Raw genomic sequence first — 526111 nt, 5'->3', positions numbered from 1 at the left:
CTGTGGGCTATCAGAACACAGAGATATTGGAGAAATTCGGAAAAAAACCAATTTTACTCAAAAATTTCGAACTTTGACTGATATTACTCTTTCGTCTTGCACTTTAGCGATTCGATCTATTATGATAAAAGTTAGAACTCTTCTGGGGGCTATAAAAACACAGAGATATTTGAGAAATTCGCAAAAAAGTTTTACACAAAAATTTCGTACTTTGATTGATATAACTCTTTCGTTTTTCACTTTAACGATTTGATCCATAATGTTAAAAGTTAGAACTCTTCTCGGGGGTATCAGAACACAGAGATATTAAAGAAATTCACAAAAAAAGTTTTACTCAAAAATATTGAAATTTGACTGCTATAAGTCTTACTTTTTTCACTTCAAAAATTCGATACATCGTGATAAAAGTTACAACTCTTCTGTGGGCTATCAGAACACAGAGATATTGGAGAATTTCGGAATAAAACCAATTTTACTCAAAAATTTCGAACTTTGACTCATATTACTCTTTCGTCTTGCACTTTAGCGATTCGATCTATTATGATAAAAGTTAGAACTCTTCTGGGGGCTATAAAAACACAGAGATATTTGAGAAATTCGCAAAAAAGTTTTACTCAAAAATTTCGTACTTTGATTGATATAACTCTTTCGTTTTTCACTTTAACGATTTGATCCATAATGATAAAAGTTAGAACTCTTCTCGGGGCTATCAGAACACAGAGATATTAAAGAAATTCACAAAAAAAATTTTACTCAAAAATTTTGAAATTTGACTGATATAAGTCTTCCTTTTTTCACTTCAAAAATTCGATACATCGTGATCAAAGTTACAACTCTTCTGTGGGCTATCAGAACACTGAGATATTGGAGAAATTCGGAAAAAAACAATTTTACTCAAAAATTTCGAACTTTGACTCATATTACTCTTTCGTCTTGCACTTTAGCGATTCGATCTATTTCGATAAAAGTTAGAACTCTTCTGAGGGCTATAAAAACACAGAGATATTTGAGAAATTCGCAAAAAAGTTTTACTCAAGAATTTCGTACTTTGATTGATATAACTCTTTCGTTTTTCACTTTAACGATTTGATCCATCATGATAAAAGTTAGATCTCTTCTCGGGGCTATCAGAACACAGAGATATTAAAGAAATTCACAAAAAAAATTTTACTCAAAAATTTTGAAATTTGATTGATATAAGTCTTCCTTTTTTCACTTCAAAAATTCGATACATCGTGATAAAAGTTACAACTCTTCTGTGGGCTATCAGAACACAGAGATATTGGAGAAATTCGGAAAAAAACCAATTTTACTCAAAAATTTCGAACTTTGACTGATATTACTCTTTCGTCTTGCACTTTAGCGATTCGATCTATTATGATAAAAGTTAGAACTCTTCTAGGGGCTATAAAAACACAGAGATATTTGAGAAATTCGCAAAAAAGTTTTACTCAAAAATTTCGTACTTTGATTGATATAACTCTTTCGTTTTTCACTTTAACGATTTGATCCATAATGATAAAAGTTAGAACTCTTCTCGGGGCTATCAGAACACACAGATATTAAAGAAATTCACAAAAAAAATTTTACTCAAAAATTTTGAAATTTGACTGCTATAAGTCTTACTTTTTTCACTTCAAAAATTCGATACATCGTGATAGAAGTTACAACTCTTCTGTGGGCTATCAGAACACAGAGATATTGGAGAAATTCGGAAAAAAACCAATTTTACTCAAAAATTTCGAACTTTGACTGATATAACTCTTTCGTCTTGCACTTTAGCGATTCGATCTATTATGATAAAAGTTAGAACTCTTCTGGGGGCTATAAAAACACAGAGATATTTGAGAAATTCGCAAAAAAGTTTTACTCAAAAATTTCGTACTTTGATTGATATAACTCTTTCGTTTTTCACTTTAACGATTTGATCCATAATGATAAAAGTTAGAACTCTTCTCGGGGCTATCAGAACACAGAGATATTAAAGAAATTAACAAAAAAAATTTTACTCAAAAATTTTGAAATTTGACTGATATAAGTCTTCCTTTTTTCACTTCAAAAATTCGATACATCGTGATAAAAGTTACAACTCTTCTGTGGGCTATCAGAACACAGAGATATTGGAGAATTTCGGAAAAAAACCAATTTTACTCAAAAATTTCGAACTTTGACTCATATTACTCTTTCGTCTTGCACTTTAGCGATTCGATCTATTATGATAAAAGTTAGAACTCTTCTGGGGGCTATAAAAACACAGAGATATTTGAGAAATTCGCAAAAAAGTTTTACTCAAAAATTTCGTACTTTGATTGATATAACTCTTTCGTTTTTCACTTTAACGATTTGATCCATAATGTTAAAAGTTAGAACTCTTCTCGGGGGTATCAGAACACAGAGATATTAAAGAAATTCACAAAAAAAGTTTTACTCAAAAATATTGAAATTTGACTGCTATAAGTCTTACTTTTTTCACTTCAAAAATTCGATACATCGTGATAAAAGTTACAACTCTTCTGTGGACTATCACAACACAGAGATATTGGAGAATTTCGGAATAAAACCAATTTTACTCAAAAATTTCGAACTTTGACTCATATTACTCTTTCGTCTTGCACTTTAGCGATTCGATCTATTATGATAAAAGTTAGAACTCTTCTGGGGGCTATAAAAACACAGAGATATTTGAGAAATTCGCAAAAAAGTTTTACTCAAAAATTTCGTACTTTGATTGATATAACTCTTTCGTTTTTCACTTTAACGATTTGATCCATAATGATAAAAGTTAGAACTCTTCTCGGGGCTATCAGAACACACAGATATTAAAGAAATTCACAAAAAAAATTTTACTCAAAAATTTTGAAATTTGACTGATATAAGTCTTCCTTTTTTCACTTCAAAAATTCGATACATCGTGATAAAAGTTACAACTCTTCTGTGGGCTATCAGAACACAGAGATATTGGAGAAATTCGGAAAAAAACCAATTTTACTCAAAAATTTCGAACTTTGACTGATATAACTCTTTCGTCTTGCACTTTAGCGATTCGATCTATTATGATAAAAGTTAGAACTCTTCTGGGGGCTATAAAAACACAGAGATATTTGAGAAATTCGCAAAAAAGTTTTACTCAAAAATTTCGTACTTTGATTGATATAACTCTTTCGTTTTTCACTTTAACGATTTGATCCATAATGATAAAAGTTAGAACTCTTCTCGGGGCTATCAGAACACAGAGATATTAAAGAAATTCACAAAAAAAATTTTACTCAAAAATTTTGAAATTTGACTGATATAAGTCTTCCTTTTTTCACTTCAAAAATTCGATACATCGTGATAAAAGTTACAACTCTTCTGTGGGCTATCAGAACACAGAGATATTGGAGAAATTCGGAAAAAAACCAATTTTACTCAAAAATTTCGAACTTTGACTGATATAACTCTTTCGTCTTGCACTTTAGCGATTCGATCTATTATGATAAAAGTTAGAACTCTTCTGGGGGCTATAAAAACACAGAGATATTTGAGAAATTCGCAAAAAAGTTTTACTCAAAAATTTCGTACTTTGATTGATATAACTCTTTCGTTTTTCACTTTAACGATTTGATCCATAATGATAAAAGTTAGAACTCTTCTCGGGGCTATCAGAACACAGAGATATTAAAGAAATTCACAAAAAAAATTTTACTCAAAAATTTTGAAATTTGACTGATATAAGTCTTCCTTTTTTCACTTCAAAAATTCGATACATCGTGATAAAAGTTACAACTCTTCTGTGGGCTATCAGAACACAGAGATATTGGAGAAATTCGGAAAAAAACCAATTTTACTCAAAAATTTCGAACTTTGACTGATATTACTCTTTCGTCTTGCACTTTAGCGATTCGATCTATTATGATAAAAGTTAGAACTCTTCTGGGGGCTATAAAAACACAGAGATATTTGAGAAATTCGCAAAAAAGTTTTACTCAAAACTTTCGTACTTTGATTGATATAACTCTTTCGTTTTTCACTTTAACGATTTGATCCATAATGATAAAAGTTAGAACTCTTCTCGGGGCTATCAGAACACAGAGATATTAAAGAAATTCCCAAAAAAAATTTTACTCAAAAATTTTGAAATTTGACTGATATAAGTCTTACTTTTTTCACTTCAAAAATTCGATACATCGTGATAAAAGTTACAACTCTTCTGTGGGCTATCAGAACACAGAGATATTGGAGAAATTCGGAAAAAAACCAATTTTACTCAAAAATTTCGAACTTTGACTGATATAACTCTTTCGTCTTGCACTTTAGCGATTCGATCTATTATGATAAAAGTTAGAACTCTTCTGGGGGCTATAAAAACACAGAGATATTTGAGAAATTCGCAAAAAAGTTTTACTCAAAAATTTCGTACTTTGATTGATATAACTCTTTCGTTTTTCACTTTAACGATTTGATCCATAATGATAAAAGTTAGAACTCTTCTCGGGGCTATCAGAACACAGAGATATTAAAGAAATTCACAAAAAAAATTTTACTCAAAAATTTTGAAATTTGACTGATATAAGTCTTCCTTTTTTCACTTCAAAAATTCGATACATCGTGATAAAAGTTACAACTCTTCTGTGGGCTATCAGAACACAGAGATATTGGAGAAATTCGGAAAAAAACCAATTTTACTCAAAAATTTCGAACTTTGACTGATATTACTCTTTCGTCTTGCACTTTAGCGATTCGATCTATTATGATAAAAGTTAGAACTCTTCTGGGGGCTATAAAAACACAGAGATATTTGAGAAATTCGCAAAAAAGTTTTACTCAAAAATTTCGTACTTTGATTGATATAACTCTTTCGTTTTTCACTTTAACGATTTGATCCATAATGATAAAAGTTAGAACTCTTCTCGGGGCTATCAGAACACAGAGATATTAAAGAAATTCACAAAAAAAATTTTACTCAAAAATTTTGAAATTTGACTGATATAAGTCTTCCTTTTTTCACTTCAAAAATTCGATACATCGTGATAAAAGTTACAACTCTTCTGTGGGCTATCAGAACACAGAGATATTGGAGAAATTCGGAAAAAACCAATTTTACTCAAAAATTTCGAACTTTGACTGATATAAACTCTTTCGTGTTGCACTTTAGAGATTCGATCTATTATGATAAAAGTTAGAACTCTTCTGGGGGCTATAAAAAAACAGAGATATTTGAGAAATTCGCAAAAGTTTTACTGAAAAATTTCGTACTTTGATTGATATAACTCTTTCGTTTTTCACTTTAACGATTTGATCCATAATGATAAAAGTTAGAACTCTTCTCGGGGCTATCAGAACACAGAGATATTAAAGAAATTCGCAAAAAAAATTTTACTCAAAAATTTTGAAATTTGACTGATATATGTCTTCCTTTTTTCACTTCAAAAATTCGATACATCGTGATAAAAGTTACAACTCTTCTGTGGGCTATCAGAACACAGAGATATTGGAGAAATTCGGAAAAAAACCAATTTTACTCAAAAATTTCGAACTTTGACTGATATTACTCTTTCGTCTTGCACTTTAGCGATTCGATCTATTATGATAAAAGTTAGAACTCTTCTGGGGGCTATAAAAACACAGAGATATTTGAGAAATTCGCAAAAAAGTTTTACTCAAAAATTTCGTACTTTGATTGATATAACTCTTTCGTTTTTCACTTTAACGATTTGATCCATAATGATAAAAGTTAGAACTCTTCTCGGGGCTATCAGAACACAGAGATATTAAAGAAATTCACAAAAAAAATTTTACTCAAATATTTTGAAATTTGACTGATATAAGTCTTACTTTTTTCACTTCAAAAATTCGATACATCGTGATAAAAGTTACAACTCTTCTGTGGGCTATCAGAACACAGAGATATTGGAGAAATTCGGAAAAAAACCAATTTTACTCAAAAATTTCGAACTTTGACTGATATAACTCTTTCGTCTTGCACTTTAGCGATTCGATCTATTATGATAAAAGTTAGAACTCTTCTGGGGGCTATAAAAACACAGAGATATTTGAGAAATTCGCAAAAAAGTTTTACTCAAAAATTTCGTACTTTGATTGATATAACTCTTTCGTTTTTCACTTTAACGATTTGATCCATAATGATAAAAGTTAGAACTCTTCTCGGGGCTATCAGAACACACAGATATTAAAGAAATTCACAAAAAAAATTTTACTCAAAAATTTTGAAATTTGACTGATATAAGTCTTACTTTTTTCACTTCAAAAATTCGATACATCGTGATAGAAGTTACAACTCTTCTGTGGGCTATCAGAACACAGAGATATTGGAGAAATTCGGAAAAAAACCAATTTTACTCAAAAATTTCGAACTTTGACTGATATAACTCTTTCGTCTTGCACTTTAGCGATTCGATCTATTATGATAAAAGTTAGAACTCTTCTGGGGGCTATAAAAACACAGAGATATTTGAGAAATTCGCAAAAAAGTTTTACTCAAAAATTTCGTACTTTGATTGATATAACTCTTTCGTTTTTCACTTTAACGATTTGATCCATAATGATAAAAGTTAGAACTCTTCTCGGGGCTATCAGAACACAGAGATATTAAAGAAATTCACAAAAAAAATTTTACTCAAAAATTTTGAAATTTGACTGATATAAGTCTTCCTTTTTTCACTTCAAAAATTCGATACCTCGTGATCAAAGTTACAACTCTTCTGTGGGCTATCAGAACACAGAGATATTGGAGAAATTCGGAAAAAAACCAATTTTACTCAAAAATTTCGAACTTTGACTGATATTACTCTTTCGTCTTGCACTTTAGCGATTCGATCTATTATGATAAAAGTTAGAACTCTTCTGGGGGCTATAAAAACACAGAGATATTTGAGAAATTCGCAAAAAAGTTTTACTCAAAAATTTCGTACTTTGATTGATATAACTCTTTCGTTTTTCACTTTAACGATTTGATCCATAATGATAAAAGTTAGAACTCTTCTCGGGGCTATCAGAACACAGAGATATTAAAGAAATTCACAAAAAAAATTTTACTCAAAAATTTTGAAATTTGACTGCTATAAGTCTTACTTTATTCCCTTCAAAAATTCGATATATCGTGATAAAAGTTACAACTCTTCTGTGGGCTATCAGAACACAGAGATATTGGAGAATTTCGGAAAAAAACCAATTTTACTCAAAAATTTCGAACTTTGACTGATATTACTCTTTCGTCTTGCACTTTAGCGATTCGATCTATTACGATAAAAGTTAGAACTCTTCTGGGGGCTATAAAACCACAGAGATATTTGAGAAATTCGCAAAAAAGTTTTACTCAAAAATTTCGTACTTTGATTGATATAACTCTTTCGTTTTTCACTTTAACGATTTGATCCATAATGATAAAAGTTAGAACTCTTCTCGGGGCTATCAGAACACAGAGATATTAAAGAAATTCACAAAAAAAATTTTACTCAAATATTTTGAAATTTGACTGATATAAGTCTTACTTTTTTCACTTCAAAAATTCGATACATCGTGATAAAAGTTACAACTCTTCTGTGGGCTATCAGAACACAGAGATATGGGAGAAATTCGGAAAAAAACCAATTTTACTCAAAAATTTCGAACTTTGACTGATATAACTCTTTCGTCTTGCACTTTAGCGATTCGATCTATTATGATAAAAGTTAGAACTCTTCTGGGGGCTATAAAAACACAGAGATATTTGAGAAATTCGCAAGAAAGTTTTACTCAAAAATTTCGTACTTTGATTGATATAACTCTTTCGTTTTTCACTTTAACGATTTGATCCATAATGATAAAAGTTAGAACTCTTCTCGGGGCTATCAGAACACACAGATATTAAAGAAATTCACAAAAAAAATTTTACTCAAAAATTTTGAAATTTGACTGATATAAGTCTTACTTTTTTCACTTCAAAAATTCGATACATCGTGATAAAAGTTACAACTCTTCTGTGGGCTATCAGAACACAGAGATATTGGAGAAATTCGGAAAAAAACCAATTTTACTCAAAAATTTCGAACTTTGACTGATATAACTCTTTCGTCTTGCACTTTAGCGATTCGATCTATTATGATAAAAGTTAGAACTCTTCTGGGGGCTATAAAAACACAGAGATATTTGAGAAATTCGCAAAAAAGTTTTACTCAAAAATTTCGTACTTTGATTGATATAACTCTTTCGTTTTTCACTTTAACGATTTGATCCATAATGATAAAAGTTAGAACTCTTCTCGGGGCTATCAGAACACAGAGATATATAAGAAATTCACAAAAAAAATTTTACTCAAAAATTTTGAAATTTGACTGATATAAGTCTTACTTTTTTCACTTCAAAAATTCGATACATCGTGATAAAAGTTACAACTCTTCTGTGGGCTATCAGAACACAGAGATATTGGAGAAATTCGGAAAAAAACCAATTTTACTCAAAAATTTCGAACTTTGACTGATATAACTCTTTCGTCTTGCACTTTAGCGATTCGATCTATTATGATAAAAGTTAGAACTCTTCTGGGGGCTATAAAAACACAGAGATATTTGAGAAATTCGCAAAAAAGTTTTACTCAAAAATTTCGTACTTTGATTGATATAACTCTTTCGTTTTTCACTTTAACGATTTGATCCATAATGATAAAAGTTAGAACTCTTCTCGGGGCTATCAGAACACAGAGATATTAAAGAAATTCACAAAAAAAATTTTACTCAAAAATTTTGAAATTTGACTGATATAAGTCTTCCTTTTTTCACTTCAAAAATTCGATACATCGTGATAAAAGTTACAACTCTTCTGTGGGCTATCAGAACACAGAGATATTGGAGAAATTCGGAAAAAAACCAATTTTACTCAAAAATTTCGAACTTTGACTGATATTACTCTTTCGTCTTGCACTTTAGCGATTCGATCTATTATGATAAAAGTTAGAACTCTTCTGGGGGCTATAAAAACACAGAGATATTTGAGAAATTCGCAAAAAAGTTTTACTCAAAAATTTCGTACTTTGATTGATATAACTCTTTCGTTTTTCACTTTAACGATTTGATCCATAATGATAAAAGTTAGAACTCTTCTCGGGGCTATCAGAACACAGAGATATTAAAGAAATTCACAAAAAAAATTTTACTCAAAAATTTTGAAATTTGACTGATATAAGTCTTCCTTTTTTCACTTCAAAAATTCGATACATCGTGATAAAAGTTACAACTCTTCTGTGGGCTATCAGAACACAGAGATATTGGAGAAATTCGGAAAAAAACCAATTTTACTCAAAAATTTCGAACTTTGACTGATATAACTCTTTCGTCTTGCACTTTAGCGATTCGATCTATTATGATAAAAGTTAGAACTCTTCTGGGGGCTATAAAAACACAGAGATATTTGAGAAATTCGCAAAAAAGTTTTACTCAAAAATTTCGTACTTTGATTGATATAACTCTTTCGTTTTTCACTTTAACGATTTGATCCATAATGATAAAAGTTAGAACTCTTCTCGGGGCTATCAGAACACAGAGATATTAAAGAAATTCACAAAAAAAATTTTACTCAAAAATTTTGAAATTTGACTGATATAAGTCTTCCTTTTTTCACTTCAAAAATTCGATACATCGTGATAAAAGTTACAACTCTTCTGTGGGCTATCAGAACACAGAGATATTGGAGAAATTCGGAAAAAAACCAATTTTACTCAAAAATTTCGAACTTTGACTGATATTACTCTTTCGTCTTGCACTTTAGCGATTCGATCTATTATGATAAAAGTTAGAACTCTTCTGGGGGCTATAAAAACACAGAGATATTTGAGAAATTCGCAAAAAAGTTTTACTCAAAAATTTCGTACTTTGATTGATATAACTCTTTCGTTTTTCACTTTAACGATTTGATCCATAATGATAAAAGTTAGAACTCTTCTCGGGGCTATCAGAACACAGAGATATTAAAGAAATTCACAAAAAAAATTTTACTCAAAAATTTTGAAATTTGACTGATATAAGTCTTACTTTTTTCACTTCAAAAATTCGATACATCGTGATAAAAGTTACAACTCTTCTGTGGGCTATCAGAACACAGAGATATTGGAGAAATTCGGAAAAAAACCAATTTTACTCAAAAATTTCGAACTTTGACTGATATAACTCTTTCGTCTTGCACTTTAGCGATTCGATCTATTATGATAAAAGTTAGAACTCTTCTGGGGGCTATAAAAACACAGAGATATTTGAGAAATTCGCAAAAAAGTTTTACTCAAAAATTTCGTACTTTGATTGATATAACTCTTTCGTTTTTCACTTTAACGATTTGATCCATAATGATAAAAGTTAGAACTCTTCTCGGGGCTATCAGAACACACAGATATTAAAGAAATTCACAAAAAAAATTTTACTCAAAAATTTTGAAATTTGATTGATATAAGTATTACTTTTTTCACTTCAAAAATTCGATACATCGTGATAAAAGTTACAACTCTTCTGTGGGCTACCAGAACACAGAGATATTGGAGAAATTCGGAAAAAAACAATTTTACTCAAAAATTTCGAACTTTGACTGATATAACGCTTTCGTCTTGCACTTTAGCGATTCGATCTATTATGATAAAAGTTAGAACTCTTCTGGGGGCTATAAAAACACAGAGATATTTGAGAAATTCGCAAAAAAGTTTTACTCAAAAATTTCGTACTTTGATTGATATAACTCTTTCGTTTTTCACTTTAACGATTTGATCCATAATGATAAAAGTTAGAACTCTTCTCGGGGCTATCAGAACACAGAGATATTAAAGAAATTCACAAAAAAAATTTTACTCAAAAATTTTGAAATTTGACTGATATAAGTCTTCCTTTTTTCACTTCAAAAATTCGATACATCGTGATAAAAGTTACAACTCTTCTGTGGGCTATCAGAACACAGAGATATTGGAGAAATTCGGAAAAAAACCAATTTTACTCAAAAATTTCGAACTTTGACTGATATTACTCTTTCGTCTTGCACTTTAGCGATTCGATCTATTATGATAAAAGTTAGAACTCTTCTGGGGGCTATAAAAACACAGAGATATTTGAGAAATTCGCAAAAAAGTTTTACTCAAAAATTTCGTACTTTGATTGATATAACTCTTTCGTTTTTCACTTTAACGATTTGATCCATAATGATAAAAGTTAGAACTCTTCTCGGGGCTATCAGAACACAGAGATATTAAAGAAATTCACAAAAAAAATTTTACTCAAAAATTTTGAAATTTGACTGCTATAAGTCTTACTTCTTTCACTTCAAAAATTCGATACATCGTGATAAAAGTTACAACTCTTCTGTGGGCTATCAGAACACAGAGATATTGGAGAATTTCGGAAAAAAACCAATTTTACTCAAAAATTTCGAACTTTGACTCATATTACTCTTTCGTCTTGCACTTTAGCGATTCGATCTATTATGATAAAAGTTAGATCTCTTCTGGGGGCTATAAAAACACAGAGATATTTGAGAAATTCGCAAAAAAGTTTTACTCAAAAATTTCGTACTTTGATTGATATAACTCTTTCGTTTTTCACTTTAACGATTTGATCCATAATGATAAAAGTTAGAACTCTTCTCGGGGCTATCAGAACACAGAGATATTAAAGAAATTCACAAAAAAAATTTTACTCAAAAATTTTGAAATTTGACTGATATAAGTCTTACTTTTTTCACTTCAAAAATTCGATACATCGTGATAAAAGTTACAACTCTTCTGTGGGCTATCAGAACACAGAGATATTGGAGAAATTCGGAAAAAAACCAATTTTACTCAAAAATTTCGAACTTTGACTGATATAACACTTTCGTCTTGCACTTTAGCGATTCGATCTATTATGATAAAAGTTAGAACTCTTCTGGGGGCTATAAAAACACAGAGATATTTGAGAAATTCGCAAAAAAGTTTTACTCAAAAATTTCGTACTTTGATTGATATAACTCTTTCGTTTTTCACTTTAACGATTTGATCCATAATGATAAAAGTTAGAACTCTTCTCGGGGCTATCAGAACACACAGATATTAAAGAAATTCACAAAAAAAATTTTACTCAAAAATTTTGAAATTTGACTGCTATAAGTCTTACTTTTTTCACTTCAAAAATTCGATACATCGTGATAAAAGTTACAACTCTTCTGTGGGCTATCAGAACACAGAGATATTGGAGAAATTCGGAAAAAAACCAATTTTACTCAAAAATTTCGAACTTTGACTGATATAACTCTTTCGTCTTGCACTTTAGCGATTCGATCTATTATGATAAAAGTTAGAACTCTTCTGGGGGCTATAAAAACACAGAGATATTTGAGAAATTCGCAAAAAAGTTTTACTCAAAAATTTCGTACTTTGATTGATATAACTCTTTCGTTTTTCACTTTAACGATTTGATCCATAATGATAAAAGTTAGAACTCTTCTCGGGGCTATCAGAACACAGAGATATTAAAGAAATTCACAAAAAAAATTTTACTCAAAAATTTTGAAATTTGACTGATATAAGTCTTCCTTTTTTCACTTCAAAAATTCGATACATCGTGATAAAAGTTACAACTCTTCTGTGGGCTATCAGAACACAGAGATATTGGAGAAATTCGGAAAAAAACCAATTTTACTCAAAAATTTCGAACTTTGACTCATATTACTCTTTCGTCTTGCACTTTAGCGATTCGATCTATTATGATAAAAGTTAGAACTCTTCTGGGGGCTATAAAAACACAGAGATATTTGAGAAATTCGCAAAAAAGTTTTACTCAAAAATTTCGTACTTTGATTGATATAACTCTTTCGTTTTTCACTTTAACGATTTGATCCATAATGTTAAAAGTTAGAACTCTTCTCGGGGGTATCAGAACACAGAGATATTAAAGAAATTCACAAAAAAAATTTTACTCCAAAATATTGAAATTTGACTGCTATAAGTCTTACTTCTTTCACTTCAAAAATTCGATACATCGTGATAAAAGTTACAACTCTTCTGTGGACTATCAGAACACAGAGATATTGGAGAATTTCGGAATAAAACCAATTTTACTCAAAAATTTCGAACTTTGACTCATATTACTCTTTCGTCTTGCACTTTAGCGATTCGATCTATTATGATAAAAGTTAGAACTCTTCTGGGGGCTATAAAAACACAGAGATATTTGAGAAATTCGCAAAAAAGTTTTACTCAAAAATTTCGTACTTTGATTGATATAACTCTTTCGTTTTTCACTTTAACGATTTGATCCATAATGATAAAAGTTAGAACTCTTCTCGGGGCTATCAGAACACACAGATATTAAAGAAATTCACAAAAAAAATTTTACTCAAAAATTTTGAAATTTGACTGCTATAAGTCTTACTTTTTTCACTTCAAAAATTCGATACATCGTGATAAAAGTTACAACTCTTCTGTGGGCTATCAGAACACAGAGATATTGGAGAAATTCGGAAAAAAACCAATTTTACTCAAAAATTTCGAACTTTGACTGATATAACTCTTTCGTCTTGCACTTTAGCGATTCGATCTATTATGATAAAAGTTAGAACTCTTCTGGGGGCTATAAAAACACAGAGATATTTGAGAAATTCGCAAAAAAGTTTTACTCAAAAATTTCGTACTTTGATTGATATAACTCTTTCGTTTTTCACTTTAACGATTTGATCCATAATGATAAAAGTTAGAACTCTTCTCGGGGCTATCAGAACACAGAGATATTAAAGAAATTCACAAAAAAAATTATACTTAAATATTTTGAAATTTGACTGATATAAGTCTTCCTTTTTTCACTTCAAAAATTCGATACATCGTGATAAATGTTACAACTCTTCTGTGGGCTAACAGAACACAGAGATATTGGAGAAATTCGGAAAAAAACCAATTTTACTCAAAAATTTCGAACTTTGACTGATATAACTCTTTCGTCTTGCACTTTAGCGATTCGATCTATTATGATAAAAGTTAGAACTCTTCTGGGGGCTATAAAAACACAGAGATATTTGAGAAATTCGCAAAAAAGTTTTACTCAAAAATTTCGTACTTTGATTGATATAACTCTTACGTTTTTCACTTTAACGATTTGATCCATACCGATAAAAGTTAGAACTCTTCTAGGGGCTATCAGAACACAGAGATATTAAAGAAATTCACAAAAAAAATTTTGCTAAAAAATTTTGAAATTTGACTGATATAAGTCTTCCTTTTTTCACTTCAAAAATTCGATACATCGTGATAAAAGTTACAACTCTTCTGTGGGCTATCAGAACACAGAGATATTGGAGAAATTCGGAAAAAAACCAATTTTACTCAAAAATTTCGAACTTTGACTGATATTACTCTTTCGTCCTGCACTTTAGCGATTCGATCTATTATGATAAAAGTTAGAACTCTTCTGGGGGCTATAAAAACACAGATATATTTGAGAAATTCGCAAAAAAGTTTTACTCAAAACTCTAGTACTTTGATTGATATAACTCTTTCGTTTTTCACTTTAACGATTTGATCCATAATGATAAAAGTTAGAACTCTTCTCGGGGCTATCAGAACACAGAGATATTAAAGAAATTCACAAAAAAAATTTTACTCAAAAATTTTGAAATTTGACTGATATAAGTCTTACTTTTTTCACTTCAAAAATTCGATACATCGTGATAAAAGTTACAACTCTTCTGTGGACTATCACAACACAGAGATATTGGAGAATTTCGGAATAAAACCAATTTTACTCAAAAATTTCGAACTTTGACTCATATTACTCTTTCGTCTTGCACTTTAGCGATTCGATCTATTATGATAAAAGTTAGAACTCTTCTGGGGGCTATAAAAACACAGAGATATTTGAGAAATTCGCAAAAAAGTTTTACTCAAAAATTTCGTACTTTGATTGATATAACTCTTTCGTTTTTCACTTTAACGATTTGATCCATAATGATAAAAGTTAGAACTCTTCTCGGGGCTATCGGAACACACAGATATTAAAGAAATTCACAAAAAAAATTTTACTGAAAATTTTGAAATTTGACTGCTATAAGTCTTACTTTTTTCACTTCAAAAATTCGATACATCGTGATAAAAGTTACAACTCTTCTGTGGGCTATCAGAACACAGAGATATTGGAGAAATTCGGAAAAAAACCAATTTTACTCAAAAATTTCGAACTTTGACTGATATAACTCTTTCGTCTTGCACTTTAGCGATTCGATCTATTATGATAAAAGTTAGAACTCTTCTGGGGCTATAAAAACACAGAGATATTTGAGAAATTCGCAAAAAGTTTTACTCAAAAATTTCGTACTTTGATTGATATAACTCTTTCGTTTTTCACTTTAACGATTTGATCCATCATGATAAAAGTTAGAACTCTTCTCGGGGCTATCAGAACACAGAGATATTAAAGAAATTCACAAAAAAAATTATACTTAAATATTTTGAAATTTGACTGATATAAGTCTTCCTTTTTTCACTTCAAAAATTCGATACATCGTGATAAATGTTACAACTCTTCTGTGGGCTAACAGAACACAGAGATATTGGAGAAATTCGGAAAAAAACCAATTTTACTCAAAAATTTCGAACTTTGACTGATATAACTCTTTCGTCTTGCACTTTAGCGATTCGATCTATTATGATAAAAGTTAGAACTCTTCTGGGGGCTATAAAAACACAGAGATATTTGAGAAATTCGCAAAAAAGTTTTACTCAAAAATTTCGTACTTTGATTGATATAACTCTTACGTTTTTCACTTTAACGATTTGATCCATACCGATAAAAGTTAGAACTCTTCTAGGGGCTATCAGAACACAGAGATATTAAAGAAATTCACAAAAAAAATTTTGCTAAAAAATTTTGAAATTTGACTGATATAAGTCTTCCTTTTTTCACTTCAAAAATTCGATACATCGTGTTAAAAGTTACAACTCTTCTGTGGGCTATCAGAACACAGAGATATTGGAGAAATTCGGAAAAAAACCAATTTTACTCAAAAATTTCGAACTTTGACTGATATTACTCTTTCGTCCTGCACTTTAGCGATTCGATCTATTATGATAAAAGTTAGAACTCTTCTGGGGGCTATAAAAACACAGATATATTTGAGAAATTCGCAAAAAAGTTTTACTCAAAACTCTAGTACTTTGATTGATATAACTCTTTCGTTTTTCACTTTAACGATTTGATCTATAATGATAAAAGTTAGAACTCTTCTCGGGGCTATCAGAACACAGAGATATTAAAGAAATTCCCAAAAAAAATTTTACTAAAAAATTTTGAAATTTGACTGATATAAGTCTTACTTTTTTCACTTCAAAAATTCGATACATCGTGATAAAAGTTACAACTCTTCTGTGGGCTATCAGAACACAGAGATATTAGAGAAATTCGGAAAAAAACCAATTTTACTCAAAAATTTCGAAATTTGACTGATATAACTCTTTCGTCTTGCACTTTAGCGATTCGATCTATTATGATAAAAGTTAGAACTCTTCTGGGGGCTATAAAAACACAGAGATATTTGAGAAATTCGCAAAAAAGTTTTACTCAAAAATTTCGTACTTTGATTGATATAACTCTTTCGTTTTTCACTTTAACGATTTGATCCATAATTATAAAAGTTAGAACTCTTCTCGGGGCTATCAGAACACAGAGATATTAAAGAAATTCACATAAAAAATTTTACTCAAAAATTTTGAAATTTGACTGATATAAGTCTTCCTTTTTTCACTTCAAAAATTCGATACATCGTGTTAAAAGTTAAAACTCTTCTGTGGGCTATCAGAACACAGAGATATTGGAGAAATTCGGAAAAAAACCAATTTTACTCAAAAATTTAGAACTTTGACTGATATTACTCTTTCGTCCTGCACTTTAGCGATTCGATCTATTATGATAAAAGTTAGAACTCTTCTGGGGGCTATAAAAACACAGATATATTTGAGAAATTCGCAAAAAAGTTTTACTCAAAACTTTCGTACTTTGATTGATATAACTCTTTCGTTTTTCACTTTAACGATTTGATCCATAATGATAAAAGTTAGAACTCTTCTCGGGGCTATCAGAACACAGAGATATTAAAGAAATTCACAAAAAAAATTTTACTCAAAAATTTTGAAATTTGACTGATATAAGTCTTCCTTTTTTCACTTCAAAAATTCGATACATCGTGATAAAAGTTACAACTCTTCTGTGGGCTATCAGAACACAGAGATATTGGAGAAATTCGGTAAAAAACCAATTTTACTCAAAAATTTCGAACTTTGACTGATATAACTCTTTCGTCTTGCACTTTAGCGATTCGATCTATTATGACAAAAAGTTAGAACTCTTCTGGGGGCTATAAAAACACAGAGATATTTGAGAAATTCGCAAAAAAGTTTTACTCAAAAATTTCGTACTTTGATTGATATAACTCTTACGTTTTTCACTTTAACGATTTGATCCATAACGATAAAAGTTAGAACTCTTCTAGGGTCTATAGAACACAGAGATATTAAAGAAATTCACAAAAAAAATTTTACTAAAAAATTTTGAAATTTGACTGATATAAGTCTTCCTTTTTTCACTTCAAAAATTCGATACATCGTGTTAAAAGTTACAACTCGTCTGTGGGCTATCAGAACACAGAGATATTGGAGAAATTCGGAAAAAAACCAATTTTACTCAAGAATTTCGAACTTTGACTGATATTACTCTTTCGTCCTGCACTTTAGCGATTCGATCTATTATGATAAAAGTTAGAACTCTTCTGGGGGCTATAAAAACACAGATATATTTGAGAAATTCGCAAAAAAGTTTTATTCAAAACTTTCGTACTTTGATTGATATAACTCTTTCGTTTTTCACTTTAACGATTTGATCCATAATGATAAAAGTTAGAACTCTTCTCGGGGCTATCAGAACACAGAGATATTAAAGAAATTCCCAAAAAAAAATTTACTAAAAAATTTTGAAATTTGACTGATATAAGTCTTACTTTTTTCACTTCAAAAATTCGATACATCGTGATAAAAGTTACAACTCTTCTGTGGGCTATCAGAACACAGAGATACTAGAGAAATTCGGAAAAAAACCAATTTTACTCAAAAATTTCGAAATTTGACTGATATAACTCTTTCGTCTTGCACTTTAGCGATTCGATCTATTATGATAAAAGTTAGAACTCTTCTGGGGGCTATAAAAACACAGAGATATTTGAGAAATTCGCAAAAAAGTTTTACTCAAAAATTTCGTACTTTGATTGATATAACTCTTTCGTTTTTCACTTTAACGATTTGATCCATAATGATAAAAGTTAGAACTCTTCTCGGGGCTATCAGAACACACAGATATTAAAGAAATTCACAAAAAAAATTTTACTCAAAAATTTTGAAATTTGACTGCTATAAGTCTTACTTTTTTCACTTCAAAAATTCGATACATCGTGATAGAAGTTACAACTCTTCTGTGGGCTATCAGAACACAGAGATATTGGAGAAATTCGGAAAAAAACAATTTTACTCAAAAATTTCGAACTTTGACTGATATAACTCTTTCGTCTTGCACTTTAGCGATTCGATCTATTATGATAAAAGTTAGAACTCTTCTGGGGGCTATAAAAACACAGAGATATTTGAGAAATTCGCAAAAAAGTTTTACTCAAAAATTTCGTACTTTGATTGATATAACTCTTACGTTTTTCACTTTAACGATTTGATCCATAATGATAAAAGTTAGAACTCTTCTCGGGGCTATCAGAACACAGAGATATTAAAGAAATTCACAAAAAAAGTTTTACTCAAAAATTTTGAAATTTGACTGATATAAGTCTTCCTTTTTTCACTTCAAAAATTCGATACATCGTGATAAAAGTTACAACTCTTCTGTGGGCTATCAGAACACAGAGATATTGGAGAAATTCGGAAAAAAACCAATTTTACTCAAAAATTTCGAACTTTGACTCATATTACTCTTTCGTCTTGCACTTTAGCGATTCGATCTATTATGATAAAAGTTAGAACTCTTCTGGGGGCTATAAAAACACAGAGATATTTGAGAAATTCGCAAAAAAGTTTTACTCACAAATTTCGTACTTTGATTGATATAACTCTTTCGTTTTTCACTTAAACGATTTGATCCATAATGTTAAAAGTTAGAACTCTTCTCGGGGGTATCAGAACACAGAGATATTAAAGAAATTCACAAAAAAAATTTTACTCAAAAATATTGAAATTTGACTGCTATAAGTCTTACTTCTTTCACTTCAAAAATTCGATACATCGTGATAAAAGTTACAACTCTTCTGTGGACTATCAGAACACAGAGATATTGGAGAATTTCGGAATAAAACCAATTTTACTCAAAAATTTCGAACTTTGACTCATATTACTCTTTCGTCTTGCACTTTAGCGATTCGATCTATTATGATAAAAGTTAGAACTCTTCTGGGGGCTATAAAAACACAGAGATATTTGAGAAATTCGCAAAAAAGTTTTACTCAAAAATTTCGTACTTTGATTGATATAACTCTTTCGTTTTTCACTTTAACGATTTGATCCATAATGATAAAAGTTAGAACTCTTCTCGGGGCTATCAGAACACAGAGATATTAAAGAAATTCCCAAAAAAAATTTTACTAAAAAATTTTGAAATTTGACTGATATAAGTCTTACTTTTTTCACTTCAAAAATTCGATACATCGTGATAAAAGTTACAACTCTTCTGTGGGCTATCAGAACACAGAGATACTAGAGAAATTCGGAAAAAAACCAATTTTACTCAAAAATTTCGAAATTTGACTGATATAACTCTTTCGTCTTGCACTTTAGCGATTCGATCTATTATGATAAAAGTTAGAACTCTTCTGGGGGCTATAAAAACACAGAGATATTTGAGAAATTCGCAAAAAAGTTTTACTCAAAAATTTCGTACTTTGATTGATATAACTCTTTCGTTTTTCACTTTAACGATTTGATCCATAATGATAAAAGTTAGAACTCTTCTCGGGGCTATCAGAACACACAGATATTAAAGAAATTCACAAAAAAAATTTTACTCAAAAATTTTGAAATTTGACTGCTATAAGTCTTACTTTTTTCACTTCAAAAATTCGATACATCGTGATAAAAGTTACAACTCTTCTGTGGGCCATCAGAACACAGAGATATTGGAGAAATTCGGAAAAAAACCAATTTTACTCAAAAATTTCGAACTTTGACTGATATAACACTTTCGTCTTGCACTTTAGCGATTCGATCTATTATGATAAAAGTTAGAACTCTTCTGGGGGCTATAAAAACACAGAGATATTTGAGAAATTCGCAAAAAAGTTTTACTCAAAAATTTCGTACTTTGATTGATATAACTCTTTCGTTTTTCACTTTAACGATTTGATCCATAATGATAAAAGTTAGAACTCTTCTCGGGGCTATCAGAACACAGAGATATTAAAGAAATTCACAAAAAAAGTTTTACTCAAAAATTTTGAAATTTGACTGATATAAGTCTTCCTTTTTTCACTTCAAAAATTCGATACATCGTGATAAAAGTTACAACTCTTCTGTGGGCTATCAGAACACAGAGATATTGGAGAATTTCGGAAAAAAACCAATTTTACTCAAAAATTTCGAACTTTGACTCATATTACTCTTTCGTCTTGCACTTTAGCGATTCGATCTATTATGATAAAAGTTAGAACTCTTCTGGGGGCTATAAAAACACAGAGATATTTGAGAAATTCGCAAAAAAGTTTTACTCAAAAATTTCGTACTTTGATTGATATAACTCTTTCGTTTTTCACTTAAACGATTTGATCCATAATGTTAAAAGTTAGAACTCTTCTCGGGGGTATCAGAACACAGAGATATTAAAGAAATTCACAAAAAAAATTTTACTCAAAAATATTGAAATTTGACTGCTATAAGTCTTACTTCTTTCACTTCAAAAATTCGATACATCGTGATAAAAGTTACAACTCTTCTGTGGACTATCACAACACAGAGATATTGGAGAATTTCGGAATAAAACCAATTTTACTCAAAAATTTCGAACTTTGACTCATATTACTCTTTCGTCTTGCACTTTAGCGATTCGATCTATTATGATAAAAGTTAGAACTCTTCTGGGGGCTATAAAAACACAGAGATATTTGAGAAATTCGCAAAAAAGTTTTACTCAAAAATTTCGTACTTTGATTGATATAACTCTTTCGTTTTTCACTTTAACGATTTGATCCATAATGATAAAAGTTAGAACTCTTCTCGGGGCTATCAGAACACAGAGATATTAAAGAAATTCACAAAAAAAATTTTACTTAAATATTTTGAAATTTGACTGATATATGTCTTCCTTTTTTCACATCAAAAATTCGATACATCGTGATAAATGTTACAACTCTTCTGTGGGCTATCAGAACACAGAGATATTGGAGAAATTCGGAAAAAAACCAATTTTACTCAAAAATTTCGAACTTTGACTGATATAACTCTTTCGTCTTGCACTTTAGCGATTCGATCTATTATGATAAAAGTTAGAACTCTTCTGGGGGCTATAAAAACACAGAGATATTTGAGAAATTCGCAAAAAAGTTTTACTCAAAAATTTCGTACTTTGATTGATATAACTCTTACGTTTTTCACTTTAACGATTTGATCCATACCGATAAAAGTTAGAACTCTTCTAGGGGCTATCAGAACACAGAGATATTAAAGAAATTCACAAAAAAAATTTTGCTCAAAAATTTTGAAATTTGACTGATATAAGTCTTCCTTTTTTCACTTCAAAAATTCGATACATCGTGTTAAAAGTTACAACTCTTCTGTGGGCTATCAGAACACAGAGATATTGGAGAAATTCGGAAAAAAACCAATTTTACTCAAAAATTTCGAACTTTGACTGATATTACTCTTTCGTCCTGCACTTTAGCGATTCGATCTATTATGATAAAAGTTAGAACTCTTCTGGGGGCTATAAAAACACAGATATATTTGAGAAATTCGCAAAAAAGTTTTACTCAAAACTCTAGTACTTTGATTGATATAACTCTTTCGTTTTTCACTTTAACGATTTGATCTATAATGATAAAAGTTAGAACTCTTCTCGGGGCTATCAGAACACAGAGATATTAAAGAAATTCCCAAAAAAAATTTTACTAAAAAATTTTGAAATTTGACTGATATAAGTCTTACTTTTTTCACTTCAAAAATTCGATACATCGTGATAAAAGTTACAACTCTTCTGTGGGCTATCAGAACACAGAGATATTAGAGAAATTCGGAAAAAAACCAATTTTACTCAAAAATTTCGAAATTTGACTGATATAACTCTTTCGTCTTGCACTTTAGCGATTCGATCTATTATGATAAAAGTTAGAACTCTTCTGGGGGCTATAAAAACACAGAGATATTTGAGAAATTCGCAAAAAGTTTTACTCAAAAATTTCGTACTTTGATTGATATAACTCTTTCGTTTTTCACTTTAACGATTTGATCCATAATTATAAAAGTTAGAACTCTTCTCGGGGCTATCAGAACACAGAGATATTAAAGAAATTCACATAAAAAATTTTACTCAAAAATTTTGAAATTTGACTGATATAAGTCTTCCTTTTTTCACTTCAAAAATTCGATACATCGTGTTAAAAGTTACAACTCTTCTGTGGGCTATCAGAACACAGAGATATTGGAGAAATTCGGAAAAAAACCAATTTTACTCAAAAATTTCGAACTTTGACTGATATTACTCTTTCGTCCTGCACTTTAGCGATTCGATCTATTATGATAAAAGTTAGAACTCTTCTGGGGGCTATAAAAACACAGATATATTTGAGAAATTCGCAAAAAAGTTTTACTCAAAACTCTAGTACTTTGATTGATATAACTCTTTCGTTTTTCACTTTAACGATTTGATCTATAATGATAAAAGTTAGAACTCTTCTCGGGGCTATCAGAACACAGAGATATTAAAGAAATTCCCAAAAAAAATTTTACTCAAAAATTTTGAAATTTGACTGATATAAGTCTTACTTTTTTCACTTCAAAAATTCGATACATCGTGATAAAAGTTACAACTCTTCTGTGGGCTATCAGAACACAGAGATATTAGAGAAATTCGGAAAAAAACCAATTTTACTCAAAAATTTCGAAATTTGACTGATATAACTCTTTCGTCTTGCACTTTAGCGATTCGATCTATTATGATAAAAGTTAGAACTCTTCTGGGGGCTATAAAAACACAGAGATATTTGAGAAATTCGCAAAAAAGTTTTACTCAAAAATTTCGTACTTTGATTGATATAACTCTTTCGTTTTTCACTTTAACGATTTGATCCATAATTATAAAAGTTAGAACTCTTCTCGGGGCTATCAGAACACAGAGATATTAAAGAAATTCACATAAAAAATTTTACTCAAAAATTTTGAAATTTGACTGATATAAGTCTTCCTTTTTTCACTTCAAAAATTCGATACATCGTGTTAAAAGTTACAACTCTTCTGTGGGCTATCAGAACACAGAGATATTGGAGAAATTCGGAAAAAAACCAATTTTACTCAAAAATTTCGAACTTTGACTGATATTACTCTTTCGTCCTGCACTTTAGCGATTCGATCTATTATGATAAAAGTTAGAACTCTTCTGGGGGCTATAAAAACACAGAGATATTTGAGAAATTCGCAAAAAAGTTTTACTCAAAAATTTCGTACTTTGATTGATATAACTCTTTCGTTTTTCACTTTAACGATTTGATCCATAATGATAAAAGTTAGAACTCTTCTCGGGGCTATCAGAACACAGAGATATTAAAGAAATTCACAAAAAAAATTTTACTCAAAAATTTTGAAATTTGACTGATATAAGTCTTCCTTTTTTCACTTCAAAAATTCGATACATCGTGATAAAAGTTACAACTCTTCTGTGGGCTATCAGAACACAGAGATATTGGAGAAATTCGGAAAAAAACCAATTTTACTCAAAAATTTCGAACTTTGACTGATATAACGCTTTCGTCTTGCACTTTAGCGATTCGATCTATTATGATAAAAGTTAGAACTCTTCTGGGGGCTGTAAAAACACAGAGATATTTGAGAAATTCGCAAAAAAGTTTTACTCAAAAATTTCGTACTTTGATTGATATAACTCTTACGTTTTTCACTTTAACGATTTGATCCATAACGATAAAAGTTAGAACTCTTCTAGGGTCTATAGAACACAGAGATATTAAAGAAATTAACAAAAAAAATTTTACTAAAAAATTTTGATATTTGACTGATATAAGTCTTCCTTTTTTCACTTCAAAAATTCGATACATCGTGTTAAAAGTTACAACTCGTCTGTGGGCTATCAGAACACAGAGATATTGGAGAAATTCGGAAAAAAACCAATTTTACTCAAAAATTTCGAACTTTGACTGATATTACTCTTTCGTCTTGCACTTTAGCGATTCGATCTATTATGATAAAAGTTAGAACTCTTCTGGGGGCTATAAAACCACAGATATATTTGAGAAATTCGCAAAAAAGTTTTACTCAAAACTTTCGTACTTTGATTGATATAACTCTTTCGTTTTTCACTTTAACGATTTGATCCATAATTATAAAAGTTAGAACTCTTCTCGGGGCTATCAGAACACAGAGATATTAAAGAAATTCACAAAAAAAATTTTACTCAAAAATTTTGAAATTTGACTGATATAAGTCTTACTTTTTTCACTTCAAAAATTCGATACATCGTGATAAAAGTTACAACTCTTCTGTGGGCTATCAGAACACAGAGATACTAGAGAAATTCGGAAAAAAACCAATTTTACTAAAAAATTTCGAACTTTGACTGATATAACTCTTTCGTCTTGCACTTTAGCGATTCGATCTATTATGATAAAAGTTAGAACTCTTCTGGGGGCTATAAAAACACAGAGATATTTGAGAAATTCGCAAAAAAGTTTTACTCAAAAATTTCGTACTTTGATTGATATAACTCTTTCGTTTTTCACTTTAACGATTTGATCCATAATGATAAAAGTTAGAACTCTTCTCGGGGCTATCAGAACACAGAGATATTAAAGAAATTCACAAAAAAAATTTTACTCAAAAATATTGAAATTTGACTGCTATAAGTCTTACTTCTTTCACTTCAAAAATTCGATACATCGTGATAAAAGTTACAACTCTTCTGTGGACTATCAGAACACAGAGATATTGGAGAATTTCGGAATAAAACCAATTTTACTCAAAAATTTCGAACTTTGACTCATATTACTCTTTCGTCTTGCACTTTAGCGATTCGATCTATTATGATAAAAGTTAGAACTCTTCTGGGGGCTATAAAAACACAGAGATATTTGAGAAATTCGCAAAAAGTTTTACTCAAAAATTTCGTACTTTGATTGATATAACTCTTTCGTTTTTCACTTTAACGATTTGATCCATAATGATAAAAGTTAGAACTCTTCTCGGGGCTATCAGAACACAGAGATATTAAAGAAATTCACAAAAAAAATTTTACTCAAAAATTTTGAAATTTGACTGATATAAGTCTTACTTTTTTCACTTCAAAAATTCGATACATCGTGATAAAAGTTACAACTCTTCTGTGGGCTATCAGAACACAGAGATATTGGAGAAATTCGGAAAAAAACCAATTTTACTCAAAAATTTCGAACTTTGACTGATATAACTCTTTCGTCTTGCACTTTAGCGATTCGATCTATTATGATAAAAGTTAGAACTCTTCTGGGGGCTATAAAAACACAGAGATATTTGAGAAATTCGCAAAAAAGTTTTACTCAAAAATTTCGTACTTTGATTGATATAACTCTTTCGTTTTTCACTTTAACGATTTGATCCATAATGATAAAAGTTAGAACTCTTCTCGGGGCTATCAGAACACAGAGATATTAAAGAAATTCACAAATAAAATTATACTTAAATATTTTGAAATTTGACTGATATAAGTCTTCCTTTTTTCACTTCAAAAATTCGATACATCGTGATAAATGTTACAACTCTTCTGTGGGCTAACAGAACACAGAGATATTGGAGAAATTCGGAAAAAAACCAATTTTACTCAAAAATTTCGAACTTTGACTGATATAACTCTTTCGTCTTGCACTTTAGCGATTCGATCTATTATGATAAAAGTTAGAACTCTTCTGGGGGCTATAAAAACACAGAGATATTTGAGAAATTCGCAAAAAAGTTTTACTCAAAAATTTCGTACTTTGATTGATATAACTCTTACGTTTTTCACTTTAACGATTTGATCCATACCGATAAAAGTTAGAACTCTTCTAGGGGCTATCAGAACACAGAGATATTAAAGAAATTCACAAAAAAAATTTTGCTCAAAAATTTTGAAATTTGACTGATATAAGTCTTCCTTTTTTCACTTCAAAAATTCGATACATCGTGTTAAAAGTTACAACTCTTCTGTGGGCTATCAGAACACAGAGATATTGGAGAAATTCGGAAAAAAACCAATTTTACTCAAAAATTTCGAACTTTGACTGATATTACTCTTTCGTCCTGCACTTTAGCGATTCGATCTATTATGATAAAAGTTAGAACTCTTCTGGGGGCTATAAAAACACAGATATATTTGAGAAATTCGCAAAAAAGTTTTACTCAAAACTTTCGTACTTTGATTGATATAACTCTTTCGTTTTTCACTTTAACGATTTGATCTATAATGATAAAAGTTAGAACTCTTCTCGGGGCTATCAGAACACAGAGATATTAAAGAAATTCACAAAAAAAATTTTACTCAAAAATTTTGAAATTTGACTGATATAAGTCTTACTTTTTTCACTTCAAAAATTCGATACATCGTGATAAAAGTTACAACTCTTCTGTGGGCTATCAGAACACAGAGATATTAGAGAAATTCGGAAAAAAACAATTTTACTCAAAAATTTCGAACTTTGACTGATATAACTCTTTCGTCTTGCACTTTAGCGATTCGATCTATTATGATAAAAGTTAGAACTCTTCTGGGGGCTATAAAAACACAGAGATATTTGAGAAATTCGCAAAAAAGTTTTACTCAAAAATTTCGTACTTTGATTGATATAACTCTTTCGTTTTTCACTTTAACGATTTGATCCATAATTATAAAAGTTAGAACTCTTCTCGGGGCTATCAGAACACAGAGATATTAAAGAAATTCACAAAAAAATTTTACTCAAAAATTTTGAAATTTGACTGATATAAGTCTTCCTTTTTTCACTTCAAAAATTCGATACATCGTGTTAAAAGTTACAACTCTTCTGTGGGCTATCAGAACACAGAGATATTGGAGAAATTCGGAAAAAAACCAATTTTACTCAAAAATTTCGAACTTTGACTGATATTACTCTTTCGTCCTGCACTTTAGCGATTCGATCTATTATGATAAAAGTTAGAACTCTTCTGGGGGCTATAAAAACACAGAGATATTTGAGAAATTCGCAAAAAAGTTTTACTCAAAAATTTCGTACTTTGATTGATATAACTCTTTCGTTTTTCACTTTAACGATTTGATCCATAATGATAAAAGTTAGAACTCTTCTCGGGGCTATCAGAACACAGAGATATTAAAGAAATTCACAAAAAAAATTTTACTCAAAAATTTTGAAATTTGACTGATATAAGTCTTCCTTTTTTCACATCAAAAATTCGATACATCGTGATAAAAGTTACAACTCTTCTGTGGGCTATCAGAACACAGAGATATTGGAGTAATTCGATAAAAAACCAATTTTACTCAAAAATATCGAACTTTGACTGATATTACTCTTTCGTCTTGCACTTTAGCGATTCGATCTATTATGACAAAAAGTTAGAACTCTTCTGGGGGCTATAAAAACACAGAGATATTTGAGAAATTCGCAAAAAAGTTTTACTCAAAAATTTCCTACTTTGATTGATATAACTCTTACGTTTTTCACTTTAACGATTTGATCCATAATGATAAAAGTTAGAACTCTTCTAGGGTCTATAGAACACAGAGATATTAAAGAAATTCACAAAAAAAATTTTACTAAAAAATTTTGAAATTTGACTGATATAAGTCTTCTTTTTTTCACTTCAAAAATTCGATACATCGTGTTAAAAGTTACAACTCGTCTGTGGGCTATCAGAACACAGAGATATTGGAGAAATTCGGAAAAAAACCAATTTTACTCAAAAATTTCGAACTTTGACTGATATTACTCTTTCGTCTTGCACTTTAGCGATTCGATCTATTATGATAAAAGTTAGAACTCTTCTGGGGGCTATAAAACCACAGAGGTATTTGAGAAATTCGCAAAAAAGTTTTACTCAAAAATTTCGTACTTTGATTGATATAACTCTTTCGTTTTTCACTTTAACGATTTGATCCATAATGATAAAAGTTAGAACTCTTCTCGGGGCTATCAGAACACAGAGATATTAAAGAAATTCGCAAAAAAAATTTTACTCAAAAATTTTGAAATTTGACTGATATAAGTCTTACTTTTTTCACTTCAAAAATTCGATACATCGTGATAAAAGTTACAACTCTTCTGTGGGCTATCAGAACACAGAGATATTGGAGAAATTCGGAAAAAAACCAATTTTACTCAAAAATTTCGAACTTTGACTGATATAACGCTTTCGTCTTGCACTTTAGCGATTCGATCTATTATGATAAAAGTTAGAACTCTTCTGGGGGCTATAAAAACACAGAGATATTTGAGAAATTCGCAAAAAAGTTTTACTCAAAAATTTCGTACTTTGATTGATATAACTCTTTCGTTTTTCACTTTAACGATTTGATCCATAATGATAAAAGTTAGAACTCTTCTCGGGGCTATCAGAACACAGAGATATTAAAGAAATTCACAAAAAAAATTTTACTCAAAAATTTTGAAATTTGACTGCTATAAGTCTTACTTTTTTCACTTCAAAAATTCGATACATCGTGATAAAAGTTACAACTCTTCTGTGGGCTATCACAACACAGAGATATTGGAGAATTTCGGAATAAAACCAATTTTACTCAAAAATTTCGAACTTTGACTGATATTACTCTTTCGTCTTGCACTTTAGCGATTCGATCTATTATGATAAAAGTTAGAACTCTTCTGGGGGCTATAAAACCACAGAGGTATTTGAGAAATTCGCAAAAAGTTTTACTCAAAAATTTCGTACTTTGATTGATATAACTCTTTCGTTTTTCACTTTAACGATTTGATCCATAATGATAAAAGTTAGAACTCTTCTCGGGGCTATCAGAACACACAGATATTAAAGAAATTCACAAAAAAAATTTTACTCAAAAATTTTGAAATTTGACTGATATAAGTCTTACTTTTTTCACTTCAAAAATTCGATACATCGTGATAAAAGTTACAACTCTTCTGTGGGCTATCAGAACACAGAGATATTGGAGAAATTCGGAAAAAAACCAATTTTACTCAAAAATTTCGAACTTTGACTGATATAACTCTTTCGTCTTGCACTTTAGCGATTCGATCTATTATGATAAAAGTTAGAACTCTTCTGGGGGCTATAAAAACACAGAGATATTTGAGAAATTCGCAAAAAAGTTTTACTCAAAAATTTCGTACTTTGATTGATATAACTCTTTCGTTTTTCACTTTAACGATTTGATCCATAATGATAAAAGTTAGAACTCTTCTCGGGGCTATCAGAACACAGAGATATTAAAGAAATTCACAAATAAAATTTTACTTAAATATTTTGAAATTTGACTGATATAAGTCTTCCTTTTTTCACTTCAAAAATTCGATACATCGTGATAAATGTTACAACTCTTCTGTGGGCTAACAGAACACAGAGATATTGGAGAAATTCGGAAAAAAACCAATTTTACTCAAAAATTTCGAACTTTGACTGATATAACTCTTTCGTCTTGCACTTTAGCGATTCGATCTATTATGATAAAAGTTAGAACTCTTCTGGGGGCTATAAAAACACAGAGATATTTGAGAAATTCGCAAAAAAGTTTTACTCAAAAATTTCGTACTTTGATTGATATAACTCTTACGTTTTTCACTTTAACGATTTGATCCATACCGATAAAAGTTAGAACTCTTCTAGGGGCTATCAGAACACAGAGATATTAAAGAAATTCACAAAAAAAATTTTACTCAAAAATTTTGAAATTTGACTGATATAAGTCTTCCTTTTTTCACTTCAAAAATTCGATACATCGTGTTAAAAGTTACAACTCTTCTGTGGGCTATCAGAACACAGAGATATTGGAGAAATTCGGAAAAAAACCAATTTTACTCAAAAATTTCGAACTTTGACTGATATTACTCTTTCGTCCTGCACTTTAGCGATTCGATCTATTATGATAAAAGTTAGAACTCTTCTGGGGGCTATAAAAACACAGATATAATTGAGAAATTCGCAAAAAAGTTTTACTCAAAACTTTAGTACTTTGATTGATATAACTCTTTCGTTTTTCACTTTAACGATTTGATCTATAATGATAAAAGTTAGAACTCTTCTCGGGGCTATCAGAACACAGAGATATTAAAGAAATTCCCAAAAAAAATTTTACTCAAAAATTTTGAAATTTGACTGATATAAGTCTTACTTTTTTCACTTCAAAAATTCGATACATCGTGATAAAAGTTACAACTCTTCTGTGGGCTATCAGAACACAGAGATATTAGAGAAATTCGGAAAAAAACCAATTTTACTCAAAAATTTCGAACTTTGACTGATATAACTCTTTCGTCTTGCACTTTAGCGATTCGATCTATTATGATAAAAGTTAGAACTCTTCTGGGGGCTATAAAAACACAGAGATATTTGAGAAATTCGCAAAAAAGTTTTACTCAAAAATTTCGTACTTTGATTGATATAACTCTTTCGTTTTTCACTTTAACGATTTGATCCATAATTATAAAAGTTAGAACTCTTCTCGGGGCTATCAGAACACAGAGATATTAAAGAAATTCACATAAAAAATTTTACTCAAAAATTTTGAAATTTGACTGATATAAGTCTTCCTTTTTTCACTTCAAAAATTCGATACATCGTGTTAAAAGTTACAACTCTTCTGTGGGCTATCAGAACACAGAGATATTGGAGAAATTCGGAAAAAAACCAATTTTACTCAAAAATTTCGAACTTTGACTGATATTACTCTTTCGTCCTGCACTTTAGCGATTCGATCTATTATGATAAAAGTTAGAACTCTTCTGGGGGCTATAAAAACACAGATATATTTGAGAAATTCGCAAAAAAGTTTTACTCAAAACTTTCGTACTTTGATTGATATAACTCTTTCGTTTTTCACTTTAACGATTTGATCCATAATGATAAAAGTTAGAACTCTTCTCGGGGCTATCAGAACACAGAGATATTAAAGAAATTAACAAAAAAAATTTTACTCAAAAATTTTGAAATTTGACTGATATAAGTCTTCCTTTTTTCACTTCAAAAATTCGATACATCGTGATAAAAGTTACAACTCTTCTGTGAGCTATCAGAACACAGAGATATTGGAGAAATTCGGAAAAAAACAATTTTACTCAAAAATTTCGAACTTTGACTCATATTACTCTTTCGTCTTGCACTTTAGCGATTCGATCTATTATGATAAAAGTTAGAACTCTTCTGGGGGCTATAAAAACACAGAGATATTTGAGAAATTCGCAAAAAAGTTTTACTCACAAATTTCGTACTTTGATTGATATAACTCTTTCGTTTTTCACTTAAACGATTTGATCCATAATGATAAAAGTTAGAACTCTTCTCGGGGCTATCAGAACACACAGATATTAAAGAAATTCACAAAAAAAATTTTACTCAAAAATTTTGAAATTTGACTGCTATAAGTCTTACTTTTTTCACTTGAAAAATTCGATACATCGTGATAAAAGTTACAACTCTTCTGTGGGCTATCAGAACACAGAGATATTGGAGAAATTCGGAAAAAAACCAATTTTACTAAAAAATTTCGAAATTTGACTGATATAACGCTTTCGTCTTGCACTTTAGCGATTCGATCTATTATGATAAAAGTTAGAACTCTTCTGGGGGCTATAAAAACACAGAGATATTTGAGAAATTCGCAAAAAAGTTTTACTCACAAATTTCGTACTTTGATTGATATAACTCTTTCGTTTTTCACTTAAACGATTTGATCCATAATGATAAAAGTTAGAACTCTTCTCGGGGCTATCAGAACACACAGATATTAAAGAAATTCACAAAAAAAATTTTACTCAAAAATTTTGAAATTTGACTGCTATAAGTCTTACTTTTTTCACTTCAAAAATTCGATACATCGTGATAAAAGTTACAACTCTTCTGTGGGCTATCAGAACACAGAGATATTGGAGAAATTCGGAAAAAAACCAATTTTACTCAAAAATTTCGAACTTTGACTGATATTACTCTTTCGTCCTGCACTTTAGCGATTCGATCTATTATGATAAAAGTTAGAACTCTTCTGGGGGCTATAAAAACACAGATATATTTGAGAAATTCGCAAAAAAGTTTTACTCAAAACTTTCGTACTTTGATTGATATAACTCTTTCGTTTTTCACTTTAACGATTTGATCTATAATGATAAAAGTTAGAACTCTTCTCGGGGCTATCAGAACACAGAGATATTAAAGAAATTCCCAAAAAAAATTTTACTAAAAAATTTTGAAATTTGACTGATATAAGTCTTACTTTTTTCACTTCAAAAATTCGATACATCGTGATAAAAGTTACAACTCTTCTGTGGGCTATCAGAACACAGAGATATTAGAGAAATTCGGAAAAAAACCAATTTTACTCAAAAATTTCGAACTTTGACTGATATAACTCTTTCGTCTTGCACTTTAGCGATTCGATCTATTATGATAAAAGTTAGAACTCTTCTGGGGGCTATAAAAACACAGAGATATTTGAGAAATTCGCAAAAAAGTTTTACTCAAAACTTTCGTACTTTGATTGATATAACTCTTTCGTTTTTCACTTTAACGATTTGATCCATAATGATAAAAGTTAGAACTCTTCTCGGGGCTATCAGAACACAGAGATATTAAAGAAATTCACAAAAAAAATTTTACTCAAAAATTTTGAAATTTGACTGATATAAGTCTTCCTTTTTTCACTTCAAAAATTCGATACATCGTGATAAAAGTTACAACTCTTCTGTGGGCTATCAGAACACAGAGATATTGGAGAAATTCGGTAAAAAACCAATTTTACTCAAAAATTTCGAACTTTGACTGATATAACTCTTTCGTCTTGCACTTTAGCGATTCGATCTATTATGATAAAAGTTAGAACTCTTCTGGGGGCTATAAAAACACAGAGATATTTGAGAAATTCGCAAAAAAGTTTTACTCAAAAATTTCGTACTTTGATTGATATAACTCTTACGTTTTTCACTTTAACGATTTGATCCATAACGATAAAAGTTAGAACTCTTCTAGGGGCTATAGAACACAGAGATATTAAAGAAATTCACAAAAAAAATTTTACTAAAAAATTTTGAAATTTGACTGATATAAGTCTTCCTTTTTTCACTTCAAAAATTCGATACATCGTGTTAAAAGTTACAACTCTTCTGTGGGCTATCAGAACACAGAGATATTGGAGAAATTCGGAAAAAAACCAATTTTACTCAAAAATTTCGAACTTTGACTGATATTACTCTTTCGTCCTGCACTTTAGCGATTCGATCTATTATGATAAAAGTTAGAACTCTTCTGGGGGCTATAAAAACACAGATATATTTGAGAAATTCGCAAAAAAGTTTTACTCAAAACTTTCGTACTTTGATTGATATAACTCTTTCGTTTCTCACTTTAACGATTTGATCCATAATGATAAAAGTTAGAACTCTTCTCGGGGCTATCAGAACACAGAGATATTAAAGAAATTCCCAAAAAAAAATTTACTAAAAAATTTTGAAATTTGACTGATATAAGTCTTACTTTTTTCACTTCAAAAATTCGATACATCGTGATAAAAGTTACAACTCTTCTGTGGGCTATCAGAACACAGAGATACTAGAGAAATTCGGAAAAAAACCAATTTTACTCAAAAATTTCGAACTTTGACTGATATAACTCTTTCGTCTTGCACTTTAGCGATTCGATCTATTATGATAAAAGTTAGAACTCTTCTGGGGGCTATAAAAACACAGAGATATTTGAGAAATTCGCAAAAAAGTTTTACTCAAAAATTTCGTACTTTGATTGATATAACTCTTTCGTTTTTCACTTTAACGATTTGATCCATAATGATAAAAGTTAGAACTCTTCTCGGGGCTATCAGAACACAGATATATTAAAGAAATTCACATAAAAAATTTTACTCAAAAATTTTGAAATTTGACTGATATAAGTCTTCCTTTTTTCACTTCAAAAATTCGATACATCGTGATCAAAGTTACAACTCTTCTGTGGGCTATCAGAACACTGAGATATTGGAGAAATTCGGAAAAAAACAATTTTACTCAAAAATTTCGAACTTTGACTCATATTACTCTTTCGTCTTGCACTTTAGCGATTCGATCTATTTCGATAAAAGTTAGAACTCTTCTGGGGGCTATAAAAACACAGAGATATTTGAGAAATTCGCAAAAAAGTTTTACTCAAAAATTTCGTACTTTGATTGATATAACCCTTTCGTTTTTCACTTTAACGATTTGATCCATCATGATAAAAGTTAGAACTCTTCTCGGGGCTATCAGAACACAGAGATATTAAAGAAATTCACAAAAAAAATTTTACTCAAAAATTTTGAAATTTGATTGATATAAGTCTTCCTTTTTTCACTTCAAAAATTCGATACATCGTGATAAAAGTTACAACTCTTCTGTGGGCTATCAGAACACAGAGATATTGGAGAAAATTGGAAAAAAACCAATTTTACTCAAAAATTTCGAACTTTGACTGATATTACTCTTTCGTCTTGCACTTTAGCGATTCGATCTATTATGATAAAAGTTAGAACTCTTCTAGGGGCTATAAAAACACAGAGATATTTGAGAAATTCGCAAAAAAGTTTTACTCAAAAATTTCGTACTTTGATTGATATAACTCTTTCGTTTTTCACTTTAACGATTTGATCCATAATGATAAAAGTTAGAACTCTTCTCGGGGCTATCAGAACACAGAGATATTAAAGAAATTCACAAAAAAAATTTTACTCAAAAATTTTGAAATTTGACTGATATAAGTCTTCCTTTTTTCACTTCAAAAATTCGATACATCGTGATAAAAGTTACAACTCTTCTGTGGGCTATCAGAACTCAGAGATATTGGAGAAAATCGCAAAAAAAATTTTACTCAAAAATTTCGAACTTTGACGGATGTAAGTTTTTTGTTTTTCACTTTAGCGACTCGTTCAGTCATGATAAGAGTTAGAACTCTTCTGAGGGCTATCAGAACACAGAGATATTGGAGAAAATAGCAAAAAAAATTTTACTCAACAATTCCGAACTTTGATATAAGTCTTTTGTTTTTCACTTTAGCGCTTCGATCAGTCATGATAAGAGTTAGAACTCTTCTGGGGGCTATCAGAACACAGTGATATTGGAGAAAATCGCATAAAAAATTTTACTCAAATATTTCAAATTTTGACGGATATAACTCATTCGTTTTTTACTTTAGCGATTCGATCCTTCATGATAAGAGTTAGAAATCTTCTGGGGGCTATCAGAACACAGAAATATTGGAGAAACTGGCAAAAAAAATTTTACTCAAAAATTTCGAACTTTGACTGATATACGTCTTTCGATTTTCGAAAAGAGAAATTCACAAAAAAAATTTTACTCAAAATTTCGAACTTTGACTGATATAAGTCTTTCGATTTTCACTTTAGCGATTCGATCCTTTATGTTAAAAGTTAGAACTCTTCTGGGGGCAATCAGAACACAGAAATATTGGAGAAATTGGCAAAAAAAGTTTTACTCAAAAATTTGAGCTTTGACTGATATAAGTCTTTTGTTTTTCACTTTAGCGATTCGATCAGTCATGATAAGAGTTAGAACTCTTCTGGAGGCTGTCAGAACACAGAGATATTGGAGAAATTCGCCAAAAAATTTTACTCAATAATTATGAACTTTGATATAAGTCTTTCGTTTTTCACTTTAGCGATTCGATCCATCATGATAAAAGTTAGAATTCTTCTGGGGCTATCAGAACACAGAGATATTGGAGAAATTCGCCAAAAAATTTTACTCAAAAATTATGAACTTTGACTGATATTAGTCTTTCGTTTTTCACTTTAGCGATTCAATTCATCATGATAAAAGTTAGAATTCTTCTGGGGCTATCAGAACACAGATAATGGAGAAATTCGCAAAAAAATTTTACTCAAAATTTATGAACTTTGGCTGATATAAGTCTTTCGTTTTTCACTTTAGCGATTCGATCCATCATGATAAAAGTTAGAACTCTTCTGTGGCTATCAGAACACAGAGATATTGGAGAAATTCGCAAAAAAATTTTACTCAAAAGTTTCGAATTTTGACTGATATAAGTTGTGGGTTAGATTATGGTATCAGAAGGTTCCACAAATAATTGCACGTTATACGTTCACGTGTTCTTTATTAGAATAACTCTTTGTTACAAACGTATATTGTGCTAGTGTGATCTTTCTCTTTGGTAGTGGCTTAGGTGGCGCCCGGAGGCGCCTAAAAAAGTCGGTCAGTTGCCGAATAAATTTCGTATCAGTTTATCCTTCTTCCGTTTTCTTTTCTCCCGCTTTTCTGCGGGGAGAGATCGCCCTGGCGTGCGAGGACGCGGAGAACGCGGCGATGGAGCGACCGGGACGACGACGACGCTTCTGGGCCTCGGCGGAGTGCTCGTTGCAGGCGTAGGGGACGTCTGGGTACCGCTGGACGTGGTCGAAGCGGGTGGCGACGTTTGGTTCCCCTAACTCCTCGTTACGATGCACCGGCGGCGAGGGTCGTCGTGACGTGGTAACTCTATACCCCTTAGCTTCCAGGGAAGGAACGCTACGCCTGGGTCGAGTATGGGAGCACCCTGGCATTTGTCAGGACAGATGCACCACGGACAGACCGGGTGCGGGTAAGGACCGGGACGGTCCCGTCGAAGACGTCGACGAGGCAGTTTGGCGTGCCACAAAGCTCTTCGACCAAAATATTGAGGGCCCTGGAGGGAGCGCACCTCGTGTTACACCGAGAGAGAAGGCCCGTGCAGGAGCGCACCTCGGGTGATACCAAGGGAGGGGGCCCGGAAAGGAGCGCACCTCTGGGTACACCAAGAGAGAGGGCCCGTAAAGGAGCGCACCTCAGGTGACAATTCTCGAGATCGAAGGGTCCGAAAGGAGCTCAGCCTCGATCGGAGGATGCGTGCTTGACGGGTTGCGGTCGCGTATTATATGCGCTCGGTGGATGCATTTGAATCCCGAGAAAGCGGCCGCCTAGCGGCGGCGCCTGAACTAGCGCCGGCGCTCACGCCCACGCTGGCGCCCGCGGCTTGCCTGCGCGCTCGCGCGCGCGCGTATATTGGAGGCGGATTTTGGTTCGCCACATAAGTCTTTCGTTTTTCACTTTAGCGATTCGATCCATCATGATAAAAGTTAGAACTCTTCTGTGGGCTATCAGAACACAGAAATATTGCAGAAATTGGCAAAAAAAATTTTACTCAAAAATTTCGAACTTTGACTGATATAAGTCTTTCGATTTTCGAAAAGAGAAATTCACAAAAAAAATTTTAATCAAAATTTCGAACTTTGACTGATATAAGTCTTTCGATTTTCACTTTAGCGATTCGATCCATCATGATAAAAGTTAGAATTCTTCTGGAGGCTATCAGAACACAGAGATATTGGAGAAATTCGCAAAAAAATTTTACTCAAAAATTATGAACTTTGACTGATATAAGTCTTTCGTTTTTCACTTTATCGATACTTAAATACTTGTTAAATTATATGTGTTTGCGAATTGATAGACCACGAAGCGCCATCTCGTAGAGACTCGAGGATCCTATATTAAATTGCTTTATTAAAGACTGCTGATAAAGTCCTGTAGTTAGCATTTCATTACGGACTGTTGGTGAGTCTAGAGATAATTTAGAAAAGGTGAGTTTTATTTCATTTAAAAGCAAACTTTTATTTTATTTTATTTAAATTTGCATGTTTTTAGTCAAACGATTTGTGGCATATTTGTATATAATTAATATTCTGAGTGCCCTTTTAATAAATTTTCTCAACAAATACATTAAGTTATATAAATGTTAGTTATAATTTCTCATTCAACAATGTAACTTACAACGAACATTTGTATTACATATAACTTGGTGTTTGTTGGGTTATTATATAAAGATTTAGAATCAAAGTTTTAAAATTCAATGATAACGCATTAACTTTCTGAAACAAGTTTCTTTTTCTACTTTCTCAAAAATTCATTACAAGTATATTTATCTCCTTTTATACCACACAAATTTTATCTGAAATATTTTTCCAAAAAATGCTTTTTTCAAAATAATTGACTGTCTCACTTAAAATGAAACACCCTATATATTAATTTTTTTTTCTTTGTATAGATTATTTTGTAACATGATTCTGCATATTTCATAAATATAATAAAACATTTCTAGACTTTGGACCTTTCAAAGCTCAATGCTGAAATCAACTTGGCAGTCATCATGTACATATTTTGCTATATATTACACTGATTGGGAAATACGCTTTATAAATTTATATGTGTACATATATGTATAAAAAAATATATATCTTTTTAATATTAACCTTTTGAATCAAGATTTTATGATTTCTTTCTTTTGGGTATATGAAATACCTACAATTAAAATATTTATATGTATATATAATATATTGAAAAGTAAACAGTAATAAATATTTATAAATATTATAGTGCTGTCTGGACAATTCCAATAAAAAAATCAGCCGATTTTAAGTTAATTCGGAAGTTGTGAAATTAGTTCTTACAATATTATAGCAATAAGCTCTAAAAAAAAATTAGGTAAAAAATTTGTATGTATGAAAATTTTCACTCCAAACAGTAATTTTAGTATATGTTCCAAAATTCGTGATTCAAAAGCAAAAAAGTTCACAAAAAATGAAGTAAAATAATTATATTATTTTTAATAATATAATAAATTATATTATTTTTAGATTCAAATTTTCGAGAGAAAAATCTGAAGCGCAATTAATTCGAAAATGTCGACATGAATTCATTTCTATCCATTTCAATTCGTTTTTGTTTGCTCGAGTTAACCGGAGGGTTGTAAAACTAGCTCTGTTAAGTCTCAACTTTCAGGACATCCTGCATGTATAAGGCAAGTGTATGATATGCTATTAATAGAAAACAAACTTATTTAAATATTACAAGAAAAAGATAATTCTTGTTGTGATATACTTCTCGTTGTGACGTCAAGAATTCTGTGTCACGATGAGAAGACAAAAAATTTGGAAAAAAAGTCAATTTAATCACAAGTCTTCTCATAAGTGCAGAAAGTGTAGAGAGCAATCTCGCAGCGCAGCTCGTACCAATAGAGATAATAAACGCGTGATAAACGAATAGTTCCACGAACGTGTGGAACCAAATTCCAAAGTGCGCCTGCTCTTATTACTTGTTCTGACGAACGTTCTGCAAGTGAACGAGCCAAAGTGAAGAAATTATGACGTCCTTAACGAATCTGCCGCCGATAGTAAGGCTGTCCAGCAAGGTGATCCGAATCTTAGGCTGTAATCCAGGCCCGATGACGTTGCAGGGCACCAACACATACCTCGTGGGCACTGGACGCAGGTGATAAATCATTCATGCCCGGCGAATAAAACGCGTTTCTATGAAATGTTTGACAGACACTGAAAGTAATTTATTTTGACAACAAAGAGAGGGATATGTTAAATTAAACTCTCATTTATTTTACCGATGACAAAATTGCAATAGTTGTTTTACGCAACATCGAAATTGCGAAATATTTTAGGTTAAGATACATACATTGTACTAATCGAACAAACTAATTTGAAATTTATTTAAAGCTTCGCATAAAAGTAATGTTGATATATGAAAATATTGCCATTGTCATGTTCGAGCTAAAAGGGACAAAAATTACACAGGATATATTATATATAACTCTTTTTAGGTTAGATTTTATGCTCCGAAATTGTAATACGAGCGTGTATCAATAAGTAGTGTATTATTTACAAAATCTTAAATGTAAAATAACGATATTTTTGTTTAAGAACGTATCACCTATTTTTACAAATGTGTTAATATACTTTAAATAAACTATTTACTCAGAAAATGTTAGCAGTATGCCACCACATTCGATCATGACATAGAGCAGATTCTTATCCACAGTGTCACATTAAGCTTAGTTTACCATTTTTATTTGCCAACTATAATATAACAACAAAAATAGAGCAAAAATAAGAGCACATCTTGTCATAATCCATACAATAGTGTATTATATGGATTATGGATTTCAAAACCCATCCAATTGTTTCAAAATAGTTTTCAGAAAGATTTTAAAATGTCATAAACTGTTGCAACAGAAACGTTTTTAAAATCTTGTAATATAAACTGTTGCTAAAGAAAGATTTTAAAAATCTATGTTGAGATGTAAAATTATTTTCAGATTCAATATGACAATTAGTTAGGGTAAAATTATATAGTAAGATGTTAATTTATTGGTCATTTTGATAAAATTTATTGTGTCGGATAGTTTTTTGCCCAAATAGGCAAACATTTTCCACACTAAAATAAAAAATTTTTTTTATATTTTTATCAAGTCTATTCTCTAATTTATGTAATTAATTTCTTATAAACTCTGTCTTTAATGATAAGAATGCGCAACCATCACTTATGAATGACACTTTGTCTCTAATAATGAGTTACATAGAACAAGAATTAAAGAGCAATGTGAAAATTTTTTACATAATTATTAATTTTATTAACATTTAAAATTTAGCTTTTTGTTTTATTACTTAAAATTATACTATATTTTTGTTAAATATTCCTGCAGTACAATGCAATTACAGAAAGTTTATGTTCTATATACAACTGTAAATTTATATTTTTGTTTTTATTTTCATATTCAAACTTTTCAATTTTATACCATAGTTATCGCTAAAATATTAAGATACCTAAAACATTATGGCAAGAATTTTTTCGATAAGCAGTTTTGATTGTTGCAGACGTGTGTTGATTGATTCGGGAGAACCAAAAACAGCCGAGGCCTATGTAAAACTTCTAGGCAGTGTATTAAACGAGGAAAACGCGACTATCGAGCACTTGGTCGTTACTCATTGGCATCATGATCATATCGGTGGTGCGAACGCCGTACGAAATTTGGTGAAGAAATTGTTTCCCACAGACAAACAACTGACTGTATGGAAATTGCCACGATCGCCGACCGATAATGTTAGATCAGATGACGAAAAATCCGTTCAGTGGGAACCTTTGAAGAACGATCAAGTGGTAGAGGTCGAAGGAGCGAAGCTACAAATAAAGTATACGCCAGGACACACCAGCGATCATGCTTGCCTGCTGCTGCAGGACGAGAACATCTTATTCAGCGGTGACTGCATTCTCGGAGAAGGCACGTCGTACTTCGAGGATCTCCACGACTACATGCTGTCGCTGAATAAAATCCTGGAGATGCAGCCCAAGATGATTTATCCAGGTCACGGGCCGGTTATTAATGATCCTCAGCCACGAATACAGTATTACATCAAGCACAGGCAACAGAGAGAAAACGAAATTCTATGGATGCTGCAAGAACAGGGAAGCGATAAGTCGATGACGGAAATGGATATCGTCAAGCTGATGTACAAAGTAAATATTAATTAAGATTTGTTAAAGAACATACACTGTTGCTATTTTAAGGTTTTCACTTTATCGCACTAATTTGTTAGTTTTTAGAAATTTTGAGAGAAAATGGAAACATTTTTCAAAATAATGCTTCATCCTTTATTTATATCTTTATTGTTTAAAGATTGATTTTTTATTTTTAATAAAAAATTTATTAATATTAGATCCATTTAAGTTCTACATAGTTCATCGATATGATTCTGGATCTCCCAATAGATTAAAATTAAAAACTCAAAACGTCATTTTAATTAGAATACTTCTGGGTACCATCGGAACTAAAATTGTCTTGATAACTTTATAACTTAATTTATTATATTTTTTAGAGCTCGAAAGCACTAAAACTGTCTCAAATAAAAGTCGAACTTTTTTTAAACAAATAAATGCTATTTATTGAGCGAAATAAATTCTAGCTCCAATGATAGCCGTAAATGCTGATTAAAATAATATTTTTAATTTCAATCTACTGGGAGTCATGAATTACGGTCACTGGTGAATCACATAGAAGTCAATTGGATGTATTGTTACTAAACTATTATTCATTTTTATTTAAAAAAAATAGGAAAATGGGATTTAAATCTTTAAACAATAATAAAGGATAAAAAGTAACTTTGAAAAATATTTATTCACTTTCCTGAAAAAATTCCTGAAAATCTAAAAAAAAACGTGATAAAGTAAGATATCTTCTTAATCTGTAAGGATACAAGATACAATAAGTTAATTATTTATATAAATTATTTTACTTTTGAAAGGAATTAATTGAAATTAAAATTTATATTTACACAGGATTCACCTGAGAAACTATGGCTCGTTGCAGCATATACTGTAGGGCAGCATCTTCGGAAGTTACAGAAAGAAGGGAAAGTGTTGCAAGAAGAAAATGGTGGCTGGTGGAGAATTAAAGGCAAAATATGAATAGATGTACCATAAAAAAGTATTAAACAAAATTATAGAAAATTGAATATTTGAAGAGAGAGCTGAAATAATTTTGATCGAAAATTTATAAATCTCCTAAACAAAAATCTTAAATATATTTTATATGGGATATGGGAATAAATTTCCGCCTATTATAGTAACACTGCTTGTGTGATAAAATGGCAATACATGTATTTGAAAGGTGTGTGTTCAAACTTTAGAATCCAGTAGTTGGCATTTGTTTGAAGCGTAAAGAAGAGTACTTTTTTGTATTGAAAATGTCGGAATTTATTCCAAAAAAGCAACATTTGCAGGAAGTTTTACTCTATTATTTCATTTTAAAGAAAAATGCTGCGGAAACGCATTGTTTGCTCGTAGATATTTATGGTGAGCATGCTCCATCGAATACTACTTGTAAAGAAGTTGGTTTCGGCGATTCAACAACAGTGATTTCGACGTACGTGACAAAGAACGCGAAAGTGCACCGGAGAAATTTGAAGATGCAGAATTGCAACCATTACTCGAAGAAAATCCATGTCGATCGCTTGACGAGTTGTCAAAAGAATTAAATGTTGATAAATCCACTGTTGAAAAACGTCTACACGCAATAGAAATAGTGCAAAAAGAAGGAAATTGGGTGCCATACAAATTGAAAGAGAGAAAGACGTTTGGTCACGTGCAAGATGTTGCTTCAACAACAAAAGAAGGATTTTCTGCACCGTATCATGACTGGCGATGAAAAATGGATCTACTACGATAATCTTAAACGCCTGAAAACATGGGTGATGCCAGGTGAATCAGGTCCATCAACACCAAAACGGAATATCCATACTTCGAAAATTATGTTGTACATCTGATGGGATCAAAGGGGTGTTGTATATTATGAGCTGCTGAAACCGTCCGAAACCATCACTAGCGATCGTTATCGACTACGACTGATAGGTTTGAACCAAACTTTGAAAGAAAAACGACCGGAATGGAACAATAGACACTACAAGCTGATTCTACTACATGACAACGCTAGGCCACACGTTGCTAAACCAGTCAAAAAATACTTGAAGAAGTGAAGTGGAATTACGGGGAGTGGGGTAGAATTCTCTCCCACCACCCGTAGTCACCTGACATTGCTCAGATTTCCATTTGTTTCGGTCCATACAGTCAGCCCTTTCTGGAGAGCGATTCAATTCTTATGAAGGTATCAAAAAATGGCTTTATGAATAGATTACTTCAAAAGAACCAGATTTCTTTCGAGGAATATGTTTATTACCTGAAAGGTGGGAGAAAGTTGTTGCTTTCGATGGAGCATACTTTGAATGAACTCACTTTGTTTTGTTTAAATAAATACCTCTTTTTCACTAAGGAAAAGCGGGAACTTATTCCCATATAAGTTAAATATATTATAAATTATTATAATTTAAATTATTATAAATAAATAAAGAAGCGTCAACTAACGGTTGACAAATTAATTTAATAATACCAGTATCTTAAAAAAACTGTAAATAAAATAAATTTATTGCAAAAAGTATTATCCAATCAGGGTTCGAACGTGGAATTTTTATTCCGTGATGCGTGTTATACTAAACTTAAAGCGATCGACGACGATCAATTTAATTTGTGATATTATTTCTAGCTGCAATTTATGATTACGTTTCAAGCCCGATGATAGCACATAGTTTATAAAAACTGAAAATAATCTAAGATTTATATATAAAATAATGTTAGACACAAAAATTTAGCATCGACCGTTAGTTGACGCTTTTCTACTTATTTAAATTATATTACTATTACAAATTTAATTACTATTACATATACATATTTATAAAATATAATATATATTATAAATATATATTGTATATATACATTATACATGTATAAATTTGAATTAAATTTGTATTATAAGTATGTATATAAAAATCTAAATTAAGTTTTTATTGAAATTAGGAATCTCAAAGCGAGACGTAGAAATTTTATGCGTGAGAATATATATCATAGTGAAACATTTATTCAACTTACAGGAGTAAATAATGATACATTGTTACGAATTTCTGTCGAAGTTAGGCTGGTAGCTGTTATCAGACGTGCGTACAACGAGAAGAGCACACGTTTACGACAATTTCACGAGGTACATATCGCAAGGTGGTACACAAGTTATCTTCCCTGTTTAGGCGAACCATTAGTCATCGCGTGCGACTACGGACACATTACAACGGTCAATATAAAATATATATATATATGTATGTATATATATATATGTGTGTGTGTGTGTGTGTGTATATATATACTTGGCTACAAAGAACATGTTGCTGTCGCGACAATAAATGTTTCGTTATATTTTTCGATATAAAATCTCTTTTTTTTTTCTCTGTCTCTTCTATTAGCTACATAATCTTGGCGAATATTAGCACCGCTCGTCTTGAACATATGGGGAACTACCCCGAAAAATTCGATGTCGCGATATACGTACATGAGATATCGCTAAAGTGCGAAACATTAAAATAATATTAAAGTTCAGGATATCGATGATTCAATAATTTTTTTTACATTTAGAAATACAGGAGATCAGCAATACATTATCAAGAATTTAGTAATACGTAAAATTCAAGAATAATAGAAAGTAATTTTTACCTGCACGGTAAAAATTAAAAAGTTAAAAACAAAAAGAGACAGTCTCACATTATTCAAATTTGAGAACTTTGGGGATCTAAATATATTCTAGATATATCTAATAATCTTCGTGATATTCATTAAGCTGAAGAATCGTGATTATGATTTTCAAAATTTTAAAAGTTTTACATGAACTCGACGTTTCGTACGATTATGCCCAATTGTTTGGTAATTCGTGAAAAAGTTCATGTAGAATTGGAATGAACAAAGAGTTACATGATCATTTGAGATTACATGGTCAATGCCCCGAAGATTTTTTATAAAAATACATAGAAAAGAAAATATATTCGGTGAAGAACTTTACGCAACGCACTTTAGTTACATCCAATATATATATATATGTATATATAATAATTATATGGACATATATCCTTAATAAGCTCACTTGTTACTTAGCCTGCTCTCTACTCTCTCTTTGGATAAACGTAATATATATATATATATATATATATATATATATATATATATATATATATATATGTATGTATATATGTATATATGTATATATATGTATATATGTGTATATATGTATATGTATGTGTATATACATACATATATACACACACACCACTTCAACGTACAACATAATCTCTCACTCTCTCTTTCATTCCCTTTCTATTCCTCTATGAAGTAACATTAATGCATTCACATAATTCTATTATCATTATCAATGTACTAAATAACAAAAAAGAGAAAAAAAACAAAATAACTTGAATTATCGAACAATATACATATTCTAATATACGAATATACGAAATATATTCTTGAGACATGTGGAGACCACAGCGACGAGATGATCCATTCTTTCGCAATGAAATCAAGTCAATAATAATCACAACAGCGCAATCGATAATATAGTTCATATAATTACGCATATGTGTTTCCACTTATTTTCTTTTTTAAACTTTGAAAAGCAAGAAAATTAAAGCTTCCAAGATTCAAGGATAAAACTAGAAACTTGGCTCTTCTTCACTATCTTTCAATTAACTTCTTAATTTCTTTCGTCAATATTAAACTATTAATTAATGAGCTCTAAAATCCCTCTGTTAAATCCCAATATTTAGGATTCAGTTTTGAAACGTAACATTTGAATATTAATTCATTATCTCAACATTTACGATATATCTTTTTCTATGTAACGCGCGCGCATGCGTCACATAGATAATATTATTCTGTCAATCCTGCAAATAAAAAATTCAAGATACACATTAAAATAGAGCACGAGATAATATGCGACGCACCTAGTTGTAATATACATCGTTGAAGATAAATAACGAATTGTCAAGGAAGATTTGACAATTCATAGAAAAGATAAAACATACAAAGAAAGAAAAGATGTGTGAAAGAGAAGAACATCTGACATTGTCGCGCTTTCTCGTGCGCCCGTCTTATACTTAAATGTTAATAGTTCTCGATCCTTGAAGATCTGCTGCTGTAGACTTACGGCATTCCTCTACCGTGAATCACAGGATGATCAGGAAGTATCTCTGAAAACTTCGGGCCATTAAGAGAAATTTTTCATCGTGCTTTAAATAAATCAAAGTCTGATAATATCTCATAAATATTTCTCTTATAAACATCTTATTAACGGATTAGATGAAATCAATTGTTAACCTTTTCGGCACAAAATATGACGAAAAGTATATGAAAATATATCCTTTAATCTCCAAAAATATGTGCGAAATCTGGCGCGCATATTGTAGTTGCTGCTTAGACGATCATTCTACATTCGTTTAGCAGGAACGTTTTTCAGTTGGACTCTGCTCTATCAAAAGAATTAAGATTAGAAGGTCCAATAATCGGAGATCAAAACTTTTAAAATCTCAAAATCCGTAATTACGAGAATTCCAAAAAGAAATCTCGGGAAGATGTGCTGAGACCCAAAGTTTACACAGTGCACTTCTACTTTCCCTTCTATAAAAGTAACTTTGCATCACACTAAAAATGTGGCACAGAATTGTCAGTGTCGGCACAAGCTAATGCAATCTTGCAACCTGGTCGAGATTAATCCTGCACAGTAACAAATTCAGACAATGCAAAGGTCCAAAAACATCGTATATCTATCAAGACGTTTCAAACGTTCAAACGTTCTTGAACTCTTGTATCCCACATTTAACTAGTTACGGCCATATAATGGTTTAAGCTCCATATAATGGTTTAAGCACTCTTCAATACGAGGCAAGTAAAATTTAAAACCAGCCGCTATATTTAGCACCAAATGCAGGACACAGAAGGCAGATTCTGGTTATAAACTTTCATGCGGAAATAAGATTCGTTGAAAGATCCCCTCCGCCTCGGTTGAGAAACACGATGATACTACAATAGAAATCCGCTTTGCGGAAGCTGCTCAAAACAATTGGGATTAATATAGCTCAGAAGATCATGTTCCGACATGGAGGTGAGTTCTTGAGGCAGCATTCCATCTTCCGTCTTTCTGTTGGATGCGGTGCTTGCAGCAGAATTGGAAATCGGATTGTTCACAGGTTGACGGTTTGGAGTAACCGGAAGTGCGACTGGTGGCGACTTGCTTGCGACTTGTTCGATGATATTGTTCTGTGCCGAAGGAGATTTCGGCAGGATTACTTCCATCGCGTTGTTCATCAATTGCGCACTCTGAGTTGCCACGCTATTCAGAATTTTCTTCGTGGCGATGATCGCATGAGCAGTAGTCGCTGTGATTGGCCGATTGTTGATGATATCCTTTGTGGCATTGGTGATTACATTATTGATGGCTTGTTCCGCTGCATTAGTCAAGCGTTGTTGAGAGGGCTCTTGAGCAGCCCCGCTAGCCAAAGCAGAACTAGCTTCAGCCACAAATCCTGCAGGCTGATTCAGCATGGAACCGATGTCTTGCTGAACAGCCTGCTGCATGGCTTGGGCTGCTTGGGCCTGTTGGACAGCTTGCTGTACTGCTTGAACCTGAAATATTTTTTATTTGACATCAATTACTGTATCTAATTTGGGTACAATTTTTAATAACTAATAAATAATAATATAAGGAAGGGCAACAACTCTTTTAGAGATCTAGAATTATTAAGTAAGTTCTAAACTGACACAATTACCAACGTTACAAAATTCTTTGAATTTACATTAAATCGTTTTACATGTTTAAAATACATACAAAAATAAATGATGAGATGCTCAACTGAAGTTAAAAAACAAAAAAAATTGAAAAATTATATATAATATGTACATATATACATGTTGGTAATTCTTAATTTTTTTTTCGGTTTTAAATTTAATTATATTATCATTTATTCTTGTGTGTATTTTATATATAAAAAAATTTTCAATTCTGTAAAGCTAATTTGGAAAATTTTATACTCTATAATGTCATTAATTCCGTCAGTTTAGAATTTCCAATTTTGTTTATGATTAGATTTTTAAAGAAAAAAAAATATATTTAAAAGTTAACACACACATTTATTTCAGTATTTGTAATATAAAATTACCACTAACCTGCTGTACCACTTCCTGAGTCGCTTGCTGTACTGCTTGTTGCACCACTTCTTCAGTCGCCTGCTGCACCGCTTGCTGCACTACCGGAGCCGCTTGAACTTGCTGCACAGCTTGAACTTGCTGTACCGCTTGCTGCACCACTTGAGCATGCTGCACTACTTGCTGAACTACCTGTTGCTGGGCCTGGTGCACCACTTGGACCGCCTGTTGCTGCGCTTGCGCGACGACCTGCTCGACTTGCTGCTGCGCTTGCGCTACTACTTGTTCCACCTGTTGTACCTGTTGCTGCATCACGGCTACCTCTTGTTGTGTGAGCGCTTGAATCTGTTGCTGCATATGCTGCTCTGCCGTCACCGCTGGCATCGCATTGCCAGCAACCTAAAAAATAAAAAATACAAATGTATTATATTTATGCTTATTTAAAAAATTTTATTCTAAATTGGAAAAATTCTGTTCTAAACATTAAACTTCGTTTTAGAATTCACAATTTTGTTCTAAGATTCGAAGCTTTTTTTCTGAAATTTTAAACTTCATTATTCGTAGATTTCAAATTTTGTCTTTGTTACTAACTTTTTCGTTCAACTGCTTATATCTTTTTTGTTTTCGGTTAAGAAATACCGTAGAGTTCGACGTGGTAGTTGCTGCGTTGACTTGTGGTTCTGGCAATGGCGGTAACAATGCTGCATTGATACTATTTAGTAGACTGTCTCCCGTTTGTTCTACTGTCGTCGATAGCGTCGTCGTAGGCGTTACCGAAGCTGTACACGCAATATCTGCCATTGGTTGCACCGTCTGCGACGGGATTAGCGCTTCTAACAACATTGTCTTCACTGGAATCGATGGACTAGTTCTAGTCTGCGGGCCACTAACTAATGGCTCGTGTTCTGCTGTCACACGGCTCAACATTGTGGTAGGATTCGAATTCACCGAGTGCATTGGGGAGACCATCTGTTCAGCTGCAGAGTTTACTAAGGCATCTAATTTTACCGAACTTGGTCCTGAAAAAAATAACATCATCGCGATGTTCTATTCTCTTCTATATTATACAAAATGAGCTTCCTAATATTCTCTAAATAATTGTTTTTCAAAATTTTGCTGAATACCAACCACATGTTGAGAAATGAGTCTGAAATATATAAAATAAATGTGATAACTACTAATTAGTTACTAGTTATTTTTAAAAAAGTAACTGTAACTTTGTTATAAATAACGAATTATTTCCCAACGCTGGATATTACTATATAAAGTAATATCATTTTTTGTGCAATATTATACCTGTATTGGCTAGAATTCCTGGAGGAGCCGACTGTTGACCGTTTCCTGAAATGATGGAAGCTCGCTGCTGAATAGCGAACTCATTTTCTGGATTATCAGATTCCTCAGCGGTGCCAACTGAGGACTCTATATGATTCAGGTACTTTTCCACCACATGACTGCTCGACGCCGACAACGACTGAGTCCCGGAAGCACCGGGGAAACTCGATAGCGTGCCAATGTCGGAGTGATTGTGGTGTTTCATGCGAAGATCCACTACGCCGGCACCTTGAAGAGCAGCTCCATTGGAGCTATTGTCCGTTGACAAGACACCATTTGTGTCCTTAAGGCGATGAGGGCTAAGAACTTGAACCTGAGTTGACTCATGCATGCCTATAATTAAGAAATGTCTATTTAAAAAACTAAAATTAAAAATATTAAATATTAAATATATATATATATATAATAAAAATAGAAAATTTAAATAAAAAAATAAAAATTTAAAGTTTCTATTCAAAATAATTCAAAATTTCAGAATAAAAGTAATCGAGATTTTATTGACTGAGTTTATAGAGTATCATCTAATTTTACTCACTCAGCTAGACAAATCAAACATTTGTTATACTCACCTCCATATGAAGTCGGATGATGTGCATTCATCATTGACAGAGGATGCTGAGTGCGTATCAGATCCACAACTCCGAGAAGACCACTAACAGTCTCTTGCACGGGACTGTTATTAGTTGTCGCAGCAGCAACGGTCCTGATAATATCAGCTTGTGTGGTCGCAGCTTCTCTGGAGTTTTCATTGACCAACTGTTGAAGTGGAGAGGCGCCCGATGTCGGTCCGTTTGTGGCCGTCGTCGGCGTCGGAATGCTTTGCATGCTATTTTCGCTCAGCATACTGTTCTGACTGTTTTCATCTAGTACTTCCGTTTTTAAATTATCCGGCAGAATCAGCTGAAGATTTGACGACGATCGTCGGTTCATTAAAGGATTCGTTACAAGAACTGGAGGTGGCATCATGACATCAGAAGGAGAGTTTGAGGACTGTGAAGCCCACAGCATCACAGGAGTCACCTGGGACGTTCCTGTCGGTGGTGAACTGGGATCACTTTTCAAAGTCTCCGAAGAGGTGCTCTGTTGCGACTGAGCCGGTGCATTCGACAAGTAGCTCGAAGCTCCTGCAGCTGTTTGCGTTAATAAACCTGAAGAATATTAAACATATTACGTTCAGTTGTTTCTCAAAACGTCAATCTTTCTGGGAATTTGAAAAAGTTTTTCGAATAGAAAACAAAACTTTTAGAAAATAAAAGATGCAAAATGAAGAAATTCAAGATGTAGTTTTAGCAGTTAAACATAGCCAGGTCCAAAATTATTAGGCACTCTAATATATTTTTTTAACATCTATATAGTAGCAAATAAAATCAAAATTGTAAATAGAAATCTTATTTGCAATTTACCAATATTTTATATTTTGTTACCATCCATTTCATAATTTCTAAAATATTGTTGCGTCCGAGGCGACAAACGGAACGATATATTTCGGTAAATTTTCTACAGTAATACATAAATATGCAATTACATTGTTTGTTTTTGTTCGTAATTCTTATTTTGAATTATATTCTCGATTTCGGACCTTGTTTTTCAAAGATCCGCATAAGACCTACACATGTTCAATAAGATTGAAATCAGGACTCTGAATTTAAGAGTTCATCTTGCTCAAACCACAACCACTTGCTTCCTTGGCCGTGTGACACGAAACATTATCCTATAAAGAAAAATGTATTTTAACATTGATTTTCAAAAATGTTCTTTACGAAAGAAAGCAAAGTTTCTTTCACTGTGTGCGTAACGCAGAATTTATTTATTATACCGAGGATGCCTAATAATTTTGGACATGGCTGTATATATAGATTGAATCCAAGATTTAAAGCACATAATCATAATCATAAGGTCCTTTACCAGGATATTTACTCAAGTTTTGCAAAAAAATCCCCGAGAATTCAAAAGTTTTCAAGTTTTGCAAAAGAAATTCCCTGAGATTTTCCAGGAATTTTATTCAAAACTAAAGGTAAGATTAGTAAACATTTAAAATATTTAATCACACAATCACAAAAAAGCTTAAATTTTGAATATTAAATTTGAGAAAGTACCAAAACAAAAATATAAACTAAATATGACATATAACGATCTATCCACACTAAACGGATCTAACTCACCACAAAATTCAAAAAATGACTAAACGCACAACGCCAATTAAGAACAACATATTGTCTTCATTATCATTAATTTCGTTATAAAAACGCAAGTCAGACAAAAATGTACATAGATGTGTATGCCATATTTATTGCTAATTGATTATCAACATTTACGTATTATAAAAAAAAACATAAGAAAATAATTTTGTTAAAAAATAGAATTTAAAGTAACATTCCAAAAATGTTCACAAATATCAATAAAATTCCATAAAAATCTATGATTCTGATAGATAAAAGATAAATCCCTTGAAAATTTCAAGTTTTTATAATTTTTCCCGGTAGTAAACCACTGCCTTACGCAGATTTAAGAAATCTAAATTTATAAATATAAAAATCTGGAATCTAGCAATCGAACTTACTACCGGATGCGACACCCGTGGCCAAAGTTACCGCGGCAGAGGACGTAGCCAGGCTAGTGTCGCCGTTTGCTAATGGGGGTGAGATAGACTCCACTTTGCCTATGGACGGCTGTGGAGGAGTGGAGGCAGCCGTGTAAAGAAAGGTATGTGGTTCGCTGGTCTTGCCGGACGACACCGCGAACAGTCTGATGCTGACCGTTTCTGTAGGTGCAAGATCCTGTCTGCGATAAGGCGGTATTACACATACCAGGTGCACTGGGTGCAGATGCTCCTTGTCTGGCAGCACGGTGCATTCCCAATGCGGCTCCAGGCTACTCGTTAGATCGTCACTATCCAGCTGAAAGACTACTCGGGTGTCCTTCAAAAAGTTTTTACCAAGTATGATAAGTTCTAACCCGCCTGTACATGGACAGGACGTCAGAGACTTTTTGCAGATCTCTGGAATTCCAGGTGGTTGAGCTGCAAACATATAAGAATGAGGACTTCATAAAAAAGCTGAACAAGTCATAAATGCTTTTCGTTTGAGTTCGAACAGAATGTTTATTCAATTTTATGAAAGAATTCTGAGAATTCTTAAATTAAAAAAAAAATTATTCAAAACTCTGGTAAGATTAGAAAACTTTTTAATGCAATTTTGAAATAAATTCATTTCATACTTTTTAATGTTCCTTAATCATAAAGAAAAATCACTTAAGTTTTGGACATTAAATATAAAGGTACTAAAAAGAAATAATGCAAACTAAATATGGCATATAACAATCTGTCCAATAATGATTGAATATACCATTTAGAACAATGATAGTCACTAATTTTTATAAAAGCTTACATAAATATACGTGGGTGTATATATTTATTGCAAATCGACATTTTGCATTATCAAAGAAAAAAATTAGTCAAAGAAACATTTTTGTTAAAAGAAAAGATTAAATTTAAAAGTAATATTTTAAACATTTTTCTGAGTATTAATAAAATTCTATAAAAATTCATGATTCATTTTTAAGGATAAAACATAAATCCTCTGAAAATTCCAAGTTTTTCTGACTTTTCTTTTAGTAGCACCCTGTCGCAGCTCATCATTTTATAACTTCTTTATTTCATAATTTATTATTTTCTTTTTCTGTCTTCTCCGTCTAATCAATCTCTTTATGTTTTTCCTAAGGTTCTACATAAAATATCCACTAAATCAGTCAACTCACTGCAGACTATTGGCTGAGAGCAGACTTGCAGCGTCTCTGTGGTCCCGTCGGCATGCGTGACAATCGTGCGGAAAACCATACGGCATCGCGTGGATTTCTTCTTGCTTCTCCCCTGTAACAACCCGGCCTCTTGAGGAAACCTATGCTCGACGTCGACATTACGCTCTTTAAGAATGCCAACGCAGTCACAAGTAACATCCTTGGCCGGATCCATATCGATCTCTATCACGATCGTGCCATCGATCTTTCGCTCGATACATGGTGTGGAGTTCTTGCCGCTTACTCGGCAGGCCTGGTAGAACATATGGGGTGCAACTCGGCCAAAATCAGTGCCGATAAACACCTGTAGAGTCGTTGGCTTGTCATAGCCGATCAGTCGAACGATGGGAAAGCCGTTCCCACTACGGTCCTTCACTGCGCCTCGCGAACCTTCCGTCTGATAGCGAGCTCGGTGCTGCTGCTCGGGTTGACAGACGATCTGCAGTTGAGATTTGCCATCGGCAGAAACATTGGCTGGTGATCAGAAAAAATATCGTAAACAACGTTGGATCGAGATAATGCGTGGTTTATCTGGAGAGTGGGGCAAATCAGAGAGTAAATTACGGAACACGCAGGTGTGAGCAAATAGAGATGGTTAGATTGCCGAGATCTTTGGATATCGGAGTGTTTACCATTGAGCCTGTTGAAAGAACGCCAAAGGAAAGTAGATATATTGTATATTGGAAATGGTCCAAGTAAAGAGTAAACTAGACGCATGATAAATTAATAGAGAGTCTTGGCTATTTGGGGATCGAGAAGATAGATAGAGATTCTCGAATCGCGTCTGTGAAGTAAAAATATTAAATATCTAAAATTTAAAATATTTAAACTTCAAAAATTTAGCATAAACTTAAAAAAAACCTTTTATAGGAACTTTGAAATTTAAAATATTTAATCCACAAGTGGACTAAAATTTTAGTCCACTTCCACAAATTTAGATTGACTTGGTTTTTTTTCTTTTTGTAGTTCTAAGAATTAGATAAAGATAAAATTAGGTGAAATTAAAGCTAATCATTAGTGGAAATAAATATTTTTCTTTATAATTCCAATCTCTCAATTTTCAACACAAAAATTGAAAACATTTAAAGTTTCAAAGATATTACTTTAAAAATTTAACTTCAAACTTTCAAGATTCACTTGTTTTTACTTGTTTATATCATCAATAAAACCGTCGTTAATTAAATAGATATTTTTAATCAAGAAATGACGCATAATGAGCCATTTCTAGCATCATTTTTACGCAATTGTCTATGATGAAATACATTGTTACAATATCCGCGAATTATAAATACTTGTCTGACCTATATTTGGTATCAAAAAATAAGGTATCGAATTTCACACTTGCATTAATGTTATCTTTTTTTTTTATCGTTGAGAAGAAAAAGAGAAAAGAGAGAGACGGTTCACCGAAGGAGATAGGCTTATCGGCGGTAAAAGTGATAAAATAAGCAATTTTGCCAGAAATAAATCCACCAATGAGTTTACTTTTTGTTGCAAAATATTGAAGACAACAACACTCCGAAATAATGAATTGTTTGGCCCCTTCCCTCCGGCAAGACAAACTCTTTAGAAGCGAGTTTATGAGATGCAATAAAGCGCGCGAGATTTTTGTTGATATTATTTCAGCTGATACTGAACATACTGCTGATACTCAATATTGATAAACAAGTTGCAGAAGAAGATGCGATATTTTTATACGATTGCGTCAACTGGTGAAATTTATTTCTCATTTCTATGTAACAATCGTGGATATATTGTTAAAAAAGAAATAAAGATTTGGATAATATTATTCTTGATAAACACTCACAAAATTCTTAATGTTTAAGTATCCATATAGTTTTTAAAGTTCAAGAAAAACCAAGATAAAACAGTCGCTAGATATGACTCAGTATTTCTAATTTATCTTAGAAACTTGAAATCGAACTTGTTTCTATTACAACATATATACATTAAAATACATTAAAAGATTTATTCTATACTCTATTTAAAAACGTACATAGTTGCGAAATAAGAGTGACAGGTCCCTGATGCGTGATCGGTGTTCTTTTGTTCAACACACCCATAGCAGGTCGAGGTCTGGTTACTCCTACAACTCTGCCTATGGAATTAGTGTTTCCGGATCTATTGCCGGATATTCCTCCCAAACCGATCCCATTGACGGTGGTTCTGACCGTCGGTGATTTATTGTCAGGGCTGGTACCAGGAGCTACTTCCGGAAACGCGAAATTTGCGTCCTCGGACTCTAACTTGATATCCATTTTCCTCCTCTTCGAATCCTCTTCGCCGACGTTGTTCCAAAGCTGATAAAACAAACGCGGAATTAATCAATCTATGTATATACAGGGTGTCTCATATTAAATGTTCAGTAAGACAATTATTCTCAAATTGAGTATAATTAAACAATCAGCAGATGAAAAATAGTGCTAGAACCTGAAATATCACGTACACAAAATTTAGCAATAGTCAACAACAAATAATAACTCCATTACTTTATTTCATTAAATTTTCATTTGATAAAAATATCAATACACTGAATATTGAATACTGAATTAAAATCAAAGTAATGCTATTTATAATTTAAATTAGTTTTCTTAAAATATTTTACGTTAAATTGAATTACTAAAGAGTTCTCAATTTAAATATTGTAATATAATGCAGCATCAGACTTTTCGCTCGATATTATGGGAAAGAGTTGAACGATCAGTATAACGGGAACACCCCGTATGTGCGTGAGCGTCTGTGTGCTTAATTTAACGAATCAGAACTCGACTGGGTTCAACTACCGTTCGAGCGGTCGGCGATCTCCGATGACGATATTGATGACGATCACGCGTACCCTCGTGAACACATTAAATAACTTCATCTGGCTTCTAACGACAGGGTGACTCAGTATCGTAGCAAGAGTGAGGAAAGCGCACGGACCACAAGAGGGGCCCGTCAACTCTTCCTCTTCTTCTTCTTCACTTTCCCATCTTTCAGCAAAGAGAAAAAGAAAACAAAACAAGAGATATATCGGAAGCGAAAGTCATTAGATTCGATTAGTAATTTGTTGATTTTTATCAATCTTTTTTTTTAATTGAGAACTTGATTCAACAATCTCTCATAGCTTCAGATTTCCATTAGTCATAAGTTTTCTTTGCTTTTCTCTCCCCATAAATAGGAAATTCGAAAATCAGTTTACGGGCCCCTGAAATCTTCTAAGCATTTCTGCTAAAATGTGCTAGAATTTTTTAATACAGAGAACTTTAGAATAGACAGACTTTTGTAATAGATATTTAGATAAATATTCTACAATACAATGTCTAAACAAAAGTAAGATTAAAGACTTTATCTACTTTGTTGGATTCAAAAAAAAAACTTATTTGCAAAATTTTTTTTAGAGAAAAATATTGAAGCAATTAAGATGCAACTCTTTTGTAGAAATATTTATTAATTTTTGCAAATTATAATATTTCTTATTATCGCAGATTATCCAGTGAATGATGTATAAAAAATATTGAATTGTAAAGTATAGATTTACCCTGTAAAAATGATTAATCTGAAAAAAATACAATTATTTAAACTTATATGAGTTTATACATCGACTAAATTACAATCAATATTAAAAACCAAGAATGTTGATAAAATGGCAATTTTTCAAAGTTTAAAACAAAGTAAAAATAATCTTAGCAAGGTTGCTATTTTGTCAATTTTCAGTTTTTAATATTTATTATAGTTCAGTTGGTGCAATATAAATAAATATAAATTTAAAAAAAAACTTTGCTTTTATGTTTTAAGTTAATCAGTGACTCAAACACTTCCCCAAAAGAAAACCTATTCTCTACATTTCGTAGAGTGAAATATCATTCGAAACGATCGAAGTACAAGTGTAACGAAGGGTGAGAATTGAGCACGCTTTGCTCGTACAATAAATCAATATCCACAGGAATGAATTATATCTCTACACTTTTGAGTGGAAAATTTCACTTTGTTAATGTCATTTATCAGACGATATGAAGCGATTTATTCGGTAAAATAAAATCGTACTCTGCTAGACTAGATTGCTTTTATTATAGAATCTCTAATTTCAACGTTTCTACTATATAGTGGATTTTTCTCTCGTTTTGCTCTAACCAGAGTGAAAAAACTTGTAAGTATTACACGAAACCGCCTCTTTAGAGGCCTCTAAGAATTTGAGTGAAAGTTCACTTTTAATTTATAAATGTCCGCATTCACTCAGAGTGACAATCCTTTCTTTTGGAGTGACTTTCGCAATCACTCTAATTAGTGGTAAAACTAATCTAGAAGATTAGAGAGTACAATTCCTAATTTAAAGCCATCTATACATCATTCGCTAAACAATAGTTTGCAATAATAAAATACCAGTATAATTTGCAAACTCAATAAATATTTCTACAAAAGTCGCAGCTCAATTGCTTCAATATCCTTCTCTAAAAAAATTTTTTAAACAAGCCTGTTTATGGGCTCAACAAAGTGGAATATCTCCTTAATTAAATCTTATTTAAATTTGCAGGATCTCATTTATCATTATCAGGTACTAACATTGTTGTTGAAATGCTGTTGACGTTCCTCTGAACCAAGGCCGGAGTCGTTTGAGTTGTCGTCTGGCGTACCGGTTCTGGGTCCGTGCTCATCAGAACTCCTCGCGGTTACCCCACCGATGGACGACAATGGGAATCTGGGTTGTTTTGGCTGTTGTTGCTGCTGTTGCTGTGAGATTTGTTGCTGCTGATTAGTAACCGTCCTTCTAGTTGCGGATTGAGTGCGATTTCCTGTGGTGTTTCTCGAGATAGACGATGCTGTCACCGTTGATGGTGCACCGCCTGGGTTGCTACCTACAAATCAAATCTCGTTATTTCACTGTTGTCTTTCACTAGTTTTGAAGTAAAACGAAAATGAATATAATATTTTAAATATAAAAAGTATAAATAAATACATAAAATAGATAGAAAAAAATCGATAAAAAATAGAATTATAAAATCCTGATAAATTTCTTGTTACATCAAGCTGTCATAAATCTTCAGAGGAAATCGTCAAAACTATAAATCCTTAAATTATTACACAAAGTAAAAAAAAAGTTGTGAACTCAAATTTTTCAACTTAATTAAATTTGTTTTCAAGTATTTTATTTATTTAAAATTTTATATATTTAAATAATTAAACTGAAGAAATTTAATCATTAAAAAAATTTGATCAAGTTAACAACTCTTTTCCTGAGTATGAAACCATCAAAGCTATTAAAACCATAAATTTTCGAATTCTCAAAACTGTTAAAATCAGAACTCTTCAAATCCTCAAAGCTCAAAACCACAAGCCCTCAAAACTTTAAATCCTTAAAGCCATCAAAGCTATAAATTCTCAAATTCTCCATTGAAACCTCAACAAATTCTCTCAAAGATCCCTCAAACCTCATAAATTATATAATCTTTATAGGTAAAAATGCATTAATTCTATAAATGCCACAATATCCCTACAATGTTATACGACTATTATTAAAAATTAAAATAATATTAAAACAATATTTTTAACATTATGGGAATATTGTATTAATGTTATATGTTCGTTTTCATATAACACTTGTTTATATATTATTTCAATATCCATGGAATATTATGAAAATGTACGAATATTACTGTGGTAAAAAATAAATGTGAATTATTATGCATAAAATCTTTATAAACTTTATAATTATTACATTAAAAAATTATAATAATTCCGATAATTTAAAATATTGAATATTTCAGGGATATTTTTTAAATATGTAGCGCTTATAGGGAATATCTAAACCTTTTAAAATATCTGCTTAAATTCCAACATTCCAGCGAATTCCCTTCTACTTCCTGAGATTCAAAACACTAAAATTGTAAAGAATTATACTACCGATCCGTGAGTTCATTGCGGTCCTCGAACCATCGGTTCGCTACCGCGCCGACGAGGTCCGAATCACCCTTGCCAAATTTACGAGGAGCACCGCTTGACGCGGTATGGACAGAGTCTCGATTTACATGTCGGGCGCGAAAAGCTGGCGTCGTGTGCATCGTCAAGGAACGAGAGAGAGATAAACCCGGGAGGGAGAGAGAGAAAAAAAGGATATAAAACAGCGAGAACCGGGACGAGAAAGAGGGACAAAAAGACAGTGCAGGCGACGAGAGCGGAGGAAGGGGTAAGTGGGAACAGGGAGGTAGAGCAATGTCGGACGGTCTATCTATAGACCACCTCGACTACTGGAACGGGATAATTGCGTGGGGGTGAAGTTGCAATCGCGGACGCAACTGGTGGCGACGGGGTTCGACTCTTCCCCCCTCTCGCCCTCCCGCCCCATCCCTTGCCACCTCCACCGGCTTGCAGGGGGTGGGCACGTAATCGGCGCGTGCACACACGTGCATAAGGCGATGCATCTGTGTGAACGTCGAGGAAAATCACAGAACGATGTCAACGACCTGGCTGTCGGTTTCCAATCCCGTTTCTCTCGCTTTCTCCCTTTCCCCTCATTCCTTTTCTGATGCCGCTCGCTGCCCGTTATTGCCGATCATTATGTCACGTCAAGTTTTGCAACAATTACTCCTTTTTCTCCACACCGATCGCTCTCAAACGGATTGTTAAGAGCATTCTTGCGATTTTTTTTTATCTCACCGAGTATCACTCGTTGTTTTTATTTGCGTTACCGCATCACTGTCAAAATTTACGATCCACGTAACAAGTGGATCTTCCGCTTTTCATTCATCGCTCGAACAATTCGCAGCATAACAAGTTTATTGGTTGCCTTCAGCTGAAAAAAAGTAACTTTAAAACTGTTTTAAGATTCTTTAATGCGACTGGTTTTTTCCCCTCGGTTCCTCCAGTCGAATCTAAATGTATAAACCGAGAATATTAAAGAATCTTACAAGAATCTTACAGAGTTGCAAAGTTGCTTTTTCTGCTAAACGCAGCCATTGTCTATAAATGTTCTCGTGCACATTTAAAAAGTTCTGTCTCGGCTCAGTTCGCTTCTCTGGACATCCTTAATTTATTTACATTGTCAGAAAATCGATGTTAGGCGCCTAACGAACATTTATTCGTTATAATCAGTTCCGTAATTTCTAACATCCATTTCAAGCTAATTGGATACAAATCCAATTTCATTCGAAAGCAATTTTAGTGTTCATTTCACGTGAATCTATCGATTTTACCGAGACTGTAAACGTGTAAGAAATAACGTAGAAAAAAGACGTTTCCAATTTCTACTGATGTAGACTAACTTTCTCGGTTTAATTTGTATTTTATCTTTTTCTAATTCTGAATCTTAGAATTATAGAAAAAGATGAAAAGTAAACAAGACCAACATCTCATCTCACACAGCATCGATTATTGCGGAAAGTTTTCAAAAAGGTTTCGAAACTATTTCAACCTTTCGTCGCACTTTACAAGCAACAATTCTGAATATGTAATACGAAATGTTGCAATGGAAATGTTCCTAACGTCTATCAGACACAGTATATAATATTGAAAACATAATGAATATTGCGAAAGTTTTCGTCTGAAATGATTTGGGAAACTAGTAGTATGCGCCATCAGACGTGTCGGACTTGCATTTCCCGCAAATATAGAATCTAAAGTAAAAGACCCAGCATTTAGGGAATTCTTTGCCCATATTTTAACAAAAGGATTTCTCAAAGGTGAACTCCGAAAATTGGATTCCAGCGTGAAAATAAATTGAAATGTGTTTTGATAGTACAATTTCGTCTAATTCTGTTGAAAAATTAATTCAGGAACTTGGTATTTCTGGGAGAATTGCAATTTTTTGGAATAATTTACTTTCTAAATCTTTTAAAGTGCAAAATCACTCCAAAATTGTACAAACTCATTGTTTACACTGGAGAAGTGCATTTTCATGATGACTTTTTACTTTTATTAAAATGATAAATTACGCAAGATCAATTTTCATTCTTTTAGAGTGACGTTTCAATCTGTGAGATTTAGAAAGTTTGCCATTTTTTTATCTTTTGGCAATATTTCAAGAAAGTTGCGGTTTTTTTTTTCAGTAACCTTTCAACTGCTTTTTATAAAGCTTCAATGCAAGAATTGTGGACTCTTTACTATTCCAGAGCTGTCTTACAAGAAAAGGACGTCCTTCTCAAACGTTCTGGTCTCATTTTAATGAAACTTGATGGGTTTGTACAGAGGGTAAAAATATTCGCTACGTTTTCTTTTTTATTAGCAACCAAATTTGTTTAAGGGATAAAATCGAAAATAGTCAAATTTTTTGCTACAACTTCCGAATGAAGCATAATAACTTCGTAAATGTATAAGATACATAGAATTTGAAAAATTGTCCATTGGTATTTCACAATTTTTACAGCCAAATTTTTCAAATATTTCTAAAATATTTCAGAAGAGTGAAACAACTTCAGAATTATCTGTGAAAAACTTCGGTGCCGTAAGGGACTCAAAAATCAAACCTACACTTTGTAGGAACGGAAATGAGAAACACACGTAATTTTATATCATGCGCCAGTTTTATTTCGCAAGCAGACGTTACACATGCCGAGCACAGGCCGTATTCCTCGCTCGGCTGCATTTTTCTGCATCTGTTTCGAGAGTCGCGCAGTCACCCTCTCCCCTGCCATCGGTTGTCACGCAAATAACCGATAGCGAGGCTCGCCACGATAGCTACATAATCAAGCGGCAATGCCATAAAGATAATAATCGCGAAGGTCTCGTGGGTGGCGACGCTCCGGTGGTTTTTAATTACCCCGACAATCTCGCCATCCGATAAATAAACGCGGCGGAGAGCGCGCGCTTCTGTACACCTGCGGGCAGAGGTGAATGTATCTCTTTATCGCGCCGCCTCTGCCGCCGCCGCCGCGCCACCGAGTGTGCGAGCGCATGGAAGGGTACCCGCCAAGACGAATTAGGGCTCACACCGGGTATTTGCGTCTCTCTAGTCGCGTCCTCGAACCCAGACAGAGGCGGAAAGGAATAGAGAAAGAGAGAAAGAGAGTGTACCCTCGATAACAGGATCGATAAACATCGTTACTATTACACGGCAAACAGAGCGCGAGCGCGCTAACTACGGCGCCTCTCCTCTCGAGTCTCAAGGATATATCGTTACCAGGACGAACGGACGGAAGGACAAGTGGAACGAACGGATGGCCGGATCGATGCCCGATCGATCCTCTCGCGGCGGCCGGACGGACGGCCGGCCACTGTCCTGACCGACCGACCGACCGACCGCTTCGATTGCTTCGATTTCAACATTCATTTTGCATGAATCTTCGATCGGGAAAACTCACGAAGAAACGTAAACACGTAAAGAGATTGGAAAAATAAAACAAACAATAGTCTTGTATCCCATAGATAGTAGATAATGGAGTTTTATAAATAATATAGGTGACTAACACACCTCTATAATAGCACTCTCCAACTCTATGATAAGTAATGGATGTTCGATATCACATTTCTAAAATTAGATGTCGTATAGATATCTAAAAATTGTATCGAGCCACAAACACAGACAATCGAATTTTATAAAGCTAACTAGACGGACGGGTTGATTTTTAATAGTAAATCGTATCAAGTGCTTAATTTATAAATTAGAAACGTTCGAAAAGATGCTTAATCTTTGAGATTCATATAGATTCGAACTCGATGGAAAATATCGCTTAAGCCCAGTTAAAATCTTCAGTACTCCTAACTCAAATATTACATCCATCTTGTGTAGCTTCTCTTGCTGAAGGTTACTCCAGCGAGGTATTTATCCCTTTTTTTTCTCTGTTCCTTTCTAGCGCGCGCAAATACTTTGGGACCTCTTTGGATTCCGACGAACGAGTCGTTCGCGACAATGCAAGCTCGCGTAGCGGTCTGTGTACACTTAATGGCATCTCACTGATAGCCTACTTAAGTAGTCGAGATAAGGAGCTGAAGAGTCTCCAGGAGCTCGGCACCGCTTGGTACCAGTACTAAAAGAAATGGTACAAACATTAATAACGGCGTGATATACTTATTAATGCCTTACAATTTCAGCAAATTTTCGAAAGCGACACATCCGCTTAAGAAATGTAGAAGCACATCCAATGTCTTGCGACATTAACGGCGCTTTTTCTAGATCGGAATAAGAGAAATGATAAAATATTGAATACATTAGAATTAAATTGGATTAATGTCCATTTTCATCAATACGGATTAGTTCCAAGTGAAAACTAGATAAAGATGAAAAGTAAATTAAAGAAAAGTAAATTAAAGAAAAGTAAATTACCGAGACCAAAGTTGATTTACATTGATAGAAGTGGACACAAGAAATCCCAAAATCCTCAAATAGGTATAAAACAGAGGGAAAGAGAGTTTCATAAAATTCAGAATATCAAGATTGTGCGTTAGTAAAAAGTGTCTATATGATATCTATACAGTAAAAAAGAAAATAAAAAAGTAAAATATCAATTTTATTGATTACTGATAGCTGATTAGAGGCGCGACAGTGGCTTATCGATAAGAACATCGTGTATCTATGAACGAGTTTCGATAAGGGAATAATAATTTCAATGATTGGCGCACACACTGTGATGAAAAAGAGGCTAGACTCTCTAATGATAACGACACAGGTTATTTATAAATTTAGATTTACGAACCTCAGTGTTTCTATTGATTACTATTCATGATACCACAAAAATTTTCGTAATTTCGATAGTGACGATGTTGTCGATTTTATCGTGAAGTCAGTGACTTCGTATATATAAACCGTTATACTACGTCCTTGAGGTTTAGAAATCTAAAATCAACAAGAAAGCATGTATATACGTGCTTAAACATGCATCTTCGTTCTTTCTTTCTCTTTAAAAATGAAGATTTTACAAACAATAATAATTATATAACAGCAATATAAAAGTAACGTAATTTAAATAAAAAAGTCAGTTATTAGTCTCCATGCAGTTACTGATTTCTATTAAATCACTACTTATCCTTCATTTTCATATTAATTTAAATTGATATAAAAGTAACAATAAACTTTACACAAGAATTTATTCAAATAATCTTTAACAAAAACTATTAAAATGCTTAAATTTGTTTAAATTTAGCGACAAAATGCCGAATGTAGATATCGAATTGTATCTTTTTCTTGAAATTATAGATAAAAATATCTTCGTTCTAATCGTCTACAAAAATGTTTAGCTTACATTAACTAATTGTATCAATGTAATGCTAATTTATTGCGTTTTATATCGGCTCGTGAAAAGGCGTTAGAAAAAGGCGACTCCAGCAAAATAATATTATTAATATGAATATATGTAAAATACTTCAAGTTGTACACCATTCTACTCAATTATTTTAAAAAATAGCAACATGAATAACTTCTTAAATAAAATCTGTAATTAAAATCTCATTTCATCAAAATATTTTTTTTCCAAAAAGTATCTAAATTTTAGTATTTAGAAGTATTTTACATTCACATTGATGATATTATTTTGCTGGAATTGCTTTTTTTTATCCAAGCCGATACGAAACGCAATAAATTAGAATTACATTGATACAGTTAGTTTATGTAAAGTAAACATTTTTGTGGACGATTAGGACGAAGATATTTTAGTACATATATATACTAAATATCGTTATAATAACATAATAGTAATATTTAATATTTTATGCTTTTATATATATATATATATATATATATATATATATATATATATATACTCATTGACAATATACATATATCTGAAACTAAGAGTACTGTAATTATAATATTTGTACAATTTTTTAAAAATATACCATACAAATATTTTCTGGAAATACATTAAAATATATGTAAAAGTCTTGGGTTTTTTTTTATACTTCTAAAAGTAACGAAAATGAATTCAAAAGTGTTGTGACTCAATGTATGCAGAAGAGGTGCCAAAAAATAACGTGTGTACCTAGTTTTACTATCCAAATACTCGAATCCCTCTTAAATTCTCCCGTTACGTTGAGAAAAGAAATGGTTGAGCAATCGATTTTTCGATAAACAAATCTAATTTAAGAAATCTAGAAGTGTCACGTTATTCAACGTATACGTAAGCATTTTCTGTTCTTAATACATCGGTTTACAAATCTTCTCAGCTAATTAAAGCTCATAGAGGCTAATAGAATGTATAAATAATGTATCGATTTTTCTTATTTCTTCTCTTGTTTTTTCATTCAAAGTACGATCGATTCGATTCCGGTCGAGTGCAATCGTTGAATCAATGATTTAAAAACATTATCTCTCTGTCATGTTCGAAGTTTGTTTTATACGCATATATACATATACATACAACGTCAATATGAACAAACTTCGAACACGACAGAGAGATAATATTTTGAAAAATCATTGATTTCAACGATTGCACTCGGTTGGAATCAATAGGTGTGTGTGTGTGTGTGTGTGTGTGTGTGTGTGTGTAAATTTTTATACATACATAATACACCCAGTAAGCATAAAATCATTATTACTATGTTATTACAATAATATTCAACTTTTAAATAAGTATGCGGTCAAAATTTAAATAAGTAGATACGTGGAGTGCTGACAAAAAAATGTTAATTATTGACAAAAAAATGTTATTATAATATTTTCCATTATGTCATATTTGAAGTTACATTAGTTAAACCCTATAGATAGTTAAACCTTAAAAAATAAAGAAACATAAAAAAAAATAAACTTCAAGACTCGTAGACAATACTATTTTTTTCTTTTCAGTAGAGGAGAAGAGGGTAATATGGCACCCATTTTCATTTTATTGAATCATTTTGTTTATAATTAATATTTTCTATTGAAACTTGAACGATTACATTCGTCAAAATGTTGTTTGACAGATTCTAGGCTCAAAATAAAGAGATATTTATTATTTAGGACGTGATTTATAAAAATCTAATGCTCTGCATAATCGGTGGCAGAAAAAAGTGGTTGTAATATGGCTATCTATAAGAATAATTTAAAAAAGTTAGTTTAGTTTAGAAGAAACACAGTATCTTGTTACAAAATTATGTATTTTTAATTTTCCATTGTTTAGAATTTTTCTAATATAGAATTTTCTTGCGTTCAGTAACTTTAAAAATACCATTAGAAATTTAGTTAGAAATGTCATTTTATCCCTGTTTAACATTAAACAACAAGCATAAAATAATGTTTTTAATGTTTCTAAACACCGCTCTCTAGAATGACGATCGATTTATTGAAGAAATATTTCAATATAAAAATTTTGCTTAAAAAGCCATATTAATAAAATTCCATGTTATTGTTTTAACTTTGTATAACTCAAAATGTGTATAGCTGAATAAAAAGGTAAATAATAAAAAAAACACTCAAGTGTATGTATATTCGTGTGATAATACACTCAAGTTTAAGAATAATGAGAAAGTATGAGTAATTAAAAGTTAAAGGTGAACCATGAAAAAGTTTAGAAGTGCTCAAAAGTAAAAATGCCTTATAACAATTGTCACTAATTATGTATTGTCATATTAATATCACTTAAAAAACGGCGGGCTACTAAATGAATAACTCCATAAGCAATTGTTAGAATACGTCATCTAATAACGGAGATAATAGGGGTAACCATATTGTCGACAGTAGCCATAATACCCTCTTCTCCTCTACTACAGATACCCTACCTATTTAAAGATTAATAATACATAACGTTTTCAGATATCGTATTTAACGTTACATACGTCAATATAAGCAAAAACATTGAACTTTGACTTAGAGATAATGTTTTTAAAGCATTTCAACAATGTTTCGAAAAAGTCATATATCAAATAACCTTTTTAAAATGTTTACACAATATTATTTTAAAATAATTGAAAGCACACATAAAATCATCAACTTTTCTAAATATTGCTTTAATGTTTCTTGTTTCATTGGTGTATATACAGGGTGATTCTTAATGGTTGTACCCACTTTTTACCATAGGAGCATGATTTATCGACGGATATGTATTTCTAACATTATATTAGAAATTACGAATGCGTGCTCCTATGATAAAAAGTGGGTACAACCATTAAGAATCACCCTGTATATATAAAATCTAATTGGAAATATATTTCCAATTACATTTCAACGTAACAGATTTCGCTTTAGTAGCAAAAACTCAAGGAAAATGTCTAAGAGAAGCTGCATGTTGACAATTAACATAGTCTCGTAAACACTTGGTTTACAAAATAAGCATCTCAAAGCGTTGTTGTCAAGCGCGCGCTAACTGCGATCGTCTCGAAAAACCAGTTTCGTGTGGTTCGGCCTAATCAAATTTATCAATCTGCTGCCAATTGAGTCAACTGTGGTTTGTGCATGTATTCAGCTTCGTTATTCAACTATGCATACGGCGCGCCGTTAATGAACCGCGTATACGCATATTCGTGTTTACACGCGATTTTAGCAATCATTGAGTACAAACCGAAGACTCCATTCTGCGTGACAATTTGATGTGACGATCGCATGTGGATCATCAATGAGTGTTTGGTAATACACATATATGTTTATGATAACGCAATTAAAGTTAACGAACTTTTCAGTCTGAGCTAATATTCCTGAGTCATTTCAGACATTTACATAATAACATCGTCGATTACTCGAACTTGGAAACCTTGAAACTTCAGAGTTTCGAAATCGTAGAGAGTTTTAGACTCTGCTCTCCTCATTCTCTCTCTTTCTCTCTTTTCCTCTCCCCTCTCTTTCTCTCATGGATTGATCAAGTTATAAGCTCTTTAAATTCTTCTTTCCTTCTTCTTTTATCTTTTATAGACCTTTGTCCCTGTTGGGATGAAAAAAAAAGAATGCCACGATATTAGGAACATTTTGTACACTGCAACAATTTTATCCTATGAATTTCTTTGGAAAACTGAGGCACTGTAATTAATTATGTTCATATATAATTGTTTAACAATAAATAACCATATAAATATTTTCTAAAGGTACATTACACTATTACAGTACATATAAGAGTCACTCAAGAATTTTTTCATACTTATAAAAGTAATGAGAAACTCAAAAGTTTTGTGACTCAATGTGTACAAAAAAGTGTTAAAAAACATGTGTACATAGCGTTAATATCCAAATACTTGAATCTTAAATTCTCACGTTGCCTTGAGAAAAGAAATCGTTGAACGATCGATTTTTCGATAAAGAATTCTATTTTAAGAAATCTAGAAATACGTACGACGTTACTCAACGTTTGCATAAGCCTTTTCTGTTTTTAATACCTCAGCTTACAATTTCAGCTAATTAAAGCTCATAGAGATCTTAATAAAGTGTATAAATAATGTATCGATTTTTTTTTTACTTAATTTTCTTGTTTTTTCATTCAATGTATGATCGATTCGATTTCAGCCGAGTGCAATCGCTAAAATCAATGACGTCATTCACGAGCAGATTCGTAAACAATGACAGAAATACGACCGCATTAATATTCGCCGTGTAAAGACATGTTTCGCTGTCTGGGAGTTAAACTTTTCACTTCTCAATAAACAACTCGCTAATTGCGATTTTTTCAGCCATTGATTCTTAATTTGCAAGTTGTTTTCAGCACATCTTCCAAGTTTGAAAATGTAAATTCTTGAAGAACGTAATTTTCTCAGGTTATTATCAAATTCAATCAATTTTTAAAGTGATCCTTTTTGAAACTTAAACCTTTTGTCGCATAGCATTCTCTGCACAGGACACTACGCTTTCTCGCCACAGTTTTTGTACGTTTTTACATATTCGATAATTGATTTATGTTATGTTTCTAAGACTTGTGTATGTACATACATGAATAATAAAAATATGTGATTATTTTGCATTAACTCAAAGAAACACAATATCAGTCAAAATTAACTTTTTACAAAAAATTTATACTGGGATAAAAATGATAATAAACATATTTTCAAGATGTTCCAATTCATAATTAGCAAATTTTAAATAGCAAATCCAGAACAGCGACCAAAATGGCTATCAAAACATGTTAAATTAAATAATAAATGACAAAACACGTTGAGATAATTAATTTTGACTTCAGAATTGTAATCAGCGATTCCAAAACCCTCAAAAAAATACTAAAATTTTGTCAAAGATGTTTAATAGAAAAATTTGTGCAAGAAATTGTTAAATAATTGACAATTAAAAACAATGTATGAGCAAGTTTATTAATTTTAATAATTGATAACGAAAACAACGTATAAGCAAGTTTATTTATTTTCTCTATTTTCTCCCTCTCTATCTTTGCTTTTATTAGTCATCGATCCAGCGACATTTTTTGTCCGTCGTCGACCAATTTGCTTTTAACTTCCACATTAACTGCAGTTTGCCGCAGATCAACCTCCTCCCGCGCTTATTCCTTGTTCCTTGTATATCTCGTTCTCATATTTCATCGTGTCTCGACTCTTAGACGCGTATCGAGAACCGCGAAGGTTATCTGGTACCGCACGCACATATACGGCCATTTTCCTCGCCGGCCACGATACTAGAGCTAAGTCTTTTCAACAATAATAATGCCGGCGGGAGATAGTGCAGAAAAACATTCGTCATAAGTCCATTAACCCCGTAAAAGAGAGAACGCGCGCGCGCGAACAAGCTTTATTGTTTTATGTCCATTTTAAACTTCCAATTCACATCAGACTTCGTACAGAATAGAATCCTATTTATATGTACAGTACATAATTTATATGTACAGCACAAAATAAAACACTCTTTTACATATTTAACGTACATACAAAATTAAACTCCAAGAGACTCAAGTTAAAAATAAGAAAAAATTATATATGTGTCAGTAAAATTGTTTTCGTTCTAAGCGTTTTAAGTTGAGTCTCAGACTTTATTTTTATATACAATACTTTAAACATGTAAAAAGGTTTCTATTTCTGTAAAGCCAATTCGAAGAATGTTCTAAACCTGTAATGTCAATAATATCGACTTGAAAATTTAATTAATACCTTTGTGCACTGATATTTTGTTGGTGTAAAGAAAACAGTTGTTAAAAAAAAAAATACATAATTGCAAATTACATAATTTTTTTTTTAAAGCAACAATGTGTTTTCTTTACACTAATAGACAAAAGGTTACTTAAAAAATCAGTCAAGTATCCATCATTGAAATCAATTTAAAATCAGAAAAATCAATTGAAATCATTTCAACATCAAATCATTAAGAAATCAAATCACGTAGTTAAACGTGAATCACGAAATTGAAAACACGTAGTTAAACGTGAAATCACTTGAAATCATACAAAATTGTTTCATGTTTATAAATAATTGAAATTACTTTAAAATCGTATGAAACCGCAAGAAATTGGAAATCAGTCAAGCACTCTATACGTGAGTGAGTAATCGTTTGCTAATAGATTTAATTAATTCCGCATTAAAGTATTAAGATACAATTGCCAAAAATTAAACACTTTATGATATTTTATATCATCTGTCGAAATATTTCAGAATAAAGTATATATTTGCATGTGTATGTATGTATACACAATTAACACACTTATAGGTTCGAGAGTAACGAGATAAAGTATAAAAGTGCGTGCTCATATCTCGTTACTCTTGTATATGTTAAAAACTAATGTATATATTTATATTTATATTAGTCATAAACTGTTAATTTTGTGATAATTGCTTTGATATTTTTATGCACAAATAAGTAGAATTAGAAAAATCATATGTAAAAAAAATCACAAAAAAACTCTAACAATGATCATTACATAATTTTAAAAAATTTAAAGCCAATAAACTTTTGTTTGAAATATTCTGTCATTAATCCATCGGGAGTATTTCAAAATTAGTTAACTAAGACCATCCTGTATACATATTTTAGAGTATATAATTTTAATAGTAGAATTTTACTTTATATATTGCGTAAAGTAAACTTTATATTAAGGCGCAAGAGAGATACAATCGGCAGATTTTATACTTTTCTGTGCCATAAATAAAAAGCTAAAAATAGAGGTATTTCCCCATTCCTTTTCTGCCTTTTATAATAGATAGTTGCGCATCCGATCCTATCGCAGGAAAGAAAATATCTGTATTTAATGCTTACTTCAAGTCAGTGGCCGCGATATTATATTATGAAGTCAGAAATCCGTACTTCGTTTCCGTACTACGTTTTTACGCATGACGGCATATACTCATGAGATGAACAGTAATAAGAAAGCAAACAAGTGAATAGATATGAATAAGAGAGAGGAAGAAAAAATAGAAGATGAATAAAAAGAATCAAAGTAAATTACAGTGCAAAAACCCTGAGATGGTAGAAGATAAAGTATAGTAAGAAAACAACTAGAAACGCACACGAAGAAATATAAGCGAATCGGCAATCACAAATTAATGATTTCTAGCCAGCAAATGATGGCAATTTGATAATGCTTTTGAAATTTCCAAATGGTGGAAATCATAAAGAACTTCCGGATAACCAAATTTTATGCAATCTGACATATGCAAATTCTTTCTCTTTTATTTTACTGTAAAATAAATTGCACAAGTTATAAATATATACATACAATAATTTTTTTTTAACTCACCAAACATTGAAACGTAATAAATACGTTTCATTTTTCCGCCACCAATTAGACCTGTTTATTGATATATATTTGCTGGGCACATAAATATCATCAGATTGCCTATGTCACCAATTGATCAATTTAATATAAAATTTTCTTGATTGATTGACCCAGTGAAAAAACTTCAAATATCGTCGCTGTGAATCATTATTCGCAACATAGCCCAATCAGGTATTTCCGTCGGAGGTAGTTCTATGACACAGCGTTTTTCTTTCAGTTATCCATCGTCAGCCTAGTTTAAACGAGTTAAGCAAACGCTTATAATTTTTATTCTTTTATTTTTATGTATATTTTATATATTATAAATATATTACATATATATATTATTACTTTGTTTTCTTATGTATTTACTTATTTGATCATTATGCTAATTGTTTTATCTTTTTTTTTTTTAAAACTCTTTAAATTGAAACAATCCTAAAACATTTTTATTGTGATTACAATTCGAAATAAAGGTTATCTTTTACTTACATCTTCTTTGCTCGTCTTGCCACTTATAACTTTGTATTACTTTGCTTCGTAAAAAGCTTCTCATGTCGAAAGAATGAAGTAAACGAAGTTAAAACAATTATAAAATATAAATAAATAGTCAAACTTGTTAATTTTTCAAGTTTAATAGCACATGTATTGCTTAGTTTACACCACGCGACCTCACCTCCATTTCGATGATCTCGATTCATAACCTTGACCTAAAATGAATCATCAACGAAATGTTCATGTTTAGATCTATGGCTACCTCTAGCCCCAATGAGGCCTTAGGACCACTTTCACCAATCTTCGGTAATCAACCAGTTCGTTCATTGGAATTAATCAATCGCATTGCTTGTTATGTGAATTGATAAATGCGATTGGTTAATTCCAATGAACCAACCGATTGATCAGCTAACTAAAAATTTGTGAGTCCCGGTCTACAATTAATAGGTGTGTTCTTGCTTGAAATCTCCAAAAATTTTTGCACTCGAGATGAGATAAATATATATTCGATCGTAAGAAAGAGAGAGACGACAAAGAAATTAATTCAAAAAGGGCAGCAACACGAACAGGCCTAATGTTGTAAGCTTTAAGTTGATAGAAATTGACCAACGATGATCGATTATTCTCCTCATATTCAACTATGATTGGTCAATTTCTTACGGCTTAAGGCTTACTATATCTATCGTAGACTGAGAGATCCTTAATTAAAGCACTATAGATGTAAGTACTCTCATCTACAGTTTTAGGTTTATTTGGCTGGCAACTTCTAGTAGCCCCCTAGAAATACACAAAAATTAAGAGAAGTTCAAAATGACTTTATTTTGATCATTAACATCAAATTTTGTAACCAAAAATTATTTTAACTTTTATAATATCAAAATAAAATCATTTTTATGCTTTCTTTTGACCTGATGTGTTCCTTACGACGTGATGACAAAGTGGCAACTTTCGAATAGTCTACATGCATTTCATAATTGCATAAATTCGAAGACAAAAATCAATAATTTCTAACTTTACTGTAGAGCAAACTCAGAATTTACATTCGTGTCGTTATGTTACATCGTATAACGATTTTTGCACAATGCAAGGAAATAGCAATAAAAATAGCGATAGAAATGTTCAACCAATCAGAAGCTGTGAAATCAATAATCTGTGTTTATTTTCTATCGTTATCGCTTTTTCCCGTATTGTGTAAGGACCTTTATCTGTACATCTAGCTGGAACCAAAATGGCGAATGAGAGTAACTACATCTATAGTACTTTACCTTAATCCTCATAATGCCATCTATCAAGAGCTATATTCTGAAAAACATGCAAACAACTTTTGCATATGAAATTGGCAAAATAGCCAATGGAAGAATAATTCCATTAGCTATTCTGCATTTTCGTATACTAAAAATATTTACATGTTTTCAAAAATAGAATTTACTAGTATACTTCACATCACTTTCCATAAATCATAATCAGACTGGAGATTGCGATTACGATTTGATTGGAATTTGACCAATTAAAACGAATTTAATTAAACTTGAGGTCAATTATGTTTCTTTGGATTCGTCAAGTTCCAATCTAATCTCAATCTTTAATGCGATTACGACTTTAGTATAGTTCTGTTTACACGCGTTATATCATATATGACCTAAGAGCACCTAAGATAGGTCAGGGATCACAAAAAAATTATCTGACCCAAACAAGTTCATAAATGTTTACATTGTTATGACCTATCGTGTTTGGATCAGTGTATAGGTGGCGGACCAAACGCACAATGTAAACAATGTCACATTAAAAATTGTCAAAAACGTTAAAAGTCGACAAAGACCTTATAATCAGAGTGACCAAATATTCCACAATAAATTTTGTAAAAAGTGAACAGATTTGGAACACAGAATAAGTTGAAAGATTTCCTCCACATTTTAGTTTTCTTATTACCACGAGGATTTTTTTTTAGAAGTTTAGAAGAATGTTTAGAAGAAAAAAATATAAAAATTTAATAATTTATCTTAAAAAAACTCCCATACGATAATAATATAGATACCAGAGCACAGACTCTTGCATAACTGTATAACCATATGCATAAGGGAACTGATTGGTCATTTCCTTATGCATATGCTAATGCAGGTACGCAAGAATCTGTGCTCCGGTCTTAAAACGTAAATTTAAAAAAAAATTCCTCAACACTGCTTACAAGCAGTGTGCTCAACGCCAATCAGCTTCGCGCTGAATGTATATACAATGAGGTGCATTAATAAGGTCCTTTTTCGGTGTAGAAACTCCAGCAATTTAACCAATCGTGTGTTGCCATTGATTTAGTGAGTTCATTTGATTGGCTAAGATTGCTGTAACTTCTGCACTAGCTACTCTGAAAAAAGAGCTCATTTATACACGTTATTGTACAAACATGCTGCTCTACGTATAATGGAGAAGTCTCAGGTCCTACGATCTAATAACACTGCCTACAAGTTGCCGTTTGAGAACCTCTTTGCAGCAGACTGGTAGTATATATGTGGAGGGGATGGCTCTACTCTAATTGGAAGAACAGTGTCCAATCAGTAATACTAGATCAGCCTGACTATAAAGGAGCGTCTACAATACAGTCGTTATGATATTACGACGCTGCGATGAGCCAATTAAAAAAGAAAAAAAACTATATATTCTCATCTTTAATTGGTCCGTCGCAGTGTCGCAACATCGTAATAACTGCATTGTAGACACTGCTTAAAGCAATTTATCAATATCCTGCAAGAAAGTATATATTCATGTTAGTGAGAACAAGAAAGAGCTATGTATCATATACATTCTCTCTCTTTCTCTTGTATCTTTTATCTCTTTTTCTCTTGGGAGTTGGCAAAACTTGGCAACTGATCAAAATTAAATGTCTCATGGTCGAACTCTGATTGTAGGGTGTTTAGATAGGACAGATTATGGAGATCTTTATCACAGATTTCGAAATCTGTTCTTTTTAATTAAACCAGTAGTACTAGTTTAGAGTTTATCTTTTTTCTTCCAACGTCAAGGGAAAAAGATAAATTGTGGACTAGTACAGTCAGTTCAGCTAAAAAGAACAGAATTTCTGTTCAAGCAAATTACGGCACAAGGGTTTTAAAGTATTGAAAGAATCGAATTGTAATTATAATATTCATAATCAGAAGAACCAACTGCAGCAATTCACTAGAAAGTAACTTTTTGAAAAATAAGGGCAAAATAAAAACTTATTCTGATCTCGGATAAAAAGAATTAACTAAATTGCATTTGTACAATTTCGCTAACTGTCTAATGCAATTAATTCATTATCCCTCCATTCTCGGACCGATTTCTAACATTATGGACACGTTTAAGAAATATTTCATATAACATTTTTTATTTTGAATAATAGCCAATGTTTTGAATAAGAGTCCAGATACATTGAACGGAATAAGAAACAGAGAATAAGAAAACAATTTAATATAAGGAAAACATCAAATATTTTTCATTCAACGTATTGAACTATTCCTTGAAAACATGCGAATTTCTACGTATACGAAAGTGACAAAATAGCCAATGGAAAAATACCGTTGAATAATTCCATTGGTTATTCTGCTATTTTCGTATACGAAAGTTATTCGCATGTTTTCAAGAATAGGGCCCCAGGGCTCTTATTCAAAATATTAGCTGCGTTCAGCAGAAAAAGTGGTTTTGCAATTGTTATAAAATTCTTTAATATGATTGGTTTATTCATTCAGATCCAGCAAGAATTCAGAGTAAGAACAAATTACATCAAAGAATCTTACAACAGTTACAAAGTATACTTTTTTTGCTGAATGCAGCCATTGAACTGTTTTATTTGAACTGTTTTTAATTTTATTTTCTATATTCTATTCCTTATTCCGTTCATTGTGTCTATGGTTTTAAAGTGCCATTTTTAAATTCTCTGATTGGTTCACCCACTATTTATGTTTTTCTGCATGCTAGTCCTTAAAGCCTTGTGTTTATGATGTGTTATTATGAAAATCAGTCCAAAATTTCTGACAGAGAATTGATCAATTCAACCGAATAATTCGATTATGTGATTGGTTTTCTCACTGTCTGAAATCACAAACTGATTTTTAGCATCATGGACACAAGGTTTTATAAATGTATGACATAAAGAAAATAGAGGAAGATTGTGACCTTCATAAGGGCTTGAGGTAAGAAACATTTGCATATAGATGAGTTGAGAAGAAAAGGAAAAATATTTATCGCTGCCTAATCGTTATTAATAGCATATTAATACTATAATATGAATCTCGGACAAATATATGTATTCCGCAAATATAAATATATAGATGCAAATATACAATTGTTGCAATGTGATTGTATTAATTTCTGGTCCGTATCTAATAATTTAAATTACGCTTTTATGATTCAAAATAATAAAGTTATAAGATCTTTTGTAAAATTATGTTAGAATAAAAATAAAATTTAAATAAATCATCAAATTTGTTAATAAATTTTAACCGTTTCACGTCTAATAGAACACAAATGTTAAAAAAAAATAATTAAAAACTAATATTTCTGATATATTAAATCATATATTAAGTCATTATTGCAAACAAAACACGTTTTAAAGAAAATTGCTGAAACTTTAATAAAAGAATATTGTGATAAATATAAAAATGTAAAAGTTATTTGCATATATAAAAATTCAAAAGTTCTAGGATTAATCATTGTTAAATCAATTAAACCGTAGAAAATTTTGATATAGTACCCAGTTGCTTTCGCAAAGTGATTATTTAAATATAACTATGATAATATATGAATTTCTAGTATTTATATCATGTTTAAAGTACACTTGGCGCGAGACACTTCTGGGTATTTTACATTTAATGACACAAGTTGATGTAAACATCGTTCTATCTTTCTTATTATTCAATGAGTAACAAAGACAGAACAACATTTGTGCCACTAAACAGAAAACACCTGCTGTGTCTCTTGATATGAAACCTTCGAATCTCTTGTATCTCAACGATAAAGGAATGTAACGGTATTGATTACTATGTGAATATATAATACAGATTATGTAAAAAAATATTGAACTTTGTTAGTTTTAAGTCTCGATTTTGTTTCATAAATTGAATTTATACTTTGTAATCCTGAATGTAACATTAATACAAATACAATTTTCATTACAGTTTAAAGAAAAAAAATCTTTGTTTTTTATTGGATCAACTTTTGTGTATTTATGTACACTTTTAATATTATTTTAGCTATTTAATACAAAATTTTATTACAATCTAATAATTTTTTTTATTCTATGTATTCACCGTTGAATTTATTCTGAATTATATTTTAATTCCATTTTCGTATTTAAAGATTTCAAAAACCTTTAAAAATACGTTATGTTAGATATGTCTTAAAGAAGTCATATTGAAAAATCATCAAATTATAAAGCTCGTATCAAACACATTAAAGTTCAAAGATTGCAAATTGGTGATTAGAATTCTATCAAATAGATTAATAAGTTATTTAATTAATTGGAGTCTAATGAATTCGCAATTTTTAATTTCCAATTTCCCCATTTTGACATATTAGATGGATATTAGATCAAAAATTCTTAAATATTATTCTTAAACAAATTGAATAATTTTAAGATAAAAAACTTTCCAGTTCCTGATGAATCAAATCTATACTTATTTGCAATAATTGTAAAATCTACGAAAGTACATTAATTTGTTTTTTTATAAATAAAATTAAGTGACTTTCATGACATTAGCATTTCACAATCCCCCTGCTTTCCACAAACGTATCAATTTTTCTTTCTTCAGTAAATTACGTTCGTTTTACATACTCGATGAACTTCTATCTATAGGATAATTGGTAGAACTCTAACTAGCGTTTATTAGAATTGTGTCACGTTAATATTTACCGAGATATTTTTAAAAAACGAAATGGTATTTCACAACTCTCTTTTTTCCTCTAATTATAATTGAGTTACTATTTTTTGTAAACTAATAGTGCACAAATATTGTTATGAAGGATTCACACTGTGTCCGATTATATCCAATAGAAGAATACGTTTTCTAGAGACAAAAATGTTGCTCTATAAAAATTTTATCTACTATTGGATATCGGATCGTCGTACATCGCATGTTGGATGCAGTTAGTTCTTATTGGCATAAAAAGTTCTGTACAAAGCTCCAAACTGTGAGATCCAAGTACGCCAGACGCAGTGTAAATCCTTCATTACCGTAGTGATACAAACTGAGTAACACCTGATTGCTCACATCGCAAATTAGTTAATTTAATATAAAATTTTCTGATTGGTAGTGTAGCAGAAAATATGTAGGCACCGGCCGATGTAAGTGGATATGTGCGAATTACATGGTGCGTGATATCAAACCCTCCCATACAAATTATAATATAGTTATTACAATTAAAACTTTAGCAACAACTGTAAAATAATTTATTAAACTAGATATATTAATCGTGCATATAAGACTTGTATAATTGTCATCACTATGTTTCTCTGACCAGGGGAAAACCACACGTGCAAATAATCGATTTCAATGAAACTCGTTGTAACGATAGGTCTACATGTCAAGAAATACTAGGTAAAGGGATATGATGCAATATTCAAGCGTTTGCAAGAAAATCAATATTAAAAAAATTTTCTCTAACATGCTACTAAAGGTGTGTTTTAAAAAAATCGATCGCCTAAAGCGTATGTGTATCTGCTTTCTCTTGAACCGTACCGTCTTCGAAGATATAAAATTTATGTGAATTAAGGTAATTAAAAATATAAAAAATTACCGATTAATATTTTTTTATTAATTTTTTATCATCGCTTTTCTTACAAACGCTTGAGTAGTGCGTTATATCCTTTTAACCAGTATTACTTAGCATGCAGACCTACCGCTAAGAGTTTCGTTGAAATCGATTATTTATACGTCTGGTCCTCCCCTTGTGAGTGTAGTAGATGACAATTCTACGAATGTTCGACAGAGAGCGAACGAAGGGGAGATGAGAAACAACGATCGACAAACGGAAACTTAACATTTCCATTGGAACGACAGAGGCGATTATAAAATCCGGAGTTTCTGGACAAAAACAAGAATAACAGACACGGTAAACATGCGTACGCTCCAAAACATCGCGGCCATAACTTCTCTAATTACCATGATGATGAAGATCCGCCGCGCCGCCTGCACACCTCAACTGTAAGAGCATGCCCATATGATCATTAACATGTTCCAAGGTCCCGCTACTGCCCCTCCTTAATTCCTGGCGCCTTTTCTCGAGATCGGGTGCCATCAGACCCCCAAGAATCTTCTCGCGGCCACGTTGTCCTCTTATCGAAAAAGAGATACGCTCACAAGTTACTGAGTGACCTCAACGAACTATATAGTATTTCTCGAGTTCATTTGCGTTTAAGATTGTTCTAAGGCTCCAAGTGGCTCCAAGTAGCCTCTCTTCGCGGTAAGTCATCAGTTAAATCGTTCAATAGGTTCACGCGTCACTGGACTCTCACAACTCATATCGTTCTTAGAATTGTCCTAAATCCACGCCAGTGTCCCTTTCTCCACATAAATCATCCCATAAGGATATACAGTCACTTAGAACTCTCATGTAACGGGATGTTCGAAATGTTTATATCAATAAATCATCCTCTCAAACCATCAAGCTCCGAGATTGGTAATTACGTGTTCTAATGAAAGATATTAATTTCACATCAATTAACGTGATCCGTATCATCGTTTGAATTTCTACGCCTCGCGATAACATCATCCGCGAACCAGCGACGCGAAAACGGCGAAGCAGGTAAACGAGAAGAAGAAGAAGAAGAAGGAAAAGAAGAAACCAGGCGAGAACGCGGAAGCGAAGATGGATGAATCACGTAAAGCGAAAAAGCGCGGCGCGCATCGTGCGCGGTACTGACGCCACGCTGCTCGCTCGAGATCGACACGACCTGGACGCGCAAGTAAATAAGCCCCCACCCCCACGTCGTGGCGTACGACGGCGTCGTCGGCGCAGCGATGGCGCGCCGACGAAGGTGACCAATCAACAGGCGCTAATTACCCTGGGCTATTGGCGGAGCACTCGCATACGATTGAGTATTGATATACTTTCTGCCTCCGGTTGCCTGCGGGAAGGACGAACGATAAGGTCCAATTTTAATAAGGCGATCGGGCGCCGAAGTGACTCCAGCACGACAATTAACTTTAGAAATTTTTCCATAATTGTTAGTTGCAATGTTTGAAACGTAATAAATAGAGAAGATTATCGCGGGTACGATCACCACGGTATAATTTTAGCGCCGTACAGTTACGTAAAAAAAATTACATAAAACAAACGTAAACTAAATCCCAGGAAGAGACTCGGAGGGGGCAAGACGGTTTCGTTATATAGACACTCTGATCGGAGTCTGAATATTACAAGAGTTCGATATTTTTCATCAAAATTGTGCGAAAGAAAAAAAAAATACGTGAGAGAGAGAGAGAGAGAGAGAGAGAGAGAGAGAGAGAGAGAGAGAGAGTAAAAGATGTTTTATCTTACTTTGTAATGGCGCTTTAGAATGTGTTATAAAATTTGAAAAAATTTGTAACAGTCTACTAACTTTATAGTTTCTGCTAAACATATAAATATGATAAAAAGTAAGTAATGGAATTTTTTCTTTCCTTTCCCATCCATAAATCAACTGGGAATTTAAAAACCCAAGTAAATTTTCAATTTTGAATTATTCTATCTCAAATTTGGACACGTACAAAAAAATGAAAAATGCCTCGGAAGAATTACAAAAATTAATTTCACATAACTGATGTGAATTGATGAAAAATATCAGACCAATCAGTTTTCTATACGCGCTACAATATTATTTAATATTAAATAATATTTCTGAAATATTTTTTAATATTAATAAAAATTAGTTATATGTCCACTCCTAATATCATATGAACATTCTATGATTATAATATGAGAATTAAATATTATTTATTTCAATACTTTAAATTATTAAGAATATTATAACTTTTAAATGTAACAATTATAAAGTTTATGAACGTTTTATGTATAATTTACATTAATTTTTAAACAAAAATATTATTTGTAGAATATTTTCATATTTTCCACAGATGTTGAAATAACATAATATATATACGAATATTATATAAATAAAATGGGCATATAACATCACAATACAATATTCTTATAATATTAAAAAATATTATATTGTCAGAATAATCTTCTCGGAATATTATTTTATTTTTATTTTTATTTTTAATAATATTCATATAATATTCTACGAATATTTTAGCGTTTATAGGGTTATTATCTAATGCCCACACTCTGATTATAAAGTCCTAAAAGGTCCTCCCGTTTTTTTTTAGTTGAACTGGTTGCATTAGCTCACAGTTTATCGCTTTTCCTCCACATTGGAAGAAGAGAGATAAACTCTGAACTAGTGCATCCAGTTTAACTAAAAAAAAAACAGATGTTACGTTTTGCGGAACGCGAGTGCGCCGAAATTCAAATTACGCAACTCCACGGTGGCGTTTTCTTCGAGGTCGATCGTGTGCGCGCGCGCACGCTTTAAAAGGACGATTGGACACGAATGCGGCGTGGCTTTGTCCTTCTCAAAACACGACTTATATATAAATCGCCAATTTTCATCCGAATCTTCGTGGGCCGTGAGAGAATTTCGTTCCGCCAACGGCGCACGACGATTAGATAATCGAAACGAGCGTGATCGATTAACACGCGCGTGCACGCGCGCGCGGGCATGCACGCGCTCGTTTCGAACACGTCACGATCGTGTGGCGTCGATTGCGTGACGTCAAAGGTCGATTATAAGTTTACAATCCGCGGATCATTTCTGACCCGCGTAGCGACTTAATACAAGATGCGTCGCGATAGCGCGGTTATCAATCTGTTAGATAATCTATTGTAATTGCTATTTATACATGAAACTATCATCCCACGAGTTTTTTTATTTTTAGCGATCCTTAGATCTCTTCGCCTAGCCCTCCTTCCGCACCTGCTAGCTGATTGGCACAACACGAATGTACAAGGTACAGGAAAAAGAAGCAACTGCACCTAGAGATAGCATCGGAGACTCGACGAGGAGAAAGGATATTCTCGGTGGAACTTTTCCGTTAAAAAATTTTTTCTCCCCTTGAATAACAAGAGCTCGAAAGTGAACGTACAGGTTTCAAACTTTCGTTCGACGGTGTAAAAAGTAACGCATAACAGCTGCTATCCAACCCAAAGCGATCACTCCGTATGTATAATTTAGCGAGATGGTTACACAATAAAATAATGATTCCGGTAAATCGACAACTCCTAGGTGTTACATAACAATGGAAAAATTTTGTATGGTGTACGGCAGTTTTGATCACCGCGGGATTACCATGCGAGATGCGTCATTGGATACGAAAACCCATAGATCAACGGGAGAAGTGGGAAAGGAAATTCCCTGCACAGTCACAATTTCACATTTGCCGATCCCACTCGGTAGTTAATCCGCGACCGCACTTTTTTTTGCGATCTGAATATACCGGTTTAACAACAACGCCATTTAAATAGCGGTTTTTCTTCCGAGTTTTTTTTTTATTTTTTGATAATAATCGATTTGCGGACTTTCGGAATCGGAATTCGCTCGTCACGAAACACCGTGGCGGCGGCTCGAGCATTCCACGATCTGCGCAGTGCGATGGCTCGCACGGACACTGACGCGCCATGCCAAGCGTGTAGGTATGTTTATTATTATTTATCGTTATTGTTATCTCAGTCGTCACGGAAACCAGAGACACCGATCTGAAAAACGTGGGAATACGGTGACTGAAAATTATTTGTTGGCGTTGCCATTAATTTAGCCGCTTCGTTAGCGTGTCTATGGGATGTTTGAAAAATTGCACCCTCTCACCTTCGAGAAGATTAATTTCGCAACGTGTATCTCAAGATTATCTAGTTAATACTAGTTTCCCCGACTATATCTGTCTCTTTCCAAACAGAGATTGAAATTAAATTATACGAAGTAGTCGACACGTGGCAGAGAGATAATAAGTGTAAAAAAGAAAAAGAATAAAAAAAGCTGTAAATAAAATGTTTTTACGCTTCTATCGGATCTTAGATATTTATATGCTTGCTTGCTGTCCCGTTAACTAAGTATTAATTATATCAGTCGCGTATCATTAATAAATTATTTATTAAATTAGGCTGGCGTAAATTTAAAGTGCTGACGTAATTAAAATACAATGCCTAATATAATATAGAAAAATGCTCAGTTAAGGTTACTCAAACTATTAATACGATATAATTTGATGCAAAAGTTGAGTTAAAGTAAATAAATAGTAGTAAACGGTTTAAAAATAGATCTCATTTATATAAATCTTCACAAAAACATTTAAATTGTGTGTTTATGTATATGAGTGTATAATTACATACAGACCGTAACAACAACAATGAGTAACAACATAATGACACGTATAATCTTTACATCAATATTGAATAATAGAGGCAAAAATCAACTTTCGTCTTCAGTATTGTGCGTATGATATCTGAATATACAAATTTTAAGCTACTTGATTCATTAATTTCAAATATCTCGAAAATCATTACAGTTTCGATATTTTAATATTACAATTTTCGTCTGGAAATAATGTCGGGAATGTGTCCTTAACTCTTTGCAACATAGTGATATACTCGTATGTCACATTTCTCTATTCAATTTCTTACAACTTACAATTTTTTATATATTTTTTACATCTTTTTATATCTTCAATTTTTTAATTTTCAAATTCAGATTTCGAATTCGACGACCCAAAAAAACTTCCGAGTATCAAGTTTCGTTAAAATTGGGCTGATAGACAAGTGCATGTTGCAAAGGGGTAAGCATTGTCTTTACAGAACATCCTGTATATATTGTAATATAATTTACACACATACACACGCACATATATATACATACATACATACAGAAGAATAGATGATTCATAAATTGTGACACTTCCTCATTTTTTCTCGTAAAGTAGTGTAAAAAAATAGTTTTAACAAAAAAATTGTATTTATTTTTAAAAAACTTACCCAAGACAATATCCCACTTGACTCTTATATATATATTCCTATTTAAAATTTTATATAGCTCTGGTTTATACTACTTCCGGTAGTTCCCAGAAAACCCAGAATACCATTGTTACATAGTTTAGATAAGCTTTGATAATGAAAAAATTTTTCCTCACATTTTTCAACCACTATTTGTTTCTGAGAAAAAGAGGGTGGACTAAAAACATCCTGCATATAATTACATACATAGATTTATGTTACACATAGGCACACATCACAACCAAAGTCCCTCACATCTGAACCATCGCGAGTATCAAACCATATTTGAATGCACTACGTTATGCAAATATACTAGTCAGATTTACTAAGATGAACTTTACAGATATAAACGTTTCATTCAACTGCCTTATAATCTTGCCTAAATATGAATAATTCGAGTTTATCCTTTCCCCGTCACCCTGCGATCATTCCATCGTTCTCACGCGGCAAGGCAAAACGAATGCAATAAAGTCCAATGTGCGCAAGACAATCGCGCTCAACGACATGTTTGTTGCTCGTTCTTCTCCTCCTCCTCCACCGTTTCTCTCTTCTTGCCCCTCCCGCTCTTTACACGCGCCTACCGTTCAATTATTCGCTACACATATACGTACGCACGTGTACGAGCACCCACCACGGAGGAACTAGACACTCGCTGATAGCGCGGTAAACGTCTGTAAGCTTGCTAGCCCCATTAGTCACGCTAGACGATTACCGGTCGCTTCGACGATGGGTCACATGGAAAACCTGTGACGAGTTTTTGCGAAAAATCGATCACGGACGAGCGTGTTTCCCCAGATGTTTCACGTCATACTGGACAACTTATATAAATTTATTATTCTTAATCCAGAGAGAGAGAGAGAGAGAGAGAGAGAAAGATGCGATGATACTATATCATAATATTAGGTAACGATACTTTTGTCTACGATAACTATCTCGAGTATATCATAAAACAAACAAAAGATTAACGTTCTGCTCACATTGTTGTTTTTAGACACCTTCTCTGCGCACTAGGCTGTTAAATTTTCTCATCAGGGCGTTTGAGTTAATTTGCATTACTTAAAATTCTTTAGTGACTCTTATGCATATTTTAGCATCTCCAGAAAGTATTTATACGATTGTTAATTTGAAAAAAGAAATTTAAATTTTGTATAAGTAATTATAGCTGAAATCAGAGAAATGAAATTTCTTCCTAAAAATAAAGAAAAGATAAGACTGTCCAGGTATAATCATTCTATACACGACAGAGTGTATCACGTGTGCTCCAAAGCAGTTTTCCGAAACGCCCTGGATAACAAAGGAAAAACACTGGAAAAAAAAAGATTAGTTGCAGCAGCAGAAATCTATATGTGGTAGTTAAATTTCAATTGTATATAGCTAAAATTTAACTACTACATAGAGGTTTTTGCTGCTGCAACTAACTGTAACTGCTGTTACGGTCTTTTTTTTCCGTGAAATGACATGCACAAACTAAAGCACCAAACCTAATCCCCACTCAGATGACCCAAGCTGACGTTACTCGTCGTCACTTTAACGTGAAAATAACGTCTTTGACCACATTTTTAGATACCAAACTTTTTTTAGAAGAGAATATAGACCATTATCTAGTTAAGAAAAGAAAAGAAATGCGCTGGACATTTTTGTCCAATCATGTGTAGGAAGTATTATATTTTTAGTTATTTTGAATCATCGGAACGGTAATAACAATATGACGATATTTGAAATACTCATTCTTTGAGATTAGAACTAACAAATATCAAAGCTCGATAACATTGATATTTTTATGCTATTGGAATAACGTCGGCGTCATGGTGTCCGCGTGTGCACGTATGTTGGCGATTCTAGCACGGCTCGTTGAACGTGAATCTCGTCTACCGCTGGACGATGACCCGTCTTGCTTATTTATCGTCGCGCTTTTACGGCTTAATTGTTATTCGGTGCTTGCACTACGAGACGTTCGTCATGCACGCATACACACACATGCACGCGCACACACATGCACGCATGCATGAATATAGATGCAAATACAATACGCGCTGCTGGCTTCGTTACATCGATCGATCGATACGATCTGAGTGATGAGCATTTATACCAGGCAAATTATTTTCATTATGACTTTATTTATTCAAATATTTTTTTATTTATGCACATTTGCTACACGTGTAGAAAAGACCTGAACTCAATCTGTTTTTATTCGTATAAAATCTTGCATGATCATCAAGAATATCTACAATCTAATGTTGTCGACAATAAAATTATTTCAGACTAAGTTATCAAATAGTAAACTCGAAAAAAACAACTATATATTTATATTATCGATTAATTAATTACATTCAATTCACTGAATGTAATTCTTAATAGAATTACATTCAAATTAAATTAAATTCTTCGAAATGTCAAAAATCCTATAGGCACTTCTAAATTTTGCCACAATTTGATGCATCAGACTATCAATATAAAAACGACTTAATTTGAAGAAAATCATGATTTTACCTGCTTCATATAATTGTAACGACAACATAGCCACTGCATAAGGCTTGCAAAACTGTATCGAAACTACGCATCTGCGTGCGATTTGATTATGCGAAGAAAACACATTCGAAAGAGGGAGGAAAAGGGAGAGGGAGGTTTTATTCCGCGACGACCATGAGAGCGAGATGAATACTAAATAGACGCATTTTTGTGGACTCCGGGGCCTTATCTCTAGGTGGACGGCCTGCTATCATTGGTGGTTCTCATAGAACGGCTGATAACACGCGACACAAATGTGTACAGAGCTTCAGAGCCTTTTCCGATTCTCCGTATATTCTCAGAATATGTACAAATTATTGAGAATTAAGTTACTAAGGTTTCTTCCAGTATCACAAGAATTCTCCAGAAACAATTAAGAAAGCTATTAAAAAGTAATGACATCTCTAAATCTTGCATAGATTTTTAAAAATTCTTTACTCTTTAAATAGGAAAAAAAAATTCTTTCTCAAAATATCTGACATTTCAAAATTATTGAAAGATTTAAAAGAGATTTTTGAAGATTTTTACAAGTTTACAAGTAAAGATTTCTAAGAAAAGCGTTAAGAAACTAAAATTGTCTAAAAACCTGAAGAATACTGAAAAATTTCAAAAACTGTGAACAATGTTTGTGTGAAAATCTGAAAATACCTGAGGAACTTTAAGAATGCATATTATTTTATAATTTTGAGTCTTCTGAGAATGAAAACATTTATTTGAACATCACTACCGCGTTCAAAGCTATCACGTTTCGCGAACAAGTGTATCAACGTGCATACCTCAAATCATTCACCAATTAGCTCAGCTGCTCGATCAACTGAGCACCGCTGATTTGTAAAGCAAGTGTGTTTGCTGACCTCAAAAATGGCTACTTCGAATTTCAAATATTGGTCAGCCTTGATCTCAGCTAATTAGCATTAACAGTTGACTTTTGAATAAAAAAATATCATTATGTAAATCCTTTGTAAATCGATAAAGTTCGACTCGCGCATACATAAGGATGTCTAAGGAATTGTAATGATTGTTGATTGTTCTTTTAAGTACATATATTGATACATGAATTTAGCATAATATAAATCCAAAAATAAAATACTAAAATAGTAATGTTTCAAAACAAAATGACTCGCAAAAATCTACTTGCTTCTAAATCTTTTTAAATATTCTCTAAAAATAACTCTGTCGTGTATATATGCCATATTTACCTAAAATTTAATTTAACAAATATTATTAACTGTGTTTAAAGAATATGAACTATACTACCCAGACGGCACAGAGAATTCAAAAAGAATTCAGATTTATGTCATCATTCAAAATTCATTTTCAAATGCAAAAAGAACTCTTTTCGAAAAAAGAATTCTTCCTGCATTTCAAAATGAACACTAAATTGATGACATAAGTCTGAATTCTTTTTTAATTTTTTTTTTAATCTGTGTGCCGACTGGGTAATTAAAACCTCATACTATATGACTACTACTATTAAAAAATTAGAATGTTAGACGAAATATTTATTTTCTTATATTTGAAAAACTTTAAAACTTTTGTATTTTTATCATGTATCTTATAAAGATGGGATAACGGCTACTTATGTGTGGGATATACAGCGCGTAGATAATTTATAAGTAATACTTATAAATAAAACGTAAAATGTCAAAATAACTTGTGAAATATGTTTACAAAGCTTAAAGAATGACAAATATATAATATGTACAAATAATAATTCAATTTCGGAAAGGTTATAATACGCACAGATATCAGTAGTGCAAATATGTGCACTTTGTGTGCTCTGCACAGGCACAAGTGCTGTCTCTCACAGTCACAGAGCATCTATATGTGACTGCAGCATTAATTCATGCGCTAAAAGAATTCCCAAACACGAGATGTACAAGACATCAAAGAATACAAAAGCTAAACACTTCTACTTTGCTCCATCCTTTACTATCTCTTTACTCGTATGAAATAACTGCTAAACCTTTTACACTTCCACAATAATCATTTTACATAGATGTGATACGAAAGCCAATTGTCCAACATTGTTCAAAATATTTTATAGAAGAAAGAAATATTAACTTTTCTAAAAAATAAAAAAAATTTTAACTTATTAATAAAAAGTTAATAAATTAAAAAGTTAATATGTTTAAAATAATTATCTGCGTTCACGGAAAAAATTACCACGGAATAAACACGTTTACGTCCGGTTCAGTCAGATGTCACGCCTACTTTACCCTCTCCACACCGCTAAACCCCACAGCCCGGGACCTCAGGTCGACTGTAGCCGGCAAAGATCCCGCGCGTATAAATTCTAACGTGTTATATTCGACAATTAATCGAATCATGAACAGCGATACTGCGTTTCCCAACAGTTTTTATGAAAATAATTTATGCAATAAAAAAAATTTAGGCATGAAAATAGGAAATTTCACTTATTCGATTCACAGAGATTGTGCGTCGAGGTCCGTCGAGTGTATGACAATAATGCATACGGCACTGAGTAACGCGCTCGAATCCCCCCCACCTAATCAAAAGATGCGTAGAGCGTCGCCATGAACGCGGTATAATTGAAGTTAAAAATTAACTCATTTGATATAAATAAGTTAAATTACAAGTTATTAACTTTTTAACTCTATCACTCAACTTCTATATTTTTAACTGTATTTACTGCCCAATTCTAATATAAATAACATATGTAATTTACTTAAATAATTTTACGTAAATTAGATGTTTTATTAATATAAAAAGTATTTCAATACTTCGCTTTTAATGTTTTAACCATTATACTTTAAAATGCTGCGTTATATTTAAATTGCGACACTATTTCCATCGAATATATATCCTTATATTGGTTGGATCTAAAGGTAAGAACCAATCACATTCAACTATTACTTTGACGCTCAGTGAGCGATTGCAGTACTGAATACACCCATTGCACATTGTAACACTGAAAGCATCCAATAAATTTGTAGATGTCCGGTGCAATTTCCGATTGGCTATCCCGAAGAAAGCAATAAGCAAAGGCGGCCTATCAACGCCATCAATGCTCGCGTTGAAGTTATTAAATGTTTAAAAATATCGACACTCGCATGCTTATTCGCTCGACGGCGATATCGAATATCGATACTTCTAGATGGCGTGGCAGCGCTTGATTTCACTCGTTGCTACGTTCATGTTATTTCTCCAGAAGAAAAACAGAAGATAGGTTAAGCACAGTGTATCGTATTCTGAAGGAATAGAAAAATCTTAGAAAGGAAAAAACAATATATTGGTCGCAACTGTTTGTTCATATCGATTACTTTAAAAATGCATCGTAATAGTAATAAGATGTGGCTTCATTTCAAGAAAATAAATGTGAACACAGCGCAATGTAATTTATGCGCATACTACATCAAGCACTGGGGCAATACAAGCAGTATGATAACGCACTTGAAATTACACAAAATAAAAAACACCGCGGACAGAAAGGACACGCCCAAGGAAACGAAATTGCCCATGAGGAAGATAAGGTCCATTGATCACACATAAATAATAATAATAATAATGCATTTCCTCTTATGCTATACATATTTAAGAATGAATTTTATAAAGTCTCCTTTCACTTGTAGTCACCGGCTGAACAGTGCTGACAACACTTCACACGCTGGAGCTGGAACAAGTTTAGAAACTGCAGTTGAGACACATGTACTTTAATCAATTTTATACTTTTGTGAATATATTTGAATTCTATTTTATTACTTTTTGTTTGTTGTGATAGGAAGGATCACTTGTCAAGCAAATGAGTGGATCACTTATAGCTTCAACATTTGGGAAGGCATCTTGTTCTGGTAAGATTGTTTTTTACATTGACAATTAAACAATTATAAAAAGGAAAATCGAAAAAAATGATAATACATATGTATTGATAAATAGTAATTATAAGTGCTTAAACTTCTTATAAATTTGATATAAGGTATCTTATGTAGATGATGATGATCATGAAGCTGAGATATTGGATGCCTTCCTCTACTACATCTGTACTGATTACCAACCATTTAGTACTATGCAATGTAAAGGATTTAAATATTTGCTGAAGAAATTGGCACCTCTTTACAAAATTCCTACCAAAAATGCGATCAAAAGAAGATTTGATGAAAAATATGACGCAATGGCCCAAATTTTTAAGCAAAAGCTGAATAAAGTTTTACATATGACCATTACTATAGATACCTGGTCTGAAGCAGGGTCATCCAAAAGGTTCTTAGGACTCACCGTACATTTCGTAACAAGTGGAACGAAGAAGATAGAATCAGGAAACATTGAAGTTATTGAATTGCTTGAACATACTGTAGATTGGACTGTACTTGCGATTATGAACATTATGCTAAAATGGTGCATTCCTGCTGATAAAGTCACAGCAGTTGTAACTAATAATGAATCTAATATAGTTAAAGCTGCCATAGAAATATTTGGTCAGGACAAGCATATGAATTGTTTTGCTCATATTATCAATTTGTTGGCAGAGAATGCTCTAAAAAACTGCGAAGACCTTAATAATTTCATTAACAAAGTTAGGTCGGTCGTAATGTTTTTGAAAAACAATACCGATTTAACTAATGAGCTCTATCGGTGTCAAATTGATTCGGGTACATCTGAAAACGAGGTAAAGAAACTCATTCTGGATGCCAAAATGAAATGGATCGACATATTCTACATGATAAAACGATTCGTTGAGTTATGGAACATGATTAATAAAGTTTTACATAAGACGCCCGATCTATTGACTGCCGACGAGATCGTCACGTTGAAAGAAATATTAGATCTTTTGAAACCATTGGAATTCATAGCGAAAGAATGTTTAACCGATAACTATATTGCGATATCAAAGATAATGCCGGTTATCAAGTGCGCTATAGCTGAATATTCGAAGACTAGACAGACGATGACATTGTCGATGAGATTGAAAGAAATTATCGTAGCAGAATTTGAGAGGTGGTTCGGCTTAATAGAGTTCAGTGAACCGATTTCTATCGCCACTATATTAGATCCCCGCTTCAAAACTGTACATTTTGTACATGCAACGGCTCTGGACAATGCCAAAAAGCAGTTACAAAACATGATAAATGAATCCTACTCTGATGAATTTGGATCCAATGGTCATCAAAAAGAAACTGAGTGCGATATTTGGAACAATCACAAAATTTTGGCCTATGAACCGAAAGAGAAAGACGCGTTTACTCTAAAGAACCAACTGTCCTTGTACCTGGCCAATCCATTAGCTTCCTTGGAAGACAATCCTTTAGAGAAATGGGAGAGCATGAGACTGACGTATCCCTCATTATACACAATAGCGCGAAAATACTTGTCAATTGTGGGCACATCGGTTCCAGCGGAAAGATTATTCTCAAAAATGGGAACCGCAACGATCCAGTCAAGAAATCAACTGAGCAAGAAACGATTGAGCAAACTATTATTTTTGAATTCGGTAATTTAAGAATTTAGAAATCGACGTGATTGATTTCGTTACCGATAATGATAATAATTTTGAAAACAACCACAAGTTATTGATTCCAATTATATCAATGGTTGTATATTTTTGACAGTAACAGTTTTGTATTTTTGAAATATATCATTTTTTTTCTAATGACAATTATTGCTTTAATAGCGTTGCCTTTATTTTTTGATCATTATTTCAATTGCTCTCAAGAAAAAATTCACATCAATTCTGATATTCGTTAAGCATCTGCTTGTATTGCATATTTTCAAAATATTGATGTTATAAGTAAAAAGCTCCAAACAAATAAAATTGTCCACGTGAGTATTATCAATTTGATCAAACTTGATAATAAATTCGTGCGAATATACATATATCTATGCGCTGATATTTTTGGTAAAGATATTCGTCATTGAGATTCCCTCAAGTATCAGTGATGTAAGCGAGTGCTCGCGACTGAATCAGGCATTTTTATTCGGTTTCTGCGATACTTTGCGAATCACAGATGCCGCTCGAGATCATTCGAAGAAGCAAATTGCTAAGACCCTACAGATTGGCGGTGATTGAGCCTACATTGCAAAGGCCTTGGAGACATTTAACACGCCGGCATCGTCGTTTATGTGATCTGCAAAAAGTTTCTCTCGCCAATCGATTAGCGAGACACTCCTTGCCGGCGTCAAAATTAACGACTCTCTTAAAATTTTTATCCTCACATACTTGATTCTTACATATATCTTTATATATTAAAAAATATTTTTATACAATTCAATTTTGTAAAAAAAGTCGGTATTTAAAAAATTCTTATTATTCATTATTTAATACTTTTACAACTGAATTATTTTAATATTCAATGTTTAACTACTTTTTATCTTTGCTTATTAGCTTGATGAATTTATAAGCATTGCTTATGAAGTTTTAATTGTTTAAACGAACGTAAAATATGTAACTACGTAATAACTACTGTAGAATGAAAAGATCTAGGTTTAGTACACAATAAAAGTGACAGGTTAGTTACGCTCTGCAAGCAACAGTCAAAAGAATTTTTCGAGAAAGTGAGGGAGTTAAAGGCGTTTCTAAAATCGGTGACTTCGCTCGGTCTTAATTCCGAGTTTAAGCAGACGACCGCGCGATGATTTACGATCGCTCGTTAAGTAGTACTCCTTTGCATTTACGGCGATATTAACGACGTCGGGACGCATCACTTCAAGATAACGCGAAGTGCTTAATTCGGGCACTTAAAATCATCGCCCGACATGCGAGTATCCGCCGCCGATAGTAAACGCGCAAATTTATTTAGTGCATCGCGCCGCACATCCCGAGCGCGGTCACGTGGTCACCGAGGGAACCACGTGGTCACTGCTGGCGCCAAAAGTGGGCTAACTTCTCGCGTGTCGTAAATGTCAGCATAAAGATATGTCAGGGTTGGGAAGTTACTTGTGTAACGCCGTTACCGATACAGTTACTTTTTTTTAGTAATAGACGTTAGTTACGGACTGGTAACATCGTTAGTTTTCTTTTTTACTACTGTAACGGTGACGTAATTATATTTTTTCAGTAACGGTAACGAATTCAACAGTTACTTTCTACATTTTGAATCCATTTGACATTTTCCGTATATGTGTATTGAATCTTCAGTCTTCAGCTGATATTCGTAATCTGTTATGTTTAAAATCAACTTAAATATTGTTTTAAGATGTCATACATCAATCATATAGCATGCACTTTAAGAAAAATTTCTAGTGTATTGTAAATTATATGTTAAACATTTTAAATACAAAATTCAAAATTAAAAAATATATTAATTTTGCTGTATTTATAAAAATTTAATAAAAAAATGAAAATTTGTTAATTTATATTTTGCATTTTTTAACTCTTTCCTCTTTATATTTCTTGTGATCTTACGAATTTAAGATACAAAATAATGTTGTTTTTATTAATATTTTAATAAAAAAACAGAAAAATAAGTTTCATGTTTAATTTGATCTAGTTTAAAAAGAATAATTCTAAACGATTCGCTGGTTTTTCTTCCGTTATTCTAAACGGAAAAAAACCGAGAATCGTTACTTTTCAAGTAATAATAGTGGTAACGAGAAACTTTTTAGAATTATTAGGTCCGAACAAAAGTTCGTTACGTTTTTCATTAAATCTGGAATCGTTAATGATAACCAAATCGTAACACTAATTGAAAATAATTCGTGCCACATGATACAGGACATCACAACGATATTTTACGCGTCTCTATGCAAATTTGTATGTACATAGGATATATATGTATGTGCAAGTATCTAATCATCTAATTTAATCACGTATCTGTGTACAAATATCTAAACATTGTTTTTCAATTTTATTTTTTTATTTTATTAAAATTTTTTATTTTATTAAAAAAAACGCTACGAATTTTTTTGTTTCGACTCAATAGTAACTAGTAATCGTAAGTTACTTCCGTGAGTTACTTCCCAATCCAGAGATATTTTATATTAAATTATTGTACATATAGACAATTCCGGACTTTTGCCTATATGGAATTTTGCCTATATGTAATAATTTTATGTGCCTATGTAATTAAATACGGGAAACGCTTGAAAAATCAGGAAAACATCGCAACACATATATAAGATACATAACGTTAAAATACACAAATATGTACATACGGTAAATAAAATTATAAATAACATCCTTGAAAAAGTAAAGATCTTAAAAGATCCAAGGCGAATTATAGATTGTCTAAAATGAGCTTCCCATCAATCACGGATTCATAAAAGTGTTACGATCGAATTTAATCAAATCTGCCGCTGTGCACGCACAAAGTTCTATTTTCAAATGTTCAAATAATCGAATTTCTAGAGATATAATAATTTCTCGGAGCGTAATATTTTTAGATCATCAGAATCATCGTGAATCCTTGGCTCTTCGAATCCCTGAGAGTCTGTACATCTCATTTTAAGAGCAGAAAGTGTAACATAATGCAGCTGCAGACAACAGACCTAACATGTTAGCGTATATGCATCTGTTTCTGATAATGACACCAGCTCGTGAACTATACACCAACATGATACATTATTGCTATTCATTTTATAAATAGATCAAAAATACTCATTCAATGTTCTCCGTCTATCATTTTTGTACATACTTTAAATATTATTTTACATCTCTATTATACACGTCACGTTGAAAATAGAACAAAGTGTGAAATAGTCAAGAATATCGTGTATCGAAGAGCCCCGATCTATACAGTAAGTGCAGTAAGCTTTTTACTCTAAGCTCTAAACTTTACACTTGATATTTAGCCGCTGACAGGGGGATTATAGCTTAAGTAGCGCCGGGAAAACGACTTGCTAGAAAAAAAGTTTAGAGCTTAAAGTAAGAGCCTGAAAATTTACTACAATAGCAATAAGCGCTACAATATTGTTTAATATAAAATAATATTCCTGAAATATTAAAAAAATAAAGAGTAGTTATATGGTCACTCCTAATAATATTATATGAATATTATAGAATATTATAAGAATAACGTTATTTACTTTAATATTTTAAATTATTGGGAACATTATAACTTTTAAATGTAATAATTATAAAGTTTATGAATATTTTATGCATAATAATTTACATCAATTTTTGACTGCCAATAATATTCATAAAACATTTTTATAATATTCTACAGATATTGAAATAATATACCACGAATATTATATACAACGTACATATAACATTAAGACAATATTCCTATAATAATAAAATATTGGAAATATTGAATAATATTCTCCAAACATTCTTTTAATATTATTTTAATTTTTAATAATATATGTATAATATTCTAGGAATATTGTAGCGCTTATAGGGCATCTATTGTAGATTTAAAACCCGTATCAGACTACGCATTGAAGATTGAGAATTGAAGCTTAAAATTCTACTAAAATTCTAACTTTAATTTTAATCGATTTCGCTCTGAATGATTCCATAAATTTTAATCTCCAATTTTTAATTTTCAATGCACAGTCTAATATGAGCGTTTCTATTCTAATGCTCTAATTCTTTTCGTATCAACCGTTGGTCGTTCTGAAACTATCTTGATAAATAACTGACTAATGAAATGTAATAGAAAAAGTGTGAGATGATGTAACTGAACTATCTGTTATGACGATCCGCAACGCGCGATTCAATTACACTCACGTGATTCTCTGTGTATTCTCCCTCGTTCGTTATCACATTACGAATCGTCCTTACTTTCTCCCCTCGCCGCCCCCTCGTCGCTCTATTCTTATCGCGGCGCGCCAGGAATGCATTTTCGCGGCGACGCATCTTCGGAGCTTCGGATGACGCTCGCAGACGCTCGTGAGCTCCGCCGAAATGTCTCCGGAGATATTTTTAACAGACTCTTATTAACGAATTGCACCGACGCCACCGCGTTGCAACGGCTAGCTGTAACCGTTGCTACCGAAGACGAGAAAAATTCGCGCGACACGTCTCGTTCTTTATATCTTACCTTTTTATTTGCTTTTCTAATTAAATTATCGAATATGTACACATAAAGCCTATATATCAGATTACGTATCAAAGATTGAAGAGTACGAATCAATGTGATATCAAATTATAAATATTTATGATAAATGTAATAAAATAAATAATAAATGTAATATTTTATATATAAATCAGTACAATTCCTACAAAATATTCAATGGATCTTCATATTTTCCTCCTTTAAAAATTATTCTTTTAACTTTCTATTTTTCTAAAAATTTACCCGTAATAATAAAATCCAAATTTAGGGAAAATCTCCCAAACTGGCAATTGTATTGAATTAGAGAATTCATCTGATTTGAGCAAAATGAATTAAAATAATCTAATTGATCAAATTTTAGTCTTTGCAATTCTCAATCTCTAATGGTCTGAGACAAACCTATTAATAAAAGTTTTCACAGAATACCGGTTCGCAGTAATTTGCGGGGGTAAAATTTCTATCAGCGCCGATAACGCGTACTTGAGTCACTTTGCTTTCTCTTAAAAATGCATGTGTCACAGAATATTGCCAAAAATTTCAATATTTCATAATTACTCTATTATTACGTTTAAATACTTGTATAAAATTTGAACATCCTCTTGGTTCAAAAATTTTTACTTTCGTTAGCTTCTAATGCAATTCTTGTGCAAAATTGTGTTTTGTAATTTTGATAAAAAAATATTACAAATTCAAGCAAATTTTTTATGCACATACTAATAAAACTAATAAATATTCATGTAAAAATTTATTTGAATCTATTTACTTATTTAAAGTTATTTAATTAAAACTGTAGCAAAATAAGAGTGTCATTTTCGTTGCATAAGCCAAAGTTTTCATCGTTTTCTATCTTAAGACGGTTTCAGAACCAAAATTCACGACCAAATTTTTTGTCGTTAAATAGGAAAAAATAATATAAATCTGCAGTTTTTTAATTTCGATAATTTGTAGCTAGAATCAAAACATCCTGTAGCTAGAATCCAAGGATGTTTTGATTCTAGCTACAAATTATCGAAATTAAAAAACTGCAGATTATGTGTCACATTTCAAAGTATTATCAAAAATTTTTAAATTTTATTAATTGTTCTGTTATTACGTTTGAGTATTTGTATAAAATTGAACATAATTCTCTTTTTAGTTTACAAATTATTTTTAATTTTTTTTTTGTTTTTGATTCTTATGTAAGAATCGCGTTTTGTTGTATTTATTTATAAATTTGATAAAAAAAATAAAATTTTAACCTAAATCAAATTTTTTACATATATTAATAAAATTAATAAATTACAACAATAAAATAATTTATATAATGGTCCATTTGGATTCATTTGAAACCTGTTTAAAAGTTATTTACTTAAAACTGCAGCAAAATAGAGTCATGTTCCTTACTCAGACAACACACAATATTTATGATAAATATTTATAAACTATACTTATTACTGTTAATTTTTTTTAAAATTATGTAAATATTTTATACATATTTTATACATATTTTGTATACGTAAAGAAGGAAAATTATTAACTTTTTATTCAATATGTTATCAAACATAAATTAAATATATTGTACAATATTCTATACAATATAGTAAGTAAAAGAAATATTTATGATATTTTATCATATTTTATTAAAATATTTGTGATAAATCTTTACGATCTGTTTAATTTAAGATATGTATGAAATATTATGATAAATATTTATGAAATATTCAAATAATATGAATATTTTATAAAATCTTTTATAAATATTGTATGCCTTATAAATCTAAATCAAAATTTCATTGTTTTTTACTTCGCAGCTTTTTCAGGGCTAAAATTCACGTCAAATTGCTTGTCGTAGAAAAAAAACAGTTAAACCTAAAATCTGGGCATGTATTATGAAACTGTTCAAAGTGAATTCCGATCGGAATTATTCAATTACTTATTCTCTAAATTTCTATTATATTTTCTAGAGAAAACGGAATAATTCCTATCGAAATCCATTCTGAACAGTTCCATAATGCGTACCCTGTACTTTTTAAAAATCTTAAATTTTAAAAAAAATTGTTTAAACATAAAACATAACGTTTAGCTAGTATTGTAGAATCAAAACGTCACGCTCCATATAAACAAACATGGGACATTTCGACATCGCGTGCACGAGGCTCACCGATCAGCGAAGAGAACACGAATCCAAGAAGTGCGATCAGGATCGCTCTCTCGCCGCCATGTCGCGCGTATGTAAGTACATACGCGCGCATGTGTGTGTGCATGTACCGTGCGCGTAAGAATGATGACCGATCTTACGGTATCCCGTAAGGATTCCAATCTCGCTACGCTGCAACGTCCATCCCGCACGCTAAAACGCAATATGACGCAAACGTATCGTCTCGACACTCGTGTTCTCCCCTGTCTTAACGCGATATAAAAATGTAATTAAAATCGACAGACGGCTGGACGGCTTCGGAAAATACGATTTCTATCTACGACGCTCGCGAGAGAGAGTCGTGAGCTGCCATTATGCTCCTCGTGAGTTTGAATCTTGCGCTTGCGTCCAAGATAGATCCCCGATTTATCACGCGGTCGCTGTTGTGCACCGCTCCAGCTGGTGTGTTTATATACGTGGTCGATATCGCGGAGCAGAGGCCTGCGAGAGATGGACGAGGGGGGAGCGAGCACGCGGGGGGCAACGATGCACGGCGGGGTGTGAGGGGGCCCGAAAGGGAAAGAGTGAGAGAGACGGAGACTGGTGGAGCAACTGTGGAGAACACGATCGCGCAGCGATCTCGCGGGTTTTGTGCGTAGCGATCGCGTAGATTGTACTTACCGGCCGCGGATTTGGCACCGCTTTTCCCATGATGCCTGCGGTACTTCTTCGCCGTCGCAGTCCGGCCCTTTAGCAACATCGTACACGCACTTGTACACGATCGTTCGCGACGGCGGCGCGTCCGCTACGCATTATTATGTGGCCGCGCGGCAGCCATATTTGCTCGCTCTCCGCTGCTCGACTGCGGACGGAGCCCCGCGCTTCGATCACGCCGCCTGCGGTCGCTCGACTCGGCTCGGCTCGGCCTTTGGCTCGCGGCCATGCCCGCGTGTACTGCCAGACCGAAGACGCGACCCGCGCCGAGGCTTGAGTGAAGGGGATACGCACACCGAAGCGGAGCCACTCAGCGCGACGCTGACAGCACACGGACGTATCCTACCATATCCCATCCCCGTACGTACGTCCCCTCCATTTAACCCTCGCGCGAGCCGCGTCTTGAATTTGAGAACGCTGAGCGTACTGACGTCACGTGGTCAATTGTGTGCGCGCGCGCGCACCTGCCGCCACGTGCCAGGGCCGTCGCGCATCGCGCGCGCGCCCGTCACGTGACATGCGCTGCGTATCAGGGCTGAGCGCTTTACACGGAAAAGATAAATAATCTCCATTACGCGTGTACAATGTAAACTACATGTCATCTGTGTAAACAATAATCAATGGATCACAGAAGATTTAGATTTCACGTTAGAAGTAGTAAAAATTACATTCTATTTTTTTTATTTCAAATTTTATATATTTTTATCTTATCAATATTATTAAAGTCAGATATTTTAATCTTCAGAGAGCCGCAGCGGCCATTAGCAAACTAGGAAACTTTGCGCAAAAAACATGTGGGTTCTCTATCAATTTTACGTTAAAAACATTTCAAAATTTCAAAGGAAAAATGCCGGCCCTCTTAAGGTAAACGATTTTATACCTTAATTACTTGTTCTGTACTGTTATACAATTTGTAAAAATTTACATTGCTTGAATTGTCTACGTGAAAAAGATTTGTATAACCATAAAGTAAATAATAGAGATAGATGTAACCTTGAAATTTACGGCACCCTCTGCTGCGTATAGAGATGTCCAATTTATAAAATTATATATGGCGATTGCGATTTTCCTTAAAAATTCATGAGTATGATATATCGCAATTTTTATCGTGGATATGATTTTTAATTAAGCATGATTTTGTATCGTAAATGCAATTTTAAATCGCGCTGTTTCATATCGCAATTATTTTGAATTGCACACAACTTTAAATTTTATGCGAAATTTATAGTGAAATTTTCAAGTCACGCTTAAAAGAACAAATGGCATTTATAGTATAAAATAATTAGTAATTGGAAATTAGACTAATATTTATAATATAGCCATATAAAAATACTACCCGTAAATTTGTTTTGCAACTATTTAATTAATATCACAAGTGCAATTTTAAATCGCATGTGATTTTGCGTGATGAAAAATTCAGTTACTATAATTTTGCGCGCGATTTAAGGAAAAATATTTCAGAAAAGATCGCAATTCTAACGACATATCTCTTATCTGTTTCGATGTTCCTGATACATGAATAGTTCTTCACTAGTATTTCGTAATTTTTGTTATCTCTTGTATTGCAGATCCCATAAGAAACTTAATTTTATGTTTCCGGTTAGTTAAAAAGAATGAATCTTCAAATAGATTACGATGTTGTAATTTTAAATATTTTTATCTCCTTTTTGACATTAAATGTGGAAACTTATTGGAAAATATTAATAAGAATCATTGATAATCAAATATTCTCATCGAATATTGTTAAATCGTTAATTAAATAGTGCTAACGCGTTTTATTATAGTACGAAATCTATTCCGTTTGGGAAAAACTGATATGTCAATTGGTAAATTTTCTGAAATTAGCAAGGGAGAAGAGTGAGTTCAGAGAAAAAGACGTTCCTGATGCGTGTAGATATGGCCTTTTACTTCACACAATCTGGTTCTCGTTTGACACACATACACACACACACCCACACCATCTTGAACAGAACCCGAAAGGATTATATATCGAAGGCAGCCAATGCAAAACGCGATTAATATATCGCGGCGCGATAATCTTATACCCGCGCGCTGCATTTATATATATAATTATATATAAATATATATATTTATATATATAATTAAATATGTTCATTTATATATTTATATATCTGGATTTTTGTCTCATCACGAGACATATCAAAGCGAAACACACGCGATATATCAAATGTGTGGTCCAAAAGTCATTAAAAAAAAGAGAGAAAGAATAATTTGCGATATACAGAAAAATACACTTTTATTGTAACTTATATAGCGTAAGTATAATCGCTAGTAAAATAAGACGATGGCGCAACTAAAATTTATTTGTACGTGTAATAAACTCGCACTGATAACTGGTATTAAGAGAAGGTTCACAACTCAGATAATTTTCGTAATTTATATTTACTTTTTCTATAACAAAAAAAGCTTGAAGCTTTAATCCATTTTTGATGGATGACGACTGTTGGCCCACACTGTACGCGTCATCGCGCGATTTGCACATGTTTATATAGGGTGTCCTTAAGAAAGATACAAAGTTTTCCCAAAGCGGCCCTCAGGCGTTCAATATTGTTGCACAATATTGGAATATTGCACAATATTATTGATTATTTGGGGGCTATATTGAGCTTGTTGTGAACTGTTTAGAAGAATATTGTACAATATTGTAAAATATTATTGATCGTCTAAGGACCGCTTAACACAGGAAATTCAATCGGGAATAAATTCCTGACACACAATTACTCGCTTTCCGCGGGCTATCCGGTATATAACGTAACGCAAGTCGAGAGGGGAAATATACGTCGCGCAGCGGCTATAATCATTACATGAGGATACAATTTCCAAAGGATTACAACAAGATGCAAAAATAGACGTTACCCACCATTCGTCGCGACACGGCAAGATAAATTTCTCTTCGATTCTCCTGAAAGTACGCCGGAAATTTCTCGTCGCTCACCCTTTCACCGTCTTCTCTCTTTCTCTCTCTATCTTTCTCTCCCTCCCTTCCACTCGTCACTTCCACGCTTAATTAGTATTTGTGCAATTAGGCGATCGGTGAGGCTTCCTTACGTCTTGGAAAAAAACGCGCGTTTAGCCCACTTACTCGAGTCGTTAACTAAATCAATTATTTTTAAGCGTAACCGTAATTGTGCAGTCGATAAATATCTTCGAATATCGGAGTCGATTAATTTCAGTTCAGTTGTGAAGTAAAGTGCAAAATATTTAGGCGAAGACTACAGGCAGTGCTTTAAACTATATATTATATGTATAATATGTCGAATTTACTGAAAAGAAAAGGGGGAGTAGTGTAAATCGATTCATCGAATTAGCAAGAAGGTTATATTAAAATTTAAGAAATACATTTATATAGGAATTATTTCAAAAAGTGCTGTTCCTCAAGTTTTCATTTTAATTGTTGAAACATCTGGGAATTCGTGCAGACTTCAGGGCTAAAGCATAAGGCCAGATGTTCCCAAGAATATAATAAGAAATCGGAATAAAAGATACGATCTACTATTCATACGTGAATTATTACAAAGACTAAATAAAGTGACAACATACGTAATGTAATAAGCGTAATAAAAAAAATGGTAAGTCAATTTAATTATCTGTCACGATGATGCGGTAATCGATTATTCCTCGTAGAATCTTGGACCCAAGAATCTTCGACTTTTGAAGATTCTGAAGATAGATAACTTGAGGACCTTTACGAGATCTTAGAAAATAAGCTGCCTAAACTTGGGAACCGCTGATTTGGATTATGAGATGCAAGCTGATGTGAATATCATGATTATAGTTGCGAATTGTCATGTTCCAGCCCTTGGAGCTGCAGCGGCACTGTGACCAAGGCTCAAGTTCTCCAAGCTCCTCATTTTTATCTTTATTTTTAATGTTTTTATATTCAAAGAGTACTTTAGATATTTAGAAGGTCTCCGCGTTCTCAGTCTCGCGTCGACTTCTAGGCTTCTAAAGCTTGCGTTTTTATTTTTTTTTTTCTCAATGCTTCCATTAAACCCTAGTTTCTTGTACAAGCAGAGTTATTTATACGTCAAATATTTAATTACACTCTATTTCTATTTATCTTAAAACGTTCCGAAGATTACTTAAATCTCAAAACAGTCTGGAATTATTTGAGCTTCAAAGCTCGCTTCAGAAAATCATGTCATCGCATCAGAAAATATCGCAACGTTTCTCTTCTTTACCTTTTTTCATTTAGTTTTATTTTTCTTCTCTGCAAGCATATAAACCAGCGATTGTAACAGACGCTATACTTCGTGGGTCAGGATTAAGGTCCTAACAAGACATTTCATTATACGCCGTATGTTTCAAATTCTCAATGCAAACGAACTTCCCCTGGTCACGACAACCGTGCTAACTTGAAAAAACAAAATGTCTTTCATTCTTTTTTCTCTTTCTCTTATATTTTTTCGCACACTCTTTCTCTCTCTCTCATTCACCCTTTCTCTGTCGTTCTCTCTCGCCCGCACTTAAATGTTACACATTTTGACAAATAATTAAAGTCATCACAGAAGCGTCACATTATCATATTTCGTTAGACTACATTTCTCAGTGTGTTATTCTCATTTTGGTTAGCGCATAATATTACAATGAGTACAAAACGTTTTTCTCAAATATTTCAAGCCTAGTATAAAGCACTATTATCATTATTGTTATTATTATAATTAATATATCAATTATATGTATATAATATTTATATAATCATGAGTGTGCTTAACATGTCAGCACATCGCGCGCGCACACACATATTCTCTTTTGTGTGTGCACACGCACACAAAGCTGCAGTCGCATCACTTAGTACCTAAGTTGTAGCGATAGTGATTTATGTAATAATCTCTATCAAATCAAATATTCTTCCTTCCCTTGGGAAACGATGTATTGTATTGCGATTCAGAACGACCAGCGGGTAATCACGATTATCGATCGTTAGACATCGTAGAAATTTTCCCATACTTCATATTTTTTCCATTGAGAACAAGAATGGAGACACCAATACACACATAATTAAAAAAAAATTTTTTTTTAAATTTGATTGTTCAATACATAAAAAACGAGATTGAAAAAAGCGTCTTTTTGAATGCTTTTTTGTTCCTTTTTCTTCCAGATTTTCATGGACTAATCAAAATGGAAAATAAAGAATTTTTAGCACATTGTACTTTGTAATATTAATAAACATTATCCAAATTAAATCCCTTCAAATGTGCTTTAAAAATCTATTAATTAATTTTAATTATCTTTTATATAAAAAAATGCATTTCTTTGGAATATTTCTTCAGGTTGCTGCGAAAGTTCTTTGGATCTTGTGTACACTCTTATAATATTCTTGTAAAAAAAGTTTTCTAATTTCTAAGGATTCTCGATATTTTAGTCTTGGAATATATCGATATCGCAGTAGATTCTAATTTACTACGTTTTTTTGATGAATAAAAAAATAGAAGAAAGTTCTAGGATTTTGAAAATGTCGAACTCTTCTAAATCTTTAAATATCTCAATCTTGTAATATTTCTGTTAATTCTTAAGCTTTTTCGGATTATAGAACTTTATCGTTAGGTCCTTGTGCCCCTTACCTTAGCGTCTAATACTCTTTGCAAAGCTCTGTCGAAGTCAAACTTTCGCAGCAACCTCCTTAGAATCGTTAACTTGTTCTTTCTTTCCGAAATTTAGGAGACCGTGCGTCCTTTCATTGCGGAACGTTGCCGAAGTGGAAACATGATAAAGGCAGTATTGTCCATACGACAAGAACCGCAAGTAGAAACGATTCGGCTCCCCCTACCTCTCTCGCTCGAAATGCAGACATGTCTGATGCGTGGTGATCAACCTTCTGTTTTACTTCGAGTCAGAAAATAATGGCACAAAGCGAAACGGAGCTTTGCGGGGCGTTCGAGCGGCCTTGAAAAGAACCGGGCACTTAGCCGGAACTGGCAGTCTCGTTCTCCACCGGCAGGATCGAATGTGGCGCTTCCGGCTGAAGGTAGCGTTCCTTCTTATTCTGTCTCACGATCTCGGCGCGCCTCTCCTACAAAAACAAAAAAGAAAAGGATTTATAAAATTAGAATGTTCTCTGAAACAATATATCCTATTAAAGATAAAAATCAAAAAGTATGCCATGCTCTCTAACAAGCTGAGCAGCTTAGACAGGATGCGTTGAAGAAGTATGTAAATCTCGAATTTTATTGTAATATAACGGCATCTTTAAATCTTTATTTTAAAATGATGATTGACACAGACTTTATTGCAGGAAACAAAGTCTAATTGTTAGGAAACCTCCATATAAATTACGCGACGGATTAAATTTTGGCATCAGTATACGAGTCTTCTCCGGCACATCCCGCAAAACGATCACGTACAAGTTATAAATGAGCACGGCTACATGTGCTGGAAGAAAGATAACTATGAAGGCTGCAACATAATCCAGCAAAAGCATGACAACAACATTCCTTTTATAAACGCTACTATTGACGTCTTCGTGATCCTATAATCGTATAAAATATTGTATAACAAGCTATTTGTCGCGACAGTGGAAAGGGAGAAGGCGTACGAGCCGGAGAAAATAATTAATGCATAATTTAATATGACCCACGAGCATTACAATTTGTCATACTAATTTTACTTTGTTGTATTAATTTTAATTAGTCACGATTCTCAAATCTCGCTCTATATATATAATTTATACACTATAAGTGTATATAATTTAAACATTATAAATAAAATATAACAATATGTGATAAATATATATGAAGTCAAATATACAAATAAAATACATGAAATCAAAAATACAAAACAAATTACTTTTCTTATTCTTGTTCGTTAATTTTTTGTTAAATTTTGTTAAAAAATATCACGGTAAAAATAAACATGCAATAAAAAAATAATTTGTGATAAAAAATAATCTCTAAGATTAATAACAATCAATCAATCAAAACAAAATTTAATTAATTTATCAATTAATAATAATGACTATAAACTTGGTTCTTGATTACAATAAGCCATAACCAATTAAAATTTTTTAATTATCTTAAAATAAATCTTTAGGCATTAATTATATTTTCAATCAATAAAATGAATCGAGTAAAATAATAATTTATTGTAATTGTAATTAATTGATTAAAAATAATTGACTATTGCTAATTACAAAATTAATTATTATTTATTAATCGTTAGTTTTAGTCATTAATTTGTAGTACTGATTGGTAGCTGAATGGGACTGATTAATATAACAAATAATATAATTTATCAATTAACATTGATTTGAATTCCTTCTTGGTATGACGACCACAATCTTCATTTTATAATTGCTCATAAAAAATTATAAAAACAATTTTTGAAATACAATAAAAAAATTAATAATTAACGATTTTTTAAATCACGTGTTTAATTTCAATAATCGATTTAATTAATTGTGATTACCCCTAGTAAAAATTTCATGCATTTTTTAAATAGTTACTAGACAATTTTATTATTTCCATCTAGTAGCTAAGAAGTAAAATACTAAAGAACCTGATCAAGATATAAACATTTTGCTTGCAGTTATTGTACACAAAAAAATGCACAAAACTTGAATATCCATTCAATGAACAAAACAAGATAATAATAGACAATTCAACTGATTAATGTGAGCAAGCCTGAAACCCTGTCTATTAATACTAGACTAAACAATACTTAGACAGGTGTCTACACATATTTTTATCATGAGAACTGTTCCAGTCACTGAATGAAACTCTAAAGTTCTTGTCCACTTCCTACGCAGTGTTATAACAACCAATGAGAATACAATAATACTAGACGGTAATTGGATTGGTGTCTAGGAAATCTGCATGCATTTCTACTAGGGATACTTATATTATTAATTTTTAATCAATTACTTTAATTAAGCAAAAACTTAATCTATTAATTATAAAAAAATCATTTGATTATTCATATTAATCATGATTTATACATTTTAAACTTTTATGCCTAATTTTTTCATTTCTAGATAATTTTATTTATGAGATATCTTCCAGAGAATATAATTTCTAATAAAATTCTATATAGTATTTTGTGTCAAAAATTAATAGTATGAAGAATAACTATTCATTAGATATGTAACCAGAAGTTTCAGTGAACAAAATGAATTTTTAGAATATCATCTGATAGATAGCTGTCGGGAGGTGTAAAGAAATCGAACAGTCGATTATTTTAGTTAACAAATAAATTAAATCTATTAACGTCTAATACTGATATCAATAAGCTTTAAATATACATCCGTCCAATGATTATAATTTAATCAAAACCAAATATATTGGTATACCATTGATAACTGATAAAAGTTTTTTAATTTCTAACGCTTCTATGCCGTACAATAACATGAAATTTTTAATTTTATATGTCAAATATTTTTTATGCTTTTACTGTGAACTGTATTATTTTATATTACAAAATAATAAATAAAAACAATATTACTAAATAATAATATTATTGAATATTATTAAGAAACAAAAATGATTAGAAAATAATCGTCTTTTTTTATCGCGAGCATCGATTTGCTAGATTTATTGTACGACAAATTGTCTGCGGGGGTTCGACTGCGGTTTAGAGTGCGTGTGGGGACGGAATTACATGGTGGCGGCGGATCGCCTGCACGCGACGCTGGATCTCTCGCTGCCGATTCATCTCCGCGGTCGACACCTTCTTGTCGAACTCGCACTTTTTCATCAGGAGCTCTCGCGCCGCCATCTGACGCATTTTCGCTATCTTCACCGTGTTCTAAACCACCATCGCACAAACGCCTACGTTCGATCAGTGCTTTCTTACAGATAAACCTCGGAGCAAACCCGAGGCCATCCGGTTCGCTTTTCTTACTATTTTTTCTTTTTCTCAAAAGCACGCAAATACAATGCTTTGATTACAAATTTTAGATTGTTACGTAACTCTTCATCGCTTTTTGCAATAATTTTGTCATTTGTTGGAAGATTTTTTGTTAAATTAGACATTTGTATAATTAAAAAATTATTCGGTTATTTAAGTTCTAGAACTATTTCAATTTAATTCTGATTTTATATTTCTTTAATTTCTTGTTCTTTAAATAAATTTTGTTAATTTCTTGTAGCTTCGATTATTTAAACCTCAAACTATTTTTTAATCTTTTCGAAGATTATAAATCTCGAAAACATCAACTAAATAAAAAAAAGTAAAAACACGCAGTTTTGTACAACTTTGTAATGTAATACGAATTAATTTTCATTTTTCTACCAATCCAAAAACCGATGTTTGTCTTGTAACAACCTGTTAGAGACCGATATACTGTCAAACGCTACCAAAGTCAACTCCAAGAGCTACATTCGATCGGAAACTTACATGATTGCGCAGCTTCTCCTTCTGCTCGCGCTCGATGGTCTCACGACGTTCACGTGCTTGCTCCAACTTGCCCTGGATTTGGGATTCCAACTGCTGCACGCGCTCCGACATACCTTGACGTACGCGAGCGACTTGTTCTTCCTGCAAACAGGCCACGAATCAATAACTTATGTCTATTCTTGCCGGCTCTATTATCTGCCTATATAGTTTGCCTGTTAAAATATGCAAAACAAAAAGTAGAAGCCTTGCAGAAAAGAAAAAAACAGTTGCAAATGCGACTTTAACCTTTTGAAGCATATGTTTTTCTTTAAGAATTTCTTAAAACTTCGTATACAGAAGTATTTGGTATCGCTGATTACAAATATAAAGAAATTATTATAATTTACTAATGCGCAATATTAATTATAGTGCTATTGGAAGAATATAAAAAAAATACAAAGTCAATAATTATATCACTTTTTACGATTTTAATCTGCTATCTTGTATTTTGAAAATTTGTAAATTTTGACTTCAAATTCAAAATCAGCGCCCAAAATGCCCAAATACAAAGTTTTATATTAAGTCAACCATTATAAATTTTGAAATTTTTATTTCAAATTTAAAATTAGCGATTCAAAATTCTATTCAGGCATAAAGTTGCAAAAAAATCTTTTTTTTTCGGAATAAAAGCAATAATTTTTTTTAATTTTTAAAAGATGTTACATACATAACACCATGTTTCAAAGTATTGAAAGTAGTTCATTACTGTCTCGCGTTTTTAATCTCTAATGAATTTTATATAAATAGAGATAGTGTAATATATAATCATAAATAAAAAGATTACAATAAATATAAATACTAAGTTCTGCTCTACATCTTTATCTATTTGATTTATCTATTTAATCATCATTCATCATGTTTATAACATTGTTCATGTTTTATTTTTTATTATACTAACATGCTCCTTGAGACGATCCAGCATCCTCTTGATGTTCTCGTCACGCTGAGCCGCAGCAGTCTTTAATTTCTCCTCGACGGCACATCGAACTTCTTCGGTTTGTTGCTCGAGACTCAGGCGAGTTTTCTCAACACTTTCCAACTATAACAAAAAAGTGAAATTAAATATCACAACAGTCATCTAGACCAGCATTTTTCAATCTGCAACGCTACAGCAATGTTACTACAAGCTTCTGTGATAGGGCGTTTTTATAGTACACTGATTAAAAAACATTGACAAATTACTCGTTGAATAACTGCTTAATCATCATCACCGTTTAATTATCTACACAACAACGCAACTAAATAAAATATAATAAATGGCGATTAATCAAAAACTAAAATTAAAAAGGCAAATATCGATCAGAACTAATCCTCTGATCTCCACTCACATGTTCCTTCAGCTTATTCTTCAGCTCAGCGATATGGGCCTCTCGCTTCTCCTCCGTGTTGTTCATTTTCGCATCCAAGGACTCGCGGGTAGCGGTGATGAAGGCCGCGCTGAGTTCGTCCTTCTTGCGGGACGCCTCCTCGATCTTGCTGAGCTTAGCTGTGAGGGCGGCGAGCTTGTTTGCCTCGATGGACAGTCTTCGCTCCTCAGCGGCCTTGAGCTTGTCCTCAATCGCGGTCTGCTGCGTCGGACTCTGCTGCGGCGGCGAAGGCGCTCTCTTAGGCACCGTTGGCTCCGCTAGGATCACCTCGTAGCACAACCCACCCTTGGACTTCTCCTGGCATCGAATCTCGGTCGCTGTAAAGTTTCCATTGGTGCGATGTAACGAATGCTCGGTGCAACATAACGAATTTATGCATAAAAAAAAAAAATGGTGGTATATTTTCAGTATAGTGTAATAATTATAAAATAAATAATAGTAATAAAATGCTGTACCAAAAATATATTTTACCATTAGCTTTTCATTATATGTATATTAATGTTATATTACATAATAATTATATAATATATAATTGTCAAGGTTGAGTCATAACTAGTTCAAAAGTTAATTTTTACTAACTTCTCTACTAATTACTTTTAAAGCACAAAAATTTTAATTTATTAATTTGTTTCCAAGTAAAGTGTATGTAAAAAAAAACATTAAAAAATACATTCCCACATATTTAAAAAAAAATATTTCTTTGTGCTATTAAATATATTTCATCCATATTAAAATTGTTTCAAGAACTCTAACTTTAAAAAGTTACAATATTCTAATTTAATATAAATAATCCTGTAATAATTGTATTAATTTAATCTTAAAGTAAAATTTAACTTGTGAATTAGTATTTTATTTTTGTGAAACTTTAAACGAAATTAATTTTATAAGTCATTAACTTTAACTTAATTTAATTGAAAAGATATATAACTCATTCACCTCTGATAATTATAGAATAATTATTATATAATATAATTATACATATAAATATAATTAAAACGATAATTTTTATCTCGTGAAAAAAATAGTTTCTCTACTGTGTGGTGAAAATATTATCAAGTTATTAACAACAATATAAAGAGACCAAAGCATCTCGGAATACTGAGATGCCCTTAGCTCAATATTGTCCAATTTGATTGTTAGAAGATACTTCGCAGATATCGTGTACTCCATCTGCGATTGATTGGCATTGACACTTCTATCTATTGAACATCGACGTCACATCTCGGCGCCACATCTCGACGCAACAGTTCTAGGTGTGATTCGCGATTTCCACGATTTCCGGCGCCGGCTGGTTGCGGAAGAATGACTCAGAGGCATGAGAGTGGCGCGGCAAGGAGGGATCGATCAGAGGGAACGATCGGCCGTAGGCGCCGCGACGTCTAGCGTCGTCGCACGCACCGCCGTCGTCTCCTCCACCACTTGCACCACCTTCTCCTCTCTCTCTCTCTCTCTCTTTCTCATCTCGCGTGTACACCCCCCACCATTACTAGTCATATTATAATTATTGTATATCATACCGTGTCGTATAATTTTTCTGCCATAGCAATTTTTGGGAATTGTAGTAATTATTTGATTGCGAAAAGTGAATCTCCATAATCTGTTATATTGCTTTCCGCTCCGTCTTTCACCATGTATCTCGAGTACAATTAAAGTATAAATTATTGGTGCTTTAAATGGCAAGAACGTTTAATCGAATTCATAATTAAGATTATATTACTTCATCATTTTATACACTGCAAAAAAAAAGTTATTAACTTGAAACAAAATTTTTCAACTCGATTAAATTTTTTCAGTTCAAGAATTTATATATTTAATTTAATTGCATAAAATATTTAAACTTAAATTTAGTTCAAGCATATACATGTTTAACTTAAATACATAAATTAAATAACTCAAATTGAAGAAATTTAATCAAGTTAATAACTTCCTTTTCTCAGTGTAATTGAATGACAATTTGAGGTTTCGCGTTTCTAATATCTATACCTTTGTCAGTCTCTTCTACATAACGGAATGAGAAAGCAGTATCAGAACAGCTATGTCACAACTGTGAAAAGTTGTCGATATCGCCGTATATCTCCGCGTAGAACGGTACAATGCAAGTTTGCAAATGCTCCCCGCTTTCAATTTATAATTCAGCGGCGACACATTGGCGCGACTATTCTCGGGGGCATTGCACCGATCTTTAACGCAGCGAAGGTGCTCCCTCATAACTCTCAGATGCAGAAATTCTCAGAATTCTCGAATAAAATTACGTGGCGCAGGTGCATGACGCAGCAATTACTCAGATAAAATCGTTCGCAAGAAACAGAACTCGGCAAAAAGGAAGAAGACAAAATGTTTTCCGACATTACATTCAAATTTTTTGTACCATCAGCCAAGTAAAATCACCATCTAACGCAATTACGTGACAAGGAACGAAAATTTTACAAAATTTCTCGTGCAGACAAAAGTTCATAAAACGTTCCAGAGAAACCATTTCTTAGCAGCAAATTTTTCCATAAATTTAACACTTTTTATGATAAAAATGTATGATAGATTTATATATATCTACATATCTATCTGCATATATTTATACATTATTAATAACAAAAATAAGTATATTCTTGTCAAGTATCTCTCTTGGAATTACTATTGATATTTCTTTGTCAATCTATTTTGAAATTGCTATTAAAATTTTTGTCAAGTGTTTATTTTAGAATTGCTAATCAATTCTTGTCAAGTATCTATTTTGAAGTTGTTATCGATATTTCTTTGTCTCTTATCTCTCTTGGAATTACAGTCCAAATTTTTGTCAAGCATCTATCTTGCAGTTCGGATTTTCTCCAAGTGACTATTTTGGAATTACTGTCCACATTTCATGATAAAGTATCTATTTTAGAATTGCTCTTAAATTTTTATAAAGCATCTGTTTCGGAATTACCGGTCAATTCTGATCGGGAGTCTATTTTGGAATTCTTGTCGCTATTTCTTTATTGCGTATATATCTTGAAAGTGTAGTTAAAATATTTATCTGGCATCTATCTTGGAATTGCTATCAACATTTATTCGCCTGGTATCTATTTTTTGGGAAATGCAATTTCAAATTTTTTTTTCCTCTCAACTATTTTGAAATTATTGTTCCCATTTTTCTGTCAAACATGACAAATATCTATCTTGAAATTGCTGTTCACGATTCTCTAGAACGTTTCTTTCGCAAAGGAAAGTCCTTTAAAGACCGAATACGATTCGATCGAACGATTCTAGGTACGTCTTAAACGCTTTTTGACGTCCAAAGCTCGCTTAATTAACCAGATACTCACTGATAAACTTCACCTTTTTCGGCTGCTTGGTTCGCGGCTTGCCCTTGCCGCTCGGCTTCTTAAACGGCGCATTATTTCTCCTCTGTCCCGCTTCGGAAATTCAGATACGGTCAAAGCACTCGAAGCGTTTTCGAGAGAGATTAATGAAGGGGAAAGGAGGACTAGCCGCGATTGCGCTTTGACCCATTGAGACACCATTTCACATGTTTATCATTATGCATTCATTATAATGCATTATCTGAATAAAACATTGCAATTATAAATACTGTCAAGTCGTAAGTAACAGATTTGTAGTAATTGAAAAACCACAAATATGACAGTAATAAGCATCAACTTTTGTTTTCGTGCTTCCTTATCTCTTGTTTTCCTCGTAAATATTAATCACGTGAAACATTTATGGAGATTTTATTACGTAATAATCATAAAAACGAAAGAAGAGGAAATGAGTACGGATCGTATTTCGCGAGGCATAAAAACTACACTCGAGTTTCAATCAATGCGTAAGTATCACAGAAACAAAGAAGCTGTAAAGGGCACGAAATAAGCCTCGTGCCCATCATTGTCTGGCTCGGGAATCGATTGCTGTCCCAATGGGTTAATTATCGGGAAATCGATGCGACCGTTTCGCGTAGCCATGTTGGACCGCACCCTGACCGTTTCGGTGAACACGTGCGTACCGGCATGGTAAAACCCATGATATTAAACATTATTAGAGCGATTAAAAAACCGATTGGCGATCAGTTGCCATATTAGTAATTCCCACATTGAAGTCGGTTCATAATTATCCTTTAAAAATGAAAAAATTACGAAAAAGGATATATAATATTACTATATTTCTTAATATTAGCATTTATATTCTCAATAAAATAACCTGAACGAAAAGTATTATCTTAAATATAAATTATCCTAGCAAATACCAACTAACTGTTACATAACTGTTATAATTTCTCACTCGACAACTGTTATATAACTGTTAATAACAAGGCTGTAATATAGTAGTTACAATTAACAGTTATGTAACTATTAATTGGTGTTTGCTGGATATTAAAAATATTGTAAAAAAAAAATGCAATATTAATTCATGTATAAAATATAAATATCTGATTTTCTTTTGACGTTTGTAAGACAAGAAATGTCTTATACCTCAATTTGATGAATCAAACGAATGTAATTTTAAGTTTGACAAAATTGCAATTTTTAATTTGGCAAAATTGCAAGCCAAAATATTTAAAAAATTATCTTTTGTCAAATATTTTGTATCACTGCAACGAGTTTACTAGGTAATTTATTTCAAGAAGTATGTAACGTATTCAAGTCTCAAGTTTCTTTTCTTCGGGTTGTGGAGCCGGCATTTTTTCAGAGAAGAAATTTTATTCGCAAGTTTTAAAAGTTGAACGTATCGACAGAGAACGATCTTCACGAACTGGCAAAGTTTTGAGACACCCTGTAGAGAAAAATGGTGGACCGTGAGTATCGATTCGCGGACGGTCTGAGAAATTGATCGAACTGCAGGTGCCCCAGGATAATGTCACGATACCACCCGGTGATACCGGTCGTCGTATACTGCGGTAAGGACAGTGTGCTCTTTGCGTGCGGAGAACACGAAAAAAACCCAAAATTTCCTCGCCGAAAAAATTAACAAAATTCTTAAACTCCTCTATGCGAATTATTATATATATATCGATCAAGAATAATTATAAACGTAGTCGAAAATTGAATAGTAAAATAAACTACGTGGAATAACTAACTTCATCAGAATGATTAGCAAGAATGTTAAATAAATGAGGGAATCTCGAATAAATAATAGAAAAATTAATAATACGTATATAAAACATTGAAAGATGACGTATACAAAATGTAGAATTAAAAGTAAACGAATACAACATACAATTAATTATATTATTGAAACAAAGTATTTGTAAAATATATAATAAAAATTGTACCACTTTAGATCCGTGTACGATTTTTTTGGATATTTTCTGTCGATAGAAAACGGTCGCATTTATTTCCAAACGCTTGACATTCCTATTCTGTGAGTTTCTTCCTCGAAGGATAAGGTAAGATGAAATAGGACAATTTGTTAGGAAACTTTTCCGAGAATATGTTCAGTAGTAGGCGCTTGAAGACCACATTTACTTTCTTTCGGTTTCCGATTCCCGAATTTTACTTTTTAATGAGAAAAATTTTAAATAAAGAAGATACCTTAAAGTTTCTATCCTAACGAATATAAAAGACAATGTCTAAAGAGAGTCCATATAAAAATCAAAGTCATGTCATTTAAATCTAAAAAAAAATTCGAAAACTATAGTACAATGAGAAAAAATTACTAAATTTTATGAAATGTCTGTTTGAATACTTGCAACGTTTACTAAATGTAAATAAATATTTATTTATTACAAAAACCACTAATTTAACTTAACTATTCTTTTTATTGAGAACAAATATTCTCAAAATTTTTTTTATTGAGAGTAAATATTCATGTTCCGCAAGTAAATATTTCATTGCAAGTATTCAAACAAATATTTATTAAAATTTAGTAATTCTTTTTCCCAGTGTAATGATAATAATTTATAATAATCTCTAGCTTCAAACATTATTTATAAAGAATTTTAATAAAGATGCTGTCTCTAAAAAGCAACGAACTGCAGTTCAGCACCTTGTTATTCAGCAAATAACATAAAAGGCACCTGAGCAAGTTTGGCTCGATAAATATTAGATTGCTTCACGATTGCTCGGTAAAGAGTCGTTACCGCACTCCGCCCACCGGATAAGTGGATAATTCCGGTTAAAAACCGACAAATCGCTTTACAAGAATTGGCACTTTTCTACAGGAAAAAATAAATTACCCAATAATTGGCTCCGTCGAGAAGACCGCCGCCAAACTACCTTTCGCAGAACTCTTCAGAAATAGAAAATATATGTTCGCAATATTTTCAAACAATTTAAAAATCTTTTGCAAGTATCGCGGCTTATGTGTGCAAGGGCTGGCCTCTGTAGAGCTCCACCCCTAAACTAAAGCTCTATGACAAACCAGTGACGTAAGTGCCGAAATCTCTGTCGTCAAGTTCTGATATCTCGCTCCTTTAAACAGTTTAAACCCCTAAAGGCTCGATTTTTCATTAACTGGTTAGACTTAATCCGATGTTTTACCCAATGGATTTCACAAATGATACCATAGGTGAAGCTTATTGGCTAAAACTTAAAGTGAAGTTTAACCATAAATTAACTAGACAATGAAAAATCGGGCCTAAAAAAACTTTTTAAGTTTGAAAATATAAAATCTACATTTCTCTCGCTCCTTCGAAGATTGATATCCTTTAAAATCATTGAGAAACGATTACTCAAGATCATGACGAATCAGACGAGAAATGGTCTTCAAACACTCCACTTACTTAGGATTAAAAGCGCTTTCGCAGCCAATCTCTACGAATCTCGGAGAACCGAAAGGAAGGCCTCAGCGATAGATTGGGGATAGATTGGGGATAGGAACAGTGGGCCTCTTGCGACAGGGACTCACTCACCTACGATACCCAGCGGGGCCTTGCAGCTATGACAGAAGCACTGGAGCACCGAGTCGCGCACGAGACCGATCAGCATATTGTCGTTTCGTTTCGTACGTGGGGGGTTGTTTCGCGTGGAGGGTCTCGCGGATCTTGGGGACAGGTGATCTCGACGATGGGATCGGGCGCGCGAGACGCGAGACTGAGACGCGGATGGCTAGAAGGATGAGAAGAAAAGGACGAGAAGGACCAAAAGAATTAGGCACGCCGGAAACGTCGCTCAGGTCGTAACTGGGGCGGTGGCTGGAGGGCGACTGGCCCGCACGCTGCGCCGCGACGCCCGGCGTCGCTCAATATTCGACCACCCTCCTTGCCTCCTCCTCTTCTTCCTCCTCCTCCTCCTCTTCTATTCATCCCTCTTCCCCGCATCACGCAACCAACAGCCTACCCGACGACAAGCCACCCTTCCAGCTAGGAAACTCCAACCTGCGATCGCCACTACGACTAGAGTCGGAGGGGGTGTTATTGGCTATACGGGGTGTCCCGCGAGAAGGCCGCGTTATACATGACAGAGAGGGTAATAGATGCGCAAAAGGATGGAAAAAATGTTAAACAGAGGGGGTGATCAAAGTCATGATATTAAAAAGGGAGCTTTAATTGGGGGTAGTTTGGGGTTAAATACTTTGAGAGCTTTAGACGTTGAGATTTCTCCAATTTTATGGCCGTTTCGTCACGCGGATATTTTTTATGCAATATTTCAAAGAATGCATTTACGCAAGAAACACTACATAAGAAATATTTTATGCAGCATTCCTTTCAATGATTGTATTCCCTTCAAGAGATTCTGAGTCAAACACTTGGAAGCTGATTGTAAGATCTTTCGAAGTTCCATGACTTTTGTAGTTCCCAGACATACCTAGCGTGTTTAGACATTGAGAATTGCAGATTCTTAAGATCTCTTAACTCTCTTAGTCACGCAATTCTGGGAACGGAGAGATCTTCACATCGTGCATGCTATTATGGTTCGTAGGGTCGCCAAAATTAGATTTCTAAAATTCAAAATGGCGGACAAAATACTTGAAAATTTGAAATTGACAACACCAAAACCTTTGTATGCAAATACGCAACGCATGAACCTTTTAAATTATCTCTTACAACTATTCAACACTTTTGTTTTAAACAAATTAATATACTTTTTTCATTAAATTCCTTGTACGTGAACTATTCTAGATAAATACATATTTTTTTAAATTAAGTAGATTAAGGAATAAAATACGTTACATAAGAGCAAAATTCCATTTATTCATCGAAACGTATTCAATTTTGTGTTATAAAGAGTTGAAAATTGAACCTGCAAAAAAATCGTATTTTGTTCCTTAGGTTATCTACTTCAATTTAAAAGAAAGTATGTAAGTATTATCTAGAACAGATTTTCACGTACAAATAAATTTAAAATAAAAAAGTGCATTAATTTGTTTAACAAAAAAGTATTGAACAAATAAGAGAATCAAGATTAAATCCTTAAATATCAAAAACAACTAAAAGTCTAATAGTATTGATAAATAATGATATAATTAAAAAAAAGATAAAAGTGTCTTATATATAATACGATGTGACTAAAAGGGTTAAAGGTAATAAGATTTCTTTGTTCTTCAGAGTTCTGCAGAAATTGAACATTCCTGAAAGCTCTGACTATTTAAAGATTCCTCGGTTTTCTTTTTTCCGGACACGCGGTACAGTTCGGAGCCGGTCGCTAAGCACGTGTACGAAAGCCTATGTGCAGGCGCAAAATACCATCTGTCTATCTCCCGCTCTGCTCTCCTCTCCCCGTCCCATCGGAGAGACGTATCGCTCTCCAGAATCCTCCGATTTGCCGTCGCCGTTCTAACGAAGGACCGGCTTCAATTTCCGAAACGATCGACGAAAACGCGATCCCGCCTGGGAAAGATCTGTGTGATTGGAAACGAAACTTCGCAAAGTACCAAGAAGAATTCTGGATCGAACTGATTTCACTTAGCGCAAAAATAGAAGCTTACTATTTTTACAATTCACAATTAGGACCTTTGGCTTCTTTCATCTGATTGACTAATTAACTCTCGTGCCTGACTTTTCGTCTAGGAATAATTAGTGTCCATTCTGTTCATCTCTTCTGTGATTCACAGAATCTTTGGCTTCTTTCATCTGATCGATCAATTCGAATAGGAGACCAATTTTCACAAATTTTCAATTAATGAAATCGTCTTAAATCGCCGGATATTTCGATACTTCGAGATCTTTAAAATGTAAGGACACATTAATGTATTACGAACGCGAATTACATTCGAATTACGAATTATTAATTGTTAATCTAGTGGCACATATATGTGCTAAATTTTTAAAAATTCATGTTTTCTAAAAAAAAAAAAAGATAGCAACTTCTTCTTGGGCTTATTTTAAAAGTAAACGACAGAACTCTTAAAAAAAATCAACATCTTTGAGAGTTTCTGCCCTTCATCTGCATACATCAAAAATTCGTAAAATGGGGTAAAAGTAAAAAATGCCTGTATCTTCCACAGAAATTAAGATAGCGAGTTCTTTCTGCGTTCATTTTGAAAGTCAATGTAAAGGTTACTTATAAAAAAAATATTGCTTTTTAATTTCAAAATGGCAGATCTAATGTGGCGGACAAAAATATAAAATTTCCTTGAATTTGAATAAAACTCATACTCCAAAGGTTTTTGAAATCACTGATGAATCGTAATCAGTAATCAAATTTTCAAAATACAACATGTCGAATAAAAATACTAATTTTGTTAAATTTGAGTGATATTTTTTTGATCCGCCCTATTGGATCCGTTATTTTGAATTTTGATTGCAGATTCATAAACAACGATCCTAGAAATCTCTAGTAAAATATGAATTGTTGCTAATTATTCCTAGAAGTCAGGCACAAAAAAGGATTAATTAGTCAATCGGATGAAAGAAGTAAAAAATCTTGATTATAAAAATCGCAGAATAGATACTAATTATTTCTAGAAAAAAAGTCAGGCACGAAAAGATTAATTAGTTTATCAGATACAATAAGAAGCTAACGATCCTAATTGAAAATCACAGAATAGTGAGCATCTATTTATGAAATACGCAATTCATATCAATGAATATCGAAATTCGATCGTTCATTGTGACTGTCATTTACAAATCTATAGTCTTCGCTCGGTTGAAGTATGCGTCCACCTAAGTGAAGAATACAGATTTGCAAATGACAGAAAATCAATGAATTCATATTCATTCATAATTAATTAGAAGAAATTATTAGAAGCAAAAGACATATAATTAATTTTCTGAATGCACAAGGCAAACAGAAAGTTCACATTCAATGATTCACACACACAGAAAAATGTCATTCTCCTACTAAGAAAAATCAATTACTCTATTTTTAGTTTTCTTCTTTTAGGTAACGATTATCTTTAAAGAATATTTTCTTAATGATAATCTTAAAATATTTATCATTTACTTGAAACAAGAGAGGTATTCAATTCAAGTCAAACCGGGACTTTTGATGTTACATAATATAATAACAAAATACATTTATGTTCATTGTTATAAATTTGATATAACATCAAAAGTCCCGATTTAACTTGAGCACTCCTCGTATTACTTCTTTTAAGTAAATGATATTTACTTACTTAAAAACACACATGTGTAAACATAGAAAAATATGTATTTGAATTAAGTAAATAATACTTATATCTGTAAGTTCATCAATATCCGAAAATCTATGATAAGTTCATTATAAGAATCAAATTTATTCAGAATGTATTCTGAATCCTAGTAATTTAGTTCAATCAAAAATATTAAATTAACGTAGTATTATTAAAGTAATATTAGTTCAATCAAAAATATTAAATTAAAATTAAAATAACACAAATTCAATTTGATTATTACTCTGACTTTTTTTCGATACAATTTTATAATATTCTTTAAAAGAATATGTATACATTTCTTTAGTACATCATAAAGAAATTTTCTAAAAATTGTGATGAGTATTTTTTAAGACAATTATCAAGAAAATAATCTTTGTTAAAGATAATCATTACTTACAAAAAAAGTAAATTGAGTAAATACTTTTCTTAGCAATAAAATTGATATTTTTCTGTGCGCAATCCGGATCTGATCAGCGTCTGCAATGTATAATGTGTCACAGTCTTCTTGGATCTATCATGTCTGCATTCTAAAAATTTTTTGGAACTCTGGTTCTTAATTGAATAGCAAAGATCTTAAATATATTTTTCTCTCTAAATTTTTTCTTTTTAAAATTGGAACCACCAGTGCGAAAATCGAACCGTTATTCGCACCCCTAAGATATGACAGAGGGAGGACTGGGAAATATGGGGCATGTAATGAACACGCTTTGTGTAAAGTTTTCCATTGGACAAACGATCGAACGGTGTTTTGTTGAAACTCGCGTGCTGCGACGCACACAGATACCGGCGAGTCGGTTACTCGTGGAAATCAATGAGAAATGAAATTTTCATGATGCCTGACGATTGTAGTCGCGGGTGGATTTATTAGAGGGACAAATGAAGGAGAGCGTTCTATACATCGGTTCCTATCCTATTAATTGTCTCGCCCACGAAACGATGATTCAATCCAAACAACACAAAGTCTGAAATCGAGTCATAAAACGTTTTTATTAGCAAACGTAATCTTAAAGAGGTCCCTATTTTAGACTTTAAAGTGTGTTTGGAAAGCGACTTAACGCAATCTTTATTGTCCAATGGCACGAAGTTTAAATCGAGACAAATGGAACTAAAATAACTATCAATTTCTTAATGACCTTAAATTAAAAAGTTCTCTCTTAACACACTTCGTCGATAAAGAAAGAAGTTACGTTGAAAGAATCCTAAATAAAACAAAAGAAATAAAACATTTTAGAAACAGACTAACTAAATTTTAAACTGTAACAGAATTATGACTCATGATACAAGTTTTTATCTTCGATAAAACTGATTATCGTAAAAATGATAATTTCACTAACTTCGATATAAAATAAAATATGCATCGAAAATAATGTGTTTACCAATAAATTCACACTTATTTATATATCAATTAATTATTTTTTCAATACTCTTTTTTTGTAACTTTATAAAAATTTGAAAAATATATTCTAACATTTTTATACGTATAATTAATTTATATTAATTTAATATAATTATCGTTAACATAATAATTGTAATTATTATTGACATAATAATAATTACATTAATCATTTAACAATACTAATCAGTATTGTTTAACTAAATATTTAATCAGTAATTTAATTTTTTTATTATATGCTTTACATTTGGAGGTTCAAGATAAATTTTAGAAGTCAACAAAAAAAATTCTACAAGATCCTAAGATCCTTCCTTTCTTAAAACTTTATCTTATTTAGAATTCTTCCAACATTATTTCTTTCTTCATCTTCAAAGTTGTGTATTATAACAGAGAAAAATAAAGTCGTATCCGCCTTAAAATAAGTTTCGTGACTTATTTTGTTTGACAACAAAAATTGCCACTGAAGTTTTCAGTGCTGCTACAAAAAAGATTTGCTGCAAACGCTCGAGAAATCTCGATGTAATAAACTTCGTGTAATAAGCCAGACTCAATCGTTACGATTTAATTGGGTCCAAACGACAGTGATAAAGCGAGAAAAAGCGAACGAAAAGATTGAAGAAAAAATAAAGTTTATCGTCGCGTCATTTCTCCATTTCTTCCCAATAAAAAGCCAAGAATTCTCACTTCACATAGAAAGTCACGTCACATTCAACAATCTCTTTTCTCTGCGGTTTTCGTTAGAGAAATCGTAAAAAGTACTAATTTAAGAACATTTACAGTCACGAAAATAATTGTCCGGACACAAGATATTAGAAGTTTATTTTATTCTATAAATTTATCAAATATTATAATTTTTTAAGAAAAATTACTAAAAGTAAAAACCCTTACCAGTGATATGTGATTCATAAAGCATTCATCAAAAACATACTTGTGTTCAAACTGAAAAGATTCACTGGCCTCTTATTAAAAAAATCAGATTGAAAAATGTGTATTTAAATAAAATTGCAACAAAGCGCTGATTCTATTCTTAATTTTTGTTTTACCTAAATCTTAAAAAGTGTATAAAAAATAATGAAATTGTGGCGGAATAATGTTAAATGATTTAACAAGATAATATACAGCTAAGAAACGAATTGAACGCAGCATTGTAAATTTTTTAAAAGTCAAAAGAGGACTTGTATAACTGGCAAGTTTTTATTTCAAGTTTTCTGTAAAAAAAAATTATAATATTTGGTTAATTTGTAGCATAAAAGAAAACTTTCGAATTCAATATCCGGACAATATTAGTGATTGTATAGTAATAAAGATTTTCGATACAAATGTATCGAAAATCTTTATTACTATACAATCACTCTCATTTTTCATCTCGTTCCTTACAATTTATACAATTTATTGATTTTGTATATACTAAAAGAATAATTTCAATATACCAGCCAGACAATATGATAGAAAAAATTTTCATGAGAACAAATAGAATTTTTAGTTATTATGATTGAACTCGATATTTTATAGATACAACATTTGACAGATTTTACTCGATTTGATAATTTTAGCATTTTCTGGTTGGATCAATAAGAATTTTAGTTATATTTATATACATATTTTTTCACTAAAAAGTTATATTGACTGAAATAAATTTAATATCATTATCAAGAATTCTAGTATATTTAACAAGTAAAAATTAATCATTAGAAGATCATTATTAAATATCAAGAAAACCTTTGATTCGTTCATTTTCCAACATACTGGTTGAATCTATCAAATTTCCAATGTATACAGATTTCTTTTTCCAGTGTATAATCAAAGCTTATGATTATTCCAAAACATTTTCAAAAACGTAATCACTTTTATATTAATTTCGATTTTGTTCGATTTATGTTCAATATAGAATGAACTCAGCTTGCTCTTTTGTATGAAAGGAACAAATGTGAGAGTCGAAAGATCGAGTGGCCTCAAATTCCTTTTCGGGTCGCGCTATCGCTCGCGGTCGCGATTCGCGATTGGCGATTCCAAGTTGAGAGCCACGGAGGCGACGGGTCGCCGGCGTGCACCACCACAGCCATCGCAGTACAACCGTCTGATGCAGGCAGCAACTTCTTCCTCCGCAGCGCTCATTCTCGCTCGCCAGCCACGAGGACGCGGCCATCGGGGTCCGGGGACTCTGACCTCTTGTTCCTATGCCGCCGCCTGCCGGTCTCCGCAGTGGCGTTTAGGGTGTGCGTCCTCTACGGCGCCGAACTGTCCGGTCCTCCTCTCTAATTGCCGAACCATTGTCTCGATATCGTTCAGGGGACACGCAAGGGACTTGCGCACACGTATCAAACATATCAATTTAATCCACAAAAAACACGGAACGCACCAAACAATTGAGAACAATGTTCCACGTACTAACAAAACACGTAATACTTTTAACTATGTAATTACCATAGTTGGGTGGGTAGTAGTAACTAGTTAAAAAATTAAAAGTTAAATAATAAAGACAAAAAGTTAACATTTTAAATTTAACTTAGTTCATTTGTAACTTTAATTAGTTATTATTGACACACAAATTTTAATTAACTTTTTTCTTAAGTTTTAAAAATTTATTCATGCAAAAGAAAAAATTATAAAAGAAAAAATACATTTCCACATTAAGAAAAACAATATTTCTTTGTTATTTCATATGAACTTAATTCATAAATAAAATATTTGTTTGATGATCCATATTATAAATTCTTTTGAGCAAACTAACTTTAAAAACTTTCAAATTTCTAATTTAATATGAGTAAAAATGCTTTTCACAATCAATTAAATTAATTTAAGTTAGTATAATCTTAACGTAACTTTTAACTAATTAGTCTTATATTCATGTAATTTTTAACGTAACTAAATTAATTTTATAAACTTTTAACTTTTTAACTTGATTCAGTTAAAAAAAATATTAATTTATCCAATCTTGGCAATTACATAATCTTTCTTTGAAAATAACTGTGTATCTTTTTTACATCGATTGATTTATCTTATTATTCTGTGCATAAAAATATACAAAGTATACAAAAAATATACAAAAAAATGAATAGTTTACGAAAGATTTCATATAAAAGTATAGAGTAAAATCTCTCGTAAACTACTAATTTTTCGTTACGAATAACTCTACTTCAATATTTTTATATGCAAAATAATTAAAATTGTATTATATAAAAAAAATCATATTTCATTTTAAAAATAACCTATAGAAAAAATAAAATCTGGAAAAATCAATTTTTGAAAAAAATTAATTTTACCCTTTGTTCCTTTCAAAACCCTACAACTTTTGTTTAAAACTTTTATATTTTCCTTAACTTTTAAAATACTTATGCCATTTAAAATTGGACACTCCGTATATTGACTTAATTAGAATTAGTCGTAATCATAAATCGATTCGAACGAGCAAACTGGTTCTCCGAAAATAGCTTGATTTTCCAACAATCTATAATGAAAGTTCGAGCAATCACTTCGCTAATCAGTGTTACATAGGTAGGACAAAATATGTACTATCGTACTATTAAGCTATCTATAGCTTCATATGGTTTTATCGTATCTTTATACGTATCTATAAATCCGTTACTCACATTCATTGGGAACGGGTGACTCCGCTGCGGTGGCCATGGCGTTATTTCTGCAACAAAAATGTTCTTTTAATATATCTTGAAATGAACACAAGATACATCGGACGTTTGAGAAAAAGTACAATTATAGAAGCAGGAGTTTTGTCACATCTGTTCCTTTTCATTACAAACACGACTTCTGGAATCGCGTAATATCTATTCATTTCAATTATATTACGAAATAAATGTCCACTGAGGATTGGGCAGAGATAAAAGAAAAGAAGAAAATTATAAATGAAACTGCAGAAAGTGTAGCTAAAAAAAGAAATGACCTTTTATTATTAACGTTTTCTTGAATTTCTTCAATACGCGAAGAAAGTTGCAATGTTAATATTATTTATTTATACTTAACTGTTCATATTAAAGTTTCTTTTAGTAATGTAAGTGATATTACAATTTCGTTTTGAATAATATGTGGGAACAATAAGCAGGATTAGATAAGTTAATGTCTTTTTGTAACAAAATTGAAGTTAATGCCTTATCACATATTAAAAGTTACATGAACAAAAAGCTAATTCAGTTGTGTTAAGATTAAGTTAAATTAAAAATTATTTAATTTTGAAAAGCATTATTTAGGTTATATTAAAATTATATTAATTTATGGTTATATTAATTTTGTAAGATGACACAAAATAATAATAAAATAATTATAATATGAATCAAATAAATTTAATATTTTATATGCAAATTATAAGTTTATATTAAATAACAAAAATATATTTTTTATATAAGAATATATATTTTTGTTTCAGTGTCTTTTTCTTTTACATAGGTAATTTTAAACTTAAGGAAAAAATAAAAATAGTTGAAGGCCAAAACAAGCTAAATTGATTTACCAATTTACCGTAATTAGTTAATCAATTTAGATCGTTTTGGCCTTAGTTTTGGATTATTTTTGTTTTGATAACACAAACGAGAAATCTTTATTTTTTAGTTAAAGAAAAAAATTGATAAATTAAAGTTTATGTTTTTAAAAATAACTATTAAAGTTAAAGTACTATTAAAAATTAACATATTTAAAATTAACTAAATTAAATTAAAAGTTATTAATTTGTAAATTTTATTATTTAATTTTTTACTTGTTAAGTGGTCACTGTCCAAACCCTGTAAGTTTTGATATATTTCTTATTTAATTATAAATAAAATTCTAATACAACTTATACGTTATAATAATCTTTATTATGATTATATTATTATTGCAATTATATACTGACAATAAGAGCAGTAAAAAAAATCTAATTATTTTCTTCTTTATCCTGATCAAATATATTTTTACAATGTCTAAACTGTGATTAAACTCTGAAGAGATTTTCCAATTTTATTTCATAAAGTAATGAATTATTTCATAATTGAAGCAAATATTTATTATTTACTATTATTGTACGGTAAACAACGGAGACAAAAAGATATTTACGAATTTTTAAAACTACAAATTACATGAAAATAATGTATAAAAATTTTCTTTCTGGTATTTGTTTAAAATAATTTAAATACATTATTTTTAAGCTTCTTCTTTACACACAATTGGATGATTTGCGTTTAACTCTTGCAATATAAAAAAAACAACACCTTATCTCTACAAACATGGTAATCTCCAACTACTTTTTTTTTCATTTATTTAAAGTGGTTAAAAAAATCTCTAAAAAATTATGTACATACTCTCAAGTTTCTAAAACAAATGTATGTACGTACGTATTTATTCAAAAAAATAAATAAATAAAATGTATAATTTAATTACCAAAGATTAATTACACATAAATTATAAGCAAGAGTTATTTAACTTGCAAAGTTGTAATTTTTTAATAAATACATATAAAAAATGGTGCAGGTTTTTCTAGCTTCAAAAATGTTTTGAATAAAAGAGTATACACGAGCTAAAGCTGGCACCTGGCCTGTTCCCCATAGATGCTAAACTTTTTCTTTTATGGAGAGGACAGAGATCGTTATTTGGCCAGGTGTTCATAATGTATCAAAGAAAGGAAATAAACTGGACAATTTTCCAATCGTGTACAGCCTTAAAATCAAATTTGTAAAATATTTAGGTGTGACAAGAGCTCGTTTTTAACTTACAATAAAATAAATAAATTTTTAATTTAAGATAAAAATAAACAATGAATAAAATAATTAAACAATTAACTAATATCGTCCCATATTTAATTTTTGACTGTTACAAAGATATATTTTATAAATTTTATTTGATAAAAAAATGATTTTTCACAAAGCCTGATGACACAGGCTGCAGCTTTAAAATATAAAACAAAGTATAAAATAGTTATCAGAATACATACATGAGACGGTTAAGATTGGTTATATAGTGACATCTAGTGGCTATCACTGTCTACTTAAATCTGCTTCTTTGTCAAGGAACAACTCTCTAAAAAATCAAATTATGTGTTGATAAAAATTGTTTCCTTAAAAAATCTGCGATTCTCTGCGATTAATCATAATTAATCACAATAGTTAATGTATGAATATTAACTATTTTAATTCAACTATAAGCACCGAATTGTGTTTTACTACTAAAAAATAAATTAATAATGAGCTGGCTAAACGAAAATCAGGCAAATGATATTTAGAGCACTTCACACATGCCTTTGTCCATTGCGAATCTATGTCAAAAATATAACCTCTTATGTAAAACAATGTAAATTTATACATTTTGCTAACTGAAGGCACAATTATAAAACAAATTAACGAATTTATCATTAGCTCAGTATAATCAAATCCTTTCTCACTGAAAACAAAGGCCCAACACTTATATTTACAAAAACGTTCCGCCATAATTTCCTGTAATCACTCAAAAGCTATAACCGCCACTCCGCGTTATTTACATAATTCGAAAAGCAACAACACGCACCACAAACCTCCGCCGTGTCAAATGTAGCACATGTGATCGACAAGAAAACCGATAATCACACATGCTCCTCGAACAAATCTCCAGGAAGACCGGGAGCCGACGCGGTGCGTCGCTACGACGAATCGTGTCGCGAAGGTCAGCGGCGGCGTCTCTTTGTTTGCGTCGGAAAAGGACGAAGGGAGGCTATGTATTTACCTGCTTCTCTTTCTCTTTCGCTCGCGGAGCAAGAAACTCTCTCTGCTCTCGATGACTCGTGCGACAATGGGCCCTTCGTCTCGATTCCACACGAATCCCACAGATGTAAACTCGTTCGTACACACGAAGACGCAAGTACGATACCGACGACGCGACGACGACCGGAGTTGCCGTGTGTGTATACCAAACCGGTCGCTTCGTACGCCGCTTTTATCGCGCGGCGTCTTTGTGCGGCGTTCGAGTCGCCGAGAACGGCCGAGCGCCGGCGAGGTTGGACGAAAGGTCGCTGACGCGATCGCCCGATTGGCTCGTCGACCGCGCTGCCTCGTGCCCATTGGTCCGTTTGAATGGTTAAACGTTGCCTGCATTGTACCGCCGTCTGCGTACTTGCAAGATCGTTCCTGATCGTTCCTGATTAACTTTGAGTCTGTTTACGCGTCACACGCGTCTCGCTCGGTCCATTTGTCTCATTTTTTCATATTTTCCTTATGCTTTGCTTCTATTCATGAAAGAAGCCTTTCTGCTCCGTTATAACTATGAAAATTGCTGCAATGAGAAATAGTTCTAATTTGCATCAATCGATTGTTTTAAAAGCAATGTTACATGTTTAACAGTTTAAACATTATTTAAATAAAATTTAAAAACAAAACAACAAAATTAAAGAAAACATTTCTCAAAAATATTATTATAGCTTATATAATTATTATTCTTTAATTTATAACTCTTTTATATATTTTTTTATTTGCACCGTTATACGAACTCTTGTTAATCTTTTTTACGACGCTGAAAAGAGTTGCCTGATTCTGCGAATATCGATGGGTCGCGAACGACGCATTGTATTCCGATGCTAAACCGTTAGAACTTCGTCGTAAAAAGAAAAAAGAAAAACAGTCATTTCTGATGAATCATATGGCTGCATCCTTCAAGGTGGAGTGTGTGGGTCGTTGCGACCGTTGCTCGATCGCGCCGTGCCAAGCCGCGTAGAAAAATGTGTCCCAAATATGGACGGTACGACCCGCGACTGGTTCCGTCAGGAACTCGACAACACCGTCGTCTTTTCTCTCCGCGTGACATGCGCCTACGTCGAAAGCAGCGCGATTTGCTACGATTTACACCTTCCGTGGTTCTCGATCAATTCTTCAAACGCTTCGTACGATGGATTACGCGCCGCTTCTATTCGCACGTAGTACAACATAGCATTTGTTTTTGCGCATTTAAATAGTTTCCGGATCTGCGCACGTATAAGATAAGATTATCGCATGCTTTTTACGCATCAAGATGAAAGACTCACCTAGCAAACAAAAATATATTCAAATCCAAATGAATTAAAAAACTGCAATTTATTTTAATTTATCCGAGTTTGCGCTTTAAAGTTCCGGAGTATTTTTGGATTCAAATGGACTCAAATGAATTAAAATGAGCTATTCATCATGTCAAATTTGGAAGGATTTATGTTTCAATTTTTTTTTGTTTTTATTCAAATGAATTCGAGAAATTTGTAACGTAAATTCAAAAATATTAAAATAAATTAATTTTAATCTATTTCAATTTATTTTTGTTTGCTAGACAGACATAAGTTTAATGTTAAAACATAGAATACAAATTCCTGAATTAATAGCTTCTAATTTTTAGAACTAGAAAAAAATAGTAAGTTAAATCAAGTTTAAAGTTCTATGCCGGGGAAAACGGGCAAAAAATATTTTGCAAAATATCTGTTACAAATAATAAATTATTGATAGAATGCTAACAAAAATATTATAGAATTTGTTAGAAAATTGACCGCAGAAACAGATAAAAATCTTTAATTACTACTGAAAACAAACGAATTGTTCTAATAAAATTTAAATATTTTTTGTAAATATTAAATTGTATTAAAATACAAAATTCTAGGATTTTTTGATGAGGCAATTAAATCAACTGAAATGTTGATATATTTCTCATTTGTGACTTAATACAAGAGACTTATTCTTTATAGCTTCTCATTACACTACATTTTTTATATTTAAAATAAAGTATAATTAAGCACTTAAGAGAAAAGAAAGAAAGGTTGAAATCTAGCTATAAAGTACAGGCTTAAGATGTAACAAGAAATCTCCTCGTTGTAAAAAATCATTGTATGTATCTGCGGTTGCAAATAAAATTTACATAAATGACAAGTTCAAAATATGAGTGTCTCTACCAATAAAATGCTCAGTTGATTTCTACGAGAGATAATGACGTCTTAAGCTGACTCATTGATCAAGACGGTTGTGCTTTTCATTTATGTGCAAAATTCTTTATGCTCCCAATCGTTTTTTGTTGCGTTACACATAAATTATATTTTAATATACAAACTTAATATATAAAGAAAATTTATTATGCATGAAAGATATTATCTTGCACTTAATTATATTCTAATTCATTATTAATTAGAATTTATATTATACGTATAACATATTAAAGAGAGGCATTCTAATCTAGCTGACGTGAAAGTTTGTCTATTTTTAAAAACTTCTTTTAAAGGAAATTGCTGCATACATTTTTCTACGCTTGTACATGTGAAAACAATAAAAGCGTTTATATCTTTTTTACGTTCCATTGTTTGAATTTTCGCTTTCTAGAAGTTTCGTATACGCTTCTGTCATTATGCCTCACAATGGATTTGCGCTCTGATTTTTCTTTGTTAGAATAAATATTTACAAATTTTAGTATGGCTAAATGTTTATTAGTTTTTATAATTATATAAATTTAAAAACAATCATATTTTTCAAATTGGCTGACACGATTTCTTAGAAACTATCAAAGTTATCGATCTCAACATTTGTGTATGTGAAATTCATATCTGTTTATTAAACTAGAATTATTACAATATCTATGATACATATATAAATAATTATTTTTATGTTGTATTTTTATATGTTAAATTTTATTTTGTATCAACCTAGAAATCGTATCGACCCACTTAAAAAATATATTTATTTTTAAATTTACGTAATATAAAAATTAATAAACAATTAGCGATACAAAATTTATAGAGATTTATTAAATGTGTACAAGTTGATGAATAAAAATGTAGAAGAATGTATACAGAAGTTTTCTTTAAAAAAATTTCAAAAATAGACTATACGCTGCTTTAGAAAAGAATCTTAATTATATTTAATACATTAATTATTTTACACATTAATTATAATTATATAATTACAATTATATAATACGTTATGTAATAATTCAAGTTTGCACGAGTTTTTTAGTGCCTTAACTTGAATTTAAACATTTATTGGAGTGTACATAAGAAATACATATATTCTAATAAGCATGTGATAAGGCATTATCGACCACTTTTGTACATGCTGTACAGGGTGTCCTAGATTTATCGTGGCACCAGCTAATGGTAAATTTCTGACATTTCAAGACAAAAATCCTAATATCAAAATGTCAAGGCTAACAGATTAAACTGTCTGAAATTCACGTGCTCAGATATGACATATAGTGCAATGAAGGTGCAAATCGATAAGAAAACAATAATTATATTTAAAAGTTTCTTCACTACTAAATGTTCTTTTAATATATTACTTTAATATCCATATCAAATATTAAAAATATATTCTTATAGTTTCAAGATTTGAAAAAATAAATATTTCTTGAAATATATTATAAAATTATTAATAATTAATGATTTGCTTAAACTCTATTTTTTGTGTAGTACATTCTATTTTTTAAATAAGCTTTATTTTACTTTAATAAAAAAACATTTATAATATTTTATTAATATTTCAAAAATATTATTTAATATTTATTATCTAGAATATTACATTTAATATTTTAAGAATATACTTAAAATATTACTTTATATTAAATAATATTTTACGTGCTTATAGAGTAAGCGTATGATTTTCAATCAGTTTAATTTGTTAACTTTTAACACTTTTTATTCAAAAAGTATTGTAACCTCTAAATTTTGATATATATTAGGATTTTCGCCTCGAAATAATCCCAAGAAGCTTGTCGACAACGCGTGTTACGATAAGATCGAGCACCCTGTACATATTTTAATTATAACGCAATAAAATGTCACTTCTGACCATATATTTTGATGTCAATGGGTAATTGTTCCATAATTGACACAGCTAATATGATGTTGAATAACGATCGGAAGACATGTGTTCTCAAGAACGATATATCTAATCGTCCTATCAAGATCAAGCGAGTTCTTTCCCGCCGTTTCCCACCCCCACCAAGTTCGCTCCGTCTATATACGCCGCTTCATTCGCGACCAATCGCGCGCGCCAGCACCCGCATGAAGTTGCGCGCGATCACCACGCCGCCGAGCGAGTTGTTGACGCATCGCGCGCACGCACTTCACGCAAGTCTGCCACAAGTGGCGCAATCCAGATATCCAGTGTTGTCAGTGAGGTCGCTTTTTCTTGCACATGCGCGCTGGAACGCATAAGAAAAGTATGAAAATTACCACAAAAGTACTATATAAAAGAGAAAGAGAGAGAGAGAGAGAGAGAGAGAGAGAGAGAGAGAGCGCACCCTGTTTGTTTTAAAAATTTTCTGAAAATTATCAATTGTATAAAATATCTATAGAGAAGTTGTAACATATATAAATATCGGGATTTAGAAGTAGCTGTCTATTATAATCAGCAGATAATGTACAATTAATGTATATTCATTTTTTAAATTTATAAAAACGTTTAAAAAACATTGCTAATTAAGTAGTTAAAAAATTGAATATTAAATATTAAAGTTAATAATTTTTAACTTTAATTATTTTTGAAACAGAAACTTTATTAACAATTATAAACTTTTCTCCTAAATTAAGATGTATCAATGCAAAAAGAAAAAAATTTAAAGAAATAATACGTTCCTACACAAAAAAAGCAATATTTCTTTGTTTCCATATAAATTTAATTTACAAATGAAATATTAACAATTTATTTAATGACCAGTATATTTTAATTTTTTTGAGTTATCTAACTTTAAAAAATTACAAATAATTTAATATAATTCTTTCAAAATTAACTTTTAACTTAATTTAATCTTAATTAAGTATAGTTTTAAAAAATGCTTTTTTCAAGTCACTGAAAAAAACTAGTTTCTTCCAAAAAATTGGTTTGTTTATAAGAATTTGATATTTTTGTTATGTAAATGACATTTTACTTAATTTAATTTTATATCCATCATATTAATATGATTCAGAAAATTATGTAATCTTATTTTTGTTAAAATTTGTATTTTTCCTTTTATTTTAAGTGTGGCAATGACTTAAAAACAAATGTGCTGAGTTAGATTAAAAAATTATATACCATAAAATTATATACCAGGTTGACTTTATTAGTACTGGTGAGGTCACGCACGTGATACAATAACACTTTTCAATTTTTAATTTTATAGCATACTAATATTTACTACTGTCACGAAAAATCGTAATCTAAAGTTAATAATACATCATTCTTCGTGACAGCAGTAAATATTAGACTGATATAAAATTTTATATTAAATTTTGAAAAGTGTTGTATCAAAGTCATCCTTTTAGGGGGTATTTTGATAACATTATATATTAATAATATTATATACTTAACCATAATTAATGTATTCATTGTAATTCTTTGAAGGTATAAATAATTGCACAAATAACATCTATAACAGTACAAACAAGTCCAAAAAGACGTCATCAAGATATTCGATCTATATTCAAATGTTTTGCAATTACATATGTGAATTTTTCCAACAAATTTTTCTATCTTTGAAAAAAGAATCAAAAAATCCGCAGAAAAATGAAAAAAAAAAACTTCCTAACCTCTAAAACTAACCATAATGTGTATCTCTTTAGTTTTTTGTTTATTGTAACTTTCAACGTAATTAAATTAATTTTAACTTAATTTAGTTAAAAACATATTAACTTACTCAACCCTAATAAATATAAACAAATATTATTATAAAAATAACTGATACCAATACGTATCTCTAACCTGGAGCTTGCTAAAACTTCTTGTGTCATGTTATTATAACATATACATCACAGAACAGTATACATCACTGGATTCGCATCACTGGATTCGCTATCGAAACGTCGCGCATGCGCAAGAAAAGCGACTCCTCTAGCAACACTGATCGCAGGCGTGTTCACGCGCGTAGCTCGGAGCTCGGGCACGATACGTACGGCGCGGGAGTACCACGCGTGTTCTGTTCGCTGATGGTGATCGAACGTGGCTGAGTCAGAGAGAATCGCGGACAGGATGTCGACAACATTGCAGGAGGGTGATGCCAAGGCGACCAACCCCGTCACCGCCGCCGCCACCAACACTGTCGTTGAACATGCCGAGGAGCACAGGCTTCGTGCCGGGACCGACAGCTTCCCGATCATCAATGAGAGGCCGGTTGACGACATCTCCCTCGAGTTCTTCTACAAACCGCACACCATCACCTTACTGCTCCTCTCCATAGGCGCCGTCATATACTCGGTGTTCACCAGGTAGCTTGGAGTTCGCTTTGACACTTTCGAACTTGCGTGCGGGTTATATCTTGCAATTTCTGCTCTTTTTGACTCTTTCCTCTAGTTTTCCTTTATGGGATGTAAAGTGTACATTTGGAGTTTAATTGAAAGACCACATGACACAAGATGCTGAAAAAATTTCACATTTTAAAGGATTTGTTGTGAGCTGATTGATATCTAATTTTGATAAGATATACAATTCTCTGAAAACACGGCATGAGATTCCTCGAGGATGATCTAATGTGCCTTGAATGATGCAACTCTTGTATGTTGAGTTGTTCTACAATAGCATAAACGTAGTTGTAAGTAGTTATGAGGTATTGTAAAGCACAGTTGTAGGCCCATTTCTTATCACATAAATTAACTTTAATTTTTCTTATTCTTAGAAACAGAGAAAGATAAAAACAGAGTTGAACCGAGATTAAAGCTATTTACATTGGTAGAAATGGACATATGACTATACTATACCACTTACAACTTTGATTACGCTAATGTAGAACAGCCCTTATTATATATAAAAGAATAATGCACATATTCCTTCTTTGAAAAGGATTCTTTGTTTTCGTCCACCTTTATCTCGTGTACTATGTTTTATCATACATGAGATAAAGATAGACAAAAACAAGGAGTCCTCATTTTTCTCAAGGAAGAATTATGAATATGGGCATAAAAATGTAAATTTTATATATTGTACTTCAAATAATGCAACTGCTGTTGTATGTTAATATATATATAAAAGGATCTTATACAATTTGGCAAGAAATTGCTAGTAAAAAGAAAAAAAATTTATATATTTTCTTCTGAAATATAACTGTATATAATAATATGAATATGAAAATAATTCATTATACAAATATTAAGGAATTATAATCTGCCCTTGGGCTGTCTATTATAAGCCATTCATGATTATGCTTTTGTTTGACTTAACTATATTATGTAACATATTGGGTCATCAATTCTACTTAATATTTTTATATGTTCTTGTTTAAATAGCAGCTCCAATTATTCAGAGGTTTAAATTAAGTGATTAGCTTGCGTTATTGAATTTAATGTTTTATGTTAATATAGAGAAATATGAATTGTTATGTTTTCATTATTTTGCGACTTGAGTTGCTCTAGATTCAGTCGCTATTTGTAATTTAGTTAGGGAAAAAATTTATGTAAATTTAAATAACAGTCCTTAATTATTACCAAAAATTTTAATTGATTAACTTACTTGTACTATTGATTTGAATTTTTTGATTTGAATGTACTGTAAATATATACATAAACGCAGGTTTATAAATTGTTATATTTTTATTATGGTTAATATATAGGGTTGAACTTTGCAACTGGAATTACTCTGGTTTTATTCATTGCTTGTAATTCTGTTAGTAAAAAAAAATTTATGTAAATTTAAATAGCTTTCTTAATTATTACTAAAGATTTAAATTGAATTTAATATACTTGTATATTATTGATTTCAATTTTTTGTGTAATAGGTATAGAAAAATATGTAGGAATTGTTGTGTTTTTATTACAGTTAATAAATACAGGTGAACTTTGTAACTTGCGCTGTTCTGAATTCAATTGCTACTTATAATTCAGTTAGTGACAACATTTATGTAAATGTAATGTATTAAGTCGCATGCAATAGCATACAATAATTATACCATAGTTACATCATTTGAATATGCTGTATGTTACATATTTGTAATTAATCTTCTCAAAAATATTTCTTTCAGAAATACCACCAATGTGGAGGATAACATGTGGGCAGGCATGTTGTGTGTTGTTTTCTTCTTCCTCATCATATCAGTCCTGACATTTCCCAATGGCCCATTCACCAGGCCTCATCCTGTTGTATGGCGAATAGTATTTGGCTGCAGTGTACTTTACCTGATGGGTCTATTATTCCTGTTGTTTCAAAACTATGAGACAGTCAGAAAAATCCTGGTGTGGGTGGATCCAGGTCTAGCTTCCTTCCACATTGACATGGACAAGGAATACGGCGTCAACTGTTCAGACATCACAGTGGAAAAAATCTGGAACCACTTGGACGTGTTCGCGCTGGCCCACTTCCTCGGCTGGACCTTCAAAGCCATTCTAATTCGTCACCTTGGATTCCTCTGGGCTATTAGTATCATGTGGGAGGTGACGGAGATTGCCTTTGCTCATTTGTTGCCAAATTTTATCGAGTGCTGGTGGGATGCGTTGATCCTGGACGTTCTAGTGTGCAATGGATTGGGTATCTGGGTCGGCCTAAAGATATGCTCCATATTGGAGATGAGAGAATATAAGTAAGAACTTAATTTGATTCCAATCTTGATAGCCTTCAAATTTTATCATCCATTAATGATCCAGGCTACACGAAGATTGGAAATTAAGAATTTTTAATTATAGATTAGAATTCAATTAGAACAAAACGGATTAAAATTAAAATTATCTGATTGATCAAATTCTAATCTTTTGTTTAATTCTTAATCCTCAATCTTAAATGTGTAGTTTAACATGGGCTTAATAGAGAATTTATTCTGCTTTACTGAATTTTGCTAATTTTCTTATACAGAAACTTTTATTTCCATTTCATAAAAGAACGAGTTTTTCCTTTTTTCTTGATGAAGAGCATTGAAAAGTACTGAATCTTTGACTTGTTTTCTAAATACAGGTGGGTCGGTATTCGTGACATCGAGAGCACCACTGGGAAGTTAAAAAGAGCAATGTTGCAATTTACTCCTGGCAGTTGGACGTCTGTCAGATGGTTGGATCCAACTTGCACACATATGCGATTAATCGCTTTGTGCCAGCTAGTGATATTTTGGCAAGTCTCCGAGTTGAACACCTTTTTCTTGAAGCACGTTTATGAATTTCCGCCATCACATCCATTTGTTGTGGCAAGATTAGTATTAATCGGCGTCATAGTTGCGCCGTCTGTTAGGTAAGCAAAAAGCGCATGAATTTTGACATTTTATTTAAATAAAATTAGATATCTTATCTTGGTCATTTTAAAATACTTAAAATACAATATGAATATTGCAATTTTGGTATTGGGATTGTTTCAAGTTTTATATTAATAAATATTATGTATAATTTATGTGAATTAAATTAATGTTTTTTGCTATGTTTTGAAAATAGTATAATTAATGCTTTAAAGCTTCTAATCTTTTTGTTATCTTATACAGAATGATTCCTAAGCAAGTACAAAAAATTGAAGATTTCTTGGCTTATTTTAGAAGTAAAGGTTCTATTAATATATGTTCATTTTCTCAATAAAAAACAATATAATATGCGAGTTTTTTTAATTCATCAATTGATTAATTACATTTGGTGCAAATGCAACTTTGCTCTAAAAGTTATATTTGCGCATAATGCGATTAATCAATTGATGAATTAAAACACTCGCCTTATTACTCATGTATGTATATATGTAACAATGTTTCATCAGCAGTAGAAAATGGTTCTTAATATTATATGCACACGTACCACATTTGAGTAAAATGTTTTTAAGCGTTTTTCATATTTTCAAAATTTTCATATTTTTTCTCAAATTTGACATTTTGTATTTTAAAAACAAAATAATTTAGAACATATTTCTAAGATCCTTCTTTTTTCTAAAGTAAGCTAAGGGCTTAACCTCTTCAATCTTTTGTATTTATTTAGGAATTACCTTATAACAATAAATTCAAATAAGTGAAGAATATCATATTTCAGTCAAGGCTAAAAATATTATTAATATCTAATAATATTTTTGTATGAATTTTACAAATTATTGTTTTGTAATTTTTTCTTTGTGTGTAAAATTCACACAGAATACTTTAAAGAAAATGTGCATTTGAACGTGCAATTGAGATAATGTTATCATAAATACGTTATAATTACAGGCAGTATTATATGTATGTAACTGATCCGACGTGTAGTCGAGTGGGAACTCAATGTTGGGTTTACGGGGCAATCATGGTAACAGAAGCTTTGCTGTGTATACGCCATGGTGCAGCCCTGTTTGAGCGCACTCAAGCTCTTAACATTCTTCTCTGGCTGTTTTGCCAGTCTCTAGTCTCCGTTCTCTGCGTGTACGGCTGCGTTTTGTGGCATCAATACTTCGAGGTGAGTGGGAGGATGATTGATATGTAATGTACAGTGTAAACTTGTAGCAGCAAAGAGCGATGTACGCATAACGTGAATTTGTAGTTATTAGTCAATTATAGAACCTTGCAACTTGCAGCCTTCAGTTACAATGGTAGCAAGTTTTATTGCGAGTATTAGATTACATTATGCGTCCACCACTTCTGCTACTACAAGATTTATGCTGCACGCGTGAAAAAAGACGTATTAAAAAACATTTAGGCTTTAATTTCTAGATCATAAATATGATTTTTAAAAAATTACAATATTTTTACTAAAGAAAATGAAAGAGAACGCAAAGAATAATGGTTGCATTTATAATCTGAAATAAAAGGATCACATAAAGTTCTCTTTTTTTTGCGCAAGTGATAATTTTGATGTACCATTTAGAGAAGCATTGTTCTCGTTAATAATTTATTAATTTTTGTAACTAACTTCTTGTTGTTCCTTTCAAATGCATGCTGCTGATCACTACAGATAGGGAAGAAAGCCACTATAAGACGGTCTGTCTCCCATCTAAGCAAGCTTGACACGGATGTAAGCGGTATGTTGATTAATTACGCATACGATGTGTGATCGCTTGATAGTGTGCGACAATTTACTGAGTTTACTTGATTAATTGTTTGTTGTTATTATTATTATTCACCTCCACTATCAATCATCCTGAAATTTGTCCGTGACTTGTTTATATATATCTTAACTCAGTCATTTTGTTTTTATTTATGACTTATAAAGTTATGAAAACTAATGATTAATTATCTAAGTAAACTACAGTATTGTTTTCTATGACGGCTGGATGCTTGTCTCCTCCAATTTTTGAATTTTAGAATTCCACATCTTTAAAAATTAGATTCCCATCTTGGAATGTCGCATTTTTTAAATCTTTTGGGATCTTAAAAATTTTCAATTTCTGAAATCTTTATATTTTTAAATCCTTGAATCTCGTTCTATTAAATTTTAAAATCTTTATAAATCTAATAAATCATTTCTTGTTTTTTTCTGTTAAAAAATAATCAGAATTAATTATATTTTTTTTCAACATTTTGATATTTTAATTCTATTTTTCTTTGTTTCGTATCTATTGTGTTTTTCAAATCGATAGTTGAAAAAATTTTTTCAATCAAATGTTACAATTCATTTAATGTAGGAGCGATAATTTTGATGTGCTATTTACAAATATGTGTATTTCAGGGAATATGGCTCGTCGTACGAAATCCGTGGAAGAATTGGACAAGAAGAAACTGTGAAAAGAAAAGTGAGAAGAATCGCTGGATGGTGAACTGTGAACATTAATTGTACTTTCTAGTCGAATTGGACAATCGCACATAAGAGTATGATGACCGCTGATACGTGAGTGCGATTGTTTTTGACATGTATGAATGGTTTCCAAAGACGTACGATTGTTACTTTTGTTCCTCAGAATAAGTGAATGGCGAATATTATTGCCACTTAAAGTGATCCGCGAACGCTCCAATTTAGCGTTCGGTCAAGTTCGATGTGAACTTTACGTTAAAAAAAACTGTTTACTGATACATATTCATTCGATGCTTATGTTGTTCGCTTATTTTTCTTTGTTTCTTGTAACGTTAGTTACAATGTTTACCTCGTAAACAATGCGTTTGCGACAACGTGTTCATCGAAGCCATTGCTTTTAAACTTAAGATACACGTTATTGTATGTGAACGAGAATCTCTGTAGGGGTACAGAAGCAAAACGCATATTTTTCAATTTCTTTTTTTTAGATTTAGAACTCTAGAGACAGTTTTATGCATCAATCGCGGATGTGGTGAAACTAACGCTCAATATTTTTAATTAAATTTTTAAAGTGCACGTTAAAGATGTTTATGCGCGAATCAGGGTATGGACTTATCTGAATTTTGTTTCTGTGTCCACCGCATCGCTTCGCGAACGACCAACTGGCTCATTTGCTAGATCGCAAAGTCTGCGGGTGCCAGTTCATTCGTATTTTCTGTGAACGATCCTCACTCTGGGAACATTGCGGTTTCCTTGGTCTCTATATACGGGAACACGCTGCAAACGTCGTTGGGCGCAACCTGCGAGCCAAGCGCACACTTCCATGCCTCGCCAAGGAGCTTGTTGTTCGACGCGGAGACGAACACGCGGATCCGGCTCGGCAAGTCCTCGCTCTCGTATAGGGAGACGTACGATGACGTGAGCGGTATCTTCGTGCAATACGACTGCAACCGTAGAGATGTATAATTATCGATCACCTGGAGCAGCTCGAAGACGGTCAAAAGATTCGAGGAAACGACCATGATTCTTACGAATCCTCTGATTTCATTATTAAATTTTGATCTAATGGTTAATTTATATAATATTTTCTTACTAGCAACTAGCGTTCTAGTCCTCTAGCAACTAAAAAATTAGTAAAAAATAATTCTGTAATAGTGAATATAGGATGTTTATTTCCGGAAAAACCTGGGGAAACCTAGAATTTTCAAGGGATTTTATTTTAGATGAATGTTGTTTTATCTTATTAGATTAGCGTAAAAATGATTATCTATTTGTGCAGAAAACTATCAAATACAATGAATTTAATTTTATCAAATTTACCAAAATAAATTATCATCTTGCCGTAATTTTACCATAAGTACTTATCACATTGAATCTCACAGTAATTTTACATTTCTATTCACATCATACTTTGGGAAAGTGTCTTTTTGTGGATTTGGCAAATTTTTAGATATATTATAGTTCTCGTAATTTTGAACAAATATCTGAATGGGCACAATTTAATCCTATAAACCGTTTTTGCGTTACAAGTTGGAAGATCCAGATTTAACAAGTAAAAGTATGTATAGGTTTTTCAATTTGATATATGTGACTTTCGGTTGAATATGTGCGCGCGCGGTAGAAGACTAGCACGTTGGTTGCTAATAAAAGAGTATCGTGTAAATTAATCTTAAGATTCTTCAAGGTCCGAGGACTATAAGATTGTCCACTCCGAAGACCGAGAGAGATCCCACTGATAAAACTGCTGTTAATGTAAAACGAACTGTGAGAACAGTACCTGAGCGTAGGCGAGGTAGAATAATTGGTCGATGCGGAGTTGTATCCACGGTAGTCTCTTCGCATCCGACCTCATAAGAGCCAAAGTATCGTAGGCTAGTCTGAGTCCCATAATTTCAGACAACCGCTCGTTCAAGGTCAATCGCGGTATCTAGAATATTTACACGTGACACTTTGCGTCTGCGAACGATTTAATAAATCAAGCAATACGTAAAAAATATATTATATCTGTTTTGTCAAAGTTTATCATACAGAGTTTAACAATCCCTTTTCCATTTTGTTATTTATTGTATCAACAACAGGGTTCAACTTACCGTAAAGGACACTACTTGATCAGTAAAAGGTATCGTCATATTCATAGGATTTTGGTACATATTTTCCTTTTGACAGTCAACGTAATCGTCAAAATGAGTGTTTGTAAATTCGTTTCCGAACATTAGAGAATCCTGAGTATTCCTGATTTGATCCCAATAGTGTATACCTATTAAAAAGTACAATTCGGATAATTAAAAACTTAAAAAAAGATCGGGAAAAAATTTGGTCTTTGTTACTGATATTAATTTAGTTCTTGAAATCAATATTATAATCTATTTTTTTTTTTTTATATAAATGTATGAATAGTTGCATCAAGTTTAAGAGCAATAAAAAGAGTTTTGAGAAATATTGACAGCTATTAATAATTTATAAGTTTTCTGAATATTTGTTTCATTACCCATTCAGAATTGGGTAAGTTAATATTTTTTTAACTAAAATTTAAGTTAATGACTTATAAAATTAATTTAGTTACATTAAAAGTTACATGAACAGAAACCTAGTTAAATATCATTTTAAGATTAAATTGACTTAAGTTAAAGTTAATTTTGAAAAGCGTTACTTACATTAATTTAGAAATTGATAAATTTTTAAAGTTAGATTATTCAAAATATTTATAATATGGATCATTAAACAACTTAATATTTTATTTGTAAAATAAATTTATATGAAATAACAAAAAAATGTTTTTTTTATGTAGAAATGTATTTTTTTTTTTAATTTTTTCTTTTTACATAGATAAATTTTTAACTTGTAAAAAAAATTAATAAATTAAAGTATATGTGTTTTAAAAATAACTAGTTAAAGTTAAAACTTAATTGTTTAAAGTCAACTAAATTAAATTAAAAATTATTGACATTTTAACTTTATTATTTAACTTTTTAACTAATTATCCAACTCTGACATTGTTGCTGTCATTTACCATTTGTGTCGAAGTGGTGAGCGATTTGATGAGCTATTAAATTCCCAAGCGTTGCTAGCAGAAAATAGTCGAAAGACAATTCATTGTTTATTAAGGCTGAATCAATGGCACCATAAGGAATCACAATAAGATTTAGAGCGTAGATCACTCGGGCCTTCGATTGGAACGGCGTAGCATAATACGTCCAACTGTAACGTAATTTACAGGTAATGAAAATTTAGAGTCTAATAGAGTCTAAATTTGTACAATTAAATGTTTAGGATTTTGTGAATTTATTTAAGTTAAATTTACATATTTAATTAATGAATTAATCGTAAATTAATTGTTTTGTTTACATTTGCTTTGGCTCGCCAACTTGTCTTCTTAGTTCAGTGTACATCAGAGTTCTGTATCTTTTCAGTAGAATCATCGAATTGTTGAAATAATTGTCATTCAAAATTATCTGAAATTGTCATTAGTATTACTGTGTAACTAAAAAACCAAGTATGATACACATAATGATTTTTAATTATATAGGGAATATATAGCATAAATACAGAATTAAAAAAAAAAATAATAATATAAGTTATATAAATATTTAAATTTTATAAAAAACGTTTTATGTTCATATAACATTTCTTGTTTTAAACTCTAAAATATTTTATTAATATTAAGTCTATTAAGAACAATATTTTATTTTAGATACTGAATTTTTATCTATATCATCCCTAATAATATCAATTTATTTTAATAAAAAATAGTGAAAAGTATTTTACCTCTGTCACATTATATTCGCTATAAAGCAAGTCTTTGTTCTTGAAACAGGGAACAACGGGAAATGCGAGTTTCAGACCGTTGATCTTTATTAATAATTCTTTTCGTCCTTCATCTTTCGCCCATTGTGCTTCTTGCATTTTTATCGATAATGTTTGTTTCAAATTGTTGAATGTCTTTTCTATCTATTGAATAATAGAAATTGTCAAAGATGAAAAACAAGTAACTTGTAAATTTAGAAAAATTGAAAACTCATTTACAATTAAATATTTTATTTATACTTGATTGTGAGTTACTTACCATTTGATTCATTTGTTTTATTTCGTGATCAGTAAAGGACGATGTGTATAAATGAGATGCTTCCAGCTGTAGAAGGTAGACAGCCACATGCAGACAATGATCCTTTATATTATCGCGCTTCGGCAAAACCAGCTGCAAAAGTTTCCATTTTATTATTAATAATGATTATTAAATATATTTTTAATATATTTTTAATATTTTAATAATATATTTTTAATACAAGACATAAAATTGTTAAAAAATAATTTCATCAATCGTATTTTTATTTTATTATATTTGAAGGCGAAAGATCTCAAAGATCTAGATTACCTCGTGATAAAGTTTGTGTGCGTACAATCCCATTATCGCGTTGTTGAAATCCATAGGATTTTTTTTGGCATATTCCTCTAATCTGTGTAAACCTTTAGTCAAGGCGGCATGGAAATAAACTTGAATACTCTCGTTAATCATCATGTTCATTCCTGTCAACAAGCGAATTAATTCCGCCCAATTTACCTGCGGGGAAAAATTTAAGTGAAGAATAAGAAGCTACTAACGATGTGAAAATTAGATAGTTAAATATATTTGATTTCACATTTCTTTTCTTTTTTTTGTGTGTGTGAAAAAGTTACTGAAATTCTCTGCGGTTTTGCTTACGAGAGCACTGCTGTTCTGCAGCTCCTCTAAACTGACTTTGCTGTAATTATTCATCAAATACGCTTCTTGCATTTCACTCTTAGACGGAAAGTTCTGCGGAATTAAGAATTTAGCATTTCATTGGCGAATAAAAATAGTTATAAAAACCTTTGTCCTAAGTTATATTACCGAAAAGTACTCTTGCATTATAATAGAATCGATCACATCAATGATTTTATCTATGTGCTCGGATTGTACATTCCATTCTAAGCTATCATTCAAGCTCTTGAAAACATTGAGCTCTGTCAGCGCTTTCCGAATGGATCTCATAAATTCACTCGTATCATTCTGTGAAAAAAAAAATTCTTAATTATTATGAATTATTACACTTTATTCTGTACGCTCTTTCCTATTAATTCACTTTATTTTTTCATCTTTTTAATTCTTTATATTTTATAGATCAGAAACTGTCTATTTCTTACTTGCTTCTACGCAAATCTCAATAAAAACTTGGCAACAAAAGAGCGTTGGTTAAATTAGAAAGATTGAGAAAAGATTTTATAACTGGAGCAAAATTTCATTCTTTCGTATTAATGAAACTAAACTTTTTTAACTTTTTTCGTTTAACAATTCGCGATAATTCTAGCGGTTTGTACCTTGCATCTTTTATAATTATTATACATAATTTCGAGATCCACGTACTGTCCTTTCGTGTCCAACTCGTCCTCGGAGCACGGATCCTCCGTATCCTCCGTTTTAAAAGGACTCTCGTACGTCGTAGGACTTATCTTCAACGTGAAACTGTTTGGACGATATTCGTCCAATTCTGGCACGACGTCAAATAAGATAGCGCTGCGAAACAATAATTCCAATTTATAATAGCTTTACAATAAATCGTTCCGAGAACTTACCTGTGATGTAATATTAATCGGGCGAGTAAATTAGTGAAGAAAAAGCCTTTGATATTATTGGGCCACGTAGTGGGTATATAGAACTCTCCTATTTTTTTTAACGCGTCATTTGCTACAACAAAATTAATAGTCGACAATGGCAGATTTTTATAATTTTACTATTTTTACATTCAAAAATCTTTATTTAAAACTTAACTGTTTATTAAATGCCTGGACAGCTTCAACTTACCCATTTTTATTCTTTCACTGAAGTTCATATTTTTTTCGTATTGTACGCAACTGTCGTAGTACGTCATAAAGTTCGAAGACACGTTCTCTCGTCTTTCTTTTAACATTTGACCTAAAATTTTGAACAATTATAACAGAATGAAAATAAAAATATTCAATAATTAATCTTAGATCTTATCCACACGCTTTCAAAATATCTAAAATTAATATATCCAATATTTGGCATACACCGAAAATCTACAAAAATGTTCGAATCTGTATAACTGATCTATTTTAATCTGAACGTTCAAAAAATGTGAAAACATAGATATCCCGTTAAATCTATATTAAAACATTATCAAAAATATAAAAATTTTATAGAATATTCTAGTATTATGTTTAAGTATCCGTGAAAAATTTGAGCACAGTTATTGGTTTAAAAGTTACTTAATTTTTTGTTTACGTTTCATTTTTATGTAAAATTGCATTTTGTAGTACTTGGCAAATTTGATAAGTAGCATTATTAATTAAATCAAAATTTTTACATATACTAATAAAACTCTAATAAATATTTGTACAAAAATTCATTTAGATCCACTTATTCATTTAAAAGTTATTTATTTAAAATATAATAATTTTTGCTGCAAATACTATCATAAATTAAATTTTTCATTGTTTCCTTTGCAGCTAATTTTAGGTCCAAAATTTAGGCATTTGCCATCAAAATTTTTTGTTATTGATTAGGAAAAAAAAGAATAAACTTAGAGAAACCTTCAGTTTTTAAATTTTGATAATTTTTAGCTCATATTGTATAGTCAAAAAATTCTTTAACAAGCACATTCCTATAGTGTTTTAGTGCGGGAGAAGGTCAACGAAATAAAATCAAAATATTTATCTGTTTCTCTGTAAGACCTCTCCGTCCAATGATCGCGTCTTTCACCAACAGTCTTTTCTCCCGAATTTCTCAATTTCTCCCGTCGAACGATTGCGCTCGGGGTCAATACATCGTCGATACTTCCCGATTCGTACCAAATTCCAAGCGAAATCAACGAGTGAAAATCTTAGAAATTTGTGAGCGCCAAATCAACAATTCACGGAGCATGTAAGCAATTTAGTTGCTGCGCGATAATCAGTAATTAAATGTAAAAGAAACTTAAGCTGAATATTCATTATTGAGACAGTGTTCCGATTAATCAGTGAAATTAAATTGAAGCCATTAATCATTCGACATCTCGATTCGCGAGAAATTCAACGTTCTCGCAAACATTGTGTTTAATTAAATTTTTCAGCAAAAGCGTTCAGCGTGTAATCTTTTTTTCTTTGGAAAAAAATTAATACTTCCAGCTCTGTGATTTGCTGTGATATATTTAATATAATGCAATTACTTAAAATTATTTTTTAAAAATCACCACAGAATGAAAGATGTAAATATATTCAATAATTAATTTCATTAACCAGTAAACTTTTTCTTCTGAAAAAACATTAATATTTTCCGTTGTGATTTGCATATTTAATAACAATAAAGTTGTTTTAAGTAATTAATAATTTAGTAACAATTATACGTTATAAATAATAAAATTTACTGGCGATTCGTTGGTAATTCCTAGATTTCCGAACTAGATCGCCGTCTATCAGTTGTGGATTGACTTCAAAACCACCGCAAGCGTACTCGTAAAAGTCCTCGCAAGGATCGGCCGAGTGATTCATGTAAGACATCATCCTACTGGCAATTTGCTTGCAGTATCCTGTTTTGCAAATGCTCGTGTCCTCGTCAAGAACAGTGGTCCTTGTTGTGGTAAGATTCGTCTCATTGTAATTTACAGGGATGACTGTGCTGGTTGTGTGGTTGTAAAAAACAAAAGCAGTTGCGTTCCTATAATTGGATGTAGAAGATGTGCTGTACTTTTCCATTTTACTTGAAGTCACGTTATATTCTTCGATAATATAATTGTTTGCGCTCATTGCCGTTGTATTCATTATGTCTTCAGTTTCCTATAATAGAATTAAATGTTAATATAAATGTTTAGGAGTTTTGCTTTGAAATAATTTACATAAACTATACTGACAAATTTTCATATCATTTTTCAGAATTTCTATATAATTTTATAACACTTTAGAAAAATTCTCAGATTTTTTGAAACGCTTTTCTTAAGTGTTGAAAAAAATCTACATTTCTTTATACATATAAATTCTGAAAATATTAAAATAATAAAGCTTCAAAATAATAAATTACTAATTAATTGATCTTTTGAAAATGTAATTATATTAAGTTATTTTTATTTGTTCACTGACTGACAATTTCTTATTTTTTTTATTAATTGTGCAGTGATTCTAAATACCGAAAGCAAATCAATTTCAATGTATTAAACTTTTTATTACATTTGTAACTTTTGTAGTTGAAAATTTGTCGTCTATAAATGGAGTATAATTTATCATCACAGGAGATCTCTTTTCCATTACAGTCTCATTAGTTAATATCGCATTGTACTCTGTGACTGTAGAGTCCTCATAATTTAAGTGTTTTATTGTAGAATTTTCAGCACCTACATCTTCTTCAAGACTTGATTGAGTGGAAACAATAGTATCATTCGTTGTTACCTCGGATTGCAAACTCTCAGACTGATTAATCTTTTCAGAAGAATATTTAGTGTTTGTGTTTTCTTCAAGATCAGTTAGATTTGACGTTGTTGAAATTGTGATATTATCATCATCATCATTCATAACTCTGAATCTCTCAAATTTTTTAGTAGAATTCTCAGAATCGATCTCGTTTTCTTCGAGATCGTTTGACAATACTATAACATTATTAGTCACAATGTCATCAACTTCCAATTTATCCGAGCTGTAATATTCTTCGGTAGAATCACTTGTAGATTCCTTAACGGATTTTGAAGTCATAACATCCTTTATAATGTCAACAATTGTAGCGTATTTCGGAGTAGTGCTGCTGATGATTGGTTCATTCAGTGACGTAGGAGTTGCATCATTAACGATATCAGTCACCTCTGTTAAAATTTAAAATAAATTTGAATAAAATTTTGATGAAATTGAACTTGACATTTTATTAAATTTGATGAAATTTTAATTAAAAAATTCAACGAAATTTTAATTACATTTGTTGAGCAGATTATTTTCTTTATTTAATGAGAAAAAAATGACATTTTAATGAGAATTCCAGGTAAATAATGAAATTCCAATGAAAAATTATTAATACTATTTCATGAAAGAGTATATAAATAAATTTTATTAAAATTGCAATGAATTTTTGATGAACTTTTGACAAAATCACCAGTTAAAATGTTCTAAAATAAACATACAATTCAACAAAATATCATTAACATTTCAATAAAATTTTTTTACCAGGGACAATATCATGTGACAATGTAGCTAGGCCAATGTTTTCTTTCATAGTTTCTAGAACTTCCTTCATGGTATAGTCTTCAATATCTTCTTGAGATATAGAGGTAGGCAGTGTTATTTCAGCCACGCTTGTCTTATTTTTGAAATAACGTTCGAAATGACGAAATCCTTTAACATTCTTCTTCAAATAGTCTTCAGTAATGATGTCATTAGTATCTTCAGTTGATTTACCTTCTGTGATTGTAGTAGATGTAGTTACTATTTTCGGAGTTGTCCAAACGCTTGATAGAACTGTCCTTTCTGCTGAAGTTCTTTGAGTTGTTGATAGAACTGTTATGATGGTTGGTTCTTTTATTGGTTTATGGTAACGATCCTATTTAAAATAATAAATAAATTATTTGAAGATAAGTCAATTTATTAGTAATAAATTTTAAATGAGATTTATACTAATATAATATATAAGCACGTTTAATGAAATATCTTATTAAAATAAACAATATACATATATTATATTACTATTAATTATTACACAGTTCAACAGAAAAATAATGCTAGAGTAGTCCTTTTCTGTAGTTTTTTTGTACATACGCTGAATACGATTTTCAAATTGTTCTATCACGTCGATCGTCAGAAAAGCTAAGAAAAAAAGGAAATACGAGAAGAGAGAAAGAAAGAAATAAAAAGGGTAAGGCTGTTAAAACTATTTTACAACCCCAAAATATACTTAAATACATAGTTAATTATACATATGTAACTGGAGAACCATTTATTTATTCGCTCCATCAAGGACATGGGTAGATCACGAGCAGGTCGCCATCGACAACTAAATCGATTAAAGAAGGCCTTTTATACAGGGGAATTCAACTCAGACAATTTTGCTAAGCTTTGTTGTTACTTGAAATCATCCTCCCCGACTCGCTCCAAGTCGACTTCTCCAGAAGTTGCGTTGCATACCACGAAAGAGGAGGCCTTTTATACGGGGGAGTTCAACTTGGACGATTTTGCTAAGCTATGTCGTTACTTGAAGTCATCCTTTCCGACTCGCTCAAGGTCAACCTCTCCAGAAGATTCGTCGCATACCATGAAAGAAGAAGCCTTTTATACGGGAGAGTTCAACTTGGACGATTTTGCTAATCTATGTCGTTACTGGAAATCATCCTTCCCGACTCGCTCAAGATCAACCTCTCCAGGAGATTCGTTGCATACTATGAAAATGGAGGCCTTTTATACGAAGGAATTCAACTCGGACGATTTTGCTAAGCTATGTCGTTACTTGAAATCATTCTCCTTGTCTCGCTCAAGGTCAACCTCTCCAGAAGTTGCATCATCTACCATGAGAGGTGATCAATCACCGATCCCTCTCACGGCTGATTCAGCAGAAATTCCGAAAGATCTCAAAACTGAAATCGGTGGAAGCTTTCAAGTCGACTCAACCGTGTCTGGGCCTGGCGACCCAATCGTGACCGATCACAAACCAAATCCCGGTCATTCAAACAATCCAAAGGCTTATTGGCCTAAAGCTTCGGAATCTTCCACCTCCTCAGCCTCCCACACAATCGTACAAGCACAGAAGGCCGCTGATTACCAATTTGCAACCACGCAATCTCAAAATTATAAATAATCAGAGTTGGGTAAGTTAACGTAAATTTTGAACTATATTAAGTTAATGGGTTAAATTAATTTAATTACGCGAACAAAAAGTTAAAAGTAAATGAACAACAAACTAACTAGTTAAAAGTTATGTTAAGATAAATTTAATTTAAGTAAAATTAATGTTTATTGAATAATAAAATTGCATTTTACACACAAGATCTAATGTTGGCTTTATTGGCATCGCTTTTGTACATTTGATTGAGTTCTTGAGCCAAATATTGTTAAGTTACTTATTATTTATTAAATTAAAAGATAATTTTGAAAAACATTAAATTAGAAAAATATAGATCAAATAAATTTTGTAAGCACAAAGCTTGTAATGGCTTCTGTGAAATTTCCTTAAATTTGTTAGTCATCTCATATTTTTTAATATAAATTAATATAATTTAAATAATATAAATTTTATTAACTTCATTTAATTAATATAAATTAATAAAATTTAAAATCGAGAAAGGGTAGTATATAAGGGTTATTATATTGAATGAATTATCTCGACAAAAGTTTCTGTCGAATAAAAAGTATAAAATTATAATAGTAATATATTTTATGTATTTTTTTTTAATTTAATAAGATATCTAAAAATATTTGTTTAAAATATATTACGTAATAGCATACCTGTGAATCAATATATTGATCTTTATAGTTGCTCTGATTCTGCTTTTTCCAGGGTAAGCAGGCGATGATAAGGATAAGGCACATGAAGAAGAAGATGAGCAGAGCGATAAGGCAGCTTTTATACGACTGATCTCGTTGAGCAGCATTGCCCTGCTCCTGATTATTAATCTGATACGTTTTGTGAAACGGCATGGTCTCTTCGACTCAGTTAATTAGCAACTGCATATGTACATTTGAACTAAGCAGTTATATAAGAAAGTCTCGATTCTATAATGTAAAATATATGCAATTTACATTCGCTTTTAATCTTCCCAAAACTGATTGCGGTTTCGCTGATTGCGGTTCTACTTCCTTTCAAATATCACAAGAATTATCATAAGATAGTAGTTTAATTGCACAGTTACACAAAGAGTACTTGGATTGATTTTGCTAATGATAAATTCAACTTCCTTCGTGCAATCTAGAAAACTATTTAGGTTTTAAATAATAATTTATATTTATAAAATTGATAAATTAATTCGAATTTAATAAGATAACAAAAGTTGTAGAAGTTAAAGAAATGTTGATTAATTAGGATTCATGCCTAAAGGAAAGAATCTTCAGGGATAATTACAATATAATTTTAGCTATTTCGTAAAATTGATATTTTTTCTTAAAAGTAATTTTACATCTTCCGCATTTGACTTTTGGTCTAGATATTATTTTATAACAAATAAATTAAAAAGAGATATCGCGCTGTCAAATGTTTCGTTATACAGCTCTGCGTACGTTTTGTAATTAAAAAAATTCGAACGAACGAAAGTGTTCGAGAGGGTACACGGAGTATCAGTTATAACTACTATTGTGTGCCTATACGACAAGTTTTTTCATAGAAGAATCGAAATCGACGACACCGAACATCCTCGATGTGCGCGCAAATGTATATATAAGTTACTTATATCGATAGAGCATTTATATTACAATTATCACAGATATGTAAACTACAAAATATCGTACGCGAATATAAAATGCAACTTGCGTCTTCGCCGATGATCCCATTGCACGTGCTACGACGATTCGTCTACATCCTAATTGATGTACAATTTAAATATACGAATCAAAAATATATATATATATTATATATAATATATATATACGCGTGTATGTATATACAGGGCGTTTCATTTTAATTGACGAACTAAAATATTTCTTGAATAGTGCATTTTAGGGTAAAATGTTCCAGACAAAAGTTTTATGGTTTGGAAGGGGGGGGGGGGTATAAAGTGATGTCATTAGTTTGAATTTAAGAAATTGAGAGTGACCATGTGATCTTAAAACGATTGGATAACCTTCAATTTCTTAAATTCATATAACTTTCAAACGACTAACGTCAAATCAATGATAGCACTTTATGTCCACCTCTAAACCATACAACTTTTATCTCAAACATTTTATTAAAAAATGCACTGTTCAAGAAATATTTTAGTGCGTCAATTAAAATAAAACACTCTGTATATGTATATATATTGCAAAACTTCTACTCGCTTGTGTGGGGCGAGTAGAATTCCATGTTGCGCTTGAAATCGTTCTCAAGATCCATAACTGGCGAGTCGACTTGCTCATTTAATTCATCGCCGGTTAACTCGACCGCTTTCGAGACGGGAGAAACATTTCCCATTTTCTTGCTGGATTCCTCGTCAAAATCGCCAGGTTTGAATGTTTCGAAGGCGACCTGCAACATTTAAAAATTTGTCCAATTAAAGGATGTAGAAAAAAAGAAAAAAATCATAAAATTTAAAGAAAAAAGTTGTAAGTAAAATTAACAATCTTTAATGGGATTCTATTTTGTCGTTTTAATTTTTTAGGGTTTTTTTTAGGTTTTTAAGAATTTTTTTTAGAAATTGTGTAAATATTTTTCAAAAATTTTTGTCATTTATTTATTATTGAAGAATAAAAATTTCCTACTTTTTAAAATAAAATATAAATAATAATTAATAATAGTCATAATAGATCCATTTGATGTCTACATGATTTATCGATAACTGATTTCAAAACCGTATTATTAAAACTAGAATTTTTCATCTCGCTCAATAACTAAATAAATGGTACTTATTTAAAAAACTTGATTTTTACTCATTTTTTCGAATTCTAAACAATTAACGTATAAAAAATTAAGTTGATCTCATTTTGATAAATCCATTCTAATAAATTTATTAAGATAATTTTTAGTTCTAATGATAACCACACAAATATTCTGATTAAAATGGCGTTCAAACTTTTAATTTCTCTACTAGGAGAGCTAAAATCATGGATTTATTATCAATTGTTTATATTTTTCATAAAACAAAAATAGAAAATTGATTTTCAAATAATAATAAAAGACAAAAAGTAAAATATTTATTGACTTTAAAAAAAAATTAGCGCGACAAAATAGAAAATTCCCTTAATGAGAATATTACAAGCATGGAGGTTTTTCGAAATCCAATAAAAGTAAAAACAGAAAAAGAAAGTTTTATAACATTGAAAAAGATACGTAAAACAATCTCAGATATAAATTACTTTTCTTTCTATTTCATCAGCCTTAAGCTTTTCAAATTTCTCTTTGTCGGCAAGTGGGATTGCAGTCTTTGATAACGTTTGTCTCTTTGGGGTGGGCTTCCTCGGCTTAAATGATCCGGACGCCTTTTTCGGTAGCTGCGAGCTCGAATGCTTCTTGGTCTCATTTGATTGTTCACAGTTATGGGTAACCAGCTGCTCCTTAGTCTTAAAAGCCTGCATAATATTAACAGTTAACTATGAAGAGTTATTCAATGAACGTTTCAAGAATAAGTTTTCAAAAACTTGGACTCACGTGGGAGCAGATGTCGCACTTAAGACTGTGCTTATTCATCTCGTGATGCTTGAGAGCTTGCGCTCGGTGGAAGTTGCGATTGCAGTGACTACAACTGAAACGCTTGACATTACTGTGCGTCAGCAGGTGCCGTTTGAGCTTGTCAGGCCGCGAAAACTCGCTCATGCAGCCTAAGTAGTTGCGAAACGGACACTTGAGTCTCTTCGTTAGATCATGGATCAGCATATGCCGACCCAGTCGATCTTTCCGTTTGAATCTGGCCGGACAATGCTACAATTTTAAATACAAACATCAATAAATCTAAATAAACAATATGTAACAAAATTTTAATCTATTATAATCATTTTTACTGTAAAAACTATTGTAAACCAAATTTTTCATTGTTTTCTTCCATGCAACTAATTCCAGGGTCAAAGTTTGGATATTCGTGAACAAAATATTTTCGTTGATCAGGAAAAAAACCTAAGAAGCCTTCAGTTTTTAAATTTTGATAATTTTTAGCTCGTATTATATAACCAATATATTTTTAATAAAAATTTCTAGTTTTACACTCGTTATTGTAATTATTCATGTTTACCGGACATGTGAAAGGTGTCTCCTCGCTATGTATCAGCTTATGATTAGCCAGGTACTGCTCAGTTTTGAAAGCTTTGCCGCAATCCTCGCAAGCAAATCTCGCTGATGCCGAATGGGTCTTGAGGTGACGGCGTAAAAACCTTTCGATGAGGAAGCTCTTGCCGCAATGCAGGCACGCGTAATTGTGCGTAGTAGTCTCTTTGTGATGCTGCAACGCCTCCAGATTTGAGAACGACGACTTGCAAGTCGTGCAGCAATAATACTTCTCTGTGGTCTTCTGCTTCTGGATAGAGTGGTCGTACTGATGGCGACCAAGATCTGTAAGAGTGCTGAATACCTCGCCACATACATGGCATCGATACTCCGAACACTTGTGGCTGCGTGTGTGCTCCAGGAATTCGTCCAGATCCGAGAACATCATGCTGCAACTACTCTGCACACACTTATATACTTTCAGTGCCAGATGCGAGACAATTAGGTGGCCTTTCAGAGCTTTGTACGAGTCAAACGTCTCTTTGCAGAACTGGCAATGATACGTGCGATCGATACTTCCGTCTGGAGGCGCCTAAAAATCGTTTCAGAAGAAAATTATTGAAATGATACATAGAAAATGATATAAAAAATGAAAAAAAAGAAGGCAGAAAATAATGAGTAAAGAATATAAAATAAAAACTTAATTGTGCTTATAAATAATTTTGAAAATATAAAATTAATATATATTTTTTATTATATTTATTTAAATACCATGAGTTTTCAAAAAATTTAATATAGATTATAGATTATAGATTAAATATAGATTAAAATGCAATGCTATTTCTCTTATTATTAGACAATTCTTATTCTTTTTTACAAAAATGCATTTTTACAGAATATATAAAAAATTTTCTTCTTGTAGAAAAAAAAATAAGTCTTGTTTAGTAATTTAATTAAAAATTCCTTACCTCTGGTGGTAGCGAATGAATAGCGGTACCAGGCCATACTTTGTGCGAGGACATGTGTTTCTTTACATTTGACTTCTGTGCGAATGCACGACCGCATACTACACACTGATAAGGTTTTTCTCCAGTGTGAGAACGTTCATGCTGCTGCCAGTAGAATTTTTTCGCGAACTGTTTGTTGCAATAACCGCATTTATACTGCAATGACATAAATTTTAGTTTAAATGATATATATTAATTTATTTAATAATTCATGAAAATATGAATTATAGAAAATTACTTGAAAACAATTTATATTATATTTGTTACAATTAAAATTTCACAATTAAATTCCCTAATTAGATAATTTAAAAATATTTATTTCAATCTAATGTCATAGAATTGTGTGGATGTTTTTTTGGAAACATAGATTACCAAACTCGATATACCTTCAAGTTCTGCATTCGACTGATGCCATTTTTTGATTCATCGACTGAATTGTCCTGGAGGGATATCTCGTTGTTCTCGAGAGAGGATTCGTTGTCCTCTAGAGGCGGCTCATTGTCCGCCAGGGAAAACTCGTTGTCCGTTAACGAAGCGTTAGGATGTTCAGACTGGCTCGAGGCGTCTTCTTGCGAACTGATGTCGTTTTGTAGGATCGTCGGCACCTCGCTCGAGTCTTCCCTCGTCGCCTCGATGGCAGCGTTACCGAAAGTATCCGAAAGACTCTCTGTACTTAAGATGATCGGCACGCTAAATGTGGAGTCGGTCATGAAATAATTAGCAGCCTCCTGATCCACACTGTAACAATTGAATCAGATTTAAGAAAGACGATACATATTAAAAAACAAGTTTTACAAAAGTAAGGAACGATTTATATATTCAAAACACACAAAAGTATTTAGTTTAAAAATAGATAAAATGGGCCATTTTGACCCCTGAAGTAATAAGTATAAAAAAGATATGATTTTGTGTAATATTTTAGCTGATGAATCTGAATCTGATCTTTCAAAAATTTTAATTTGTCAGAAAAATATTAAAATTATCACATAAAGCTATTAAATATATATTAAATATATACATATGAGAAGTTATTATAAGGATGGTATATTAATAAAAATGTAAAACTCTAGTAAAATAGATAGTAATAAGTGAAGATCAAATAATATGTAAATAACACAAATGAAGAAGACCTTATTCAGTCAAAACAAATTTTGGTTTAAAAATATTTTTTGTATAAATTTTATAATTTCCATTAATAGCAGTAACATGTTATAATAGTAAAATATTTTTAATGAAGAAATCTATATATTATATACATAGAAAAATATGTACATAAAAAAGAAAAAAAACAAAAAAATTAATGGAAAAATTATTCGTACTTAAAATCACTCTCACTATCAGTTGAAAGATTTCTGATTGATATTGAGCATTTAAGTGATTCTTAAAAAGAAATCAGAGATAATCAAAATATCACATTATCAGAACAATACGGGAGCAACAATCGGACCAATCTTGCATCCGCAGAATGCATTACTATAGAGATATCCCTAAGGCTCTTTTATTAAGAAGCACAAAAACGCATGATATATGGTACATAACACGGTTTTCCAAATTTGTGTAGACTCCTACCTATTTTTTAAAATAGCAAACATTTGCGATCTATCTAGCTTTAGTGAAATAAGAAAACAGCACAAGAAGTTTTATATGTATAACAGGTTAATAGTTTCATGTGGATTTTTTAATACTTTTTTTAATGAATTAAAATTTTTTGAAGATAAAAATAAGATTTAGTAGTTTAAAAACTACAAAAAAGCATACCGTTTTTAGTTTTCACTTTGGGAACAAATTAGATCATATTTACCCATCATCCTTTATTATATACTACACAACAAATTAATAATTACAATTATTAATAATAACATACCTAAATAGCATATCTGCTTCTTCGAGAATAATAGGTTCTCCAAGCTGAAAAGTCTCCTGCGAATTGTACTGCGACTCATCTTGAACTGCATCTTCTATGTGCATCACCTGACTCTCGTCATTTGTTAAAAACTGAGTCAAGTCCACCGTTTGTTGCTGCGTCTTTTGATGTGTCCTCTTGTGAAGTACAAACATCTGGAGCGATGTAAACTGGCTTTTGCACTTGCCACATTGAAATATGTCTTCCTCATCCTGATCAATCGCTGATGAAAAAATTTTGGTATTATATTACAAACATATAAATATATAAAATAAAATTAGAAAACAATACAATTATATTATAATACTATATAATTAGATTATGTATATATATATTTTTTTTAATCTGATAACAGATTGCACAGATAAAACAATAATAGCATAATATTTTGTAAAAATTAATCCAAACCTATATAGGCAATTTGAAAACTTTTACAAAGAATTTTATCATAACAATGTGAGTTATATATTTCCTCTATATTTTTCAACTTTTTTATTTGTGTATTGATAAAAAGAATATTTTTTAATCAGATTAAAGTATTTGAATAACTTGTTTTTAAGAAATAAAGATTTATAAAAGACTAAAAATTTTCTTGAATGTTTTGATTTTCAAGAATAAAAAATTCTTTGAAAAGAGAATTTTCCAAGTTTTTCCAGTTTTTCTTTGGTAGTAAACATTCAAGAAGATGACTTCAAAGAGAGTCAAAAAGGTCATTTTTTGGATCAATTACATTTATGTTGAATAAATTCTAAGATCGTTAGTAACTTAATTTTGTGCAGCAATAATAAGTATAACTGTACTCATCAATCTGGATTAGATTTCTTTGTTATTTAAATTTTGAGAGTCCTTCGTATCACTACAATTGTGTTTTAAATACTCTCATATAATCACAATATATACCTGACTGCTCGACCTCAGCTATCAAGGTTTGCGACTCCAACAAGGATTGCACAGAAGAGCCGTCCAGCGAGACATCTATAAAAACAAGAAATCATTAAATAAGACCAAACATTGGCCACCAAATACCTTAAGATCACAAACTGAGTGCTCTGAGAATAAAATGTATAGTGAATTTGGTAGCTTGCACTAGTCCCCACAACTATGTGCCACAACACACTTGCCACAACGCATTTCTATCATAAAATTTTCATTCTTAAATTCTGTTCAATTTCACTTGACAAACAATGTTGTTATAAACCTATAATTAAAACTTATTTCATTTTAGTATTTGTCCCGAGTTAATACTGCACTGCACAAATTGAGTTTATTCAACGAGTTACCATGCTGCACTAGTGCTACAGGGTAACTCCAACGCAGAATCAGTAAAGGTCCACCGAATTCACTAATTGCAATGTATCAACAACGCTAATTGCATCGAGTCAACAACAAGTCAGTGACCCCTATTTTCTACACCCTTCCAGCTCGCGCCTCGAAGGTCCGCACACTCTCGGGCATATCGAAATTGTCGCCGTAGGACGTGTCGCGATGCAGAAGAAAGAACCAAGAGTTCACCCCATGAAATGAGGGCTCGAAAGTGGATTGTTGACGTTTCCGGGATTGGTCAACCCCGCCTATCCAGGGGCTTCTATGTGCGCTCCTACCTGTCAGAGCATCGAGGATAGACTGCGCCATCGTTTCGCGGTCGCGATCAGCACGTTGTCATCGTAGCGGAGGCACTCCGGACTCTTAACTCGCGCGGATCAGCGCGATCCGCCGGGATGGAAACATGACAAGTAACACCGCACTCGCGTCCCCGTCGCTGCCGAGACGGCGCCAGCGCACTGATCGATACCTAACCTCAAAGCGCAACATCGCGCGACGCCGCCGCCGCGACGTCGACCCGCGAGCGCCTCGCAGTCGTCGTCGTCGCTTCCCGTTTGTTGACAACGCGATTCGAACGCCTCATTCCAACCGAAAACCTGTCGAATCTCACATCTAAATGTTCACTCTTTCACTTTATAATAATTTATATATTTTTCGAATGCAATTAGAGAATTCAGAAAATTCATCGACTGTGAAAATGTAAACGTAGAACCTTAATTATAAATAGGGAGCAACAGCCTGTTAAACAAGGTGATTTTTGAATATAAGAAATTTAAGGGAATATTCCTTCATTTTTATTTTGTGAAGAAAAGTTTATTTTTTAAACATATGTTCTAAAATGCTTTGTTTTCAAAATGCAGGATTCTCTGGGTGTTTATCTCTGGTGGGAATAAATTTTATAAAATATATATTTTAAAATTTCAAATGAAAATCGAAAATTACAATTCATTTTAATTTATTCGAGTTCGCTCTTTAGAGTTATTTTTAAATTTAAATGGACTCAAATAAATTAAAACAAAAAATGTTATTAGATATCGTTGCAATAATTAAAACAAAGTAAAATGATTTTATATATGATGAAATGAGGAATATGATCCTCCAATCTTTTTGTAATGTTTGAATGTAATATTTGTTAAAAATATTAATTATGATAATATCGACAAATGTGTAGAAAGTACAAGTAAAATAATATTTTTATTTATATACATATATTAAGCGTATGAGTAATATTATATGTTTCTTTTGTACATAAACATTATTTATAAATAATTTAAACAATTATATTTGTCTTATTATTTTTTCTGCCAAAAAAATCAAGAGACCAAAAAATGAAACTTTGCCAGGGCAACATGAAGAATTAGTTATATTCGAATATCTGGGCTTGCAGAGATTGATCTGGAAATAAAATATAGGTTACATAATTTATATATATATATATATATATATATATATATTTATACATGTAAAATATAATTTATACATATAACAACATATAATCAAAACAGTTTCTATAAATTATTATGAATACGCATTGTGCGCATTGCGCGGCGGCAAACCATAATTGCGACGATATCGATTGTGTCTCGAGCGATTCGAGAGATCGTAGAGTTCGATGTATTGATGCGATCACTGCGGCTTTTAGGTTGGGTAATCCTTTTTCAATTGGATCGCGATGTGTTTTTGATGTTATTTAAAAAGTAATTGTCCTCGTGTGTGAAATGGCGGTGTCCTTTCTCGGAAAAAGAATCGCTCTAACGCAACGGAGTTTCTTGAAAATTCCGAAGCGACACGGATATATAGTCCTGTAAGTTCGTTTTGTCACGTAGAGGTTAAATTCCACTAGAACTCACGTTGTTTCTGTGTTTTTTAACATTTTGTTAAGTGTTTTTTTATTCATAAATTTTATTAATTAATTACAGCTCTACTTTTATCGTTTAGAGATCAAAACTTATTTATACTTTCGTACATGTGTTTTAAAATTGCGTTCTGTTATTTTTTTATTATTTCTTCTATTATTTATTTTATTTATGTATCTATTGTATATTTGTGGACTATTTGTATAATTTCTTTAATATTTTCTATATCATCTATTTATTTATTATTTAATAATATATATTTTTGTATTTAAATATATATAAAAAATTGTTTAAATTTAAATTAATTTCATAATGTACATAATTTACATTGTAATATATTTATGTAACAAACTATAAGTCTAAATATATTAATTTCTAATTAAATTACGTAGAGTATATAATTATTTTATATCTTTTTTACATTTTTGTTTGACTATATTTTTGTTAAGTGCTTACAATAAATTTTTTGTTTATATTTGTGTCTATTTTGTATTTTATATAAGTTTATATTTTTATTCCCTGATGTCAAGACTTCCAGAAATAGGCGAAGAATCGTCAGAGAAAAATCCTTTATTGAAGGATGATAATTTACCAGAATTTAACACACTTACAATTGAAAAATGTATAGCGGCTATTGGAAAGCAAACTGTGGATTTTGAAGAGAAAATGAAAAACTTGGAAAATATTGTAGACTGTAAGTATGAAACATCAAACTAAAGAGGTATCATTTATTAAGTATTAGTATTTTATACTAAAGTTTTTAATTAAATAAATTATAAAAGTATTAATTTATTTTAAGACTGATAATATATTTTAATAATTAATATATATTCAAACATGCAATTTTTAATGTAATATGAATAGAGAGAATGACTAACATTTTGAGATTTTTTCTATCAATAGTAATAATAAAATTAACGTAATATAACTCTTGAGCAAAAGAAATATAATCTAATTATAATTTTTATTCTTTTTACAGCAAAAAATGTAGATGTATTTAATGATTGGTTGCACCCAATCGAAGACGCATATCTTCCTCTAGAGACTACTTGGGGGATAGCAAAAACTTTGTACTTTGGTAATCAGAGTATGATGCCAACAAAATGTTACATGGGTATTCATGAACGTGCCACAAGAGCCATAGCTAGCAAATTTGGCAGTGCACCACTCTTTAAAGCATGCAAGGAAGCACTGGAAAATAAGGATATTAAATTGACACATTCACAGAGGAGAGTGCTTACCAAGTATGTGTTGGAGGGAACTTTGAATGGCCTGCAACTCCAGGGTAAAGAATTTGAAAAATACTCGGATGACTTAAGCTATATCATGACGAAAATTAAGGAATACAAGGCGAAATATGAGGTCTGTTATATAATCAGAAACATTTCTAATAATTATAATACGCGAATCTAGAAAAGACTAATAAATTATATATATAATTTATTTATATTTATATACAGCCTTGGCCAAATGTATTTGGCACCTATATTTTTATTTTATTTTATTTATCTGGAATTTGTCTTATCTTTTATCTGTAATATTTTATATTGATTATTGATGTTATACATAAGTTTAAAGTATTCTTGAAATAAAGACTATGTATAATTTCGTATTTCAATTTCTATTTAAAATCTTTCTAGTAAAAAATTTTTAGTAAAATATTTTTAACAATGTAGGTGCTTAATACTGTTGACCAAGGCTGTAGAGATTATTTTTATTTTACATTGAAGAAAATAACATTGTTATCAGAATTTTATTTTTGCCATTACAGTGCACTCTTTGTCTTTATGAACGTTTGTAATTTACCCTGAGAGAAGCATAGAAACAAATTAAAAATTAAATTAATCTTTTTTTTAGAGTTCTACAGCCGTGTATAATATGGCAATACATAATAAGCACATTATTGAAGATTTTCCAGAAGATTATCTGCAGTCTATTGCGACCGATCCTAGGCAACCTTACATGGGGCCTTGGAAGATCACTTTAAAACCGTACATTCTACAACCGTTTATGGGTATACATTTTTATTATTAAAATTAATGAAATTTTGAAGTTCAAACATTTTAAATGATTTGTATTTCCGTTAGAATATTGTCCTGATCGCGAATTAAGGGCAGCGATTTGGGATGCTGACGTTACTCGGTGCTCTAATTATCAAGAAAGATCCGTTCAAGCCAGTGTGACGTTGGAGGAACTCCGAGGAAGAAGAATTGAGCAGGCGCAACGCTTAGGATTCAAAAATTACGCGGATATGAGCATGCAAACAAAGATGGCCGGCACATTGGAGAATCTGCACGACACGCTAGAAACTCTTCGACAAACTGGTAATACTCATACAATTAATTTTATGTAAATATTTTATCATAAAAATGGGAAATGTAATTCAGAAGTAATTAATTAATACAGCACTGATTTGTTAAAATGATGAACGAACACTTAACATTATTAATTAATCTGTTAGAAGCAATCATATTTTTTATTAATTTTTTACACTGAAATTGTGATAGTAATAATAAATTTCAAATTATTATCAGCTAATATTAATTCATTAATAATTATTTGTTGTTTTTTAAGCCTTTCCGGTTCAGGAACAGGAAATCGCAAGTTTAACTGATTTTGCAAAAGAGAGAGGGTTTAATGATGCTATAAGGGTATGGGATATTGCGTATTGGGGTAGAAAACAACGTCTTAGCATGTATAAGTAAGTAAATTAAAATCCAGATAAAAAATCTTCAAATCCACATAAAAAATATCATATATTTTGTATCAAAAAATTGTATATATGTCGCAGGCAAATAGCAATTTTAGGAAAATGGTATCTGACTAGGCAAATAGCATTTGCCAGGTTAGGTTAGGTTAGAATAAATTACATAATTTTTGTGTTTTTAAAGCAGGCATTTTGTGTTTTTAATTCTCTACTTTAAATACACAACATGCTTGCTTGAAAAACACAAAAATTCTATAATTATTGGGTTTTTAAAGCAGGCATTTTGTGTTTTAATTTTAAGCTATTTGACCAGGCAAATGCTATTTGCCTAATCAGATACTATTTTTCTAAAATTGCTATTTGCCTACGACATATACATATATTAAAATATTATCTTACGATAGATTACATTGTAAAATATAAGTATTTGAAAGAAAAAATATAAAGTATAAATATATCTAGTAGAATTTGTGTATTATTTAAAATATTTGCTGATATTTATTTTTGCTGAAAATCCATGATATCGAATAAAAAATACAAAGTAGTTTTAAATGTTTTACCTAATTTTGCGTTTATTCAGCTGCAACGAGTACAAATGGAGAGAGTACTTTCCGCTACCGACTGTTTTGTCGGGCCTCTTCAATCACATCGAGTCACTTTTCAACGTGAAAATTGTTGAAAGTAAGAAAGCAGATATCTGGCACAAAGATGTTTGGTTTTTTGACATATTCGATTTGAACGGATCCAGTGCAACACCCATCGCAAACTTCTACCTGGATCCTTATGCCAGAGGCAGGGAGAAATTCCGCAAAGAGCAGGACTCGGGATGGGTATCTACGATCAAAAGCAAAAGCAAAATTGGCAATAGCACTCCGTTGATTGCTCTGATCTTTAATTTTCCGCCACCGATAGGCGATAAACCGTCTTTGCTCTCCTTCAGAGACGTACAAGTCCTCTTCCAGAAGGTAATAAGCTATTATACAAGATGTTCGGCAACAAATGAAAGAAAATTTCAGAAGTAGATCATAAATATTTAAATATTCATGTAAAAAGAGTACTTAAAGCGCATATTTATGTTTATAATTAAAAAAACAAAACCTCGCAATTTTGTTATTTTTTATTTTAGTCTTATTTTATCATCTAGTATCACTCCTTAAATTTTATACCACTTTATGCTAAATATTTGGTGTATTATATTGTTTATAAAATTATAATGGTTGTATGCGGCATTATTAATAAAATAATATTTTACAATTGTTTTTACATTACAGTTTGGGCACGCTTTGCAACATTTGCTAACTACGATTGAGTACTCTGACATTGCCGGATTGTCGTTTGTGGAATGGGATGCGGTATTTATTTGCGATTTCTTTATGGAGAACTGGTATAGTTATTTTGTATTTATCTCTTTCACACACATTTAACAGCTTTTTTGTATTTTTACTTTTACGTATCATCGTTAATTTTATAATTAATTAATAAGTGTAAGATCTATTTTAATTTTGTTTTATATAATTTTATTCAATGGTATTAGGTTATACGAACCGTTCATGTTGCAAAAAATCTCTGAACATTATAAAACAAAGGAGCCATTACCTGCAGAAGCTATCGAGGGCATTAAAAAGATAAGATCGCATTTAGCTGGCTACAAACTTTGCAAAGAACTTTACTTGTCACATTTGGATCTGGAGTTGCATTCTAGGTAAGCATCAGTTTATGAAGAATTTTTGTTCAATAAATCTTAAATCCGAATTTCTTTTTAAGTTATTTAAAAGAAACATAATTCATTAATTGAATATTTCTATCCTAACCTATCTTGTTATATCAATGTTTAAAATAAACAAAATATTTGCCATTCTTTCAATATAATAATTCGAACAACTTAGTACTGAAATGATGTCAGTCTTCGCGTTATTTAATTATTAATAAAATTTTATTTTATTATTGAAAAAATTATAGTGAAACATTTTGGGTACCCATGATGAAACGCCTCTGGCCGAAGTATTTCGTGTTACCTCTCGAAAAAAGGGACGTTCACGTTTGCAACTTTGAAGCTATATGGAGCGGCAATTGGGCAGCCGCGTATTTTAGGTATCGTAGAATTTTTTTATATTATATATATTAAAGAACTCTTGCAAATTGATTTAAATATATGTAATTGTTATTTCAAATTATACAAAATTTTTTTATACTATAATGAAGTAACAAAAAGTAAGTTATTTAATAATTGTTATAATATTGGTATGATAAATGTTTATAAATGTTATCGTAGTTCACATTGCGCAAACACTAAATGAATCTGTTAAACCGTTAAATTGCAGCAAAGTTTGGTCCGAGATGATAGCTGCCGATTTATATACAGCTTTCCAAGAAAACAAATCCGACGAATCGCAGAAGGAGTTGGGCGCTAGGTTCCGCAATACATTTTTGTCCTTAGGCGGCAGTTATCCTTCCGCCGAGGTGTTTAGGAAGTTTAGGGGAAGGGATCCAAGTCCACAGGCGTTACTGGACAATCTGGGATTAACGCGAACAGCGAAGGAAACCAAGTGATTTGATTGTATTGAAAGAATTATATGATTAGCTTAGATAGATAGATTAGATAGATAACTGACCACTTCAAGAGTGCGCAAAGATAATGATGAATCCTGTATAGTAACAGCTATTATTATCTGGAGCTATAACGATATAGAGCCAGGAATTAATTGAAACGTAAAGTGGTCAAATTACGCAATAAATTATTACTTGTAAAATATTGTGCTAAAGAACGCGAATTTTTTGTTTAAAGTGATATATGAAAGTTATATAATTTGAATAAAAGAAATATTTAGTGTATTATAAATTTTTTTCTCTGCGTTTTTAATAAAATAATTCTTACATTTACCTTCTCCATTTTTCTCTGCTGTAACATATATATGCCAGTAAAATCATACTTTTTATTTAATTTATTTTTAACGAAACTTTTAATTGAATGAGTTTATTGCTCATGTAACATTTAACGTAAAAAGATTAATTTTAAAAACCTGTAATTTTATTTTAATTTGGTTGAAAAAATATATTAACTTAATATATTAACATATTATTAACTTTTAGGAGAAAGAGGCTCTCATATTTAGATACTTATTAGCATCATTTATTATTAAATTGACATTCAATTTAATAATGTGATATTACTATTTCTTGTTCAACTTTTTTAATTCTCCGTTTTTTTTGTGGTTTCCAGATTTGATTCTATTATTAAAATTATAAAAAATTGTTATTTTGTGAAAATAATTTTTATATGTAAACTAATATTATTATTTCTACATATTTATAATAATTTTTTAACTAATAGATAAAACAATACTATTTTACCGTGTTTCGGTAATTTATCTCTTGATTAGTTCATTCAACTGATCAAAGATGATGGTTGTATCGCAAATCTGTAATTAATATTCACAATATTTTACTTATTTTATCATGATACACATAAATCACCAACGTAAACTGATATGTAATAATGTACAAATTTGTTTGTAAGATAAATAAGTATTAAATGAGAAAAAAAAGCATAAGTAGAGCAGAATTATCATAAGGCAATTAAAGTAACTAAGTAAACACGAGCAAGATATGTGGAACTCGATAAACAAACGACATTTCAGTTTCCTAGAATGCTATCTGTTTCTTTTCGAACAGAAGGTTGTAGCCTTCTTGAATAATGTAGACCGGCTTTACATCAATAATTCCTGGAAAACATGTATAATCTATCTAGTAATATTAGTAATTATCAGTTTGTCGTAATTACTATTTTGCAAACAATTCTCGCAAGAAGATTCAAATTCTGATTAATTGATAATTAGCTCTGAGAATTACTGAGATTTTCTAATCTTTTTTTTTCGTCCGTTGAATAGCAAAAGATTAATACTACATATTAATAAAATATTATTAAGCATTAACACTATAAATCATAATTGCTGAATAAATTAACTCTTTCAGTTACGCAATTTGGAGAACGGGTGGATATTCACATCATGTTTTTATAGATTTTCGATTGTTTAATTCAAATCCACTCAAAATAAGATTTCTAAAATTCAAAATGGCGGATTCAATAGCGTAAATATAATTTCCAAATACTTGGAAATTATAATAAATCTAATCGATCCATCACATTAGATTTGACATTTTGAAAACAAAATTTTAATTGAAAATTTAAAATTACTAAAAATTTCTAGTAATCTTTGTACACAAGTACATAACACATAAATCTTTCAAATTATTGCAAAATTATATTTATTTGTAGAAACTTACACTGTTTTAACTTTGTGTTGTGTGAAGAGTTGAAAATTGAATTTGAAAAAAAATCTGCAAAAAAATTGTTTTTTATTCCTTAAGGTATCTACTTTATTTGAAAAAAAAGTATGCGTTTACCTGGAATAGTTTACGTACAAATAAATTTAAGATAAGAATGTAGCACTTTTTAGATATTAATTTTATAACAAAATGATTCGAAATGGATAGAAATAAGTTTATTTCGACATTTTCGGATTTGCGTTTCAGATTTTTCTAATACATTTAAATTCAAAAATAATATGAATATATCCGAATTTAAAGTATTTAAAAAGTTTATTTCGAATTTCAAATTATTTGAATCCAAAAATAATATAATTGGGATATGAATCTATTTGAAATCAAAATAATGAATAGTGCATTTCCTATTTCAATCCATTTGAGTTTATTTAAATCCATAAATACTTTAGAATTCTAAAGTGCAAACTTGGATAAATTAAAATAAATTGCAATTTTCAATTGATTTAAATTTATTTTTGTTTGCTGAGTTGTTTATAACAACAAAAATGTTAACAATATTGAACAAATGATCATTGGAGAGTCAAAACTGAACAGTTAGTCGAAAACAGCAAAAAGTTTAATAATATTAATAAATCTTACATGACGTAATTAAAAAAAAAATAATAAAAAAAGATATCTTATATAATATGTTGTGACTGAAAAGGTTAATCGGTCGCTAACCAGCCCTAAACATCTCTCACCTCGAGATGCTCGTGGCTGTAACGATACTTGACGGGACGTCAACGATATCAATGATAGCATCTGGTCTTCATTCTCGCTTTCGGTATTGACTACTTAATTAACAGCCGCAAACAAGCCGGGTTTTTCATTGGGCGTGCACGTTTTTATCGCGCTCGGTTGTCGTCGTCGTCGTCGTCGTCATCGTCGTCGATGCCGTTCGACGCGCGACCTTATTCACACCCGTTATATTACGGCACGGTAGGTAGGTAGGATTATGAGTCACCTTCTCCGCATGAATACTAAATGCCTCGCTGCATCATTATCAGGCGTCGCACGTGCAAAATTTATTTATGAGCTCGTTAATCATGCTTATTTATAGCGAGTCCATTTATTTACTATGTCAATTCTTTATGGAACGATCAAATCCGCTCGTCACGATCACTCGCAACTAAAATCTGAATTTGTTATTGCAAAAGAAGTGTACAGATCCGTATTGCATTTATAGCTTGGTAAACTATATTTTAGCGAAATTGTGTAAAAAATGTGATTGCGCGAGAAGTAATAGTACAAAATATATTTGAAGAAAGATATATTTAAAATTAAGACAGAATTAGCAATTGAAGATCAAAGGAAACAAAATAAGAAAATCAGAAGGCTGAATGTAAGCGCTGAAAAAATTGAAATGGAGTTGAAATGAGTAGAAACAATCTTTTAGAGATGAAGAACAAAATTATAAAGTATAGGTAAACTTGAGCCAAATGAGATCAATCATTTATTTAATGATCAATAAAGATCACTTTTGAATTTACCATTTAAAAACGCGTTTTGTATCTAGAGTTGTGCTTAAAAGATGTGTCATGGGAAGTAGATACAGGTGTTAGTGCAACGAAAACTTGTGACAAAGTAGGCATATCTACTGATTTCATAAAAATTTGCTTCAAAGTTTTTAAGTATACGTCATTTTATGGTTTGCTGTAATTTATTGCAATATTATTTAACTTCTTAACCACAGAAAATAACAAACAAACAATCGATACAAATGTATCAATTTTTTGGAATAAATATATATTTCAGAAATAATGTGTGTACTCATACAATAAGTAAGGCCTGCCCAGCAAATAAAAATAAATTCAAATGAATTGTAAATTGCACTGTATTTTAATTTATTCAAGTTTGCCCTTTAGAGTTCCGGAGTATATTTGGATTCAAATGGACTTAAATAGATTGAAATACGAAATGCGCCATTCATCATTTTGAATTTGAATGGATTCGTGTCCCTATTATATTATTTTTAAGTTCAAACAAATTGAAATACAAAATAAGCTATTCATCATGTTGAATTCAGATGTATTTATATTATTTTTAGATTTAAATGGATTTGAAAAATCTAAAGCGCGAATTCGAAAAAGTTGAAATAAATTTATATCTATCCGTTTCAATTAATTTTTGTTTACATGGGTGCTTATATTCATTGTTATTTGTTTATTAACTTTATTATGCGTGAGCTCCATCAGAGGATAATGTTGCTTTTAAAATAATACCAAAATTATATTCATATGACTAGAAATTGCCAGGGTTGGATAAATTAATATATTTTTTAACTAAATGAAGTTAAAGTTAATGGCTTATAAAATTAATTTACTCACATTAAAAGTTATAAAAGAATAAAAATTTAACTAGTTAAAAGTTACGTTAAGAATAAATTAATTTAAATTAAAAGTTAATTTTGCAAAGCATTATTTATGTTACGTTATAAAAATTTGCATGCTTTTAGTGTTAAATTGCTAAAGTAATTATAATATGAATTATCAAATAAATTTAATATTTTATTTGTAAATTAAATTTATATGAAATAAGAAAGAAATTGTTTTTTATATATTTAAATGTATTTTTTTACGTAAATTTTATCTTAAAAAACTTTATCCTGAAAAAAGTTAATAAATTAAATTTTATTTGTTTCAAAAATAACTAATTAAAGTTAAATTTAAATCATTTAAAATTAACTAAGTTAAATTAAAAAATTGTTTATTTTCTTATTTTCTAATTTTCTTCAAAGAATAATTAAAGATAAAATTAAAGACAATTGTGATGTTTAACAGTAGAAAAAACCGTGCAATATTTCTTTTTTTATTAATAATTATTTCAAAATTGATTTAGAAGATAAATTTCTTGATTATTTTTAATTTATTTTTTATTCGGGTCTTTTATTATATTCATGAGCACATTATAAAACTCAAAATTAAAAAAAAAAATTGTGTTTTTGTTTATTCACAAATATTCTCTATGGAAAATATATTTTATCTCTGTGAATTTTTGAAATAAAAATTGTATTTTCAATTTATTTCAATATTTCCATAAATGGAATTTTAATAAATAAAATAAAGTAGGTAGATTTTATTTTTGAAATCTCTATTGACTTTGCTCCAATTTTACATACACAATTACGCCCTTTTATTGTTATCATCTTTTAATTTTGACTTTGCGTTCTCATAATATGCAACTTTAACAGAAGTTTTATTTAAGCCAGCGACTGCGGAAGCTGAAAGGATCCGAGGCTTTATGTGAAGAGATCAAGGAGAAATACGAGCCCCCGTGCTTTTCCATTCGGATTCGTAACTGACGCAATTTCGCGATTCGTGCTGCTGACGCGTCGTCGTCGTCGTTGCAACGACGAGCTTTTCGCTACGCCATGTAACAACGAGAGATGAAGCGAAGTGACCGCGAAGCTTCTCGGAATGCGAGACGCATACACGCGCACGCATGTATAGACGCACGTCGCGGCCTGCAAATGCGCAACGAGTGCACCAGACTGTCTAATCGCGCCGAGAGAGCGCGAAGGAGATTTCGAGGAACAGAGAGGCCAGAATCCGTGTTACTTGGAGCATGATGACGCGTCTCTCTCTCTCTCTCTCTCGTTCTCTCTTTCTCACTGTCCATCTCTCGTTTTCTCACTCATGCGTCATTATATCTCCTTATACCGGGTGTCTCGCCATGTCAACGTTACAAGGCTGGCTCGTGTGCGTATGTATATATGTACGTGAAATGCGTGGGCGCGCATAAAAATAAATACGTGCATTAGACGCCGCAAATGAGACAGGCGTACGAATTTTGGCGTAGCTATTACTCACTCAAACATGCGTGATATTAGTGCGTGATAATTTAGAACTTCGTCTGACAGTTTTAGCTCATCCGCGTTTCGTACGTACGAGAGATCGCCGTTCGAGATTAGATATAAATAACGACTTACGCGTGATATTATTCAATCGAGAAAAATGCAATTTTTTTTTAAATTGTCGCGCACAGGTCATGATCGGAGCTGTCGAGAGCAGTAAAGATTATTTTATATGTGTGGGTGACCAATGAAAAGTTTACGACATATATTTTATTTATTTATGTGCTTTTTGTATAGTTTATTACACTCGCGATTGACCAATATTGATACTTAAAGATAATAAAAAGAAGTAAGATAACAAAAATTGTTTGTAACAATTGTTTAATGCTACAAAGTATAAGTACAGGAAACGATTTTATTTTTAATGCTACAAAGTATAAGTACAGGAAACGATTTTATTTTATCGGCTTTATCTTATCTTTATTCAGATTATTTTAAAATGCACGTATTATCTCCGTCTTTATCGTAGATAGTTATCTTTTAAAATAGTTATCTTTTTCAGATTATTTAAATTAATGCGAACTACGAGTATGAAATAATTGTGTTCTTTTTTTAGTGCTTCAACCTTCAAATTACTATTTATTATAACAAAAGAATTTTTTGAAGTGTAACAACAGACTGCGTAGATCAGAAAATAGTAGCACAAGTTTGCAAAAATTATAAGTCTCAAAAATATAAGTGAATCAAAAATTTTTATAACTTTAATTTTGTTTGCGTTTAATTCAAATCAAACGAGAAACATTTTTTTTCTTGACAAATTAAATCATTTGAAGAATTTTTATTTTTAAAAAATAGAGGTTTCTAATAAGAAATCTAGGTAAAATGAGATATGATTTTATCTAGATAAAATTAAATTTTAATCATTTTTACCTGATTTAAGCAAAGTTAGGTAATAATTAGGTAAAATGTTAAAAGTTAAATTATAAAGTTTCTAACTTTTAACTTAACTGATTTTTAACTTTAATTATTTTTAAAACGTATAACTTTTTTTAAGTTAAAAATTTATCTATCTAAAAGAAAAAATACATTCCAACATAAAAAAATATTTTTTCATTATATTTCATGTAAACTTAATTTACAATTAAAATATTAAATTTATTTGATGATCCATATTATAATTGTTTTGTAATCCAATTTGAAAGAATTGCATATTTCTAATTTAATATAAGTATTTTTTTAAATTAACTTTTAATTTAACTTATTTTAATTTAATTTTGAATTTAATTAATTCTCAATAAAACAACGAAAAATTATGCATTGAACTTTGACATACATACGTGTTTTTATATTGCAAATAATTTTTATATTGTTTTGTAAAACGAAATGTTTCACTTTTAATTAACACAAAATATGTAGATTATTATTTTTTTTATCAGCCTTCCGTTTATTTCGGTTTATCATAAATCATATTAATTCTTTAAAACACAAGCAAAATCATACTTTTTTATTTAACTTACTCTTAACTTTTAATTGAGTTAGTTTTTCTGCTCATGTAATTTTTAACATAATATTATGAGCTTTTAACTTTAACTAACTTTGATTGAAAAAATATATTAACTTATATCAACTATATGAACTAGAGGGAAAGAGTTTTTACATTTATATATTTGTTAGCATCATTTATTATTACATTTACTTTCAATTTAATAACAAGATATCACTAATTCTTATTCAATTTAGAACTGCGTTTAATAACCAAGAAATTTATTCCACACGCAGTTTCGTGCATTTGGAAAGATATCTAAAATCACACAATAAAAATCAGCATTAACAATAAGATCTAGCTATAACCGATAATATTTATATTTTGTTCATAACTTATCCAACCCTCAAAGTTGGTCATACTTGAAATAACATTATTTAAAAACAAGTATCTAAAATAGAATAAAATAATGATTTAGTACTTATTATTTCAAACAACTGTTCATAACCTATTTCTTATTTTATACTTTAAATAAGTTTCCGGAATCTCTTTTATATTTATATTATTTTAAATAAGTCGCATCAGTTATTTCGATCCCTATTCAACTCTGGATCTAGGTACGTACATACAATTTGTATATCTACGTCGAGATAATTTTAAGATATCTAAGCACAACACCGCTTGTGTTTCTTACTTCCACGAAATAAATAAACTTTCGTTCTCGCGGGTTCGCCCGGTCGCCCGCCCGCGCCGCGTGTATATAAACACGCGCCGCCGGCCGGCGCGGCCGGCCGGCGCACCGCGCGCCGAGCGGCCGAGCGGCGCCGAGGTCGCCCGAAGCGGCGTGAGGCAACAGGCGGCTCGTTCCGGCAGGTGGGGAGAGTCAGTCGAATCGCGCGCGTCAGTGAGTCGTCGGAGTTCGCGGTGCGAGCATTGTACCCGGTACGGTCCCGTACACATACCCGCTCTGTCCTCGCAGTGTGTCGTGTGTCGCGCACAGTGTGTTCTCGTGCGTACGAGCGAGCGAGCGAGCGAGCGAGCGAGCGAGCGAGTCGGCCGGGTTTGTCGCTCTCCCGGTCGAGAAACGAACCGAAGGCTAATATCCGCGGCGCTTGGACAAAGCCGTTGCAAGCCGCCGCCGCCGCCGCGTGCAAATATTAGCCGTGTCGACGAGAAGCCGTGCCTCTCGAGACGTGGAGGATCAGTCGGAAGAGGAGGAGGAGGAGGAGGAGGAGGAAGAGGAGAACTCGAAGTTGATGCGCGATCGAACGAGAAAGGAAGGAAGCTCTCTCGCTGACGTTTCGAGTGTTTGACGTTCCCAGGTAAACGCGCCCCGCAAAACGCTCCGTGTTTGACGGCAAACACACAGCGGCGGCGGACATACGCCGCTCCTCCGCGCTGCTCCGAGAAGTTCCGAGAGAGCGACACGCGAGAGATAGAAGAGAGGTATTATATTGTGTTTACCGCCGGCGATACGGCGCATCGCACGGGCTTCCGCGAATTCGGAATCTCGCCGCAGTTGATTTGAGTGTGTCGCGTCGCGACCGTTGCGTACGTGTGCGAGGGAGAGAGGGAGAGAGAAAAAGAGAGAGAGAGAGAACGGATTCGCTGCCAACTTCGCGTGGCGCGCGATCCGAATTCGAAGTTCGCGCGCGCGCAAGTCGCGCGACGGATTTCGGCGCGGTGCGCGGAGGAACTCGCGAAGGGGGAAAGGGAGCAGCAGCAGCAGCAGCAGCAGCTCGCGTGTGCCCTTCGGCGACGAACGTTTCGAGGGGCTCGCATGACGCGGACTTGCGGCTCGCCGACGGTAAACGCATCAGCATCGACGCGAGTTCGATGGCGCGCGCGGTGAACCCAGTGTTGACGCGGTGATCGCGAACTCGTGTGTGTGAATTTCGGATTTCCGTCGTTGTCGTCGTTCCGTCTTGCGATCGCGAGTGTGCCGTTGTGTTGTTGTCGATCGATATATCGAACGTATCGACGTGTGGTGCGACGAATGATGACGATGACGACGACGAGGAGCGCAAAAATGAGGATGTCGACGAGCGAGCTGCACGTCGTCATCGTGCTCGCGATTCTGTCGACGATCAGCCTCGGCAACGAGATTAAGGATTACTGCTCGATACACAAGTACGATAATCTACCGGGCGGCCTGAGCTTCACGAAGGAGGTCGTTACCATGGAGTACGCGAACGTGGGTGCGTTCAAGGCTCTTCACTGCTGCCTCAGGGGATACAGGAGCATCGAATGGTGAGTCCTTGCTTTCAGCCTTTTCCGCGTGCGACAGAATTTTCGGGTATCCCCCCGACGCCCAGAGATTTCATTGTGCGAAGAAAACTCGAGCGCTCCGAAGTAGCAAAGTAGCACTTTGAAGTAGCGAGGTAGCACAGTAATTGAAATAAGATATAATGCATTGGAAAAAAGAGAGTTAAAAACTTGTTCGTGGGATTTATGTCTCTCAGAATCCGCGGATATAAAAAATTTCATCTTCTCTCGATTTTTGAACGGTGAAATGATGAATTGTGTTCCTAATAAATAAATCAATTAATAAGAAAAATGCAAGTATCACAATGGGATTTTTTTTATAATCAATAAATACCGAAGAAAAAATGTCACAGGCTTGCTTGCTGAGATTTTGACTTTTTGCTCAGCGTATGTTTATTTTTATACAATTTCTCGATGTTTTCTTGAATAAATATAAAATATATTACTTTTGGCGAATATTTTTATTCAATTTTGATTAATTTAGCAAGGAATTCTTGCTAGATGTTTTTCGTCAAGTGCATATTAAAATTTTCATTCAGACAATGCACGAAATATTAATAATATTTGTCATATACGTACAATGATATACAAATTGTCGGTAATCATAAGAAATCAATGATTTATTATATTAATAATTTAGAAAAATAAATGTGCTATGATGCAATGTCATGTACTGAATGATTTACTAATAAGAAAAATGTGACACTTAAAAGGCTAATAAAAAAAGAGTCTCATTGCATTAGAAATTTAGTAGATTCAATCAATACGTCTCGGTCAAAAAGACGAATCAGAAATCTTGTAGAAATCATCAGATTAAATCCATCATACGTTCTGATTATAACATCTGGAATTTTTACTTAATAACCAGAAATTCCGCTTGGTTTCACTGAAAAAAAACGCATAAAATAATTTTTTTCAGTGAGTACATTAATTCTTGGATAAGGACTCGAATAGAATAACTGCACATTTGATGTTCTGCAAGTTACTTTTTCTTCCAATTTTTTGAGCGACTTTCTAATCCAACTAAGGTTTTATGTTCTTCAATTATTTTTTAATCGCTTCAAGTTATTTGAATCATATATCGCCTAATAATTTCAAACTTATATTCTTTTGAATAATTTATTAATGAAGGTAGGCAGAGAGTTACTTAAAATAACAATATATTAGTTCTCGGAACTTTAGGAACTCTGATTGAAGAATATGATCGATGCCCTATAAGTTTTTTTGAACACCTCTCCACTATCCATCTCTAGTTTTATTCCTCAATTATTTTTTTAATTTATTTTTGATGAATTTGAAAGTCGCTTAATAATTCAGAAACTGATTCCCTGCTGGATAATTTATTAATGAAAAAAAAAAAAAAACTACTTATAAAATATTACTTTTTAAATAGAAATTTGAGTAGAATAAATACTGTTCAAATTTTTATTATTCCCTCTTCTTTAAGCATTTCTCTAATCCAACTTCAATTTTTTTATATACCTGAATTATTTTTTAATGCTTTCAATTCGTTTGAGAATCATTTCGTTTATTTGCTAACTCGAAGAAAAAAAAATTTTGAATTATTAAAAATGATAAAAATACTTTTAATCCTCTACAATTAAAAGGCCAGATGATTACTCCATATAGCCATATATAATGGAGTAATCGTCTAGTCTTTTAATTGTAGAGGATTAAAAGTATTTTTATTAGCTTTTTAATCAGTATATTATGGTTTCATCAGAATTTTCTTCCTTTTCACAGAAACTCAGAAATTCTTGAATTATGTCATTTTGGTGTAGCAAATGAACGATAAATTACTTAAATTACTTCGAAAACTAATTTTCTACTGAATCCTAAATGAAGAAAGACAAAAGTTATTTAAAATGATGACACGTTAATTTTTAAATAGAAACTCGGATAGAATAATATGTCCTATAAGTTTCTGGTCATTCCTCTTTTTGAGCACACTCGGTTCTCTCGGTCCAACTCCAATTTTATTTTCCTCAATTCTTCTTTAATACCTTAGCTTTATTTGAAAATCGTATACACATGTATCTCGCCTAATACAATTCGGGAAGGCGATGGACAGGATACGCCCAGCCGCGAATTTTCGCGCTGGTTTGAGAATCCCTGCCACACCGCGTAATATCCTTTCCTTTCCTCGCGTTTCTTTCGCGAAGCGAATGCTCTTGCTCGTTCTCCACCTTCCCGAGAGCATTCTGCCTCCCCTTTATTCGCGCACGACCCGATGGGTGATAAATGCGAATGAAAACGAATCGAGGACTGCTTTCGGCACAAAAGCTGCCGGGGCACGCGGAGAGCGTTCGCATTATGCGAATGACATTTTCCTTTTAGCCAAGGTATTCGTCTCGTACCTGAAGCACCTGCTTATCTTCTGTTATCGTCGCGCGCGACACGTATCGATAACCCTTTCACGCTACCGGGACCGTTGTGCAGTTCGCCCGATTCTACAATGAGTCCCCGAGAACCTACGAGTACTCGAGCGGCGAGCATTTTCTCTCTTCTTTTAAGATCTCTTCCCTATGCCCTATCACGTACAGCCTCTCAATTTTGTTCCCGACAGTTGAATCACGAATAAAACAAAAATACGGTTGAAGTAAAATTAAGATGGGAGAGGAATTGGTCAGTTACTTCGGCAAGTTCGATTGGCGATAAATAGTCGAGTTACTTTCGTCGATTAGAAGCTATCGATTTGTTATAAGAGAAGCATTTTAGGAACGAAGTGGCTTTTTCGCAGTAATCTTCATGGTGTACTGTGAAAGGGAGCTCCATTTTTTTCATCTATTTAAAATCGAATCTATTAAAAATTTGTAAACATCAATTTTCAAGTTTCTTTAGTATAAATGTTTGCATTTCTTTTTGGAAAAAAATATAACATGATTAAATATAATTTAATTACTTTTGAAATTTCGAGAAATTTCCATGGATACACGGAGCAAAGTATTAATTCTATTTCTTGATAAGAAAAGCGTTTACTCAATTTACTTTTTTTCTTCTCGTAAATATAGTTATCTTTAACAAAGAATATTTTCCTGATCACAAATTTTAGAAAAGTTCATTATCATACGCCGAAGAAAAGAATTTGTACTCTTTCGAAGAATATTATAAAATTGTATCGAAAGAAAAAGAATAATAAGCAATTAAATTTTTATTTTAACTTAATATTCTTGATTGAAATAATAAATTACTAGGAAGTTCAGAATAATTTTAAATAAATTTGATGCTTATGACGAACTTATGATACATTTGAAGTAAGTAATATTTACTTAATTTATATTTTTTTCTGTGTGTACACAGAAGTTTATTTTAAGTAAGTATTACTTGTTTCAAGTAAATAATAAGTGTATTTATAAGATTATTGTTAAGAGAGAAAATATTCTTTATAAGGATAATTGTTATTTGAAAGCAAGGTTGGGTAAGTTAATGTATATTTTCAACCAGTTAGAGCTAATAGCTTATATAATTAATTAGTTACGTTAAGATTAAATTAACTTAAATTAAAAGTAATTTTAAAAAGCATTATTCATATTAAATTAGAAATTCATAATTTTTTAGTTCGATTATTCGAAACAATTGTAATATGGATTATTAAACAAATTTAATATTTTAGTTGTAAATTAAGTTTACATGAAACAACAAAGAAATATTTTTTTTTTCATCTGGGAATGCACTTTTTTCTTTCACATAGATAAATTTTTAACCTAAAAAGAAGTTAATAAATTAAAGTTTATGTGTTTTAAAAATAATTAGTTAGAGTTACAAATTAACTAAGTTAAATTTAAAATTATTAACTTTTTAACTTTCTAACTAGTTACTACCCAACTTTGCTTAAAAGAAGAAAAATTGAGTAATTGCTTGTCTTAGCAGGAGAATGACATTTTTCTGTGTGTAGAAATCGGTCGGACATCCCGGATTGTGCCTTAAGGGGTTAATATCGAACTCCAATCTTCACATATCTCGATGTTACTGCTAATTACGCGCTTTGCCATGTCGAAACCCGCGAAATCCACTCGAAATTCACTAACTGTCGATCGCTCTATCGAGTCTCTTTTTTTTCCCTTTTGAAAAGTCCTCAATGTCGCCCTTTTCACAGCCCTCGAGACGTTTCCGTTACAATCGGATCTTTGTGCCCGCGACTGCTTATATCTCGAGGATCCTGCCAGCGCCATTCTTCGCGTCTGACCCACATTTTTCTCATCGCTCGCGCAATATTTCCCGGCGGCGCGCGTTGAAAGACGGCGCATTAAAGATTTATAAGCTTACGACGCCCGGTACGTGACTTGTAAATCTCCGCGAGCTCAGACAGAAACGCGGAAACTTCTCTCTCTCTTTCTTCTTCGCGGAAAGTTTCGCGAATCCGCATTCCACCGTTTCGTTCGTTCGTTCGTTCGTTCGTTCGTTCGCTCGCGAGCGCGAAATAAAGATTTCGCGCTCGCGTCGCCGGAATCCCTTTTCGCGGTGTTTTTACATTAAGAGCTCGTCTAACGCGGAAATAAGACGCGTATTCCGTCACGAGATATATATTATGGAATAACGCCGGCGAGGAGAAAAGGGATAGGAAAGCGGAATCAAGTTTTTCTTCGGAAAATTTGTAATTTATCTTGTGGATATTTTTTTTTTGCGAGGGAGGATTATTTGTTCTCGCCATTTTAGAACAGATAGAAGAAGGTAAAGGGCTTTACGGATGAGAAAATGTATAAAACTTTCGGTGCAGCAACATCGGTTAAGAATTCGAAATTTAATCGGTTTTATTCAAATTCGGTAACGTGACGAGGTTTTAAACTTAAAAAAATATACAAATGTAAGTAGAAAGTATATAAATACACAACTCAAAAAACTAGAAGTATTAATTTTAATTTTGCAAAATGTATAATATCAGATATAACTTTATATTAGGTATAAAGTATTTCAGAATACCGTTCAGAATACCAAAATATCGAAATATTTTTAACGATACACTCTGCTATTATGGGTGAATTTTAACCTAAATGCTAATTCAGGTTTAGTCGTTGTGTGTTATTAAAATATTAATAATTAAAATATCACATTAACCTAAATGTCTCAATAACGATATAGAGCCAAAATTATTGAATTTTTGTAAAGAATTATGATCTGAAGTGACTTAATTATATACAATTATTATACAATTAACTGAAATGAAATGTATTACGAAGAATTTTTAAATTATTCTGAAAATAATAAAACTTTGTAAAGCTTCCAAATAAACCTACGTTGGAATAATCTGAAAAGCTTGTTTTTAATGTCTTAAATGCTTGTCTTTGTATTTATAAAATAAACACAAGAAAATATTATCAAAATAAAAAGATTAAGAAGTCTGAGAAACGAGCAATTCAAACAAACACGGTAAACGAAAAATTATATTCTAATATCAAGTCATTAATTAGTACGCGCGTTTCGAACTTCACATAGTTCTCAGCTAAATATTGTTAGAACGTTATATAAATATTGCAATAAAAAAAAAAAAAACGGAAAAACCAGAAAATATCTTCATATGAGTAAACTAGGATAAGCATAATACGTTCTAAGCAAACAAATGTGTGTCTTCCACGAACTAAAAGAAAGATAAGCGGCTATATCAAACTATTACAAAACGCTTAAGAAGAAAGAAATCGTAAAGAAATATTATCTTGATAGATGTATGTTTCTTAAAAGAAAATGTTAAGAACATTATCAAAATATAAACTCTAATTGATAGAAAAAATATCTTAAGATAAAAGATTTCGCTTAACACAAAAAATTTACTTATTCGATGGGTTCTTATTTACTCGCAGTCGAGTTAAAAAATTTTCTTTTTAATTGGAATATTTATGTAACTAAATGAAGAAATAATTTTTAATCAATCTTGCAACTTGCAAATTATAGAAAAGTGTAAAAATATTTTTAATTTTGTGAATGAATTTTCACCCAAAGCGTTAGTGTTAATGTAAAAAAAATCTGTGTAGCATTTTCAGAATAACTGAAAATTTTTACTTTTTTTTTGCTGCTTAAAAATTAAATCTTGTCTCCCACTTTCTTAACTTGACATTGAAAAGCAAGAATTTCTTAACTTGAGATTGAAAAGCAAGACAACTTACAAAAAAACATTGGTCGAGACCGTCGAAGAAGGATACTCCAAAGAATAGCGATTTATCGGATAATCTTGGTGTCCGGGAATATTCGGGGAAAGTCAGGGATTCAATGGTAAAGCTGTGAACGTTGCAACCCTGTCAGCAGGAGTCGTCCTTCCGCGAAGCATTTCTTTTTCTCTACGTCTCTGCGAACGACAAGAACGAAACGTTCAATTTCAAAAATTGTTCGCTTTGGTTCACGCCAACACGCCGATGATCTGGCTTTTCGCCCGGCAGTCATTTGCAATTTTTAAAACGCTTGTAACAAAAATAATAAACTCTTTAATATACACATAATTTTCGCGATTGAAATAAATATCAGCTAGTATAAAATAATTTATCTTTAAACTTGGGAAATATTTTTTAAATGAAGAAAATGGTGTTAAAATAAATGTGCTTGCTCGATCGTTAAAAAAAATTTGTTTTTCAGTGTATAACAAAATTTTTACGTGACATTAATAGCTGGGTAACAATGTAAAATGCGCCGTTCAGCGGCATTCGTGAGGCTACAGTCTTGTTTAATCATATTACGCGATATTTTATTATTATACGCTTACGTAACGAGAATTCTACCGTAGAATGCGATAAGATACATGTAAACAAAACTCGTTGGGCAAACAACGCGTTAATTGCGCTTATCTTCATTCGGAGCATGGGCATCCCAACTCGTGATTTTCGAAATTCAGCGCCATGGACTCCACGTTTTCCCGCAGCTTTTATCCGTTCCTTACATCCGCAAGGCAGATACACACGGGGGGAGGGGAAAGAAATTTTCGGAAAACCGTAAATTCGGGGGTAGATGGGACATCACGCGATTACACCCGTGACCCGGGGTTTAAGGATCCTTCTCGAGCTTTGTCGGCTCCATTTTCCTGCGAATTACAGCGCGCGCTATCTCGTGGGTCGCGACAGTCCCCGGGTTTAAACGCGAATTACAGGGCGTAAATCGCGTTGGGGGTTGGGAACGCTTGTTTATTCCGCGATAAATCGAGGCGCGTTTCGCAAAGCGGAATAACGGGAAGCCGCGGAGGGCGGGAGGGGGTGGAAGGGCCGGGAGCGCCGACGACGGCACACGGGGTGCTCTCGAGGGCGAGATCTCGGGGATTGCAAGGGGAGGGTTAGGGGGGAGGAGGACGAGGACGGTTGACAAGCTTTGGCCGCCTCGCCCGTCGAGAGAACCGCAAAGCACGGAACAAAGGAATATCACCCGAGGACTTTCCTGGAGAATCCTTCGCGTTCGCGCGCGCGCGCACGCCCCGCTCTTCGCGAGGGGACTTTATTATCCCCGGGGACAAAGTGGGACTTTACGAGGCCATTGTGCCAAGCGAGGCACGGTCTTCCAGGTGTCAAACGGTATATTTGTTCTGCGTATTCACGCCATAACAGAGGGAGGGATCGAGAGAGTATTCACGGGATGCCGCCGCCGCGCTGTCGCACCGCTGCTTGGCTTTGAGCACCTACTCGGAATATCAAATCGATACTATTAGATTAAAAAGGAAGCGAAGACGTCCTGTGATGTCAAAATAAGAAGACATTTGTTGGAGCATAAAAGGGCAGCTGGAGACGCGCAACGAATGGGATGCGGACGGAATCGGAGAAGTCTCTATTCTTTGCGATTCGTTTCGCTTATGAAAGTCTTACTAAGGCTTTATTCAGATTATAAATTTTATCTACATTTCTAATTGGAATTTACAACACAATTTTTTTTATTGATAACAACTCCAAAGTGAATCGAAATGTTTTTCAATTTTATTTTTAACCTTCGATGTTCTTATTTACTTTTACAATTGTTTGAAATTTTTACCTTGCATGTAAGGCTTCATTCTCTCGCCATTAGTATATTATCTGAATTTCATATTATTAGATTAATTATAATCACTGAAATAGAAATTTTATTAAAACCATTAGAAATTAATTATTAGATTAGTGGATTAATTAACGTTACTTACAATTGAGGTCCTATCTTATGATTTTATTCAATAGAATGGAAATTAATATAAGTGCATTTAGCTCTGAGAAATTGATTAAAGTTAGAATTATTCGAATTTATTTATGAGGGCTATTAGAATTTATACCACAGATATAATTATTAAATGTTTTTTTATTATTAGCATTATTGTTATAGTTGAATGAATGCAACTATAGAATAATAATAGTAATCACTCTAATTATATATTATAATTATTATAATCAGGGGTCAAATACTTATTTGAAGAAAGTATATTTGGAACTTATTTAAAATAAAAGCTACTTTAAGATGATCTAAAATCCAAATTGACTTACTGAAAAAAAAAAAAAAATGAAATATGTTCCAGAAACATTTTAAATAAGTTTCTTGAATTCTATTTTTCATTTTTTATTCTAAGCAAATTGATTTAGTTTATCTTAAATAAGTTTTATTTAAAATAAGTTATTCTACCGATTTTTAATCATAATAACTTAAGTTTATATGCAGCATCATTATTGCTGTCTTACCTTTTGAAACGCTGCTCTTTTACTACATTTGTTTTCATGTATGATATTTTTATATCTTCTACACTTCTAAAATTATTATTATTAAATTAATTTCTTAAACTTTGAAGCTTCCCAAATTTCCAATTTCTGATTGGGAATTGGAATTTACATAATTTTTCATTAATAACAATTTCAAAATGAATTTGGTCATCAAAATGTTTTTGGTAATATTCTTATTTATTATATTGATTTTTTAAATGGTTACTTGGCATATTTGCAACTGCAGTCAGGCTTTCATCTTCATCATTATTATATTATCTGAATTTTTATATTATTAGCTTATTTAAATTAATATAGAAGCTCTATTAGGACCATTAGAAATTAATTATGGGATTGGTGGATTCGTTAACATTTATAATTGGTGTTTTATCTTAATTTTATTCGATAAAATGGAAACTGTAATATAAATGTGTTCAACTCTGAGAAATAGAATTTCCGAGAAATAGATAAATAGAGAAATTAGAATTTACTTACAAGTATGAGATCATTATTAGAATTTTATATCACAAATAAATTATTATATCATTTATCATATTATTCTAGTATTACATTAACATAATGTAATACAAATAATTTTATTATTATTTTATTGTTATTTTAATTACTATAACAACTTAATAATACTAATAATAAATGATAAATTATTTGATAATTATATCTATGATAAAATATTCTAATAATTTTCTGATACTAATTATTGTCATCATTAGTAGTATAATTATATTGTCACATTAATACAATAATAGAATAATAAAAATAAATCATTTTAATATAACGCAATTATATTAATCTAACAAGTTTGTAAACAACATCATTGTTGCTGCCTCATTTCTTATAGCGCTGCTCGCTACTACATTTATTTTCATATATAACATTTTATATCTTCTACATTCTTAAAATGATTATTATTATTATTACAATTGTTTTTACAACTGTTAATTCTATGGAGCTTCTCAATTCCCAATTTCTCTTCAGCTTGTCGAAGTACATGATCCAAAACTGTTTCGGTCGCGCTAGTGGGTCTTCCTTTTCTTCTCCTCGAGTTTTTCTTTTGTCCTTTTTTCGTTCCACCTGATACGTCTCTATCGGCCGTGTCCATCTGCAGGTCGACGATGAACACGCACGAAATTATGCTTAGGCGCGTTCGGATCGGTTCTATTGCCCCGGACGGATAGCCTTGATTAAATTTCATGGAAAAAAATGCAGCCGCGATTCGCCGAACTCCTTTCGTCGACCGCGGACCTCTTTTTCCCTTTTTGCCTTCTTCGCGATTTTAATGGCGAACGAGGCCTCGTGGACCGACGGTGGACCAAGATGATAGCGCGAAAGTAGATCGGAAGCTGAAATTTCGATTCTAAAAACTGAGGTACAATTAGGTGTGGCGTATAATTTATTATTGTGATTTTCTTTTTGACAATAGAATTGTATCCAATTTAGGAACAGAAATAAAATATTTTGAAGGAAGTCGTGGAACATTCAAACAAAGCATTATCTTCGAACGAACAAAGCATTACCTTCAGAAATTAAATAATAAAAACTTCTAATAATTTTAAGTAAAAAAGGTCATGTATTTTTTGAATTTATTTACTCAATTATCAAATACTAAATTATTTTTAATTTTATTAATACTCAAGGATGTGTGGATCATATCTCAAAACGTTATCAAAAATATAAAAATTTTGTAGTATATTCTAGTGTTACGTTCGAATATCTGTAAAATTTGAGCACAATTTATTTATTTAAAAGTTATTTAATTTTTTTTTGTTTACTCTTGAATCTTGTGTAAAATCGCGTTTTGCAGTATTTATTTGTAAATTTCATGGAAAAACAATATTACTAATTAAATCAAAATTTTTATATATAATAATAAAACCTTAATAAATATTTATGCAAAAATTTATTTAGATTTATTTATTTGTTTAAAAGTTATTTATGTTAAACTGCAGCAAAATATAGTAACTTTCGCTGCAAAAACCATTATAAATCAAAATTTTCATTTACTTCTTAGCAGCTAGTTTCAGGGCTAAAATTCGAGCATTCGCGTTTAAAATCTTTTGTTATTGATTAGGAAGAAAAAAAGAATAAATCTAGAGAAGCCCTTGGTTTTTAAATTTTGATAACTTTTACTTGCATTGTGTAGCCAAAACATTTTTAATAATTTTTTTTTGTATATATAGCACAAATATGTAGCACAGAAGTGTATCGTTCAGAGAAACGTGATCTCCGCCGTCGAAGACGACGAGGCTCCAAATTCTTTTGCTCATGGATCAGAGGTCCATAAATATCTTCTAATTCTAGTATATCCCTTTCCTAGTTTTCACGCGCCACTGGGAGAGGGAGGGTGAGAGAGGGAGAGCAGAAGGAGAAGTGGATTCGAAAGGGCTGAATTATGGTCGCGGAACACGTGAGGCGGCTTTCGCGTAAGCTCGTTAATTGCGCGCAAACGCCCGCGAGGAACAAAAGGGTACAAATAGATGCTTTTATGCGATATGGATTTCGCTCGTTCGCCGAACCGTGCCGGCGAGCCGCGCGCGCATAAAATTCCAGCGGAACAATCGCTCGCTAGAAGTACGGCGAGCGATTCTGTGCTCCTCGTCCCTCGGGCCGCTCCATTTCGTCGATTTTTTTCGCGCTGCGCGCGTTTCCGCGCGCTTTTTATTTCCTATTATTTTATTTTATTTTTTTCGAACAGACATGAGACGCGAAGGAGTTCCGCGATTATACATGATTCATCGTGCTCCAGATATTGGCTTTTAGCTTTTAGGGAACGACCCGTTGGATTTTGAGAATTTTCTATAGAATTGTGGAATAATTTTCTATTCTGTTTGCCGGTCACTGGTATCTACGGATTTTTTGTCGGAAGTCGAATAAAAATCGAGATTTAAGAGTTTAAGGTTTAAGAGTTTGGCTATACAATACGAGCTAAAAGTTATCGAAATTAAAAATTGAAGGCTTCTCTAGATTTATTCCTTTTTTTCCTAATCAACAAAAAATTTTTGTCGCAAATACCAGAATTTTGGCCAGCTGCAAAGAGGAAAACAACAAAATTTTTTATTTATAATAATTTTTGCTGCAAAAATTACTATATTTTTCTGCAGTTTTAAACAAATAATTTTTAAACGACTAAGGCCCGGTTGTTCCACTTTTTGATAAGTATCAAGTAAATTTAACTATTAGGTAAAACCTATGCATCTATATAGGTTTACCTAACAATTAAATTTACTTGATACTTAGCAAAAGGTGGAACAATCGGTTCTAAGTAGATCTAAATGAATTTTTGCACGCATATTTATTAAAATTTTATTAGTATATGTAAAATTTTTGATTTAATTGGTAATGATACTTTTCCATCAAATTTGGTTCAATATATTATAATATTATATTGAACCAAATTTGATGGAAAAGTATAAACATAATGTTATAAGTACCATAAAAAAGCGATTTTATATAAGAATCAAAAGTAAACAAAAAATTAAATAACTTAAATCAAAAAGTGAATTGTGTTCACACAAATTTAGACTTATAGATATTCAAACGTAATACTAAAATATCTTGCCAAATTTTTATATTTTTGGTAATGAGATACGACCTATACTTTTTTAACGCCAAGGTGATTGACGAATTATAGGCGAGAGTTGCCAGATGTGGTCTCTTAAATCATATAGTCTTCGAAGATATCGAAATTATGAATTAAAATAATTAAAAATATAAGAAACCATTAATTAATATTTATTTTATTAATAATTGATCGAAAAAGCGATAAAATAATCAATAATTAATGAATAATGAAAAGGTAAGAATATCGAAATAAAGCTGGCTTGAATTTATTTTTTGTATTGACATATGTTTTATTCATAGCAATTATACTATTGTCACTCATTAATCTTATATTAGTATCATTTTTTTCTAATAAAATTTGTGAATTAGGAAACTTGATAGAGTTTATAAAAATTTCATTTTTATAATAATAATTTAAATACGTACGTACAATGAATGTAAAATATTCGTCACAACAAGCCTTCGTTTATAATACGAAAGCATAACAGTTAAAAATAAAATTGCATAATTACGTTATTATCAGCTATATAAGTTGATGAGAAATTTCTATCAGATGTACCTGATTTTCTAAAATGCTGATAGCGCGAAACAAAATAAAACTTGTTAAATTTTTGTCTATATTATTTATTTTTTACTTACTTTTTATTTTCGTCACAAAACGTTGATCATATGTATATAGGAAAAATGCAAAATATTGAATGGGTACGCTTTGGGTCACTTTGGGAGACCGATATGCATTCAGCAACTTTTTCCTATATGGAATGATCCTTGATCGCGAAGTTTAAAAACTTTTTTTTTATTTCTCTGCGTCTCGAGGTTTAAATCGTGATTTATTAAAATAAATTCTAAATTCTGTTTTAAATGGAAATGTAAATTCAAATGTGTTCTTAATGAAAAATGCATTTGTCGCGCCGGACATCGTCGTCAATAACAGGTCCGACCGGTAAACGAAACGAAACCGTTGTTTCTCTTTCGTTAACTTTTACTCTTCAGCTCTTTCGTCCAATTTATGAAAAACGTGCAACTTCCGAAATATATTTACTTGAAGAATACAAATTGAATCACGCTCGCTCGCTCGCGCTAAACGTGCCGTGTTTCCTCAATTTACAAATTGCGTGACGTGCATATATTCGTTCGTGTCAGATCAAAGTGCAGTGCAATAATCTTTTTAAACAGTCATCGCCAGGCCTGGCGTAATTAAACCGCGCTTAATATTACACAATCGCGATCCAATCGGATTATCAGCGTGTTGATCCGATGTACGTACACGAAACGGTCAATGAGGCGGTGAAATAAATACAGTTAGCCGCAGCGAGAAAAACAAATTTTGCACGTCGGGCGGTACGAAAACAAACCAAGACGGCACCTGCGGATCGACGACGACGACGACGACGACGACGACGACGACGACTCCACGCTTCTTATCTCGAACAATGCAAATCGCAAAGTAAGCACGCCGCAACCCGCGTTTCCATCGCAACGCGAACACCCGCGTGTCGCGCTTTCGATCGCAATTTGCGGCCGACACGTCCATTTGTCAGTCGCGTTGTCAGGGCCGAGAGAGGGTTAAAGTGTCAGTCCTTCCGCGCGCGGTGATCTTGTGCAATCGCGAAACGCGAACGCGTTACTCCCGTTCCTCCCAGCGTACGAATATGACACACGCTCCGCGTTATTATTAGGGATAATGATCCTGGCGTGTTGTCGAGAGGCGAAGGATCAGCCGAGGACGCTGTTTTGAAATAACGGAAGCCGGTAATCGCTTCGCGGAAAGTCGTTTCCCACTTTTCAGAGACGCCTCTTTTTCCGGATGTGTGCGTTGTGTATTCCTGCGGTGTCGTTACGTGCGCCGCACGTTGTATACGTACGTACACGAACCGCCCGCGAACACGCGTGTGCCCCGTGTCTTTTATGAGGCCAGCAGCTCTCTCAAACAGACGTTACGCGAGTTCCGCTTTGCGAGATAAAAGGAGAAACTAGAATTTAATGCGGCGCAGTTATCCCAGTAGGCTCGCATTAACTATGAATTCACATTTTATAGGAGATATCGAGGGGAGTTTAATAATTCTACGTCGTGTACGTCGGCCTCGATTCACATTTTTTCAAGAGCTGGAGAATATCAGTTGCGGAATTAAAACTGAAAATTCAATATATTATGTTATGGTCCGATATAAATATTGGAAAGAGACTTTTTGAAAGAGATTTTTTACTTTTGATTCTGCGTACTAAACTTTTACTATACTATAAAATTCGAGATTTTAATTCCAAGTTGCATTTTCCTGGCTTCTTAAAAAAAAAAGCGGATTAAGTTTGTACGGTATTATATATATTTTTTTAATATTGCAAATATCAGATAATTATTTAGTTCACTTTTGATATTGGGAAAAATTCCATGAGTTTTTATTGTAAACTTTTAGTATAAAATAATTCGAGATTTTAATTTCAAATTACATTTTTCCAATTTTTTTAAAACAAATGCTCGTGATTAGATCATTGTCAATTAATTTGTATTTGCACACGTTGAGTCTTTATTAAAATTTAATTACTTTTAATTTTGTATTTAAAAAATTTTTAATGCAAAGTTCAGTATTTTCTTCCAAATTGCGTTTTCTCAATTTCTTAAAGAAAAGTTAGATTTGTGTCGCGCTAAATTTTTTAATTTAATTATTGGAAAATATTCGTAATAGTTAATTTCGTAATAGTTTTGACATTTTATGTCTGTGAGCTCATACTCGGTGCGTACATATAAAATAGTTTACGAAAAATGTGGTTCGCATTATCTACGAAGAACCCGATCCGAGAAGCTTTCTAGGAAGGCCGTTTTATCTTCGAGCTTGAGAGAGCGTAATCACGATTTCGTTACGGAGAAAAGTGCGTCAAAGTTCTGTTCGCCGAATCGATAGAAAGACGGCAGCGGCGGCTTCACAGTTCTCGATCAATGAATTCGTGTCGCAACTTCGTGCCGATGAGCGATCGGAACTTCCGAGAGGTGTTTGCCAATAGTGCGGAAGAGCTGTACTTTTCGCATTCGCTTACATTTGCTTCACGTTGCCCTCCGCGTTTAACATTAAATCAGCACGTACTTATTCAACGTTTGCGGGCGAGGTGGAAGGGATAATTACAGAAAGCGCGGTTTAGGTAGATAATTTTAGGTTCCTCGAGGTAGGATAATTACAAATTGCTGGATTTCCCTCTGACATCTGTTTGACGGGGCAAACTAATAATTTCCGATCGAATAATCTGATCGAGTAGCAATTTAATTACGATTCTCCGTCTTTAATTCGACGACGAAGTCTAGTTGCCGAGACAAATGGGACACACTGTATGTGACAAGGGGGAGGGAGAGGAGAGGAGCGTCCGTTCAAAATTGGGAAATGCGCGGAACAAGGAGGAAATGAAGGACGGGATGACAGAGAGGGGTTACGGAGGGACGGGGGTGGGTCGGGAGGAGCGACGAAAGCCGCAAGAGAATCTTTTGACATTTCGACGAGAATCCCGACGAGAGATGTGTGCGTTGAGCTTGCGGCCGACGACGTCTGTCAACGCGCTTCCCTCGCTTCTCCCGTCTTCCTGAGAGAGAGAGAGAGAGAGAGAGAGAGAGAGAGAGAGAGAGAGAGATCACGGATGCATTGAATGGGAAAATGAAGTATTTTCTGCAAACTGTGGATTTCTAGTTATTTCGGCACCGAGAGAATGCCGAAAAGCGCGGCTAAAAGCGACACACGCGATCTTCGGTGAAATTAAAATCGACACGAGTGATGAGAATCCTTGGACTTGCAGATTGAATCTTTGGTGGGCTATAGAGTTTTTTTTTTTTCAAATTTTTTAGGATGTTTTAGCTATACAATATGAGCTGAAAATTATCGAAATGTTAAAAAACTTAGGTTTATTTTTTTTTTCCTAATCAGTGACAAATTTTTGCAAAGAGAAAGAATTTGATTTATAATGCTTTTTGCAGCGGAAACAATTTTACCTATTTTGCTGCTGCAGTTTTAGGTAAATAACTTTTAAACTAGTAAGTGGATCCAAATGGATCTTTGCGCGAATTAATTAAAGTTTTATTAATATACTTAATAAGTTTGATTTAAGTCGTAATGCTATTTTCTCATCAAATTTGCAAATAAGTACTCTCGATTTTATATAAAAATTAACAGCAAACAAAAAATTAAAAATATTTTTTGAGCTAAGAAAAGCATGTTTAATTACACAAACTAATAGTCAACCGTAATAATAAAACAATTTATAAAATTAAAAAATTTTTGTGGTATATACATTTTTAAAAATGTCTTTGTTCTACAATATTAGCTAAAAATGATTTAAATTTAAAAACTGCAGGCTTTTTATGTTTATCTTTTTTTTCCCAATTAAAAAATTTTATTTGCGTATGCCCGAATTTTGGCTTTGAAATCAGTCGCAAAGAAAAAAATTTGCTTTATAATAGTTTTTACAGCGAAAATGATTCTATTTTGCTGCAATTTTAGTGAAATAACGAGTAAGTGGATCCAAATAAATCTTTGCACGAATATTTGATAGAATTTTATTGATATACATAAAAATTTCAATTCAAGTTGTCATGTTACTTTCACATCAAATTTGCAAATAAGTATTACGAAACATAACTTTGTATATGAATCAAGAGTAAATAAAAAAATTAAATAACTTTTAAATCAGTAAGAGAATGGTTCTCAAATTTTACACATGTACTCAAACGTAATAGTAAAACAATGTATGGAGTTTTCAAATTGTAGGAAACACTTAAAAATTACACATAATTCATCATCGTTTTGAATTTCTCTTTGTTTTAAAATACAGGCGATAAATCTATCTATAAAAATGAGAATATAAACAAAAGTAGTAAGACTCGTACGCGCGCGAAAAATAATCGTGATCCGATAATTTTTCCTCGTGTTAAAATGACGATTTGGTTGAATTAGCAGGCTGAATCGACATCGAGAATTAATGACCCTCCGCGCTGGAGGATCACGGGACACCGTCGTGATTATCCGCGATCGAGTTTCGGTGGAAAATAACGTCGTACACGCGTGCATACAAATACGAATGTGAAACGGTGTATCGTCCGTTCGTTCTCACCGTGCGTTTGCTAAAACCGGATCCCATCGATCTCGATGTTTCCGGCGGACGGACGTTTCGAATCTCGCGTAAGCGGCCTCGTTATCATATCGCGATATCATCCGCCAATGGAAACCGCGTGCGTATCCTGTTCAATGGGATGGGAAAGAGAAGGAGACACGTTGTGTTTCGGGCGGCTATCGCGTGAAACTTTCACAGGTCAGGGATTTAGAAAAAAAAGGGCCGCGCACGAGTAGCGACACACGTCAAGTATACGCGTCAAGTATACGTACATATATATTTTGCCGCGGGATCGGAAATTGCGTTTCCGAGATACACGTATTGCCTCGCGATCGAGCCGCGCTATTCTCGTATAACTCCCGCCGGCCGCAAGCGAATGTTCCGCCGCGGCAAAGTTACTGCCTTCCGGAAATGCGGGGCAACATCGTTCGCTTGGAAAAAAAAAGCTGATAAGAGCTGGGAAAAAGCGGCCGTGTGATATTCGGCATTTGTTGAATTCGAATAGAGGCGGAAGCGCAACTTGTGTCCATCGACACGGCATAAACTGAGAAAAAAAAGAGAGGTTGTATAACACATTTGAAGGATTTCCAATAAAATTCAAACAAGTTCAAAAAGTTAAATTTTCTTCAATGGGTTATCAAAATGTATTCGTCAAAGACTGTAAAACTTTTATTTTTTTTTTTCTTTTATATATGTCTGAAAAAAATTACCATAATTGTGTAAAGAGAAATATAAAAGAATATTTTTGTCGAGCAATTTGTAAAATTTTTTAAGTAAACAATATGAAAAAAATTGCTTTATACTTTAAACTTACGTTAACATTTTTTTTTATTTTTTTTTGCATCATTATTATTGTTATAAAAAGAAATGAATGTAAGACATAGAATAAATAAATAGTAAATATAAAATTCCCGCAAGAATCAAACAATAGAGAGGTTTTTTTTTTATTTTTTTTTTAAACGAGTTCGTAAAATATTAATGAGGTTGCAAATTGACGCATTTTAACGACCCTTTTTCAAATCAGTGTACGAAATTTTAAAATAAATGAGATCGTTAAAATAAATGAGAAAAAAAATTATTAATGGTGCATCCGAGCCGCGAGAAACTAGGACAGATTAGGTCACAGGTGCGAAATAATCGATGCTGTCATTATTTCCACGTTCACGGTTGACGACGACCGGATTCACCGTTACACGGAGAATCGAAGAACTTGACAGGCTGCGTCACGGCTTACTAATTAGCGAGTAAAAATGTGTAAAGACGCGACGTACGCGTACCACGCCGGAGGCGCGCGTTGATTCGCTCGTTTCTATTTCTGCTGGGGATGACAACGACGGGGCTCATCATCGCGAGTGAAGAACGAGACTCGCGGGGAGACTCGTGAGTGTAGGAGTCGGGGGCGACAAAGGGGGGAAAGGGGGATTTACGAGCTCCATAAATTACGGCCGTCGATCGCCGCCGTCTCGGACATTTCACTCTTACTGATTTTACGATCGTTAAATTCTTATTTTTCACGACGAACGATGCTCCGTCGTTTCTTTCGTCCGGACCTTTTTACTTAATTATATCCGTAATTAAAAGGTGTCTCGCGAAAATAACGCCGGTAGTAACTTTTACGACGCCGAGTCTCGAGATTTTCTTTCTCTCGCAAGTGTATCGCCGATTGCGCAATGAATATAATAATTTCTGCGCGCGGCGCAATTAATTTTCTCCCGCTCGAATTCTTTCGCAATCGGGACGGTGATTTCCTCCCAGTGATCTTTCGCCATCCGTCGACGTTAAAGTAAATCTCTCGCGAGTCGCAGAAACGAAACGCGAGTCGGCATTGCGCGTTGCATAAAACCCTCTCGCGCTCGCTCGCCCTCGTTTATTCCGTTTCGCGGAATCCGGGAGAAACTTTGTTTCCGTCCGTCCGCGCGCGCACGGACACGGCATGGCAGCTTCGGCTCATAATCGCGGGACTTTCGCTTTCGCGCGCTGCTCGACTGATTATTCTTCTTTTAATGCGCGCGATGGAGCGCGTCACGTTGTTGCACTCATTGTGTGCACCGTCGCGAAAGTTGCGCGAGTGCGCAACGCAGATGCGATTCTCGCCGCATTAATCAGCATTGGCGATGGTGCAAAAAAATGTTTTCCGGAAATCGTGTAACTCCGTCGTTGTTCCTCCATGTGTGTGTATGTGTGTGTGTGTGCGTGTGCGTGTGCGTGTGCGTGTGCGTGCCCTTTGTTCTTGTTGCACGTTGCCTGGGTGTGTGTGCCTGCCATTTTCCGAGTATCGTTTATATAGTTGTCTTATAGCTCGCTCGTTATTGTTAATAATTGATGCAGTCGTGGGCAATGACCTACGGTGAGACTGCGTTCTGATTATAGGGTGACTTCCGGGAAACTTGTAGGTACGCGTAATGATAGATCTGGATTCCGAGATGATTTTTCCATCGACGGAACAGAAATTGAATTGCCAGAGTGTTTAATGTTGTTAATTAAAAATTCTTTCCCCCATCAAACCTGTTTAATCCTTTCACGCAATACAGGGAGCAGGTGGATTTTCTCACCACGCACGTTATTATAGATTTTTAGAGTCGTTGAATTCAAAAGCGTTGTTAGATTTTTCAAATTCAAAATAATTGAAAATTATTATAAATTTAATTGATTCGCCATATTAGACTTGCTATTTTAATAGAAAATTTGAAAATTAGCAGCCTCAAAATTCTTTGTAAAATAAATACACAATGCATTATAAACCTTTCAAAGTACCACAAAATTGCATTTATTCGTAGAAACTTACACTTCTTCATCTTTGTTTTGTAAAGTTTTAGAAATTGAACTTGCAAAAAATTTGCCAAAAATTGTAATTTGTACCTTAAAGTATTAATTTAAAAAAGTATATGTTTATCTGAAATAGTTCACATACGAATGAGTTTAATGTAAAAAATTAGCATTTTTTGGATATTAATTTGTTCATAATAACAAGAGCGATAATATTGAACAATTGACAAATGATTCGACCATTGCAGAGATTAATCTTTAGATAGTAAAAAAACAACAAAAGTTTAATAGTAATAAAAAATGCTGCATAAATTAAAAAAGGAGACAGAATATATGTCACATTCGTAACGCTGTGACTGAAAGAATTAATTATATTTAAAATAAATTCCGAGAAACTTGTACATATAATAATGTGGATTCCGAGACGATTTTTCCATCGACGGAACAGAAATTGAATTATTACAGTATTTAATATTGCAAATTAAAAATGGTTTCCTCCTTCAAACCTATTTAACTCTTTCAGTCACGCAAGTCAAGGAGCGAGCGAATCATGCATGCTGTTACAGATTTTTGAGGTCACTGAATTCAAATTCGCTGACAGATTTCTAAAATTCAAAATGACGGATTTAATATAGCCGACAAAATTTATTTGCACGAATACGTTCAAATTTGGGATATAAATTTTACACAAAAAAATAATAAAAAATTCACATTTCAATTATTGGGATTTAAAAATAATTTTACGATGTTCTACCCTGTTGAATTTGTCATATTAAACCCGCCATTTTGAATACAAAGTTTTGAATACAAAGTGATAAAAAATTTGAAATTAGTAGGCTCAAAAATCTTTGTACATAAATACACAATACACAATAAATCTTTCAAGTTATCACAGAATTGCATTTATTCACAGAAACTTACACTTCTTCATTTTGAATCGAAAATTTTAAACTTGGAAAAAAATTGATAAAAAATCGTATTTTGTTCCTTAGAGTATTTATTTTATTTAAAAAAAGTATGTGTTTATCTCGAATAGTTCACGTACAAATGATTTTAAATGATTGTAAAAAAATTGGCATTTTTCTAAGTATTAATTTGTATATAACAACAAAAGCGTTAACAATATTAAGCAAATGATTGTTGGAGAGTCGAGATTGATCTTCAGATTGTAAAAAACAATTACGAAAGTCCAATAGTATTGATAAATGATACATGATACAAAAAGAAGTTAAAAAAAGTGTTACATAAATGTGTAACATAAATGTGTTACGCTGTGACCGGAAGAATGAATTCCAGGAAATTTATAAATGCAATGATAGATGTGAATTCCGAGATGATTCCTTTTCCATCGACGGAACAGAAATTAATTGACGTATTTAATATTGCGAGTGAAAAAATTATTATCTCTCGGAAACCTACTTAATTAAATCGTCCTCTTATCGTATACATGTATAATATTTCTTTCTCTTAAGAAAAGGAAGAAACTTCTCAAGGAATAATAGTTTTTCTACAAGAACTCGGGAGCGGCACAATTATTTTCTAAATCGCGATAAAACAACAGTCGAGATGGACAAGAAAAATTGTAATTGCAAGGAAGTTATTTCTAACTTAATGCCGAGTTAATTTTTACGAGAGAGGATTTTCTTTTAAAGGAGTGAAAGGAGAGAGAAAAGAGGCAGATTTTGCGATATATAAAATCACCCGGAGGATTTTCTTTTATCGGCATTCCACGCGTGTAGCTCTTACGAAAAGAGGGTGCGATATATTCGGGGTGCCTTTCCTCTCTAAATGTGTCTTCAACGTCGAAAAGACGAAGGGAAATTATCCCTTTTCACGTCGCGCGAGTTCCGCTCAACTTTGCGCGGCAACTTTATCGAGTTGCCGCGAAACTTTCAGCCGTCTCGCGGGTGAAATCGCATTCTAGGAATCGCACAATGCAACTGTTTCTTTTCTCGCTGCTGCACCGCATACGCAAATCCCGTCGATTGAAACGCTGTCTGTAAAGATGCGGCTGTGAAAGCGCGTACATACACATACACACATACACACACAATGTGCACGTGCATATGCTTCCGTATTATTGATCGGAAAATTAATGGCGCAACTACAGCTAGTGCGGCGCGCTTTTATCGTTCGAAAGAACGCAATTTAATGTTCGTGTGAAGATTTATGACATTAAGCGAGTTTCTACAGGAGACATCCTCCCGAAGTCGCAGTATTAGAAATCCGAAAGTTCCTCGGATTTAAGGTTTTTAAGATTTAGAGCAACCCCGACTTTTAACTCTGTCTCCATTATCGTAATCTCAAATTGAAGATTTGGCTTCGGAACGACAGTTTTACGTTTGCGGGCACGGAAATTTAAACGCTGAGAGAAGTATTTCGTGAGATCGATCAAACGTTCAGTTAAATAGTGGTAAAATGAATTTTACAGTTATAAATACTAACGCAACTTGTTTCGACCGAACAATCTGCAGCCTTAACCAAGCGATTGTTTTTATACAACTATAATCAAATGGTTCGTTAAATGTAACTAAGTTTCTGGTACCTGCAAAATTCATTTGATCGCTATTTAACTAAATGTTTGCACTGAGAGAAATATCAACCAAACGTTTTAGTTAAATAATGATTAAATGAATTTCGTAATTACTAGCACCGGAAACTTGGTTACATTTAACGAACCGTTTGGTTATAGTTGTGTAAAAATTATTGTTTGGTCATAGCAACACATATTTAGTAATTATAATTATAATATTTATTTTATCGCTATTTCACTAAACGTTTGGTCTATCTCACCAAATATTTCTCTCATTGTCAGTAAAAGCTAATCGGAAAACTTTATTTTTAAGTGAAAGAGAGGAAAGGGAAAAGAATAAAGTTTATTAAATGAGGATTAAACAAGGAAAGTTATTTTGATAAATATAGAGATTAAATATCGAATTATATAATTTTGTTTTGTATAATTAAAATCAAATTAAAAAACTCTTGAATGATTTATTACGCAGAGAAGAATTAATTCTTGCGAAAAATTATTCTCGAGCTAAGAAATGGGATTGTTCAATTTTTATTTTTCTCCTTTTAAGTAACGGTTATCTTTTGCAAAGAACTGCTTGCTAATACTTTCTGCTAAAAACACTGGCAATTGTTAAATAAAGCACGCAAATTTCTATTTAATCGGATTTATTTTGTCCCCTTCGAAATAGTCTCCGGTTCTTTACAAGACGACACATGTGTCAAACCATTCTCTATCCATTCTTCAAAACATTTTTCGGAAGTCGATGAGGATGTGTGACCTTCAGTTCCTTCAGCGAATTTTCTTTTATAGTCTCTGCCAACTCGAAACGTTTTCCACGAAGTGGTAATTCGAGTTTTGAGGACAGGAAAAAGTCACAGGAGGTCAAGTCTGGCAAATATACGGCGCTTGAAGAATGATATATTGTTGAGTTTTTGGCCAAAAAGTTGTCCATCAGCGTCGATATGTGAGACGATGTATTATCGTGATGTAAAATCCATAATTTCCATTGTCTTTCCACAAATTTAGTCTGTTTTTTTTGCAGATCATGAAAACGCTTTATTACGCTTAAATACACTGTTAAAAATGTTATAAAATTTAATGCACTTTTAAATTACACAAGTACATTAAATTTAATATATCTGTGACTGAAGAGTATGTTTAAACATTAAAAAACATTTTAAAAATATGTTTTCATGTTAAATGTTTTTACCTACTTGACATTTGCTTCCTGTTACACGTTAAATTTAATGTATCTTTTTTAAACAGCGTAGTGTTCTTTATTAATTGGGCGAAATTTTAAATGTACAGCACCACGATAATCAAAGAAAACAGTTAGCTCTGCGGGTACTTTTTGAGCAGAAGGTACAAAATGTTAAAAATTTACAGCAGAATTTAATGTAACGGAAACAATTTTCAAGCAGTCGAAACATTTAATGTACATTTAATGTAAATTTAATGTTGCCGAAAGTGCACTAAATTTCATTCATGTGCTTTTCATTTATAAATACATTAAATTTAATGTGTAACTTAAAAATACATTGAATTTCATGACATTTTTATCAGTGTGCTCTCAAAATATTTATTATTTATTTAAACTAAGTAATACTTATAATGAATTTTTCTACCTACAGAAAAGTCTATACTTGAATTAAGCACAAGTACGTTACTCATTTTACAAGTTTACATCTGCAAATCTGTTGTAAGTTTGCATCATGAACAACAAATTTATTCCAAATATATCTTGAATTCTGGTACTTTAATACTTCAATCGAGAATATCAAGTTCGATTTGTTCATCGTTTTCCGCTAAAATTTTTGACAAATATATTTCAAGACAATTATTATTAAGAAAATACTGTTTGTTAAAGATAACCGTTACTAGAAGAAAAAGTGAATTGTGTAATCGCTCTTCTCGGCTGCATTTTTCCATGCGTTCTTCAAAGTTTTCTTGCCATTTTTTTTTTTCATCTGGAAAATTTTTATAATAGGCACTCGTTTTGCGTGTCACGCAAATGTTTTCGTTATTAATGCTTGTTGTAACATGGGACGAGTTCTTTTCCTCCTTTTTCCTCCTCTTTCTCTTCTTTTTCTCGAGCGGTTATTTGTATTCTGGGTTAAAGAACACAATGCCATTCTCCAAGTTAATTTATTTTCAGGACAATTCAACTTTCCGAGAAGTCGCGAGCTACCTAAGCCGCCCGTTTTCTATCTAACCGTATCGACGCCTTGCGTTTTCTTGTCCCAAATGTTTTAACGACGCTCTTTACCCGCCGCGTTCTATTGTGCGAATTCTGGCAACCGTGACCGGCATGTAAGCCGCACGCGAGCGAATGGCGTAACGCTCAGGTAAAACTGCCTTCCGAGAAGCTGATAATGCGTTCCTACTTCCTCCTGCCGCCGCCGCCACCACCTGCGCCTGTCCCTCGGTCTGCGTGCACCGGGTGTCTCGATTGGTGCCGCGGTCGGCGGCATTACTCATTGAAGCCGATATAATCTCGACGAGGTCAATTTGCGACGTCGCAGAGCAACGGTATATGCGGTTAAATAATTAACGTGCACGCCGCTGTCACGCCTGTCGCCGTGCATCCGCGCTGGTGCACCGTGCACCCTCGCGCTCACGTGACTTCGGCGCGGTGCACCCGGTATGGCGCAATGACAAAGTTAACGCATTAGCATAATGCCCGAGTTAAATATTAATGAGTTAAAGTGAATCGCCTCGTTTTATTCAGCGCGAGAAATTTGCAAAAGATCTCGGCGAGTGATTATGATCAGCCGGGTCGGTTAATGGAAAGGGGTACACCGCCGCACGGGGGTGAGAGGGAGGCAGGAGAGGAGGCAAGGAAGATACGATGGGGCGTGTATGTGCGAAATGTCGCTCGTTCCGGGAACGTTACCGTTTACCGGGAAATGCACGTGTATGCAGAAACGCAGGTGCACACGACGAGCTGGATGAGAAGCGGCGACGGCAGCGACGGGGGCGGGACGAAGAGGGGGGGTAAGAGGATGTACGAGAGTCCTCTGGTCGAAGCTGTTCCCTTATGTATATGCGATAAATTTACGTCGCCCCGCGGAGGAGTCGATCGCGTTTATCTCGTCGCGCGAAATTTTATTTCGAAAACATTCGATCCCGATGCTCAAATATTGGTCTAGAAGTCTGAAATCTCCGGAGTTGGAACGTTCCGCTTCGTTTTACTTTCTTTGATGGTGAGTCTCTTCTTTAACGGTGTATGGGTCATGTCTCAACATTACCAAAAATGTAAAAGAATTTCGTAGAATATTTTAGCATTACGTTTGAGGATTTGTGTAAAATTTGAGCACAATTCATTTATTGGTTTAAACATTATTTAATTTTTTATTTATTCTTGGTTTTTGTGTTTTGCAGTACTTACTTGCAAATTCGATGGGGAAGCAGCATTATCAATTAAATCAAAATTTTTATAAACTCTAATAAATATTTGTGCAAAAATTTATTTAGATCCACTTACTCGTTTGAAAATTTTATTTGCTTAAAACTGCAACAAAATATGATAATTTTCGCTGCACAAACCATTGTAAATCATATTTTTCTTTGCAGCTGGCCAAAATACAGACATTCGCGACTAAAATTTTTTGTTGTTGATTAGGAATAGAAAGAATAAACCTAGAGAAGCCCTCAGTTTTTAAATTTTTATAATTTTTATCTCGTATAGCTAAAACATTCTTAATCTCTTCTAGATCACTTCCCCTGAAATTCTTCGAACGTTTTTCCGCGTACTTACACGTGAAAGGCAGCGTGAACATGCGTATGTGCACGCAGAGAGAGAATTAGCCAACAAAGTTAAAATATTGTCAGAAGTAAAGAAACACGCTTTTGCTGGAAAAAAATTAACTAGCTGCTGACCTTAAAATAATAATTTTGTTGGGCCATCAAAGTAATTGTGCAGATGGTGCAGAATAATCAAGTTGGTTGCTAGAACGTCAAAATGTCTTGCAACCTTGTTCATCATGTCTGAATGTGTTACATACTTTTTGATACTTTAGCAAAACCGGTTTTTTTTCAGCTAAAGCATGCCCCTAAAATAAGGATAGCTAATGTCACTGCTCGAGCTCAATTTATTATTATTAAGGTAAATGTTATTAAAGTAAATGTTTCATGTGACTAATTATGCCTCTGTATCCGAATACTTACACTGAAACTTTACTATTATTATTAATCTAAAACTATTATTATCAATGTGTTTCTTCGTAATATTAAAATTTAATTGTAATCTTTAAATACGTGCAGATATTTATAAAGCAAGTTATTTCAAGTCCTGCAAAATTTATACACAAAAATAAATTTGTTAAGATAATATTTTTTGTATTTATTTTATTAACATGTTAACAAGAAGAATTTAGAATATTAAAGGAAAATAATTAGATTGTCCGAATATTGATTTATTCGTATGCTTTACGAGTTTTTATTATTTTCGAAGCAGTTTATAAAAATGGTTTATATTTTTGCACGTTAATAATTACATTTTATATTTCACATTTAATTATATAATTGAATTACTTTGTATCTTAACTTCTTACAAAAATTCTTAGTTCCATGTCCAATCGTTACATGTCCAGAACATTTACCTTAAAATAGTAGCTACAGCAAAAGTATTCATTACTAGAACCAATGTACGTGTCATTGTCCCATAATAATTGCGATTCAAATGCGCGATTTTATGCAAATGAGATTTCGAGGAGTCAGCTGTCTCTTTCTTAATTACTCGTGTCAAAGCACACTTTTAATTTTAGCTATTAGAACCGTATCTCGCAGCAAATGTATTTTATCTTTAACAGCCAACTATTAGCAATGACAGAAAACTCGAAGAACTTGCTACTGACGTGTTCAGCTGATATTTCTAAGTCATTTCTTCCCGTCCGTGTGTTCCGGACAGATCCATTTGTCCACTCGCACTATTAAAAGGTACAAATGACCGGGAATGTTCCCCGGTAGTCAGCCTTCTCTTCCGGAATAACAATATGAGGCAGCAGGGTTACGCGTAAAGAGAGTTAAAACAATTTTATATATCGGGGGGACAGTAGATTCTCCCCCGATAGTCGGCTCTACAAACCCAAAGCGTTGCCGGCGTGCGCGCAGACCATGTATAAATTATTGCCTCCACGTCGCGTGCGCGACAATAGAACAGTGACTGCAGGTAGTTTTCCAAATACTACAGCATGCATCGAATAATATCTGTTTTCTCTCAGTAATCGTTTCATTACACGATCGTTTCTTGCGTGCATTTTGCTTTATTGATAATATAATGGAGAAAGTGGAGCGTGCATAATTCAAGACGACACGATTCGACGAGGGTTTTAACGTGAAAATTAAGCGTGACTGTTAATTGACTTCTAAACGGCCTGCAATTAGTTAATTATGCACGCAGATGTACTCCATATATTTTTTTTTTCATCTGAGTAATTTGGACGCGCGCATCGGAATTAATCGAATTTATGCGAGTACTTCAGCGAGCTGGAATCCGGCGCAATCCGGGGATTTATGGATGTATTCGTGATCGAACTTTCGCCGGACAAAAATCGCTCGGTCCGAATCTCGCGGGCGAACAGCTGACACGAATGACAAATCCGCGAATGATGAACCGGCGAATGAAGATGAAACGAGTATATATATACCGGAGGGGTTTCAATATTCCGCCGTTAAAAGCCGTCGTGGATGCTGTTCGAGCATCAACCCGGGATTATCAAAGATTAATTTTATTCGCTAAGTGCGCGGGATGTATCAGGCACCGAAATCCCATCAAAACCAATCTCGTAAAAATATGTATGCGGCCCGATGATTTGTTGCAGTCGATAAAACCGCAATTTTTCTGGACGATCCGCTTTTTTTTATGCCTTTCGCTAATCCACGCGATCTAAACCGTCGCAGCGTGTGTGAAATACACAAAAAAGAATTTGTGAATAATAATGCTTGTCTACACGCATATTAAATAAATATTTAGAGAGGACAAATGTATGATTTTTACATTGAGAGATATCTAATCTAATTCAAGTATTTTTATTAATTATGAAATAGTGCTCTCATTTTTATTATGTCTTTATTTATTGTTTTTATATTTTGAAGAGAAATGAGTTTTTATATCAAGAAATATTCAATCTGATTTAAGTATTTTTATTAATTATAATGTTCTTTTATATTTTTATTTAAGTGTTTTTATTTATTTTTTTTATATTTTGAAAAAAATAAAATTTTTATATCAAGAAATCTGATTCAATCTAATTCAAGTATTTTTATTAATTATAAAATAATACTCTTATATATTTTTATTATATTCTTTATTTTTTTTTATTTTGAAGAAAAATAAGATTTTTACATCAAGAAATCTAATTCAATCTGATTCAAGTATTTTTAGTAATTATAAAATAATGTTCTATATTTTTATTAAAATGTTTTAATTTATTTTTCTTATATTTAGAAGAAGAATAAGATTTTTACATCGAGAGATATTAAGCGGCTTTTGATTACAAAACAATTTTCTCGTATATTTTTTTCCATACATGTCCATTTTTTTATACTTATCATTATTACCATTGTTGCGCACGATCTGTTTCTATTATACGTGTCTTGATTTATTTCACAGTGTAATAGAGTATGTTTTTCACCACTCTCTTTTTGCCTTTCATTGTTAAAACACTCTCGAACGAGGCGAGAAATCATCCTCTATCACGCTTGATCGAATATTAATTTCCGTCTCTTCGCTTGGTCCGTACTCTCGGTCGAACTACTTCGCGAACATAATCCTCTCAGATCGCTTTATTGTATAACTTGGAGGAGCTCCATAATGAGCTCGGTTATACTCCTTTCTCCTCGATTTCTCAACAAGCGTTGGCACACGTTGCTTTAATATCCGGATCCTCGAGTTTGACTCCGCGAGTCGATTCGCATAATCCGTTACGCGGAAAGACATACTTGTAAGTATGCATGAAAAATACATTTTCTTTCGCGAAATTGTAAACGCTAAGTAGTTTCTGAACTATTCAATTGAAGGATTTTCTATCAAACAAGTTAAATATTTGGAAACAAAAAATGCTTCTCATATTTAAATTACTACATTTGTTCATTGTACATGATGATTTTTTTCCCGGATATAATAGAAATAAAAACGAGACTTTAATTAATATTTTGTGGATCCATATAAAAATAATAAAATAAAAACTCTGGAGTTATATATCTGATGATTTTATTATTTATCTTATAATATTTTGTATTTACTTTTTTTTTATAACATTAATAATGATGAAAGCGACAAGGAAATATTATTTGAAGTACAAAACAATAATTTTCCATTTTTTATTTACAAAATTTTACCAATTGCTCTAAATAAAAACATCATTTTGTATTTCTCTTTGTATAAATATGATATTTATTTTTCAGACATATGTAGTAGCTGTAAGAACAAAGTTTTAAGTTTAAAATATTATGTAGATCCATTAAAAAAATAATAAACCTCTCGGCTTGTTTTGTACTTGCGAAAATTGTTGTGACGCTACTAATAGAGAATGATCTGGCGTCATAACCCAGTTTTGGGGAAAAGAAAAAAAACAAGATTTGTTAGATTTTCGTAGGAAACCATTCAATTGTATCTTCCGTTGATCAAAGAGTGATCTTTAAGGATTAGATGCAGACAGAGAGATGTAGACATGCTGATGATGTTGCGTCGAGTTTCCTCGAAGGCACGGGTAAAAACGGATATTTTCGCATTTGCGTAATATTCCACGAATTCCCATCTATAATTCATGATTTGTTATGATTTGCATTCGTATGTAAAGTATTCAGTCTGCGTATCTCGTATTTCTGGAGCGCGTAAAACCGTATACGCGCGTATTTCTTTCATCCTCACTTCGTCCTTTGTTCCAGCGAACAATAAAGTTCTCTTGACCGTGCCTTTTCGTGCTCCTCTTCCGGAACATACCGGTGCCTTTCTCCCCCTTTTTTTTTTTTTAAACCGAGCAAAGAGAGTGTGTCTTATATTAAACGTTATGCAATCCCCAGGAGTCCATTATCCGGAGCGGATAAAATTCCGAATGGGAGGCATTATTAATCTTCTGGCTTCTCCGCGCTTCTTTTTGGCGCGGTAAAGAATTGAGGAAACGTGCGAGACATTTATTATCTCTTAGGCCGTTAGTTTAATCGGAATAAAAACGATGAGAATCACTTAGCGCGGTTTTTTTTCTCGGAAATAAAACTCCACATTGATCCGAGGTTATGAAGTGAAAATCAAAACAGCGGACCTTCATTAAGTTTATTAATGATCGCGTTAGGTCGGGAAAAAAGATCTTTATAATAGAAGTGGCGCGGAAATGTCGAGTCGATATCTTCGGCGGGTGAAGGGACGGGGGTGGGAGGGTTAATGAGTGACGAGAAAGCTCGCCTTTAGCGCGTAAAGCGCTCTGAAAAATGAGTTGACTTTTACCGTAGGGGAGGAGGGAGGGAAGGCGTAGTCATTACTGGCCCACTGGTAATTACAGGGTGTCGCCTCGTAAAGCTGTCTCCGCGAAACTTTTAATGTAGACGTAAACGTGTAACGGCCCCGTGTCTTGCCCCCTGTATTCCCCAATATGTTCCGCGGAAAATTGGTGTCCCGAGCTGCTGAATAATGCTGAAAACGGTGCGGCTTCGAGCTCGTTATCCGCGCCCCGAAAATCTCCCACGGAAAATAAAGGTTTCGCCGAGAGCGGCACTTTTTGATCGACCAGTCCTTCCCTGGCATAAAATGATCGTGGATGTTATCCCGCTTGTTCTCGGAAGTTCATCTTTTATTAACGAACATACTTGCTTTATTTCTAAATTAATTTATATTTATAATTAAGTATATAAATATAACAAGTATATTTTTAATGTGAATACTCGAATGTAAATGTAAGATTATAACGATAATAATTTATACATATGATAGTGATAATAAATAACGAATGTTAATTTATACAAAAATATCTCAATATTTAATATAACTACAGAAATTTGAGAAACCTTTAAAAAATCATTGTATAAATTTAAAAAATATGGAAAATAAAATCTAATAAAATCTATAGTATAATTTATAATAAGTATAAATATATAAAATTCTACATTTGTTTTTTAAATTCTTTTTTTACCAAAATTTCTCCAAGAGAGATTTCTTTTATATATAATATAATAAATTACACTTTATTATATATTACACATTATATTTGTCATTAGATTTTATTTTACATTTATTTCTTTTTTAATTTATGCGACAATTTCATAAAGATTTTTTTTTAATTTTTTCAGTCATGAGAATTATTGAGATATTTTTCGTGTATTAACACTCGTCATTTATTGTTATTATTATGTGTATAAATTATTATTGTTATAATCTCTTATGTATATTTAAGTGTGAACATTGAAAATTCATGCGTTCGGCGGTTAATCGACTGTCAATATGTCCCGTGAAATTCGTGAAACTTGAATTGAATATATATGGTACGGGAGTATCGAAAGGGTTAATCCAGTCGGAGAATTGCTGTCCTTAACGGCACTGGTGTAACAGCAGTTTCATAAGAACGCGCGCGCACGCTATTGCGGGGGCGTAGTTCGAATTACGTTTGGAAAGTTTGGAAATCGTCGTCGTTCCGAGTTTCGACTACGCTGTTACCGGCCTTAACTTTTCCCATTGTCGGCCAATCGTCAGCGCGAGCAAGAAACTGCGGTGAGTCTACGTAGGGTGGCGAGGGTGCAAGGGGGTTTACTGCAGGCCACTCGTTGTTCTGGACTAGGAAAAAGAAAATTAAACGAGTTCGTTATCGAGTGAAATTTGACCAAAGTACCCATTATCAACTTCGAGTAGAAGAATAAAGGATAGAGTTTATTTAAAACACGAATAAAGATACACTGAAAAAATTTTTTTGTGCTCAGGTATAACTATTTATTTTTAACATTGTTTCCTTGATAAAAAAAAGATTTTCTAAGTTTAAAAATAAATTATGTTATACCTAGTTAGTATTTATTTAAATCAAGGAAACGATGTTAAAATAAATATATTTTCTTAAATATAAGAAAACTTTTTTTTCAGTGTACGAATAAGAGACGTGTCGAATTTAAAACGTGTAAAATAAAAGTATAGGTATATAAGAATAATGATTGTTATTATTTATTAAGTGTTGGCAAAATAACTGTTGTGATTTATTTAAAATTAAAAAAATATAAAGTAGATTTTGAAAACTTATTTAAAATATAACATGTATTTTAGATAAAAATTTTAAATACGAAATAGTTTTTTCACTATTTCATTTATTTGAATGTACGTTAAGTGTTTGCAGTTGAACTGAGAACGTCTAAGCACAAAACAAAACACTTGTGTATTCGAGATAATTCCTCTAATTCCGCTAATTCACGAATCGTCACGGACATAGGTAGGTGACAAATAAAAGCGCCACCCACCGCCATTTCCACTTTAGAACACTGGTATTTGTTTTTTGATTTCAATCGAGAAAATCTAATCAAAATGATCCAGCTTAGCTTGTTTAAAAAGCTTGTTTAAAATACTTATTTAGAATTAAATAATTTTTTTTCTATTTAAAATACAGAATAAAAAATGAATCATAAAAATTATTTAAAATAATAAATAAATAAATGTTTTATTTTAAATACAATACATTTTAAATAAAGCATAAATACGACTAACTCCTATAATTTATTAACTGTTTTATTATTTTTTATTCATTATTCATTTTTCATTTTTTAATCATTATTATTAATATTAATTGTGATCATATTTTACGCACAAATATTTTGTTATTACAAAAAAATAAATAGTAGTATTAGGTTGTTACATAAATTCGTTCGATTTTTTTTACCTTTTTCCAATTAACATGCGTTACAAACGTACGTTTTATTGAAAAAGAAGATAAAAAATTGAACGGACTTATGTAACATCCCAATAATATTTTGTAAAAAGTATGGAAAATGACATTCTTTAAAAAAAAATTACCAATATGATATTACTTTTGCAAAATATTACTATTATTTATTTTTTTATAATAATAATGAAATATTTATGCGTAAAATAATTAAAATATAACAAATATAGTATAAATTTTTAAAACGTATAATGCGACAGAAAAATATAATATAATGCTACAAATACGAAAAAAATTAATAAAATATGGAGGGACTGTGTTTGAAGTTACACATCGATATGCCCGGACATTTCCAATACGCATCGATTGGACGCTCCATCGAAATTCTATGGAAACGCCACTCTGGCGTTTTGCAGTCCGAGTCGGCCGCGTTCATCCCAAATGACGGCCGGTCTAATAATGGCCCTTCAATTGCGCTGGCGAACGCAGATTTTCCCGCGTTATTTGAGTTCGCGGCGCGTAACGGAGAAATTTCGGTGTTCAACTTGCTTGCTTCGCACGCTCCATTGTGTTACGGTTAATAGCTCGCGGCTTTATGAACACCCGCACCACAATCGCGTCGCCCAACACACGAGCCGGTGGACATTAGCGCACTCGCGCGTTTACTTAATACAGGGTGCTCCAAAGCCTGTCGGATCCTTGGGGTTCGATAGTTCCGAAGAGAGGAATCGAGAAGAAACGGACACAATCTAGCGATTACAAAGCTTCACATCGCGAAAATCCGTTCGTCGATTTTTGTCTTTATATCTTGTCTTCAATTAATAGAAAAATTTAATTTTTTGAATTTTTTCTTTTTTTTTTATTTGTTTATATGTGCACAGTTGGACCGGTTTTAACATAAATGCAAAATGTTTTCTACCGTGTGCAATTTGAGTACATTACCTCGCGAATTGATTGCATTCGAAGTTCCTGTATTTCTTTTTCTTTTCGAAGCTTCTCTCATACCCAAACTATAAAATTGTACACTCATTTTCATGTTACAGAAAGTTACAATTTTTTAAGCCACTCGATTCTTTTACAACTTGTCACACGTCGCACTCGCGCACTGTTTGCAGTAGTTTACATCGAGTTGCGGATACGTCGGGCACCGCAATTTTACGCGATTTCACGTAAACGTTTCGAGTGGAAACTCCGCGACTTGCGCGCGTGGTCCAGCGAAAATCTGTATCGCGGTAGCACCCGGTAGGTGCATTTTAGCCTCGCGCATCTCGTCCGCAGATTAGGACGAGAGCCGGCGTTTATGCGGCGCGGAATCCCACGCTTTCTCGAAGTTGTCAAGCGCGGATGCATAATTCCGCAGCTTGGCACGGGAGAGCGGCGGTAAATACACACGAATTCTGTGGAATCCCGGCGCAATTCCTCATTCGCGTCCCGCACCCCCTCGCACCGTCGTCGATGCCGGGGAGATCTCCGGGAGGAGAAAGTCCATCATGCTCGCGCGGACTCGTTATCGGTAATCTGTTATTACATCGCGAGTGGCAGTTTTGCTTGGGCTCCAAGTTGCACGAGATGCACGTTTTCGATCTCTTGCGTGTAATTTAACTTGCTCCTCTGTAGTAACCTTTCATTACGCTAGATACGATGGACCGCGGCAAAATTTGCAGCAAGTACAAATCGTATCAAATCACATGTTTTCTCTCTCTCCCTCTGTATACGCGTAAAAAGGGGAATTTTAACGATTTACATTTTATTTTACATTTTGCATTATTTCTTTATTTATTTATTTATTTAATATTGTTCAATGGTATTGCAATGTTGTTGTAATGGTATGGTCCGTTGTCTGATTATTCGTGCAATTTAATCCTTACAATGTGAGAAAAACTACATTTCATGCATGCGAACTTGGGTGGATTGTGCGTCTCTGCGTGTATTTAAAATTTTAAAAATCTCTAAAAATTCACGAACATATTTTTAAGCATCTAGAACAAATGTCTGTACTTTATTTTGGAAAAAATTTACTTTAATTTAATATAATTACTAAAGATTAATTATGCAGAAATTATTAGTAAAAGAATTATTTGATTTAAAAAGTTGTAACCTTCTATAATAAATACATATTTAAAAAAAGTGAGTGCAGGATTTTCTAGTTTAAAAGTTTTGGAAATAAAATACAGGAACTTCAAATTTCTCAAAAATTATAATTATCCAGACGTGAAACAAATGGGTGATTTTCAATAAGGCGCCAATATAAAAAAAATCAAGTATCTCAAAAAAGATAAGTATTTTTTTATTTAACGTATTTCTCAAAATGCTCGATTCTTTTCTCTAAATTGTTTTTTTTAATAAGTGATTTTCTTTCGAGAAAAAATGATTTTGAAATAAAGACAATCATTCAGACATTAATTTCGAATGAAAATAGAATAGGTTTTTAACGAAGAGTACAGCAGCGAGTGGAGGAGAACTATTTGAGATTTCGAGAAACTTTCGTGAATAGAAATCCGACACGAGTTATCCAGGTTTGTGGGGAAAGAGTTGAGTTCTTAATATGTTCTGCAGTGGCAGATGTAAGCTGCAGGAAAAATCCGTGACGAATACACAAAACAGAATATTACGATCAATTATGATGTATTGGAAGAATCACGTTCATGAAGAGCACAACAGTGCGATACGTACGTGCTTAATTTTCATTGTGCGGCCAAGAGAAGTTATCAAAGCGATGAGCCTTGAAGTTACTCAATGCTCAGGTCGATACAGCGAAGACTGTTCTTACAGTTTAAACACGACGCCGCGACGTTGTTATAGCACCTGACCTCTAAGCTACTAATTTGCCGTAAAAGCGACCGAGTGGAAACTGTGATTAAAAGTGACTAAAATAATCGCGGGAATCGCAGGATTAATTAATAGAGGATAATAACGTGGGCGGGGCGATTCAAAAAGTTTCATTGAAACGAGTAAGCGCAGAAAATATGTATGACCGATCGCAAAAAAATTCGAAGTTATTACTGTTAACTTTTAACTCTTAACAAATGTATTTCGCCATACGTAATTACACTGAAAAAAAAAAAATTTGTTGCAAAACTAAAATATTTAGTCCAACGCATCGTACGATCAACTAAATATTGAGTTGATTTTGTTAATTTTTGAATGAAAAATTTAGAAATGATTGACATGAATGAGCTATATCTTTTTTGCGCAACTAAATAATTGAATCAACCAAATGTCAGTTGATCGCATCGAACTAAATATTTCAGTTTTTCAACAAATTTCTTTTTCAGTGGACGCAAATATTTCTCGCGTGGCACGTTTATTCATTTATTTAGGAAAAAAAAAACATTTTTAACGTCGTCGAAAATTAAAAGACAATTTATATTTTCGATTATATTTGTAACAAATGATTATCTTCCAGCTTCAGGCTATTTAATTATTACACCGCATCAAAGAGAGAAACTCAATTTTTTAAATTTCATTTCAGTTGAAACTCTTGAAAATTTGAGGTACAAAACTATCCCGCAAGTGGCTGTGTAAGCCAGTGTGGTTGAGGGTTAATATTATCCGTAGCGGTTCCGCGACGCGTTCTTTGTACGGGAAGGTACACGTTGCTTGCTCTCGAAGTGTGTGCGAACAGACGAGGCCGGTTCGTAAATTTCCAGCCGCAACTTCAGCCGTTCAGCGGCCGAAGAAGGAACGAAGAGGCCGAACGGACGTCGTGTTTATGCGCCATACTTATTGAAGTTCGCGGTGAAGTTCGGTACGACGAATGGTGCTCAGAAAATAGGAGAGAGAGAGTGAGAGAGAGAGAGAGAGAAGGAGAGAAAGACGGAGAGAGAAAGATGGAGAAAGTCGCCGCGGGACAGCGGGAAAGGTGAAGAAAGGGGGAGGGGGAGAAAAACGCAATAACGACTCTCCGCGAGAGGAGCTCGCTGGGAAATGGTAATATCGAGAGTTGTAAATCGCTAGCGAGCGAGCGAGTTAGTTCGTTACATCGGTCTGTTTGTTGCCGCGCGCTCGATTAATCATCCCGCAGATTCCCAGAAATAAATAACGGAAGTTGGGGTGTACCGCGCCGGTGCGTTGAAATATGGCGGCGCTTTGCGTCCCCCTTCCTCCCCCTTTTCCTCCCCCTGTTGCGCAACGCTTTTCGCTGCTCGCGAGATTTTATCACGACAACAAAACGCGAACGTCGTCGACGTGAATTTATGCGATTTAAGTAATGCGAAGGCAAGGTCCAATTAACATTTGTTCGGAAATCATCATATCACGAAATTGTTCGGAACGGATTCCGCTCGGCATTATTTTATAGAGAACACAATAGAAATGTAGAAAATAATTGAATAATTCCGATTCGGATTCAATTATACCATTCCGAGAAGCTCCATAATACGCGCGTATTCGCCGGTTTTGATCATATCTATTGATTCCTTTTCGGCATTCATTTAAATAATGAAGAATCGAATTTGTAAGATGGGAGGATTTAACATAAAATTGCTGTAAGATTATATGACGGATTATTTTAATGGATTATTTTAGTTTTTTTTTTTTTTAAGACTACTCAAATAAGTATTTTATGAAAATTTATAGCATGCTATTATCTTGTAAAATTACGTTATTAGAATTTATTCACACGGAAAGATTTTTTAAAATAAAAAATATATTTTCTTAAAACAATATATTTTTTTACAAGCATTTGTTCTGTTTAAGTAAAATTATTTACATTTAAGTAAATGGACATACTACCTTAAGTACACAATTTTGTATTTTTACGTCTTTGCGTATAAATAATGATTTTAGAAACAAGCTGATCTTGTTAAACCAAATTAAATTGTTTTTTTAAATAAAAAAGATCCTAATTATCTTAAATATCAAAATAGTCTAACAGTAAATATTTTTTAGAACTGAAGGAAAAATATTTGAGTAAACATTTTTTATATTTTTTATTAAAAAAATTTTTAATTTGACTGCAAATAAATGAGTTATTAGAACCAACTGAGTAAATAATTTTTACTTTGAAACGTCTTTCCTCTCAATGTAACGAGTTATATATTCACAAAATAATCTTTAGATCTAAATATGAAAATTTCAAATAATTACCTTATTATTTAATTATCACTTCTTATCATTTATCATTTAAATCAGGCGCTCCACGAGAGCTTGGAATCACTCGTTTATTAATCGCAGGCATCGCAAACATCCTATTATTAAAACACGCATATCTAAAGGACGTGTCTAAAATATCTTTTGACGTTCTTTAGACATGCGGGCTGGCTGTCTGGGATTTCATTATAATACTATTATACTTTAATACTTCTGAAAATGGCGATCCAATCTTATCGCTCTCTTATCATTTAGCTATCTATCTCTCACGACTTATCGCTCTCTTTATCTCGTCATTCAAGGAATTTAAGTATTACTTAATAATTACACGCACGATACACACCCGATTCTTCTTATAAGCCCACGCTGGTCGCCGCCTTCAAACACTCGGACCGCGCTCGCCATTGTTCGAGCTTGGGCTTGGGCTCGAAAAAAGGGTTGCTGCGGGCCGCGTCCGACATTGTCGGTGGTCGAGATCCTCGAGGAAGCGGCGTTCTTGCAGCGATATAAAAGTGCGAGCGAGCGCAACAATAAAGGCGAAACGATCCTCCCGCGGTTTAAAACGCTGCCCGCGGTTCGCCTCGCCTCGCCTTGCCTCGCCTTCGCCTCGCTTCGACTCGCCTGGGCTGTGGGCACGCCAGGCCAGGCCAAGCCAAGCCAAGCCAAGCCAGGCCAAGCCAAGCCAAGCCGACCCAAGCCAAGCCAAGCCGAGCCGAGTCGCGGTGGTCTCGCTTTAATCTCGCGTGACACGACCGAGGTGAATGGACCCGGACATCCAAGGACTCAAAGATTTCCGAATGCGAGCGGCAGTCAGAGACAGAAAGAGAGAGAGGGAGGGAGGGGGAGACAAAAGGGAGGAAAGGGAAGGTCCTGACGCATGCACATTCGAACGTTTCGTCGCACACCGCAAAATTTGCTTGAACTGTATGTAAAAACGGAAAAATATTCTGTCCGTCCGTGAGTGAATATTTCACGTTTTTCCACTCGGTAAATTATTCGGTTTGAATACACCGACATGAATTTTAAATTTGGAAGGCCTCGCGAAAATAGGGATCGCGGCCTTGTTGATTCTCAAATTCAAACATCCATATAATTTAATTAACGCCGAGTTAGAGATGCGTAAGCTCTGATTGAGCAATTCGTTTTTATTCTCCTTCGGATTAAGTAAATACAAGTTTGTTAATCGTGTGATAACACTGTGTGACAAATTTAAACTTTTTATTTAGACCATTAACTAGATAAGATGACTCTTCTTGATTTTTTTTTGTCACTGAAGACGAATTCGCAAATGAAATTGCTGTGTCACACATTTGAGAAAATTGGAGTTAAAGTTGCTACAAATGGCACTTTTGTGATTCGTTTCCAGCAATCTAACATTTATAAGATTCACGTATTGCATTAACTGCTTTATGCAAATTGAAATTTATAATTACAGTTAAAAGGAAGAAAAAGTCTGCCTACGCAATTTAAATACTCACCTGCACGATGTCTGGGGTCGCCGGTTGTGAACGTATGGTCAAAATTGTCAGATATAATTTGTTTAAACAATATATGAAAAATTTGATTTTAATAGCATCATTGAGTTCTACGAGAAAAATACATATAAACTGCATTATTCTTCCGCCATCCTGTTTGTGAAACAATAATTATTTATATTTGACATATTACGTATTATATTTGATAATTTTGACTGTCAAAAAATTCAACAAAGTCACCACTGTTCTTATCTTTCGAAGTTTAAAAATTAAAGTTTTTAAGGGAAAAAATTTATATTGCTAAAATATAAATATCTTACTTATTTATTTATGACAGAATTTTTATTTCAAAGACAGATTACGAAATTTGTAATATTTCTATTCGCAAAGTATTCCCTTTCCAAGTACGCCTCTCCGTCTATTTACACTCTGAAGAATACACATCTGCATGTTTAGAGATTTTCGTATTAAAGCGAACGTACTTCCCGTTAAGAGGAAAAAGAAGAAAAGAAACGCGCAGTTGCGTTCCGCAGGTACATTGTCGCACCTGAGGAGGAAGTAAACGTTGTAGGGAAGTTACGCATCATTAAGTCGCCCGAGTTTTTTTTCCGCTGCCCGCCGTAAAAGAGATATGACCCATTATTTGAATATCATGACTCACCTCATAATACTACAGTTATGTAGGGAGTATCTTACACGGGCGCGCGCACTCGCGAAGAACAAAGACGAGCTACTTTCCACGATATGAGACGGATAGTACGACTGTGCTTACGAGGGTACAGTGTTATAGCCTAGATGGGATAGTTTATGAAAAAAAGTATATAGCCATCGTCAACCGACGAGATCCTACTCGCGCTACCGCGCCGTGCCGTTCTCAGTCGCGAGAGGGGTCCGGAATTCTCGCGTAATGAAATCACGAAGAAAAATTGCGCGGCGATCGTCACGAAGGTTGCTTACGCAAGCGCATCTATCGGGAATGATTCTTGAAAATCATTATATACATTGAATGCGTGAGTTAACGAAAGGTCGGCGCGGTGCGCGAGACGGAAGTCCATAATCGTCACTCGGTATGCGGGAGTTAGAAGTGAAGGTATTATGGCCATCCATTTGCATTTTGTACAACTTATCACTATTTAAAATTGTAAATTTTACATCTAACGCTTTACATCTAACTATTCCTCGACAGATTCTAGAGCAAAGTTATGACGTACATATTTATGATTATTTATATTATTTATAAAAACGTAGCGACACTGCGTAATGGATCGAAGCGGAAATTGAGGTGGAAATATGATCCATTACAAGAATAAATTAAGAGAGAATCGGTTTTAATCTACTAACCGTGTTCGAGTCGTCTTTTTCGCTTATTAAAAAATTCTCGTGGTATGTATAAGAGTATTGCTAACAAAAGGTTCAAGTTTTGCGATTTTTCTGAATATCTACAATATTTTAATACGTTTTAGTGAATAGAATAATTATTACAATACGCAAGAATGTAACAATATTCTAATACCACGAGAATTTTCCAAAAACGTTTGGATTGAAAAGAACAAGTTTAGAAGATTAATTAAAAAAAAAAAAAACAAATAGTGTTTTGGTATAAAATTATATATTTATTAAAAATAAAAAAAAACAAGTGTTACAGAATATGTGCAAATTTATGTACACATAAGTCTTCTGCGTGCATACTGCAGTACTGAAAATCTATAGTACAACACATGTAATGTAAACTATAGATTAGCAATGAAACTACAATCAACTTCTTGAATAACTACTTCGACGTGAAAACTTGGAAAAAGTGGCCGTATTAGGTCAATTGAAACATTAGTATGTAATATATAACGGCTCACATTAGCAAAATTCCGTATTATTATTTAACTTTGCATAATTCGAAACGTGTATAGCTGAATATACACGTAAATGTAAATGACGCAAAAGCACTCGAGTTTACACGCATTCGTGTATGTATTTCAATAACATGACATGAGTGTTCTATTGAAAATATAACTGATAATGAAATAGTGAAATGAGAAATAATGAAAGAATCTGAATTTTTTAATTTAAATATTTTAAATATTCAAGATGATTTATGTAAAGTTTCATTACGATGGAGACATCAGTTTTAAAAATAAAATTTATTTACAAAGTAACTAAACAGACAATCACAATAAAACTTTGTATAAATCATCTCGAATACTTAAAGTACTTGCACAAAAAATTGAGATTTTTCTTAACGTTGTAAAAAATAATTTAATTTTCTATAAAAAAAATTGAGAGTAAATAAACTATAAAAATATGTTATTAAATAAAATATAATCTATTCTATAAGTATAATATATTCACACAACTTTCATATTTATATAATTTATTTGACGTATTAATATTAATTTCCACATTTCCAAATTTAATTTACTGTGCAGGGATCGTGTATCCGATACATCCATTCCTTTCGCTATCTCGATATTACGTCATGCAAACACACACACACACACACACACACACACACACACACACACACACACACACACACACACACACACACACACACACACACATTTCGAGCGGGATGATCACTTTGTCGCGAATTATCTCGTATTTTATTTTTACCTAATGCTCCTCAAAGTTTGCCTGTCCGGGAAAAGGTAAAACGCGAGTGCATTTTCTCTTCGTCGTCGTTATCTCGGGGAGCGCAAAGGCGTTCGTTCCTTCGGCGCTTCGTACGTCACGCCGCCGTCGTATTATCCGCAACGTCTAAAGTTTGATTACACGACGGCGCCGGGGCCTCCGACTCCGTTCGCTTCGCGCTCGTCCGAGTCGCCGGAACTTTCTCCGGAACGGAAGAGTCGCCCCAGACTCGCCGGTCGGATTGGAGCGCATCGGCACTCTGACAACGACGCGACGTCGCCGTTCGATGATACCGCGTTATCATCGCGCCGTTCGACGCACCACCCGCGCGAGAATCATCCGCGCGATTCGCGCGTTCTTGCGCGTGGCACGTGAGGCGCGGCACGCGCGAACCGCACGTTTCGTGACTGGGTCGCGTGTGCGTTGTGGCCCCGTTAATAAAAGCCTCCTCCACGGTGCGGCGTGCTGTTGGCGTTGCGTAAATATATCGTTAGCCCAGATTGATAGGCCGGTCACGAGCAGCTGAGACGCCGAAATTGGGAAATGTGGGCCTCGCGAAATATAAATTGCAGAAATTCCGCGAACGCCCTTTTGTCAGTGATATTATAGCAATGTAATAATGATAATAATATTGATGATGATATAATAATGATAAATTACGAAGGCAATAACAATAATACTAATAGAAATAAATGGATATTAATAATTAATATGGTAAAATTAAAATGACATCGAGCTTTATATATCATATTAATTTATCCTATTACTATTAACATCAATATTAATATGATTGCGTATAATGTATAGTATTAAAGTGATGAAGTTAAAATTAGACGGGTGCGAGTCAAACATTTGCGAGATCGAATCTTCCATGACGTATTCGAAATCGAATTGAATCGAATTCGATTTAGATTTGCTCCGGATTTACTGTACGTATCAGTTTAAACATAATTATTTTCAATGATGTTGCAAATCTTTTTTTTAAATAAACGAGAAAATTTATCATTGCGAGAACTTTAGAAAATAATCACCAACAAATGATGTGCTAAGTGAAAACTCATAACAGAGACTAGACAATAAGTGAGCAGGTATTATGCTGATAAGTGCAAACAAGCACTTTTTTACAAGTTAACAAGTGCATGCATAATTTGTTTGAAAAATAATAGAATTATTTCTGTTTTATCTATAGTCACCTATTAGTGGCTCTATTTTATTGTTTTCCAGACTATTTCATGTCTATTTCGTGAGCATGAACACGTATAATTGTTACAAATTGTAATGTTAATTACAAGTACTTTAGTGCACTTCATTAAAATGTAATGGATGCATTTTCAAGTTTTGTTCTACATCCCACGAAGTCGCGATATGAACTTTTGTGAAATGTTGAAACTTTATGAAGACGATTATCTATCACGTAAATCTTGCGTTTATCAGATTTCAAAACGGTAGGAAATCGACGAATGATCATGTACGAGAATTGATACACGCTGATACGTAATTGGTATAAATTATTGTTAGTCATTATTGCTGTTGTATTACACATTGTCGGTACAGAGAGGCTAAAAATAAAGATACAATAATCTCAGCGAAGTACAAAGCAAGAGGTGAGATATCAGCAAGATGTTGCTAAAGCCCACTCTTGGGGGAAAAAAAAAAAATCGTATGACAAAAAAGTGACGTAGACAGAATTTTTGGATGTATTTGGATGAATCCGACAAAACGAAGCAATGAAAATAGGCGATCGATTCGAATTTCTCAAACTATTCAAATTCGAAGTTTCCAAGTGACTCGATTCGAATTCGAATTATTCGCCCATAATTCTAGGTAAAATCCCGGTAATTCAATGCTACATTGTCGCAACACGTATATTAATGTAAAAATGACGCGATACACTGATCCCCGGCGTCCCCTCGCGTCCGTTCGCGCGTCGCCCAAGCAGCTCGCGGCGGTGTTTACGAAAGTCTCGCTCGCGAAATACACTTCGCAGCGAGTTTGCCGTCAACATTTCCCATTACGCTTACGAATGCTTCGGCGCGACTCGAAGGTATGCATGTCGGTGTCACGTACCGCGCGTTGTCTCCCCCGGTAATCGAAGACGCTGCGTATCGGGCCGCTTTGACGATTTCGCTGAATGAAGAACGCGTTCCTCGTACGGGAAGACAATGCCTCGCGACGAATTTACGATTCCGCGAGCGGCGTGGGTGAGCGCGTGACAGGTGCATAGCCCTCTCCTACGCATGCCATTCTGCGAGTCATTTCTCTCCTCCTTCTCTCCTTACCGCTATTCTCGCATGAGAATGATCGGGGATCAATGATCGGGGATCTCCATCCGCACGCGCTAAGCCATTTCCAATGATTCCCCACCTACTCTCAAGATAGTACTCAATTTATATGTAAATCTCACTTCGCCAAACTGTCTCTCGAAATGATTCTCCCCTGAGAAAGAGCTTGTCGTTTTTGAGAAACTTTTGAGCGCGAAACGTAAAGATGTCAAGGAAAATGGAGATTATATGAATATAGAGAGAATTGTGTGAAAAATTCCTAGGAAAATAAGGATTGAAAAGACGATTTTTTCAGAATTCGTCTCTTAAGACGCATCTCTTTTTCTAGATCCTTATTATACATCATGGGTCGTCCCTCGTTAATTTTTGTCATTTTCACAAATATAAAAGAATTATTAAGTCACTTTTACATTTTTCTCTAGAAAGTATTTGTGTGGTTGTTCATTGTAATAAAAAATTATAAATGAAAATTAATTAAGGATGTGCAGAACATTTGTCAAAGTATTAAGGAAATTATAAAAAAAATTACACATATGTGTATGAATGTTAATTAAGGATGTGTAGGACATTTTTTTCTCCAAATATTATGAAAAAATGAAAGATCATTTTATGTTGCATTTAGGAGAAAAAATTTGGCGACGATTTTCTATCCGAACAATAAATTATTTTAATAAGAAGTAGACATGTGCTTTAATGAAAACATAATTAATAACGAAATAAGAAATAATGAGAAAAAAAATTCAAACTTGAGGGAGGCGGGGGGATAGAGATCGTTGTTTAGCAAGTGTTATTTCGAATAAAAAAAATGCGCAGGATACCCATGTCAAAAGGTGTGAGTCAAATATTAAGATTCGAGTTTAGGCCAAAAAGGCTATTGTTCTAAGAGTTTAACCGTTTTCAAAAATTCATAATTTTTTTCGAAATTCAAGAATTCCAAAATCCTAAAATCGAAGGATGTTTAGATCCAAATGAAAATATCAGGGTGCGAGAGCGCCAAAATAGCTCGCAAAAGTCAAAAGGACCCAAGGATCTCGGGATTCTGGGAATGGCAAAATTTTGAAGTCCCGCTTTCCGCGAATCCGAGCCTTAAATCCTCGATGTGTAAAAGCGCAGGAGATTAGGATCCCTAAACATATACGTAAGTAATACGAGGAAGAAGCTGGGCAACGGCTCAGCCATTCGGGCGAAGCTTGACTCGATGGCGATTCTCACGATCCTGGGTGCCTCGCAGTCACGGGAGGCCCCTGCAAAAGAAATGGAAGTGAACCGGCGGGCAGACTCTCTTTGGGCCCGTCGAGGCTTGCCTCTCCTCTTTTGCTCCTTTTCTTCTTTTTAATCACCCTCTCTTCTCCCACGAGAGGCTGCGGTTCCACTCACCGGACCGGCTAGGTGCACTGTGCCCGATCTTAGAAATGAGAATTAAAAGTTATGTAACGCTTGATATTGTCACGGACGTAATATTTGATTTAATAGCGATTTAAATGGCGAACGTTTGGCGTATTGTAACAAACTAATCGTGTCACCGCGCTGAAGCAAACATTGCATTAATACAAAATAATGATACAACGGTGTTTATTATAACGTAATAAATATTAATTAAATAACATATTTACCAACAAACGCTACGCTGTAATAAAAATGATGCACTCGCAAAATATATCAAGGATGTATGTATCTATTTTTAAAATAGTAAAATAATTATGAAAAAATTATAGAATGTATTGAAAGTAATACAAAAAATTTTGCAGGTACTTTTCACGCAAAAATTATTTTAACAAGAAGCAAAAATGTATTGTAACGGATGTATTAGGAAATAACGAAATAATAACGAAAAAATTACTAAATTTTAAGTACTTTTACAATATTTCAAGATGATTTATGAACACTTTTGTTGTGATACAGAGTATAATTAAAATTTATTTTTTATTTTTATTTTACTTATTTTTTTATTTAAAATTTATACAATATTTTTATTTATTTTATACAGAAAAATTAAACTTAAAATGAATTTTACATAAATTATCTCGAATATACATTTGAAGTACTTTTACAAAAAAATTGTGATTTTTGCCATTTCTTTAAGATTTTAATATCATAACAATAGTAAATAAATAGAAAAATGTATTGTTTAATAAAAACAGAATATAACAAATACAACTTTCATATATATATAATTTAAGTTTAATTTTAAGTAACTTTAAGTATTAAGGGGTTACATATCTTCTCAATTAAAAAAAAAAATCAATTTTTTTCAATTTTATATTCTTTATAGTGTTTAGCATATGAGGAAAAATGGAAAATTGCCCAAAAACATAGTTAATTATTTACATAAATTTTCTTTGTTAAACTTTAAATTTAGTTTTCTCAAAAATATATTTTTCAAATGTTTTAGCGCTATATCTTTAACAATTTTCAATCTTTTTTAATGAAACAAGTCTTTACTTGTTTAAAATGCAATTTTCTATGACCTATTGAGCATCTTTAAAAAATGTTTTTATTATAGCAATTTGTGTAAACATTTAAATGTCGAAAATTTGTTGACAAAATCAAAATTAAAAAAAAATGCTATAACTTTGATTTAAAAAATTTTAAAATCTGGCCTTAATGACACAATCATTCTAGACGCTCGTAATTATTTTTCTTATTTTCATTTGTTTTATAGAATTCTATAGCGTTAAGACTAGAGATATGGCCCGAGAGCAGCTCCAGTAAAAGTCAATTTAAATAAAAGAAAATAGTTTTAAACAATTACTTTTTTTACACATTAATAATCAATAAAACTTGTCCTTTTTATAGATATTAAATTTATTTATTATTTTTTCCAAAAAAATATTCTCAAAATCAATAATTTTTCAGCATCGAGAAGGCATGCAATTCCTCGACACATTTGCAAAAATAGGTATAATATATCCTTAACACAATTTTCGTCGCACGCACGTAGAGTACTCGAAATTGTTTTTCTCGTTCGGTTCAAATAATTGAAATTAATTTTCGTTAAGAAACGAAAGGGCCTTTGTTCCTTTCCATTCGTTTTCACGAACGCGCGTGAAATTCAGTTGAACGGCGAAGATCGGGCAATCCTTTCTCCGGCGATTCTTATCCGGCGGTGTTAACGCAAGCACGACGTTTCCTTTGTACGGCTCTTTTAACGCAGTCCGGGGCCGCGAAAAAAATGGGATACACTTCGTAGAACAATAAACTAAGCCACGAGAGTGCCGCGTTCATAATTTTTCAATGCATCGCCGGTCCCGCCGCCGCGCCGCCGTGGCTCCGTTCTCACGGGGGAACCGCGAGGCGGTACACACGGGGTGACTCGATAAAACCGGTAGTCCTTCGAAAGGATCTCTTAATTTATTCGCTTTTGGCTTTTAGAGCCCGGTCTTTATCTGGAGAGCACTCCGCCGCGCCGCGCCTCTGCACCACGATCGCACATCTACTTCCTCCAGAAACGTTAAATGGACTCCCACGCATTCTCTCATTCGCGACATCAAATTGCCGTCGTCGTCGTCGTCGTCCGACGTTACGCCGCGGTTATTGTATTGTTGAATTTGAGGCACTCTCGCATGTTTTTAATTTAGGACTCGAGACATAACAATTCCGCAACGCACACTTGGCTCGCGGAATCTCCGGAGCGTTTAAATAGCTTTAGGTTTTAGAAACTTTGAACCTTGGAATACGCTGCGATTCTAGTTCTGTATTGTACCTCAGGCCGAAGTTTTCACCGCACTTCTCTCGCTTCCCGAGATTGCTGTATTTTACGATTATTAAGTTTCTAGGATCCTTGAATTTGTGCACCCTATATATTCCGAAGGTAGATTTACTTGCGGCTAGAAGGAGAGGAAGCGGAGCCGACGTGGGGAAATAAGTACCTTGGCTTCCCGTGTACCAGAATTATCTTTCGGAATTTCTTGGAGATGAAAACTGACAGAACTCGAAATTAAAGTTTCGGCAAATTTGATTCCTGCTGCCAATGAAATAAATTCAGTTCGATTTTCGAAAAAAAAAAAAAAAAAAATTAATAAACAGCGATAAAATTCAACATTGAAATTGGACATTACAATGAAGGTGAAATATTGTAATTAAAATAGCTATTACATTAAATAAAAAAAATATCAGAAATAGAAAGTAACAAAAATATAAAAAAAAATAATAAAATTGCAATAAAATTTCAAATATAGGAAAAAGTCACTGAATACGTGCCGATCCTGAAGCATACCTATTCAATATTTTGCATTTTTCTTACATATAATCAACATTTAGTATAAAAAGTGAAAAGTAAATAAGAATTAAATGACATAGACAAAAATTTAACGGGTTTCATTCTTACTGTCAGCATTGTAGAAAATCAGGTACATCTGATACAAATTTTTCATCAACTTGTATAGCTGCAGATAATAATGTTATTATTCAATTTTTTAAATTTATTATATATACATATTTACAATTATTATAAAAATGAAATTGATATTTTTATATACTTTATCAATTTTCCTAATTCATACCACAAATTTTACTATAGCGAAATGAGTAAGATTGATAATATGATGTGATAATAGTAAATCCAGTATTTCCTATGAATAAGAATATGTCAGTTACAAAAATAAATTCAATCTAGTTTTATTTCAGTGTCCTTAGCTCTTTATTATCGTTATTTATTATAATTGAATATTTGATCGCTTTTTCAATAAATTAATACTACAATAAATATTAATTAATGGTTTCTTATACTTTAATTTAATTCATAAATTCGATATTTTCAAAGATAATATGATTTAAGAAACCTGTGGTTTCTTGAACCATTAATTAATATTTATTGTATTAATAATTTATTGAAAAAGCCCATGCTTTAGGCAATTTTTTCTAAATCACACGTTTTGCAGTATGTTACAGAAAAATTTATAACAAATTAATTTGTTATTACTGAATTTGTAATTTCGAACTTTGATTTGCTTCCGAAATAGCAAGAAATGCGAAATATAATAAAAAAAATTGCTTAAGTGGTACACCTTTAGCAGCTCTCCCCTAAATTTCTCGAAGTTACGTGATAATTGTTAATCTAAAACTTGTTATCTTGAAATTTTATCGCACGGTTGTATTTCAGTCAAGCTAATAGGCATTGTTTTAATGCTTTCTTCGGACTTGGTCCGACTTGGCCGCAGATCTTTTCTCGTTACGGCGCGAAATTACCGCAAGGTAAAACCAGGTCCGTCCAACGGTACCATCACTGTGTTCGCGTACATCCTTTGTTCCGTAAAACCTCGCGGTGCGACGTACGTACGTATGTTCAAGTTCGAGAAGTTGTCGGCACGTATTCCCATCGGTTGGCCCGCTGGTCAAAGGTTAACGTGGCGACGTACAAGGTGGTCCAGCAAACGTCGTATGTTGCGCTCGCGCTCGAGCAGCAACCGTCACGATTTTAACCTCCGTTGCGTTCCCTCAAGGCCGCCTCGAAGAATCCGAAGGCGAAGTCGGGAGAGAGCATTTCGGATCGAGTCACTCGCAAGACCTCAAATGCGCGCGTTGCTTCAACCAGAAAAAGTCAACTGCCAAAAGTAGCGGTTAAATAGTAAAATGTTGGCTCTCAAACTCGAGGATAAATTTGTTCCTCGTTTACGTGACTATTACTAAAGTTTGCATTGAAAGTTTTTTTTACGGGAAGTATTAAGAGAAAAAATATTTGACTATAATTGCATGGTAAAATAATTACGGTTATGATCTTACGTTGTTATTACTGATATAACGTCAGTAATAATAACTTTGTGTTCAGGGGTGGGTAGTATTTGAAATACGTATAATTTAAATACATTGTTTATTTGCTTACGTTTTTAGAGTATTTTCTATTTAAATACATGTTTGAAAATATTTTGTATTTTAAATTTTATTTTGTAAATACATTTAAAAATCTACGAACTGCCAATCAATCTTCCAGCGAGGAGGAAGATAATTTTTTTTTTTTTTTTTATCATGAATAACAGTGCAATTGATCAACGTGAATGCTGCTCCAAATTGCAGCTGATATCATTTTTCAATGACAAAAACAAGAGCGTAGCAAGTTAACTATGATTCTTTACTTGATTAAACACACACATCTTTGTGTTTGTCCAGTTCAGTGGAGAGATTATTTTCGTTTGCCACGTTTATTAGCTCTTCTACGCGCAGTTCTCTCTCAGATATATTTTTTGAGACATTATTTTTTTTAGAAGGCAATGATAAATATATTTAATTAAATAACTTCTAATATACGTACATAGTTTAATTTTGAAATTAAAACGCAATCAAAACCAAAATTCACTCTTTAATATATTTTGTTCATTCCTGCTTGTGTTTATAGGTGTATTAATTATGACAAAAATTGATTATAAATTATTATGGTAATTTCAAATTATAGTAAAATATTAAGATATATAGAAGGTTAAAAATGAAATAAACATTTTTATGTAATAATTGCAATCACAATCATAGTGAATTAAAAAAGATAATAATAAATGAAATTATGATAACTGCAATTATTCTTTTCCCTCGCTATATCTTAATTCGAGAATCTGATGTAGAGATTCGTGTTTCTATTTTTTTCGATAAAAAAAGATCTCTTTAAAAAAATCAGTTTTTTGAAGAATATACAAGTTGCATCTCTTACATAATCTTTATTTTTTAGAGTTTTTATTATCTAAATTGTACACTGAGAGAAGAAAATACTGCAATTAGTGTAATTTAACTATAATTTATAATCATTTTACTGGCCAACTATTTATTTGTAGTTGTTTTAAGCATGCAAATTATAGCTATCAGTTATTAATATTAAATAGTAAGTGAGTTTTAAAAAAATAGTTATATTTAAGTGTAATTGTGATTTATTACATAGAAATGCTCATTTTATTTTTACCATATACCTTGATATTTTACTACATTAATTTTTGAAATCATCTTAATTTATAGTGAAATTTTTCATAGTTATAGGACTATAATAAACGGGCAAGGTTTTTATTATCAATATTACAGCAATAATATTTATAAAAATGGAACTCTTAACTATAATCATTGTATTTTACAATGCAATTATAGTTATATACAAAACACTTTTCTTTCAACGTACATTTGAGAAATGAAAAAAAATATGCGTTAAAAAGCTTTAATGAAATTGAATTTTCTATTTAAATTGGATTATATTAAATGTCATTTCTCTCATATGTTACAATACCGCTACTTGCAATTAAAAAATAAACTTGGAGTTTTTTATCGCTAAAAATATTGTAGTAACAAGTCGTTAATGATAAGTTTCCAATCGGGATTACAATCTAAATTAAATAAATTGAAAAAAGTTCACCCAAGATCCGTGCTTTTTAACCCGTGGTTTCTTATTTCGATAATTGCCTAATCACGAGTATCTCCCGTCCCTCGATTGATCCTTAGATCGATCAAAGAAACGAGGCAAGAGTCAGAACTTTTGTAATATAACGATCACGCTCGATTGCCTCGAAAAGTCAACGAAAATTGGCTAACACGAGGAACAAGGAGCGAAGAGACGGACGAGAGAAAATGCAGAACAGAGGTAGCGGATGAGGATGCAGGGCGATCCTCTCGTCGTAGACTGCCTTCCCTCGGAGCCGCGGACGTCTCATCTTCGAGAAATCCCGAAAGATAATTCGGGCCTGCGGGGCCCGAAGGTGCTTATTTCCTTTCCTTTCCTTCCTTCGTCGTGCCCGTCTTCTCGTATTCTGCTTCTGCGGGCTGCACGCTAACGCTGCTGCTGCTGCTGCTGCTGCTGCTGCTCCAAAAGAAACAGCCACTTCGCCTCTTTCCGGCGCAGGTATTTGCTCGGGAGACGGTATCGATGGTGCAAATGTTGCGGGAATACGAATGGCTATCGGCGCACACACGCGACATTCCGGAACTGCAGCCTTCCATAGATAATCGATATGGAAGGATCCCAAATATGCGCGTGAAATTCCGTAGGACAATTGACGCTGGAACAACCGGGAAATTTGCCAAAAAAAAGGAATTATGCGAAATTTTTGTCTGCTAGCAATTTCAGCAGTGCTGGAATATTAAATTACAGAATTGTTGACATTGCGGAAGAGTGCTACTCGTGCACCCATTAAAACACAATCATTATTTAAAACATAGCGTGCGACGCATCGTGAAATAAGTGTCGCTTTTTTATTAAAATTCTTTACATTCTCGTTACTTCTCTCGTGATGACGGTTGTTCAAACTTTATTAATTTCATTCAATAATTTTAATTAATTTTAATCACTAGAATTATTTAATTTTATTATTCTGTTATTATTTTATTTTATTTCGACAATTTAATTTTATAACGACGATAGGTCCTACAATAAATCTTTCAGAGCTTGGGAAAAAAATCTTTCTGAGAAATCGCATTTCGAATTCTGCCTCTCGCTTGTCCCGGAGCACTTGCACTATTTACCGGGATGATTAAATAGGAAAATATGTCGGCGCTCTTGCAGCGAGCCTGCGAGCGCGAGACACTCGCGTAGTGCACATCGGGCGAACGTTGAACGTCTTATAATCAGGTATTACTGCAAATTCGAGTCGTAGGATGGAGCGTTCGCCCGGGGTTGCCCCGGGGGATGGAGATAATAATTTATTTCTAATTTAAAAGCAACCCGCACACTCGCTCGCTCGCTCGCTCGCTCTCCCGCTCGCCAGATAGATATGAGAAATTCTCATTTCACGGAGGATGCCTTATAAAATGCGATCCTCTGACGTGGCCCCGACGAGGAGCAGCCATTAAGATACGAGGGCGAACTATTATCTAAATTGCTGTTACGGTTTGTTAAAAAGTCCGCCTCGCACGGCGACTCGCTAAAAGTATAATCGCGCAGATGCAGCTGCACGCTTCGTAGATAAGTAAAGGGTGCGCAGAAAAAAAAGAGGGAAACGCGCCGCCCGTTGAAGCAAGATAAAAAGACTTTGGGATTTTAGTGAAAATTTGTGTAAAAGTTGTCCCTTATCCGGTTGATCTGTTGCCCGATCCGCTGAAAGCAAAACCGGGCAATAATGAGGCGTTCACTTGCAGCTGCACGTGTACAAACTGCACGTGGTATTCGGAAGAATCGAAAGAGTTTACCAGTTATCGTATTATTATATTCGATCAATTTGTATTTATGTGTATGCAAGTTTTTGTTATCTTTAAATATTTCGTGTACGCTTTTCGATCGACTCTCTTTTTTTTTGTTTTTTTACTTTTGAGGAAGATTACACTGTGTGAAAAATTTGAACTGTTTTTTAGACCACAGAGACAACATGATTCCTATAGATTTTATGTCATTGAAAACGAATCCGTAAATAAAACTGCTGTATCACGTCACATAAAATTGACAAAATTGGATTTACTGTTGGCAAAAATCGCACCTTTGGGTATTTTTAAAGCTGAAATAGCTCTTTCTGAGTTAAATAGATTCATTTCCAGCAAGCTGAAATCTGTAAAATTTACATGTTGCATTAACTGCTTTATGCAAATTCAAATTTGCAATTATGGTTAAGAGAAAGGAAAAATGGTCTGCTTACGCAATTTAAATTCTCATCTGCACATAACTATTTCTGGGATCGTTTATTACAAATGTATATTTAAAAGTGTATGGTCAAATATAGTATAATTTGTTTGAACAACGATTGTTTCAGCGATATATGAAAAATTGTTTAATTTTGCTCGAAAAATACATATAAATATTTGTGAAACAATGATTGTTTATGTTTGACAATTTTCACCATAGATTCATAATCGACGAACCCCGCAGATGATTGTGGTCATGTAAGCATGAGTGGACCATTGTCATCCTTCTTTCTTTTAATCCACAACTGTAAATTTCGCATAAAGCAATTAACACAATACGCGAGTTTTATAGATTTCAGATCGCTGAAAACGAATCCGTAAATGAAATTAATTGTTTTATCGCGTCACGTTTTTGAGTTATTTTAGTTCAAAAGTAGCAAAACATATCACTTTTGGCACGTTTAAGTCCAATTTTCTCTAAAACGTGACGCGATAGAGCCATTTCATTAGCGGATTCGTTTTCAGCGACAAAAAATCCATAAGAACCATTTTGTCTCGATTATGGTGTAAAGTTCGTGTCGCACAGTGTTATCCGACGTGTCAATTCGAAAAAAAATTCGAGGCTTTTCCCGCCCCTTGAATAAATTGATAATGGGCGAGGTACAAGGACCGAGTGACGCGGCAATTAACCCGAAGGAGTTCAGTCCCTCGCCCTCTCTTTTTTTCGGCTCTCCCGGAACCTTCCCCCTTCTCCGGCGCGTCACCCCGCGCCCTTAATCACCCCGAGCCTTTTAAACTCCTTTCCGCGAAGGAGACGAAATAAAAATAGCAGAGTCGGGTAACGTAAAGCGAGCACTCGAAAGTGGCGACGCTGCAATTTCAGGATCCTATGGCACCGGGGCCGTCCTCCAGGACGAGTGATCTCGTGCTGCCGGAGTCGGTCCTTCACTCTAACCATTTACCTTCTAGCAGTTCTGCCTTTTTTCTCCCCCTTCTCTCTCTCTCTCTTTTTTTTAACTGCTTTCTCTCTCTACACTTGTTTTTATTCGCTCTTTTCTCTATCTCTCGAATGTGCGTTTCTGTTACACTTGAAGCGCGGAATGCCTGAAAAAGCGGACCTAATAAAATATGGAGCTGCAGCAGGGTTTTCAGACATTTTGATTATGTGACGTCACACATGGCGCACCGGGAATAATTCAAACGCTGGGAGAAGAAAGGCAAGGCGGGACAAACGGGAAAATTTTCATTAAAAGTCCCTATTGAAAATATTTTTTATTAAAATCTAAGGCAGTCTTTTTCCAAACCCAAAGAAATTCTTTTCACCGCGATTATTAATAAAAAAATATATATTTAACTTGTGCTTAATTATCATATTTCAAAATTATATTTCATGTGCATTTAATTTATCATTCGCGTTTTGTACGTCATACACTGTACCAGTCAAAAGTTTGGATACGCCACGCCATGTTTCTCTATTCGTTCAATAAAATCGCTTTGTTGAATTGTAAAGGGCTTTTGCGTTTCGACAGGACAATGATCCTAAACATGCGTCAAAATTGTGTCGGGGATACTTCGGAAACTAGAAAAAGCTGAAAACGCCAAAAAAAAAAACATTGTCTGGCCTCCTCAATCGCCTCTTAAACTCAATGAAACTTTTGTGAGATTAGTTAAATAGGCGCATTCGAATAGGCGAATCCAATCAAGGAATGAAACGTCGCTCTTTGAGGCTCTAAAAATTGCCTGGAAGACTGCTTCAGCGGAAACGCTACTTAAATTAATAAAAGGCTGCCGAAAGTTCGTGTCGCTGTGATAAAAGCCCGGGGGGGTATTCTCGATGAAAACAAGCTGTGACTGTGCCAAAACTTAAAAATCAAATTATCACAAAATATTTATAATTTGTGTTACATGTTTTTCTTCGGGAAAAGGTTTATATTCAAACTTTAGGCTTTATGTGTAATACATTTTTTAAACGTCATATATTTTTGTCAGTTTTTTTATGCAGGTGCATCCAAACTTTTGACATGTACCGTTGAACGTATTGTAGTTTGAATGCATCTGTATAAACAGCTGCAATTTTTTGAAAAAGACAAAAATATATGATGTTTGAAAAATTTGTCGCATGTAAAAATCATATTCAAACGTGATTTAAACTTTTCCTTAAGAAAAACATGTAACAAAAATAAATATTTTATAGTAATTTAATTTGCAAGTAATTTGACACAGTTACAGCTTATTTCCATTTCCATAAACTGAGAAAAATGATCTGATTATATTAACAAAACTTGTATGACTGAGTGTTTCTGATGAAACCAAGCAGAATTTCTCTCTTATTATAATAAAACTTTGATTATTGTAAACAGAACGTTTGATGGATTTTACTATAATCTGGCAATTCCTACAAAGTTTCTGATTAGGTTTTGAACAGACGTTTGGATGAATCTACCAGATTTCTAAATGATGCAAGAAGACTCTTTTTTCCAGTGTATCTGTATGTGTGTGAAATTTTATTACATTATTTTATTAAATTATTATTTTATCGCAGCATTTATTGCACAATGCTATTGCATACATGATTCATTATTCAATTTTGTCGTGATATTCCGCGAGATTTACCGTATCATTCGCGCCACACTGTATTTGTTATATTTGCTGTATAGAAACGCGCTTCTCTTCGTCGAGATTAAAGAATGTCTCTCATTATGTTGCAGGTGAGTATTTTGCATGCCGCGCGGCTGTGTGCTGAGCTATCACGGCTTTTTTAAGGGAAGCTCGCGAGCTCCGGATACGGTGAGTTTCTTCATTTCGTCCTGGCGTGGATTATAGTTTTAATTTCTGTCGACGGCGTATCACCGTCTCTTCCGGAGGACAGGTGTGCGCCGCTAATAGGATCCGTGTTCTCTTGCAACGACAACACGACGGAGACGACTTTTCCCCTCCGTTGGAAAAAATTTTACCCGCGTCTTGCGAGTACTACTAATTACCGCGTCATGTTAATTAGGGCGTTACATACCTTCTCGATGCTGAAAAATTACTGATTTTTTTCAGAATTTTTCTTGAAAAGGATAGTAAATAAATTTACAAGATATTTACAAAAAGGACAAGTTTTATTGATTATTAATGCGTAAGAAAAGTAATTTTTTTAAAACTGTTTTGATTTATTTAAATTGAATTTTATTGGGGCTGCTTTCGAATTTAGCACTCTAGAATTCTATAAAACAAACGAAAATAATGATTGTGTTATTAAAGCCTGACAAGCCGGATTTTAAAATTTTATAAAAGTTATAGCATTAAAAAAAAGCCTAATTTTGTCGAAATTTTTGAAATTCTTGAAGTGTTTATAAAAATTGTTACAATAAAAAATTAGACAATTTTATTTTACACAAGTAATCTTGTTTCACAAAAATTTGATGAATGTTAAAATTATCGCGTTGAAACCTTTGAAAAAATATGGATTCGAGAAAAAAACGCGCTTAAAATTTGACAAAGAAAATTCATGTGAACAATTACGTTTTTGGACATTTTTCTATTTTTTCCATATATCTTAAATACTGCGAAGAATAATTTAAGATTTAAACGAAAAATTGACTTTTTTTGAAAGGTGAGAAGGTATGTAACGGATTCACTAATAAAGTAAACGGAAAATGTACGTTATCAAATGATGCACGCTGTAAACATATCAATCATGCACGCGTGATTTTAATGACACTTGGCGATTAAATTTCTAGAGTCACTTTGAAAAATTAATAATTAATAATTACATCAGGACTGATTACTCTACGCGCACACATAAATTCAGCTAAATTGTATAATTATATTAGTAGGGGAAATCTCGGTTGCGCGTAACTCGATCGATGAGACGAATTTAATTATGTCACGAGACATTATTAGTTGTACAAGACAAGAAAATTAACCGACAGGTTAAAACGCGGGCATATTGAACAACAGGCACATAAACGCGGGCGTATGTCCCTGTCGATAAATACACATGTACACGCGTATACAAAATATCGAGCCATTACGTGACTGACACGAAATTCGCCTGCAACTCTTAATAACGTTCCGAGTTTTATAAATTTGAATTCTCGTGTAACCGCGAGGTAATTAATTAGCCGCTTCTGCTCGACATTTTACTTTTGACGTCCCGCGGAATTAAAAAGAGCCGCTGGGGGAAATGTTTGAATTACCGATAAAACGCGGCCGCATAATTAATAACGTGTAACGAAGCATCGCGCGGGGGCAAAAATGAAAATGCGCGGCATAGAGAATTTATAAATATCATCGGCGGAATTTGCGATTTTCCGGAGCGCGTTTTCCATGAAGAGAGGAGAAGCCCCGCCCGGCAAAAACCTGCCCCGTTACTCTTGCTTTCGACCGAAATTTTATTTTGATCTTCATTAACAAGGTATCCACGGTCGAGAGAGCGCACGCTGGCTCTCCAAATGACATCACACATTCAATTTATTCGAGATCCGCAACGCTGGTTGATTTCGAGCACTCGATTAACATCGTGATTTCCCTCCATCTCTCTTTTACCGGGAAAACAGCTATGTAAGTTGCTGTAGAAATTATGGATATCGTAAAAGCGCTTCGAAAGAGGTCACGAGAGACTGAAAAACTGAAATGACAACACAATATGAATACGTAAAGAAGACACGTAATGGAGTGGTTGCGTGTAAATTACTTTCGCTTCTTTTATTTTTACCTTAATTTAGAAAATTTTAAAATTCACGAAGAGATGCGTTTATTTTTAACTGTATTTAATTTTTTAATTAAACAGTTTTTCAAACTTTTAGATATGACAAGTAAGAGATCCGAGATGCTTCAGATTAATATTAAATTATCTTTTAAGTAATTTAATAATTGGATGCAATGCAAATAATAGAAATGTCATTTATAATATATTAAACGAGATTATGAATTTGAAGGAGAGATAAAGCGAAACTTCAAGATGACCCATTACTGACACTGTCTAAAATACTGAAAATACCGAAATACATACTAAAAATTCAATTTTCTAGAGCGCGAAAAAATGTTGCCTGGTTTGGACTTTTTTTTTTTTTAAGAAATCTGCGCTGCACATACATTTAATATTTAATAAATATCTAAATTTTATTAGTTTTTATGTCAATTTTCAAGTCAACAAAAACAAACACGTTTTTCAAATTGGCTGATATTGTGAGCTATTGACTTGAATTTTTGCATACACAGGGAATAGATAAAATAATGTGAACATCTGGGAGAAAACACTTTTATTTTTTAATATAATAAGAGCTTAATTCATTGTTTTGATTTAGATTTCATTCTTGTTTGAAATAAGACATCATACAATGCTTAAATAATCACCGGTGGAATTTATTATAATACTGTTCTTTAAGCAAAACATTTTTTTATTACATAAGTGATACTAGAGGAATTTTGCTCCTTATTTTTCAAACCTCTGGTCTTGGAAATTGCAACAGTTTTTCCAGCCAACACAGCTGCACAGAAAAAAAATTAATATCAAATCAACAATCTTTGTTTCACATTTAAGCAAGAATATAAAATCTTCTTGAAAGAATTTATAATCTTAAACAGACATAATTTGCTTACATGAAGAAAATTTTTCTCTTATAATTCTCCTATAAATTCTTTCAAGAAGATTTTATATTCTTGCTTATATATAAAACAAAGATTGTTGATTTGATACTAAATTTTTTTCTGTGTGCCTGACTTCAATATTATCAAGTCATTATGACTATTACAGGGCAGTGTGAAAACGGATGTTTTCCTTCAATGTCTGTTAAACATTCTCTAATATTTTTTTAAAAAGTATTCTGCTAGAAGAATGATGTAACATTGCACTGGTGACTGTATAAGCATTGCATGGCCTCATCCTAAACGAGAATAAAATTTGTATTAACGATGAAGAATGAGTAAGCTTTTTATTGTCCGTTTCCTGTATATAAAACGTATGCATGTCTGTTATAATCTGATTTAGGACTAATGAAGAATATTGGAAAATTCTTAAAATGACATGATCTTAAAAGAACAAGTATTGATTTTTTAAATAAAATTGATTTAATTTTACGTGCATGAAAAAATAGTTGACTGATATCGACAGACAATAATCCCATTTCCGGCAGTAAACAGATATGTAATTTAAAATTTATAGAGATTTATCGAATGCGCACAAGTAGACGTGTAAAAGCGTAGAAAAATATGTCCAGCAGTTTCCTTTAAAAAATTCCGAAAAATTGATAAACTATTTTCGCGATCTGGACAAGAATATATCTTTAAAAACAAATATTTTCAATGTTTAAAACTCTGTCAGTAATCAGGTCACTTACTCTAGAAAATGAATGTTATTTGTCAAATCACAAGGGTAATCGATTGAATGTCGAGTGCACAGTTGTAAAACACAAGTTTACTGTCTCGCGCGTCTGTATGTCATCGAGTATATAATTTTGCGATATCGATTCGTAGCTATTTTTTATCGGACACGCGCCTCGATTTAATTGGAAACCGAGCAGGAGGAGAGAGAGGAGTCGGGAAACACGGAGGCGCAGACGTGCGTTAACACGTGCAAACGCGTGAACGTATAGGTGTATACAGGCATCGGTGCCCACCACCTACGGTCGCCGCCCACCGGAAACGGTGTATTCCATCATGGACATCCGGCGACTCTTTTTATAGACAGGTGGCTACCCTTTCCCTTTCGATTCCCATGCGTGATTGTGGTACCAGGTGTTCCGAGGCCTCTGTTTAGAAGCGCGTACGATGATTTCATTTTTCAGCCGCGATGAGCAATTTCGCGCGAGCTGAAAGTGCTTGCTCCCTGTCTTTAAACCTTTCTAGAGGCCGTATTTTTTTAATGTTATTTAAAAAAAATTTTTTTGAGGTGATTTTATTCAAAAGAATCTTGTAAATGAAGAATTTATCGATATTGTATTTTTTTTTATTAGTTTTTTAATGGTACATATTGTATTTCATTGATCAATGCTTTCTATATTTTGATTTTTATTTTTTAAGTAAACTGCAGAAATCCTGAATTTATCGACACGTTTTTATATTTTAGAATGCGTGGAAAGTGAATTTGTTGTAGCACTGGCTGTTAAGTGTTCGTTGATATTGTTATTTAACGTGATTAGAGACTAGATGGAGAGATAAAATATTTAATTTTTTGCAGATTACATTGAAAAATTAATTTTGTTGTAATATAAAAATTTGGTAGACCTAACCAAATAATTTGATTGTTATAAAAAATTTGTTTTCATCTATTTAGTTTCTGCTTCAAGAATATTTTTCTTGCTTTAAAGAAAGATTTATTTGTGACAATAATACTTTAGTACACTGAAAAAAGGATTTGAGAGTTATTACTAAAGTTATTCAAGTATAAAAAAACTAAAAAATAATTATTTGAAAAGTATTATTATTAGTGAATTGTAATGTAACAAAATCTATAATATTTACAGATTAAAATACACATCTTCAAACAGGTTATAAGGATATTTAAAAAATGTCTCAAATTTTATAAAATAAAAAACTATTATATCAACACGTATATGTTTTATATGTATTTTTTTTTAAAGCAAGAAAATATTTGTGTAACAAAAACTAAGTAGAAGAAACCAAATTTTTGGAGTAATTGAATATTTGGTTGAGTCTATATTAATCAAATTTATATATACATAATAGTTTTAAATATGTAAATACTTGAACTGAAGAAATTCAATTAAGTTGAAAAATTTAGTCACGTAAACTACTTTTTTTTCTGTGTATAATTGGAACATAAATACAAATTTTTTGCAAAATTTGAAAATTGACGTTAATGAAAATTAAATAATTTGATTGCGAATTTGTGATTTTGCTGTGTCTATAATAAATTTGATTGGCGCAAGTAAACTATTTCGTATTGCCAATCACGATAATGCGTATCAAAATATTTTGATTGCAATTAAAAAAATGATTTTTTAAATGGATCTCAGGCAATTTTTCCAATTTCAACAATTCTATTTCAAATTCGGATATGTACAAAAATAAAAAAACAACAAAAAAAAACGTTTCGGATCTTATATAATTGTTTAACCGTATTTCTGAACGTTAAAAGAGTACACGAGAATTTTTTCAGTTTTTTTACAGCCCAAAATTCCTTTGAAAAACACAATCGTTTATCAGTGACCCAGATAGTTCGACTAACAATAAGCGGTGAACAGTAAACCAGAGTACACTGCGGAGGATTATAAATCTTCCAAAAACTTTCCGATTGCATTCTGTTGCATTCTCGAATGCAATTTCTAAAAAGATCGCTAATTCGAGTCGTTTGTTAAGTTTATCTTGATCGCGGCGCGGAGCACATTACAAAATAACGGCGCTTTATCTCCTCGTTACGGCGCGCTCATTATCGTCTCGCAATTTGCCGGCGTGAATCTCGCTAGCGCGCGGCGCATCGTGTTGCTGCAACCCGTCCGTACAAGCCGCGTCCAAAAACGGCGCGCTGCGCCGCGCCGCGCCGCGCCGCGCGAGCGAGCGAGCGGCCGCGGCCGCTCGCGCTAATTAGATCTCGCGCGCGATGCCCTTTCGGAGTAATCGAATTTCCGAAAGTATTAGTCATGCAGCCGTGACTCGGCGCGGTAATTAGAACGCGCGCGGGCCCCGCAAACCGCGTCCGCGTATAACCCGTTAAACGCGTTACCGCGCGCGCGCGCTTTTCGCGCCCGCTCGGCCGCGGTGTAAGCGTTGCATAATGGCGCACATAATGCGGAAACGAGCGTAAATTTCGGTAGGCGATCGTTACCGCGCGGTGACCCGACGTTAATGCGAAAACGATCCAGGAATCGATCGATGGACTTCGGTTTCGCGGATGTACGCGCGCGGCTGATCGCGAGATCAGTAAAATTGAAGAAATAATAATGCCCATCGTTAGATGAACTTTGATTATCAGTTTAATTTATCTCTTTGTTTTTTTTTTCTTAATTCTTAGAACCGGAGGAAGATAAAAAGTCGATTAAACCGAGATCAAAGTTAATCTGCGCTGGTTGGAAATGGACAGAAAAAAATTAAGAGGTGCTTGCACACAATTGAACGAAATTTTAAGAAGCGAGAATCCAGGAATTATCGAACGTGGAACATAGTAACGTTAAATTTCATCTATCGTTGCATTAAGGCATTAGAATTTTAATTAAGCGACGCGTGACTTACATCGTACGGGAAAGTTGTTGAAATTGCACCGGATCCTAAATCGCCCATCTTCATCTAAAGTTCTTGTACACTGGAAGAATTATTTTGTTATTGTTGGTAGACTTAACCAAATAATATGGTTATTATGAGCTGAACCAAATGTTCATTACTCCAACGAAAGAATTTGGTTCCTTCTATTTAGTTTTCTCCTTCCTACAAAAATATTTTTCTTGCACAATATTGGAAAAAGAATTTTGCAACTGTTAGCAAATCCTTTTTTATTCAGCGTCATCTTCAAATTATCACTTCCATTTAAAAATAAATAGATAAAATTAATAACGAATTTTAAACTGACGTTAATGTGAAACGTTAAGCAAATAATTTTTGGTTGCGCTGATTTAAACGAATTGGTGAATTTTGCTCTGTCTGTAATAAATTTGATAGGCGCAAGTAAAATATTTTGTATACTGCCAATCATAATGTGTGTACCCAATATTTTAATTGCAATTAAAAAAAAATGATTTTTTAAATGTTTATGTATAAAGTTTCGACGGGATTACTTGAGAACTGTACAGTATAATACTGTTAGACATTTTATTAGACTCGAGAATATTTTATTTACATTTATAGAAAAATCGTGACGTTGTGGTTATGATATTTTTCGGTGCATTTTATTGTTGAATGGGGAAAAAAGGGCAAGATAAATGGTCTAGATTTTGGTAATTTGTAATGCTCACAGTATTATTGGAATCAGATTAAGGTCTTTCTTTCACTCTCTTTCTATAGATTAAATAAATAAAGTTTTAAATGCTGCAATCTTCTGAATCACATCGCGACCATTGCCTAGATCACAATTTTTAGCTACCGTGGATATAAATAGGTTTTTCTTTTTACGGCGGACGAGAAATGGCCGAAAGAGAATACGAAAACTGGCGTCCGGAATCTATGACTCGTGCTCTCAAAGAGTATAGAGACTGTAAAATAAGATCGAATGGAGCAGAAAGAAAATGCATTTCTGTAAAAAGAAAAAAAAAGTTTTTACGATATTATGGGAATGAAATTTTACGTGGAACGGAACGAGTTGTGTGGGCGTAGATTCCGCGCACGGTAGAGAGCCACTGAGATTTTTTTGGCAAACCCATGATGCGATTTAGCAGACCCATTTACTAAATCAAAAAAATTCCTCACCTAAAAACATTGCAAGGTAAAAAATATCAAAGTATAAATAATAGTTATTCAAATGCGTTGACGCACTTCCCGATCGTATTATCGTTCATATTGAAAATGTTCTTCATAATTTCTGAGTCCTGGAGTGAAAAATGATGCAACTTCGGCAATCTACCTCCGATGTGCAATACATAGGGATAACGAATTAATAATACGAAATGAAACGAGTTCAAAGGAGCGTAATACGTTCCCGCCGGTCTTTGCTCTATTAAACATCCGGTTGAATTTCTCGGGGCCGTTAGGTCGTGCAAAATCGAATATCGCGTCGGCGAATGATCTCTCCTGGCTGGACCAATCGCCAGGGCGTTCCCCTCTCTCCCCGGCCACGAGATAATCAAGCCACGAGAAAGCAACGGGGCGAGTTATGAGCTTCCTTTGTTCCAACTCGCCGATCCACTCTCTTCCCTCGTTTCCAGACCCCCTCCCCCTCCCTCCACCCCGCGACGATCCCCACCTTCTCCTCTCACGGGCCCCGTGCCCTCTCACGTGGATCCTCTCCTTCTGGCTTTCTCACGGAGAAACTCGGGAGATCTCCGTGTGAAGGATGCTGCGGAGGACGTCGCTGCATGGGTTGACCGCGTAGACTGGCTGTCGATAAGGAACGTCGATAAGGAGCGTCGTTTATAATATGGAGGGATGTAAACGGATCCCTACGGGTAGGTTCTTTCGTATAGGGCGCCGTAAGAACGCCGCGATCGGTCCCGGGATCCTTGGCGTCGTATCTCCCGAAAGAGAGAGAGAGAGAGAGAGAGAGCTCCTCGTCGTGATGCAACGTTAGCCCTAACCCGCCGCTGCAATCTCGATCCATCTTACGGTATCTAAGATATGTACATATTTAGATATATCTGCTCGCGGGTCTCGACAGACAACATTACGTATAGGGCGATCCACCTTGGGACAGGGTTGGCCTCGCGAGCCCGGAGAACCTCGCGGCAATCGCGCGGCATTATCGGTAACGAGCAAAAAATTTCCTGCCCGGAAAGTGTACGGGGGAAATATTTATATTGAAAGATGTTATGTGTATTTCTTGTGATGCACGCGGGTTTTACATGGCATAAAACGAGAGTGAAAGTCGCTAATGCTCTGAGAGATCAAATTACTAGATTTTTATAAATACTCGTTTGAACAATTTCAATGAAATGTTTACGAAATGTAAGTAGATATTTATTTAGCGTAAGAATTAATTTAATTATCACTTTTTTTTATTGAGTAAATATTCATGTAAATAAATATTTCATTGCAATTATTTCAACAGATATTTATTAAAATTTAGTAATTTTTTTCCTTGAATCTATTGATATTTAACGATAAATGAGATTTTAGTTGTATTATTGCATGCATGATATATAAATGAATAATAAATAAATAGTATCTGTTACATATAATTATATCTATAATTATATTGTCCTATTGATTGCTCATTATTCAATAATAATTTTCATGATTGAGATGAAAAAATATTAAACAGAAAATGTCTTCAAACTATGATATGAATTAGAATTTTTTAATACTAATATTATTATCGAAACAATCATTGTGCTTTTTAAATGACTTATAATATTGAAATAAAAATCTATTTTGTTGAAATTCAAGATTAGCACAAATTCTTTATAAAGAAGAATATTCTTTATAAATTATATTTAAGCAAGATTATCATTGTTTTATATACATATAAGCACGAAATTACAATAAAATGATGATCGTTAAATAGAATGTCAATTTTAATTCGATACTAATGTCTAATACTGTTTTTCTTTGTAGAGCAACAATAATTTTATGACGAAATAAACAATTCTATCTCGATTTACTGATAATTCCTGCATTTATGTATCAACGTATTTTTGCATGTAAATAATGGACACAGGATATTATTAATCCCAGAACTATTAAAACAGTCAAAAGAGCTTGTTTGAAATTGTTTGTTAATTATTCAAATTTATAATGTGTTTTTTTAAGATTTTTTGTGACTTTGGTTACAATATGTAAATTAAATCGATTAATATGCACTTGCCTCTTTCAACTCTAAAAATAGTATACTTAAATTCTATAGTATACTAGTAAATTAATAATTAAGTTTACTAGTATACTAGTAAATTTAAATACTGCGATATATTGAAATAATACAAATTACTTAATAGTACATATGGTATACTGAAAGAAAGGGGAAGAACAATTTTGTTGAAAGTACATAAAGAAACAATTATGTTGGACCATTAAAATAATTACCAAATTTGATAAGAAGTTACCAAATCGTTTTTTCAGTAAAATGTAATTATTTTAATGATCCAACATAATTATTTTCATATCTGTATTTTCATCAAATCGTCCTTTCAATGTAGTTTTAGTATCAAGATCTGTTTTTCGGATATTGTTTCTCGTGCACGTCTCCTCAATCCGCTTTCGCTTTAAATCGCTGAAAATGCAGGATGTCGCGATCGTACGTCGCGACGTCGTCGTCGGCCCTGGACGACGACGCCGGTGCTACATGTGTACTCGTGTAACCAGCCGGGAGAGAAGGTGTAATTTAACGGGAACGGGTACGGATCGAACCGTGGGTTACGTCAGTTCCTGTTTGCACTTTCCTGCTAGTGTGTCCCGTCCCGTCTCGTCCCATCTCGCGCTCTCTCATGCACACGTGCGAACGTGTGTGCGCGTCGCGTCGCGTCGCGTCGTCGTCGTCGTAACGGGCGAGAAATTTATGGCGCGCCGTCGTGTGCGCGCCGTTGTTTGCGGGAGGCTATCGATGTAAACGACTCTCCCGAAGAGACGAGACCGATCTCGGCGTGACGCGCCGTTGCCCTCTCGCCTCGCCGCCCAGTTGCCGCGGCATTTTCGGAATTTTGATATAATTTATAGAGTTCTGGCTCACTTCTCTCTCCTCCGGAGCTTTCCCTCTCTCCCTCTCTCTCTCTCTCCGAGCCCTCTTTTCTCCGATCTGCGATAGTATCGTGCAGCTGCCGAGCGCGAGCATCGCCGTAATTCAACGCAGGAAAACAGAGCGTTCTTGTTTTGAGAATATCTTTATTTTTAAAATGTTAAATTTCGAAATCAAATCACAGCATTAAACAGATACGACTTGCTTATATGAGGAAGTTTGTATAGTTTCCTCGAGAAAAATATATTATTATTCAATAATTTTTAGAAGTTGAGAGGGAAAATATCGGATAGAAGATAACAATATCTTCAAGAAATGAAAATTTTTTAATACTATTATTATCGAAAGAATCATATTGTGCTCTTCAAACGACTGTTGCAATATTATACTGAAATAAAAATATATTGTGCTGAAATTCAAAAGAATTTTTCATTCTGTATAGAAAAAATTACAAATATTTTAAAAATGTAGTTTTTTTTTATTCACAGTTTATTAAAAAAAACTTGTTTATTAATAAATAATGCTCATCGAAATAACTATGAAATTAACGACAGAATGTTTCATGAACTTTTTCAGATTTTTTGTATTTTTTAAGATAGAAAAGGAGAAAATAGTTTCAGATCCTTATATTTAGGCCACGTGTACCAAAATAACGTGTTTAGAGAGTGAGAGAGGTGGAGGATTAAGATTGATAAATTCTTTAAAGCTATAAATATGATTACACATTATCTTGCTCATGTATGAAACAATGATCGTTAAAAAAAATAGAATAGTTTTAATTTGATACTGTTTGTTTCTATAAGACATAAATAATAACATTAAAATCTAAATGTACAAAATGTAGCTTATACAGACCCAGAGAAAAGTTATATTTAAGTTGATCAAATCATTTTTTTAACTTATTCTTTTAAATTGGAGTGAAAATGACTGCGGAAAATAAAAATTTATTTGATTTCGAGAAATGACGTTATTAGCTAACAAGTAGGCTACGCGCGGTCGAAAGCAGACTTTTGCGCTCAATAAATTTCTAGGTGAATTTACAAACATTTACACGATTCGTTTGGGGAATCTTGTAAACGTTTGTAAATTCACCTATTTAAACGAATTATTTTAATCGTTCATCCTACATCATTCTTTATCTTTTGTGCTCTGCTGTTAATTGCAACATACATCACGCTGTAAGTGCTCCCTTGAAAAAAAAAAAATTTCACTGATGTCTGGCGAGGGTTAATAACACTTAATCGGCAAACAGCGCGAAATTCGACTTTCGCGATTCACTTTCATAAATGGCATCGTCACGAAACTCGTGCATAATCGGATATTAGCGTGTAACACGGCATTACGCCCGCCACCCGCACGTCCGTCCGGAACGGATTAAACGGCAAATCCTATTACAAGTTTACACCGAAAACGTGCCGCGCGTTACACGGCGGCGCGCGTACCACCGTCTCGCGGCATTGCGCCGCGCTGCGCGCGAGTCGATAGTTCCGTCAAACTTATTCAATTTTTCAGATTTATCTCGGGGCGGATGGAGGAAAAAAAAAAAGAGGGAAGAACGGAGGAAGTAAGAAAGCCATTATCTGGGGTGTTCTATCATTATACCGCATCGAGAGTTTTAATGATAGATCCCCTCGGTAGAAAGCACGAAACCGATGGAACTCGGTAGAACTCGGAAAGTTTGACGCCGCCCAAACATTCGTTCCAATTTTACAATATTCGATGTCAAACGCGCGCTAAATTATTCTCGAAATATATATTTGACATTTATATTAAATAACGTCAAAGTAAGTGAAATATTATAATTGCGTATTTCAAACATTTTCGCGATATCAAAAATTAATTTAATAATAAATTGAAATTATTATATGTAACAAATATATGAAAATTGGAAGGGTGGTCTTCAGTTATGTGGGAATTTTTTTGAAATTCAAATAATAGAACTTTTCGATTCTCTTCCATTACATAAAGACATGATCTATATAAAGTTTTAGATCGATCGGATATTAACTCGAGCCCCGTCAAATTTAAATTTGAAAAAATTGACTTTTTAATTTTTTTTTTGGCTAATAAGTTTCTAAAAATTATGTAACGATTATAAATACCAAAGTTGTACAATATAGAATCTGTTTATTTTATAAGTGCAAAATTCATTTATTAATTTTATAATTACATGTCTAAATCATTCAAGTTATTAACTAAATAATAAAATACAATATAACCAAGTATGATTAAATAATAAAATATAATATTAAACTATAGACTACAAGTACGGTTTATTTAACGCCTCTCGAATATGTTTGGAATATTTTTGAGGATATGAGTTTAATATTTTTAAAAACAAGTTAGGTTATGACGCACAATCATTTTGAATTTTGGGCCTCATGGGACACGGGTTAATATTTACTAATTGGTTTCAAATTTTACAGAAAATAGTTATGTAGATAAAGGAACAAATTGAGGAAATGCTGCATAAAAATGTCAAATTTGAAAATAAGGGCCATCCTAAAATTGCAAATCCAAGTGTGTAAAATGTGTAGTCACTTTTAACACGTTTGCATTTTTCATGCGTTAAATTAATTTTATGCGTGTAATTTTTGTACTTTTCACATGTGTATTAAAATTAAATTAAACGTGGAAAAAGTACAAAAATTACACGCGTATAAATGCGTAAAAAGTGACTACATGATTTTATACAAAAAAATACACACTTTTGGATTCACAGTGAATATCGATATGATATTTTAGACCGGGAACCCAAATTTTTGTAAACCGCGATCCATTTATTAAAACGGCTAACATTTACGTCCCATTTAATTTTTATGGATATGAAAACAGAGAAGGAAGGGGGAGGGAGCTACATTGATTATTTATTTTTTATACCATTTTATTTCTCTCACTTTTCAATTTTTTTATTAACTCTCCTGTCAATGCCCTTAGGTGCCTCTTCTCAACTTTGCTCATAAATATCCCAAAATAAGGAGTGTCGCAACCTTTCTGCTGACGAGTGTATGTGGGCCACATTTAGAAATAGCTAGGAAGAAACATTCAAAGTTCTCAAAGGAAAAAACAGTTACATTTTACTTCGAAAGCGTTACATTTTATTTTAAAACAGCAGCGATTTTGTACATTTGAGTATTCATACATTGACGAAATGATAAATTTTATGCATTTACGCATGGCATAAAAATGAAGTCACTGTGCCAGTCAATGGATAAGTAAAGACAGCAGAATATAATAACATTTTTACAATATTATATTTTCAAATAAAAAAATATTTTAATCAAATTTCTAATAAAATTAAATCTCAAAGATATCAATTAAATTGCAATTTAGTATTTTAAAATTTTTCTTAAATAGTCATTTACTGGCGATTGTTCCGCAACCGATGCAACGACTTTATTTTATTTATCTATATAAATTTCTTTAATACATAATGAAGAATAAAGATGCGAAGAGGTGCGCTTATTTTCTATTTCTGCTGATGACATTTTTGACGACAACATCGATGCGGACCATTTTTATGCGCAGGGAGTTTGAGCCTTTTGAATCGCAGTTTATTTTTTTTTTAAACTTTGGTTTGATTCCTACCATCGCTGAAAAATGTTTCGCGACCCTCATCTTAGAAATTTCCGCCTTGGACTGTGGTCGAGGTAAAGTGGGGAAGCTTCAAACACCGAAATAATGGAAGAGAATTCGTTTTACTATTATCGATCATTGAAGCTAATTCCGCGAAAATTTTCGTTCCGCGAAAGGGTTAACGCGGAAGCGTTAATGCCCTTTGCGCGGCAACGCTTCGCATTAGCTCGCGATAACGCACCCCGTGCCATTAAAATTAATTCGAACGGCGGCGGTCGCCGTTAAAATCGTTCGCGTTCGCGAAATTTCGCGTAAAGCGCCCCCTCTCACCCTCATTCTCCTCCTCTCCCCATCGCGCTCGTTAATTTCGCGTATAATTGAGCGCGGCCGGCCCCGACTACAAACTCGTTAATCCTTAATAATCTCGCAAACTTCTTAATCCCGGCCGGTGCCGCCAACTAATTAAGTGCGTTAAACACCTTTGCTGGACCCCCCTCGTCATCTCTTCTCCCCCTTCGCCCCCCTGTACGCCCGCCGCTACAGGTGCGCTGGTTCGAGACCGCAGCCCGGGTGCTCTCTGTGCAAATTTTCGCGCAACATTAATGGCCGCTCCTCGGAAAGTTTCAGCCAATTTGCGGCTCTTGGGGAATTGGTGTACTCTTCTCCCCGCATTTTTCCTTTCTCTTCTGACTAAAAGTGATTTTACGAGGAATATTTCGGAGCGCAAATTTCTGTTGATTGGGGGGGGAGGGAAAGGTTTATTTAACCGAGGCAAACGAATCTAGAATGAATTTCAGAGTTGACTCGAATTTGATTTGCGCAATACGATTTCGCGTCTCTCGTTAATTACGGCGAAAAGACTTGTGAAATATTTGGAAACTATTGCGCGATTTCATGCTCGTACCAGGAAAAGCCAAAAATAGGTGACCGGATTCGAGCAAGCAGCTTAATAATTAAAATCGTCTCGCGACATTTGAATCTTATATTCTTTACTGTGGGATGATAAATATCATTTCAGTTGTCAAATTATAACAAGTCCAATTGTAAAATATTATTTTACTCAGATTGTAACGAGAGCGAGAATAACCAGAGATGTTAGAAAACAACACTGAAAAAAAAAATTTTTTTTTTAATTGCAACAAACAATATTTGGTGCACACGTCATGATTGGCACTATAAAATATTTTACTTGCGCCAATCAAATTTATTATAGATAAAGCGAAATTCGCAAATTACTTGCTTAATGTTTTTTATTAACCTCAATTAAAAATTCGTTATTAATGAAACAATTTGTGTTATTTTTTTTATTTTTTTTTAAATTTATTTTTCTATTTCCTTAAATTTTTTATTTAGTACTTCTGGAAATAATAATTTGGAGTAAGACTCTGATAAAAGGATTTGGTAATTACTACAAAATTTAGAAGTCTTTTCTTATTAATTAAAAAAACTAAATTTTGCCGCATCAAAGTGGATTAATTCTTTCCATGATTTGAAATACTCGTAAAACGAGATTAAATTATTTCTTTCAAGCTTGATTTCTTCAAGTTAGATTTTTAATTGAATGCTTCGATGCAGTTTCAAGTATTAATTTACAATGAAGCAAAATAGCGAACAACGACTCTCTAGTAAAAGATTATTGTCACAAATATCTTTTTCTTTAAAGCAAAAAAAATATTTTTGTAGCAGGAACAAGATGGAAGGAACCAAATTTGGTTGGAATAATTAAATATTTGGTTGAGACTGTAATAAACAAATTATTTGATCAAGCCTACCAAATTTTGATTACAACAAAATAATTAAAAAATAATAATAATTTTTTACGACGACAAAATAATTTTTAAGACATGATTTTTTCCGTGTAAACTTGATATATTTTCTTGGAAAGGGATAGCAAACGTCGAGAGATTTCCGCGAGGCGGTGGGAGGTGGAAGGGGGATTTGCAAGTGAAGTTTACGAGCTACAAATTTGCGCGAATGCGAGCTTCTTTTGTCGATTCACGCGCGGGAACTCTATATACGTTATCGTTCCACGTCGTGAGCGAAGCTCGCGAGCACACGGCCCGGCCGATCGCAAGTTCGGAAGTTCGGTCGATGGATCGGTGCGGCGCCAAACTTCCGGCGAAGAAAAATCCGCTCGCTAATAAATCGCACTCCGCTCTACTGAGGTAATTGAAATATGTAAATATCCGGCGTGGATACACAGCTGCCCGTATAATAAACATTTGTGAGGATATTGCCGCACGCAATGAATTCGCGAGTAGCGAAATTAACGGGAAATTTATTCACGGTAAAATCGAGTTTATTAGGAATACAAAAACATCTCGGGGAGGAAAATATTGATCAATTTTAATTGGAGTTTAATTAGTTTTTTAGGTACAAGGAGTTTTTCGAGTGTAACGTTTTCGAGGACGTTAGCTTCGTAAATTAAGAGTCGAGTTCAACAAGGAAGTAATAATTCTTAATTTCGAAATAACCATAAAAATTATTTTACTAAGAAAACGCAAAATCGTCCATTTCTATTTATTTATCTTTTTAATTTATTTCTTAATAATTTCATAATATTTCACGCACTCGTACACAAATTTGTTCGTAGATATTACACTTGAGGATTGATTTAAATGCACGCCATACGTTTTTCGGTTAATTTCCTTATCGACTTCTCTTTCGCATTCGAAGCCCCTTTACTTTTCTTTCCTTTAGCGAGAACTTTGCTCGTGACTTTATTTAAATTTTTCAGGTAAAATTTCCGTAATTTAAACGTATTAATTAAATTCTCTGAGATGCGGAATCTGTTGAAGTTATTTATTATCTGTTAAAATCATCCGACAAACATCACGCGAGTCCTCGCGGCCCTTTCAAGAACCCGAGCTCCCTCGTGGGAGTATGAGAATTCAGATGGAATTAAGGGGCGAAGTTTGCGAATTGGAGCTGTCGGGGGCGTCGCGACGCGTGTTAATGAGCAACCCGGGGCGGAGCCGGCGCTATCAAAAGTGGCTTAATTGATAGCGGCGGTGAGACAACTGTCGTGAGAATGAGCGCGTTTTGTTCGCGACTTTCTCGAGCAGCTCCGAATCCGATTGTAGTATCGCTATTTTGCCACACTGTAAATTACTTGAAAACCGCAACGAAGAGCTCAATTGAAAATCTAACTTGAGTTAAACTTGAGAAAAAACGATTTTATCTTGTTTTATTTCAAATCAACGAAAAGAATTAATCTATTTTGATGCGGCGCAATTTTTTTTTTTTTCCAACAAGGAATGATCCCCAATTCGAAAATTCCCCCCCAAAAAAATATGAAACTTTGGCAGTATATTCTGACATGTAGTAAACAATTTTTTTGCTGCCCGAATTCACCCTGAAGGCGTAAAATCAACCTTGTGAATATTAAATTATTTTTCATTTTTATTTTATTATTCACCAACAAAGAGAGATAGAATGAAATTTTAGAAAGAAAATTATTTCTTTTTATAAGGAAACTTATCGGTTGTTTAATTTTAAATTGAATCAATTCGTATAATTTTTGAAACAATTGATTTCCCAATCAATAAAACTTATTAAAAAAATACATTTTTTTTAAATTTTGTTTTATCTCCTTTGATTGATAAATAATAAAATAAAAATAAAAAATGGATTTTAATAGATTGATTTCATCGCTTTCAAGATGAATAAAAAAATTATTTATTGCATCAGGATATTCTCTATATACTGCTAAAGTTTTATAATTTTTTAATTGGGGTTCTTTTTTCTTAAAGCAGAGCGTCTTGATTTTCCAAAGTCGGTTTGCTTTACGCTCCGTCGAAGGAGAGAAATCAATTTTTTTTTCTTCTATTTCGATGTACTTTAGAAGTCATACATTACCGTGCGAAAAGTTCCGGAATAATTTAGCTCACCGTAGATTGTAATTGATCATGGAACACGAGCGTATTGTGTCCATCGCTGTCTACCACAGCTGCAGCTGGTATTCTCTTTTGTAACTCTATCGCGGAATCTAATCCCGAGGGTGAGGCTGGAGAAAGAGGGTGGCCCAGTAGTCGGGACAGAAAAGGTTGTGCCACTCGTATTTCCCGTGAGAGAGACACAGATACGTCGAGAAAAAGGGGACAAACGTTCTAAGTGAACGCGACGCAAGAAGCAGCTTGGCAAAAGGGACTCTCAAGTGAGGGATCGGACGTACGCCGTACAAAGTGCGGCGGATTGGCTGCCGCCATTACGTTAGAACGCGCTTTGCATCATTCAAGCCTTATTTAACATTCGGTGACAAGGATAAAATGATGTGTGACGGCACTCGGTGATGTTTCCGAGCGTAGCCTTGAAGTGTCCAAACCCAATCTTCAATATAAATATTATATTTCAGTATAACGTTTGGAATTTTTTACTAAATCACACAGAAAAAAAATTATTATTAAATCAACAATTCATTGTTTCATATATAAGCAAGAATATAAAATCTTCTTGGAAGAATTTATAATCTTAAACAGACATAATTTTGCTTACATAAAGAAAATTCTTTTCTTCGTGTAAGCAATTTATGTCCGTTTAAGATTATAAATTTTACCAGGAAAATTTTATATTCTTGCTTATATATGAAGCAATGAATTATTAACTTGATACTATTTTTTTTCTGTGCAAGCGCACTGTTAAAAATGTCGCGAAATTCAATGCATTTTAAGTTACATTAAATTTAATGTATCTACAATTGAAAAGCAGGTGCATGAAATTTAGCGCACTTTTGACAGCGTTAAATTTACGTTAAATATTTTTAATGTACCCGTTTGAAATTTTCTCCGTTCACGGAAGAAAAATTAGTATCGAAAGCAACGATTCGTTGTTTCATACATCAGCACAAAAATGTGAAACCTTGGAAAAATTTATAATCTTAAAGCGACAGTAATTTAAAATTTTGTTTCTTCATGTAAGCAAATTGTGTCTATTTAAGATTATCAAATTCTTTTAAAAAGATTTTATATTCTCGCTTATATATGTATGAAACAATGAATTGTTGACTTGATACTAATTTTCTTTCTGTATTTTACGTTACATTAAATTCGATTTTTAACAATGTAGAATAATTATTTTTTGAAAAACACTCATGCGTAGGACAACGATTACTCCAAATGTAGTAAAAATGCATTTAAAGCGCTTTCGGCGTTTCTCCAATGACGATTTGTCCGATTCCTCACTCGAGGGTCCCTAAAGCGGGGGTTGATCGGGAAGGGGAGGAATTGCCGCGCACTTGCGTGGATGCCTGTACGTGATTTTGCTGATGAGTGCAATTGTTTTCGATTTACGTCATGTAGTTGCGTCGCATAAACCCGGGAGAGATGATAGATAATTGGATCAATCCCCTTCCTCCCTCTCCCCCCTCCCTCGCTGGATCGCTTCGTGCTAGCAGGATCGTCTTAGAGGGATGTAACGACTTATGCGACGCACGTATACCTGATGGAAATTGATAACGCCCAGGTCCGAAGATCCCCGAAGCCACGATCGTTCAAATTTCAGGCCTCTCGCGCACCCTGGAAATCCTTCATAGAAATATTCTTCTTCTGGGAGGGATTGAAGATCTTTAGATATCCTTATTAGGGAAGGTGTATCGACAGGTTCCAAGAACCCACGGTTATTACCATTATCCGCGAAATCATTGATAATTATCTGTCTAAAACCATCATCGTGGCACTCTAGCCTGGAATTATCATCGAAGATTATTACTCGAGGATCGCTATCGCGCGGATCATTTCTCGCTGCGTCGTCGAGGAGATTGTCTTTTTAGATAATTACTGCACTGCGGCGATCTATAATTACTGTAATTGATTTACACGATACTCTTTTGAAATCATTATTGACAATGAGAATTATCACATTCTAGAATCTTACACGATGTTTGACAGATTTATGGATTCAACAGAGGTATAGAGGAAGGTCGCCGAAACCGCGCAACCCCACTTAGAAATTCAATTGCTGCATTTGTACGGTTTCAATGTAATTATTTGAGAACTGTAAAGTACTACTATCATGCTTTATTACACTCTAGATATTAAATATAATAGGAATTTGTTATTTATGTTCATAGAAAAATCGTGATATTGTAGTTTTATTTTTTGACACACTTTGTAATTAAATCGCAGAAAAAAAAGGGATAAATGGATCTAGATTTTGACAATTTGTAATGATCGTAATAGTATTAGAATTAGATTAATAGAATTAAAATTTTTTTTTTGCTTTCTTTGTAGATTAGATAAACAAATTTTACGAAATGTCTTAGTCTCGTGTACCCGAAGAAAAGTTTTTTTGAATTAAAAAATATTTGTTTGAATTAAATCTGTGCATTGCTGCACGGTTAAAGAAAAGTTTCTTTGATTTGAAGAAATTTCTATGGTTTTTTCTTTTATTAGAGTTTTAAACAAATAGCTTGATTGTGCAACTCAAACCTTTTTTTAAATTACAGAAATATATTTTTAAAACCAGAGCGACTAAATTATTTCTCACGTTTTTGTCAACGCTTTTTTTGAATTAAAAAATTATTTGTTTAAGTTAAATAAGTAATTTGAACGAATAATTTACTTTAAAAAAAGTCCAATGACGTTATTTTTTAAAATCAAATAAACTTTTGTTTTCCTCAAAAATATTTTCGCTTTAACTTTAAAAAACCAAGTCAAAGAAACAATTTTATCAATTTAAACATAATTGTTGGTGTAGTTCCACCGCATCAAAATGTTGCTTAGATCGCGATTTTCGCGGCTACCATGATGTAAATGGTCGTTTATTTTTATAGCGAACAAGAAATGACTAAAACTAGATGAAGAAGGTATCCAGAATTTATGAATCGTGCTTTCAAAAATTACAGAGATAAAACGAAATTGAATGACGCGTCTAAAAAGGAAATACGGCATTTTTCTGTAAAAGGAATACTTTTATGACATTATCCGAATGAAGTTTTACGTGAAATGAAATGAGCTAGATTCCGGTAGAGAACTACTGCGATTTTGAGACTCGTGGTGCGATTTAGAAGAGCCGCTTTGCAGGCATATTAAATGTTTTTATAAAAAAAGGTGCAAAGAATTGAAAAAAAAAAATTACATAAGAAAGGGAAAATTTGATCTAAATAACTTAAAAATATTCTTCGTAATTTCTGAGTTATAATAAATCTTTGTGTAATTTCAGCAATCACCTTTCCTATATTTCGTTCTTTCCATAATAATTCGTGCGAGCAACATTGTAGAAATATATTATCTAATTTTCGTCTCTCTCTTCTTTTGTTTCGCCAAAATCATATTTAGTAAAGGGTGTATTTTCAAGGGTCGATTACGCAGTCCATCTCTCTAATTGCTTTCCATATAATCGTTCTCTCTCTCTCTCTCTCTCTCTCTGTTTATCTATCTATCTCTGTGAGCCGCTCGCATTCCTCGAAACCCATAAACCGCGTTCTCGGCAATGGCTGATCGAAATGCGCGCCTTACCTCACGGCTTCGATATATTCGCGCCGCGTTTCGAGTTACGTCGGAATTTCATATAGCCTGCGGGAGGGCTTCCGCGTTATAATCGCCCTCTGTCCACGTCAACGCCGCCGGGCCTCGCTACCATAAAAGTTCCGGCATTCCGAATTTCGCGACCGGATATTAATTAACCGAGCGGTGATCAATAGTCCAACAGTCCATCGTCTCTTCGATCAAATCGAGACGACACTGTTAACAATATCGCCATTGCGTGGTGTAATTGTGCGTGTTATTGCGGAATTATAGTTTTATTATGTAACGCCTGAAGATCGAAAGCATTTGAGAATAATGAGAAGCAGTGTTGTCGGATGACAAATCATCTTTTGCAATTGTAATTACGGAAAAGAGATCGCTGGATTGTAATTATGAAAGATATGCTAATTGACTGTATACATTACTTTGTAATGTCGCGGAAATTTTTACGCGCGGTATGGAAAATTTTATCTTCGAGACGATGATTATTAGGTACGTGGGTAATGTCGTAAAGTTTTTTCGACAAAGTATTCAAATAAGAATAAATGGTAAAATAACTTGCGTTGTCAAAGGTGTTTCTTTCTATCAAGCAGATCTTGCAACGAGTCCATCGTCGATTTTCTTGGGACGCCTTCACTTCGCTCGATCATTAAAATCAAAATCGCCTGTGTTATTTTTCAAACATGCTTAAACGGTGTTAAATATTGAAGAAATTAAAATTTTAACCAATTCCTCGAGTTAAATAACATTTTGTTATTTTTCACTTGTACGTGTGTCGAAATTTATTGTTTTAACGAAATGTGTAATTAAAAGTACAACCTCATCTAATTAATCCATTTCTGTGGTTAAATGGCTTAGTTTCAAAATTAGTGTCCATATTAACGTATGTAATAAATAAAATTTGAGTCAACGTTTTAACATTTTACCATTTTTAGAGTTAACTTGTTTAAAAATGTATGTTATGTCTCGAAACATTATCAAAACATAAAAATTTTATAGATTGTTTTATTATTGTTTGCGTATCTGTGTGAAAGATTTTAATACAATTCTCGTGTTGGTTATTCAATTTTTTTATCTATTGTTGATTTTTGTATAAAATCGCGTTTTCTGGTACTTTTTCTTGATTTGCAAATTTAATGAGGAAGTAAGAGGTAGTACCAATTGAATCAAAATTTTTACACATATTAATAAATATTCGTGCAAAAATTTATTTAGGTCTACTAATCTACTTACTAGTTTAACAGCTATTTATTAAAAATTGTAACAAAATGTGGTAATTTTCGCTGCAAAAGTTATTATAAATCAAATCTTTCATTGTTTTCTTTGTTGCTGCTTTCAGGATTAAAATTTGCGACTAAAATTTTTTATTGTTAATTAGGAAAAAAATAGAATAACCTAAAAAGCTTTCAGTATTTAATTTTCCATAATTCTTAGTATTGTATAGCCAAAACATCCTTGACTTGTTTTAATTAAATTAATGACATATTGAATAGAGGAAGCAATAACAATCTATAAGAATGTTTAAAAATAACTCAATTCGATAGAATTCAACATTACAAATTTAACAGAGTATTATCGCAAAAGATAAAATTCTTTTGGCTTTTGCTGCTGCCTTTTTTCGATTAACGAAAAGAGACATACAGTGGCGAGAAAGCGAACTTTGTCGGGCACTCATAAAAAAAAAAAAAAAAAAAAAAAAAAAGAAGGTAAAACGCAACGATTGTGGATGAACGAAACTCACAAAATTTTTCTACGCGCGCTAAGTAGATATTGAATGATGAGTCACACACGTGCATCGCGAAAAAAAAGGATCGCATGAGTAATTCTTCAAGTTATTGGTTTGCAAACTTATACTAATATTTGCAAAATTTCATATTACCTAAGACGATTTCTCGTCACCGAGCGGCTCTCTTGCCCAAAGCATTTTATTCGCTATTAAATTGTAGTATTTGAAACTTCGTGAGTTTCTCTCGCGAAAAGAATGTAACTCCGAAATTCGTTGCGCAGACAAAATTCATAAAATGCACGGTATCGCATTATTTTTATTATTTATTTATTTATTCCCCCCGTGCGTATTTGGAGCGCGTTGCGTTTACGTGCGTTATATAATTATGCATTATACGTTTTCTCTTGCATATTCCGGCCATTTTGCGCGAGGCGAGATATCGAGTAAACGTCGGCTTTGTTTGCAAATTTGGCCGCGGGGCCACGAATAGAGCGGAGTCCTCTCGTGAGGTCGGGCCATCGATAGGAGAGATCGACGGGTGCACAGGAGGTTCATCGGGCTCGACAATGCAGCGGGGCGAACGTATTTTGCATCGATATTCATGACGCGCGGGCCGTAGTTAATACGCGCGACGTACAGAGGGTTTCACGAAACCTTGGCGCCGCGCGTAATTTCAGAGCGAAAGACGCTACAGCGACGCAACGGCGTACGACCGATCGTCAATCAAGTCGTCCCTGACGCGATGAGAGGATTTTCGTGTCCATAGAAGATGTAACGAAAACAGATCGCGCGAGCGTCACGTTATATCTTTTTTTTCCCTCTTCCTTTTTTTCGTATTAGCTTTTTGTTCCACGGTTCCTCGCGGATTTGGTAATTATTATGTCACGGTGTAAATTAACAAGGTAAGCTACTGTGCGTAACGCAAATGAGCTCGCCAATCAGAAATTAAATTCATTCGCGGCATGAACTAAATCTCAAAGTTTTATTAATAAGATCTCTCGCTATCTTCAACTTACTACACTAAAAAAAAAAGAGTTTGGTAATATCTATCAAATGTTGAGTGAAATAATGCTAATTAAATACTTGATCGATATAACAAAAAATAGTTTTACTTTTTTTGAATATTTAGCAAATAATTGTTAAGTCTAGAAATGTATGAAGCCGCGAACTTATGGCATCGCCGTCTATGTATCTGAACGCAGCGAAACGTTCTTTCTCTTAAAAATCACACGAAATAGAATAAAATAGAATAAGGCGCAGTATTATGAAATTCTTCACCCTTGATTGGTCATTTCGTTTCATATGAAAAGATTCCTCGAAGTCGCTCAAATTTTTAAAATTGGACTCCAAGTGAAAATTAATGAGATGCTTTGATAATACAGTTTCATTTATAACGTATATAAATAAGTAATCTTCATTTGACACATGTTGCCGTCATGTTGCTATTAATATGTTAATTGTTAATGGCACATCGATGATAATTTGCCTTCAAGATGCTGTCGATTTGCAGTCAATATGCTGTTAACCGTGGATGGCGAAAGGAATTATTGCAGTCATATGTCAATTTGCCTCTTTGCAAGAAGCAAATTAATGCTGTTATATCGCCAACAACTTCTTATTGTTAGAATTAGAATTCACTTGAGTACGATATCCGATACAATGCTGTCTTACTTTATCCCAGATTTGTCGAAATTAATTGTTGTAACGATTATTGACAGCAAACTCATATCTTCTTATTTGTAGAACACTACAAATATGTAAAATGACCTGTTGTTATAAAAAATATGCTCACTTTTGTTTAGTGATGTAGAACATTTATTTAAAAAAATTATAAAAAAATTAGAGTGCTTTACATTGCATTTGAAAATAGTAGAAAAAATTTGGCGACAATTTGTTATATGAATAAAAAATTATTTTAATAAGAAGTAGACATGTGCTTTAATGAAAATATAATTAATAATGATACAATGAAATAAGAAATATTTTAAAAATTTAAATTTTTTAAATGTAAGTATATTAGATATTCAAGATGATTTATATTTTTATTGCGATGCAGAGATTAATTCTTCATCGCAATAAAATAAACGAAATTTATTTATTTATTTTTTAAATAACAGATAATCACAATAAAACTTTGTATAAGTTAATTATTTTGAATACTTATATAAAAACATATATTTACACAAAAAAATTTAGATTTTTCTTATAAAAAATAATTTAATTTTTACAAACAAATAGAGAGAATAAACTATAAAGATAAGTTATTAAATAAAAATATAATCTTATTCACATAACTTTCATATGTATATAGTTGTTTATTTGAAGTGTTATATTAAACACTTTTCCAAATTTTATTAATTTTGCAAGGATTATATGTCCGATACATTCTTAAATTATGTAATTTAAAAATCTTACAAATTTTTTGTCCCATTTATTGGAAAAAAAAACTTTAAAATATTTTTCCATTTTTGCCATATGTCTCATCCCTGTGAGATATTTTGCAAAAATGCGTGGATTAAAAAAAGTTTTTCAAATATAAGAAATATATCGTGTTTAAATTTTTTTAACACTAGCAAATGGTGTGAAGTTTTTATTGGTACAGTTAATTTTTTTATAAATATATTATACTTGATAAATTAAATTTTAGTTAGGCGACATGTATACCAGAGTTATCTTAAAACTCAATATTATTTGAGAAAGTTCTTTGAAAAGAATTATATACGGTTAAAAAGTTTGAAATTATTCAAGAAACGCCTATTGAAACATTGATCATAAACTTATTCTCAAGATTTTATCGAGAGTTCTCATATTATATGAAAATACTGCAGAACTTGCTACATTCCGCCCAATTTATTTCCGTGCTTAGCACCCTTCTTCGAGCTCCACCCATAGATTGCTTACCTAAAATTACGTCGCGTTCCGCGTGACACGCTTCGTATGACCTACCTGGCGCAGGTATTTTAATCGGAGACGACGAATTCGCGCCCGACCTACCGCAACACAGTTCGTTGCGATCGCGAGTGCCAGGCGTATAAATCGAGAGCCACCGCCATTCGCGTCTCGCGATATTCATAGAATCGCGTAGCTCCTACTGTAACGCTTCTATGTAAGTGGGCCACGAGACTCTATCTTGGCGCGCGACCGAATATATCTATGAATTATAACCGTTATTGAGCAATAACGCGCGGTGAAATACGGCGACGACGACGACGTCATTTGGAAGGAAGTATCGGAAAGTAAAAAAAAAAAAAGTAAGAAGAAACGAAAAATAAGGAACGCGAAACGCTCCAAGTAAAGACACCTGCCACGCCTCCTCTTCCCTTATACGCGCCCTTATAGGAGGATTTTATCTTATCTCTCGGGGGGATATTACGATTTCGCGGCGAGACATCTTGACGAGACCCCGCAGATCTTCTCCGGCGTTACGTACACTACCACGTCTCGGAAAATATTCCCCGCGCGTCGCGCGTTATCTCGTACGTTGAGATGGCACGATCTCCCAGCGGGAGATCCCACAGATTTCCTTCCTCCTAGCACTCGGCCGAGCCGCGCGCGTCGTCGGGAAGAGGCCGAGAAAGAAGCCGTCGTCCTCTCTCTGCCAAAGACACCCGGTGCAGCGAACTTGCTTGACTTGTCATCCGCATAGATCTATGAACCGTATGCCCGATGGTCTCGCGAGGGTCCTCAGGTCCTTCTTTCTTCGCGCTTTTCTCCGTCTCGGCGGGGTGCGCGGGATCGGGAAAAGTCCTGAATCGCGCTCTCATGACGGAGTAAGAGTCCGGTGTCTCTTTCTTCGGGACGATGCCTCCCACGACGACGACGACGACGACGACGACGGGGCGAGAAGTCGAACAAAGGCGGCCGGTGAATGGCGCCCGGGCCCTCCGTCTAACTTTGGGAAACTTCGCTGGCGATAACGCGGACGGATAGAGTGAAAAGTGCTCTTCCGATGCTCCTTTGATGATCAATGAGCGGAGTTGCGCTCCCCGGCAGCATCAACGGCGTTTCACGCAACGGTGGGAGGTCCAGGCTCGCGATCCCCCGAAGTGGGAATACGAAGTTCTGATTGAAAAGTTCGGGCAAAGAGTGTTGCGCTAACGATATTTTCAATATAAGCAAGGGAGAATTTTACCGGCGCGGCGTAAAGCTCGCCCTTTTACACGATGTATGTCAGAGTCCGGGGGATAGCATTCTATTTAGAATTTTGCGTCCTGTCTCTATAAGCGCCACAATATTGTTTAATATTAAATGATATTTCTAAAATATTATTTATTATTGATAAAAAGTGGTTTTATATTATCGCCTCCTGATAATATTATATGAGGAGGTGAGAAATAATATTACTCACTTCAATATTTTAAATTGTCTGAAACGTTATACTTTTTAAATGCTATAATTATAAAGTTTATGAATATTTTATGCGTAATAATTTTTATGCACATTAATTTTTTAACAAAAAGTAATATTCGTAGAACATTTTCATAATATTCTGCGGATGTTACATCATGAATATTGTACAGCGGACATGTATTATAACATTAATGCAATATTTCCCGTAATATTAAATAATATTAAAAATATTGGATATTATTCTCGGAACATTATTTTAATATCACGTTAATTTTTAATAATATTCGTATCACATTCTAGGAACATTGTAGCGCTTACAGAAGTGCGGTGCGAGAGAACATAATCGAAAAATTAGAATATGCGGCGCATACATACAAAATACATGATGAAATGCCGACGTGCATCAGAACGCATAAAATTATGGAATTCTATTCTCCTATGTGAAATCTCGCATGAATTATACAAATTGCCTGTTGGGTGAGCTTAATATTATAATTTTAGTATAATGTTAATATATCCAGCTATGTATTATGATAATAATATTATGACTTTTATCAAAACTCTCTGTCAAAATTATTAATTCGGCTTAGAGTGATTTCATACGAAGTTGAGTGACGCGAATAAATGATACAAATAGGATATACATGAGCACACCGAGTACGTATGAATGGAAGTTAATATTCATAACAACCTGTTAAGAGTTACTCGACATTTATCGATCTGCTTTCTACCTTGTTAGCAAGTTGCGCCCATCGGGTGTTTCTGCAGCACGCGGTTTATCTATATTTTCGAGCAAGCGGCCAGCTTATGCTTCCTCGCGGACCAATTAATAGCGCTTAGGGGAGAGAACGAGCGGCAGCCGCGCGCCAGCGAAAAGTTCTCAGACAGGCGAATATTTCCTCGTGCGAGCACCACCCTTGCTAGAATGCTCGCTCTCTGTCTTTCTCTCTTTCTCTCTTTCTCTCCGAAATTTGGCTTTTTAATGCTTCCGACACGCCAGATTTTCCGACGTTTTTTAACGCCGCGAGAAAACGTCGGGTAATTTAACTTGCGGTTTTTCGGCAAATTTAAAGATTAGTGGGGACGTATAAAGCGGACCTCATCAAGTTTTATTAGACGTGGACACGTTCTATATATATTCTATGTATATTTATACAATTTCAGTGTTACTTAATTCTTTTATAATTTATGTAATATTCAGTGGAAAAAAGCCGAGACTACCGTTGGCACAAGCACTTATTTCATTATCAATTTCGTTTCTGACTTTTTATCTAAAAATAGTTACCATTTAATTCACGTTTTAATAGTAGTTTGTAGGGTCGCTAATTATTAATTTGTAATCAAAATTTCAAAGTTTAATTTGACGGACCATAATAACACTCAGATCCACCAAAATTTAATAGTTTACTTGCCGTATTGAATTTTGAAATTTTGATTGCAGATTCATAATCAGTGACTCAATAATAATTTCTTACGTTATGATTTTATATACGTTTTCTAGTTTTTCCAATAGCGCATCGTTACTTTCGATCTTAAAACGCAGTTCTTTAATTGAACTTGAACAGTGTAACATTCTAAGATTAAATCGATGATCAATTTAATAATACTAATGAGCATTTGTAATTATTTTGCCAAATATCTTAAAATACTGAAAAGCGAAAGAAAATTTTTCTCTCCATGTAAGCAAATGATGTCTGTTTAAGGCTATAAATTCTTCCAAGAAGATTTTACGTTCTTGCTTATATATGAAACAAAGATTGTTGATTTGATACTAAATTTTTTTCTGAGTATGAGTGGATAGTCTTATTTATTTTATTTGAAAATTATATTATTAAATATAAAAATAATATATATATATATATATTTTTATATTTAATTACTTCTTGATTTTAGGCCTTGTAGAGCTCGATACTGAAATCAGTTTGACAACAGGGATGTTAAAATAATATGCGAAAAGTGTATGGCGAATGGAGCATGACGAATGTCTGATGCGCACAAAAAGGGCGATGAGGGCCCATTTTTCTTCTCTTTCCGTTCTCGGCACGCAGTGCATCTCTTCTTTCCTTGACCCTACCTGCCCTGTGCCATCGTCCAGCGTCGTGATTCGATTTGCTCGTTCGCTTTACTTCAACCATGTCCCGCGTCGTATTGACGCCGTCGATCGACCATCGCCTTGTTTTACAATCGTCTCCTCGCGCGTAAAAGAAACGTGCCACGGACGCCGTCGACTATTTGTCGGACAGAGGAAAACGTCCGCGGGGAAAATATTTCCGCGGCGGAGAGGCGCGGTTCGCAAAAGAGGAAAAAGGAGGATCAGAATAGCGAGAAAGAGAGAGAGAGAGAGAGGAGGGAGAGACGGAGCAGACGCGAAATACTAATTACAACGCGCTTCGCACAATGCCTTTAAATCTTCTCGACGCATTGTTTCGATCTCTCAATAGCATAAAGTCGGGAAATGAAGTTTGCCGAAGAGAGTCTCGCCCGTCCCCCTCGCCTACTCTTCGTCTTCGCATAGTTTGCATCTATCATTTCCTCTTCCCGCCTTCTCCTCCACTTCTCCCCCCCCTCCCTCTTTTTCTCTCATCACCGACGACTTCTCTCTCTCTTAACTATTGCACGTACTTGGCGAAATTGCCGAGCGCGTTTCAATTCGCGCTTCGTCCCGGGCATAATTGAATTCTCCGCGCGATTCTTCGCTTTTTGCGCGAGAACGGTGAGGCTGTTCTCGCTGTCAGGAGAGGTAACGTTCCGCGTTTCCGGTCGGGGGACCGGAACGAACCGCGATTCCGAACGCCCCGCGCCGCGCGGAATTCTCGTGGCGGCGAGAATACGAGACCCGCTAGAAAGATTAGTGGTAAAAATCGCCACGCGTTTTCTCTCACTTCCTTTCAGAGTTTCTGGATTAATGAGAAAAACGCCATTGACGATCGATATACCGAATGCAGACGCCAAAAATCTCGAATAAATTTTTATGTACTTGTTTAAGAGAAATGTAGGGGGGCCTTAAAGTTTGTCGATTTTTTTTTAATTTTTATGATAATATAAAAATAATCTATTCTTTTTTTTTTTTTAGATTAAAGCCTTGTTTATTACCAGTAAAAATTAGAAGCTGTTAAATAAATAAGAATTTTTTAAAATTTAGATTTCTTTAGAACATGTCAATTTCTTCATTTCTACCAAAATTAAAAATGTGCTCTTGTGAATAAAAAAATTATTATTTTCCTCTGATGTGACAATGTAATTAAAAAGAAATATAAATAAAAAGTATTTACATGATTTGCAAAGATAAAATTTTATCACATAGAATCGAGTCGTATCACAAAGAAATGTACTCATTATATTTATTTACTTGCTATATTAATTCTACATTATCACTTTTACTTATTACTTCATTAGTAGTCTTACGTATTAAAAATGTTTAAACGATATCACTCAATTTATTTCGCGGCGGTAATAAAATTTGAGCCGAAAGCACTTGAATTTAATTGACTTCACTACTTTGTAAATAGTGATAATATTTTTAATTAAGCTCTTCCTGTATAATGCTCATGAGCTTGATAAATTATTTATCCGGTCGGTTTCGTCCGGTCTCCGTCTAACGATCTTTTGATCTAAAATATATCTCTTCGATACTCGTTATATCAACGAGGTCAACATAAATAAATAGACCCGTCGATATTGGGGAACATCTAGCGAACTTAAATTTTAATGATATTCTTGCAAATACTAAATAATCGCTCGACCGTCCTGGCGAAAATAATGCATAAAGCGTAGATTAGAACATCGAAACACAAGACGCTTCACGTAGATTTCTATTTTTGCCAGGCTTAAATGTTTTATATGATAAACATGCTATCGACGCGCGATACCTTTTCGCTTTTGTCTAATAAAAATTAAGGCCACGTAAAAAATTTTTTGAATTATTAATCTGTGGAAAATAGACGTCGAAAATATTCTGGTTTTATTTTTTATTTAAATCCGCGCATCTCTTTGCTATATGCGCCACCAACAACTGCGGTAATAGACAGATTAATCTTTAAAAGGGGACTTTTTTTCCATCAGAGACAAAAAGTACATGAGAATGTACCTGCAAAATAGGTCAGATAGTGTTTTTTATGTATATCTGGATACAGATAGAGATATTTAAATGTATTTTAGACCCATACAGATTCACAAAATGTATCTCTTTACATATATTTAGATACGTGACCTAGGTATTAGCCAACACTGTGCTTACAGGACCCGGGAACAAAAGCCGTGTTGGGAGGTACTTGGTATCAATCATTATGCAAGAAGCTCCGCGAGGGACCTTGACCGAAAGAAAGGGTCACAAGATCAATGCGCGGAAGCGCCAAATTACGTTAAATGTGGCGCGTCGCTTGTGTGTCTTCCGCGGGATCAACGATCGAAGTTATCTACATTGTTAAAAATCGGCAGCAGAATTTAATGAAAACGTAACGGAAGCAAATTTCAAGCAGGTATATTAAAAAAACATTTAATGCAAATTTGATGTTGTCAAAAGTGCACTAAAGGTGCACTAATTTCATGCACATGATTTTCACTTATTGATACATTAAATTTACTGTACATTAAACTTAATGTGTAACTTAAAAATACATAAAGTCTCATGATATTTTTAACAGCGTAGATAAAGAAATAGTTCCATCTTATCGTTTCATCTAGATTATTATAATACACTTTATTTGAAACAATGATTGTTGGAAAGAGCATTTAATTCGATGCTAATATTTTGACACTGTATTTTCTGTAGCTGAAAAAAGATTCCGGTGCGTCGGAGCTGCGAGCTCTCGCACGACGAAATTGCACCACGCTCGTGAGCGCGGTCGCGGTGCCTATTAAGAAGAAAAAAAAATTTCAAAGCGAGTTTTTCAAATTTTTAATTACTCTGGTTCGCTAGAAATCCACATCCGAGAGCGCAAGAGAAAATATTCTCTCTGCGCCTCGTCTCTTTATCCGCGCCTCCACGACGTCGAAAATAAATAAACAGCGATATTCGAATAAACACCGATTTTGATTCGTTTCTCGGGTATAGCTCTCGGTGAATCTTCTTACGCGAAAAGATCGCCGCGGGGATTTTTCTCTTGCGTCCGCCCTACGATCCCCCTCCCTCCCGGCCAACTTTTAATACGAATTTTACGCCGGAGCTTTTTAGAAGTCATTACGTCCAAGTTCTTGGTAATCAAACCTTGAATGTAACTTCTATATTTAAATACCTCGGTAATCACTTGAACGTAAGTTCTGTTAACATTGAGTAATTGGAGAACACACTTCCGCGCTCGAAGCTTTATCGGAAAATTATTCTTTCTATTTGCTGTGAAAACAAGAAAGAAAAAAAGAGCGGGCTGTTTCGCTCGGAAACGCGCCGATTTAATGAACAGGTCGCACCAAAAATCTCTAATAAATTGTTTTTTTTTTATTTTACGCTCTCATTTAACAGAAATGTATCCCCGATGTATGCACATTTCTATTAAAAAAAAAAAGAAAAAAATAAATTCTAAAGCGAGTTTTCGCAATTTTTAATGACTCTTGTTTGCTAAAAAAATCCAACTGTTTCCGATTTTAATACGCCCGTAATTGAGTCCCCGCTCTTTTCGCTGAAAACAGAGCGAACTTTAAATATATCGAATAAAACATCCGTTTTCGATTAAACGTATCTACAATTAAACATCAATCGTCAATTGAGAAGGCCCATCCTTGGAAAGAAGAAAAAGGGGAAAGCTTCTTAACGCACGGGAGAACCGACGACGGTCGACGGGAATTAATTGCGCACACAGTGCTCGTTGTCAAAGGGTTAAGAAACTACCCGCACGTTCAACGAGCTGCAGATTGAGGGTATGAGAGCGAGAGATAGCGAGCGGAAGGGAAGCGTGGAGAGGAGGGGATTCCCTTATCTTAATTCAAAATATCTCGCAAGCCAAGCTGGAACTTCTCCGTCTGGAAGTCAAAGCGACTTCCGGGATCCACGGGGCGGCCGCGTAGATCGCCGAGTCGTGATCTCGCGAACAAAGGGGAGTGACGTTTCTCATCGCGTCTCTCGGGAGAAAGCCGCGATCCCGCGATTGATCGGGATTACGCCGCGTCTCGTCGATCTTTCCGCGCGCGAATCGAGATCGGCACGTCGGAGAAATCGGAAAGATCGTTCGTCAGCCGTGCGTCTTTGCTGAAAATCGCAAACGGCAATGTGTGTTGTACTCTCCAGCGTTTAAACGCTGGTCAACTACTTATTGATTATAACGACCGGGAGAACGGCGGAAAAACAAAGGTATGCAATTAAAATTAAATAAGTAGAACAGACAAAAAGGGAAGCTATAGAGAGATAACTGCAATAAAAGAGTCTTCAAGTTTTAATAAAAGATAATTTACTACAATCCAGAATTAATCATTTAAATTTTATGAAATTGTTGAGAACGGAGTCAAATAAGTGGAATAGACAGAATTAAGTGGGAAAGATAGAATGTAATAAAGAGAGAGCTCTAATTTTAAGATATAATTTACTATAATAAATTAAATTTTATAATAATTTAATAATTTGAATTTTGTATAATTTATTGAGACAATGAAATCGAATAAGTGAACTAGAGAATTAAATGGAATTAAATGGAAAAGATAGAAGTAATTATAATAAGAGTATTGTCACAATTAAAAAAAAAAAATAATTTACTGTAATTTCTAATTGTGTGAAATTGATAAGAACGAAATAAAATAAGCGGAAAAGATAGAAATAACTATAATGAGAAAATTTTAATTTTAGAAAAAAAAATGATTTATTAATAATTAGAAATAATTTGAATTTTGTGTAACTGTTGAGAAACCGAAATAAAAAAAATAGAATAGATAGATTTAAATGGAAAAGATAGAGATAACTGTAATAAAAGTATCGCCACAATTAAAAAAAATAATAATTTGCTATAATTTCTAATTTTGCGAGATTGTTGGGAACGAAATTTTTCCCAACTATTCCAACTATCCGCGATTCGCGCGAGAGCAAGAATTCTCCGCAAGAAAGTTCCTGAAGCTCAAAGGCTCGCGATTTCCATTGCTGGGACTCGCATCCTTCCGTCGTGGCGCATTTCCGGCAGGCCGAATAAATGCGATCTGGAATTTGCATTTGCGGGTCATGGCTTGCCGGGCGTAGTGGAAAAAAAGAGGCAGAAAGGGGGCATCTTTCTCGCCACCGGATAAGCGCTTGATAAACAGCCGCGGCAGGACTTCCGTAGTATCCTTCTCCTCCTCCTCCTCCTCCTCTTCCTTCCCCTCCCTCTCTTGTCTACCCTCTCGTTTGCCTTCGGAAAGTGGACGAATTCGTTCGCGTCGAGTCAGCGAATGTTTTTCAGCGCGACACCGACTGATTGAAATCTCGAAAGGATTCTTTTCAAGCTCCAACTTGGTTGGGAAAAGATACAATCCCATGCGCATCTCAAACTCATTAATTCTTTCTAAGCGATGAAATAAAGAAGCGAGAGCAAAAACAATTGTTTATAACACAGCTAGTTAGGGACTTTTCTCCAAACATTAAGAAAGTTATGAAAAAATTACAGATTGTTTTATGTTGCATGTGAAAGTAGCGGAAAAAAATTTGGCGACGATTTTCTATCTGGATAAAAAGTTATTTTAATAAGAAGTAGGAAATGAAATAAATCTGAATTTTTTTTTATTCAACTACATAAAATATTCAAGATGATTTGTTTAAAGTTTCATTGCGATGCAGAAATTAATTCTGCAAAGTTAGCAAAACTTATTTATTTATTTACAAAATAACTAAACAGACAATCACAACAAAACTTTATATAAATCATCTTGAATATTTAAAGTACGTGTACAAAAAAATCAAGATTTTTCTTAATGTTGTAAAAAAAAATGATTTAATAACAGATGATTTTCAATAACAGATAGAGTATAAATATGTGTTATTAAATAAAAATAGAATCTTACGCAACTTTATATGCACATAGTTGATTCGAGGTATTAATGTTAAACACATTTCGAAATTTTACTTTGCAGGGATCGTATTTCCGATACATCCTTAAAGGTGAACCATATCGGTTACAGTTGGATTTCAATGCTGATATTTCTCGCGTGATTTTTAACTGTTTATACATTTTTGAAATGATACGATCCTCAGGGAATTTTAATTGTGGTAAATTATAATCAATGGGATCGGGAGACCCCGCGGCGAGACGGCTCGAGTTCGATCGACGGCGGGAAAGTTTCGGCGAAACTTCTCGTAGAGATTAAGCGGGACGAAGTTGGATTCATTATCCTGCGTTAGAGGATTCTGGCGGATGATTGTTTAGCAGACAGAAAAAGAGAAAGAGAGAGAGAGAGAGAGAGAGAGAGAGAGAGAGAGAGAAAGAGAGAGAGAAACGACTCTCAGCGTCGTAAACGATTTACGATTCGCACCTATCCGTATGAGACTGGCTTCGTTACGCGAGCGAGCGCGAACAGGTTTTCGCGAGGGACGACGGACGCACGAGACGTTGTTAAAAAGTTGCACACCCGGTGGTTACTGTTATTTAAAGCCGGCCACCGTGTCGCGCGGCGCGGCGCGGCGCCGTATTTACGGCCGCACTTTTCCGTCGCCTCCGCTGATTTATCGCTCGTCCCCTAATCGTGATTAAGCGGTATTACTTGATTAAGCTCTTGTCGTCCCATTTCATTATATTTATTTATTAATTAATCGTAACTCGAGGGCGCGTTTGCACGATGCGATACGACGGCGCTTTTCTCTCGCTTCGACGGCCGAAACGCGTGAGAATGAAACAACGTCACGCGTGCTAATTTGTAAATTGTAAAAAAAAAAACAGCAGTCGTATTTTAAAGCGGCTCGACGCGGCGCGGCGCGTCGTAACGAACAAACAAAATATATCTTAATAAAATTTAATAATAAAAAATGAAGTGGATTCTGGGTCGTAACGAATAGACGAAATAGATTTTAATAATAAAATTCCGTTTCGCGCGAAACGGAATTTTATTAAAATGGCGTGTTCACTCCTACGCGCTTACGATCATAATAGTACAATCTCAATAATAGTAATAAACGGCGAGTTAAAGAACTGTCTGACTCATTGTCGAGTCATGATTTATTGCGGGAGAAAATTCTTTTCTGACATTTACAAGAATTTTATAACGCACGCTGCGGTTATGTAATATTAAAAAAAAAAATACTTCTAATTAATAGGTAATAAGAGAGAAAGATATACAAGAGTGAAACGGCAGCATTACGATACCATAAAGAAGTTCCCATTGAGATTTCTTCAAAGCGTAAATTCCTCCGGACATTTTTTTCTTTTATTATATCTATCCAATTAATTATTGTCAATCAGAGATAATATTATGTCAATCAGAGATAATATTACAAAGAGAATGAAGAGAGAGGAGAGAGGGGGAGAAGAAAGAGGCAAGAAAATCATTCCAATAAACTTTTTATTACATTCGCCACTTTAATTATCTTCTCATTATCTTCAATTGGCTTTTTCTTTATCGCTCGCGCGCGTCCGAATTATCAGTTTTCCGCGAGCTTTCTCTCTAATTCTCTCGATGATTCGCCGATACGGCGGTGTCACGTTCGAGCTACGATTCGCCATTCAAACACCACGACATTACGTATGTGTGTGTCGGATGTGACGCGACCTGCTCACAAATCGTCGAACGCTCGTCGATTCACCGTCGATTACCTTTCGCTATTTATGGAACGCGATATAAGCGAGGCAGGAGTTCTCCGTGTCGCGTCCTATGAGCGATGAACTTGACCACATTCGTCGAAATGCTTTCGCGGTTTACATCGACGGTACTGCTTTTTGTTCGAACGAATAGCTTGCATGTCGTAAAATACAGCCTTGGTCAAAATTATTGGGTACCTATATATTTTTTTTTTTTTCGTTTATCTGAAATTCTTTTATCTGTACTATTTTATACTAATTACTGGCATTATGTATAAGTGTTAAAGGCCGGTTCTCGAAATAAAGGATAATTCACGTTTTAATTTCTGTTTAAATCCTTCCAGTTGGAAATTTTTAACAAATATAAATTGTCTAATATTTTTAGGCAAAGCTGTACATCCCGAGTTGTCATTTGCAGAATACGATTTGTAATTTATTTTATTTTCTTATATTTAAATTTTCTTACGTTTATATTATAAGAATCTTATTCTTCTTTCTTTTACGCTCATTTTTATTCAAATCATCTTTACGCGCATGAAACTTCCAATACATTTTTACTTCCGCGCATTTCTGTTATATTTTTTTAAATTTTTATTAAATTTTAGTTAAACGGATTTTCAACATTATATTATTTTTAGATTTTGTGTATTTAGATTTGATGTATTTTTTTCTCTTTTAGCAGTTCGCGTATGATTGCTTTAATTTTTGTGATCTAGTGATATTTTTATTTACACAGTACTTAAAAAAATTCTATTTTTAACAAATATTGAGTTATTTAAATGTATTTAGTTCAGTTAGGGCTTGTTTTAAGAGAACTGTTTAAACTTTAACGGAAAAATATTATGATATTAATTTAATTATGAGGTACAACAAATTATTTATGTATTAAAATTGAGGTTCTCGAATTAACCATGAAGAGTTTCGATATGATGCGCATTATTATTTTTGCATGACGATTACTCAAATAACTGTATAAATTTCTGATGATACGTATATTATACATAATGTATATACGCGCGCCATTTTCAAGCTTTTCGTTTCAACGATTGGAAAAGTGACTATTGATGGAGAAATGTTATTGATATTCGTACTTATACATTGAGCAAAAAAATTGTAGTATATTATAGTTATTGCAATTATAAGTCGATGGTTAAGAGAACTAGTAAAAAATAGTTGTAATTACTGTATTATATTACAACTATTTTTTATTAGTTCTCACGACCATTAATTTGGTTGCAATAACTATAATATAGTTTTCTTAATTATATGTTATAATTTTATTAATAAAATTGATACGGTTTTCCCCATATTGCCACCACTATAATTTTCTTTTTCAGTGTAGATGAGAGGAAAAACGCTCATACTAAACTGTTTTTTTTTTCAATTACTAAATATACGACAAACTGCGCCCCGTTATGCCCGTAATAGATAATTCCATTACAATTTGATAATATTTTATTTTATGAATCCGCTATTTTGAATTGGTATGTTTTGTCTCTATTTTTGTACACCCAGAGAAAAGTTTCTTTAAAAGCTATTCAAGATATATTTGTTTGAGTCAAAGAAATGTGCGCATTGCTGTATAGTTAAAGAAAAGTTTCTTTGATTCGAAGAAATTTTTTTGGTTGTTCTTTTTATTAGAATTAAAGAAAAGAGAAGAATTTTAGAATTAAAAATAGTTTGATTTGAACAACGTAAATTTTTTTAAATAAAAGTAACGTACTTTTAAAAGCAGAACAACTAATTTATTTCTTACATTTCTGTCAGTAGTTTCTTCGAATTAAAGCTTATTTAGTTGAATTAAATATTATTTGAGCAAATAATTTATTTATTTAAAAAAAAAAAATTATTTTAGTAACGTCATTTCTTGAAATCAAACAAATTTTTATTTTTCTCAAAGGTATTTCGCTTCAACTTAAGAAACCAAGTTAAAGAAACGATTTCATCAATTTAACTTTTCTCTGGGTGTGCTCTGTCAAGTTTATAAAAATGCTTGGACCAAGTATGACCCATTTCTGAAAAAATTCACACACAAACCCGAAAGGGTTAAATACCGGAATTTATTCGCGAATCAACTTAATTAAGATAACAGTATGTGTGTATGTGTTTGCGCGTGTAATCTCGAAGCTTTTTTTCAGAGAAGTCGCGCGATACCGAAATCCTTCGCTAAGAGGATATCCCGAAACACCGGCGACTCGCCGTTTACTTGGATAGCGACGGTTTTCTCCACGTAGCGACTATGCACGCGCGCACACTTTTTCATCTACCACACGAACATGCTGATACATACGCGGGGCGACGTTTGCTCAACGAATTTGCATAATTGCGCACACATTAGCCGTAACTATCGCGCACAGTCGCGATAACTATATCTGGTACAACCGCCGCCGCGCTCGTTACACAATTTCGGGTTATAGTCGTCGCAATCGCGGCAATATTCCTCTCGCAATATCAGTGGCGGATTTTCAGCAACCGCGAAACCCGCCGTTGTTCGTTGCTCTCAACGTTTTCTTTCCGGTGAACCTTCCATTATTACCCCTTTATCGGTTTAAATCTATTGTGTTTCGCGTCTTTCGCTAGCTGTATACAAATCGCGCGAGAAATGAAGTCGATGAAGTCGATCGATGCAAAGAGCTTGAGTTTTATTTCTATATTCGTAAACTTATTTTAATATACAGTAATGGTCGAATATAAATTTTTCAAAAGATTTTTTTTCAATTTTTTTATTATTTTTTATATTTGTTCAATTATTTAAAATCACATTATAATAATTTTATTTGAATTTATTTAAAATTATAAAATTAATTTAGTTATTTAAAGAAAATTTTATTTTATTAATAAATGGTATGAATATTTCTTTTATTTTTAATTACTTCTTTATAACGTAGAATTTAATTCTTTCTCTCTCTTTTTTTTTACATTTCTCTAATATATCCTATTTATTTTCTATACTTTTAACAAAGCCGTTCTTTTCCTCGCGCATTTCTCTGTATGCCCATTTCGCTTTTTCTTCGTTGTTTGCCACCATTTATTAGAACAAAGCGTCGCTTTGTCGGATTCCCCGGTGAAACGTAGTTTTCTCTCGGTGACAGCGGCGGCCAAATTTTCGCTGTTTCCGCTTACGAGCATCGAGTCTGGCTTAAAAAAAAAAAGAGCTTAAATACAGCCGCTGGCTGGAAAATTGTAGCCATCACGCTCGCGCTTCGTAGAAAATCTCAACCGTTATTGCGAGGCTCGTGCCTCTTTTCTTGCCATTCCGCGGAAAAGCGAGAATGCGGTCAGCAAAATAATAATACGAGAGAGCTCTCCTAACCCATTAATACCTCGCCAGCTCGTGTCGTGACTTTGTCGCACTCGGCAAGTTCTTGCGGAGCGAAAGCACGCGTAAAAATAAGATACTTACAGTAAGTTAACTGTAAAAATAACAAGATAATTAAAAAATTATAATAAGTAAAATAAATGATAAAGGTAATAAGTAAAAATCAAAATAATAAATTGTCATATGCGAAGAACATTTTTTTTGTGAATGTTCTTATTTTCGAAATGTTAAAGTTGAAAAAAGCTTTACATAGCGTTAAACAAATATAATTTATATACATAAAGAAATTTTGTATATTTTCATCAAGAAAAATATATTCTCATTAATTAATAATAATTGTTATGAGTTGAGAGAAAAATGTATTGGATAGAAAATAATATCTTCAAACCAAGAATGAGAATTTTTTAAATATTATTATTATTATTATTAAAAACCGTCGTATTTTGTGACTTTTAGAAGACTATTATAATATTAAAATAAAAATATAATATTTCACTGAAATTTAAGGTTATCGAAGTTCTTAAAAAAGATTGAATTATGCTTAAGCAAGATTATCATTATTTCACGTGGAAGCGCAAACATAATTTTTTGCTTATATGTAAAATAATAGATTATTGGAGATAATATATTAGCTTTAATTTGGTACTAATATTTAATACTGTTTTTCTGCGTGTACATGTACAGAGAGAATTTTCTCTTAGAATTTATCCTCAAAATCATAATATCGCGAGACAACATATGATATTTCCAAGAATCTTATGTAATATTCTTTGATTTATTATTGTGGCAAATTTTAATAAATTAGTGGAAATCATATAAAATTCTTCGAAATATCACGTTGTTCCACGATTACCGTGCTTTCCAGGGTAAATTCCAAGAGAAAATGCTCTCCGCGTATGTAACGAAAATACTAATAAATGGAGATATTAAAAAAAGGGCGCTGCCTTTATGATTTTCTCGTACTTTAATTTAGTTGAGTAATTATTCCAGACCGCACAGTGATCTCCAACCTTCGCTCGCGAAATCCCATGTTGTCCCGAATGATGTACAGAACCGAATGAGATTATCCTTCGCTAGATGCAGTCTGCGTGTGTGTTTTCGTTAATTAATTACAACGGACGTGTTTATTAGCCAGCGCGGCGCATAAATCCGATTGCGTATCTAGGATTTGCAATCTGCGAATTCCTTGATATTCCAAAGCGTCCAGACTTTGAAGGCATTTTAAAGTTATCGATAAATTAATGCATCAAACGTATAACCAACATACTTCGAGTAATAATTGCGGTATCTCGCGAAGCGTGTCGTCCCTCCGAAATTCTAGATTCTCTCTCCCGATCGAGTTTCGTGAGAGCTGAAAAATTCTATACGTTTAGAAATTCTTAAACGTCGGAATTCCTTACAGATCTCACCTTTCTCGTAAATATTTCACACGATCTGACATCTCGGGTTCCGAGTGTTTTAATTTATGATGATAAATTAATGATGAGCGCGATAACGAGTTCAGAGTGACGATGATACGTTGGAAAGTTCGCATTTTTTATGTTTCGCGGTGAGTGTTTTATGTTTCGCGGTGAGTGTGTGTGTGCGTGTGTGTGTGTGTGTGCGGTCTTTACACACATCCGGTTTTCTGTTCCTGCGGTGCACGGGGTCCTGAATTTCTTCTTCCGACGTCTCCTTCACGGAGGGAGCCGCGTCGTGAAATACCATCCGGCGCGGCCGTGGGAGGCGAAAGGGGCACGGGACGTGTTCTAATTTGCGCGGGCGATGTAATGGCTGGTTTCGAGCACCCGGTACATGGTGGAATTTCAACGGCCCGAGACCGGGATCCGCCTACCCGCCGTCCTATCACTTCCTTTTGTTTCTCGTCCCCAGAACTCTTCCAGAGAGAGACCCCGCAGACACCTTCACCTTCTTCTACTTCTTCTGCTTCTTCAGGTAGCCGATGTTCCGGCAGATTCCGTAGATTTGTACAACAGACGTCGCTCGTCCTTTTCCTTTTCTCTCTTTTTTTTTATTTTCGGCCTCGTTCTACTCCTTTTTTTTATATCTCGATGTCGATCGACAGTGAAAGTTGCGAGCCGCCGATCTTTGTCTCGAGAGATGAAGACGTGATACTTGAAGAATTCCCAGACGATTATAGTCTTGTTACCGGGGTCCTACCAGGTTGTCCAGATTAATCAAGTCGTAAAACAAGGACCTTTTGTGAACTGGCTGTAATTTGATTTCCGTAAAATAGATTTACCTTTCTAGTTCAACGGATTCTAATAATGCGGATCGCATTATTAGACTTCCTTATTAAAATCGGTCTATCTAAAATATAATCGAAAAATTCACGAGATGAGAAGTTCAATTTATATCTATGTGATTTTATATCTGAATGTTTTAACACTGGACTTATCAAGGGGTTATCGACAGTTTCTATTTTTTAAATTAATATCCCATTTTATGTGCCAAAGATAGGATTTTAAAAATTTCCCGACTTTTCGTCAATTATTTCCTTCATTTTGATGAAATATTAAATTTAGTTTCTCATCACTCTTTTTATTTTCGTTTAATAATTTGCTTGATCCTCTTTCAAAGAAGAAAAATCTTAATGCTTTTAATGTTAAAATAAATTTATTTTAGTTCAATCTAAAATGCGCAAACAGTATTTTCAAGAGTGTATCGCAAAAACTTTATTTTTGAGAATTAAAAAAAAACTTGCATATATTCTACGCGCTTTACACATCTACTGTCTAATTTTGGTTCGACTAAATGTTTGTTAATTTCTATGTTCAATTTAAAAATAAACACATTTTTCAAATCGGCTTACGCAACTTCTCGGAAACTACTGGTTATCGACTTTAACTTTTGCATAATAAAATACATGTCTGTTTATCGCTGTTCATGAACTGGGATTGTTGCGACAGCTACAAATTATTTTTTTTTTTATACACTTGTGATTAAATTTAATCGATTTTGTTGAAAAATATTTGTTTTTAAAATCGCGTTATTTTTAATAAATTATTTTTTAATATTTCTTATTTATTCTAGATCACACGCGATGAACAGACGTCGATTTTATATACGCAAAAGTTGAGATCGATAGCTCCAGTTACGGAGAGGTTGTTTCAACCGACTTGAAAAATGTGTTCGTTTTAAATTTAGATAACAAAAACTAATATACATTTTCTCTGCATCTACAAAATTTGTAGATATTTATTAAATACAAGTAAATATATAAAACCATATACTTTAAAAAAAAAAAAAATGATTGAAAAGTTAAAATATGTAATGCGATACGTTCAACCAAGTATTGAGTTGATTCAACAATTATTTCGTTGCACAAAGAGAAGATATTATTCATGTCAATCATTAAAATTTTTTAATCAAGAATTAACTAAACAAACTCAATATTTAGTTAAACATATCGGATTAAATATTTATTTTTCCGATTTGTTTTTCAATGTAGAAGAATACGTGCCGTGGTTTTTCTTTAAAAACAGTTTCCAAAAAATGGACCACTCTTTCATGTTCGGTACTAAATGCTCCCTTAATTCCTACGTCGAATTCTCATTTTGTCATCTGTACGTTTCTCTTCAGACATTTACGCGGGAAGAAATGTGAGTCAGATGCAATTATTTACGTTTCCACGAATTGGATAAAAGCGATTCAGTCAGTTTTTCGTTTAACCACATCCGATTATTATCCTCGCTGGAATTACATACTTATGTCGAGCGGAATGCGCCGCGAGCATAACTATTATCTTTCTTATCGAGACTTTAATATCGGTCTTCCTTATAAATAGAAATGATGCTGCAAGATGTGTTAAACGAACACTAAGTCGGAAGTGATAAGAAATTATATTCGCTTATGCGGTTTGCATCACTTATGTAATCTTTATATTTATAGAAATTATTAAATTATCGCTTACAGACGTGACTAAAGGCCCAAGATTTTGTAACATTTTAGAAACGTATTAAAATGATAATAATTGTAAATTTTGGCAATAGGGAATTATGATAATGAAAAATATTAATTTTTATTTGTGATAAACAATTACAATTTGTGATGAATAGAAAATTAATTAAATTATTTGTGATAAATAAAATTTCATTTTTATTTGTAATAAATAAAAAAATTTTATTTGTGATTAATAATCACAATTTCTTAGTCGCTTATCATAAAATTTTTTTTTAACTTTCTATGTACATTTTATTTTTTTCCTCTTTTCTCTTTCTCTCTCATATTTGTTATACTTTTTGTTTTAAATAATTTTCTATATAATTTATACACATTTTACATAATTTTTTCACATTTCGTGTCTTATCCGTACGTTTTGCCCGGGAGTCTCTCGAGTATTCAATAAAAATAATCCTTCCATTGCATAATTATTCCATTATTGCTTAGCCAGCGCATCTTTGATTAAAACAAAAAAAAAAAAACGGACAAATCCGCTCTAGATCCTGTATAAATCCTCTATAAATCCTCCTCACATAAACTCGCTCCAGTTTATTCCGATAAACGGAATTCTACAGCATCCTTGGTCGAGCGAGGGATTCCCTATCGATACATCGCTCGTTCGTCCGTAATAAAATCCGTCGTTTTTATTTCCCATCCGGCCGATGGCGGAGAGATTATGATCGTCCCGATTTTCTTTTTGTCGTTATTCTTTTCCTTCCCCGATACCACCGGAATTATTGCTGTAAATTGTCGTTTCTCTCGTCGCGCGGAAGGATGAACGAGTTCGTCATCACCGTCGTCGTCGTCGTCGTCATCCTCTTCCTCTCATCTCGTCTCCCCATCCTGTCGCTCTCTCGTCCTCGTCCTTTATTTGCCGACTAACTGAATCAGCAACTGGAAGCCTCCTCTAGTCCTCCGTCGCTAGTCGATAGTTTGTTTTCCAGAGGAAGCGATATTTCGTCTCGGCCTCTCTCGCCGACGACGAGACGCCGCGCCGCATCGTTCCGTTCTCCGTTTTCCCTCCTCTTCGCGCGTTTTCCCAAAAAACAGAATTTTCCGTCGACGAAAAATGGTAAAGTTTCTTTCCATCATGATCTATTGATTTAATATTACATATATCATTATTATTTGTCGGGCATTGGAAGAAGCAAGTTAAATAATTCAAAATATAGCTATTAAGGTTTATCCAATTATTATATAATTATGTTGTTACTATTTGTATTTCAAAAAGTCAAAATAATAATCAAATTTTGACAAATTTTATTATTTCTGGGAAATTACAATAATATTGAAGCATACCGAGACTAGAAAATGATTCACAGTGCAGCTGTGTCTTATGAATATACAGGATGATTATTAATTAATGTCCCTATTTTTTACCATAAGTGCATGATTTACCGACGGATACGTATTTCTAACAAATTATTATAATACAAATTACAAATGCGTGCTCCTTAATAATCACCTTGTATGTAATTCCAATTATTACATTTTCTCCATTTATCTTCGTAATTCAACATTACTGAATGGCCCGAGAACCGGAACTCATTATTTTCTTATCCCATTGAAATTTTGTCGCTCGAAGGGATCACAATATTGACTCGTGTAAAGGCTTAGAGAAACCAGCCACGCGAGTCGGTTAAGTCTCATCTACAATGTTTGCCCTGAGTGGATATGATGGGTCGACCTGATCCGTTGAAGCAGGGCGCGACAGACGACTGGGCCCCAACATACAACAGTTTACACGCGCGCTTGGGACCCAAGCTATCTGCGAGGGACCCTCGATCGAACGCCTATACATCACCCATAATTATCAGCAAATATTTCTCGGGGCGGACGTGACTTGATAAGTCAGGGAAGGTGGGAGACGCAGGTTTGGAGAGGATTAGCTCAGACATATGGGCCGAGTGAGTGCAGAGAGCACGAACCGACCGGGCAGGGTGGCAAAAGAGTATGCTGCGGCAGTTTGTTTTCAAAGGACAGGTAATAATGGCCCTTAGGCGAGAGAGACCCCCTTCCTCGTCCCCGTATCCATCGCCCGGGATGAAACGCGATGGTTTTGTATGCAGACAGCGGTGCGCGCGACGGTGTCGTTGCGACAGCCGGCACACGTGATCAAATTTCCTGACGACGACGAGAACGAGGATGAGGATGAGTACGAGGACGAGGAGAGGCGGCCTTTTACGTCAAGCAGAACGGAAAGCTTCAATACGCGCGAAATCATCGCGAGCCGGCCATCCCGACGCGCCCGCGCCCGCGCCCGCGCGAGGAAATAGCATAACTGCTACCATCGCGTGAGAGGAATCGGATCGCTTTCGTCTCCGTGAGAGGGATCGGGGCGCGAGGGAAAAGGATCCGCGGCAGATCGTATCTTCGATCGGTGGGTCGGTCGAGGCGGGCGCGTTCGCGACACCTGGTAGCCGCAGAAGGTGCTCCCGGATGTTTTACAGGCTTGTTTTATTGACGGCGCAACCCGAGTTAATCCAACTCGACTCGGCCTCCGTTTTACGGCACCCATAATCAATCGGGATTGAGGCGGGTTTATTTTTTTCAGCCGGAGGAAATTTATGATCCCCCACCGCTTTTCGCGGTCGTTAGAGACATTCACGACTCTCTCCAGAGCTCCCTGGCTTTTCGCCTTTCTTCCATCTTTTGGTCTCGCTCCAAGTTTACCGCTAAAACTAGGTCACTTTTTTTTTTTCGCTACCTCCCTTTCTTCCGTCCTTTCATGTTACGTGTAACTAGAGCTAAAAAGTCGCGGAGGCAATTTTTGGCTCCCGTGACTTTGAATCCGCGCGTTTTTATTTGTATGCGCTGACGCCACCACTACTCCATGACGTTGCCAATTTTCGAGAAGGCCAATGAGAAATGAGATCTCGACGGGTTCGTCGAGATTTGCTGTCGCCAAGATCATTGGCGACCTCACTGGTGATCGAGTTAGAGAGTTAAAATATCAGTCATTCACTGTTAAATTCGTAGTGGCGAACTGTACCCGATTTGAGTGATTTTTAACCATTTCTCTTGGTTCAATAATTTTTTACTGTTTTACTTAAAATGTAATATAACACGAAATCAATTTATATTTTACACTGTTTGAAGAATGTTTAATAATTGTTTTCACTTGAAACGATCAATAGTTCGGGCGCGACAATCGTTCAAAGTTAGTTGGGGTCATTTCGATCCCACGTGACCGTTACTATACTTCACTGAAGTGACCATTAGGATTAAATGAATCCTAAATTAATTTTATGTAATATAATTTGTCTTTTGTCAATCACGTTTTTCCATCAAAATTATTCGGATTAGATTCGCCTTTATCTTTTATTATTTCGAATCTATTTCAGACGTATACTTAAACACGAAGTTCAAGGTGTGCGTTAAGTGTGCGTTAATTGCGTCATACTGGGTACTCGAGATATTCGAAGAGATTCAAAGAAGGATTGCATCATGATTCGTTTCTCGCCTGCGCCGAAGCCGAAGTTAACCGGGCGCGGAATCGCATGGATTCGTTTCATTCAGGGTTCGCGCTCTCGATTTTATTTTCCCTCTCTTTTCCCTCCGACTTTTTTTTTCCTCTCCTCTCGCCCAGTGTATCGCGCACCTTAGAACTACAACTACCGTATCTACTCGAGTATTATACTCGCTCTTCCAGAAATATCAAGAGCGCCCGTTTCCATTCCGTTTTATCGACAGTCCCAGCATCCAGCGCGCCGCCGATCGGTCACGCAAGGTTGCCTCGGCAGCCAATGAACGCGTCGGGCTTGACAGCTCTCGATACTCACGAATACAGCACAAGAGAATATCGTTTTCGCAATACCCCTGCTCTACCAACCGTGTCTGAAATTCCGTGCCTGAAAGGCGGAAATTACTCGAAAGCTCGAGCACGAGCTCGCGCGAAGAAGCGCTCTCGGCGGATCGCTCTTGGCCGATTATCGATTGTAAAAAGAAGTATCGCGGTTATTTGGGACCTTGGCAAAGTGATCTCGTCGTCGCGACGATAATGAGCTAGGATTGAAAAGCGGGAGACAATGACGACGGCGACGACGAAGACGAAGACGAGATTAAATCTCGCGGCAAAGTCGCGCGAACCTGAGCAATTTCTACACCCGGCGTTCGCGACAAACGATGGAATCAAACGAGAGAAGATATGGATACGGTTTATTAATGCTTCCTCGAAGTTCTTGGATCTTGTGCGTCTCTGATTCCTGGGGATGAATTATACACTAGAAGCGCGAAGATCCTAAGTGAATCTGGAGTCTTTTAAAATTTAATACCTTGAGAATTGAGAATTGTATATTCTTTGAAGGTAGAAGCGTGTTTTATTTTTGGATTAGTGGATATTCGGATATTTTGATTTTAGAAGATCTAAATTTTGGATTTTTTGACTTTAAAAAAATTTTGTATTTTATTTTTACTTAAATTTAATGAACGTTAAATTTATGAACGTTAAACTTTTACCAAAGAATTAGGGATATTTTTAGAATTCTCTAGATCTTTTAGATTATCTAATATAATAAATTAGAATTCTTGGGTTTAAATATTATCTAACAAAAGATGGCAGATATCTTTTCATATTATCGTATATCTTATTATAATTATCTTAGAATATTTAATAAATTCTGTATTTACAATTCCAAATTTCAAGTATCTTTTAATATCAACAGTTTAATGAATAAATATAATTTTCTGCAATTGTCACACTTCATTTCTTTATGTTTTTATTTTCTTACTATTTTGAAGTTTTTGCGATGTAGATTTTTGATTTCTTGATTTGAGATCTTTGATTTTCATCAATGACGTGCCGTTTCATTCCATAGCATTATAATAAGCTGAAATAACATTAATTATTCTTATTTTTTATCTGTTCACGCTCTCCTCTCGTACTTTTTTACTAGAATGTATTTCTCTCTGAAACTAAAAGATTCTTTTCTCATTATGTTGCAGGTGAGTGTTTTGCCTCCTGCGGCTATGCGGTATTACGCTTTTAAGAAAACTCGCATGATTCTTCCGCGTTTATAAGCTTCGTATACACGGTAAGTTATTTTCATCTCGCTCCACGGTGGGGATTTATATTTTTAATTTTTGTTAACGCGTATTTGCCATGTCGTGAAATTTGCACTGCACATCCATTATGTCTATATGTAAAATGTACTTTTAGAAAAGCATTGGAAAACAAAAATCTTTTTTTTAACATATGAGGTATTAAAAAATACGAGATTTGTGGTTAATTAACTAATTAACTAATTCTATTAAAAAAAAATGTTTTTAAGAATCTTAATGTTAAAAACATTATTTTTTTTTATATTACATAAAATATGGAAAGTGAAACAAATATTATATGTATAATATAATGAATGATATGATGAAATGTATATGTATATTATCGCATGACATGCAATATTTTAATAGTGTCTGTGGAGATTATAAGTTTTATATAAAAATATCGAGATTACAATTTTTCAATCACAAAAATCAAAAGCTGGCCAATAACATTGTGTAAAATTTTACGATTTATTATTTGTAATTTATTTTAAAATTTTAAGTGCTGTTTATTTCACTGTGTAGCTTTACTTTTAATTTTTTATAGATATTACGTTTATGAGGAGCAAACACGTTGCCACAATTTTGTAAAGAATGTGCTGCATCACACATATAATAATGCTTTATAAATTGTATATTTCTTTTTTTCAAAAAGTAGTTTAAAAAATAATGGAAGAGAAAAAACTTGTTTTAAAAGTATTTAAACGATTATTTCTAAAATACTGAATTTTTTTTTACAAAAAGTAGATTTTTTCTTTTTTTCATTACTTTTTTTCTATTTTCTATAAACTAAAATAATAGTTTTTTTTATCAAATGACTAACTTTTTTAAAGACTATTACACTTTTTGCACTATTATACTATTTTTCTTGTAAATACTAACCTTGAATTGTTTGAACATAATAGAATTTTTTACATGTACATATAAAAAAGTCAGGAATTTTTTATTGCAACAATTCAAGGTCGAGTTCACTAGATTTGTTTATTCATTACATTTTGTGGTAATTTTTAATTAAAAAAAATATATTTTTTGCGAAATATAATTGTTAAATATCTCTAGAAAGAAACGAAAGAAATATTTTAAGCGAGAAATTATTTTTGCAAGTACTTTCTTTCTTTCTCTTTTTGTTTAATTTTGTATATGCTTATATTATATTCAGTTTAATGCAGTTTGGATTACAACTCTGCTATTGCGCTCATATCGGTGAATGATAGATTAATTTTTAATTGTAGGAGATCTCTGCAAAATCGTGTCAGACTCATATGAAAAATGTATGTGGATTATGCGTATGCATTGGATTAAGAACTTACAATATTTCACAAGTTTAATTTTAAAATAATTGCAATTATTTATTTCAGTTATGCGCAAGTAAGATACAGTTACATACGAATAAAGCTCACAAAATAGAGTTCATTTTACCGGTGCATTAATTATTGGCTTATTTCAATATCGTTTTGTGTGATAGCGTATTAATGACGACATGCATCAGTCGCTTGAAATTTATAGGGCAATCTCGCGGGTATAATAACGAAAGTGATAGAAAATATTTTACATGTAGAGTGCGCTCGGTAAAAAGCGATAAACAACGATAGTGTTTTCGCAGAAAAATTTTCACGGGAGATCTAGTGGAGAAACTATCGTCCTTTATAAATTTTTGCCAAGTATTTTATATACATTCGCTTTTCATGAAACGCATTATAATGTATTAATATTGTTTTAAAATATATTGAGGGATACATAAGTAAATTATCGAGTTGACTGCTCAGATAAATAGCGAAGTATAGGGAAGAAAAAAAGATAAAAGTAAGATACACTGTTAAATATTAAAGAATTTAATTTAAACGAATTCGAGTTAAATAAAATTTTGTTAATTTCAACTTTCGCGGGATATGTCGAAATTTATTCTTTTAGCGTAAAACGTATGGTTGATAAAATAAATAAATCTAATTAACCCCATTTCTGTGATTGAATTACTTTCTTTCAAAGTTCTCAATGTTAACGTATATGCAGTAAATAATAAACTAAATTCGAGTTAATTTAATAAACTTCCTGAATTAAATTGTTTAATTTTATTGTTTAGTTAAATTGACAACATATTGAATAGGAGCAGTGGCAACGTAGGAATAATTAAAAAATAATTCAAATTGAATTTATGACGTAACGAATTTAACAGTGTACATATAAATTTAAAAATTATAATTCACATTATTTAGAATATGAATTTTTAATTTAATCTGATTTTCTCTGCGATGTTCACATATTTCTTAAATAATGTAGATAATTTGGTATTATATTGTTTAAAGTAGTCATTATAAATTTGAATTCTTTGTTGGGCCAACTTTGTTTACAACTTTGAAATGATCGCAATCTCGATATTTTTTTTTGTGTATTCTAGAGTTTTCAGTTTTAAGGTTTCTGTTGGTTTGATTGCCAAGTTGACAGTGGCAACTTAATTTAAAAAAGCAGTGTAAAAAATCACATTTCGTATATCGATTCAAAATATACAAACACACACACATATACATTCAACGGAAGCGTGAAAAATGACACGTCAAAGAGCTAAATTATTCTTGCAACGTACGTTATTTTTCATTTTAATGCAGTATTTTTATATTTAAAATAGATTTTTCGTAGTTACAATATACCGTAGGCTCCCATTTTGTTACAATTTTATATGTAAAAGCAAATATTTATTTCCATTCGACAGCTGTCAAGCTGCCTTGTTTTCGTTCTTGATTAGGCACAATTTAATTCGACATGTATGAGTTATTTATTGATCACCCAAACAGATGGGGAGTTTTCGATATATTTTACAAGTCTGTTCTATCAATTAAAATCGGTATTTTACTGAAAAACATTTTTTTATTTAAATGTACGTTGCAAGAATTTTAATGGTGTGTTCTCTCGCTTTTGATGTTATCAATTCAAAGTGACTGCAGTGAGTGACGAGGTGAGTGAGCAACTTAATTAACAATAATAATTTCAACTAGACCGCTCCAGTGTAATCACTCAAATAAGTCAAAAAGCAATTACTGTCAAGGGATTTTCGTGCCTAATATTATTTTATATGTAAATCTTAATTACATTTTCAGTTTTTATAAAATGCTGAACGCGGTCAATTCTGAAACGCAATCATAAACTGAAGCTAAAAATAATATCATAAATTATAACACACTTAGCAGTTCTTTCTGATCGGATAAGTTAACAACTGACTCTTGAAAGTTCATTATCTCATTTTTTTTCATTAATTTAACCGTTCATTAAATGATTATCAAATTTATATTCATTTTGACATGACATTTTGACATAATCCAACGAATGGATTATGGATTTTTTATACTTTGACTCTGAAACTTTATTGTATTTCTTTTGTCCGTTTTATTAAGGTAATATTTATTTAATTTATTATATTGCTTCTATTTAAAATTATCTAATATTTTCAATTTTGATGATATGGCTTTTTATTGTCTTCTTTGTTTTTAAACTTTTAAAGCGTTTTATTAATTTTTCAACGTCATATTTGCGTTTAATATTTATTATATTATTATTATATTATTATTTAATATTTATTATATTATATTATTATATACTCGCTATTATAATATAGTTAAACTATCATAACACTAATTTTGTTTCTTACATGCAATGTAAATTTTTACAATTATTGGAAGAAAACTTAATGTAGCCAAAACGAATTTAATTTCGATGTTAATCTATACGATAATGAATAAATCAAGTTAATAATTTAAATAACTAATGTCATTATATACTTACATCATTATGTATGTATGCCGTTAATCATCTCTTGATTATGTTTATAATAAAAGCTAGCTCGTGCTCTATTATTATTACATCGTATCTATTATTATTACAAATTCAATTAATCGTCAATTTAATAATTACCTTAAAACGCTAATCTCACAACTCTCGGTGAATTTAATCAGCTGATTTTTCTAATGAAATTGACCAGAAATAACCAATCATGATTTACTCAATTGATCGATTAATTGTAAGTTAATCGGAGGTTGTGAAACTAGCTTTAAAATAATTTATTGTGAGAAAATACCCGGGCATTTTTTTTGCAATAAATTATTTACAGTGTTTTAAGGTGCTTGTAATATCAAATGACGGTTAATTTAATTTGCGATATTATTTACAGCTTCTCTTTATGATTCAAGACCGAGTGTGCTCGTCGCGCAATTTATAAAATCTGAAAATGTGTTTAACCTTTCCAGGACTCTCCTGTTTTTTACAGCTTTTTTTCGGGACACGAGGGATCACTGGCGCCCGATAGTGTTTTTGAACGGGTTTTGGGGTTCTAAAAAATCTGAAAAAAATTCTAGTACACTCTTCCAACAATCTAAAATACGATTTCACAATTGTTCGTCCAGACATTTTCACTTTTTTTTTATGCGTGTTTCGAATTTGAAGTGGAATGATTCAAAATTGAAGATTCGCTGGGCTCGAATCTCCAAATCCTCAAACCCTCTGAGAATTAAGATTTGCATATAAAATAATATTAGACGCCATAATTAGCGCTATTTTATTTAATTAATTTTTAAAATACATCCATTATTTAAATAGCGTTCCGCGATCATGAGACATTTATGTTTGATGATACAGAATATTTAATCGCACTTAATTTCATACTTTCGCAAGACTGGTGTTCATTACATTTCTGTACTTTTGATCGATTGTGACGAATGATCTTCAAACGAGAGAGAGAGAGAGAGAGAGAGAGAGAGAGTCTTTTTGGCTCCTCGAAGTTTTCGACGTTGCACTCTTAATCTAATTTTCCTACGCGCTTGGTAATGCGTTGTATTTCCCTGATAGTTCCGCCGTGCGAGTTACACGCGAGTTACTCGCTTCAGTTTTGCCTCAATTTACGTCGCAGTTTGTGAATGATTACACCCGATAGAAACGCCCCTAATCGGATCTACGGACGCACCACGCCTCCATCTTTTTCGCGTTAAAACTTTTACGTAATTTTTGTTAGGGGAGGCAGCCGGCTCGCTGCTAATTTCTTCGGCGAACTTAATTATCGAGACGCAGGCCACTTTTTCCTTCCTCAATTTAGGAAACCCCTATCGAGCTTACAATGCGACCCGTCATTTCCCGTATCAATTAATCTTGTCGGCCCGAAATCTCTTTTTTGCAACGAATGGATTTTTCGCCGCCTGCGAGAATGATTTAATTATCTTTCCGAGTCTTCTGTTTCATTAAACTTTCATTATCTCCTTTCCTATTGTCGAAGCTTCTACGAATCCATCTTTAGAATTTTATCAGTCTTGAAATCTTTCTACAATAGTTGTTTTTTTTTTGTTGTCTCAAAAGATGGGTGTAACGTATAAACAAGTTTCAGTCGCGCTGAATCGAATATAGATGTAACGCCAGAAAGGCTCCGGCGCGACCGCGACCAGCTCGCGTATTTTAGTCGGTTAAATGCAGGGTTGAAGCGTACGTCACGCGAAAAATACAGTGCATCGATTATATATATTTTGTTTGTGCCATTCGCTCCGATCGGAGCGAACACCCGACAAACAGTTCACGCGGCACAATGTTTGCGGGTGCAGGTGCGTGACGAACTTTATTGTACCTCGCTTCCCGTTCCGTCGCTCTCTATCTCTCTTTCTCTTTCTCTCTCCATTGCATTGTCTCTCTCTTTGCCTCCCATTTTTTTCCTCCGCGAAACGGGAAAAAGTCCGAGAACGCGAGAATGGACACCGCGGGAGAAGTTCGTTTCGCTTTGATGCCGCGCACGCCTTACAACGCGCGAAAGTTCGATCGTAAAGTCCCGTCGCTCTGTAACCAACAACCCAGCCAACCCCTTTGCAACCGGGGGAAGAAGTCTTCACGTGCGGTGATTTTACGACAAGCGGTTCCGCAGCGGACATTACGGGATTCATCCGCGTCGCGGGAGAACTGGCCCGGCCGTAACTCTCCGGCGATCATCGGGACGTCGCCGATCAAACTCCCGGATTCTAAATCGGTCGCGAGGAATCTCGAATTAGAAATCTCACGAGCGTTCCGTTTTATAAATCGAAATGAACGTCGAAATGAAGTATAATTGACCGATATCGGAAATTCATATGGCAAATGGCGATGCCTTCTGATCGCCGGAAATTGATATTTAAAAAATAACAAGATGTTGATATGCGGGAAAGTGGAAATTTGAGTCAGCGCGGAACTTAATGCGCAAGCGATTTATAAACCTGAACGAATTTACTCAGCTATTTCGCACGTGGATACATAATTAAAATCTGATACATAAATTAGAATTCATTTTCCGCCGGATGTGTTTCATAATTTTACAAGCGAACTTATTAATTTCAATGTTATTTTTTTTCCTTGTGAGAATAGAATTTGAATAGAATTTTATTCAAATGGCATATTGTAAATTCAAAATTATAATTTTTATTATAATTTTTATTCTGCAGGAATAAACCATTCGTTCTTGTATTCGGCCAAAAAATTCCCACTGCAGAACTTATTACAGCGAACTTATTAATTCCAATGTTATTTTTTTTCTCGTGGAGAATAAAATTTGAATAGAATTTTATTCAAATGGCATATTGTAATATTTATAATTTTTATTCTGCAACGTTGCGTAATGTAAAAGTGCGAGATTTAACGGAATCTTCCGCCTGACATTGTTTTCGATCTGGTCTACTAACCTGGATGACTAATGAATTACTTATTCAGAGGCTATTACCCTTTCGCACTTTGTCAAACACGAGTTTTAATTTTCGCATTTTAATTGCCGTTGAAAGCGACTACAAACGCGCCCAGAAAATGAATTTTAATTTGTATATCGGGTTTTCAATTATGCATATGTACAAAATTGTTCATTAAATTTGTTCGATTTTTGTAAATCGCTTGCTCTAAATTCCGTGCTGACTCACATTTTCTCTTTTTTTTTAGACTACTTTATTTTTTAGATATTATAACTCTTGTGTTAGTTGTGTTAATTAATTTTTTTTTTTTTTTTAATATTAAAGTTTGGGATGTTGATGTTTGAAATCCGGAAGTCGATATTAAAGTTTCAGATGTTGATATTTAAAGTTACTAAGTTTCAAGTGAAGTCTTAAATTTGATCCTTCAACTTTGTCAAACACGGAAGAGGTCGGTAAATATCGACATAATTGTCGAAAAGGAAAGATTCAAAGTTGGCGGTGCCTCCGGAGCTTTATGCCAATAAATTGCATTGCGATATTCTGGCGATATGTTCCGGATGTTCCGAAGTTGCAAAAAAATATCACGAAGCTTCGAATAAAATCTTAGATTCTCGAGTTCTGTCACATATAAAAGAAATCGTTGAAGATTGAAATAATTATCAAAAATGAAAGATTCGAAGCCGACGGGACACTAAGGGAAAAAATTGTAGTGATGACAACTATAAGGGGACAACCATACAAATTTTGTTCACAGACTTATAATATATAGTTAAGTGAACTGTATATTATAGTTATTGCAACTAATTGTAAATTAATGATTAAGAGAGCTAATAAAAAATAGTTGTAATTACTATATCATACAGTCTATTACAACTATTTTCATTAGTTCTCTTAACCGTTGATTTAATTGCAATAACTATAATATAGTTTATTTAAATATATATTATAATTCTACTAACAAAGCTTGCATGGTTGTCATCGCTAGAATTTTTTTCCTCAGTGCATCTCCGAAACTTCATACCGATAAATTGCATTGTGTGATTCTGGCGATACGTTTCAGGGATACTGAAATTGAAATTCACAATTACGAAACTTCGAGTGAAGTCTTAAATTCTTAAATTCTGTCATGCACAAAGAAATCGGTAAACATCGAAATAATTGTCAAAATGGAAAGATTTGAAGCCGACGATACCACGGAGCTTCATGCCAATAAATCGCATTGTGAGATTCTGGCGATACATTTCGGAGTATTGAAGTTGAAATTTAAAATCACGAAACTTCGAATGAAATCTTAAATCCTTGAACTCTCAGATACCGAAGGAGTCGGTAAATATCGAAATAATTGTACAAAAAAAAAGGCTTCGGAGTCTACGGTATCCCCGGAACTTCATTCTAATAAATTGTAAGCCTCCCGCCAGTCCACCTCTGTAGACTTCGGCGAATAAACGTCGAAAATAAGCAAACAAGAGCGGATTTGCACTTTAATGTTCATCCGCGGACCGGTTCTCCCATCCGAGTCATTTCGGAACGCACGTTGGTCCGGAACGCACGTTGGTCCGCACGTGTTAAATGCGCGCGTGACTCGCTGTAGGCGGGGAGGGGGAGAGATCCGCGCGAACACGGATCGCGTGTTACGGGCGAATAAACGCCGGCCGAGTCGAGTTCTTGTTACGCATTAATTGGTTATCGACTTTAATTAATGTCGACCGGCTGTCGTTTGCATGGCGCGCGGGCCGAGGCAGGGAGCGAGGCATGAAAGAAAGGCGAGCTGGCGTTCGTGTGCGTGCGCGAAAGAGGGGCTCGATAGCTGTCTCTCCCTTCTTCTTCTCTCTCTGTCTCTCTTTCCGTCTCTCTTTCTCTCTCTCTCTCTCCTTGTAAACACTCGTGTAACTTTTAATTACGGTCCCCGCCAATTTGCCGACGTAAGTTTACACGGCGTAAACCCGCCCGTTTCGAGACGTTGGGTTTGAATAAAAGTTTATACCGGGTGAATCGGCGTCAACCCTCTCGAACCCTGAGTCGCAAGCGTAGGTAATTGCGCGCTCGTGTTTTGTGCGCGTTAATTAAGATCATGATGCACCGTTTCCACGCCCCTTTCTCTCGTGCGTTCCGTTTTCCCTGCTCGTTCCTCGGAACTTCTATGGATTCTTCATCCTTTACTTTTCGAAATAATAATTTTACACACACAAGCATATATATATTCTCAATCTGTAAGAGAAGGTTGCCGAAGTCGTATCGCTTTTCCATATAGAGGCTTATAACACGGAAATTACTGAGCATATTTTTAAACGTTTTACATCATACTGAAGTGCAATATTTTCTGTTTCTCATGTACAATAATTTTATTTCATAATTTTTGCATCATGTAATTTTGATGAGCCTGCAAGTAATGCGATTAAGAAACGGGTCTTCTAAATCGTAACTCAGGTTGCCAAAATCACAGTGTTTTTCTATCATTCGCGAAGTCTACTAATTATTCTGTTTTATGTAAAACTTTATTATAATAACGTCGCAAAAATAAAAATAAAAAAATCATCTATATTACGGTAGCCAAAACACGGTAGCCGCGACTTAGCTAATGAACAAATAAAAACAACTTAATTGCCTTTTTAAATGAGAGATGATAATTTAGCCGAAAATCTATGAAAATTAGATAAAAAAAATTAATTTGCAATTTATTCTTTTAATGTCTCATTATTTTCATATTTTTCTTGTGCAGTCATTTATGCTTTTTATATATGATTGTTCAGCAAAAATATTGTATATTTGCTGAATTTTTAATGAATATTTCGGTCATTTTTAAAATGCATTTTCACATGTTGGATATTTTAAGAAATAAATTCAGATTTTTATGGTTTTTTATATAAAATATTACCATATTTTAAAATAGTAAACTGTAAAACTGTAAAACTCTGAATTTGTTTCTTAAAATATGCAATACGTGAAAATGCATCTTAAAAATCGCCGAGATATTCATAAAAAAATCGTACAATTTTACAACCATCTTTTCGCGGCACGTATTTTTACGACTTTTCGCATTGGGAAACTAGAAATTGACGAATTGATTACAGTCCTCGGCCGTAATCGCGAAATACGCCTGCGAACTTTTCCGCGAGCCATTCGGGACCGTTCCGCGCGAGATACGCGAGAAGTTCGGCGGTCCATCTCGGAGAAAGAAGCATCCACCGCATCCTCGTGCGGCGTACGCTACGTGCGGCTGCAGCTGCACGCCGCGTAAACAATGACGGTGGAGGGGGAGGAGGGGGATGGAAATACGTACGTGAGCGTAATTTACGGGAGGAATCGGCGTGGCGAGGGAGTGCGCGAGAGAGCGAGAGGGCCGCATCCCGTATTCCCAACGAATGATAAGGAGAGACGAAAAGAGAGAGAGAGAGAAAAGAAGAATAAGAGATGACGAGTTCCCGCGGGGGAATCGGAAGCGGGTGCACCACCGAACGTACACGCGCCGTGTATGTGCAATAAGTATTACTGCATCCACTTCGCCCGCTCTTCCCTGCGACCGCCGCACAAACCACAATCCGCCGGACGCGCGCGCGGAATGGCAAGGACTACTCTTCGTCTCAACCGCGCGATCGAACGCGTGTCCGTAACGGTTCACCCCTCGGCCCGAAAATATTTTTGTAATGCAGAAGAAGAGCGGGAATCGCATCGCGCTTAATGCTCCTTTGGAGATTACTCGCGCCGTCGTTCGTCCCGCAATATTTCGAATCTTTCGCCTTTGCCCATAAGGAAATCTATGCCACACACTGAGAAAGACAAATTTGGTATAACAATAATTAATAGTAATAATATTAATTAAGTTTGGCGAAATAATTTCAATTAAATGTTTGATTCGTATGACCAAATATTTAGTAATCATATTAACGGTAGTAGTAACCCCAAATATAACAATAGTGATCAGTCAGTTATTAAACGGTTTTGCCAAACAGTTACCAAATATTACTAAATATTGGGTCATATCAATTGAACGTTTAATTGAAACTATCTCACCAAAGCTTAGTGACTATAATTTAGGATTGATTGTTACTACCAAACTGCTTTTGCACCGGGGGATGGATCGAGTTCCTGAGAGATTAGATCAGTTCGGAATAAATGGAAAAAATGTAAAGAGAGAGCTTCGAGGGCATTCTTTCTTCATGAAGATGGGATTAGCGTGAAATAGAATATTGTTTTGAATAACGCTGGAATTGGATAACATTGAAATATAGGATAACTCCGATATATACGCCGCACCTATCTGAAACTTAATTTATCAAGTATTATTTACTATGTTTTAGGAAAACAAACTGTACCAGTAAAAACTTTGTATTGTTTACTGAGAGAAACAATTTTCTTTAATTTAAAAAAAAATACATTTTCTTAAAACTACGTATTTTGCTGCAAGTAAAAATATTTACTTTTAAGTAAATAGATCTATTATCTTGAGAATATAATTTTGTAGTTTTACATTTTTTTACATTTAAACAATGATTTTAAATAAGCTAATAATATTATTAAACTTAAATAGTTTTCTTAGATTAAAAAAAATCTAATTATCTTGAATATGAAAACAATTTAACAGTAAATATTTTCTAGAACTGCAAGAAAAAAAAATACTTAATCAAAAATTATTTCTTCCTTTTATTTGCATAAATATTTCAATTAAGAAATTGTTAACTTGACTGCAAGTAAATAAGCTATTAGGACCCATCGCGTAAATAACTTTTTATGTTAAATATTTTTTTTTATTTAAAATATTTTTCAATGTACTATAAAAAAATAGAAATATGAAAATTTTTATTTCTTTATATTTGAAAAATATAGATATATATTTAAAAAATAACAATAAACTTGCTACGCCTTTTACAGTCTCTACAATGATTAATTTAAACAATACACGATTGCGCTTTTACTACGTTAATGAATTGATTTAACTTATTATTGGTTTCGTTAATATATTAACAATAAAAGACTGGAATCACAGCACAATACTAATATGACACAGAGGCACATAATGAAGTGGTTGCGCGCAAATTACCCTCAATCCTATATTTTCTGACTTCTGCGATATAAATACCGGAGTTACCCATCCGATTCTTGATGAAGCTGAGATAACAATGCAAAGTTAAACTGATTAAGCTCGGTCATTGTTACGCCGACCATTCGTTCCTGTATTCGGCCAAAAAATTCCTACTCGAATTCGCGCGCAGTGTTTGCTAGTTTTCGAAAATCCGCGAAAATCCGATTTTTCGTTCGGTTTGTCCTCCTTTCGCTTGATCGATGCTCTTCGATCACGCGTTTGTGATGTCGAGCGACGAGAACGTTCGGCTTGATCAGTGAAGCGATAGAAGAGAGGGGGAGGGGGAGGGGGGGGAGAGGGAGCGCAAGTGGACGATTGTTATCGCCCTTTTTTTCGCCAAAATGGATTTAGCCCGAACGTGCCGGGCGATAGTCTGAATTAAACAACCCTCGTTGAAAATAAACGGGCAATCGTCACGTATGAGAAGGGGGTGAAGAGGGTGGGGGGAGGGGGGGGGAGGAAAGGCAGGGAGTGACGTACGAGCGTGGGATGGACCTCGGATTTCCCGGGCGAATTTTCCGGGATTTCCGGCCGTTTTGCGGTCCTTTTTTTTCCTCCCTGCGGCGACAATTTAGGGCGTCGATAAAAAGGGCGCGAGCCGGTCGAGCGGAGAGGTCGCGTTTGAATTCCGGGAAATACATTCAGTTTTATTCGGCGGGAAAAATATTTCGCGCGTTTTACCCCCTTCTCTGTTTTCCCTCCTCCCTCCCACCCTCTCGGTCTGTGCGGGAGCACGTGTCGCTAAGTGGTGAGAGGCAGCCGCGCGCCGCGATGGATATTCGCGCAGATTTGCGGAACATAAGGGAGACTCGTCGACGTAATAACTTTCGGGACGGGAAAACTCGCGTGAAATAGGAATAAAAATGAGGCGCGCCCATCATCGCGATAAAGTGAGGAGAGATTATCCTCGGATTTTTCATTCCGCGCGAACGATTCCTTCCACGATTCGTCCCTTAGCGACCACCAACGAACCGACGACTTTTTTTTTATTGGATATATCGCGATTTCATTCATTTCAGAGATTCGACTCAATTTAGTTTCGAATATGTTGCCAAAGATTCGGTCTCGCGAATGCTCGATTCGTGTACCTCTAACGTTTTCTAATATTTGAAAATGCGAGGGATGTGCGGACGAAAGATCCATGGGGATCCGTCGCGATTTCGCGCGTCGCGTCAGATGTACGAGTTCCACGGAGATTGAAATCACAGTCCGCGTGATTTCTGTTCGGTTCGCCCCGTCTCGCGCCCGCGATAAATACGCATCGACGTCCGTTGGTAAAAGCCAACTGATATATATTTGCGCGCCGAAGATCGCGGCGGAAGTTACGATCGGCGCGGATTTCGCGGCCGCCGCGCCGTGCCGCTTCCGCCGCGCCGGGCCGTTTCGGTTTCGATTTATTTCGACGTACGGCGATGTACCGCTTGCCGTTAACCGCCGCTGCCCGATATGTTAACGAGCGATTCGCATTAATCACGGAACCGCCGGAAACGAATGAATCGCCGGAACGCTCATTGGCCGTGCCCAGCGGGTTTTAATCTTCGCGATATTTATTGGCGTTTGCGTATCGAATTGCATATTGATTGCGTGTCTCTGAAAAATGGCGGGACGATCGCGGGAGAAGTGGAAGGATGTCGGCGCACTGTGGAAAAAAAAATCGAAATATTCAGAAGCAAATGTTACTCGGGAGACATTTTCTTCGATATTTTTTAGTTATGTAAAAATTTGTTTCTCGTGATAGAATATATATTTCTATGAAATGTATTTGATTTCTGTAAAATGTAGTTCAAATGACAATTAAGAAGAGCACGTATTTGCTTAAAATAAAAAGATATCTATGTCAAATTATTAAAAAATCATTTTCGATATCACAAAATTACTACAATTTGAAACATGGATTGATATGTTGATTAATAGAGACGTTTGGTCATATTCAATGAGGATCGTAGATAAAAAAAATAGTATCAAATCAATGTACTACAGAATTGATGAGCTTGTAGAATATATTTTTGTTTTATTAAAGTTGCAATGAAATATTTATTAAATATAAATAAATATCTATTTAGTATAAGAACTAATTTAATTTATCTTTTTTTCTTATTAAGTAAATATTTATGTAAATATAAATATTTTATTGTAATTATTTAAACGTTTATTAAAATTAAAAATTTTTTTGTTTGCTTATTATTTTGACTTTTCTTTGATACAATTTTATAATATTCTTCGAAAAAGTATAAATTTTTTTTTCAGTATATGATAATGTATTTTTCTAAAATTTAGAGTGAGTATATTTTTAAGACAATTATTAAAAATATATTCTTTGTTTGAGATAATCATTACTCATGAGAAGAAAAAAATTGAGTGAATGTTTCTTAGCGAAAGAATTAATATTTTTTTGTGTTTACCGTGCGTAAATTTGGAAATGCGATTTTCTCGTTTTCATCTCTCAAGTATCTCGGTGAAAAAAAATGTGGAAAAGTTTTCAAAAATGCATTTTAAAGAGGAAAAATAGAACTTTAAATCTGTCTCTTAGTTTCGTCTCGAACGATATTTCCTCTTAAATCACATAAAATTGAAAATTAATATTGTTTACATATTTTTTTACTTTGAAACGCTGTAGTTTGATAAAAAAAAAAAACATTGGACGAAATAAACAAACAATAATTTGTTGTAACTTTTTCTAACCTTTAAAACGCTTTTAAAAAAAATGTTGGCGCGATAATTTGTTGCAATAATGTCGAATTTTATTCTTTATTAAGTGTCTTTAATCTTCGAAACTATAATGAGTTTACGGAAAAAAGAAAAAGGAGAAAAAGCGTCCCGCTTAATATGCGCAAGTTTTTTTTTTAAATTTTTTAAGACGTTTTTTACACTTAACTTTTCGTGGGACGCGAGAAAATCTTAAGCGTTTTTCAACTAACGAACGATACGATAAAGGCAGAAATGCGAAGACCTGTGAAAGGATAAAGAGTACGTACGACGAGACGGAAATGCGAAAATGTAAAAGCACGATGAAACGGGGACCGAATGTAAAAGAGATTGACCCTCTTAGCGCTTTTCTTCCTTTTTCCGTAATTAAAATAGCAAATGTGTTTTGCAGGTGTATTTTGTTGCTTCCGCGGCAGGGTAAAGAGGGGAAGGGGGAGAAAGAAGGGAGACGGGAAACGCTGCCTGTAACGCGAGCGAAGCAAGGTTGCCGGGCAAAGAGCCCCGTTCCTTATAGCTACTTGGCTTGCCAAATGTAAAAAGGATTGTTTGTTTCAGCGGCGCACTTAACCCCTTGCCCGTCTCCGTCGAAGACCCCAACGGAGACGAAGCGCATTTCTCGCGGCTCCCGGAGGGAAATACGGCGTGGAAAGTGCGCGGCTGTAAAAAAAATTGGATTATATCGCGTGACAAAGAGCCGGCTGTATTTACTTGGAGCGTCAAATGTGGAAAGTTCTGTTTCGTTAGCCGCACTTTTCCGCGCTTAAAGCGAAACAGCATCGCTCGGGAGAGAAAACGCCTTTTCTTCGGTACGGGACGTCGGTCGGGGCGAAAGAACGCGGGGCGCGAAGAGGAGGGGGGGACGAGGGGGGCAGCGTCGAGACAGCCCTTAATTATTAAGGGTTGTTCCTTCGAGGACCGTCTCCCTTTCGCCCCCGTTCTTTTCTTCTCCGAAGAAAAGGCGCTCGCTCTCTCTCTCTCTCTTTTTTCTCGAACGTACGGCAAGTGCTGTTTCGCTTTAAGCGCCAAAAGTGCGGCTAACGAAACGGCACTTTCTACATTTGACGCTCCGAGTAAATACACGGCGTTCCCTCCCCCTTTTCGCGCTTTTGTTCTCTTACCTCCTCGACGTCCCGTGTCGAAGAAAAGACGTTTTCACCGAACGTACGACCGGGGTCGTAGTTCCTTCCTTCTACCCCCCTCTCGTCCGCCGGGCTCGCGTAATTTTCGGGAAACTTCGGGACGTCGACGTTCCCGGATTTAAGGGGATCGTATGTCGCGCCCGATATATATATACACAGGGGGTTATCCAATTAAAATGCAGCCCGGCGCGCGCGCGACATAATTTCGTCGCGCCGGTGCTCCGTTTTTGAGTGCACGAGGAAGTCTATTTTCTTTGATGGCTGTAAAACTTTCGCCGGTTTTTCCCCGCCGGGAGAAAATTCAACACTGGAACTATTGAGTGGTCATTAATGTCCGTTTCTAATTTTTTTGATTGATTTTTTTTAAATTTAGATTACAGGATTCTGAAATTTCTTGACTTTTTACTAATCACGTCCTTCAAACCGATGAAACGTTTGATTTTCAATCGTATGCTTTATTTTCATGGTAATTTATTCGTTCTTGGTTCTTTCAGTGAGCTGAAAGAAACGTTTAATATTTGTGACTATAATTGCATTGTAAAAGATAGTTAAGAACTTTATTTTTACGGTTACTACAATGTAAGTCATAGTAACCTTGAAAAAAATTTACTGCAAATTACAATTTTAGATATTAATATAGCAAAATTTCAAGATATGGATGATAAAAATAAAATTAACATTTTTATGTAATAAATGCAATTACAATTATAATAAATATAACTATTTTTTTTAATATTTACTTATTATTTACGCAGAGAAGAGAAGGGATAGGTGTAATGAAACATCATGAAGATTTGCGATGAATTCTAAGAGTATTAAAATTACTTCGTTACAGTTTATTTCAACATTGTAAGATGATTAATGATTACTAGTCATTAGTATTTGCCACGTTTTATAAAAGTTAAATTTCAGTCTTGCACGTAACAGATTTTTATCGGTTTACTTACGTAATTTTAAGAAGTATGTTAGAAGTAAATATATTAATTTTTTAACTTTATTCTAGCTTGAAGGTCTTGAATGTGGCTTTCAAATAATATTATCAAATAATTAAATTTAATGCGTGACGTAGTGCGTACGTAAATTTGACGTATAAAATTATATTATGTACGGAAGAGGATTACGAGCCATTTGCATTACGAGCGTAAAACCGCTCTTGTAATTTTATAGTGGACGTTGCATAATGCTTTCCAGCAGCAAAGAATTTATTTTAAAGTCATTCTTTAAGCCAAAAAAATTATTAATTTTTTTTTTTTTTTTTTCAAATAAAATATACTTTATAAAATGCTCATAAAACCTTGCTTTGTAGCATTTATTAGTGTGCGACAACTACGAAGGATCATTAATTTGTGATTTTTTTATAATGAAAAGTGCCTTTTGATTGGTTATTAGTATCGATCACCCTCTATCTCGCAAACGTATCGATTCTACCCTCTTCAGTAAATTGTAAATAATTACGTTCGTTCTATATATTCGTTGAACTTTTACCTTTGATAAACTATTACAGAATTCTACACTAAAAAAAATTTTTATGTTTAAATAAATATATGCATTTATTTTAAGTTACTTTTTTAATTAAAAAAAAAATTTCCTAAGTTTAAAAATAAATTATTTTATTCCAGTTAATATTTATTATTAAATCAAGGAAATGATGTCAAAATAAATATATTTACTTAAACATAAAAAATTTTTTCAGTGTACAACTGGCAAACTAGAATTTATAAGAAAAATATTGCGTTAATATTTATATACTGATGAGTTATTTTAAGAAAACAAAATAATAATTTACCAGTTAAAATAACTATAAACATATAGTTTGCACCGAAAATAACTATGATTTATAGTTAAATTACAGTCTTTGTAACCATTTCTTTTTCTCTCAGTGAAGCGTTAATGCTACGGAAAAAGAGTGACGTAATTCATCTTTTGGCTCGAACGATGAAAGGGCGAAAGATGTAAACGATAAATTAACAACACGGAAGGCATTTCTCACGCGAGAATTGTTCGATTATGACGTTTAGGAATTATTTCATTCAGGCGCGGATCGATCGTCGAAACGAAGAGAGAGAGAGAGAGAGAGAGAGAGAGAGAGAGAGAGAGACGAGATTCTAAATCTAAACTGTTCTGTTTGTTCCCTCCGTTGCGATATTATCGTTACCGCTATCGACTGAATCTTCTCGTTTTCCGGGAAAATCGAGGCGCGTTACGTCGAGCATTGCTAATTATTACTTAGAATCCGACTAGTGTCGCGGCACTGAAAATAGACTCGGGCGTGCGCGCGCGCGCGCGCACGAGATTCTTCTAAGGAGCTTTTCCAGGATTTCCCATGCAATTATCGACTAACGAGCGGGCACGCGGAGGTCGGTGATGCAACATAATTGCATTCCGGTGCCCGCGGAACGCGAACGCTTCGAGAACTCGCAATAACTCAAGCGAAGAACTTCCGAAACGAGCGAAACTAGTCGGCGGCCGTCAAAATGGCGGCCACACAGACGGTTACGGGGATTCCTTGTAAGGACAAAACTATCCGTGAAATAGCGCCGCGCGGTGCCCCGAGAAGGACGGCTGTCACCCGGGATGGACATGTAAAGGGAGACGGCCGATGAATTCTTTAAGAGTGTTCAACGAGGAAAGAAGAGAAACAATAATAACAAATAACGAACGCAATGATAATAGCAGCAGTAGCAGCGCGAAGAGTTTTTAAACTTCTTTCCTGGCTTTTCTCGCGTTCTCTCCTCGATATCGATAATCGGCGGTCGACCATGTCGACGAGTGAAGTGCAGTTTTCCCTCGAAGAGACGCGACGCGCCGCGCGCCGGGGCGTCGAAAGAGCGGACCTCACGTTGCGCGCTTCCGGAAACTCGCTTTATCCGGGTCGAAAGTTGGACGTCTCACGGAGCGTCGGGAGACGAGTTATTGGGAGTTCTCGAGGCAAGCTCGAAATTGCGGAATGCGATTATGTCGCGTCACTTCTGTCACCGTCGATGGCCGATAATTGAGTGAGAAATCGGGCCGAAACTTCGCCCACGACCTGGCCGTGCGCGAACGCCTCTCGGCTCACATATACGGCGGGATCAATCCGGTCTACGACGGTTCTCGTCATTGGCCCGCTCGCCCTTTTCATCGTAATTGACCTGGAAACATTTTCAGGACGTAAGGCATCCCCGGATTATGTTTCGCAAAGGCTTTATTGTGTAGAGTGCGGCAGAACCTCATTTTGATGTCACGTGAAGTTTTGAAGTTTAACAGGATAGACAAGATAGTCAAACTTTAGCGCCGTAGTTATTAACGTATAAGGAGAGTGGTGGTGGATGTAGGCAGGAGATAAGTAACAAAAAATAACGCTACGAGTAACAACAACTCGCGATGAGAACAATGTCAAAAAATAATGGATGAATAATGGAGTGAAAGTAGCGGAGCGGCGTTGCGCGCGCGCGCGCGCTCGCGTTTGTTTTAATACTTCTTTGACGCGATAAAAATTTGATATTTAAAAAATGTGTCTCATACCCCAAGAAGAATTTTATATCGGAGGCATCCAGGAAGCATAAAAGATTCTCGATTTTCCGATGTCGTTCTTTTAAAATTCTTTAAATTATCGAAATATGTGAGCGAATTATTTGTCAGTTATTAATACATCTATTGACTGTTGTTGTTCCTTTTTGGGGAAAGAAAAATATAGACGACGTGAATGCGAATTACACGTCATATGACAAATTTAAACTTTTCTTTTTTAGATCACAGACTAGACAAGATGATTCTTATAGACTTTTCGTTGCTGAAAACGAATCCGTAAATAACATTGCTGTGTCACGTCACATATTTGAAAAGATTGAACTTGAAGATGCCAGAAGTGACAGTTTTGGATACTTTCGAGCTAAAATAGCTCAAAAGTGTATTGTGATAGAGCAATTCATTTACGGATTCGTTGCCAGCGCAATCTAAAATCTATTATAAAATTCACGTATTGTATTAACTGGTTTTTGCAAATTAAAATTTGAATATATTGACACTGCGTATGCACTTGTAGAGCTAGAATTGGATTTTTTATTAAAATTTTTCATTGTATAAATAGTTGAAAGAAAAGAGAAATGATTTGCTTGCGCAATTTGAGTACTCATCCGCACGGAATAATTTCTGAGATTGCCATATGGCGATCAAAATTATTAAATATAATTTATTTGAACAATAATTGTTTACTTCTAATTAATTTTATTAGAATTAAAATTATTAGAATTAAAATTAATTTTAATTCTAATAAAACCTAATAGCATCATTGAATTCTACGAGAAAGATACATATAAATACTGGATACTGCATTATTTTTCTGCCATCTCATTTGTGAAACAATGATATATTTGACGTATTACGCATTATATTTGATAATTTTGACCGTAAATTCTTAATCGACGAATCGCGTAGATAATTATAACCATAAGCGAAAATTATCATCCTTTCTTTCAATCCATAACTATAAATTTTACATAAAGCAGTTAATACAATATGTGAGTTTTATAGATTTTTGAAAACGTTGAAAAGAAATCCGTAAATAAAATTGTTTTATCAGGTCACATTTTTTTAATTATTTGACTTGAATGTATTAAAAAAAAATATTATTTTTAGCATCTTTAAGTTCGATTTTCTCTTAAAATGCGTCGCGATACAGCAATTTCATTTGAAAAAAAAATCTATAAGAATTATTCGATTTGAATCGTAGTCCAAAATTTGTATTACACAATATTACATTTGCATGTATAATTTATTGTGTTTCTATTGATGAAGCATTAAATCAAACACTGAAGCTCTCTTTGAAAATCGAGTTCATTGACGTAAAAGCTCCTCTGTTTCGTGCAACGACTTATTACGAGGATCAAGAAGCTCGGTCTACTTGAAACATCGAAATAAGCTCTGTCGCGCGCAAAGTTTCGATCGCTCCTTCGAAAGGTATTGCAAGGAGCAGAAAGCAGCTCGGGAGGATGCGTTATCCTTTTCCTTTCCTTTTAATATCCTCCTAGCCCGTTGAGATCAGAACAGAGGCAAAAGGACGAACAAGGACGACACGACGGAAGGACGTCGGTAAAAAGACGAAACGAACTCGTCGGACTTAGCAAAGAGGAAGGGATTTTGTGCTTCCGGAGCTTTTCTTTTGGACAGAAGCACCCTGATACACGATGATCAATCTTCCCTCTCGTTTTACGTCTCTCCCTTTTTCGCTCCTTTATGCCGTTTAACAATGGGAACATGAATAAATATGATGCTGCGATATTAATTTGATATTGTATCGTCCCCTTTGCTCTTATTATTATTCACCTCGATTAACATTAATTGTTATTTTAATGATTGGCATTAACTGTCACGATAATTGTTATTATTATTTGATCCTTCTCTAGATGTCCAGAAATTTTTGTCTCTATGTATCGAATAAATGTTTAATTGTTTTCAAAGTTACCAAGATTTAGAGTTCCAGAGAGAGAGAGAGAGAGAGAGAGAGCCGGTGTACCTCAAGCCTAAGTTTCGAAGTTACAAACACCTCGATTCTCGAGTCTCAAAGTCTCAGGGAAGTTCAGAGGTTCAGGTTTCCAAGAACAAACGTTGAAAAATTTTAAAAGTTCATTGTATTTCACCGACGGCTTTTAGACCTATTCCACAAACATTTGTCACGAAGTCGTATTATCTCGAAGATCATCATTGTAACGTTGACCCTAGCTAAGCTCAACTCTGAGTTCAACTTTCAAGTTCAATGCTTCAACTTTCGAGCCTCTCAAAGTCCCAGTGAAGTTCAGAGTTTCAAAGTTTCAAGGTTTTGAGATTCCTCCAATTCGAAAGTGGGGAAGTTCCAAGTTTCAACCTCGAATGTTTCGCAGCTTTAATGTTTTCCATCCTAAAATTTCGTATACAATAGGTTGTTAACGCACACCGGCGACTTTTAGACCCGCTCCACAAAACATTTGTCACGAAACAGCATTATCTCGGAGATCATTACATTGTAACGTCGGCAAAAGCCCCGGGAAAAAGCTCGAAAAATATGCAAGAAAAATACCCAGATTCTATTATCTCGCGGATAACAAATTACTGATAAATTATTGATGCAGTAATGTAAACGTGGCGGATCGTTGAGCATAATACGTGATGCAGAATACGTTACAAAGAACGGCGTTGGAGGGGAGGGGATGGGGGTGGAAGGGCGATTCGATATTATAGTATTTCCATATTTATGCAAGCCAATGTTACATTTCGACGGGTCCGCGTCGTTGTTCGCGCGCGTAAACAATGGCAGGCGAATATCATTTTAGCAACATTGCTCGTGATTTATGACGTGAACGATGTGCGTATGTGCACACGCGAAAATAATATGGCGTATTGGTGACAAATGGCGCGTCCATGATTCAATATTTACGCGATTGTTATGATGCGTTCCCGTTTCAGCGATATTAAAACAGAATGGCCATTACTCTTGAGAAACGAATGGCCCGATTAGCGAGACGGGAAATCCCGTGTAACGAGTGTCGCGTGAAAAGCTGCCTATTAATAGCGCGGGATGGCGTAGTCGCTCAAATGAAAGTCAGAGAGCTATTTCAAGTTTAATTTAATTTTGAGAACTATTTTAATTGGACTTTAATCTTGACGGAAGTATCACTTTACGTTACCTGATTTGAAAATATTAGAGGAACCGTGTCGATTTAAATGAGAAATTACTTATGGAAACTTGTGCATTCAGAGAAAAGCAAAAATAGAAATCGAGACTTATTACAATTTAAACATTCGTGTCAATCGAAAATTTAAGAATGTAATTTTTACTTCAAGTAAACATTTAATTTTTTAAAGATTGAGATAATTTCTTTATTTTTTTTATTTTTCATAAATATATTTAATTTAATTCTACAAAGTAATTAAAGAAAAAATGTTTTTTTTATGTTTTTTTATTAATAATATTTCGGACATATGATCCCTGCGAAGTAAATCAAATTTAGAAATGTGTTAATATTAACACTTCAAATAAACTATATTTATTTAAAACTTATGTGAATAAGATTGTATTTTTATAGTTTATTTATTTTATTTGTTATTAAAAGTTAAATTATTTTTTTACATCAATAAGAAAAATCTCAATTTTTTGTCTTAGTATTCAAGATGATTTATATAAAGTTTTATTATAATTATTTGTTTAGTTATTTTATATAAATAAAATTTCATTTACTTTACAGAAGTAATTTTTACATGAATCATCTTAAATATTTAAATTACTTAAATTAAAAAATTCAGATTGTTTTTATTATTTCTTTATTAATTATATTTTCATTAGAGGACACGTCTACTTTTTATATATATTGAAATAATTTTTTATTCAAATAAAAAATCGCGTCACCAAATTTTTTTCTCCTTCCTTCAAATACAACATAAAACAATCTGTAATTTTTTCATAATTTTCTTAATGTTTTGAAAAATATCCTATACATCCTTAACAGGTTTCATTCACTTGTACATATTTGTCTGCTACGAAATATAATTAATCCTTCAAAAAATTGCAAAACATCAGCTATCTCTCTGTAAAAATGGCTCCCATTAAACTTCTTTGCCACGAGATTTAGTAATCGGGCGGCGTTGTATAAAACCAAAAAGCAGCGAAACGTCGTCCGAAACAAGCGAGTCCCGCCTAAGAAACAATTTGCAACAGTAACCGTAACAATTAGGTGGTTTCTTCGAGGAGAACCGGATCTGTTATCGGACAAACGCGATTTGTACACCCTCCCGGCGATTTATCCTTCCACCGCGCCGCATCCTCGGGGCCTCGTGGTCCTTTTGTAATGTCCCGCTGCTTGTATCCCGGCCACGCAATTAGCAAAAGCCGCGCGATAACGTCGGAAGATCCATCCGGATGGATCCCCGGATCATTAGGCACCACTCCGTTTCCCATACACATTCTTCGAGGAATGCGGTCCTTAACGGCGGAAAAAGTGGTCGTTAAAAGTGGCCCACGATACATTGTTGCGCGTTATACAGGGTGTCGCGGTGGAATCGGCACTTATCGCGACTCTGCGAATCGTCGACGCGTCGCATTCATCTTACATCTCGCGAGGTAAATGTTCCAGTGTCCGAACGTCTCCTTATATCTAGACTAACGCGGCAATTATTATTATTTATCTTATAAGTGTGTTTGTAACATTAAATTTTATAACATTAAAATTTAATTGTTATTTTTACGTAGTTAAAAATATTTATCTGGCAGACTGCTTCAAATATTTTAAGAATTTATAAAAACAAAAAGAATTTATCACACAATTAGACTAGATTTTATATTTTGATGACGCTCTTAAAATTTTTTAAGTAATTTGTTAATATAACATTTTTTATATTTATATTTTAAACAGGTATTTAGGACATTAAAAATAGCATTTTATATTGTCCAGATATCGGTTTATTCAAATTACTCTTCAAGTTTTTATTTTTGAAGTATAATAAATAAAACACATTTTCATATTTTTGTTTAATAATAATAATATTTTATACTTCATATTTATTCAAGTGTATAATTAAATCATTTTATGATAACGTGAATCTTCACAAAAATTCAACAATTTATCGATAAAAGTGTACAAGCTCGTCAATATAAAATTAAGTAACAATTCGAAAATGTCGACAATAAGCAATAGAGCGAGGATGGTAGTATTTAATTCTACATTAATTTAAATAATAATTATATTCCGAACCAAAAAAATACATTTAAGTCACGATACATGTTTCAAGTTTACTTGGTTTTCATCAGTTGTAGATATACAGTAAAAATTTAAAGATGTAGAATTTCAATCATAAAAATATGCTTAATTTAATAGAGCAATTATTCATGTCCGTATCGTTGCTCATCTGATTATTGGAACATTTTATCTTGCACGAAGAACTTTTGCTTCGAAAATGTTAAGCATACTGTTCAATTTTTTCATCGCTTGCCATTGATAATTCAGCTTTCTTTCTCCTCCACTCTCTTTATATGTATTTCTCGATGCACTTTGGGAGTGGCGCATCGCACACGACCCTCGTAACGATCACTCGACGTTTAATCAAGTCAGATAACTTCGCTGTGGTGAATAGGAAAAAAAAAGAACCTGAAATTCGCGGCGGAGTTTATCGCGTCGCGACGCGCAAGTGGTAATTCATTTACGTTCGTCGCATGTTCCTTTCAAAAGCAAAAACGGATTATCCTACCCACCTCCCTTCCGCCCTTCGACTCGTCCTATACATCCCCGCATATACATGTGGAATTGGAGAAAAAACTTTTCCACCGGTGTGCGTCCCGCTTCGCGCACACGCACACGCGCGCGCGCGAGCGCGCGCCCCCGGGGGCAGGCAGGTCGGGCGCGCTTAATGCGTTGCGCAACACCACCGCGGTGATTTAATCGGCCTTACTTTGCGGGGGAAATATGGCGGAATCAGGGAAACGCATTTATGCGGGCATACACCCGGTATGGGTTATGAATTCTCCCCTCCGTCCTTGTTTAGCGAGGTGGGCTAAATTCGCGAATTAGAGTTGCACAACGAAGTTCCGTCCGCGCGCGCGATCAACAACTTGCGCGCGCGCGTAACATTGTTCCGTGTTTAGCAACGAGTTTCTGTGGTGTTATGATCCCTTTGTAGATCAGAACATGAAGTTTCGTGGAGCATCTCGAGGCGCTAATATAGCGGATGCTCGGAATATTCAGGGATACTCGGCGTTTTAATCAGGTTTTTCAAGGCCGTTAAAGTTTCGATGCACTGAGAGAAAAAAATTGTTGGCAGCTGTAAGGCGACAAATACAAATTTTGGTAATGGAATTATAATATAGTTGAGTGAACTACATTATAATTATTGCAACTAAATTAATGGTCAAGGGAACTAATAAAAAATAATTGTCATACTATATGCTGTATATTATGTTATCCGTATAGTATTGTATACTGTATTATATTAATATAGTATATAATACTATATAATATAGTATATAGCATATAATATATAATATAATATAGTATTTAGCATATTATATGCTATATACTATATAATATAGCATATAACGTTATATAGTATTATAATAGTTATATAGTTATATAATAGTTATATAATACTATATAATAGTTATATAATAGTTATATAATACTATATAATAGTTATATAGTATTATATACTATATTATATAGTATATAGCATATAGTTATAGTATATAATGTATAACATACTATTTTTTATTAGTTCTCTTAACCATTAATTTAGTTGCAATAATTATGATATCTTAGCTTAATAGGTGGATCTCTAATGCGCTGTGCTCTTTATTCCATCCTGTATGAGTTTTACTATCTTACATTTGCTTTATCGATAAATGTATCAGTTTACGTTGCACTTTAATTTTATGTTTAAAATAACAATGTGAGAAAAATAGAATGGTTTTAAAACGCTACAAACGTGTAAAATAATGTACCTCAGCACTTAAGTAATAAAATATTAATTTTGAAAAATATCAAAATATTTTTTTAGGAAATTATTTCTTATTCGCAATTTTATTGATAATAATAAGAGTGCATTCAACGGTCGCCTCATTGTCATAAAAATACGTTTTGTATAAATTAAACTATTTTGTATTAAAATATTTTATTTCAAGTATTAGTTTTTATTTTAAATATTTTATTTTAAATATTAGTGAAAAATTATGAATCTACTAAAAAACTGAGGTAGCACAAGCTTTAAAACCTGAGGCCATACGAAGCCTGAAAGAAACTGAGGTCTGTGTCAGATCTAGAAGATCTTGACGACAGTCACAGGGGAACTCTTTAAATTTAGGTGACATCTAAGTCCTGATATAGTCCTACCCTCTTCCATTACTACTACCACTACTATTATTATTGCTGCTACACTCGGTGATGATACAGAGCAATAGTAATTCGAGGCAGAAAGCTTTAAATGGTCGTTAATGCAAATTAATGTTAATGCAAGGCGTTAATACAAATTCATAAAGTCAGATCTAGTAATAAGAAAGCTAAACGACAGAAATTTGTATTCCGGCGGAAATATAAGCAGCGAGCGAGAGCTGATGCGGGATTACAAATGTAAATATTATCCAATGATATTTTGACCCAAAGATAATGGTAGCCGAGGGGAGGCTAAAAGGAGGGGCCATACCGCGGCTCGTGTTACTGTTATCGAATTATATTCGGCAACGTCTTGAGTCAACAATAATACCGGTGAGAGATGAACGAAACCAGAATTGCGCTGCTCAAAATGGATATGCAAATTCTATCAGTAAATTCACCGCGAGAGAGAAAGCGACTCCCCCAACTCCGGCAAGAGTGTAGCATTCTAAATGAAACAGGGATACGTTTGATCGCTGGGGGCGACTTGTTGATGTTCGAATCTGCCAATTCTAGTAACGCGATCCCCGCTGTTAAAACAAGATGTGCCTGAAGCTAATCGAAGGATCACACGATCTTATTACGTCTTCTTGCACTTTACGTGTGTGCGCGTGTGTGTGCGTGTGCGTGCGTGCGTGTGCGCGCGTGTGTGAACATTGACGAGAAGTTTCTTTTTGATCGCCCCGATTACTTGAAAAATTTTGCCTCTCCGCGTATTCTCGACGAGAATAAATTGACCGTGCGGAAAAATCTGCCAGCGAGCGTTGACGATGGTAAGGACAGGAAGAACACCCCGTATAATTTTTCAAAGGTATCTTGCGGATGAATAAGTTCGGTCCTCCACCCCCTCTCCCGAAGAGCTTGCGCGGTATCTCGCGCGGTATCTCGCGCGGCCTCACGTGCACCTGGAACTCATAAGCGCGTATGTGTCGGAGTGCCTTAAAAGGATCCGGAAGGATATTCCAAACCTCCTAAACCGTCCCACCCCTCTTCTCCTCTCGCCCACCTACGGCTCCGGTTCTTCCAGATCGTGGCGGCGGCGGCGGCAGAAGCGTCCGGAGGAACGCGGCTTTAAGCTCTAAAGCTCACCGTCATTCTTCACCGCTGGTACACCGAGCTAAAAGAAGGATTTCCGTTTTCCTCCCCCTCCTCTCCCTCCCCCTTCCAACCTCTTCACTCGCTCCTCGCATTCTCCACCTCCTCCTTTGCTCTGTCCCTCGCCATCCCACCGATCCATCTGCTGGAAAAATGGACGCCGCGAGAAAATCAGATGGCGGAGTTCGCGTGACGCGAAAAGGCGGCTTTTGCTTCGCCACGGCTTTCCGCAGGACGCCGATTAATGGCGCTTCTCGGCAAAGTTTGACTTCTTTTTGCCAAAGAAGTAGTTGAAGCGCGAGCGATTTCTATATAAACCCCCGACGGACTCTCCCGACCAAAAAAGTAATAATTAAATGATAATTAAGTGATAACGTTCAGGCATCGGCTCGGTGTCCACTTTTCTTGCTGCGAGCCGTTCTAAATGTAATACAGTACGTCGTACGTATTTAGAAAATATTGTAAATTCAACGAAAATTAAATAGGGCCACTGCACCCTACAAATAAAATATGAACTAGTCAATGAACGTATAAATAAAATTTTAATATAATTACATTTTTAAATAAGGAATGATATTTGAATAAAATCTTTATGAAAATTAGATCATAAAAAATAAAATTAATTCGCAGTTTATTATTTTAAAATGTTATTTTAATGCTTTTCTAAAATAGTCAATTACTCGTGATTGTCTAACGACTGGTGCAGTGATCTTACATGACAAGATAGAAATGTGTTAAGGATGTTTTGGCTATACAAGCTAAGAGTTATCGAAATTTAAAAACTGAAAGCTTCTTTAAATTTATTTTTTTTTAATTATTAATAAAAAATTTTATCCGCAAATGCCCGAATTTTAGTCCCGAAATTAGCTGCTAGAAAGAAAACAATGAAAAATTTAATTTATAATAGTTTTTGTAGCGAAAATTACTATACAATTTTGCCACAGCTTTAAACAAATAACTTTCAAACGAGTAAGTAGATCTAAACGAATTTTTGCATATTTATTAGAGTTTTATGTAAAAAAGTGTATGTAAAAATTTTGATTTAATTAATAATACTATTTTCCGATCAAATTTGCAAATGAATACAGCAGAACGCGATTTTACGTAAAAATCAAGAGTGAATAAAAAATAACTTTTAAACCAATAAGTGAATCGTGCTAAAAATTTCACGCAGATATTCAAAAGTAATACTGGAATATTCTATGAAATTTTTATATTTTTAGTAATGTTTCGAGATATCATTTACACAGCCCTCAATGTTTGAAATGTATTAAACAATAAACAAAGTTTGCAAATAGATTTTCTTTAAATTATCTGAAAAAAAAATTGAAAATAAAGGTGAGATAATTTTTAAGATTATTATTAGAATTTACCTTCGAAAAAACCTAGTAAGGGAAAAGGTGTTATCATTACCTAATAATGGAGAATTACCAATAACCATTTTCTTTTCTATTGGTTTTTTTTCTTTTGAAAATGTATTCTAATAATAATCTTAAGAATGACCTCATTTTCATTTCGTTTTTTTTTTCAAATCAAAATATTGAATCTAGAATAGAACACATTGACAAGTGCAATCGTTAAGTTGTCAAATGAAAATATTGATTATTAATAAAGTTATTGTGCAAAATGTAAACGGAAGGAGAGGTGGAGGTTGGAGAGTAATTATTCAATAAGTTGGTTATAGTTCAATTGCTAATATACCGTTGTATATATATAGTTTATGTTACATATTAGATTTTCAGGACCGCAGTCTATATGCGGAAGGATTGTGTATCCGTACATACATTTGCATATATTCTGCAATATTTTCTTTCATTTCGAATAAATATATAATTTTATAACAAAACACTATGTTTATTTAACAAAACCAATTTTTGAAATCTATTTTTGGTGGAGGAGCCACGTTACCACCTTTCTGTTTCCCTTCGAATATTTCACATTTTCGTGAACAAGATTCTAAGTAATAAATATTTCATAACTTTGAGCCTAGATTCGATTGAACGCCACATTGACGAGGGTAATCGCTAAGTTTTCGAATGAAAATCTTGAGTATTAATAAAGTTATTGTACAAAATGTCAACGGAGAAAGAGAAGATCGCAATGCCTTCTATATCTATTTACGCAATTTCGTATAAAATGCATCTAAAGTTTACGATTTAACGTACATATCTACACAGAGAGAAAACGCTGTTGAATCAACAGCATCAGTCTAATTGGCTATTTTGTTAATTCAATAACAGTATTGATGAAACAAAAATATTAAAAGTAAAGACAATAACAAATACAGTTGGATGAGTAAAATTTTGTTCAATCAACTACATATATTAGTAACAGCCCCTGATACGACGCTTAATTGAATCAAAATACGTTTTAATTCATCTTACAGCATTTTTTTCCCCATTGCGTACGTAAAATCAAAAAAATACATTTCGCTACCGGTGCTCAATCTTTAATTAAAACCTTGGAACTTCAGATAAAAATTACGATATATTAGCTCTCGCCCCAGATGCCTGGAATCGCTATTAAATCCTTGAAATAATAGAAATTTTTTAAGCCTCGAGTCTCTCGGAGCTCGAGCTAGTCAGAACTGAAGCTCAAGATCTCAAAGTTAGTTTCGCATATTCGTAGGTGTCGGTTCGCACATCCTCGATATCTCAAGTATCTTCTTTTTTTTCGATGGAAAGTCGGATTCTTCGACGTTCCAAATTCTCGGTGCCTTAGCTACATGTATTGTACAATCGGAGTTTTCGGTACTTGGCCCTTCGTACCTTCCGGTAATCCTAAGCCCTTCGATCGTGTACGCGCGGATCAGTCGGGTCCATCGTGTGTAGGAGGAGGGGGGAGGGGAATGGGCGTTGCTTTAAGCTCGAAAGCTTCCTTCGCCCAACTACGCCATTCTTCACTTTCACCATAGCCAGCCTGAAAGAAGGATTTCCGCTTTACCCTCCCGCTTCCGTCCGCCCACCCGCCCGATCCCTCCGCATGCCGTCGGAAAAATGGACGGGGGTTGAAAATCAGACGACGAAACCTTCGTAACTCGAGACTCCCTCCCACCATCCCTCCTCTCCTGTCGAAGGATTGTCCGTCGATAGAGGGATATCTCGGGGCGATTTCAATCGAAAGCCGCGGACGCCGCGTTTATTTCTGCGTGTTCAAAGAATCCCCTCGCGGCTCTTTCGTATTCTAGAAACTCGCCGTGGGCTTTGGCAAACCTCAATATTTCTCGGCGCAATGCTAAAATTGCGCCACGCCGTGAGAACGTCTTTTAATATTGAAACTCGTGCTTTTAAATTGTATATCTTTGACTCAACGTTTAATTTAATATTTGCTTTACACGCTATTCAATGTCTGCCAACTTTTATGTAATATTTTATTTAATTTGATTGAAGCGTTGCAAAACATTTTTTGAAAATCTGGTTTATGACGTTAAATCGTTCTCTGTAAATTAGTAGAGTTACATTGTGAACAATTACGTTCCGACAAGTATTAAACGGAAAACTGAAAAATAAATAGATAATAAACATAAAATTTCCGCTAAAACTAAAAAAAATTCAGAAACCTTTTTTAAAAGGTCTTCACAAAATATTAATTAAAATCTAAAACTTGTTTATATATTTATTATTGTAGATAGAGAAGAAAAATTACCATGTTTATAAAAAGAGAAATATAAAAGGATGTCAAGAGCAGTTTTCAAAATTCTGTAAATAAAAAAAATGAAGAAATTTATTGCTTTAAATTAATATATTTAAAGATAATAACTTTTTCTTCTTTTTTATTAAAATTAGTAAATATAAAATTTCTTCAAAACAAGAGATTTTTAGACGTTGCTTATTTTTTTCTTTTATACAAGTCTTCAAAACATTAATTAAAGTTTACAACTTTGTTTTTCTACTTATTATACGTCTGAAGAAAAATTACCATATATATATATATATATAAAGAACGATTGAAGATGAGAAGTTTTTTGTTTCCTGAAAATTTAGTCTTTTGTACTTGTTTGATTTCTGTAAGAGATCCTTCAATTAATTTTACTGTTTTGTCATTTTGTTTACTAAAATCTTTGTCATCGTTGTGGCAAAATAACGTTATTTGTCCTAAAACTTTTATTTTTTATCATCAGAGATCTTAATACCTCGATATGTTACAGCAAATTTCCCACACTATTTCTCATCAGTGAGAAAACGGACAATCGCCAGATTTTCACGAGATTTTCGACGGCGTTTCTCTCTTTCTCTCTCTCTCTCTCTCGAGTTTTCCGGGCGGAGGACTGAAAAGCGATCGTTTATCCTTGCTACGCGGAATTCCTCTCTCCTCGTCAAGGAAGAGCCGTCGCTCTTTTTTCCCCCCTCTCATTCGGAATAATTCGTTTGTCTCTCCGCGGCAAAAATTCTTATTCGTGAAATAAGAGAAAAAAATGAGGTGAGAGTAAACGGGAACAAGCCGACGTCCGCATCGTTCCGAGGCGGGGCACAATGGAGATTTTTCATTAAAACACTCAAGTTGGCCGCTTCCGACAGCTTCCGGATAAACTGGGGTAGGTTTTGTCCGTCTCTTCCGCCGTGCAATCGAGTTAAATGGATAAAGCGCGAAAGGCCTTTGATCTCTGCTTTTTTTACGGGAGGACGTGAAAGATAAAACGCAGAACATCTCGTGAACAAATGACGGGAAGACCTCAAAAAGATGTATAGGACATTTGTCAAAACATTAAGAAAATTACGAAAAAATTACAGACTGTTTTATGTTACATTTGAAAGTGATGGAAAAAAATTGACGGCGATTTTCTATTTGGGGATAAAAAATTATTTCAATAAGACATGTGCTCTAATGAAAATATAATTAATAATGAAATAATAAAGAAAATCAAAATTTTTTTTATTTAAGTACTTTAAATATTCAAGATGATTTATGTAAAGTTTCATTGCGATGCAAAATAAACACAATTTATTAATTAATTAATTTATTTATTTACAAAATAACTAAACAACCGCAATAAAACTTTATATAAATCATATTGAAGGGTTAAAGTATTTACACAAAAAAATTGAGATTTTTTTTTAATATGTAATGTAAAAAAATTTTTATTTCTAATAACAAATAGTGTAAATAAACTATAAAAATGTGTTATTAACTAAAAATATATAATCTTATTCACACAACTTTTATATGTATAAGTTTAACATTAAACAAATTTTTAAATCTTATTTGTTATACTTTGCAAGGACAATATGTCCTATATATCCTTGAAACTACAATTTTTTAATGAAACTACTTACGATGTATTTCAGGGAACAATTATTATATTCAATATAAAATTATTGAGGCAGTATTATATTCTATGAAATATAATTCGTAGCATTGCGAAATTAATGATGCAAATCTTTTGAGAAATAATTTCGTAAAAGGATATTTTAGTTTCTCTCCTGTCTTATTTGATATTTAATTTAATGTCTCATATTGCTTCCCAGCTTTCTACAAAATAAGTTCTTCTTTTTGCCAATTCCGCTTAGTTACTCGTATTTAATGCTCGCTATTTAATCCAATTTAATTTTTGTTTACTCCGTTGTGCCGACATTTCCGTGAGATTTTGCACCGTAATTTTAATCCGTGCAACTCCAATCTCCGAATACGCGAGTGATTTCCAAGCTGATCAACCTCTATCATTGAATATTACCCTTCTCCATTCGACGTGTGTCCCGCTTCCCTCGCAAAGCCCATCAAGATGTCCGTGTTTCTCACGCAAGAACAAAGCGAAGCGCGCACGCAATTACCGGGCCGGCATCGCGCTCCAATTAACGACGTCACTTTTCCGTCCGCGCGCCGCGCAATTTACCCCGTTCCCCTTCGCCCCCCTGTCCCCCTCGTCCTCTCGCCATGTCGTGACCACCGCCGCCGCGTGATCTCTCCCGATCTCGTTTTCCCATCGCGAGAGGATCGCACCTGTTCCTCCTTCTCTCTGTCCCGCGATCTCGCAACCGCGGCCGGTCGAGCGTGCAGATCCGCTTCGCGGTCGAACGACGGCGAGCGAGCGAGCGAGCGGAGCGAGGAGGAGGAGGACAAAGCGCTGCAGCGGACGGGGTTGCGCGCCCGGGGTCGAGTGCATGCAGTCGAGGGGGAGGCCGGAGAGGGAGACCGCGGGTTTTTGCCACGGCGCGAGTTTAATGGCGATGTTTGCGCGCGGCTTCTTGCGCGACCGGAAATTCCGTTCCACCGACGTTTCCGCGACACGGGCGTGAAGCCGGGAAAATTGCGTGTCGCGGTTCGACGATCCAGGGGCGGGGGGACGAGGGCGTAAGGGAGGAAGAAAGAGATAGATAGATAGAGAGAGAGAGAGAGAGGGAGAGGGGAGAGAGAGAGCGGGTCGGAGGAAGATGAGTCGCAACGGGCGGAATTTTATAGAGGAGAAGGCCTCCTATTTACATTTTGTGCGAAATTTTATTAATTATGAAGATTCTTACTTGGGATGTTATTTATAAAAATGTGCACAACGGATCGAGGAGAAACAATGGTAGTTGTGGTTCTCTCACAAAGACAGACTTAAAAAAATTGATTTTGATTAGAAAAAAAAAGTGTTTTGTTATAAAATGATAGTGTCGTTGCACCAGTCGCTGAACAGTCGCCAATAAATGACTGTTTAGAAAAGCTATTAAAATAATAAGACTTTAAAATAATAAACTGCAAAATTAATTAATATTGTTGAAATCTAATTTTCATGTAGATTTTATTAAAATGTAATTTTTTATTTGAAAATGTAATTGTATTAAATTATTTTGTGTTTGTTCATTGACTGGTGCAATGACCCTATATTTATTCACAAAATGAAAAAGAAAATATTGCGGAATATACGCAAATGCACGCACAACCTTTCCACGTTAGACTGCTCTTTTGAAAATTTATAATACGCACAGAATGTTTGTTACCTATGAAATTATCTAGATGATGAAATGGTTTTATCTTGTCCTTATATCTAGATTATTAAAACATATATTATTGCTGTCTTTATTTAGGTCAAAGGAAGCGTTATCTTTTTCTAATTATCTAAAAATAATGAGACTACGAAGTATTGTCCTCAACTCCAAGTTATCATTAACTTAGCAAGAGGATTGTTTCAAAGTGATAACGATAAATTGCACAGATCAGAAAATAGTAGCGCAACGTAAAAATTGCTTTGAAACTATAAATGGTTCAAAACAAGAAACTTTGTCAGTCATTATAATGTCAGTTATATATTCCCTCTGTATTTTTCAACTTTGATTTTCATTTACCCATTGATCCAACTCAAAAGAGGAACATTTACCGTTCAGATTGAATTATTTGCACAACTCTTGTTTTTATGAAATGGATTTATAAAAGAAAATAAAAATATACTGTTTGTCTATCCCATAGAGCATTTTACACAATAGCGATATTATCTGAAAATTATCAAAATAAAATATAACGGTATATATTTTTATCTTTTATGTAAATAAAAATATTAAATCGTTTTTATTTTATCTAAGATACGTTTAGTAGCAATAAAACATCAACTTATCGAAAATTATGTCGATCTGAAAATGTCGAAAAAGAGGTTTTGTTAGGTGTCAACGAAATTCTATGTTATTGTTTAATTTTGCATAAATGTTCACTGAGAAGAAAAGTTTTTAACTTGTCTAAATTTTTCAATTTTATTAAATTTTTTCAGTTCAAGCATTTTATGAATCTAAACCAAACACATAAATACTTGAAATACTGAAAAAATTTAATCGAGTTGAAAAATTTAGTCAAGTTAACAACTTTTCTTTCAGTGTGTCTATACATTGTTAAATAACAAATAAAACACATGTACATATAATCTTGTGTTAGAACACTGAGAGAAAAAGTTCTTGGATTTTAATAATTATTTATTCGAATAGTACTAATGATATATTTACTTCCGGTACATAAATACTTATTCTATAATTCTACTTAAATTAAATTAATAGTTTTTGTATTGAATAAATATATATTTACATTTAGTAAATATTTTATTAATACTATTCGCATAAATATTTATTAAATTTAGTAATGTTTCCTTCAGTGTACGCTTTCTTAAAAAAAAAATTACAAAGTATGTGTAAATTAAATTCTAAAATATGCCTTGAAAAAAATTTTGAGACGTTTAAAAATAAAAATGCCTTATGTGAGACTATCGTGTATCGGAATATTGGCACTATAATGATGGGTTACTAAACAAATCTAATTTCATAAGTAGTCACTGAAAGTCGTTACATAATATCGAAAATATGAGTGGCTATTATACTTACAAGAGTTATAGTATCAACTTCTCCTCTATTATACGCATTTATAGATCGCTTTACGAAACTCATAAAATAGCAAGCGTTTATTGACAGTGTACGTGGCATAATTCGCGACTCCGTTGTCAATTTCATTTATTTTCATGCCAAAGCGTTTCTACGCCAAAGCAAAACCGTTGCAAACGCGTCCATTATTGACAAATCGATTCTGTAAATTCTGGAATATCCGTATTGCTATTCTGATACACTTCCGCTTCAGCGGCGGCCGTGCCAGATTTAGAAAACCGTCGCGCCGTAATCGAATCGGTGACCGACACCCAGCTGTCGGCCGTGTATCCGAAATATCAGAATACGCGGATTCGGACACACGCGATCGACCCTCTTCATCCTTTCGGTTCCGCTAATGAGCGCTCACGCAATTACTAAGTGGACGTCATTAGTCGGTGGCACACTCTTTAACAGCGCTTTCCCTCCCTTCCCTCGCCTCCTGTCTTCCCGGAACTCCGGCTCTTTCCTTTTGCTCTCCCCCCCCCTCTCTCTCTCTCTCTCTCTCTCTTTCTCTCAGCTAATGAATTCAACCGCGGCACGAAACACACGGGTCATCGATGTCGCGCTCCCGCTTTCGCGAATTCTTCCGGGTAAGTCTCTCCATGCCGGGATAATTAATCCTCCCTCGAGCGTCCAAGAATTTAGCGTCTTGATTTTATTTCAGTGACGACGCATAATTTCCCGACCCTCTATTTGTATCTCTCCGTTACGCAGACTCGCGGCGTGAATGTTTTATGACACGGAAAAAATGCTGTTCTTTATAATATTTTATCGTCGGCAAACTGGACGTTCCTGTGCAGCGAGAACTTCACTCATTTATTAATTTTTAATTTAATTTACCCGAAATAAAGATTGATTTCGAGGGAACTTAATTTTTGTAGTTATTGAAATTGAATGAAAATTAGAAGCTTGTCGTTGTATGCTGTAAAACAAGTCAAATAAATGTGTAAAGTTACATAAACAATATGCGTAAAAAATCACACAATTTATATTATATATATAAAATTATGCAATTTTACAAAAATTACTTTTTAATTCTAATTGTGTAAATATAATAAATTATTGGAAAATGCATTTTATAGTCTTTTATTTAACACTGAGAACAAAAGTTGTTTACTTGGTTAAATTTCTTTAATTCAGGTATTTATGTATTAATATTTGAGTTGAAGAAATTTGGAGTCGAAAAATTTACTAACTTTAAAATTAACTACTTTTTTCTCAGTGAATGTATACATTTTTATCATATAATCGAATGGTAATATATATGTTTGCGCTTGTACATATTACGTAAATATTTGTATAAATTTAAGTTTAATTGTAAATTCGCTTTTAATTTACTATAAAGAAAAATAATGTTTAATAATAGGAGAATATAGATATGTGAAAAACATAGATGATTAAAAATGAGACTTGCATGGCTGGATGCTGCGTGCTAATATTTCTCGTCTGATTTTATATACGTTTTCAAATTCATCAAATTGCGCGTCAAATAAATTTTCAGTCTTGAAACATAGTTTCAAATTAATTTATATTATGATATTAAATTAATTATCAATTTAATAATAATGATGCTAACCAGCACCCGTTATCCCCTTCCTCTAAATACTAGAGAATTTATCGTGAAAAGAGGCTAGCTGAAATATTATTTTGCAATAAATTCTTTAAATTATTTAGAGAGAAGGGGGGTAACAGATTCTGCTTAGCATTTGCGAGAAACTTGTTGAGAAAAGTGACACAGCCTCGAGAATAAAAAAAAAAACTGACAATTAAATTAGTACTTCTCATACTAAACAAATATTTATTTATATTTAGCAACTATTTCATTGCGATTTTTTAAACAAATATTTTTTAAAATTTAGTAATTTTTTCTCTCAATGTACGTGTGAAATAAACACCTTTAACAGTGCATTTCAAAATTATCGATAATTTTTTACAGTGTGTTTTTTTTCGCTCTGTCTCTCTGTGTGTCTGTCTTCTCCTCTATTTCTTCCATTATCTTTTTTAATACCATTTTACTTACTCCAATACAGAAAGGACAAAACTATTTGAGAAGGAATTTTCTCCGTTTTCTCGTAACGCTTGCAGCTTATAATATTTCTCATCCCGCTGTCGCGGGCCATTAAGCTAATAGACCGAGGTGGGATACTGCAGTTCGCGGAAGGGTATCGGCGTTTCGCGAATCGACGCAACGCAGCGCGGCGCAAATGAGAAAAATGCCACGCACGATCCGCCTATCCGTCTATCCGTCCGGATGCTATCCGTCCGGATGTTTGCGGACACTCGGACGGTGCGCTGGAGGGCGAAGGGCGAGAGATCGGGCCGGTGTAATTTGGCCCACCGAGTTCTCCAATTTTTGAGACGCGCAGTCACGCCGAATGCTCTCTGTCCCTATATTTATCCGCGACGTTTTCGAACAATGCGACAATCGACGCGGCCAGGTCGCCCGCTCGTCGTTCTCGCGTGTGCCCCCGTCGAGAAATTGAGCGCGCCGAAATTATAACTCTGTCGATTCGCCGCAGACAGAGGTAAGGATCGGAGAAAGACAAAGAGAGAGAGAGAAAGAGAGAGGAACGGGCAATGCACCCTTGCACTCCTAGAGGCAAATAGAGAGAGCCTTGCGGCGTGGGTGGGCGGGACGTGGGGGAGACAGCGGTCTCTAGTTACTTACTGCGGATCGATTTTGAAGCGGCTACCTGCAGTCCAATCTTCCACTTTTCTCTTCGCGGAATCGATTAGGGAGGAAAAAGAAAGAAAAAGAAAAATGCACCACGACAATGGAGAAAAAGTCGCGGGAGACGACGTGTTACCGCTACAACCTTTCCTCTATATGACCGCGGCAGATCGACGGACCGGAGAATCTCTCTCTTTGGAGATCGCTAGAACTTCCTCCGCAACTTTTGTCATAATATTTTTAAGCAATTTCCGCGCACTCTTAAACCGCACCTTTACCGTCCGCGTCTCTATTATTGCTATTAAAATTTCGCGCCGCGTTGTAATCCATTGTGAAAGTAATTAAAATTGTAGCATTCGCGCTTTTATTGGCCCACTCCTCCTCTCTCCTCTCATCCGAGCGGCGCGTATATTTTTTTAACCGGGAAGAAGTAAAAAAAAAGTGCGTCGTACGAAATTTACAAAATATAAAGAGCGAAACGCATGCCGAACGTACACGCGCTAGGGAGAAACATTTAGTGCCTTCAACAAAAACTGTTTAGTCGAGGGCATTTTTTAACAACGACCAAATATTTTGTTTCGCATAACGAGAAATTTAGTCGCTCCCCCGAGGTACATGTAAAGAAGAAAAACATTGTTTGTACTAACTAAATAATTTTATTCGGTTCGTGGTATCCAAACAACTATTTAGTTGGTGTGAACAAATATTTTTTTATTTATATGTATTCCGCAGAGGCAGCTTTAATTTTTTGTTATATGAAACAAAATATTTGGTTGCTATTGAAAGAGTTCTCAAATAACAGCTTTTGGCACTAAATTCTTTCTCCTTGTTTATAATTTTGAGCAAAAAAAAAATGTTTTAGTGACACGTATGAGTTCGAAAAAAGAAGGATAAAGATTATTGAAATGTTACTTGCATTATTTTACTTGAAAAATCAGATATTATACACTGAAAAAATGATTTTGTTATCGTAATTAAAATTTAGTAAGCCTGCAAAATAATTTTTGTTAATGTAGGTTCAACCAAATATTGAATTACTTCAATAAAAAATTTAGTTTTTTCTATTTAGTTCCTGCTCTTGCTTCAAAGAAAAATATATTTGTAATAATAATATTTTCCCAAATTTGGTAATAGTTACCAAATCCTTTTTTCAATTCAACGTCAGATCTTGCTTCAAATTATTATTTTCGGTAGCATGAAATTATCAGTAGCATAAAATTAAATGAAAAATAAACGATTTTATTTTTTTATCACAAAATAATCTACATCAGTCGATGTTTTACTAAAGAAGCAACGTTATGATATTTATTAATTATTGATTTATTGCATTTTACAATTTTGCATTTATTCGAAAATGAAATGCGATGAGCATAATAAATACTTTGAAAAACTAAGTGTTATTAACATCAGTAAAACAACAAATGACTCTTTTGCTTCATTTAAGCAAATAAAATGGATAATCAAAAACAGATAACATGTTGATTACATTTATGTTTAATAGTTAAATAAAATGTTTTTGGTTGCAATCCATGCATAAAATGCAATCGTTGTATAATTTTCTGATAAATATTCTTTAAAATATTAATTGGAACAAGAATGAAAATTTGAAAATTTTTCTGAAATACTATGGCCTTAATTATAACAATTATTTTATTAATAACGAATTTTTAAAATAAATTTTTAAAAAATTTAAAATTGATGCTAATGAAAAACATTAAGCAAATAATTTTGCTCCGTTTATAATAAATTTGGTTGGCGCGAGTAAAATATAATATTCTATACTGTGTTCTAAATATTTTGATCGCAATTACAAAAATTATTCTTTCAGTGATAATACGATTAAATCCAGAAAGATTTTCCTAATCGCTTAATCACAATTAATCATTTTCCTTTATGTCGTCGTTTACGAGATACATTACAAAGTGTTTATCGAAGTGAATACGAAGCTCTTGCAATGTCCACAGAGGGGAAGGATCGGGGGGAGAGGGGGATAGTCCAAGTTCAATTTGGTACCGAATGCAGTTTGGCAGCGTCGTCGCCAACTGCAGCGGCTGCGGCACGACCGATTTCCGGGAAGTCCGTCGACAATGCCGAACGCGATCGATCGAAGCTGCGCTTTGCTGAAATGTCGTCCGCAAATAGAGCTGTCGGGCGGTATGCTTGTTATTTATTGCCGGGTCGAACCGCGAGACGTCGATCGCGACCTTAACCCTTTCGGCGAGCAGAAACAATGCGGGATAAATCAGCTTAGATCGGAGCAGATCAAAGAGAACGGGCGAGCAAGTGATATTAGAGAGAGAAAGAGAGAGAGAGAGAGCTGCATTAGCTTGCGATTGCATTTCGTATCAAACGCGAGCTTCCGCGAAACGATTAACTTAATCTGAGATCGTCAGATATTACATTAGCATTTTTATCGGTGCGTTTTATCGGCGGCTTATTTATTCTCTCTCATATTAGAATGGTTGTACTTTATCCCAGTGGTTTACGGTCTTACGTGTTTCGGATTTTCAAGTACTAGGTTCTCCTTTGGCTTTCAAATTTCTTAAATCTCTCGAATCACGTTAAATTCAACATTGTGAGTGAGAACGCAAATGTGCGAAGCAATTGAGGGGTTTCAATTACGGTAACCTAACAACTTTGAAAAGTTGAAACTTTTCAGGAAACAAAAAACTTTCTACCTGCAAATCGTTCATCGTGTAAACGTGGTAATTTTTCTTCGAACGTACGTACAATAGGTGTAAGTTGTGAGGTATGATTATCTTCAGGACACTTAAAAGAAAGAAAAATAAGAAACTTCTTGTGACTCTTACGGGAATATTATATTATTATTGTAATTATAATTTTAATATTATTATAATAATTATAATATTATAATTATTATATTATTATATTATTATATTTACTATTTATCCTTTTATTTTTTGTATAATTCTGCTAATGATATAAATGAAGAAGGAAATATTGTTTAAAGTGATAAAGCAATAATTTTTTCACTTTTTACTTACAAAATATTCTTTTATACTTCTCTTTGTAATAAATGATAAGTTTTCTCCTATGTAATAAGTGTAATAACAACGTTTAATTAATACTTTGAACATTCACTAAAAAAATAAACAAATAAACCTTGAAATTTTTTTTTTCCGTGAAAATTTTATATTTTCTACTAACTCGCTATATTTCCCATGTTCCGTTTGATTTTTACAAAATTGTTCACGATGTTGCCAAAATAAACCAAATATAAACCAAATTTCTTTAAAAATGGACTTATTTGGTTTTTAGCGGGAGATTCTTCGATTGAACTCTGAATCCCCGCATCTTTAACAAACGAAGCTACAGATCGATCGAAATGAATTGAAACATTGGCAATTTTCCTTTGCGATCGACGAGCAATTATCCCGGCGTGCGATTCGCAATAATAAAGGCGCTTTCTGTGACAATAAAAGGAAAGTCTTATCAAACGCGGCGGCGGACCGCGATGGACCCCTCGATGGCAGCGGGTTCAATCGATCCTTTCTCTCGCCGCAAAAAGGAAATATTATTTTAATCTTCCTCTCTAACCGGCTCTGATGTCTCAATAAATAGCGATCGGAAAGCGACGGCGATTGGTCTATGTCCTTTAGAGAGCTCGCGATGGAACTGTCCAGGTTGATCTTTTAATCCGCGGGTCCTCCACCCTCGAAAATCCTTGGAAGGGAATCGCATTTCTATGAAATTTTTAATGCATCTTATTAAAAAAAAAAAAAAAAGAAAAACTACCGCGAGTGTGCGTGCGCGTTCACATAAACATTTTTCTGTTTTTTTTTAATTTTTTTTAAATTAAGTTCAAAGCTCACGCAGAAAAACATTGTCACAGTTATCAGAACAATATTCTCTATATTTGGAAAAGAAATGTACGCGAATTCAAGTTATACCCGCGTTATGTTGAGCGCAGCTGTTAGGATAATACGTCCGGGAAGCATAAAATTATTGCTACCATTACTTCGATATTGCAACGATATTGAATAACATGTAACATTTAACGTTGTTTGCAACATTTGCAGCATACTTTGATCATCACCCGGAGTCTGTTTTTCAAACGCATCTCGACAATGTTTCTGAAAAATCATGTACCAAATAATCTTTTTGTAATGCTTACACAATATTATTTGAAAGGATATACACACGTATTGAAAAAATACGCGCGAGGTCGACATTTGTAAATGTTTAAATACCTTAATGTTTCTCGCTCGACGTACGGTTTTCACAACCGTAATTGTTACGATAAGTAACATTCGGTTGGAATGACCTCGTGTACGGTTGCTTCAACCGAAGGATTATTGCTGTCTCTCTAATGTAGTCTGCAGAACAAATAGTACGATTGAGAGATCTATAGGTTATATACACGGTTGCACGGTGCATAGCACAGAGAGTACAGTTCCATTGCAGCGATAGACAGCAGCGGTATTACCATAAACTCGCGAAGAATTTTCGCATATAAAATATACAGCGTGCGTTACGCTGTGCGAACCTTCTTGTCCATATTATTTATATCCCAGTCAGCGAGATGTCTGCGCGTTCCAGGAAAAAAAAATTTTAGTGCCCTCAGCGCAAAAATATTTATATACTAGCTAAACAATTTGTTTGTTTACGTAGGAGCTACTGAATTTTTTGTTAGTTTATAAAATAAAATATTTAGTTGCTTTTAAAAATATTCCGAACTGAAACCGCTCTTGCTGAAGGCTCTAAATTTTTTCCTCGAGTGGGCCAACAAAGAGAGAGAGAGAGAGAGAGAGAGAGATTAGCGGTATTTGTGTTTTTCCGGCGGAGTCTGCCAATATAATCTAAGCTAGTCTAACGGCTGGTCTTCGGCGACAGATTCCGATCGATTTTTGCCGTAAGTCCGAATCAAATTGCTAAACTGCTTGTAGTGCTGCGCTGTTTCTGCCACCAATTTGCTAAGTGCTGCATGTGAACAGATTCTATTACATACATCTCTGATAGCGTTCTCGTCGTCATCTGATAATACGGTTAAATTACGGTTGTAACATCCATATAGCGGCTACACTAGTGTTTTGCCACGGCAACAAATAATTTATTTAAAACGTACCGAGCAAAAACTATTCAGTTAATGTAAACACATATATTTTTATTTACACGTATTTCGCAGAGGCAAATTTCTTTGTTATATGAAACAAAATATTTTGTTGCTGTTAAAAAAAATATCACGGGTAAACAGCTTTCGCTAATGGCATTAAACTTTTTGTATTTTTGTTTCATACAAAATAGAAAAAAAACTTTAGATTCCTTCCGTGAAATACGTGTAAATAAAAAAAAAATATATACTCAATATTTGTTTACTTAATATTAGCTAAATAGATTTGCTTGTGCATCTTACTCAAATTATTTGTCGTTGCAACGAAACATTTTTTTTTCTCCTAGTGTGCATTTGCAATGATACGAATCCTTTCCAGAGTATTATGATTCCCATAACTTTTGTACGGACAGGCGAAAAGTAGCATTATTATTCTGCCGCGGCAAAACCTCTTGGTCCCTTCCTCCGCGCGCTTCCGCAAAATTTTCATTAACGCTTCCCAGACCGCTGCGAATATTTTTTTTTTCAATTTTATTTTTCTTACCGCCATTTCATTAATCGTGAGCTCGAATTCGCGGGGTTAACCGAGAGAGGCGGAACGGTAAGAATTTGTATCGGCTTCCAAAGGGCGAAACGTTCGGAAATTTGAGAGCCGCTGCTTTAACCCGGTGTCGCGACGAGTGCACTTCGTTCCTTGTTACCCGCTGCAGCGGGCGATAAAAAGCGCGCTCGCCTCTCTTATTGTAATTGCACTACTTCCATTTCTCTTGCGGCGAGCATCCTCGCGTTTCTCCGCCGGGCGGAAGAGTCGTCGTCGCAAACATTGACCGAACTTCCGGCTCTTAGCATCATTAATATTAATCATAGCAAAAATAATACCGGGATTGATTTACCGCTGCGTCTGCCGCAGCGAGTGGAAAAGGGCGGTTTTTATTTTCGATAACGGGAACGACGTATAACGATTATTTCGAAAATAAAACACCTCACCGGCTGGCTTTCCATCATTATGCAACAAACACGAGGTTTTAACGTTATTAATATTAATTCTTCATTACGTATTGAACATCGGGATGAACGCGACAGCGATAAACGTTAACGTGATATTCAATAACCGTTGACTGATTGTGAGTGTGTGCTAAGCGTTATAATATAATATTGTTGCGATACTGAAATGACGACGATACGAATAACGACGATAATTAAATATATTTCATAAATATTAAAGTAATACCCGTATTATGTTCTATCATTTATTATTATTATTTGTGCGTCGAATTATTTAACGCGCGTACCAATGCGTAGAGCCTCGAAACAATCAAGTTAACAGCGAGTAATGAAATACGAAATACCGAAAATATATTTACATTTACAACGCGTTATTATTCTACTCGAAACAATTGGTATTCTAGACGCAACAGTATCCTCGCGACGATAATCTTGCAGGATTCACGGGCCTCGGACAAATAGACGGCAACGATAACGGGAAGGACGGGGGGAGGGGAGAGAAGGTGGGAATAAATCTCCAGGAGAATCGAGATAATGACGCGATGAGAATCCTTTTTCTCACCCCCTTTAATCTTCCCCAAATTTAAAGGGCACTCTCGGACGAGGGTAATCGCGTGGAAGGCCGAACGAAGGGTCGAATTAGTATATCGTGGCATGGGAAAGGTTGCGAGGGGGGCAGGGTGGTGTTGAGATAGTCAATTTCGTCGGATGTAAGGGGACGGACGGGTGGTTAAACAAATTGGCCTCGTGTCGTGAAGATTGAATTCGCGTCCAACTTCCGAGCAACGTTGAATTTTTATCGGCCCGTGAAACGTCATGCCGCCACCGCGCCGCAGAACGGAGCAAGTTCAAGGGCAGAGGAGATTTACCCAGTGTGTACCACTTGGTTAGTTTTTTATATTCATATTTCCCATTTGATACTGATTTTTTGCACAATGTTGGAAATTGTAGGTCGGAATGTTTTAGGCAGCTATCGTTGTTTAAATTTTTTCTAGTAACAAATTAATTAGTTTATTATAAACCTTTTAATTGTAAAAGCTTTAAATTGTAGGTCGTGTAAATTGTATCGTCTTTGAAAGCATCAAATTTATGATTTAAAACAAATGATCAATTTATGATTTGAAAATTATGATTTATGATTAAAAATTCCAAGGGTTGTTAACTAATACTTATTTTATTTATAATTTGTCGAGAAAAGGGATGAAATATTTAATAATTAAAAAATAACAATAATGGAAAAATAAAAATGTCGAAATAAAACTATGGATTTATTTCTGCAATTATCAATCATTAATTTTACTATTATTACTTATCAGCCTTACATTAATATCATTAATTGTAATAAAATTTGTGGTAATACGATTTAGGAAATTTGATAGATTTTATAAAAATATTAATATAACCTTTATAATAATTGCAAACGTTTATACAATAAATGTGAAATATTTTAATAATAAACTCCCTCTATGAAAATATAAAAATTTAATTTTAATTAACTTAATTCGGTGTAAAATTGCGATTAGATTATTATCAGTTACACAGATTAATAAAAAATTAATATTAATTGTATCTCATTTTCTAAAGTGTTACTTGCACACACAAAACGAAATGTAACCTATTGAACTTTTACCATATTAGTCTATATTATTTATTTCTCATTTCCTTCGTATTTTTGTTATTAAATGTTATTTGTATTATATAAAACTATAAGATATTAAAGAGCTATACGATTTAAGCAACCGATACACCTTCAACAAACAATTTCTCCTCTATGAAGTCGCGAATCCGTTCGGATACCGAACTCCCCTAACGGGGATCCGCAATCGGGTGTTAGGATCTGTTTTTCCACGTCTTTGATATTAACTCTCCGTTCCTTTACACACTGAAATCCCGTGCTTGCCTCGCTGAGTAACTTTGGCGAGCAACTTCGGCAAGAAAACAAAATAACACGCAGGTGCGGTGTTAAGTGGAGAAATCGTACCAATTTAAAGTTTAAACTTCTTAATTGAGATATACACGTTAAACACTAGATTCAGACTTTGGTAACTCTGTAGATTTTAGCGTGTGGTCTGAAAGCCAAATATTTATTTCATCCGATACGATTTGCTTATTCATATCGCTTATCTTGTATCTGGTTCTCTACTTGTTCCCGAGTTGTTCTCTATTTATGTTTCATTTTTTCTTTCTTTTTTCTTTGTTCATTCTATGTTTTTCCTCTATTTTTCCGTGTCCCCCTTCCCCTCTCCTTGCTGATGTTTTTTGTGTTCTACATTCGTTTTTCGCTTGTTCTCCATTTGTTTCTTCGATTATTCTCCGTTTATTCTACATTTGTTTTCAATTTGTTCCGCGTTTGTTTTCCACCCTCCTTATGTTTGTTTTTCATTTGTCGTCATTTATTTTACGCTTCTTCATTTCTCCTTCATTTGCGTTTCATCCGTTTTTTTTTATTTTTTTTATTTATTCTCCATTTATTTTTCATTTATTTGTTATTTCATTCCCATTTATTTCGCTGCTCGCTCGCCATTCTTTCATGAGGTCAAACATGGTTCGTGCGCGGTCAAGGCTCAACACCGTTTTGTCGCGTGATCGATTTTCCGCTCGAAATTTCCTCGAAGCCAGCGGAATGGATGTCAAGGCGAAAAGCAAAGTTTTCCGGGAATGACTCCGCACGTCAGACTTGGTTTCAAGATAAGAGAGCTGCAGTCATCCAAATAGAAACGCACGTGCACCCACGCGCAGCGACGTTCGAGGAATTTTTGACGTCATACACAGGATGCTCAATGCCGCTGCATTTCCCTTTGAATTAATTCGAAATTAATCTTTATCGAGTGAAAAAATGATGGAGAAAGATAGATGGATAAATAAACGAAGCGTTCATTATCATTCTAGAACAACTAAGAACATGTATACAAAATTAAAAAAAAAGAAAAGAAAAATGGAAAATGAAACAAATAACAGAGTTCAAAGTAAATATAAAGAAAGAGAAAAAAATAAATAAAAATGAAATTATGAAAAGAGTTGAAACGTGGTGAGAGAAAGGGGAAGAGGCGTTATAATTTATTGAATTAATCCTGTAAATAATTGCGGGATTTTTGAGGGGTTCAAATTTACGAACTTCATAAATTTTAAGGGGTCACGTATCTTCTCAATTTAAAAAAAAAATTAAAATTTTTTAATTCTTAAATCATTCTTTGTAGTGCCTAGAATATGGGAAAAAAGTAAAAGATTGTTCAAAAACACAATTATATACGTGAATTTTTTTTGTCAAATTTTAAATGCGTTTTTCTCGGAATCATATATTTAAAAAGTTTTTAACCGCGATAGTTTTAATAATTTTCAACCTTTGTTGCGAAAACAACAACTTGATAAAATAATTTTTGTAAATTTTTTATTATAACAATTTTATAAACATTTAACGGTAAAAAATTTGTTGACAAAATCAAATCTTTGTTTAAATTCTACAATTTTTGAATTTTTTGAAATTTGGGTCGTCAGACCTTAATGACAATTATTTTAGAGGCTCGTAATTATTTTTCTTATGTTCATTCTATAGAATTCTAAGACTGGCCCAAGTCAATTTGAATAAATCAAAATAGTTTTAAAAAAATACTTTTTACACAATTAATAAATAATTAAATAAACATGCCTATTTTGTAGACATCAAACTTATTTAAATATCCTTTCGAAAAGAAAGTCTTGAAAACCAGTAATTTTTCAACAGCGAGGTAACCTCTTAATATTAAAGCCTGAAATACTTGCCTAATTCCAAAGATAATTAAAAATTAAAAAATCTTAAACTGCATACGAATAATTTATTAAGATTTTCATACTGCTATGGTATCATAAGAAAATTGTATCCTCCTGGTGTATCGGTCGCTGCGCCGGGCACCGATAGCACTTTACTCGTATCTACGGCGTCGCGCTTTTCGATTTCCGGAATCGAGCGGCCGTCGAACTCGCGTGAACCCCGGCTGACCTCCGGCCTCCCTAGGCGTCGCTTTCCCCGACGCGGCTGGCGAGTATCTCGTCAGTCCGTGCCTTTTCCCGGAAGATATTTCCGGAAGTGAACTTTTCCCGGAACTTGGTGCACACACGGGATCGTACGCACGGCGCCGCGCTTCGTGCCGAGTTACCGCGAGGAAGAACGCCCGCGCGATTGTCGGACGAATAGCGGAGGAGCGGAGAACGTAACGACGAAGAAGAGCAAAACGTGAAGCGCAGGGTGTCGCAGGGGAACGTCGAATCGACAGAGCTAACGGAGATCGAAGTCGGAACAAATGAAAAACAAAAAGTAGGAACAATTGAGAAATAAGTAGAGACGCTGCATGTCCCTTTAACTGCAACTAATAACTTTCTAGAAGAATCACATAATATTAAAAAAAAAAAATGATATAATTTTGTGCAAAGATGAAAGGGATAGCCCTGTATGAGGTGTGATACTGTACAGAAATTTATTTGCCACTGTCCAACGGAATTAAACGATATGTTCGATTAATTAACCCTTCGTAGTCCAACTGGGGATTTGAAGACCTAGGCGTTCACTTCACTAAACTTTCAATTTGGAATTGAAATAGAAAAAAAATCGCTTTATTTTTTTGTTTTGGCTCAAACAACTGTGAAATTGTATTCTGGAATGTTGGAAGAGTGTATATTATTTTAGGCTTTTAAAGCTCGGAAATCCTTTCAAAGACACTATCGGGCACCAGTGACTCCGATGTTGGTCTCGAAAAGCAGCGAGGAAAACGTTGGACAGCACGTTAATAATTTTTATACACCTTGTCTCCTTGTCGTGGCACAGAGAAACTCATCTAATAAGCCGGGCGTGTCTCTCTCGGAAGAAATCTTTCAACTATCAACTTCACTTGCCGGTCCACGAAAAGTATTCGATATTTTCAAAGGCTTTCTCTTGCGGCCTTTGACCGATGCACTGCATTGGTCTCTTCACAATCCCGCTTTTGATGTTAGCGATAGTAAGACAGCTTTGACCGTCAAAGCTAGTATTTTTGAGGAACTCGCCCGTTCTCGTGCGGTGAAAGGGATCACCGTTACCAGAAATTGGAAATGTTCGGAAACTCTCTTTTGTTCAAAGTCCTCTGCATGCGATAGTTAGTCCTTGATAATTCTCAAAGACACCGCGGGACTTTCGCCCGATTTTCTGGGTGGGTCACTGCAGTCTTACAGGGAGTTTTGCCTTGCCGCGGCGCTCTCTCTCTCTCTCTCTCCCCCTCCTCAACAGCGTCGTTTAGCGTAGAGAGAGGCGTTTTCACGGGGGCCTAATCGCCTAATCGCGTTCGCGGAATCGGCGAAGCCGAGCGGCGACCCCGGGCGCGATAAATTCGTGCCCGTCCGCGGCGTACAACGCCCGCTGCTACTCGGTAATAAAGCGATCGATTCCTCGAGGCCACGTGGGCCGCGCGTTTCCAGGTATGCCACCCGCCGGCCGACGACGAGTTCGGAGAAGTCCTTATGGGAAATCGATATACGCCCGGGATTCTTAATACGCAAATGTCGTCCCGGCCCGAGATACGCCGGCGGCCGCCGCCGCCGCCGGTATCAGTTCTCAGCTTTCATTCCCCGTTCCGTATGGCGAGCAGGATCAGCGATACCATTCTTCGTTACCGGCGATATCTAGGAGTACAAAGAAAACGTGAGAAATTGGCAGTGCAACTCGTTTCACCGTTTAGTTTGCGTGCGATTTCAACGACGACCCTATAAATTTTATATGCAATATTGACCCTTGCGTTTAACTGGCGTCTCTGACTTTCTGGTTTTGTCTCGACAGAGGGAAGAGGGTGATTGTGTTCTTGTAGGAATAACAGCTTGTACGACGAATTCTAGATGATAGAATCATTTGTAGAATCATTTGTTTAGTAGCTCGCCATTATGCAGTGGCTGTAATACGTATGCCAATACACACCAGCCGAAATTTATTTAAAAAAACAATATTGAAATCAAGTACTGCAGCTTATATGTACGTACATACATTCGCATATATTCTGTACTATTTTTTCTTTATTTTATTTAAATATTTAATTTTATAGCAAAACTCTTTTCTCTTCGATTCATTTATAATGTATGTTGTCATTTTTATATAATAAAATAATATTTTAAGTAAAAAGTTTTTTTATAGCTTCGAGTCTGTAGAATCGATTAAATTGACGAATGAAATATTAATTATTAATAAAGCTATTGTACAAAATGTAAATGAGTATAAGAAATTCATTATATCACCTTTTCTACGTCGCCCTACAGAGATTGAAATTTTTATTTATTATTTGAATAATTGTTTAGTATTAAAGCATAGCTTGACTTGTAAATCCATTATTGCTTTTATTTGACTTTATATATTTGAATCTTGGTAATTACTTTGTATTTGTTATTTTTATTTTACTGATGACAGAATTATAATAATTAGACAGACATTTTAGAATTTTTTAAATTAAGAACATCTGTGAAACGTTATATTACATTAAGTATAAACCATAAACTTAAGCCTTTACTTATAAGTAAATTTGGACCAATGCACAAAGCAATCCGTAACATAAATATAACTTCGTAACGACTATTCTTATGCGGAGGCTCTAACAGAAACTAAATATTTCAAGAAGTTTTGGAAAACAGCTATGTCGTCAAGGAACATTAATACACTGAGAAAAAAAATTGTAGTGGTGGCAACTATAGAGGGACGTACAAATTTTATTAATAGAATTATAATTTATAATTAAGCGAACTACATTATAGTTATTGCAATTAAATTAATGATCAAGAGAACTAATAAAAATAGTTGTGATATACTGTATGATATAGTAATTACAACTATTTTTTATTCTATTTTAATTCTCTTAACCATTAACTTGGTTGCAATAACTACTACTACAATTTATGGATATTAAATACTTTAAATAAGTAAAAATGTTCTGTTACTTTACACAAAATTTTGTGTGAAAAAGCAAAGTTTTTATTTACATATGACATAAAACTTTAATTTACTAAAAACTTTCTAAAAGTCTTTACTTATTAAAAAAAAGTCTACACAGAAAATTCGCATGATGCGTTTTCACAAAAATTGACACCTGCAATTTCAAAATCCAACATTCCTGAAGTTCTAAATTTCCGAAATTTAGTTTCGTTATTACCGTTCTGATGAAGAGCTGCTGGTTGATGACGGGGAGAGGGAGGGACCTTTCCAGTGACAGTCCCGACACCGCAGGAGAGAATTTAAAATCAGGAGACCGTCCTTCTGATCGGTCCTACAATTCCGCGCGGCCACCCCCTTGTGTCAGCTTCTTCCCTTTTCACCAATTTCTCATTCGCTGCCGATCCGCAGCGAACGAGACGAACAAATGGTGGTCGCTCCCTCTGGCAAGGACGAAGGACTCGTTCGACCTCCGGGGCACCCCCGTACCAGCGCGGGCGTCCTTTAGGTCCGGGAAATCCATCTCACGACGCGAACGCTCGATCTTCCGCCGGCAAGCGGGGGCGGCTTCTCTTTTATTTCCGCGATTAGGCGAGATTAATTCGCGGTGCCTGCGGGTGTTCGCGACCGGGCGGGATAAGTCCTTTTATGGATCGCCGGTCGTTCGATCGCGTACTTTTGCTCATTAGTGCGGGAATTTTACGTGACAAATTGTGCGCCGTAGTTGGAAGGGGAAGGAGGTAAAAAAAAACATATATATACGAACGTCGGGTCTTTAATTTCTGCCCGTTATAAAATCCATCTGTCTAATTATTCGAATAATTATTGTCCGTTAATAATCTTTATTCGCTTTGCAACTCGCTTTACCCTCTTATGTTTCTTGCCATTCCACATTAATTTTTTAATTCTCCCCGGTGGCCATGGTGCGTTGTTAAATCTCTGTTCTCTTTTCCTGTACCCTTCTCTCTTTGCTTGAGCAACTTTTTTTTCTTCATACAGCGTTTTAATTATTCATTTGATTAAGCAGCTTTTAATCCTCAGGACTTTTTGCATTTCAACATTTGGAGAGGAGACCGTTCTTCTTGCCGCCGCGCTTTTTCTCTTGACCTAAATAAGCCTCGCGTCTGGTCCGCTGTGCATTATACATAACGTATACGACCGGCAAAAGGGGTTGATATCTCCCGAACGCCTTGCCCCGCCCGCCGGGAAGATTTATGTTTCGCCATGTGTACTCAGTAACTGGGATGGAGAGGAATTCGGAGACATTTAGTCGATGCGCGGGCGTTAAATATGGAAGCGAGCGCGCCTTAATTAGCGTGCAAATCCGTCGAAATCCGCGAGCGGCGGGATGCGAAATTCATGCCTCGCCGGCACGCTCCCGCCCGACGTCATTCTCGTTTTCCCTAATGAAAGTAAATCTGAACTTCATAGGCGAGCGATCCGCTCGCGAACCGTCGCCGCGAACGGCGAAGCGATCGACGAAATCACGTGAGCCCTGCGACATTACATGACACGTTTAATTCGTTGCGTTTCTCTCGCGGAATTAATCCCCATTCGTTTAATTCGTCGTTAAACTGTCTCTTTCAATAATTTCACTTTTTAAACTACCCCAAGTGGGAATGGAATACATTAAATCGGTATTGAATACTCCGATTTCGCACGAAGGATGGATGTTGTATTTTTTTTTTTTCTGTACTGATCAGCATTGGAATAAGAATCTTATGGTGCTGGCGCAATATGTGAATCTATTATTTGTATTTGCGTAGTAGTACTGGTCCGGCATACTACCGAAAAATGTTCTCCCTCGTATTAAAGCAAGCTCCCAAAATCTATAAGCTAGATAATCGTTGCAATATGGAGAATTAGTATTGATTTTTGGTACAGTATTATTATTATAGTGGTATGAAGAATGACTAACAATATTTGGTACTGTTGCAATATAGATAATCGATATCCACTTTTAATATACTCGTAGAGAAGAGAAATCTTAAAATAGAAAAATTTTACTCAACAAAAAAGAAAATATTTACTCGGTGGGTTTTAATAGCTTATTTACTTGTGGACGAGAAAAATTTCTTAATTGTAATATTTATGTAAATAAATAATTTTTAATTTGGTATTTTTCATTTAGTTCTAGAAAATATATTTATATCTCTGTTAGATTACTTTTGTGTTCAAGATAATCAGAATTTTTAATTTAAGAAAACAATTTAATCAATTATAACAATTTTAATAGTATTAGCTTATTGCAAAATAATTGTGTAAATATAAAAAATATAAAACTATAATTCAAATAATATGTCCAACTTAAAAGTGAATATTTTTAATTAAACGGAATAAACAAATGCTTGTAAAACAATGTATGGTTTTATTTAAGAAAATGTATTTTTTTTTATTAAAAAAAATTTCTCTCGCGATTATGTTACAGTATTAAGGATCAATATTTGTATTTGTCACCGTTGCAATATAGAAAATCGATATCGATGTTTGATACTGCTATAACACTGTAATTCCGTACAGTAGCCGTACTGTATTTTAAGCCTTGCTATCATCCCATTCATATCAGTATTGATATTTCGTACAGCGTCGACATTTAATATTAAAAGTTGGTACTGGACCGGTACCTCACCGTGGAAAGAACAATTTTGTCGAAATACAGATCTGAAAATAATTATGTTACAAACTAGTTAACTTTATCGGACGTTCGACGTTGTTGCCAGAATTGTCCTACATAATTATTTTGATGGTCCAGCGTAAAGTTATTTTCGTATCTGTGTCTAGTTAAATTTTTAAACTCTGCAATAAAACCGTTCTTTCCGTGCGGTATTCAATTTCCGACCGATCGATCGATTCTGAAAGTTATTCGCGAAAATTATGCTTGAAATTTAGCCGTCCCACTCGAAATAAAGATAATATCTTCGCTGAGAATATTTTCCGCGCGAAGCTAATTGTTTTATTTAACACACCCGCGGGACACATTTGACCAAATTACGTACCTTTCACGACTTAATAACTTTCTTGAATGATATTTCTCCAATGTTACTATGTTTTCCTTTCGTCGAACCGTAAGCTTTTTGCTCTTATGAAAAATAATCTCCTCGAGTTCATATTTTTCCGAAGCTATTTTCTCTTCCAAGAATAATCTTTCGTTAGATATGAGACCAATCTAATTAATCCTCTAACCACATGTTTTATTCATATTTCTGACTTTTATACTCCGACACGTTACGTCTCTTTCCTCTTTTATACAAATACTAAAAATTAGACATCTTTTCTTAATTAATTTATTGACACGACATAATCTTTCCTCTCAACTTTTGCTCTTTAATTATTATTCGTGCTTTTAACATTTATTTCTTTAATTATAATATTTATACAAGCTCGATTTACCAAATAAAGATCTTCCCGAATTTTCAATTCCAAAATTAACCAATCCAGTTGATTCTGAATTACTTCTGACGTTTCCTGATAATCAGTTAGCATGAAAGATATTTCGGATTATTTCTTTTTTTCTTTTGCTATTAACGGTGGACGATTTAATTAATTTCTCAATCATGTTTTACGAATTATTCAACAGCGAGATATTTCCTTCCGGGTTACTTCCTTTTCAAGAGTCACGAATGATTCAATTAACTGACCAATTTATCTCCCGCGATTTCGACGAATCACACTTTTCTTTCTTCCCAGAAGGAGTCGACTCCCCCTCGCCCCCGGTACTTCCTTTCGGATTATTCAACTCGTGACCCATGACTGATTCAATTAACTCGTCAATTATCCCTCCCGCTCGCGAGAGGAGAGTCGATTCTCGAAAATTATTCACGATCGTGCGCGCTCTCGAGACTCGACTCAAATCGTTTGCGCATCGCGAAATTGGTGGCCATCGAACGGTAGCTCGCCGCTCGCTTCGGGATGCCGTTTGATTTTGGCGCGGGCGCACGGGCGGCACGGCGCGTCCGGCAGGCCCGATGGTTAATTCATAATCTAGCAATTTGCAATTTTGCGTTACGCTGCGTCGCTAAAGCTTCCGTCCGGCCGGATTAATGAGCGGCGTTTACGCGATTCATCTCGGCGACGCGACGGCGCGGCGGCGACGGACGGGGATACATATAATAAATTATGACGGCGCCGACGGGCTGTGTAATCGCCGAGCGCGCGAAATCTCCCCGGCTCTCATTAAAACGCTTTCGCCGCTTGGCGAAATTGTTAACGCGAAATTTTCGTTTTGAATCGACTCTCGAATTATCGAGCCACCGGAAGCCGAAAGCGGATCTCGCCGGCAAAGCACGCGCGATCGGCTCACTCTGTGTATGTACAGCCGACCGGTACGCTAACACGGTTTATTTGGCGAATCTCCGCTGTTATCCGCACTGTAACTCGACACGTAATTGCAAATCGCAAAATGTAAACGAGGTAAGGTCTGTTTTGTGTATCGCGACGGGGGGGAAAAAAAAATGGACTTTGCACCCCCGGCTCGATGTAAATAAATAACTGGGCGCGACGGGGCGGACTTTTGTTCGTTTTTTTTTTCTCCCTCGCCCCCCCCCTTCTTTCCCCGAGAGGACAAAGGATAACAGCCAATTATTGTAACAATGAACCAGCCTGCGAAAAAGACAGGTACCCATTCCGCGAGTACGATCAAACGAGAGGCTATATTTCGCCGGCGCAATTTTTACGCGACGAGAATAACGAACAATTATTTTGCGAAGGAAGAACACGCGAGCATTCCGTGACGCGAGTTTGTAATAGAAAATTTTTTAAATCAAGATGAGTGGGTATCCCACTCGTTATTTTAAGGACATAGGATATTTTTTGGAACATTAAGAAAATTATGAAAAAATTACGGTAGAAAGAGGTAGTAGAAAAAATTTGGCGACGATTTTCTATCTGGATAAAGAATTATTACAATAAAAAATAAATATGTGCGCTAGAATATAATTAATGGTGAGATAAGAAATAATGGAAAAAATCCAATTTTTTTATTTAAATATTTTATACATTCAAGATAATTCATGTACAGTTTCATTGCGATGCAGGAATTAGGTCTGCAAAATAAACAAAATTTAGTTATTTATTTGCAAAATAAACTAATCACAATCACAATAAAGCTTTGTATTAATCGTCTTGAATATTTACACAAAGAAATGAGATTTTTCTTAGTGTAGTAAAAACTAATTTAATTTTTAATAACGAATGAAGTAAATAAACTATAAAAATGTTATCAAATAAAAATATAATCTTATTCACACAACTTTCATTTCTATAGAGTTTACTTAAATTTTTAATATTAAAAACATTTTCAAATTTTATTTACTTTACAGGAACTGTATGTCCGATACATTCTGAATCAAGAACTAATCCATTTGTCGAGGTAGACCAAGAATGAGCAACAAATTAACGGATGTTACATAAAAATACTTAATTTGTAGCTATGATATAACAAATGACATAAAGCAAAATAAATTTTAATTTTATCCTTTTTAAGTCGTAAAAAACATAATAAAATTTAAATATTAATAGATAATAAAAATTAAACGCAAAATGGATATTAATTCCATGGATTAATATGTATATATGTCAATCCAATCTATTTCCGTTGCTTTATGTTTTTTTGCGTTTAATTTTCATTATCTGTTATTGTTGAATTTTATTATGTTTTTGCGATTGAAGAAGACTAACAATAAATGAAGTTGAAACTTATTTCGCTAAATTATTTTTTATATCATAGCTACAGATTAAACATTTTTAACATTTGTTAATTTGTTGCTCGTTCTTGGCATAACAAATTGATTAGAAAATTTTAATTTAATTTCATATAAATTTTATTATATAATATTAAAATATAGATTTTAACGTGAATCGTATTTTGGTTATTAAACCGAGACATTAATATTTAATTGGTCTGCATAAAATTATTACTTTTGGAAGTTTAAATTAAATTTATTGCTCAAGGCGAAATATAAGCACATGTAATATAATATTTGAAATAGGGAAATAGGAAAGCATTATTAGTCATAATTTCGGTTATACTATCTTAAGTGTGAGATACATAAATATTTAAATTGATAACAAGAACTATATATAATTGTGAATTTATTTATTGATGTCCTCAATCTCTTATCGTTTTATTCCTCGAAACAATGCTTTTTTTTTATTATTTTAATGAGATTTATATTGAAATGACAATTATAACGATACATCGAAATTCTCATTTATTTAGATTGATGTTTATTAATTTATTTAATTTGAATAATTTATTTAATTCCTATCGTTATTCAATGTTGCCAGTATCGGTTTTTATCGCCGTTTATTTAAGTCCCATTTAGTGTTCTTTATTCATTATTATCTTAATTAAATTTTATGTCACAATGTGCCTATTTGTTATCGATAATGTATTATTAATTAATTCGTCAAAATGGATGCAAAATACGGGAGAGGAGCCATTAATTATTTAACAAATATGCCAGACAAATTCATCGAAATAAAATTGGCGTTAATTACGCGAGTCGACCGTGTTTCAGGTTATTAAGGACAGCCAGTGATCCCTGAACATTTTCAGAATGCGCGCTCCATATTGGAAATGGGGTTTAACGACCGAGTATAATTCGCGATCCGATAACAGCACGCCACACGTTCGCGTACAATGATAATTAAACGATCATTTTTGCAAATCGCTTGCTGCAAATTATAACCGAGCACTTCAGTGGTTCTCATATTTTTGGAACTATCCTGTATTTCGCCCGTTCGATTCTCCTTTCGCTTCGCTTTGATCAACGAGCGACTATTAAGTCGTAGGGACAATTTTAGGAATTTGAAACATCAAATTCAAAATTGGAATCGAAAGATTTGGAAAATTTTAATACATGATAAATGTGAAAGATTCAAAGTTCAAAATTTAATTATCTACACAGGAAAGGCAGAACGTTTTTGATATCGCTAATATTTCTATTTTTTAAATGTTAAATATGAGATTATGTTATATTCAACAGACGTCACTCGCTTATATCATTTTGTATAGACTTTTTGTGAACAATTTTCTCATTACTCAACAATAATTTTCAAAGGTTGAAAGGAAAAAGTATCGAGTAGAAAATAGCAATGTTTTTTAAGAATTAGAATTTTTCAATACTATTATTATCAAAATGATTACATTGTGCTCTTTAATGACTATTGTAATATTGAAATAATTTTTAATGTTTAATACTATGTTTTGTAAATATCCAAGAATCGATGATTTGAATAATTCGTCCATAATTCATTGGGGTTTTAAATCTTAGGTAGAGTTTACTCCGAGAAAAAAGTTGAAAATATTCAGAAGTAAATGTTACTCATGAGGTTTTCTTCGATATTTATTGGTTATAAAAAATTGACTGTGATAACGGAATATATATTTCTTTGAAATCTAATTTTTTTTTATCAGCTAGTAATAAACTTTATCTACTAGTAATGAAATTTTATTTCGTATTTAAATAAAGGTTTATTTCAGCGAAATGATCACTACATTTGACAAATAAAATTTTTATGTACAATCTTTTTCTCAGTGTATACAAATTGAACTTTTAGATTAGATATATATTTTAATTGCAAGTTTCTCATATTTATTCTGTGTCCTCACGCTTTTGCCTAATTCGTCTTCTTTAATTTTAAACTTTTCGCGACATTTTTGTTCATGTTTTTGAAGCTCAAGGATCTTTATCCTTTCATACTCTGTATCCTTTTATACTCTAGCTGACATCTTTCGATCTTCGCGTTACCGCGGAATTTCGCGAGTCTTGTAAACTTTCGTGTCCTCGGATCCTCGAATGTTTCGGTGTCTTTATTAGTCTACGGAAGTTACGCTACGTAGCACCGGAATCCTCGTTAGAATCCGAACCAGTTCGGAATTATCTTGGCGAAAAGAGAAGAGCTCGAGGTGAGAGAGAGGGCCGGAGGAGGGGGGGGGAGTGCTCTTTATTAAAAATTCTTATTCAAAGTACGCCCGTAGTAACAGTAGCTCGTAAAAGAAATCCTGTCGATGCAGGAAGAGCTTTAATAAAGGAATCCTTAATGGTGACGGCAAAATTGCCGATCGCCCTGTCGCTCCTTCGAAGGAACAAGGATGAGTCGTTCAGCTTATTAAAAATCTTTTATTTACGACGTCGTGACGGTGGAAAAATCGCCGCCTGTGAAAATTTCATGAATACGATGGGAATTGAGGGTACTCTTGCGCGACACTGTGTACTGCTAAGGAGATGTCTCTGTTATAAGGACAGTCTTGTTAATTGATGATTGCAAGTGAGGGACATGGGGGCAAAAAATAAATACTTAAGCAGGTTCCAAGGATCGAGGTTTCAAGTTCGAAATATTTCATTAACCCTTTCGGTACGGAACGGTGCAATGAAAAATATATTCTAAAGCCGGAACAAATGTAACAGTCCTTATTCTGGACACATGTATGTGCATTTATATCGAAAAGAGTTTGGTGTAAATAATTAAGCTTTAGTAAATATATAATAATAATAATTTCAATTAATGTTTGGTTAAAATAACCAAATAATTTGTAATATTTAGCAATATTTAATTGTATTAATAGTAACCAAATTTAATAGTTAATAAATATTAATAAATATTAATAAATATTTGTATAATATTAGTTTATATTATACTTAAAAAAATATTAATTGAGCATTTATTTGTAATTATTTCACAAAAGTTTAATAATCTAAGCTTGATTATTATTACCAGAGTACTTTTTCAGTCGAACTCAGGTTAAAATAAACTTTTTCCTCTGAACGCGCGCATATGCGTCAACAAGTAAAAATAAACTTCTTTTTCCGAGTGTGCAATATATACGTCAACTCAAAGGGTTAAGTTCTAAAGCATGATACTTAGGATCTAAGATATGAAAAACCAGACTTCATACATCGAGAGTCTAATAATCCATACACAGAAAAATACTGCCAAGAAAAAAGCTGATTAAATTTACTTTTTTTCTTCTATAAGCAACGGTTATCTTTAGTAAAAAATATTTTCTTGAAATTGTCTTAAGATATATTCATCATTCAAATAAAATAAATTATCGTGTACTATACTCTTTTGAAAAATGCGAAATTTTATCGAGAAAAGTCAGAATAATAAGCAAATCGAATTTTTATTTTAACTTAATATTCTCGATTGAAGTATTCAATTACTAATAATAAGTTTTAGAACTCTCTAAAATTTTTGAAGTGGAATTTCATCTAAAAGAGTGGAATTCCACTTTAAAAGTGTGAAAATCCTGCCAATCTTTATCAAGACTGGCAGGATTTTCACACTTTTAGAGTGGGATTCCACTCCAAAGAATTTAGAGAGAATATACAATATTTTGTTGAGTCAATTTGACACGATGAATTTACGATAGATTTGCGGCTAAACTTAGAAATATGAAATATTTGAAATAAGTATAATAACATTTACTAAGTTAAGGTGTACATTATTTTTTCGTGTATAGATACGTAGAAGTTTATTTTATTTTTATTAAATATTATTTGTTTTTAATAAATGTGCGTGATGAGTGTATTTTAAGACTATAATTAAGAAAATATTCTTTACAAAGATAACAAAAGAAAATTGAAAATTAATAATTATTTTATTAATAATAATTTTTTTTAGCATGAGAATGTTATTTTTCTGTGTGCAAACTCAAAGAATTTAAAGCAGTAGTTATGTAAAAAAAGGAGGTAGTAATATCCAAGAGTATAATAACTTCAAAAAAAATCATGGCTCACACTGAGAAAAAAAAATTTGTTATAAAATCAAAATGTTTAGTCCGATACGATCAACTGAGTTGATTCAATAGTTATTTAACTGCACAAAAAAATATAGTTTTATTCATATCGACTATTTCAATTTTTAAATCAAAAATTAATTAAATAATACTAAATATTTTAGTTTTTTAACAAATTATTTTTCTCAGTACAAGAATTGAAGAGAATCTAAAGCGCGGCTTTGATACCTACTATTTATCTTCTGCGATTTATCCGAGTTGAGGCTTCTAGATGATATATCAGACTCATAACAAAAACTAGGAACATACGATTGTTGGAGTAGCCAAGGGAGCAAAGATTCAAGAAAATATTCTACACGGGAAACTAATGATCGCTGCGCAACAGGGAGAATAAAATAATCGGTTAAGGAATCGAAGAGAATTAGGGAGTAAGAAATCCCCTTTTCGTGCAACTACGTTCGAAAGGGATGGGTAGGAAGGGATGAAAACTTCCGGACATCCTAAATTCGAGGGGCTCCACGTGCGATGTCTCTTTGATCCGCCGGCAAAACGAAAGTGGATTTGCGTAGTGCCCCAGAAATTGAATTACGTGAAGAGGCTTTCTTTCCCTCTCGTGGGAACACGTCGTTGAATCCTGGAACCCCCGAAAGGCGAAAGAAGGCATGCTCTCGTAACGAGATCATTCAGCGTGGAGCGCAGGTGGAGCGAAATTAGAAATTACGATGAAAATACAATCGTCGGAAGAAAAAAAAGGAATTAAGAGGAAGCTTACTCGCATTCGTTGGAAAGAGCATTTGTAAAACAAATTGCTGTTTTTACGAGATACAGCGATAAGAGTATAATGATCGTTATCATAACGATTCTGTTGTGTCGCTGTGTCCTAGTTTTATATATATACAACGTTATTATTCATAAATCATTATAATATTTTATCTCCGCGTTGCATTTATTGTCACCATTATTGAGCCATTCTCTCGTAATGAGCATTTTACGTTGCCATTACTATTAACGATATTATTGGCGCAGGAAGGCAATGCAACAGCAACGACAATGGGAAGGCAATGCAATAGCAACGACAAATTAACGAAGTCATTGCGGCGGCAACGGTGGCGGCAGCGTAGTCGGAACGATTTATTTTCGCGTACGGTTCAATGCTCCTGATTCTTCCCTACTTCGGAGTGTTTGTCGAGGAGCGCTCGTTCCCTCGACTTTTATCTTTACGGCGGAACGAATGCTCTCAAGAACAGCCATCGATATTCCCGTCCCGGAAATATCGGGCTTGTTCTTGAGCGCGACGTGTTTCAAGACGATCGGCCGCCCCTTCCTCTCCCGCGATAAATTATCGCTTCCTGAAAAATATCCCGCCGTTCCGTCTTCTTTTGCGTCGATTTTCAAAATTCTCACTCGATAAACGCGCGCCCCCCGTGTGTCGTTGGTCTACCAAAAATTGCGAAAGAAAAGACTGTTTCAATAGAAGAAATTCAGGTTTTTTTTTATTTTTTGTTGTATTTTAAATGGATCTGCAAAATATTAATTAAAATTTACAACTTGGTTCTTGTATCTATGATATGTTCAGAGAAAAATTGCCGTAAGAAAATATCATTTTAAATTTTACAAGTTGCTCTTAACAAAGAAACATCTTTTTATATTTCTCTCTCTCTCTCTTTTTATATATATATATATATATATAAAATTTTATTTTAATAGAAGAAGCGATAATTTTTACAAAGAATTTTTAACCTGCAACCTTTCTGTGGCCTTTGAGATCATACGTTCCTGTGAGCCCTCGTTCATAAAACGATGTCAAAATCAACTCCTAAAATATTGAACAGTACTCAAGAAGCAGCCTGTGTACATTGGCCTCTTAACGCCCTCCTACGTATTTATTTTTAACGTTTTACGGCCAGGCAAGCGACGGAGATCATTTGCTCGTAACCATAACACGTTTACGTTACTTCTGTCTCAGGTACAAGGATAACAGGGCTTACCCTTGGCCGGGTGGCGAGAGCCACTTTATCCTGTATCCCGAGAGCGCGAATCAAACGATCTACACGCAGGAGATGAGAGCCTCGGATGCGGGACGGTACTCCTGCCAGGCACGTAACGACACAACCACTTTGGAGGGCGACATCACTCTCTCTGTACTCGGTAAGTAGGATAAACCTGATGGGATTCATCCATCAGCCTATATTAGGAGCTCAAAGGGTGGGAGCTCTTTACCCTGCACCTCCATTTGATATTTAATAGAAATATATCACGTAGAATCAGAGCAAGACAATAATGAATAGTAATGATTAGATTGAGATCGAAGGTCCATTCGCGGGGAGTCGCATTGAAATACGCGGAGGATTTGTACGTTTATTGCGCTTGCAGCCGAGTATCTTGATTAAAAATCGATGCATTGATATTTTTTCATTTTTTCTAAACTAATTTAATCGCGACACGATAAAAAAGAATTTACTAAAATGGAATTCATGTAACTTTTATTGTAGCTTAAATTTTTTTCAGTAATACGTTTATATAAGTTGAATTTTTTCCTTTGATTTGTTTCGCTATAAATCCAGCTTTTGTAGAATTATATTGCGTTATTTAAAAGATTAAATAATGTAAATACGTACATTTGTAAATTAAACATTAATTTTTATATTTTTCTCTGGCCTTTTCTGACGTATTATTACTCTACGTCTTTCTTGTTTTTATCAAAATAACGAGTAGGACGTCATTATATTTTCATCCGTTTTAAGTTCTGCGGGAGAGTGGCTTTCTAAAATTTCTCCCTTTATCATCGAATTTCAAGAGAAGTCCGCCGATTGTATTTTATAACTAGAGAAGTAATCGGATTTTTTTTAAATGTTTGCAATAACAACAACCAAAAAAGGAATGCATCAATCGGAAAACTGCGCGTGTTCGATTTGATCCGCTGTCGCTGCGATCGACAAAAAAAAAAGAGCACAAAATTCGGATGATCACACGAAGATCCGCCTTTGACGCTCCCATTCAAAATAAAACAGGGGTAGGAGGGGGAGGGGCCGCGGGGGAGAGTACTGCCCGACGAGTTGTCGCAAAAAGCGTTGCAAAACGTCAATCGCTATCGCCGACAAAACGATACTCGTTTTCGATATCCGCGTCAAAGAGCCTCGTCATCATGATACTGTCATGCTCGGGATCCCGTGGGATACAATATCGGCTCGTACGAGAGACAGAAGAGCCCCGCAATTCTTTCCGGATCTTTTTCAGCGTCCGCGGAATCTTTGTTGTTGTCGTTATTGTTGCTCCGAGCAAATCCCTCTTACGGTTTTATTCAAACGTTTCTTTCGCCGTATGAAACGTATTCGAGTGAAAGCTTTTTTATGTTCTAAATAGAGGACGAACATTTATTTTGCAAACAATATTATAAATTACCTTCGCTTCCCGTTTTTCTCCTCCCTTCCAATCTCGGAACTTGAGGAAAGAACATATTAATTCTCGAGAACTCCACGAGCATTAAATTCAAGATAACGGAAGATAAAATGAAATACCGAGAAGTAAATTATCGAAAATTTGTTCTTTTTTTTTCCTTTTTCAAGTGAAAAAGATCTCGTCACTTCTCTTATCGGCGCCGGATCGATATATCGCTCTTCCCGAAAGTCATCGTCGCGTTTATAGCACCGTGATAACGGGCGATGACACAGCCGGTATGTATCGAACGCCCGCGAACGTATATCGATCCGAAATTTCAATTAAATCCCCCTGTCAGAACTGATCAGTTCCAGGCAGTCAGTCGCTTTTCCGGCGTGTGTTTTCGGTGCCGACGTGCGGCGAGCAGAACAGGGGAAAACCCTTTAAAAGTGTTGTATTGTTCAGTCACCTCGATTTTTATGATATCGGAACAGCGTTTGCCGACCGGAGTCATGAATCGCATATTTCGCGGGCGGTCATCGAATTTTTGGGTTTTACTAAAAAAAAGTCCGAGGGACAGGAGAGTACATTTACTATACTTTTGCTTCGCTGTTATTATTATGTTCATCCCTATTAACCGAAATTGCGTAGTACTTAACAGCAATAGCAATAAAGACTAATAATAATAATAATAACAATAACAATAATAATATGCATTTATTAAAATGATTAAGCGATTATCGTATTAATTTTACAATGTCTATTAATTTGTTTCTTAATCGTCTTTAATTTTCATAATATTCGTGAATTTTGAAGTATATCATAAAAATTAATACCTGGAAAATGTGAATTTTAGTTTACATACACATTGACGTATTACTGATGCGAAATGTAAATGTAGCATTATATTAAATTTTTAATTTTATTATAATTATTTGCTTCTCAAGCATCCTTTACGATATTCGTGAAAATGTTAAACATCTGCATGCGTCATACAGCTTAAAATACGGAAAATATATGCCAATGTATGTAATTGAATGTACACACATATGTATATATTATAAAAATAAACGAGATATAAATGTATCTATATATTTTTCAATGTAAAACTTTATAATGTTCATACACGGAAAAAACATTTTGCTAACGCATCTAAAAATTTAACTAGACGTAAATTTAAAAATAATTTTATTGAGCCATTGGAACACATATGTAGGATGTCCAAACATAATGATAATGTTGCGAAAATAGACATGACCATCTAGTTTGAGCGTTCTACATAATTATTTTGAAAATCCAACAAATTTATTTTTAAATATATATCTAGTTAAATTTTTAGATACGCGGAAAAAACAATGTCAAAACTTTAGTATCAAATTAATATATTCTAATTTAATAATCATCGTTAATCATTGCTTAATTTCCCTAAAGAATTTGATAATCTTAAATTTCAATAAAATATATTTTTATTTCAATATTATGATAGTCATTTAAAGAACAAAACATGATTCTTTTGATGATAATGGTATTAAAAAATTTTTATTTTTGAAAGTTAGTTGTTATTTGACGATACTGTTTTTTTATTTCAATACTCAACATTTCAAAAACAAAGATATTTTTAAAACAATACTGTTCTTTTTTTATTTCTGTGTGTTTTAGCAAAATCGTTCTTCCCGTTATGTATGTATTTTTCAAGTAAATTTTTAATTGTATTATAATTATATAATAATTATATAAAAAGCTCAAATTAGTAGATATCAAAAATGTTTGCAACGTTATTATCATGCTTGGACATCCTGCATATGTGTTTTGATGGCCCAATACAATTATTTTTATTTTATACATACGTGTACATATATATAAGGTATGAAGAGGAAAAGACTAAGAAATAAGAAATTCAGGATCACCCACTTTATTGCTTTCACAAGACAAAGTTAAATTCCGCCGGGTAATGTAATCGTGGAGAATCGTCGTGGTGGCGTATTAGAATTCAGTTGGAAAACGTCGTTTTGGAAAATTTCGTCCGGGCGTCTTTTCGCGGGCGACGAGGGCGAATTGCCGAGTTAATATTCATCGGAGGAGCGACCGCGCTTCCGGCCGTCTACGGCTCCTAAACCCCTCGATTTAGCACGCATTCGTGCACCGTCGCAGCCGCTGCCGTTCTTCCTCGTCTTGTCTGTCGATATAACCAACTTCCAGCTCGCCCAGCAATTTGCCGGAAGTCGTCCGAGAGAATTCCGTGTCGGTGACGTTTAACCCTTTGCGCACATGTTAAACTTTGCCGCTCGATCCTTTATCTTTTCATCTCTTCATCCGCCATCGAGATACCTCTCAGTGTTATCGATCAATTTATCTCTCCACGTTTTTATCTTACGGATCAGAAAATTTGAAGGCGAGAAGAGAAGGTAGCATTAAGATATTTGTCTAATCACAATAATTCATCGTATACGATAACTCCGGTATATATGCCGCATTTGATCAAAATTTAATTTATTAAATATTATTTATTATAACGAAAATTAACTATACGAATGAAAAAACTTTATTTTGCCTACTACTACTAAAAAAAAAAATTAAAAATACTTGAAATTAGAAATATTTATTTTTCTATATTTAAAAATAGTTTTTTTAAAAAGTACAAAGACAAAAATAATTTTTTTCTTAAAAATTATTACAGACCTCTATTTAAGAAATGACAAAACATTTTTTATAATATATTATAATTTTTAATATAACATCTGTTATTATAAAATTAATATTTAGTTTGAACACTAACACTAAACAGATTAACTTCAAGTGTATAAAAGAGTATTTTTCTTAAAAAAACAACTTTTAATATGATATTTAGTAAAATCAATATTTAATTTGGATAATTGATTAAGCGTTTAATCAGCTTTGTTATAACCTACTTTGCATTTAGTCAACAGCATGCTAATTGTAAATCCGAAAAGTCATAAGTCGAAATAATCGTAAGTAGCGAGATATCCCCATTCTTATTATGCGAATATAATTCGAGTGAATGATATATTTTTACATATCTCTACTTAATTAAAAAAAAAATTATGCATTTAATAAAATTATATTGTTCGAGATGTTTCCCTGTGTATTTATATTAGTCCTCTATGAATTTGTACCGGACGTACTTCGCGCAAGCTGAATGAAAAGCTCATGCAAACGTGAGTACAAAGGCTAATCGAAAGTGAACGCTTTTCCTCGCGTGCCTCGGGAGCAGATTAATGAATAAATTCCTTACACGAGCTGAGAAAGCAATCGCTTCGCGGAAAATTGCCAGCCAGGAAAATTGGTACAACCCAATCTTTCTCTCTCTATCTCTGTCTCTCTCTCTCTCTCTCTCTCTCTCTCTCTCTCTCTTCTCAGTCAGCGTTACGCAATCGAGCGAGGTGCGTAGGTAGAAGATTCCACGAACGGCCAATCAAATCTCCTTCGTGGAAGTGTTCACTCGCCGCGGCGTGCACCGCTCCGCATCTGTTCACCAATGACGCACCACAGATGCGCTGCAGTTTAACTTTCGGGTGAGCGAATTATCCTCGCAGAAGTCCATAATTGCAAGAGGAAATCGCGTATTCTTTGAGCTCCTCAATCGTTGCATTTTTCCAAGGAACTGACGGATAGCTTTCAATTTTTCCCTCTCGTCTCGCGAAAAGGGTTTCTTCGTCATAAAATATTTGAGAATTTTTCAAGCTATTGAAAGATTTATTATTTGCATTTTTATTATTTATAGTATTATTATTATTATATGGTCACGGAGAGAATTTTGCGTTATTCATTATAAATTTTAAATTTATGTGTAGTGATAAGTTTGCTCTTGACAACTCATCAAATATTATGGGTAACCACAGAAATGTTTAAAATATACAAAAGACATTTTGTAAACCGTTTAATAAAAATTATCATGCAATATAAAATGTTTTAAGGCAAAATTTTTACAATTCGAGACAAAATTTTTCTTCTATAATGATATACAATTATATACTCCTATCATTTTTTGAGGAACACTTATCCTAGTATCTAGTAGAATTCAAGCTCAGCATCTGACTCATGAATCTCCTTCCTTATGGCTACACCATTTTTCCTATTGATAAATAGTGTTTTGTATTGTATATTTATGGTATAATCAATTATCATGCTGCATTGTAAAATTTATATAAGATTCTGTATGTATTTATCCTTCGGCACTTTATTTAAAACAATAAGATATCATAAATTGTTCAAAATATTTTAAAATCATTAAAATTTAACTGTACATTTTAGTCAAAATAATCAAACATATATTTTACATTATACTGTGTGTTAAATGTAAAATAGTATGTTGTAGTAGACATTAATATAAATCAGAGAGTCACATAAAATTTTTTTTAAACATATATATTATTCTACTGTCATCACTTTGTGAGAAAACTCTCTCTGTGCAATACATATCTAATATTTGCATAGAAAAATAAAATTGGATTAAAAAAAAAATTATGCAGAAGCTGCAAGAGATAAAATATTCGTGCGCACTTTGAACAACAATTCCTTTATCTGGAATAGATTATTTTTACTCGTTTTTTTTTCTAGTTACCAATCGATTAGTCATTCGTTAGCGATGTATCGCCTAAACGTTAACAATTGTCTTAATCACACCTCGGTTGGCTTATCAGTTCTTGGGACGGCAAGCGTAGCGTATCAGGGTTATCACTCCGTTACGGCTATTTTGTCTGGCCTATTTTTCGAGGTGGGTGCCGTTAAAGGCGTCATTAAATTACGGGAACGCGTTCGCGGAAACTTTAATCGGTGTTCCTCGAAACAATGGTAGACACCGTTCGCGCTTGACGTTCGTGCTCAACCATATCAACAGCCATAAGTGCAACGGATTACCGTTGTTGCCTCGATGCATTGTCCTCGGAAGCGCAATTGCTATTACACTTGTAACAATTTCCAATCCATTTTCCATCAACATGATGTTTAAATTTCTATAATTTGTAGAGAGATGTGGAAATGCTTCGACTTTCTTAATTCCGCAGAAAATTTTTATAGATTATTAACAGATCAAATATCTCAGTTATTGAATATAAAATAATTTAATAATTAAATTTTTATATATTTTTTTAAATGAAATATTGAAACTAAAGGAAGCTAGATGAAACCGCACCACTTTTCACATAAAGGCTTATAACTCAAAAATTAGAAGAATATTTGTAAGTTTTTTTTTATATCGTAATAAAAAACTTTTTCTTCATTTATTTTTTTTTTACAATTTTTTTACAATTTTTTAAAGCAAAGAATTGTGATAATTCTGCAAGTGATGCGATTTAGAAAACGGATCTTCCAAATTGTGCCGCAAGTACAATTGCAAAAATCGTAGTGGTTTTCTACTGTTGACGAAGTCCACACTAACTCGTTCCATTCTGCGTCAAACTTCATTCCGCATGAATGTTTAAAACTTCACGTCGCAAAAAATGTTTTTTCTACAGAAACGCCGTATTTCCTTTCTACTTCATTTAATCCTGTTTTACAGTCCCTGTGCTCTTTGGGAGCGTAAAATTCATAGATTCTGGATACCACTTTCCGCATTCTCGCTTGGCCTTCCAGTCCGTCGTAAAAAAAAAAACCATTTACGGTAGCCGAAATTGCGATCTAGGCAACACCGTGATGCGTTTTAGAAAACTGGAGCATTTCGTAGAAACTTTGTGTAAAAACAGTGAAAAACAAATTTTAGCTCTATTAATCTAATTTCAACATTTAATTGTGATTATTTACAAATTATCAAAACTTTGGCCATTTATTTCATCTTTCTTGCAATTTAACTACATTAAAACATAACAGCAATTTTTTTTACAAATTTAATAAATATTTATAATAATTAGCCAATTATATAATTATTTAGTTTTATAATAATAATAATAATAATAATAATGAACCAATTGTGCAATTATTATATTTATATTAATTAAACAGTTAAAAAATTATCAAATTAACGAACCAATCGAACACGTGGAAAAGAGGCTTCAAATTAGATAACGTGCCAAACTTAAAATAAAAGTAATAAAACATCAGTTCTCAAATAATTCCTCAAATAGAAACTGTACAAATATAGCAATTAAATTTCTAACGAGGTGCGATTTTGACTTTCGCCTATTAAATTTAATCTTTTCTGGGAAGACTAAATTTAATGCACAATCCTTAATGTCTCCTCTAAGCTTGCTGTAAATCTTTATTAAGCGCGACTTATAATTAGAATGATTTTCGTATCGCCGTACGATTTAAAATCATTTATTGAACTCGTTTTATTAATTTGTACATGTAGAAAAATCAGAAAGTGTATTAAACCTTTATCAAATTTCGAAACGATTATTTGTAATTCATCCGTGTTTGATTAAATGCGCTTAATAAAATCAAGCCCAAGCTCGGACGCGTTTGACAATGACTGCCGAATAATTCGCGAAAAACTGTCCGCTCGCTTTTATCGCCGGGTATTATCTGTCGCGGCGACTAATTTTCACCGGGGCATTTTCATTGATCAACGTACGGGGGCGTACGGCGAATCAAATTGTCGCAATTTCTGCGGGGCGGACAGTTTTTGCAGCCCGCGCGCGTAACAAATGCAAAACAACGTCGACAGAGATCGACGCTGCAATTTTTCGCCCCGAAGTATTTACGCGTCGCATTCCGACTCCGGCGGAGTATAAATCCACGTCCGCACTCGCGCTCGCCCCGCTTGGCAGTTATTATTCGGCGAAACAGAAACTCGATCGCTGAGCGCGGAGCAGCGGTTCGCGCGTCCAGTCCGTCCTCGCGACGATGAATTCGATTTTCGCCAATTTGCGATCCGCCGCGGGCGAAACGTCGTCGCCAGTCTTCATCCCGGCTCTCTTTGTCGTCGCCGAGATCGATCCCCGTCGTTACAAAGGCGGCCCGGACGCGCGCAGCATCCGAAAGCCGGATCTCTCCCGCAAGAACGTCTGCCGCGAAATTCTGGCATTCGCGACGGAACGGACGATGAAAAATTGCGCGACACGCATCCGTGCGACGCGTATTTTAATTTTGTCTTGTCAAATAAAATGGCACATTAAAACAAAAAATACGTCAATACTTCAGTATCAATATATCGTTCTTTGTAGATGCCTACACTGTAAACAAATTTATTCTCAAAATTACCTACTATAATAGATGTAAAGTTATTCAATAGTAGTAAATTTCCACATTTGAAAATGTATAATACACAAGATAAAATTAATTTAGTAATTTGTAATTCAGCCAGATTGCAGAAATTTACAACATATATGGAAAATTATAAAAATGATAATGTAACAGCAATTGTATTATAATGCATTGATTATGTGTCTCTATATTGTACATGTTGTAAATAATACAATACTCTAAAACAGTTTTGTGTAAAATTACATTAATTGTAATATAATTTTGAGACCCACTACAATAGTTGTAATATTCCACACATTTGTAAATTTACAATGTACAAGAAATAAAATTAATTTGTAATTAAACAGATTGCAGAAGTAACAATACGTTTTGTTCGAAGATTGTTACTCTATTATGCATGCTGTAAACAATAGAACGACTACTGTGCCCACAAAATTTGGATAATTACATATAATAATAATATTTAAAATATCTTGTCATATATGCCATTTTTCGCATAAAGTAAAATATTTACTCAATAAAAGCAAATCTACATATTTTTTGTGGAATTACATAATTTTTATAAACTTACATATTTTTATTTTTACTGAACTAGTCGTGCAATTTTTATTGTACATTTATTATATATAAATTTACAAAATTTGTTTACAGTGTAGGTGAATAGGATCTACTTAATCTATTTTGTTTTTTGAAAACTCCAATTATGAATATTGCAACATACTGTATTAACCCACCGTAATCTAATGTTTTTTTTTGCTTTCCTAGTCTAACCGAGTCACTGGTGCCTGATAATGAAAAGGTTTTCAGGGTTCTAAAAAATCTAAAAAAATTCTGGTACTCTTTCTTCCAACATTCCTGAATACGATTTCACGGCTGTTTGACTCAAAATGTTTTTCATCTGTTTTTTTTGTGTATATCCGAATTTGAAACAAAATAATGCGAAATTGAAAATTTGGCTGGCTTTTCAAATCTCCGGTTGAACCGAAAAGAGAGAGAGAGAGAGAAAGAGAGAGAGAGAGAGAGAGAGAAAGAGTTAAATAGAGTTTTACAAAAAGAAAATTAATTCAGCGGATTTTATTCTGCACAGATACTTTGATACTTCATGTCTCAAAATTTTAATATGTTGTCTCTTATTTTTATATTGCTTGAATTGTTACACTTAAACATAATTATTATTGTCGTTGCTGTTATTATTATTATTATCGATATTATCATCGATATTGTTGTTGTCATTGTTGTTATACGAATTCGGAGAGATCTCATTTCACAGGCATGTTTTAAAACGAGAGGAGAGCGTGTGGTTCAGGTAGACGTTCTAGATCGCTGGCTTCGTAACTCCTGGTCGGAGACTTTGTGCGGCGCGAAATTCCCAGCCTTAATTCTTCTGCCATCGAAACCTTTCCGGAGTGCGTCTCTTGTCTCTATCTCTCTCTCTCTTTTTTTTTGCTTGAAAAGTTATTACGAAGTGAGAGAATTGACTCCGGGACTCCGAAGCGTGCACGCACGTGCATGCAGCAATCTGGTGGGTGGGCGCGTGCAATTGCGGGGTCCGCGCGAGAGATGGATTCATGAATTACGGGCGCGCAAGCTACGCGTGGTAAATTACAGGCGTCGGGGAATTGGGTCGATTTAATCCCGCGTTTTGCGCGCGAGGTGCCCGCGTAGGTGGTTGGATAGATGATGTTCCGCGAATCTGCGATCAATTCCCTTCGTGGAAGCGCATCGCGTATCATAAATGCCGCGCGGTCGGCGACGGCACTTATTATCCAGACGCACCGGTGCATCCAGCGAGACGGAGGAAGAGGGCAGCTGGCGACCGCGCGGAATTTTCCTTTCGCAAAGCGTTAGCGTCGCGTGTATGCACCATGCCCCATATATCTTGATTCAGTGGAAAAAAAAAAAATTAGGAAATATGAAATACAAATTGATAAATGGCTAAGACTCTCTGGAATAATAAATCATACGTTGAGAAGAAAATATGTAAGGGACACCGCAATTATCGGTGCGTAAATTAATTATTGTGCGTATGTATAATAATTACTTTACAATGCGCAATGATATAATTAATTTCAAATGCGCATTGAAAGCTAATTGTGAAAATTGTGAAATAATTACAACATTAAGATTTATATAATTTTCCATCTATGTAACTTAATAAGTCGCGTTGTTGAAATAATTGGAGTCATTGGGAATATGAAAAGTACATTTGTTAAAATTCGATAAAGACGAACGAATTTATTAATGAATTTTAATAATTGGATTTTTCACATCCTTAATGTCTTCAATTATTTTAACAATTCGACTCTTATGGAGTTACATAAAAAGAAGATTATATTTTAATTTTATAACGATTTTACAATTTCATTAATTTAATTTTTAATGTGCACTGAAGAGGACTCAAATCGGGATGGAAACATTTGCAATTATTTTATATATTTATTATTTATTAATTATTGTAAACATACAAATTAATTGACGCATTATTAGCTGCGTTGATTCTTCAGGCTTCTTAACATGTAATTTATTAATTATAGGTATATATTATGTATAAACATATACACATATATACATTTGAACGGTTTTTTATAAAAACTAAACCCATTTTTTTTTAAATATCAAATTAAATTTTCTGTTTCTATATCGCGAACAATTTTGTTTCGGTAAGAATCAAATAGAAAATGGGAAATACAAACAGGTAGTAAACATAAAATTTTCGCAAGAATTAAACGAGTCCAGAGATCTTTATTAATAAATTCCCAAAATATTAATAAAACTTGGTTCTTTTACTTGTTACATGTCCAGAAAAAATTATTATATTTATTACAAAGAGAAATGTAAAACGAGCAATTTAAAAAAATTATTTTTGTTAAGAGTAATTTCAAAAATTTTGTAAATAAAAATTTATTACTTTTAACTTTCTTTTATCATTGTTAATATTAAAAAAAGAAATATAAAAGTTTCTTGGATAAACAAGCAATAAATATAAAAGTTCTGATGTTTTATGTTTTTTAATATTTTTCTTTTAAGTGCGTCAAAATGTTAATTCAAGCCTACAACTTTGTTTTTATACCTATCTATTATATGTCCGGAAAAAATTACCATATTTATACATTGAACGGTTTGAAGAGAAGTTTCTTTTGTTTCCTGAAAATTTAACATTTTGGACTTGTTTGATTTTTGTACATAGAAAACTTCATATATATTTATATATTTTTTTTTATATATGCACATATATTTGTCCATTGACATAAATACTATACGTTTAACTTACATAATTCTTGTTATTTCCCATATTATTTTTATAAACATTTTTTAAATAATAATTATATTTGCTTACGTGATATAATAATTATTAAAAAAATATTTATGAAAATAATATGATAAATAAACGTATATGTAAGCATAAAGTTACCGTAATATAATTACTATTTTTTTTTTATAAAAAAACAAAAGGATCATAGAAAATTAAAAAATCTCGTGTTTTTATTGTACTATGAAAAACACTCCGCATCATTTTTCATTTACACATATAATAAATACTAATATTTTACACGCTGTTATAATAAAAGGATAAAAAACATGTTGTATTTTTGAACGGGTATTGTTTCACTTGCATGATATTTCAGAAATACAGTAATACGAATTGTGTAAATATACTTATTATATTTAGACGACATGAATCAGGAAAACCATTGTAGAATTAATATGCAGGTAGAGTCGCACAATTTTATCTTCTTGCGAACCGATAATGCAATTTTTATCGAGTAACAAAAAATCGTTGCGAGAATTTAATACTGCCAAAGGGAAATGTAGTCGCGCAGGGTTGTAGGTATTAAAAGATTTTGTGGAAGGGAAGAGATTTTTCTGAATACGAGCAGCCCTTCGGAGAGCCAAACACTCCCTATTGACACACCGTCGACACACTACCCTCGATAAATTTTTACGCGATCACTTCGCGCGTCACCCCCGGCGGCGCTTCACCTAATTTCTTACTCGTTTCGAGTATCAAACCACCCCGGTCCTGGGTCGATTCTTTTCCTCCTCTTCGCACCCCATTCGCAACCATCATTTGCACCCTCCACTTGAGCGGTTTACAACTCGGCGACGCTTTATCGCCGCCGGCCTTTTGGGTACTCGATTTACGATACGCGTGAACTTTAAGAGATGGGCGGATGCTGTTTACTCTCTTGTCATAAAATCCCGGGACCTCGTAAATTCTGTCAAGCCAAAACATCATCTACTCGCGGAGGATCATTATCGCGTTAGTAAACAGCCATGTGAGAACATCAAACGCAAACGGATCAGGAGTAGAATACACAAAGTATGTTTAAAAATTCCCTCCCAAAAGAAGAATATAATAATTAGAGCAATCAAGTATTAAGAGAACGTATATAAAAAAATTTAAAAATATGAAATCAAATTAAAAAATTCCTAGATAGTATTAGGTTTTCCTTTCAAAGGGAGTTTCAGAGTTCAGGATAGTCTCGAGACTCAAGAATCTAAAATTCAAGTAGAGTAAAAAAAATAAATTTAAAAAGTTATCAAGAAAAACTAGAGAATAATTAGAAGAGCCAAAAATGTATATTAAAAGAACGATTACTAAATTTTGATAAATATTTATTTGAATAGCAATGAAATATTTACTAAATGTAAATATATATTTATTTAGTACAAGGATCACTAATTTAATTTAAATATCTTTTTTTTTCTTATAGAATAAATATTTATATATTGTAAGTAAATATTTTATTAGTGGTATTCGAATAAATATTTATTGAAATTTAGAAACTTTTTCTTTCAGTATGCATTAAGAATTTAAAAATATACGATCAAATTCTAAAATTGCGAAATACTGCCGGATCCTCTTTTCAAAGAGATTGGATGTCTAAAGGAGTCTCGAGATTCAAGGATCTGAAATGAAATTTACAAGTTATAAAATATTTCGAAATTCGTGAATCAAAACATTGATATAATATAAAGGCCCATAGAGTTTTTGCGAGTAAATTATTCCTTCTATTTTTTCTGATTTCTGCTGTGCAAATCCACGCGCGACGTAAATACTGGTAGTGATCCTACGGGTTTAAAGCTGATCAATACAAACGATGTTTAGTTATATGTCGCGCGAGTGGTAGAATTAGTGGCCGCACGTCAAATAATCGTCTAAACGTAATTCTTGATTGACCATCTTGCAATCCTTATTTAAAAAATTACTGCTTGAAATAAAAATCTACAAATAACTATTTTACTTAATTTTTCGATAACTTTCTTGTTATAGTATTTTGATTTGCGAATTTCGGGATATTGCGCATATATAAAAAATTATTTAAAAAACAAGGAACTAGCTAGAGGAATCAAGTATTATGAGAACGTATAAAAAATTTATAAAATGTGAAATTTTTTAAAATTTAAAATTGCGCCTGCTGGATTCTCTTTAAGGCTGTATGGGTCATATTATATATCAAAATATTATTTAAAATTTCATGAAATATTCTAGCATTACGTTTGAGTATCAGTGTAAAATTTGAGCACGATTCCTTATTGATTTAAAAGTTACTTAATTTTTTGTTTACTCTCGATTTTTATGTAAAATCACATTTTACAGTAGTTATTTAAAAATTTGATGAAGTAGCATTGCCAAAATTAAATCATTTTTACATATAAAATTTTACTAAATATTCGTACAAAAATTTATTTGGATTCACTTACTCGTTCAATAATTATTTATTTAAAACAGCAATAAAAAATAGTAATTTTTTCTGCAAAAACCATTATAGATCAAATTTTTCATTTTTTTCTTCTTTGCAGCTAGTTACAGAGCCAAAATTCGAGCATTCGCGACCCAAATTTTGTTGTTCAGTAGAAAAAAAAATAAACCCAGAGAAGCCTTCAGTTTTAAAATTTCGTCAACTATTAGCTCGTATTGTATAGCCGAAACATCCTTAAAAGAGATCGGATGTCCAGTGGAAGCCTGGAGATCCAAGGAGATCTCGAACGTGCTCTCTCGCGATCTGTAAAAAATACACAGGATATGCGATCGTCTCAGGATGCAATCCCATGACTTATCGCTAATAACCCGCATTAATGCTCATACGTCGATTTAGACCGGGACGAGGGGGAGGCGAGGGCAGAGAGGAGGCCAGTCGTGACTACCGGAGGCAATATCTCAAGCCTAATTGCATCGAGCGACCGATGCTGCGAGTATCGGACATGAGCGCCGTACGGCTCCGCCGCGGAGCGCAGGATGACGATGTCGATGATGATGCTGCGAGCGATGCAATTAGTGGCGCAGCGCCGCGTGCCTCGGGCACTGTGTATCGGGCTCGGGCTATTTCTGTGCGCGGCGAAACTCGAGTCGCTCCATGCCGCGGGAGTTTCCCCCGTGCCAGGAAGGAACACCCCGAGCGCGCGAGGATGTTGATCGCGCGCTCGCGGATGGGATCGCGCGATCGATACCGCGGAAAACTCTCGGTAAATACGCCGTTACGCCGCATTCAGATGCAATACTGCGAATTTCATAGACGTCAGATCCCAGATAGGTAGTTAATTATAACGTTGCTTATTCGTAGATGCAAATTGATGTAGAGATATAATCTGCTGTGAAATTGTATTTAGTCACACGTAACATTCTTATTAGCAATTGCACGTTGGAAATTAATAAACGTAACATAATATACGTGGTATCTCTTTGACCAGTTTTAACATTTTTTTTATTGTACAAATTTTATTTTGGTGCCTAAAAATACAAAACCAATTTTAAAATATTTTTTTGAGTATTGACAATAATATATATTTTTTTGTAGATTTAAATGATTATTTTTAATATACTTTTTTTAATATTAGAAAAAAAATTCTGATGAAAAAGACTACATACACGCTCATGATGTATCTCTGATCAATATACAAAAAAGATGTTTATAAAGAAAAGTCAAAATATTTTTATGTATTTATTTTATATTTTTATTTTATATTTTATACTAAGAGAAAACATTATATAATATCTTAAAACACAAAAATTATTTACTTAATGGGTTCTAATAGCTTATTTACCTGCAGTCAAGTTAAAAATTTTTTAATTAAAATATTTAGGTAAATAAAACGAAGAAATGATTTTTAATTAAGTAATTTTTTCTTGCAGTTCTAGAAAAAAATTTACTGTTAGAGAAATATTTTTATATTCAAAATAATCATATTTTTTAATTTCAAAGAAACAATTCCATCGAGTTTAATAATATTATTAGCTTATGTATAAAATTATTTAAATTAAAAAAAACAAAAATACAACATTATATATTTAAATTAATATATCTATTTACTTATAAACAAATATTTTTACATAAATAAAACAAAGAAATGCCTCCATCAATATATATGGTTCAAAAAAATTATTTTTTTTTTCATAAAAATAATTTTTTCACTGTATTTTTAACGTTTTTTTTTTTTATATTACATTTTACGTTACACAATAAAAAAATTTTAAATGACAAAGTCAGTCTTTTAACAAAAATTCTTATATCTTTTTAAAAACTTTGCATTGACCTTTATCTTTATTTTACCTTTACTTTTTATTTTATCTTTTTCAATATCTGTTACTAGTTAAAAATATAATATTTTCTGATTTTTTATATGTTATTAATTTTCTAAATTACTTAAGATTAACATTGTTGAATTTTAAACAATTTTTTTTTACAGTATCAAGGCTTCAAACCTGGAACTCTTTCTGACTTTGTGATGGATGTTTTGAGTACATTTGCGCTATTTATAGAACTGAAAAATATATTTATGGAAATATTATAAATACCAATCTTGCCTGATTCGATTCGACTCATGTTCGTGTTCGAATAATTCGCACATCACCACTTTTTTCTCGCGTCTTTCATATCCGAGATATCGGGTACACGACTTCGGCTGGCACAGTAAAGACTCGCGATTTTAATTTGTGAATGGCGTTCGCAAATACGTAGGGCTCAAGCTCGCGAAAAAACGCGAATCCCTTCTTTTCTACGATTGCAATTTTCATCTCTCGTTGTGGCGCAAAAATATATTTCTCCGACGGGACGCTGAATTACCAGTCGGCTGACGACTAGCACCCTCCTGGCACCCTTTCATTCTTCTCCGTGACTCTACATATATCTGTATCCGCAGTTTTTGCACGCAATATTTTTTCACGTGTCCATTTCATCACGATGTTTCGCCCGTGATGAGTTTATTTGTCAGCTACGACGATTGTGAGTACATCATCCATTGATCCCTCTTTCATAGCAACAGTCTTCATTAAAATTTATCCTTTTCAATCAGACCTTGCCTTTGAAATAAATTACATTTATGTTTAAGCGGCGGCCGATAAAAAGAAGAAATTGTAAGAAGATTAAAAAATTGTAGAATGCGTAAATATAACTGAAGCAACTAAATAAATATTTAGTTCTTTCAGAGTGAAAGAATCAAGTTTCTCGGGAAGTAATTTAAAATAAAATTGCAGCCGCTGTGCGTTTTATGGGTGCCTTTATTGGACTTTTGGGAAATTATAAAAATGTTAGGTAATTAATATAATGTCTGAAAATAAACTTAGCGATGTATTAATATTCTTTGGGAAGATAACGTTTTACATTTCTATTTTGTAAATGATCCTCGCAATATTTTTTTCTTACAAACGCATTTAATTAACATAATTTTCTTATAAAAGTTAATATAGTATATTTAAATTAATTTAATATTTATCTGTTCTTTATTGACTATATTTAAAGAATTAAATGAGCCTTTTTATATATAAATTTTCCATTTTAATTCACAATAATCATGAAATAATGAGAATTGTACTCGCTATGCGTTTTATGAGTATTTTTATTGGGTTCTCGGGAAATTATAAAATACCTAATGAATAAATTACCGTTTGAAAACAATAATAAATTTAACAATGTATTAATAAACTTTGGAAAAACAATATGTTTTACGTTCCTATTTCGTAGATGATCCTCGCAATGTTTATTTTTACATACACATTTGATTAACATATAACTTTTTTACAAAAGCTCTAATTTATTTAAGTTAATAGAATATTTATCAGTTCTTTTTCAACTATATTTGAAGACTTAAATGAGTCCTTTTGTATCAGTGTTATTTCTGAATTCACAAAAGTATAAGGTAATTTCAGTCGCTGTGAGTTTTATGAGTATTTTTATTCGGCTCTAGGGAGATGATAAAATGCTAGTTAATTTACTATTTAAAAATAATAATGTAAAGATAAATTCAACAATATATTAATATACCTCAGAAAAAATAACGTTTTATTTTTTTATTCTACAGATAATTCCCGCAATTTATTTTTAAAGGTACAAACACGTATTTTACATGCATGCAAACGTTATAGTCAACAGATTCAAGTTTTTCGGAGACATCGTGTCAGCCGACTTTGGAAACGTGCTTTCTAAATTTACATAGAAAAACCATCAAACATTTAGTCATCAAAATTTGTAAATATTTTATTTATAAGTAGATTTGTGCAATATATTTTCTTTAAAAAAAATATAAGCAAATTTTGCGTTTTAGATTAGAATCCCCTTTATAAAATTAAATTAAAGAGTCTTTTTATATTAAAGTAATGTTTAAACACCTCTTAGTTCGCAATAATCACGAGATATTCGGTATCTCGTCTTACTGTAAAGCGCGTTTTATTTCGAGTACGCTCGCGGGATGCATTTCCGCCGCGATCTCTCCCAATCCCCGGTCGACCCGGCGACTGTGCTTCCGCGCACTTTCTCCAATTCAAACGAAAATAGCGGCGCACTCGGGCTCTCGGCGGTTTGAAAGAAACCGAGCGCGGAAAGTGCATCCGGAACTGCAGCAGCCCTCGCCGTCGCGATCTTTACGGGGAAGCACGGCGGGGTGCCTCTTATCGCGAGCCGCGGGCCGTCGGTTCCGGGACACGCGCGCGCGCGCCACGCCATATGCGCCCGTGCCCATGGCCATGCCCATGCACGATGCACATCGCGTCGGTGCATTTAGAAGCCGCTTGCTGAGAGAGCGTCGGTTGCACTCAGCTACGCGGAATGGCTCGCGATAGCGCGGCATTGTCGCGCGTGACGCGATAAACTTTGACGGCGCCGTGCGACAATAAAGGCTTCCCTCCCGCCCTCCCTCTTCCTCTTTCCTCTCCCGTTGGTCGGTTAATCCGCCCGCTTCTCACAGGAAGCGTTGATAAGCGCCGATAAGCTAGTCGACGTGCCGTTTCGATGTGCTGTTTCGCCATTCCGGTGGGGGAAAGGGGATTTTTGCGGAGTCCAGATCTCGGGGGAAAAATCACGCCCGAATTACTCTAAAATTTCGCAGGCGATTGTCTCTCTATGAAAAAAATATCGGAGATACATGCGAATAGTTTGCGATTAAGAATGTAGAGGAGATGGGGCAAGAAGGGGTAGTTACGGTTTAATGATTAATAAAAGGTAGGTTCTCTTAATCAACGAATTATCTCTTTACTTTTTAAATATTTTTTGGTTATCAATCTTTCAATATAACTATTATTAAATAAAATCTTCATAGAATTATAAACTTTATTTAAAAAAAATAAAAGAAAAGGCATTTCTGTTTATTTTGCTCCATCGGTGGAATAATGAGATACATTTTGAGAGTATCTATAATATAATTTAATATTAATGTTTTTACGAGTGAAAAAAAATTGAGATTTTTCTTAATGTTGCAAAAAAAAGTAATTTAATTTTTAATAACGAAAGAAGTAAATGAACTACAAGAATATCTTATTAAATAAAAATATAATCTTATTCACACAGCTTTTATATGTATACACAGAAAGAACGATTTTACTAGTGTCTAAATATTTAGCTAGATACAGATTAGAAAATAATTTTATATTGAATTATCAAAATTTTTTATTACGTAAGACATTCAAGCACGATGATACTGCCACAAAAATCTTGACATTCTAACAAGCTTAAAGCGGTTCAATATAAATTTTTTAGTGATTCAACATAATTATTTTCAGACCTACATTTCATCAAAATTGTTTCTACCGTGTATAGCTTATTTAAAGTATTAATGTTAGCACATTTTGCAATTTTGTTTACTCTGCATTAACCGTGCGTCCGATACATCTTTAGGTGCGCAGTAAACGCGAACGAAAAAGAGACCTTATCTCGATAAGCGCCGAGCGCATGCAAAATAAAAAAAAAACGGTTAAAAATTGAAGCGGTAATGTTATTGGAAAAACAGACTGCGCGCGCGGGGGAAAAATAGACGAGGATTGCGAAAATACTTGTAAAAAGAGTTTCTCTGGAAGATCGCGCGGATGGAAAATTCCATTCAAATTGCACTCAGAATTAAACGGCGTGGACGCGAAACGAGTGTAGCGCGTGGAAATACATCATGCGCAAAAATATTTTGCGCAAATCCGCGAGGCCCAGACACGAGGCTGGGGGGGGCAAACGAGGGGCGAAATTTTGATCCTCGATCGTATTTCACAAGCATGTTTCGCGTTTCGTCGGATCGCCGACGTGTAATTGAATATGAAAAGCGTCATTTATTTAATTAAATATTACAACATTACGTTGGAATTGATTACGATTGTCGTTTCGGCATCATTATGTGCCTCCCCTTTGCCCTTTCCCCGGTCTTCTTCTCTCTCTCTCCCTCTCTCTCCCTCTCTCTCTCTCTCTCTCTCTCTCTCTCTCTCTCTCTCCAATTGTTATTACAACTGTCATTGCGTAATTACGATCGTAATGTCATTACGCTATCGCGCAATCCCATTTAATCCCGGGCAACAATACGGCACGAGTGACGGTCGGTCGGGTTCGCGATGCATTTTGCATCGTCGCGAAAACGCGCTGGAAATTCCGACCGAGGTTCCGGCCGAGGGATGCATTGGGTTACCGGGGTTACCAAAGGATACTCTAACGCCGAGATACTGGACGGGATACCAAGCGCGAGAGGGACGAAGGGGGGCAGAGGGGGGAATGTCCGTCTTTCCTTGTTACATCGCGCCGCTGCGGTTAATTGATTAACGTCCCCGTAAGGTCATTGGCCGTTAACCCCGGCTCCATCGAGGACCCTCGTGGCGCCTCGATACATCTAATAAAACTCCCTTGCCCCCTCCCCCCTCTTCGCCCCCCTCGCTCGCCGCGAGATGGCCGCGATAGTGCGACTTCGAGTCGCTATAAGTGAACTTCATAATTCGGACTTCGGACACGGCTCCACACTCGACCCGGCGAATTATGAACTCTTCGCGAGAGCTTGTACTCATCTTTCCCCCCCTTTTCCCTCTCTGAAAACCTAATGTGACAAATTCACACGGAGGTCGACGAACTCCGGCAGCCAAGTGACGTAATCTCTCTCGCGTCCCGGAAAAAAAAAAAAACAAAACTGGAACTTGTAAAAATATTTCTAGTGAATAGTCTGGCTCCCGATCCGTTTGATTAACTTTAAAATTTCACGGATTGCCTGAAATGATTCAACGGGTCAGCTCGAAACGATCTTCGAGCGAGATGAAATGATAAAGTGGAGTGACTGAATTATAATGAAATGACAAAATAAAGGGATATAAATAGTAGCGTGTGTTGAAAAATGTGTCGGCCATACGGTCCCTACAAGTGAATAAAATTTGAAAATGTCTTAATTAAACGTTTCAAATAAATTTATATACATATAAAAGTTGCGTGAATAAGATTATCATTTTATTTAATAACATATTTTTGTAGTTCATTTTGCTTCATTTGTTATTAAAAGTTACATTTATTTTTAATACATTAAGAAACATTTTTTCTTTGTACGAGTACTTTGAATATTCAAGATGACTTTTATACAAAGTTTCATTGTGATGGTTTAGTTATTTTGTAAATGAATAAATTTCGTTTATTTTACAGAACTGATCTCCGCATCGCAATGAAACTCTACATAAATCATCTTGAGTATTTAAAGTACTTAAATAAAAACAAAAAATCAGATTTTTTTCATTATTTCTTATTTCATTATGAATTATACTTTCATTAGAGCACACGTCTACCTCTCATTGAAACAATTTTTCTCCAAATAGAAAATTTGTTATCCATTACTTTTGAGCGCGATATAAAACAATCTTTCATTTTTTTTCCTAATTTCCTTACTGTTTTGAGAAATGTGTTATACATCCTTAATTCGCCTTTCCCCATTCCTCTTCTCGGCACCCGGCCGTAAATCGAGAATGTGTCGAATTATAAATGGCACGCCGAAATGGATTTCGACAAGGGAAAATTCCCGCTAAAGTCAGACGCGCGAATTTTCGAAGGAATACGTTCTCGCGTTATATTGGCTGTCACCCTGCACCGTGTGCGCCTTGCACAATGCACCTGTCTGCCGCCGGCCCGCGCGCTCAGGTGTCGTGTGTCCAGGTCGAGCTGTAATCCACGAGGGAAAACGCGCGCGCGCGCGCGCGCGTACCTTCCCCGCTGCTCCTCCTTGATCCCGGTACACGAGGACGTGATCAGACTGAAACTCGACTCGGCTTTCCCGATCGTCCTTCCGGGGACGAATCTCATTGCGGCAATTTCGCAAGAGAGCCGAATTTGCCTAAACAAAGATATTCTACCTGATTGCATGCAAATGCAGGTGTAAAGTTTAACTGTGCGTATTAGTCTCGCGAAAATAGTCGCGTTAAAATTTCACGGGATCGCCGCGCGCCGCTAAGAATTTCATCGCGGAGAATCTTTATGAGAGAGAATTCTAACGCGAAAGGGTTAGACAGCTGAAATTTATTTGTCCATTTACATCCTCGTCGAAACTCATTTACCTGAAGATATTAATCTCTGCTTTCGCGCGTGCCGGTGCTCGGAATGCGCGCAAATACGCAAAATCAGTCTTAAGTTTCCTCTATCGTTTGGGCGATATCGCTCGCCAGTTTGATGCAAAACCGTAATTCGCGGCAACATTGTCGCGCCAAGTATTCCGTATAACCGCGTCAAACGGGCTGCATTGTGCGATTGTTGCTGAAAAAGATTATCTTCGGTATACGTACGCCGTAGAATCCCGTACTCAGGAGGAGCTCTAAGGTCATGCAATTTCTGGGATAGCCTGTAGAAACTTATGAATAACATGCACGACTCGTGGTATCTTGTGTCCACAAGCCGTAAGCTCCTTGGGGAATCGGTTCCCGCCGTATCCTGTGCGGTACTTCTCCTCGCATCCTCGCATAGAGACGCCGTAGTTGAAATTTCCCCCTTACAGCTCCTTTATGTAAATAGCTTCTCCGCTGTTTCTTTCTCACACACGAAACAGCACTAACGCGGTTTCCCATTTTTCCTTCTACCGCATTATACAACACTTAAAAGTGCAAAGATCAATGAGGGGGAAAATTTTACATTTTATTTGAAGGGATCCCTTTCCAAGAATTTAATCACATTATTTTTGTATGATAAAATACATAATGCAAAAGAATTTCTTTCTTGCTCTGAAGAATAATTTCGATTGTTCCACAGAGAAAAAGGTTTCATTGGAATTTGTATTCCCGTTTATTTGACTAAAAGTTGTTTCACTGAAGCAACACATGCTTGTACAAAATATTATTTGTTGGAATAAAAATGTTGTTGCTTCATTAAAATATCTATTATTTTACGAAAATAACACTCTAATATTATTAGGCGGTATTTATTGATTCAAATATTGATTTATCTAGAGCATTTCAGATAAATTTGTTGGAATACAATAAAATTTATTGATTCTAAAGAAATTGCTTTCTCTGTGTTGATTGCGAAAATTTCTACGCTGAAAATAATGGTTAGCTTGATTAAATTTTCAACTGGATTAAATTTTTACAATTCAAGCTTTTATGTATTTAATTTAAATATACAAATGTTTGAATTGAAGAAATGGAATTTATCTTAAATATGAAGGAATTTAATCAAGTTGAAAAATTTAATCAAGTTAACAATCAATTTAACAATTCTTTTTTGAAATAATATTCATATAAATTCGTATAAATTTAAATATCGCTCATTTGCTACAATAACGACGTAGAATAAACGGCCCAATTCCTGACACAAAGAAGTTTTGTAACTTTAGTTGAGTAGGGGATTGAAGTTAAAAATAACAAGAAAGTTGTAACATTTATATAAAAAAATGTTATAATAAAATAAAAAAAAGAAAGAGATAGAAATTCATAATGCCTGTCATAACAAACTTCTATCTTTTTTTACGCTTTTATATCTTGTTTATAACATTTTTTTACATGGATGTTACAACTTTTCAGTGTTACTTTTAACGCTAGTCTTTCCTACATATTTGGCTGATACTACTTTAGTTATTAAAAATTGACTTTTTTACTTTTCTTTATAATGTCAATTTAACAAAAAAAAATTAATCACCTATTTCAATCGATATATTAATTTGCGTTTCATTAAGTAAAATAGTTATCAAAATTTTAATGCTAGCAATTTTTACATTTCTTTGTTCATATTTCTGGCAATTAAATAGTTATATTATTGGTAGCCATTATCCGATATTAATCTAAATAAAATTAATTTAACAAAATAATGATTTTAATTAACAAGGAGTCAACTAAGATTAAAGTTAAATTATATGTCAAATAAATGAACGAGCTTTTCTATTTTATCTAATTATATTTAAGAAGAAAAATAAAATTTTCTGACGTTCTTTGTAAACTGTGTATAACGTTTTAAAAAATTGAACTACTCGTACACATGTGCAGAAAAAATGTCAGAAAATTTTATTTATCTTTTTTAATATAATTAGATAAAATAGAAGAGTTTGTTTGTTTATTTGTAATTTAATCTTACTCATTCTTGTTAATTATTTTATTGAATTAATTTTATTATTTAATACTAGTATTTATAGCTTATCATTACGTTATCTCTTTACGTTAATAGGTATCACTTTTATGAAAGATAACAATGTGGCGATAGTTAATCAAATGATTACAGATTGATAGACAGGGAGAAGATTAAAATATCATGTCAATGTTACTTCCACTTTTGAATTTACATTCGTAAGCCAAGTAATATAAAGTTCAAAATTGGGTCATAAAACATCTTTAAGATTTTAAGATGTCTTATAACCCAATTTTGAATTTTGTTGTCTGGGAATATTGATTTTATGTTTAAGTTTTAAAATTGCGTTATGAAGAAAATAAGAAAGAGAAAACTACAAATAAAACTTTCAAGATGCTACAAACATGTAAAGTAACGATCGATAACGCATTCAGTCTTGCTTAAACTATGTAATTTAAAAGAAAATTACAAGAATAATATTTTCTTATTCAAAGAATTTATTTTTAGCTGATTTTACAAGATATATAAACAAGCCACGGATATACACGGGAAGAACGATTTTGCTAAAGTATCTTAAAAATTCAGCTAGATGAGGATCTGACAGTAATTTTTTCGAATAATTAAAATAATTACGATGAACGTTTAAGCATGATGAGCAAGGCTGCAAAAAATTTTGATATTTTAGCAGCCAGCTTGAGTGCCCTATATATTATAATTATTTTAACGGTTCAACAAAATTATTTTCAGATTTGTGTCCGGCCAAAGCTTTAGACACTTTAGGCGAAACCATTATTTCCGTGTATAAATTATAAGTCTTTACTTCTTCAATTATCTAAATATTCACATGTGTCTTTTTATCAGTATTAATAAAGTTTGCAATGTTTAGTTTCTGTGAAACGAGGGCATATCACTTTAGAAGATTTATGTCGGTATTGACGATATTCCTATACACGGAAAAAAAAATGGTTTTATTGAAGTATCTAAAAGTTTCTCCAAATACGGATCTGAAAATAATTTTATTGAACTATCAAAATAATTATGTAGGACGCTCGAGCATAAGCAGAACTGCAAAAAAAGTTAATATTCGCAACCAGCGTCCTACATCATTATTTCAGTCTAACAAAAGTATTTTCAGATCTGTCTAGCTGAAAATGTTCAGGTACTTTTAGCAAAACCTTTCTGTGTCATCAATTTTTGAGGAAGCAAAAATAGAGCGGTGTAAGAGTAATGAGGAAACAATTTTTGCGCACGTATGTGCGCGATATGAAAGCGCGCGTAACGATGGAAAGATGGGAATATCTACTTTTCAGTAACTTACACATGGGTTAAACCCATTGTTCAGATCCTCTTTCCTACAAAGCACCGCTGTCCACCCACTCTAAACCACCCAACCTGCCCTACTGCTCGCGCCGTGAGAAACACAACCGATACGACGGAAGCTCGCCCGGATTTCCCGAGCGCCGACAGTTTTATTGGCGGAAACTTCGCTTGTTCGACCGTCTGTTTTTCCCCGTCGATAGTTTGCGGCGCGGTGGCGGCCTGGGGGAGGAAACTTTCGGATCAACTGCGCGAAGAGACTTTCCTGGCCCGACGGCTTTAGAGTCACTTTGGTTTGCATTGTCTGCCCGGTGCCGGTTGGCATCTCCGCCAGAAGGGATGGTACGCGAGGGGTTGGAAAGGGAGCGCGATCGAAATTCCGTGTCTGCCATCGCCAACGACTCGAGTGGGTTAACAACTTCTCGAATGGCATTAAGACTCTATCGGTGTTGCTCAAGACGCGCCATTCACGTGGGAATTAGGCATCGAAGTTAGCATAATCTTTCTCGAATTTGGACAAATTGCATACCGAACAGACATTTCTTATTCCGTTAACTCTTCGAACGAAACGAAATTGTGTAAAATCTTTATTTTAGATGGGTCACAATGATAGAATGTGAACTTTTGCACAGTTGAAAAATTTGTGTTAATTTAACAAAAGATGAGTATTTTTAAAAAGTAACATAATTATATTATGTAAAAAATTAGCACAAAAAATTTAACACTTGAACACAGTTTGAAAACGAAATATGGAAACATATTTTTTTCAATAATTTTATTGAAAACTATTCATTTATCTTGGCCTTTATGTTTTAAAACTATATTATTTTTATGTTATTTAAATTGCTTATTCTCTCATAAATTGTTACTTTAACACTGAGAAATCTTAAATATCAGTTTAACACAAAATGTTCATTATGTTAAATTAACACTTAGATATGTTAAAAATTTAACAAAGACTGTTTTACGGAGCTGCAAAATATACTGTGTATGTACATACATTTTTAAAAATTATTAATCAATCTATTATTAGAAAATTACTAACCTTTGAGTAGATAGGTGGGGTGGCCACAGCATCCCAGACAACGAAGAATGCAGGATTAGAAACCTTGTTCTGAAAATAAAAATAAAAAGTATTGTCTACAAGTCTTAAAGCTTTTTTTTTTAATTTCTCTATCTCTTAAGGGTTTAATTAATGCATATTTAAATGTAACAATATATTGATGAAAAATATGATAGTAATAATAATAATAATAATATTTTTGGGGGATATTGTTCGCATCTCACCTACCTACTTGCGTACCTACTTAAAGGTTAATTATTATCATAAAATATTTTCGATGGAAAAAAATCTATAATTGTATTTTAATGAAAGTGAAAAACAATTATATTTGAACGACGTCCAGTCGATTAATGATTATAATAAAAAAAAATAAGCATTTCATTGTTTTAGTTTTTTCCTTACTCCCATAAACAAACTGATTTAATGTCTTTATTTGAGCCCCCCGCCCCCGAAGAAAATAAAAATCCAGGGGAGAGTCTAGGAAAATAAAATTACATCTCCTCGGAGTAAAGCAACTGAGGCACCTGTTAAATTCCCGCTGAGGAAAAGTCGAGTCGACGTTCATCGAGGAAAATACGTATCGTATTTTCCAGCATTTTAACGTAGAAATTGCACGGTTGCGCGAAGGTATATAGCAATGACGGCTGACGTTTCGTGCCGGCGATTTCTCTTTTTTTTTCTCTCCCTTCGCTCTCTTTTTTTTTCGCGGTTGCACCCTACGCTCGCCCGCGGCTCGAAAGGAAGGCCCCGCGCGCGCTCTCGCTGGCAACAAAGTATCGGCGAATTCGTCGGCACGTGACACTCTCCCACATGCATCATGACCGTAAAAGGGCTCCTGTCCGTTTACGTTGCCAGGCGAGCGCAATGTTGCTCTGATCAATAAATTGCGCCGGCCGTACGGACGCGGAGCTATCCGCATCGATTCGCATCGCTCCGCGATATTAAGCGCCGAAAATAAATCGCGGCGCGGTCGCGATCGATAGATCGGCAGCGCACACGGGCAAGGGCCTTCGCGGCAGAACTTTCGCGATTGATTGGTGCGCACGGTCAGCTGATGGGAGGCACTTACGATGGCACATCACGGTTCTACATCCTACGAATTTTTAACGAGCTGGCGAATGAATCAGCGTGCGGCTGCTCGACGGGAACTTACTCTCACAGAGAAAGAAAGAGAGAGAGAGAGAGAGAGAGAGAGAATATCTAAATAATCTCCTTTTTTTTATTTATCTCAACTTCTTACTCTCTTTCCAACGGAAACTTGGTAAGAGTTTCTTCGTGGATTTAATTTAACTCTTGAATCCTGTTCCTGAACAATTCTACGAGCATCTTTTTAAAGACGTCTAGTGTCGTGATGCCGACCATCGTTATGCTTCCTCTATTACTGGGGAAGATCCGGATAAGTAGTCGCGGATTTTGGAAAGTTTGATGTCAAGATATAGAGTCTGCTGTCGTAAAAGTAATATGCAACATTCAGTTGCCGATGGATCAAAGAGTTGAAGTTATGTAATTTTAAAGTTTCGAAAGTACACGCGTGATATCGCAGTGAATGTGAAGCCGTCACAGAATCTAGCCGTAGTGCTTAAGTACTAACTTTTTCAAACTCGCAATTTTTATTAAGCAACACATATTTGAAAAACAAATTTATGTGTTTTGATCTTTTCAAATAACTTATTTTATTTTTTATTTAAATTAAAAAAATGTTTTTTACATTGTAGGAAATATTTTATATTTATGTTAAAACCGCGTTGAAGTATTATATCTTTTTATCTTAAATTTTTACATAACTTTTACATAACATAAATTTTCTGGCTATGAGACAAATTAAGAACACGAGAAAAAAAATTAATATATTGAAGAAAAAAGATATCAGCCGGTCTCGAATAGTAAAGAAGGAAATAAACCTTGTGACTTCTTGTAACTCCAATCCTTTGATCCATTGGCAGTTGAGAACATTACATATTACTTGTACGAGAAATCAAATTCTATATTGTAATATATCCAACTTTCCAAAATCCGCGAAATACTTACCTGAATCCCTCTTGTTAATAAAGTTTTAAAATGTATTAAATTACGATAATAAACAAACGATAATGTATTTAATTAATTGCGTTATATCTACTTTGGGAAAAGATTTGCATAAATACAACACGGTATACGGAAAGAGCGGTTTTTTGCTGAAATATATAAAAATATTTGGCCAAATACAGATCTGAAAATAATTACGTTGAACGCTAAAGCTAATTACTAGATCAAAACTTTTTGCAGCACATTATTACGCTTGAGTGTCTTACATAATTATTTTTAAATCTGCGTCGGATAAAGTTTTTCCAAGTTTCAGCGAAAACGTTTTTTTCTGCGTAAATTGGAAATTCAGTATATTATTTAGTAATTTGCAGTGATTTGCAATACTTCACAGTCATCATGAGTGATTATCGTTTTTTAATGATTCTGATTAAAAAAGAAGGAAAGAAAAGGAAATCGTGAGATATCATAATACGTTGTATAATTTGCGTTGAATTCTAAGAGCAACCGTTAAAATTACTTCGTTACAGTCTATTTAGACATTACAGGATAGTTACTGGGATAGTTACTCATTAGTATTCACTGCGTTTTTATAAAAGCTGATTTGCAATTTTGCAGGTGGCAGTGATTTTTGCAAGTGTATCCTGTTTACTTAGCTTTGAAAAGTAGAGATATTAATTTTTTTAGCTTTAAACCCTTGAATGTGGCTTTCAAATAATATAATTGAATTTAATGTGTGCCGTAATGTGTGTATGAATCCGGTATATAAAGTTACATCATAAAGTGAGAGAGGTCGCGAGATGATCGTGAGCATTACGAGCGTAAGACCGCTCTTGCGACTTTACAACCTCATAGTGGACGTTGCTTGGATAATGTTTACCAGCAGCAAGGAAATTTATATTTTTTGAAAAGTTATTTTTTAAGTAGAAAAAAAATTATTTTTTCTCAAATAAAATCTATTTTACAAAATGTTCATAAAACCTTGTTTCGTGGCACTTACCAGTGTGTAACATCGACAAAAAGTCAATGATTTGTGATTTTTTTTTAATAATTAAAAGTGCCTTTTATAATATTAATCGTTAATATTCTACAATTCTCTGCTGTTCCACAAACGCATCATCCATTTTTCTCTCTTCAATAAATTGTAAATTACATTCGTTCTATATACCCGATGAACTTCTACCTGCAGAATGATTGATAGAACTCTATGGCTAACAAACTGATGCTGATGAGAATTGTGTCGCGTTAATATTTACCGAGTTATTTGAAAAAACAAAATGGCATTCAATCATTCCCTTCCTTTCTCTTCTTTCATCAATCTCTCAAAAGGCAGTGCATACATCACTGACTGATATTCTAAATATAGCACTGAAATCACTAAGATTTTACTGTCCGGCAAGAGCACGCTCGTCGGAAGATTTAATCTAATTGTTCGAATATATTCGATCCCGCGCGATGCTCCGAAATCTCTTGCCGTCAGGGATCATACGCTTCTGCGTATACGTGCCCCGCTTTTGATATCATAAATTTAAATTAAAAGAAGTTCAATCTTTATCAAAGCGTAAGTGGGTTACTGCAGTATACTACGGTCGCTGTCTGAATTTTCCGCCTGGCTCCCCGGATGCCGCGTAATCCTTGGCAACATTAAGCGAGAGAGAGAGAGAGAGAGAGAGAGAGAGAGAGAGAGAGAGAGAGAGAGAGGAGCGGAGCGTCGTCGTCCGTCTTTGATGGCGGTGGTGCTCCGTATTATCTCGTCGCAGATTATGGTACGTGCTACGCATATTGCCGAGCGTCCAAGAACGCTCCGGTCAGGTCGTTCGGTCGGTCGGTCGGCGCGTTGTGGAGCAGCGGTGCACTCGGTGCATACGACGTTAGCGCAGCGCGGCGCATCGCAGCGCAGCGCAGCACGCGCGTGGATGGACGCATGGTGCAGCGGGCAGCTGGAAAACGTATTTCACGCTAAATTACGAGTCTGTCCCGGCCACAACCGCGAGATTCCAGCCGGACATTGTATGCAATAGACACATCCGGTGGATAGATAGAACGTCCGAGCGCTTTTTGACTCGCCACTTTCCGCGGTGACGCGCTTTCGGCGCAATCCCCGGAGCTGTAACCAGACCGCGAAACTGGGCCAGAACTGTAACGTGACTCGCTGCGCCATAAGCGCCACTTCAAATGGCATTCGGCGCTGTGTCTGTTTAAAATTACATGTACAAAATTGTACGAGATATAAAGTTAGTTAACCGCACGCGCTCCGACATCCTTTGTGGCCGATAAAATATTTGCGCCGCTTTATATATTTATAATCATGTTACCCCAAAACGAAATAAATCGAGGAATATCCATCCTTTGTCGTGCAGAACGTTGTGAATTATGTTGATGTGGATTATTTTTGATATAGGTTACAAGATTACGGAGGAAAAAAACGGTTTTGTATCTAAAGTGTCTAAAAATTCAGATTGGTAGAAGAAAATCACCAATACTGGCACACCATCTTAAACAAAAGCTAAAAGTAAAACTTTAGAAACACGAAAGCAAATTAAACAGTGTTTTTATAATACTGTTTCGTATTTTGTAGTAATTAATGATTTCGCAACATAATTCACAAAGAGCAATTGAAAAATTAACCTTAAAACTGGGTAGCCTATAATCAGAGAATCGACAGCGCGTCACGTGATCGAATCGCGCAATGATTGGTTGGGGGCACATGGAGGAAGCCCGTGGCCCTGAAGAAAGGTTAGACTGACGATGACAGCACACCATCCATTAACCTAATATTGCCCTCATTGTCACTCTAACCTTTTATCATTGTCACTCTAACCGATAGACCTCTATTGCGCCCCCAGCCAATCAATGTGCGATTCGGATCATGTGACAAATTGCCGACTCTCTGATTGTATGTTCTCCATCCAAAACTGACACAGTAAGCCGTGACAGCAAAATTCAGACACGACCCCGCAGGGTAGGAGTTAACTAAAAATAAAATAAATTGAATAACTAAATAATAAAATATATTTTTATGTGTATTAAACGACAAAGTTTATAAAATTACAAAAAGACTAGAATTGAACTTTCCTATTTCATACATTTTTTTTTTTGGCACTTTAGTGGATCCGACCGACGCTATTTTTCCCATCTTGAGGTATTAAAGAAAAACATTCATGGAACATCTGTCAACATTGTAGTTAAAGACTGCCTATTCTCGCGGAAAGGTGTACTAGTTTACGCTGTATCTCGAATTTAAATCGTATTTTGAAAAAGAAAAGAAAAAAAATGTAAATGAAACATAATGCTCCATACAATTTGCAAAAAAAAATAGTGTAAATTTTATTCTTGCTTTTGAATTCATGTTAGCTGATTGTATATAGAATTTGATGTAGAATTGAGCCTTATATAAATTACTTCTTTAATTATCTAAGCAGATCGTGTTTTTATCAGTATTAATAAAGTGTAATATTTAATTTTCGAGAAATAAGGGGCATATGTCTTTAGCAGACTAACGTCGATATTGGTGATTTTTCTTTACACTGCAGCAAAACGGTTCTTTCCGTGTTCTTTTCAAGCCAGTTCTCGCTAACTCTAATAAGTTTCTGGAGAGATTTTTTCCGAATTTCTAAAAATTTTATATATTAACTTTAGGAACAAATATTAGAAGTAATTTGCCATAATAACGTGATGCTAACTGTAGATGTAATTTATCGTTCGCTGAACGGCGGCGGAACCTAGTTTTCCAGGACTCTCTCGCCGCATTTCGAGTTCAACTGACGTAATTTTTTTTTTTTTTTTTTTTTTTAATAATTTCATATTCGCGGTCCGGTTTTATTTGTTCCAGCATTTTATTCCGCGCTGCCAAGAGAAAAACCGCATTACGGTCGGTGAATTATCTTGCACTTTTTTTTATCATTGCGTTATTAATTTTCTCCGATCCTCAATTTTCGATAATCTCGCTTCGTGTATCATTTCGCCCGATATCCGAAGATGAAAGGGTACAATCTTGTACGAGACGCACGCTACGAACGCGGATACCTAATGTACGTTACGTAAACGCGGAGAAGAAACAGAGAGGCTGAAATAGCTAATAGGTGGAAGGAAGGTGCAAGGAGGCGAGCGATGGGGTGGGTTTGCTCCGCGTGGCGGCGTAGGGACGCAGAGAGAGTGATTTAATCAAGCCGTCTGCATTCGATTATCGGTCCGCAGTTACGTGGATCGTTACGTCGTTTCTCCGTGCAGAACGCAATTCGCCTTGCGTTAATTTCGCGCTCGTGCACTCTCGCTCTGGTCCGCCGGGCTCGTTCACGTTTAAGACGCGCTCACGTAGTACTGGCAGATATAGCATCTGGGGAGGTGGTGGAAACGTCATAACTCAAAACGCGATCACGCGTACGAAGGAAAATTCCAAGGGCCCGGAGAAAGAAAAATAGTAAACGTAATTGTATTGCTTTTGGACGATAAATGGGAAAATGTTTATTTATAATTATTTATAATTATTTATAATTACGGAATGTTACGAATTAAAATACTATGGAGAAAAAATTGGATTTAATATTTTTAGGAAATTTATTTTACAACGAGCAAATATCAAAGAGACTCAAGAAAATTTAAAATTCAAGTAGTATAATTAAGGAGCTGTGAGCCAAGAAAAGTATTCGTGTTTAATAAATTCAAATTAGATTTAACATGAAATAAAAAGTTGCCTAACTAAATTTATTTTATAATATATCAAGTTTCTAGAATTTTTTAAATTCTTTTAAACCTGATATTTTGTCTGTACAGACATGAGACACACATTTGATATAAACTTGACGTATTATAAAATAAATTTAGTTAAATAATTTTCCATTGGCATAATATGGTTTCTATTTATGGCCCTAGATACAGTTTTATTGATCGAATCGTCTACTTTTATCTTTGAGCAATGGTACTTCGGCGGCGTTACGTCAACGTCTTCGTTGTGTCCAATAATATTTCAGTTAGCTGCCGAGTATTAAAAGGGCCTTAAATATTTTATTCATCTGAAAGCCTGCGATTATTCCTTCGATGTATGTAACAATTTCTGCAATAGATTTTATTAAAGTTTCATGTAGCTTATTATTGTTCCACCAATTTGATCAAATTTTTGTTATAAGCAGAGCTTCAATCATACGAGGAACGTTGTCACATGCTTAAAATGATTGTTTTAACAGGTTAATTAAAAACAATAAATATATGTAGGTATATATATATATATATATATATATATATACATATATATATATATATATATATATGCATATACCTTGACGACAATACAAATCAATTTTCTTTTAAAATTCAATCTAAACCTTTAAGATTCATTTAAAGAGAAGCATTTAACATCTTTATATATCGTTAACCCAATTTGTCTTAAGTTTACCGTTATGACTAACTCCATAATTAGCAGTTGCGCCATTTAATGATCGGTAATTTATCGTGTTTCTAAGATGCCGTGTATCGGTCGAGTTAGGTTAGGTTTCGTCAATATTTTATCTGGATGACCTAATGGAGCTGCAGAGGCTTACGCGAACGACGAGAAAGCCGTTAGGCGAGCACAAATTGGCCGGTTTCCGATAAATATCGACGCGAACGTAAAGCTGCAAGAGCTTTATGAGATTAATAGTCTTGCCTGGTCGCCATGACGAGCCAACGAGACGCCGCCATCTTGGAAATTGCCGTCGCAAATGTATACCCGTCGTCGTGTCTCTCGCCGTGACCTCTGCCTTCATTTGGCGAACTTAACTGAGCGAATCTAACTAACCTATCCTCTCACGAAATTACCCTATCCTACTGCGGGGTGTAATTAAATCGTTACAGCAGCCTCGCCGCGAGGATCGGCTTTAGAAAATAGCGACCGCTTTGAAGGCGCTCACGGCAATTCGCCGAATTTAGCGGCGCTCAAGTCCCCGTCGTCATTCGATTATACAATATTAATTGCGAACCTAGGCGAGCATATTCAAGCACCCTTTACTTCCCGACTAATGGAACTTGTCTTCCACTCTTTGAGGAAAATGTTAACTCGTTCATTTTGCGCTCACGCTTAGGTTAAGTTGGGCGACGAAACCATGAAGCTTCTCCCACAAGTTATCTGCATTCTATTTTATATATAATATAAACTTTCATAAGACCAGAGGGGAAGAGAGCGGGATAAAGAGAATTTTTAGCAAAACTTTGAAGAAACTTGTTTACAATTTCTCAATATTTTTGTGACTAAAATTGAAATCAAGATCATTCCCAGACAACACAGATATTGCTATATAACGTATATGTAAACGTAATGATTTTACATTTACGTTACATAACAATTATAGAGAGAATTTTTAACAAAACTTATTTCCAATTTTTCAATATTTTTATGTCTAAAATTGAAATCAAGATTATTCCTAGCAAACACAGATATAATTGCTACATAACGTAAACGTAAATATAATGATTTTACATTTATGTTACATGACAATTATATTCGTCGTTTGCCGGATCGTGTCCATTTCTTTTTTAATCTAGGTTACCAGAAGAAACGTTTTTAAATCATTCTATAGTCCGGATACGTTTCCGAATCGGAAGAAACGACTTAATACACTGATACCGGGATCGCCATGTTAACCTAACCCTAAATCAATGGTAATCCTAACCTGACCCGCGTCGCTGGCGGGCGTTTGCATTTAAAGCAACGGGGCGGCGGGCAATGGGCGCGCGGCCTATGTATCATAATTCCGACAGTCCAGGGGGTTAGTTAGCAGTTTGTTTGTACCTGAATATCCGGTCGGCCGGATGCCGCATGCCGCGTCGCCGGATGCGGCGAGGCGCGCGGAGACGCATACTAACAGCGTGGCCGGATAGTTTGGATGCGCCGCGCTTTTTCGAAACGAGGTCGAAACTTCTTCGTGCACCCGTTCGTGTCCAGGATTTTCAAATAACGAGAGGCGCGAGGAATGGGGCGCCGAGATCAAATTGAAAGCGTTAAGTGAATCAGTAGAAGACCGTTTAAATGTCAGGATTTTAATTTATTATGTCTTGATCACGGAGAGAATAGAGGCCTTGTGCGATTGGCGCTTTTTGGTTGTTAAGACTTAGAATTAGTATATCTATCGCGTATTTAGAAAGTAATTCTAAAACTGTACCGATTTTAATTGTAAAGGAATCTCGTAAATATCATATTTAGAATTTTATAATAAAATTATTTGTATTTACGTAAACCATATTAAAAAAAATAATTATTTTCAAAAAAATTGTTTTAATCGTTAGAAAGGTTTTACATATAAATTTATTTCCGTTATGTAGGTTATGTAACAGAGATAAATTTAGAAAATAACATTTGCGATCAATAAGCGATTTTAAGAGGGTAGGTTTACCCTTTAGAAGTAAATTAATTTTCAGCTTTTTTGTTATATCTCAGAAACTATTCCAGTGTGTGTGTGTGTGTGTGTGTGTGTGTGTGTGTGTGTGTGTGTGTGTGTGTGTGTGTGTGTGTGTATATATATAATATAAAATTAATAAATCAAATTAATTATATATGTAAAATTTATTTAATTATATATACTATTGAATGTGTAATAACATATAAAAAGTATAATCTAGTTCGTATTTTAAAGGACGATTAATATGCTTTATATTACGTCGAAATAAACGAGCGAAAAGTTTTTAAAAATAATAATTTGTATATTTTATGTTGATTAAAAGCGAAACGTTTCGACTTTATAAAGTCCTCTTCGGTCGCAATATAAAAATTGTCCGCAATATAAAACACATATGTCAAGATTCTGTTCATAATTGATTCTTCGCTGCCCTTTCGAAATTGATAAAACGATCGTAATGTCAGTGAAGGCATTTTATGATCATATAAATAGAAATGCGATGAGAATGGTAATCTGGACAGTGCGAACGCAAATCTTTTCTGTTTAACATCTTTTAAAGTTGAAAACATACATTTTATTAGACATTAAATCTGACATTTTGCAAGGTTCCGTTTTTGTATTATATAATTGACGGCGCGCGGCGACGGAATTAAAAAGGATCGTGAAGCGTCAAGCAATTGGGGAGTAAATGTATCTTTATGCATTATTATTATGAGTATACTCGAGGAGGATAATGTTCCTGAAATTAAGACTTCGCTGCAGCTCGGCGACTCATTTATCTCGCAAATAGGCAAGCATAATTAAAAAAGGAAACGCCTCCCAAGTTGATTCGCGAGCAAACTCTCCTCGTTTAGATCTCTGAGTGCAAAGCGCGAAATTTATGATTACACATATTGATTTTACGCAATATTTCAGGATATTCCGTGATGCCACTATATTCAGAGCACCCTTATGATATCATACTGTACAGTTAATAAACGCAAAACGCTCGACAAAATGGTAATAATTTAAATGGCATCGAGTGTTGACTATTCAACTTTGTATTCATCAATTTTAATCAACGGTAATCAATAAGTGCGGCCCCGGCGTCCCCTTTCCGCGTGCGCGCACATTTTCGATTAATAGACGGCTGTTTAATTTTGCGTTTTTCGCGCATCAATGCTGATTGAATTACCCATCCGGGCGTCCCAAACGCACTGTCTCCATTTCCTCTCTCGCTCTCTCGTCGTTCCGACCCAACGACCTGTGACCTTCCGCCATCCACCATCCACTATCCGCCGGCTTCTTTCATTCGATGCCCTCGATGTCTACACACTCCTGTGCACTTCGATGCTGCGCCGTATAGCGTGTTTCAAAGGTCGCCCGGTGTACTATGCTAATTAAATTAATTAATCGAGTGTCTGTCACAATCTTTGATGGGAGTAATAAAAAATGTAATACTTTTCAAAAGCGTCTCAGGGAGCTCGCAGGTCATTAATTTGGAATTTGAAGCAAAATATTTAATTACTACTTAACGGACACATTAAAGAAAAGAGAAATTTTAAGCAAATACGAAAATAGAAAGAATTAGTCAACGAGACTCAAATATACATATTTATACTACTTTGGGTTGGAATAGAAAGACTTTTCAATGGGAATACAAAAGTACTATCAGTTGAATTTTGTAAAAAAGAAAATTAAAATTAAAAATACTACCATTTGGGTTTTATTTTAAAAAATCTAGATAATACCACTTTTGTTTATAATCTTTTTTTTCTTGTTTTTTTCTCTTAAGATTAAATCGACCACTTAAATTTGAATGAAGACTTTTTTGGAAGTGCGCATATTTTTTGTTTGAAAAGATAATTTTGTACTGATTTAACTAACGTTACTAAGTCATTTTTTGTTATGTAACTATTCATTCAGACTAATCTACACTGTATAGTTATTGCAACTACGTTTGCAAAAAAATAGTTATAATTGCTATAATGTAATAATTACTATATTATATTACAACTTTTTTTATTAATTCTCTTGTCCATCAACTTAATTGCAATAACTATAATATAGTTCATTTAATTAAATAATATAATTTTATTAAAAAAATTTGTATGGTTGTTTTTTTGTAGTTGCCACCACTACAATTTTTTCGTAGTGTAAGTTGAAACATCCACTTATGAATTAATTTGGACTTGTACTTGTCAATATTAATTGTCGTTTAATACTGAACATCCAGAAATTAAGAAGGTAGAGAATTTTATGCCGCGGTAATAAATGGGAGGAATTATTTCTTAAAATGATGATCTTCAAGTCAAGATTCTTTATAACGGTTCCGTGAAAATTCGCATGACAGATAGACGATTTTTACGACGCTCCTCGAGGAACGAGATGAGAAGACACCGCCGAAAAGTGTTTGCGCATTAAATATGAACACGCGGGGGGATGAAACGCGGCACAATAAATGACGGGGGAGTATATCATGGTAATGCAGGCCACTCGTAATTCATGGCAAGAGTGCGCGGGGACCCGCGGTAATGCGGGGCGATATTAAAGCGATTTTCATTTTTCGTACGATTCATTATATCCGCGCCACGCTAAGGAGCGCCGTTAATCATTGGGCGCTACCAAACCTCGTTCGATGATAAGACGGCCGATTAAAATTGCGGGATAAACGTGCGGATTAACGCGCGCGCGCGCGTTAATGTATACATCGTAATTTATGTATGTCGATTTGCGCGCACATACGCGTGCTCGTAAGTGTTATAATTTAAATTCACTGTAGACGCAATCTGAATTTCAGATGAGGAATCCGGAGTCTACACGGGAAAACCTTTGCCCACTTATAGACCGACCTCACAGTTGGTGCCGCTGGGTGGTACTGCGAGGCTCTTCTGCGAGGCTTATCTGGGCAAGGTCGACCTGCCCGACGCCAAGAATTCCGTCACCTGGTCGAAAAGCGACAGCAACGTGACACTGCCCAGTCACGGCAGGATAGCGCAGCACAGAGTGTCACGGTAAGTGAGAATAATTATGCGTAAAACGCGTTTTCCAAAAATGTTAGAAATGTATTTTAATAATGTATAACTGTGAAATTAAAACAAAACATAAATAATATAATATGTTACACGGAAAAAATTAAGATCAAAGCAACATTCACATTCTCATATATAAGTAAAATCTTCTTGGAAGAATTAATTATCTTATTTATTATATATTAATATACTATTTAATATCTATTTGTCGTAGTTTTAATATCTTAAATAGATATAACTTGCTTATATGAAAAAATTTTTTTCTTTGTGTAAGTTATCTATTTAAGATTATCAAATTCTTTCAAGATTTTATTATCTTGCTTATATATGAGACTATGATTGTAGATTTAATAATAATTTTTTTTCTATGTATTTTAAGAAACTACACAGTAGAAACATTTTGTGTTAAAATCAGTTGTAAAAATTTGTCTGTTGAAGTTTTAACATATTCTAGTGTTAATTTAACGTAACGTGATTATGTTATTTGAATATTTTGTGTTAAATTGATTAGTTGATTGTAGTCTTACAATAATACAATTTATGGGTGAATAAACAAATAATGTAATTTCAATATATAAATTTTTATATAAATAAAATGTAGATATTATATAGCATATCGATTTTATTGGAAAACATTTCTACATTTTATTTCCAAACTGTGTTGAAGTGTTACAATTTTTGTATTAATTTTTTTACATAATATTTATGTTGCTTTGTAACATATTCATCTTGTGTTAAATTAACACAAAAATTTGAATGGACTGTTTGGAACGTGCGAGCTACGGTGAATTTAACACAAATTTTCCATCTGTGTACATAAAAATACAGAGGAAGAAAACTAGAATATGCAGAGATAATCTTTAAAGATTTTCAATTGAAAGTGGATTTAGAAATTATATAAAAATGTATCGAAGCCTTACCTCTGGCTATTAAAATTATTAAATATTAAGGGGATTCTAAACTGAATTATCGACAGGGTACAAAATTCCCTGAATTGGCTTTTCAGAATTGAAAATCTTGTTACATGTTTAAAGTACACATAAAAATAAGTGATGAATCAACTTCAGTTTAAAAACGAAGGAAAATTAAAAATTACATATATGTCGATAATTTTTTTTATTTCTTTTTGTTTTGAAGATCAAGTTGAATATCACACTATTTATTCTTGTACGTTAAACATGTATTGTAAAAAGATTTTTAATTTTGTAAAACTAATTTGAAGAAATACGTATTTTTTTCAGTTCAGAATTCTCTTAAAGTAATTTAAAATAGTATTAACATTAAATTAAAAAATTATAATAAATTTAAATAAAAAGAAACCTATTTAAATTGAAATGAGAAGAAACCTATTTAAAAAGATAGCTAACACAAGAATAAACTGTGATATAAAAATTCGAGAATTAAAAATGCATCGACGCTTCGCTCTGGCTATCAAAAGTTTTAAACATATTGAAATAATTTAGAAAGGTACTGAAATTATACATATAAATGAAAGATTTATAAGAAATTAAAATAAGAAAAAATCTATCTAAAGAAATAACTAACACAAGAATAAACTGCAACACTTCGCATTTAAGGATCCGATTTATGAATTAGAAACGTGTTGATCCGCGCGCGTGCAATCTGACAAACATTGAAATTTTTAATTGTCTTAAAATAATCTTGAAGAAAATACTGAAATTATAATAAAAGAAAGTCTCATGCTAAATGAAAATGGAAAAAAGAACGTACGTGTGTATATTGAAAGAGTTAGCTGGCGCAAGAATAAATTGCAAAACTTTAGAGATTTTCAATTGAAAGCGGATTTAGGGATCGCGCGCTCGTGGAAACATGCCGATGCCTCGATTTAGATAGGATATACAGAAGTGTCGAGCTATACAGAAGTGTCGAGCAGAAGGCAACGGCACAGCTGAACGTTCAAGCTGGCTGCAGCGCGCGTTCCCCATTTTTTTCGGTTCCTCATCTCGCATCCCCCGATGCGACGTGTCGGACGTTGCGTCGTCGTGTTTGTCGTCTCGCGCGCGGGAACTATTCCTATTTCCCCCTCGTAACTCAATTTTCCCGGCGAAGCGACCGTCACGGCGCATCGCCACGGTAAACACGGCGAAACCACCGACTCGGCAACACACGTCGCCGATGTGGCCCGCCCCGCTGCGCCGCGACACCCGGCATTACAGCGAAATTACTCCCCCGTGCTCGCCCGCTCGGGATATTCGCGGGCGACGCGACGCGACGCGTGCGAGAGCGGACGATTCGCCATCTAGCGCAATTTTATTCCGCCGGATAATTGGATCCTCGGGGGCCGCAGACTCCGAGGCGTCCGTCGTTCTCGGTTCCTGCCTCCTCTCCCTTCTTCCTCGCTCCATCCTCCTTTCCTCAATGCCCGCGGCATTCCTCGGGAGATTCCAAGATCGTCACGGGGAAGGATCCGCCAATTCGGAGATTTTGACTTTAATTGCACTCTGCGTTAACTTCGTTATTATGAGAGATCTTGCACGTAACCGGGAGGGGTAAACGAATCTAGGTGTTTTCGATTAATGTCAAGAGGAAGCATCTTGAAAGGACGGCACGACGCCGGGGTCACTAAATTTCTAATAAGGAACTCCATCACGGCAGCGATGGAGTAAATGGAACAGTGATGGAGTTTCTTATTAGAAATTTAAAGGGACTAAAGAGGATCTGATTGCTCGAAAGTCGTACTTGTCTCTGACAATTTTTTGCGACGAACTCAATAAATACGAAAGTGAAGTTTTAAAAGATATTTGTACAGCGTATAAAGAATAGAAACAGTTTTTTACGTTTCAATATATTTTTATATTTTTATGAATAATTAAAGATCATGATGATTTAAATAACTTATATTAATTTGCTCATTATTGGTCGTTACTTTTCTCTTAAAGTTACGTTCCTTAGTAAAGTGCCCTCAAAATTTCACTTTTGTATATTTATTTGGTTCATAATGAAAAATTGTCCAAGATTTCAACAATCTGATCCTCTAGTTCCCTGAAGCGATTGCAGAATGTACAATTTCGGCTTTGAAAATCGGTAATTCTTAAACGTCGTGCCCTCGTCAGAGGAAGAACAGAAATAAAACAAACAGAAAGTCTGAATGTTTTGAGAACAACGGCGCTTTACTCTTAAAATAAAGGGCCCTTGTCTGGCGTGATGCAAAGCAAACAATCTCTTGATTCGTATCACAATGTGATACGACACACATTGGTTAAGAGTCAACTATTCGTTATCATCAATAATTAATTAAATTGCTGTTATTATTTTGTAAAAAAAAAACTTAATTAACAGTACAACTATTTTATCTTACTGCAGATTTATATTTTCATCATGCTCGTGAAATTTTTCATTCAATTAATCTTTGTACTAATCATAGAAAAAAATTTTTATTGAAAAACTAAAATATTTAATCCGATACATGCGATTAAATATTGATTTGATTTGATTCATTATTGGTTAAAAAATTTGAATGGTTGACATGAATAAATTCTTTTTTTTTTTTTTTTTTGTTAAAGCAATTAATAATTGTTGAATCAACCCAATGTTTAATTGATCTATCGGAGTAAATAATTTTAGTTTGTTAACACATTTTTGCTCAGTGTACATTATCTTTGTTCAATTACAATTATTAAATCGATTTTTATAAATATATTGCAGAAATAAATTTAGTGTTTTTTTTTAAGACAAACAAAATTTTAAAAGAACACTAAAATTTTACTAAAACAATCAGATAGTTAGTTTGTCTTATTTGACTCCGAGATTGAGTTGTTATATCTTATCTTTTTTTATAATGAAGGACAATATAAGAATAATTATTATTTTAAAAATTAGTTATACATAGTTTTAATTTATGTATATATAAAATTCAACATTTTTTTATTGCATATTTCAATACACATGTACAACAGCTTTTTAATTAAAATAAACTGCTCATTAGTACATATTAAAAATGGATATTAATTCTGTGTTAAATACCAGAATTTCTTAAAACTTTTACGACCTCTGATTTATGTCTGATTTAATAAGTAATACTATCTCTTTGGGATATCCGTTATCGCAAAAAATATAAAAATTCAGCACCTGGGCTGCGGAACGAGTCTTGCAATCGTTTTTTGGATTCCGCGGGACAATAAGAATCTGTCGCGCGTAGTAACATCCCGTGGCAGATGTGTCTGGTAAACGTAATGGACTCCCCGAAGAATACGTGCTCGCGAAACGAGCGCATTCGTCTCGCAAGACGGGCGAGAGAGAGAGAGAGAGAGAGAGAGAGAGAGAGAGAGAGAGACCGAAAAGGAGAACTATCCCGAATTCCCCGAGCGCGAACGAGCCGCGGCGCGTCTCTTAATTAGTGGTTGGATTCGCCTGCCTGTACATCTCTCGCTCTCGCACGCCGCCCGAACGCCCGTTGTTCGTGTAAACTAGACTTTACATCAGCGGCGAGCCGCTGGTTCGCGCCACGGCACGGGGGAAATTGAGTCAAGCCGAGGAAGAGCCAAAGGTAGTCGGCTTTGTGAAAGGGGACAGAGTGAGAGATTTATCTTAACAATAAGCCTTCAGGCGCGCGACGCCGCGCCGCGCAGTCTCCTAAAAACAAGCGCGAAAGGTGTGAGCGCGTAAAACGGAGGAACTTCGTTATTCCGAGCGAAGTCTGGTCGGAAAGTAATGAATGCTATAAGCTATTTTTTTTCTTATTTTGAAAATGACGTAAATTTGATTTTGAAAAAAAAAGTGAGTTAAGTTCGTTTCCTCCTTTACAGATTTCTGTTCTCTTTTTTTTTAAGTTCGTTGATTTGTAATATCCTTTACGAATTAGGAGCAATAGAAGTTTAGCTGCTAAAAATATGTTTTTTTATCTAAGTGGTATATAAATTTATTTTCATCAATTTATTTTAAACCGCACGTGCCCTGGAGGGATAATTCGAGTAAACTGTTTGCGCGATCACATGAAAATGTTCAAGCAGCTTAAGGCTATGTTGTTCAATGAATTAAAATATCTCACTGATAACAGTGTTATATTGCTGCAAGCGATAGTTCTGTTTTTTTTTCTAAAAAAAGAATTATTAATTATTAATCGTTCTTAAATATTTATATCAATTAAATATAATCCAGTAATATTGTTTTTATTATTATTCTTATTATTTCTATTTTAGAATTATATTTTTTTATCATAATTGTCTATTTTAATTGAAATTTTTATATTTTGATATGAGTAACGTTTCGAAAAATTCATTCTTTTTGAAAGTGGTACGAGACCACTCGCGGCCAACAAAACGTTGTTTTATTTAGGCAATACTTATAAAAATACACGAAAAAATTGCACGTGTCCATTTAAAAACACAAAATATTTTACGCCTATTAACGTTTTTATTTATATAAATGTAAAATGCAAAACATTTAAAGTCGTGAGACGTGAAGAAATAGACTTGCATTATTTAGAAAGAGTTTATATTTAAAAAGAGAGAATTGCGGATGACAGATTCTAATATTATGCATTGAATTATTGAGGTGCCAAAGTATCTTATCAGTTGTGTAAGCAGAGATGGAAGTACGGCGTTTAAAATCGAGCTTAATATCCAACACACGTCGTTAATAAAGAAAGATACAATTTTCTCGCGAAATGTGACGCTTTTAGCTCGCTCCACGCGAGAACGAATGAAAAATGGAGGAGACGAGTATTAAAAGCAGTATAAAAATTTATAAATGAAATGAAAGCTTAAAGTCTTATTTATTTATATATGATTTTATAATCTACTCTATTTTCCATTTTCGAGCACTTATTCTCCTCTCGCGTCTCTTATTTTTCAGTTTTACATATTATATTTTACATTATATAAGCTAAATCGAAGCGTTTCACATATTTTCACGTGGAAGTCTTGCGCTGAAAATATCGGTTTGGCGGAATCGGGCGACGCGGCGCGTCCCGAGATTAATTCTCCTCGTCGCGCAAGAGCGAATCGAAATTCCGCGTTCTTGAGGAACTTGACGGAATTGATGACGCCCATTGTCTCGGGATAAGGACTCGAATTAACTTACAAGGAGGGTGGGCACACATCCGGAAAGCGGAAACGAGGGTGCGTTAGGGGCCGATGGGGGAGGGGGGGGGGAGGTAGAAGAAGGGTTCGCGAATTTCGAGGATTCGTGCGCACAAGAGGTCGGATTATTAAATTTAATTAACACCCCGTGAAACGCCGTTCTCTCGCGTCGACGGCGTAGTCGCTGGAACAAAGCCGCGCCCGGGTGAGAGAATATGCGATAAGAATGTAATGGCGATAAGTACGTTGTCAGCGTCTCGCGGTAGTTTTTTATATATCGCACCGTCGCCGTCACATAAATAATTCATTAGCATTGTTTGCCGTTATCTACATAAAATTATTTAGATAAAGAAATGACTTTGTCTTTATTTAGATTATTAGAGTATATATTATCTTTATTTTAGCTTTTAGAAAAAAGAAGTGGTATGTCTTTTTCAGATTGTACTGTGTGACACGAATTTTAGATTACAAATCACACGAGATGATTTTTATTCATTTTCTGTCGTTGAAAACGAATCCACTAATAAAATTACTGTGTCACGTTATATTTTACAGAAAATTGGACTTACAGATGTCAAAGATGGAATTTTTTACTTTTGAGCTAAAATAACTACAAATTGTAACATAATATAACAGTTTTATTTACGGATTTGTTCTCAGCGACCAAAACCCAAAAATTCACTTACTGTGTTAACGATTTTATACAAAAATTTAAAATTACACTAAGGGAAAAATTATTAAATTTTAATAAATATTTCTCCGAATAGTACTAATGAAATATTTATTAAATGTAAATATATCTTTATTTAAGATAAGAATCACTAATCAAGTTTAAGTATCATTTTTTCTTATAGACTAAATATTTAAGATAGTAAAAAAATTTATCTTTTATTCATTTGTTAATCGATCAAAATGGGAATAGGAACATTTTTTGCCCGATTATTTGAAGAACTTTTGTTCTTAAAAGAATACAGATTTAAAAATAAAATGATATGAATATGTATCATTTTATGGTCTAAATTTTTTGCTCAATAGCGATTATACCATTTTATCTAAAAATTATTTATTATAAATAAAATGGTATAATTTTATATACACAAATTTAAAGTTGAAAGTGAATCATGTTTATCTTATATAAAATACGTTTAAATCGAACTACTTTATTTCGATCATTTTAAGTTATTTGAGCACAACGCTGTCCCTTAGTCAAACAAAGAAAACGATCGCTCTAAAAATATAAGTTTGAAATGGTATGGATTGATCACCATTTTTGGAGTGATCGATCGGAACGAAAGTGGATAAAGTTGGCGATTATTTTCGTACAGATAAAATTTTTAAATTGGAAAATGCGATTTATTCTCCCTACTGGTCGCATAATTTAGAGATTTTTTTCTATCCAAAAGAATTCTCCAATTTTTTTTTTTTTTTTTTACGGTGATCGGTTCATAGCTCGGTGAATAAATCCCCGCGTCGCGTCGCGTCGCGTGGATGTCGAATCGCCGCACCGGGTGTCGAGGGATCGTTTTTGCGCGCGATAATTTCAAATTCCGGCTGCGTAATCGCACATTTGTCACAGATGCGCCTGGGCATCGCGTTTCTCACGATGATGGGTCGGGAAGCGTACGTATGTCTCACGGGGAAATTTCGGAATTGTCCCGCAAACCAGTCCCCCAATTAGTAGCCACGTCCGGTGTCCCAGATCGTCCCGCCCTTTCGTCTTCCCGTACACCGCCGCTCCGCTCCGCGTCGCGTCGAGGTGTAACGCAGGTAGATGTAACCGGAGACTGGCCGAAGGCAACATTGCGACGTTTATGACAGCCGAATGGAGCGACACGCATATGCATGTTGCATGACCGCGCCATATGGGGACAATGCAGCATGATTAAACAGTCACGCGATGCAAACTGCGGCCCCGTGTTCGGCGGGATTGTAGTTATAGTTGCAACCGAAACGACCGACCGGGCCGAGCAGACCTGTTTGCGAAACGCAAGCAGTCATGCGTCTTTAAACGCCACGGCGAGCTTTCCCTATTTGTGCGACAGGCGCGCAGACGAGGAAAATTAAAGGGATGCTAATGTCATGAGTTTTTACCGACTGAACAACGACTTGTATACATATGATTTACGAAACATCAATACGTCACTACTCTAACAGCACGCTTTATCCAGACGGTGTCCCAAGGACGTTTCTCAGGACGTACAGACATCCCAAGGACGTCTTTAGGAGATCTATGTTATTAGGGTACGTGCTACCATGTCAATGTTGCACGCAGGCACATGCATAAATTTTCAAACACACTAATCGTTCATAATAAGTATTCAAGTCAAAGTCTAATACCATAATGTTATTTTATCATGTAATCCATACCACAGACTATTTCTATTTCGTACAAATAAATCGCAAAATGTTAGTATAAAACAAATTGGTACACGTTGACAGCTATAGATGTCATATTAGATTAAGGACAGTTAAGCAGATCTAAATTTCTTGATTCTTTTTCGTTCTCGATGTAAAGTCTGCCGGCTACATTTGTGCTTATACTTTAATCGTGGAAAATTATTTTTTAATCTATAAATACAGTTAGGAAAATAGCGTGCTGAAAAATATCGCGTATGATCGGTAAAATAATTAGGATAACTTTAGCAGCTGAAGTCATATGCATTACAAAAATACCATCTTGTTAAACAAGTTATACTTACGGAAATATAATTTCTTTTACAGAATTAAAATACACACGCTAATGTACATGGCTGTGATCCATTTTTTTGTCTAGAAACAGGAAAAAATTTTTAAATTACAGATTGTCTTATCGACATTTACTTTAATACGGCAAACAAAATCGTCAATTCACAGACATTTGTTTTGTGAAAACGTTATGCAGATTTTTTGTGTGGAATAAAGAAGAGTAGAGCCAGGTGTAGAATAAATGAAGTCATTAAAATTAAGTCGGCAAATTTAATTTAAGAGAATAGAATGATTGACAAATTGTGTATATGACGTGAAGTCTCGATATAATAGTATGTAGAAGTTTGTTGTTGTTATATAAATCGTACGTGTGTAAGTCGAGTTCATCGGTAAAACTGCATCGCCGTAACGTAAAATAAAGCGGGAAGAAAGCAGGCGAAACAAATCCAGACGAAAGGTAGCGGTAAAAGAATATCGAAGAACGAGAATGAAAATTTTTAACGAGACGTTACGGAGTTTAAATAATAATCGGATAACAGTACGCAGTGAATGAACGAGATGCTATTTGATTTTTCTTTTCGGAGAATTTTTTTCAAAGAATATTCGGGGATTAGTTTTATGCGATTGTAGAGACCAAGATTACGGAGTTCAAGATCCGCGTACTCCGGCTTGTCTCGTGGCGCTGTCTTACTGCTCGTTCATCTCCCTCAATCGGAACAGAGAGGAAAATTCTCGTTCGCCAGGCTGATTGCTAATTTGTCTCCCGATTTAATCGCTCCGTCAGTTAGCGAGGCGGGGCAGGCGAGTATTTACATTTTCCTCCCGCGATCACGGCGGATGTGACGTCGTCGCAGCGATCCGCGCGCGCGCGCGCGCGCGCGCAAAAAGGATTATTCGCGCGAGATAATGAATCGCAGCCCTTTGACTGATGAAATCGTTTCGCTATTAAAGCTCTTCCCTTCCACTCCCTACCTCTCTCCCCTGAAATGAAAAGCGGATTGAGACAGAAGGTCGTTTCGCGCAAAATGACAGATTTTATAACTCGGGGAATCTCTCGCGAATTAAACGTCCACAAAATAAACTGTATAATTTTTCACAACGTAGATCTTCCACGAAAATTTAATTTTTTTTACACGCTTTCGGTTATTATTTGGTGTAACTTTGTACACGCGTTAAAGCGTGAGTAACTGAAGGACCGAACAATTTTTTGGGGCATGTAAATTGCAAAAATATTGAATGGTGAATATTTTAAAGTCCTGACGATTCGGGTGGTTTCATCTCTGGCCGCCCCGAAAGAGTGAAATAATTGGTGAACTTCGTGAATAAACGATTTGACAATTTCTGGATTTCAAGATTTGCTGAGTATTTAGAACTGAAAAACTATCCGATATTCCATACACGTATTACAAATGTCTCCGAAAAATAGGATTAAAAAAAATTCTTTTACGATTTTGTAAAAAAAAAAGTAATTTCACAAAGCTCAGAAACTCGGACAATTTTAATAGACTCCTCCCGTGAAGAGAGCGAAATACAAAATGTGACTTAATGTAAAGATGTAATTCAATAACTCGGGAATTTAATGTACTCGGAATATTTACTCGGCGTAAACGTCCGACAATTGGAAAGTTTTCTTTCGCGCGGGAACGATGTCGGGAACGAGGAATTTGACGAGCGGATGACGCACGTGCGTTGAAAGGGGAGCCAGCTTCCTTCGAACGGTCGCTCGGGGGCAGAAAGCGAAGAAGGGGGTGGGGCAAGGGATGGGGGGAGGGGTGGCGAGTTCGTAAAAAAGGATGAAAGAAAGTAAATCGCCGAGTTCCCGTCGTTTCAATTGACATCCCGCCGGCCTGTTGTTCTGCGAAAGCGTTTTCGCCCCGCCGCGCCGCGCCGCGCCGTCCGGACCCCGGTCGGGGCCCCGCCGGGCCCCGCAGACGACGACGACTGCGGCGGGGACCCTCGGCCGCGCCACGCCTCCGGGGCCCGTCGATTAGCCTTTTTTGCGGAGTCCCACCGCGCCGCGCATTATACACGTAATAACAGCAGGATAAACTCGCGGCCAGGTGAGGCCCCGATTGAGAAAGAGAGGCATGAGATGGGGGAGACGAGGGAGGGAAAGAGAAATGCATTATTTCGCGTCGTAGGAGGAGGGAGAGGAGGAGATAGGCACGAGCTCTCGCGAGTCTCCATTGCATCGGGGCAGCAGGTTCGGATTGCATGATCGGCTTCGTGACTTCCCAATTCCCAAATTCTGGTCTGGTAACCCCCCCCCCCTTCTCCTTAAATTATTCGGATTTTAGCTCAGATTCGGAACTTTCAAACGCTCGAAATTTTGAATGGTTTTTGAAACTTCTGCACCTCGCTCCCGATAGATTCCACTCTTTATTCGAATCATGGACTGTTGTTTAAGGAGATACACGGATGACACAGTACAACATTGTTGCACTGGATGCTTTTCAATTGCAATGTCCCTAGACACTTTTGTACACATGATGACACAAGTTGCGTTCCAATTGTTGTAATCGTCGACACAACACTACACATCTGTACTCAGCCCAAGGGCTACTCGACTGTGTAAGCTTGTGTTTTCTAGTTCAATTAAATGGTTACTAACCGCGGCAGCTGTGATGAGGTTGAAATGATGAAAACGCAGTTCCTATCATTATCAGGAATTAAAAAGTGCTAAGACATAGACATGATATTGCAAAATAATCCTAAGTCTATGCAAAACTATATACATTAGTACGCACTTTGTTCCAGTTGAGTCCTACACAACGTTATGCTTTATGCATTCTTGTGTACACGTGTGTCGAGCTATTGGGAAGCACCCCAAATGTTCCAACTGTGACATAGGCCGGTATTCATAGTCGATTCTGATATTTAAGGTCATCTTAAGATGTCAACCAAAGAGAAAGCTGTATTAAGATCTTAAGACATCACTTAAAATGGTCTTGAAATAAGAATCGATTATGAATGCCGTAGTGTTACATTGCTCGGCACTGTAAAAGCTAAGTGCGTACAATATATCACTGTCATCAACTTTTCCAAGTATTTTATGTCTAACATATGGCAATTAGGTTTATTTATAATACAAATATGATCTAAATTATATAGAGGAAGAAGATTATTGTTCAGTCACTAGTATATTAGAAGTCTAGAGCTCTAATTGTGTTCCAACAAAAATCTTACATAGCGCAACATCAACGTATCTCAGCTGAAGAAACAGCCAAACGGCCGAGTTTTCGCGCTTGGGAAGAACACCCGAGCGCCGTAAACCCGGGGACTATATCCCCCGATCGCCGGTAGTTCACCGTCTTACAGAAACGTTCGCGAGTTGAAATCCCCAGGCCGCGATAATTCAATTAAGGACACCGCGCTCGCATCGCACGATAATGCCACGGTGCGTTTCTGTTGACACATGCATAATAACGTCAACAAGTACCACAAGCATGCTCCTCCGAGCCGTTTCTAACATTTCCCCTCCGAGCGATCCATTCCTGCGACGACGATGACGGCGGCGGTGGCGGCGGCGGCGACGAGGGCGATGAAGGGAATGGAGCTCGCGCGAGGCAAGAAACTCCACGGGTATCTTCTCGTCTGTTTCTGCGGTCTCTCCACGAGGTCCGTCATTACTCTAATGATACCCTCGTGTCCCTTCCCTCGCTTCCCTCCCGCCTTTCCCTTTGATCGCTCCTTTTTCGTGGGCCGCGCCGGATGGCGCGCCGCCATTTTTAAGTGGTTGGCTGGGTTGCTTTACCAGCGCAAGGGTTACCAGGTAATGGCGATCGGCATGTTTGCGGACGACTCTGCGATTTTGTGTGAGAGGAGGGAGGAGGCTGCGAGGAAACGGGGACTCCCCCCTCCCTCCGAGAGATGCGACGCGACGGGAGGGTGCCGAAGGGATAATGCAGTCGGCTCATTAAACGACGAATGAATCCGTCAAGATGTTGCCGCGCGATTCTTTCGTCGATCGCGCAGCGACCCTTCCAGACGAGATCAAAGGAGATTTTACATGCGCATCGTAAATCGTGATAGCCAATTACCAGTTTGCGTTTAGAGAATAGATAAGAGATACTTCGTATACGCCCGCGACAGTAACGGGCTGAGCCAAATTTAAATTAGATTTGATAAGAAGGTAAAGTTTTTAAAGCACAGTCTGTTCCACAAGAAAGTGTACGGCCTTCATTCAAGATTATCGACTGTAGCATCATTTCCTTTATAATATTGAAGCACTTTGGCACAAAATACACTTTGTCGTCCCGAGCGTTATCTTTTATTAGAATAGTAATTTTCAAAAGAGTACAAAATATCTCAAGCGTTACGAAACAATATTCTTAGTTTTGCATAAGAAAGCAACAAAATTATTGTGTCCTCGGGCTCCAAAATGGCTTAGAAAGTCAAAATTATTTGTTTGAAAGTGGGTGAATCAGTATAAAGAAGCAAGGAAACGTTGACGACCAGCCAGAAAGAGATTTAATCCGTACGAAGACGGATTCCAAAAGAAGACAAAACATTCATTCGTCTATTTGAACGAAATCCTACGCTAACATTGCGCCAAGCTCAGAATCAGCTTTGTAAGAAGGGTATAAACGTTGGGATAAACACCATCAGACGTTGTTTACATGAATTAAAGGTAGAATATTGTTCTACAATCCAGAAACCTCTTCTCACACAAAAACACGTCACAAAACGACCGGCATGGGCTCATGGAAATTTGAGTAAAGATTGGGATAACGTTATCACATGAAGTATAAACTGAGAGCGAAGCCTGCTTTTATTCTTAAGCAGTAGTCGACCAGAATCAGTAAGCTATGACTCTCTACCTCGTGAATATGGTGAAAAATTTATTGAAAGTATGCCAAAAAGGTGTCAAGCGATAATTGACAATAGCGACTGGATCCATTACTAGATAATTGTGCAATATACAATTTATGAATCTACTTTGATATGCTCCTGATATAGTTCTTTTTTTTTTAGGTTATGCATTCTCGATGTACTTTTTTGTGGAACAGACTGCAGGTTTTTGAAATGGTAATGATGTAGAAGTAAATAAAAAATTTGCTATTTCAGGAACTACTTTTTTCGAGACTTTACCGAAGTTCTATAAAGAGAAACCGAAAGAAATAATTAATTTGTTTACTCTGAATATAAGACGTTGATAAATAAAAAACGTTTGGATAAATTTTCATAAAAAGATAAACATTGTTCTAAAAATTATATGTACAGTAAGTCGGGGGAGAAGAAACAACTTTAATCATAGCTCCTCCATAAATCAGAGGTTAGCCATTCTAATTGTGCGCATAAGTATGCACTAGACTAGACTGTTGGGAGGCTATGGTATTAAAGGAATTTTGAAGCAAATTACCGACATTTTTATATTAGAAAGTATTTTTAAATTGGCTAAATTGGCTAAGAATTCTTCCAAATTCTACAGTTAAAATATGCATAAAAATGGAGAGAGTAAAGGGTGATCGATTTCATACTAACAAACAAATTTTTTTTTTATTTAAAAAATATTTGTGTTTACAAAATCTTTGTAGCGTGAAATCGTCCTTTATCTTCTTCATTTTTATGCGTAAAAAATTTAATATTCTGTAAAGCCAATTCAAAGATATTTTCTAATGTAAGAATGTCAGTAATTTGCTTGAGAATCTCTTTGGGAATTCCAATATTAACAAAAGTAGGCAACGATTTGTAAGAATATAAAGATTAGTCGTGAAATACGTTCTTTATAATATTTGATAACGTAACAATTAAACTCTGTAGATGCTTTTTTAAAATAACTGTTTCAAATAACTGTTAAGCCTAATATGCGCAATAAAAGACAATATAGGAATAGGGAATAATACAGACAATAGATTTTAACCTTTGGGAAACCGTACGTGTATCAATGTACAACATAAAAAACTATGAACGTGAAGCGGTCAATAGGAATAAATTTTTGAACGCTTTGAATTTCTATTTTCTATTGCCTACACCTCACCAATCACGATGGCTCGATTTTATATGCTCTTTTGAGGTTATATTCCCTTGTTCCCTGTTTCCATTGCTTGTGCACTTTATTGTACAATAGGCTTTACATAGGTTGAGCCATGTTCCGGGTTTCATGACAGTCACGTAGCTGATACAGATTATATTTCGTGAAATTATAGTATTTTATGCAGTACAAGCTGCAGCGACATCTTCTCTCACCATAAAAAACTTTGGATGCTTAAAACATAATTTTTCACATGCTTGACATCTTCATTAAAATAGTTCTTTGAATTAAAATTTGGAATCATATAATTCTAAACATTTGAAGTTTGTGAAATATTGTTTAAATCTATAATATAAAAATATAAAGGTATAAGAAGTTGCTTCCCGAATTATCCATTTATGTTTCATGATTCATTTTTGTGTTTTGTGATGGCATCTTCGTATACGTTACTCGTATACGTTAGGGAAGATGCAAGGCTTAACTAATTCTTTTTCCAAAAATCTTAACTACTTTATGAATAAAGATCTCAAGAATCTTGTATTAATCTTTCAGATCTAAAAAGCGTAGCATCTTCCCTTGAAAAACTCACCTTACTTTGAGATACGCGCAAACAAGTTCGGGAAAAAAATTTGAGAAATGGAGAATACATATTTGAAGACCTTATTCTTTATGCTTTCAAACGTCTTTTTCAGTCCCTTAAAATAGACATCTGGTGCGTTACCTTTACGAGACAATCCCTTATACGACTTTTTTTGCAATTTTTTCGCGAAATCACGGGAAACGAGTCCGAATGGTTTTCCGACTCACTTCGCTTCGATCACGCAATTCTTCAACGGTGGGAAGAAAACTGCTGACGCACTTCCGACGCTGTTCCTCGTGCTTTTGCAAAGTGAGAGGGAAGGAAAGAGGCGGGAAGAAGGGGGAAGCGCGAGACGCGGTGAAAAGTCCGAGAAATGTCGTCTGGAGCGACATCGATCTCTCGAAAGGTCGGAAAGGCAGTCGTATATGTTCGCGTCGGCGAAAGCGCCACATAATGAAACCTTATGAGCGTAAGTGCCGTCTACATTCGCGAGATGTGACATCTGAAAAATTTGCCAAATCGTCGTCGAGGGACGGATCTACGGGGTGTCCTGGACACACTCACGGCGGGCCGCAGATTATGTTTGGAGTCGAATCTTCCCGGAGGCGGAAAATCGCCGAGCGTTTTCTTCAATTTTCGATGTCGTGCTGTTTGTCAGAATTAAATTTTAATTGAGATACGTATAAAAACACAATTCAGCGGAAATAAATTTTTTGGCGTGATAAATCGCAAGTAATAATAATAATAATTCGATCAATAAATAGAAATTAAATAAAATGAAATTTAATTTAAAATGCTGATGAAGGTAATCTTGTTTTTTTTTATGAATATTTGTGAAAAGATAAAATTTTAAAAATCCACTCAAATCTAATACGAGAATAAATTTTTGTTATTTTTATTCGCAAATTCTGTTTGTTCCGCGACTCGATTTCTAAAATTTCTATTTCCGAGAAAACGGGCGATTTCTGAGACATCCCGTATGCACATCGAGATATTGCCGGGTTCAAGCTCGCGGAAAAGAGTTGAAAAATTCGACAAGCTGGCTGGGAAAATTTCGGCGAAAAGCTCGGTGGAAAATCTGGACCGGTCCTTCTCCCCATTGAATAGGCAGTTTGCTTTCGTTCGTGAAACAACTTTTTGTTTTTGCATGTGATAAAATTGTGTGGCGTGTGTTTTACAGAATACGCGATTTTGTGGTAGTTGCGGAATGCATGTTCCATTCACCAGAACACTGTTGCTAAATTGAGCAAAAATATTTTTTCCTATCACCTTTTTTGGAAATATTTTAAACAGTTAATAAAATTAGAAATATCGCATTTAGAGGAGGAGAAAGTAATCGATACTTTCCTCGCATGATGAGTTTTTTGGATGCTGATATAAATGTGCATCTTTTGACATTCTTAGCTCGATTTGGAATTTAGTTCTTATTAAGGAAAGAATTACTTTTTTTTTTATTTGTTATTAACATTCTCTGTATATTTCTCTACATTAATAAAACAATGTCAAATTAATTAATTTTTTAATCAAGAAATTCTTCATACTTATGTATCTGATAGAATCTTTAATAAATCTTTTATATAAATAGAATGTAAATTTATTCTTGATTCATAAAAAGAAACTCAACCAAATTATTTTGAATAAGCAAACGTTTTCGGAAAACCATACTTATTTCTTCAATGGAAGGAATCGATCAGTGTCGATATTAATTTATTAATAGAATCTAAGTTCATTCTTGATTGATTAAAAAAAAAACTCAAGTAAATTATCTGATATATGTATAAATCTCTTGTTTGCTATTTTTTTTATTTACTTCCTTTTTTAATTGTAATGACAAATGTGTACTTCGAATAAATGAACGGAAAATTTTCGGAAAACATGTTTTCTTGCCAATAAATGAGATAAATTCGATTAATATTGATACTGATCGTGTTTCGGAAAATTCATTTGTGATTTAATAACAGTACGGGACGTGTATAGAATCTCGATAGATGATATTTTCGAATGAACAGTATTCTCAATAGCACATTTTCAAGCAAATCGGGACGGTTCGTCGGAAAATGTTCCCTTTCGCGTCGAGTCGGCAAATACGCCGATAAGCTCGATCCGTATAAATTGATATTAATCGCATCGCGGGCTGTTGGCCAATGGGCCGCTCACTGGATTATTGATGGCACTTCGATAACCGAGATGCGGCACTTACGCAGTGCACCGTCGGTGATCAAATTCATTGTTAATCTCGCCACTGTTTAATTTATTCAATTAGCCGCCGTCACCGCGAAAATTTATGCGATTTATTCCCGCGAGAAATTCAACGTTCCCGCGGGAATTTTTCGGTAACTTTCCCGACGCCGGAAAATTAATTCAGTCTTGACGCTTACTAAATTTATGAAAAGAAAGAAATTGACAAATACTAAACGATTCAGACGTTAAAGTATTGATAGCAGGTTGATCGCGACAAAAGAAATTTATATTTATCTTTATTCTTTTTTTTCCGTTTAGCTTTTATTTCAAGATGAGAGTAGCCAAATACGTACCATTTAATATTTTTTTTCTATTTGATATCGATTTATACGCAAATTTTCAAATAAACGTTGAAAATAATAGCTTGATATTTTAAATACCTATTACTATAATATTTAACTCTCATAAGAAATTTAGTATAAATCTTGTGCAACATGGTGTAAAAGATTAGATAACCACCTAAATCGTATCATCTATGAAAGTATGGAATTTATGAATTAAAAATCATTAATTAATACTTAATTATATTTATTAATTTATTGAGCAAAAGGACCTAATATTTAATAATTAATAAATTGTAATAATGGAAAAATAAGGACGTGAAAATAAAACTAGCTTAAATTTATTTTGACATTTTTATTTTTATCAATTATTAGTTTTACTGTTATTACTTATTGATCTCACATTAATATCATTTATTTTATTGTAATAAAATTTGTGGCGATACGGTTTAGGAAACTTGATAGATTTTGTGAAAACATGAATTTGATCCTTATAATAACTGCAAATATACACGTATACAATAAAATCGAAAATAAAATATTCTACAATAAATTTTGTTTTGTGGAAATATAAAAATTCTATATAAAATATATATTACATAATTACGTTATTATTAACTACATAGGTATACTGATCAAAAATTAATCATTCGTGATTTTTTTTAAAGTTTTATTAATACGTACAAAATAAGATGTAATCTGTCAAATTTTTATCTGCATTACTCACTTTTTATTTATTTCAGATTTTAATTACTAAATGTTTTTTTACTAAGAAAAAAATATAAAACACTAATAATGTACAATTTAGACGACTGATACGTTTAGTATCGATTTAGTAACTCTCCTCTATATTTCGACGATGAAATGTACTCGATTTATCTTTCACACATTATTACATTTGTATTTAAATTTTCATTAGGTTACAGAAATCTAAAATCAAACGAACGTTCTATTTTTTAAATACTTCGTCGCAGACACTCGCGGGCTATTATCTTACGAAACTTATTTCGCTCCTCTAAATTCAGATCTCGATATTTGGAAAAACTGAATATTCGTACTTTATTTTTACAACGTCTCTCCGCGAACCCCGTAATAGGGACAGGAAACTCGATAGGAAACCGATAAGTATTTTTTGTCAGAATTTCATCGAAGGGGGGCTGCGCTGTGCGTCGGAGCGACGAAATCGTGTTTCATGGCTGGACGGTCGGCCTTTTCGCGGCTCGGCAAGCAACAGACCCGCAATGTTATTCTCCCGTCGATAACGATAAACCCTCTCCTGGAAACGGCTTTGCCGAAGAAATTGCAAAACTCAACTCCTTGCGAGTTATCCCTGCGAGACGGATCGAGTATGATCGGAAAAGAGAAACGACAGTGCGAATCAGTTTTAAGTTTCTGACAGGGAGACGTGGCTGCAATTGTTTCACAGCTACTTGCGATTAATATATAGTTTAAGATCTTCGCTTAATCGATCTTAAATCGTGGAAGAGATTAATTCGTTTAATTAATGTATGATTTGCCATCCCTGCGTCTTCTAAATAAGGAGGTAACGTCGAGGAATTTTAAGAAAGAAAGTTAGAATTGTGCGAAAACACTGAGATAAGTGAAACATGTCTTACTAAATTAAAAATAAATAATTGAATTCGTCTAATTAATGTGATTTACAATCCCTGCATTTTCTAAGAATGGAGATAATGAATGAAATATATCCTAAGTAAATTAAAAACAATCGAATTTAATTCCTAGTTTAAATTGTCTAATCTGAATAACAATTAGAACGAATGAAATAAATTCTAACAGCACATACGTTTAAACTAAAAAATCTAATTCAATTAACATTTATAAATCTAATCTAACTAGTAACTGAAAATCTGCAATAGATTAAGTAATTAAATGTTTTTATACATTAAGTTTGATCTTTCTTAATCCGTGTAATAGCATTAAAATAATAAATAGTGCGTTACGCAATTATTGCAAAATCCAAAATTCTCAAAGTGGAATGATCGAACGTGCGGCATTTCCCGCTCTTCGCGAGCTTAAAGAGGAGATATATTTTTTTAGAAATAAAGATTCGGGATTCTCCTCCCATATATTTTTATCAAGCAGTTCCATCTCCCTTACGTCTCTCTTTATACAGTACGATCTTACGCTTACACAGGAGAAAGTAATTATTTGGTTTTCATCTCGCGCTCGTACCAGCGTCAACAGTCGTGCATCCTCTCTCGCGCAGTTACTCTCGTCAAAGTACTCGCGAGTTCCCTTCCCGCGGACGGAGTGCTGCCGTACGTCTTCTCGGGACACCCCCCGTTACAAATTTCGGTCATAAAGCTCCGCTCGTCTACTAACCCGGTGCCGGTTGTTGGTAGGAGTCGCACGTAATATCGATAACTCATCACCGACCGATCGGTTAAGAACCCCTCGGTAGTAATATGCACTCCACCCCGGGGAAAATGATTAATGGCGCGAGTTTATGGGCCTCGCGCCCGAGATACCGCTATGGGCTGCGCCAGCCCCAGAAATTTGTAGCTGCTGCCAAACTTGTCCTGTCTACTTCATCACGCGAACCGCCGAGATGATCCTTATTTATCAAGGAGAAGGTCTCGATCGGCTCGCTCGATGAAGAGGAAGATTCGATCGGTGGCCGGTCGTAAATCGAACCGAATCCTCATTGAATTCTGACGAGGGGGCAAAGAAGATTGCAAATTAAAAAGTAATAGTATTCATTAACAGAACGATAATGAAAACGATAATAACGTTTTAATAAGTAACGCGTCTGTAACAACGTGAATTAGAAAAGAATTAAAACGTTAGAAAAACTGAAATTTATATTATTTAGCAAAAAAAAAAGAAAGATTGAACTAGATTTGAATGCGAATAAAAACACGATTAGAAGAATTAAACGTAAATCTAAATAAAATTTCTAGATAGCGATTGATTGAAAGCGCAAATAATTTCGTGGATTGAACGATATACGAGTACTGTACAATTATAATATTGCAATCTACGACGAAATTTGTAAAGAGTAATGATATTTAACGAATAATAACATACGGAACAATGATGAAAATATAGTAATGACTTTTTTAAAAAAGAAACATACCTATGAAATGATTTAATTGCATTACAAAAAAGAATTAAACCTGTTAGTTTGAACGAAAATACGATTAGAAGAATTAACATAAATTTGAAATAAAATATCGAGATAAATTTAGCGATTCATCGAAAGAGAAAATAATTTCCTGAATATATGTACAAATGCTATAATAGTATTACAGTTTATAGTAAAATTTACAAATTGAAGGGTAATATTATTTAATAAATAAATTGCATACGGAACAAAGAAATAAAATAACGTATGTAACATTGATAACAATGATAACAATAATATTTCAATAAGTAGCGCATTTATGTAATGATTTGATTACATTATAAAAAATTTAGCTTGAATGAAAAACCTACCCTGAATTTAAATAAAATATCTCTAGATAAATTTAGCGATCGATCGAAAGAATAAAATAATTTCTTCTTGAACGATACACACGAATAATATAATAATACTACAATCTATAGCAAAATTTACAAATGAAGAATATTTAACAATAATAATAACGATATTTCAATAAGTAGCACATCTATAAGATGATAAAAATTGCATTAGAAAAAGAAATTTAATTTTGTGTAAATAAAAACACAATTGGAAAAATTAACGCATTCAAATAAACTTTCTAATAAATAAAGTTCTGAGAAATTAATCGAAAGCGAAAAATTTTATCTTGAACGATATATAAAAACGATACATAATAATGTGTTAAATTCTGCAAATTGCTAACGGATCATTGTTAAGTGCACCCGTTACGCACATCTGCCATCAGCTGTTCTAGAAACCGGATTCCAACATCCGTTAGAGTCTGCAAATGGTCTTCTTTTTAACATCTCTCGAAAGAGAAAGTAACGCGTATGTCAATTTCGAGTCGTTACAGGTTTTGACGATTCTAAAAAGCGCCGGAGAAATCCATCCTTATTATTGATAATCACATATATTTTCCGCGACGTGCCATGCAGCGCGACACTGATATATTAAATGGGCCGCGATCCTGCAGGAAAGACATGAATAATAATGCGACAGCGAGTTATTGCCGACGAGCGTGACACGCGATGACATGCGTAATTACCGGTCGATTGGTCGCCGTCGTTTGATAATGAGAGCAGAATAATTGCCTGGAGCAATTATGAACGCGTGCGCAGGTTTAATCTCTTCAAGGTCGCTACGATGTTAATCTAATTCGGAACGAAATTATGGTGATACTTGGTACCACTTGAAATTTTAATATCGAAGCGCCGAATAGGAGAATCCGCGTCGTGCACCGCAAACCGATGAAACGGACAGCTTTGAGGAATTTACATAGGATGCGTAAAGCCTACGGTCACTGCATCGGTCAAACGAATGAAAATTGAACCAATCAATGAACAAATAAAAACGACCTAATACATTTACATCTAAAAGGTATCATTCAATTTGCAACTTATTATTTTTATATTTTTCTTAAATTGTTATTTACTGGTGATCGCGTTCAGCGATTGACTCTGTATCAGATTACACGCAGAAAAATATTATTCTCGTGTAAAACGAAGATAAACGGTTATTGAATTTTTAGTTTTCTTCTTTTAAGCAACGGTTTTCTTCTATGATGATTGTTTTATTAAATATACTCATCACAGATTTTAGAAAAAAAAAACTCATGTGCCCAAAGAAGGGATTTATACTCTCTCGAAGAATGTTATAAAATTGTGTCGAAAAAAAAGTCAGAATAATAAAACGAATCAAAGTTTTGTTTCGACTCAATGTTCCTAATTAAGGCCAGTTGTTTCATCTCCGACTAAATACCATGTGGTAAATTATCTAATGGATAAATGTTCACGTCTACGCGCAGGCATATAACGGATGTGCAGACATAGAATTATTCATTAGATAATTTGCCGCATAGTTTATCCGAAGGTGGAACAACCGACCCTTAAAATATTAAATTACTAGAATTTACATTATATTTCGACAAAATTACAACTTGTGATAGATTTGCGAACGAACGAGCTCATGAAATATTTGAAATAATACGTTTACTTAATTCAAGTAATTTAAAGTGCGTAAATTTTCTAGAGTACACAGAAGTTTATTTTAAATAACCGTTATTTGTTTCAAGTCGATGACGAGCGTGTATTTTGAGACTATTATCAAGAAAATATTCTTTGTTAAAGATAACCGTCACTTACTGCGAGTAAAGGAAAAAAAGTAAATAGAGTATAATCACTTTTCTTATCACTCTTCTTAGAATTCATATTTTTCTGTGTGTGTGTGTGTGTGTGCGCGCGCGCGCGCGCGTGTGTGTGTGTGTGTGTGCACGCGCATTGGAGATTAACAATTGTCAATTAAAGATTAGAATTCGGCGGATCAACATGAAACGAATTAAAATAAAATCTGATAGAATTCTAAATCTTTAATTAAAACTCGTGAATCTCCATTGCTAATCTGATACAGATTTAACACCGATCTCGTTTTGCTTATAAATTTATGTCTCGCGCTGTATATTCATCGATAAAAGTGGATATTCCTGTGGAAATGTAATAAATAATTAATCGTCGTGCTGCACGAGTTTCAGGTTACAGAATATATCGTTCCATCGTTATTATATCGCGCTCCTGCATTCTTTTGCATTTTATGCTTTAATATCGCACGTATAAAGGTTTGAGGTTCCATCAAATATTACATTAGTTGCGCTCGTGAAAGAGAGAGAGATTTCACACGAGAATATGACAAGAATGCGATTCGCGCGGTGTAATCGCGAACAATTCATCCGGTCCGCGTCGCGTCGCGGTGCGTCAGCAGGGAAGTAATCCGTATTGCATTCCGATTTGCATTCGAATGCAATCTGCGTTAATAGAGCCGCGTCGCGCCACCGGGACCGAGTAATTCATCTCTATCTGCGGCCCGGGATAAGACAAGATTTATGGGTGTGAGTGGCCGTCGATTCGGCGGTATCTACTCGCAGCAGCCGGTAATTCGCTCTATCGCCGGACCCGTCGCCGTCTCTTGAGCTTTGCGAAAGGTAGACGATAGGGCGGACGGGTGGTGACCGGTGGGCGGGTATGAAGACAGAGGGAAGACAGAGAGAGAGAGAGAGAGGAAGTGCGGACTCGGGATCCTTTTTTAGATAGATTGATAGAATAAGTTTATTTATTCTGGAATCGATAGCCCGGCCGGAACACGCGACGCGATATAAGAGAGGAGCGGAGTGCCGGTACAAGCGGGCGGAGATTATTGCGAAAAATGGAGAGCTTATTTTTCCGAGCGAGCTTATTTTTCCACCATGAAAATGGAGATTACGCGTTATAAAGCGCTGCGGGGAGGGCTTTGTGTAACGCGTAATCTTCATCCTTTTTATTAAATGCGGATCTAAGACGACTTTATTCGCGGGAATAGAGGTTCCTCGAATCCGGACTTGATAAAGGTGATGAAGAATAATAAAAATAACGGCGGCGAGATATGCATTTGTGATGCGACGTGTCGCAAAATTATAAAGGATGGAACAGAGAGGTCCGCGAATCGTGGAGGGGTGTGCGTCGCGATGCTCTCGACAAAATGCCTGAATCGTAAAGCTGTTACACGGAGGAAGGTTGCCGAAATTACATTGTCTCCTAAATCGCGCCACTTTACCTTAAAAATTCAATTGCTTGTACAGTTTTTATGGGATTATTCAAGAACTATAGTAGAGCTGGTTTAGCCTAACCAACTGCAAGACAGATAAATAAAAATGAATTACGGGAATGTATTAAGGAAGATATACACTTTTTTATAAACACAGACATCAAATATTAGAATAACTGCACATCTAGTGATTTAAGAACGAAAAATGTAATGCTAAAAATATTTACTTGCACAATTTCTCAATAATGTTTCGTAGTTCTTGAAGAATATGCATCTGTGCCGAAATACTTTGAGCAATTAAGCAGCTGTGTCTGCTCAAAACAGCTATGTGTGCAAGCGCAAATCTCTAGAGTATTGTTTTGAATGTAGATCCAATTAATCAACTTAATCCTATAGTCAACTAACCTCAGTCTTCTCTAACGCCATGATGCTTTATCACGTTCGAGATATTAGGCACCTAGGAATTTTATTATTCACGTTCATATAAAAATTGTTATATTACTATTTTTCTGTATCTCTTGTAGTTGAAAAGATAAGATAAATGGCTCGTAGGTTTTGACAGTTTGATTAAAATAATCACAATACTGTTAGAATTAAGCTAATAAGATTGACGCTCTCTGTTCGCTCTTGTTTGAGCGAAATCAGATTAGATAAACAAGATTCTGCGAAATGCTCTAGTATCTCTTAAATCAATATTCTGGCTATCGTGATATAAATGGTTGTTTTTTTTTACGGCGAATGGGAAATGGGCAAAAGACAAGTGGTATTCAGAATCTATGAATATCGTGCTCTCAAAGAGTATAGAGACTGCAAAATAAGATTGGAGTAGAAAAGACGTACAGCATTTTTGTAAAATAGAAAAACTTTTATGCGATATTATTGGAATGAAGTTTTACATAGAATGGAACGATCTAGTGTAGAGTCAGCGAACAAGATAAAGAATCATTGTGATTTCAGAGACTCGTTTTCTAAATCGCACCACTTGTAGATTTATCAAAATTCCTTATTTTATTTAAAAAAAATTATTATGTAAAAATTATAATGTAAAAGATTATGAAAAAAATTACATAAAAAGGAAAAATATTATACTTTATTATGGTACAAAAAACTTAAAAATATTCTTCACATTTTCTGAGTTACAAGTATACATATTATTATGTGAAAAGTGAGTGACGCGATTTCAGTAACCTTTTGTTTGCGCATCGTTAAATTTTCATCTTGCATGGCTTTATATCGACACTAGCACCATTGACATCTCTCCCGGTGATAAGGCATTCGATGATCACGCGTGTAATCTCCAGGGTATTTAATTAATCAAGACGTCGAACATCAGTCTCGCGAGAGGAGGGGACCGATGCACGTCCGCGCTGATCGTGTCCGAAGGTTTAATTAAAACTCTGCTAACGTACATTGAACTCGACAATGGACTTAATGCCGGGTGTCTCCGTGAAATAAAAAAGAAAGGGGACAAAATAAAGCACGTGTGACAAAACACCGACTCGAATAATGATGGGGTTGAGATAGGAAAGCAGATAAACCATAAAATAAACAACGATGAATGAAACATTTAATGCATATGTATTTTCATGCTCACAAAAATTTTGAATTATATATTTCATTGTACATAATATAATTATATATATTTTTTTGTTATATATATTTTAATATATATGTATATAAAAATTTTAAAAAAGTGCTTTTTTTTAGTAATGTTAACAAAAAGTTATATAATATATGTATACATATAAATATGTATAAATGTATATTTTAATTTTATGATAATAATTTTAATAAGTGGAAATTAGGCTGATATAAAAAAATAGTTTTAAAAAATTAATATAAAAGTATTATTGAGCACCAAGAGCCACTTTGACCGAAAAAACGATATTTCTCCTCCTTTAATTTTTTTAATTAATGAAATTATTATTGAATTAAAATTAATATTAAATTATTTAGTTATTGAAATTTCAGTTACAATTTCAGCTATTTAGAAAAATTTAAATAGAGATATATATTTTTTGTAATTATTGATCATAATTGCATAAACAATTTTTAAATTATTAAAAATAAGCAAACACTTATTTATAGCTATAAATTGCCTAAATAAAAATATCCCAATTAAAAATCGGTACAGATATTCTAATTGTGTATCAGAATTTACAACGCCTAAAACAATTTTCAAAATTTAATTTTGAATTCTCTCGCGCAAATCTGAGATCTATCCTTCGCGACGCAAATTATCGATATCTCTTCTGTACTCGCTTGCGATCTCGCGGTCGGAATTCGTTATTCGTTTCGTATCGTCCGCTATCCCCATTCTTCTCCCCCGGCCTTTTCTGCCAATTCTCTCCTGTCCTGTGCCGCGGCTCGTAGATTACGCTCGTCGAACGAAACTATTTTTCTCTTCAATAGGACGAGATTATCGATTGCTCGTAGCGAAAGCGCCACGTAATCCGCCCCGAGGGGGAGGAAAAAAAACTCGCAAGCATCGCGCGCGAGATTCGACGCGTTAATGGCTGCTGGAGTAGGGTCAGAAAACGGCGAGCGCGCGCTTGCGGAAGAGGCAAAACGCGAGAGAAAGCGACGAAAAACCGTGAGAGGTATTAACCTGCGATTCGTTATTTCGGGAAAGAACAGTGCAATCGCGACGAACAGCGATTTTCTGGGCACACGTGATGGGGGCGGGAGGGGGAGGGCAAAAGGACAAAAAAATTGACCGTACGATCGAGGACGAAGGGAATCACGGCGGGCTCAATGATTTAATTACTGGTGTGGGAGAAAGGGAAAAAAGCTTAATCTAGTTCCGTAAATTCGTGCATTGAATCTCCTCGGCTTAATTAAATGATCTTAAACAGAGGTTACGCTAAAGATTACGTGCGGGGATCGACGAAGAGAAATTGGAATTGGGCGAGGGAAGGCTAAGAAAACGTATAAAAGCGGGAGAGCCAACGAATTGAGGGTAGAGAAATATCTCTCGTCAATCTGACCGCCCTTTCGGCATTGTTTTACCAATGTTCATTAAACTCCGGCGAATAATTTCGCGATTGAACGTCGCTTTAACTTCTCACTCACCCGCGCATCACGCTCGACACCGATCCCTTTAATCTAAACTATCTCTCGCAAATGAGCGAAAATCAAATATCTCGTTCTCGATTTTATCAGATCCAGCTGGTCTGGCTGGCGAATTAAAGAATTTTTATTGCTTGCAGGAATTTATGGGGGATCTCGAAAATGGAGTTTGCCACGCGGAAGGAATAATTTTGCTGAAGTATTTAAAAAGTTCGCTAGATGCAGATCTAAAAATAATTTTATTGGGTCAACAAAAAAATTCTGTAGACCATTCAAAGCATAATGAGCAAGGCTATAAAATATTTTCTGGCAATTAATTTGACTGTCCTGACAACTTTGATGACCGTCCAGCAAAATTATTTTTGGATCTATATCCAGCTTCAGCACAAACCGTTCGTTCCGTGTAGTTTTAATGATGTACAGATTCGAACGATTGAGGAATTATACAACAAGGCTATCTCGTGGCACATTTGTGTCGAGTTCAACTGGATTTTTTTCCCGTGCCTTCAACGCCGCGTCCGATGCAATAAATGATAGAGAGGAGAGTTGCCGAATGCGTGCCAGTCTTCTAAAAACATACTTTTCCAATATTTTACATTTTTTCTTAAAATAAGCAACGATCTTGAATACCTAACCATTTAAGAATGTTTAAATATCTATTTTTTAAATATCAAGAATTAAAAAAAAAATTTTACCTATCGCGCGTTCTGAAGTCAGTTCACTGAAATATCAAAATAAGAATTTCAGTTTGCAACGAATTTATCCGAGACTTTATGAAAAATGTGTGATCGCGTTGATTCAAGTAGCTAAAATAAATAGGAATTGGCTTAAAATTTGAAAAAGCATAGTTTAGATAGAGAAGAAATATTTAATTAAAAATAATCTCGACCAAGTAGTGAATAATTAAAAAAAATATTAAGGATGTGCTGTAGCAACATGGGTCGATATTCATAGTCAAATCTTATATTTAAGATCGCGTTAAGTTAGATGTAATCAATCTCAAAGCATTAGCATCTAAAGGTATTACTCAAGACTTACTTGAAATAAGATTCAATTATGAATAACATGTCGTAGGGTAATTTTCGCTAAAATCATTAACTAGAAACTAAACTTTTCGTTTTTTCTTTGCAGCTGATTTCAGGACCAAACTTTGCATTCATGATTAAAATTTTTTATAGTTGATTAGAAAAAAAAAGAATAAATTTAAGAAGTTCCCGGATGTTAAATTTCGATAACTTTTAGCTCTCCTATTCTATAGCCAAAATATCTTTAAGGATGTATAGGACATTTCTCAAAACATTGAAAACATTTATAGAAGAATTACAGATTGTTTTCTATTGCATTTGAAAGTGATTAGAAACAATTTGGCGACGATTTTTTATCTGGATAAAGTTATTTTAATATTTTTTTATTTAAGTACTTTAAATATTTAAGATGATTTGTGTAAAGTTTTATTGCAATGTAGAGATCAGTTTTATAAAATAAACAAATTTTTTTTACTTACAAAATAACTAAACAATCACAATAAAACTTTGTATAAATTATCTTCAATATTTAAAGTACACAAAAAATTAAAATTTTTCTTAATAGTGTAAAAAAATAATTTAATTTTTAATAACACGTATAGTAAATAAACGATAAAATATGTTAAATAAAAATATAACCTTATTCACACAACTTTCATATATACAGTTTACTTGAAGTGTTAATATTAACACATTTTAAAATTTTATTCACTTTCAAAGGACGTATGTCCGATACATCTTTAAGTATCATTGCTGTGCAAACAATTGCGGTCATAATGGCTACTTCAATTAGGTGGGCTTATCTAATCAGAATATCAATCAGAAACATCGGGACATCGAAGTCACTTCTCTCTTCACATAAAACTTTGCTAAAAAATAAGAATATAAAATCTCATATTTCAAACGAAGATGAAAACATCTCACATCGAGTTCTCACAGCGTTTTCGGCCGACCAAACGTACACGAATCTCGTAGCGCTTAATAAAACACCCTCGCGTTAATCCCGCCGAACGGATTTCGCCAATTCCGGCTCGTTCGCCATAAACGATCGATCGGTTTACGCGATCGCGCGATTCGCGCGAATTGAATTAGCGGCGCGCGTTTATCGGCATGCGCGCGCGTACATATCCTCGGCTTTCCCCCGATGCCGAGAGAGCTTATGGGGATTCAAGCCGTTGGGGTGGCCGTTAATCGCGGAAATATCGTCGCGTGCCGCGTACCCGCGCTCTCTCGTGAATAATCGCCCCCGCGGACGCGCTAATTCGTCACGCGACGCGTGTCGCGTCCTGCCGCGGCCAATTTACGAGTACCTTCGCACCTACCACGACCGCAAATCGCACGTGCTTCCCACGTGACGATTCCCCCTCGGCGGATCCCCGGCGTGCCGTTTATTTTTTATTTATGCCCCTTTCAAGTGGGGCGGAGTGCTGAACCTCACGGCCGACGATGTTGTACTTTATTCCGGGAAGTCGCGCTATTCAATTTAACCCGTAAACGCTCGCGTTTAAACTGACCCAGACGCCAGCTACAAATTAAGTAATTAAATGTATTACGCTAGGGAGTATTTTTTTTAATGCCTTTTACAAATTTCTAACAGTTGAAAATTATTGTTTTATATTTCAAATATACCTCAGTTTATAATTGCATTAAGAAAATAATTTTTTTTTTTATTTTAATAGATATATTTATTAAAATTAGATTTATTTGTTAGTTTAAATAAATATTGTTCAAAGTATAAAACTTCTTTTAAGTACAGTAAAGCAAAATTAAAAGGTGACTTTTTGTTGAAGAATTTATTCGAATCAAATTCAAACTTTTAATATATATAATGTTAAACTTATTGAAAATATATTGTAATATTATTGAAATTTAGTAAATAACTTTTTTTAAATATCGAATCCGGATTTAATTTTAAAAATAACCTTATAGTAAATGTTAATTTAAATTCATGTTTCCAAAGTTACGAAAATAATATAAATAAATAACTTTGTAAGAATAAATACTTTTCAAAACACTTGATGTTGCATTTGAGAAAATGCGTATATTTGAATAACGTTAATATATCCCAGAAAACTTGTGTCCTTTAAATAAATAAATGTAATCCTTTAAACATGAATACACGTTGTTTCGCGTTTGAAAGTTCATTGGCTCCATCGTTTCTATAAAAAAAAAAAAATAACTTTTATTCGTCATAATTTTTATTTTCGATGTGTTTTATTTCACTTTTTATAGCGCGAGAAAAAATTTACTAGAATGAAAGAAAGAATTTCCTTAATTTTAGTGAACCATGCGTTTACATACAGCTATAAAAGCATTTTCTTAAAGTATTAAGGAAAATTTCTTTCACTCTAGTAAATTTTTTCCCGCTGAAAAAAGTGAAATAAAACACATCGAAAAAGTCACGCGAGTGCTTACGGGTTAATCCGCTATCGCAATTGTATCCGATTAGGTTCAGGCTATATTTACGAGCGTGCAAAGAGATATCCGCGCGAAGAGTGGAGAGAAGGTGCATGTATCTGTATGTACGTGTGTCCGTTCTCCAAACGCGTCTGATCTTCGGCGAATCGAGCGTTCGAAGAAAAAAAAGCGAGCCGATAAATGCGACCCGATGAAAATGTTGCACACATCGTGGGTGACGCGCTATAAAACTAAACACGAATCGGACCTTGGGATTCGAGAGCGTAACTCGCGCGCGTCGAGGGACGTCGCGTCACCCGACCGCGAACGCGGGGGCCGCAATTTTCTAAGTAAAAATACCGCTTCTAACGCACCCGCATCGAACAATCATTGCGACAATTGCGCCGACAATTGTCCGTTAATTGCGGCCGACCTGATCCCTGATGGGGAAACTGCACGTGCGACGTTATTGCGCGGCGAGGCGAGGACGCCGAATGCGGGAGAAGAGGCTGAAAGACTGTTATTATGCCAAACAATCATCAATAATAATTATTATATTTATTACATTATCATATGTGATTTATCACGTAATTATTTGCGACGTTACATGTCACTGCATGCATCAATTGTGCATTATGGCGCGTGACGTCGTAAGTAATCACGTGACGCATGCAATCGCACTGTTATTAAAAATCTGTTTCTGTCATCGCATAAAGATTTATATAAAAATTTATACAAAAGAAACATGCGTGATTGTGTTCATTTTTCATGTACATCGTTACTTTACTCCGCGTTTGAAAGTTTATTGGCTGCATCGTTTCTATTAAAAAAAAAAAGGTAACTTTTATTCGTCGTAATTTTTATTTTAATTAAAAATCTGAAATGTGACATAAACCGCCGTACGGATAAAAGCGTCGTTTAATTTCTCGATAACGAGAAACGGATTAAAAATGGAATTCTCCGCAGATTTTTAATCAAGAATCGCAATTTTTAATATTATGTAATAAATAATATAAATAATATTGATAGCATAAATAATATGTATTATAATATAAATAATAATAATATAATATAAATAACGTTCTCATCGATATTTTGCGTTTTATGCGATCATAATATTTATACAAACAACTCCATCAGATGATTTATTGACTTAAAATACTGTATTAATTTTTTTAATATAAACTTTCAAAAGTTATATAAGATTTTAAGCTAATAAGATTTACTTTTGAACTTGACTTTAAAAATCTTATATTAAAAGGGTCTTGTCTGTACTAAAATCTAGTTCAATGCTACGCATTTTTCTCCGGATACAACGTTTTGATCTGATCGATCGATCAGCGCTGAGGGTTCGCGGGAACAGCCGCGGCGATTCGACGTATGATGCCATCAATTGGAATAGTTTTAATCAACTTAACGGGCCGGAATTTATAGAGCGTTCGTAGAAACGGGTCGTCCGTGTTACCCGCGGCACTTTAATCGAATAAAAAGCCACCGCAGTACCTAGAACGGATAAGCAATGGGGCCCTCCCTTCCTCCCGCCCCTTCGTCACGATCGTTCTGAATTACGACGATCCTGAATCATCCACGTGTCGATGATCGAAATTGTTTGTTCGGCTCCGCCGAAGGATTAGAGACTCGCTCGCGATTTTTTATTCCTTTTTCGCGGATTTTTTTTTGAGCTACTTACGTAGTCAAATTCAAAAGCTTTCGACTCAAGAGCGTAAAAAAGGATAATGAAATAAAACATTTTTTAATTTTTTAACGTAACCGCTCTTTCAATACAGTTTTAGAGCGATAATTTTTGTATACACTGAGAGTTTTTTTATTCATTAAATCACAGTAATCGTAGAAGAATTTTACGTGATTTTCTCTGATTTATTAACGTCTATCACAAATATTTGTATTTTAATACAATAAAACATAAAATATATTTGATTATTTTTAAACTGTATAATGAAATTTTTGTGCTTTCAAAATATGTTGAATAGTTTATGATTCTTCGTTGTTTTAAGTAGAATAAATGCCAAGTAATGACATATACGTATACAATATCTTATATAAATTTCTCAATACAGCATGATATTTTTAATTTATGTTAGTCGTCCATGATAATTTTACGTTGAAAACAATTTGGTTAATAAAGCCAAAATAATTTTACTTTTCAAAACATTTGGTATTGCTTTTTTATACAACATAAATAAAAATTTTGTCTTAGAACATTAAGCAATTTATAAAATGTATTTTGTACATATTTCAAAAAATCTTATTGTCACTCATAATATTTGATAGGATAGGTTGCCGAGAGTTGTTCCAAGCTCACCACAAATGATAAAATTTCTAACGAATTTTGCGGTAAAATGTAACGAAAAATTCTCTCCGTGTAGCATCAAAAAACCTGTGAATTTTTATTCTTAAAATAGTTCGATCACCAGTTTTTCACACTTCTAGTAATTATTTTTTATTTTCAAAATTGAAATCTGATTTTAAAAAAAAGTGATTTCCGCAGCGTTAAACATTTAAAGAATAAAAATTCGCAGAATGTTTTTTAATGGTACAAAGAAATTAATTCGTGTTCCAAAAAAAATAAAAATTATTATAAAAATAAAAGTTGATTATATCGAAGAATAAAAGTAGTTGTTTCATCTCTTTTTTTATATCTGGGCGCAGAACTTTTTAAATCTGACAATGTAATTTGGACGACGCGGAATTGCAGGATGCATGCGTTCGTCATGCGACACAGATCCAACCAATTGGATCCGCAGAATGTGACTCGTTTCGTCTCACCACGACGCTATCGATTGTGCCACGCCGTGCGGGTATCGCGGACGCGTAATTTCTTCTGTAAAGCGCGTTTGGCAAATCGCGGAGAAGGCGGTACCGGTCGATGCGCACGGTCCTCATAAATGTCATCGCGAGCGCGTAAACGTCGGGCGCACGAACGTGCCTCAATTCCGCTGGATGCCGGTCGGCATCATGCGAAACGAACGGCGAAAGGGTGAAAGACCGCCAAGTATTTTCGGCCGATTCTCACCCTTTCGCGGATCGGTGCAAATAGAGTTTTAAAAGACTAGAGTTTAAATTAATTAAATGATATGCTGAGAAAAAAATAAAGTTTTGGTGAAATAATTTCAATTAAATGTTTCATTGGTCTATCAAATATTTGATAATCAATTAAATATTTTATTGGTCGATCAAATATATTAATAGTAACCAAACGTACCCTCTCAAAAAAAACTTCTAATAAAAAGCTAAAAATATATTCTTGATGTATTTAATCTTATTACGACTTTGTGCAATATGAAAATAAATTAATATTAAGATGAGATAATTCCTGTTCTCCTTCATCGAATTAAATAAGATTGACTTATTATCTTGTGACAAGAGTAGCACATACAAATTTTAACTTATACACTGAAAAAGAAAGAGTTTGGTAACAGCTGTCAAATGTTGAACGAAACAATGCCAATTAAATATTTATTAATACAACCAGAAGTAATTGTACTTTTTTAAATATTACTAAATTTGATGCTTGTCAAATGTTCAGAAAGGTACAATTATTTTTGGTTATATTAACCAAGTATTTAATTGGCATTATTTCACTCAACATTTGACAGCTATTATTAAACTTTTTTCATTGTATCCGAGACTTGTTGGCACAGCAGTTTTTATCAAGTTTGAAAATAATAGTAATAATAATAACGGATTCATCATTCCGCGAGAAAATAACGGCGAGCAATGAAAGTCAATATTTTCGAATACCGATGGTCCGTACATACCTCGAAGCTACTGTTACGTGTACAAAGGTCTGCCAAAAAAAAAAAAAAATTGCAGAAGGTTCATCGCTTCACGCTGAATACGTCTGTCTCGCATTAACACGCGAAACCTGAGTGCGGAGTTTGTACCATCGCTGTAACACCGTGTCCGACCTCGTAGGCGCGGAGCGATGTTACGCGAGTTTCTCCCAACTTTTCGCGTTTCCATGAATTCGCGGCAACTCGTCGAAAAATCGCGAGTACCTCACGAAAACCGGGGTACAAATCCGCGAGACTCTCGACAATCCGAGAACGATTTTCTTCTACGCGAGCATTCTGTAAATTATACATTTTTTTGGAAAATATGTATCACTTGAGTTGAATTGGATCACGCAATTTTGTGATATCACTAAAATAGTCATCTAGGATGTTTTTCTACACTCTGGCAGGAAAAATAAAGATTATAGGATATTTTTTTTATTGATTTAAAATCTATGCCCACTTTTTAATCGGCGATTTCAAGATCCAATATAAAAGATACAAGTTATGATTCATATATTCATAGATCTGTTGAAACTAGGGGCGTAGAAAACACTCCAAGTAATTGTTTATGTTATAAAATAAAGTGAAGTTTATATTAACTTTGACTATTATATTAACTTGATGTTAATCTTTTCAATATTACATTATTGTTATATATATTTATCGTTCTTATTTTTTACTAAATTTTATAAACACATTTTAAAAATTATTATGTCACTTTACGTCTTATTAACGTATTTGTAAACTATCTACGCGTTGTATATCTCTGGTCTATGGGATTTATGGCAAAAATGCAAAGATTTTGAAAGTTTTTTTTATATAAATATTAAAAAATAAATATTTTGCGGGCGCGTATTTCTAACTTTTTTATGAAGTTTTTATTGATACAGTTATTTTTATTTTTCTTAAATATAGTGAATAATACTTGATAAATTAAATTTTAGATAAGTGCGGCATACCAAAGGTGCTCTATAAATTCGAAATAATAATAATATGATTTTTTAAATCAGATTTAAGTTAAAAAGTATTATAGTTGTTAATTTCTTTATGTTTATACAATACAAAAAGTTTTAGGTCATGTTTCTACAAGTGCTTATTTTTATTGAAAAATATTTTGTATGATACAATTTTTATAATTATATAGTGTAATAAACTGAAAAAAATATAAAAATTAATATTTTTAATAATTTTGCAAGAGCAAATAGAACTTTATTTTAAATTGCTGTAATATTGTATAATATATTTTTCTCTAATAAATATTCTTTACAAACTTTTAAATATATACAATTTTAACCCAATATAAAGACGATTTTTCTGAAATATATATGTACCTATAATGTCCTTAAATATTAATAAATTATAAAACAATGAATAACGTGTAATATATAATTAATAATAATGATTCTTAACTGGAGTGTAAAAATCACCCCAAAGTAAATGCATGCGCTTCTTGCGTTTACGCAAAAAAGAAAAACAAGAAGAGTGACTATTTCGAGTTAAGGAAAATTACAACTACTACGACTCGAGTTGGAATAGGAAGACCCTTGAGTTTTCTTCTGTACGAGCGTTTCGCATAACTGAACACAATCTTACTCACGCGGCAATACCATTATCCAACACTTCGTATCAAAATCATCTATTAATTGTCTAATAAATTTCATTCCTCTCCCTCTCTTTCTCTCTTCTCGTTGTTTTTTTACCCGAAACGTATTCCAGCGTACTTTAATCGGTCACCGTGTTCGAAACGCCGAATTTATTTGTTTGCCGCGTCCGCGTTTGGTTTTGTTGTGCCGCGGGCGTGGCGACGGGACTCGACGTGACGCGGGAGAGCGAGCGGGAACCGGCCGAATGAATGAAATTACGCGGTGAGAATTAATTGTGCGGGTAAGTCGTCGCGCCGGCCGACCGGGCCGGACCGGCCGTGCTCGTAATTAAATTAGCACAGTGAAATGTTTCGTGCGTTAAACGATTGTGTAACCGGCGCGGTGCGGTGGACCCTCGGCACTTTCGCGGCTTTCGTTGCACCCGCGAATCGCCGAATGAAACGCGGACCTCTGTTTTCTATTTTTGTTCTTTGCGCGGTTGAAGCGGCGAGCGGCGGCGGCAAGGGGTAGTTGTCCGTCCGGTCGACAACCGCTGGAAAGGGTGAAAAAAAAAAGAGAGAGACCCGAGCCGCGCAACGCGGAACGCACGCGCTTCAATGCATTCTAGATTGCAAAACGCGAATGGAAAAAAGCGCAATAATGTCGCGCGCCTCTTTCGCGCTCGCAATATATCCAACGCGAGATGTAACCGGGGATTTGAAAAACTCCGGATGTGCGACGTTGGCGCGCAACCCGTGTCGCGCGAGTGTCTGTGACGAAATTTTTCATTAAATCTGGGAAACGGCTCACATGCTCTGGCCCTTTCCATGTAGGGGAGAATTGCCGAATGCGGTGACTTCCTTTTTATTTTATTTCCTATTTGCTAATGATTTATGCGCTCGCGAATGTTGGAAATTGTTGCTTGACGTTTCAGGCATCTGTTACAATGCGTTTAACCTTTCATCAATTATAAATTAATTTGTTATAAACGTTTTAGCGACAAATACAAATTATAAGCAAAAAATACAATTTATAAGCAACCGGTCGTCTAAATTATAAGAATTATTAAATAATTAAATATTAACGAATTAATACTTGTTTTATTAATAATTTAAAAAAGTAAATCAAATATTTAATAATTGATCAATAATAAAGTAACAATGAAAGAAAAGGACGTCAAAATAAAACTGGCTTAAATTTTTGCAGTGACATAATTTTATTTATATCAATTATTAGTTTAATTGTTGTTACTTGGTCTTCCATTAATATCATTAATTGTAATAATAATGGTGCTACAATTTAGGAATCTTGCTACATTTTATGAAAATATCGATTCGATCTTTAATAATAACTGCAAATATATATGTGCAATAAATAGGATAATATTCTATTGACTTTCTATATTAACTATATAAAATATTCAATTAACTTTTTTTATGAAAATATTAAAAAATTCAGCATAAAACTGCATGATTACCTCATTATTCGCTACATAAATTGATTTAAAATTAACATCGATTGTAGTTGATTTCTTGAAGCGTTTTTATAACATGACAGAATAAAACGTGACCTATTGAATTTTTTTCTATATTATTTCTCATTTCTTTCACATTTTTGTGATTAAATATCGTTTATAAGAATAACAAGTATGCAATTAACGCTAAATTTTGCTGCCATTTTATCGTCATCGCATTTATCGTACTCGGTTCATTTTTCAGAAAACAATGGAAAAAGAAATCGGATTGTGTCAATTTTATTTTTCTGAAAAATTAAGAACACCAATCCAACCTAATTTCGATTAATTAAAAATTGAGTGTTCGATATAATGATTTCCTACGACATACGAATAAGAGTTAAAGTTTTTAAAGTTTTCAAAGTTCCCCGAATCTGAAGAGACCTAAAGTTTTCAGGTCGAATTAATCAAAATTAAGGTCGAATGGGTCAGATAAAAAATAAATGTGTCAAAACTTTCCTCTCGATCTCACGTACCGATATCTTTTATTTTTCTTCAAAGAATTTTTCTTTTTCCTTCTTTTCCCTCGTAGACAGCTAGCTCGAATGTTTTTAAGTTCGCGTGCAGTCACTCCGTTACTAATCATCGTTTTCATCCGCACGTTTCTGTTTTGCAGGGAGAACGATCAAATAATCGGCTCCTACTTGGAGATCGAGGACGTCACACTCGAGGATTACGGCGAGTACAAATGCGAAGTCAGCAACGGCGTCGACGAGGAGATCACGTTAGCAGCTCACGTGTACCGGCAAGGTTAGTAAAACCGTCCGAAATCTCTCCAAGTGCCTCTTTGTCGCACAGTTGTAAAGTTACGATTTCGAATCAAAGCAGACCGAAATAATCCCAAATACAAATTCTTTTGTTTCAATGTTAATTTAATACTTTTATTTCGCGTTGCGCAATTTTAACATCGAAAATTAATTTTGTGTGTTCCCAGTCCGATGTTTATCCTTTTCTTTTTATTTAATATACTGTACCAAAATTCCGAAAGCTTTTTATGCGAATCAGATTTGAAATACACCCGACGGATTAAATAATTCCGCTTGTTATTTACCGACCGCGATTGTTAATTACGGCTCGACGCAAAACGCATTCAATCAATCTGGATGCTTTATTATTCGCGTATAAAAACAGACTAGCGTCGAATTCATTTTAATAATCGGTGGAAATGTCCGTGAAACATATCGGCCAACGTAGCAAACCGCGCGCGCCGGCGATTCAGTTTATCGATTTTAATTATTATACGACAAATTAGTTTCGCGGACAAACTGTTGCAACGCAACGATAAAATCTTGTTTTTAAATTGGACTCAGTTTTAATTCACCGTCAAATTTAATATCGCATACGTTTACACTCCATTGTTGCTACCTGATATTATATCACGATGAAGAGAAACCTTTTTTTTATCTTTGCGCGAAAATCTCTGTATTTGTATTTATTTATCAGAGTTAAAACATTTTGGGATTAAATCAATCCTGTATAAGGATTTATTTATTTATAGAAAAAATGTTTTCAAAGTTCAAAAAGAATTTTGTGTGTGGTATCTTGTTTAATTTTAAGATTATATTTATTTATTTTTATTCAGAACTGCGTTTTTACTAGGATTTATTTAATTAAGAATAAATACGTCTAAAAATTTTTAAGAATTTTAGTTTATTTTTTTAATCTGATATTTATTGTACACTAATTTTGATCAAGCAATTTTATTGGGTTTGGAAATGGAATTTTTCTCAAAATTTACGTAGTTCGATTATTTAATCAGGCCATCTTTCGTATCATCTTTCAGATCTTGTTTTATTTATTTAGGAATAAATACCTTAAAAATTTTTAAATAATTTTAGTTTATTTTTCTCCTGTATTTATTTTATTAATTTTGATTTAATTGATTAAATAGTTTAACGACGTTTCATATAATCCCAAAAAATTTGAAATTGGAAATGTATTGATATTTATACTTTTATATATGAATGCTAAAATTATAAAAATATAAAATAATTATGTTCACCATACTTTTTATTTAACTACACATTTTTGTAGTTTATTTACTAGATTTTTTATTTACTATTTTATTTATTATGATTTTTTATTGTTTCTACTATAACACTTTGACTTAGAAAATAATAATAATCTCAATTTTTTCGGACAAGTACTCAAGATGATTTGCGCAAGGCTTCCTTGCGATGCAAAAATTAGTTGTTCTATAAATAAACAAATTTTGTTATCAGTTTTACATTAATATCTATTATTGTATTTGGGTAGCGATACAATTTATGAAAATTGATAAATTATGAAAATATCAATTCATTCTTCATAACTGAAAATATGTATATACTATAAATACAACAAAATATTTTATTATTAATCTTATTATTAATCTTCTTGAACGAAAATATTTATATTAAAAATAAAATTGTACAATTACATTGTTGTTAGTTGCAGAGATTGATCAAAAATTAACATCGGTCGTAACTGATTCTTTAAGGTTATTAGTATGCACAAAAGAGTTCTGTTAATTTTTGTCTATATTACTCATTTATTTCACCTGTTCCTTGTATTAAGTAAAAATATAAAATATTGATGTATAATTTAGGCGATAAAATCGCATTCAGCGACTCTCCTCTATCACTTTTGATTTCATACAAAATCTTGATCTTTCTCTTTTTGATTCGCAGAGCCGCAGTTCGTACTAAGCCTTCCGAATGGATCTTGGCGGAAGTCACTCCTGCTGGCGGTCCTCGTCCTCGTGCTGCTACTATCAGCCGGTGCATTTTACGCGCGTTGCTGGCTGCCACTTGCACTGTTTTGCAGAGACAAGTTCGGTCGCCTCGAGGAAAGCGGTGAGCTCACAAATCATAAATAACTACCTCGGCGCGCGCGATCTCCTCGCTACTCAACGGTCGCAGTAAGAAATTCTCAAGCTGCAGATACATTCTGGAATTTCTTAGAAATTTGGAAATCGATCCGTAGATCTGTAAATCCCAGAAGACTTGTAATTCCACTCGTATTTTCCAAGAGTTCAAAGCTTCCATAAAGCCAAGGACTGGCGTTCATTTTCTTCGACTCCGGCTTGATCTTTCAGAGAATTCTCTTTTTTTTTAGAGACTTAGAATTTCTCTTAAGAAGTATTTCAAAACGTGAGAACCTTATTTATGATTTAAGGTGATATTCTATCTTGTTAAGTTCCAAAAAAGATCCAATTTTAAGAATTTTTTTACAAAAAGGTATAGAAGCAATTAAGACGCAACTTTTGTATAAAAATTTATTGATTTTTAAATTATGATAATATTTTTTATAAATATAAATTATCACACAGAGCGAATTTTCTGTTATATTTTCCTTCAATATTTACTGCATATTTTGTCATGTGTGGTGACAACTCTTAGCAACTTATTAAATATTATGAATAACGATAGGAATTTTTGAAATATAAGTGCAAAAGACGTTCAACAAACTATTTAATAGAAATTACAGCATTGTAAAATTTTCTAAGGCAAAATTATTACGACTCGAGATAAAAATTTTTTATGTAACGATATATAATCATATATTAGCGTCCACCACGTTAATACATTTTTTAAATTAAATTAAGTTAGAGTTAATGGCTTCTAAAATTTAATTACGTTAAAAGTTACATGAACAAAAGACTAATTTATTTAAAATTACGTTAAGAGTAAATTAACTTCAGTTAAATTAAAAGTTAATTTTGTAAAGCATTATTTATATTAAATTAGAAATTCGTAAATTTTGAAAGTTAGATTATTCACAAAATAATTATAACTATGAACTATATATCAAATGAGCTTTTAATATTCTATTTCTAAATTAAATTTATATAAGATAACAAAGAAATATTAATTTTTTTTTATTTAGAAATGTATTTTTTTTTCCTTTTAATTTTTTTTAAATTGATAAATTTTTAACTTAAGAAAAAAGTTAATGAATTAAAGTTTGTGTTAAAAATAACTAGTTGAAGTTAAAAGTTATTAACTTTTTAACTTTATTATTTAACTTTCAATTTTTTAATTAGTTACTACCCAACTCATATATGAAATTTGTCTTTGTACGACCATATTTGTTTATTACTTGTATCGTTTTTTTGAAAAACATACTTTAGTAAAATTTGAATCCGAAATCTCTGAATCTCCTGCCATATGTGCTACACCATTCTTCTATTGATGAATGTGTTATGTATGATTTATTATTAACAGTGCGCCAATCAATTACTATGCTGCATGATCATAAAATTATCATGATCAATTAGATCAGATTGAAAATCACACACTGCGTTGTAAAATTTAGATAAACTACTGTATAAGTTTATTTCTACTTGGCACTTTATTCTATTTAAAACAATTAAAAAATTACATTTTAAAATTATTAAAATTTAATTATATAACAGTTTGCTAAAAATAATCAAACATAATTTTAGATTTTACTGTGTTAAAGTATATGTAATAGTTTAATAAATTTGTGAAAAAAGAATTCTTCAAAATATAATATTACTTTATCATGATTTTCAGGGAAATTGTATGAGAAAATTCTCTTTGCGAAGTGGATGATATATAGACGGTGTTAAATTTAGATTTTCTATACGAAAATAATTGAGACCTTTTGATTGACCTGAGACATAAAAACAAAAAATTTTTTAATTTATATGAGGTCATGCATCGACTGGTCTAGAATCAATATTAGAAACTGAAAATTGACAAAATGGCGGTCTTTCAAAGATTATTATTATCTAACTTAATCTTATTTTTATCTTTGAAAAGCCGTCATTTTATCAATTTTTAATTTTTAATATTGATTCTGAGTCCATCGGTGCACGACCTCATATAAATTAAACAAATTTATTTGTTTTCGTGTTTCAGATCGATCAGTCACTCTTAATCACTTTCGGAGACGGAATCTACAATCCTCAACTTGACATCATCTCTACATCATCCATTGGATAGTCTGCAATAATAAAAAATACCATCATATAATTTATAAAAATAAATAAATATTTTTACAAAAATTACGTCTTAATTGCGTCCATTGTTTTCTACACAAAGTTCTTGAAAACATATATTTTTTTTTTAATTTCACTAAAAAAGGAGTTTGGTAATAATAATCTAGCTTCGGTGGAATAATTTCAATTAAATGTTTGATTAATATAATTAAATATTTAATAATATTTATTAATTATGTACTATGCAAGCGTAATGTACTCCTCTTTACTGTTTGAATTGGTTTTTGTTTGTTTACTGAAGATGACCGCATTTACGAAACGTTTCAATTCAAATGTTGATTTATCTGTTAAAGATTGCTTATATTAACACGACGAGCTAGCTTTGCTCTTTTAGCTTCTGACAAATATTAATTCGTTTTCTACTTATGTAATAATTGATTACTGTATAAGAGTAACCAGTCGGTTATTAAACAGTTACTAAATATTACAAAATATTTGGTTATATGTATTAACGAATATTTAATTACAACTATTTTACCAAGGTTTAGTAACTCTTTTTTTCAGTGAACAAAGTAAAATACCGCCTTAGAAATAAAACTATTCCCGCGGAATGGAGACATTCGCAAACCCGAAATTCCAGGGTTCCGAAAATCCCCCGGGAAGTGTCAAGGACCAGAATTTAATTTTCTCCGTCTAAGACCTTACTTTTCGCCCCCCCCCTTCCCAGGCTTCTCTAATTTAAAGGCCCTTAAAACGCCGGAATCCCGTTGTCTAAAGGCTCGACATAAAATTCGAAGGCGCATGGATCGCGAGGATTTTTCCCTAATCCCCAAGACTAAGGGGATCCTGATGGGCCAAAGGTCCTCGCTCCGTTCTCCTTATCCCCTCGCCGTTTGGTTCGCCTCTTTTTTGCGACGACAAATTCGCCGCGACGAGAAGGCAAGGAGGGGGAGAAAACGCGGGGAAAGAAGGGAGTGCTGTCGGGGTAATTATCAGCGACGCTTTTTCGTCTACTTAATTGCGACTCTTAATTACCGCGAGAAGTACCGCGAGGGAAATCCGGCAGGGAAATTAAAGTGGCTGTTCCTTGATCTCCTTTTTTCGCATTCCTTTCCTCTCTCCCTCCCTCCTCCCCGCGGATCGCCGTCTTCCTCACGACTTTCTTGTCCTCTCGCCCGCGCGCGTCGTCGTCCCCTCAATTTGTTTAAATAATATGCTGATAGCGACGCGATGTTTCCGCGGGAATACACTCCCGGGCGTTTTAAGATCCCTCCACGTCGCATCCCCTTTCTTCCTCCAGAGAGCGCTGAGCGTTGTCCCGGGATCTTATATATTGCAAATTGAAAGGGGTGTGTTTTTTCCTGGATTGCTTATCTTAAAAGAACGCCCCGGGATCCCCCCGCCGGGGGTGGGTAATCTTGGTAGGTGAGAAAACGCAGTGGCCTTTTGTCTCGCAGCTGCATAATTTCAGCCGGTCGCATAAGAACAGAATGAGAATGGGAAAAATTAAGTCGCAACGATGATTAATTCGTAAGAATTCGTCTAAGGAGAGAAGCGCGAGAAAAATTGAAAATCGAATTACAGTCCTTCGGTATCTCGCGGTAATCCTGGGACCCTGGGAATTATAGATTTCCTTAGAAAAAGTTGCAAAAAGTCGCGGGTCTTTGAAGCCTTTTGATTTTTCTAAGAGCAGCCGGAGAAAATTCCACGAGACAGGAATCCGGAAAGGGGGATTTTTCAAAAGAAGTTCTTTCGAAAGTAGAAAATTCCACCGAATTTTAATCCCTCTAAGAGCGAAGGAGAGAAGGGGGGGAGGAAGGGGGAATTTTCACAGGCACAAAAGACGACAGCGGTGGCGGCGTCGTTTTACTTCTGCAGGAGGACATTCTCCAGGAGGAAGAGCTCGCGTAAATAGGAGCCTCGATCTAGTTGAGGCTTAATGAGCTGCGTCCTTCCTTCTTTTTTTTTTATTTTTTTCCCGTACATCCTTTTCCTCCTTTTTTGTTCACCTAACCGATCACACTTTAATTCTTCCCGCCCTTTTGCAATTTACTTAAGTAACGCTAATTCCGCCAGGGGCAGGAACTTTCTAAGGATTTTACGCCCCCCCTCCTCTCTCTCTCGCTCTCTCGATGCCGCCCCGTTGCCTGGGCGCTTCAATATTTCAGACACGCTGTAATATGAACGGTAAAACGATGTAACTCGTTACCGTTACCGAGGTTCTCTCTTTGCATATTACGTTTAACAATTACGATGGGATTATTAGTGGCATTTAACCGTGCCTCACGATTAAAAATGAGAAAGTGGAGGAAGATTCAGTCCTTCCACGTAAAAAAAAAGGTAACAGCAATTATGTGGAATTACTTGCTCATAGAGGAAATATGTAACGCACGCCTAAATTCGCATTAATTAGAGAAGAATCGTTGAATGCGCAACGGAAATCGTACTTTAATGTTTTATATTCTTACTTAATACGAGTCACGTTTAATCTCAAAAATATGAAGTAAGAAATGAAGAACATAGAAAAGAAATTAACAGGAAAAGTTAAACTTTTATCTTGTTTTGTACACAACACTTTGCAAATTAGGTAATTGATGTTAATTTTTGATAAATTTATTTAGTCGATAATAATGCAACGTCGTGCAATTTTATACTAAAATTTTATATTTTCAGAAAGTTTATTGTAGAATATTTTACATTTATTGTACATCCATATTAATGTTTACAGTTATTATAAGGATCAAATTAAAATTTTCATAAAATCTATCAAGTTTCCTAACTCGTACCGCCACACATTTTATTACAATAAATGATATTATAAATTAATATAAAACTAATATTTGATTTAAATAAAAATATATCAATTGCAAAAATAAATTCAAGTAAATTTTATTTTAACGTTTTTACCTTTTTATTATTATTTATTAAATATTAAATATTTTATTTACTTTTTTTTGATCAATTATTAATAAAATAAATTCTGATTCGTTATATTTTTAATTATTTTAATTATACTTTCAAAAATGATACGATTTGGACAATCAGTTGCAGTACATTGCTAAAACGCTTATAATAAATTAGCTTGTTATTGATGAAAAGTTTAACATCATTGAAACAGATATCTGAAACGTCAAGCAATACAATTTTCAATGCTCATTTGTATACAAATTAGTATCACAAGTAGAAAATGTAAAAAAATAACTAAATGCTACACGTTCTTCTCTATAATAAAACTATTATTTCACGTATCATACTAAATTTGTAAAAAAACAATTTCTAGGCTATCTTTGGAAAAGTTAAAACCCTACTTTTAGATACTTCTCTCTTTGCTTATTATGTTTAACGGTAAATTTATTGCCGGCGTTTAACCGTGTCTCACGATTAATGGAAATGGAAAAAGATTGATTGTGCTTTTAAGTTGGAAAGAGTAGAGACAAATACTTGTGTATGTGGAAACGTATTTTCTCACGGAGAAAATGTATAACACGTGTCCAAATTCGCATCAGTTATGATAAAATGTATCACTCTCAATTTGTGAAGGAGAAATCTCCTATTTTTCAGAATTCTGCGCTATCTTCAAAAAAATCTTACAAGGACTTCTCTCTCTCTCTTTATATATGACATTTAACGATGACGTTTGGATTATTGCCGGCGTTTTATCGTGTCTCACGATTAAAAATGTAAAAGATTCAATTTTCTCCTTTTCAGCTTGAAAACAAAAATAAATACATTTTGAAACTGCATTTAAACACGAAGAGAATATATACATATGTACATTATAAAAAGCTTATCAAATTCTATAAATTCTTCTATTATGATAAAATGTCACTTTTAATCACAGTTTACATTAATCATGTTATTCTAAATTCGGTGAAAAAAATTATTTACACCGTTTTTCGAACTTCCAAGCTATCTTTGGAAAAAATTGAAATGTCACAAGGATTTCTCCTTGCATATTACACTTACAATGAGTTTATTGCCAGCACTTAACTGTGTCAGCGCGTTTACAAATGACAGAGATAGAGAAACATTAAATCTCTGTCCCCTCATGTTGACAATGACAAGGATAAATGCTCGAAAATGCATGAATTCACCACATAATATATAAATCGCGTCTAACTCTCCACCAATTATAATAAAATATCATATTAACCACATTGTCGCGTGTCATTCTAAATTTATGGACGATACATTTTTTACACATTGTTTTCGGAATTCTGAGACTATCTTTGGAAAAATCGAAGGTTGGCAAAGAGAACTTTTCTCTTTGCATATTACGCTTAATAATGACGGTGGGATTATACGCGTGGCGTTTCGCCGTGCCTCATGATTAAAAATGACGGAGAAAGATTCTGCTCTGTCTCGTCAGCTTGAAAACGGGGATAAATATGGAAATACATTTATTCACGCGGAGGAAATATATAAAGCGCGTTCATATTTTGTATACCACGCCGAAAAAAAATTGTATTCTCAACTTTGAATTTTTTTTATAGTAATCTACAGTAATCTCTACTAAAATAAATAGCGAAAGGATTTTCTTAATAACAAAATAAACTAGAGATAAAATGTAAAAGCCAGCCGAGCAAAAACATGAATATTGCAACAGTCGAACATCCATATATTACAAATTATATACTGTGATGTACAAAGAACTGCGGTAATTCCGACTTGACTGTAATCTTCTTCAGTCTCATGTATTGATTAGATAATAGATTTGTTTAAATTCGATAACAAAAGTAGTAACACAAAAACATGTCGCGGGAGTTCCACGATTCCACCGTAAACTGGAACATAGACTAAAGGATACAGGGAACATTAGCAGAGGAAGGAAGCTGATATTAGACGCCAAGATTCATAGCATAATAAAAGCTCAAACAACAGGACCAAGAAATAACAGGCAATAGATTTCGTCCAATTTTAGACACCGTGAATATCTGCGAATCAATCAGAAATTGCGAAATCTATTGCCTGTTGTTATTCCCTGTTGCCTTACGTCTAATATCACCGCTTGCCTCTTCAGCTAATGCTGCCTATATCCTTCCTTTAGTTTATATTCCAGTTTACCATTTCATTGTGCAATAGGGCTTAAGAGGATCAAGAGGCAAGGACTTTGGTACATCCTGATTACATTCGATAACATTCGGTTGACATATGCTTATGTGTATTATAAAAGCGTCGTTCCACGATACCCATTGATATCGTATTCACATAATACTGAACCCTTGCGAGCTTACGGAGTTAGCCATTAATATATTGTCACTAGAATCCTATGCAAAGAGAGAAGCGGCCATCACTTGCGGTAGCGTCCTACATAGCCTTTGAATAATCGTTATCACCTCCAACATCGTCGTATTGTAACCGCTCTAACGCCATCAAACTCCATTTAATATAAACATACTCCGTGCAAAATAAAAATGGTTCGGAACATGGGTTACACAAAAATGCAATGTGGAGTACTTAAAATTATGTTTGAGTATTTAAGTACGAAAGATCAGTGTGCTTGAAAATTTGTGAATGTACATCCGTGCAATATTGATATGCAGATGTATTTGACGTTTCGTAAATCGTATGTGTGTAAGTCGTTGTTCACACGCAGACTCGCGACTTTGGTATTCCCTTGAGAAAAAGTGTTTCAATAAACTAATTACTACATAGGTAACTGATGATACTTCAATGAAGCTGGTGCAATATCATCAGCTACTGATAGTTTATTGAAACATTTATCTTAAACAGGACTAGAATTTTAAATGAACGTCAGGAGACAGAGGCGACCGAAGAACACGTTGTTCCGACCTAAATCTTCGAGACAGTTCCTTCTCGTCGACGTCGTTTGTCCCAACGCGCCGACGAGGAGAGGACGACGTCGTTGTGTCGCGCGGTGTCCCTCCCGCGTCGCGTCGGGCCCAATTACGGCCGGGCCGGCAATTTGCGGCATTAGCCATGCAACGAGATATCATTAGCCGGCCGGCTGCATCGCGGTCGGTCCGACATAGATGATACCGTGCCGAGGATCTCACCGAGCCGAGGAGAAAACGAGCGCGCCGGCCGCCGCGAATCGCGCTAATGGCGAGACGGGCGACGTCTCGCGCCGCGCGTTCCGAGAATCCACTGGTAATCGTCGTAATTTTCTCTCCCCGCGTCCCCGTATAAGGCGGCGATGTCGTGGGACATTCGTTCGCTCGTGAGAAATCGAGCGCGACGTTTCCGCCGGGACACTTTCGCGAGAGAGTAAGAGAGAAACCCGCACTGTGGGTCCGGTCAGTCCGACAACTATGAATAAGGAAGGTATGTAAAGTTGCGTGAACGAGGGTAAAAATCATGCGATTTACAACGAAAATGTTATATGTTTCCGTAAGAGGTCGTGTCATCTTTTCATCGTATAATTTTACATAGGTAACTCCAATTGTGTATATAAATGCCGTACCTATCTAAAATTTAATTTATCAAGTGTTATTTGCTATATTTAAGGAAAATTAACTATACTAATAAACATGTTATAGTGTCTGCGTCTATAAAAAAAATTAGAAAATACAAAATATTATCTATTTTATTTTTGAAAAAAAAACTTTAAAAAATTTTTGCATTTTTGTCATATATCTCATAGAGAGATGTGGAATGGGAAATGTGTAAAATATAAGTACAAGTGCAAAGATCACGCAATTTACAAAGGAAATATTACACGTTTTCATAAAAGATTTTGTGACTATTTTTTATTGTTCATATAATTTTATATACGTTTTTTGCAGCATAAATATGTAAAATTGCAAGGTAAATGGAAAGCAAATTTTATATGTCACTTTGAATGTTTTTCTCGATAAACTGATAAGCATTTTCATTGTTTTAATAATTTGATGCAGAAAAATTTAGCGATCGACAAAATGTCTCATTTACGAGATTGTTTTGAATAAATTTATTTCAATGTTAAAAAAGCGAGATGTTAATAATGGAGAAACAGGAGATGCGATCTTATATGAGAGAAAAAAAAAACGAAAAGTAATCTTGAAAATAATTCGCGGAAAAAAGGGAAAGAAACTCTATAATCAATATGAATGACTATATCGAATTATTCACGACGACGAAAACAATTGCATTGATCCGCCAGCGCGACATGAATATTTAAAGGGAACGAAATTTACTCGTTAAATATTTCTGCGTTTTAAATTTAAATTTTCAAAGTTGCACTTCACGCGAGTTGTTCGAAAAACCATTATGTTTACTTCTCGATGAAATACTCGCGCATTGTCATCAGTTGATAGAAGATCTTAGATTACCTGTTAATTTCCTCAGTATGCATAAATTCCATAAATGTTATGTTTTGCTTTAACATAATTTTATAATTAAATTTAAAATTTATTACAAAGTTTGAACATTTTAACTGTAAAATATTAATCCTATAATTTTGATAATGTATTCAGCTATGTGTATATTATTATAAATTTATTATAAAAAAATTAATAATTTAATTAATCATTTAAATCTATTTTGTTTTAATTTGTTTAAGTTATTCTTAAAACAATTGTGATTTGCTTATTATTCTGACTTTTGTTTAACAATTTTATTTATAATATTCTTTGAAAAAGTATAATTTTTTTTTAAATATATGATGAGTTTTTTTTTTATTTGTAATGTATATATTTTAAGATAGTTATCAAAAAATTATCTTTTGTTAAAGATAATCGTTACTTACCGGAAGCAAACAAATTAATTGAGTAATCGCTTTTCTTGGCAATATTTTTTTGTGTGTAAAAAAAAATATGCGCAGGCCATTTTCTTTAAAAAATTTCTCGAAATAGGCCATTTTTACACTAGATTATTCCCCGAATTGTTCCTATTAACATTATGTTTCTCGTTTAAAAAAAATAGGATTCTAAAATTCTTAGACTCTTCGATAATTTACATGTCCTTAACATTGATGAAATATTTATTTGATTTTTATAATCGCGTTATTTTCATACAATAATTTATTCGCTTTATTTGATCCTATTAGTGAGTCAGAAACGTCAGCATTTTTAATGTTAATTGTCATAATGGCTATTCCACGTTCGCCAGACCCCCTATATTCCGCGAACGTACGATCCGATAAATAAACGTCAGAATTACGGTAAAACTAAAGGGCGACGTCGTAACCGATTTCCTTAACCGCCGTGCCCCCTCTCGTGCCCATCATATAAGCGCCGTCACCATTATGGAACACATTATTTACCTCTATGGGACATTTTGCGCGCATAATGGCGCACGGGCGATAACGATTTAATCTATTTCTCGAGTGAACGGTTACGCGGCGGCTCCGACTACGTGGGAATAAATTTCGAGTAAACGGAAGCGATAATGCGCGAATTATTACGCCCTCCCTGCCCCCGCCGAGCCCCCTATCGCCCAGCCTCATCACCCCATTCCACTTAAACTCGTTCTCGGATCGCACGGTTCGCGGAGGAGAGCGCCAAATTTCTGTTTTATATTCATAAAGGGACGCGAATCTTCCCCTCGGGAAGCTCAGTTTGCCTCCCTTATCGCATCGAAGAGCTATTTAATCTGTTCTAAAGTTCGTCCGAACTGCCCCAAAATGAGGCGAACTCGTCTGTCTAAAATTGTCCCGCCGATTTTGACGGATTCAATCTAGGATCAAAGAGATTTTAACTACTTGTTGTGTATATCTTGTGCCAAAAAATTGTCGCCAAAAACTTACTGTTGTGTTCGTAAGCAAAAGTTTAAAAAGTGGTTACATGCGCTGCAATTGTGACCGCATTTACTACCTAGAAATGTTTATTTTATTTTTACCGTCTTGATATTTTACTATTTTAATTTGAAATTGTCATAATTAATAATGAAATTTTTTCATGGTACACGTAAACAAAGTAATAACTCTAAAAATAAAGCTATTTTACTATGCAATTATAGTCATAAATATCAAATACTTTTCGCTAAGCGCATAGTGTTCGTTAAATAACTTTATGAAATAGCATTGAATCTTGGGAAGAAGAATTTTTAAGTAATTTAATTACAAACAAAATATAAGAATTTTGAAAAGTTCTATTTATTTACGAAGGAATGGAGTTTAAGAACATTTTAAAATATAAAAAAAATAGAAAAGAAAGTTTTATCGTATCATTTTCGTGCAGAAGTATGAAATGTTCATGAATTATTCAATTCTCTTCAAATTTGACGAGAACACTAGTGACGTTACACTCTAGTGGTAACGCGGCGACGACGTTTGGTAGTAAAAAACAATTCAAATTTTTCATTATTCACTATTTAGAAGATAGCAACGGCTAAAAACTCCTATATCAAAATATACGAAAAGTCCACTCTCTACTTTTTTAAGCTGGGGAACCTCCTTAAGGTTCTTACAAAAATTATTTAAAAGAATTAAAGGAGAAAGCAAACCGAGGAGTACACCGCGAACCCTTTCGTCTATCCAAGGGTAGAGCTAACTGTTACTACTCTGTTTGCTTCTCGTTTGGCTGGCCTGCTTGGCTCGGCCCAGCTGATAGAGGGAAGAAGCACGAGTAATCACGAAACCGCATGACTATGCATTGCAGACGGGAAGGAATGCGACGCCCTGGTGTGCTACCACGAGAAGGACTCGAGTCTGGTGATCGGTATCGTGATACCCACGCTGGAGTCCAGGCATCGGTACAAGTGCGCAGCGCTGGAGTTGTCTCAGCTGAATCACAATTGTAAGTAATCACAATTGTAAGTACCCACGGCCACTGCCGCGTTAATTAGCGGCAACCATCTCCCTCTCCCTCTCCCTCTCCCCTCTTACGGCTCTCGTCGGATAATTACGTAGTCGTTGTAGCGACGGTGTACCCGCGGAATACGAGAGCACCACTCACGAAAAGCACCTGTGTTCCTTTCCCCTCGGATCCCCACGTGTCCCGTTCCTCAATCTCTCCCTCAACGATGCTCGCGTGGCGCTTTCCAGGATGAGAAAAGGGTTTCTTTAAATTATTTCGTTCCCTTTTTTCGAAGGGTCGTCCCATTTTCCGAAACCGTGATGAGAAGTCGTCCCCGCGGGGTTTCAAATTTCTTTTGAAGGTGCGCCTTATCGAATTTTCCCCCGTAAACGTCGCAAGAAAGAATGGAGGGCAAGTGGGAGGGAGGGAGGGATGGAGGAAAGGAAAAAGAGAGTATCGGATGCGCTCCGTTCGCGACACCGAGTACGTACAATTCGGTAGCAGCAGCGACACGAAAAAGATCCTTATCGTGTTACATAAGGAATGAAGACTTCTCCTTTAAAGACAAAGAACGGAGAGATGGGGAAAAGGGAAAAGGGGGGAAAAAGAGACAAAACAAAAAAGGGAAAAGAAAGAGATAGAGAGAGGAAGACAGAAACGTCGTGCGCACGATGGGACTCCCTACGGGGTTTACTTTGCGGTGCATCCCGCGGCGATGCGGCCCGCATGCGGTGAATATAAGCGCGCGCGGGGGTGGATAGGGGGTGAACAGGGGGTGCACGAGGGGGAGTGGATGAATATCAGTAGCGCGGCGAATGTAGGCCACGAATTGTGGTTCGATATAAGTAACTTTACGGAGCGCGCAGCTTATGAATTAGAGCAAAATAAAGGCCGCTCCTCTCGCTCGGATCACGAGGCGGTCGCGCGAAATCGGATTAGCTTTCGGGGGATAATACGACGTGGGTATTATCGATCGCGGTTTCGTCGAGAGATGAGGCGAAATTGGAGAGGCGCGTAATAAGGACGCGCGCGCCTCTCTCGTGGGCGATTTAATTAAGAATGCGGATGCTAATTGGGACGAAGATCAAGCGCCGAGAGGAGGCGGATGGACACAGCATAAAAATTGTAAATTTTATTATTCATAAAATCAGATTGGAAAACATCATCGAATCGCAAAGTTCAAGTAGTATAAGTTTAATTCAGTTTGACGTAAAAGCACGGAAAAATGTTAAAATCTATTTTGGTACAGATATTTTCAGAGTACATTATTGCTAATTATTGCTATCTTAATATAGTTTTTTTTTTAATTTAAAAACATTACGGAATCATTATTATTTTTAGATTGGAATTAAAATAGACTGTAAAGTCATTGAATCGCAAAGAGAGAGTATAAGAATAAAAATATAATTCAAATTTAAAGTTTTAAATCAACTAAATGTTAATTACATCAGAAAATGTCAAAATTTACAGGTATTTTGGTAGCAGCGTACTTTTAAAAATACGATGTTATTTATTTTAATCTAGTTTTTTTTTTATTTTGATGAATTGCAATCTTACGCAATTGCAATCTTCATTATTTTCATCGAATTAATTAGATTGTAAATAATCAATAAATCACGAAATGCAAACAATATAAAAAAGATATAATTCAAATTAAGAGTTTAAAAATGTAGAATGTTGATTATATCGAAAAATATCGAAACTTATTTTGGTACAGAAATTTTATTTAAGAATACAAAATCGATGTTCATTATTTTAATATAATTTTTTTTTAGATATAAATTATTATGGAATTACAGTCGTTATTATTTTTGGTAACAAATCATCGAATCGCAAAGTGAAAATAACGAAAATATAAGTTATTCAAATCGAAAAAACTGTAGAATGTTGTATAAAAAAAATAAAAGCGTTAAAATCTGGTGTAGATATTTTAAGAGTACAAAATTATTTTAATGGATGGTTTTACTGCAGTAGCTAAAACTTTAACTAGATCAGAAAATAAATTTATGATGCAATATCAAAATAGTTATTGAACGCTCAAATAATATTACAATAATGTTGCGGTGAAAAATTTTGACATTTTAGCAATCAGCTCAAAAACGTTTAATAAATATTTTAATGATCCAACAAAATTATTTTCAAATCTATATTTCAGCTAACAAAATTGTTCTTATTGATTATAGTTTGTTTTTATTTAAATCAATTAAAAACATTATAAAATTGCAATTATCATTATTTTTAGAATCAAATTAAAATAAATTGTAAAACATTATTGAACCGTAAAATATAAACAATATAAGAATAGGAGTATAATTCAAATGGAGAATTTAAAAATGTCAGAACTTTGATATGAAAAAATTTAAGGGTACAAAACCGATGTTAATTATTTTAATATAATTTTAATGTAATTTTATTGATTTAAAACCGTTATACAATAATTATTTAAGTTATGAAATCAATTTGAAATAGATTAAATAAAAAATCACCAAATTGTAAAGTGCAATCAGGTGTAAAAGAATAAATTTTAATTGAAAATTTAGAATTACACAAAATTGAGAAATATATATAAAATCTGTTTTAAAGCAGAATTTGTTTTAAGAGCACAAAATCGTTTTAAATTATTTTAATATAATCTTTTAAAATCTAAATTACTTCGGAATTGCAATCGTCATTATTTTTGGAAACGAATTAAAGTAAATCATAAAAAATCATCAAATCGCGAAATGCAAGCAGAAATATATATAATAATTCAAATTGATAATTTTGAAATGCAAAATGTTAATCCAAAAATACCAAACTCTATTCTAATGCAGAAATTTCAAGAATGCAAAATCGATGTTAATTATTTTAATATAATTCATTAACTTTAAAGAATAATGGATTTTTTTTTACACTGATAAATAACTTGAATTAATAAAGTGAATTAACAAAACTTTTCAACTTGATTCAATTTCTTTAAGTATTTATGTATTCAGCTCAAATATATAAAATACGAGAATTTGAATAAACTTTGATTGAAATGTTTATATAGTTAACTTAAATACTTGAATTGAAAAAATTTAATCACGTTGAAAATTTTAGTCAAGTTAACAACTTTTTTGTCTCAGTGTATTATTCTAATACCAGTTCTCACGCTAAAACGGAAATCGCGATATTGTTGCGCGAAAAAAAGTCTCGAGTCTATTTCTTGAAATTTCTATACAATTACGGGACCGTGAAAATACCCAATTACGCGTGCGTAGATTCCTAAACCACAAAGGCACGCAATTGGATCGAATTTCGTGTTGGAACAGAGAAACCAACAAAATACGGGTCGTTCTCTCTACTTTTGTTCTACCGCCGCCAGTCCAATTGTAGCATTAAAACCACGTGGGTAACAATGTCAGGCAATTTCTCTTTCCCTCTTTTTCTCTAACTCTCTTACATTTTTTTTTCGCTTCTCACGCCACAGCACGGCGATTCCGCTACCACGTGGTGGCGCGGGCATTCTGTCGGGACAATTTATTTCAGCAGCGAAGATTTGCAACCCGGCGCGGACCAATTGCGGAAGGAACCATTGCGTCGCCGCGGTCGCGAGATCGTTATCCTCGTGTACGGGGGAAGAACAGCGGTCCTTGCGATATAATCGGAAGTGATGGGGATCCCATGGTGAATCGTGGGAATCACGGCAACTTGGCAACTTGGCAAATTGAATTAGAAAGTTCGCCGCTCTCTCGGCCGTGGAGCGTCTCGTTTGTCTCCGCGGCAGCAGCCGCGGTATCGAATTAGGTGCGCGCAGACCCCATGTGTACGACCGCGATATTTTCGGGTTGCGAAGTTGGTGAGGGCAGACGTGCCTGTCAGGGTCACGTGAACAGGAAGAAGAAGCGCGGATCACGAGGGATGCACTGTATTAAGAATCTCATTACCTGTCGGGACTTGCTGGCACAAGAGGCAAGTTTGGCATTGCGTTCCTTCGGTTTGCCTTTTGCATTTATGGCGAAAGAGACAGTGGACAAATTATCGCAAAGTTTTTTTCTAAATTTTAATAAATATTTATTGATTTATTCAAATGGTACTAATGAAATATTTACCAATGTAAGTATATATTTATTTAATACCAGAACCACTAATTTGATTCAAATACCATTTTTTTTCTTATAGAGTACTCTCTAAATTCTTTGGAGTGGAATCCCACTCTAAAAGTGAAAATCCTGTCAGTCTTGATAAAGAGTGGCAGGATTTTCACATTATTAGAGTGAAATTCTACTCTTTTAAATGAAATTTCACTCCAAAAAATTTAGAGAGTAAATATTTATGTATTGTGAGTAAATATTTTATTAGTACTATTCTATTATACAATAGAATAAATACTTATTAAAATTTAAGAATTTTTTCCTTACAGTGTAATTGCGGTTGCGTTTACTACATAGAAATGTTTATTTTATTTTTATTATTTATCTTACTATTTTAATATTTAAAATTACCATAATTTATAATAAATTTTCGTAGCTAGTAGGACTATAAATATTACTAACATTATATTAACAATAACTATAAAAATAGAGCTCCTAACTATAATTATTTCACCATGCAATTATAGTCACAAATATCAAACACTTTTCTCAATGTAAATATTAATAAATCAGAGAAAATTGCATAAAATTCTTCGAAATATGAAAATGAATGTTTAAAAATACAAGTTTGTAGACTCATTGTCAATAGATTTAAAAATCAATATAAAATTTCAAGAACTAACGAACCGCGCCAGATTATCGTGCTATTATAAATAGTGAAGTACAGTTCTTCAATTATTATGATTTTTAACGTAAATTTTAGCGAAAATTCTCTCCGTGTAGTAATTATGCTGAACTGAAGCAGTTTACAACCGGGATGCGAAATATAATCTTATACTGTATTGATTTTCACATTGTAAAATCAGATCATTATAATAATCTGAACGTGGCAAAATTAGTGACAATAAGAGAAGCAAATTACGCTAATCGTCAACCTCCAACCGAAGGACACTGAAGAAGAAAAGATATTCTGTGTCTTGGACCATTGAAAAGACTGTAATTGCAGAATGTCCCCATAAAACTAAAATGGAGACTCTCGCCACAAGAACCATTATTATAATCAATAACGTTTCCTAATTGCTTAGCTCGTTATCCCACCCTAAGCCGATCAGTTTGTAAGCCGAACGCGCGCTCTGTGTACGCATCGTGCTGCGTACGATCCAGCTCATAACTCTCTCCCAGATTGCGCGCTTCGCTCTCAGACAACATTAGCGGGCTGATTACAATCGTCCGATTAGCCGACACGCTCGTTACCTTACTGCTTTAAGCCGATTGCGCCGAGCAGCGGAGAATGCGTTCTATCGTTCTCCAATGGGGTGCGCGATCTGGTAACGTACCCGGGTCAAACGCCCCACGGTTCTGTATACACCGGGTCCTGTATACCCCCGTTGCATACCTTGGCACACCGTGTACTCTGCTAATTACGACATCCCGATTACACGGCTTATGACTTTACGTCCTGCCTGCGCATGATGGCCGCCACCGAGCAGCTGCGAGGGTAGCGAAAGGGTTACCCTGGGGTTTAACACGCGAACTTCGGAAGCCGGTGGTCCGGCTGGTCGGCCGGTCGACGTTTGATAGTCAATGAACAAAGTTCGCTATCAAAGCGACCGGGATTTCGCATATCCGCAGGGGGACTCGTTTTCTCCCGATACGCCACCCGAGGAGGAGAAGGGGGAAGGGGAGGGAGTCAGACCTCGGAAAGTTCCGCCTCCTGTCCGCGAGTAACGATGATGAGCCAATCAACCCTCGAACTTGGGCCCTCCACCTGCGGTTCGATTAATCCCAACACTTTACCGCGGCATCTTCATTGACCTCGCAAATTTGAATTTTGATGAAACTGGAGACGCGACATACGCACTGTACCTGGTCGAGAGTACCTCGGTGTCTGTTCATGGTCGAGAAAACTCCCTTCGCGATGGCATGGGGATTTTTGTCGACAAGTTAATTAATTTCGCAGCGTGACTAAAGTCATAATGCAGGTCGAGTCTTCGGATCGATTTTGATATAAGAATACCGCCTGAATTGTTGAAATTACAATACAGCAAAGACTGTTAATCCTCAGCGGTTCAACTATTTTTAGTCCTTATATTCGTGCACTTTTTCTGAATCTTCCATTTAATTAAAGGATGATTTAATTGAGCGATTCCTACGTAGCTTTAATGCAATTTTCTACTTAAAATCATTTAATTAACTGCAATAATAAGAGAAACTGAAACCGATGAAAATGTCAAACATAAAGATGAGAGAGCCACTGTCGGTCTTCAGCGGATCTTGGTGTCCAATAATAATTTTCGTGGGAATTTTTACAATCTCCAGCTCACGTGAACTGCGCGCCGCATATTCGTCAATCTTTAAAACACAGTCCTCAGCTGAAGTCGGAATGTATAATACCACAAATTGGCGAGCAATTTTTTTAATAATACTGTTCGCACACGTGAACTTTTTCGCAATAAATTTTTTACAGTGTTTTAAGATGCTAATATAATCATTGGTATTGCTAAACAAAATGCTCGTCAATTTAATTTGTGACATTACGCATTCCGTGTTCAGTTAAGGACTGTGTTTCAAGACCGAATATGCAGAAAAAAAATTAGACCTTAAAAATTTTCTTCATGTCTGTTAAGCAAATTATGTCTGTTTAAGATTGTAAATTCTTTCCAAGATTTTATATACCTGCTTATAATATTTGAAACAATGAATTGTTGATTTGATACTAATTTTTTTCTGTATTGCGATGCGCAATTCACCGGAGAAGTAAGCCGGAGAAATTTATATAAAAATTATTATTTGATTAAGTAACTTTTATTTAACGTAATTTTAATTTAAAACCATTTAATTAACTGATAATTTAATTAAATCATTTTCAATTATAATTATGTTATAAACTTATGAGCAAATTGGAAATACGCGAGAAAATTAAAAAAAGTGCATGAAATTGTAAACTAATGAATTAAAGTTAAAATTAAATATCACGTTGATCTGCCTTTTTGGTATTGTTTTATTAATGCTCATTAAACTGTTGCGTATAAATTTCCCGGCTGAACCCAGTTAACTTCCTATTATTAACCTAGTTAACTTCCTATTATTAATCAATTTTACTTACAAATTTGCATGATTAATTTTGTAATTATAGGCAAAAAATGTATAAAACAAAAATTTCCTACGTTGCTATTGTAAGAACATTTCAATATGTAGAATAAACGTGTAAAATTTCAAATATATCGATACTATAGATTTTGAAATACGCCTGGAACCTTTTTTTTTAGTGGACACGTGAAATGATATAATCTGCTATGACATCGCCCCAAGGTTTTGAAACCTTTGTACGTAAAAGTTTCTTTTTTACTAGAACAAACGTCCTTTTTTACTTTTTAATTAAAAAATCTCATTTTAAAAGGTCATACTTTTCTTTAAAAAAATCAGAAAAATAACTCTTCTTTTTTTTCATCGCTTTTACAAATGTATGTATTCTCTTAATTCAAAATATTTCTTACAAAAGAATGAAGAACAAGTCCTTGATTTCATATAATTAATTAATCTAACATGAATTAAAAAGTTTTTTGTTACTCTGATGAGGAATTTATGGAGAACCCAAAAATATATTTTGCTGATCATGATCGTATATAGATTTGAATACTTGAAGAATCAATAAATTGTATTTTATTTGATATAGGACTATGAAAAGCTGAAAAGTGGTATGTAATAAACATGTAAAATTTCAAATAAATCGATGATATAGTAGTTCAATCATAAAGTACATTGAGACAAAAATGTTTGATATTTGTGACTATAATTGCACGATAAAATAATTATAGTTAAAAACACCATTTTTATAATTATCACTGTTATAATATAGTAATAATAATCTTACGTTTATAGTTTTACACCAACAATGGAAAAAACTTACTAAAAATGATTAAAATTATGAAAATTTTTAATATTAATACAGTAAAATATTAAGAGATGAATAATTGTTTATTTTATATAAAAAATTTTTTATTAGATTATAATTGTCGATTTCAGAAATTTATTGAATATTAAAAATAGAAAAATCTTTATTACGATTTATTATATTTATTATACGATTAAGTAACTAAAATTCTTAAAAAAAGAAAAATCTATTTAAAAAAATATGTAAGAAAATTTTTAGATTAGAATCTTAGAATCTTTCTTCTTAAAAAAATTTTTTTTCTTAAGAATTTTAGTAAAACTATTTTATACAACAAAGTTTAGTCATATTTTTTTTAGAATTTTTGGAATTTTCTTCTTAGAAAAAATTCAAAATTTTTTTAGGAAAAAAATTCGAAAAATTTTGTAAAAAAAAATATAACTAGAATACTTTGTTATATAAAAGTTTTAAAATTTATTAAATTTTGTAAAAAACGAAATTTTTGTAAGAAAAAAATTTTTAAGAAAATTTTTAAAATTTTTAGAATTTTTTTATTAAGAAAATTTTCTTTTGTTAAGAATTTTAGTAAAATTTAAAACGATTTTATATAACAAAGTAAAGAGAGAGAGAGAGAGAGAGAGAGAGTTATATTTTTTTAGAACTTTTATAATTTTTTTCCTTTTTAGAATATTGAGAATTTTTTTCTTAAAAAATTTCTTAAGAATTTTAATAAAATTTTAAATTATTTTATATAATATAACAAAATAGTTTAATTATACACTTTATTAAAATTAACCAAATTTTATTAAAAGTAAAAATAATAAAATTCACCAAGTCCACGTTATCTCACGACCAACGATTTTTATAATAAATTCTAAGAAAAAAATCTATGCGTAATTTCACCTGACCTAGTCTCTAATCTATTCCAATTTATTTTATTCGCCGTAAATCGCGAAGAATTCTTATATCAAAGTAGATATAATTTTGTATTATGACTTACTTTTTCGACGACCATGTCCGGAAAAATTGGAAAAAAAATACGTCGCTCCCCTCGTCCGCTGCTCGCCGTGTGTCCACGTAGATATCTCAGAATTGTCTCCAGGTCGTTATTTCATTACAGGCACTCCCAAGTACTTTTCCCCACGCACCTTTCCACACGCGTCCTCTCTTTTTAACGTGTCGAAACACTTCAATCTCACACACGCAACACTTCGACGCAATACTCGCCAAAACGCGGCATTCCGCGACGCCCGTTTCGTTTCACCAGGACGCCATCGCCGTCGCGACGCTCGTTTCGTTTCGCCAGAACACGTTCGCCGTCCGCGATCACTTCCACGGCATCGAAAAATCCTCGGAAATCGGGAAAGGCCGCTGCTCCCCCTCCCTCCTTCCCGCCCCGTCCGCCATTACTACTCGCCGCGCGTGACGTAGGCACCGCGGAATTTTCCCGAAATCGTTACCCCGCTAGAGAGACTCTTCCAAGTACTTTTCATCACGCTACGTCTCTCACCCTTCGCACGCACTCACTTTCGACACGCACTTTTCGCCACGCACCTTCGACACGCGTCCTTCCCGTTCTTCACCCGTCGAAACACGCGTCCCTCACGCACGACGCTGCGCTCGCGACGCAATCATCGAAACGCAACATTTCGCGACGCCCGTTCCGTTTCGCGAGGACCGAGGACCGTCCGCCACCACTTCCAACGGCATCGGAGAACCTTTGGGAAGACCCTTGAGCCCGTTTCCGGGACCGCTCGAGCCTCTTAGCGGCGAATTACCTTCTCGATCCGCGATCAATAACGGATGTCCAACGCGACCGTGCCGGTGCTCGGGGGCGAGTGAGCGGCGTTCCGCATTCCGCATTCCGCGTTCCGCATTCCGCGTTCCGCGTTCCGCTTCTACTAACTATTAGGTTTAACAACAAAATCGATTAATCGCGCCGCTCCGCATCGATAAGTACGCAGTGCATAAAGATCGCACGCTTACACGCGTCCCTCACGCACGACGCTGCGCTCGCGACGCAATCATCGAAACGCAACATTTCGCGACGCCCGTTCCGTTTCGCGATGACCGTCCGCCACCACTTCCAACGGCATCGGAGAACCTTTGGGAAGACCCTTGAGCCCGTTTCCGGGACCGCTCGAGTCTCTTAGCGGCGAATTACCTTCTCGATCCGCGATCAATAACGGATGTCCAACGCGACCGTGCCGGTGCTCTGGGGCGAGTGAGTGGCGTTCCGCGTTCCGCGTTCCGCGTTCCGCTTCTACCAACTATTAGGTTTAACAACAAAATCGATTAATCGCGCCGCTCCGCATCGATAAGTACGCAGTGCATAAAGATCGCACGCTTACACGCGTCCCTCACGCACGACGCTGCGCTCGCGACGCAATCATCGAAACGCAACATTTCGCGACGCCCGTTCCGTTTCGCGAGGATCGATAACCGTCCGCCACCACTTCCACGGCATCGGAGGATGCTTGGGAAGATCCTTGGGCCAGTTCCTGTGACCGCTCGAGCCTCTTATCGGCGAATTACCTTCTCGATCCGCGATCAATAACGGATGTCCAACGCGACCGTGCCGGTGCTCGGGGGCGAGTGAGTGGCGTTCCGCGTTTCGCGTTCCGCCTTCTACCAGCTGTTTAATAGCGGGCGCGAGCTTAGCAAAATCGATTAATCGCACTCCGCATCGATACACAAATCGCGGACAAAAATCGCGCGGCTACTAAAAAATCAACGATGGAGCATTATTGCGTTTCTTGACGCGGTAAATAATAAGGATGTGAATTATGGACTTTTATTTTTTTAATTATCTAAGCAGACCTTTTTATTCGCTAAGTTTAATAAGAGTAATAAGAGAGTATCGCGCTTTAGAAGATGTATATCGGTATATTGGCAACTTTCCTCTAACATTTAGGATAATTTTGATTTCGTTGATTCGATTTTTTGTATAACTCTAGTCTATGTCTTTTAAATATGTAATGAATCTCCGACGAACTGAAAAAAAATCGCGTCGCATTGGAAGATTCAAACTAGAATTTTAATTAATTTGTAACTTTTGCGCGCTTCAGAAAACATCAGAGAAATTAATGAGAAATTAATGTTGTATCTCATATTTAAGATAATCTTAGTTTCACTGATTCTAATTCAATTTTTTATATTATTTTATTTTTTTTTTTACTCAATCGTTATCTTTCTGAAGAATCGAGAGATTGCATTGCGTCGAAATATTCAAACTAAAATTTGAAAACGAAAATTTCAGTTTGCGAGCGTTAGAGAAATTCAGAGAAGAAAATTTCCATTTTTGCAGCCTTTCGAAAATCCCTTCGTAATATAAGAAAACCGTTTCGGATCCCTGAGAATCGCTTTTTTTTTCTTTATTCGGACAATATTCAGGTGGTTTCTCCAAAGGATTCCTTGACGATTTGATACTCGAGAGTCTCACGCGTTATCATGTGATTGCTAAATATCGGAAACATGCGAATAAATCTCAATTCTCGTCAGAAGCGTCGGTATCGCGGTATGTATTTTTCCCTCCACTCGTGGAACGCGCGTCCGCGATTCCGATTACAGAGTCAACTCGGGCGGGCGTCGCGTTGAATTTTGCGCAGTGTACACTCTTTCCCAGAGGCAACTCTGGAAATATTGTCCGCCGGCGGGGCGGACGGTTGGATTTCACGGGCGATAAAGTGAAAGCAAACCGGCGCGTTGGCGCGAGCAATAAAAAGCCGGGGGTTTCCTCTGCCACCACCCGGGATAATGTATGAGTTGCCGCGCGCCACCGCGCTGTATATCCGGCCTTGATGCAGGCGGGCGCGAGCTTAGCAAAAACTGATCGACCGAATAGACGCCGGTGTTACACACGCCCTGTTGTTTCCAGGGAAAACTTCGTTAACTCCGAATGAAACAGGAAGCCGAAGTGTGCGCGCGCGTGCACACGTGTGTATGTGTACGCGAATGCACGGAGTTTGATTAAAATCGGTATTAAATCCGAAATTTTGTTGAGAAAATGGTGTTTCCTCTTCGATGGTGCGCTTTGACGGATAGATATCGAGAACGTGAAGTAACTCGATTTGGGTTAACGTGTTTCGTCACATTGTAAGCCCAAGGACTAAAGAGAGGTATCTTGAGAAAGGACTTTGGCACGATTCAATCTTCGTGTGCGATATACAAGTAATTTATTTTACATGGAAAGAACGAAACTTTTTGTTGAAGTATCGAAAAAAATTGAGATACAAATTTCTTGAATTTATGTCCTCGTTTAATGAAATTGCACTGAGAGAAAAAGAATGGTTGCCATTATCATAATTTAGCTATAATTTATCGTGAATTTTTTATGCCAACTGTATATTTATAGTTGTTTTAATCATGCAAATTATAGCTATTAATTATTATTATTATGTAAATAGTAAATGAATGTTAAAAAGTAGTTATATTTAGTAGTTATAATTGTGATTGCATTTACTACATAAAAACATGTATTTTATTACACGCTTGAATTTAGAGTGTACTGTGTCAGTTTTGGGTACTTGGTTTTGCTCATTTTATGAGACACTTAATTATTGCAAAGTTTGAGATAGTATAAAAATTGCAATATTATCTGACGAAGGTATTTTCTAGTTTGCATTTATGTTTTTAAAGTTTTAATTTTAGTGTTTATTTAAGAAAACTAATCCAAAAGCAAAGTATATAACAATATTGGCACAGCTTGTCTCTAATTATAATATTAAACGTACATTTACACACACATTATCATCAGTATTATGGAGAAGAGCTTCTTTGGTCACAAATATTAAATACTTTCGGTACTTAAATATTAAATTAACATTAAAAATAATATTAATTGATAAACGAAATATTAAATATCATATATACACACATATTAGAAATATTTAAGGGATATATATCAGTATTAGCCTGCACACGTGGACCTGTCACGTCAGACGCTATTTTCCCTACCTTAAAGTATTCAAAAACATTCATGAAACATCTATCAATATTGTAGTGGAAGGCTTCATAGTTATTTTGATAAACATTGTTTATTGAATATTTAATTTTTGTCGCATTTTAAAGCGAGTGAATGAACTTCGACTATTCATTCCAGCATCATTTAAGAAGACGTTGTTTTAATTACAAACAACATATTTTTACAAATAATTAATAAAATTGATCCTTGCAGAAAAAATCACATGTGGATCCGACACGTCTCCAGCAAACATTGAGTTACAATACATGTCGTATACAAACAAATGTTAATTGTAATTTTCCACTCAACTGTTATATAACAGTTACATTTAACTTGGTGTTTGCTAGGTCGGTGCAAGACTTTACACGCTCGGCATTCAGCGATGTATCCTAAATATTTGTACATTGCAGGGAGCCTGGAGATCAGTCCGCACGTCAACACCGCCCGGCGAGTCATCATCGTGCTCAGCCCGGCTTCCCTGGACAACATCTGGACGGACGCGAGCGTCGGCACGGTGCTGAAGCAGCTGTCCTCACTGCCGACCCGGGCGATCGTCGTCACGCTGAAGAGACTGCCGAGCACGACGGCGACGATCGCGAAGCGATCGCGGCGCGACCGCCGCGACGCCGACAACGGCACCTCCTTCGACCGGCTGACGATCCTGTCTTGGCAGGACGGCGGTGGCGGCGGCGCCGGCGACGGCAGCAACGGGACCACGTTCGGTAGCGGCGGCCGCAAGTTCTGGTACAAACTGAGGCTGGCGATGCCGGCGATGCGGCCGGTGGCGTCCGAGACCGGCTGCCAATCGGTCGCGATGATAGTGCAGGCCAACGGCAAGTGCGGGCAGCAGAAGGCACGCTCGCGCGAGAGCCTGGAGGTCCTTGTCTAAGGGCCTTCCTCGCCGCGCTGCGAGGAGAATCCCTCGACCGATTTCCACACCACAATCCAATCTGCCAATCCTCGAATCCCTCAAGGCTTCGAGGATCTCGAAGTTCGGCGTCCGTGCGTCCCCCTGTCCGAAGATTCCGCGAGAGGAAGCTCCGATATCGCCTTTGATATCGAATCGGCGGGAGATGCTGCGAGGTGACCTCGACTTTGGCGACTGAAATTTCCCGGTGGCAGCCTCGGAAGTCTCAGGATCTCCGAGAGTCTTGCGGGAGAGACGATCATTCGTGATGCCGATTTTCGGAGGAAGCGACGCGAGGCCTCGAGGCCCTTACCTAGGAGGGCTTTCATTCCGAGTCGAGAAACTCGCGAGGGATGCGATCGTTGCCCTTGACGAGAAATTGCGAAGCTCTCCTTTTTATTTTTATTTCGGTCGCGAAATTCGAAGCGAAACTCGAGACTGGAAAAGGCACGGTCGGTTTTCTTTGTTCTGAAGAAGTTCGAATTATAAGAAACACGAAGAAGGCGCGTCGCGACTTTGTGACGTTATCACGTTGCAATCGATTTTCTCGCGAATCGCGTCGAGATTGGAAAGCAAATTCGATTTAACGTCGCAAGGAAGAAGCTGTGCACCGCACAATGGAATCAAACAGTTCCAAGATCTTCCTGGATCCTCGGAAGCTCGCGATTCTCCCCCGAGTTTTCAGCTCGAAATTATAAACTGTTCGACCTTAGGTTTGCCAATCTTCGGCCGAGACAGCTCGATTTAAAATTAGGGAAGAGAAATTTTCGTTAAAATCGTGAATTTCTTGTGTGCGAAATACGATTTTTCACAATCTACTCTCTAAATCTCGTAGAGCGAAATAAAAGTGTAACGAAGAGTGAAAATTGAGCACTTCGAGTGACTCGCCACTTTAAGCAAGGGTTGAATTACGCTCCAAAAGTTAGAATGAAATCACACTTAATTTGAGTGAAAGGGCGTTTTTTTCGAGTGCAGTAGATCATGGAAGTGTTCATAGAAACTAATTATGTCACTTTGCACGTTTGAATAAAAAATTTCACTGTTAGAGTCATTTATTTATCAGTCGATAAGGAGAATCATTCGTTAGCTTTACAGTGAAAATCGTTTTACACTAACAGAGTGAACTGATTCACTTTCTGCAGGATGAAATTCTTATGCAGTATTCTCAAAACTAATGACAGTTCGGTATTGTCGTTATAGTATCGTCACAGATATTATATACGTCTAAAAAGCTGTGCAGCAACACTGTAATACCAAACTATCGTTAAGAGTTACAGAATAATCCTACTGGAACCTTTCAGGCGCTTTCAAAAAATCATTTCGTTAGAATACGAAAAATTTTATAACTGTACTCGAGTTGTTTTAACGTTGCACTATTTTATCGCATAGAGTGGATTTTTTCTTCGCTTCTCGCTCTAAACCAGAGTGAAATAGAACTTGAAAGTGCTGCGCGGGTTACCTCTATAAAATTTGAGTGAAAAGTTCACTTCTAGCTTGTGAGCGTCCGCATTCACCCAAATTAAAGTAAAATCCTTTCTTTTGGAGTGACTATCGCAGTTACTGTAAAAAATTAGTGGCGAAACCACTCTATGAGATTTAGAGCGTACGCGGCCGAGCTGAGATCTGCCTTCGACTGCCTCTCGAACATCCTGTAATTGGCGAACTACATGGAATGCAGTTACGTAAGGGGAAACGCTCGAACGGGGATCTGCGCGAGGTGCGACTGCTATCAATTGCATCGACGTGGCAGTGCGAATCGGCGACGCGAAGCGTGAATTTGCTTCTCGTGATAAGTTCGATGAAAACGTTAAAGAGGTGTAGGGACCTTTGTACAACGTTTTTGTTTTTAGCGCCGAACGGACGAATTTTTGATAAAATGTAAAAATTGAAAGATTGGTTCCGGCGGCAGGGGTGGTCTATAGAGGCAAAAGGATTTTTTCGCGGATGTTCTGATTATTGAAAGTGAGTTTGATCCTTCGTGAAAGCAATGTTTTTTAATGCATCGGTTCTCACGTGATTGAAAATTTTAGTTTTATATTTTGTAATATTTATTTTAAAATATGAAGAGATTGCGAATTATTTCCTTTCACCGATTGACGCACTGAAAGGACTTTAAGGATGTGATGAAAAGAAAACGACTGAAAGGATAGATAACGATCAGAGATTTTTTGATTCTTAAATTTCGGATTCTTTATAGCTTAAAAGTTTTGGATCTTGAACTTGAAACTTTGAATCTTTATAAGTTTCTTCGAGAGAATCCTAGATATTGTTGAATTTTTAGATTCCTTGCACCATAGATTCTTGTTTGTGAATTCTTATTTCTTGTGCGTAGAATGAGAAACTATCTCTCAACAAGTCTCCGTGAAATTTTAAATAGATATATTAAAGTTCTATAATCAAAAAGACTGCTGAATTAATGATATGAAGAATATGCAACAGTCGGAGAGATCTTTTAATCCTTAAATTCCTGGATTCCTTAAATCTTGCTTTCTTAAAACTTTACATTTAAAGATTATCTTCTTGAAAACGTATTAAAATTGAGTTTTGCAAAAGAATTTTTTTTAAATTATGTTTAAATTTTGTCATAAAGTTTCTCTTTGCTTAGGAAGTCTATTTCACAATCGCATCTTCTTCTATATAAATATTTCTTCTATTTTTTAAATTTCTTCTAATAATACTTTATTCTATTTTTGTTCTTACTTTTCTTTTCTTTTTTTTCGCAACGTTCTTGTTAGAAATTTTTGTTAAACATTTGACTGAAGTATATTTCATAAAAATTCCATTTATTTATTTTTTTACGTTAAACTATTTGCGAAGAATGTTTAGCATCAAAATTAATATTTAAAAAAAATTATATAATGATTCAATGTTTGTATGTAAAAATATGTAAAAATTAAACAATTTAAAACTTAAAATCTAAACAATGCCAAGTGTCTAGGAATAAAGATGTAATCATAATAATATTTTAATATATACAATTATTGTAAATTAGTGAACCAACAAAAGCACTGTATGCTAATTCTAAACAGTGGGAGAGATTTAATTAAATTTCTTGTAAGCATTTAATTCACATCGAATTAAGAGATAAATTTGGAAATTTAGTAATCAAATTTTTCAACAATAGTATCAAACAGAACAAGAACAGTTAAGTATAAAACTTAAAAAACACTCATACTTCAGCAATCAATAATAAATCCCGATTTTTTTCTCTGTATCTGGACAAATAATTACTTTTTTCTGCTTTTATAGAGGGTCCTATAAATAGTTTCTAATAAATAACTTAAGTGTCGGTTCTAGGCCGAAAATGACCTCCGTTTAACATCCTGCTTTAGCAAAAAATATATTTCCGTTATATGGATTGTTTATACATAGAAACCATTCAACGATTAGCATTAAAATTAATATTAAAAAAGTCGTATGGATAATTCAATGTTTGTATATAAAAATGTGTGTGTAAAAATTAAACAATTTAAAATCTTAAAATTCCGAATGTCTAGGAATTTAAGGACGTAATCCTAATTAATTTTTTAATGTATAAAATTTTCACTAACTTTTAAGTCAGCAAGAGCGCGATATTGCCAATTCTAAACAGTGGAACAGATTTAATCGAGTTTCTCGCAAACATTTAATTAATTAAATGAAGAGACAAGATTGAAAGTGCATCATCGCCACGCGCGATATCATGAAAATTTTTCCGTGTACAAATAATTTAAATTAATTGCCTATTTGCTTTCCACAATCGACGATCGATTTCGTTATCCCAGCATTCCGACTGTTCCGAAAGAGCAAAAAGAGCGGAGAAATGGAAATGCGCAGTCTTCCTTCTCGCGAGCGTTATGATAGCTTCATTACCGGCGTTCCGTTATCACTGGCGTTCCATAATCCTTTCTTTTTTTAACGCGCTTATATGTCGCCGCTGTTCTTTGTACATATATTGGGAGTTTATATTTATTTAGGTAGCTACGTTATTTATATATATATATATACATATATATCCTTGCGTAAGTTTCAATAAGGCAACCCTTTAACCAGTAAAACAGCTTCTAAAGTTCCGTTCGCGGAAGCGACTGAAGCGATCTAATTCAAAGAAATTCCAGGATCTAAAACAATTCATAATGCACCGCCGTCTAGGTGTTTAGACACGTTGATTGTCGTTCATCCCGTGAAGCCTCTAACTTTTCAATGGCGCCTTGATGAGCGAAATTTTTTAAAACTAAAATTAAATGAATATAAAATTTTGAACCATATAAATAACAACACAATAACAGCACAATTTATACTGTTCACTATAATCATACATTACTATATTTTACCGTGTTTTTATATTTTGATAACGATTTATGATAATGAAAACTGCAGCGTGTGCAGTACGAGCCAAACAAAATCGACAGGCAACGTGTTAAACGTTTGAATATTCTGTCTGGTGTAAAAATCTCAATTATCATATGACATGTAAAGCACACATTGTTGCATTTATTTATATATATCCTGTAGTATGTAATCTATGTCGAGATGTATGTGCGAATGCTGGTTAAAGGGTTACGCAATCGCGGAATTGCGCTGCGTTACGTCGCGCGACGTTTTTTTTTTCTGAAATCCGATCTCGTCCCGTGCGGTGACGGCAGATTCCCCGTTAGCGCTCGGCGCAAGCCGGATGCAGTCAGCTGCCTCGGTACGCTAATGTGTAAGCGTTTTGTACTGTTTTATAATACGTACACGTACACGGGGAGACGTTTCTCGAGACTCTGTCCTGAAAACTCCCCGGTCGCACAATCGGTGTCAGTAATCGTTGCTTGTCGCAATTCATCTCCCGGGGACACTGCTCGCGGTTTCCTGGATCCTCCCAAAGCCCGCGTGTCCCCGGATACGCTCGGAAACGGCATTTTCTCACGGTGTCCTTGAGTTTCTGCGAATTTTTACCGTTACCCGGATGTTACCAAATTTACCTCGTACTACAAATCCTCGCAAATACAACAGATCCCATTTGTATAAATTGCAAGATTAGAGACTCTCCTTTTCGTAAAATGCACGCAGATTTGTAAGTCGAGATCCTCTACGTTCGTAAACTTGATTTTCAATCGCCGGAGCTTCGAGTTTACTTACGAGCTTGTCAGTTCCATCGATGGTTTCATCGCAGTCGCATCTACCCTACGTTTGTCTTATTCTCATTCAGTGTGTAACTTGAGGGAACACACATACACATAGAGCGGTGTTTTTTTAATTTTTTTCAATTTGCGATTAAATAACGAGCCAAATTTGTCGAGACACGTCATTAATTAATTCTTCCAGTTTTTTATTATAATACAGTTATTTTTTATCAAATACCGCCAACACGACATTTAGAAACAGAAAGTGAAGTAAAATTTTTATTTTATCGTAATTTAAATATGATTTTATTGCAATGATGATATCATTTTGATTAAAATGAAAGTAAACACACTGGCCCGTAATCTCAACTCACTTTTTATTGATAAACATGAGTTGAAAATATGGGCCGATATAATTCAGATAACTTTATAATTTTTAAAATATCTTTTACTTCGCATTTTTACTTTTACCTGCTCTAAAATGTTCAAGACATTTTGATTGGAAAATACCTTGATTTATAAGGAATCATCAGGATATGTAATAAGAACTGCTATTGCATTACCATTTCTAAAACTTTTGTACGTAAAAATCCAAAAATATTTTATGGCCTGTATATAGTTAATTAAAAATAACTTAATTATTTTTAAAATTGTATACTTTCCTGAAAAAAAACTTTAAAGAAGTGGCTCTTAATTTCATCATTCTAGGTGTATGTATCTCCCCTTAACTGTTTGTTTATCCGTAACACATGCACGTTTCCTTCTGCGAGGAGGAAGGATTTGAAGGCTCGTTATCTCTATTACCGTTCGAATATTTCTGTTCTCCAAGGAACGACGCGGTACGACGATTGTTTAGCCTCAGTTATCTCGGGATTAGTTTATATAACCATGCGGAAACCCGAAATTTCAACACGCGCGAAATCCGGAGGAGCTCTTCGCGTAGGTTGATACCACATACGGATAGCGACGGCAACAGTAAAGATAGAGTAGAGGATAAGTGTTATCTGTAGTTATTATCGTGATTATAACTTAGGTCGAGCTGTGGTAAGAGGAGGGAAGGGGGAGAACAGCAGGGGGTGAGCTTAATTTTTAACATTAATAGCGATTATTCTCTTTACTGTCAGTATTACGACACACTAGTGTACTCGTCTCGCTGGGATGCCAGCAAGGATCATTGCAAAGGATAATCTGCGAGCCGAGTAAGCAGAGTATATAGATATAGAACTATATTTGAACGGCCTGTTTCGCGAAGGGGGAGGAGTTTCGAATTGATTTCCCGGAGGTAGGAACGCGTATCGTCTTCTTGAATATCTGGGGTATCCTGAACCAACAGTGCTGCGCGTAGATAACTCAAGATTATCTAGATAAAGATAAGATGAATTACAATCTGAGATAAGATAATAGTTTAAACTTATCTGGGTAAAAGATAAAATTTTATTTAAATAATTTTAAGATGATATCGTTGTTGAGCAAAACAATTTAGGATAAAAAAATAATGCACAATTTATGAATATTTCTATTTATTTATGAATATTTTTTTATTTTTAAATCTGTAGGTATTTGTTAAGAGGGGACACTACAACGATGGGTCAAAAAATAGAATTGACTTCGACGTGTAATTGTATGTTAATAGCTTACGCAGAAACATTTAATATAATACGAATGAAAAAGTTACATTTTATACAATATGTTTTATACAATATATTTAAAAAATGAGTTAAAAATATTAAAAAAGCCTGTTTTAAACATTTGTTTATAATTCACGTGATATCTCCATTTTTAGATATCTGCAACAAATAATCTTGGTATTCTTTTAATTTAAAATGATGTGGTTTTTGTTTGATCATAACGTTTTTAAAAATAATAATTTTGAACAAAATTTTGGCTATCCAAAATTGACAATTACGATTTTCAGGGAAAATTTTGTTTGCTTTTTAAACGATAAAATAAAAAATAAAATGTAAAAATTTTGAAAAAGCTATGATTAAATGCTAAACAATACATTTTTAAATGTATTGTTAAAAATTGAAAACGCATTTAAAGTTTTAAGTTTGAATATCTCTCAAATCAACTTAAAATTGTAGAGATGTATTTTTCAAGAGTAGCTCTTTCAAATAAAATTTCAAAAAATCGATTTTTTTTTACACGTCGCTGTAATATCACTCCTTAAGAACAAAATTTCTTCAAATAATTTAATCTGACAACAAGTATTCTTCTCTTGATTTGGATCGGTACACAAATAAAGTTTAAAGTTGATAAATATAGAAGAAATATATAACTAACATTATAAGGTACAACTGTTGATCAAAATTGCTTTTGATCAGTTTTGGAACAATTTTTATATTGACTTACTATTTTCTATTATCTTTTTTGTTGTTATTAAAAAAATTTTTGTTGTTAGGATAAATGGTTTGGAGGTTGAGGCTAAGGATGATATTTTATTCTCGTTATTGTTCACGTTAATTTACGTAATGAAAAAGATATAACACTTCTTTTATCAATGATAAAGCAGGTAATATTCATTCTAACAATAGATGAAGATAAAATAAAACATTTCTCAATCTACATAACTATCTAGATAATTTTATGTGGATAACGATAAATGCTAAGAATCTTGGCAATAAGACATCACGAATTAAGTCATCAGGATTAAAGCTCACTGAAAATTTTCAGCTAAAGAATGGAGTTATTGTACCAATAAATAAATAAATAAGAAATTGAACAGATCAATGAACAAATAAAAACAAGTTGATATAATTACATTTTCAAGTAAAATATTTTAATAAAATCTTTACGAAAATTAAATCTAGAACAATCAATTAAAATATCAATTTGCAATTTATTATTTTAAATTATTTTTACTAAACGGCGTTATTTACTGATGTTCAGCGACTCGTACAGTGATTCATAATAAATTTAATTAAAATTCCTATTCCACTTCTTGCAAAAATTAGCATTTAGGGATAGGAAAGTTGGCCACAGGATGTCACAAATTAAATCATTTATTATGAATTCAAAAGAAAATTTTCAACCGAGTAATAAAGTAGATAAATTCCTGCTTTTCAAAATAATTAAATTTTCCATTCTGATTTCGAGAAATGTCAGAGACATTAAACTTCTTTTTATGTTAAACGCTGTGTCCCCTCAATTTAATAACCACGATTTAATAAACTGAATAATTCAACAAGATTCCAGCCCCTTTCGTAAGCAAGCCGTTCAATCTTCTTCTTTTTTTTTGTAACTTTTCTTACCGATCTTATCGATGCGTATTGTTGTTCGCTATTGATAAGGCGAATTAGAAAACGATTTACTTACTTAACTAATTAGTCTTTGTATTTTGACAATAAAGTCTCTCTCTCTCTCTCTCTCGAGTCCTAAAAGTAGCGCGGGACTTGCGATACGTTCTTCTTTTTACTATAAATAGCTTACTCGACAGAAGGAGGTGAAGTTGAGGGTCGTATAATTCTAGATAAATGTTTATGTACTGTGCGTCTGACTGATTGCGTTGATTGCTTGATGATGCGAGTAACGATGGCACGTGCAAGACATTCTAACTGTTTATAGCGGAGCACGTGTCGCGGCGTTAATCCTAGAGAGCTACTGTGGGTGAATTTTCACTCAAGTGTTACTTCAAGCTTACTACAGTTTTTCTCATTACAAAATTCTTATAGCTTGAAATAACATTTGATAAGAGATTTCGTTTCCATTAAAATAGTGTTATTATTCTAATACCTTGCAATCTATAAAGTAGAAAAAAAAATGTAAAAATATATAATTTCGATTTAATTTAATTTAATGAGTGATTTTTCATCCAGAGTAGCGTTAATGTAAGAAAAATGTGAGTAGTACTCCGGGGGTTAAGGATAATTCCTTGTATATGCTGTGCGAGGTCCTATCCAGGGCGACCAGATAGTCTGTAAGCGATCTTTAGAAGAATATCTCTAGTTTACCGCAAACTCTCTTGTTTATCTTGTACTTTTGTTTCCTTCGCGTTAGATTTAACGAACGCTTCGACACCTTTCTCTTTCGCTCAATCTCGACGAGCGATCTTCATCGGCCGACGTGCCGAGCGTCGACGACTAATCGCGCAATTCTATTTATTGATTCCACCAGTTTTATTTCCCCGCTTATAGCTCGGGGGTACTTTCGAAACGTGTAGCTTTACGTGGTTCAGTGAATAACGAAGCGTCGAGGCGCGTCGAATTGCGTGTACTTACTCATGTATCTTTAATTAGAAGCATCTCTTTGCCGCTCTGAATTTTTTTACTCGACGGATTCGACTCATTTTTTTTTGTAACTTTAATTTATTATTTATTCTCCGCGTTTTTCTAGTTAGAGCTCGTGTATCTTTTTCTGGGTGAAAAATAAAGAGTTTGAGAGACCTACGAGATCGGTGTGCAATTGTGAGCTAACGCATCTCTCCTTGTAAAGAAAAAAAAAAAATAATAAAGAGACATTACTTTGTAAGTACGAGCAGCGCGTTTTGTATCGACGATAGACTCTGAATGTATCGATTTTATCATCGCCGTAACGTATAAATATATACATATAATTGATGGGATTTTTAGACGATGTAACATGTTGACTGTAAGCTATCGTTAAGATAATTAATGAACAGTGTAATTAAATAAAAAAAACGAAAGTAGAGGAAAAAAATATATATATATATAATGGTGGAGTAATTACATAAATAATCATTTGTATCTATATTTCGTTTACAATGATTACGCTACATAATGTAGGCACTTGTATGTAAGGTATTGTAATTCGTTTTCACCTAAAAGTACAATACACTTGTCTACATAATAATAAATATTGATAATGACGATTATACAATACGATTACGTATAATGCATGCACGGAACATATACCCTGAAGTCCATCGTGAGTCATTCACGCGCCTTTTTAAAATCCTTTTCATAATATTAGACAGTTTCGATGATATTAGCAGTTTCGAATGATTACGTACATCATTTTTATAATTATTTGTACAATATGAAATACAATATACATATTTGTATATTGTACATGCACAAAAAAAATTAATATCAAATTAAGATATATTCTTTTTAATAATCATTGCTTCATATATAAGCAAGAATTTCAATGTTATAATTGTCATTTAAAGAACACAGTATGGTTATTTTGATGAATAATAGTATTAAAAAACTTTATTTCTTGATTTGAAAATATTGTTACTTCCTGTTCAATATTTTTTCCTCCCAATTCACGAAAATTATTATTGAATACTGAGAATATATTTTTCTTAATGAAAATAAATACATTCTCAAGATAAAAATGTTCTTTTTTTACTATGTAGTACAGCAATAAATAAACATATAATAAATGTTGTACAATATACATTGTATATTATAATACAATAATATATAGTTGTTACTAGTACAATAATAATATAATAATAATCGTACTACACGATATATAAAATGATGTCTATATTTCAATTGAGTGAATTTAAAAATAAGAAAAATATATGAATTCTTTTAAAAATTATGCTACAGTTGAAATGGCTACTTAAAGTTATCGACTGCTATTAATAACAGAAAAGGGATTAAAACTTGAGCGCGAATCGATATAAACATTGATGTATGTAGTGAAGTGTTTCCGATCGAACACTATTGCCTTTAATTGTTTATAAAATACGTGGCGGCTCGATATAAACATACCATTAATATTACTTTCGGAGGACATGTAAAGATTTCCCAGCATTCAGAATTCTGAATAGTCTACGATTCTTACATTAAAGAGTTAGAAGATGAAAAAAAATACGTGAATAAAAGATTAACTAAGAAAGTTTGAGATTGGAAGCATCAAGGATGCTAAAATTTGGAGAGCAAAAGTAAATGAAAGGAAGTAAACATTACAGAATCTAAAAACGTCATATTGAAAAGAATAGTATTAAAAATATGCAAATATAAACATTTAAGGAAAAAATAGGAACGTACAAATTGGAAATGAAAGAAGAGACAGAGTGATTATCACTACTAATAATCATCACGTACACAGATATAAATAAAGGGATTAATAATAAAAACAAGGACGACACGAAAAATAAAATTCTAAAGACTATCTTCGAAAAAAAGTAGTCACGGATACAAATATCTTTATTTAATTTGATATCTAACTTTCAAGAACGATTTCCTTCGATTTGTTTCGAAGTTGTTCTCAACGCAATCGGTGATACTCGCCTGTCACTTTCTAGGCCCGACAAACAATTCTCGAAAATATAAATCACGATTTTTTCGAGAAAGGCGTTTAAGTACTTTGAAGATTTTATTACTTTTTGATTTTGCAGTATTTACGCGAAAATCAATTACAGCGATCATGTATAAACATCTGTGTATTTAAATATCTCAAAAACTAACAGATGTCCATCTGATTATTATAATAAAGTTATTTAAAAAAATAAATCTTTCAAAACAAGTATCAACATTATCGGCGAGGCATGAGTTCTTTTTAAATATTTACCTAGGAGAACAATAGAAAATAATGTAATATTCTATGCATTTAAGTATTTCGCATTTAAATCTAGAGCAGAGGCATCGCCCCAGACAACACAAAGTTTCAAATCGGATTATAGACGTCTTAAAAACACATTTGTCAAAATAATTTTAAAGACGTCTTCTGACCTAATTTTAGACTTTGTGTTACCTGCGTCTCTTTTTTAGTCTTCCTTGTACTTGCAGCACCAGTACAACAGGAGGAACATTGTAAAATTCTTGCAAAAATCACAGATATACAATGGTGTCCGGGACAAAGCGAGACGACAGGAATACACGAATCATGGATCTGCTAACCGCTACGACTCGTTTCTTTCCGGGCACCTTTTATATCTATTTATCGAAATATATAATGAGAATATAAAAATCATTTTTCTGTACTATATCTTATGTTAATTCCCTCGACCTATTGGTTCACCGATCGATCCTGCAATTACAATATAGAGAATAATTATTTTCAAGATTGAATGAAATTAACTAAATTATATCTTCCAAAGTTTTCCAAGTTTGGAATCTTCTCAACTATTCTAAATAGCGATATCAAAATTTGTGGTTTTTACACTCACGCTCAATTGGAAATTGTACGATTTTAGGCTCTTTTAAAATATAAGGATGTATAACATGTATTTTCAAAATAATGAAAAAATTAGATTGTGCTACATTGCATCTGAAAATAATATAAAAAAGTTTTTTAGATAACGAATATTTGTCACTCTTTGTCAAGACTGGCAGGATTTTCACACTTTTAGAGTGGGATTCCACTCCAAAGATTTTAGAGAGTACGTATGTATATACAAAAAAATTTTCCTAGCACTTATGGCAGTTCAGTGACGATAAAAGACATCGGTGATCCAAGGGGTTAAGCTTAAATCTTCTTGATGAAATATCTGGGTCAGGCTGATACAAAAATGATGTAATAATACTGTAACTACAGTTTGCTCTGCGATCTACGCGAACTTTAGATTTCTTGATTGCTCGCTGCACCGACATGCATCGATTATAACCGCGCGTTACATTAATGTTACAAAAAATCCGCGATTACGAAAAAGAAAAGACCAGCTGAATGAAACTGTATGCAGGTCGCAGTGAAAATGATTATTAATTATTACTATTGTATCTTGTTGACGAAAGTTTCGCCAGTTTTCCCCAGTATCCTCGGTTTTTTCCTTCGATTCCTTCGGAATCTTCGAATCCGAGATTGTACAACTTTTCATCCTTCTCTACATTTATTTACTTACTTTCTTTTCTCTCTTCAAGTCCGCTTCAGAACTTTACATTTCTCTATAGATTTTCTCTTAATTTTTAATTACATTTGCATTTTGATATTTTAAATTCTACGATCCATATTTTTCCTATCTTCAAATCATCTTGTTTCTCGACTTCTCATTTTCAATACTCCAAATTCTCATTTGAGAATGCTGCTAAGTCTAATAAAAAATTCCGAATACTGTGACACATTGGAAGAATAATAAAACAGAATTTCCATGTGAATAAAATGTAGAAGACAATGACAGGATATAAAGTAAACCCTGATGATTGTGAGTTTTAAATTCCATCCGCACACCTTTTCGCTCATCTTTCACATTCTTAGGATTTTGCCCACAAAAACCGACGGAACTTTCATGGCAACACACTATCACGATGTCTATCGAACGCAATTGCAGAAAATTAACGTCGAGGATGCATCAAAGCGACGTGAACCCACGTTTTTCATAGCACTCGCGGGCGATCGCGATTAGAGCTTCCGCCATTGCCTTGCCGGTCTCCTGCACCATACTCTTCAGGTAGCCTGTCTCCTTCTGCAGCAGCACATAGGGATGATCGAATTCCTGCGCACGATAAAAATCCTTCTTTAAAAAGCGAACTCGCGATTTACGATCCACTCTCGTTGCGAGAAGCTATATCCTTCACAGCTTGATACGTGTATCGCATATAAAATATTTACGCAACGTATACCGGGAATAATGAAAATACGACTCCTGTTAACGGTTTATGTCGCGGAATGAATAGAATGCGATGTTATACTACCAGCACTTTCGTATTGAAGATAATCAGCACTATCTAGTCATAATATTTTGCAATTCTATAGTAGCAAAGTGACTTTTATATGAGTCCAAGAGTTAGAAAGAATTACAAAAAGAATAAATTAAACCGAGATTAAAGTTAATCTATTGATTTGGAAGAAATAGATAATTATTCATATGTACTGTAATAAAGAAGTACAAGAATGATCAAGGAATGAATTTGCAGGGTTCGTAAAATATACTGTTTAGAAAGATCACAAAGATCATAAATAAATTTCATAATTTCAAACGAGAAGATAAAAGGTGTATAATGTAAAAGATTATAAGAATAAATCGATAAATTTACAATTACATTAATACTCTATGATCACAGAAAGAAACAAAAATTTATCATAAAAACAAAGATCTATCTAAATTTCAATGGTTTACTCCATCCAAGATATACGAAAAGTCAAAGTCATAATAAAAATGAACTCACCACCGCGGTGCCGGCGTCCATCACCAAGATGCGATCGCTGTCCATGACAGTATTGAGCCGATGGGCGATTGTTAGCACTGTACATTTTTCGAACTTGTTTCTGATCGTCGTCTGGATCAGCTCATCCGTTCGGGGATCCACATTCGCGGTTGCCTCGTCCAGCACGAGTATCGGGTTGTTTCTAACGATGGCGCGTGCCAGGCAAACCAGCTGCCGTTGACCGACGCTGAGATTGGAACCGCCCTCGTTGACGTGAGCCTCCAGGCCCATTTCTTTCAACTCGACTTCCTCGAGAGCTTGCCACAGCGGAGCGTCCATGTACATGTCGAACGGGTCGAGATTTCGTCGCAGGGTGCCGGAGAACAGAAACGGTTCCTGCGGGATGATACTGATCTTGGAGCGCAGATCGTGCAGACCGATAGAGGCAGTATCGATTTGGTCAATCTCGATTAGACCGTCTATTTCGGCCAAGCGGAAGACCGCCTGAATCAGGGATGACTTGCCGGCGCCAGTCCTGCCGACAATGCCGATTTTCTCCCGCGGTAAGATGACGAAGCTGAGGTTTTTAAGCACTGGCGGTTCTAGTGGTGCGTAGCGAAGAAAAACGTTTTTGAACTCGATTTTGCCTTCCGGCGGCCACTCGGCGTTGGGCTTTTTACCGGGGGCGCTCTCGAGAGGAGGCTCACTCTCCACTTTGCTAAAAGAAGATATTAAATACGTTATTTATAGCTTCATGTGGGAATCTTGTATTTATCTCGGTTTTATAAGAATTTGAGAGAGTTTATGAATGAAGATTATTCATAAGATTATTTCGATAAAATAATATGTTTGAGAAAGATAATATGCAATTAATACAATCAAGCTTTTCAAAGAATAGGCTATTACTTGTATTCCAAGATGCGCTCTACTGAGGTCATCTGATTCTCCAGCTCGGCACTCTGGCGCATACCCCACTGGAACATGCCGGTAAGACCGATACTCTGCGTGATCGCTAGACCTACCCTTGCACCGTCATGCGTGCCCGGATCGTAGAAATTCAGTACGAGGAAACTCAGCGTGACGAATATGATGTATATTACACAGAAAACGTCCAACCAAAAGCCGAAGGCGCGCGACGACCCAATAAAGAGAAACCACGCGGACGAATGGAGATCTTGGTGATTATCAAACTCCTTTGTAAGGATCTCTTCTGCTTCAAACGCGCGGATCGTCGGGAGTCCTTGAAGAGTCGCGCTCAAGTGAGCGAAGACCGGCGAGCGGGCTAAAAAAAGTTATAAATTTCATTCAGTTTATCCGACGAAGGATTGAGATTCATCGTCAATTCAATAAGACTCATGACGTGAGAGCACAATTGAACTATTGAAGAAGTTTAATTTTACCAAAAGATACTCACTGACGCCTTCGAGACGCTTGATGTTACGACTGGTAGTCAGGTAGAAAATCCTCAGATAATAAAAGATAATACCGATAACTACCGTAGGTATTAAAAGCCAGACGTTTGCTACAGCAACTACAACAATGATACCCAACAGCGTCAGACCAATTTGGATACTGTCAATAAACGCAGTAGGTAGCAATTCGTCTACCGCGCCTACATCCTTGGAGAAGCGATTAAGTATACGTCCCGATGTGTTGGTGTTGAAGAATCTCATAGTGGCGCGACTGATACTGCGAAACATACGATCGTGCAGATGTATCGAAGCCTGCATGGAAGTCCAGAAGAAGAAGAATGAACGGATTAAGGTAAAGCAAATTGTCAATACGATCAGCGCGGTGAAGATGTAGATGCACTGCATGCGAGTGAAAGCAGCTTCTGGATTTTCTACAATGACGTCATCCGTTTTATTCATCTATAAAATTATTATAGTTAATAATATATAAAATGTAATATTATAAATATATTATTTACTTTATGTATACATAAAGAAGGATATTAATTTAGATTAATGTATAAAAAATATTATTAAAATAGTTTAAAAAAATTTTAAATTTCTCAAATTTTTCAGAAAAGCGATTAAAACTCAATGTATGTAATTCACCGATTATTTTAGCAATTTGTACATAGCAACACTTACATATTTTTCCTCTATTTTAGTCCATGCCGAAAGAAAGTAATCGCCGCCACTGGCCGTTAATTGTGCAAGTATGCACAATAACGCCACCAAAAATATAATGCACCAGTTGCCACCTGCGCGGAAGTAATCCGTGAACACTTGTCCGGAAATACTGCCTGCCGTTCGCGTCTCAGCTACCTAAAATTAACGATTAATCTGTAATTTGATATAACATGTTACCGTATATTGATGTAATAATTTAAAAAATTTGGAGTTGAGACACACCATCAATTATGTGAAATTCATTGTTTGATTATTAATAATCATACTTAGTATTTTTCTAATCTATTAAAATTTAGTTTAGAAAAAATAAATAGCTAAACTAATATTTCGCTATAATTTAAGACCATTCCAATTATCTTAAGTAACAATATTAGTTAAATAAGATACATATTAATAACTACTTCAGAAAATAAATTTTAAAAAAGTCAAAATTACCTCTTCAGGTTCTTTCTGTGTCGAAGTACCGTTCGTCTCGAAGGAACTCAGTGACGTGATACTGGCGGTACGTGAATTGCTACGACTAACGGAAGCTGATGGAGGTTGAGAAGTTTTTTCGTCTGAATCCGCTTGGCTCTCCAACAATCGACCGAAATCTATCCCCATAGAACCCAACTCGTCATAAGTGCTGAAAATTTCAAGTTCCTCACAATAAATAAAGCAACAGAAGTGATTTCATTGTTCTAAATATTTGTTTGAAACAAATGAAGAGCCTTAATGAAGGTAAGATTTTTCCCTAGTCTCAGCTTACAAACTATACTATCATTGCTTTCTTTCCTTCTCTTCTTGAATTTAAGAATCAAAGAATCCAAATATTTATCGATAAGATAAGAATCTATGAAGCAATGAAATAATGTATGAATAAACAACGTGGAAATCTTTACGAACTTCAATCTCGTTACAATCTTATTTCAACAAACCATTATAAAATTATAGGTAAAGTATAGATTAAAAAGATAGAAGGAAATCAGACATGGAAAGTTGTTACTTTTATTTTTTTATAATAACGATTTAGTAATAATGTTACAACTTTTCATAACGGTAATGGTAACGCCAGGGGAATAGTCACTTTTGACTAAGAACTCATTGTTATTATGCATTACTATGCGTTGAAAAAAATAATTCGTTAGTTGACTCGTTACGTAACTAGTAAAGTTACAAGTTAGTATTTTTCAATGAGTAATACATAATGGTAAAGGGTTTATTGTCAAAAGACTATTCCAACCTTGGCCTTACCATTACTATTATAGAAAATTGTTGTGAACATTATTACAAATTACAAAAAAGTAATGAGTAACGTTATTATAATTAATTCTCGTTAATTTTCATCCCTAGGGAAAATATAATAGAATCGTACCCTTGAGCCTGGATGGCTCCATCCTTCAAAACGATAATTTTACCGACGTTGGTCAAGTACTGCAATTGATGAGTCACGAGAATCCGAGTCTTGCCTCGTAGATATTTGTCAATGCATTCTTCAAACATGTGCTTGCCCACATGGGCGTCTACGGCGCTCAAAGGATCGTCCATGAGATATATGTCAGCCTCGGCGTAAACAGCTCTAGCCAAGTTTATCCTGTCGATTATTAGTTTATCAATGTATACATATATTCTTTTTCTAGCAATTTATATAGCACAAAAATTTCCAGAAAAAACTATTATCCGATTTTTCATAAAATTAATTTTATTTAGGAAAAAGTTAAATCAAAGCGTATTAATTATAATCAAATTTAATTAAAGCATTACACGTATACATATATAAATTTATTTTTTAGTATCAGAAATCAATTTTTATTCCATAATTCAAATGTAAAAATAGACAAATTTTTAAATACGGTTCATTTTTTTGATAAAAACTTAACTCAAAAATAAAATATTAAGAATAATCACAAGAAAGATTATAATTATAAGAAAGAAAATAAATAAATAAGCCATAAAGTATTAGCAAAGAAGAAAAAACCAAAAATCACAAAAACATTAAGAAATACGAGATATAAAATTAAATATTTGAATAAATTCTGCACGTTTTATATTATTAGAAAGTTGTGTGAAACCAACCTTGCACGTTGACCACCGGATAAACTGATACCCCTCTCGCCTACAATCGTCTTATCGCCATAAGGCAGTAGAGTAAAATCTCTTTTTAACTGACACACTTTAGTCACGCGATCGTACCGAATTTTATCCATCTTTCGTCCAAATAGAATATTCTGTCTTACCGATCCGGCGAATAACCATGGTTCTTGACTGGCATAAACAATCTTACCATTAATCTATGAAAGAAAATATTTATAAAATAATATATACAATTTAAATTAATTCATTTAATTTTAATTAAATTTATATTACACAATCAATAGAAAAAAAATGATTGTATCATCAATTACATTTAAATTAATTATAAACAATTTTCGCTTAGAAATACGTATATTAGATTAGTCAGAAAGTCGTTTTGTATTTTATGCAAAAAAATCGTTTTTCACGAAAAGCGCTTTTATACTCATTAACATAATCGCTTCATCTAATGATCTCCTGCCATCAATTTACAAGTTTCAAAATTTTGCCCTTAAAAAAGAAACTAGTCCTGAAATTAAAGAAAAGATAATCGCCAAATAGGACAACCCAAAATACGAAAAAACTTTCTGACTAACCTGATACATATTTTAATAATTTAATTGATGTATGTTCGTGAATAAAATGACTTGTTTGCTATTTATCTATTTAGCAATAATAAGAGAAATTAGGACCAATAAAAATGTTAAACATAAAGATGAGAGAGCCGATATCAGTTCGCAGGTCTTGATGACTAATAATATTTGTGTGTTTTTATAATCTTTAACTTGCACTTATTGCGCTTCTTTAAATTTCTTGGATATTTAATCGTTAATCGTTAAAGAAAGATTATAAACATACTTGAATGGAGCCTTCCTGCAAACGTAGTTCTCTCAGGATGACGTTCAGTAGACTGCTTTTGCCCGAGCCGACCTGCCCGACGATGGCAATCAGTTCACCGGGACGCACTTGCATATTGATATTCTGCAAAGTGTCTTGGCGCTCATACTCCAGCCACTTGGCGCTGCCATTCTCAATTGAAATACTGTGCTGGTTTATAGTCGTGTAGCCGCTCTTCTGTTCGATCAGATCATCCTTGTTACTTTTTTTCTCGTTTTCCTTGTTATTTTCCTTCCAGTTCTCTTCATTATTTTCCTTAGCACTATTCTTGTCATAGTTCTTCAGGTCCTTATTGTCAAACGTCTTCGGGTTACTTTTACTGTCATTCTTCGCTTCGATTTCGGGATGTGTTAATTCTTCATACATCAAAAACTTTTGCAATCGTTTTATAGATACTATCGCTTCCGCTACCTGCGTTACACCTGGGTCATAAAGATAAAAAGATAAATAAAAAGAAATAGAATAATTCGCCTAAGATCACTTAACGCAAATTGTAATCATTAAATGAAACTTTAATTTAAGGTATTAAAATAATAAAATGCATAATATACAAGATTATAGATTATAAATGAAAAAAGGTACAAATAAACAAAACATTAAAAAAGGAAAGAAGACAAAATAAAGAAAAAAGAAACTAAAATGAAAGAACAAAAAGAAAAGCATGATATGCCTCATCAATGTTGTCGTTATCATTCAGGCATAATTATCGTATATCAGTGGCGCTAATTATTGCATACCATTCGGAAAGAAAACAGTCATACAGTTCCGTAAACTGTTATAGTAGGCGGTTATGACGAACACTATCTCGGCCTTTATCGTATCTCCGAGCAGCACGTAAGCCAGCACTGTAATGAACAGCGATAGCCTCGTGGAGAAGATGGTGAACGACAGGGTGACACCTCTAATATACGACGCCCATCGGATGACATTAATTTCCTTCCTGCAAACAAATTCCATGGTGTTAATCTTTTTCTCATTCTTTTCTTCTTTTTTTTTACCTAATTGTATTCTTTTTCTGACCAAGAAAAGTATAGTCAAGTTCAATAAACTCGTGATAACTCAGATACTTAATATAGAGGTGTGTAGGTACCTGAGATTCCGGGTTCGGGTCGGGTCGGGACCCAAAAGTTTGTAAAGTTTGAATACCCGAAAAATTACGGGTACCTGCACACGTCTAACTTAATATATTCAAATTTATATATTTAAATACACAAGATATTTATAAAAGAACAGAGATTTTTATGGCAAAGTTTTCCATTAAAAGGCTGCATTCATCTCTTAATACTTGGAAATAATATACATAAAGATACATGCAAACGCGATAAAAGTGCAATAGAAGCAACAAAGCCGTCGCTGTCACCGTCGACGTATTGTCATTTCATCCGATCGTATCACAGCGGCGACAATGGCTCTTAACACGTTAATCTACAACTCAATTCAATGTAGGATACAGATGTCGAAGACGAAAGAACACATCCGCAGGATGTTCCGCGATTTGTACATGTTATAATACATTCGTTTCAAATGAAAAAATACCATATAATATTAATAACAAGATTTTTGGATTTCCAAACTAATATTGAAATTTTTCTAAAGTTAGAATTTTTATTATTCTTCGAGGAACGAGAGATTTCTAATTATGACGAGAGATCTAATTAGATGAGAGTACTATTTATGGCGAAATCGTGTATAAAATTATATAATAGTCCACTCGCAATTTGTTCATGTATTATTACCGTTCATATATTATTACAGATCAAATGCTTCATTTTCGAAACAGCACAAGTATAAAAACACACATATTAATTCTTGATCTATTTCTGCAATATCAGTTAAAATATCTGTGATCGACGTAGATGTTAACCACGTTCGAAACGATTCGCGTTTCTATCTAAGAAGGCGCCGCCAGGTACATTTTGCAATGAGTGTTTCTCTCTCTAATGATTACGTTGCTCAACGTACATTTAATACAAGTGTCGCTTGCACAATCGATGAAAGCGGCGGTGCCTTACCTTCTTGCTTTGTCTATGAGTGCGCTGAACGGATTCTCCCAGGTGTACATCTTGATAGCTTGGATTCCGGTGACAATCTCATTCGTCAATCGCACCCTCTCGTCAGTCCTCATGGCGGTTTTTAATCTCAGCACTGACGCCTTTTTACCCAGCCACACTGAGAAATTCCAGGAACGAGGCGTGAAATAAGATTAGAAACAACTCTCTCGGCGATTTAAAGTGATCGAACAAGATGTGTTAATTATGTGCAAAGTACGCGGCTTGGGCGGTGAATTTAAAAATTAGGAAATGTAGCGAGGAGAATTTAGAAGTTTAGAAACTTTGGCATTTAAGAGAATCTAAAAAATTGCAGTGCATAGAACCTCAAGATTTCATATTAAAATTAAATTTAAATCAATTATTATTTATTAAAATTATTTATTAAAATTGAAAAATTGAGATTCCAAAAATTGGCAAATTAACTGAAGCAAAAGGATCCCCGTTAGTGGACGCACACTTCTAACTTAAACGTTTTTGACCTTTCCATGATAACGTATACACGTACATATCAAGTCATTTTTTCAATTTAACTATCCTCTTTCTTATCGCTTTTTTAATTACTCTTATCGCTAGAAACAGTCAGTGCAGTGACTTTCTTACCTTGTAAAGGAATAAACATCAACAAAGTAGCGACACCAATGATAGACGATACTCCAATGCCAACCAGGTCCCACATGACGTATGTGAGGATAATAGTCTCCACTGGTCCGAGCCACAAATAATGGAGAAATATGATACTAACATCGAATCTGTTAACGTCGTTGGACAGCAAATTAACCGCCTGGCCGATTGTCGTTTCACCCAGTGCGGTCCTGGTCATCTTCAAGGTTTTGCGATAAATGAGCGAGCAGCAGGCCACGCGAATCTTCATGCCCATATGCATGATACCCATCATGAACATATGGGTGGCGAACACGTTGACAGCGGAGCACAGAATCACGCCGACGGCGACACCGTACGCGTATCCCTTGTCAACGTCCGTGCTGTTGAAATAGTGCAGCAATCGACCTAGTAATAAAGGCTGCAGCACCCTGTATCGCGAGAGAAAATTTAATACATTGTATGAGAGACTTCAAAATTACTATAAATAAACATAAATAATTATGCAATAAGATTTATTGAAATTTTGTAAAAAAAAAACCCTGTTTTTTTTCTAGGAAAGATCAAAGAATTTCTTAATGCAAAAGCTTAAGTTTTGAATATTAAATTTGAAAAAGTACTAAAAAGAAATAGTGTGAAATAAATGGCACATAATTTGACATACACATAATTTGTCTGTAATGATGTAGCTCTCTAAAAGTACAGAATACGAAACGTGATTAAGCAAACAAGTGCATTAGAGTCAAGTAAATTGATTTATATGTTTTAAATTAATTTACATGGAACACGTTAATGTTAGGGATCTATTAAAAGGGATCAGGAACTTAACGGGGCGACTGATATTCTCCTCTATACATCACAGTCACAAATAAAGTGAGTGGCATTTTGCATCGATAAAAAGATTTCAGTGGGCGTAATAGCAAATCGGCGAATTGATAAACAGAGCGTTAATTCGTTAATATATATATATCCAGTATCCCAAAGAAATATATAACTATGGTAATTCTAAGTAAGCTCCAAGTTATTTATTTTCTTGTGCAATCTCGAAACAATGGGGATTTTTAACTTTTAAGTAAATCACATCAAAAAAGTTGTTGCAAAAGAGAAAACTTGCATTCCACTTATTTTTCTGAAATATATCAAAATGTTTGAGCAAATGGAGATTAAACTGAGTGGTTTCAAAAATTCCGAAAATAAGAACTTGTATTAAAAATTTAGATTCTAGGATAAAAACTTCTAGAGAAATAAAAAAATCTGTGAATTTTAATTCATAATCATTACATACCTTCATGCACACAATTTTATAACTATTCAATTTATTTGATTAGATAATCTTTATCCGGTTAAATCTTTGTTCAATTAAAAAGATATTGTGAAAGGCTCGATAAAGACCGATTGGTGACAACTTTAATCTCACTTCCGTGATTAAATCGCCAGAGACTCGTATCGTTTTCTGTACTCGTCAAGAGACAAAAGCAAGAAAAGTAAAAAAAGAATCAAGATAAGATTACACAGAAAAATTTGCAGAAGTGAGATTCTACCTGAGTACGAGCTCGAAGATTGCCATAATAATCCCATACAATAGAACCTCGAAGCCGAAAACCTTAATAAGAACTTTCATCAGGCTGGGCTCCTTGACTTTCTTCAGCGATTTGCTCTTCTCCAACCTGCGCTGATACGCCTCACATTCTTTATCCCAGGCGTTCGATAGTTTAGTACCAATAATACTACTTGTATGCTCTTTAAGCGGTGTGTACAAATCAGTTATTTCAAGATCTCTGCGGTAACCCAGCATGAAAATGCGTAGGACCCAACTGCGAAGAAAAAGAAAACAAAGCACATTTAATTCGCACGAACCAATTCGCAATTTGTCCAGTTCCTGAATTACACGCTTATCTCGGCGGGATACTAAAATCTATGCTTTCGGTACCGTACATTTCTTTTATCCTTTTTTAGGAATTTTGTTTTAAAAAAAACAAAAACTATAAACTCTTGAAACTTAGTATATTTATTCTTTAATACTTAAATATTTTTTTATAATTTTTTTAAAACATTGATAAAGATGTTTTTTCAAAGATTAAAAAGATATTTTTGATAATTATTTTCAAATTAGTATTAACGTGTCAAAAAAATACTGACTCATTATTGTCATAGTAAGATACAGAAATTATTTAGCAAGAAATTCAAAAAAATTCTTGATCTGTATAAATGTATTGTAGTTCTTGCCTGACCTACAATCAATTAAACAATTAAATTTTGCAAAATTTTTATGAATAATTCTATTTCTTCGTTATTTTTTGAATTTTTTTCTTACTAGACAAATTAAAATTTTCGATTTTAATTGCAGATTGAGCATCAAGAGAAAAAAAAATAACTCTTAAAAATATTAAATTTATCGAATTAAAAGACAAGTTATCACAAGTGTGATGACTTGTCTTTTAATTCAACAAGTGATAACAATTTTGAAAAGCGTTTTGATAAAAAGTCATTTAAAATTTTTCCAAATAGTTTATACATTGATAAATACTTTTGCAAAGTCTTTTACTTTTTATCTCCCCTTTCTCTTTCTCTTTCAAGACTCAAATTATTAAAAAAACCACTGATTTTTTGAAATCTAAAAACGAGAATAAAAAAATTCTCGGAAAATGTGTTCAAGATAAAAAATTATGTATTAAATGCAATTAAATTATTATAACAAAATAATCGCAATTAATACGAGAATGTCTTTGAATATTTATTGAATTCGTATATAATACATGAAAATCTGGAATTATTGGATTTCGTTGATAAAATAATTTTCAACGGTTTGATCAGAGCGACTAGCAAAAGAATCTTCTGATTTAAATTTATAAAGATAAAAGAATACACAGGAAATCGGTCATTACATCTTATCTCTTATCTAAATAAAATTAAATTGATATAAACAAGTAAAAATATATATATAAATGTTATCGGACATAAAAATCACAAGTGCGAAAGTGAAATTAGAAACTATTCGCTTTACACAACATAAGTCCAGTTTTTCATTACCTGGTTAACTTGTGGTTAAACTTAACCTGATGTTTTAACCAATGAGCTTCAGCTATGGTATCATCATGTGATAAAACATCAGGTTAAATTTAACTATAAGTTAACCGGATAATGAAAAACCGAGCCATAGAGATGGTCTCAACATTATTTCCAGACTCTTATCTGGGTTTCCGATAATAATTCGTGCTATACAGCCCGCTTATCATTATCCAAGACCGATTCGATCTACCAATACATGAGACATCTGAACGTAAGTGCATTTATTTATTCCTTATCTGTTTGTTCAACTATTATGGTCGCTGATTCTTCTGGAAAATAACTCTCCAGGAAAGTGCATTGTAATCGAAGCGCGAGATAACGCTTGTCCCTTCACGATCTAATCGCATTTTGTACATTCACGGTGCAGATACTTTGATATCAAAAAATACTAAATAAAATATATTAACTAATAATATAAATATATAAACTCATACAAAGTAAATATAATATAATAACTAACAAAATATGTTACCGAATTGATAGTTCGGCGAAGCGTAAAACCAGACCGACAAAAATGTAGCCGGTTCAATTCTGATTGATATCACTGGAATTTAATTCCAAATTTCACTTTCTTAAAGCAATCAAGATCGCCTTAATTATCTTTAGAATATTCGTTCTACTGCATTTTATTGTTCTAAAAATAATTGTGTTTACATCTTGAATTATTAATTTAATTTGATACGTTGATTACGCTTCTCGAAGTTACGTATAAAGTCCAAATGTTTCCGGCCCAAAAATATTTAAAAAGTAGTAAAATAGACAGCCATTTTAATTTTTCAATATAATTATTTTTTATTTCAACAATTATTTTATTTTTTAGACAAATTAATTTTTCTGTATTGCTAAAAACATATTTTAATTTTTCTGAACATTAAAAATTTGTGTCCTTTAAAGTGACTTAACACTGCAAAGATCAGTTTTCATCACTGATAAATTTTTTTTCGGATTTTAATTTTGAAAATAAAAAGTAATACTGGTAACACTGAGCCCAAAGGTTTCTAAGAGACCTAGTGTTAAACCATTTTAAAAACAAAAATTCAACAAATATTTCTTATTGGTATAAAAAAATTAATTCATCGTTCTAAGAAATATATTAAAATAAAAATTAATTATAGTGAAACATAAAAGTCGCTTTCTTGTTACTCTTTTTTTAAATTTCTTAGGCCGAAAAACTTTTCAGGACCTTGCTCAATATCAAATTATTGCACCGTGAATCAACTCGTTCCTGAGTCGAGCTAATTTCTTCCTCAGTCTCATCTTACGCTGGATGGACTTTACATTTTCATCGCAAGTGGTAGCCACCGCCGTTCGCTTTTCGTTACTTACGCGAACGTCAGGACGCTGAAGACGTTGGCGCCCGCCCTGGGATTCTTCGGTTTCTCAGTGTATGCTTTCCCGTCCATGTTGGCGGCTTTATCTCACGGGGTGAGTCTCTCCTGCAAAGGTACGATGGACCTTCAGTACACATACATATAATCACGTGCACGTGTGCGCACACGCCGCGATTATATCCGGCGACGTTGCTCTTGCGGAAAGAGAGGAGAAAAGGACGACAAAGGGACCTCGGCAGTAACTAACATTGTGTACCACACGTACGCAACTGCCACACGATCCTCACTGTCGTCTCTCCTTTTCTCGACGTGGATTTGATAGTCTACTATATCTAATCTACGTAAACCAGTAACACGTGCGGTTCTTAATATCATTAATTTATCAGCGACGCGTAGTTTCACGCGTAGCCTGATTGTAATCGTAATTGATCCTGAACAAATTATTTTCTCGCTCGATCGGCACATGTATTTTGCAATATTGCGCGTTGTTACGAAAAGCATAACGGGTATTCTACATCATGATAAACTCCTCAATAAATCTTATTACGTTCCTCAATTTTTTTTTTTTTTTTTATTACCTTTGTTTCAATATTTTCGTATCTTTGCGTCAGTGCAGCGTCTGTCCAAATATTTTATCGGTAAATATTTAACTTTATTGGAATTTAACTCACAACAAGTATTCACAAAATGAATGTAACATTCTTTTGGTATAACACAGATTTTTTTTCAAACACGGATTCCAAATCCTACAAAAAAAACCGGCCAAAGCCTAATCCAATTGTTAAACGGCGATAATTATTTATAATGATTTTGTTGATCAAGCGGTTATGGAAACTACAATGACGAGAGCACTTTCACCTTCCTCTATTTAAAAAATATTGAAGATAAATAATTTTCAAAGTTATTTTTTCTTCATACGTACATAGAGAAGCATTTAGAACCATTACGCGTTTCGTATTCAAAGCTTGCAATGTAATTCTAAACTTGAAATTTTCAATTTTAAATTTGACTTTTTAAAAATTAACCTTCTACAACTCTTCTACAATAAACTTCTTCGCTCGTGCTTTTAGGAAAAAACTTTAATACTCAAAAGTTCAACATGTTAACTTTAACAAAGCTCTGCTTTAATTTATTAGAATTAAATCATGAATACTTTTTCTAATCTTGGCAATACAATTGCAAATTAAATTCTTTATTTAATTTATTACAACACGCATTCAAGAATAGCAATGTCATTCTGCGATTCGAATTCTAATTTTAAGTTCTACTTGAAAATCATATTCCCGCAATTGTAATACATTTTATAAATATACTGAGATCTTCTTCTGCTCACATTTCTAGGAAGAAAACCTTCATGAAAGTTTGATGTTTCAATTCTGAGACATCAACATTCTGGTTTAATTTATAATATTAAAAAATAAAATAAATAATAATAAAAAAAACTTTCTTTAAGGCAATTACAACTCCAACTTTTTACTTATTATATCTTGATTTAATTACAATTGTGTAACTCGGTTCCACAATTTGTTAGCCATAAGCTTCACGCGAAAAGTTGCTTGTGTGTACATGTACAACATGAAACAATCACCATTAATGCTATATAAATACATGATTATCTGAACCGCGGTTATTTACTCGGTCAACAAAAGAATAAGGTACTAGTCTTTTATAACTCACTCTTTACTTTGTACTTGAGCTGTAATCGAAATGTCTTTTTTTTATTTCTAATGTAAAGCAGCAAATGCGTTAAACATTTTCAACTTTGTCTTTTTCGTTCTTTTTTTTGTTTAAATTATCATTCGTAACGAAATGTTCAAGTAAATGTTACGAAGTCGTTTTCATAAGAGCTCGAATTATTCAGTAATAAAAATATTCCGAAAACTGTGTCCAAGTTCGCGAGCACAAAAACAAGTATTCAAAAGCGTGCAAAAAAAACAATTTTCAAAATTCTGGCTTTACATTAATTTTTATAATTCTGATTTTTTACATTAATTTGTCAACTCGTTTTTCCACTAATTCATACTCATCGTTAGATTGCAATAATAATCACAATCAGTAGATAATCACGGTAATATCAACACGCTAATACTGTGAATTTTCTTAAAAAATTCATTAACGAGCTCTTTATTAAATAAAACTTTTCACAACGAATTAAACGCCTATCGCCAATCATAGATTTTTATATGAGCAAACAGAAAGATGAATTTTCATTATAAATTTACTCGAAGGCATCTCTCGCTTTTTTTCACACACAAAATTTACGAAATCTAGATTCGTGTATTAATACCAAAGTAATTTATTATTTACATATGTGTACACTATTGAGGCAGATACACAAATGATGTACTTATTTCACAAGGACATATGAAGTATTCATGGAAAATTGGATGCATTTACGCGACAAAAATTTCTCGGCGGAAACTCGATAGAATAAGAAATTTGATTGCTCTCTCGAATGATAACGAGCCAACGACTTTCATAATCAGCAATTGACGTATCAAGTAATTGACGAAATATACATTGTACGGCCCCTAACACATATATTTTTATAAATGATACAAATAATACATATATACGTTTATCGTAGATAAGATCAGATTATATAATTTAATTCGAATATCGAAGGGTGAGAGGAAATCAGAGATGTGTGATAATTTCCAATACCTATAACATTAATCAATGGCCTAGGTTCAAGTACCTCGGAATGTATCATCGAAAACATGTAATTAATGTGGGAAATTTAATTGAATCAAGTACCCCGGGATATATTATCGAAATTATATAATTAATCTGGGAAATTTGACCGAATGTACAAGAACATCAAGATACGATTGCAATTGATTATTGATGATGATAAAACATTATTCATATGATATTAATTTTAAACAAAATATAATTCAAGCTCTTTTTTGATAAAAGTAATTAAATATGGGTGTCAAATAGATATATAATTATTACTTAATGTGTACAATAAATACATAAACGTTTCGGGCTTACTTGCCCCTTTTCAACATGCAAATAAAAAATTACATATTCAAAAATTCATAAGCAAAAAACAGACGAACAACTATCAATGTACAAAAAAACGTTAACGTAGACGTAATAATATAGACCGAGGTTTCTTCTGATATCTTGGAGATTACATCTTCCCCCTTGATAGCGGAAAAAACAATTATTAGTGAGCAGAAACCAATTACATTATTCCGTTGGAGATGGCTAACAATTATAAAACTATAACAATTATAAAAAAAGTTATCCTAAATAAAAACAAATTGTTGAAATAATCACTGGATAATATGGACTCAACGGTCTGGTCAAGATAAATTAAAACTTACGTGAAAAGCGTTACGTATATAATAAGATGTAGTTAAAATATTAAGATATGTAGTTAAGATCATTTTCATAGTCAATGCTTTCGTTCCTAATGGAACACACTATATTTATCGACTTGTTTTCAAGAAAAATTGTAAAGGACTGAGTTTCGGCTATTTATTTCATTGTCTTATATACGGATACGGTTTGTGTGAATGACTTTCAAGCAGTATATTTATGGTAAGGAAAAAATCATTGCTCTTATTCTGAAAGCTTTTTAAGGATGTTGAAATATACTTTATTTAATAGCTCTGTGTCTTTCATAAGATTAATACTGGTTTTTTTTTTGTTCTTTGATGTAAATCATCTTGGAAACAAGTCGTTTGTTTCTTAAGACAGAGAATCAGAGAATACCGAAATAACACCAAATCAGACCCTGATAAACATTCGGTCGTCTCTGATCACATAATTCAATTTGATCATATTTTTGACTAGGAACGTGTAACAATTCTAGACAAGGAAGTAATTATCACAAACGACTTATTTCCGAGATGATTCACATCAATCAGAATAAAAAAAACAGTATTAATCTTATGAAAGATACAGAGCTATAAATAAAGCGTATCAACATCCTTGAAAAGCTTTTAGAATGAGAGCAATGATTTTTCATTATCATAACTATACTGCTTGAAAGTCATATAAAAATTATATAAAATACAATTTTATTTTATTTTGTAATTGTTTTTCCACTCCAATCTAATAGACCGTTTCTTGGATCTATTGTAATTTGCTTTACAGATATGAGCTTGACACTGTTGTTTGTTAGTTTAAAAAAGTTTTCATTTTTTTCACTTATTTATTACTTATTTATTTGCAACATTTATTTATTTTATCGCCAAGATAAATTTATCATCTGAAGAAATTATATCAAGAAGTAATTGAATTTTTTTTAGCAATTATTGGTTTCTTAAATTATTTTAGAATACATTTATTTCCATCAAAAATAATATGGATGGATAAAGTTACATTTGCGAGAAAAGAAATAGTTAAAAGTATTATTATTATTATTATTATTATTATTATTATTATTTTATATATATATATATATATATATATATATATAAAATATAAACGATATAAAAATTATATACATAATGTAATATACATTTTTTAACATACATATATGTATATATTATATCATCCTTAAAATTTTTTACAATACTTTTATATAAAAACATATATTAAATCATATCTAGAAGAAATTGCTCCTAAGTTAAGATTTATAAAAAACGACATAAAACTGCAGTCATGTGCAAAGTCACGTTAAGCTTATATTGTAAAATGAATCGTCAGAACATATTGTGCACACTACATAGTTTCTCGATAACGAAATCATGACAAAAAAGGTGAATCGCAGGCGTGCAATGGCAAAAAGCAAATGTGATTTTTCATGACACCTGCAAAAATATGTTCCGAAATGAAAAATATCCGGCACACGGTAAACTAAATTGCACGCTGAGGAAAAAATAGTTGTCAACTAAATTTTTTAACTTGATTAAATTTTTTTAGTTCTAATATTTATGTATTTAAATTAAATATATGTAGTTAAATTAAATGATATGAATAAATGCTTAAACTGAAGTTCAAGCATTTTATGTATTTGAGTCAAATACATAAATAAGTTGAACTAAAAAAATTTAATCGAATTGAAAAAATTTAGTCAAATTACCAATAACTTTTTTTCCTCAGACTTCGAATTCTCGGACGTTGAAGCTATGTCTCAAGGCAACTATTAAGATATGCGTGATTTGCAATTTGTGTGATAATAATTTACTATGACGTTTCTATGACAGTTCACATGACATTTATGATTTATTTAGTATAAGTGAATAAATTCAACCGAGTTCGCATTCGTTATCTACCTATAGATATCTATAAGTGCATTCTTATCTGTAGATACATTCTTTTTAAAAAGAACAAAGAATTGTATCGATTCGTCAGTAGTGCAGTGTTCAAATCATATGGCGCGAGTTATATATGAGTTAATCGACTCATATATTGATTCATGTTACTTTGACTTTACATGTTACTTGCAATCCTCGTATTGTACATATGTGTAAATTGTAAAAACCTATTATGGTAACTTGGTTAGAAAATAAATTAGATTAATTACTGGAATGAATTACTAGACTCTTGATTATGGTAATTAACTTAATCAATTTTCTAAAATGGAAAGTGAAAAGGTGATTGTGAAATTCTAAGAATAAAGAACAAAAGTTAATAAAAGCTGACCAAGAAAAGTAAATAAATTAAAAATAACTAAAATAAATAAAATAATAATAAAGAATAAATTATCTCGTCGAAGATGTTAAAAGATATTCATTTATTTTATAATTCTGTGACCGAATATTGCACACAATAAAAAATTCATTCCGAAAAAATTTCAACACATTGCAAAACCTCTACTTATTACCATTAACGAATCGTAAATCACGAAATGATGAGAATTGCAAATTGCGAACAGTCTGGCGTTAACTTCACAGCGATAAACACGGCAAACTTGGTGGATAATTATCACGTAGGGTTGACGACCAGGATGCGACAAATCCTGCGATAACCGAAAAGAGATTCGCGAAGATTCGCCGACTGATAAGCGTTTCAAGCAAATTCAACGATCAAATAGAAGATTTCACGCGTGCATGTAAGCACATGTAAATACAATGGCGAGCAAAAAGTTCTATGTGTAAACAAGATTGCAAAATGTAAAGTGATACCAGAAAACAGTACTAATTATGACGCGAGGAAACATATTTAACTTCATTAACAAATGAGATAAGTAGGAGATATCTTTAGCCACTTTTTCTAAGTATAATAAAAAATAAAATAAAACTGTAATACTGTAATATCATATTAATGAAACATAATATAAAACAAAAATACATAATATATAAAACCGGAAAAAAATGTTTCCTGATACTATGGAAATAATCAAAGAAATAATCAAAGAATAACTAATAAATGGGCTCGATGATGATGAAAATATACGAATGGAGATTGCTGAATTGGGAATAATTAAGTATTATGTAGCTTCTCAATTTTATGCTTTATAACACGACAACAAACTTAACAAATGAGATATCAATTAACCATTTTCTAAATACTAAAAAAATATTGTATATAAAATAAAATTAACATTATTTCAATATAATATAACGTGAAACTATAAATTGAAATAAATGATATATAAAAATTGTTGCGTGGAAAAATGTAAAGTTACCCGACAATATATTTTTATGAGAGATATTCGCGTCTTTCATTCTATTAATAAATTTTTATTAAGACATTGATAATTGTTAAATTTATCATAAATTTGTCAACATCCTTTTTGAATTCGTAATTTAATTAAACGTTTCCGTACGATTTCCGTAATCTTTCAAGTGGATTCTTCCGGGGCGGTAATTCCCTTGCGTGACTGATTCTTTTGATATCATCCTTAAATCGGCATCTTAATCTTGTCGGTGAAAAAACACACGTTATCAGAATATCAGCAAGACAATTATTTGCATTTCGTTAATCACTCGCGACTTGTCGGAATTAGAAAAAACAATCGTGAAGTGAGTAAGAAAACAAGAGATTTTGCAATGTGTTAAAATTATTTCGGAATAAATTTTTTATTATGTGCAATATTCGGTCACAGAATTATAAAATAAATAAATATCTTTTAACATCTTTTATTTTCATACATCTATTGAAAACAATCAATCTTAATATTACGTTATATGATATAACAGTATTATATCAATAAAAAGTTAAAAGTTAAATAATAAAATTAAAAGTTGATAACTTTTAACTTAATAGTTGATTTTAAATAAGTTAATTTTTACTTTAATTATTTTTAAAATACAATCTTATTAATTTTTTTTCTTAAGTTAAACATTAAACTATGTAAATATTAGAGTTTTTTCATTAGTATATCTATTTAAAAAAATGTGATCTAATCCGTAATACTATTTCTTCACCAAATTTACAAACATGTAACAGAAAATGCGATTTTACATAAAAATTGAGAGTAAATAAAAATATTAAATAACTTTTAAACCGATACGAGAATTGTGCTCAAATTTTTTTACACAAATACTTAAACGTAATTATAGAATAACTATGAAATATTTTTGTTTTTGGTAATGCTGTGAAATGCAACACATGCATCTTTAATAAACATTTTTTAAGTTAAAAACTAATCACGTTACTCGCACAATTGTATTTGGTGTACGAGTATCTAAAGTATTATACTTATGATATTTATATAATAAATTGTACACAGTTTTTCGAATTGTACAGAAGGATACAGTTACTAAAACGTCCCACGAGTTCGGTAAATAGTCATGGGATCGCTAGTCGGTTTGAAATCGTTCTAATCATTTATCCGTTCATTCTCTTAATTCCTCGTTACGCTGCTTGCCACACAAGAATCAATTAAGATTAATTCATTGTTGACGCAATGGCGACGGATAACGAACACGGAGTAATTTGAACATTGCGCTATGCGACAGGTCTCTTCCACTGAGTTGATAAAGACTGTTGATTCATTTGATACGCCTTCCATCACTTTTTACTTGATGAAAAACGAATCCATTTCATAAATTGATCCAAAAAAATTGACCTTGATATATAACCAAAAATACATCTATAAATACAATTTAATCAGAGGAAATTGTCTAATTAATATCAATGAAGCAAAAGTAAAATTTTCCCATTTTATTGTAGTTAATGTAATAATGCTATTTAGATGTTATTCATAATTGTTATGAAAGCAGAAAGAAATAGTAGAGTAACGTCGAACGCCTCTCAGCTCATGCGTGACTTAAAATGCTGATTAGCTGTAATGTATTGTGTTTTAAAAACTACCTAAACGTAATATGTATGTTGTCGAAAGAAAAAGTCTTTTTTCCTGGTATACAGAATTGCACTATACATTCCAAATGTGCAAACTCTGAGGCACTTTAAAAAAGATATATATTTATATACATACACTGAGAAAAAAATTGGTTAAAAAACTAAAATACTTAGTCCGATACGCACAACTAAACATTGAGTTGATTCAACAATTATTTAGTTGCACGAAAAAAGATGTAGTTCATTTATATTAACCATTCCAATTTTTTAACTAAGAATTAATTAAATCAACTCAATATTTAGTCGTGCGTATCGGATTAAATATTTTAGTTTTTCAACCAATTTTTTTTCTCAATGTATAAAAGATTTTATAAAACTATAAGAATAAAATCACATGACAACTGATTTGAGTTAACAGAATCGTTATTAAAACCATGTTTTAAATATGTTTAGGACAAATATTAAAAGTATGCTTTTTAAGAAAAGATTTATTACGGATTTTAGGAAAGTAATGTTCGTATATTTATTTTATTTGTATATAATATTTATTTCTTGTAAACATTATGCAAAATTATTTTATTTACAAAATATAAATCTTATTAGTACATTCACACGTGTGCACAAATAAAAATTACATGTTTAGTTTTATTGTTTAGATTTTAATGTTTAAGTATAGAATTTTTTTGCAATCAATTATTTATTTAAAATATATAAAGAATATTTAATTATATTAAATTTATTTTTTAATTTACTTATTTTTATTAAAAATTAAAAATCTTAAAAATTACAATTGTAGCTATTTTTTTTACCGAAAGCAGCCATTGATTATATAATATACGTATATTATTAAAGCATTTCTTTATATATTTTTGAAATTTTTACATAAAAATAAAACTAAATTTGGAAATAATTATTAAATTCATACATTAAAATATAATATTTAATATGTAATATTAAAATAATTTTATTTTAAAAATTTGTAATTTATATATGAATTATGAATTCTATGTATTATATTAAATATTATTTAAAATGTTCACATCATGTATTTTTGTTTAAAAATGTTTTTTTTAAATACTATTTAACAATATGTTTTAAATAAAAAAATGTTCTGCTCTTCAAAAAAAAAAAAAAAAAAGATTTTTACTAACCCTGCAAATGATAAGAGTATTATTTCTTAATTTGAAATATTATCATATTTATCTGATAATTTCGCTAATTAGATTTGTTTGATATCAAATATGTAATGTTTCATTTATCTCAGACTGCATAATTCGAATAACATTTTAATTGTATTTAATGTATATTCATCACTTTAAAAATCACATTTTTTTTTTCGCACATAGATTTCCGACATTTTAACCGGTAGTTGAAGATATGTCCGCATGATACTCAGGCATAACGGATAACTCTCTTGTCGTATGTAAATATGTACACAATTACACCATGCGTATAGAGAACAGTGATTTCTTTTCAGTATCGTATTTCGTCGAAAAGTCAGACCTTTGCCCAACGATATTAGGCTCAATTTAAAGCAACGGACGTCCAAATCAATAAATTAAAATATTCAGTGTCCTTCGCTACCATTTCTCCGAATTATCTATTGATCCAGCCTACTTCTTTTTCTTCTTACACAATTTCATTTTTTTTTTTATGGCAAGTGTTGCGTTATTCATACATAATTTTATAACTTTATATTTCTAAAAGTGTCGACAATATGTCACACTTTACATAAATGCATTCGTATTTGTGACTTCGGTAGAGCGTGTCGTATTCCATCATACTTTAAAACGAAACCTTTGAATTGTCTGTGAGGTTTGAGATTTTATCTGTTTCAATCAGAGATTTCCCTTATCGCTTATTATTGAAAGGCCATGCTTTTATTTCTCAATATTTATAACTCGGACGTCGTCATAAATATCCGATGATAAATCTGTCAAACAAAAAATATTTAAGTACGATCAAAAATTTTATCATTTTTAACAATATATTAAATATTATTATGATATATATTATTTATATATGTATTATTATTTATAAAATTTATACATACGATATACTGTGTAATATTATAGTTTAAAGTTATTACTAATTTCAATTTTTAATTGTCACTAAACAGGAAAAAATTATATATCTAGTTACATATAATTATACATAAAAAATATATAACTATGTATATTTTATTATATATACATAAAAATCACACATAATTATATATATTATATTATTTTGATATATGTAGACATTTTTGATATATAATTATAAATAAAAATTTTTCCCGGGTAATTATTTATTAATTTCGAACTTAATTTTATTGTCTTCAGTGCGATTCAATACATTCTTTCAATGCAGGATACAATAAAGCCAAATTGCCCGCGGTATTTACAAAAGGTAATTCCGGTAACCTTGCTTACACCACATGTGCACACGTTCACGCGCGCACACGAAACCGCGGATTCTTTTTCCGCATAGCGAATCATAAACGGCTCTAACGTTCTGCAGAGCCAGACGGCCGCTAATATAGTCAAGGTAACTCGCGGGAAAGCCCCGCGGATTGCCGCGGTTAGTGCAATTATAATACACAGTTTATAACGGTGATACGTGCGACAGCGCGGAATGGAGACACTGATAAGAGTCATAATCGCACGCCGTTACATAATGATCAGCGAGAAAGCGTCGCGGATCCAATTTAGGGTGACCACGGGCGCCTTGATCCTCACGGACGCGTCCTCCTTTCCGACGTGTATCTATATGTCCTCGAGAAATTCTCGCGTCCATTTTAGAATTCGGCACAATGCGATCCGCAACTTCGAGATTCGCCGATTCAATTTAACCCTCTGTAAATCATGTGGTTTTCTTCGGCATCTCTACACGCGATTGGTTTACGACACTTTTGAGTTAATTTTCATTTTTTTTTACAAGTATAAAAAAAACTGTCACTGTTACGTATATTGACAATGAGAGATAGGAGAAGAATTATGGCAACTATAATTTGACAACTCTGAAGTTTAAATACCTGCCACTAGTTTTAAAAAATAGTAAGAACTACACCGATAAAAACATTTTTTATGTTCGCAAATATATTTATTTGAACATGAAAATCCTTGTTTAGTGTAGCATTAAATACTAACAAGATATAATCACTCCAACAGTTTATGAACACTTATTAAAGGATAGCGACTGAAAACTCAACTATCTTTATACAGTTATAAACTTCAGACAAATGAGATATGACAGTTACATTTTTCCAGTATAGACAACAATGTTTTTTTAAATGAGCCATAATGCCATGATAATTAATTAATTATTTATTACAACACACTTTATGCATCAATAATATATTTTTTCAAATAATTTAAGATACGGTTATGAAAATAATAATTTAATTCGTAAATTGCCTGTTCGAGCCAATGCTGTTGTTTTTTGCGTGAATTATTGAGTGTTTGTTACACTAATTGCTACATTGAAATGCGCATACGTTTTAATGATTCGGGTCTGTCTCGGCGCATATATTTTGCGGTAAAAATCTTTGAAATTCCATTCTTGTCAAGTATGTGTCACTCGTTAAATGTCACCGCGTTCGCATTGTTAGAATTTATAAAAGTTAACGTGATTTGTAATGTTTGTCTCGCGAAATAAATTATCAACGTGTGGTTAATTGTTTCCGAGATATGTTGGTCTTCTTTTTATTTACGTAAGTGTTTCCTCGCTTTCCATAAGTTTTACAGTCTGATTTTAATCTTTATTATTTATTCAAATTGTTTATTATTTTTATTATTTATTCGAGTGCTATATATTCGCCCTTTTTAGCGTGTACATAATATAATTTTACAGTTAATTTTTATAAATTCTTTTATAAATTCTAACAATGCATCATTGATACATTTAACGGTTGACACACACTCGACAAGAATGGATGGTGAATTTAAAGATTTTTACCGCAGAGGGGAGTGGGGCAAAAAAGCCCCCTTCCCCCATGAAAACAATTTGGGAGCTCGCATCGACACGGCGCAGCTAGGCCCGGGAACCATCCGGCGGGGGCCGGACCCCCGGGCCTGTACCCCCAAACACCAACAGGGGAAGAGGCGAAGGGGGAAGAGACGGTGTCCCTCTCCCCCGACCTAAGGTAGATAGGCCTTAAAGCCCTGCCAGGGGTGCCTACCGCCAAGGCGCCCCTGGCGAGACGAGCCCCCCAGTTACGAACCAGGGCAGAACACCCGGAGGGGTTTTAGTGGGTAGGCCCTCGCCGGCACGTCGCTGGCGGGGGAGAGCCCCACATAACCGCCAGGCCTCCCCCGAGGCCTGGGGTATGCGGTAACGCATTTCCCCTCCGTTACAAAAAAAAAAGGAGAAGAAGAAGAAGAAGAAGAAGAAGAGAAAGAGAAAGACATCTTTACCGCAAAATATATGCACTGAAGAGGATCCAAAGCAAGGTTAAAATGTATGCGCATTTCAATTTTTAAAATTACTATTATTATGGATATTATTGTTATTTCATTTTTTAAAACATTAACAGAACATCGAATAATTGTCGAATAATCGTCGCAATTCTAATTTATACGTATTTATATATAGTAATAAATATAATATAATATTACTTAATATGCACTAGTTATACTCAATGACTCACATGCGCAAAAACAACAGCAATGGCTTGGGCAATTTCCGAATTTAATTAATATATCTTTTTGATTCTATTTGTGTAAGTGTATAAGGCCGATTTATATTCATACTTTATTCATACGATCAGAATAATTATGAGAACAATGAAACAGTCATGATAAATCTTCCTAAATGCTAAGAATAAGAATGGAGAATCCCGAGTTCGAGTCTCAATTTTGCCGTCGCCTACATTTAATTGCGTTTCTGTTTTTCTGAAGTTATCCAACGAATAGTTACTTTTTATAGTTCTTATATAACTTATTGTTCTTATTACAACTTTATAATTGAGGCGCTATTTGTCCTCAAATTTCTGGTTTTTAATGACAATTTTTTTCTGTCAATGAGTGTATATTTCAACATCTCCAGAAAGTTCTAGATGTGTCTCTCTATTATAATTTAGAATCTCTCTTATAAATTTTTATTTATCTCTACTTATAAATTTTCGGACTTATGACCGATATGTTATTGACTAAAAATTAACTAGTAGATTATAATGAAACTGATAAAGTCAAACTTGTCAAACCAGTAATCCAAATTAAATTATTACTATTAATTATTATTAATTTTATAATATACTAAATATTATATTTTTAATAAAAAATAATACTTTTTAATCACTTGTTGAAACTGTATAAATTTGTGTTTAAGTTAAATATTAATCATAAAATAACAAATATTATGTTAAAAATTATTATCTTTCAACAAAATTTTTTTGTCATTTCCTAAACAGAGATCTATAATAGTTTTCAGTAATAATTATTTTTATTAAACATAACAAATACTTTCTTTGTAATAAAATGTAATTGCTATTTAACTCATGATCAATTTTACGTAACTCGTATGTAAAGAAATACTTGTATTTGATTATTCTTTTTTTAATTATGTATATATGTTATAACTAATTATAGTGTTCTTAGTTTTAAAAAAAATTCACAAAGTTGTCCACAGTCATGAAGTTCACAATCGTGTGTATATAAAAGGTTAATTTCGTAATATTTAATCTCTACAAAAATAAATGCAGCAAAAAGTTAAAAATTCTGAAAATAAATGAACGTTATGTACTTTGTGCTAATATTACTTGCAAAGTTACTTCGCAAGCTAGATAAATATCATTGATATTTTTATGCAAAATTAAGCCGTTAAGGTTTCGCTGAAAATATCCTTCGTAGTTCCGTTCTCACGTTCGTTATATTTTTAAAATAATAATTGAATGATGAACGATTATTGATATTGAATACTAAATCTACTACGTAAATTAGAGCACAACAAGTGTGCACCAGTTCATTTTTAATATTATATACTTTTATTAAAAAACGCGGGCATAAATATACCATTTTAGAAATACAAGTTTACATGTATTCAAATTTTTTTCTTTCGAATTTAAAGTATAAACGATAAATGTGATAAAGTAAAGATAATGAAACATAATTCTTTTAATTTGAATAATATAAGACCAAGAACAAGCTATTTTTTGGTTTGTGTCGAGTTACAATTTATTTTAATTTTGACAATCAAAATAACGGTTGTCTAGATTAAAATAAATTGTAATTCGGAACACCAAAGAATAGCTCGTTCTCCGCCTTATTTCGCCTTATATTATTCAAATTTTATTGATACGAGCGTAAAAAGATTGATAATTCTTTTAAATTGTGACATGTTAATAAAATCTTTTGCATAAACGTAGTTTCCTTATAAACACAATTTTTAACATTTGTATTGTGTTAATCAAAATAAATTCCTGATATTTGTCAAGATTACACTCGTAAGCAACATAAAATTTTCCATTGAAAACATCTTTTCGAAAATCCTACTTTATTAATCTTTATAAATAAGAGTCGATATAATGATTGTTCTATTTTTTATATTGTAAACATGTTGTAATTTCTATGGCTGCTCTTAATACTTGTTCTGCTGGCAAACATTGAAATTAACCGATAGGTTACTAGTGACACATACTCGTAAATGTAAACTTACACCGAATCTTTAAATACTAGTACGCGTTTCACTGCTTGTATGTTGAGTATATCATTTGATTCAGATAACATCACATATGCCGCAACTATTAACAACTTAATTTATCAAGAATTACTTATTAAAATAATAAAATAATAAATTAAAAAATAAATTAAGTTAAAAAAATAAACAAACTATAGCAATAAAAATTTTATTCTGTCTACTATTATAAAAAATTAAGAAAAAGCAATATATTTATATTTTTATATTTGGAAAAAGTTTTTTAGAACTCTTTGCAATTTTGCCATATATTGAAAGAGATAAGATATTATAGCCACTTATGAGTATAAAACAATCAAGCTGAACAAACAATATAGAGCTAAGCATTTGTATTTTCCATTTTTTACTATCCCTTTAACACTTATATGTATCACGAAATAATAAGTACATTTCAAAATTATAAACTTAATTTTCACAGTGTGAGAATTTTTATTCTTATTACAGTGACAAATAACTTGAAAAACTGAACAGTCTCAATTTTCACTCTTTTAGAGTAACGTTTCACTCTACAAGTTTTTGAAAAATAATTTTACAGGAAATTGTCCTCAAATTATTTTTATTCCTAATTTTATCTCCATATTGTTTATATACCTAATCTTGATATATTCACAATTATACTACACATGAAAAAAATGTTCCCTTTAAAATTCATCCTTAAAATTATAAGCAATTGTAGCATAGTCTTCAAAGAATTTTACTATAATTTTAGTAAAATGTGAGTATAAAATTTGGTCAATTTTACTAAAATTTATTAAAAGTATAGTGAAATTTTTCAAAGTCCACCTCTCACAACTATCATACTTTCAGAATAAATTCCAAAAGAAAATTCTCTCTGGATATTTAATATATGCTTATTAAAAGTTATTAATAAATTAGCAATCAATTAAAAGGAAATTAAAAGATAAACTCTAAAAGGGTTGGATAAGTTAATATATTTTTTTAATCAAATAAAATTAAAATTAATGACTTATAAAATTAATTTAATCGCGTTAAAAGTTACAAAATACTAACTAGTTAAAAGTTAAGATTAAATTAAGTTATATTAAAAATTAATTTTGAATAACATTTTTAATTATATTAAATTAGAAGTTCACAAGTTTTTACAATTAGATTATTCAAAACAATCATAATATGGATTATCAAACAAATATTACATTCAATATAATATTTGTAAATTAAATTTATATAAAATAACAAAGAAATACTACAGGTTTTTCATGTAGAAACGTATTTTTCATTTCATAATTTGTATTATTTTTCTTTTACATACATTTTTTATTTATAAAAATTAATAAAATTAAAGTTTAGGAGTTTAAAAAATAACATTAGAAATCAGATCATTAAAAATTAACTGAGTGAAATTAAAAGTTATTAACTTTCTAACTTTATTATTTAAAATAAAGTGTTGCACCCTGATTTAACTTTTTAACTAGTTTACTATCCTTCTCTGTCTAAAATGAATAAAGAAGCGTAGAAGTATCGTTGTATTACAGGTATTAATGTATTATACCTGTTCGCGAAAAGGTCAAAGACTCGTTTGTACGTTACTCACGCGGCTTCTATCAAAATCGCATTCCGGTTTTCCTTGCCGACCGCTCGTCCACTTCGCAACCGAATAGACGTAACCGAAATATTTGTACGCGCCCGCTTTTATGTAACGCGCATCCGGAGTCGCGCGCATGCCGCATCAGGCTAGCAACCCCCCCATATCCTCTCGTACTTTTATAGGTACTCACAATGGGATTGAGAACCGTTTGCTGCACCTTTCGACGAGGATGTCCTACACTATCAGGATTCCATAACGCGTTCCCGATTTGTTAAGCACGCGGTAATGACGACGATGACGGCGATGAGAAGCAAGACAACATCCACTCCAATCAACGACCGTTGGTCAACTGCATGAACTGCACGATTACACGCGTATCTCATTGGTTAACCCCGACTCGACACGTGACGCGTTTCCCCCTCCCCTTCATCGCGTTTTGTTCGACGCAGTGGGCGGAAGCTTTCGAAATTTGGAACTTAGAAGGACCACGTGCAGTCTAATTATTTTGAAAAATTACACATTGTAAATAAGCAATTAAACAATATTTTTGTGATTACAGTGTCGTACGCTTTTTGGTATTGTGAAATAAAACATTCTTGATTAATTATTTTCTACTAATCGCATTTAAGTATTTGATAAGATTATGCTGAATTTGAATGTTATAACATATATAGGAATACCATTGTTAGGCGATTAGGTATCTCATTAATCTTTAAATAAAGTTTTCATCCCTTAAAAAAAAGTTGATAAACTGACTTTCTATAAAGTAATTACTGATCAGTAACTGATAAAATATCATCAGTTACTGATTAGTAATCAGTTTATTGAAACAAGTTTATCAACTTTTTTTCAAGGGATAACATAGATAAATAATAAATTATCATAAGATAGAGTGACACTCTATGACGAGAAGTTTCTTTCGAATTTAGATTTTTATGACATTCAAAATCTCGCAATATTCGAAACAAAGAAATTTAACTTTTTCATTTACACAGATATTGATTTTAGAAACGAACTAATTTCGTTCTACTATGCGGCGGCTCCGTCGGCATCGAGTATACTTAAGAAACACCATACGCCATCTTCAGGCTAGCTAGCTTCAGGTTGCTGATACACTTTTTAAGAACAATCAGTTGTTAACGCTCCATTAACTGAATGTGTAAAAAATTTCATGTGTAATAATCAGAGTAACTAATTAAAATGTTAAAAATTAATAACTATTAATTCTAAATGAATTAATTTTTTTAACTCTAATTATTTTTAAAATACATGATTATCTTCTAATTGTAAATTAAAAACGTATACAGAAAAAAAAATTGTTTTATGTTCAAATAAATATATTTAAAATTATTTTCTTGATTTAAAAAAATATTTCCCCAAGTTTAAAAGTAAATTATTTTATATTAATATTTATTTAAATTGAGAAAATGATATTAAAATAAATTTATGTACTTGAATAAGAAACACTTTTTTCAGTTTGTCTATATAAAAGAAAAAAGTAAAAAAAACATTTCCATATAAAAAACAATTCTTTGTTATTTTCAAATAAACTTGATTTACAAATATAAAATATTAATAATTAAAATTATTTAATAATCCGTATTGTAATTATTTTATTGCTTAGAGTAAGCTAATTTTTAAAAAATACAATTTAATATAAAAAATGCTTTTCAAAATTAACTTTTATCTTAGTTACTTTTAACCGAGTTCCTTGTTTAATCAAGCAAACTTTCAACGCAATTAATTTTACAAGTCATTAATTTTAACTTTAAATATTTAAAAAAGTACATTAACTTAACCAACACTAATATAGTAATGCACAAAAAAAAATGAATCAAGATAAAAACAAAGAATAAACATAATTACAAATCTTGTAATGAAAAATGTATCAGTGTTAAGCTTTAATCATTCATGATTTAAACTGTATGTTTTTCTAATGTCCATTTCTAACTTCTAGATTAATTTTGATCTCAATTTAACCTTTTTTTTTTTAATTAAAAGAATCCTAAAGAAAAAAAAATAAATTAAATAAAAATCAAAGTTAATTTACATTGGTAAAAATGAATACAAGTGAACTCGTCATCGACCAATAACATTCAGATAATAGAAGAGTTGATGTGTTTCTAGTCAATAATAGGTCTTTTTTCTTTAGATGAGCTTCTTACATTTTTCTCTTTTTTCTTGAATATAACGCAAAATCAGAATCTCCCCCTTAATATAAAAAAATTTGAAATTTTATTCTATTCAATAATTTATACATATATCATTATATAATAACATTAATATTAATATTAATAAATTAAAATTAATATTAATAAAATAATTATATAATAATACATTAAATAAATCTATGAAGTAAATAATAAAATATAAATTTTTCCATAGTTAACCACATCGGATCAATAAACAATTAAGCAATGTTCATATTTTATTTGAAGAACATTACGATTTTGATCTTTTCAAAGTACGCAATCCTAGGAAAACTCATTTTTTTAAAATTAGACCAGATCTCACGTAATCAATGATTGATAAATGTAACATTGAATGAAATAGATACCCAGATTATTTTAAATATTTCAACGTAAAATACTTAAATTGTTAAATTTCATTGAATTGCCAAATCAACGCGTGACAACCGCTGAAGCATCATGCTCATTCCAATCAAAGTTCACATTGCACGCAAACAAAACGACTTGGATTTAAAAAAGAAAAAACAGTTTATTTCTATACCGTACTCTTTTCAAAACAGTTATAAGTATATTGAGGCATCGTAAAAATATTATCCTAACAATTTTTGTCTAAATGTAAACTATTTTCCCTGTGAGCGTATCGTTCACCCTGGCATTTTATCTACTCTTTTTTTTATGTACACTTCTTTTAATTCTAATTTGTCAACATATTACCTAATTGTTTATAAATTGTTCCTCGCCCTGTATGACGCATTTATATACCTAAACTTAACGTAATGCCATTCGTTAAGCTAACATTATTTCTTTCGAGTGGCACTTAATGATTACATATTTATTGTCGCTCTTGTTTTATTACTTGGATCAATTTCATTACGCGCAGATAACTCTATATACTCTCCTTGTCGTCCAGTCTCTTTATAAGAATTACATCAAATCCTTACGAAAAGTTTCGTTTTACTTTTTCGACACGAGATCAGCTACGACCTCGCTTTCAACGATCCTTCGAGCTTTTCTCTATTGAACTATCAATATGGCTTGCCGGATCATCTTAGAGATCTGTGAGCCGTCATTTAAAGACTCGGAAATACAATTTTTTGAACCGCAAGACTCACAAGTATTTTGATTTCCGTTTCTTCGAGATTCTCCATCGTTCTGGAGTCTCCTTCATCCAGATTTTTCAATTTCTAATCGTCAAAAAATCCGTCGTTTAATTATCATAATTTTTAAACAAACTCAAGGATCGTACGTTGCCGAGAAAAAAATACGAGAACTCTCGTAACGGTTCGACGTTACAATAATCCTATAAAAATCGATTATTATTTATTATTTAACAATCTAATATTACATAAGAGAATCTTATAGTACAAACATGCGTACATACGCGCGCATTTACACTGGTCAGTTTAGATCTCTAAAAAATATACACTTTGTATAGTCGTCTCTCTATTATGCAGAATAGTCTTCATATACAAAGTAGCTAGATACAATTGACTCCGTATTCTTTCAAACGTTATCTAACCGATCGAAGCAATGCGAGAAATCACAAATCACTCGCTAAATTTTTATTGTAGAAACAGTCAATCGATCCATTTTATTTTCATGTTTCTTTTTCGTTTTTCTATAGAATTTCCGAATTAATCGCGATTTACAGTACGATATCGATCTTTAAAAGTTTCTATAAGTTGACAGAAACAATCACTATTTAATTCTCGCAATCGTAAGAAAATAATTTCTAAAAAAAAAAAATTTTAATACTCTATTCTTAATTTAAGCTAGATATCGTTGTTAAAAAAAAAATACAGATTGCAAGATGTAATTCCAAAATACAGAATTTTGTCTTGTACAAGAAAAATAAATGTGAGAAGAAGTTTTATCGGATGCGCAAAAAGTCTGAAAATGAAATGGTGAGAAAGCCAAAGAAAATAATCATGATATGTGTAATTTAATCGTAATAATTGAAACTTTTGTTATTTATTTCTATATTCCTTGAAATGTTTAATATACTTTCGATTACTCACAACTGAAACAATTACATCTTAAGAGTTACAAAATTTGTTTCTCACCTTGAACATTTTCTTCGATAAATGCGTTTAAATCCGTACGCTATTGATTTGTAGAATTTTACAATTATCATTTAGAGATTAACAATTGCTCGTGGTCCAAGTCGCACTGCTTCAAACGGGTCCGGGCGAGCGAGCAAGCTCTCAGCTTCGGCAAATCTTCAGAAGCAAGGAATGAACACTGCATCAGTCAGAGGACTAGTTTTTACATGTCTCTCATCTCAGCTACGACGAAATCAGACGTTAGATTGCACCCTCAGTTGAATCACGATTATCTTCGTACTCCGTCCCATTCTTTTTTTCTTTCCTTTACAACGCAGGACTTCTGGATCAAATCTGATTCACTTGCAAACTCAGAGCAAAACTTATTAGGCGGTCGTTGCGAATCAGCGAAGATGAGTTTCTCGCGAGATCTCTTGAAACGAATTGGAAGGCGAAGGAAATTAGGTGAATATAAATAAGTAAATTTTACTTTGGGATTCTAAACATTAATCGAAATTAACTAAAATTTTAGAAAAAAATTAAGATTTTAGTGATATCTGTTGAAATAGATGACAGATGACATCCAACCAATTAATTTCAAGTAATGTATACGGCACACTTAATAATGATGAAATACTTTCTATTGAAATGTTTCGCCTTCGTTAGCGGATTTGGTTCTTCTCTCTTCTTTCGTAAATAATAAAAAAAAGAAAGAAAAAAAGATCACCTAGCAAAATTCTATATGCCTGTATAAAAATTAGACGAAGGAAGAAGAAAAATCATGCATGATCGCGATTTTCATTCGTCCGTTTTTCTCTCTCTCTCTCTCTCGCTACAAAATAACGCTATTAGCAAATAAATACATAAGTCGCATTCCTCCAAAGTTAATTTATAGTGCCAAGAGAGGTGCACTTTTTCTTCTCTTTCATTTTTTGTTGGCCCAAGTGATTTTATCGAGTTTGAGAATTTGTTAGCATCAGCCTGATCTTCTCGTACGCGTACATCAGATTGTCCGCCAATCCTTTACAGCAACCATTTTCCTGAATGGTCTGGAATCTGTAAGTCTTGAAGTTCTTGTCGTGATCGATGTAGGTGACTGCTGTCATCAATGGACACATGATAATCTTTGCATGGTCCAAAAAGTTGATCTAAAAAATAAACAAAGTTATATTTATCTCACAACAAGAGTGCAACACAGCAATACTAAAACATAATAACAAGAAAGAATAAGTCAATACAGAATACTGCAAAATAAAAAAAAGGAAAACTATGTGACGAAAAGAGTAATGCCCATTTCTACCAATGTAGGTTAACTTTAATCTGAGTTTAACTCACATTTTATTTTTTTCTAATTCTTATAACTAGAAAAATATAAAGAGTAAGTTAAACTGAGATCAAAGTTAATCTGCGTTGATGGAAATAGGCATGTAAAAAAGTTAGAAAAAGAATAAGAAAATTATAGATAAAAATTGTGTATCATCAAATATATGATGATTTCATTCATTAAAATCAAGTAATTAAAAAATTTTAATCCTAATTTCTAAATTTATTTTTTTTATCTCATCTATATGTAAGATTTCATTAAAATCAGAATTTGATCCTTTAAAAAATCTCTTTGTTCCCTAAATTACTTATATTTGTCTGAAACTTTATATTTGCGATAAAATGATATTTGAAATTTTTGAGACTAATGTCCATTTTTACCAATGTAGATGAACTTTGATCTTGGTTTAATTTACTCTTTATTCTTTTCTAGTTCTAAAAATTAGAAAAAAGAGTGAAACTTTTTCATAAAAAAATATAAAAAATTAGTTTAATAATAAAGATATAATAAAGATATATTCCATTCAGCATTTTTAAATTTTGACTGCAGATTTAAAATCAAAAGTCTCGAAATCCTTATGTATAAAATTTTGAATCGATCATATTGCATCAATTTTGATTTTTTACATTTTGACTTTAAATTTGTAATCGACAACCTCAAAAACTCCTATATATTAAATTTCAACAAAATATGATCAACAGAAAAAATAATGCAATAAAGAGACAAAAAGTTAATCAAAAGAATAAAAGTTTCAAGTTGAAATTATGTTGCAAATTTTTAAAAATAAACAATAAATGTTCGGGAACAATAAACTTATTTTTATATAAATATATAGAAATGTAGGCAAATATACGCCTACATATTTACATATGCAATTTATATAATCGATTAATACTTACTTGTACTGTGCCATTGGTCAGTTGCATCACCACGGCTGTCTGGGTCCTGAACCATTGATGTATATATGGTATTCTGGAAAGAGAGTCACTTTGTTTCACTGCGATAGAGCCACCCGCCTTCATCAGATGCTCGTTCATGTATTTCAAAAAGAAGTTCATCAATTTCATTTTCTTTTCGAGATTAGTCGGATACTCCTTGACCGTGTAGTACAACTCATCGCCCTCGCGATTGATATAGTGAATATTGTAGCCATTCGCCATCATGATCAATCGTGTGCCATCGTTGTACATTACGCCAACGCTGTCGTCAGACAATTGGTATCCAAAACCGTACTTATCAGAGTAGTCCACCCATTTGCTGATCCAAATCACAGGTTGCGCGGCCGGGTCAGTCAATTCATCTGTAAATTTTCAAAGAAGACATTTTTATAACGTTTTTATAATACTAAACATAGTAATTACATTTAATGTCAATCATTATTTAAACACATATCTTAATATTTAATTAAGAAATATATCTAGAAAAATAGACATGTACAGAGTAATTTAGAAGTTTGGAAACAGCCAATTATTTTAGATATTATTGGTCCGCAAATTATTAGAAAAATGTTACCGACAAAAATTAAGGGATCACTACACCCTGGTAAGAATTAAGGACTAAAAAGAGATTTATGCATATACATATTTATTAAGGCTCCTGAGTACTCGCCGCGGCCATATTGAAGTCAGAAGCGAGAAATTGCGTGAAATGACACGTAATTTTGTCCGACGTACTATTTGTAAATAAAGCCAATTTGGATAAAACAAACTAATCAGATGGCTTTAAAACACTTCTAAATATCGGTCACGACTATCCTTTTTTCATTTAACAGTCAGTAAATAGTCGTAAAAAGCATGTAAAGTGAAGCTATTGAAACAGGAAAACACACGAATAGCTATTGGTGAAAAATGTGCTTTTATGTATAAAATTCAAAGAAACTTTACTCGCGGTCCATTTTTACAAATTTAGTAAATACGAGATAAGTCATATTTTCACTATGAAACACATAATAACAAAATGACATGCACGACAACATCTCATCGTCAATCTATCACGTTTCACATCTATTAGTTTTAATGTTGTCCGCAACGAAATGTCGCTACCGTCAACGCAGAGTTCTCGGCTGAGGAGTCAGGAGCCTTAACTTAAATATTTATTTGTGAAGATATTCATAATAAAAGTTAATTATCTTTAAATAATTCTTTATAAATAAATCTAAAATAACAAATTATATATCGTATTGTTACATTGAATGTTGCTAGATTATTTAATTCACTTATTTATTATAGATATTTATTCTATTAAGACTTTTATACTATAGTAGAGTAATTTCTCTAACATACCTGCTGAGGAAGCTGTCTCTCTAGCAGGCTTAGTTTTCAATACCATAGCTATCTGTTCTTTCAGTGTGTGAAGCATCTTTCTGATATCGAGGCTGACTCTCTGCGGTTCGGCGATTTCGTTGTTAGGTTTCACCTTTCGCAATGGACTATTCGGCACTCGAGAGGCTAGAATATCTTGCTCTGAATAGCCGTTAAGATTCATCTCGCCAAGCGGTTTGCGATTACAATGTGATTCAAGCATATCTAGACGTGGTGCCGTTGACAGGCATGAGAGCGGCAGACTCGTCGGCAAGTATCCTGAAATTATTAAATAATAAGAAAACAATTTTCTCCTCCTTTTCATTAAAAAAATAAACAGGAAAAAAATTGTAAATTATTTTCGTATATAATTATTTAAAAAACTTATATAATCCATAGAATTACTTTACAAAAAAAAATAATAATAATTTGAACAATTCTACTCTTTTCGAGATGTTGAGGTGTCTTACCCGAAGTAAAGAAGATATCTTTCATTAGTTTAGCAACGGACGGACGTTTTGAAGGATTTAGTTGCAACATATTCGCCACCATATTCATGGCAGGTTTGCTAATGTGTTGCGGCGTCTTATACTGCACTTGCTTGATTCTGGAATATGTCTCCTTAAGACTAGATGTTTCAAAAGGTGGTTTACCCACAAGCAAAGTATACATTATGCAACCAATACTCCATATATCAGCCTCGTAAGAGTGCCCGATTTTTGTAAGCACTTCCGGCGCAATGTAATTTGGAGTACCACATACAGTTCTATTGAAAAATTCATCAATTAGACAAATCTCATATATATATATATATATATATATATATATATATACACATATAGTGTAATATAACTAATTTATTTCTAATAAACTTTAAAAATTTCGTTAAATTTCACAGAGTATAATTTACTAACGTTAATTTAATTTTAAAGTAAAATTTAATTTAAACAAAAAATATTATGCTTAAATAATTTAAATATATTCAAAGAATATATTTAAGAATAAATAAAATATTCTTTAGATGATCTAAAAATAAATTGAATAATAGATGATCACGTTCATAATGACAATATATTTAAATAACAATTACTTTTTTCGTTCACCATCGTGCTCCAATCTGGTCGCCAATCCAAAATCACCAATCTTGACTTGCAAATCGTCGTTCAAAAACAGATTACCTAACTTCAAATCCCTGTGAATTATTCTGTGCTGATGCAGATAAAAAACTCCATCCAAGATTTGCTTCATGAAATATCGTGTCTCGCATTCCGATAACGCTTTCCTGCGCTTGTGCAGCTCCATCATCGACTAGAGTGTTAAACATTGTATGATTATACATGATCGACACCCGAGAAATAGATATCTTTAAAAATGTTTACCCTCTTGCGACACAGTTCTAGGATGATATAAATATTATTGCTATCGTCAAAGAAACCGTGAAAGCCAACAATGTGTCTATGACTCAGGCTTTGATGAATCGCAATCTCTTGTGTCATTTTCTCTCTTTGATTGCTTTTTGCCATTAGTGACTTTGGCACGATTTTCCCGGCGAATACTTGATGTGACTTTGACTCTGTGATCTCGTAACATTTTGCAAAGCCACCCTGCGAAATAACAGACATAATATCAAACAGAATCTAGACAAAAGAAAAAAAAAAATATCATTTTCAATATTTTAATTTAAAATAAATATTTTTTCTTTTAAAATGTTTTTACTTTACATAAATTTTTAACTTAAAAAAAATTAATAAATTGAAGTTTATGTTTTAAAAATAACTAGATAAAGTTAAAACTTAAATTATTTAAAATTATTTAAAATTAACAATTATAAGATAATAATTTTTCAACTTTAACTTTTTAACTGAATACTAACCGACCTTGATTTTAATAATGATTTTTAAATAATTAATACATCTAATATTTATCTAAATAAGCAATTCTCATAGTTTTTAGTACTATTTAGCATATACTATTACACTAAAAATGATGTTTCAAGCAACGCGCAATATTGTACGAGAGGCCGCAAACTCTGTAGTACGAGAAGAGAGATGGTACTTTGAATAATTTTTGTATTAACTCGTCGCCATTAAGTCGCCATACCGGAGTACAACGTATCCAATATGATTTTTCACATTGTTGTAACTTTTTTATAATATAATTTTAAGAGCTAAATTAATGTTTAAAAACTATCCATAGATACAATAAATCTGCAATTTTTTGTATTATTTTCAACGTGAGGATGTACAAAAGTTCAAAGCACCTCGCGTGATTATTTCATAATTATCGGCGTTCTGGATATCCTTTTATTTTTTATTGAATATACTGGGTTTACTGGTTTCCAGATAGTGTACACTCAGAATAAAACTTATTGAGAAATTAAAATATTTAGTCCAATACATTCAACTAAACATTGAGTTGATTCAACAATTTAATTGCAAAAAAGATAGTTTATTCATACCAACTATTACAACTTTTTAAGAATTAATTAAACCCACTGAATATCTAGTTGAAATGTATTGAACTAAACATTTTAGTTTTTTGACAAATTTTATTTTCAGTGTAAAAATGAATGAAATTGTGGAATAAAAAAAAATTATTTTAGTATAATGTATACATATTATTACATAATACAGTGATATTCTTTTGCCTTTTGCATATTAACGCTTGCAAAGGTGAAATTTCTAAGCTTTCATTTTATATTGTTCAAATAATAAAATTTTTCCCAATATTTGTAAAATCATGATTTATTGATTCTTCAAAAATTTACAATACTTTGACACTACTAAATAATTAACTGTTTGAAGCAATTTATAATTGTACTATTTTTTTGTTACTTCAAAGAATTAACCAAAACTGCTCCATTTTTTTATTTGAAGTTTAAATTTAAAAATTAAAGCTTTTTTATTTAAAGTAATTGTTTTTTGCGAATTTTTACAATATAATTTTTTTAAACAATCGTAATTGTTTTGAAAATGAAATTATAGGATTTAGAAATGCTGTTCAAGAAAAGAAAAGCTTCCTTAAAAATAACATTTTATCTTTTAAAAGAATGGAAACCAATAAAAATTAAAGATCTATTTACAAAAATAATACAATTGCATCAATTTGAATCATTTTGGCTGTTTTTTGCAATCCAAATATTGAGTAATTTTAATTAACATCAATAAAATAAGAGCATTCTAAACTATTTAGTTCTAGTAACACGTTAACAGCAAAAAATGGCTTCCAACAAAAAATACAACAGTATTACAAAAAAATGTTCAAAAAATTTAACCTTTACAAGATAAATTTAAGGAATTTTCTTCATTAAACTTCTCATTAAACTTAGAAGCTGTCTAATCTCTTGCATTTCTTTTAATAGATTAACTTTGATCTCAATTTAACTTACCTTTTTATCCTCTTCTATTTTCAAGAATTAGAAAAAGATAAGATTTAGATAAAATGTCTATATTGACAGAAATGGATGTAAATTTTTCTTATGGCACATAAGACACAAATTATAAACATAATTTTACCCTAAATTTCAACACAAATTCCAAAGTGCCTTCAAAACATTTAGAAATTAATAGATCCCGAGTATAAAAAATAAAAAAAACTACTATACAAATAATAAAAACAGTTTGCAATTATGCTCTCAATATAAATATTTCTAAAATTCCTGAAGGCATAGGGGGCTGAAGCAATCTTTTGTGAACTTTTCACACAATTACACAATTATCACAGAAAAAAATAGTTAAAAATCTATATTCAATGCAATAAAAAATAAAATATTTAGCACAATACAATCAACTAAACATTGTGTTGATTCAACAATTATTTAGTTGCACAAAAAAAGATATATAATAGTTCATTCATGTCCATTAAAATTTTTTAATCAGGAATTAATTAAACCAATTCAATATTAGTTGAACGAAACGGATTAAATATTTTAATTTTTCGATACAAATTATTTTTTTCAGTGTATGTACAAATCACGTTCTCGCGTCACAAGTGCAACAAGTGTCGGGCGCCAAAGGACCGTTTTCTCATGCGTGTATGTGTAAGAATGTACATTAAGCGTCAGATACGCTTGCCTGAAGTTAGCTGCTCTTCGGATTTTCTATAATGCACGTTACGTAGCCTATACGGGATATGGAGGGCGGCTAACTTCAAGCGAGAAAGCATTATTGACGCCTGGTGTACGCATCGTCGTAAGGAAACTCGCGCGAGGAATGCGATAGGAGCGTGACTGCACAAGGTCAGGGCGAAGACGAGGATGATCAAGGACGCGCTATGACGGAGCTCCATACCTTCCCGAAGAACCGGCCCTTCATATAACTCTTGCCGGTGTTCGCGTCGTATATCACGTTCGGTATAGTGCTCTCTTCCTCATTCGACATCGTGCAATGGCAGTGACAATGGCAGTGATAACGAGAAGAGCTGCTGCTGCTGCTGTCGTCCGCGTTTTCGCCGAGGTTGAAGCGTCACTGTCGGACGCGGTGATGTCACTCGATATTGCGTTGTTGTCGGTCGTCCTGTCGTTGCTCAACGTCGTGGCTACCGTCGTTGATTCCGGCCTGACTCGATCTCCTCCCGTTAGAGTTTACCTCACGCGCGTTACCGGCCGGCGGAGATTCGCGCGTATACTTAGCGACCGATACACGCCGATGATGTTTTCCCGCGTTCGCTGAGAAAAAGAGCCGTGAGCCGAGGATGTACGACGGGAAAACGAAAAGAGGAGCGCACGGCTCGTGAGCGCGCCACGCTACTGTATCACATAGGACACCAGCGGAACTCGTTGCTCGCAGCCGTACTTCTATTCGAACCGTCTGGCACTCACCGTCGTGGAAGACATGCCAACGGCTCGGCGGTTTAAATGACGCACGGACGGCCAATGGCCGCGACGCCGGCGGGGTCACGTGGTATCGGTGGAAAGTATGCGCGGCGCCACCCCGCGGCCGTTGATCTCGTCTCTCCACGGCCGGTATGGCCGGTATTCGCGCCAGTTTGATTGCGCGAATATTCTTTTCATATTCGACTGTGATTGGTCAATTCTTATAGGCTTTCTACAATAAACTATTAAGCCCGTATCAGACTACGCATTGAAGATTGAGATTGATTAAAGATTGAAATTTGACCAATCAAAACAAGGAAATTTTAACTCCTTTTATTTTGATTGGCCAAAGCTCAATCTTTAATCTTCAATCTTCAATTTTCAATGCGTAGTCTGATACGGGCTTTAGTCGATATCATAAATCATAAGCCATAAAAATTTACCAATCACAGTTAAATGTGAAGAGAATATTCGACTGTGATTGATCATTTCTTATGACTTATAACTTATGATACCAACTAATAGCTTATTGTAGAAAATCTATAAGAATGACCAATCACAATCAAATATGAGGAGAGTATTCAATTGTGATTGGTCAATTCTTGCGGCTTATAGCTTATGTAACCGACATACGACGTATTGTAGAACAGGCTTAAATTTGAAACTTATCGAAAAAAAGTGTTGCAATCTTTTTGCTGCTGACCGTGTTCATTATAGTTGCGACACTTTTTCTTAGATGGTTTTGGAATGTAGCATGATGGTTTGGAATTAAGCATTGAACCATCTAACCATCGAAGAAAATGTGCTTTTAGCTCACGACTGTATAGTCATGTTCATTATAGTTGCGACATTTTTTCTTCGATGGTTTTTAGAATGTAGATATGTTCATCGGCGAACATAATTGGTTGGATCCATTGGTAAGAACCAATGACGTTCGCCTTTCGATGAGCAAGTCTACATTCCAAAAACCATCGAAGAAAATGAATTACAACCTTTTAGCTCACGACTGTACATACACTCGGATATTGTTTTACATTTGGTAAATACAAGCATAAAATAATGGGCCTGTTCTTTTTAGCTGAACTAGCTGCATTAGTTCAGAGTTTATCTTTCTTCTTTTAACGTGAAGGGAAGAAGATAAACTGTGAACTAGTGCAGTCAGTTCAGCTAAAAAGAACAGACCTAATATCTGGGTGCACCCGTAAGTTTTGTACCCTCGTATTAAAGACCCTGCAATAGAACGTACTTGAATTTTAGAACGCAGCCGGCGTCTGCTGGCTTCACGCCGCGCATGCGTATCTCTTTCACCACTTCGCTATTTCCGTTTCGGTATCTCGGAGACCGAAGACCGAGTAGCCGACGACCATTTTGATTGCTTGTTCTTTGCGAACACCTTCGATTTATGTGTTGCATCTCTACTAAGCAGCTTATCGTGAGTAAATACTCAACTCTGTTAAGTGTTTTTTAGTTCCGTGCCCTCTGGGCGCAGTTTCGCTCCAATCAAATAATTAGACGTCGTCCCGGAAGATGCGTCTTCGACATTTTTTTTTTTTTCACAACTCATCTAGGATAGCGTCGGTATAGCTCGATGCCGCTTTTTCTTGAGAACACCGAAGCCTCAATGAAATAGGATAAACGAGTGAAAAGTTTCGCCTGTATCGTACTTTAACGTTACAATCGCGTAATATGAAAGAGAGAGAGAGAGAGAGAGAGAAAAATTCGGATTGTTTTTATAATATTTCGTGTTTGCGAAGGCATAGCTAAGTTGCACGCGAAATCTTTTGTTAAACTTTGATCTAAGGGTATAATTAGCCTTCAGCCATTCGTTCTGAGCTCCGCGCTGTAACGTTAATTTGTTCTCAGTTCTAAACTCACAGTTGTGGTCCAGCCAGTTCACTTAAAACTTGGGAATTACGACTTGAAGTAGTGGCTAAGAAAACCTCTTCTTAACTGAGAAAAAATATAGTAACAGTTTAAAGCGAAAGGCTTGGGGCTTAATAGATCAATATAATAAAAATGTGTAAGGCTTTGATGAACAAAATCTAGGAGTAATGAAGAATATCAAATTCTAACTTTGTAATTTGTAACGGCGATTTATTATAATTTACATAAATCTATATTAATTTATTGAATTTAGTTTTCATTAGCATTGTTCATTATTTTTACACTCACTGCACTATTGATTAAGTCAATTTGAAGGAGATGCGCACTAAGCTTGTTTACCGACTGTATAAATATATTACAATCTATGAATATGACTGCGTTCAGCAGAAAAAGCAGTTTTGCAACTGTTGTAAAATTCTTGGATGCGATTGGTTCTTGTCCTTGGTTCCTGCCAGATCTAAATGCATAAACCAATTATTAAAGAATTTTACAACAGTTGCAAAACTTTTCCTGCTGAACGCAGCTTATGACTTGTTCTATAGGTCATAAAATGAATCAATGGATTTGATGAGGATCTCAAGAATCCTTTAAACTTTCAATCATTGTATTTGTAAATTCCAAAATTTTTTTGTGTCCTCAAGCCTCAACTTTACAAATCATTATTGTTAAAAATTTGTAACTTTGGGCATTGACTTATTTATTTATCATGTTTATTGCCTTTTTTTCTATTTCCATTAACTTTCCTATTATACACATCTCTTTTTGATCCACACGTGGGTCTATTATGCCTGACGCTAATTCTTCTGAGGTAAAGAACAAGACTTTTGAGTAACATATAAGAGAATCAATCAACCAAAATCTATTATTTTCTTCCCTAGGATAGAAATGAAGACTCTTATTAATTCTTTTGTTCATTACACAAAAGTCTCTTGTTCTAACTGCTCCAATTATTGCTACTTCAAGCACATAGTGAGTTGATATACTAATTTTATAATTTTTAAAATATATAACATTCTTTTTTCATCAGTCAAATAAAAACTTTAATATGCACGAAATAAAAGTAACAAGCTTGAAATCTGATTATTTAAATATAATGAGAGGAATAAAAAAGTAATGCCCATTTCCATCAATGTAAATTAATTTTGATTTCAATTTAACTTTATCTTTTTTCAATTCTTAAAACTAAAGAAATATAAAGAATAAGTAATCTTGGATCAAAGTTAATTTGCATTGGTGGAAATAACCATAAGATTAACAAAGAATCAGAAAATGTATATAGAATTACACAAATTGTCAACACACATCAATATCTAAAATTACAAGCCTTTGGGATCAGCTCTAATTTATAAAGTTCAAATTTTAAACTTGAGGACATAGACAACTTCCAGAAGTTAAAAATTCAAGAATTGAAAGGTTAAAGTTTTGAGTCAATATCTAAAATTATACAAAATTTACATAATTTTGTTATAGATTCTGTTATATTTCTGTCCTTGTGTCATTAGACTTTCAAATTGTTAGATTTATATTTATGCATTAATATAAATTGGAATATATTGTAGTAAACTTAAACAATGGATGGAGCACCAGGAGGTAGAGGTGGATTTCGCGGCCGCGGAGGCCCTGGTGGATTAATGAGGGGACGCGGTGGTTTTGGAGACAGAGGAAGGTAAAGCATTTATTAGAATACTTATGCAGTAAGAAGAAAGCCTGCATTGATATCTTCATGAACATTCACTTGAGAGAATATTTTCTCTAAAAATTTATATTCTATTCTTTTAATAACATATAAAAAAGCATATAACACAATGAGTGAAGGAATTCAGTGAAGTTATGCGTACAGAAATGTTCATATATGTATGTAATAATTTTGGAAGAAGTAATGAGTTTTAAGTTTTTTTTTTATTGCTGTCCTAGAATTTTCCTTCTCACTTTTGCCAAATTTGAAACATATACCTGTTTCACTTTAGGTAAGAATACAATGAGTGTATACTAGGTCAGCTATAAAAAAAACAACCTTTTCTGTGTTCCTAACAGAGGTGGTCCTCCACGAGGCGGTAACATGATGCGCGGTGGACGAGGCAATGGACCTGGTGGTGGCATGAGAGGGGGTCCACCTATGAGAGGCAGAGGTGGCCCTCCTGGCAGAGGTGGACGAGGTGGACATTTTCCTCCAGGGTAAGCATTTCATTAAGTATATTATAAAATAATAAAATTCATCATGTTTTGTGAAACATTTAAATTTAACATTAATTTGTAAATTAAATATTAATTTTTTTCTAGTATGAAAAATATTGATGCAATTAATAAATTTTATATACTATTCTAGTAATAATAATTTTTTTGTCAAATATTCAATTTCAATGTTTATAAACTGTTAATTTCTTTCTCTCTAATAATATAAAAAATATTAATATGGTTATATACATAAATTTTATACTATTAATAAAGGAATATGGTAGTGTTTTGCGCCAAGTAAATGCTCAACGCGAAACCACCCGTGTCTTCACGCAAGCTGACAATTGGCGAGCATACCGAGATTATCAAATCTCAATAATGGCTGAATCGATCAAGTTTTTAGTAGACTCAATAATTTGGATTTGAATTATTAATATATTCATACTTTTTACTAATATCTTCTATAAACTTATATGCAAAATAGAACTTAAAGAATTGATTAATTACAAAATCTAGGTTTTTTTATATTTTCAAAATAAAGTTTATAAGTTAAAATGTTATAAGTAGTATTATTAAAATAGTCCTATTATCATTTATATTCGATAGACCACCAGAAGGAGGAATGTCCAGTGGACCTGGAGGTGGCCCACCACCCTTAGGAATGGGTGGTCCTCCGCGAGGTGGCGGCGGAAGGGGTGGTGGAAATAATAGCTTCCGCAGTAGAGGTAGAGGTGACTTTGGCAGAGGAGACAGTCGCGGCGGTAGCAACAATTTCCGAGGTCGCGGCATGGACCGGGGTAGAGGATCCAGGTGAAGAAACTAATTCTTACTTTAAAAAAAATTATTTGATCCTGAATTTTATGTAATGAGTTATTTTTATAATGATAATTTATATGCGTCTTTTGTAGTTATTTTTTATAAATAGTCTCTTGAAAAATTATTGTACATGAATATATAGATTATAATTATAGATTTTTTTTTAAGTTAACATAGTTCTAGTAATTTGTTTAATGTGATCATTTGAATATTATTCTTACACAATGCAATAAAATCATGTATTTTAATTTTATGAAAGATTATACAGCAATCTTAGAGTAGAGAGCAACAGTAGAATTTAATATTATATACAATATAAAATTTAATTAAAAATAACAAACAAACGTTTATGTCAACAACAAATTAATGTAGAATAATTGGCCAAAATAACGAGCAAATTACAATAATGGATAGTAAGTTTAATTTTAAATTAATGTTAACTAAAAATATTTAAAATATAAAATTATTAAAGAGAATTTTATTAATATAACAGATAAAGATCTATTAATGTAAATTATTGGAATTTATATTTTTATAATTTAATGCTTCAGAGGATCAAGTAGAGGTGGACCAAGCCGTGGAGGTGGCTTCGGTGATCGTGGTGGCCGAGGGGCTGGTGGACGCGGTGGTCCAACGAAACGAGGTGGCCCACCTAGCTCCAGTGGACCTTCCAAGAGGCCGCGCTTTGATCAGCCGTCTTCCCAGTCATCTAATGGATATGCTACTCAACCACCTAAGTGAGTGTTCCAGGAAATTTTTATGATAAGAATTTTTATGATATAATCCAAAATCTTTTTTTTTAAATTAAATATTAAAAATTAATTTAACATATGTAAGTTTAATCATATTTATCAAAACTGTGGAATGATTACTGAATTAAATTTGATTAATCAATGTATTTAATATCAGTACCATTCATACGTAAATGAATTGTGGATCTGCAGGCCTCGTGTATTACACGAAAGATACCGCTCATTTACAAAAAAAAATCTTTCCTGAAAGTGCTGGATACAAATTTCGAATATTAATCGAAGTTAATCATTTATGTGAATTTTATATATTGTAATATTTAAACTTGTAATATTAAATATTAATATTAAACATTAAATGTTTCAATGTTTATATGAGACTATCAAATTTTGAGATTTTTGATAAGACATACATAGACATTAGTGCCATTTTAAGGGGTAAGTTGAGTACACTGTAAAAAAATTTTGTGTAAAATTACATTTATTCATAATGAATAATTTTGAAATCCACTATGATAGTAATAAATTTTCATGCATTTATAAATTGCAGTATACAAGAGCAAAATTAATTTCTTAATTTGTAATCAAGCAAATTATTGAAGTAAATTTACAATATATTTGAAAAATTACAGAAATGACAATGTAACAATATTTTTTGCAATTGTATTCAAATATTGTCTATCATACATATTGTAAACAATATAATGACTATTATATCTGCATACAATGACTAAGCGGGATAGAATTTTTGCGCGTGCACGATGAACACTGATTGGACTCTATTTTACATCGATAATCTTACTATTGTATTACATAATGTTACAAAAATTTGAATAATATATAACCAAATATTTAAAATATCCTATTATGTGTACCTAATTTTTTATATAAAATAAGATTATATTTATACAGTAAAATAAACAATATATCTACATATCAACAAATCTGTATGTGGAATTTGTGGAATTATATAATTTCTACAAATTACATTTTTTATGTTTACAGAATTAATCACGTAACTTTTACATCTATTATTATTATTATTATTATTGTGTAAATTTACTGAATTTTTTTACAGTGTAGGCTATAATTCAGTGCAACAAATTTTAGAAACAAATTTTTTTTTGTTTTCAGTTTTTCACAGTTTTTCTGAGCATTTATCAATGTTCAGATAAATTTAAAAAATGTAGTTTTTTGAAGAGGACAAAAAACTACTGTCAACTATTCGACAAGAAAAATTAAATTTGTTTTTTATTCTGTATGAAGACAAAATCATACTATTTATATTTTTCATTTGATATTAATTTTTAATGACTATTCAAAATCGTATCCTAATTTTGAAGACATCTATTACTATGTATTTAACTATGTACTTTTTGTCAAGAGTAAATTAATTTGTTAGCTTTTTTGTGATATAATAAAAGATAATGATAAAAGATAATGATAAAAGATAATTGTTAGGTACAATTACTGATTTAATGTAGTGTCTTAAATTATATTTGTTGGTTTTCCAAAAATGTACCGTCTTTAGAAATAGTAAATTTGTAGAAAATTCATTTTGACTCCATTTACTTATATCCTTCAATTTCTATATTTTTGTATTTTTTTTTCATTCCTGTACTTCAGCCGAAATAAAGAATTTCTTAAAACAAAGTTTCGAAAGAATCAATTTTTTAAATTATGAATTTTGTAAAATTTTGATGAGCACTTTAAAAGAAATTAAAGTCATAAAATACAAAAATAATAAACAATATAATATAATAATTATGATAATTTGAGCAATTTTTGATGATCTAATAATATAGTAGTAGTAGTAATGAAAGTGGGACTATCAGTCACTGTATCTAAATCTAAGTCCCTAGATCTAAAGAATTCCTGTGTGACTCCAGCTAAAGTTATGAATTTAAAAATCTATATATACAAGTTTGAATTTGCGATTTGTCACTTACAAGTCCGTCACACAGAGCCACCTATCCTTATATCTAATGATATAACTCTTGAAAAGAATTTTATCAAAGTTTATCACATCTTATAAAAGCATACTCCAAATATTTTAGTCCACGGATGTAAAACGGATTAATGCGATGTTGTATGTGGAAACTATTTTGTTATATTTCTCATGTGGTATTAATTTCCAATTAATATTCGAAATTTTAAAAACATCTACTGTATTTACTGTATTTAATTTTTTATTAATGATAAATTAATTTATTTTTGACAAATTTATTCATCAAAGATTAATTTCTTATAAGTCTTTTTATAACATGAGATAGAAAATAATTGCAACAATTATCAATTCTATCTGATTTCTTAAACAATACCTGTCAGTTTATAAAAACATACCTTTTCTAACCTTTACTTTACCGAAGGTTTACTTGCGTAGTTCTTTTATTTGTGAAACATTTTTTTATGTTTTATTGATCCTGAAATTTCTCAAATGAATTACATTTTTTCTAGTTTAATTTTTTTGCTAAAAATATTGTTTTATTTTATATAAATAATATATAGTTTTTTATATTATTTTTTATATTATGTAATTAAAATATTATGGATGAAAAAAAAATAAACATTTAGAAATCCAAAAATATAAACCTTGACTTTTTTAATTGAATTTTTATACAAAATACATTTGGGTACCCAAGTACTTTTTTGGTAGAAATAAATATAAAAATAAAGCCGTTTACTCGAATTACAATCAATAAAAAAAATATTGTTGACAAAAAATTAAACTTTATTAGATAAAAAATGTTTGTGAAATTTGAAGTCACTAGGAGCACTAGAACAAAAAAAATTGTTTCACAAATGAAATGGATATCCAAATATTCTTTAAAAGTAATAAATTTGCGAAAATAATAAATAAATATGGTTATGAAGATTTTTAAACAAATTAATAATACATAAAATATAAAGCATAATAGTTACATCATTAATAAATAATTACACTTTACATATACCTTATATGTAAAAATCTAGATATTAATCTGATATAAATATATACGGTGTCTAAAAAATCCTGGATTGGTCAAATATCTTGAAAGTAAGCATTATCATGAAAAATGTTTCAGACAAAAGTTATATTGTCTGAAGTCTCACAGGCAAATATCAAAAAAATAAAGCATTATCAAGAACATTATTCTGCGCTCTTATTCTTATTTATAAATATTAATAAATCGTGATATATACAACCTAATTGTAAAGTAAAAAGAGAAATTATGTAAAAAGAAAAAGATCATAATATATTCTATTTTTTAAAAAGTGGCGGATGACTTTTAATAATGACTTTAATAATCTTAAAAAATGGATTTAAAACAAATTGATTTTATCATTATTTGTCTCCTTTTAAACCGTACAGCTTTGAAATTTTTTTTCGATAATGCTTTATTTTTGAGATATTTGATTGTTTTGGGACTTTTTGGAACACATTGTATATACTCATAAGCAAAGAAAATAAATATTTAAAATATTGACAATACATTTTGCTTATGATGAATAATAATATAGCCAAGGCGGTTATGGAGGTTCAAATAATGCTTATGGCAGCCAACAACAACCACAGCAACAGCAATCGGTAGGATACGGTAGCGGTGGCTACGGCTCGCAACAAGGCTACACACAGTCTTATCAGGGTTATGAGAGCTACCAACAGCCCCAGGATTATGGGCAAACGGTAAGTGAATTTAGTATACGACAATATGTTCTAAATAATTCCAAGGCCGGTATTATTATAATTAGTTCTTATATTTAAGTATTAGGCCTTTTTATAATGAAATTAATAATTAATAAAATTTTAATAATTTGACTAATTAAAGCAAACTTTACTAAACTTGAGATTGATTTTCTTTCTTCCAATTGGTTAAATTCTAATCCAATGGCAATCTCAATCTAGTTTGATACGGGTATAAGAATGAAGTCTGAATTTTTCGAATCTCATGTTAATTTTCTAGACGTTTTCAAGTGGATGAGCGACTGTCTTGAAAAAATATGCTTTATAACAGCATATTTATGATGTTAAAAATTATATTCAAATATAATAAATAATTTATATCAATATGTATATATGACACATCTGATATTATTTATTTTTATTTACATTGATATAAAATTTTTTAAAACTAATAATAATATTTTTTGTATTATTTATTTATAGGGCGAACGACTCGCCCCGCTTGGGAATCGAAGGATTAAGTGCTGTTTTAAGACAAACCAATCAAGTGCTATTAGCATTTTAAAGTTATTAAGACAATCTTGAAATATGATTTGATTATGAAGCCTAAAAACTCTTTAGCAATTCATAAATACGAGTCTGCCATTAACTCCTTATAATTATTTGAATCTTGTTTTCGTCCCAATAATTAAAATACATTTTAGATTTTTATATAAATCTTAAATTTAATTAAATGATTACAAATTTAACTACAATCGAAATTACAGTAGAATTTTTTATTGATATTAATTTGAAGTTGATAGTAAATTGTTCTTGATCAAGATAATATAATATACGATTATATCTTGTTTCTCTTGATTTTAGGGTTATCCTTCCGCACCAGATAGCAGATACGGCGGAGCGTCGTCGGTTCCGGCTACAGGATTCAGTTCTAATGATCCCTACAGTTATGGCAAAGCTCCGTCATCAGGTGGGTTATAGATATCAGATTATAAAATACAAGGGCTATTGTGTGCGACATGCATTGTCACTTTTTTGATACAACTTGTAATCGTTGTCTCTTGCTAATTAATTCTTCGATATTAATCCTTCATGGCCCAGCAACTTTACTTTTTTATAAAGTCTTTAAACCTTTAAATTTTTAATTTTACCAAAATTGATGCAGAACCTTCTATAATAGTATAAAATAAAATAAAAATTTAGAGGTCATGAAGAGTTAAATTGATTAAGCTTGACGCATTCATAATGTAAAGTTGACACTGTTGACAGTACTTATCACAGTCTCAAGTTACTGAGTACTCAATGCCGACTAATCGAGTACTCGAGTCGAATTAAATAAGTCGGCGGGACACCACATGTATAGCTAGTTTATTAATATTACGTAATGCATGTCCAGCCAATTATCAGCAGGAGGCAGTGTCGATCGCGGGACTGGGGGGCGGGGGCGATTATGCCTCTGCTGACCCATACAACGACCGATCTAATGACAACATAATCAACCGGGGTGGTTACTCAACGCAACCTTACGGTTAGTTTTTTCGTTCGCTGTCATCATACCGCTCACATTATACAGTTCATTAACTCGACCGATTAGAGCGATCCTTAAGGACTCGTTTATCATTGAGATGGAACATTGAATTATCTGCTCGAAGAGATTGCCAACAAAGAAGCGTCACGGTATCGTAAATTGTTTTGCGAAATTATGACAGGGAATTAAAATGCTATTGATTAGCGCAAATTGAATATTGAATTTAGAATATTAACGATACGATGCTCTTTTCTGACGAATAATTTAATGTCTTATTTTCCGATAGTAAATGAATTCTTGAAGATCGCTTCTACTTGATGTTCTTGTTTTTGGGTAACATTCGAGTTAACACGTTCCCGTGATAAAGGCACGATCCGATTCAGACGAGAAATGATCTGATTCAGAAGCGAGCAGACGCGCGTTTAATTTATTTAATCTATGTTTTAGAAACTTAACTCTTTGGTTTTTTTTTAAGTTCCAGTACTATTAGAAACTTGCGTTCTTGTTGCTACTCGGATGTTCGAATTTTTATATCAGATCCGTGTGGAATTTCAAACGTTTTTTTTCTCCGAATTGTATTCTGCTTGCGATCGATATAAAAGAGTTGCGTAGAGTTAAACAAATCCCATTTCGAACGTGACAAGGAATTACATAAAAACTGAATACGGATCCCTTTACATCAAGACACCAGCACTGCAGCACTGCCTCCTGCCATCTTTCACTCCAGAAGGTCTACCAGATATTCGTGAAATGTGCAATTTCTTTTTCACCTGAATAACGCGAAAAATATGTATGAGTGTATAAATTATCACACTATCACTCTCTTATGTTTATTATTATTATTCTTTAATATGCCTTCTGTTGTATAGCTTTATTTAATTTGTATTTTACGTTTCTTAAGCTATAATTTAATATTATAATAGATTTATTTAATTTGTAAATTAAAACAAATTTTTCTTAAATTGTTTTAAGTAATTAATTTTAATTGATTAACGAACTTTCACTTTCTCATGGAGATACTTTGCTACGACTACTTTGTCACCCAGTTGTTGTATCAGGGCGAAGCTCTTATTTCCTTTGACTCGTTTTAGATGTTTCTCATCTGAGTCGTTTGTTTCTGTATTTTCGGCATTCTTTGTCATTAATATTTAATAAATCGCATTTTTTTGTGATTGCAGATTATGCGAATCAGGACGGTGTTTATGGGAAACAGGACTATGGTAAGTACAACTCGCAGTACAAACAAATTTATTGATCAGAGGAGAAAGATTTAGCTAAGCCTATTGGGAAAGGGACTGTGTTTGTGTAGAATTTAGACAGTAAATAATCTATTAAATAGATAAAAACACAATATACAAAAAACATTTAAAAGTTTAAAAATCAAAGACAACGTATATGATGTTAATTTATATGTAAGATTTACACACACACTTTCGTACTTGGACAAAAAGAAAGAACGTTATATGACATTCGAAAGATTTTTGGATAATTAGGAATTGAAATTTCGTTATACATATATGTAAAACATAATAATAGTCGAAGGCATACGATTCCGAGAGATTTATGAATTTGAGAACTCCCGCATATATAAGAACAAACAAAATTTAGTTAAACCATGTCGTTAGAAAACCAAGTCAATATTGCACACAGTGTAACGCCTTGTAACGCAAAAAAATGTGTATGTCTGTAGGTCCATTAGACGAAGCATTATACATTTAACTATCTAGTTACACTGCGTTAGGTACGAATGCAACATCTCAAAAGATCTTTAACGATATTCGCAGTACACGAAACGTTTGCAATGCGTCATGAGAGCAGTATTAAAAGAAATATTTGCAGTTCTACAAAAAAGCGTTTACGTTATTGCAAGAGCATTTGCGATATAGACAAAAATAACGTATGATAATAACAACAGAGAAAGATTTCTATCCGTCTATCCGTACAATGCTTAGAAAATACTTTTATGATTCTTACAATATTTAGAAAAGAGCGTTAGCAAGATTAAAAGACTGTCCACAAAGATATATAATCTACAACGAATCTTTTTTTTTACTATTTAAGAATCCACAAGAGGTAAAAAAATTTTTGGCTTATGCCATTATACAGGCAGACATACTAAACATACAAATCCAAAAAAGAAGCATGCAGGTGGATAGGTCTCGGTATAAAAGAAATTATAATCTAAATTATAAATAGGTCGTTCGGTTTTATGTATACGTAGAAAAGCAGGATCATTAATTTTATTTCACGAGTAAAATTGAACGGAGGAGCTATGATTGTTTACAGGTGGCAGTGCTGGTTACCAAAACGCCCAGTCTCAGCGACGTTATTAAAGATATCCGTCACTTAATTAATAATCAGTCCGCTATCATTAAATTGTAGACAACAATTTTCCCAAGCGTAACGTAGAACAGATTGAATCTGTCTCCTGTCATACGAGAAAGAGAGAATAATCCTTTCTCCTTTTTTGAAACTGCGAGATACGATTGTTGATGAAAGAACGATGACAATCGAGGAATCTGGAAGCAAAATGATTTTTTTAAAACCAGGAACGAGTTTTTCTGATTATTGTACCTTCAAAGATTTATCTCATTTTTTATAAAGGTTAATCTGACATACGTGTACATAGTAAACATACGTATGTATAGTGTCGAAAAAAGTTGGGAATTAATATTGTTAGATACATATTAAAATGATGTCATGAATATACTTCTTTCTTTTGTTGAGGAAATTTTTTAATCGTTACATATTCGAAGAATTGTTTTATTCTAATTCTCGATAGACTCTCAATCTTTCCCTCCATTGATTCCCGGCTTTTTTGAGGCACTTTGCCGTGTCACTTTGCTTCCAAGATTTTCCCACTCCCATTTGCTTTGTCTTCGTCTCGTGCGCATTGAATGAATTTGATATAGGAAATACATATTTTATAAATGACAATTGCATATTACACAATATATTATTTGACTACGTCGCTATTATGACAATCTAGGATTAAGATTATTAGTCCGTCGAGCGGCGTAATTCCATTTTGCGATTAAAATAATATAATAACAGTAATAACTAAAAAAAAAACGGCAATGAAAACGACAACATTGTTAGTATTTTGTAGATGGAAAATTATAAATAAATCTTTTTTGGTAGAAAGAAATATTCAAGGAAACGTTAAATACAATCACTTCTTGATGTATCTCGATAATCAACGGTTTTGGATTAACTCATATTTGACGTTCATATTTAAAATTAAAAATAAATTTTTTGAGACAGAAGATTATCTATTTAATAACTTATTGTAATATTATACTTATTTGTCAAAATTATCAGTTATTGTAATTTTTTATCAATATTACATTTCATCTGTTTTATAATTTATGATTATAAATAATAATTCTACAATTTAACTTAGTAGGTAAATAATGTCGCAACCATCGTCGATAATAAGTCATTAGTAGTTATCAGTGTAATATACTAGACATTCGTCAATTAACAATTAAATTAGTTGAACGATTTTTCACAAAAGTAAACGCAAGATGACATTCGTTTTCTTTTTCTTGACAATTTAGTTATTTCTAAAAGAAATAGAAAATTTCTTTCTTCGACAAATTGTTCACCCAGTTGAAAGAAATCGAATAAGATAATGAATTGAAATAATTCATAATTATACACAATGTCTGAATGCATTATTTTATGTTAATTAATGAAACTCGAATTATTTGTACTGTGTTTATTGTATACGATACGTCTTTTATGAATAACTATATAGCGCATGTTGTTATATCTTAATCAATTGTAAACGATCGCTCGATAAAAATGAAAGAAATATTGAAAAAACTGAAGATCGAAAACATCAATGCATCGAAAACTTATACCCTTACCCCTGTTGTCACCTTACCTTATGGCACGAGAAACAGAGAAAAGTGGACGAAACACGCAAAAAACCAGCAACTGCCCTAGGAAGACAGGCTAAGCGAAAAGAATGAATATGGGCGAATAAGTGTGATAATTTAGACGAAAGATTATCTCGGTAATATAACGATAAAAAGTAGGTATATAAAAATACTTTTGAGAAACATTACTGTTTTAGGAATATTTCACCCTTAAGTCACATCTAATACAGTATTGAAAATACTTTACAAGTCCAGATATTTAATAAGTAGCTCGACATCTCTTGTAGTTTCCAAAAATTTAATATTATTTAGTTTTCTGTTTACTGTAATTGCTTAACGTGATACAAATACTTAAGAAAGATTATGAATTATAGAACAACATGTGTGAAACATATAGATTGGATGGATCCGAGATCTTTAGCTTACGAATTCTTTGATCTTGTTTGGAGTCGATCTTTTCTTCATTACTTGACCGTGTCGCTTATACGAAAATTTAGGATTAAATCCTAATTGCTCCGTTGAGAGGCGAAATTTCATTTTGCAATTGTTAATTTAATATAACAGTGATAACTAAAAAGAAATAGCAATAAAACCGACAACACTGTAAGGTTATTGTTTTGAAAAATCGTAAATAAATTGTGTTTTTTTTGTGGAAAGGAATATTCAAGAAAACATTAAACATTCCAAAAGCGTTTAGATTATAAACAACCGAGAATAAAAGATTTTTTTGGGAAAAAAACGAGTTGCTTAAAGTAAATTTTTCTCTCTCTCTCCCTCTTTCTAGTCTTTAGTTCGTGTCAGAATGTAGTGACCCCTCAACGTATTTCTGCAGTGTGCGCTTTTTACAATTTACACAGATATACGAGATTTACAGTTTAAACACCTATTCCGAACGGTCTAATTTAGAGAGGTTTTCTTGGTAAAATTCAGTGATTTACCATTGCCTCCCGAGAAGAAGTAGCAAACGAATAAAATCAGATGTTTCTGATTGGTGGGATTTAAACCCGAATCTTCGATACATAGCAGACGTACGACTCTCTGCGCCACAATCACTACAATTAAGTAGTAAATATATTGGTATAATATAAACTAAATATATCACATAACAATTTGTCTGCAATACATGAATCTAACTCATCAAAAGTACAGAATTTGAAAGGAGATTGAATACACAACACCAATTTAGAATGATATATTGTCATTAATTTTTTTTATAAAAACTCGCTAAGTACAAAAGAATGTAAGGTGAGTTGGGGGAAGATAAATCTTTTCGCATAATTTTATCATGTTATGGAATTAAGCGATAAAAAAATATTGAAACTTTTATTTATTCATACAAATAAAGTAATTTTGAAAATTTGGACATTTCATATTTTTAGAAAAAAAAGTTAAGTTCTACAAAACTGGCATTTTCCCCAATGCATATAAATAAAATGTCATCTCTTATAAAGGAAAATGTCAACTATTTACAATAAATTGTATAATACCATATAAACTTGCTATGGTATGTTTTGCTTATCTACAATTGAGTATAAATTTTAAAAACACAAAAATAAATGAAAACATAGTGGATAATTTAAGAACTTCTTATATTTCCATACTTTTATAGGTTTAAATATTTCACATATTTAAAATGTTTAGAATTATATAAAACAATAAACATTTTAATGTTTTAAATACCTAGAACACTGAAAGCTTACAAGTTAGCCACACAGGGGTACCAGGTATCCCCTTTGAATTTTTGTGCACCTTCACGTTGAAAATGACGCAAAAAATTGTAGTTTATCATATCTATTAATAATTTTTTTAACCTCAATCTAGGTCTTTAAGTTATATTATAAAAAAGTTACAGCAATATGAAAAATTGTATTGGGTACGTTGTGGCCCAGTATGGTAACCTAGGGTTGATGTTGAAAATTGTGAAACCGATAATGATCCTCCCTTTTCAGTAAAGAAAAATCGACTTCAAACTAGTCAAAAAATACATGGACGAAAGGTGAAGACTCGCGGATCTAAGAAATCATAATATTCAGAGTTTAGTTAGAAAAAGGTAAAAGTAAAATGGAGTTAATATGAAGGAGAATATACGGATCTAGGAAAGTGTATAAGATCATATAAGTTAAAAGATTTTATTTTAAATCATATGGTTTCGCATATTAATTTCACAATACGTTACTATTTCAGGAATATTTCATCCCTGAGTCATACCTCTAAACATAGTGTTGGAAACAATTGACAAGTCCAGATATCTAATAAGTAGCCCAACATTTCTTTCTTGTAATTTTTCAAAGTTTAATCATGATACTATTTTTAATACAAACACTATTGTTAGTTAATATGATATAAACACCTAAGAAATGTAATTATAGATCATTATAATGAATACAATTATAGAACAATATGATATAAGTTCAATTTTAGAGTAATTGATGAGTACAATTATAGAACAATATGATTTAAATGTAATTAGAGCATGGATATGGAGTTTAAGCACAACGAACACTACTTAAAGGTACTAATAAAGTTATGAAGAAAAATATACAATTTATGAAAGTATATAAGAGCATATAGATTTAAAGATTTTATTTTAAAGCATATGGAGTTTCACATATTAATTTCACAATAATGTTACTATTTCAGGAATATTTCACCCCTGAGTCATACCTAAACATAGTGTTGGAAATAATTGACAAGTCAAGATATCTAATAGCAGCTCGACATTTCTTTGTTGTAGTATCTAAAAGTTTAATCACAGTATTATTTAAGAAATATGATTATAAAGCAGTATGATGAATGCAAATACAGAACAATATGATACGAGTTTAATTATAGAGCAATATGATGAATACAATTATAAAATAGTATTATATGAATATAATTGTAGAACATGAAGTTTAAGCAGCGAAAGATACTTAAGGGTACTAATGACCAAACTTGACGGCAATTGAGTTTATTTCACAGGCGTAGCGACAAGCTGAGATTCTTAGGAAACAATGAATGAAAGTCAGAGGGCGAGAGACAGAAAATATTGTTCCTCCAGCAAGAACATGTCAAATTCGCTAAGATCACCCTCCCCCGCTTAAAAGAGAAAAGACAAATCGATAAGTAGCGGGTGCAGTCCGGTTAGCGTTACTTATTCGGGACGCTGACTGGACCGGCACCCAAAGTGAGTAAAGTTAATTTTCGTTAATTGCACCTATGTACTCCAGCAATTAATATATAAGCTTGAGAGCAATAAAAATTAGCTAATATCCTTGGATTTATATAAATAATTGCTTGAGGTTCGGCTTGTTAATGTAAAATAAACAATCTTTCATTCAGAAAGTAAAGAAAAATAATTTGTCATAAAATGTACAGCTTTTTTTTGCACATAATCGTTTTTTTTTTAATTGCGTATCACCTGGAATCAAGTAAATCATACGATTGACAATCAAAATACGAAAAAGAATGTGTAAATATTAACGAGAAGTTACTAAGAACGCTATATAAAAAAATGAGAATGAGGAAAAAGAACGAGCAAGAAAAGTAATGAGACTAACGCGCGCAATGCGAAACACTGTAAATATTAGAAATGAAAATCAAATGCTCGAGTATATACCGCAACCCAAAAGTTCAGGTGAGTAAATACAAATAAATATCTATCCATTCTTTGAACGACTATCTATTTCCGAAGAGAGGACATACATATATGTATATATCTATCTATCATTAAAAGAACAATCAATTAATTAGTTAACAAACTTCGAACTACTGCATTTATCGAGTGTAAAATTTGGCGGAAGTGAATTTAGCGGAATAGCAAACGTAGT

The 526111-nt window shown here is 33.5% G+C and overlaps 13 protein-coding genes and 1 long non-coding RNA gene across 39 annotated transcripts in view; 7 read left to right on the top strand and 7 right to left on the bottom strand.

Moving 5' to 3' along the window:
- Window positions 1–39386: 39386 nt before the first annotated feature.
- Window positions 39387–44111, top strand: LOC105193789 (endoribonuclease LACTB2). Its single transcript, XM_011158370.3, has 3 exons — window positions 39387–39681; window positions 41076–41715; window positions 42535–44111. The coding sequence occupies exons 1-3, from the start codon at window positions 39554–39556 to the stop codon at window positions 42661–42663; spliced, it is 897 nt and encodes a 298-aa protein (XP_011156672.1). The 5' UTR covers window positions 39387–39553; the 3' UTR covers window positions 42664–44111.
- Window positions 44112–44643: 532 nt separating this feature from the next.
- Window positions 44644–100484, bottom strand: LOC105193791 (nuclear factor of activated T-cells 5). 7 transcript variants are annotated; one of them, XM_039456771.1, is made up of 11 exons: window positions 72876–77473; window positions 72366–72636; window positions 58438–58730; window positions 55892–56195; window positions 53857–54369; window positions 52661–53119; window positions 50670–51248; window positions 50062–50433; window positions 49357–49784; window positions 48787–49164; window positions 44646–48246 (listed from the first exon to the last, which is right to left on the bottom strand). In XM_039456771.1, exons 2-11 carry the CDS (start codon window positions 72394–72396, stop codon window positions 47644–47646), a joined length of 3960 nt encoding a protein of 1319 aa, XP_039312705.1. In that variant the 5' UTR covers window positions 72397–72636; window positions 72876–77473; the 3' UTR covers window positions 44646–47643. The 7 variants fall into 7 exon arrangements, with proteins under 7 accessions (XP_011156675.1, XP_039312705.1, XP_011156677.1 ...); XM_011158373.3 differs by lacking the exons at window positions 72366–72636; window positions 72876–77473 and adding an exon at window positions 80009–80636 and having other exon boundaries at window positions 44644–48246; XM_011158375.3 differs by lacking the exons at window positions 72366–72636; window positions 72876–77473 and adding an exon at window positions 100191–100484.
- On the top strand, window positions 90563–94406 carry LOC105193790 (zinc finger BED domain-containing protein 4). The gene is made up of 4 exons (XM_011158372.3): window positions 90563–90931; window positions 91031–91106; window positions 91180–91249; window positions 91388–94406. Exons 1-4 carry the CDS (start codon window positions 90729–90731, stop codon window positions 92893–92895), a joined length of 1857 nt encoding a protein of 618 aa, XP_011156674.1. The 5' UTR covers window positions 90563–90728; the 3' UTR covers window positions 92896–94406.
- A 1624-nt stretch (window positions 100485–102108) lies between the features above and the next one.
- Window positions 102109–129883, bottom strand: LOC105193792 (stress response protein NST1). Of its 8 annotated transcripts, none has more exons than XM_039456778.1 (8): window positions 129534–129669; window positions 128770–128855; window positions 126446–126492; window positions 110942–111297; window positions 110512–110652; window positions 109575–109715; window positions 108837–108983; window positions 102109–106257 (listed from the first exon to the last, which is right to left on the bottom strand). In XM_039456778.1, exons 3-8 carry the CDS (start codon window positions 126480–126482, stop codon window positions 106150–106152), a joined length of 930 nt encoding a protein of 309 aa, XP_039312712.1. In that variant the 5' UTR covers window positions 126483–126492; window positions 128770–128855; window positions 129534–129669; the 3' UTR covers window positions 102109–106149. The 8 variants fall into 8 exon arrangements, with proteins under 8 accessions (XP_039312712.1, XP_025993843.1, XP_025993841.2 ...); XM_026138058.2 differs by lacking the exon at window positions 129534–129669 and adding an exon at window positions 129339–129470; XM_026138056.2 differs by lacking the exon at window positions 128770–128855 and having other exon boundaries at window positions 129534–129883.
- Window positions 129884–135612: 5729 nt separating this feature from the next.
- Window positions 135613–141650, top strand: LOC105193796 (phosphatidylserine synthase). 2 transcript variants are annotated; one of them, XM_011158390.3, is made up of 6 exons: window positions 135613–135990; window positions 137736–138290; window positions 138659–138928; window positions 139872–140094; window positions 140590–140656; window positions 141304–141650. In XM_011158390.3, exons 1-6 carry the CDS (start codon window positions 135755–135757, stop codon window positions 141357–141359), a joined length of 1407 nt encoding a protein of 468 aa, XP_011156692.2. In that variant the 5' UTR covers window positions 135613–135754; the 3' UTR covers window positions 141360–141650. The 2 variants fall into 2 exon arrangements, with proteins under 2 accessions (XP_011156692.2, XP_039312710.1); XM_039456776.1 differs by lacking the exon at window positions 140590–140656.
- A 40-nt stretch (window positions 141651–141690) lies between these two features.
- Window positions 141691–153018, bottom strand: LOC105193794 (endothelin-converting enzyme 2). Of its 2 annotated transcripts, none has more exons than XM_011158389.3 (17): window positions 152791–153018; window positions 150523–150895; window positions 149542–150167; window positions 148746–149154; window positions 147185–147295; window positions 146956–147067; window positions 146701–146896; window positions 146234–146392; window positions 146066–146158; window positions 145739–145924; window positions 145430–145561; window positions 145132–145314; window positions 144712–144818; window positions 144377–144564; window positions 143457–143623; window positions 143144–143293; window positions 141691–142310 (listed from the first exon to the last, which is right to left on the bottom strand). In XM_011158389.3, exons 1-17 carry the CDS (start codon window positions 152980–152982, stop codon window positions 142095–142097), a joined length of 3600 nt encoding a protein of 1199 aa, XP_011156691.2. In that variant the 5' UTR covers window positions 152983–153018; the 3' UTR covers window positions 141691–142094. The 2 variants fall into 2 exon arrangements, with proteins under 2 accessions (XP_011156691.2, XP_039312708.1); XM_039456774.1 differs by lacking the exon at window positions 152791–153018 and adding an exon at window positions 151286–151394 and having other exon boundaries at window positions 142095–142310.
- On the top strand, window positions 148770–153106 carry LOC105193793. Of its 7 annotated transcripts, none has more exons than XM_039456782.1 (4): window positions 148770–148869; window positions 151096–151207; window positions 151311–152153; window positions 152843–153070. In XM_039456782.1, exon 3 carries the CDS (start codon window positions 151313–151315, stop codon window positions 152141–152143), a length of 831 nt encoding a protein of 276 aa, XP_039312716.1. In that variant the 5' UTR covers window positions 148770–148869; window positions 151096–151207; window positions 151311–151312; the 3' UTR covers window positions 152144–152153; window positions 152843–153070. The 7 variants fall into 7 exon arrangements, with proteins under 7 accessions (XP_039312716.1, XP_025993832.2, XP_039312715.1 ...); XM_026138047.2 differs by having other exon boundaries at window positions 151083–151207; window positions 151310–152153; XM_039456781.1 differs by having other exon boundaries at window positions 151056–151207.
- Window positions 153107–153414: 308 nt separating this feature from the next.
- On the bottom strand, window positions 153415–160918 carry LOC105193797 (zinc finger protein 341). Of its 2 annotated transcripts, none has more exons than XM_011158391.3 (9): window positions 160681–160918; window positions 159980–160054; window positions 159041–159302; window positions 157563–157914; window positions 157138–157332; window positions 156198–156761; window positions 155621–155890; window positions 155329–155541; window positions 153415–154501 (listed from the first exon to the last, which is right to left on the bottom strand). In XM_011158391.3, the coding sequence occupies exons 1-9, from the start codon at window positions 160709–160711 to the stop codon at window positions 154307–154309; spliced, it is 2157 nt and encodes a 718-aa protein (XP_011156693.1). In that variant the 5' UTR covers window positions 160712–160918; the 3' UTR covers window positions 153415–154306. The 2 variants fall into 2 exon arrangements, with proteins under 2 accessions (XP_011156693.1, XP_039312709.1); XM_039456775.1 differs by lacking the exon at window positions 160681–160918 and adding an exon at window positions 160360–160671.
- Window positions 160919–162017: 1099 nt separating this feature from the next.
- Window positions 162018–167792, top strand: LOC105193798 (probable cytosolic oligopeptidase A). The gene is made up of 11 exons (XM_011158392.3): window positions 162018–162206; window positions 162789–162952; window positions 163238–163620; window positions 164116–164272; window positions 164346–164582; window positions 164833–164959; window positions 165546–165930; window positions 166237–166349; window positions 166500–166667; window positions 166925–167056; window positions 167287–167792. The coding sequence occupies exons 1-11, from the start codon at window positions 162121–162123 to the stop codon at window positions 167513–167515; spliced, it is 2181 nt and encodes a 726-aa protein (XP_011156694.1). The 5' UTR covers window positions 162018–162120; the 3' UTR covers window positions 167516–167792.
- Window positions 167793–175446: 7654 nt separating this feature from the next.
- Window positions 175447–469083, top strand: LOC105193799 (interleukin-1 receptor accessory protein-like 1). Of its 2 annotated transcripts, XR_005576180.1 has the most exons (8): window positions 175447–176814; window positions 346846–347027; window positions 385728–385941; window positions 424459–424592; window positions 426512–426676; window positions 438327–438464; window positions 451785–454243; window positions 468949–469083. XR_005576180.1 is itself a non-coding variant. In XM_039456823.1 (7 exons), the coding sequence occupies exons 1-7, from the start codon at window positions 176561–176563 to the stop codon at window positions 452261–452263; spliced, it is 1566 nt and encodes a 521-aa protein (XP_039312757.1). In that variant the 5' UTR covers window positions 175447–176560; the 3' UTR covers window positions 452264–462199. The 2 variants fall into 2 exon arrangements, 1 of the variants encoding a protein (XP_039312757.1); XM_039456823.1 differs by lacking the exon at window positions 468949–469083 and having other exon boundaries at window positions 451785–462199.
- Window positions 462874–495313, bottom strand: LOC105193800 (probable multidrug resistance-associated protein lethal(2)03659). Of its 2 annotated transcripts, none has more exons than XM_026138061.2 (15): window positions 495125–495313; window positions 478501–478610; window positions 475647–475919; window positions 474106–474536; window positions 473467–473623; window positions 472192–472394; window positions 471416–471876; window positions 470561–470775; window positions 469860–470078; window positions 468941–469130; window positions 468464–468640; window positions 467782–468238; window positions 467274–467649; window positions 466389–467085; window positions 462874–465715 (listed from the first exon to the last, which is right to left on the bottom strand). In XM_026138061.2, exons 2-15 carry the CDS (start codon window positions 478575–478577, stop codon window positions 465572–465574), a joined length of 4077 nt encoding a protein of 1358 aa, XP_025993846.1. In that variant the 5' UTR covers window positions 478578–478610; window positions 495125–495313; the 3' UTR covers window positions 462874–465571. The 2 variants fall into 2 exon arrangements, with proteins under 2 accessions (XP_025993846.1, XP_039312756.1); XM_039456822.1 differs by lacking the exon at window positions 495125–495313 and adding an exon at window positions 494941–495102.
- A 2319-nt stretch (window positions 495314–497632) lies between these two features.
- LOC105195386 (serine/threonine-protein kinase polo) lies at window positions 497633–507533 on the bottom strand. Its single transcript, XM_026138060.2, has 7 exons — window positions 507079–507533; window positions 504169–504393; window positions 503880–504097; window positions 503260–503555; window positions 502772–503068; window positions 501389–501789; window positions 497633–500313 (listed from the first exon to the last, which is right to left on the bottom strand). The coding sequence occupies exons 1-7, from the start codon at window positions 507166–507168 to the stop codon at window positions 500116–500118; spliced, it is 1725 nt and encodes a 574-aa protein (XP_025993845.1). The 5' UTR covers window positions 507169–507533; the 3' UTR covers window positions 497633–500115.
- A 1343-nt stretch (window positions 507534–508876) lies between these two features.
- On the top strand, window positions 508877–522266 carry LOC105195385 (glycine-rich cell wall structural protein 1.0). Of its 2 annotated transcripts, XM_011160761.3 has the most exons (10): window positions 508877–509034; window positions 511046–511152; window positions 511521–511661; window positions 512268–512471; window positions 513029–513214; window positions 516728–516893; window positions 517755–517860; window positions 518287–518418; window positions 519597–519638; window positions 520705–522266. In XM_011160761.3, exons 2-10 carry the CDS (start codon window positions 511058–511060, stop codon window positions 520749–520751), a joined length of 1119 nt encoding a protein of 372 aa, XP_011159063.1. In that variant the 5' UTR covers window positions 508877–509034; window positions 511046–511057; the 3' UTR covers window positions 520752–522266. The 2 variants fall into 2 exon arrangements, with proteins under 2 accessions (XP_011159063.1, XP_011159064.1); XM_011160762.3 differs by lacking the exon at window positions 518287–518418 and having other exon boundaries at window positions 508878–509034.
- A 3681-nt stretch (window positions 522267–525947) lies between these two features.
- The window catches only part of LOC113004520, a 1427-nt gene continuing 1263 nt past the window's right edge, over window positions 525948–526111 (bottom strand). The window contains exon 2 of the long non-coding RNA XR_003269086.2: window positions 525948–526111. This exon is cut by the window's right edge and continues 687 nt beyond it. This is a non-coding gene — a long non-coding RNA (uncharacterized LOC113004520).

The sequence above is a fragment of the Solenopsis invicta genome, chromosome 13 (assembly GCF_016802725.1).
Source record: "Solenopsis invicta isolate M01_SB chromosome 13, UNIL_Sinv_3.0, whole genome shotgun sequence".
Classification (NCBI taxonomy): Eukaryota; Metazoa; Arthropoda; class Insecta; order Hymenoptera; family Formicidae; genus Solenopsis; species Solenopsis invicta.
The sequence above is the reverse complement of the archived record's forward strand: the minus strand, read 5'-3'. Positions and strand labels throughout refer to the sequence as shown.

What these genes read in the sequence shown, in the direction of transcription:
- LOC105193790 (XM_011158372.3), top strand. Translation starts at nt 90,729, where the DNA reads ATGCATCGTAATAGTAATAAGATGTGGCTTCATTTCAAGAAAATAAAT. An exon ending in TTGCCCATGAGGAAGATAAG is followed by an intron (nt 90,932 to 91,030) that starts GTCCATTGATCA and finishes TTTCACTTGTAG; the next exon opens with TCACCGGCTGAACAGTGCTG. An exon ending in TGGGAAGGCATCTTGTTCTG is followed by an intron (nt 91,250 to 91,387) that starts GTAAGATTGTTT and finishes TATCTTATGTAG; the next exon opens with ATGATGATGATCATGAAGCT.
- LOC105193793 (XM_039456779.1), top strand. Translation starts at nt 148,919, where the DNA reads ATGCTCGTGTCCTCGTCAAGAACAGTGGTCCTTGTTGTG. An exon ending in GAACAGTGGTCCTTGTTGTG is followed by an intron (nt 148,958 to 151,095) that starts GTAAGATTCGTC and finishes CCTTTTCTGTAG; the next exon opens with TTTTTTTGTACATACGCTGA. An exon ending in GAAAGAAAGAAATAAAAAGG is followed by an intron (nt 151,208 to 151,310) that starts GTAAGGCTGTTA and finishes GCTCCATCAAGG; the next exon opens with ACATGGGTAGATCACGAGCA.
- LOC105195385 (XM_011160761.3), top strand. Translation starts at nt 511,058, where the DNA reads ATGGATGGAGCACCAGGAGGTAGAGGTGGATTTCGCGGCCGCGGAGGC. An exon ending in GGTTTTGGAGACAGAGGAAG is followed by an intron (nt 511,153 to 511,520) that starts GTAAAGCATTTA and finishes TGTTCCTAACAG; the next exon opens with AGGTGGTCCTCCACGAGGCG. An exon ending in GACCGGGGTAGAGGATCCAG is followed by an intron (nt 512,472 to 513,028) that starts GTGAAGAAACTA and finishes TTAATGCTTCAG; the next exon opens with AGGATCAAGTAGAGGTGGAC.
- LOC105195386 (XM_026138060.2), bottom strand. Translation starts at nt 507,168, where the DNA reads ATGTCGAATGAGGAAGAGAGCACTATACCGAACGTGATATACGACGCG. An exon ending in TAGAACTGTGTCGCAAGAGG is followed by an intron (nt 504,098 to 504,168) that starts GTAAACATTTTT and finishes TTAACACTCTAG; the next exon opens with TCGATGATGGAGCTGCACAA. An exon ending in TGACCAATGGCACAGTACAA is followed by an intron (nt 500,314 to 501,388) that starts GTAAGTATTAAT and finishes TTTATTTTTTAG; the next exon opens with ATCAACTTTTTGGACCATGC.
- LOC105193789 (XM_011158370.3), top strand. Translation starts at nt 39,554, where the DNA reads ATGACGTCCTTAACGAATCTGCCGCCGATAGTAAGGCTGTCCAGCAAG. An exon ending in CTCGTGGGCACTGGACGCAG is followed by an intron (nt 39,682 to 41,075) that starts GTGATAAATCAT and finishes TGATTGTTGCAG; the next exon opens with ACGTGTGTTGATTGATTCGG. An exon ending in TCGTCAAGCTGATGTACAAA is followed by an intron (nt 41,716 to 42,534) that starts GTAAATATTAAT and finishes ATATTTACACAG; the next exon opens with GATTCACCTGAGAAACTATG.
- LOC105193799 (XM_039456823.1), top strand. Translation starts at nt 176,561, where the DNA reads ATGATGACGATGACGACGACGAGGAGCGCAAAAATGAGGATGTCGACG. An exon ending in GGATACAGGAGCATCGAATG is followed by an intron (nt 176,815 to 346,845) that starts GTGAGTCCTTGC and finishes CTTCTGTCTCAG; the next exon opens with GTACAAGGATAACAGGGCTT. An exon ending in GCGCAGCACAGAGTGTCACG is followed by an intron (nt 385,942 to 424,458) that starts GTAAGTGAGAAT and finishes TCTGTTTTGCAG; the next exon opens with GGAGAACGATCAAATAATCG.
- LOC105193800 (XM_026138061.2), bottom strand. Translation starts at nt 478,577, where the DNA reads ATGGACGGGAAAGCATACACTGAGAAACCGAAGAATCCCAGGGCGGGC. An exon ending in GATGTTTATTCCTTTACAAG is followed by an intron (nt 473,624 to 474,105) that starts GTAAGAAAGTCA and finishes GGAATTTCTCAG; the next exon opens with TGTGGCTGGGTAAAAAGGCG. An exon ending in TGCAGGAAGGCTCCATTCAA is followed by an intron (nt 470,776 to 471,415) that starts GTATGTTTATAA and finishes TTTCTTTCATAG; the next exon opens with ATTAATGGTAAGATTGTTTA.
- LOC105193794 (XM_011158389.3), bottom strand. Translation starts at nt 152,982, where the DNA reads ATGCCGTTTCACAAAACGTATCAGATTAATAATCAGGAGCAGGGCAAT. An exon ending in GAATTACCAACGAATCGCCA is followed by an intron (nt 147,296 to 148,745) that starts GTAAATTTTATT and finishes TCAAAATTTTAG; the next exon opens with GTCAAATGTTAAAAGAAAGA. An exon ending in TGCAGAACAGCAGTGCTCTC is followed by an intron (nt 145,925 to 146,065) that starts GTAAGCAAAACC and finishes TTTTCCCCGCAG; the next exon opens with GTAAATTGGGCGGAATTAAT.
- LOC105193796 (XM_011158390.3), top strand. Translation starts at nt 135,755, where the DNA reads ATGTCGACAACATTGCAGGAGGGTGATGCCAAGGCGACCAACCCCGTC. An exon ending in TTGGAGATGAGAGAATATAA is followed by an intron (nt 138,291 to 138,658) that starts GTAAGAACTTAA and finishes TTCTAAATACAG; the next exon opens with GTGGGTCGGTATTCGTGACA. An exon ending in ATAGTTGCGCCGTCTGTTAG is followed by an intron (nt 138,929 to 139,871) that starts GTAAGCAAAAAG and finishes TTATAATTACAG; the next exon opens with GCAGTATTATATGTATGTAA.
- LOC105193792 (XM_026138056.2), bottom strand. Translation starts at nt 129,868, where the DNA reads ATGGGCACGAGGCAGCGCGGTCGACGAGCCAATCGGGCGATCGCGTCA. An exon ending in AGGAGAAGCTGCGCAATCAT is followed by an intron (nt 108,984 to 109,574) that starts GTAAGTTTCCGA and finishes ATGGTGGTTTAG; the next exon opens with AACACGGTGAAGATAGCGAA. An exon ending in AGGCGATCCGCCGCCACCAT is followed by an intron (nt 106,258 to 108,836) that starts GTAATTCCGTCC and finishes TTGTTTTTGTAG; the next exon opens with GAGAGGCGCGCCGAGATCGT.
- LOC105193791 (XM_011158373.3), bottom strand. Translation starts at nt 80,144, where the DNA reads ATGGCACCCGATCTCGAGAAAAGGCGCCAGGAATTAAGGAGGGGCAGT. An exon ending in GGCGGATCTTCATCATCATG is followed by an intron (nt 58,731 to 80,008) that starts GTAATTAGAGAA and finishes TTTGATTTGTAG; the next exon opens with GTAGCAACCCAGGCGGTGCA. An exon ending in CACGGGTGTCGCATCCGGTA is followed by an intron (nt 51,249 to 52,660) that starts GTAAGTTCGATT and finishes AATATTCTTCAG; the next exon opens with GTTTATTAACGCAAACAGCT.
- LOC105193797 (XM_011158391.3), bottom strand. Translation starts at nt 160,711, where the DNA reads ATGGCGCAGTCTATCCTCGATGCTCTGACAG. An exon ending in AGCTGAGGTCGAGCAGTCAG is followed by an intron (nt 159,303 to 159,979) that starts GTATATATTGTG and finishes TTTTTTCATCAG; the next exon opens with CGATTGATCAGGATGAGGAA. An exon ending in GAAGCAGATATGCTATTTAG is followed by an intron (nt 157,915 to 159,040) that starts GTATGTTATTAT and finishes CAATTGTTACAG; the next exon opens with TGTGGATCAGGAGGCTGCTA.
- LOC105193798 (XM_011158392.3), top strand. Translation starts at nt 162,121, where the DNA reads ATGGCGGTGTCCTTTCTCGGAAAAAGAATCGCTCTAACGCAACGGAGT. An exon ending in CTTGGAAAATATTGTAGACT is followed by an intron (nt 162,953 to 163,237) that starts GTAAGTATGAAA and finishes TTCTTTTTACAG; the next exon opens with CAAAAAATGTAGATGTATTT. An exon ending in AATACAAGGCGAAATATGAG is followed by an intron (nt 163,621 to 164,115) that starts GTCTGTTATATA and finishes TCTTTTTTTTAG; the next exon opens with AGTTCTACAGCCGTGTATAA.